This window comes from Felis catus, chromosome D4, assembly GCF_018350175.1.
Source record: "Felis catus isolate Fca126 chromosome D4, F.catus_Fca126_mat1.0, whole genome shotgun sequence".
NCBI classification, from domain to species: domain Eukaryota; kingdom Metazoa; phylum Chordata; class Mammalia; order Carnivora; family Felidae; genus Felis; species Felis catus.
Genome location: NC_058380.1, coordinates 69,350,386 through 69,821,350, shown reverse-complemented (window position 1 = coordinate 69,821,350; position 470,965 = coordinate 69,350,386). Strand labels below are relative to the sequence as shown.

Below are 470,965 nucleotides of genomic sequence, written 5' to 3'. Positions count from 1 at the left end.
TAGTAGCTGAGTGGTCAGTGCTATGGGGGCTCGATTGAGAAGCTCAAGGAATGTCACTTTAAGAAAGAATTAGGCATTACCACGTTCTGCACTATAGGCTGATCTTCACCCCCCAAGAAAACAAATACGGTACAGTATTTCGTTATTTCTTGGTATTCTAAGTGTTCCCTGTGTTATTTATTTTGCAGGATACTCAGATAGTTCATCTGTCAGACCTGCTCCTGGCTGATGTTTGACTTGGGATTTCCTTAGGGCTCAGTGCCAGGGGCAAGGGCCAGGGGATAAGCTGCAAGAACAGACAGCAGAAGTGGAGTGGATGTCAAAGTCACCTGAATCTGGGAGGTCAAGAAGCCTTGACCACTTGTTCATTCGTTCCTTCAACACTTATTGGGGGTTCTTATGTGCCAGTTCCTGTGCTAGACATGAAACAGAGGGGACTGCAGGAAGAACAGCTTTTGATTTCTGCCCCTAAGAGGTGCACAGCTTAGTGGGGAGACAGACAAATACCATGATAATACCTATTGGTGACTGCGGTGGGAAGGATGTACTCAGGTGTGGTGCAAACCTGGAGTAGAGACCCTCACCCAGCCTGGGGCAACCAGGAGAGTAGGCACTGGGCCTAAAGCTGAATCTTAAGGAAGGGGTAGGAGTAAAGCAGGCAAAAGGTATGGGAGAGACCCCCAGGAAAAAGGAGAGCAACTCCAGAAGAAAGACCAGCAGGATGTGTTCGGGAACCATTGCCATTGGACAAGGTTTGTATGAGTTTCCCTTTGCTTCTGTAACAAATTACCATATATTTAGTCTTAAAATGACTGAAATGTGTTCTCTTGCAAGTCCGGAGGCCAGAAGTCTGAACTGAATCTTAGGAAGCTAAAATCAAGATGATGGCAGGGCTGATTTCTTCTGGGAAATCCAGGGGAGAGGATCCTTCCTTGCCTCTTCCAGCTTCTGGTAGCTGTGGGCATTCCTTGGCCTGTGGCCCCAGCACTCCAATTTCTCTGCATCCTAGGTCAGATTGCTTCTCCTCTTAGGTAGCCTCCTCTCTCTCCCTCACTCTGATAAAGATATTTGAGATTACACTTAGACTCTACCCGTATAACCCAGGATAATCTCCCTTCTCAAAATCTTTAATCACATGTGCAAAGTTCCTCTTACCATGGAAGGCAGCACACCTAACAGGTTGTAGGGGTTAGGACGTGGCCATTATGCGTTCCACCACAGTGCTGAGGGATAAAGGACGAGGCAGGGAGTGGGGAGTAAAGGTGAGTGTGGCCCCATCACAGAGGACCTTGGGAGGCATAGTAAAGAGGCTGGACTCTTCCCAGGGTTAAGGAGGCTTTGAAGGGATCAGATTGTATTTGAGAAAGGTCACTCTGGCTTCAATGTAGAGAATTGAGTGGAGCAGGAGGGCAGAGAGAGACCGCCCAGAGGCTTCAGTGACATCACCATGTGTTGCCAAGAACATACAAACAAGTGACACTTGATTCTCAAATGCCAATAGTTTACTTATAAATAAAGAAGGATTAGTTTGGCCAATTTGAAATGCATCCAGCATCTTCTGGTTTTCATTCTTACTCTGATTTACCCAGAAGGGTGGGTGTTTATACCCTGGGTGGCCTCAGCCTTCGTTTGAGTGTATTGTTAGGAGTAGAGCCAAGGAAGCGGCAGGCTAAGCATTCCAAATCCTGATCTGTGATTCTCAAACTCAACCATTCCAGAAAAAAAGCTAAGTCTGACCCGTAAAGACGCAGAGCCCCAACTGAGGACACCTAAGACCAACCACTTTCAGGATAGGCACTCTGGCTTTCAGCACAGAATTGTTAATCACAAAATTCACCCATCTTCCCAACCCACCTTCCTCCCACCCTAGAAGAGTACGCTATCTTGGTTGCAGACTTAAAAATTTTTTTAGAGGGGGTGTGTGTGTTGGGGTGGGGGGGGGGGTGTTTCCCAAAAGAACTGCCCGAGCTTCTTACTCACCTGGTTCTCTCCTGGGTACATGGGCCTCAGTTGAGTTTGCTGAATCAATTTGATAATCTCTTCACTAATCCTTTCATTAACTAGTAAGATTATCTTTGTTGACGTGGCATGGAAGATTGGCTGAAGCTGGAAGGCACAGACCTGAAGGACGGGAGCCTAGAGGCAGGAAAGGCTACACTTTACTCAGGGAACTGGCAAGACCCATGCAGTAAGTGGGGTCATGTGTCCCAGGTTGGGAAGGGGGGGGGGTGTAGTTAGGGATGGTTTGCAATATTTGTTCTTCAGCCACTGAGATTTTTTTTAATCTCTTAGTAATTTCTCACATATGCACTAATTAACTTTCTAAACAATGTTTATTTTATGTTTGAGAGAGAGTGCACAGGCAAACAGGGGAGGGGTAGAGAGAGAGGGGGACAGAGGATCTGAAGCAGACTCCGTGCTGACAGCCAAGAGCCCTGTGCGGGGCTCAAACTCACAAACTGGTGAGATCATGACCTGAGCCGGAGTCGGACACTTAACCGACCGAACCACTCAGGCACCCCCTTCCTAAGCTTCCTAAAACAGTTATCTACCTTTTTAGCCTGCCAATTTTATCTAGTGTCAGACATCCATGGTAGGGAAGGCAAGTACATTTCATCTTTTGTGCCTACTTTGTTTAGTTGATAGTGGTTCCCTACAATGTTCTGCTGGGGAGTTTTCAAATATATTTATTTGTAAAGTTTACTTGTTTTTTGAGAGAGAGCACAAGACAGAGAGAGGGGGACAGAGGATCCAAGGTGGGCTGTGTGCTGACAACAGAGCCCGGTGTGGGGCTCGAACTTGCAAACTGCGAGATCACGACCTGAGCCGAAGTCAGACACTCAACCGACTGAGTCGCCTGGGTGCCCCAAGGATCTTGAGGCTATGTTAGGCTCAGGGAGAAAGAGATCCGTGGCTGATTAGCAATGTCTGCCTTGGACTTAGCAAAGAAAAGTGGTAATTGCTATTTGGAATTTGAATGCATGTCTGTTTGATTACTTTTTCACATGATCTCTCCTCCTCCACCGTGCATACATACCACTTGATACGTGACTTACACACTGCATGGTTTTTTGTTTTGCTTATTTTTTAATTCCAGTAGAGTTAACACAGTGTTAAATTAGTTTCAGGTGTACCATATAGTGATTTAACAATTCTCTATATTACTGGGTGTTCATTAAGGTAAGTGTACTCTTAATCCCCTTCACCTAGTTCCCCTCTCCCTCCCCACCCTTTGGTAACCATCTGTTCTCTACAGTTAAAGAGTCTATTGGTTTGTCTCTTTTGTTTCCTTTGTTTGTTCATACACACTCCATTGTAGGCACTGGATTTTGTGCACAACAAGGGCTCAGCACAATTCAGCAAATGTTTGTAGAGACACTTGGAGAACTCCAAGATACAATGCTCTGGAGAATCCTCTCCCGCCTGTGTTTGCTTTATCTCTGGGGCTTTTATCTCCATACCTTGGGGAAGGGGCGGGTGGGGGGGGGGGTGAGTCTGTGGACATTAACTGTTGTTTAAGAGCTACCTCTTTGGCTTCAAGAGAGCCGCTTTGTCACCCTGAGGACCACTGTTAGATTCTCACCATATCCCAAGCACTATGCTGCTGCTTTAGACACACTCTTATTTCGCAAATCCCCACAGCAGTCAATGATATAGGTATTATTTTCTCTGCCAGAAAGCTTTCTGTTGCAAGAAATGTGAAACCTGACTAAAACTGGTTTAAATGATCAGGGAATTGGTTCTGCAACAGGAAGGCCAAAGGCAGCTTGATCCACTCCGGAGTCCATTTTACCTCCGCTGTATCCTAGATGTCCGGTGGAGGCTGTTCTTGCCTGAGGCAGTTGGAGTGGGGCCAACAAAGAAAACTCAAGTAGCCTTGTGATTTGGAGGAGAGGCCTAAAAGCATACATCCTATGAGCTAGAGGATTGGGTGGACTGTGCGTACCCTTCTCAAATTTAGTTTGTGGGTCCTACACCTCAGTATTTTAATTTGTCTCTGCTCTCAACCACAAGAATGCCTACCAGAAACTTTCTCAGCATTTCAGTAGCATTTCCTGGAGGAAGCACAAACAGGCTTTTTGAAAGGCTACTGCTCATGCACTTGCTCAGCAAACCCTGAGCTTCTGCTTTGTACTATGAATGTCATACGCTGTGTCTGGTGCTGGGGGCACAGAGATGAAGCAAACCCATGTAAACCGCTTAACTTTGACCATAGTGTGGTAAGTACAGCCATAGCATGGTAAGCAAAATTCTGTGGGAACCCAGACTTACATTAGACCATATAAATGTTAGTCTAGTTCGTTTCCAGTGCTGCGGCCATCATTTCTGTCAGAATTCCATTCTTGACTAGAAATTCTATTGGACGCTTGTCAGTTCTATTACTTTGGCTATTAGAACAGTTTTGAAATAGTCAGCATTTTGCCTTTTGCTGTGACTTGGAAGCAGAACACCATGACAGGGGATTTTTGATTTTTGATTTGCTGAGCTGGGGCCCCAAACAGTTTAGGCAACCTTACTTTGGTAAAATGGAACTTTTTTTTTTTTTTTTCCTAACCAGAGGAAGAAAGCTGAGTCTTTGGTTGGAGGAGGACAGAGGATGCTTGGTCTTTGTTACCTCACCTACTTTTATGGGTAGGTTCTGAGCCCCTGTGGCTAGAGGACAGAAGGCCAGACATGGAAGGAACTCTTCATGGAAAGAGATACAATACACTGAATACAAGTTGCCTGGTTTAGGGTTTGGGTCACAAAAGGGCACAGGGTGGGCAAGTGAGGGAGAGGGACTTCCTCCCCATCTCTGAGTGGAACCCAGCTCTTCGGCATTCTGAGGATTAGAAGTTTGGGAGTATCCAGGATCTGGGAATAGTGACATAGGCACTGGCAATTCTATGATAGGAACTGGAGTCAGGCAGCGGGTGTGGGCAGCAGGGTGGATATAGGGTGGTTGGTGGTGGACTCATGGCTCTGGGCATTTGTAAGGTACCCTCTTTGGGATTCCCTACTCATTACCGAGGACTTTTTGGGAGGGAGGCTAAGGCTTTATTGCAATATAAATAAGAGCTTGGGGTCAGTGTAAAACAGGCACTGAAAGCAAATGTGGCCATGATTGCAACCATAGTCTCAGCAGCTCTAGACAAAGTAAAGAAGTAAAGCAAATATAAGACCACTGAAGCAATATATTTACAGAGTCAAAGTCCAAAGGCCACTTGAAAAACAAGAGCTGTGAGGGGCGCCTGGGTGGCGCAGTCGGTTAAGCCTCCGACTTCAGCCAGGTCACGATCTTGCGGTCCATGAGTTCGAGCCCCACATCAGGCTCTGGGCTGATGGCTCAGAGCCTGGAGCCTGTTTCCGATTCTGTGTCTCCCTCTCTCTCTGCCCCTCCCCCGTTCATGCTCTGTCTCTCTCTGTCCCAAAGAAAATAAATAAACGTTGAAAAAAAAATAAAACAAAACAACAACAACAACAAAAAAAACAAGAGCTGTGACCTGAAACCTAAAAAAAAAATGGGATGGAAAGGAATTATTTTTTCTTTTACTTTATGCTCTTAATCCCCTTGCCTCCAACCCTTAGTAAGCAACAATTTCGTCATCTGAAACCTGTGTATAATGACATTTGTCCTGTGTACTTTAGAAGAGAAACAAAAATTCTGTTTAAATTGGGGCACCTGGGTGGCTCAGTCGGTTGGGCGTCTGGCTTCGGCTCAGGTCACGATCTCACGGTTTGTGGGTTCAAGCCCCATGTCGGGCTCTGTGCTGACAGCTCAGAGCCTGGAGCCTGTTTCAGATTCTGTGTCTCCCTCTCTCTCTGCCCCTCCCCCGCTTGTGTTCTGTCTTTCTCTCTCTCCAAAATAAACATTAAAAAAATTTTTTTAAATTATGTTTAAATTAATATGAAAACTTATTGAAAACAGAAAAAGGGTAACCTGCAGGGTTTCAAAGCAATCACAGATTGGGTACTCAGTAAAGCCTGCCTGCTTGCTCTTTTTCTCTTTTTTCTTTTTACTTCCTTCTGCCCTCCCTTCTTTCATCTCCTTTTAACAAAAATGTTGTTTTTAGGTGTTGTTTGAGGTGTTAGTAGGCTTGGATCCCAGGACCTTTCCAACATAATAACAGAAGCACTTTGCACTCCCCTAGAGCTTCCTCTTTTTCTTTTCTGAGACAAGAGCTTCTGTTATTGTCATTTCCATGTGACAGAGGGGAAATTGGGGTTAGGGCTTCAAGCGACCTGACCCTAGGTCTCAAAAAGAAATAGTGGCAGTTTGGGACTCTGGTCTAGGGCTCTTTTATGAGTTTAGATAGCTCGCTCACTGACACCTACCCCAATGGCAACAGTAGCTGTACATTACAGTCCACTGAGGAGCTTTAAAAAACATGCCAAAGATCACTTGTCACACCAGTTAGCATAGTAGGTAAAACAATTGACTTAGGAGCCAGATTCTGAGTTTGAATTACGCCTTTACTACTTAGTAGCTGTGTGACCTTGGCTAGGTACTTAACTTCTCTGTGCCTCAGTTTTCCCTTTTGTAAAGTGGGGATAATAACACCATGTTCTCTGTAGGATTGTTCTAAGGATTCAGTGAATGAGGCACTTAGAACAGGGTCTGACATACAGTAATCGCTATTTTATTTATTAAAGAATTTTTTTAATGTTTTATTTATTTTTGAGACAGAGACAGAGCATGAGCAGGGCAGGGGCAGAGAAAGAGGGAGACACAGAATCCAAAGCAGGCTCAAGGCTCTGAGCTGTCAGCACAGAGCCCCACGCAGGGCTCAAACCCACAAACTGTGAGATCATGACCTGAGCTGAAGTTGGACGCTTAACCAACTGAGCCACCCAGGTGCACCCCGGTAGTCGCTAGGAAAAAAAAAATGTTTATTTATTTTGAAGGAGAGAGAGAGAGAGAGAGAGAGAGAGAGAGAGAGAGAGAGAGAGAGTGTGTGTGTGTGTGTGTGTGTGTGTGTGTGTGTGTGTGTGTATGTGTGTGTGTGCACGAGCAGGGGAGGGACAGAGAGAGAGAATCCCAGGTAGGACCTGAGCCGTCAGCGCAAAACCTGACCCAGAACCTGATGCAGGCTCCATCACCCCATTGAGATCATGACCTGAGCCGAAATGGAGTCAGATGCTTAATGAACTGAGCTAGCCAGGTGCCCCTGCTATTTAAAGTCCTATACCAGAGCAAGCACTTTGCTTCTTAAATAAACCAATAAAATTGAATGTGGGGATCGTCTTGCACAAGTGCTCCTCCACCCTGGGATTCTAATGTACAGCCCTGATTTTCAAACTGTGAACGTAGTGCCTGTTGGAATTCCGCCCCTTGAAAAGTTAACTTTAACCAATGGGTGAGGAACTTTTTTTTTTTCTCTCTCTGTAGATGATGAGCCCAGAAACCTGTTACCTGCATCTGCAGGGACCAATGGGCGGAGGAAATTGGGGGAGAAAGAACACTCTCCACACCCTCTGGGAATTGTAGTTCCCCATGGGGCCTGTAGGCGCTCAGTGGCCAGCTAGGAACTACAACGTCCATAATGCTGCGCGCAGAGCGCCTTTACCTCTTTCCCGCGACTCTCGCTCGGCTTTCCAGTACCGCCTCTTGGCGGCGGCAGCAGAGGCACCATGGCCGACGACGGCCGCCCTGCCGAGGCGCCCAGCCCACGGGGCTCCCCGGGTCGGGCGCCGCGGGTCCCGCGCGCGGTCGGGCCGGGAAGCGGGGCCAGCTGCCGGGAGACCCCTAGGACGCCGGCGCTGGCGCTGCGCTTCGACAAGCCCATCAAGCAGGCCTTCTACAATACGGGGGCCGTGCTGTTCGTGTGCCTGTGCTGCGGCGCCGCCGTGCTCGTCTACTTCATCCTGGAGGCCTTCCTGCGGCCACTGCTGTGGGCCGTGCTGTGCGGCACCTTCCTGCACCCCTTCAAGAGCTCGCTGACGCGCCTGGGCCGCCACTGGCTGCAGCGCCTGCACCGCGCGCACACGCCCATCGTGCTGGCCGCGCTGCTACTGCCACTCTGCTTCGCCGACTACGGCGTTGAGGCCCTGGGCGAGCAGGCGCTGCGCCGCCGCCGCCTGCTGCTGCTGCTGGGCGCCGGCGGCCCGCTCCTCTACGGCCTCTACTGCCTCGGCAGCTACCTGGGCGTGCAGGTGCTGCTGGCGCACGCCGGCGCGCTCATCTGCCGCGGGCTGGACTACTTCAGCAGCCTGTGGGTGAGTGAGCGGCCACTCGGACACGGTCCGTGGGCCCAGGGCACCCCTCAACACACACCCGGCTCCCGAGGGTGCCATCCTGCAGCTCCTCCTCACTGTGCAGGGACCATCAGAAGTCTCCGCCCTCCTTCCCCTGCACCTAAGGAACTTGGCCCACTTCCTTCCAAAGAGAGGGCGGGTGTGGTTTGAAACAGCTGTCCTGTCCCCGCCCCCATCTTAATACTCTAAGGTGGTTGTGTCCCTAGTTTGGGAATCGCAGTTCCGCTTTTCAGGTTGACTTGAGCATGGGCAGGTGGACTTGAATTTACCCCTGGGCAGCGTGCGGGGCGGCGGGGGTGGGGTCCGACCATCTTTAGTTTTCACGGGAGACTTTTCTGGATATCAGCTGGAAGGGACCTTAGAGATCCCAGTCCAGCTTGTCATCCTGCAGATGGGAGAAGTGACTACTTACCAGGCTAGGGCTAGTTAGGGACAAAGAAGGGACGGATTGACTCAAGTTTCTCAAGTCATAAGACGAAGTTTGCTTCAAAGGCCGTTGCTGCTTCTGAGTTCAGGAGCTTTCGAGTATACTTGGTGTGAGGCACCTGGGCCTGCTCCCACGCCACACTCGACTTCTTGGGAACCACTTGTGCAGGGACTGCTGTACCAGAGTACCTTGCCTCCCGCCTGGATTACTTAAGCAGACTGAGTAAAGAAGAGGTCGATTTGTTTCTTGGATCGCCCTGCGCTTATTCATAGAAAATTTGGGAGCTTTAGAATTGGAAAGGATTTCAAAGATAATCTAGTGGCACATTTCCTAACTCAGACTAGATTCTAGACCAGTTAATCCCCCAACTATTTAACTGAGGGCTATTAAAAACAGGTGAATATTTAATGCATGAGAATGCTAATTCGTCAATAAACAGTACCATTTAAAAATAATTTGCTTTTGTCGGTGTTCAGTGCACCTTGACATCAAGTTGCAAAATGATACCCCTTATGTGTGAAACAAAGTTTTGAGTTGCTAAGGTTATTGGTGGAGTGATAATTGATTCCAGAACTCCTGTATTCTCTTGTTCTGTCACTACCACCTCTCAGTTTCCATTAAAAGGGGATTGAACGTGTTGATGGATGCTAGGGTTTGTAGGGGTTTAAAAGGAGTAAGATGCAGGCTTTGTCTTCAAGGTCATGGAATCATACGTGAACATGATCTCACGGAGATGGCAGACAAACACGTCATTACCAACCCATTATGGGCCAGCGAGATATTGGGGAGCACCTCATCCATAATTTTGGGATGCTGTCTGTGTGTGCAACTGCTAAGTGATCAGACCAGCTTTGGCCTCCAAGTGGCCTGGGCTATTTCAGTTGTAGAAAAGAAGGATGTGGAATGACCTTTGAACTCCTGGGGCTTGCTGGATTGTCAGGTGGGAGTGATCCTGGAGGTTTTTTTTACTGCCAGATGCCTGCCACTTCTCAGGAGAGGCTTCTGAGGCACAGAGAATGTGATCGTCCCAAAGTCACATAACTTGTGAAGAAATCCAGAGTATGCTTCATCTCCTTTACCCTGTTATTTATACCTTCCTTGCTATTTCTTGTTTCACAGTTCAGTTGACTGCCTCATATAAGACCAAATTCTATATGCTGTTAAGAAATATAAATACTGTGACTTGATTCCTTCCCTCAAGAAATTCAGTCTTGTCAAAGGCAGACACATGTACAGTTTCTGCTGACATTTTGACTGTTGATACTGCAATTTAGTGTAAATTACTGTTGGCAAGACCAAATAGCATATCCACGAAACTATAGGAAATTGGAAAGTAAAAGATCTAACGTATAAATAACATAATGTCATACTATACTAAGAAGTTGAATATATGGATAAATTGGCAAGATTAGTGGAAAGTGGGGCATTTCTGCCAGTTACTCCCAGTGAAAAATGAGATGAGGAATTGAGTACCAGTGAAGAAGTGCCTGTAGCTGAATGTATGTAGTTCTGAATATCTTTTTTTTACAGAGGAGAAACCTTCATTTTTGTACTTTACTCGAATACCCTTGTATGAGTTGTGAATGAATGGAAGAGGAGTAAGGGCCAATATTATTTTGGCTAGAAGGCGGGAGGAAGGTCTAGCCAATTAATGATTTTTGTTTATTTATTTTGAGAGAGAGGGAGAGAGAGAGCGCTCAGGGGGAGGGGCAGATAGAAAAGGAGAGAGAATCCTAAGAGGCTCCTTGTTGTCAGCACAGAGCCCGGCCCTGGAGCTCTGTCTCATGAGCCATGAGAGCAAGACCTGAGCCGACATCAAGAGTTGATGTTTAACCCACTGAGCCACCCAGGCACCCCCGATTAGTGATTTTTAAAAGGCTTTCAAGAGCTGTTTGGCTACAGTGATGGGGGCACAGGAAAAGAGTGGAGGAAAACAAAACTATTGTAAAAGAGAGTATGACTTAACTGGAAGTGCATAGGAATGGTAGAGGGGCTTAAATTGAACCAGTGGGTCCCCTAGGTTGATCTGAATTTGAGAGAAACAAGGCTTGAAGTTGTGGTTTCTTGCAGCAACCCTTAGGGGTGGGCGGGTAGATGGGGGAGAGGTGTACTTGGGAGGCAGAGACAGGGAGTCCTCAGCTCTCCGCCAAGAGGGCAGATTAAGGCCTGACCTGAAGTGAAGGAACGTCGTGTGACTGGGCAAGGAGCCCACTGTGTAACTTTCCTGTCTCAGAGTTCACAGTCGGTGTGGTTCTGTGAGCCCACACAGACCTGTCTTGGTATAGAGAAAGAGTCCATATTTTCTAGACAACTTGTAAAATTTTTTTTTAATTTTAAAAAAAAAAATTTTTTTTTCAACGTTTATTTATTTTTGGGACAGAGAGAGACAGAGCATGAACGGGGGAGGGGCAGAGAGAGAGGGAGACACAGAATCGGAAACAGGCTCAAGGCTCTGAGCCATCAGCCCAGAGCCCGACGCGGGGCTCGAACTCACAAACCGCAAGATCGTGACCTGGCTGAAGTCGGACGCTCAACCGACTGCGCCACCCAGGCGCCCCTAGACAACTTGTAAATTTGAACCTGCTGCTGAAGAGAGACATAGATGGGAAAGGGAGGGAGAAAAGTTACATTTAAGCAAATCTACGTTTTGGGGAGCCGACATTTCATACCTTTAAGATCCAACTTTTGAGCATCTATCACATGCCAGGCACTGTATCAGGTGCTTTCATGGGTGTTGTTTTCTACTTACAATTATCCTGTGAAGAATGAGAGAGGGATTTCATTGATGTAAAGACTGGTTTAGAGATTGATCTGTTCATTCCGACAGTAAATGGTTCAGCAGCCCAATCAGCAAAATTCTTTTGTCAGCAAAACTCTTAGTAACCTTTGATAAGAATTTTTAGAAGTTTTCCCCTACTTTGTTGTGTTTATTTTTATTTTATTTAAAAAAATTTTATAATGTTTTATTTATTTTTGACAGAGAGAGCATGAGCGGGGGAGGGGCAGAGAGAGAGGGAGACACAGAATCTGAAGCAGGCTCCAGGCTCTCAGCTGTCAGCACAGAGCCCGACATGGGGCTCAAACTCACCTCGAGATCATGACCTGAGCTGAAGTCGGACACAACCGACTGAGCCACCCTGGCGCCCCTACTTTGTTGTGTTTAAATGTTTCAGTGTAACTTTTTAGAATAGAAACTGATTTTAGTTATTTGGGGAAAAATGCAGAAGAATATCAGGACTGTACTAGCCACACATGTTCCCCCAAAGACCCTTGGATTCTAGTCTTCTAGAAACCTTGGTCATCACTTTCTTTCTTTTATCTTTGTATCTGTTCAGCTATTTCCAAGTCCTGTACAGTTTTCCTCTCTAGTGGCTTCCATACCTGTGTTCTCCTTTGTTGCCAATTTATCCTTCTAGTTCTGTTCCTCTTCACCTCATTTTTGGGTTTCTTCAGTCTCTTAACACCCTATTCTGCTTGCAAGTGAAAGACGAAGCATTTATGGTGTGAATAATTCTTTTAAACAGTTTGAAATATATTAGAATTTTGTAGGGACTTCAGAAGTGATTTCTAAGCACTTAAAAAAAAATCACCTGTTGCACCAAGCTCACCTGTGACACAGTCCTTGGGGCCCTTGGCATCTTCCCATGATGTAGAGTTATCAAGATAAAACTGAAAAGCAAATTCCCTCTCCTCCCCTGCCCCTTCTTCTTTGCTGGGAGTGTTTTGATCTTCCTGTCCCTCTTACTTAGTCCATACATGTTAGAAGATTTGGAGACCCTCTATAGTTTTTGTGTAATAGTAATAGATTTGATTTCTTCCACGGTTTCTGATCCTATTGTTTCCATTTTACTTTATAAAGAAGTATGAGGTAGAAAGAATAGTGGCAGAAGGTGAGAAGACCGTAAATTCTACTTATTTATTTATTTATTTATTTATTTTTTGTAACTAATCTCCCCAGTGTGGGGCTCAGACTCATGACCCTGAGATCAAGAGTCCCATGCCCTTTTGACTGAGCCAGCCAGGTGCCCCGAGACTGTAAATTCTCAACTGAGCTCTGTCAATAGCTTGTTCTGTGACCTTTGACCGGCCAGGGCTCTTCTATGGGCTACTCCACTCCAGCTGTGTGAAGCCTAGGGTTGGCTTCCATGATTTCTTAGCTTCCTTGCACGGTTCCCAAGTGTTTGGCGGTACTACTGCCCAAGAGGCTCTTAGTCAGCCAGCTGGGCCCACTCCCTTCCACTTCTGAACCCTTGTCTAGGTGTGCTTTTGCTTGCCTGGCATCAGTAAGGAGGAAAGTTGCCAGTGCTTAGGTTCTTTCTCAAAGACGCTGATTATAAAAGATACTTGACTCTAAGTTGCCACACCACAGAAGAGAATAGTTTTCAAATTGGGATACAGCTGTTTTAAAGGAGAATGAAATAGCCGAAGCAATCACTGATTGAGATTTGTACATTTGTGCAGTTGGGATTATGCATCAGGGGCTGCTGCTGGGAGGTTGTTCTCGCTGTGAAAGACTTGGGAAACTGTTTTTGCAAAAACGTGCAACAGAAGCAAGCCCAGTTTTTCCGGTTAGTGCCCACATGGCAATAAATAAAACCGTCTAAAAGGCAAAGTCTACTTATGTTTTATGCACTTAGTATTTTATCAGAAAAGCCTATGTGGTTAATAAGCCAGATGAAAGGAAAATGTGATTATTAGTTTGTAGTGCTAAATAAATGTTGCCAGTTTTTATGGGACATTTTATGTGGTATTGAGCACACATTGGTGCTTTAAAGTGAGTATTAAATGTGTATTTTGAAAAGGATACATTGTTTTAAAGAACACACATTTGAGAAAGTATGCCCTCTTATATATAAACTGTGGTTCCTTGATTTCCTCCATAGCTGGAAGCAAATTCATACTTGAACAGGATTGTTCAGATGCTAAACGTAGAGACAAATATAAAACTCTTAAAGACAGACTTTTAGAAATCCATACTAGAAATTATATTTGTAATTTGAAAGTACAAAATCCTTATTTTTGGTGAATTTATTTTAAAGAATATTTAGCAATTTCAAAAATTGGTTCAAGTAAAACATGTTATATACAAAACAACTTAAGCAACATAGAAGTCTGTATGGTAAAGTGAATAGTTTCTTTGCCACCATTCCCACAGGGTAACATGTTACTATTGTTAACTGATGAATAACCAACATTTCTTTGTGTGCTTATATGAACATATAAAGTATGGGGCATTTGTTTTTCAAAACAAAAATGGGGTAACATATATATACAATTTTGCACCTTGCTCTTTCATTTATCTTTGTATTATACACATCTTTCCTTGTTAGCACTTCTAGATACAGCTCTTTCTTTTTAATAGTACTATAGTATAAAAAAAATTTTTTTTCCAGATGTCTTTTAGAAAATATTCTTATTGGGGCGCCTGGGTGGCGCAGTCGGTTAAGCGTCCTACTTCAGCCAGGTCACGATCTCGCGGTCCGTGAGTTCGAGCCCCGCGTCAGGCTCTGGGCTGATGGCTCGGAGCCTGGAGCCTGTTTCCGATTCTGTGTCTCCCTCTCTCTCTGCCCCTCCCCCGTTCAAGCTCTGTCTCTCTCTGTCCCAAAAATAAATAAACGTTGAAAAAAAAAATTAAAAAAAAAAGAAAATATTCTTATTGTAGCTCTGAATATGTGTTAGGATAATCTGATAAACATTTTTCAAACATTGGTAATTTATGTAATCATAACGGTTTAATAAGAAATCTATAAAGTGTTTATAAGTGGTCATACTTTTTGAGCTAATAATATCCTGTGAATCTTTTCTGAGGAGACGCTTCAGAATATTGGGGGAAAAATATCCATAGGTCAAAAGAGGTTGTTTTTTTAAATTTTTTTTTAATGTTTATTCATTTTTTGAGAGACAGAGTGTGAGTGGGGGAGGGGCAGAGAGAGAGGGAAACAGAATCCAAAGCAGGCTCCAGGCTCTGGATGGACAGCACAGAGCCTGATGTGGGGCTCGAACCCACAAACCGCGAGATCATGACCTGAGCCAAAGTCGGACGCTTAACCCTTGGAGCCACCCAGGCGCCCCAAAAGAGGTTTTTTAAGTTCAAAACGTTTGCAGAGTGCCTGGGTGTCTCAGTCAGTTAAGCATCTGACTCTTGATTTCAGCTCAGGTCATGATCTCAACGAATGGTTTGTGGGATTGAGCTCTGCATTGGGCCCTGTGCTGTCAGTGTAGAGCCTGTTTGGGATTCTCTCTCTCTCCTCCTCTCTGGCTCTCCCCTGCTTATACTCTCTCTCTCTCAAAATAAATAAATAAACTTAAAAAAAATCTTTAAAAAAAACCTCAAAAAACATATGCTGTTTATAAAGATGAAAATACTTTTAGAAAATTCAACACTTGAAGGAAAGCAGAAAGAAGCAAATTGCCCCCTGAAATCCAACTATCCAGAGATACTATTTTTAAATATTTGGGCTGAGTGTATTTTCACCAATACAGATTTACACACGTGTGCATTTATACTGTCATTGAATGTAGATATTCATCATACCTCTGAAAGTCTGAAAAATTGTTCCAGTTTCTGGAGGTACCATTATTTAAAGAGTCCTTTACAAAATGACATTTAAGTTATTTTTTAAAATATTTTTTGCAGCCGCAGTGAACATTTTCAGATCTGTATGCACAGTATATGGAACTTCTGTAAACCAAACTAGGAACTTCTGTAAACCAAGTTCCTAGAAGTAGAATTGGGGAGTGTATTTAATAAGTGGGTGTTTTATTTATTTATTTTTTAAATTTTTTTTTCAACGTTTATTTATTTTTGGGACAGAGAGAGACAGAGCATGAACGGGGGAGGGGCAGAGAGAGAGGGAGACACAGAATCGGAAACAGGCTCCAGGCTCTGAGCCATCAGCCCAGAGCCCGGCGCGGGGCTCGAACTCACGGACCGCGAGATCGTGACCTGGCTGAAGTCGGACGCTCAACCGACTGAGCCACCCAGGCGCCCCGATAAGTGGGTGTTTTAAACTGAAATAAGGCTATCAGTGGGTTTCAGGTTTACTAGGTGAAAACATGTGCTTCTCTTTAGACCATGAGTCTCCCTCTGAAGTATGGAGTCTCTTTTCTCTCCGCGTAAGTGATACTGATTCCTTATGAGTACAGGTAAGAAACAGAAACTTACTAGAAGTCCGTTTAAAAACCATCATAGGCTTAATCTCTGAAAGCAGGTTCTTGTGCTTTGTTGTCCCTGACTTACGGTCAGCTTTTGCTCACACAAAATATTCCATTTTTAGACAGCTATAGTTTGTTAGAAAAATTTATCCTCATGTTGAGCTGCAGTGTGGTGTTTCCTGATTCCCACCTATTGTTTCTGCTCTCAGGACCACAGGGGTTAAGGTGAATGCCTCTCCCAGATGACTTTTTCCCAGCTGTTTGAAGATAGCTATCAAATCCTCATATTTTCTTCTTTTTTTTTTCCTAAATGGAGCAGTTTTTTACCACCCCCCCCCCCCAACTATAGTTTGTATCTCCTATGTGGTGATTTCTATTTCCTTTCCCAGTCTGAACGTTATGGCTGTGGTTTTGATAGTGCGGAAGTCATTGAAACAATCATTTTTCCTGATATGAGCATTATTAATAGGCACTCACACTATTTATACTCCTGACTCACACTGAACTGAAAAGTAGCCTAGCCATCCTCTTCCTATTCAGTACTTTGCAGGTGAGTTTGAACCTAAGAACAGATTTTTGTATCTTTCTATTAAATTTAATCTTTTTTGAATTAGCCATTGTTCTAGCTTCAGGATATCTTTTTGAATCATTATAGTCATCTCCGTTTTTATTGACTGTTGCCAATTTTGTGTAATCTGTGAATTCAATTAATATGCTTTCTAGTCTCTTACCTGAATTACTGACTCAATGTTTCATGGCGTGGGGCTCATTACCCCCTGTGCGCACCGAAGACTGACCATTTGCTGAGGATCATTTTTAAACAGATTTGGTATGCAAGTGTGCTATTATTATACGCTGATTTCATTCTGAGCTCTACAGCCCTGCTTCAAATTCTCTGAATTCCCAGGTTAAATTTGTGTGGTTCTGCAAGCTTGAACTGTTTTGATGCGGCTGTAGTTCCACTTCCCATGTGCTCATATAGCTGGGGCTTAAGATCTCTTGAATATTTCATCTAATAGAGTTGCTTGAAGAAATATCCTTTCCATTATAAAAGAATTTGTGCTCATTAAAGGCACTTTGGAAGATAAAGAAAAAGGAAAAGCAAAGCCAGAATCTTATCACCCAAATACAATTACTAACTTCTTAGTACATTTACTTTTCCTCCCACCGTGCAGTAGCTATAATCATGTCACATGTGTTTTTTATATTTTGCTTTTTCTTTAAGTGTATCTTAAGAGTGTTTTTAACTCTATAGTTGTTTAAAAAAAGCCAACACTGTAATGGTTGAATAACATTTTATTGAGTGAATCCTCTGTAGTTACTTCCCAGTTGAACTTTTAGGTGAGCTTCTTTATATTATAGAGACTTTTTCAGAATTTATTATTATTTAGTAAGGTTCCAAAGCTGAAGTCTAAGGTCAGAAGCTAAAAACATTTTTAAGACCAGAAGACTATTATTTTTTTGTTATATTTATTTATACAGTAGAGGGGAGGGGCAGAGAGAGAGAGAGAATCCCAAGCAGGTTCCACACTGGTCAGCACAGAGCCTGACATGGGGCTCGCTCCCAGGAACAATGAGATCATGACCTGAGCTGAAATCAAGTGGGACGCTTAACCAACTGAGCCACCCAGGCTCCCCCAGAAGACTGTTTTTATTGATTGATACAACCCAAATAAAGTAGGAGATGGTTTTTTTTTTTTTTTCCCCTGTCTTTTGTAGTAATCACATCAGTTCCTTTTTCTTCATTCTCTGAATTGGAACTTAAAGTTCTTTTTTTTTTTTTTTTTTTGCTTTAATTTGCTTTCCCCCCTGCCCCAGGGTTCAAGTTATTTTAATAGGTTTAAGATGCTCACATTGTTTTCCATCTTTTGTAAATATTATTAGAGTTTCTATGTGGGCTGTGCAGGTGTTTCCAGGTGCTAGAGTCATTTAGTTTTGGTGTAGGGAAAACTGAGAGGGGGACCCTGGTGGTTCCTCTGTTCTCAACTCTCTCTGTCTCTTCCTCTGGTAATATTTTTTTTTCAGCTACACTTCTTCAGCTGTCCACATAACTCTGGACTTGGTTTAACCATCTCTTACCTAGATTACTTCAGGGGTCACACTTCAGCTGGCTGCCTTCTTGCTAGCTTTAAAAAAAACTCTTCTCACAGTTAACAACGTATTTCATAGGCTGTGATGGAATCTTTTAACCCGATTGTTTTGGGAAAGCTTTCTTTTTTGTTGCTGTACTTTTCTAAATATTCATCTATAGAGCAAACTCGAAGAATTCCATGACTTAAGCTCTTGATTTAAGTCCATGGCTTAAAAATTGAATATTTTATCTTAAGTATCTTTATGCGTCAAATAGTTTTGAACTTTAAAGTATCTTAAAACTTTGTGGGTTTTTTTTGGTTAAGATTTTTTGCCTTTTAAGATTTTATTTTTATTTTTTATTTTTTTCAATGTTTATTTTTGAGAAAGCGAGAGCGCTTGCAGGGGAGGGGCAAGGGGGGGTGGGGGGTGGGGGTGGGGCAGAGGATCCGAAGCAGGCTCCGTTCTGACAGCAGAGAGCCAGATGTGGAGCTTGAACTCACCATGAGATCATGACCTGAGCTGAAGTTGGATGCTTAACTGACAGAGCCACCCAGTGCCCTTAAGATTTTATTTTTAAGTAATCTCTACACCCAATATGGGGCTGGGACTTGCAACCTGGGACCAAGAGTCACATGCTGCACCAACTGAGCCAGCCACGTGCCCCAAGACTATTGAAATAATATAACCATATATGCTGGATTTCAAATGCTTGTTTATTTCAAAACTTGATTCGTTTAAACAGAAGAAGATCTATACACATGTCATTTAGCACCACCACCTTCATCTTATCTGTGTTATATCCACAGCTCTCATGCTGTATAGATGTTTGCAGATTTTGTACGAATGTATGTTTATTTTCATGTGTATATATTAACAACTGTGTCTGTATTTCATTTATTTAAGATCTGGACACTGGTAGTTGGCTATGTGTTGGCTGTCTCATTCAAGTGGAATGCAAGCACTGAACGCTACTTGAGAGCAGTTTCAATTCCTGTCTGGATTATATTGCTTTTTCATTTAGGTGGGTCCTTTTCTCTAAGAAAGTCTAGCTTAAGATCAGCAGAGCCTGATTGTTTGAATTGAAGTGAATTTTTTTGTAGTGTTGTATGTTGCATTTAACATTCTTTAAAATAATCTTTAGAAAATGTTCTGCTTTAATCTTTCTTTAGTCTTTGATAAAGATGTTGTAACATGTCTATCTTTTGATTATATTGAATGTTCATTTTCAAAAGTTCCTTTAAAAATAAATATATCTTAAAAAGTAAAGCACACTTACAGTGTCATGGCCATTTATGAGTGTCATACTTCAGGAGGATATAGATAAGCAGTTAAGTATGTGAGAGACAGTTACAGGAACCAGACGTATTTACGCCGGGTAAGAGAAGGGGACTGGGCTACACGAGTGGGGAGGAAGAGGAGGGAAGGAGAAAATAAAATATGGAAGCCTATTTGAAGGACTGTCCTGTGAAAGAATGGTTTAAACAGATCTCTCTACCTATGGGGGAGAGACGTCAGAGCAAGGAGTAGCTTCAGGGAGACAAATCTGTTCAACGTAAAGACGATTAGTGTCAGCTGCTCAAAAGAATGAGTTTCCTGGTATTTGGGACTCTTTACTGTTAGCTGAATGGCTGCTAGGATGTTATAGAGTGATTTTTTTCAGGGACTCTTATCTCCAAGTTAAGACTTAGGGAACATTAGGTTCTAATTTAAAAACAAAATTCATGGGGCGCCTGGGTGGCGCAGTCGGTTAAGCGCCCGACTTCAGCCAGGTCACGATCTCGCGGTCCGTGAGTTTGAGCCCCGCATCGGGCTCTGGGCTGATGGCTCAGAGCCTGGAGCCTGTTTCCGATTCTGTGTCTCCCTCTCTCTCTGCCCCTCCCCCGTTCATGCTCTGTCTCTCTCTGTCCCAAAAATAAATAAAAACGTTGGAAAAAAAAAATTAAAAAAAAAAATTCAGTAACCTAGAGCAGTAGTTAGCTTACTTAAAGTAGTTTTTAGAGCTACTTACAGTTAAAAATAAAACACCAGAGCTGATTGAAAGTCTTTCTTTGCTTAGAGACTGATGTGGAACAAAGCATTGCTTTCTAGCTTTGCTGATTTGGAATCCTAGAGGAGTATATTAGCAAGATCCCCTAATGTCCGCTGTGACTCATTTTGAATTTGGGGAAGGCAGAGGAGGAGGCAGCAGTTCAGGAGGCTCTAGATTTACTCAGGGAAACGCAAATGCCTGTGGGTAGGTACCTGGTGCTTGGCGCTTGTTAGCGTTTTTGCCTTTTAAACTGAGGATACATTGAAGCTTTTTGCCATGCTGTTCTGGGCCATTTCACCCTCTCTTGAGAGATGGAGTTCACACCCAGTGGTATTTTCAGAAAATGAAATCAGGCTCCATGACTTTAGGTTCTATAACTGATGCAGGTAATTTTGAGGTTAAATGGAAGGTTTGAGTTCAGGATGGTCTTAAATCCTAGGTGTGCATTAGAATGGACTTGATTCCTCAGTTCATACGAGCCCGTTAAGGGGAGGCTGGCACATACCCAATTTTATGTTTTTTTTTTAAAAATATTTTTAGTGTTTATTTTTGAGAGAGAGCACAAACAGGGGAGAGGCAGAGAGAGAGGGAGACAGAATCCGAAGCAGGGTCCAGGCTGTGAGCTCTCAGCACAGAGCCCAATGCGGGGCTCAGACTCCCGAACCATGAGATCGTGACCTGAGCCGAAGTTGGATGGTCAACCAACTGAGCCACCCAAGCTCCCCTGGCACATACCCAATTTTAGACGAGGGGCCTCAGCAGAGCTGGTTTTAACTGAGACAAACCCTGAATTGAGGCTTCATCTCTCTTAGGGCCTTTAAAAAAAAAAAATTTCCCTGTGAAACAATTTTGTTAACGTCCTCTATGGCAAATTGTTATGTCAGTTTACTAATTCTTTTAAAGATGTGTGCTAGGTTTTCAACTAAAAATGTTAACTCTTGATAATTTTCAGCATCCCTGGCGGGCTCATGGAGAATTCCAGTATTCCTGGTTATTGTTTTCCTGATGTCTGTGGGCACCCTCTATGAAAAACAAAATGGAAAAGAGTCTTCTGGTAAGAAATGGAACATTCTATTAATATTACTCTTAAGAAGTGTTTGAGAAAGTAGCTTTATTTTAAAAACATGCAAAGATGAAACTGCTTAACATCTGTTTAAAAATCTGTATTTTCTGAATAGAAAATAAACTTGTTTATAATATTTTAGGTTTTTGTTTTTTGTTTTTAAAGTAGGCTTCACATGTAGCATGGAGCCCAACATGTGGCTTGAATTCTAAGATCAAGACCTGAGCTGAGATCGGGTCAGACACTTAACCGACTGAGCCACCCAGGAGCCCCTAAAATATTTTAGGTTTTAAGACAGTGCCCCACTTCCCTTCCCCTGCCTTTAAAAATTTTTTTTTTTTTGCATTTTTAAAGGTATAATTCATATAACATAAAATTAACCATTAACTTTTTTAAGGTGGCATTTAGTACATTCACAATGTTATGTAACCGTTACTTCCGTCTAGTTTCAAGATCTTTTCATCACCCCAAGAGGAAACCCTGTACTCACAGCTAACTATAAAGTTAGGTCATTTATTTGAAATCTTTTTTGTTTAAAAAGGTCTTAAGTTTATGTATTTTGAAAGAGAGATCACAAGTGGGGGAGGGTCGGAGAGAAGAAGAGACAGAATCCCAGGCAGACTCTGCACCATCAGCACAGAGCCCAGCGTGGGGCTTGAACTCATGAATGCCGAGATCATGACCTGAGTGGAGATAAAGAGTCGGACGCTTAACCGACGGTGCCACCCAGATGCCCTGAGATCTTTTTTCTTAATGTCGGCATTTATCACTCTAAACTGTCCTCTTAGAACTGTTTTTCCGTCCCATAAATATCATTTGTTGTGTTTCTGTTTTCTTTGGGTCAAGATACTCTTTGATTTCCTTTTTGATTTCTTCTTTGACACAGTGGTTAATGAGAATTCTACCATTTAATTTCCACATATTTGTGAGTTTTCCAGTTTTTCTATTGCTTGTGCTTTGGTGGGTGTTCTGTCTAAAAGAAACCATTGCCAAATCCAAGATCATGAGTGTTTGATCTTGTGTCCTGTTGATCTTGTGTCTTGTAACTTTGTTGAATTTATTCATAAGCTTTAATTTTTGTGGTTACTTTAGGATCGTGCATATGTAAGAGAATCATCTGTGACTAAAGATACTTTTATTTCTTTCTAATTTAGGTGCTGTTTTGTTTTGTTTTTTTTTCCTTTTTTGCTTCGTTGCTCTGGCTGGAACTTCCAGTACAATGTTGAATACACCATTTTCTTTTAAAGATTATTTTTGAGATACTATGGTTGCAAGTGATTTATATCCAAAAACAGTTTGTTAAAGATACAGGTTTCTTTCTTTTTTTTTTTTTAATGTTTTTACTTTATTTTATTTATTTTATAATTTTTTAAAATTTTATTTTTAATTTTTTTAAATTTACATCCAAATTAGTTAGCATATAGTGCAACAATGATTTCAGGAGTAGATTCCTTAGTGCCCCTTACCCATTTAGCCCATCCCCTCTCCCACACCCCCTCCAGTAACCCTCTATTTGTTCTCCATATTTATGAGTCTCTTCTGTTTTGTCCCCCTCCCTGTTTTTATATTATTTTTGTTTCCCTTCCCTTATGTTCATCTGTTTTGTCTCTTAGAGTCCTCATGTGAGGGAAGTCATATGATTTTTGTCTTTCTCTGACTGACTAATTTCACTTAGCATAATACTCTCCAGTTCCATCCACGTAGCTGCAAATGGCAAGATTTCATTCTTTTTGACTGCCGAGTAATACTCCATTGTATATATATACATCTTCTTTATCCATTCATCCATCGATGGATATTTGGGCTCTTTCCATACTTTGGCTATTGTTGGTAGTGCTGCTATAAACATGGGGGTGCAGGTGTCCCTTAGAAACAGCATACCTGTATCCCTTGGATAAATGCCTAGTAGTGCAATTGCTAGGTCATAGGGTAGTTCTAGTTTTAGTTTTTTGAGGACCCTCCATACTGTTTTCCAGAGTGGCTGCACCAGCTTGCATTCCCATGTTTTTATTTTATTTTTGAGAGAGAGAATGTGAGCGGGGGAGGGACAGAGAGAGAGGGAGACAGAATCTGAAGCAGGCTCCAGGCTCTGTAGCTCAGAGCCTGATGTGGGGCTCAAACTCACAGACTGTGAGATCATGACGTGAGCCGAAGTCAGACGCCCAACCGACTGAGCCACCCAGGTGCCTCTAAAGATAGAGGTTTCTAATGAGCTGTAAGATGGAGCATAGGGTGGCCGGATATTAATGGTCTGCACATCATCGATCAGACTGGACTTCTCCTTATCCATCCACGTGGAAACAGCTATGGCTGGAGAGGTAAATCTGAGCAGCACATGGCTTCTACAGCAACCGATGTTACTTCTTTCTGATGGTTATACATCAAGAAAAAGCAAATTACTAATTAATAGCAGCAGATTGTTAAAAGAAAAAAATTAATTTCTTAGATATCATTTTGTATAGTTAAATTAGAGAATACTACAGAGAAACAAAAAGAAGAAAATAAAAATTACTCAAAATCCCATTATGCATCTAAATGTTTACTAATGCCTTAAGACTTTTATGCCTTCAGAATTTAAAACACAAGAAAATTGGATTATAGTGAACATTCTATTTTGTAATCTACACTTTAAATCTTATGTCATGAGCACCTTTCTATGTCAAATACACTTCTAAAACATTTTTAGCATCTTCATTTTATGCTAATCACAAGGCTATTTGTGGCATCCTTGTGTATTTGTATAGCTACCTTACAGTTTGTGTGTGTGTTTCCTTTTTTTAAGATTTTTTTAATTTTAATTTTTAGATAGTGCAAGCAGGGGAGAGGGAGGGAGGGAGGGGAGAGAGAGAGAGAGAGAGAGAGAGAGAGAGAGAGAGAGAGAGAAAGAGAGAGAAAGAGAGGGAGGGAGAGAGAGAGAGGATCCCAAGCAGACCCCATGCTCTGTGTGCAGAGCCTGACGTGGGGCTTGATTCCACAGCCCTGGGATCATGATGTAGGCCAAAATCAATAGTCGACTGCTCAACCAACTGAGCCACCCAGGCCCCGTGTGTGTGTGTGTGTGTGTGTGTGTGTGTGTGTGTGTGTGTGTGTGTTTGATTAAATTGCTCTTTGTTTTTTTGTTTTTTGTTTTTTGTTTTTTTGTCTGGAAACCATCTCTCTCTGAGAGTGGAAAATAGGAGAGATTTTTTTTGTTTTTTTTCCAGTTTTCTTTATTCGCCCAATCTTCCTGGTCACAATCTATTAGTCTCTGTGGTTATATATCAGACCAGTAGAAGTAAACTTCTGTTTTGACAACTACTGTATGAAGCTTGGTGTTCACCACTTGTTCCTCTGGGTAACTTTATCTCCCTTCCTCCCTCCCCTTTCTGCTAATAGCAATGGTTTATAGAGCTTGGCTTAACCCTCACCCCTCACCACTTACCCCAGGATAGTTTCCTTTTTTTGTTTTTCTGGAAATCAGTTCTTCTCTTTTCTTGTCTTTCTATCCTTATTTACCTTTTTACTTGAGGTGTATTTGACATATAACATTGTATCAATTTCAGGTGTACAACGTAATGATTCAATGTTTGAATAGTACATTGTGAAGTGATTATAATAATCTAGTTAACATCCATCACCTTGTGTAGTTACAAAAAAGTTTTTTTTTCTTGTGATGAGAACTTTTAAGATCTATTCTTAGCAACTCTCAAATATGCAATACAGCATTATTAGCTCTAGACACCATGCTGTGTATTACATCTCTGTGACTTATAACAAAGCATATACCTTTTGACTCCCTTCACCCATTTTTCCTATTTCCTCCTCCCAACTCTGGCCACCAAACGTGTGTGTGTGTGTGTGTGTGTGTGTGTGTGTGTGTGTGTAACATTTCCACATATAAGTGAGATCATATGGTATTTGTCTTTCTTTGTCTGACTTATTTAGCTTAGCATAATGCCCTTGAAGTCCATCTAAGATTTCTTTTCTTTTCTTTTCTTTTCTTTTCTTTTCTTTTCTTTTCTTTTCTTTTCTTTTCTTTTCTTTTCTTTCTTTCTTTCTTTCTTTCTTTGGCTGAGTAATATTCCATTCTGTACTTATACCACATTTTCTTTATCCATTCATCCACTGATGGACACTTAGGTTGTTTCCATATCTTGAGGATTTTAAATAATGCTGTAATGAACATGGGGTCATATAGATCTTTTCCAGTTAGTGTTTCTGTTTTCTTTGGATAAATACACTCAAGTGGAATTGCTGGATCTTATGGTAGTTCTGTTTTTCACTTCTTAAGGACAGTTTTCTCCTTTTGACTGCTTTTGTACAGGGCCAAGTAAGTACTTCGTTGTAAGTTATGAATAATCTAGGTTAAAGCAGTGGTTTCAAATAGGTTTTCTCTTAGGTGTAAATTCTCATCAGCTGGTGAAGGCAGCTCAGGGAGCCATGCAGACAGGGTTCTAAGACCAAGTTTTGAGCTTTGTGAAAAAGAAGGCCATGTTTGATTATTATTATCAACCATAAACCCAGCATGGGGATGTGCTGGCATGCCCAGCAGATTTCTGGTATTTGTATTCTAGACTGTTAACAAGGAAGGAAATCACAGGGACACAGAACATATGTTGAAAGCAGATTTATAAATGTTGGGTTTTCTTGTTTTGTTTACTTTTATTCTAGCCAATTTCAGAATATTCATTTCTTTTTTAATTTTGTAAAGTTTATTTATTTTGAGAGAGTTGCATGCAAGCAGGGGAGGGGCAGAGAGAAAGAGAATCCCAAGCAGGCTCCATGCTATCAGTACAGAGCCCGACATGGGGCTCGAACTCTGGAAACTGTGAGATCATGACCTGAGCCGAAACCTAAAGTCGGATACTTAACCACTGAGCCACCCAGACACCCCCAGAATAGATTATTCTTTTTTTTTTCTTTTTTAAAAAAAATTTTTTTTTAACATTTATTTATTTTTGAGACAGAGAGAGACAGAGCATGAACAGGGGAGGGTCAGAGAGAGGGAGACACAGAATGCGAAACAGGCTCCAGGCTCTGAGCTGTCAGCACAGAGCCCGACGCGGGGCTCGAACTCACAGCCCTCACGGACTGCGAGATCATGACCTGAGCTGAAGTCGGCCGCTTAACCGACTGAGCCACCCAGGCGCCCCAGATTATTCTTGATCTAGAATCCTTTTTATAGACTGCTAGTCTAGGTAATCTTCATCATAAAATAAATCTTTTAAACATTTTTTTTCTCTTAATTTGAGTATTTGTTTTTCCTCTTGCCCCTAGAACCTTGTTTCTTTTAGGCATCAGAACTCAAAACATCTAATCCAAATTAAGACAACCTTTCCCTTTTATTACAGCCAGTTCCCTCCTGTAGATGTCACTGTACTATAGTTAGGTACAGGAATGCTTTAGTGCTCCACCAGGGCGGTACGTGCATTTATTCCTCACTGATCACTTCCATCGTCCTGTTGTACGACTTGTACTTGTTCCTAGGCACCTATGTAGGCATCTTTCTCTGTGTCTTTTGAGCTTTGAATCTCACTGTTGTAGAAGCTTTTATGACCTATGATTCACTGGATTCACACAATTAATACTTTGGATTTGCTCAGATTTCAAAGCATGAAGTTTGTTTAGTTCCTAGATCTGGTAGAGTCTTCTTGTGGATCATTGTGGAGTTTCAGCTGTACTTTCTGAGCGCAGGGGCCTTCCTCAGTGATTTTCTCATAGACCTTGGGAGCTCTTACTTGGTATTTTCTGGAACATCAAGATAATGTATGGAAAAAATATTAAGTGTCAACTGTGTTTTAAAATGTACTTTTTTAATCCACAAACACTCCTCCTCTCCCTGCCACCCCTCCAAAAAAAGACCCTTGTAAAGTAGATATGTCCATTTTACTGATGAAGACCTTTAATTCTAGAGGTTAAGTAATCACTTAACCACAGTCACACAGGTGACCGGTGGAGCTAAGAATGAAAGCTTAGGGTCAAGGACTCCGGTGCTCTTTCCCTTCACCAGGCTCTTTGAACAGCATCAGTCATCCAGAAAAGGTGTAGTGACTGCTGATCCCTCTTGTACTCAGTTGTAGTTTTATGGTTCTTAGTCTTTTTTTTTTTTTGTAACGTTTTATTTTTGAGAGCCAGTCTGAGTGGGGAGGGGAGAGAGAGAGGGGGACAGAGGATCTTAAGTGGGCTCTGCGCTGACAGCAGTGAGACTGATGTGGCACTCGAACTCACAAACTGAGATCATGACCTGAGCCAAAGTCCGATGCTCAACTGACTGAGCTCCTCTGTCTTACGCATGGGCCTTGTTTGCCTCCCACAAGTGCAGGGACTAGCTACTCTGCTTCCTGGATCCTAGATGTCTCACTTGGTAGAAACCTGGAATCCAGCTTCAGTGTGAGTGCCTTGGCCTTGCTTTATTGTTAATAATAGCAACATGGGCGAGGCCCTGCCGAGCTCTTTAAACATGCTCTTATTTAATTTTCTTTTTCTAAGTTTTCTTTTTACTTATTTTGAGAGAGAGCACACGTGTGTGCGCAAACAGGGGAGGGGTAGAGAGAGAGGAAGAGAGAAAATCCCAAGCAGGCTCTGCGCTGTCAGCATGGAGCCTGATATGGGGCTTGAACCCACGAACCGCGAGATCGTGACCTGAGCAGAAATCAAGAGTTGGACGCTTAACCGACTGAGCCACCCAGGCATCCCTCTTACTTAATTTTCTTAGTAATCAGTGGGATTCGTACTTCTACTTATTTTACAGATGAAGAAACATAGACTCAGCCATTTACTCTGAGTAAATTTACACTAAGAAGTGCTTTTTCCAAAGCTAGGCAAACAAGCATCAGGTGTATCTTTAATACGCTGGACCCACAGTCTGAGAAGCATGAGCAAGTACAGCTGGATCTGTTCCTCCCAACACTGGTGATTGTTTATAAAAAAAATCAGAAATGCCTTGGCAGGGAAGTCTTGGTGGTTGCCTTCATCATTTTGCAATAACATGCAACGTGAGTGAACAAGTTTGGTTCGGTTGAGGCTAAATTGGAAAAAGAAAAGGAACAAAGTAAACTTCTTACTGCTCATCTGCTACTGCCCTATCTGACACAGTCAAACAGGCCTAGGGAAACTTTGGTCCATATCCAAGCCCTTGCTACTGACCAGTAGCATAATGAAGTGATGCTAGAAGCCACTGAGAGGGAGGTGTATTTTCCACATTAGCAACGGAAACAGAAGCCTTCTTCAAAGGGAGCTTTACGTGCTAGGGAGATTTTACTTGGTATGCACAGCCTCTTTCCAGTAGGCATCACTGGATGTATTTCTGGCAACTGCCACTGTCACTGTGAAAGAGAACTAAGTAGATTGAGTATCTCCTTATTTAGAGCGTTTTCAAAACAAATTATGCTCTGTTTATTGAAAACGTTATTCTGCCTATTGTTGAGTTAGCCGTATTAACAGATCTGTTAATCTGTCAGAACATGTGATCTGTTTCTACTGTGCCAGACCGTGAGTTTCTGTCCCCTAGTGCTAGGCTGTTGGTGGCCTGCTTGTTTGGACTTGTGTAGATCCCTGTTATTTGGGCCTCCCCTTGATGCTGGCCCTGTCCCTGGGTAGATGGACACTTGAAACCTTGGATGTTCTTTCCTTTTTTAGGTTACAGTTCTTCGGTCCCAAGATTATGTTCCCTTGTCTGTATGCCTATTTTTAGCTGGGGTTTTTTCCAATACCATGACTCTGCCTAGATTCTCAGTCCTGGCATTCTTGCATTTGGTTTATCATTTCTGCCAGAACCCTTGGGGTTTTTGAAGCTCAGGAGGATATCACTAAGACAGAAGTCATTGAAGTGCCTGTTTGATAAGTAAGAGCAGTTGCCAAATCTTACATCAATAATTTTCAAATACGCTTTTTGGATTTTTCCTGCTTGCTACTCCCTTCATTCCTTTGTCAAGTTTCAGGCCCTCTAAAAATTTGCCAAATTAGTTTGTGTATTAACTAGGATAATGCTGCATAGTTTTCCTTGGTTTAGCTATGGTTCACTGAATATTTACTGCATTGTTTTAGTGATATCAGCAAGTTGGAGACAGGGTCTTTAAGGTGTGAGGGTTTAATTTATTAGCCTTAACTTTTCCTCAAGTCTTTCAGTGCCTACTGTAGGAAAGATACTTTGCATAAATATCTGAAGATGTGTGCTAGGAGCATAAGACATTTAGGGAAATGGCTATAATATGAAGTAGAAAGGGGATGAGAGGCACAGACGAATACTGCACAAGTGTTGGTGGCTTATGCTTATAGTTTATTGTGCCAAAGCCAAAGGATTTGAAATAGGTGGTGGTGATAGCTAACATTTACTGAGTCTTGCATACCAGATATTGTTCTGAATATTTCATATGTACTGTTTCACTTAATTCTCATATGAAATCAGAATTTAGAGAAGCCCGATTTCATACATGAGGAGACTGAGGCGCCTGGATTTTAAGTAACTCGCCAATGGTCATCTAGCTAGTAAGGAGTAGATCTGGGATTTGAATGTGAGCAGTCTTGTCTCCTCACCTGTGCTCCCAAACACTGAGTTGTACTGATCGTGCTGCCTCTGTGCAGAGTAAACATGAGACCCTCCGTTCTCCCTCTGCATCCTGGTATCTCTCCGCTCTTCTCATTGTACCTTATGTCCTGGCCTTATCAGACTTCTTAAGAGTTCTTTGAACAGCACATGGTGTTTTTTTCTTGCCTTTGTGCTTTTACACTTGCTTTTTTGTCTTTCTGAAAAATTTTTCTCCTGCTGCCCTCTAAGACATAAGCCTCTTTTTCCCCTCCAACATAGACTGGTTCTGTTTTGTTTTAATATGGCTAACATACTTTTTTTAAATGTTTGTTTATATTTGAGAGAGAGAGAGAGAGAGAGAGAGCGCGCACACGAGAGAGCATGAGTGGGGCAGAGAGAGAGGGAGAGAGAGAGAATCTCAAGCAGGCTCCTCACTGTCAGTGCAGAGCCTGATGTGGGGCTTGAACCCATGAACTGTAAGATTATGACCTGAGCTGAAATTAAGAGTCAGACACTTAACCATCTGAACCACCCAGTGGCTAACATATTTAAATGGATTTAAAGGGTGGCATCTTTTACCATTCCTGTTAAGTAGCATCTTTGGAGATCCTTCCCTGACCTCCCAAGCATGGATTAGGTTGCCATCTTCTGTGCTCCCCAAATATGCTACACTTGTCTTTACATTAGCTTTTATACTGAATCATAACTGGCAGACTAAATATTAGACTGAGGTTGGGGCTTGGGTCTCAGTCTCTTAGCATGTAGCCTAGTCACCTGTTTAGTGAATGAGGACTTAGCGGGGGTTTAGAAATGTAAGTCAAACTACAGCCAAACTGAGAATCCATATTTGAGGATCTATAAAATTGTTACTTTGGAGGATGTCTAAAATTGTTACTTTGGAGCTACTTAAAACAAAGGACTTATTTTTCAGGCTCTCTCAAAGATGACTCACTACTTCATTAAATAATTTGTGAAGAGGTAGGTTTAGTAATTTAGGACCCTTGACTAGTCTTTAATTTTTTTTTTTCAACAGTAAACCCCTTACCCATTTAGCCCAGCCCCCCCTCCCACAATCCCTCCAGTAACCCTCTGTTCTCTATGTTTAGTCTCTTATGTTTTGTCGCCCTCCTTGTTTTTATATTACTTTTGCTTCCCTTCCCTTATGTTCATCTGTGTCTTAAAGTCCTCATATGAGTGAAGTCGTATGATATTTGTCTTTCTTTGACTAATTTCACTTAGCATAATACTCTCTAGTTCCATCCACGTAGTTGCAAATGGCAAGATTTCATTCTTTTTGATTGCCGAGTAATACTCCATTGTATATATGTACCACATCTTTATCCATTCATCCGTCGATGGACATTTGGGCTCTTTCCATACTTTGGCTATTGTTGATAGTGCTGCTATAAACACTGGGGTGCATGTGCCTCTTTGAAACAGCATACCTGTATCCCTTGGATAAATACCTCATAGTGCAATTGCTGGGTCATAGGGTTGTTCTGTTTTTTAATTGTTTGAGGAACCTCCATACTGTTTTCCAGAGTAGTCTTTAATCTTATATAAGAAAGAAAACCTCGCTTTTTAAAATTTTACTGGAAGCATTTTTCTTTTCTTTCTGTACTCTGCTGTCCCAGGCTATTAATCATGTATTCCCTTCTTTGCTCTTGAGTGGAGCCTGAGAAATCTCTCCTAGCTGCACAAGAAGCTAAATCCTGACTTGTCTCTGGTGTAATCAGTTTATTTTTGAAACTTCTATCTAGAATTCTAAAAAATATACCTAAAATGTCCAAAATTTTCCTCCATTTCACCTCCCTGGTTGTTGACATGGTATTTCCCTATGGTTATCTATCTAACCATAATCTGGAAACTTGGGGTTATTATCTTTGACACGTCATCTCCTTCATTACCTTTATGGGTTCATCATCAAGTCTGGTCCACTTTGACCACTCCATGTCTTAAATGCAGCCACTTTTCCAACATCTCCCCTTTAAACTGCTGCAGAGCATGCTGTCATCATGTCTTGCCTGCAGTGTTGCAGTAAGTTCTCTCCCTGTACCCGCTCTTGGTCCCTCCCAATCTGCTCTTGACCAAAGAGCAAAAATGATTCTTTTCATATTTCAAAGCTGATCATTTATTTATGTACTGGGAAGGTGGGTGTGGTTATGAAAGGGCAACATGAGAGATCCTTGCATTGATGACACTGTTCTTGTATCCATGCCGATATCTTTACTGTGATATTGTACTACAGTTTTGCAAGATGTTACCATTGGGGGAAACTGGATAAAGGGTACAGAGGGTCTCTCTCTATTATTTCTTATAACTGCATGTAAAGCTGTAAGTATCTCAATTAAATTTCAGTAAAAACATGATCATTTCCTGTTTAAAACTCCTCAGCACTTTCCTACACCTTTTAGAATAAAGACTAAAGTACTTACTATGGTCTTCTATGACTTGGATCATCTGGCTCAACACGTCCAGCCTCGTTTACTCAATACCACTTTCCCACTAGCTGTCTGTGTTCCAGACACACTGACCTTCTTACACTGTCTTTAACATGCCAGTGTCTTCACTCAGTGGCCTTCCTGCTCACTTCTTCTGCCCCAAATATTATTTACATTCCTTTGATCAATTCCTTCTCATCCTTTGTATATCATTATTTTTATTTCTTAAAGAGAAGATGTTCCTGATTCTCCAGACTAAGATTTCTTCCACTAGGAGTTCATAAAATAGCTAGTGTGTTTCCTTTACAGCAGTCATTATAGTTTGTGTACATTCACATTTGTGTGCTTTTTTTTTTTTAAGGTGAATTAACAAATTATCCCCAACTGTGGTAAGAATTTTTTTTTTTCCATGTGGATCTTCATTCCCTATGTGTCTCTTCCACCAGGCTCCACAGGAGCAGGGTCTGTGTCTTTATCCTCAGCATCCAATTCAGTGAATAGTGAGAATGTGTAAGACATGAAAGATGCTGTCTTTTCCTCTTTGTTCCCTTCTTGGTATCTAAGAAACAATTTAGATCCTTAGGCCAGGGGAATAAGTCCCAATCCAGATATCTTGTTCTCTTCCTAGATCAGGAGTTTGACTTGCTCTTGGATCGTCTGAAGATAAACCTCTTGTCAGATCACAGAGGCATTTATTAGAGGAAGGATAGGGTATGGTTGAGTAAGATGAATGCTCTTGATCCTCATGGTTCAGTCCACCAAAGAGCCATCTTAGGGCCTGGCCTACTTGTCTCTGGGAGATGGCCAGCCTGGGATTTGCTAAGTAGGTGGAGCTCATTTGGAGTTTTCTGAATGGCCATGGCTGTTTTCACTGGCTTGGCAGAATTCTGTGCTGTCACACTGTGTATTGACCTACCCAAAGTAAGGTCCCATCTCCGTGAGTGTGGGTGTATGATTTGGTGAGTGTTAGTATTCTTAGTTGTAGGCAACAGAATCTGCCCTAGCTAGTCTAAATGGAAAGAGGTGTTGATTAGCACATAGAATTTTTACATATAGAATTTCGGGGAAGACCAGACAGTTAAACAAACTTAGATGTGTCACAGGCAGAAGCATTGCAAACAGGAGAAGTGCTCAGTGACACCAAAGGACTATTTGAGTAGAAGTCCCATGGCTGCTGCTACCTGCCGCAAAGTTAAGATCAGGTAGCATTGCTTTTAGAACTTCTGCTAAGTTTTGACAGAAAAACCATATGCCTTCATGACTGTTTGACTTGAGAGCGTCCAAATTCCAGTGAGTCTCACTTTGGTCTTCTGGGTCTTGATAGGTGTGCCTCATTGGTGGAAACTGCATTTCACGTGGGACCTTAGCTGCAAGGGAGTCTAAGAAATACAATCTTTAAGCTTTCTAGTCTCTAGGAGGAGGAGAACATGCTAGAACCTGGTATTGTATGAGCTCATCTGTTGTTTGCCATAGTAGATTAAAGACTGACAGTTGACAGACCTCATTGGCCAGTAAATGTTTTGACTTTAGTGCAAATGATTAAGCTTGGTGTACTATGTATTAGGAATTTAACATGGGAACATATAAAATGAAACAGAGTAATAAGATTATTTTAGATTTTCAGTGGTGGATTTTGCCTGTATTGAATTATGTACTTTATAGAGCTATATGATTTTGCATAGTACCCAGGCGTTTGCCTATGCATTCATGGAATGCAATTATCAAGAGCACTGAGTGTTGGCTGTTTCATACCATATTAGGAGCTAGTGATACAAAAGAGAATAAGACAGTCACAGTCTGCATTCGGGAAGCTCACAGACTTGGTGTGGCAGTGTTTTTCAATGTGCATTCAGATTGTGAAGTTAAAAAGTAAGAGAGCGGGACTCCACGTTTATATATCCACTCTCAGCTGCATGCACCAGTGACTGATAAGCAGAGTCCAGGAACCAAATGTTTAGCAGACTTTCCTGTTGATTCTAAAGCATTCCCCCTTGGTGAAGAACCCCTGGTCCAGTGGGTCAATAGTAACCATTTTGTTGTATTGCTTTTGAAAATTTAGTACTATGTTTCAGTTTGTAGCAGTTATTTCCCACTTGGTTTTAGAAAGTTTTGCAAACACGTGCTTGTTTTACAGGAGCGGAGTTACCAGGGCAGGTTATCTCCATGGCAGCTTCTACTCTGGCAACCTTGGCCATCTCCATCACAGGGTATGAATCAAGTGCCGATGACCAGCCCTCCGACCAGCCTGCAGGTGACTGAAGGGATGTTTTCAAGTATAATTCTGGAAATTGACATATACACATAAAGTATAAACTTAAGGACATGAGCATCACAGAATGCTATTTACTAGTCCTTCATTTTCCTCTGATTTCTGTTTTTATACTTTTTCCTCCTCATCTTTGTTCTCACATATCACTTTTTTCATGCTTTTAATTATTTACCTTTTTTGTTTCTTTTCTTGAATCTTCAACTTTTCCCTTTTTTTAAGAAAAATGCTTTTCTTTTAATTTTTCTTTTGTTATTCCTTCTCACTTTCCCTTCATATTATTTCCTTTTTCTCTGTGTCTCTTCTACGTTTTCCATTATTTTCTGCACTTAATCCTGTCCTTATTTTCCATTTCTTCTGTAGCCATCCGTTCTCCATTGTTCTGGTTTTGTTCTAACTCTTTACATTGCTTTTGTTGTTGATCCAACTTTTTCTTTTGGTTTTTATTTTCTGTCTTACAGTTCTCCCATTTCTCTGGCATTTCTTCTCAAAGTTTGCTTTGCGTGTCTTGTGCTGTTAATACATTGACTGTTTCCCCTGAAACCAACCTGTCTGCTTATTCTGGATACCATGCTCCTGCAAGATCAGCTGGTAGATTTATATCAGCTTTAAAGTCATTCTGTACTCCCACAGAGTTCAGAAATGTAAAAGGCCGTCTCTGTGCCAAGAAGTTTATTAGTGCCAGGGGCTTTGGAGTTAAGGAATATTTTTGGTGAGCTCTTCCTGAAGAACGGACTTTAGAAAAGTCTTAAAAGGAGAGATCAGCTAAGAAAAAAGCATTTAGGGTAGCAGGAAAACATATTTTTGTTGCACATTGAGTTATGTTTTCAAAATGAAGAGGGGATAATGTTTTGGTTAGGGACTTATTGTTCTTCTGAGTATCTACCACACTTACCAGCATGAAGTTTCCAAATCAGAAAGATTCTCAAAGAGCAAAGTCAAACAGAAGTGTATTATAACTAGCTTGGGCTTTAGCCCCAAACCTCAGGATAGAATGTTACCTCTGATAAGATGGACTGACTTACCAGGATGCTAGTATATCAGTAGTAACAGTTTACTCACAGATAAACATTGAACATTATAAACACTAAGGAGATTATGATATAACCATCAGAGTGCTACTATGTAGTTTCTTATGAACTTTATGAAATCACAGGGAAGGCTGTCTTTGAGTATTATTTAGTGAGTGTCCACTATTTAGTGAGCATCAGGTACTATCCTATGTGCTGTTCAGCAGAGGGAGAACAAGACAGACAAGGTCTTAGCTCTCCTAGAAGTGACATTCAACTGAAGGAAGAAAGTGTGAAAGGGTAAGTGGAATGTGGTATAACTACATACAACTATGTAAAGACTGGGACAAATAGGGGGTTGGGGTTATGAGTGTTCTTGTTTCTTTCCTCTGTTTTCTAGACTTTATGAAATATCTACTTTTTTAATGTTTATTATTTTAAGAGAGTGCACATGAGCATGCGGGGGAGGGACACCGAGAGAGAGGGGGAGAGAGGATCCTAAGTAGGCTCTGTGCCATCAGCGTAGAGCCCAATGTGGGGCTCAAACTCATGATCTCGTGATCATGACCAAATCAGGAGTCCAACGCTTAACCAACTGAGCCATCTAGGTGCTCCAAACAGTCTCCTTTTGTCATTAACTTTTTTTTATGGCAGGCAAAATGCAAGTTGTAGGGTCTTTATGGTTTCCATCATCATGGCATATACTGAGTAATATTGCTTTAAGAGTTCTAGGATTTCTGAGGCATGTGGTATATTTTGGTGAAACTAGGAAATAGAAAAATATAACCCTATAGTAAAATGTAACTTAGTAGTTGCTTTGTTAGAAAACAGTGCCTTATGTGAAATAATTCAGTGTGATCACCATTACTTGAATCCTCACCCCCAGCAATCTGTCACTGTTTTATTTCTCATTCTGAAAGAAAGACATGTTTCAAAGCCCTGGGTTCTTCTTGTAAGAGCAGTTGGCTCCATTTTAGTCAAATGACACTGAAAAGCCATGTTGCATCAGAAATATTAAAGATGTAATAAAATTATGTTAAAAGAGAAGTTTTTAAGTGTAGGACTTTGGTATGTTAATATTTGTTGCTTTATACAGTTGAAGTAGTTTCCATGAGCTAATTATAATTCTTAGCTATTTTGTCATGTTTTTCCTTAGTTTTGCATTTAAATGATTCATAGATGAATACATGAAATAGATGACATTAAACCTTGAACAGCGTGAAGTGTATAAAGAGTAAAAAATTCCCCATCCCCAGCCCCACCCCCTAACAAACTTAATTTCCCTAGATTTAAATACGGTCAGTAGTGTAACTGCACACACTTTTCAGTGCACATGCAGGCACGTCCAGATTCTTTTTCTTCTTTAACCCAATGCGATCATACTATCAGAGTCCATTTGCAGGCTTGAAACAGAGTAGCAAGTTGCTCCGTGGGACTGTCAACTAATGTGGACTAATATGGTGGTAACTTTCTTCCTCCTCCTCAGAAACCATGGACACAGGAGAACCGCCCGCACCACTGTCCTCATCTCCTTCACCTTCTTCCCCCTCCCCTACTCTGGGTAGACAGAGGGCTGAAATGGGAACATTTCTCAGGAAGAAGAAAACCAGTGACATCTACTTCGTGTCGCTTGTGTGGGCCATCGTTGGTGTCCAGCTCTGGTTGAACCTGTGGATTGTACAGTTGCTGCCGGTGCCTGTGGCAGGTAGTTGCTCACTTAGGGTCTTGTCTCCGAAGACGTGTTTTCTTTAACTTTGGGATTTTATTTCATTTATTTATCTTATTTTTATTTTTGTAAACGTTTATTTTTGAGAGAGTGAGTGAGTGGGGGAGGGGCAGAGAGAAGGGGACGGAGGCTCCCAAGCAGGCTCTGTGCTGACAGCAGCGAGCCCAATGTGGGGCTGGAACTCACCAACCGTGAGATCATGACCTGAGGTGAAGTCGGACGCTCAACCGACTGAGCCATCCAGGCGCCCCTAACTTTTGGATTTTAGTGTTTGAGATAATGCTACCCTCTTTTAAAACTAAAACAATTGTATATTTAAAGGCGTCTTCTAAGACTGGAAAAGTAAGTGACTCAGGTGCATTACTGAAGAGTTTGTTTATTTTGTACCTTCTTGATTGTTTGGGCTTACCTCTTACCACAGTCAGAAGCTTGGCCAAGTTTATTAAGTCCTAAATTGATGCTTAGGAACCTGACATCCAGATACCTCCTACATTTGATTAGTTCTTTATCCTTTATCAAAGTTTTTCACTATTGATTTAAACAAAATTTGATTTTTGGAAGCCTGTTTTCCACCGCAGTTTAAAAAATTTTTTTTTTCAACGTTTATTTATTTTTGGGACAGAGAGAGACAGAGCATGAACGGGGGAGGGGCAGAGAGAGAGGGAGACACAGAATCGGAAACAGGCTCCAGGCTCTGAGCCATCAGCCCAGAGCCTGACGCGGGGCTCGAACTCACGGACCTCGAGATCGTGACCTGGCTGAAGTCGGACGCCCAACCGACTGCGCCACCCAGGCGCCCCTCCACCGCAGTTTAAAAATCCAAACTCATTGGACCATTTGCCTTCTAGATCATTACTTTTAAAACTTATTATTCTCATTAACTTGGACAGTTTTTAAAATTTTATTTTTTATTTTATTTTTATTTTTTTTAAGTTTATTTATTTTGAGAGAGAGTTGCAAGCAGGGGAGGGGCAGAGAGAAAGGGAGAGAGAGAATCCCAAGCAGACTGCGTGCTATCAATGGGGAGCCTGATGCGGGGCTTGAACCCATGAAGTGTGAGATCATGACCTGAGCCGAAACCAAGAGTCACATGCTTAACTGAGCCACCCAGGCACTGCCCCCCCCCCTTTTATTAAAGATTTGTTATGACCAGAACACTATTTAGTGCCTTTCTTTAGGGAACATAGAATATAAGAGGTTGAAGTTTGTTTCTGCTTCTTGCATCCTCAAACAGAACTTCTGTTTGGCAGTTGGAGTAAGACACAGTTGTCATTAAGCAAGCCACAGGGTATGTACTATAGCCATGGTTTCTATTAAGGAATTCATAGAAAAGCTTAGTGAAATCGTTTAAATTGCTCTTCTGGATTGCTCCATACTTTTTTGGTTTTGCCAGATGATTTATTTTATGCTGCCAAATGGTATCAGGTGCTGTTGGAACCCCTTTTCTTTAAAATTTGTTAGTAGGAGTTCCATTTGTCCTAGTCATTTCTTAACCTTCAGGCCATTATAGGAATTTGACATGTCCTTGAGAGAGCAGGCTGTAAGCAGGTGGCCCCCAGAACATTTTCCACAGCCTATAATTACTCTGGGCTTATTCTAGAGCCCTAGGAGCTTTCCTAGGACTTCTTTAGAGATTTAAAAATGTTAATGATGAAGTTGTTGAACTGGTATGTAACACTGAGCTCATGGTTCAAAAGAGTAAACTGTGAATCATTAGATTGCAAGGCCAGGGCTAAGGACACAGAAATCTCTGGAGTTAGGGAAATTGTAGTAGTTGAGATCAATTATCCAGAGTCCAGACTTCAAGGCCCCTGCCCCCCACAGATGAGTAGCTCTTCCTTCTGGCCCCACCACTTTCTTAGTTGGCTTTTAACAGGAAGCTTAACGTCTGCTTGCAGGGCCCCCTTGCTGCCCAGAGTGGAGGGGTACCTTCATACTGTGCTCTGTGAGTGGTCTGTGCAGAAGTTGTGCAGTGCACAGCCTGGGGGCCACTTGTAACAGCCCTGCTTAAGCCCACTCTGCTTCTCCGCTGAACTCTGCTAAGAGATGCAGATGTACAGAGCAGCATCAGGTAGAGAAATTGGAGTACAGCGCACTGGTGTAAAATCATGATGCGAATGGAATACCTTCTACCCTTTGGGTCACTAAACATTAAACATCCAAGGAAAAGAATCACATTTGGCAAGAGCAGTGATAATAGCTAAGGAAATTCGGACGTGTCAGGGGTTAGTATTCTTTACCCAAGAAGGGTGAGGGGCGAGGGGCCAAGATTGTAGTCCCCTAAATCTTCATGATCAGTGTTTTATGTTTATACGGGCTATGAAAGAATCCATGGCTCCTTCAAGGATTCAGATTTCACTACGAAGGTAATGTATGGGCAGATGGGGCTTGTGTGAAAAGTTATCGTCCCTAATTCTGTCTGTTTGGAATACCATGAACTTTTATCTCTTCCCCCTTGCCTTTTTTCCCCCTTAATTGGTCTTTATTTAATATTAGCTTCACTGTTTTTTGAAAGGTCACGTGAAATTAAAGGACCTTCTCATGTTCTGACTTTGTATGTTCTTTGTATGAGAAAGGACCTTTCTCATGTTCTGATTTTGGCTTTGTATGCTTTTCTTCGTTATAGTCTGGATCCTCAAAAAGCTTGTCATTCACTTTGGAGTCGTGGACTTCCTGGCGAAACGCTGCCGCGTGTGGTGGCAGGTGGCTGAGCACTTCCTCAAGGAGCGGCAGGAGGCTCTCGCACCATGGCCGGTTATTGGGCTTGGAAAATTCTTGTTAAAAGTTGATAGCAAGGTATTGTATTTTAAGATCTTGGTCTGTTTTGATGGAGTTTATAATACACATATTCCATTTCCTGGTATTTGGTGTTCATACTGGGATTGTTGATAACACATTTAACATCCAAATCTGTGATGAGATTTAAAGTTTAGAATTACGCCTTATGTGAGTATAGGATAGATTTAGTTTAAGTATTATGTAAGTAGTTTTCCCTCTTAAAAGTGGGAGAAAAGGATGTTCTAGAACACCTTGTTCAACTCCCTCATTTTATAAGGACCAAATTGAAATTTAGAGGGACTAAGTGACTTGCTTAAAATTATATTTGCCAGGTAATGCCTCCTCAGTGCAGTGAGTATTTCTGGGGTAATTCCCACAGGTGAAATAACGTGCTAATAAGTCCTCGGGAAAATCTAGTGAATCACAGAAAACTGGATGCAGCAGCCCTGTTTAGTGGAGAGACAGCAATCCATTAAAATTCAGAGGCAGTGGTTGAGAGCATGGACCCTGATTCCACACTGGTTTCAGATCCCGGTTATTCTACTCACTAGCTATGTGACCTTGAATGAGTTTCTTAACCTTTCTGTGCCTTGGTTTCCTTATCGATACAATAAATACAATAGAATGCACCTCATGGAATGGCTGTGAGGGTTAAGTGAGTTCCTAGATCAGTGCCCGGTATACAGTAAGCTTTGTGTAAGTGATAGCTGTGGTTGTAATTTGTGTGTGTGTGTGTGTGTGTGTGTGTGTGTGTGTGTGTGTGTGTGTGAGGGGGGAACGCATGTACAGGATACAGTGGTCATACTGATCAAGAAAGGACTCACTGTTGGTGAGGTAGTGGGAGAAGGGAGGTTTTGCAGAAGAGGTGATGCCATAGCAGATTTTGAAGCGCAAGTAGGGGTTTATTAGGTTGACGGGGCAAGAAGAACAGGTGGATGGAGCAGTGCACAGGTCGAGATGGCCACAGCATGACTTCTTAGGGAACAGCAAGGAAACAGTCATGGCTGGAATATGTGAAGAGGTGAGGCTGGAGAGTCGGGTGAGACAGAATTGAGGCCTTCGTGGGTGCTGTGCCATGTGAGTTGGACTTCCTCACAGAGGCTCGGAAATCTTTGAGCGGGTCCATCCATAACTTCGGGTTGAGAAATACTGTTAGGTGAAACCAGCATAGATAGGGATGAGAATAGTAACTGGAGTTCATGTGAGGTGGAAGGAAATAAATCTTTTAAACCCGTAGTAAAGTCTCCTGGGTCAACAGAGATGCAGGGGGATACGTTTCCTTACGTATTGTATTGCCTGTCTTCCAGAAAGTTTGCCAGTTCTAATTCCCACCAGCGTAACCTATGAGAATGCCCATTTCCTGAGCTCTTGCCAATACTAGATATTATAATGTAACAAAAAGTCCTTTTTATTTCAGAAAAAGAAGGATTTCAGTGTTTTAATTTGAAATTTTAAAAAATAAAAATGAGGTTGCTTATTGGCTATTAATATCTTACTTTTGTGATTTGCCTATTTGTTTCTTTTTTCAACTTTTTAAATAAGAAAGACTCAAAGACTTCTCACAGATTTTAACATATTGATCACATCTTCCTGGTATCGGGGTGAAGCTTTGTCTTACTCGCACAGATACAGTCCTTCAAACTGTTTAAAGAGGATGACTCCCATTTCAGTTAATTTTTGAAAGCCTTAGCGCTGTCAGAAGGGATAGACACTAAATCTTGTTTTCAGAACCCCAGGTACTTGTATTTGGAACCCTTTACTCAAGAAAACTCTACAATAGTGTCAACTGAAGTTCCAGGGGCATCAAAAGTACTTTCTATGGAGCAGCCTTGTGAAAACTTGTCATTTTTTATTCAAATTTGTATGTCAGTTTGTTCATCTTACAAAGGAAGGGAGACAGTAAAATGAATCAAACTAGGATTTGTGGTTTTGTATAATAAAACCTACCAAATGGCTATCAAAACTGAATATTTGTTTAATTATAACTGATACCATAATTATGTTTTATTTAGTATAATAATATACATGGGCTGCTGCTTTGGGGAATAAATCTCTTTCATATTTCTGTTAAATTTTAATTGATCTTACAGTGTTTTTAAAAATATTCCTCTATAGGAGATTGTTTGAAGTATATTTTTAAACATGCATCAAGTGTACTTGTAGTCAAAACTCTGCAAACAGCATTTACATTTACTCTGATGAAATTATGCTTTTTAGCCTTTGTACTTTCTGGATCACTAATAATGCCGTAAATCCTGTGTTTAGTGATTTTTAGATCCTGTGTTCACCAACTAGCATTAGTTATTATAGTGCTAAATATTGTGAGGTTTAGATGAGGTGATTGTTAGGTGAAAGAAAGGATGTTACAGGAAGTAGAAAGATACGTGCTTAAGTAATTGAGATGGAAGGAAATAGACCCAATATTAACAGAATCTTAGATGGCCAGGTGTTCACTGTTCCAGATGAGCCCTGGAATGTTTTACTGTTTAAAAAAGATGAAATAATTAATACCATAAAGCTAAAAGTTCAGTGAACACATAGTATATGAACGTGAATTAATTTATACAGAAACTAAAAATCCTTTTGGGGCATGATATGTGAAAGAATCTTAATCATTCCTGTGATCTTTGGAATTTGGTGTGACTGTTTAAGCTGACAAGCATTCAGGTTATTTTATGTATTTTTAATGTTGAATTGCCAACAAAGCTTGTGTTTATTTCTGTCATTGTATATTTTAAAGGAATATTTTATTCACTTGATTTTAAAGCTTTGTTAATGCATTACAGTTATTTTTCTAGTTTTTTGTTTTCTTTTTTTTTTGTTTGTTTTTGGTCTGGGATTATTTCCTCCTCATATTCTCGGTGACTTTCTTTTCTTTTCATACTATTATTGCATTCTCTAATGATATTCCACTGTTCTTATCTTTTCTTTCTTACCTTACCCCCTGTCCTCAAGCTCTGGCACTGGCTAAATAAGAAGGTAAATGAACACATGGATGTTGGTTTTTACTACTGAATTGCCCCTTTATCTCTATTCTCATTCTGTTTCTGTCCATATGTCAAACTTAGTTTATGCTTCTAAAAGTTCAAATTATTAAGCTATGGAAGGTCGTGAAGCATTAGTACTGTCACAGTACAGTTTGCTAAACACCCAAAGCTATTTATTTTAGGATACATGGATGCTGTCTCCTTGCCTTGGTGTGTGTAAGAAGTTCTGTCTTGTAGTCCTTTTGTCCAGTGTAAGTGATTGCCATTCCTTTTCAGCTCTGTAATGTGGCCCAGCCTGATAACTCTATTCTTCTTTGATGTGTGAGAATATTTGATTCACTTGGCTGGTAATTTTATATAGTGTCTTTTTTTTTTTTTTTTTTTTAATATAACTAGTACTCCAGAATTTCATTTTTAACTTAAAAAAGATTGTGGTCATGGCCTGTGACATCTAATTTCATGTATTTCCCAAGGTATGAGATTGTATGTATGGTAAATGCTTCACATGATTTGCATGGAATAGGTTACATTTTTAATAACTTTGATAAAGGCTAATCTAGATAAATTAATGCTGTACCTCTTACATGTCCACATGTAGTAGTTCTAGACTTAAATTCATCAAATCTCTGGGACAGATAGCAAGAGATGACATTTATGCGTATTGTGTTTAAACACGATAAGACCCTAAAATTTTATCTGGAAATATTAAAACAGGTCTTAAGAAAGATGTACTTGTTGGAAATAGATCAAGGTGACATTTTTGAGTGTAGAGATTAGGATTTCCTTCTTTTTTAATTTTTTTTTTTAATGTTTATTAGAGTGAGCAGGGGAGGGGGGAGGGAAGGAGGGGGAGAGAGAGAGAGAGAGAGAGAGAGAAAGGAAAGAAAGGAAAGGAAAGAAAAGAAAAGAAAAGAAAAGAAAAGAAAAGAAAAGAAAAGAAAAGAAAAGAAAAGAAAAGAAAAGAAAAGAAAAGAATTCCAAGCAGAGGATCCCAAGCAGACTCTGCTTTCAGCACAGAGCCCGATGCGGGGCTTGAACTCACAAATCCTGAGATCATTACCTGATCCGAGATCAAGAGTTGGATGCTTAAGCGACTGAGCTGCTCAGGTGCCCCAGGATTTCATTCTTTCAGTTGTAGAAGAAAGGGGAGACTTGACAATGCCTAAACGTGTGTAATAAACTGTGTAAAATAAATAAATACACTTATAAACCACCCCCCAACATATATGCTGCTGTCTATACCTCCATTCCCTGCAAAACTAATATGATTAAATGAGTTAAATCCTTGGCAAATGATAGTGCTGCAAACGGAAGTCACATTTTCTCATTTTGAGCAAAGTAGGTGGTTTTAAACACTTCTCCAACTTGTGTATATTGAAATTAAATTGTCCTCAAGGGATGAGAGGGAGTAGAGTTAAAATCATTAGATTCAATTTGATTTAACCTTTGGTGACTACATGAATTAGATTACCTAATTTAGAAGTCTAACTCATAGCTAACTAGTGGTGACTTCAGTTATAAAAGGTTCCTAAGAGATCACGTGACGTTTTCCTTTTCTTTGATGATGTGGTGTAGCATAGATAAAACATTGGTGTTGAGCAAGAGTAAGTGCTTTAAGTTCTGAGGCTATATGTTTGAGGAAAGCACATAAGTAAGTTGATGTCTGTTTTATTACAGTACATCCACGGCCAGAAAATTTGAAGCACTGGGTATTTGGTATTTCAAGTTCAAGTTGGGTGAATTAGGAAACGAATTCAAGAGAAGTGAGGGTGAGAGAGAACACATCTATGGTTAGTTGAAACACAACCTATTTCCCAGGGCTTGTTTTATTTTGTAGTATTGATTATTTGCACTAAACCTCAACCAGAATTTGGTTAAAAAAACAAAGGGAAATAAAAGCCTACAGGCCCAGAATAATGAAATAGGAAAACTCAGCAGTGGAACGATACTTTCTTAATAGGCTTGCTACATGAATAAAGCTAGTTTGGAATTTTCAGAGTCTTGGAGTATAACCGTACATTTACTGACATCTCTAAATTAAAAAAAAAAAAAAAAAAAAAGAGCATTCCCTTTATTCACACTTGAAACACTCAGAATGTCATTTTAAGATGACTCCTCTTCCCCTTTAAGAAAATAAATTTAAAAACTAAAATAATTTCTCAGAATGTGGAAGACTGGGGAAATAATCAGGGACTGAGTGATTTCATTGGGTAGGCAGTAATGACAGCTGGTGGCAGTGATAACAGATGCTTGTGGATTCCACTGCCCAAAGCTGAGCCCAGGACCAGTTCTGCCTCCTGGGACAGTGCCTCTGGCATTTCTTTAGGGATTCTCTCCTCCGTCCTCTTCTCCATACCATCTTTTGCCCACGTTTCTCTTTCTGTGTCTGAGTTGCTGTTTCCTTGAGAGTTTTGGTCCATTCACTCCAGGGGTTCTTTTCCTCCATCTGAGTTTTCTGTCCACTTTATTGTTTCCTTTTTATTGGTCCTTCATTCTATGCACCAACACCCCCTAGCCTCACATTTTTTTCCTCCCATTTTGACTTTTTTTTAAAATCTCCCTTTACTTTTTTTTCAACGTTTATTTATTTTTGGGACAGAGAGAGACAGAGCATGAACGGGGGAGGGGCAGAGAGAGAGGGAGACACAGAATCGGAAACAGGCTCCAGGCTCTGAGCCATCAGCCCAGAGCCTGACGCGGGGCTCGAACTCACGGGCCGCGAGATCGTGACCTGGCTGAAGTAGGACGCTTAACCGACTGCGCCACCCAGGCGCCCCTCCCTTTACTTTTTAATACTTTCTCTGTCTCTTTCCCACTCCTCTCTCCCTGTCTCTCTTTTTACCTCTCTCCCTTTTTATCCTGGTTTTTTTTTAACCTTATTTTAACTGGTCATAATATGAATAGACACTTTCCCCCCACCCTGTCTTTTTTAGCTTAACGTATTGAGCATCTTATATGGTGTTTTTTATTTTAAATTTTGAATGAAACATCTAACCCTCACTGTTACCTTTGCAATATAAATTTTCATTTAGATGACTCTTAGTGTGGATTTTTTCCAACCCTTAGGTAAATGGCTTGTGATAGGAAAATTCTACCCTGGTTTAAAAACATAAAGTTTGATTTTGTAATGCTGATATACGTAATTTGTTTGTGAATATCTCATGTTTTATGTTAGAAATACCCAGATACAAATTTAGATATACTTTCTAAATCATCATTTACATTAAAACATATTTCAGAATAGACATTTTTTAAAAAATTGGGACTCTGAAGTTATTTTCAGAAATTGTTATTTGTGAATACAAATCTGGTCTTAATTCTGAAATTATTTATGCTTGGCTCTTTAAATCTATATTTGAGCTTTTACCATGTGCCATGCACTGCCAGGCTTGGGAGCGACAGGGAGGAATCCTAGCACTAGCTCTTTCATCAGAAGCTGTCTCAAGAACTATGTGTAGAATTGGTTTCTGATTGTGAAACTTTTCAGTTTCATTGATTTTAGAATGTACATTCAAATATGACATCTGACCTTCCATATCTTAGAAATGTGTTACTACTTTTTTAATCTCTACATTGTCTTTGATGCTTTGGTAGCATGCACTGAAAATTAACTCTGCTGTTTGAAGCTGTAATGGTCAAGATAAAAGTTGAACTTTTTATCTTTGAGTTCACTGCAGCATTGATTTCTTAGTGACAGTATCCGTCATGGAAGATAAAGGGATGCAAGCTTATTGCATGGAATGGAAAACAGATGTTTTAGAAGTCATGTTTTGTTTTTAACTACCATTCTTTGCTCTTGAGTGTTTACCTCACTGGAGAGCATAATTCAGATTTAAATTAGAACTCACTTCCTCCTCAATGCTGTAGCTCTTGCAAGGGTTGAGGGCCCAGTGTGGTTTCAGCAGCCGTCAATGTAAATGATTGGCCTTTTGAAATGTTAAATGCCAGCTTTGCATGGCAGGAATTCTAGATATCTATCAGAACTATTGTATATTCTGAAAACAAAAATTTTGTTTTTGATGTAGGATTATTTGTGATTGTGAAAGATGAGAGAAGTTATATTCAAAATGGAATGTCAAGTAGCAGTTAGGGAGAGCATAATTTAATTATTGATTAAGGAATAACCATTACATTAATGATTAGTTTTTATTTATAGTCCATTTGTCCTAAAGCTTATGTTTTAAAAAGAATGGAAATGTCAAGCGGAATATCAGATTTAAAAAGTATTTGGTTATGAAGTCTCTCAAATACAAAAAGATGTAGAGAACATTGAGTCTGTCCTCCAGCCTGATAAAACATTACCTGTATAATTAAAGCCCATTTTGTGACCTCCCTGATTGTACATCCACCTCCTAACTCTCCCCTCCCAGCCACCCTCGTAATATTCTGAAGTTGATATTTATCATGACCTTAACATTAGATTTTTATTATTACTGTTTTTGTAACCCCAGTGGCATCAAAAGGAAAAATATTTTTTTTATTAATTTTTTTAATGGTTTTATTTATTTTTGAGACAGAGAGAGACAGAGCATGAACAGGGAGGGGCAGAGAGAGAGGGAGACACAGAATCTGAAGCAGGCTCTAGGCTCTGAGCCATCAGCCCAGAGCCTGAGGCAGGGCTCGAAGTGAGATCTTGACCTTGAGTGAAGTCGGATGCTTAACCGACTGAGCCACCCAGGCGCCCCAAAAGGGAAAATATTTTGAATATAATTTCCACTTTAATTTGCTTCTCTTTCATCTTGTGTCATTTAGGACATACCTGTTTTATAAGAGGCATACTTTTTCTAAAGCTATCTTTATTTGCTAATTGATAGTAAAATTTCATGAGATTTGAGGTCAGCTAATATATTACCATTATTTCCTTTAGAATATTAAAAGAATTTTTTTTAAATGTTTATTTTTGAAAGAGAACACGAGCAGGAGAGGGACAGAGAGAACGGGAGACACAGAATCTGAAGCAGGCTCCAGGCTCTGAGCTGTCAGCACAGAGCCCGACGTGGGGCTTGAACCCACAAACCGTGAGATCATGACCTGAGCCCAAGTCAGATGCTTAACTGAGCCACCCACGTGCCCCTAGAATGTATATTTTTCAAAGTTTATTTTGAGAGAGACAGAAAGCGTGTGAGTGAGGGAGGGGCAGAGAGAGGGAGAATCTCAAGCAGGCTCTGTGGGGGCTTGAACTGAAATTGTGAGATCTTGACCTGGGCCAAAATCAAAAGTTGGACGCTTAATGGATTGAGCCACCTAGGTACCCCGAGATCTTTTTTTAAAATTTCATTTAGAATATTTACCAGATTCTAAATTACAATTTGAAATGTAAATATACCACTGTGTGAGAATTCAAACATAAATACAGGTTATGTTCAAATTGACTGCCATTTCTTAGATATGATGATAATAAATTCTTTATATAACAATGGTAATTAATGCTGTTAATTTTCTGAAGTTGCTTATGGCTTTCACTGCTTTGATCGTTATGCCATAGTTTGATTTGCAATGCTGAATATCCTATTTTGTCTTAACAATGTTTGAATACATATGCATTTTTATTAAGTTGTGCTTGAAAGATAAGTAATTTTCTTTTTCATTTCTGTACAGATGATCATCTGGTTGGAGAAGATGTTAGACAAAATAATTAGCATTTTCATCATATTTTTATTAGTGATAGGAACCCTTCTTTTAGCCCTACTCCTGACTGCAAAGGTAGAGTATAACAATTACTATTGCCATTAATAAACTCTTAATTGTTATAATTGTAGTATGCAGAAGAAGTTGGCAGAAGCCAGCATGGAAAATTTACTTTGCTTATAAATATATTTAGCAATTAAATTATTTAAGATTTTTGCATTAGTAATTTTGTCATGAATTTGCCTAACTTTTATTTTTTTTATGTGCATTTAAATTTTGTTATCAAAATCCTCAGATGTAAGTGCAGATGAAAAAATTGATAACTGAAGAATAAGTGGCTTCTTCTTTCAAAAGGAAAACTATGATCTGGTCTCATGACTCCTAAATTCATTAGTTCTTTGTTTCCTAGATCAGAATTTCTTGATTAGTTCCTTCCCTTCTTGTCTCCTCAGTCTTTCTACTAATTTACCATGGAATCTTTTTTGTTTTCTTTTAATTTTTTTTTTTAACATTTATTTATCTTTGAGAGAGAGAGACAGAGACAGAGTGTGAGAGGGTTGGGGGCAGAGAGAGAGGGAGACACAGAATCTGAAGCAGGCTCCAGGCTCTGAGCTGTTAGCACAGAGCCCGACATGGAGCTTGAACTCACAAGCTGTGAGATCATGACCTGAGCTGAAGTTGGACGCTCAACTGACTGAGCCACCCAGGTGCCCCTACCATCACAGACTGGGTGGCTTAAACAACAGACATTTATGTCTCACAGTTCTGGAGGCTGGGAGTCCCAGATCAGGGTGCCAGTATGGTCAAGTTCTTGGCAAAGGGCCTCTTTCTGGTTCTCTTGTGTCTCTTCTAATGGCACTAATCCCATCATGAGGGCTCCACCTTCACAACCTCATTACTTCCCAAAGGTCCTGTCTCTCTCTCTCTTTTTTTTTTTTAAACGTTTATTATTGAGAGAGAGTGTGAGCAGGGGAGGGGTAGAGAGAAGGGGAGACCCAGAATCTGAAGTAGGCTCCAGGCTCTGAGCTGTCAGCACAGAGCCTGACGCGGGGCTTGAACTCACAAACTGTGAGATCATGACCTGAGCCGAAGTCGGTTGCTTAACCAACTGAGCCACCCAGGAGCCCCCCAAAGGCCCTATCTCTTAACCATCATATTGGAGGTTAAGATTTGGACATAAGAATTTTGGGAGTCTACAGACATCCAGGGTTTAACACCCTTCTTTCATCTAAGAAAACCATTCTCCAAAGTGTGACTAAAATTTTCTCTATATTTGATACATCTTCCTGACTTTTTTTAAAAAAAAATTTTTTTTTTCAACATTTATTTATTTTTGGGACAGAGAGAGACAGAGCATGAACGGGGGAGGGGCAGAGAGAGAGAGGGAGACACAGAATCAGAAACAGGCTCCAGGCTCTGAGCCATCAGCCCAGAGCGAGATCGTGACCTGGCTGAAGTCGAACGCTTAACTGACTGTGCCACCCAGGCGCCCCTCTTCCTGACTTTTAAAACAAATATTTATTCTGTATCTTAATCTTTATCTGAAATCCACTGAACTTCTCATCCTAGGTTTTGATATGTTGTTTTTCTAGGAGTTGTGAAGTTTATGTGAAATCATGGACATGAAAAATTTTCATATAGGTGCGCCTGGGTGGCTCAGTGGGTTGAGGGTCTGACTTTGGCTCAGGTCATGACGTTATGCTTTGTGGGTTTGAGCACCCTGTCAGGCTCTGTGCTGACAGCTCATATAGTGCTGTAGAGGTATGGTAGTAAACGTTATCAACGGATAATGTGATACGCAGACTTTACTAAAGCATTGCATTGTCTCCTGCTGTGTCAGTTACCACTTGGAAGTCCTGTTCTCAGTCGTTCTCAGCCTCAGTATGTCCTCAGTCTTACCATTTGCTCCTAACAGCCTGCGCTCTCCATATTTCTGTTTCAGTTTCTGTGTAGTTCTTATCTGTTCTTTGGACATGAATCATGTATAGTCACTTATAGAGACTGTATAGACTTTTTAAAGACCTTTTTTGTTTTTATTTTGCCTGAACCTGCCATTATATATTCTTATCTCCTATTCTAGCTCCTAGCGAAATTTTACACCAGTATGATCTTCCGTTTTCCTTTTTCCTCTCTCCTGCTCGTCTTTCCCTTTTGTATTTCTTTGCATGGGGTCTTCTTGCCTGCTTATCTCAGTTATGTTCATTTTTTTTAAAGTCCTTTTTCTTTGTTCAACCCATGCTTCAGTGAGCTTTTACTTTCCTGAACTTTGATAACATTTATTACCGAACCACTTCTTTGTGGTCTAGGACTCATGCAAACTGAGTTTTTGAAGGAAACTTACTGGTTATCTAGTCTTTTCTCCCAGCCAATAAAGGGATTGTTCTCTAAAACACCACGAGGATATCCACTTTAATGTCTAGTAGCCATTTCAAATGTAGTATGTCAAAAACCGAATTTCAGATCTTCCCTTGCTTATCTGTTCTCTTCCTCATAGTCTATTTCAGTGTAAATGACTACTCCATCCCACTTGCTTAGGTGAAAAGCCCCAGAGTCATCCTTGACTACTTCCCTTTTGTATCCACATCCAATTAGTCAGAAAATCCTTTTTGGCTTCGTCTTGGGGTAGTAGCAGGGCAGCAATGTCAGGTAGTTCCTTTCCATCGAAAGCAAGAATAAAACAGTATAAAATTATTAAAAACACCATACCAGGGCATTGGAAAACCATTATGCAACAGTTTGAGGAGTATTTGCTCATGAAAAACTGTTACTGCATCTATTAAAACAGATAGTTTGTGGTTTTCTTGCTTGGAGATATTCTTATCCCACCTAGCTTGGACAGCAGAAGCCTGTAGCTTTTCCCATGGAGGTGGTAGACTTGACTTGGGGCTGACAACAGAGTAGCTGTAAATTAAAGGGGGGAGATTCCAGAAGCAAGAGAGCCATGAAGAACTTAATAATAAGAGCATTAATAAACCATGCATCCTAGACTGGTATATGGGAGACCCCACGGAGTCCTGTGAACATTGAAAGCCTGCAGAGATTTGCAGATTGATTATGCCTTTGGTTGCATTTCTCAATTCTCATACATCTCAGGCTGCAGGGGATGATAATTCCTATTGTGAAATATCTGGGCATGATTTCTGCCAAAATCGTTTGCTAACTGCTAAGCTGTGCAGGTTCAGGGGAAGGCTTTAGGCTTTAAAAAAATAATAAGATGAAAACACTGAGCAGAGACATCAATGACAGGGAAGGCAGATTTTGCAGTTTGACTGTAGATCAGTTAATTCCTTACTGAAAGAAACAACAGCTCTCAGAAAAACAAAACAAAATCCAGAGTTTCTACAATGCATTTTTTTAAATGTCTAATTTCTAACCCAAAATTAATAGACACACAAAGAAACAGAAAAGTATGACCTGGGGAGGAAAAAAAAAAAAAAAAACAGTCAAAGAAGTGGATATTTAAGTGGCTCAGATGTTGGATTTAGTAAACATTTTAAAGCAGATATTATAAATAGATTTGCATACATATATGTACGTATCTATATATAAATATATCAAAAGAAGTAAAGTATGTTAATAATATGTAAACAAATGCAGATGCTCAACAGAGAAATGGAGACTATAAAACAACCAAATAGAAATCCAAGAGCTGAAGAGAGCAATAACTAGTGAAAAATTTACTAGATAGGCTTAACAGCAGATTTGGGATCCAGAAAAAAAACAATGAGTGAATTTGGAAAAAGATGAATAGAAGGTATCCAATCTGACACAATATTTGTCAAATAGTGGATGAGGAGAGACTCAAAGATTTGTAGGACGGTATCACAGATTCTAACAGATACGTAATTGACGTCCCAGAAAGTGAAAGGAGAAAGAGTGCAAAAAATATTTGAAGAAATTATGGCCTATGTTAAAAAAATTAAAAAAGAAATTATGGTCAAAAACTTTTCAAGTTTGATGAAAAACATTAAAACAGCCAAGAAGCTGAACAAACCCTGAGTGGAATAAATGCATATAAAACAAATACATACAAAACAAACCATACCTAGACAGATCATAGTCACCGAAAGCCAAAGAGAAAAAAATCTTCAACGAAGCAAGAGAAAAATTGTGTATCACACACAGGAGAACAACAAAACAATGACTTCCTATAATAAACCATGCATACCACAAGACATTGGAATGATATATTCAGTTTTGGGGAAAAAAAACAACTGGTCAGTCAAGAATTTTATAATCAATGAAACTATTCTTTAAAAGTACAGGCAAAATAAAAATATTTCTAGATAATCAAAACTGAGAATTTGTTAATAGCACACCTGCACTTTAAAGAACGCTGAAGGAATTCCTTCAGACTGAAGAGAAATGACTCTAGAAATAACTTATGTCCAAAGGGGGGAATGAAGAGCATTTGGTAGATATGTGCATATATATAAAAATTATATCCCCCACCCTTTTTCAGTTTGTTCAAATAACAGGACTATTTAAAAGTTTTAACACTGTATTGTAGAGTTTATAATACACATAGATGGACTATGTATGTATAACCATAGCACAAAGAAGAAGACTGGGATACAACCATAGTGGTATGGAGTTCTTATAAATATTTTATTGGAAGTCAGTCAGCATTAACTTGAGGTGATCTATGATGAATTGAAGATGTGGTAAGCTTAAGCTTAAGATAAATAAGCTTAAGGTAAATAGCAACCACTAACAAATTTTAGAGGAACTGAAATGGTATACTAAAAAATGTTGCTTAACACAAAAGAAGGCAGTAAAAGAATACCAGTAGGGATGAAACAGAAGACAAATCGCAAAATGGCAGACTGAATCCAATCATATCAATGCGTATATTAAATATGAAGCAATTAAATGGCAGAGATTTTCAGACTGGATATAAAATAGCAAGCTCCAGCTAAGTGGTATCTGTAAATGATACCCTTTAAGTTCAGAGCCCTAAAACGTTTGATAGTCAAAAGATGAAAAAAGATACACCCACCACTCACACTGTAAACGTAAGGTTTGTAGGGTGATTATATTAATGTAAGAGCAGATAGTTTAAACAAACATTACTGAAGGTAAGTAAGAAATAAGGACTTGTCATAACGATAAAAGAGGTAACACTGCAGTAGGATTTACCAGTTTTAAAACGTGTGTATTCCTAACGGTAGAGCTAAATAGAAGGTGAAGCAAAATAGTCAGAATTAAAGGAGAAATCGACAAACCAGTGATTATGGTTAGGATTCAGTAATACTCTTCTTGTGGTAACTGAGAGAATAAGTAGATAGAAAATTAGTTAAGAATAGAAAAGGCTTGAAAACACTGTTAGTCAATGTGAAGTGACAACAGCAGAATGATGTTCTTGTCGAGTGAGCACGGAATACTCACCAGGGCAAACTGCCTGGTATGCCCTATTTGAAAATAGTAAAATATAGAGCATATTCTCTAAGGCTGGCTTGTTCCGTTTTGTCTGTCTCATTTTTTGGTTATTGAGCAAGGTAAATTCTGAGATACAGTTTCAGCTGGCTTCCCTCCCCGCCCCCCTCAGAAACCTTGCTAAGTTCTTTATTTGCTTGTTTGTATGTCTCACTGTTTCATAATTCTATAAGCACTGTTCATGCAGTGTTGATATTGCTTATATGTACTATACACACACACGTGTGTGAAATTAATATATTTATGTATTTGTCTTGTGTATATGTATAAATATTTGTATGTACCTATTCACATGTTGTTTTTCCTTAAGTTGTTGAGCTTCTTGAAGGTAGGGAGCTTTTATGTACTTTTTGTTTCCCATAGTGAGTGTCATAGGACATTATGTATAACAGCTGTTCAGTACAGGTTTCTAAATTAATTGAAACTAAGATGTGTAATTATTTAACTCTGAAAGCATTGTTCCAATAATAGTGTGGAAAAATAAATGTTAAATTGGGCTTATTTTTTATTGAGATTGTTTTTCTCTCCTATCCGTAATACAGGTGCATCAAGAGAGTGTTCACATGATTGAAGTCACAAGCAATTTGATTAATGAGACTCTAGCAAATCACCCTGAGTGGGCAAAGTAAGAGTATTATTTTGGCAAAATAGAAATGAATGGCCTACGTTCAGTATCTGCACAAAACGATCTTATCTTCATTGATGTATCTATGTTGGAAGAGAAAAGATGGAGTTTGCCAAAGCTTTGCTGAATGTTGTTGTTTTTGCATCAGAACAGCATGTATTGGGGGATGGTGGGAGAGGGAAGTGTGTACAATTTTGGGAACAGTTTATGGTAAATGACTTTGTATTGAGATTTATAGTTTACAACATGTATATGATTTGCAAAGGCCTTTCACCTACAGTTGTATGTAGGTGTTCATCACAGTGACTGAGGAGGTTGAAGAGACTATCCCCATTTCACAGATGAGGAAGCAGAATCAAAGGTTACAGAATTGGAGGTAATCCCCCAGTGGCAGGGTCAGTAGTGTTTTCACATTGTGTCATTTTGGAGGCAGGGTAGGCAGTCTGTGGCTCAGGGCCAGATCCAGCCACCTGTTTTGTTGGAACACACCCATACCCATTCATTTACATGTTGTCTATGGTTATCTGTGGGGGGTGCAAGAACAGGTAGAATTGAGTAGTTGTGACACAGATTTTATGTCCCGAAAAGCCTGAAATACTTTTACAGATAACATTTGCCAACCCCTATCTTAGATAGGATCTCTTTTTTACTTGTTTAATTTGGCTTCTGTGACAAGGGTTTATGTCACCCTGTTGAATTTGATTGACAAACTGTATGGCCTTTTTTTTTTTTTTTTTTTTTTTAATACCTTCAAAGTAGTCACTAAGTAGGAAGTACTCTGCCAGTTTTAGGATTGCAAATTGAGATTTCACTTGAAATTTTCTACTTTGAATTGACTTTATTCCTTTATGTAAAACCTGCAAAGGACGTTTCTTGAACTTGGTTTAGAATCATATTTGAATATCCTTAAAAAGGACATCTTGCAAAATGTGTTTCACACTCAAAGTGCTTGTCCTTAATATTCCTGGTTAGTTACCAATTGCAGTATATCCGTAGAAAGGAATAGCATTTCACTTAGCATTCAGTGACAATAAACTGTACATGCAGCAGCATGGATAGATCTCAGAATAAGTATGCTGAGTGAAAGAAGTCAGGCAGAAAATAAAAAAAACAAAAAAAAACCAAAAAACCAACAACTGATACAGTATGATTCCATTTATGCTAAGTTCTAGGAAATGCAAACTAATCCATAGTGACAGAAAGATCAGTGGTGTCTGTCTATAGGGGTGGGCCCCAGGAAGGGAGTACATAGATGCACAAGGAAACTTTTGAAGGTGATAGATAATGTTTATTATCTTGATTAAGGACAGAAGAAGTGGCATAATCAGATTTCATTCTAGAACAGTCTTTCCCTCTATACTATGGAGAAAAGATGCACAGCATATAAGATTTGAGCCTTTTAGAACTAGCTGAGAGGTGATGAAGTCCTTAATTGTGGACATTTGTAGTGGAAAAGAATAGGGTTAGTAAGATCTTAAGGAGGTTGGTTGGTGGTCGACTGGATATAGTTGGAAGAAATCTAGCGTGACTTGTTTCTAGCTTTGAAAGTTGGTTGATGATGGTAGATTCACCTAGATAGGAAGTAGAGGAGCAGATACGGTGGGAAAAAGAATTTGCTTCCTTTTTTTATCTTTTGTGTTTGAGGTGCCTATGGTAGGCAGAGGCATCTTGAAGACCATTGGCTGTGTTGGTGTTTAGTTCAGGAGAGTGATCTGGAGTGAAGTTAAAAATCAGGCAGCGTTAAAAAAAAAAAAAAAAATCAGGCAGCGTTAATATCTCAAGGGCTCCTCTTTCGGCGGTCATTCTCCTGTAATGGAAATAAGCCCAGAGCCCCTCTATACTGGTTTTCAATGGCAATAGGACTGTCGCTGCTACTGTATTGAAGGCACACACAATCTGGGGAGCCCCAGATCAGAGCAGTTTAGAAAGTTGGTTGTTTTTATTTTTAAATTTTGTAATAGTTCTAGATTCATCAGGCATGGCAAAGAAAGCCATAGGGAGGTCCATGGACTCTTCAGCCCACCTCCTCTAATGTTGACATCTTGCATGACTATGATACAATAACGAAACTAGGAAATGGACATTTTGCTAGTTTTACATGCATTTGTGTATATGTGTGTTTACAATTTTATTATATGTGTAGCTTCCTATAAGCTATCAAGACCATCAAGAACAGAACTGTTCCATAACCACAGGCTTCCTCATGCCACCCCTTTATAGCCACACCTACCCTCTACCTTCTTGTTTAGCATATCCCTAACACTTGGCAACCAATCTGTTCTCTGTATCTATAATATTGTTGTTTCATGATTGATACATAGATCAAATCATAGTGTATGTAACCTTGTGAGATTGAAAGATTGGTAGTGAACAAAGTTCACTACTCATAATTCTGTTGAACTTCATTGAAGACATTGTAGGTATCATTAGCGTGTTCCCTTTTATTGCTGTGTAATATTCCAAGCAGGAAGATGGAAGGAATTAAAAGCTGTTTAGGCTTTGATCATCTGTGGGAAGTCTGATTTTTTTGCGACAGATTAATGGAGGTAGACATGAATGAATACTAATGGTTCTTGCAATCTCAGTACTCAGTGGATTCCTGTCCTGAAGATGGCAGTTCACTTTGTGGAAAATTCACGTAGATATATCTAGTGGGGGAGATACAGTTAAGAACTGGTTAGATATGCTGTCTTCCAATGTGATGCACGTTTTATATACCCTACGTAGGTACCTCGACTTCCCATGAGTATGTTTTGTGAGCTGGTGGATAAATGACATAGGCAGGGTAGGGTCATCTTCACAGAGCTTCATAGAAAATGAAGTTGGAGCACATCTTTATTCTTGTCTTGTCTTGTTGGAGCCCATTTCTTGTTTTTTATTAACTAGTCTCAAGCCTGTTGATTCTCATGACCCTCCTCAGGAGATGGCATTAAAATGGTACTGAATGTGATTTAGCCTTCCCTTACTTGTGAGGAATCCCCCAGGCTAAGCTAAGTTGTTTTTAATGGGGCTGTTCTTTTGGTAAGTCACATTGTGATAGAGATTAACCTCTCCCCAGGAAGATGAGGGTAGGCCAGTCCAATTTCTAGGAACTTGGTTTCTCCTGACTGATCCCTCTTGACTTAGTGTAGTAGAATTAGTGATTGGTTCTGGTTGATAATAAGACCAAAGCACATCCCAGTTTGTCTCAGCCAGAGTTGCTCAGGTGTTTCTGGCCCTGTGTCTCCTACAGGGCGCTCATTTTGAGGAGGTCTGGATGGAGCCAAGACCTTTGACTTAGCCTCACATCAGCTCTCCTCTCATCTGGAGCTCTTAGGACACCTGTGTGATGACGTTGGCAAAGTGTTTTCACAGTAGCCAGCAAGAGTTTATCAGGCCTTATAGATGCTTGTTAGTCATTAAGGATCTATTCAGATACTTCTGTCAATCTTCCTACTTTAACACTACAGGTTATGGGGCACCTGGGTGGCTCAGTCGGTTAAGCATCCAGCTTGGGCTCGGGTCATGATCTCGCAGTTTGTGAGTTCGAGCCCTGCATTGGACTCTGTGCTTACAGCTCAGAGCCTGGAGCCTGCTTGGGATTCTGTGTCTCCCTCTCTCTCTGACCCTCCCCCACTCATACTCTGTCTCTGTCTGCCTCTCTCTCAAGAATAAACAAACATTAAAAAAACAAAACACTACAGGTTATAATTTTCCCCATGAAATGTACTACCAGTTAATTGAAAACATTCAGCTCCCTTCAGAGCACTGATGAACTTGTAAATACTAGGATAATTTAAAAGGTACTTAATTTCTCCCAAATCCCATCTGTGTTTAAAGATCCCAGTTTCCTGTTCACATACTTAGATTATTATATTTGTTTTTTTTTTTTTTAATTTTTTTTTTCTTTTTTCAACGTTTATTTTTATTTTTGGGACAGAGAGAGACAGAGCATGAACGGGGGAGGGGCAGAGAGAGAGGGAGACACAGAATCGGAAACAGGCTCCAGGCTCTGAGCCATCAGCCCAGAGCCCGACGCGGGGCTCGAACCCACGGACCGCGAGATCGTGACCTGGCTGAAGTCGGACGCCTAACCGACTGCGCCACCCAGGCGCCCCTAGATTATTATATTTGTAATCATCTCTTTTTGTCCTACCTGCTGAGAAATACAGTTATAGCAAGTTTTGTCCTACTTGCTGAGAAATAGTTGAGAATTTGCCGAAAGTTTCACAAATATTTTATTTGGAGTGTAGGAAGAACTGGTTAATATTAAAGGCTGAAACCATTACTAATTTGATGTTCCACTTTTTTTTTAAATTTTCTTTTAACATTTATATATTTTTGAGAGACTGAGCACAAGTGGGGAAGGGGCAGAAAGAGAAGGAGACACAGAATCCGAAGCTTGCTCCAGGCTTTGAGGTGTCAGCACAGAGCCCAATGTGGGGCCTGAACCCACAAACTGTGGGATCACGACCTGAACTGAGTCAGATGCTTAACTGACCGAGCCACCCAGGCGCCCTGACATTCCACTTTCTAATGTATCCAGAATGCCTTTTGCTCTGATTAAAGATCATTGCTGTCCTAGGCATCATTACTTTGTGGCTGTAGTGGCAGTTAGTTTTCTGTTTATGACCATCTTTCTCTCTCTCTCTGTCACACACACACACACACACACACGCACACACACACACGCAAGTTACCACTTCTGATTTACTATATAAATTACTACAAGTATATAAAACTGCTGGGAGTTGTGAACATTGCAGATTTGACTTGACTCACTATTTGACTCTTTCCCATAAGCCAGCTTTGTGATGTGTGTCATATTTAGGCCTCAGGAAAGTACTTAGTTACTGCTTGCCTTGGCCTTTGGGCATCACTCATGTATAGTTGAGATCAGGACTATTATATTTGTGAATGTCAACATCTCTAGTAAACAATCTCTTGAGGTACAATTTAAAGAATATATGAAGATATTTCTTGTTGAGGAAACATTGAGTATATGTAACATATTCTTGATTAAGGCAGATGATGCAGCCTGCATAGTTAACAGGAAAGTGAGGAGTCTGTCTCTCAAAGCACAAGGAGTAAAGCTTGTAGATGGAGCTCCTTGTATAGCTGAAATGCTGCTCAGGAGGTCCTCATATCTTAAAAAGATCTCCAGTGAGTACGAAATTGAAAACAATGATTCGCCCTCTTAATTTTCTTGTTTTCTTTCTGAGTTTTTCACATTCTTAGACCAGTGGTTCTCAAACTTCAGCATGTATCAGAACCATTTTTAGGGCTTGTTAAGGTACAGATTGCTGGGCCCCTGCCCAGTTTCTTTTTCAGTAGATCTGGAATTGAGCCCAAGAATTTGCATATCTAGCAGGTTTCCAAGCAGTTCTGATGCTGCTGGTCCATGGACCACACACTGAGAACCTCTGCCCAGGTACTGACTATCCCAGTGTCCCAGAACCACTTCTGCTGGTGCTGAATAAGGCAGATAACATGTATGGACAGAGCAGAATGAAAGGGAGTTTGTGGGGGAGAGTGGGTCTAATAGCTAAGGAAAGCTTGAAGGGAATCCTAAATGGTAGAAATAAGCATTAGGGTCGGAAGTCAAGGCTTCCTACATATGATTCATTTGTAGCCATGTGTGATAACTGATCAATAATTTGTCAGTTAATGATTGTAAACAATCATTACAATACATTGAATTCCAATACATTGAATTCCAAGAGTTATTGGTGCAGTACACTAAAAATGTGCTAGTTTTTAATTTTTTCTTTTTTCTTTTAAATTAGTTGGCTTCCTGAAGCTCAGGTAGTCCAAAGAGCCCTCAATTCTGCGGCTAACAACGTGTATCAGTATGGAAGAGAGTGGATAACCCACAAGGTAAGGGAAGAGCCACTCTTTGTGGCTTTCTCTTTGTAGGTTCTTCATTGGTAGGACTTACTGCTTTAATAAAGTATAAATGGAGATTCTGTTTAGAACAGTTTGTTTTTGAAATAGGCTTAAATCTACCAGACAACAAGAAATGTACAACGAAATTAAACTTTCTGGATGATTGTATTTAATAGTGCTAGTGGGGCGCCTGGGTGGCTCAGTCAGTTAAGTGTCCGACTTCAGCTCAGGTCATGATCTCACAGTCCGTGAGTTCGAGCCCTGTGTCAGGCTCTGTGCTGACAGCTTGGAGCCTGGAGCCTGCTTCAGATTCTGTGTCTCCCTCTCTCTCTGCCCCTTCCCTGCTCATGCTCTGTCTCTCTCTGTCTCAAAAAAAAAAACCAAAAACATTAAAAAAAAAAAAAAGTGCTAGTAGCCTGAACAGAGAGATTTGTCCTTTGCTTCTTGTTCAAGGTAGATATTCATTTTGTCCTAATGCACAAATAATGATCATTAAGATTGGTCAAATAAGGATTTGTGGAGAAGAAAACGTTGTTAGCAAATATTAAATATTATCTGCTGGTGACTGTGGTTGGCATTTCTAGTTTGTTTCTTTTCATCTTTCCAAGAAATTTGCAGTAGTCTGAATTATTTCACCCAGTTTACAGAGGAGGAAATAGGCTTAGCAAGGCTAAGTAAATTCCCAGTGGTCACGTTGTGAATTGCAGACTTGGTTTCAAACTGAAGACTAATTCTAAATCCCTTGTTGTTTCTACTATAGCATGCTAGAAGTTCATGCCCAAAACTGGGTTAGGTGCTTTAACATGGCACTTGAGCGAAACGCTGAAGGAATGATATATCTTAGATGAATAAAGAGAAGGAAGAGTGTATATTAAGGAGTGTTTTTGTGAGCCAAGATGTGGAGACAGGAGTCTGCTTGAGGAGATTAGTCTATCTGAAGTTTTGCAGAAGGAAATGAAGGATAGAGGAAAAGGCACAGTTATTGCAGGTAAGGGTTAGACTCCATGGGACAAATTTGGGATATCCTTTTATTCTCTACCCCCCAATAGTGCCTATGAGAAGGACGGTAATTTGGAGTTTTAATAGATTGAAGTAATTAGGATCATCTAGGGATTAACAAGGTTTGTTGCAGTTAGATGTATGCCGAGAAAAAAAAGTATTGGTATGTGATTCCTTGTTCAAAATTCAAGAACGAAGTCTCAAAAAAAAATTATCTTGGAAATTACGCTGTCCACCTGTGTATAGTAATCTAACCTAAGGATGGAATTATTGTTGAGTAAAAAGTTAAGAGAAAGATCTGTGTTAGTGATTTTCTTGAGCCCATAGCAGGTAACCAAATCAAATGCCACATGGAAGTCTTTAAAAAATATTTGGTGAATAAGTGGAAGATAAGTCTATTGGTATAGATCTCATAACTATCATAGAAGAAGATCCAGCCATTGCAGAAGCCTCTTAGACCTCTAGAAATATATTGGCTGACTTACTCTGCTGAAAGCATAGTATTTAATTTTTTGGCTTATATATTTGTTTTGGTATATAATTTGTATTCTGAAAATCTACCTACTTGGGGAAAGCTGGAGAATGTTCCTTAGAAATTACTTAGAGAAAAGATAAGTTTGAAACCTTTTGTTCGAGACTCTAAAAGGAAAGACAGCTGAAGAGAGAAGAGTATTTGTAACAAAGATGGTAACATACTCATGGTCCTGATTTAGAAGACATGAGGATAATATCTAAAACCAGCCATTGAATGTGTATTGACTGACGAATGGATAAATAAAATGTGGTGTATCTATATACGATTACCTGCCATAAAAAGGAAGGAAGCACTGATACATTCTACAATGTAGATGAACCTTGAAAACATTATGCCAGTTGAAAGCAGTCATAAAAGAACACATACGTATGATTCCATTTGTATGAAACATCCAGAAGAGGCATATCTATAGAGACAGTAGAGTAGTGGTTTCCAGGGGTAGGGAAGATTGGGGGCATGGTGGAGTGACTGCTAAGAAGTATGGCATTTCCTTTTGGGGTAAGAAAAATGTTTCAAAATTGCTTGTGGTGATGGTTGTGTAAGTTTGAATATACTACAAGAAATATTGAATTACTACACTTAGGTGGGTGAATTGTAAGGTGTGTGAATTATCTCAATAAGGTTGTTTAAAAAAAAAAGAACCATTGAAATTATAGGGGTAGCTTTTCTTTTTTTTTAATTTATTTTTTATTTTATTTTATGAATTTTTTTTTCAATATATGAAATTTATTGTCAAATTGGTTTCCATACAACACCCAGTGCTCATCCCAAAAGGTGCCCTCCTCAATACCCATCACCCACCCTCCCCTCCCTCCCACCCCCCATCAACCCTCAGTTTGTTCCCAGTTTTTAAGAGTCTCTTATGCTTTGGCTCTCTCCCACTCTAACCTCTTTTTTTTTTTTTTTCCCCTTCCCCTCTAGGGGTAGCTTTTCTAATAAGCTCAGATCTTATCCAGCTAAGAATCATGTAAGAATTGGGTCTCAGGAGCAAAAGTGTGGAAAGGTCTGAAGCTAGGGAAAAAGATCATGCTCAGAAAGGGAAGAAAGTTTTTTGGGGTGTGTTTAGGTATGAGCAGAGAAGGTTCCTGTCTTCCTTCCCCCCGTCTATATTGTCAGCCTTATCTCCTGTATCCTCTATGCATTATTTGGGTTCTTTCAAGGCCTGCTAGTTTGCTGTTTTCTCAAATCCAGCTTACTTTCTTCATTCAGCATCCTTGTTTGAGCTAACCTTCCTGCCTCATAAGTTTTTTCCAAAATTTGTACCTGGAGGCAGCAGGAGAATAAGTCCTGAATGGGTTTTCTCTGTCCCTTCTCCTATGACTAGAATGAAGAAAGTGACAGCCAGTTCACAAATGTGCCAGGCACTGTCCTAAGTGCTGGGGGAAAGCAGGAGACCAGAAAGAGTTACCACCCTCCTGGAGCTTACTCTGGTGAGCGGGGGTAGACATGAGACATGTCAACAGGTAACCATTTCAGATAGAAAAGTGCTGTGATCAGGTAACATGGTAGAGAATGACCTGGGGTGATACTTTAGCTGGAATGCCACAGAATGAGAAGGTGATCTTTTCACTAACACTGGAGATCTGGGAAAAGAAAGTTTCAAGTTGCGGGCATAGAAAATTCACAGGCTCTGATGTTGGAACAAGATTGGTTTAAGGAAAGAAAGAAGGCCAACGTGGCTGGAACAGGGAATGTGGTAACAAGACTAGCCATAGGTCATAACAAGAAGTTGGGATTTTATTTTTGTTATAAAGGTAAATATAGATTTAAAACAGAAAGGGATGTGACCTGATTTAGGATATTCAAAGCTCATTTTGGCTCCTTTATGGAGAGATAGGCAGGAATGGAGAAGGCAGGGCCCTGGCTAAAAGAATATTATTCCAACAGTCTAGAGGAGATTTTGAGAACTTTGACTAGGATGGTTGAAGTGGGAATTGAGAGAAATGGTCACATTTAACTTGTATTTCTGAGGTGGTTATGACAGGAATTACTCCTGGATTGGGTATGGAATGAAAGGGAAAGAAGTTTTTGGTTCGCCTGACTGGAAGGGTAGCTGTGCCATTTGCTGAGATGAACAGATCTTGGAGGTTGTGGGGGGTCAGGCGGGTTACAGGTAGATGGAGCTATAATTCTGTTTGGGGCGTGCAAAGTTTGAGATCCCTGCCAGATTTCTAAGTCAAGATATCAGAAAAGGCATTTGGACATATGTAGCTGGGGCTCAGAGGAGAGATCTGGGCCGTAGGTGGAAGTTTGAATGTTGTCAGACTCACTCTACCTGTTACTCTGCCCATCGATGGAGGTGAACTATATTAGTATGATAAGGCTGCCATGACAGAGTATCACAGACTGGGTGCTCAGACAACAGAAATTTATTTTCTTACAGTTCTGCAGGCTGGGAGTTCAAGATCAAGGTGTTGGTGGGATTGGTTTCTTATGGGGCCTCCCTCCTTGGCTTGTAGATGCCTGTGTCTTCTTCATATGGTCTTTTGTCTGTGTGTGTCTGTCTCCTAATCTCCTCTTTTTGTAAGGACACTGATCAGCGGTGCCTGGGTGGCTCAGTCGGTTAGGCGACTGACTTCAGCTCAGGTCATGATCTCACGGTTTGTGAGTTCAAGTCCTGTGTCGGGCTCTGTGCTGACAGCTCAGAGCCTGGAGCCTGTTTCAGATTCTGTGTCTCCCTCTCTCTCTGCCCCTCCCCTACTCTGTCTGTCTCTCTCTGTCTCAAAAATAAATAAACATTAAAAAAATATATATTTTTTTAATTTATAAGGACACTGATCTTGTTGGATTAGGGCCCACCCTAATGACATCATTTTAATTTGATTACCTCTTTAAAGACCTTATTTCCAGATACAGTCACATTCTAAGGTATAGGGTGAGGGGGGGGTTAGGATTTAGGAGGGACACAATGTATCCCATGACATGGCCTAAGGAGAAAGTACATATAGAAGAGGACCAAATATAGGTTCTTAGAGCAGCTTTTGAAGGTCACAGAAGCAAGTCAGCAGAGAAGGTGGAGGAGGAGTAGTCTGTGAGGTGTTGGGGAACAGCCTGTGTTTATCTTAGAGGCTGAGAGAAGAGGTTTCCAGAAAGACTTGGTCAGCCTGTGGCAAATGGCTGTTAAGATTCCAAGCAAAGTGAGAACAGAGAACTGCCCACTGACTTACCATCCCCATTTTATAGATGAGGTTATTCACCTTAAGTTACCCAGCATTCAAATGGCATTCTGACGGCTCTTAGTGCTTCACTGTCTTTCGTCTGCAAAGAGCATCTCAGACACCACCAATAATAGCTGTGCTTTGGTGATTGTAGACTTGTTTACTGTTGAGCTGTGCTGAAGTGGATGCCAGTTTGCGATAGCGCTTTATTGTGGTGAATGCCACTATGCGGACAGCCTAGACTGGGGGCTTTTCTGGTTAAAGGGTGGGGGGGGGGTGGTGTCTCAGAAACGGAGAGTAGAGGGACAGAAAGAACTGGTACTAGGCAGTCTGTGAGTATCTGGCAGTCATGATACCCAAAAGACAAATTTAAAGTAATTGAAAGAAGACCAGGGCTAATTGTGGCTTTTAGTTATTTTGGACAATTTGCTGTGTTAGGTGTTTTTTGTTCATAGGTTATATATGCTGTAGTTGAAAGAGTACTAGAGAGTTTTTAATCCTGCCTCTACCAGTTAGCTGCCTGACTTGGGCCTGTCGTAGGTTCTTTCTAAATCTGTTTTCTCATCTTGAAAGAACAAAGGTGATAAAGACCTTTTTCTGACCTAACCCTTGGGGTTGTTGTAATGATCACGTAATGTAGGTGAAAACCATTTGTAAGTTGTAAAATGCTATACGAAGATAATGGCTTCCATTGTATTTACTAATTTGTGTTTGGTTTATGAATAAAGTATAGAGGAAAACATTGGGCAGATATGTTTGTACCAAATAAGTCTAAAAACTGGTTCAGATATCTGTAAGGACAGCATCAAGTAAGCAAAAGGTGTGGGTAGGCCACACAAAAGAAAATACTCGTTGAAAACCAACACAGAAAAGTGGTCACTATTGTACCTGAAGAAGAAAAGTATTTGGTTACAATTTCACAGCTATTAAATTATCTAAAAATGTATCAATCCATAAGCCTTTGGGAAAACTGGTTTATTCATACAGTGTTGGAAAATGTTAATTGGTATACTCCCTATGGAAGACAGTGCATAGCAAGAGCTATTAAAGTGCCTATTTCCTTTGATTCCTATACATTTATCATGCTATTAGTAGTAAGAAAAAAAAAGTTGTGTATAAGGACGTTCATTGCAGTGTTATTTGTGACATTAAAAATTGGGAACCATCTCCATATCCTATGATTGGGTAATGATAAACTAATATCAGAACTTAAGGTAGAGTGTGCAACTCTTGATCTTGGGGTTGTGAGTTTGTGCCCCACCTTGGGCATAGAGATTACTGAAAAATAAAATCTTAAAAAAAAACCCAAAACTAATATGGAACCATTAAAAGTAAGGATGAAAGTGATGAAGTGATGAAAAATTCTAAATTATGTTTATAAACATAAAAAGTTGCAGAGGATATAGAATAACGGAAGCATTTGTGGTAAGGAAGTGGGACTACAAATCAGTGTTTATCTTTTAAAAAATGTTTTTACTATTATGCTATTGTTTGTTTTTAGAGTGTGCAAGCAGGGGTGGGGGGCACAGGTGGGGGGAGAGAGAATCTTAAGCAGGCTCCACACTCAGCATGGAGCCCAATACATGGCTCCATCTCATGACCCTGAGATCATGACCTGAATCAAAATCAAGAGTTGGACACTCAACCAACTGAGCCACCCACACACCCCTATGTTATGGTTTTAATAACAAAAATGTGGCGTATTATAATGAATAACTTTCCTCAAAGTTATCTTGTCTCACTGTATTTGATTCCCACAAACCCTGAAGCCAGTCTCATCATTAGTCATAACTCTGAGACCTGATGCCTCTTAGCAAACTATGGGAAATATTTGTGTTTATAGCTAAGGTCCTAAAATTTTACTTGAAGTTCTGTGGTAATTCTTACACCAGTGATAAATGTAACATGAGATTTCTGTGTAATGGATAAACACTTGGGCCACATGCAACATATTTGTCTCTGGCCAGATAAGATTTGCTAAGTCAGTGATCATGGCTTCACATGTACCTTTCTCTTACAACCTGAGGTGGCTCTCTTAGAGACCCAGAAATAGAGGAAAGCAAAAAGCCAAAAAAAAGCAAGGAAATTTGCTGGGAATATTGAAGAGTACAGAGTTTAAGGAAAGATTATAAGATGGCTAGAGGCAATTAAATAGTCTGGAACATTTTAGTTTGATTTGGAACAAATATAAAGACCCAGCATGAATTAATTTTACTGGATTGTTGCCTGAGATATTAAACCAGATTATATCTATTTCTTCCAGCTTCATAAAATTCTGGGAGATAAGGTGAACAATACTGCTGTAATTGAAAAGCAAGTACTAGAACTTTGGGACAGATTGTATCATTCTTGGTTTGTAAAGGTAAGTTATTAGATGATTTCGATTTTAAACTTATAAAGTCCTTTTATTTTACAGATTCATTGACTAGATACATATTGACTAGATAGATATTAACATTGGATGTCATTTATTGAAATTTGGAAGCTACAGGGTCTTAAACCTCAGGTCACTAAAAGTCAGCTTGAGTTGATGGTTAATCTCCGTGGCAGAACCCGCCTGTCACTGTGCTGTATTGTATTCCATCCTCTGTTCATTGTTTTACTTTTTAAAAAATACTTTATTTATTTTTGAGAGAGCAAGCAAGTGGGAGAGGGGCAGAGATGGGAGACAGAGGATCCGAAGCAGGCTCTGCCCAGACAGCAACGAGCCCAATGGAGGGCTTGAACTCCCAAACTGTGAGATCATGACCTTAGCCCGAAGTCAGATGCTCACTGCGTGAGCCACCCAGGCACCCCTCCTCTGTTCATTATTTTCAACAGCATCTCATCTCTGTACAGTTGAAATGTAACATAAACCACAGATATAATGTTAATTTTTTAATGGCCACAATAAAAAGCTAAAACAGGTGAAATTAATTCTAAAAATATTTCACTTACATCACTATACCCAATATATTATTGTTTCAGTATATAAGCAGTGGAAGAAAAATCTTAATGCAATATTTTATAGCCTTTTTTTTTTTCCTATAAGTCTTGGAAATCATATGTATTTCATACTAATACCACATCTCAGTTTTTGGACTAGCCACATTTGAAGTGCTGATAGCCACATGTACATAGTGGCTACTGTTTTAGATAGTAGAGCTCTAGACATTAAGAACTTGTCTCTTTGAGGAAGGAAAATTGGAGATGTATATTTTTAATCACCCTTACCTGCTACTTGTGCTGATACATTCTTCAGAATTTCTGGCGGAAAATAACACCATTTACCACTAAATTTAAAAACGATGGTTTTGAAAAGCAGCTGGTTGTATGGGGCCATACTGTATACTGCGTTGGCAGGGCCTGTGGACCCTCAGGGGCTGTGCTATGGAAGATGACTATCCAGTGGGGAAGGAGGTAGAGAATGAGATAAGGTGGTAAATTTTGACAGGGTTGATGGTAAGGAGAAGAGCATGTATATATCATCCTTTTAACTTGGGGTAGAAGGGAGGAAAGCTCAATTTCAAGTTTGAGTTGGTTGCATAGTGACCTGTTTTCACTCCTGGGATGAATTGAGGGAAGCCGGCTGGTTTTTGTGAGTTTCAAAGACTGGAGGTTAGAACTAATTGGGGAATCCCTAGGCAGTAATCTGCTGAAGAACTGGTCAATTGGAAAGGTTCTATCTATTTTTTCTGCTGACTCTGGGACTTGTGCTTACAAACAGCTTTTTTTCTATGCCTCACCCCTTTTGAGCTTCATTGTATGGCCCAGGGAAGTCAGTGTTTTAGAAGCATAGGTTTGTAAGTAGGTAAGTATGTTGCTTTCTTTCCTAACGCCTAATGTCTTCATTGCATATTGAAGGTTGATATATCACTACGATGTTAGCAAAAGTGTCAGAACAGAAACAAAATGTTAAGAACCTACTTATGTTTCTAATTTTAACCTCACTAGTCATTTTGTTTATTCATATCTCCTTCAAATTTAATTATTCCTGCATTCTTGTCAATGTATTTCTCTTCCATATGGATGAGTTAGATTTTTCTCCCCATTTTTCTTTTTCATTTATCCCCCATTTTGTTGAGATATAAATGACATGTAACATTGTTTTAGTTGTTAATGTACTTTATATTCCTCTCTCCCCCTTGCTTTCTTTATCTTGTATGGAAGGCTAATAATTAGGGGAGTGGGATGAGGAAAGAAAGAAAAAAGCAAACATGGGGACCCCCCCCAAAAGGCAGAGGGGCTCAAAAGAGGAAAAAAAGAAAGTAAATGTTGTGTTGGTGTACAGTCAATATGTATTGAGAAATGAAGGTTGTTCATAAATGTATTAAAAAGGAAGTGCTTGAGCTCAGCTGACAGGTGGTATCTAGAAGGTATCTAAAGAAGAAGAAAAAATGTATTTCATATTTTAGGTCTTTAGGTAGAGTTCTTAGCTGATTTCTTAAATAATGCAAAGTTTTTCACCTTTGAGAAACTACTCAAGTGCTCAAGTGGACATAAAACAAAATAGAGTATTTATACTTATGCTTTTGGAGATTTCATGTCTGAACCGTTTTATTCCATAGAATGTAACGCATTCTGGAAGGCACAAAGGACACAAGATGCATATAAATCGTCAGAATAGCTGGCTGGGAGACATCCTGGACTGGCAGGATATCGCTTCCTTTGTTCACGAGAACATTGAGACATTTCTTTCGGTAAGAAATAGAATTTTTAGTTAAACTGGACTTAGAAATAAAAATAGAAATTCTAATTTCCAGTTTTCTGTGCACACTTAGAGGCCTTTAGTTACCTTGTTTTTAATGCCACAACATTTGCCATGTTGAGAGTTCTAAATGCACTAGAAAGATGTCTAAAGACCATAGGCCTCAGGAGTAGCTCCCCTGGTGCCTTCTCTGTGGTTGAAGAGTAACCGAGAAATGCTGAATCAGGAAACATATGTGAAGTGTTGTGGGCTCTCAGATTCTGAGATAGGTATCTGTCCCTTAGGCTGACTAGAATGTCTCTGGACCACTAGAGAGAGATCGGCCTTTCTGGTGCGCAAAGTCTTTGGCAGATAGAAATCTGGTTCCACTTACATTAGAGAGATTGGATGTCCTTCAAAGGCTCAGCTTGTTGTTTACCACCCATTTTCCCACCATGTTCCACCCACCTCTGCCTTGTTTGCCTAACGGTCGGTCGAAGGCAGCAAGGAACAGCTTGCAGCATTGCTGAAGTTTTAACAACCACTCTTGGTTCAACAGTGTGTTTTATAAAGTGTCCTGGCATGTGGCTTTTCACAGAGATGAGAGGATTTTCTTGTGAATGGACTGGTGACTTTCATCAGTTTAACAAGAGTTGAGGTTTGCAATGCTAGATTTTTTTTTTTTTTTTAAAGATTTTAAGTAATCTCTACAACCAGTGTGGGGCTCAGACTCAACCCTGAGATCAAGAGTTGCACCCTGTACTGGTTGAGCCATCCAGGTGCCCCGCAATGCTAGATTTTTTTTTTAAATTTTGATCAAACTATTAATAGATGACCATAGCAGAGAGTCAATAATAGTTTAAGATTTTCAGTAAAAAAATGACAGTGCCCTGCTTTGTGCTTCTCCACTTCAGTCTCATTTTCTGGAAACAGCTGTCAATTCTTTTAGCTTTCTCTGGTATTTATCTCTAAATTTCCAAAATAATATTTATACTGGTCTTTCTTGGTTTTGTAATTTTAGGTATTATCTTTTGGCTTCCTAATTTGGAAGATGAAGATAAAGATGTGACTTTGAAGTCCCTCAGTGCTCTCTTCTATCACCTGTGGGGTTTTCTTACAGCTCTTTCGGTTCCTCCCCCAATCCCTGTACTCACACTTACCCTTCTTCCCACTCACCTAATACAGCTATCACAGTGTGGAGTTAAATCTAGAAATTCATGTCCTTCAGTTCTAAGAGTTTATGTGTTTGATAATCTGTTTTCTCTAGTCCAGTGGTTGTCAAACTTCTTGGTCTGAGGATTCCAGAGTTTTTGTTTGTTCACGTGGGTTCTATGGATTATTGTTGTGTTAGCAGTTAAACCTGAGAACTTTAAAATATTTATCAGTTCACAAAAAATAACATTATATATTAACACATTTTTTGCATCTGCAAAATAACTATTTTCCAAAACAAAAAATGACTCAGAAGAGTGACTTTCTTTTACTTTTTTGCAAATCTCTTTAATGTCTGGATTCTCATACCTGCTTCTGCATTCAGCCTATTGGAATACATTGTTTTGATCGAAGTATCTGAGGAAAATCCAGCCTCATACACATACGTAGTTGGAAAAGAGGGGAGTTTTTTAATAGCCTTTTCAGATAATTGTGGCTATTCTTTGATACTACACCAAAACTCAACAAATGGTACTTTTTAAATGTTAATTGCAGTGTGGAATTTGAAACCATATCAATATAAACTTTTTTTGTACTGCCTTACATGGAAGTCCATTGATCTGTCTTGAATAGAAATGGGTCTTTTACTCTTATATGCTTTTGTAATATGCACTGGTCATTTAGACTGTTGGTTCACTGCTTTTCTGTACATCCTCTAAATATCAACACATTTTCTTATAAAGTATAAAAAAAAATCACATTCTTTAATGTCACTACCTGTCTCATCAGAAAAAAAATCTTAATGCGTTGAAGTCAACCCTTGATCGGATTTTTTATTTCTGCCTATATTCTTGTAATATCCGATAGCTCTCATGGTCTGAACCTTTCTTCCTAATCCCCTTGGGTACACAGAAATGTTACTTGATTGTTGTTGGAGACTACCAGTCTACAATTAATGTCTTCAGTTAATTTCTTAAGAATTGTCACAGAGTATTTCCTATCAGGGTGACCCAGAAACTATTTAAAAACTTTTTTAATAAAAATTCCAAAATGCCAGAAGCCCCCAAAAGAATGCATGTAAAAATCACAAATAAGGGTATTGTTGGTTTGTTTCTTGGAATCAGTGGTATTATTCATCCATTCTTTGTCCCACAAGGTCAAATGGTCAGTCATGCATATTTTTGTAGGCATTGCAAGGCATTTTGAAGATATTATGTAAGGAGTTATTGTAAATGAAACCAGTCTGCAAAGGCTCTCCTGTGAAGACTGAGCTGAGGTTTGCAAGAAATGCCGGGGACAACAAAATATGCCTTTATAAATGATACATTTGAGATAGGAAAGGAATGGATAGGCCTTTCATAGAACAGATGGTGTAACTTGCACATATGACAAAAAACAGAGCTGCTGTTTTGGAAAGGGCACACCAAAATAAAACCAGACGTTAGAGTTCTGGTCCCAGCTCTAGTTCCAATTATTAGCTCCAAGGCCCTTGGGCAAGTTTTAAAACATCTCTGAGCTTCAGTTTGTCTATCTTTAAAATGAAGTTGGTATCCTCTGCACTGCTTCTCTCACGGGACAGATATTGTCAAGAGGGAATTAAGTTCCTGAGAAGATAGGAAATGAAAACATCTAGGTGTGCCACAGATATTGTACATCTTCTTCTAGTAGTGTTTAACGTGTATTATAGTAGCATTTAGCATATATTAGTGATCGTTTTAATAACTGATTCTAGTGAATTTACAGGTGATGGATCAAAGGAATTCAGTAGGGTCATCGTCTATCTGAAGAAAGATAGTCAGCTGTAGAGCTCTGCCCTGACCCTATCCTATTTATTGTGATTTTAGTGAAATCATCGAAGTGATACTTTTGTATTTGTAGGTGAATCTAAGTTGGAGATGGCAAGAGGGGAGGCAGCTAATAAGACAAATACTAGAATGTTCATGTCTGCACTAATGATCCTATACAGGTTGCATTCTGGCATATTCTTCTGTAGGTTTTTTTTTCTATACATATCATTTTTACATAGTTAAAATCATGCTATATATAAAATTTTTGTTTCCTACGTTTTACTTTTTTTAATTATGATTTTTTAATGTTTATTTTGGGGAGAGAGACAGAGCATGAATGGGGGAAGGGCAGAGAGAGAGAAGGAAACACAGAATCTGAAAGCAGGCTCCAGGCTCCAAGCTATCAGCACAGAGCCCAATGTGGGGCTCAAACCCACGAACTGTGAGATCATGACCTGAGCCAAAGTGGGAAGCTTAACCAGCTGAGCCACCCAGATGCCCCGTTTTCAATTTATAATTATGTCATAAAATGTTTTTCTGTGTTATGATACACATATCTTTAATGGCTACCTGATATGATTTGGAGCTAGATTCACTGTGATTTTCTTAACCATTTTCCTTACTATTCAACGTTCAAGTGTTTTCAGATGATAACGTATTCCCCCCCCCATAAAATACTACTCCGTCCTTGTCTTTTCACGTTCTGGTACTAACGCTCTTGTATTGAAAGCAGAGTAGATAGCTGTCGGAACTTCTTTCCTCAGGATTAGTTCTAATGGTTCAGCTTTCCCTCTTCATCAGATCTTAGAGTCTCTGTGGATTGTCATGAGCCGGAACGTGAGCCTGCTTTTCACCACGGTCACCACCCTCCTGACCATCCTCTTCTACAGCGGGACGGCCCTTCTCAATTTTGTGCTATCTCTGGTATGTACATGTAGATAAGAGCATGTTACCTCTCCTTCTTCAGTGAAGCGTTTTCTTGGTTCCATTTGTGTTTCCTTCCTGTAGTTTCCAAATGTGATTTTTTAGGAGATACTGTCCTTTGTTTTGCAGATAATTTTCCTGACCACACTATTTTATCTATTAAGTTCCAGTGATGAGTACTACAAGCCAGTGAAGTGGGTGATAAGCCTGACACCACTATCTCAGCCAGGTCCTTCTTCTAATATTATTGGCCAGTCTGTGGAAGAAGCTATCAGGTAGGGATAAGATTTATGCTATTCTTATTTCCTTTAGACACTGCTTTCTGTGAGAAGCCTGTTTTCAGTCTTGAGCCTTTCTAATAATCAGTGCAAAACTAGTGACGGACCCTGGTATTTTCAAAATTTTTAATTTCCTTTTGAGAGAACAATGTGAGCAGTGCAAGTTTCGATAAGAAGAAAAATTCAGTTTCGGTATCCTGCTGTCAGCCCTGTGAGCTACAGCCCCCTCACCCCATGCAGGCTCTTGCTCCCGCTGCAGCTCATGTCGCTTGCTGGGGAGAAACCCCTCTTGTACCACGCATACACCTCCCCCTTCTCTTAGAGCTCAGGAACTGCGGCTTTGTCCCGGGAGAAGAATAAATGGTCTTTCTATTTCTTCCTCTCTCCCTCTGCAGCTGGGCTCTGTGCCCTTTGCGTGAAGTTAGCCTGGAAACTGGAAATGCAAAGATTTTGGTTATTTTTAAGTCATGGGCTGGATGTGCATCACAGGTTCTGGCCAGAAACTTCCCATGTCTTCTGGGGTCCATGTATTGCAGGCTGGGCTTTTGAATGAGATGATTCCTCAACTTTTTTTTCTTCATACACTCTTTCCAAGTCACTGGCTTCTGCCCTCCTTTTTCCTCTTTGTCATTTCAGGTAGGGAAAGGCCTTTTGCAGCTCAAACCTAGCTCTGTTCCTTCCCTACCCTTTCCTCTTACTGCTTGGGACTTGTTAGAGTTCTACTACATTTTTACTGCTTATGAATAGCTATACCCAAATTAAATCCTCATATCATCCGTTAGAGTTTCTTTTTGTAATAAGTTGTTAGCCAGGTGTTCTTAAACTTATTTTGAATAGTGAATCATTGGTTGGCATTTATGTTTCCACTTATTTTTAAGAAATAGCATTGCTTGGGGGCACCTGGGAGGCTCAGTCGGTCGGTTAAGCATCCAGCTCTTGATCTCCGCTGAGCTCATGATCTCACAGTTTGAGTTTGAGCCCTTCATCAGGCTCTGCACTGACAGTGCGGAGTCTGGTTGGGATTCCCTGTCTCCCTCACTCTCTGCCCCTCCTCTGCTCTCTTGTGTGCGCTCACTCTCTCTCTCTCAAGAATAAATAAAATAAAACATGAAAAAATTATTATAAAAAATAGCATTGCTTTGAACTAGTCTTCCACAGAAATCTTGATTTGACTGGATAATTCTCTCTGACTGATCTTGGCTTATTTCTTCATTGTGTTTATTTAATAACTGGTTGAGGATACCATTTTGGTCTCTGAAAAACCTTAGTTACATTCAAATAACACACATGTTCTTGAAATATATTCTTCCTAGAAAGTTTGCTGGGTTTTCTTTCTTTTTCCTACTAGCAAGGCCTGGGTAAAGTCTTCAATATCTTGCTTCCTTTATTAGCCATCAGGTAGAATTTTAAAAATGCCCTTATCCTCTCTGGTGCTCTTGGGTATCCACATGGGGCCATCTATGTAAAGATTCCAAGTTTGGGAGTGCATCATCTACTGTAACAGTTTTCAGGGTGAAGCTATCTTCGGGGAAGTCACTTGCTGGCTTTAGCATTCCTTTTAGGCTACACGACCATTGGTTATCATCTTTATTGAGTAAATAAAATGCTGAAAACTCTTAGCAATAAATTCACGTTAGTTTAAGTGACATCTGTCTGGCTTAAAGAAGTTTGTGTAAATAACTCGACCAGAAAGAAAAATAACCTTCAATCTTCCCAGTAGGATGAAACTAGTGAATCAACCCTATCAAAGGCTGACAGAATCCTTTCAGTCAGTGTAACTTAAGCCAAGCCTTACAGAAAAATATCTACCTTGTCCCATTAAGAACTTCAAGAAAGCTGATACTTCATTTTCCTGAAGTAATCTTTATTAGCACTGACTGTTATTCTCACAAAAGCTTTTCTGTTTTTAAATCACAGTTCTTGAGTTTTCTCTTGTTCGGCTTTCTTAGAGTGAACCGCTGGTCAACTGTCCTCTGTCTGTCTGGCATTGAGTCACTTTTGTTTTCATACAAATATGCCAACTCCTTTGTTTTAAACTTAATACTTTAATGTCATCGTTGCTTGGAGTTGGTAAGCGGAGCTGTGACTTGCATGTCGGTCCAGCTGATTGAAAGCACATATCCTTCCGGTATACCACAATGCCTTCTTCCAGGAGGAGCTGGTTGAGGCAGAAGATGATGACTTAACTTTGTGGTACTGTTCAGACTGTTTAAATAGTCACATGAGGCTGGCGGCTAAAAATTCAGGTCTTTGGCCCACAAGGGCATTTGAGGTTAGAAAGAGTGTGGTCATCTACAGAGATAAGAAATAAATGCCTTTTTACAAATTAGATTTGCCTTATTTTCTTGGGATTGTACAGACTAAGTATGCACTGTAACAGTAGCCCATGTCTTGGTTCCAAAGCATACTAGTACAAAACCCATTTATTTTATCATGTCTTTTTTTTATTTTTTTATTTTTAACGTTTTATTTATTTTTGAGACAGGGAGAGAAGAGCATGAACAGGGGAGGGTCAGAGAGAGAGGGAGACACAGAATCTGAAACAGGCTCCAGGCTCTGAGCTGTCAGCACAGAGCCCGACACGGGGCTCGAACTCACGGACCGCGAGATCATGACCTGAGCCGAAGTCGGCCGCTTAACCGACTGAGCCACCCAGGCGCCCCATATTTTATCATGTTTTTAATATAGGAAAAAGTTTAAACCCTCAGTACCAGAACTGTAATCTTAATGGCTCTCAAAATTGAAAACTACAGTACAGACTAATTTGTCTGGCCCATTTGTGTAACCACGGCTATATCAAGTTATGTGAATTAAAGATTATAACTCCAGACGATTTTTAGCAGTCTCCGTGCTTATTATCTCTTTCTTTCCTGGGTCAAATGCAAGACCTGGAATGTACAGGTTTTATAGAGATGCCTCTGTAGAACCTTCTCACATATGTAAGATAATAGTAAGTTCTAGTTTTAAGAGCTCTTGTCACATTTTTCATTCTGAAGGATTGTGTTCAAGATGGAATATGTTTCTTCACGGACAAAGATTTTAAGAGGAAAAATATTAAACAAGTGTTTATGAAAATGTTATTATACGGTCCTCAGAGGGCACTTCAGTCTACAAATTATCAGTGATCTCAGATTTTATAAACATCAATCATTAGTCATCATCAGTGTTGCAGTCAAGTGGAAATCGTTCAACTCATTTTATATGATCCATCAATAAGTTAAAAGTGGAATTGAAATTGGGAGTTAACTGCATGACCAGGCAGTGGCAGTGTCTTGGCTTTTGAAGCTTTGCCTTATGAAATATGTGGCTACTTGATGATCACCGTCTCGTTGAATTGTTGAACCTCAGTTAGGATTCTCAGATCTGAATAAGTGTTCTTCTAAATTGAATACGTTTGTGTGTTCATTTGGGTTTTCGTTTCATGAATTTGTCAGTTAGTGGCATGCATCCCCTACCCCCAAACCATTTTTGTCCCTTTAGAGCATGTCGTGTCCTGAATGTTTGCATCACATCCTTCTTCCCCGATGCTCCCATTCTGCTTGCTCTGGTGGAGATATTGCACATTACTAAGTTGCATGTTGTCACGGCCTCAGTGCAATTTAGTGTGTGTGATATTTTCACATGAGTGCATGCACACGGGTATGGCTCTTGCTTGTGGGATTACAGGTTTTCAGTGCCAGTGGGTGGGAGTCTTACTTATGAATTAGATGGGAGAATGTATGTACTGAGTTTTTTTTTTAATTTGGAAAATGAATGTACTTTTCACCTCTATCCCTCCAACTATGGAGAATTAAAGGTATTGGGTTAAAAAAAAAAAAATCAGTGCTGATCATTCAATAATTCCGTATTTCCATTTTTGACTTTAAACAAATATTCGTTGCAAAGAAATTCTCATGAATCTAAGGTTATAAACATTTGTTTAAATTAAAATGTGTAAGGAAGAGTTTAAAGCTGTAAGAGTGTATTTTCATTTATTCGAAGAGATAGCTCTCCTAACACTGGAATAGAGTGACACAATCTCTTATGCATATTTGGGAAAATCATATTAGCTGGAGTTCTTCAATAATAACCAACTCAGTAAAAAGAATGCCTTTTTAACCTACTTGATTAAAGATTGGTCTAATAATTCTAAACCTTTACATCAAGTTTCCAAAGGAATGACCTTAAGAAACTTTGTCTTGTATTTAGTTTCTCATTGTGATGCTTTAAAGAATTGCTAAATTAATTTTAATAGCCTTGTAATAGAACTAGTGTTGAGATACAAATGTTTGCTATTTGCTTATATACTGTTCACTTTTTAATTAGAGTAAGCATCCATTATCAGCAGGCACTGTCAAAGACACAAAACCATGTAGTAATGATATAAAAACATTGAATTAATATTTCTACTGCCAAGGATTCCAGATGATTTAATGTGATGCCACTGTTGTACCCTTCTGTGTGTGACTGTGACTCACTGTTTTTCCCAGTGGGGATGGAAGGTTTCCGCAGAAGCGGCTTCTCCCTGTGCTTCTCAGCAGCATGCTAGCTCTGTGCGTACAGCGTGACCTTCCCTTCTCGAACAGGGAAATCCAGTCTCAACCAGGTTTCTGTGCTTTTTACTGTGTGGAGCTGGGTCTCTGGGACAGATGACGCCGGAAAGGGAGGGAGATGTAACTTCAAGAGAGGTTAGGTAGTAATGAAAAGAGCTGGGGGATACTATGTACGATTGGTAATTTTATATGCTGTGTTTCTGGAAGCCGGCCTGCCCTCTCTACTACCTGGCCTTCTCTTGAGGGGCAGTACAGAACATGGGTAAGGTGACGCTTGTTGTTGTTGCCTGAGGGAACAATAATCTGATAGCCTTCCTAGTTGACCTTTAGAAAGAAAAGAGGGCAGAACCAGTGTAATGAAATGTTGGGAGCAGGCAGAATTTGATTTTGGATTCTTTCCTTTCTTTCCTTCTTACTTAGACACGTGGACGCTACCTGTCTATTGGTTTAGAGTCCTGTATCCTCTGAGGGCATAGAGCTCCTTGACTGTGGCTTATCATTCTCCCCAACCCCCTCCTTGCTTCAAATCGAATTCCAGCAAAAGCAGATCATCTGATCAAATCCTGGGTTGTCTGGCCAGTTTTCTCCTTTTAGAAAAGTAACAACAAACCCATTTTTCTTTTCTTTTTTTTAAGCTTCCTCGCCATCTCTCTTCCCAAGAACACCCCTTTGGTCAGAATTGAGAGTGGGCTAAGAGTTGAAGGAAAGTATTAGCAAGCTTGTAAGAGTTAACAGTTTCATCTTAGAGTTTGTAAAGAGTGAGGAGAGAGCTGGTTAAGAACTAAATCTTAACCAGGCGCTTGAAACCAGTTCAAGCCCCTGGTGCAGAGAAGTTAGATATACAGTTGACTCCTGAATAATGTGGGGGTTAGGAGACACCAGTGCCCTACACTGCCAAAAATCCACATAGGACTTTTGACTCTCCAGAAAGTTAACTGCTAATAGCTTACTGTTGACTAGAAACCTTACTTATAAGCAGTCAGTTAAAGCATACTTTGTATGTTGTTCTTATTGTATACTGTATTCTTAGTTTAGTAAGCCAAAGAAAAGAATATGTTATTAAGAGAATCATAAGAGAAAATACATTTTTTTAAGTTTACTTATTTTGAGAGAGAGAGAGAGACAGACAGTGTGAGTGGGGGAGGGGCAGAGAGAGGGAGAGAGAGGGAATCCCAAGCAGGCTCCATGCTGCCAGCACAGAGCCTGATGTGGGGCTTGAACCCACAAAGCTGTCGGATCATGACCTGAACCCAAACCAAGAGTTGCATGCTTAACTGACTGAGCCACCCAGGTGCCCTGAAAATACATTTTCAATACCGTATCAAAAAAAAAAAAATCCATATGTAAGTGGACTAGTGTAGTTCAAATGTGTTGTTTAAGGATCAGTCATACAGTTGTATAAACGAGGCATGGACACACATCTTTAGTACCGTACAGTATAAATGCACAATAGTGTTTATTAGGGGAAAACTTAGACAAAGACTGATTGTGAATGAATTTGGAATTTTTATTCACAGAGAGGTATGTTTAGGGACCCCCGTTGGATTGGATGCCCTGTAGCCTGCCTTCCAGTTGAAGGGAACCCTGCCCTTTATGGCTCTGTGTATAATAGATAGGACTGTCTAACGGTGGAAGCTTTCTGAATGAGGATGCGACCTTGTTAGAAAGCAGGGAGCTTCCACCTCTGTGGCTGGTGTCAGTCCCATCCCTTGAGCTACATCAGACCTGCTAAGCCAGCTCAACTGAGCTACCAAAACATGGGAAGAAAAGAGCATCCAGTGTCTTCTGAATTTGATTCTGTTAAATTGCTGAGTGCTGGGAAAGCCTGGAGATGCAGTTGGAGAATAATGTCAATGAGTTTTGAAGAATCACTGGAAAAAAAGAGGTCCCAGAAGACTGAGCACAGGCACACACTCTGTTCAAGAGAGAGGATTGAAGTAGACAGTAGAGGAAGACTGATGTTACATACCTATTATAGCCTGATGAATTTGATGCAGATTTTCCTGTAAATTTCCATAGTAGATGCTTGATCATATGGTTGTGAATAGTTACAAAGGGAAGGGTAATTTCCAGTGGCACCATGCATTCACCTGGCACGGGTCATATGTAACCACCCTTAGAAAAATGCCACAAGCCAGAGCTTTTGTGATTTTTACAAGAGATTTGGTGAAGTATATCATAGTGTCTTTCCTGGATGGCAAGATAGAAGAATGCTTACTGAATTTGAATATCTAAAAAGTGTTGATTAATGGATTGACATCATTGAGTGAATGAAATGAGAGAATGATCTTTTATTGATATGATTATAAGGAATAAATACGCCTGCATTGATTAAACTAGTGATTTCTGGTAACCCGTTCAAACTGTATTGTGTATGCCATTAATTTTGTGTCATATGAAGTTGTGTTAGATTATGAAAATGAACAATTCCCAGTCTCTGAATTTCAGGTTCCAAAGAACCTGAGAGATGAGTGATTATACACTCAGTATTTTGGATTTTTGCTCCGGTAGCTTCATCGGTACCTTATAATTTAAAAAACTTAAGTCTAAAACTTTGTGGTATGCTACTTTCACTCTCAGCTTTGCCGTACCCTGCACCCCTTTAGCACATAGCAAAGATTGGTTTTCTTCCAAAAACCGCCAGGAGAAAAGAGAAAGTTACCACGTGCGTTATTTTTAGCCTTACTACAATGCTACCTGGTAATAGTGACACAATTCTCTGAAAGCACCAACTTAATTGCGTGCTTACTGTGCAACAGTCACTAAGCTTACCACTTGAGTTGCAGTGTTAATGTCCATCATACCGTTATGAAGTGAATGCTTGCCGTAATGCCAACATTATGAAGTTAAATGTTGTCTCTATTTGACAGTTAGGAAGAGTGAAGCTCAGAGAAGTTGTACAGTTTTGAAGATCATGCCACACTAATCAGTGACAGAATGGGATTCCAGAGCAGTGGGTGACAGAGCCAGAGCTCTTGTGGCCCCGTTGCCCTGTTCTTCCTGCCGAATCCATGTCCTGTTTGCCTTCACTAACGTTTCTCATTTATGAGTGCGTTCTTGACTGTTTGCTTCCTCAACACTCTTACGTTTCATTCATATGTTCCTTCTGGGAGCGGTCTCCTAACCTCCAGGCCAATGGCCTTCACTTCTGTCCCTTCTTTTGTCCATCCTCTACACTGACATATGCTGAGTACCCACTGTGCCAAACCCTGACTTACACATTTTGCATGTATTATTTCATTGATCCCCTGTCTGGTCCCCTCATTCACCCAGGAAAGAGTCCGCTGGTCAGAAATCAAGAAAATATTTTAAACTGGGAGTGTAGTTCATGTTTTTTTTTTTTAATGAAGGCTGGAAAAAGAATAAAAAATGAGGGCCTGAGTTATTCCCAAGTGAAAAGGCAATAACGACCCTCTTGAAATTGTTGGATCTGTGCACTAGATCACTCGGATGTACTAGCTCCCATGATAGGCATCCACCTGACTAAAAGCCAGTGCGTTGGGTGCGGAGTGGGTCATAGAGTTCTACGTAGCGTTGCACCAGCAAGGCACAGACACACACATTGTGGCTGCCACATGTGGCCTGTTGCATCTTTCATTGCTGCTCTGTTCCTCTCCCCTTTCCCCATGTTCTACTTCTATTTTCCAGAACGTTTCACTCTAATACGGTGATTAGGACCCCAGTTTGCCTTGGGATGGGTATACTGAGCCTTAGTCCCCTTTTGGAAGTGGTCAGCTAGGATAGCCACTATCGAATAATGGCCCTGGCCAGAGCCAGATGCAGGTGTCATGCAGCTGCCCAGGCTTCTCTTGGTGGTCTCTTGGCCTTGAGGACAATTAAGTACATGTTTGGCCTGCAGGTGAATATCTTCGTAATATAGAATAGGAATCTGGATACCAAAAATACATCTTCAACATCTTGATCTTTAGTGAGTTGGGTGACTGGATTTGGAGTTAGTGTACCAGAGTGATCTAGTACACCGATCCAACAATTCCCAGAAGAGTTTTCTCGCCTTTTAACTGTGACTGGCTCAGTACCATTCCTCCCACCCTCACCCTCATTTTGAACTTTCTTCTTCTTTTTCTTTTTTAGAGAAAAGATTTTAACAGATTTACCTGATTTTTGACCAAGAGTCAGTCAGTCTCTCTCTCTCTCTCTCTCTCTCTCTCTCTCTCTCTCTCTCTTTTTAAAGTTTATTTGAGAGAGAGAGAGAGAGTGTGTGCACAAATGGGGAAGGGAGCAGAGGGAGAAAGAAAGAATGAATCCCAAGCAGGCTCCTTGTAGAGCCTGACATGGTGCTCAAACCCACAAACTGTGAGATCATGACCTGAGCCAAAACCAAAAGTCGAATGTTTAATTGACTGAGCCACCCAAGTGCCCCAAGCGTCTCTTTTCCGGATGAATCAGAGGCACCAGCAAGGAGTCAATGGAACGACATAGACAAAGCATGTAACGCAGTGCTTGGCTCATACTGGATTGTGTTAGTTTCTGATTGTAGCTCTAACATTACCATAAGCTTAGTGGCTTAAACCACATAGATTTTTTTTTATCTGACAGTTCTAGAGGTCAGAAGGCCTAAAATTAGACTGTCAGCAGGCCTGCGTTCTTTCTGGAAGCTTTATGGGAGAATCGGTTTCCTTGTCCTTTCCAGCCTCTGGAGGCTGCCTGCACTCCTTGGCTTGTGGTCCTTCATGTTCAAAGCTGGCAATGTAGTGTCTTCAAATGTCTCCTTCTCTCTGACCTCTGCTTTTGTCCTCATGTCTCCTTCTGTAACTCTGACTCTCCTACATCCCTCTTTTTATAATTTTTTTTTTTTTACTGGGATAAAATGCATACATATGAAATTCACCATTTTAACCATTTTAAAGTGTACAATTCAGTGGTTTTAATATATTCACAATTTGTGCATCCATCACCTCTGTCTTATATCAGCCACCTCCCTCTTATCAGGACTTCTGTAATTACATTGTGCCAATCCAGTAATCCAGGATAATCACCTTGATCTCACAATGCTTACTTAGCTCAGTCACATCTGCAAAGTCCCATTTGCCAAATAAGGTAACATATTCATAGGGCCTGGGCATGGATGTAGACATTTTTGTGGGGCTGTTACTCAGTTTACCACATGGGGTACTTAGCAAACATTAGTGTCTCTTGACCTTACCTTCTTATTTCAGGAACACTCAGCTCTTGCACTACAACTTTCTAGAGTCTTCATCATCAGAATACTCTGAGCATCAATGAAACATACTGATCTCAAGAAACAGTAAATACCATAGCACCAAAAATAGTTACTGTTTATTGGGCACCTAGTGTACCACTGGGTCACTTAGTAGGGGCTTCAGACGCATTGTCATTTAGCTTTTCACGAGCTGAATTGCTCTTTCTGCCAGTATCCACCCCCATAATACTATAAATATTAAATTTAGCCTCACATCTTGGGGAGATGTAGTGTAATATAGCAGGCAGTGACTTCTGGCTGATTGTCCATGGACTCTACACTCTCTTTGAATTGAGAGATGAAAGGAATTGCTGGTGTTTCTTATAAAATTAAAACATACCGTATGACCCAGCATCTCCATTCCTAGGTATTTACTGAAACGCAATGAAGGTGTATGTCCATGCAAAGACTTCTGCTCAAGTGTTCATAGCAACATTATTCACAGTAGCTCCAAACTGGAAAAACCCAAATGTCCATCAGCTGGTGATTACATAATCTAATTGTGCTATATCCAAATAATGGACTACTCAGCAGTTAAAGAGGAACAAAGTGCTGATAACCATGTGGGTGAATCTCAAAATATTGAATGAGATTAAAGAAACCCAACACAAAAGCTACATAATGAAAGTGTGAATGTCCTTGACACTCCTGAGCTATACACTTAAAAACTATACACTTAAAAATGGTTAAGTGGCAAATTGCTTGGTATGTGTATTTTACCACAATTTTTTAAAAAGCTGCATAATGTGGGGTGCCTGGGTGGCTCAATCCATTAAGCGTCCAACTTCGACTCAGGTTATGATCTCCCCGGCTCGTGGGTTCGAGCCCCCGCGTCCGGCTCTGTGCTGACAGCTCAGAGCCTGGAGCCTGCTTCGAATTCTGTGTCTCCCTCTCTGTGCCCCTCCCCTGCTCATGCTCTGTCTCTTTCTGTCTGTCAAAAATAAATAAATGTTTAAAAAAATAAAAAAAAACTGCATAATGTATGATTATGTTCATATGAAATTCTAGAAAAGGCAAAACCATTGTGGCAGAAAGCATATCTAGTTGATGTCAGGGATCAGGATTCAGGGAGGGATAGACTGTCAAAGGGCATGAGGGAACGTTTTGGGGTGACAGAAGTGTTTTGTATCTTGATTGTGATGATGGTTACACAACTGTACACATTTGCCAAAATTTGTTGAATTTTATTGTTTGTAAATTATAGTTCAGTAAAGCTGATTAAAAAAGAAAAAAATGCTAGGAATTTGATGGAACTAAAAAAAAAATTCTGTCTACTAGTAAATTGTTAGGGGATTTTTCTTTGCTGTTTTATAAAAACCTTGTGTACCAGATCATAAGTAATAAGATAGAGGGGAATGCCTTGCCTTTTCATCCTTCATTGGGTTACATGAAAATGTTTAGTAACTGTAAACAGCATGGGATGCATTTAGGATCCACAAAATTACTTGCGAGTTGCCTTAGTGAGAATGTTACAGCAATCAGTATTCCCAGAGGTAAAGAAGAAGGGAGATTGTGTGCTGTTTCCTAGAAGTGGTCCCTTTTGGATTGAGTTTTGCCTACGTGCCACCCAGAGGGGGAGATTCAGTTGCAATATTTTGTTGCACCTTTGATGTCAACTTCATTTTGGCTTAAGAGTTTTTGAATAACATGAGGTTGGTGAAAAAATTTTTGAATAACATTAAGGTTGGTGAAAACATCTATCTTCTGTCATTGACCTCCCCAGTTCTGTTCCAATTCTGTACTTTTTTTCCTTAGACGTTATTCTTATTAATCTCCCTGGGGTATTTGACCTTAATATCATTCCGTCTTTCTCAAAAGCTTCTTTCTCCTTTGGTCTCTTGGAATACTACACTCTAGTGATTTTTCTCCCTACTGCAGAAGTGATTTCATGATCTCTTTGGCTGGTGTATTTTTGTCCTTAGGTCCCCTGTGGGAACGCAGCCCATTGCCCCATTTTTCTCCAGGTTTGCCCCTGGGGATATCTTCTCCTTTCCTATGATTCATCTCTTCTGGCACATCTCATAGTTTTTGTCCCAAATTCTCCATTGACTTTGTCTTTTATTTCCAGCTACCTCAAGGGTATTTTCATCATCCTTATTTCTTACCATTGCCCAAACCAAATGTATTCCCTTATCTCCCGTGTCTTCGCTCATTCTGGGCTTTTCCATGTCTTTGAGACACTGCCATTCTCTCCCCCTCAGGTTTAAAACCTGAAGCTCTGCTAGTTTCTCTTTTTCCTCCGTCTCCTATTCAGTTCAGATCTTTTCTGTTTCCTCTGGGCTCTCTCCCTTCCTCTCGGTCTTTTTGATACGACTTTAATCTGCATCTTTTTGTCAGAAGGCACATGGCAACCCCATATTCTTGAGTGAAAGCTGCTGGTCAGGATGACGAAGAAGGTTTCACAATTTGGGGAGCCACCGTGTCACCAAATCCATGTGTCAGAACCCTGTTACAATGACTGAATCACTAGGTTGGCTTTGCTCTTACAGCACATCTCTTGGAATGCTTTGGAAAAGCTTATCGTTTCCTTCTGTGTGTACAGTGTCCCCTTTGCTGCCACGTTCCCTGATTTTTTTTAATTATAGGCAGCTTTTCCTTCTCTCGTGAGTATATGACCCTGCTTCCCCGGTACCCCCCAGAGTCCTGGTTTTGTAATTTTATGATACCTTTGGCATCATAAACTTATGGTTTGCTGCCTTTGTGTTCTCTCTGAGCAGTTCCTTATTACTCTGCACACAACACTACCTTAATCTTCCAGCTGGAAACCAAAGCTGAAGCACCTGCTATTGCAGATTTTCATGTACTTTGTTCCTACTAATCACCAACTATGTGGATCTGTTTTTACCCCTTTTGTGTTTTCCTCTCTCATTTTACTTGGGAGGTAATAAGATTTTCTTTTTCTTCCATAAATTCTCTCCCAGTAACCTGCATTCTTTGATAGCATTTGTAGAAGTTACTCTGTAGGCTTGGTTGCAGAGTTGAAGGAATGTGGGAAAACTTTGTTAATAAGAGGAGACCCATGAAATGCAGGTTAAATTCTCTTGCACTTGTCTTCAAAGGGGAGGGTTGGCCACAGATTTCTTAGAGTTTATGTCCTCAGAAATAAGAGAGTCATACTTACTTTTTGTTTTCCATTTATTTTGGTGGTGGAAGATGTGCTTCAGAGGTGAAAAGTTGATTAATTATTTCAGTGAGCAGGGTATTTTAAGGTGTTTCATTTCAGTTATTTTTTTCATCAGAGAAATTTACTAAACTTGTTCTGGGGTTTTAAAATAAAGGCTTTATGTTTCTTTGAAATAAAAATGCAAAGGGCATTCTCAGGCCATTGGAAAAATTGAAGTTGTTATCAGATTTGGAATGAAGTAGCCAGAGGCCTGGAACAACTTCCGTTTTTGCATCGCAATGTGATACTGTGTTTATTTACTTTCCCTTTTATCTTTGGGTATTCTAGAGGGGTGTTTGATGCTTCCCTCAAAATGGCTGGCTTCTACGGATTGTACACTTGGCTGACTCATACTATATTTGGCATCAATATTGTCTTCATACCATCAGGTAACGATAGTATCCTAACTTCCCCTGTCCTCTATTTAAGGAAAATGAAGCCATTTTACGTACGTTGGGAAATGTCATCTTCCTCAAATTTAAAATACTAAATTTTGAGATGTAATCTAGTCTAGATTAGGAGCAGAAGTATGATTTGTAATGTTTACTTATGCTGTATCTCCAGTAGCTAGAGTGATACCCAGCACTTAGAAAGCACTGCATAAGGGGCACCTGGGTGGCTCAGTTGATTAAGCCTCCGACTTCAGCTCAGGTCATGATCTCACAGTCCGTCTTGAGTTCAAGTCCTGCATCAGGCTCTGTGCTGATAGCTGGGAGCCTGGAGCCTGCTTCAGATTCTGTGTCTCCCTCTCTGTCTGCCCCTCCCCTGCTTATGCTCTTTGTTCCAAAAATAAATAAAACATTAAAAAACAGAAAGAAAGCACTGCAGAAGTACTTGATAAATGAGTGAATGTCCTAGCACTTAGCACAGCACACAGTACTCAGTAAATACTTGGTACTCAGTAATAATTGGCACTCAGTAAATGTTTGAATTGAACTGATAGGGAGCAATGAGTTGGTCGAATAGCTCTGTTCCATGAAGGATACTGTCCCAGGGGCAAGACAAATGCCTCTGAGGGCACATAAGCTGTCTCCATACCTCTTAGGATCTATTCTGATAAGGCCCTCATTCCATAAGCACCTTGATGGTTCAATAACCATCTTTTACTTTTTCCTCTGCATTATTTCTGCTCCTCTCCTTCCACTTTTCCTTTATTTCTGTGGCTGCTTGTCTACCCTCTACCATTTCCCCCTTTTCTCCACACACTCTTCTTTACATCCCCAAGTTCATTAATGTTCTTTCCTACTTCAGTCTTGGCTAAGCCACTCTTTGACATGCAAGCAGCCCGACAACACATGGAGGTCATTGTTTTATAATGATCTGGTGAGGCAGGCAGGGTAGGTAGTGTTCCTGTTGTATAGGTGAGAAACCAAAAGTTTTCCAAGGTCACATACCTGGTTAGTGGTAGGACCAGAACTAGAATCCATATCTGCCTGACTTTTCCTCTGGAGGGGAACCAGATGAGAGAGAGTGGGCATACAGCTCTGGAAGGGGGTGAACTTGAAGTAACCTCCTTAAACTAGCAGGGCTTTTGTTCTTGTTTTTGTTTAGATTACATTTCATTTTTATTAGAAGCAAGGTGAAGATTATACATTCCTCTCTGAGGTTTAGAAACTAATTTTTAATTTGCCTTTGGACCCCGTACAAATTTGGACCAATGCTTTACAGTTACATTATAGGACTGTATATGAACTAACCATTGATTCAGAATAACAACTGCAGGGGGCACCTGGGTGGCTCAGTCGGTTCAACATCTGACTCTTGATTTCAGCTCAGCTTAAGATCTCATGGTCATGAACTTGAGCCCCAACTTCGTGAAATCAAGCCTCACGTGGGGCTCCGTGCTAGGCATGGAGCCTGTGTAAGATTCTGTGTCTCCTGCCCTCTCTGTCCCTTTGCCCCTACCCTGCTCATGCATGTGCTCTTTCTCGTTCTCTCTCTCTCTCTCGGAGGAAAAAAAGAGACAACAACAACTGCAGGATACTAGAATTTTGTTGCTTAAGAAGAAACCCAGGATGTAGACACACACACTTTAGAAAGATTTTCAGCATCGGGTTTTAAGATATAAGGTATCAGACCTCTGTTTAACTAGCAGATTCAGTTACACAGGGCATTATCATTTGAGTTTGTATTTATTTCCCTTGTTTTGGTGTAAACTTTTAAGTAGGAGGAACCAGTTGTGAGGTTCTGTTGTTCTGTCACTCTTTTAATGTCATGTTCAGTTGCTTTTCTTTCAATTTCTTATTAGCGTTAGCAGCAATCCTCGGAGCGGTGCCATTTCTGGGGACATACTGGGCGGCAATACCTGCCGTTCTAGACCTGTGGCTCACACAAGGCTTAGGGTGCAAAGCCATCTTACTGCTGGTTTTTCATCTCTTGCCAACATACTTTGTAGACACTGCCATCTACTCTGATATATCAGGGTAAGTACCCATAGAACTTCTCAAGTGGTTGGTGAATCCTATCCAGGGATTTATGTGACCTTTTTTGTAAGGAGAGTTGTTTGTTTTGTTTTGTTTTGGTTTTCTTTTGGGGATGGGAAAAGGGACACGTGGTAGGATTTTTCTGTGAAGTAGTCTGTCGTGATCCCACTGATAGAATCAAAATTTAATGTAATATAATTAATACCATTTTCAAGGTATGCTATTTTCTTATTACATAAGTATTTAAAATGTATGAGACCCTGGGTTAACACAAAATTATGTATAATCTTCTGTTTTAGTGACATTAATCTAGGAAAGAAATATTACTAGATGTACATAACCAGCTATAAGTACAATAATGAATTAGTGGTTATTTTCAGAACTACTTTGCTCTTGGAGAAAAACATTATTAAATTGTATATCTGAGGATCCATGTGCAACCAAATCTCATCAAGTTAATGTCTGATAAGCAGAGTTCTCTTTACTTAAGATATTATAGTATGGTTCTATGATGAATACAGGTTAAATTTAAGACAGAATCCAAACACTGACCGTATAATAAATAAATACCTGTTTTTATAGATTTTGGTACCTCTTTTCAAAATTGCACTAAGTAAATCAAGCCAATTCTCATTTAGTCTTGTATCCATATTCTCATTGCTTGTTAGAAGCTAGGATGTGACCACATGCTGAACTCTAATCAGCTACCCCAGTTCAGAATACGCGTACTGAAACTATCATAATAGGTAATATAGTAAATTTTCTGCAAGTAAAACTTACTGTCGCAGTAAGTGTTCATGGAAAGAGTGACCTTCAGTTAACTTGAAATTATATAGGGACAAATTGCTACCTTGTTTTCTCTCTAGTAAGTTAAAGCAGAAACAAATGGTATATAACTGAAGGCCTAGACTTCCCAAGCAAAAGGAAATCAGCAACTGCATATGCCAGCCTTAGTGGCACTTTTATGTCCAAAACTTGAAAGAGAAAATGAAAGACCAAAGGAGGACATCAGAGTATGGTTAACTAGTACTTAACAGTTGAAATTTAAACAGTAAGAGTAGTTATGTGATTTATGGTTAAATGATTTCATTTCTCTAAACTTTGCTATACATTTTTTATTGAGGTTTCTAGCTAGAATTTAAAATTTATGTGATTTTATCTTAATAATACCTTATTTAACCAGCATCATCAGGAAATAAGGATTTTGTGTAAATTGCTTTAGTTTTTAAATAAAGGAAGCCTTAATTTAAAAGCTTCCACACTTTTTTCTTTTTTAACTGTTAAGCATTTTTGAGAGAAAAAGTTTTTGATGTATTATTTAGGGGAAAAGCTTACTTATGTAGCATATGTGGAATATTGCCCTAAAATTTTCCCCCCAATTTTTTTTGAATGAGGAGGATAGTTTATGAATATACTGTATTGGTTTTCTGAAGACTAGCTCACCTTAAATGTTATTTATTGAATTGTAACATAATTCAGAACAGAACATTATTCCAGAGTGTCAGCTATTTGCCCCTCAGTAAATTGTTCAAGTATCTGTGTTTGAAAACTAGAAATAGAACATACCTTATTTCCAAGTCCTTATGTCCGTGGTCATTTGTTACTGTTATCGGTATGCCGTGCTGCTGTGATCTGCCTTACTGTATACCGCTTATGTAAGTGATACTGTGATAAGCTGGAAGGCAATTAGGACTCTCCTGTGAAATAGAATCTTGGGCTTTGTGACAGATAGTTTCCTCATGAGGCCTTTTAGCATTACCTGTGTTTAATAACTATTTTAGAAGGTTGCCCCAAGTCTAACTTATGCATATCATGGGTGCTGTTATATTATCTTATAAAAAGCATAATTATTTGAATTACACACTGCATTGTGCCCACTTAACTATCCTTGATGGAAGTTAACTTAACAAGTGACTTAGCAACGATTCCTCAGTCAACACTCACCTACGCCAGGCAGCTGTGTGAGGGGTGTAGGATACCTGTTAACAGTCTGACTTAACTCCTTCCATTGTGGGACCTTAGAAAAAGGAAAACGTTGTACTTGTTACCTAGGTAAGAAAATGTTTGCCTCTCATTATTATTACAACCGATGTTTAGTTACCTGCACTGATGTACTCTAAATAAAACTGGTCATGCAATCAATGGCCTTATATGTTAGGAATGAACATTGTGTTAGAGATGTGTTTCAGATTGACTCCAAAGTTTATGTGTGTAAAAAACCATGAGCTAACCTGTATGCTCTTTATTCCAGAGGTGGGCATCCTTACTTGACAGGCTTGGCAGTGGCTGGTGGGGCGTACTACTTAGGCCTGGAAGGAGCAATCATTGGGCCCATACTTCTCTGCATACTCGTGGTCGCTTCCAATATCTACAGTGCCATGCTAGTGAGTCCCACGAATTCAGTGCCCACGCCAAACCAGACCCCATGGCCTGCTCAGACTCAGCGGTGAGTTAAAGCAGAATGATCATGAATCGTGTGTGAAACTGAACTGTCCTGTCTCTATAGTTTTTCACCCCAATAGTCTGTCAGCATATAGGCATTTCAGTGTGCATGCTGTGCTTAAGATTGTAGAAGACACTAAGGAAAGAGAAACCATTTGTTTGCAGACATTTGGGTTTCAGATACCAGGAAAACTTAAAAACAAAATTGGGGCAGAATGGTTCATGTCATGAAAGACCAAAAGTAGGTTAAAAAATTAACAAACCCACTTGGACATGGTGTACCCGATTAAAAGAGAGTCAGGAAATAGGACAGCCAAATGCAGTGCTGTAATCAATGGTAGGGCTTTGGATTAGTGATGGAGAGAATCTATAAAGAACATTTCTGGAACAATTGGAGAAATCTGAATATGAGCTATATATTAAACAGTATTATTATATCAGTGTTTAATTTCATAGGGATGATTAATGACACTCTGGTTGTATAGCAGAATATCCTTAAGGGGTGAGATGTCAAGATGTCTGCAACTTATTTTCAAATAGTTCAGCCAACACTAATAGTAACTAGAACAACATGTTAACAATTGGTGAATCTAGATGAAGGATATATGGTTGCTAATTGCACCAGTCTTTTGATTTTTCTTTAGGTTTACACTTTTTCAAATTAAAAAGTTGGAGGGGCCCCCGGATGGCTCAGTCAGTTAAGCATCTGACTCTTGGTTTCAGCTTAGGATCTCATGGTTCGGAAGATTGAACCCCACATTGGGCTGTGTGCTGAAGATGCAAAGCCTACTTGGGATTCTCTCTCTCTGCCCTTCCCCTGCTCTATCTCAAAATAAATAAATACACATTCACATTAAAAAGTTGGGGGAGAAGTTTTTGAGTGCACCAGTATGGAGTTATAACTTGTTTTGCATGTACAGATAGACATTGAACTCATAATTGCTGTCTTCTGTCACCAACATACCTTAAGATAAATTATAATGTAATGTAAATTGTAATTTAAAATCTTCCCCTGATTGTGTCAAAATTTAAAAAAATTATTTTTAAAGTTATTTTTATTTGAGAGCACAAACGGGGGAGGGGCAGAGAGAGGGGGAGAGAGAGAATCTCAAGCAGGCTCCGCGCTGTCAGCATAGAGCCCTACACTGGGTCCTCATCTGACAAACTGAGATCACGACCTGAGCCAAGATCAAGAGTTGACAATTAGCCAACTGAGCCACCCAGGCGCAATTAAAAAACAAAACAAAACAAAACAAAAACCTTTTTATTCCGGCATGTCTTACATGAGCTGAGATACACATCTTAAATATACAACTTGATGGGATGATTTTTTTCATATATGTATACCCATGTAAGCATGGGTATTAAGATATAGAGTATTAAGATATAGAGTATTAAGATACAGAGTATTTACTCCAAAAGCCTTCCCCATACACCCTCTCAGTCAGACCCCTTCTCTGCTTATAATCTGACCACTGTCACCTTAGATTGGCTTTGCCTGTTTTTGAACTTCACGTAAAAGGAGTCATGTCCTAAGTACTTGAGAGTCAGGCATCTTTTGCTCACCATTGTGTCTATGGCATCCACCCACATTGTTGCACGTCAAGGTCATTCTTTATTATTGCCACCTGGTATTCCAGTATACGAATAGACCACAATTTATTCATTGCAGTATTGATGGACATTTGTGTAGCTTCCAGTTTCTATTCTGAACCTGTCTTGTAGTACGTGTGTCCTGATAGACATGTGTACTTCATCTGTGTATATACCAAGAAGAGGAAGGGTGAAGTGCACAGCTGGTTTAACTTTAGTGAATACTTGTTAAGCAGTTTTTCTTTGTGTATGTACCAGAAATCACATGTTAACAACCGAAAGGTAAGGTAAACTTTTAACAGTGCAAAAAAGTAAAAAGTCTCAAGAATATAGGATTTTAACTTTTCAGAGACTACACTACATTGTCCTTCTTATTCTCAACTGGAAAATATTTTTTTCCTGCCATTAGGTGTTCTAGTGTAATTGAGGAGTCATTAACAAGTTGAATTTGAAAAAATATTTACTGAAACTATTTATCTTTTTATTTAAAATTCTTTAGAGACATGGTTCTGCTCATTTTGTGTTGTGTTGTATGTTGTGAAGAAGACGTGGTCCTTTAACTCAGAACAGGTAGAATATAGTTTCTGAATTAGACCCAGTTGGTTAGAGGGCCATTTTAGCTAATGCAAGGCACCTACTTGATGGCAGGGAAAAAATCCATTTCCTTAAAAAGATAAAAGGAGAGGCACTTACGCCGTTGTAACAAAAGCCATTTTGAAGGTGGTGACACTATGATACCCATTTCTGCCTTTGCCTCTTACAGGCAAGTATGTGGATACCTGAGAAACCAGTGGACAGTTGCTTGAAAGCAATAAAGAGCACATGATAACTGGAACCCTACTCCTTGGGTGTCCATACAGAAAACAGAGAGAACATTGGTTGATCAATATTTTGCTGTTATTTTATTTATTTATGTTTTTAAACTTGAGTAATTAAGTATATACAGTGTATACAGTGTAGTCTGGCCTTGGGAGTAGATTCCTGTGATTCATCACTTATATACAACACCTAGCGCTCATCCCAGTGAGTGCCCTCCTCAGTGCCCATCACCCATTTTCCCCACCCCCCCACCCTTAGTTCTCTGTATGTAAGAGTCTTACAGTTTGCCTCCTCTCTGTTTGTAACTTACTCTTCTTTCCCTTCCCCTATGGTCTTCTGTTAAATTTGTCAAATTCCACATATGAGTGAAAACATAGGATGTATGTCTTTCTCTGACTGACTTATTTCACTTAGCATAATACCCTCCAGTGAAGGGTGAATTCCAGTGGATTTTCCAGTGAAAATTCTTTTTCATTGCTGCGTAGTATTCCATTGTGTGTGTGCGTCTGTGTGCATGTGCACGCACACACATACATACACACCGCATCTTAAAAAAAAATTTTTTTACTGTTTATTTTTGAGAGACAAAGTGTCACATCTTTTTAAAACAATTTTTTTAATGTTTTTTTTTTTTTATTTTTGAGAGACAAAGCGTGAGTGGGAGAGGGGCAGAGAGAGGGAGACACAGAATCCAAAGTAGGCTCCAGGCTCTGAGCTGTCAGCACAGAACCCGATGTGGTACTCAAACCCATGAACCATGAGATCATGACCTGAGCCAAAGTCGGACGCTCAACTGACTGAGCCACCCAGGTGCCCCCACATCTTCTTTATTCATTCACCCGTTGATGGACATTTGGGTTTTGCTGTTATTTTAGAAAAACTTACAGTGATTCAAAGTTAGTAAAGCAGGAGTTGGTTTTTAAGGTGAAACAAAAGAAACTAATATAAATCCTTCCAGAGGCAAATGACCTCTTTCCCCTTCTCCCTTTTGAAGTCAGATATTGTCACTTAGGTGAAGTGGGGGTTGAAAAATATAGTGTGAGGGCTTTTATAGTCTTCATCTTTTTTTTTTTTCCTTAGAAATTACGTATACGTGTAGCTGAAAAGGTCAAAAATTTCTACAAAGCTTGTTGCGAAAAATATCCTTTGCCTTTTCCCTTTCCCTTCTTCTCTGAGAAGAACCACTTTTTGACTTTTTTGATTTGATTTTTTCTCCATATCTTGAAATAGAATCTTTATTTCTTGATTTTTTTCATGAATAGGCATTTTCTTTTTACTTCCCAGTTGGAAGGTGAAAAATTAGCTCTTGTACCACCACCCTCCCACTATTGAACCGTGATATTGGTTCGATCAGTATTTGGCCCTTAAATTATTATACCGTAAATTATATTCCTGTTTGAACCTTCTTGTATATTCTGTATTTCCTTACTTTATACAACTTTTTGCTTTTCTTTGCGTTACAAAGGTCCTGTTTTTTGTTGACTTTGTTTTCGGAGTACTCCTAACTAGCCTCAAGCTATGTGCCCGCATCTCCTCGCTCAGGATATTAGTTGCAGTGAGTATGCTCCAAGCTTTATCTTCCTGGTAAAGTCTCTGCTGGAGCCTTCTCATCTGCTCCAGTGGATGCCGGCTGCCCTTTCGCCTACTCTTCAGCTATCAGCTGTCATTCCCTCAGTTCTCCCCTGTGTTGGAATGCTTACTTCCTGTATAATTTCCCATATCATTTTCTTTCCTGATTTATTTCCTTTTTATTGGAGCACAGCCTCCTATAGATTTTTGGGAAAGAATGCATAAGAAATGAGTTTGGGTGATGATATATGACTGGAAAGTTTTCTCTTAAGGCCGTACTTAATAGCTTGACTAGGTTTAGAATTTTATGTTTGAAAATTTTTACCTTTAGACTTTCTGTTTATTTCTTCATTGTGTTCTGGCTTCCATGGTTGTTAAAAGTCTGAAGCCATTCTGATTCCTGGTTCTTTGTAATTTATTTGAAAACCGATAGGATGCTCTTATTTTATTTTACTTTTTTTTGTTGGTTGTTCTGATTGGTGCTGGATGAGTCCTTTAAAATTGGAAATTTATGTTCTGTAGTCCTAAAGTTTTTCTTGAATTATTTCATCTGTGATTTCCTTCTCGCCCTTTCAGAAACTTATTTTGATGTTGAGTCTTATTCACTGGTCATCTCATTTTCTTATCTCTGCTGTTTTTCCATTTCTGATTCTTTGCTTCCATTTTCTGGGTGATGTCTTCAACTTTATCTTCCAATCCCTCCATAGAGATTTCCATTCTTATCACATTTTTTTTTTCAGACTGGTTTATTGAGGTGTTATTTACATAGGTAATATCTACCTTTTTAGGATTCAGGTATTTATTAGTGTGTGTGTGTGTGTGTGTGATGCATAATAAATTACCACTAAGTTAGTGGCTTAAAACAACATACATTTGTTATGTTAAAGTTTTCATGGGTCGGGAGTCTGGGCACAAGGTGGCCGAATTGTCTGCTTAGGCTCTGACAGGGCTGCAGTCAAGGTGTCAGTGGAGCTGGGGTTTCATTTGTGGGCTGGGTTTCAAGCTTGCTTCTTGTTGGCAGAGTTCATTTTCGTGCAGGTGTAGAACTGAGACTTGCAGCTATCCATAGGCAGTTTCCTAACATGGCTGTTTGCGTCTTCGAGGCCAGCAGAAGAGCATTTTCCTGGCTTCTCTTTCTGACCACTAAGACTCTTTTTTATTTTTTTTTATTTTATTTTTTTTCAATGTTTGTTTATTTTTGAGACACAGAGAGACAGAGCATGAACAGGGGAGGGCCAGAGAGAGAGGGAGACGCAGAATCGGAAGCAGGCTTCAGGCTCTGAGCTGTCAGCACAGAGCCCGACGCGGGGCTGGAACTTACAGACTGTGAGATCATGACCTGAGCCGAAGTCGGACGCTTAACCGACTGAGCCATCCAGGTGCCCCTAAGACTCCTTTTTAAAGAGCTTGCCTGAATAGGTGTGGCCCACCCAGTATGCTCTGCTTTTAATTTTTTTTTTTTTTTAATTTTTTATCCAACGTTTTTATTTTTATTTTGGGGACAGAGAGAGACAGAGCATGAACGGGGGAGGGGCAGAGAGAGAGGGAGACACAGAATCGGAAACAGGCTCCAGGCTCTGAGCCATCAGCTCAGAGCCTGACGTGGGGCTCGAATTCCCGGACAGCGAGATCGTGACCTGGCTGAAGTCGGACGCTTAACCGACTGCGCCACCCAGGCACCCCTTGATTAATTTTTTTAATCCTTTTTTTTTTTTTTTTTTAAGTTTATTTACTTATTTTTGAGAGACAGACAGAGAGCACAAGCAGGGGAGGGACAGAGAGAAGGAGAGACAGAATCCCAAGCATTTTCTGCCAGTGATAGGGGCAGTTGGTTGGCCAGGTGGAGGTAGGTGAGGATATTGGAGCAGTGGAGTCGTGCTGCTTTTTAAACAGACTTTAAGGGGCGCCTGGGTGGCACAGTCGGTTAAGCGTCCGACTTCAGCCAGGTCACGATCTCGCGGTCTGTGAGTTCGAGCCCCGCGTCGGGCTCTGGGCGGATGACTCAGAGCCTGGAGCCTGTTTCCGATTCTGTGACTCCCTCTCTCTCTGCCCCTCCCCCGTTCATGCTCTGTCTCTCTCTGTCCCAAAAATAAATAAACATTGAAAAAAAAATTAAAAAAAAAAAATAAACAGACTTTAAGACAGTTCTGCTGTATTTAGCCCCACCTAACACCACTTCCGGAAGTTTACTTGGTATCACCAGTTCCTGAGCCTCATGAGAGATTTTATGGAATAAATCAGACAGTTTCCTGGCTTTTTCCACTACTGGTCTAGGATCAGCTTTTTAGGGTATGCTGGGTCAGAGCAGTTGTCCCATCTGCTTTCCATCTTCTAAAAGTTTATTGCTCTTGGGGCACCTGGATGGCTCAGTCAAAGCTTCCCGACTCTTGCTTTTCCGCTCAGGTCATGATCTTTGGTTTATGGAATTGAATCCCTCATCGGGCTCTGTGCTGACAGCATGGAACCTGCTTGGGATTCTCTTTCTCTCTCTCTCTCCCTCTCAAAATAAATAAACAAACATTAAAAATAAATAAATATGCTTTAAAGGTTTATTGCTCTTACCTCTTATATTTTCTTAAAAAATTTTTTTCCAGATAAATTTATGCCTTAAAAAAATTACCTTTACTGGCATTTTAATAGGGTTTTGAGAGGGCCTGAAGGAAACATGAGTTCCAAACCTCACCCTTCAGTGGGAAGTCTAAAGGAAACCTTAAACAGTAACAAACATCACCTCTGCTGACACTTGCTGGGATGAAGTTCTGTGGTAAAACTTTACGTGTGTGATTTTATTTAATCTGTCCAGTGTTCACATATGAGGTTAGGAGCTGTAGGTTTCCATGTTTTGTAGATGAGGGAATCAAGGCTTAGAGAGGTTAGCTTGCCCCTAGTCACATAGCTAACAAGCAGGTGAGCTGGTGCCTTTGAACCAATGATCTTTCTCTTCCTTCTTGAGCCATCCTCCACCCTTCCACCAGAACAAATGTTCCCCTGTTTCCTACCTCGGGGAGTGCTATACTCCACTTCCATATGTCAGTTTGTGGTCATTCTTTCTGCTCCCCGTCTCCTCAGTCACCACCCTTACCAAGTCCTGTCTGCTTTCCCTCAGATCTCTTCTTCCTCTGTGTCTGAGGCCCTGAGAGAACGCCCGTATGGCAGCAGCTCAGACAGCTCGAGGAAACATGTCAGGATCAGATCATGTAGGGTCTTGCAGGCCACGTCAAGGACTTTGATCTTCCTCCTAAAGCCAACGGGAGGCCATTTTCGTGGCCATGCCCCTGGTCTGAGCTGGGCGCAGCTGCTGCGTTTCTCACCCGGACTGTGTGGTCCTCGTGGTCTCTAACCAGTCTCCCAGCCTCCTCTCTCACGGTTCTCTAGTTCCTTCACACTGCAGCTCACTTGTTCTCTTCCAAACGCAAGCATATCTGATCACAATACTCACCAGAAATGGCCCCCCGTTGGTTTTAGGAGGAAGATCAAAGTCCTTGACGTGGCTTGCAAGATCCTGCATGACCTGATCCTGACATGTTTGTTCTTGCTGTCTGAGCTGCTGCCACACTGGCGTTCTCTCAGGGCCTCAGACACAGCAGGCTTGCTGCGGTGCGATAGCAGAGGCTGGATGGTGACATTTCATTAGGCAGACATACCTTCTGTTTGCAGAGGCAGGCACTGGCAGCTGACGGTACCCATCTGCGAGACTGCTCCTGTGTACTCCCATCTGTCTTCAGACGGATCGACAACTATCCACCTAAGGAAGAACGAAGGGGGTAGGGCCCCCTTTCTTTGATATTCAGTGTTGATAGTGGTGTTTGCAGTATGATGGGGGTGGATGTCACGGACACCACACAGTGTAAGGCTCCCAACTATTTTGGCCTTGATTCAGTAATTCGAGCACATCACCTCCTCTGTTCTCTGTCGACACTGGGGCTGTCTGGGAGGTGTGGGGGAGGGCAAAAACTCTCCTGCAGTCATGTGTCTTACAGTACATCCTTGACTTTTAGACAGGATATTCAGATTTGCTTTGATATACTTGTTTTACTTCTACCAAAAACTGAGCAGCAAAACCTGCAAGAAGGAAGTAGGAACATATCCCAGGGACTCCTCCAGGAATGCTGTTCTCTGTATTAAGGTTTTCCTTCCCTCTGTCACATCATGACAGTACGGAGTGCGACGCTGGAATGTGGTCCTTTAGGAACTCAACTTAATCTTTCACTAGCAGGAGTTATTAGTAGCCCATTGCTGTTTTTAGGAGCATTCTTTTAATCAGAGTGTGAATATCTTTCATAGTTTAATTTCTGAAGTTAAATCAAAAATGAGTGTCATGTTGTAAAAGAAATCATTTAGTAATTAAACTAAGGTTTAATGCGTCCAACTTTATACAGCAAGAAGTTTTTTTTTTCCTTGTCTTTGCAAAATGAGCTACAAAGGTGTTCTCCAAAAAGTATCACCACTGCCACAGACCTTTACGTTAACGTTCAGAATATCAGCTGGAGTGCCCCTCACTCCCTGTCATGCTAGTTTGGGCTAACGAGGAAAGAAAGAGAATTGAAGGAGGGAAGGGACGTACTTGGCTCACGTTCTGTTCACTGGTGGCTCTCCTTTGCTTCTGTCACTTGAAAACATCCTGAATCCTCTCATTCCTCTGTATTTCCAGTGGTGTAACCCAGTGCTGGGGTTACTCAGTAGCCTCTCCACTGGTCCCTGCACTCTGCTCTGTAGTGCAGCCTCTCTGGTTTTCCTTTCTTCTTCTTCTTTTTAATATATATATATATTTTTATTTTTGAGAGAGAGAGAGAGAGAGAGCGCGCGCGCGCAAGCAGGGGAGGGGCAGAGAGACAGGGAGACACAGAATCCGAAGCAGGCTCCAGGCTCCAAGCTGTCAGCCCAGAGCTCGACGGAAGGCTCGAACTCATGAGCTGCGAGATCGTGACCTGAGGTGAAGTCGGACGCTTAGCCTCCTGAGCCACCCAGGTGCCCCGCCTCTCTGGTTTTTCTGAGGCATACATGTTATGTATGTCTACTGATAAAATTCCCACAGTAGCTTCCATGGCCTTCAAGATAGAGTGGGGACTTTAGGTTGGCCCATCAGACTTCCTTCCTGCCTTCTGTCTATATCTGTAGACTCTTCTCCCTCTCCGCTGCCATAATGAACTTGTTTTAGTTCTCTGAAGTCATTGTCATCTTTGCACATGTTTTCCCTCTTTGTAAAGAATACCACACCCTTTCCAGCCAAGCCCGGTACCGTGGCCTGTCCTCAGAGTACTCTTCTTCGGAGAAGCATTGCCAGAACTCTCTGGGCTAGGTAAGATGTCCCTGCTTCATGGTCTCCCTGCCCCACAGCATCTTGTACTTATCCTGTTGGAACTTAACACACATTATATTTGTGTAGGTTTAATTAATTGTCTTTCCTAGTCGCCAGGAAGCTTTCTCAAAGTAGGCACTATGTCTCATCTGTTTGCCACTCTTTTACCATTCTTAGCATGACGTCCGGCACATAGAAAATGCCCAGTGAACATTTGATGAATTCATAGGTTAGTGAAACCAAGAACAGATCAGAGAAAAAGATTTTTGCAATATCACCTTGAGGCTGACAAAAGAGGATGGAACACAGTGAACCCCAGCCTTAGAGCTGTGTTCCAAATTAGTTGGAAAGGAAGGGATGTGCATAATAGTGATGACATGTGCTCTGTCACACGATTGTGTACCTGTGTGCTAAGTGAGGGTTTAGGAAATAGACACTCAACTATGCCAGGCCAGCTAAGTCAGTTAAAGCTTTTTATTTTTAAATGTCCAAAATTTATTCTGTATTTCTAGGAAGAAAGGGGTCAACAGCTCTTGAGATGTTAAATCAGAACAAGTTTAAACATTTACATAAAGGAATTTTTAAAAATCTCACTGAAACTTTGAGGGAGGAAGATTCAGAAACATTTTCAAGGAGCAAGGGATTGTAAATGAGAAATCACACCACACAGTCTCCATTGCCATTAAAGGAGCTGTAAAATGTTAATAGCAGTCTCTGTCCTTCCAGGCACATGTCCTATTCTGCATTTCTTGCTCTTATATGAGAAATCTTACCACTGTAGTTCTTTTTTTTTTTTTTAAGTTTATTTATTTTGAGAGAAAGATTGCACAAGCAGGGGAGGGGCAGAGAGGGAGGGAGAGAGAGTATCCCAAGCAGGCTCTGTACTGTCAGCGCAGAGCCTGACTCAGGGCTCTGTCTCACGAACCTCGAGATCATGATCTGAGTAAAAAATCCAGAGTCAGACACTTAACTGACTGAGCCACCCAGGCGCCCCCACCACTGTAGTTCTTAGCATAATGATCCCTATGGTTTGGAAAAGAATATTGTATTTAGATGATTGAGTAGGACATTTACCACTTCTAGAAATACTGTCAATGCAGTATTCTCCCTTTGTTTCTTCCTACTCTAGGAAGTTCAAGTTTAATGAGCCCTGCTGATTAGTTAGCTCAGCGCCTCTCAATGAGGACCGAAATAAATCATTTCTGTGTTGCTAGAGAGTTTGTTTTCCGAGATATACAGGTTTGTTGAACATCAGTGTTAGTTCTGTAGGCTTCTACCCCCTACCCTCACGCACACACTCCCCTACCATCACCACTCTAAACATCTAGAGAAGATAGAATGTTGAGTTAGAAAACTGTAAATAACTTTTCTCAGCTTGCTTCACTTTGTTTTCTTTTTTCTGGGTCCTTTTGGAGGCCTTCTTGGCCTGAGGGCTGAACTGAATAGTAGGTATAAATTTCAAGGTTACAGCTAAGCTTACTTGTCAACAGAAAGCAGTCACCAGGCCAACCACACTCTTAATCTTATTTCATGCATCTTTGCCCTGAGGCAGAAATTTCCATTCACAATTTAGAGGAGTTGAACAGAGATTCAAATTTGCAGGTATCTTAGAAATGTGAAAAGATGTCACAGGATGAATTTAGAAACCTGTTTGTTGCATATTGGGAAATACCTTTTAATATTGGCCAGTTTTGGGTTATTGGTTTTAAAGATTTTCCAGGGGTCCCTAAATTGAGTACTGTTTATGAAATTCATGTCATCTGAGACAGCTTGTAGACAACTGTACGCAAATGTAAGAACACAAATTTAGGTGAGATTGTGAAAAATAGATACATAGTCAGCTAGGGGCAGTGGTTGGGGAGGGGCGGGGGGGGGGGGGCATGAGTTTTGCTCCCATCAGGAGATACTTGACAATGTATAGAGACATTTTGATTGCCACAAGTTCAGATAGAGGCAGCAATGCTGCTAAACATCCGAATAGTGCACAGAAATGTTGATGGTGCTGCTGTTGAGAAACCCCAATTTGATGTGCGGAGAGATAGTAACACATATAAAATCTGTGTGTATATAAATCTTTGTTTTGGGGGATTTCATTCAGAGTGTAAAAAATACTTAAGGAAACAAAATTCATTCCAATTCTTTGACCTGCCAGCATATATTTAACATTGTGAGTTTGGCCACGACACATGCAAACCCTTTCAAAGCCATAGCCTGGAAGCTTGTCCACTCCTCAGAGCTGTTCCTTTGGAAGCGGAGCTGTGCTAGTTAGGGGTGCGTGTTGGAGGGGTGAGGGGTTAGGGCGCCCACCGGTGAGGCAGCCTGGAGATAACAGAGCATCCTTGAATGTAATCTCTCTTCTCTGAGAATCTACCTGTGCCCTCTTGATTCTGAAGTACTTCGTAGCTCGTGCTAGAGTGTTAGCCTTTACCTCTGCTCCACCCCGCTGGCCCTCCTCATTGTGTGAAAAGAACATTGAGAAAACAAAGGAATAAGGTAAAAGGGGTAAGAGAGGTGGCATGAATGTGGAACTGAAGCCGAAGTTCAGATTATTTGCTCTATGTGTCTGCACCCAATGACAACTTCTTGTCATCTTTTGTTTCTACAACTGACTTGGTCTCTGAATTTTTTGGAATACTTTCCTTACAGTCTACTTTGGGTCTATTTGTAATGAGAACATTGAGTAATCTGTTTACAGTAACCAACACTTGGTTATAGGTATGAAAATAAAATGGGCTTTATTCGATGGATGAATAAACTAAGACGGTTCAACATATTACAGTGATGTGGCTGCAAATTGATATAACTTGGAGACTTGAGAATTGCTCTGAAAAATGTAAACATTTTAACTTAACTATTTTTCTGAGTTCCTAGTTGGTGATTATGTTGTAAAGGAACAACATCACTTCTGCCTGTAAGGGTGATGCATGTGTGCTTTGTCTCTTTATCATTTAAGATAGATTTGACTGTATATAAGCAGAAAAACAAAAAGTGAGAAACCCTACCATCAACAGAACTCAAAATAACAGTGGCTTAGAACTGTGAGCTAGAGGTTTATTTCTTAGGCAAAAGAAGCCAGAGGTAGGCAGTCTGGGGCTCGTATGACTGTCCCACAAACATTTAGTCTTGAATCCTGTTCTGCCAGCCTTGGCATGAGGTCTTTTCATATAAGATGGGTTCTTGAGCACAACATTGATAAACTCTGACCTGGCTACTGCAGATACAAACCTGACTGGGTGACATCCTCCTAGCCTGGGCATGTAAATGATGTAGCAGAGGTGAGCTAGCTACAGCAGTCCTGAGGTCGGCACCTTGGATATGTAGCAGACCACATCCAGCCAGACCAGATATTAGGAGTCTGGGGAAATCATCTTGGAAGGGAGATCATGGACCCAGCAACAAACTAGAGTTCTTGTTACCAAAAACAGAGATAACTAGCAGACTTTGAAGTAATACTCAGTGAAAGTCCTAGCAAAAAATAGTGACTATCTGACCTCATCAGGGCTCTCCGGTTATAAAAATAAGATATTGTTCTATGGTAACTAAGTACTGGTTGGATACTGTTTTGGTTTTGTTTTGTTTTGTTTTTTCATGTATCTCTTTGGTTTTATCCACCCCCCCTCCCCATCCCTTTTCCAAAAGCAGAACTAATCGTTCTCCTCTTTTCTCCTTCAGGACTTTTCATGATATTTCTGAGGATCTGAAATCTTCAGTAGACTGACATGGTTTCCCCCGCAGTGATTTCTGTAGGAGGCTCCGTCTTGATAGTGAGTTCAGCTCAGCTGTGGCCTTCTGTCCTTTCATCCGTGCCTAGCAAGCAGAGCCCGGAAAAGAAGCAGAACCCTCCTGGCCTTCCCTACAGAATGCCTGGACAAGAGAGAGCTCGCTGTGGGGTGCTTTCCATTTTAAAGCACGGCTTTAGAGCTCAGAATTGTGGTTTGCTCACTTAATTGTTGCTAGGATGGCTTGAAGAGTTTCGATTTATACACTGGTACCATGGCTTGAAGTTTCCCACTTTGGTTATCTATATTATTATAATATGTATTTATAAAGTTATTTCAAGAGCCCTAAACTACCTGCTGTTAAAAGTAGTTGCAGCGTAATTTTCTCCTGCTTTAAGGAATCTGTTCTTAAACTTTTCTATGGTCGTCACTTTTTAATGAAGAGGGTTTTCACTTTTGAATTTGCAGTTTCTTGAGCAGGAAAAAGGAGTCGTCTTCCCTTCTTCCACCGTGCATGGTCCCCTTTGTAAGAAAGAACAAATCTTAAGTGTAAGACGGGGTGGCTTATTTGAATGTCAGTTAGTTGTGTGTTACAGCCATAGGAGACACAGAAAGACTGTCTCCCCCCCCCCCCCCCCCGCCTTTCTCTTCCTTCCATCCGCCATTACACTATGACCAACTTTCTAAAACTTGGTTGACCACTTTGAAGTAAAATACTGATTAAGCTGCTATTAATGGTAACAGTATGACAGAATTCATGTTGTGGTTCAGTTTTTCTTTCCAGATACTTTAAGTGAAAAATCTCAGGAGTAGCAGTTCTCTGAGTTGTTGAATGTATCCCTGTTTGCCTATTTGAAATTCTGCCAATTAGTTACTTATTAGCAGTAGAATGTTACATTTATGTAGTATTTTTCCATCACTTAGCACAGTGCCTTGCACATAAGACTCTAGATGAAGGCTTGTTGAATTATGACTTTTTTAAGTATCTCAGATATCACAATAACCAGCATAGCGCTTTACATCTTACAAGTCGTTTGCGCATATTTTTTCACAGCCACTCCCCATCAGCTTTCATGTAGCTTTATATTATTTTAGAACTGTTTCATACAGATGGGGAAACTAAGGTTCAGAAAAATTTAGTAAGATTTTTACCTCAAATCTTTCTGACTTAATAGTCTGCGGACCGTGCTGTACTGTAACATTTCTTCCAGTATCTTCCACAGTTTTCCTAGTGTTTGTCCTACAGTTAATGACAAGGCTGGGACTGGAACCTAGCTCTTAGCTCTGTGCCCTTTCCACTGCATAATGCAATCATTAGGCTCTTTATCTGTCCCCAAGGGAATATGGAGGAGAAAGGGTTCCTAAGTATCAAAGACCTCCCTTTGGAAAACGAAGGTAGAAGTCTTTTTTTTTTTTTTTTTTTCTAAAACATTGTCTCCCTAAAGCATAGTTAATAATAATTAGCTTAAATTTATTCTGATATTACTTAAGAAATTAGGTCCATCTAGGAAAGAGGCTACTGTGAGGGCTTGACTTTTATACAGTAGACTACATGCAGGTCTCTTATTTTTGCTGTCACAATCTGATGTTACACCGAGTGTTCCTTTGGCCACTAACTGACTTCTGCTTTTCTTCAGTCATTTGTTCAGGAAAACTTGTCAAGAGTTTGCCAGCTCTGGTTCCCATGCCAAGTACTGTACAGGGTGCCACAGGCAATCATAAGAAGCCCTTCTCTCACCTTGAATCTTGGCCACATCATGTGCATTACTAAAGTTAAAATTTTTGCATTAAAAGGCTTAAAGAAATCGTATTTGTTTTTGTTAATTGGATGCTGGTTAAGTTTATAGCTATAGTTGGCACATAGTCAAAAGAGAGAAGTATTATATACACAGTGAGTTTCGTCTGCATATACAAATTATGTTCCTCTAAAGTGTTTTTAGCTGTATGAAGTGTTACTGAAAAAACTAACCTCGAGCTAATGTATGGCTGTTGCTGGTCATAATTACTGGTATAAATACCAGGATCATAGAAGGGAACTTAGAGCCCTAAGACAAGATTTTAGAGCTGCCAAAATTGACAATGACATCATATCACCTGAAATATCAGGAGCAGAGGTACCCCCAGAGTGCTACACAGTCCTCATCAGGAGACTGGAACTGCCCCAGTGCTCCAGTGACCGTGTAATGACTCAGAAAGTCAGCCAGCTCTGGGATGTCTTCCTGGAACCCCCAAACAGAGAAACACATCTCTTTGGATATAGTGAAGAGGGTTTACAGAAGTTTCACAGGACACAGATCACGTGGTGTGAAAAGGGGCGAGTCTCGAGCTCTGGTCTCAGAAATGACGTGTCCCCGATTCTCAGTTAGGGTTTGTCCCAGAAAAAGTCTCCCTAGGAGCAGACAGTGCATTGATGAAGTGGCTTCTGTAAAAACGGATCCAGAAATCTTACCACAATGTCTTACATTTATTTTATAGCTTCATTAAAGATTAGTTTTAAGTTCATATTCGCTAGTTCAGTTGTAAACCAAATGGGGGGGATGGGAGAAAATGAAAGTCTCCACACAGATGTGCTCCTCTCTTTTCTGAGAAAGAATAAGGTATAGGGTTTTTAGCATAAACTCCATGCCCTATAAATTCTTCTTCGGTTCCAAAATTCCTGTCACATTCTCTGTTCCTGGAAGTGATCTCTTGTCAGAATGCCTGAGATACAAGTCTTATTTATGTTTAAATTTGTGAGGATTCCTAACACTCTCTTCCATTAGAGGTAGTTAGCCGGCAGAATTTTCCTGTGACTTGTGACACTGGTGTAGACGGACTCTTGACAAGGTCAAGAAGTGTAATGGAGGCTTGATGTATTTAAACTCAGAACCTTTGGAAATAGCAGCTGCATATTCCAGTTAAAGGGTGGCTAAAGGGCTTGCAGCTGAGGTCCTCTGGCTAATGTTGGTCTTAAATACCCCTTGTGACCCTAATCCTACCCCTAGGTCCCACATTGGTTGCATTTAGTGCTTCAGGATGTGTCACTACTGGGCAAGAGATACTCAGAGATTCAGGCCATGAAGGGTTTGATTAGAGCAAAGGAATTTTAGTGAGCTATCCAGGGCTCTCAACCTCAGGGTTTATAGGAAAAACCCCTTCATAACTTCCCATCCTCTGGTCCTGACTGGCAGTTTCCTCTCTGGGTCTTTCGAGACCCTTACAAGAGTATTATAGTAGGTATTTCACATTGGAAATAGCCTATGGCAGTATATTCCAAGTGTTAGTTCCAGCTAAGAGCAAGTACTTTTTTTTTTTTTTTTTTAACATTTATTTATTTTTGAGACAGAGAGAGAGAGAGCATGAACAGGGGAGGGTCAGAGAAAGAGGGAGACACAGAATCTGAAACAGGCTCCAGGCTGTGAGCTGTCAGCACAGAGCTCGACGCGGGGCTCGAACCCATGGACTGCGAGATCATGACCTGAGCCAAAGTCACACGCTTAACCGACTGAGCCACCCAGGCGCCCCCAAATACTTGATTTTTTATTAATTTTTTGTCCTTACACAATTGCCATCAAAATATATTCATTAATTGAGGACCTGCAAAAATATGCACATGCTAACTGAAACCAGTGAGCAGTTATTTTTTGACAGTTTAAAAATAATCAAAAGAATTGTAAATCAAGATGTTCTCTCTACTAGAGTCATAAAAATTCTGTGCCAGAATGGGCCTTCTATAATTAGGTGATCCTGTCATTTTTCTAGGGGAGAAAAATCCATAGGCTTTTCTAGCACAGAGCTAGTAACAATTCTGAGTAGAATGCGGTTCTTTTGTCTCTCTTTTTTTTAATGTTTATTTACTTTTGAGAGAGTGAGTGGGGAGGGGCAGAGAGAGAGGGAGACAGAATTCCACGCAGGCTCTGCACAGACAGCAGAGAGCCCGATGCAGGGCTCGAACCCACAAACCGTGAGATCATGACCTAAGGTGAAGTCAGACCCTTAACCTACTGAGTCACCCAGGTGCCCCCAGTGTTTTGTTTTGTTTTGTTTTTCTCTTAGCCCATTGTTCTACTTCTCTTCCCTTTCCCTTTTGGTTGAGCAGCTTTTGGAAAAATGTGTTCCTTATGGCAGTAGTTCCAAGGGATGTTATTAGATGTTATAAGAAGTGTATATGAAGGGAAGGGACTCTATGGTCAATTAAAATTGAGGAATTCTGAGTTTGTTTCCTTTTGGTGGAACTTCCTAGAGTTTTTAAACCTGTTAAATATTGTGAATTTATGAGGGGACAAAGAGTGTTTACTAGACTTACTTGACCTTAAACTGCTCCCCTGCCCTCCCCCTCTTAGCAGAGCTTCTCCAAGGACTTCTTGTCCTTTGGGAAACATGGCTTCTGAGGAAGTTTACAGCTCTTTTAGGAGACATCCTTGATGGAAACCCTGAATGGTAAATCTATTACCATGGTTCCATGTAAACTGTAATAAATCTCAGAGTTTAATGAGATACCAGAAAGAAAACATATTTGCTGTTCAGAGCTATACATAAAGTATAGAGATTCTTTTCCACCTATTATGGTGTGTAAAATCAGTATTTGTGTTTAGTTTTGCAAGTTTTTCAAGAATCTATTAATGTGCAAATATAGTGGTGGTATATTGATATTACATTTTAATAATGCTTTTGTATGTCACTTTATATTTTTCAGACTGCTCTCATAACAACCCTGTGAGATAGGCAGGTGTTAAGTATTATTGAATGAGGCATTGGAGGCTCAAAGTTTTTTTTTGTGATTTTTCCCTTAAGTTTATACCACAAAATTATGGAGCCAGAATTCACTTGCAGAACTTCTGACTCCAAGTCCAGAGTTCTTTCCTCCACACCTGGTTTCTTACTTTAATTCTTGCTTTATATCTTAAAATGAAAGGTGTGGAAGTCAATCTTCAAATAACATCACGTTGGCTTATTATCAAATCCTATTTCTTTTCTTTTTTTTCTTTCTTTCTTTTTTTTTTTTTTTTTTTGCAGTGGCCCAGAAAGTGTAACTCTTATTATAGCTATCCCAAAGAAAATCCTTTTTCTGTCCTTTGTAGTGCTCCTTGTTTGGGTGACTGGAGGATATTTCAGATACCATTTGATTTTAAAACCAAGACTGGGTGTATAGTTGTAATTGCCTATATAACTTTTGGAAAGGTATCATCTCTGCATTCCCAGGCAAAGTAGAGATGGTTTGAAGGCAAAAAGAGTTTGTTCAAATACAATACATATTCTTTATTCTCACACAGAGCCTACTTCTTAGCTTTAACTTGCTTTGACAACCTACTGATGTAACTTCTTTGTACATGTGAAATATTTATATTTTGAAATAAAATTACAAGTGTTAAATGAATCAGGTGGTAAACTTAGTCTCATTTCTGTTGAGAAATTTGATCTTCAGTGAAGTGAAACTTTCACGAATACATCTGTCTCTTACTTAGGCCTTAAATATTTTCCTTTGGCACCAATGCCTACACTGAATTTTTATGTAACATGGGCAACTTACATAAGGGAAGATGTGTCTGGAGAGTGGATGCTGGGCACCTTAAAGAGGTGAAAAGGTCCAACGCTGAGGCTGGATCCCTCAGTGCACTCGTGAAGGTGGCCTTGGTAGACAAGGAAGTGGTAAGGTAAGTGGCTGGGAAGTAAGAATCCGAGGAAAAGCTGGTCAAAGGAACTGGACATTTTGCATGAAGAAAACAAGCCCATGTTAATGGCTATCTTCAATAGCAAAGATAAACGTGCAGCACTGGCAGATGGAGCTGAACCCCCACATGGGAAGCACATTTCAACAAGTGCTTGGGAAAGAGCCTCTGACACTTGGAGCTGGTGGTATTCTGCTCATCTATCTGACATCGATGGAGAAATGATCCTGGCAAAAGTGAAAGGGTGGACTCACCAGCCTTGGATTATTTTCTGCTCTGCTAGTTGCTTATTGGCAGATAGGCTAGTTCACGAATATTTCTCCATGCTTCTCAGTCTATTGCTTGAGCCTAGGACCCCTTCACTGGGTGTGTTTCTGACAGCTGCCTTTTTGGCTTTGCTTCTGGAACTCCTGAGGAAAGGGGTGTTCAGCCCTCCCTCCCATCTGATCATGCAGGGGCTCCCTGATAGCTTTACCTTTAAGTGAGTTTAACCAGAAATATACACTAATGGTCTTTTTTTTTTTTTTTTTTTTTTTTTTTTTAAGAGAGAGCACCCACAAGTAGGGGAGAAGGGCAGGGGGAAGGGAGAGGGAGGAAGAGAGGGAGAGAGAGTATCTTAAGCAGGGTCCAGGCTCAGCCCAGAGCTCCACATGGGGCTTGATCTCATGATCCTGGGATCACAACCCGAACCAAAATCAAGAGTCAGAGCCTCAACCAATTGAGCTGACCGATCTTTTCAGTCAATAAACAGCTATTAGGAAACTGCTCTGGTGTAGCCCTAGGAAAAGTAATTCTGAAAAGTAGTTTTAAAATGTAAAAGTGTTGAAGAGTAGATGAAGCTTCCCATATGCTCTAGTTAATTTCCTTTTGAAAAGTAGCCTGAAAGATACCCAAATCACTGTCTCCTTCCCAAGTACCCAGGTACTCCTTAAGACTGCATCATCATATGTTTCATGCTCAATCGAGCCCAAATTATGAGAAAGGGTCAGAAGAGGAGCAGGGGGAAATGGGACCTTCCGGAGAAGCTCCAGAAAGACGCTTTACCGGTAGAATTCCTGTCTCAGGGTAGAAGACCCTTCCTACGCACCTGACTGTGGTTCTGCTCTACCAGTTAGTTCAGCTTCCAGAAGTCATCGTGGGAATCGGAGTTAGAACGAGTCACCTATCAGGAGGACGAAACGCTTTGCTAGGGACGATTGTCCTTGCTTCGGTAAGAGGCCACGTGGCCGTGGGAGGCTGGCAGGTGTCTGGTTTAATCAGTCCTGGCGCGAGAGAGAGACGGGGCGAGGAAGGGGGACAGACAGAGACTGACCCTCTCGCAGGGCGACAGGGCGAACCCTAGACCCGAGCGCGCGGGGGCGTGGCCTCCGGGGGGCGGGGCCCCCGCGGGGGCGGGGCCTCAGGGCGGCGCGGGTGCATTGCCGCCGCCGCGGGCGTGCTGGCTGGCGGGCGGCGGGCCCGCAGTGGCGCGGCGTCCCGGCTGCGCGACGGGCCGAGCGCTATGGCCGCCTCTTTGGGCCCGGCCGGCGTCGGCGGCGCCGGCCCGTCGGGCTTCGCCTTCGACTCGGGACTCGAGATCAAAACTCGCTCGGTGGAGCAGACGCTGCTCCCGCTGGTCTCTCAGGTAAAGTGGCATCCGGAGCCGCCCCTCGTCTCCCTCCGGCCGCGGCCGCGATGGCGGCGGCCGCTCGCACGGCCCCGGGGCCGGGTCGGGCCCGGCGGGAGGCAGCCGCTGCCCCACATTCCGCACCGGGACTGCGGCGTCGGGTCGGGCGGCCCGTCTGAGGCTTGGGGGCCCGCCTCGGCCGCGGCGGCGGCGTTGGTCCGGACCATCCGAAATCCGGCGGGGAGGCCGCCTGGGCTGAGGGGCGGGGAGCCCCCCCCCCCGCCGACCCGAGAGCCCGGCAGGCAGGTGCGCCGCCCGGCCTGCCCCACGGGACCCGCTCGGCTAGCCCTGCCCCTCCCCCCGGGCCCGCGAAGCCCTCCCCCATCCCCGGCTCCCCGGAGGCCCCCCACGTTTGCATCCCCAGTGCACCCCGCGACTGCCGGCCGCTCCGGCTGGGGCATTCCTGCCGGCCTCCAAGTCCGGCGTGCGCTCCCCGAGGCCTTTGTCCCCTTCCCTGCGCGTGTCTGCTCGCTGGGCTCCCGGGCACCCCGGGCCACCCTGCCTGCCCCTGCCCCTTAACCTGCCGGCTCGCTTCAGGCGCCCTTTGTCTGGCCTCGTTGGAGTGAGGTGAAGCACTGTCTGATAGTTGATCCGGATGCACATCTTTTTGCCCCAAATCCCGTCTGGGATGTATGCTTTATTGTATTCGTTGGTCATAACACAAGTCCGGAATCAGCTAATTGACGCGCCGAGTTTTAGAGAACTTTTTGTTCCTGGGAGCCGAGTTCTACGCAGCCTGAGGGCTAGAATTCCTCACCTAGATCTTGTTGAAATGTGCCAGGCTCCGTGGAGAGGGAAGAATTCTGTGTCTTCAGGAGCGCGTTGGCGATGTGTGACTCACAACTAGATTGTAACGTCTTGATGACTCACGCTGGTGTTGCCAAGACTTTAGAAGTACTGGGAATCCTAAAGGTTATCTGACTCTAAATTAAAAAAAAAAAAAAAATTCTTTCTTACAGCATCCTTTGCACCTGGTCACCAGGCTCCTGCTTCAACATGTTCAGTGATGGGGCGCCTGTAGCTGTTCCCTAGAATTTTAAATGCTGTCTCTTCTCCATCCCAGCCCTCCACGTATTTAAAAATAGCAGTCACACGTGTCTCTAGATTCCTGTTATGCTGATTAAATAAACAGCTCCGTTTTCTTTACCTGTGCTCACTTTTAGCCTGGCTAACCCAACAGTGAATGAATACAGCTGACACTGCTCCTTCCTCTTCCCTTCCTTGTCTGGTAGAGGCCCAGACCACCGGGAAGGAAGGCTATGATGTCTGCACTGCCCTCCTCCCCCAAAGAATGCCACCAGTACAACCACAACCCAAAATGAGAACTACGGGAGTAGTTTTAGGAGAGAGATAAGAGAGCGGTTGGAGTTCAGCTTCATAATATTTGATCCATGTACTTAACAAAACGTGTGTGATGTGTTAGGCCATGTTTTAAGCACTTTGTAAATATTAATTCCTTTCATTCTCATAGCAATCTTATGAGGTACATATGTGTTTATTCTCACTATATGGGAGAGGAAACTGAGGAACAGTGAGGCTAAGTAACTTCCCCTGGGACTTTGAACTGTAAATGTCAAACTGGCATTTGAACCCAGGCATCCTGGTTCCAGATTCAGCGCTCTTAGCTACACCATATGCTGTGTTCTCTCTAGAGATCAAAAGCAGTGATGAGGTCAGCTAGTGGTAGGTACAGAGAAGAGAGTCCACAGTGGAAAAGCAAGGTGGAAAGTAGTTGTGATTTGGAGAAAAGGTAACTTTTCACAGTAACCCTGTTAAAAATGTATCAGTTCTGCGTTGTGTAATTCTGGAATGAAAGAGGGTGGAGTGGAGGAGGAAATGTGTGAATGTGTGAATCTTGTGAATTGCTGCTGAGAGTTAACTAGAGGTCAATGCCACAGGGGGGAAAAATGCAAGCTTTTAAAATTTTTTTTCTTCCTTGTTAAAGATTGATTCAGGGTCATAGCTGAGGTTCTGCATCCCACATGTGATGTATCCACAGCCATATCTTTAGCACAGTACCCTAAGTGACATTCCTGATGATTGACTGTACTCAATAAGTAAAAGTTGAATTTGCTCAAAGCCAAATGAATAAAGCATGGCCAGAATACTGTTAAAAAAGCAGGGGAGTATGGAGTAAAATTTAGAGTGATTTTTTAAGTTTCAGTGAGTATTAGCTGATTAACACTGCAGCTCTCTAGAAATTCAGGTCCAGAGTCTCATTTTCTAAGGATGCTGCATTATTATCCAATTCATGTTTCACCATTTTATCCCCAAGAATATTTAAGCATTTATTGTATACTTACTAGCTGCTCCTGGAGGGACTTGTAGTCATGTTGGGAGACGGGATCTGTATATATTAGCACATGCTAAGTGTCATATTAGCAACATCAATAGTAAATGTTCCTCAGAGGAGGCATGGATGATTCGTGAACAGTGCCAGAGAGGAGACAAGGTCTTGAGGTGAACAAGACTAGCATCACAAAATGTAGTGAGTTTTAAGCATATAGTTTCTATTCTGATATCATCCAACCTCTTCCGACTCTCCAACTACAAAGTTCTGGCTTACTGGCCTTATTCTAGGAATGCAAGTTTGAGTCAGTATTAGATAAATGTATATAATTTTCTGCATTCACATATTACAAAAGATATATGTTCTTATTAGTAGATACAGAAAGAGCATTCAATTAAATGCAACTTATAATCATGATAGAAAGCACTTAGCAAACTAGTAATAAAAGAAAACTTCCTTATAGAGAGTATCCACAGAAAACCTACAGTTAAAATTATAGCAACAAGTCAAATTTAAAGCAGACATTTCCTGGGGCGCCTGGGTGGCAGAGTGGGTTAGGCGTCCGACTTCAGCCAGGTCACGATCTCGCGGTCCGGGAGTTCGGGCCCCGTGTCGGGCTCTGGGCTGATGGCTCAGAGCCTGGAGCCTGTTTCCGATTCTGTGTCTCCCTCTCTCTCTGCCCCTCCCCCGTTCATGCTCTGTCTCTCTCTGTCCCACAAATAAATAAACGTTGAAAAAAAAAAAATAAAGCAGACATTTCCTTTAAAACTAGAAACAAGAGGAGAGATGTGTGCTATTGCAGCTTTTAGTCAGCACTGTGCTGGAAATCCTAACCAGTGCAATGAGATAAGAAGTGAAAGGTGTAAAGATACAGAAGGAAAAAACAAAGCTCTTGTTTTGATAAAATTATCTACATAGAAAACGCAAGAGTCTACAGATAAATCATAAAATCTAGGAGGCTTCGTAAGTTCACTGAATGTAGTATACTAAAGTCAACTGCATTTCTCTAATAAAATAGTAATTCTAAAAGAAGCCTGTTAGAATAAAAATGAGGTTCCTAGGAGAATGGAATGGAGATATATATATATATATATATATATATATACACACACACACACACACACACACACACACACACATACATACATATGTGGCCAAGCCTTAGGAAAAGATTTAAAAAAATTTTTTTGAAAGCCAAAGTAGATCTAGGTAAATGGAATGAAGTACCGTGTTCATGACTAGATTGACTCAATATTTTCCCCTTTAATCTATAAATTTAACACAATTCCAGTGAAAATTTCAACAGAATTTTTGAACAGAATTTGATAAAAAGTAATTATAACATTAATATAAAAGAACAAAGAGCCAAGAATAGCCAGAAGAGAAACAAAGTGGGAAGATTTCAAGACATTATAAAGCTCTCATAATTAAGACAATAGACCAGTGAAAGGGAATAGAGAACCTAGAAACAGATCCACATATATGTGGAAAATTGAGAAGTCACAGAATTGGCACTGCTGGTCTGTAGGGAAAGGAAAAACTTTTAAAAAATTGGGCTAAGACAATTGGTTATCCAGTAACACATGACTTTGGATCCCTGTCTCACACCATATACAAACATCAATTCCAGATGGATTAAGGACATCAATATGAAAGTGAAAACATGTAACAGTTTTAGGGGAAAAACAACTGGGCAGTATCTTTACCACCTCATGCTGGGAAGTGATTGAGTAAAAATTCTAAGCAAAGGTTGATAAATTTGACTCCTTTAGAACGAAGAACCTCTGTTTATCAAAACTGAAAGGATAAGCCATAAAGTGGAAGAATGTGGCTGCAACACAAATTACCAGTGAATGATTGGTGGTACCCAGAATAAATCAAGGATTGCAATGAATCACAAACAGAAAGATTACCTAATAAAGATTGGTAAAAAATCTTTACCACAGAAGAGGAAACTGATGGCTGAAAGATATGTTAAAAGATGTTCAGTTTCATCAGAAACCAGTGAAGTACAAATTAAGACCACAATGAGAACAAGTGTTGGTGAGGCATGTGGAGCCAATGGGAATGTCAGTAGTAAACCACTTTGGAAGACAGTTCAATGTCATCTGAAGTTGAAGGTGGATAGTACCTATGGCCCAGCAATTCTCCAAAATCCATACCCTTAGAGAAACTCCTGAGTGTGTGCTAGCCATGGATTGCAGTGTTGACAGTTTCTTGTTTGTTTGTTTACTTTTAATGGCCCCAAACTGGAAACTGCCTAAATTCTTTTAACAATAGGATGTTTAAATAAGTTGTGCTATGTTCATACAGTAAGGTACTATGCAGCAGTGAAATGAATGAACCACAGCTATAATTATCAGTAAAAAATACTGAAGGCTCAAAAACAGGCAAAATGAAACCATATATCATTAGGGATATAACATCTGTGCAGTAGTTATAGCAAGGAAAAGATGAGCACAAAATCAGGACAGTGGTTTCTTCTGGGGAGAGGGAGGTGGGGGGTGTGGAAAGGGAGGGGCCCTCAAGGCATGTGGATTGTCAGAGGTACTGGTAATGTTGTCTTAAGCTTAATGCTGGTTGCATATATGTCTTCCCATGTCTTTGTACCATACATATATATGTTATATATACTCATTTGTTAGATATTTTCTAAATCAGATAGTTCTTTAAAAAGCCCTGGGCTAGGTCCCAAACACATTTTTTCAGAGCAACTCCCCACCTTCTTTAATAATCACTTTATTCTTCCTGTCAAAACCCCCACTCCCAGTCTTAAAATGTTTTTATCCAAGGAAGGGAACAGGGATATCTGCCACATACTCCACCCTAGTGTGGAATGTTATTCTACCACCCACTAGTCTTTTCCTGTCTGTGATAGATTTACTGCATTCACCATTGGACAGACCCTTCGAATTTCTAAGATAGCTCACCCTGTCTTTCCATTTCTCTCTGTATTGTCCTGGAGGCTTTTCAGGATCCTTCTCTCAATAATTGAAGATGAATAGAGTACATATGAGGCCCTCTTTCCTGACTTATGTATATGAATATGTGTGTGTATTTTTGGTTTTTTTGTTTTGCAAAGGTAAAACATATAAAGTAAGTTCTACTTCTTTTAAAGTACCTCCCATGATTTGGTGTGTTTTCTTCCATATTGGTTTCTATAGCTGATTAGCGAATTTGTTTTTTAATTTAATTTATTTTATTTCAAAGTAGGCTCTGTGCCAATGTGGGGCTTGAACTCATGACCCTGAGATCAAGAGTCACATACTTTACCGAATGAGCCAACCAGGCACCCCTAATTTTTATATCTAATAATTTTAAGAACTCACTACTGAGTTAAGCCAAGAGATGAACTTCTCTGTACTGGGTTGGTTCCCTTGTATTTCAGGCCCATAGAATTAAGCCATTGTTCTTTTATCTGGGCTGCTACCAATTTTTTTTCTTCCTGGTCTTCACTTGCTTTCTGGCTTCCCCATAAAATAAGTAAACTAAGTGCCTGGGTGGCTCAGTTGGTTAAGCATCTGCCTCTTGGTTTCGGCTCAGGTCATGATCTCACAGTTTGTGAGTTTGAGCCTTGCATTGGGCTCTGTGCTAGCAGCGCAAAACCTGCTTGGAAGTCTCTCTCCCTTTCTCACTGCCCCTTACCCACGCTCTCGCTTGCTCTCAGTCTCTCTCAAAATAAATATAAATAAACTTAAAAAAAAAGAAAAAAAAGTAAACTAAGGAAATCCAGTTCAATGAAGAGATTACTGTCAGCTATTACAGAAAATAAGAATGACATCATAAACATGAGGAAATAGAGATTCTAGAAATGTCAGCTGTGTAATACCTAACAATTATGTAGTGCTTACTATATACCAGACACTATTCTAAATACTTTATTTAATTTAGTAATGTATTTCCCACAATGACCTTGTGAAATGTACTATTATTATTCCTGTTTTTACAGACGAGAACATGGACTTGTAGAAAGCTAGGTGACTTGCCACGTGGTCACATGATACAGCCAGGTTTCAAACCCAGGCAAAGTAAGCCAGAGTTCGTGCTCTTAACTGCTAGGATATACTTCGTTGGCGATTGGTACTTGTTGACACTCTTTGTTAGAAGGTATCGGGGCGCCTGGGTGGTGCAGTCGGTTAAGCGTCCGACTTCAGCCAGGTCACGATCTCGCGGTCTGGGAGTTCGAGCCCCGCATCGGGCTCTGGGCTGATGGCTCAGAGCCTGGAACCTGCTTCCAATTCTGTGTCTCCCTCTCTCTCTGCCCCTCCCCCGTTCATGCTCTGTCTCTCTCTGTCCCAAAAATAAATAAAAACGTTGAAAAAAAAAAAAAAAAAAGAAGGTATCAAGTAAGCACTAGTTCTTTCTTTTATTCCACGCAGAATTCTTCAATATATCAGATCTCTTTCTTCCCCATGGGCTGCCTTTCTGCCCTCTTTTTTCCGGTTCATTCAGGCGTTCTCTCGACTCTGGTATGAGGGCAACTTCAGGTTGTGACTCCCGATTTAAAAATATGCCTCCTGGTTTTGCAGAATAATAGCTGAAATTTTATTTGGCACTGTATTTTACAAGGCACTCTCACCAGCTATCTTTCCTCTGGTCTTTATCATACTCCTGGGTCTTTATGGTTACTAAAAGTGTAGGCAACTTTCTCCTTCTGTGACCTTGGGTGAATTCTTTACTTCTTCTAAGTTCAGATTCTTTATCTATAAAATGAGGATAATAATAGTATTCACCTCATAGAGATGTAAACATTGAATGAATTAATACATATAAAACACATAGGATAGTGCCTTAGTGTTAAATGTTAGCTACTCTTATTTTTCATATGACAAGGAAATTGAACTTTTATCTCAGTTTTGTAAAACTGTGTGTTTAGGTGTGTAGATATATAAAACAAGACTGAGAAAAATTATGGCAAAATGCTCACAGGGTAGTGTGATTATGGGTAATTTTTTTGTTTCTTCAGTCTTTCCTATATTTCTCGTTTTTAAAAAACAGTCAACATGTATAACTTTTTTGGGCCTCCTTTTTAAAAAGTTTGAGAATAAGGACATAAATCGGCCTTTTAATAAGGAATTTTATAAATTGACTTGGCTTCTGTAAATGTCAGTTTTATTTTATTTATTTATTTTTTTTAAATTTTTTTTTCAATGTTTATTTATTTTTGGGACAGAGAGAGACAGAGCATGAATGGGGGAGGGGCAGAGAGAGAGGGAGACACAGAATTGGAAGCAGGCTCCAGGCTCTGAGCCATCAGCCCAGAGCCCAACGTGGGGCTCGAACTCACGGACCGCGAGATCGTGACCTGGCTGAAGTTGGACGCTTAACCGACTGCGCCACCCAGGCGCCCCTGTAAATGTCAGTTTTAAATGCACACCTCTATTTGGATTAAACATTTTCTAGACTGCTTCAAGTAAAAGGAAGGTAGCCACACCTAATTTTGCACTGGGTAGGATGCTGGAAATGAAAGCAACATGTGTGTTTCAGAACTGAACAAGAGTTGGCATTTTAGCCTAATTGCAGGTCTTTTCTTTATAATTGAAAATTTAAAACTTTTGGTAATAAACACAACTTAAACTCCTGTCCACTCCAGAGGCTTGTCCAAGTTAGTTGTTTGGAAGAGCCAATGGTGGTTAAGTCCTCTGTTCTTTAGGTGGTGTTAAGAATTCCTTAGTGTTTATCAGGTGTGGAATAGGACCAAAGACTCCTAAAGACCACACACACACACACACACACACACACACACACACACCCATAAAACTAATAAATGAATTCAGTAAAGTTGCAGGATAAAAAATCAACTGCAGAAATCAGTTGTATTTCTATACACTGATAACAAAATATTTGAAAATGAAATAAAACAATTCCATTTACAGTAGCATCAAATTTAACCAAGGAGGTGAAAGATCTATAGACCGAAAACTCTAGGACTTTGATGAAAGAAATTGAAGGAGACACATAAATGGAAAGATATCCCATGTTCATGGATCTGAAGAATTAATATTATTAAAATGTTCATAACACCTAAAACCATCTATAGGTTCAGTGAAATCCCTGTCATAATTCCAATGACATTTTTCCCCACAGAAATAGAAAATTCTAAAATTTGTATGGAAGCACAAAAGACCCCAACTAGCTAAAGCAATCTTGGGAAAGAAGGACAAAGCCACTTCCTGATTTCAAATTATACTACGAAGCTATAGTAATTAAACTATATGATGCTGACATGAAAACAGATTCATTGTCTAATGGAACAGAATCAAGAGACCAGAAATAAATCCATGCATATATGGTAAATTAGTATTTGACAAGGGAGCCAAGAATACAATGGGGAAAGGATAGTTTCTTCAATAAATGTTGTTGGGTTGGGGTACCTGAATGGCTCAGTAGGTTAAGCTCCTGACTTTAGCTCAGGTCATTATCTCATGGTTTGCAAGTTCGAGCCCTGTGTTGGGCTCTGTGCTGACAGCCTAGAGCCTGGAGCCTGCTTTGGATTCTGTGTCTTATCCTCTCTCTGCCCCTCTCCTGCTCAGGCTGTGTCTCTCTCTCTCTCTCTCAAAAAATAAACATTAAAAGAATATATTTTTAAAAATGTGTTGGGAGACTGGATAATTACATCCAAAAGAATGAAATTAGACCCCCTTTTTAACACCACTCACAAAATTAGCTGGATATGGATCAAAGACTTAAATGTAAGACTTGAAACTGTAAAACCCCTAGGAGGAAAGAGAGAAAAATCTCCTTGACTTTGGTCTTGGCAATGATTTTTGGATATGACACTACGAATACAAGTAACAAGAGCAAAAACTAGCAAGTGAGACTATATCAAACTAAAAATCTTCTGCACAGCAAAAGAAACAATCTACCAAATAGGATAAAATATTTGTAAGCCATCTATCTGATAAGGGGTTAGTATCTTTTTTTTTTTATACTACGTATAATTTATTGTCAAATTGGTTTCCATACAACACCCAGTGCTCATCCCAACAGGTGCCCTCCTCAATGCCCATGGGGTTAGTATCTTTAATATTAAATAGGGAGGTCATACCACTTCATAGCAAAAAAAAAAAAAAAAAAAAAATCTGATTTAAAAATGAGCAGAGGAACTGAACAGTTTTTTAAAGAAGACACACAAATGGCCAACAGATGTATGAAAATACGCTCAACGTCACTAATCATCAAGGAAATGCAGATCAAAACCGCAATGAGATATCACCTGACTTAGATTGGCTATTATCAAAAATACAAGAAAACAAAGTGTTGGTGAAGATGTGGAGAAAAGAGAAGCCTTGTGCATTGTTGATGAGAATGTAAGTTGATACAGCCACTTTGGAAAACAGCATGAAGGTTCCACAAAAAAATTTAAATAGAACTCTCATATGACTCAGCAATCCCACTTTTGGGTATATATCCTAAGGAAATGAAATCAGGATCTTGAAGAGAGATCTGCCCTCCCACATTCATTGCCGTATTATTCACAATAGCAGAGATATGGAAACAATCTCAATGTCCTATTGATAAATAGATGGAGAAGATGTGGTATAAATTTACAATGGGATATTATTCAGCCATAAGAAAGAAGGAAATCTGGGCATTTGCTACAACATGGGTGGACCTTGAAGGCATTATGCTAAGTGAAATGAAATACATCAGAGAAGGCAAATACCAAATGATCTCACTTACACGAGGAATCTACAGAAGTCAAACCCACAGAAACAGAGAGTAGAATGATGGTTGTGAGGGCCTGTGTGGTGGGGGAAATGAGGAGATGTTGTCCAAAGGGTGCAAATTTCCAGTTACAAGATGAATAAATTCTGGGGATCTAATGTACAGTATGATGACTCTAGTTAACAACTTTGTATTAAATACTTAAAAGTTATTGAAAGAGTAGACCTTAAATGTTCTTATCACCATCACCATACACAAAAAATATATGTAAGGTAGTAGATGTTTTAACTAACTCTATTGTGGAAACATTTGCAGTTTATTGTGGAATCATTTGCAATATATATATGGATCTACTCATCACTTACATGTAAGTTAATCTCAGTAAAACTGGAAGAATAAAATATGCCTTTGAATCAAATTGACTGTGAATCGTGGCTTTACCTCTTAATAGCTGTGAGACCTTAAACAACCATCTTTTAGTGTCAGTTGCCTTATCCGTAAAAAGGGGATAAAGTAGTGCTTACATGCTAAGATTGTGAGGATTAATTTAGATTATTTGTGCCTGCCACGTAGAGATGTTAGTGTTAATGCCAATGCGCCCTGTTTCTTCTACTACAAATTAGGGGTCATCTTTGACAACACCAGTCTAATCCATCAAGCAATCCAGTTTACCTGTTTTCTTTCATCTTGACTATTGTCACCTTGTTTCAAGCCAGCATCATCTTTTACCTGGACTATTGCAACAGTTTCCTAACTGGTCTTCCCCCTTCTGATTTTGCCACTTTATCAATCCTCTTTTCCCCGAAGAGAGTGTTCTTTTAAAATAACATACATTCGAAATTGTGTTAGTTACTTACCATTGCAAAATAGACTACCTCAAACTTCATGGTTTAAAACAAACATTTATTATCTTAGATTCTGTGTTTCAGGAATTTGTGAGTGGCTTACCTGCCTGCTTTTATTTATTTTTTTATTATTATTTTTAATATGAAATTTATTGTCATTCGTTTCCATACAACACCCAGTGCTCATCCCAATAGGTGCCCTCCTCAATGCCCATCACCCACTGGTCTCCCTCTCACCCCCCACCAACCCTTAGTTTATTCTCAGTTTTTAAGAGTCTGCTGGGGTGCCTGGGTGGCTCAGTTGGTTAAGTGTCCGACTTCAGCTCAGGTCATGATCTCATAGTCCGTGAGTTCGAGCCCCGTGTCAGGCTCTGTGCTGACAGCTCAGAGCCTGAAGCCTGTGTCTCCCTCTCTCTGCCCCTCCCCTGCTCATGCTCTGTCTCTCTCTGTCTCAAAAATAAATAAAAACATAAAAAAAAATTTAAGGGTCTCTTATGGTTTGGCTCCCTCCCTCTCTTTTTTTTTTCTTCCTCTCCCCCATGGTCTTCTGTTAAGTTTCTCAGGATCTACATAAGAGTGAAAACATATGGTATCTGTCTTTCTCTGTATGACTTATTTTACTTAGCATAACACTCTCCAGTTCCATCCACGTTGCTACAAAACGCCATATTTTATTCTTTCTCGTTGCCAAGTAGTATTCCATTGTATATATAAACCACATCTTCTTTATCCATTCATCAGTTGATGGACATGTAGGCTCTTTCCATAATTTGACTATTGTTGAAAGTGCTGCTATAAACATTGGGGTACAAGTGCCCCTATGCATCAGCACTCTTGTATCCCTTGGGTAAATTCCTAGCAGTACTATTCCTAGGTCATAGGGTAGATCTATTTTTAATTTTTTGAGGCATCTCCACACTGTTTTCCAGGGCGGCTGCACCAGTTTGCATTCCCACCAACAGTGCAAGAGGGTTCCCGTTTCTCCACATCCTCACCAGCATCTGTAGTCTCCTGATTTGTTCATTTTAGCCATTCTGACTGGCGTGAGGTGGTATATTAGTGTGGTTTTGATTTGTATTTCCCTGATGAAGAGTGACGTTGAGCATCTTTTCATGTGCCTGTTGGCCATCTGGATGTCTTCTTTCGAGAAGTGTCTATTTATGTTTTCTGCCCATTTCTTCACTGGATTATTTGTTTTTCAGGTGTGGAGTTTGGTGAGTTCTTTATAGATTTTGGATACTAGCCCTTTGTCTGATATGCCAATTCTTCAATATTACTTTTCCCATTCCATCGGTTGCCTTTTAGTTTTGTTGATTGTTTCCTTTGCAGTGCAGAAGTTTTTTATCTTCCTGAGGTCCCAATAGTTCTTTTTTGCTTTTAATTCCCTTGCCTTTGGAGATGTGTCAAGTAAGAAATTGCTGCGGCTGAGGTCAGAGAGGTTTTTTCCTGCTTTCTCCTCTAGGGTTTTGATGATTTCCTGTCTCACATTTAGGTCTTCCACCTTTATTTATTTTGAGTTTGTTTTTGTGTATGGTGAAAGAAAGTGGTCTACTTTCATTCTTCTGTCCAGTTGCTGTCCAGTTCTCCCAGCACCATTTGCTAAAGAGACTGTCTTTTTTCCATTGGATATTCTTTCCTGCTTTGTCAAAGATTAGTTAGCCATACTTTTGTGGGTCCAATTCTGGAGTCTCTGTTCTATTCCATTGGTCTGTGTGTCTGTTTTTGTGCCAATACCATGCTGTCTTGATGATCACAGCTTTGTAGTAGAGGCTAAAGTCTGGGATTGTGATGTCTCCTGCTTTGGTGTTCTTCTTCAATATCACTTTGGCTATTCGGGGTCTTTTGTGGTTCCATACAAATTTTAGGATTGCTTGTTCTAGCTTCAAGAAGAATGCTGTTGCAATTTTGATTGGGATTACATTGAATGTGTAGATAGCTTTGGGTAGTATGGACATTTTAACAATATTTATTCTTCCAATCCATGAGCACGGAATGTTTTTCCATTTCTTTCTATCTTCTTCAATTTCCTTCATAAGCTTTCTATAGTTTTCAGCATACAGATCTTTTACATCTTTGGCTAGGTTTATTCCTAGGTATTTTATGCTTCTTGGTGCAGTTGTGAATGGGATCAGTTTCTTTATTTGTCTTTCTGTTGCTTCATTATTAGTGTATAAGAATGCAACTGATTTCTGTACATTGATTTTGTATCCTGCGACTTTGCTGAATTTACCTGTCAGTTCTAGCAGACTTTTGGTGGAGTCTGTTGGGTTTTCCATGTGTAGTATCATGTCATCTGCAAAAAGTGAAAGCTTGACTTCATCTTTGCCAATTTTGATGCCTTTCATTTCCTTTTGTTGTCTGATTGCTGATGCTAGAACTTCCAACACTATGTTAAACAACAGTGGTGAGAGTGGACATCCCTGTTGTGTTCCTGATCTCAGGGGGAAAGCTCTCCGTTTTTCCCCATTGAGGATGATATTAGCTGTGGGCTTTTCATGAATGGCTTTTATGATGTTTAAGTATGTTCCTTCTATCCTGACTTTCTCAAGGGTTTTTATTAAGAAAGAATGCTGAATTTTGTCAAATGCTTTTTCTGCATCTATTGACAGGATAATATGGTTCTTTTCCTTTCTTTTATTAATGTGATGTATCACATTGATTGATTTGTGAATGTTGAACCAGCCCTGCAGCCCAGGAATGAATCCCACTTGATCATGGTGAATAATTCTTTTTATATACTGTTGATTTTGATTTGCTAGTATCTTATTGAGAATTTTTTTGCTGGGTCTCTGTCTGGTTTAGGAATCAAAGTAATGCTGGCTTCATAGAATGAGTCTGAAAGTTTTCCTTCCCTTTCTATTTTTTGAAACAGCTTGAAAAGGATAGGTATTATCTCTGCTTTAAATGTCTGGTAGAATTCCCCAGGGAAGCCGTCTGGTCCTGGACTCTTATTTGTTGGGAGATTTTTGATAACTGACCCAATTTCTTCCCTGGTTATGGGTCTGTTCAAGTTTTCTACTTCTTCCTGTTTGAGTTTTGGATGTATGTGGGTGCTTAGGAATTTGTCCATTTCTTCCAGGTTGTCCAGTTTGTTGGCATATAATTTTTCATAACATTCCCTGATAATTGCTTGTATTTCTGAGGGATTGTTGTAATAATTGCATTTTCATTCATGATTTTATCTATTTGGGTCATCTCCCTTTTCTTTTTGAGAAGCCTGGCTAGAGGTTTATCAATTTTGTTTACTTTTTCAAAAAAACCACCTCTAGGTTTCATTGATCTCCTCTACAGTTTTTTTAAATTCTATATTGTTTATTTCTGCTCTGATCTTTATTATTTCTCTTCTTCTGCTGGGTTTGGGGTGTCTTTGCTGTTCTGCTTCTATTTCCTTTAGGTGTGCTGTTGATCCTAAGGGGGATTCTGTGAGTGAAATGTTGCAAGGACCTCAAAGTACCAGAGACATCACTACAAGCATGAAACCTACAGATATCACAATGACTCTAAGCCCATATCTTTCAATAATAACACTGAATGTCAATGGACTAAATGCTCCAACCAAAAGACATAGGGTATCAGAATGGATAAAAAAACAAGACCCATCTATTTTCTGTCTACAAGAGACTCATTTTAGACCCAAGGACACCTTCAGATTGAGAGTGAGGGGATGGAGAACAACTATCTGTCATGCTACTGGAAGTCAAAAGAAAGCTGGAGTAGCCATACTTATATCAGACAAACTAGTTTTTAAATTAAAGGCTGTAACAAGAGATGAAGAAGGGCATTATATAATAATTACAGGGTCTATCCATCAGGAAGATTAGAAATTAGAATTATAACAATTATAAATGTCTATGTGCCAAATATGGGAGCCCCCAAATATATAAAACAATCACAAACATAAGCAACCTTACTGATAAGAATGTGGTAATTGCAGGGTACTTTAATACCCCACTTACAGCAATGGATAGATCATCTAGACATAGGATCAATAAAGAAATAAGGGCCCTGAATGATACATTGGATCAGATGGATTTGACTATTATATTTAAAACTCTGCATCCCAAAGCAACAGAATATACTTTCTTCTCGAGTGCCCATAGAACATTCTCCAAGATAGGTCACATACTGGGTCACAAAACAGCCCTTCATAAGTATACAAGAATTGAGATCATACCATGCACACTTTCAGACCACAATGCTATGAAACTTGAAATCAACCACAGGAAAAAGTCTGGAAAACCTCCAAAAGCATGGAGGTTAAAGAACACCCTACTAAAGAATGAATGGGTCAACCAGGCAGTTAGAGAAGAAATTAAAAAACAAATGGAAACAAATGAAAATGAGAAGACAACAATCCATATGCTTTGGAATACAGCGAAGGCAATCCTGAGAGGAATTCCTAAGAGGAAGGCAATCCAGGCCTATCTCAAGAAACAAGAAAAATCCTGCCTGCTTTTAGATTACTCACATGTCTGTAGGCAGGAGACTTCAGACTCTTGCTAGCTGTTGGTTGGACGCCTCACTCAGTTGTTTGTCACGTTAGACTTTGCATCAGGCTGGTCAGATGTCTTCATGACATGGCAACTGGCCTCCTCTAGAGGGAATAACCTCAGAGAGAGAGAGAGAGAGAGAGAGAGAGAGAGAGATTGAAACCAGAGTGCCTTTATGACCTCTCTCAAAAGTACCACAGTGTCACTTCTGCTTGATTTATTAGTCAGAAGTAATTCACCAAGTTCAGCCCACACTCAAGGAGAGGGGATTGAGGCTCTACCTCTTAAAGGCAGGAATAGGAAAGAATTTTTGGACATATTTTAAAATCACTACATTCTACCCTCTGGCCACAGATTGTTTACTTTTCTTCCCATTTCTTCCCCTGCACCCCCAGGCCTCCCCAAAGTCTCATCCCTCTATGGCATAGCTGGAAATTAAAGATTTTGGCATCTAAATCTGATTCAGATGAGACTTCTTATATGCAGAGTTCCTTAGGTGTAGCTCCTTGAGTATAGTTCCATTTGATCTAAAGACCTATGAACTAAAGTGACAAGTTATCTGCTCCCAAGCACACAACTTTTAGTGGTGGGACAGGCAGAGGATAACCTGTTAAACAACAACTAAAATTGTTTAACAATTTTTGTTAAAACAACAACTAAAAACAAAATAAAACAGGAAGTAAGCATAGGATAACAGCCATATTTTTCTGTTTGAAAATGGGGAAACTAGGAGCCACTGGTTCACAGTATTCTGAAACCCACCCAAACACAGGTTAATGGTACCTTGATGAAGACATGAAGCCTGGGAATGTTTCTTCATGGCCATTAGCACTGCTCTGAGTCATCCTCACTCATGAAAGGGAGCCCATATTTATATCTGCATGGTTTCTCAGCCTGCTCCCTGCCGATGGAAGCTTGGGGATGCAAAAAACTCTTCATTTTGTAGTGATCTAGCTCCTTCAGTCCATGTCTCTTGACCTAATTGTACTGATCTGTCTCCTTCAGTCCATGTCTCTTGACCTAATTATCCTCAAAATTTTGTGAGTCTCCTGTGAATCTTATTGGGCTAACTTAATTAGACAAACCATACCCACAAGTCTCTTTATGATAAGCCCTGCTCTAACTTGGGCTTCTGCTGGGACTCCTGAGGGACAATACTCTTAAAGCTTCTCAGAGACCTGTTGTTTAAGTGAATGGATCTCTGGAACATCACCTTGAATCTTCCTGAGATCTTAACATAAAATTTTATAGTCACACTCTCAGCTTCATCTTTAGACCTTGCTTCCTGACAGTGCCCTAGATTTTGTTTTTGCCTGGAAGCCATTCTTAATTTTAGCATCATTTGCCTTTTGGAGAAGCAAGGAATTTTCACATACAGCAAGTCCTGGCTTCTTTTTATTTAACAGTGTTTCCTTTCGCTTCTGTATCTCTTCTTACATTTTTACATTTTAAGCAAGAAGCTAAGTGGCACCTTCAAAATTTGTCTTGGAATCTCCTTAGCTAGATCACCCAGTTCATTAGGTTTATTCTCTAATTTACACATTCCTGGGGGTGATTTTCTGACACCACATAACAAAGATCTTCTTTTCTCCACTTTTCAATAAGATTTTTTTATGACTTTAAGCTTTTACCCATAGCTTCCTTGAGGAACTTCTGCAAAGTGTATTCAATACTCTCTAGCTTTTACTAACTCCTCAAGTCCATTCAACTTCCACAGTCTGATGGCAAAGCCACTTCCACATTTTAGGTTTGTTATAGCATTGCCACATTCGAGATACCAAAATATGTATTCAGTATCTATTGATACATAACAAATTACCCCAAATTTACTGCCTTAAAACAATAAATAAATATTTATCATCTCAGTTTCTGTGAGTCAAGAATTCTGGGATGGTTTGCCTCATGGTTCTGGATGGTCTTTTGTGAAATTGAAATCCAGATGTTGGCTGGGCCCACTGTAATCTGAAGGCATGACTGAGGCCGGAGAATCTGTTTCCATGTTCATTCTTCTCACTGTTGGCAGGAGGCCTCAGTTTTTCACTATCTTTTGGCCGGAAGCCTCAGTTTCTTCCCATGTGGGTATCTCCATCGAGTTGCGAGAGTGTCCTTCACAATATGGTAGCTGTTTTTGTCCGGCAGTGATTGATCTGAGATTGAGAGGGAGAGAGAGAGGGAGGTGGAAGGTAAAATGTGTTTTATGATCTACTCTCAGAAGTATGCCATTGCTTCCACTTTATTCATTAGAAGTAAGTCACTAAGTTCAGTTCATACTTCAGGGGAGAGAAATGAGTCTCTGCCTCTTGAAAGGAGAAATATCAAAGAATTTGTGGACACATTTAAAAATCACTGCAGAGATCATACCACTTTCCTGTTTAGAAACCCTTCAGTGGCTGCCAGTCATATTTAGAATAAAATACATAGCCTTTCATGGCTGGTCCCTGCCCACCTGCTGGATATTGGTTTTCTACTTGCCTTCTTGTCACTGTTCTTTAACTACTTCTGGCCTTACCTCATTCTTTGAACAAGATGGGCTTCCCTTCTCCTTCCCTCTTGCTCTCTCTCTCTTCCCCCTTCTTCGCCTCCCTCTCCCTCTCCCTTTCTCTCTTTCTCTCCCTTTCTCTCTCTCTCCCTTTCTCTCTCCCCCCTCCAACAATTATTTCTTCTCCCTAGAATGCTTTGTCCCCTGATGTTTGCCAACTTGACTACTTTATATCATTTAGATCTTAGTTTAAATATCACTTCCTCATAGAAGGAGGATCAACTAATCTGAGATAGCTACAAAAATACTTCTATCGTGTTATGCTATTTTAATATTTTGTATAGTATTTGCATTATTTTTGTTTGTTTGTTTACCTTTTTGATTATCATCTGTCCTCCCTCCCACTTGAATGTAAGCTCCATGAGAGTTTGGGTCTTTTCTTTGATTTGCATTGCTTTTTCATCATTGCCTAAAATTTTATTTGGTATATGGTAGATGTGCAACAAATATATTTTATATGATTTTATAAATTATTTATAAATTTATTTTATACATTTTGTTATTCTGATAGACTGTAAACTGAACAAGGGCAGGATTGTGTTAGTCTTGTTCACTGATGCATCCTTAGGACCTGGCATCTAGGAAACATTCAAAATTTGAAAAATAATATAGGTGAGGAAATTTGGAGAGATTAAGTAAATTTCCCGAGGTCATTTAGCTAGTAGTGGCAGAGCCAAGGCTCAAACCCAGGCCTTCCTGATTCTAAACTATTAGTACCATAACCTGTAAAGTTTCTCAAAGAGCCATTCCTCTTCTCTTAGTTCTGTATTCTGGTATTTGCTAATGCACTTATATAAATCATTTCACAGTTATATTTAGTGGACATGTACTATTTAAGATCCATAGTTTTCATGTAACATTCTTTAAATATTTTGATATGTCGGTATAGTTCACGTACTAGTTTTCTAGGGCATTTTGAGGATTTATATTTGTTTCAACAAGCTTAACTTGTCACCTATATTTTACTTCAGGGCCTGGAATCAGGTATTAAAACTCTTGGTATGTAATGTACTTTGGGTCTACAACAACACTTAGAGAAGTATAAAACATAGATTACAGTGGTCATTCTAAAATGTCTGGCTAATTCAGTAAGCACGTATGGCATGCATACCATTTTGTACAACCTATACACTGCTAGGCAGTGGAATGGAATGTCTCTACTCTCGCAGCAGCTCGAGCCATAGTCGAGGAAATTAGATCTCTACTGTGCCGTAAGCACTAAGAAGTGATTTGGTTTTTTGTGAGGTGTTTGTTTTGTTTTGTTTTGTTTTTGAGTGTAATGAGCCTCCCTTTCCTACTTTTCTTCTGTCTTTAAGATTTGTTGGAATACCTGGAGGGCTTCTGGAACTATATGTCCCAGATAACCATCATCAAGTAAACTTGGGATTGTTATTAATAGAAACATTGTCTTGAGGAGGGATGCAGGATGCTTTACTGGTTGTCTCTGGGTTGAAGCATTAAAGCCGTCAATTTAGTCTACTAGGCCAAAGACTGTTGCCGTATGCCAGGCTTAATCCAGTATTCTGGACTTAATTTTCTTGGCCTTTGTGATATAGATTTAAAAGATATTGAGATAAATTTTAAGCAAATGCTTTTATCTTCTTCTATTTTTAGATCACCACGCTTATCAATCATAAAGATAATACCAAAAAGTCTGATAAAACTCTGCAAGCAATTCAGCGTGTAGGACAAGCCGTCAACTTGGCAGTTGGAAGATTTGTTAAAGTAGGGGAAGCTATAGCCAATGAAAACTGGGACTTGAAAGAAGAAATAACTATTGCCTGTATTGAAGCTAAACAAGCAGGTATGTGATATTGATATTAAAGCTTTTTTATACCAATTTTACTGCTTTGGATACCATGACAGATTATTGTCTTATTTTGAGCAAAAATATGTTCTGTGCTTTAGCCCTGTGATTATAGATTCCTATAGATTCTGGATTAGCTTCCAGAAATATGGAACTTCTCTTGGCTCAGGTCCTAAATCTGACACGCTGAATTCTTTCACTGGGTAGGGAGATGGTCTTCCATTCTTGCCATTAGCCATTGAAATGCCAGAGATACAGAGGAATGTGGGGCATAGTCTCTGTCCTCAAGGAGCAAATTAGCATGCTCAGGGTTGTAAGTTTGAGCCCCATGTTGGGTGTAGAGATCACTGAAAAATAAAATCTTCAAAAAAAAAAATTAGTGTATTCCTATACTCTATAGCAGACAAATCATAGTGACTACAAATTTTATGAAGTCCCACAGTTCTCTATAGCTGGTGGCACAGAAGCCTGAGAGAACCTGGGGTATTTTGATGGATACAAGTAGTTCAGCCTTGTTGAAGTATAATTTTTCCATTTTTTTCTTTCAATAAATATTTAGTGAGTGCTGGCTATATGCCAGGCTTTCTTTTAGGCCATTGTGAAATAGCTGTGTGTACATCAGTCAAATGTCTACCCTCATGGAGCTTGCATTCTAGTGAGGGAGACCAGAAACAAATGAATAGATATATAATTATTATTCATGAAAAAATAAAGCAGAGTAAGGGTTAGGAGACCAGAGGAGGTATGTTTTACGGAGGACAGCTTTTCTCAACTTTGATACTGTTGACATTTGGGGCCAGATAATTATTTGTTGATAATTCTTTGTTGGTGGTGGGGGCTGTCCTGTGCATTATAAAGTATTTACCAGAATCCCTAGCTTCTACCTATTAGAAGCCAGTAGATTCCCTCTTCTCCCACTGTGACACCAAATCTTGTAACATTCCAGACCTTGTCAAATGTCCTTTTTGGGGTCTAAATGGCCCCCAGTTGAGAACTACTAAGGTAGAGAGTCAGGAAATCCTCTAAGGAAGTAACATTGTTGCAGAGACTGAAAAATGAGGGCCACAGCTACACGAATGAATGAATATCTGAAAGAATGGTATTTCTGGAAAGGAGAAGAGTGAGAATAGTTATGTCCTTCTAGGCAGAGATAGGAACTTTGGACTGTGTTCTAAGTATAATAGGAAGCCTAATGGAAGGTTTCATACAGGGTGGTGGCATAATCTCATATTTTAAAAAGGTCACTGGTGGGGTGCCTGGGTGGCTCAGTCGGTTGAGCATCCGATTTCAGCCCAGGTCGTGATCTCACAGCTTGTGAGTTCAAGCCCTGCGTCAGGCTCTGTGCTGACACCTCAGAGCCTGGAGCCTGTTCCAAATTCTGTGTCTCCCCCTCTCTCTGTCCCTCCGTCTGTCTGTCTGTCTCTCTCTCTCTTCTCTCTCTTTCTCTCTCTCAAAAATACATACACATTTATTTTATTTTTTTAGTGTTTATTTTTGAGAGATAACGCCAAGGTTTGGATAACTCTAAGGTTTGGAGTATGAACAGCTAGGGAAATGGTGGTGCTATTTACTGTGGGAGGAGCAGGTATAGTTAGAGGGTCATCTGGGTGAGATAAGGCCAAGTAAATATGGAGGGGCCAACCAGGTCATATATGGTCCTGTGTGTTCTATGAATGGCTTCAGGTATTACTCTGTAGATGACAGACTGAGGAAATTTCAGCCAGATGAGAGACATAGTTTGTCTTTCTGGTAGCATGCAGGAAATGAACAAAGAGGGTTGATTTAGAGAGTTCAGACACAAGGAGGGAAATTACTATGGAAGCTTCTACAGTAAACCATGCTGAGCCAAGGCAATGTCTTAGAGATAATAAAGAGCAGAGAGGGCGTGCAAAATATTAAGGTGGTTAAATAGCTAGAACTTTGGTATTAGCTCAAAGAAAGGGAGGATTCTGAGTTCACTCTTGAATTTCTAGCCATTCACTGTGATAGTGAATAAACTTTAAGTGGGGAAGGAGGGATGGCCTCATTGTATTTATAACTTGTATTTTACCTACATTTTAAAGAGGATTTGAAATAGCTTACAATAAAAGATACATGTTTAATAAACCCGTTATAATAGGAGATGAAAATAAATATTCTGGAAAGTTTGGCCAACGCTGTTACTTTAAGTAAGCATGAAATTTATCTTTGAAAATCCTGAAAGGCAAGACAAAAATGTGGAAAAGAAAGGGTTATATAATTCTCATTGTTTGTTGAAAGGAAACAGACCAGCTCGTCAAGAGGAGAGCAGCTTTTTTCCTGGCACTAAATTATGTGTGGGCACTTATGCAACAGACATTGCATAAGGCAGTGGACAGTTCAACAGAAAATGTAGAGATGGTCTACATATTACTGTTTTTTTATAGCAACCCTTAATTAGGTTTTTGAATAGGTTTTGAATAGAGTTTTTTTAATGAGAGGGCAAGCTGAGTCCTACTCACCTTATGGGCTTTGTAGGATGTCACTGTGCTCAGTGTATGGTGAGAAAAGAGGACATGGTCCACCGACCCGCACTCCTGTAGACTGTGGCTCTCTGTGAGTAACTCTAAGGCCAGGCGGCTCCATACAGGAATCTTTCAGAAGCCATCTGTTGTCATGGGCTCTGCCTGTTGTCTCTTTTCATTTGGAAGTTGCCTTTCCCCTCTTGAGAACTACCTCTTATGTCACTCTGGTAAGAGAATGAGAATGGCACCTCCTGGAGTTGTATATATGGAAGCCCTAATTTCTCTTAACATGCACAAATTTAAGACTTAACTTGAATCACTCCTGAAATGTTTCTGGTCCACTCAGCCCATAGTAATCAATTTCTCTTCTGAACAATTTAATATTTATTTGAGGGGAATAATGTAAAGTAGTGATAAAGAACTAGGACTTCGGAGTCAGACTGCCTGGATTTTAGTCCCAGCTTTTCACTTGATACCAGTGTGATATTGAGCAAGCTATTAAACTTTTTTAAACCTCAGTTTTCTCATCAATAAAATAGGGGTGATGTTAGTGTTTACAGAAGTGTTTTGATATAATGCATGTATGCATTTGGCTCATAGAAAGTACTCGATAAGTATTAGTTGTTATACTTATTACTGTTTTTCTTTTTTCTTTCTTCTGTTGAGTTCTTTTTTTTTTTTTTAAGATTTTTTTTTTTTTAAAGTAATCTCTACACCCAACATGGGGCTTGAATTTATGACCTGCAGGATTAAGAGTCGCATGCTCCACTGACTGAGCCAGCCAGGGGCCCCTCCTCTGTTGAGTTCTTACACTGTGTTTTTACCTTTTTTTAAAATTGAGGTATAATTGACGTATAAAGTTAAGTTCGTTTTGATGTACAGCATAGTGACTCAATATTTGTACATACAGTTGGCTTTATTTTTTTTTAATTTTTTTTTTCAACTTTTATTTATTTTTGGGACAGAGAGAGAGGGAGCATGAACGGGGGAGGGGCAGAGAGAGAGGGAGACACAGAATCGGAAGCAGGCTCCAGGCTCTGAGCCATCAGCCCAGAGCCTGACGCGGGGCTTGAACTCACAGACCGCGAGATCGTGACCTGGCTGAAGTCGGACGCTTAACCGACTGCGCCACCCAGGCGCCCCAGCATACAGTTGGCTTTAGACAACGCAGGGATTAGGGGTACTGACCCCCTGTGCAGTTGGAAATTGATGTATAACTTTGACTCCCCAAAAATTTAACTGATAGCTTACTGTTGACCATAAGCCTTACCGATAACATAAACAGTTGGTTAACACATATTTTGCATGTTATTACTGTATTCTTACAATAAAGGAAGCTAGAGAAAAAAAATATTAAGAAAGTCATAAGGAAGAGAATATACATTTGTAATACTATACTGTTTTTACTGAAAAAAAATCTGCATGTAAATGGACCCACAGCATTCAAACCCATGTTGTTTAAGGGCCAACTACATTGTGAAATACTCACACAGTAAGTCTAGTTAATATCTGTCATCAGATATAGTTAAAAAAATTTGTGATGAGAACTTTTAAGATTTAGTGTCTTAAAAATAAGCAATATTTTCAAAAATACGCAATACAGTATTAACTATAGCTGCCACGCTGTGTATCACATCCCATAACTTATTTATTTGGTAACTAGAAGTTTATAATTTTAGACTCCACCCACCCAATTTGTGCCCCTCCTCCAATATTTTTACTTGTCTACTTAGGTTTTATATTTTATATGGGAGCTCAATAAATATTTGTATTTAACCGACTTTGGATTTTCACATTAAGACACAACAGTAATTACATATACAAGTTAAAAATGGCAACCACGAAGCTAAAAGGACAGCTCTGTGACTTTTTCAGAAAGCTAATTTCTGAACAGTCTACACTTTGAACAGCTTTATAATGTTAAGGAAGAATTTGACCATGTTGGTGGAGCTAACCAAATGTTACCATCCCACGTAGTTAGGAGTTTAATGCCTGGGTTTAGTCAGAAAAAGGAAAAGTTATATAATACCATATGTGCAGGCTCATATGTAGTATCTTTGAGGATTGAGAGCTGTAGGAAAAAGTAACATTTTCCAGAGGTAGAGAGGAAACATTTTTATCCTCTAAATTATTGCAAACCGATACTAATCCTCTTGCCCCTTTTTGTGTACATAAAAGTTTAATTCTAACCTTTCTATTCCTCTGTATATTTTGCTATGTAAACTGTATTAGTAACCTATTATGTAACAAATTAACCCAAACCTAGCAACTTAAAACCACATTTATTACCTCACATAGTTTCTGAAGGTCAGAAGTCAGAGAGTGGCTTAGCCAGCTGGGTCTGGGTCACTGTCTCTCATGAGGTTGTACTCAAGGTGTCTGTTGGGCCTGTAGCTATCTGAAAGCTTGACTGGACCGCAGGATCTATTGCTTTCCTCTTTTGATTTTTGGCAGGCTTTACTTCTTTGTTGGCTTTGGCCAGAGGCCTCAGTTTCACCTTATCTATGCCTCTTTGTAGGAATGGCTACTTACAACATGGTAGTTGGCTTCCCTCAGACAGAGAGAGTGAGCGAGAGCAACCAAGATGGCTACCTTAGTGTCTTTAAAAACCTAATCTTGGAGGTGACAAACCATCACTTCTACCCTACCAACCCTGGTGTGATGTGGGAGGAAACCACACAAAGATGTAGATTCCAGGAGGTGGGGAACTTTGGGAGCCATCTTGGAGGCTGGCTACCACAGACTTCCTCTTATTAGTAGAGTTTCAGCTGTTGTCATGATATGTAACCAATACATATCTAGTGGCTTATCCTTTGGGTTTTCCTGTGTTGTTTCAGATTCCTGTTGTCTGAAAGTAAATTTATCATACCCCTTTCTGTGACCTTCTTTCTGATTAAAAAAAAAATGATTTAGGTTCACAAACTCGAAGCCTTTTTTTGTTTGTTTGTTTTTCATTTCTCCTTCTTTTCTTATCACTGTTCAGGTACGAATTTTATATTTTCTTTCCTTGGTATCTCTCAAATCATCTTTTTTATATTCCCATGGCTGCCATCCTTGCAAGATCCTTACTACTTCATACCCACCGATGACATAGCTGCCTCATTAGTACCCTGACTTTGAGTCTCTCCTTTCTAGTCCAGGTGCTTTCACCAGACTTATCCTAAATCTTGATTTCATTCTGTCACACCCTATGACCTGTCCGTGAAAGTTCAGGTACTTTTATTCAGTATCATTAACCTATGGGCAGATACTTTATTGGATGTATATAATGATATTGACAAGGGGACTTTTGTGAGAAAATCAATCTATTATGTACTGAGGTTTACTTAGGATGTAAAAATTATCTTGAACATTGCAAGATGATGGAAAGTTTATTTTTTTTAAATTCTTAGGTTAAACCGTAAAGTTTGGAAGAAATTATAGCCTGGTTTTATTTTTAAGGAGAACATATATTTGTATTGTTTTATTGATGCAGAATTGCTATTACAGAAATCAAAGCATTTTGATGGCAACATTTTGATAGTGAAGAAGAGACTTTTTCTAGAAGGAAGTTGGAAGTTTATTTGGTACAATGGGCATGGTATGCTAGGCATCGTAAGAAGTATAAATTCAAACAGCAGGTCTCAGGGTCAGCCTGTGGTTTGAGTTCTCAGGATAGATGCTTTCATTGTTTTCCCATGCAGAGCCCAGGTGCCCAACAGATAAACTAGATTGTTATTTCCCTTTGCCAGTGGATCATTTCTCTACGCCCCCTTTTCACTGAAGATGCCTCCCAAGGGGCACAAAGCTTTGTCTTTTTTCCGTGGGTGTTCATAAAAACCCTAGCCCCTTCAGGGTATGGAGATGTGCAGTGACCCCTACCCCTTACCCCAGTACACCTCTGTCTCCTCACCCCTGGCCAAAGCCATGGCAGCTGCTTACTGCTCTGCTTTGGGTTCTCCTTCTTTTTTTTAACTTTTTTAAAACTTTTTTTTAATGTTTACTTATTTTTGAGAGAGAGAGAGACAGAGACAGAGTGTGAGCCGGGAAGGGACAGAGAAGGAGACACAGAATCTGAAGCAGGCTCCGGGCTCAGCTGTCAGCACAAAACCCAATGTGGGCTCGAACTCACAAACTGTGAGATCGAGCTGAGCTGAAGTCAGACGCTCAACTGACTGAGCCACCCAGGCACCCCTTAACTTTTTTTTTTAATGTTTATTCATTTTTGAGAAAGCAAGAGAGAGAGAGAGAGAGAGAGAGAGGGAGAGAGAGAGAGAGAGAATATGAATGGGGTAGGGGCAGAGAGAGAGGGAGACACAGAATCCGAAGCAGGCTCCAGGTTCCGAGCTGTCAGTGCAGAGCGCCCCCCTTCTTCTTATTTTGTTTTTTTAATGTTTATTTATTTTTGAGAGAGAAAACACGTGAGCAGGGGAGGGGCAGAGAGAGAGGAGACAAAGAATCCAAAGCAGGCTTTAGGCTCCAAGCTGTCAGCACAGAGCCTGATGCAGGGCTCGAACCCACGAACCAGGAGATCACGACCTGAGCTATGGTCAGACGCTTAACCGACTGAGCTACCCAGGCGCCCCAGAGCAGGAGGCTTTTTAGATCATGTAGTTGGCTATACCACTGGAAACAAACGTTAATATATTTTTCAAACTTGGTGAAGGCAACAAATTTTTCAAAGTTCTCAAAGTTCATTATTTTGTCATTCAGGAGCCTCATATGATAATTCTTGTGTTCATCAAAGGGTAGCTATTTCTTCTTCTTGAAATTAAACTCCAAAGCCAGTGTCTAACTGTTGAGCATGATCTCTCTTCAAGAGTAAAGTCTAGATTTTAATTTAAGTGCATCTTATTCCCAATTTAACTTTTCACCCTTGCCTTTCTTGTTAGGAGAAACAATTGCAGCACTTACAGATATAAGCAGCTTGAATCACCCAGAATCTGATGGCCAGATCACAATTTTTACGGATAAAACAGGCGTTATAAAGGCTGCAAGATTACTTCTTTCTTCAGTGACAAAAGTGTTGTTGCTGGCAGACCGAGTAGTCATTAAGCAGATAATAACATCAAGAAATAAGGTACTTGTCTTTCTTGTGTTTCTATACTTGTGACTTTCAGGGTTGTTCAAAAAGTATCTTTTAGGTTAATTACAGGTAATTTGGCAATGCTTGTCAGTTTTAATGTTTATAACTCCACTTGTCTATAGCTTAAAAGTGGTATTTCTTCTGTACCTATAAGTCCTAAACAATGTGTGTTCTGGGTCTGAACTTTTAGATGCAAATAATATTTCTTCTCAGAAAACCATTATCTACTTGTTTAAGCTTATTCGTTAAAGCTTTTCATGTGTACAAATTCAGGAAGAAAAGCCAAGCACCATGACAACATATGTAGTGGAAACGTAGTTGATAAAAATACCAAATTCCTCAGTATCTTTTTTTTCAGAGTCAGAGGATAATAATTTATGAGCTTAAGAAAAAAAATTCAGTCATCTGAAACCACAATTATCCAAATTTCTACAAAATTTCTACATGCAGTATCCCTAGAAACAATGGATAATCATGAGGCTTACAGAATAAATTTAAACTCTCCCAGCCTAGAACTTTTCCAGTCTCTTCAGCTAACGGTTGTGCTCCTCCATCATCTGGGAGGCTAGGGCATGTACAGTCACTTCTTTCCCTGGATGATTCCCTAGGCAAGGAGGAGGGGAGTCTGCCAGGGAAGAGGTTGTCTTAGTCAAGTTTGAGGACAAAACTACCAGAGGAGTGTTGAGTGAATCAGAGTGTGAGTTTCAAAAGAAAAAGAATTTGGAGAGGTAGACCGGGCAGTGCCAGAGGGACAAGAGAAAACCTTCCTGTCTGTGAAAGATAAGAGTGTCCACGCAGTGGCGGCCATCGGCCTTATCTGTCCTAGGCGCCTGCACTTCCTGAGCTGCCAGGGCAGATTAACACACCAAACATCCATCACATCCTCAGTTTAAAAAAGTAAACACAGGATATCTGTGTTTTCTTTACCTATCTTGGTCTGACGAAAGCTAATCCAGTGGTGTTATTTTAGAGAAAGGGATTTGAAAATATGTTTCACATTTACTTACTTTACTTCTAATATCAAGAAAACACCTAACATTGTCTGTTGGCTCTGCTAGAGATTTCTCGCTTCTTTCACCCCAGCTTCCCAAAGCCTCTTGGCAACTGATTTATTCGACACAGGCAATTCCTGATTCATCCAAACCGTTTTCCTGCGCTCCAAGTGCCACAATTCCCTTTCCACTCCTCACAGTGCAGGTGACCTTCCTTCCACTTCTTCCGCTTCTTGGGAAGAATGGGGTTCCTGGGTTCTGGTTCACTGAACCTCGAGGCTTCTGTGGGTCGTCTTTTTCCTCCCTCGCTCCCTAGTTCTCTGAAGATTTGATTACCTCCGTCCTGCACACTTCCACCTTCTCCAGACTTTGCTACATGAATGATCTCCTCTGTCTATTGAGGCATTTCTTGTACTCTTTTTCCTTTTAACTTTCAGAGTGACACCAAGTCTTCCCATCCGAAAGACAAATCATTCACTAGATGATGTTAACTTTTGGGTCTGCTTCACTACTGCTCTGGCTCTTCCTTTCCTGCCTTCTCCTCCTTAGCTTTCCCCTAGAATTCAGTTTCTCCTTTTCCCTGGGTACTCAGCCTCGACATCTCAGTCTCTTTCACATCTACACATGACAATAAAATATTCTGTTTTGCAGGTTCTTGCAACTATGGAAAGACTGGAGAAAGTGAATAGCTTTCAAGAGTTTGTCCAAATATTCAGTCAATTTGGAAATGAAATGGTGGAGTTTGCACATCTAACTGGTGATAGACAAAATGTATGTATTTACCACATTCAAAAATCTTCAAATACATGCATACTTTTTAATTTGGATGGAGGTGTGATCTTTGTGATCATTTGGGTTGGTTTCTTTGCTTATTAAACTTGTAACCTTGCTGTTGAAAGCCTTTCATAAAAGAGCCAGGATAAAGTAAATAAATCTGCATGGTGTTTTGTTTTTGTGGGGTTTTTTTGTTTTGTTTTGTTTTTTTGCATACATACAACTGTTAAATATGTTCTCACTACACACACTAAGAAAGGTCATACTTGCCTTTACGGCTCAAATCTAATATTCCCTCTTCTATGAAACTACATTTTACCTTCTACCCAGACTCAGACAATAAATTGAGTCATCGTATATATTCTGATAGTATTTTGTTGTATATCTTGTTAATTCTTTTTGTAACTTGTTATATATTATTCTGTTCTGATCTGTTTCTGTAAGTTTTCTACATTAGATCACCAGTAATAACTCAAGCATTGTTTATCTGCATTAGCTATGTATTAGGTACTTAATGTACATGATCTCATTTAATTTTGAAAACATTCCTGCAAGGTAGGTATTGTTATTACTGTTTTACACCTGAGGAAACAGAACCTGAGATGATAATAAACTTTCCCAAGTCACTCTTCTAGCAGATTCAACTCTGTTATGTCTGATTTTGGAGCCTGTAATTTTCAGCCTACACCATGATATTAGTTCTTGTAGGTCTGTTCCCCAATTTAGACTGTAAGCTCATAAGTTTAGGGAGGTGGAAAAGCATGTTGTATCTAGGGTTGACTTTTCTTTGTTGGGGTATTCTTGCATGAGTTCATCTTGTTAGCAGGTTAAATATATAATGACCTCTTCTTGAGATGTTTTGGTATAGTCACATAGGGTATCACGTTGGGCATGTACAATCCTGGTTGTAGCTGAAGTTAGAAGAAGCATATTGGCCTGGAAAGTGGCAGGCTGGATTGTATGCTTAACTTAGTGTTTCTTGGACCATCTGGATTTTCTGGAGACTTCTCTTGTGTCCTGTGGACCAGCCTTCTAACAGATTGAGATGCCATTTTCTTTTATCATTTGTTATCACCATACAATATGTGGTTCATGTATGACTTACAAGTCACAAATGAAAACACTAATATGACAGGTGAAATTTTTGTGTAATTCAGATTTCAGTGACCATAAGTAAAATGTTATTGGGACATAGCCATGTTAGTTGAATATTGTCTAGAGGTGGCTTTCATACTATGATGGCAGAACTAAGTAGTTGTTTCAGAGACCATTTGACCCAGAAAACCTAAAAAGTTTATTGTCTGGCCTTTTATTAAAAATGACTGCTGACCTCTGATTTAGATGGTCGTGACCAAAGTATTATGAGAGTATTTGGTTCTAGATTTGATCACAATATTTAGGTACTTTCTGTGATAGCACACATTCTATCAAGGGCTCTATGAAGAGAAACTAAAAGAAAAAAATTCAAAGCACAGTGCCTGCTTCAGACTTTATAATCTACTTGGAAGAAACTCTATGCCCAAGAAACGTCTTAAGAATATTTCAGAGCAGCATATTGGTTAAGTTTAGGACAAATAAAACTCCGTTTGAAATGAATAAATACTTGGAGGGGATTAATCAGACATGGTCTCTGAAAGAGGTGACTTCTAAGTATCTATTTGGAAGGAAATATTAGCCCATAAATACTTGATTAATAAGCAACTGTTAATTGAGTAAAGGATAGGATGGTTGTTTCCGGTCAGGAGAGAGGTGTGTCCACATAGGCATGAGAATGTCTGGCATGCAGGCCACCAGAGCGTGAGCCGCGAGGCAATAACCCCCTCGGTCTCAGTCCCTGGCTCTGCTGCCCTCAGTAGGGGCAGCTGTTTCTTCCCACACATCGTGTTGATGTATTTAGATCAAAGTGGTGACATTTTATAAAACTTTATCCTGGTTTTTTTTTCACTTTGTCACCTTTTAAACAATGTTAGTTGGCTGAGTCTTGTTATCGTTGAATAAATGATTTTCCAAGAAATCGGATTGTTTATAGGATCCTAGACTGTTCAATGATTTTATTTCATTTTTAGGATCTGAAAGATGAGAAGAAAAAGGCAAAAATGGCAGCAGCAAGGGCAGTTCTTGAAAAGTGTACAATGATGCTTCTCACAGCATCAAAGGTAGGAACACTTTTGTTTTACCTGATTAAATGCATCTAACTTACGTATTTTACATTTTTAGAAAGATCAGAGTGATAAATCAGAACATAGGCCACAGCAGTCAAATCTGTTATTCTTTAGCAAGAATGCTAACTTCCTTCCCCAGTTCCAAACAGCAGTTAATCCGTGAGTCAGCTTTGAGCGAGCAGCCGAGCGGAAGATGGTGTACTGGGTGCTGTGACTCGGGCCTGTCACACACTGTCACTGCCTCTGCAGGGTTTGCCAGTCTCATTGGGGAGCCAGCACACGTGCTCTTGAAAAAGCTAGGCGAGTTAGAATCTGTTGAGTAACAGTGGAGTACTAATTCAGCCTTTAATTTGTTTATTCTGTCAATTCATACCTTTAATGCCTTATTCTCCTTTTAACAAAATTGTGAATTGAGCGCTTGTAATTCCAAACAGCAGCTGGCCAGCAAATTGGTACAATTCAAGAACGAACTAGTAAACAGCTCGTTAGCAGTTTATTTAGAACTGCCTTTTCTGCTCAGAATATTCACTCTAGCCTAGGATTAGTGAAGCCACAAAGTCCACTGGAGCCCACTTGGAAGGCCCTGTTCACATCTAGGCCCATGAGGAGTTTTCATTCTCATTTTTTAAACGCCAAAGGTGCCTCCACAGTCATGCAACATTTGTTCGTTTTTCCTCATTCTTTTTTAGTTTTTGCACATGTAAGACAACATTTTAAAATAGTTTTAATCATGATAAAGATAGTTTTTCCCCCCAAATTTTAGGTAAACTTACTGAAGTATAAAGATACAGTTTTGCACTGTGCCTTTTTCACTTAACCTTGCTATCGCTTTTTACTCATCCTGCTTCCACTTGTAGTGAGGAGAAGCAGCTGGGTGAGCCAGGGACCCAGGAGATTTTGGTAAAGAACCATTTTTATTAGCATGACGTGTTCTCTGTAAGATTTTATGTATTATGGTACGGGCCATGTCTTAAAAACTTGCAATTGTTTTGAAGACCTGTCTCAGGCATCCCAACTGCGAATCAGCGCATAAAAACAAAGAAGGAGTATTTGACCGAATGAAAGTGGCATTAGATAAGGTGATTGAAATCGTGACTGACTGCAAACCAAGTGGAGAGACTGACATGTCATCTGTCAGTATTTTTACTGGAATTAAAGAATTCAAGGTAAGAATCGAGAGAGTGTATTTTCTTTTTTTTTTTTTTCCTTCCGTGTCAAAGGAACATCGTTAGATATAGTATCCGTATTTTGGCATGCTGTTTTAGAATAGACGCTTCACAAAAGTAGATATTTTTCCTTTCAGACAGTGCCACTCTGTATAAACTTAATGTTCAGTAACATCTGGTGTGGCGTAGTTTGTACAAAGAACACTGGTTATGGTCACTACTCTGGCCCCGTGTGGCTGTCTGGTTCAGTGGGAGACTCCTATCCTCTGTTTAGAAGGGCGTTCGCAGTTTTTTGAGTTAGTGCTGTTCTATCCGTGGATGATGACCGACAGCAAATCATTTCTGCTGGAATCTCTACTCTTCCCTGGGCTCTAGGGTTGATACTTTGAGACTGTACTAATAGTATTGTTAATTAAAAAAAAATTGTTTAAGTTTATTTTGAGACAGAGCATGTGTGCATGTGTGCAGGTGGGGGAGGGGCAGAGAGAAGGAGAGAGACAGAATCTCAAGCAGGCTCTGATTTGTCAGTGCAGAGCCCGACGCAGGGCTCCAACTCATAAACTGTGAAATCGTGACCTCAGCCAAAATCAAGGGTCTAATGCTTACCGACAGGGCCACCGCCCCATTAATTAAAATTTCTAAATGAACACTAAAACATGCTAACATGTATTACTGAGCACTTACTCTGTGCCAGTCCTGTTGGAATGCTTTAAATGTATGTGCCTGTAAAATCCTCATAAGAACTGCAGTTATTATTATCCCCCTTATACTGTTGAGGAGACTGGGAAACAGAGATTAAGTAATTTGCCAGCTAGAAGTGCCAGAGTTCGGGTTTGAAACCGGGCAGTGTGACCCAGAGTCCCTGCTATTTTGGGGCAGAACTTCTCAGGGGAAGTCAGAGAGGTGGTGAAGTCGCTCTCTGTGGAAGAGCAGGGGCTGCATCAGGGGGGCCTAGGACATCATCGAGCACAACCCCCTCTCTGACAGGGCCCTCGGAAGTCGTCTGATAGGCTAAGGGCTGCAACGAGGATGGAATTCTTTCATCTTTTTAATTGCGTGAAGGTCTAAGTAGGACCATGGGGTGAAAGAAAGGCATGGAAAGAACAGTTATTTTTAGGGGCCATTCTCTTCGTTAAATTATCTAATTTAATCTCTAACTTCCCTCTTAGGTGGGTTTTATTATCGTCATGTTTTTGAGGAGGAAAGCTAGTAAGTGGCCGAGCCCCTCTTTAAACCAGGACTTGCGAATCCCACAGTCCATGACCTTTCAGGTTATACCTGTGAGTTTGCTGCCTGTCCTGCCCTCTCTTTCCGAGGGGAAAGAAGCTACAAAGATCAGTCATTCTCTTAGAGTTTTTATTGCTCTTTTTATAAAGGCTGAAGGGGCGGGGGGGTGGGGGGGGAGGAGACATCTTGTTAAGGGTTGCACGATAATTAGGGAAACAAACAGGGCCAGAGCTAGGTCTTTTGCCTCTTGGTGCCATACTTCGGCTCCAGGTTAACTTGGCAGTGCTGTGCCTGTGGCTGCTGCCAGCTGCTCTGGCTGCCGCTTCACCGCCAGGCATTCTGGAGCGACTCCGTCTCACGGCCAGTGGGTATCTTTTTGGCGTCTTACCTTCTTTTCTGATGGAGAGTATCATGTGTAGCAGGAAGCTGCATTACTATGCTCAGTACTGTGAGTGTGGACAAATCTTATGAAACCATGTAAATGAATAGCTTTTGAAAAAACTAAGTTGCTATTTTTCTTAAATTTTTTTAAAGTTTATCTATTTCTGAGAGAGAGAGCATGAACAGGAGTGGGGCAGAGAGAGAGGGAGACACAGAATCTGAAGCAGGCTCCAGGCTCCAAGCTGTTAGCACAGAGCCCAACACAGGGGTTGAACCCACCAACCACGAAATCATGACCTGAGCCAAAGTCGGATGCTTAACCAACTGAGCCACCCAGGCGGCCCTAAGTTGCTATTAAAAGCATATATGTGTTTTCTCGGGGCGCCTGGGTGGCGCAGTCGGTTAAGCGTCCGACTTCAGCCAGGTCACGATCTCGCGGTCCGTGAGTTCGAGCCCCGCGTCGGGCTCTGGGCTGATGGCTCAGAGCCTGGAGCCTGTTTCCGATTCTGTGTCTCCCTCTCTCTCTGCCCCTCCCCCGTTCATGCTCTGTCTCTCTCTGTCCCAAAAATAAATAAACGTTGAAAAAAAAAGATTAAAAAAAAAAAAAAAGAAATTCCAACACTTTAAAAAAAAAAAAATAAAAGCATATATATGTTTTCTCAAAAGGGAGAATCAAAAATCTTAAACATAAATGGTGTGTGGTCGACATGACTGATTTTTATGTTGTAATCCTGTTTAAATTCTAAATCTCAGAGGCTTATTGTTAATTCCATATGTCACTTTTATCCATGTTCTTTCCTAGCTTAAAAGAAAAAAATGCTGTTTACCTAGGATGGAGTAGTTCCTGGAGACAACCTGGGCCAAGAGGAGAAGGAAAAGCAAGCCAGCCCCCTCTTCCCCACCCATGGCATTTCCAAATCTGGGTATTTCCATGGGTCATGTGAAAATGGGTCAGATGTAAGGATTATCTGGAAACTATATTTATGAAAGGACTTTAAAGTGCTAAACAAGTGTAAGCTATCCTTATCAGCACATTCATTATGACCACAGTCATGGTCATCACCATGGATCACCTCTTGGCCCAAGTTGTTTCTGCGACACATCTCATGGGCTAGAGGTTAAATGCCGCTGGAGTGGCAGAGTGGCAGTAGAAAGCTGAGAGAGAAAGACTGTGCCAGTGAGCATGTGTCAGTCGCATATTTAGGAAACTCTGAGCACAGGATGGCTGAAGTGACAGGTTGTTTGGGAAGTTGGGGGTGGTGAGACAGACTGTCAGAAACATCTATAAAGTCAAGACCCTAGAGGATTTTGTGTTATGCAGTAGAAATTTGGGCTTAATTTTAGAGGTGGTGAGATGTCAATTAGAGGGAGTTGGCAATATCAGAAACTTTCCATTTTATAAAGATTATACAGGTAGAGAATGATGGGGAATGTTTTGGTCAGGGAGGTGCTGTTGGGGACATAAGACAAAATGTAGAGACAGATTGGGCGCCTAGGAGAGTTTGGCTGAATTGAGAAAGGAAAAACTGATGCCTTTCGCAGCCCTTGCCATTCCCACACCCTCCACACCCTTTCCCCCTGGGCTCAGCACAAGTTAGTATTTGGATGTAGCATCTTCCAGGACTTGGCCTCAGCATTTTCTCAGATGCACATTCTCTACCTGCAAGCTGATTTGTTTTTCCTACCAGTTGCTACACGATAATGCTTTTTCTGCCTTAGCGTTTACTGGTCTCCTAGGAATGTTGTATTAACAGCCATCGCAGTGAGTCTCTGCATGGCCGCTGGTGGCTCCTGAGCAATGTGTACTGGAGAACAGAGTCATCACTAGAGGTTGTATTTCCCCTGAGCCCTCAGACCAGCGAAGAAATGGCTAGTGTCTCTCTGGGCACTGCTAAAAATTACAGCCCATTTGGTTCGGTGGGAATATTGTCTCATAGATGTGTATCCTTTTTGTTCTCAGATGAACATTGAAGCTCTTCGGGAGAATCTTTATTTTCAGTCAAAAGAGAATCTTTCTGCGACTTTGGAAGTCATCTTGGAGCGCACAGAGGACTTTACTGATTCTGCCTACACCAGCCATGAGCACAGGGAGCGCATCTTGGAACTGTCCACTCAGGCGAGGCTGGAACTGCGGCAGTTGATTTCTGTGTGGATTCAAAGTGTAAGAACTTCTTTTCGACCAAGTGAATCTTATACGTTAGCTTTTCCCTAAAGCTCTGAGCACTGTGGAAGCTAACGTAATCACCAGGATTATGACTGTGGCCTGGAACAGGACAAGGGTATCTCATGTCTTTTCTCCCCACCCCTTGGCCAAAGCGCCCCTCCCATCCAGTGCTCACAGTATTTGACATTTCTGGGCCTGTTGTTTCTCAGTTTCCATGCTGGCCAGCCTGGATTCTGCACCACCATCACTATCACGAGTTCATCCCATAGTCCCCCCGTGTCCACCAAATGCACCTCTGGAAAACTCCTCCCCAAAATGCTTCAGAGTGAAGAGCAGAGGGATAGACCCCCACCTACAAGTTCTTGGGACCCGAGTCTTACTGCCAGAGCCATTCACACGTGCACAGTTCTTAACTCTGAGGACAGTTGATTTATAGAGACGACAATTTAGAAAACTTATTGAGGTCTAGAAGCAGTGAAGACAAGGGTAGATCCACTAGCAAGTGAAAGATTTTTCACCCTTGCCCCAATTCCTGGTCAAAGATTGGTGAGCAACCATTCGAAGATTAGACTGCTGGTGTGCATAAAGCCTGGGATGCTATGTGGACTAGAGTGGTAAAGATGGACAGAGTTGGGGGCACGTGGCTGGCTCAGTCGGTAGAGCTTGTGACATTTGGTCTCGTGCTATGAATTCGAGCCCCATACATAGTGTAGAGTTTACCTAGGGTTTAAAAAAAAAAAAAAAAAAAAGATGGACAGAGTGGGACAACACAGAAAGTGTGTATCCAGACTCTTGTAGAGAGTGGTTACAGAATTGAAAGGTGGAAGCCTGAGACTCAGCTCTGGCACCACTTGTTCATTTCTTAGACCTAGGGTATGTCAAAAAAAAGTGTTTACCATGGTTTATAACATACAGCATAGATGGAACAAATCTGAAAGCCATGAACAAAAGTTTTGGCAGTAAAGATGAAGAAGGATGAGCACAGAGAGTGAAGCAGCAGTTGACTTTCTTGTAAAGATTGGTTTATCAATGCAGAGTAGACATAAATCAAGGTTTTCTCTTACATTCCTTGGCATCATGACAGTGCAAATGCTCATATTAACAGGGAAATTAACCTAGAGTGGTGTCAGGGCTAAAAGCATTATTTTATGGTTAGTTTGAAATACCTCTGTGATATCTAATCTAAAGTATAGATTGCTTCAGTGTTAAATTTTAAACCCAAAAGTCAATATAAAGAGTTTCTTTGAGAAAGTGCTCTCTCTGTTGGAAATCCAAGTCTATCAATACTTACATTTGCAATTAACACCTTTCCCATATTTCACAAGCACTCCGATCACTGGTTCTGCATGCCAGAACCATTGTTCATCCATTCATTTTTTTCAGCACTTGTTACTGAGTGCCTTTTATATGCCAGGCACTGGAAATCTAAAGATGAATAAGATAAAATCTTTGCCTGCAAGAATTTTGCAATGTAGAAAAATGTGGGAAGGGGTAAGATAAGTACAGAAAGTTTTCTAAGTGCCCAACAGAGGTACAGACCATGTTTTGCATGGAATTGAAGGAGGGCGAATTTATATTTAGGGAGAAGAATTAAGAAGACCTCTTGGGCTGCCTGGGTGGCTTAGTTGGCTGAGTGTCCAACTTTTGATTTTGGCTCAGGTCATGATCCCTGGGTTGTGGGATGGAGCCCTGCATCGGGCGCTGTGCTGAGCATGGAGCTTGCTTCAAATTCTCTCTTTCTCCCTCTGTCTCTCTCTCTCCCCCCTCCCTCTCTGCCCCTCTCCCTCTGCCCCTCTCACGCTCTCGGTCTCTCTCTAAAATAAAATAAATAAATAAGACTTCTTGAAGATAGGTGACATTTAACAATTTATTTATTCAAAGACATGAGTACCTACTACCTTCCATTTGTTGTGCTAGGTATTGTGTATTCATTGGTGACTAAAATAAATGTAATCCCAGCCTTTCTGGAATTTACCAAGGCCTAGTGGGGGAATATAGGCTTTAAAGAAAGAAACAAACAAAACAGTTAACTATGTAATTGCAAGCGAGGATGATTACTTAGAAGATTAGAATGGATAAGAAGACGGCCTAATTTAGATTGTGTGAACTGAAAAAGCCTTTCTGAGAAAGAGACATTTATGTAGAGACTTGAAGGTAAATAGGATTTTAAGTTTTAACTCTGTTAAGAGTGAAAAGATGAGCATTCAAGGCAGAAGATAAAATTGATTCATTTTAGACATGATAAATTTATTAAAGAATTAGATTTTAAAAATTAATCTTTTTATAGTCAGAATAGGAAAAATGTAACTAAATAATAGGTAAAATTTTATTTTCCATTCCAGCCATAAACAGGTGAATTTTTTAAATCTACTTTTTTTATAATTCACAGAATGATATTAAACAGTTATTGTAATTTATAGTTCAAGTAAAATTGGAATGATTAGATAAAAAGATGAAGTAACACTATATATATATTTTTCTATTATTAGCAAAGCAAGAAAACAAAAAGTATTGCTGAAGAGCTAGAACTCTCTGTATTGAAAATCAGCCACAGTCTCAATGAACTTAAGAAAGAAGTAAGTATAGTTCGAAACCTAGTCTCTTTTAAATCTTCGCTAATTTTCATGTTGTATGGTATGTATGTGATGCATTAGTATTAGTATGTCTATGTGCCCAGAAAATGGGTTTCCATTTGGAAGCCACCATTTAATTAGTGCCATCATTGTCAAAGCTTGTACATGGATGTTCACAGCAGCTTTATTTATAATAGCCCCAAACTGGAAACAGTCTAAATTTCTATCAACAGAGGAATCGATAAATGAATTTTGGTATAACTATAACAAATACTATTCAACAAAAAGGAACAGAATCAATACAGGTAATAATATGGGTGAATCACTAAAACATAACATGAAGAGGTCAGACACAAAGAGCGTGCGCGCGTGTGTGTGTGTGTGTGTGTGTGTGTGTGTGTGTGTGTGTGTGTAATTCCATTTAGAAGAAATTCTAGAAAAGGCAATACTAATTTATAGTGACAGAAACCAGATCAGTGGCTGCCTGGGGCCAGAAGTTGGGGAAGAACTTTTTGGGGTAATGGAAATGCAGTAAATATTGATTGCAGTGGTAACCACCACCACAATATAGATATGTTTGTTAAAATTTATCAAACAGCATCCTTGGTGTATTTTGCTGCATATAAACTATAACCTTAATAAAATTGATTTTTAAAAACATTCTTCTGGTTGAGATTTCCCTGCTTCCTGAATGAAAACTTGACCATCCTGTGACTTACTTGATCACTCTCAGGTAATTGCAAGTCTCTTTAAGTCAGATGTTTGCCAACTATGACCAGGTTGTCTTTTGTAAATAAAATTTTGGGAGACATAGTCCTGCCTGTGTGCTTACATGTTGTCTACTGTTTTTTCACTACAACAACAGAGTTAGGTGGTTGCAGTTGAAATTGTGCCTAAAATATTTGCTACCTGACCCTTTACAGAGTGACTTTGCCAGTTCGTGGCTTAGGTCCTGAGACACAATCTCAGTTCAAAAATGAGAATGTTTTCTCCAATATATTAATCGCTACTTTGATATTCATTTGATTGTAGGACTTAGCCCCTTTTCCCCAGCCCCACCTAGGGCTTTTGGGAAAGGTGTGGTCTCTGGTCTCTTTTCATTCTCTTCATCCCCCCTTTATCTAGCTTCTGTTCCTGATCTTTGCCAAGTGTGGCTCAGGGCCAGTAGAGAGAAAGTGGGGAGGTGGAAAGTTCTTTGGAACTGGCGCCTTTACAGGATGCTTTGGGCTCTGTTTCAAGCTGACTTTGTCTCTCAGGGATGCTTGAGTGTGTTCTGCAGAGCCCCTCCTGTGAGACCCTCAGCCCTTCACTGAAACTCCATGTCACGTGGCTCCATCTACTTTGGGGGCTGCCTGGAGGTGGCACTCAGTAGGCACCTGTCCACTTTCCAAACAGAGCTTCCTTATCTCTAATCCCTTTATTCGTTTACACTTCTGCAGAGTCAAGGGTTCAAGGGAATGAAACTGGGTTTTATAAATTACATGTATGATGATTTGTTTCACATTTTACTTGGTACTGACCTCTATTGGAACCTTCATTTTTACATCCTGTTAAACATAGAAGGATGTTGTGGGTTATTTTGGTTTAAAAAAAGCCTATCCATTTTTTTTCCAGCCTATTCAATTTTAGCTAAATTACTGTTAAAACTTGACTATCAGTAAGAGAATAAAATCCTTTGCTGATAGACTGAGTGGCTTTCTACCAGCTTCATTTTCCTTACCTCTGAAATGGGTGTAACAACATCAACCTGGAAGAATTTTCAGAAGGAGGAAGGCAGATGATGTCTGTAGAGCTATTGTCGGTTCATTGCACAGAGCGGAACTTCCAGTTTGTTTGTCCTTTCTCCCTTATGGTTGGTAATAAGTTATCTCTAGACCCACTTATCAGATTTACGTGATTGTGGGCAAGTCACTTGGTCCCTAAGGACCTGTTTCATAGGCTGTAAAATAAAGGGCTGGCATTAGGTATTCTCTAAGGCCCTGATGGTTAAATAAAATATTTTCAAATTCTTATGTGGCATTTAGTTTCCAAAGGAAAGTACATTTTAATGTCTTTGTTTCTGACTGTAATTATTCTCACTTGGTAGCATGAATGCAGACTACTCTATTGTTAATTTTGTAAATGTCCTATAGTCTGAAATGGCGTTGGATTACTTCCAGGAAAAAAAAATCAATGGGCTTAGTTCAAAGTCAGATTTTCCTTAGGACAGTGTTAATAAAAATGATCTCTTCCTGGAGAACCCCAGAATAACCCATCACATCATTTTTTTTTTAAAGACAAAAGGCAGAATGAGAAGATTTTGGAGTTATAGGACCCAAAGATACCTGCTGAGAGTAAGCTATGCTTAAAGTCCATTCCAAGTCAAATACAGCCTTGGGGTTTTGGTTACCCTTTGTCTGTCATTTCTTCTGTGACCCAAGAGTTGGGGAGTAAAGTTCTGGATAGAACTACAGAGAAGCTGTAAACCCCTGAGGGAAGGAGTTGTATCCTACTTGTCATGTATGTCCAGCCTCTAATACAGTGTCTCCCATGGTCTGAGCATTTAATAAAGTTGTGTTGAATACCTAACTGACTGAATCTCCTATCAATACCTTTTTAAAAGTCTATGACTAACAAACGCTAATCATCATGAAACGCCATTTGATTTTCCTCTTAGTACTCTGAATACCATCCTCTTAATAAGGAACTGTTCTATTCCTAACTAACTTTTAGAGGAGCAGAAGCATTTTTTTAAGTAAGAGAAAAGCTGTGTGAGAAGGAGCTGGTTAATGGCAGGGTGAAATAGGGACCGGCCACTCTGCACGGGCTGAGCAGTCCATCTTCTACACACAGCATCACTGCCAACATTGGGGACTCAAAGATGTCGGTGTCACTCCCACCCTGGTAGAACTTACAAGCTGCCAGTGCTATACAGCTTCTACTATTACCACAAGAAACTTTGCACTTTCCTCTCAGTGGATCAAGTGAGATTGCTTTTTCATTTTTAAATGCTTGTGAGGTGCATGATTACAGAACCTTCTTGTTTGTTGTCTTTCTTTCATTACCCTTCACCCCCCACATCTGCAGCTTCACAGTACAGCAACTCAGCTGGCAGCAGATCTGTTAAAATACCATGCTGATCATGTGGTTCTAAAAGCATTAAAACTTACTGGAGTAGAAGGAAATTTAGAAGGTTTGGCTGAATATGCCTGTAAACTCTCTGAACAGAAAGAGCAGCTTGTTGAGGTGAGTAATAGGTTCATTTGTTAGAGTCATTATGGCTTCATGATAGTTGTACTATCATCAGGGAATATTAACAGCTTTTGGTTAACTTTATATGGGCATTTCCTCCATCTTCTTTGCAGTTTTAAAGGTATAATGTTGATCTGTTCTAACAACAGTCTGGCCTCTAAAACCAAACAAAGAATGCTGGAACCCACAGATGCACTTATTATTAATCTTGTCTTTATTCTCTCAGAGAGATTAGGCTATGGAGTAGAGTAAGGGAGATACGTTGTATGATTTGTTTGCATTTGAATCTGTGGGGTCTCAGCAGAAAGAGATGGCATACTTGAATTAGGATCATGTAAAAGGCTTTAATAAAGGAGCTATTCACAACTGCATAGACAGGGTGTGGGGGGACCATGGCAGTGCAGTAATTGGGGTTAGTGACAGTAGAGCTGGTATTGCTCCCTGGCCCAAATTAACAGGGGGAATGAGTGGTTCCTGGAGGCTGGACGGAAACAGAGTCTTCCAGAAAGCTACCTTGAGAGGTTTGATTTCAGGACTAGACACAGAAACAGGCCGAGGCAACCTTGCAAGGAAAGAGCGGGAGAATAAAGGCTCTTACTCCTTTCATTCCTGCTGGTCTATTGCTGGGGCTTCCCGTTGGCCAAACATAGCTGTAGACCACATATGTCAGTGTCATAAGTTTAAAGTGTACAACATAATGATTTCATATATGTATACATTATGAAATGATCACCATAGTAAATTGACTTAACATCTATCACCTCAGATAGTTACAGAAAATTCTTCCTCGTGACGGGAACTTCTAAGATCTTAGCAACTTTCAAATATACAAAACAGTACTTTTAACTATAGACTTATATATTATATCCCCAGAACTTATTTATCTTATAGCTGGAGATTTGTACCTTTTGATCACCTTCACTTAATTTTCCCCACCCCAGTGCTGTTATGTTTATAAACCAAATATTATGACTGTAAACAAAGTTGGCATTTATAGGAATCCTGCAGCAATTTTTTTAGTGGAAAAAATGCTTTGTGTCCTAAGTCTCAAGATTTGCAATAATTTTCTCTGATAAAGGTTCTCACTACATCAGCCTTGCCTAATCCAGGGTTATCTCCAGTGAAAGGTGTGTTAATTAATTGACCCTGAGGAGAAGTGTTGTTTCTTGGTAGATAGAACGTATAGCTTGACATAGTGTAGCTGAGGGATCTGGGGCAAGTCACTACTCTAAGTTTCTTCATACATACAATGTGTGGGTACTTACTACGAGATCCTTTCAAAGATTCGTCCTGGTTCTAGTATTCTGTTCCCACTTGCCATTATGAGATAAGAAACAGAGACAAAGAGACAATATGCTCTACCCTTATTGGTTCCTGCTTTATTCCTAGAAAATTTATTGGTAACCAATATAGTGTTATAATAATCTTCTCAGTAATGTACAACTTGATTTTTAATAAGATTTAATTTAATAAGGTTTTAATAAGTTTATGTGTAAGGCTTTGTTTTCTTTCCTAATTATAAAATGAAAACCTGTATTGTGAAGAATGAGAATGTGGAAGTTGAACTATCAAAATGTTTTCTCGTAGGCCTGTCGATTGTTGCGTCATATATCTGGGACAGAACCTCTTGAAATAACCTGTGTACATGCAGAGGAGACATTTCAGGTGACTGGCCAACAGGTATGATCAATAGCAGATCATTGCTTTATATTATATCTTGTCTGAGTGTCATAACAAATGTTGTGGAAGGAAGATGTGCATGGTTCTGCATAACTAGAAGCCAAATCTATTGAGAGTAATGAAGGTAATGGAGTTTTCATAGATAGCATGCCTGAACAGAGATTACATTGCCTTGGGTTAGCTACTTATCTGCAAAACTGGAGATCGGCCCATTTAATTGATGTCCTAGTTTATATTTATTTTCAAGAAGCTGTTTACAATGAAGGTTGTTATGACACATTTGAAAAGTAAGTTACCGGGGTGACTGTGGCTCACTCATTTGGTGGAGAGTGTGGCTCTTGGTCTCAGGGTTGTGGGTTTAAGCCCTGCATCGGGTGTAGAGATTACTTAAAAAAATAAAATCTTTTAGGGGTGACTGGATGGCTCAGTTGGTTAAGCATCCAACTTTGACTCAGGTCATGATATCACAGTCCGTGAGTTCGAGCCCCGCGTCGGGTTCTGTGCTGACAGCTCAGAGCCTGGAGCCTGCTTAGATTCTGTGTTTCCCTTTCTCTCTGCCTCTTCCCCACTCATACTCTGTCTCTGTCTCTCAAAAATAAATAAACATTAAAAAATAAAATCTTTTAAAGAAGTAATTACTATTATGGACCAAGCCATAAAATTACTTATGTGTTTTGACCTAGGATTCCTAGGACATAAGCAAATTAGAAAAACAAAAACTAAAGCAATGTTACAGCATTACTTACAATAAGATCCAGTTGGAAGCAAAATAAGTATCTGAAGTCAGGCAAATAATACATTATGACCTTAAAATAATAATTATGACAACTAGAAATAGCAACATTTAAAAGTGTTTTATTAAAATGTTAGATGATAAAAGCAGGATACAGATTTGTATACTTACTATAATCCTGCTATGAAAACGTACATAGGAATATGTGGAAATGAAAGTTCTTGTGCTTGTTTGGAAGAGTTGGGAATTATTTTTTTCTGACTTTTCTGAAATATTACTTTGTGTTTATAATTTCCAAGAGGCTTTTAAAAATTGATACCCCATTTAATACTGTCCCTGTCAAGTTAAAGAGAAAAGTGAGGGCCAGAACTTCATTTCTTTTTTAGGTCTAAGTTCTAAAATACAATTTACCAGGAGTTCTTATTTCATTTATCATGGTCAACCAAGGACTTACTCCTAACTCCTGTGTTTGATGGTAGTTGTAGAGCCCTTGGATTTATAGTTGAGAACAGTGCAAGTGACTTAGAGACAGTGGTGACGTGTGTCCTCTAGCAGAACCGTGATGAATGGACGTTAGAAGGACAATAAGCTTCCCTGTAGAGAATAGTGTCAAAGGCTTATTATGGAAGCAGGAACTACATGAGTGACCCTTAGCAATGATCATCAGCTGAACATTTTATTATAACCAGAGGATCTCTGTTTATTAGGAAAAACCAAGGCTTTAATATTTGCTTGTCCACTTGAGATTCATCCTGTTCACCTTGGCTATAAATGTATTTCAGTGGAATTGAAAGTTTTGACTCTCCTGCCATGTGCCGTCAGCTCTTGTTACCCTCAAGCCCTGCTTGCTACTTGGCTGTAATTCTCTGCTTACTGTTTTTACTGTAGCAGGAATATCAGGGACCACCGTACTTTCTTCCGCAGGGCAGTGATCGAGCCTGTTGTCAACTTCTATGACTTGAGAAGTCTTTTTCTTCCCACAGCCTCAGCTTTTACTCCTAGTCTTTGCTATCTGTTTCACAAAGGGATCAAGTAAAGAATTAGAGCATGTGTCTGGGATAATTTATATTTATTTCTGGACATCTCTACTTTAGCTATGTCATTTTTATAGTTCTTTTAAAATGTTAGATCCTAGGGGTGTCTGGATGGCTCAGTCAGTTGAGCGTCTGACTCTTTAAAATTTTTTTTTAATATTTATTTATTTTTGAGAGAGAAAGAGAGACAGAGCATGGGTTGCGGGGGGAATGCACAGAGAGAGAGGGAGACACAGAATCTGAAGCAGGCTCTAAGCTGTCAGCGTAGAGCCTGATGAGGGGCTCGAACCCACGAACCTCGAGATCATGACCTGAGCTGATGTCAAATGCTTAACCGACTGAGCCACCCTGGTGCCCTGAGCATCTGACTCTTGATTCCAGCTCAGGTCATGCTCCCAGGGTCCCACTCAGTGTGGAGCCTGCTTAAGATTCTCTCCACCCCCTATTCTCTTTCTCCCTCTGCCTCTCTCCCTCCCTCTCTCTCTCTCTCTCTCTCTGTCTCTCTCTCTAATTAAAAAAAAATACACACACACAGACACACACACGCCCGCGCGCGCGCGTGCGCACACACACACACACACACACACACACACACACACACACACATAGTGCCCTGGTCAAGAGGGCACTCCTGCTGAAATCTAGCCCGTGGTTCTCTGGCAAGCCCATGTACCCACCTTCCCTGAAGATGGGGAACCTTGTTATGCTCCTGAAGCTGCCACCTACTTGTCAAGCCCTGTGCCCGTGGGACTGTGCCAAACCAGGAGGAGCTTGTAGCTCTAATTCCCTTAGAGGGAGCATGGCATGGATCATATCAGTCTTCTGAAAGCTCTTCAGTGACTTCCTATCTCACAGTAAAGTCCGGTCCTTACTGTGTATGTTCCTCATTACATGGCCACTGGTGACCTTCCTGTTTTTCATGTCAGTCTAGTCACACTGGCCTGCTGGCTGTTCCCTGAACATACTAGAAGTGTTCCCAGCTCATCCCAAATGACTCACCCTAGATTCCCTCACGGCCTCCTTGACTTCTTCAGTTCTTTGTTTTTACATGCCTCCTTTTCGGTGACCTTCTAACACCCTCTATCTCTCTTACCCTTTATTGTCATACATACAATTTATCATCGCTGAAATATCTTAACATTTACATGTGTGTTTTTTATTGTCTGTCTCCCTCATAATGTGAGCCCCATGAAGACAGACAAATTTATCTGTTTCATTCACAGCTGTTTCCCCAGCTCCTGGAACATGGGTACAGTACCTGGCACATAGTAGGTGAATGAATAGCCATATATTAGTTACTTGGTATCTCTGAGCCTCGGTTTCTCTAGCTGTATAACGGGAATAATGTGTATTTGGGAAGGATAGCCAATATTTTGTCTGCGTGTTTCTGAAGATTAATACTAATGTATATCAAGCACCTAAAAGAGCATCTCAAGAACGTACCTGCCACGTACTCATAGATGTGTGTGTACGTTACTACGACTGCCACTACCAGTAATACTACCCACCTGCTGCTGCCGCTGCTGCTGCTGCCGTTATTACTACTACTATCATCATTACTATTACTACCCCTACTGCTACTGATACCAGTGCTGCTACTGCCACCATTACCACTACCCCTGTGACTGTTGTTGCTGCCATGACTACTCCCCCATCTCTTGTACCTACAGTGCACAGTCCACTCTTTGTAGTCTGTGTAGATAACTCTTTGAATTCTGCAATGGAAGCAACTTCGTTGACCCAGTTTTCCTGAAATAAAGGTCACTGCTCCCTGAATAAATGCTTGTGTAGAATCGTGCATCCTATTTATTTGTGGATCAGCTTATAAGAAACAGTGAGGTTTGTTCTATGGGTCTCCACATTGGCCAACCTGGAGCTTACGTGTGGAAATCATTTCATAGTTGTTTGTTGAGTTGAACAGCACAGACTTAAGTTTGGTCTCCAGCATGATTCTAAGAACTAAGAGTTTGAAATGCACACCTGTGTCTGTTGTGTTTCATTAGATAATTTCTGCTGCTGAAACATTGACATTGCATCCGTCTAGTAAAATTGCTAAAGAAAACCTAGATGTCTTTTGTGAAGCTTGGGAATCCCAGATTAGTGACATATCAACACTGCTACGAGAAATCAATGATGTTTTCGAAGGAAGACGAGGTGAGAAACTATCCACATATTTAAACACATTATTATTGTAATTAATTCTGTTAGTTTTTTAATGTCAAACCTCAGTTACAAGATGAATTATCTTGTTATCACCCAATGGGTTATTTTTATAGTAACATATCTCCCACAGAAAAATTGGGACGGTGTTGTCTGTCCTTTATTATAGCATCTAAGCAGTATAATTTATTGTACAACAGTGTTGTAGATTTCATTGAAATGTTAATATTCTAGTTTTCTGATTGAAATCCAGTCATTTTATATTTTATCTAAATTGTTTTTTAGTTTTAGTATAAAAGCTCTTCTGTAATACAATTATTCTCTGATTTAATTCTACTAACTTCATAATGAAATGAATGTAGTTATTTGATTTTTGAATTGCTTTCCTTCCACTTGGATGGAATCTCTTTCTCTGATGACTGCATAATCTTGGAATATTTCCTGTGGTGGGTAAGTTCATTGGTATTTCTACAACAAGTAGAATAGCACTGCACAATGTATAGGAAGGCATCCTCTTTATTTTAATATCAACTGGGAGTTTTGTTTCTTTCCCATTGTATGGTGTATCCTCTTATGTTTTTGTCTTGTCATGTACTTTTTTCCCTTTGAATGGCTTCTGTTAGTGTCAAGCATGCTTGTTTTTTTTTTTTTTTAAATAAAATGTCATTTAAGTCACAGTAACATCAAATTACATACTTATTTTTATTGAATTGCACACTTAAACATTTCATATTTAAAAAAATCTGTATTTAGGATAATTGCTGATTTGTTTTTAAAAATCAGGAAATGATAGACTTTGTAAATATAGTGTAATTTGTAAAATATAATAAATGTTTGCCATGCTTCTACATTTAAAGATTTCTGTGATAGTCTAAATGGCTTATCATTTTGATGCTTTTATAAAGCATTAATAGGCACATGGATTTTTATGTGAGGCAAGTTTCATATATTAACAGGTAACGTGATATAATTGATCCACATTTAAAGAGGAATGATAATTAAGGCATAGGACTTGTTTAGGAAACGAAGAAAAGTGGCTTCCCTGCCCTTCTCAGCACTAGCATCCACTACAGATAGACCAGAGTTGGAACAGGAAAATCCTACACTTTTTTTTTTTTTTAATAATTTTCTTTTTCAACATTTATTTATTTTTGGGACAGAGAGAGACAGAGCATGAACGGGGGAGGGGCAGAGAGAGAGGGAGACACAGAATCGGAAACAGGCTCCAGGCTCTGAGCCATCAGCCCAGAGCCTGACGCGGGGCTCGAACTCACGGACCGCGAGGTCGTGACCTGGCTGAAGTCGGACGCTTAACCGACTGCGTCACCCAGGCGCCCCACTTATTTTTGGACTACATAGTCAATTATGGTTTCTTTTCCTTTTAAGCTGGCTGTTATGTAAACAGTTTCTTCTTTAGATGTGGGTAACCTGTCCTTGGAAAACCTTAACTTCCTTAGGGCTGAACAGAAATTCTTCTTTAGGTGGGAAATTCTGTTGCCTTTAATCAATACTCCATCCATTGTTTACTGGTAAAGTATCTTGTTCAGAAGGATCCTTATGTGGAATTAATTGAGATAGAGTTGGTTGATTTCTTGTACTGCCTTTCTTTGTCCTGACTTTTATCACTAAGCTCATAAGAATAGCTTTTCTGACAAAGAAGTCCAGTTCTGGGTTAGCCATTATTGGCTGGACTGAGTCCAGTGTCACAGTGTTGTTTTTCCTGTGCTGTACGGTTATTATGACAAGCCTGCCTGTTACCTTGCACCTGTCCACTGCTTCCCTAAAAGGACAGAGTGTATTCTTCAGATCCTCATTTCTCTCTGCTACTGTTGTAACTCACGTTACAGCTATTATTGAAAAGCCTTTGCCGTATTCTAGCTACCTTTGTTCTGCTCTGAATATCTTGACTCTCATTACTAGAAAAATTATCAGATATGTTGCAAGTATCGTTTCACCAACCAATTAAGTAGCACACAACATGGTAAGCAATGAGAAGAGACTTTAGTGTTCTCATACTTGAAGTCAGTCTCAGAGCTAGGTCATTGTCCCCCTTACCGTGAGACACTCAAATTGCACAATAGGGCCTCCTGGGATTGTTTTAAGAACTCAAAAATCAATACTTGCCTTACTGCCTTTCTATCTTCATCCATTTCTGCCTTCTTACCCAAACCTCCTGGGAAGCCATGGTCTTCTTTTTGGAAGGGACCCAATCAGGAAGATCCTACTTTACCTTAGTGCTGAATATGTAATTATAGCATTTAGAATTTGAGCTTATTCTACGTACCTAAATGTGAAAAGGAGACTTCTTTCATAGTCTGTAGACTCTACCTCTCCTTTAAGGAAGCTGAATTTCTCTTGTTCTGTTTGAACCATCTTAGAATTAATATGACTGGGCTTCAGGTTATAGGGATGCACCTAGCAGCCCTGTTCCATAGCTCTGCACTTACCATGTCACTTGGCAGATTGGATACATAAGGTGCTGTTCACTGAAATAGGGAGCATAGAAGGGGGAACAATATGAGCTTGTTTGGGGGACATGGAGTTCGAATCAAGGCAGTGGTCCATCAGACAAGAGATAATGAGATGATAATAATAGAAATGGAGATAGATAAGAGGACTGATTTAAGAAAAACTTTATAAGTAATATTGGTAGGATTTGGTGATTAATTGAATGCAGAGACGAGGGAAAGTTTGAGGATGACAACTGGGTTTGGATTAGAATATCCCAGTCCTACTCCTGTGGTTACCTAATAATCGCCTTTCCTTCAGTACTTAGCCATTCGTTTTAAGTGGGTCTGGGGACGTGGTCATTCTGGTCATGCCATGTAGAACTCCTTCCAGAATCAAAAGAGCTAATTGTAGGAACTTCTAATAGGGAATAACATAGCCCATCTCTAGTGAAATAATGAGGCTTTTCTGTCCTTGGGATATTAGCTTTAGTTTGTAGAGATGCAGAAAAGTTCTGGGTATTGAAAATGAGAGCAGCATTTCTCAATTAGGTTTTCAAAAGAAATCATTTTGGTACTCCCATAAGATGAGAGGGGCTTTTGAGCTGAATTGTGAACTTCGTTTATCTGGAGGTTAAAGTGAGAAGTAAAGATGGTACAGCTGTCGTGTTGATTTAGGGAGTATTAAACTTACGATACCCCTGTGAAAACAGTTCTTTGAAAACCATTTTATAAATCAAATATCAAGTATGTTTTCCCCATAAACATTCCTGTTTTTCCAGCGACTTCTAATGTTTGCATTCAGAAGATAAAAATTGTTTTGTCTAATGTTTTCATCAGAGATACAAATTGCTTATGCCACTTCTTTAATTTGATGTAATAGCTAAACATAACTGAGTCAATACATTTGCTCTGCTTAGAATCAATGGCAATAATTAGACTTGTATGGAAAAAACAACTATAAAGTTAATATAAAATGATTCAGATTAATGATTTTTGGTATCTTTATTAACTTTTTTCTTGTTTTGTTTTGTTTTGTTTTTTGTATTATTATCAACTTACCTTGGCTTATATTGGAACTGGGGGAATGAGGGACAACCTTACCTGAATAGCATTATGGGGAAAAACTATTTGAAGAATGGTCAGTTTTGCAATTTTCCTCAAATATGCAAACCATTCTTAGTCCAACTGAATGATGGAAATAGGGAGCAAAACAAAGTACCTATAAGACACCCTCAGGGACTGGAAGTGCCAGTTAATTAATTGGTGAATAGCAAACCAGATTATATAAAGGCTCTTTGTTTCTTTGCATTTATTTCTCCGTGCCTTCTGGTTTCTTTAACTCTGTTGATTCTTGGAGAGATAAGAGATTAATATAGTTCGCTTTTTTTTTCCTCTTGGAGAGTAAAGGTGAACATTTCAGGGATATGGGCACTATGGAGGAGCATAAGAGTAGATAATAATACAAGACTGCTCACACCTAAGCTAATTATGTTAAGTAATGATTATGCTTATTTCTGTAGTTTATTAAGACCACTTTTTTAGGGATATTATGGACAGGATTTGGACTTTGAATTAAGATAAATGGTGAATTTTGAGGTTCTAAATGACTTAAAGTCTTCTATTCACACCTAATTCAGGCACTTTTTATATCAGGGCTGGGAGAAAAGGCATGGAATAATGTCTTCTTTAAGTTTTATTTCTCTCTCTCAATTCTGAGAACAGAACACCATTAATAAAATTCCCTTACAATTCTGATATTACAAACAAATTATTTGAATCATAAAACATATCCTAAGTACCAATGGCTGACCCATAATGACAGTTCATTTTCTAGATCAGCACTGTTCAATAGAAATATAACGTGAGCCACATATGTAATTTAAAATTTTATAGGAGGCACATGAAAATTTTCAAAAGAATCAGGTGAAATTCATTTTAATATTTTTTATTTAATCCAATGTATCCAAAATACTGTTTCAGTTTATAATCAGTACTTAAAAAGTATTAATGAGGTCTTTTACATTTTCTCCCATTATATTAAGTCTTCAAAATCCAATGTGTATTTTATTCAGTTTTTAAAATATATTTTTTTTTTAATTTATTTTTGGGACAGAGAGAGACAGAGCATGAACGGGGGAGGGGCAGAGAGAGAGGGAGACACAGAATCGGAAACAGGCTCCAGGCTCCGAGCCATCAGCCCAGAGCCCGACGTGGGGCTCGAACTCACGGACCGCGAGATCGTGACCTGGCTGAAGTCGGACGCTTAACTGACTGCGCCACCCAGGCGCACCTTTAAAATATTTTTGAGAGAGTGAGAGTGTGCATGAGAGTGGGGGAGGGGTGGAGAGAGAGGGAGACAGAGGATCCAGTGCAGAGCCTGATGCAGGGCTTGAACTCACACACCGTGCGATCATGTCCTGAGCCGAAGTCAGACACTTAACTGACTGAGCCACCCAGATGCCCCTTCAATATGTATTTTATACTTTAAAGCACATCTCCATTGAGACTGGTCATATTTCAGTTGCTCACTAGTCACATGGCTAGTGGATTCCATATTCAACAGCACAGTTCCAGATGAAGATGTAAATATGTTATGAGCAGGCTTACCTTGTTCATGTAATAGTTGTTCTATAAGAAAGTGTGTGACTTAGTACTCTGACATTGTATTTACTTTTATTAGGTGAAACTATATGAAATTGCTATTTTTGTATTTCAGAGTGGTTGACTATCAGCAATTTCACATAGTTCTACCTAATATATTACAGCTGAACAAAACTTCATTCCTTGAAATCAGGAAGTAATTACTGTTCAAATCTTGTAAATTCTTTCCTCAGATATAACAAACTAAACTTAAAAAAAAAATCTACCATCTATTGCAATCTGACTTTATACATGATCCAGAAGTTTGAAAGAGGAAAGCACAGGGATGAAGCGGGCCTTATACAGTACCTTACTTTCTATAGTTACTGTGCTTCCTGCCATGTGTTAATTCACAGCGAAGAGACTGTTATTTGGTTTATTTCATCTTCCTATCTTATGCACTAGAGTTGCTCTCTAACTAGAAGAATACTTTATGAAGTGAGCTGTAAATGATTTGCTTTGATGCTCGCAGAAAAGCAAGTAAGCACTGATAACTCATACTGAGAAAAGAAGAATCTGGTTTCATTAGAGGCAAGCTACTGTAAAAGATTTCACTGTGAATGAAGCTTGTTGTCAATTTAAGTAATTATCACTGAGATATTTTGCCTTTCTGCCATTACACTGGGGGAGGTAGAGATTGTCCAACCAGGTACCTTAGGGATACAACTGTTGACAATCTTCATGTTCACCAATCAAATTACAATTTTGTTTCTGAGACACATTTAATCAATAGACTAAATTATCAAAACTAATGTACTACCATTCCTATTTAATATTTTAAAAATTAAATGTGAATAATAGAAAATATGCTAATAGAAAAGTTGTTTTAAGTTGTATGTGTTATTTGTAGGAGAGAAGTATGGCTACCTTTCACTTCCAAGGCCAATGGTAAGTAGAAGAGTTTTGTACATTTTGGAATGTTTTATTCAAAATTCAAATTATATATTGAAACTGATGCGTCTGACTGCGTTCCAAAATAGTGTCCACTAGGTGGCCCGCTTGGTTACATGCATTAAGATGGTTTCTGTACCTTTTCAGGCGTTCCCTTTCAGTCTTCATTAAACACTCTAATAAAAATAACTTGTAAAAGTAAAAATAAAAATGATGAAAACACAACTAAATTTAAAAGAATGAGACAGGGTGTAAAATTCTAAATAAAATCTAAAAACTTGCAGGGCATTCTTTTTTAAATGCTCTATCAGTTGCGTTTTAGTCTATCAGACTAAGGAGGAAGATGCACATGATGTGACTGTACAAGGAAGGGCTAGAGATCACAGATCATCTGTATTTTCCAGTGAACATAAGAGGCAGCTTGTATTTGTACATGTGTGCAACTTTATGGTTTCTCTGTTTTCATTTTCTGTCCCATTTCTTCTATAGTAAGCAGCATTAGAAAATCTCAAAAGGGCTATGTTAAATGAGCAAGTATAAACCATGAGACAGAAAACAAAAGGGAAAAGTTAAGGCTCTTGAGTGTTCTGCAGTGGAACTCCTGACAGAATAGCTGGTCAGAAGGATCAAGTCATGGTGATAATAAGAGAAACAAAAAATGAGGAGGTACACATATGCCTCAAAAGTATTGGTGATGATCTTTTTCTTTAGCTAAGGGGGTTAGGGTATTTTGTTTTATTCTGTTATAATTTATGCTTTGTGTACATCTACTCAGTGTGTGTGTGTGTGTGTGTGTGTGTGTGTGTGTGTGTGTGTGTTTATAGTTTAAGTATATGTTAAAAGGAAAAAAAAAAAAAAGGGCTCCCAGCCTCTCCTGCACCTTTCTGTTCACTAGCCCCAGCCATTGTGGCCCAACTAGGGGAGCTCCTACCAGACCTCAGAGTGGGGGAATGGCCAACCTAGGCTGCTGTCTCCTAAGAGCTTCTGCATATATGTTACAAAGAAACATTGCTATTGGTGGTGGTTTCTACTTACGTAAATAGGCATCTGTGGGCTAGCCTGATAACCTAACTACAATATTTTCACCTTAGGGGAACTATATTCTGAGTTCCATATAGCTTACACAGAAAAAAATTACCATTTCAAAAATAGTGGCCCAGCAAACATGTTGATTCAAATATGAAGTGCTAAATTCTAAGTATAATCTCCTATAGGACCTGGGGTAAAGGATTAAGAACTGGGATGTCAATGGCACTTGGGGGCCAAAATTAGCCCTCATAGGACAAATTGGTTAAAGGAACTGAACTCCAGAATCATAACAATAGGAGTATATGGAAAACTACATATAGTAGCTAATTTTATGACATCATTTCATAAGAATAACTCAACAGAGGGGCCAGGAATGTTTGGAGATATAATACCTGGACTCTGACAAGGTGTACAGGTCCTTAAGTCCTTCTGGGGCATGATCTGCTTTCCCTGGCCTCGGCTTTCTAACTAACTACCTATTCAAAGCTGAACCCACATGCTAGGAGAGTGTTTGCAATTAGTTTGTTTCAACGTGTTTTAATGTAGCTTAAGTATGTTCTGAAAATGTTCAAATTAAAATTTTATTACAGGTACTTTGTTATGCTTTCTATTACTACTGTATTTCCTCACCATAACTGTACTGTTTTTTAAGATGTCTTAATCTTTTCATTGTCACAGAAGAATAATGCAAACCTGAAATCATTAAAGGCAGACAAGCCTGACTCTGAGGTAAGATCTTTTCCTTTTAACAGTCTTACTTCTAAACTTCCATTTACATTAATAATGACAATATTGTGGTGATGAAAACGTGTATTTTATAGGAGCAAGCCAAGATAGCAAAGCTTGGACTTAAGCTGGGTTTGCTTACCTCTGATGCCAACTGTGAGATCAAGAAATGGGAGGATCAGGAAAATGAGATTGTTCGAAATGGGCGGAACATGTCCAGTATGGCCTATTCTCTATATTTATTTACTAGGTAAATATAGTGATGTTTTGATCCTTTTAAATCAATTTGATAGTATCCGGTGTAAAGAAAAACTCATGTTAAATCATTGACAGGTTAAAGTCAACTTCCAATATATGGTTAAAAAAAAGACCATAAGTTCTTATAATTAAGTGAATGCAACAAGAAGGCATTTATTTAATTAGGATTTAGATTTAGAAGATATCCTCTTTCAGGTTTGTGTCCTTTTCATAATTTTGAAATAATTTTGCATTCTGCTTTTTGTCATTCTATGTATCTGTTTCTCCTAGCCAGCATCAATAAGTTTAGAAAACCTGCCTTTTAACTCTTTATGTAAGTGATTGGTACTTGATTAGATTATAGAGATCAAAGAATGCAACCATGAGGCCTACCACCTCAATGGGGTGCCAAATCTCCAGGAATCAGTGTTCATAGCAGAGTATTTCCCTAACTTCACTGTTGCAAGGCCTACCTTCTCTGTCTTGTCCACATTACAAGAGTCTTGATCACATGCCTCATTGAAGTCCATGTTGATCACATTCCACAATCTTCCACAACAAGCTATACATATGGTATAGTAATTTATGTTGCTAAACATTCATCAGTTATCTGGTCAATTATCTGTTCTAGAATTTTCTCAAAAATGACTTCAAACTTTTCACTAACTTTCTGAAATCTGTCTTTTTTATTTTTAGAAACCTGGAAAATATTTGAGTCTTCTACTCATTTTGATTTTGAAAATATTATCAGCAGTGGGCCACATCTATAAGTTGTTACAGTATTCTGGAATGTAATCCATTTGGTCTGGAGTCTTAAGCTCAATTAAAATAGGATCTCCACTACTCTATGGACATTGGGGTTCAATAAACAGCACCCTTTTTCCCACCCAAGTTCTGAACAAAATGAAAACATAAGCAAAAGAATGGCAGATAGGGGCCAGTAACATTTATATTGATAAAGCTATTATTGGATAATGTCGTTTATGTCCACAAGCAAGTAGCTTTTAAAATGATCTCTAGAATTAAGAAATTGTACTTCATAGGGACAGAATGTGTCTCTGAACACCTGGAAGAGCAGGTGTCTCCCAAAGGCATCTTTACTTCCAAGAGAAAAAGGAGAAAGGAGAGGGCTACATGTCCAACTTATTTTTGCAAAGTCACCAAAAAACGAAAAGTCCACACACTTCTACAGGATGGAATAAGTGGGAGAGCTGAGAGAAGTGAGGGATGTTGTGCTAGTGAAGATTCCTTTGCATGGAAGGAAGATCAGAGTGAGGAAGAAACATTCATTTCCCTGTTGATGAAATCTTCTAGCTTTTCAAGATAGAGTATTCTGGAGGGTGAGGGAGAAATGATAGGAGTTGAGTAATTTTGCCTCTGTTTAGCAGTCATCTGTTAATACTTTACTGTACTTTCCAGCTTTGGTGACCTTTCCTCTTTGGTGGTTTCCTTCTTTTGTTCTTGTTTTTAGCAAGCTTCTCCTGGGATTGAGTCTTCCTAACACAATTATGGCCTTTTTTTCTTAGTTCCTGTCTTTCAAAAATCAGATGAGTCAAGTGTGCAGAAGAAAGTACAATGGAACTCCTTCGTTTGCCCACACCAAATGTGCACAGATTAGCAGAGATAACAAAGATCTTGACATTTGGCTGCAATCATGCTAGTTTCCTCATGGTGATAAAAATCAGCAGATCTTTAAACAAAATCTTTTTTTTTTTTTGATCGGTGAAAACTAGAGAAATATCTTTACTAAGTGAATGTAGTTTGACACATAAAATCATCCTAAACAGAGAATTCATCAGAATTTTTTTAAAGGTTTTATGTATGTATGTATGTTTTGAGAGAGAGAGAAAACATGCTTGTAAGCTAGGGAGGGACAGAGGGAGAGAGAGGGAGAAAATTTTAGGCAGGCTTCACACTCAGCACAGGGCCAGATGTGGAGCTCAGTCTCGCGACCATGAGATTACGACCTGAGCCAAAATTAAGAGTCGGATGCTCAACCGACTGAGCCACTCAGGTGGCTCCTTTGTTAAGTTTTTAACTGTCTCTTTTAGTTCTTGTTTCTTGTTTCAGGATATTTCAGGATGATATGGTCAGCATTTTTTGTTTCAGAGTCAGGATAGTATATGACATGCATCCCATAGAGAGAGGGAAGCATGAGTGGCTGCATTATGAGGGGTGGGGATCACTAAAGCTCTGTGGAATGGGACTTGTTACTAGATGTAGTGATTGCACAGGAATGCTGAGTTCAGGGAAAAAATGGGTTTTCCATAATGGGTGACACCTGGTGCCATTTGACACGTCTTGGTGATTTCTCTGTGGTCAAATCTCATACTGGCTTTACTTTCTGCCCACACACTCAGTGTATCTGTTTTTCCCCAACAAATTTTGGTTTTGTTTTGTTTTCCCTTAATACCTGTGGTTTACCGACCTCATGTAGTTGCTTGTTTCTGAGACTCACCTGGTAGCCTTCACAGGATCCAGTTTTCCTGGGTAGTTTTATAGCTTTTCCTCAGGCTATTGTTATCTTAACAATTTACAGAATTTCTTAGTAATTTATAGATGATTATTCATATTTCTTGATGATTTTAAAGGTTTTATTTTTAAGTAATCTCTACACTCAATATGGGGCTCGAATTTACAATCCCAAGATCGAGAGTTGCATACTCTACCAACTCAACCAGCCAGGCACCCCTCTTTCTTGATAATTTATATATTTAAGATTTTTTGGTACCTTATAGTTTAAAAAAATTTCAAACTTACAAGTGCCTTATAGGTTTTTAAGTGGTTTCTGCTTCATAATTTCATTTGATCAGCACAACAATTTATCAGAGAACAGGAATAATTTGTTCACCATCTTACAGATGTTAAGGGTAGAATTGGTTAATAGATTTCTTATGATTCATGCCAGTCTACTGCTCTTCTTAATGCATTCTGTTGTTCACTTTGCTGTGATTTGCTTTTCATTTGTAGAGGTCTTGTTTCTTGGTAGTTTTCAATCTGATGTTCCCTATTCTGATGAGAGTGGTAGCACAAATATTATTATGACTATTTTATATACTCAGCATTGAAACTTAAATGACATGCCTTATCAAAGTTTTAGAATTAAAAATGAGAATTTTTTGAGTTTTGGTCTGATCCTCTTTCCATTATGTAACAAAGGCCTTTTGGTTAAGACATGTTGTCATATCTCACGTATTTAATTTATGAAGCAAAATGAAAAAGGTTAAAAAGGAAAAATAAAATTTAAATATTACTTGTCAGTGTTAAGTTCCTTTACATTATAAAATTAACATATATAAAGTTCACTGAAAAATTTTAAAGTGCCCTAAGAAGTAATAGTTAAATATTAAAGTTGTTTAAGAATAAAGTCACAGTATTATTAGTCTGTTCAATATTCTTCTTCAAAATTTAGGATCTATTAATACTCAAAATGCTCTAAAAGGTTTATATTATACAACCAAATTTCAGGCAGTAACTTTTTCTTAGACCTCCTTGATAATTCATTTTATTTCAGAGGAGAGGGGCCACTGAAAACTTCCCAGGATTTAATTCATCAACTAGAGGTATGTTTTATTTCCATTTTATGCTACTAATTTAATTCTGGGCCAAAAGTGGGTAATAACTGGGTTTTCTAAACGATTTACCATGTCACGTTTGTATGCTTACCTGTGCACACACATGTGTAGAGAAAAGTGAAAAAGTAGAGGGCTCGCAATAGCATTTTGTCGAGCGTTTTTGGTTATCTTGTTGAGTAAAACTCAAATATTATCGGGATATAGCAGAATGGGCTTTGCTGACAGTATGTGCAATAACAGTAATTCTAGGTTTTCCTAAGGAGGTGAAAGTATCTTGTTAGCAGATGCATATCCTGCATGCTTTCCTGAATGGCTTTTTGGCCTCTTCATTAATGGATTGGATGAATGATATTGATTGCATGAGAACAACACATGAGAAAGCATTTGTCATATGCTTGAGACAGAGAGTGCTTGGTACAGTTTTCCTTCTTCCCTTTCACATCCCTGCTGAGTTAAGGCATTCAGGAAGAGACAGACATTCTCGCACCCACCCTTGTGCCTCTGTGTATCTGTGGAAGTCCACATAGGCCCATCTCAAATTCCCCTCCTTCACGTAGAGGCTTTAGATTGGCAAGTGGGTTGCTAGATTACTTTCCCTAACTCTCACATTAGTTTGTTTGCTTTTCTGGAACGAAGGGCGTTCTTGCATTTGAAATGTGCAGTTTCTATCACCTTTGATGGTTTCCTTTGGTATTCCCGTGTGCTGCCACCTGAGCCCCGTCAGGAAAGGGATTTCACCTTGGGAGGGTGATCATCATCAGAGTCGGAAGACTCATAGAGAACATTTCTTGTAACATTTCTTGTATGTATTTTTTGTAAAGTCAACTATAAATGAGCTATTCCCCTTAAAACAGTTTTAATAAATTCTGGATTCATTCTGTTCAGTTTGGCTCATATCCATTCGAAGTCCTACCATACCACAAGGGATATTTCACTGCAAAAGATCTACTTGTCACCTTCTTCCTGTGTGAGCTTATTCATTAAACCAATGTCTACTGAATTGACTACTAACTGGTGGACGTGAAGTGTTCATCAAATATTTATTGAACTTGTACTGTGTGTCAGATCCTGGGGGTAAGTGCTGTTTGGAGAAAAGAGAACAAAACAAAGCCACTGCTGCCCTCGGCCCTGCAGCATACATTCTAGTGGGAGGCGGTAGACAGTAGAGAGTTAAGTACACAATGTCCATATATAAGCATTTAGAGATAAAATTATAAAAGATAAAAAGAGGTGATAGGAGGGTGACAAGAAAAGACCTCTAAGGGGGTAACATTTGAGTAATTAATGAAGTGAGAGAGTGAGTAGGGTGGTTATCTGGGGATAGAATATTTCAGGCAAACAGAGCAAGTGCAAAGGCCCTGAGATGTTGGGGTAGGCTGGAGGGATCTGAAGAACAATAAGGAGGCAAGTGTGGATGCAATGGAATGAGCCAGAAGGAAAGTGGTAAAGTTATGGCATCTCTGTAGCCACTGGAAGAACTTTAACTTTTATTTTCCAAGTATGATGGAAAACCCACTGAGGGTTTTGATCCTGAGTGGCAGGATCTGACTTTGGTTTTAAAGGTTTTGGGTTTAACTAACAGGGTAAATGGTATTGCCATTTACTTAGCTAGGGAACACTGAGGGAGAAAACTAGATTTAGAGGTTGGAAATCAAGCATTCTGTTTTGTTCAAGTAGTATATAAAAGACTGGTGTCAGGATCGTTCAAGAATGGAGAGAGAGATTTGAAAGTCATTGGCTTTAAGTTGGTTGTAAAACCACGATACTCCAGGAGACAGACATGGATCTTGCTCCCGAGAGGTTTGTGGGCCAGAAGGGAAGAGATGTAACCAGAAAGTGGTAATGTGGGATAATGAGGAATGTATGGGTAAGTGAGTCATTCTGTTTGGTTAGGATCTAGGTATAAAACTCACTGGTTTCCCTTTTAAAAGATAAGGGAGTGAAGGATTTTTGACCTTGAGATCAGTTCATCCAATGATAGCAAGGTGCTAAGGCTGTTGGATAAAGGGTTAAGGTTAACCCTGAAAGTATTGCCTTCTCTTTATGTTCTTTATCTAATTCATTACCAAGGCTTGTTACTTTTCTTCACAAACCACCCTCACATTTGCCCTGTTCTCATCTGCTGTCACCTAAAGCTAAGTCTCCCACCCTTTTCTCCCCTGGTGTCTCTTACTCTGAAACATTCTGTTACCATTTAAAAATAATCATCCTAAATATTCCTAATCCTATCTGTCCAACCTTATTTTTCACTGTTCTTTGCCATCATCCTGTTCAATTCATTAAACTATAAAATGCATGGTGAATACTCAAGAACTGATCTGAACAGGTCCTCTCAAATGGCTGGTTAAGGAATGTGTACAGGTGACAAATTTTATCTTGCTTAGCTGGAAGTAGGAAAGTCCTAACCCTTTTGATCTCATGTTCTACAATTCATCACCTTTTTATAGTTGGGGTATTATAAGATGAGCTCCAGATCCTTCTGGGAGCCTGGACATAATTTGTATGGTTAAGTGTCATGTGTCTGTATGGCCCTCCAGAGCAACTGGAGGTTTCCAGGTGTAGAGGAGAGTCTCCAGGGATTGATTCTGCATCAGGTCTGGGAAATCTTCTGAATACAGTTGAACACTTGTGTTTCCTGGGTAGAAGAAAAACTTCAGGAGTTCCATGACAGATATGACAATTAGCCATGAGTATATTTCTTATGAACTATCCATAAGATATACATCTAAGTAGTGATACTTTTTCTTTCCACTAGGTTTTTGCTGAAGAGGGCTTAAAGCTTGCTTCAAACGTGCAAGTTTTCTCAAAACAGGTAATGCAACAGATCTGCCTGCTTGGTGATAGTGGTGATGTGAATACCCACTGTGGGGGTATATTATTAAGGTATAAGGGTATTTAGGGTTTAAAAGATGATGATTTTTATTGAAGTTATTATAACTTCCTGAATTATTTTTCAGCTGAAAGATGATGACAAGCTTATGCTTCTCCTGGAAATAAACAAACTAAGTCCTTTATGCCACCAGCTCCAGACAATAACTAAGACACCTTTGCAAAATCAAGTGTTTCTAAAGGTAAAAGGCAGAGTGGGTTATTCAGGGAGACACTTGAGAAACTTTAACACTTAACCAGGTTTGCTTCTAGCCCATTTTTCAAAGAGTGTTATTACCCACAGAAGGGCAGTTTACTTCCATTTCTCAGGCTTTGATTCTAAGAATCATTTATCATCTGTAGTTATAACAGACTCCGGGGAGCACTAGGTTCACTAAATTAGCTTTTTGGACATAATTAATTCCACAACACTGAGCAGCTACCCTTAAATCCTGATGTCATCACATGTCTAACCAGGGCCAAAATTCCTCAGAGTAGGGGCTCCTGTTGTTTGTCTTGGGGAATTTAAGCCTCTGCCAACAAAGCAGAGTGCCAGAAGTTACAAAGTAGGGGGTTCGCTGCCACTATTTGGAGTGTTTTAAAAAGCACCTAAACAACTCGAAATAGAACTGGTTGGTTTTCCATCCACTCTTCCTTGGGGCTCCATGAAATAGGCATGAGTCCTGATGGCAGTCCTGCACTTGTATTCTGGGGCGTCAGGTCAGCTCCTGTGCCCTAATCCTTATGACTTTTAAGATCCTTTAGATTTCCATAATAATGAAATGTTACCAGTTTAAAACTAAATCAGTGACACAGTCTTCTGAAGTACTCCTTCTAGAAGCTGATTTGCTTGGCTGTTGTCATTATAGGTTGATAAGTGTATTACGAAGACAAGATCCATGATGGCTATTTTGGTCCAACTTCTCTCGCTTTGCTATAAACTGCTGAAGAAGGTAAGATAATTTTTCTGTCTGAAAATCACATCTTAAAACTAGTTTCAAGGAAAATGCAAAAGAAATAGTTACTATTTAATTTTGTAATTTTTATTGTAAAAGCAAAGGAGAAACTAATTGCCTTCACTCTTTCCAGCTTCAGATGGAAAACAACAGATGGGTCTCAGTTACCAATAAAGACTCCATGGATGGTAAAACTTGAGAAGCTTTTGGGGGCAGATCTCTGGAACTGCATGTGGCAAAGCTGATATTTTAAAAAAGCAAATGATCCTTTATATTTTCAGAAATTCAACAATTTTATAAAGAAAGCAGTAATGAAATCTTGCTTTATTTTCTGATCTTGAAAGTGATTGTGAAACTTTTTGACAACTAATAAATGCCATGGTAGTTTCTAGATTCCTAATTGTGGTGTGAATTTAAAATGGCACATTGCCACTAACAACATTCTTGAAAGTCAAACCAAATATCCCAACTGTCTTAATGACAGTTTAATCCAAAGAAGCTACTTTGAATATGTGCTCACCTTTGGCCTAAAATACCTTAATCTCCTCTTTTCTCTTTTTATTTAAGCTTACCATCTAGAACACTAATTTTCAGCAGAAATATAGTCGACTGGGTGAACGCAGGGGTTTCCTTAAGTCTGTGGATTCTTCAATTGCTCTGTGCACCAATTGTGACTGGCCTCTTTGCTGTCCTGTCACAGATCATCCATGCTACGAGCACACATTTGTTCTCTTAACACGCATTTCATAGCACAGGTGTCTCTTGGGCTGCATGTGTCCCTCCCTCATTCCCAAACGCAGGGTCATGGAGCTCACTCCACGGAATCCTATAGGAGCTCACTAGGAGATGGCTCTCACTCCATCACTCCACCATAGCTGGCCAGTCTGCTTCAATATGAGCTGGGATCCTAAGGCTATCTTACTGGTATAAAAAAATAGTCTTTGAACTATCCTTTTCTGTGCTGATGGAATGGAAAACATGAGAGTAAAGGAACCGAGAGGTTTTAAAATAAATTCTGAATAATCGTTCATTTTGTATATGTGCCTTTGGAATGTTCATTATAAAACAACAAACATCTTACATCTTTTTAATTTTAGGGTTTAAAGCTTTTCTTGTTTTTGTTTGGTGTGGGGTTTTGATTGAAGGATCTGGTTTATATGTTCTGTCCTTACGGTAAACTTCGTTTTGAACTCTTTTGATAGTGCTTATATCCCAGTGCTTTGAAATTCATTTTGAAATCTGATAGGACATGTCAGTTGCCAAATGGTGGTAGTTATATAAGCTTGTCTGATGATCGTTATCTGGGTCATCCATCACAATCAATATTGACAAGATCCTGAAGAACCGCAGTGCTACCAATTAGCTAGCCACTATTTTATCGAAGGAAACTAAACTTACTGTAAGCCTTCAGGAGAAAATGGGATACATTCAGCTTGGTCAGTGCCCCGTATAAAATTATCAAGCATGGTTTTTATGCCCTGAAACCAAAATATTCTTGAAAACTACAAGGGAAGTAATGGGAGAACAGTGTGAGGTAATGTTACATGTAAAATACATATGTGTATATTACATACATACACACAGTGTGTATACACACACACACACACACACACAATTACTATTTACTGTCTTTAGTATCTTTGTTTTATGGTGTCTTCAGCTACTCAAAATGGGGATCTGCTCGTTTGTGCTTAGATTTTCACGGCACCACTGATGTAGGTGTTTGTAGAGTTACCACCTATATTGTGTCTGGTGCGTATATTTAGGGGATAGTCATGCTGGCACTCAAGTCAAGAAGTTTTTCTTGTGAGTTAAAAATAACTTGTAGATTTACAGAATACTTTTACGTTCCTGAAGTGAGAATATTCTGCTAAGTTCAGGTGGGGTGAGGAAGGGATGACTCATGACTTCAACAGCATGAGGATCCCAAACCAAAGGAATTCACAAGTAAAAGGCGAAAGATTTCTGCGATCTGAAGAGAAACCTGAGCATGCAAAGGAGTTCACAAGTAAGGCGATTTCTTCTGTATTAAATTAAATCTTCTGTTTTATTTACAGAGATCTTTAAATGTATACATATTGCAGCGCTGAAGAAAAAATTACAATTTAAGAAGCCCTTTTATTTGAAATTTAGTGTAAATAAAGACACAATCTTAAGCCATTATTCAGTTTTGTTTTTAGTTTAGATGATGTGAAAGTTTTTGTTCCATGCAAAGGCATGTGTGTCTTGGGATTACAGCAACCTCTTGGCCGGCTACCCCGTAGCTAGAGCGTGAGACTGAGCGACTACAACACTATCAGCGCACTTCCCCGCTAGGAGAGCCTCTTCCTGATTCCGTCGTTTAGGAAAGCCACAGTGTTCCATTCGATTTGGTTGCAGAGAGGAAGGCCACCCCAGAGGTGTAAGGGGCAGAGGGGGTATAGTCTACACCCTGCCTCTCCCCTACAACCTAGAGGGAGAAGAGCTGGGGCTGAAGGGGCGGCACTAGCATTTTCGGTAGCGTCCGTCAGACAAAGATTCAGTAAAAAGGCCCAATTGTTTTTTTTAACTTCAAACTGAGGGAAAATTGAGGCAAAAACAATGATCATGCCATAACATTTCAAACAGAAGTGTGTCAAAATGTAGTATTCACCAACGGGTGACAGGATGATGGGGAAATTATTTTTACTTTGCTACTTAAAACATAGGTGTCTTGTCCAAATTTTCCTCAAAGTGCTTTTGTTTGTTTTTAATCCAATAAAAAGAAAACCAAAAAAACACCCCTTGCTTGATGATTGTTACGTAAAAGCAAAAGGAGAATTGAGTGAGTACATGGGCAGGACAGAGGACCAAACAGGAACCGAGGCTTGTTATGCAAGACAAAGACAGGAAAGTAGGTTAAGTTTTAAGATGAGACGTGTCTGCGGATGGCTGGGTGTGAAGCATGCTTCACACGTGCTGGGTCTTGAGAGCTCTGATCGCTCAGGCCAGGGAAGTGTGCGCATGCCGCGCTGTGTGCTACTCCTTTGCGGTCCTCATGATGTGGCTGTCGTGGCAGTGATGCGCCTCACCACGACTTCTTCATACTGTTTTTGTGTCAGTAACCCATCTGTTATGCTCTTACTTTCTTCAAATTTGGGCAGCACAACTGCAATGTAGCCTTCAGTGGATGGCTAGAAAGGAAATAGAAGATTTAGTACTGTCAGATGTGTAAAATCAGGTAAAAAGTATGTGGATGGGATCATACTTTTTTCTCCCCACTTTACCTTCTCTTGTAGAATAGATGGCTTATGGAGAATGTTTTCATTCACTTCCATCAACCGTCCTCTGACACAGCTATTTTAAAAAAAAAAACTGTTTTGAAGAACAACATTACCTCCCTTGTTTCTTCTAAATTGTGGTTAAAAAGTAACTCACCTAGATATGGTGTATTCTTCTCCATCTGAGCAGTAAATCTTACACAGAGGTGCAAGCTCTGTTAGAAACTGTGCCCCCTGATAATAAAAGGGAAGAAGTTATTAAGTAGTGTACGTGTTCACTTTCCTTTGAGAGGCAGCCCTCAGTGTTAGAATGAGGACTCCTGGAGCTAGTGTTTTAAATAAAAATGACTTTAGTACAGAAAAAATATTCATTTATTCAAACATTTATGTAAGTGCCTACTATAGGGCAGCTATAATCGTAGGCTCTAGGGCAAAGAGCAGACTAAGACACCTGAGGTAAAGCGTACTTTAAAGATGAAGAATATATTTTATCAACTTTAACAGTATGGAGGTTCCTCACAAAACTAAAAATAGAACTACCCTACGACCCAGCAATTGCACTGCTAGGCATTTATCCAGGGGATACAGGTGTGCTGTTTCGAAGAGACACATGCGGTATCAACACATGTTGTTTCGAAGGGACACATGACTATCAACATTAGCCAAAGTATGGAAAGAGCCCAAATGTCCATCGCTGGATGAATGGATAAAGAAGATGTATATATATATATATATATATATATATATATATATATATATACATACACACAATGGAGTATTACTCGGCAATCAAAAAGAATGGAATCTCGCCATTTGCAACTACTTGGATGGAACTAGAGGATATTATGCTAAGCGAAATTAGAGAAAGACAAATATCGTATGACTGGAATGAGGAATTTAAGATACAAAACAAATGAACATAAGGGAAGGGAAACAAAAATAATATAAAAACACAGAAGGGACAAAACATAAGAGACTCTGAAATATGGAGAACAAACAGAGAGTTACTGGAGGGTTTGTGGAAGGGAGGGATGGGCTAAACGGGTAAGGGGCGTTAAGGAATCTACCCCTGAAATCATTGTTGCACTATATGCTAACTAACTTGGATGTAAATTAACAAAAGAAAAAAAGAAAAAAAAAACTTAAAAAAATGTATTTTATCAACTGTAAATGAGAAAGTTACACATGGCCACGTAAAGATTTCAAAAGTGTAAGAAAATCCATCAATAAGCAATAATGTAAAATTCAACATGACAGAGTATGACAGTAATATTATACAAAGTTACTTTCATTAAGACCTAACTTATTTTTTATATTAGAACTTACTAGATAAAGGAACTTCTTTATTAGGGTTAATTACTAACACTACTTGAAGCAGTTATATTTTTCTAATTAAAAAGAATTCACTTTGAGGAAAGTTTAGAAAAATAAAAACGTTTTAAGTAGCAAATAAGAATAGTTTGCCCATTATCCTATAACCCAGAATACTGCGTTTTGACATTCATCTGTTGGAAGGGTAAGGCATGGCTGTTGTTTCATGTACTCCACTATATGGGTGTGTCTGGGGGAGGTTCTGACAAATATCTACAAGGAAGCTCATGGGGAACCCCTGCATGCATGTCTCACATGTTGCTCATTTTCCCAGAAATTTTTCCTACAGTGAACATGGGTATTTGAGGTCAAGATGCTATTCTCCATGACCTCTCTACTACTCAAAACATTAGCACACAGACGCTACCACAACTGGCTTTAGTCCTTCACACGTGGGTATTTCATTTCAAAATACTAGTCAGTGTGGCTCCTCACTTCTCCCGAGGAGGGCTGAGGATTTGTCCCTGAGGGTGTGTCCATCACTGGGTCTGTATTAAAAGAGCAGAAATGTTTTGACCCCTTTTGTATCACCTCCCTTGGGAGAATCAATGATTGGCAGTGCTGAGATTCAATCACATCTTATCTGTAGTGGGTTCCACATTTAGGTACTTCTCTATTCTTCAACAGTAACAATAGTGTTACTATTTTGGACAAAGATTTATCATAGGAACCTCACAAGCACTAGCTGTTATACTTGTAATTTGCAGACTTTATTTTTTAAGAAAGGTTCGTGCTTTTCTAAGTCCATGTGCTTCGTGAGCAAGGAAAAATTAATACTTCTAAGGTATGTTATTAGGGAATTTCAGGCCTACAAAGGGGAGTATAGACAGGGTCTCCTAGAACGATGAGGGTAATTAGCAGAAACTCTTAGTATCAAGTCAGAAAACAAAGGAGCTAAATCATCCGCTGAAACTTTCCTATCCTGTGGCTATGTCAGGATACTTCAGTATGTTACTGAATTGTCCTTGGTGTGATGCTCTCTTTTAATAAAATGTGTCCACCCTGCCTAGAGTTGTAGAGGGTAGAGAGAACATTACAACTGAGCACTGTGTGGTGCTACAAGGTGCTAAGGTGACTGGATCTGTATCAAATTGGCAAAGATGAAAGAATGGAAAATGGTGAGGAGCAAATACTGTTATTTTTTTTTCAGACTTTTTTCCCCACTATCTCAGGATATTTTTAAATTTATATTTGAAAATACATGTTAAAGAAGAGTTGGTCACCTAAGTTTTAAACAACTCAAGATGCTGGCTTCATAAAACTAAAGGGGCAAAAATATCTTGTTATATTGGTATTAAAGTTGTCCTTTCAAAGGTCCGCCTTCTCCATCCTCCACCCTGGGAGTGACAGGAATGGTGGCACAAAACCGAACATATGACAAATCCTTTTCCTCCTGAAATACCTAATTTTTTGGTCTAAGAATTTCTTTAAGGTTAAGGTATTCTTAAAATTAGCACATCAAACTGTCAGGGAAGTATGCTGAGCACATATCCCTGGATTCTAAGACTGACTGGATCTGTCACTACTATGACTACTATGAGATTTAAGTGGACAATTACAGGAACGTACCCGCTTAAATTTCCCAGAGACCTTGTTCTGAAGTCTACTACAGTTGGTGCTGATTTGATAGGAAATGCTTTTGATTGTTTTTCCACTTTGAAGAACTGGATGAGATTCTGCCAATGTGATGACACATATTCTGTAAGGAGCAAAAATGTGGTGCTGTGTTATTTGGAAGAATTCTTCCTCATACGACACAGTACTCCTACTCACGCTATTGTTTTCCCCCATTTTCCTCTGGCTACTGCTGGAACTTAACTAAGACGGGAAGGCAATAATAAAAGAGGAGAAGTGAGGGGGCGCCTGGCTGGCTCAGTCAGTTAAACGTCCGACTTCGGCTCAGGTCATGATCTCATGGTTCGTGGGTTCGAGCCCCGCATTGGGCTCTGTGCTGACAGCTCAGAGCTTGGAGCCTGCTTTAGATTCTGTGTCTCCCTCTCTCTCTCTGCCCCTCCCCCACTCACGTTCTGTCTCCCTCTGTCTCAAAAATAAATAAATATTAAAAAAAATTTTTTTAAAAAGGCGGGGGGGGGGGGGGGCGGATAAGTGAGACTGAATTTCCTTCCCAGAAAAAAGAAGAGCATTAGAAGTCATTAGGTAGCACTGAGGTTGATGAGAAGGAAGGCATGCCCTCTCCATGAGGGTCCTCCATTTGGATGTTTGGTTAATCAAGTTTGTTTGGAGTAGACACTGAAAGGCTCATTCTTGTCAGCCCAACTCTTATAATAAATGCCATTTCAATATAGTGTTAGATAATCATTTAATGACCATTTGTTCAATCCAAGACCATACCAGGCTACAATACCAGAAACATTTTTTTATAATTTAAAATTCCCAATTTGCTTACCGGTTGGAGTGCTGTAGTATACAGTGGTCCTCACAGGGTTTGCCTTTGACATCTAGAAGAATGAATGACTCTGTTGATTGGTGGGTCGGCATTTACTCCCACTGTGTGGTACTTTCTTTGGTTTGTACAGGTAATTCTGAAGATTGAACACATACTGATCCTTGGTATCCCTTTATTACCCAAAAAGATATACATAAAGGCTTCCTGTAAAGTACTTAAAGGGCCCTGGCCCAGAAAGAATCATTCATTCAATATTAAAGTGATTGTGATGGAAACCAATTTGACAATAAATTTCATATATTGAAAAAAAATATTAAAGTGTTTGCTAACTCTTTGCTCCATTTTGCTCCATCCTCACTTGAAAATGAGTACACTCAGGGATGCCTGAGTGACTTAGTTGGTTAAGCATCAGACTTTGGCTCAACTCATGATATCACGGTCTGTGGGTTTGAGCCCTACATGTCCTCTGTGCTGACAGCTCAGAGTCTGGAGCCTGCTTCGGATTGTGTCTCCCTCCCTCTCTGGCCCTCCCCCACTCATTCTCTCTCACTCACTCACTCAAAAATAAACATTTATATATAGATAGATGGATATTTAAAATGAGTACACTCATTATTTCTATTAGAAAAAGTGCCATTAGCAATGCATTCTCTATATAATACAGTAGTATATGTTTTGTTAGTCAATTTTAGAGTGACCAACTCTTTCTGATTTACCCAAGACGGTCTTGATGTTAGCTCTGAAAGTCTCAGATTCTGGGAAACACCTCAGTTTGGCTACAAAATTATATACCACAATCTTTAAAAAATGAGTACACCTATTATCCCTGAATGAAAGGGAGCAAGTAGGGCCTAGAGAAGAGTCCTCAGCGATGCTCCCACCACTGATATGTACTGTGTACACAAAGCAGTACAACACGATACCGACTTCCAACTGACACGTGTATGGTACTGGCAACTTTTAGTAAAACTGTTAGATTCTGCTTTCCAAATGCCTCTATTCGAACCCACCTCTTCTCTCCATCCCTGCCTCTATTATAGTTTTCGACCTCATTTAAATCATTGTGTGTATGGTCACTGCTATAGGATTGAGTCCCTCGAAGCTTTTCAGGCCCTCACGGCGAATGCAATCCAGCCCCTCCCTTCCTTGGTGGGGATCTCACCTTAGACTAGTATCTTATCGCAAGCGACCCACCCTTGAACTCGCACTACATCGCCAGCCCCAGAGTGCGCCCGGCTGTATTTAAGGCCCGTGACTCTGCAATTGCCATTCCTTCCGTCTAGAAGGGAACAGAGAGTTCCAGTTCCTCCAGACGTGGCGAGGAAGCACCGGGGCGCGCGCCCGTGGCTTATGATCTGTCACCACCGTCCCTACAACATCAGGCCAATGCGGCCGAACAGAGACCTACATCGTTCCCCTCTTACCGGCTTTGTACCAACGAGTGAAGTAACGATCCACGAGCGAAGGCACTGCGGGTCCCTCTGCCTCGGGCTCGGTAGCCATGGCGACCACGGTCGCCACTACCCCCGCCTTCCGGGACCCGAGCACTTCCTCTTTGTAGGCCCGAAGCGAGGACGTACTTCCGGCGCGCGGGCCACGGCGTGCGCACGCGTGCTGCTCTCCTGGCCCGGCAGATTCCGCCACCGAAGCTTCTCAGTACGGTGCTTCGAAGTCAGACGTCAAATCGGGGACCGAAAATAGTAGTGTGGGCGCGAGGCAGAGGGACAGAGGCGGAGGGGAGGCACAGCTCCCCACCTCTACCTTGCCGGGGCTACGGAGAGGGCCGGCCACGCCTCCGCCCCCTCGTGACGTCACTCCCGCGCCGCTGTTGGTGTGTCCCGTCTGCTTCGCACGCTCTTTGTGGTCTTACGGGTTGTCCTTTCGACCCCTCTCCGGCCACTCCTCCCGAGGGTCCAGCGGCCCGGGGGCCCAATTCGCGTCCCGAAAGCTGGAGAGCCGCGGACCGAGAGGGGCTTGTGTGCAGCCCCGGGCGGGCTCCGGAAGGGCAGGCTACGCCTGGCTGAGGAGGCGAGGGCAGAGCACCGCTATTTGCGGATCCTCGCAGCGCGGCGCAGGTGAGCGTTCGAACGACTCACTCCGGGGCATGGGCGGGCACGGAACCTGGCGTGTCCTCAAGGGATGTCCTGATGAAGAGGACCCCCGAGCGTGCAAACTCTCCCTGCTGCAGGAAACCCGGGAGTGGAGTATGGCGTGATAACCTTTGCCTTTAAATTCTCTTTTTGGAGACTTGCCATCAGCGCCATCCGGGGTCTGCGGCAAGCGGCATGCTGGGGAAGACGTGTTGCTCCCCGGTCGGCACATTGACCAGCCTCCGGATTCCTTGCAGGAGGGGACAATATCGCTGAACAATTAATGCACCAAATACAGCGAATCAATTAATGTGCGACTGTTAGTGAATTGGATTTGTGTTGCGCTCTGCTTCTGGCATCTTTTTTCGTGGAGGTGCCCCCTGTGCTTCTCGACCTAATGTGGTATATTATGTGGTCCTCTCTCTCTTTAAACTGTGACCTCTTTGTAGGCAGTGACAGAGTCCTCTCTTGTCTTCAGATCCTAGCACTTACCAAGAGCTTAGTAGGTGTTTGTGTAGGCCACACACCGGGTCATGGGATTAATTAGATATTGTGCAAAGAATTGAAACTGTATTGACAGCAACAGAGCTAACCAGTGAATAGTTTAATATGAAATATGAGCAAAAACGAGGGAAAGACCGTTTTCATCTTGGGGGACAGAGAGAACAGAAATGCCATGTCCTCAAGCAGGAGGAACTCACTTGAATAGGATAATAGCAGTACTTCCATTTACAGGTTGTATTTGATGTGCTTGTGAGACATCTTGGTGATAATATCAGAAGGTTGAAAATGTGGGTTCGTTGTTCACTTTGGGGACGGTCAGGGCTAGACATTTAGATCTAGTCAGCACATTAGTGAGCTGCTTGGTACTTGTAGTCATGGGCACGATAATTAGCCAAGAGGCGAAAGACTGGAGGAGTTGCCAGAAATTTCATAGAGGATACAGGATTGATCTGTGGTATGAAGAGATCTTTAGCACACTTAAGGACTGGGAAAGGTTTCATCATTGAGGAGCTGGATATTGCAGATGTAAAAGAAAGGGTACTAATAAGTTGAGGTCCCAGGGAAGTGTGGAGGCTGCTACTTCCCTAGCCTTGAAAAGGAGTAGGGGATGCTTCTGAGAAGATAAGGGAATAGGATGATAGGTGTGAAAAGTTAAAGAAGTTTTTTGAGCTTAGAAGGGTTGGGTTGGTGCGAGGTAAATTAATAGCTCACCTTTGTCGGTGATTTTGGAAGCTCTGTGACTTGAGAACTCCAGTTGTTTGCTATGTTTGTCACGCAGGGTCCAATCAGGAAAGTAGAAACCACACAATATCTCAACTGAATTTAGCATGAAGTATTGGTTAAGTGGCTATTTGAGGAATAAGAAGCAAAAGAAAGCAGTGAGGTAACATAAAATGTGAACTGATGAAAGAAGCTGTAACACTTAGCTTAGGGCTTAGGTTCAAAACAAGGGAAGATGGAGTTATCATGACCTAATCTTGGAGGAGAGGCATCGTAAAACTGGACTCTGACTTCAGGTGTTGATGACTCTGAAATTCAGAAGAGTCCTGTGTTCTGGATTTCAGTGTCTGGAGAGAGACTGCCGGGTTAGTGCTAGTGTCGTTTGGAGTGGGGCTGATGAGGTTGGTGCTGGGAGTGCCAGGGACTGGGACCAAGGGCCCCTCAAGGATGGAGGCCCATTGCTGGGACGACGGTGACTGGTGTAGCAAGATAACAGGAAAAAGTCTTCAGCTCTTTCCGTCTTGGTCCTCCATATTCTTTTTTTTTTCTTTTTTTAATTTTTTTTTTCAACGTTTATTTATTTTTGGGACAGAGAGAGACAGAGCATGAACGGGGGAGGGGCAGAGAGAGAGGGAGACACGGAATCGGAAACAGGCTCCAGGCTCTGAACCATCAGCCCAGAGCCCGACGCGGGGCTCGAACTCACGGAGCGCGAGATCGTGACCTGGCTGAAGTCGGACGCTTAACCGACTGCGCCACCCAGGCGCCCCACGGTCCTCCATATTCTTATCCTGGGGTCTCTCGACCCCAGGGATATACAGGTTTTTGGTTAATAGAGGCCAAGTTCACAGGAGGCATAGGAAGACATTTGATGATCTGATAATAGCGACAGTAACAGCATGATTATTAGATAAACTGGCATCAAAGACACACTGGAGACTCTACATTGGACCCCTTTGCCCATCTGTTCTCTTTTCTTCCTTCTCTATCACTCGCTTACTCCTCTGTAGCCAGGCATTCTCTCATCTCACATCTAGCCATCCTTTCATATCTGTGTCAGTGGTCATCTGTATGATGTTTAAAGATAAAGATATGTAATTTTTAAATTTCTTGAAAAACCAAGCTTTCTATTAGAATTAGATCTAAATTAAAAACCTACATGATATAATATCAGTTCAAATAATTTCCAGAAGCTCTTGAATATAAATGTCACCAAAGCTTACAAAACCATTGTTGGCTTTGATTTTCTTCCTCACTCCCACCATGTGATGTATGGTCTTGCCTTCCTCTTAAGCCACATTACATGTTGTACTTTCATATTACGCTTACCATTATGTGCTGTAGTAGTATGAAGATGAACTTGTCTTTATTCTTGCATTGTCGTATGTATGAAATGCAACATGAGAGAATTCATCTTGGATTAAGGTGATAATAAAATTAAGGTGATAATAAAGCCGTTGTGGTCTGTATGTTGCCACCCCTAACATAAATTAGAGACTTCCAGTTACAAACTGTATAAACTTTAAAGGTATCTGAATATAAATATCCAGTATGTTAAAATTCATTTGTTTTTTTCTCTTAGCTAATGTTATATATTTAAGCAGGTCTGATTTTGCCAGACCAAAGTAGGTTTCCTATTTATCATTCTTTTTTCACCTTTTCTATTGCACTGATAAAAACCAGGCCAGGAAAGCCAAATTATGTGAAGTAGTTATATCAAGTCACCAAGCTCCTCAGTATTTATTGGTCATTGTGAGTGCCGTAATACCGTAGTGTCTTTCTTTTCCTCTCTGAGAACAGTATATACTTTTATTAAAAAATATCAGTATTTATGTTTTAAACAAACATGGAAAACTAGTTTACAAAGAAATTTACCTGGTAATATTAAAGCCATTTTATTCTAGGTTTTCTTCAACTGATAGGATATGTATATGGATTTTTATATGATTTTATTTTATTATTTTTTAAATGTTTATTTATTTTGAGACAGAGAGAGAGTGTGCAACGGGGGGAGAGGCAGGGAGAGAGGGAGAGAATCCCAAGCAAGTTCCACGCTGTCATCGCAGAACCTGACGTAGGGCTTAATCTATGAGCTTTGAGATCATGATTGGATGCTCAACAAACTGAGCCACCCAGACACCCCTGATTTTATAAATCAGTCAGGTTATAAAGATACTCAAATATGCAAAAATAAGATGTTTTCTTATTTATTTTGATCTTTTCAACTTTCCTGAGGAATAACTGATGTTAAATCTTTTTGAAGAAAAATCTTAAAGTTGAGGATCTTGCCTCTCCCAAAGGTTAAAAACATAAAGTAGATTTCAGAACCTCCGTTTGTAGACCATTGGTAAACAAAATGAGTTGGTGAGGTTGCGACCACAACCCTCTGTGGGTTCGGATTAGGTCTTTTTCTTTTTTTCTTGGTTATTCTAACTACCATGTCCCTGCCCCTATATCATTTTGCTTAATTTGAGTGTCATTTGTCACTATTAAGCAGTTCCTTTCTCTCAGAGTAATAATTCTTCATCAAGAGATATTTGTACTTTCAGGAATTGCTTCATCATGAGAAATCTAAAATTACTTCGGACCCTGGAGTTCAGGGATATTCAGGCTCCAGGGAAACCTCAGTGCTTTTCTCTCCGAACTGAACAGAGGACAGTGCTCATTGGTTCAGACCATGGACTGATAGAAATAGACCCCGTCACAAGAGAAGTAAGTTACTTTTTCCAAACTTACTTCCCCCATAATCCTTATTTTAAATCTTACTGAATTTGTATCCTCCTAAATGAATATTCCCATTTCCTTATATTGATGTCATATTAGATATTACTTGAATAGTAACCTGCCTTTAACTCTACTTGTGTTTCAAATGTAAGTTGGCAAAACTCTGACGTTATATTTTGTGTGGGTGCTCTACTTTTTACCCCTTCTATCATGTAAATACTGTTTATAACAGTGGATCACAACTGGGAATGCAAATGAAAATTGCAAATTTAAAAGCTCTTTGAGTTGATTCTGATATCTTCCTTTAACTATATTTTGCTACTTATGTATTTTAGGTAATTACATTCTTAGTTCTTTTTCCCTATACTATAGAGATTTTAGAAAATCATAGTTACTAGCTTTCTATTTTATTGGGCATTTTTTGAGACCAGGCTTCTTGCTTTTGTTTAGTAAGCAAAAAGTCCCATAAACTACCTTTTTTTTTTTTTTTCGTTTTATTTTTAAGCAGTCTCTATCCCCAGCATGGGGCTTGAATCTACAATCCCGAGATTTAAGAGTCACGTGTTCCACTGACTGAGCCAGCCAGGCATCCCCGCTAACTATTTTTTTGGTTGTTAAAGATTGTAGGGTTGTAATATTTCTCAAATGAAGGTTTAGATTTTAATCCAGAAAAAAATTTTTTGAAAACTTTTATATTAGAAAAGAAGCATCAAAAAGTCATTTATTTTTGGAAATGTTATGAATTGGTCTTGAAAGTCTATTGGCCTAACTTGCTAATGTGTTTGTTTTGGTGAAAGGTGAAAAATGAAATTTCTTTAGTGGCGGAAGGCTTTCTTCCAGAGGACGGAAGTGGCTGCATTGTTGGCATTCAGGACTTGCTGGATCAGGAGTCTGTGTGTGTGGCCACAGCCTCCGGAGATGTCATACTCTGCAATCTCAGCACATGCCAGGTAAGTGGAAGGGTCCAGTGAGGAGGAAATCTCCAGCAGCCTCAAGCCACGTGTTTTGTGTAGAAGTTGAAAAAATCAGGAGCCATAATACTTAAGCATTTTGCAAATGAGAGTCTTTGCATTATGTATTTCTTGACAAAAAGTTGTTGGCCTGGCTGTAGCTGTACTGTAGCTATATGTTAGCTGTATTTCTAAAGCTCACTTTTGTCTACTGATGGCAGCTGGAATGTGTGGGGAGTGTGGCCAGTGGCATCTCCATCATGAGTTGGAGTCCTGACCAAGAACTGGTGCTTCTTGCTACAGGTAAGCTTGTCCCTGGTCTCTCGCTCTGACTTTTATAAAACGGGACGCATAATACCTTAAAGGCTTAAGTTTTGGGGTACTTATTCAGAAAATTTCTTTGAACAGTGATAGCATCGTTATAATCTAGAGGGAATTTGTTCTTTTTGACTTAAATTTCACCTCTTAGTATATTGTTTTAAAAAATTATTTCTTATAACTGTTTCAATTTTTGGAAATGAGAAACAGTCCTAAAACTTGGGAAAACTCTGAGGTCCACAGTAAAATTGTCAGCAATATTTAATCTATTCCAAGAGCAAGAATTGTTATTAAACAGATTCTAAAGACTGCTCTTCTAGCTCTTTCAGGACCTCTTCATAAGCTCTTGAAAACTACTTTTTTTCCCCTTTGAGTCTGTTCATTCCAGATGAGCTTCTGTAAATTGGCACCCCTGATGAGGTATGTCTTTGAAGAGATAACCTTGGTGAAGTGTGAAGTTAGTGGAGGAGGGCTGGTGGACTTTCATGTTAGCTTTCATAAACAGTTGAGAATAAGCACCAGGTAACTTACCTAGGCAGGCAGAGCTGTTTTGTTGTTTTTTTCCTTCAAATGAGAGTCAAAATATTTTGAGTGAATTGTGTCTTTCCTGTTCTCACTCTAAACTCCTCCAGTCCAGCCCTGTAGCTTCCAGTGCTGTAGATACTTATGAAATAGCACATTTGTTATGTGAAAACAAAATCATTCTTGTTTGTGCCCACCCAAGGTCAACAGACCCTAATTATGATGACAAAAGACTTTGAGCCCATCATGGAACAGAAGATCCACCAGGATGATTTTGGTGAAAGTGAGTATAGCTTTCTTTTGAAACATTTTGTGACCTGAAGTTCCTCTCAGGTTTGATCATTTTCAGAAACCCAAAGAACTATAAAAGGTGAAGCTTCATGCATCAGTGTCTGGTAGCCCAGGTCCTTTAGCCCTTTCCAGACCATACAAGGCATTCCTCCGGTGTTTGCGGCTCTGAGAGTTCAGGTTGCCAGTAACCTGGGGAATAGAAATCTGCTTAATGTCACCTGCATAGTTGTTACCCAAACCTCAGGGCAGGCTTAGGCTGGGGCTTCAATGAAAGGAACTGTGCTAGCAAAAATATAGCGAGCATTTCTGGGGTACAGTTTTGGGGCAAAAACAAGAGAGGTGGGATAGAAGGCCGATTTCTTTGTTCCTACTGATTGGACCCGAATCTCCATTTTCATGGGAACCATCAGATTGTTTTCTTCCTAAGATGTAGCTGATGTATGGGAGTATTGAAAGGGGAGAAGATAGGAGATGTTTATTGAGTATAGGAAGCTCTGGCCATCACAAAGGCACCAGGTAGATGGCCCGGTTGAGGAAAGGGATGGGGGAGAAGGGATTTTAACTTTTACTGATTACTGACCTCATGCCTTCTTGTTCTCCCAACTCTGAGAAGTCATTTAGAAAGTTGCTACTCATTTATTTATTCAAAAATAATTTATTCAGAGATGATTTTTGGGTAGGTACTGTGAACACAGCAGTGTGTTTGGTGGTGTGGATAATTCAGATTTTCCTTTAAGGAGTCCCATAATAACATGTGTAGGTATTAGGGTAGCGTGAGGGGAAGGGAGCAATGGAGAGGGAGGACTTGAGAAAGCTGGCTGGAGCTGAGTCTTGGCTAAATTGGTGTGGGATGGGTGACAGTTGAGGGTAGGGGTGTGGTTTAAGCAAGGAAATTCATCCATTGCCAGGCATGGATGCTTCATAGACACGACATGGCTTACTCAGGCAGCCGTGAGTACTGTTGTATTGCTGCTGGCAGGACATGAGTGTGAATTGAAATAAACAGGATAGATTTTGATTAAATTTGGACAGGTTTTGATGATGCCGGATTTATTGGTTGATTGGTAGAGAGGGAAGAGACTGGAGACAGGGTGATCAGATAGGGGTAGTAAAAGAAACAGGTAAGAGATAAGGAAGGTGAATGTGGGGCCGAAAGGTGGAATGAATTCAGGAAAAATTTGATTTTCAGGGAGGACGGGGATACGTTTTTAGAATTATCTGAGAAATGTTTTTGGAATACGTATACATGATTCTCCTCCTGTCTTCGCCAATTAGAAATAGTAGTTAGAATGTGAAATAAACGGGTTTGGGTATGTAAGGTGAGGAAGAAAGAGTTTCATGGGGCTCCAGTCAGAAGCTCAGGTGATGGGAATAAAGATGCCAGTAACTGAGAGGGAAGGTAGGGAAATGCTGACTTGTAAGCGGTAGATGGTGAGTTCTGTTCTGGATTTATTTAAGGGCCATGTGGGATCACCATGTGGAGTAGGCAAATATAAGGGGTTGAAGCTCAGGAGAGGTCAGAGATGTGGATTGGGAGTCAGTGGCACGTAGGGAATCTTTACAGTCTTGGGAGGAGATAAACTTACTCAGGAGCAGGTGTGGTGCTAGAAGAGTCTAGGATCTAGGGTGGGACTCCTGGGCATCCTTTTTGAGGACAGCCACAGAGGGAGTAACCAGCACACCTTTGGATGACAAAGTGCACTGGGCCTGGCTAATCCCACTGACTTTTTCAGAAGAAAATAATAGAGTGTAAGTCAAGGGAGAGGGGGTCCAAGTCAGGGTCGTAGGTCTTAGACATATATTTGTCTCATCACTCTGTGATTGTGGTGAATAGATTATTTTCCCTGTAACCCAGGGGTTGACACACTTGTTCTGTGAAGGGCGGGATAGCAGTTATTTTCAGCTTTGCAGACCACATGGCCTCTGTTGTAGTTACTCACCTCTGCTGTTTTAGCGTGAAAGCAGTTACAGACAATACATAAAAGAACGGGCATGGCTGTGCTTCAATAAAAATTTATTTGTAAATGTAGATACACGCTGTAGTTTACTGATCCCTGCTCTCACCCCATCACTTATTGTCTGATCCCATTGGAAAAGTTCTCTTGCTTCATTCGTTGGTCCTTTACATCTCTGGAAACTTTCAGATAGAAGCACAGGGGTGTGCACCAGGGTAAGCATTGCTGTTCATAGACAGATGCAAGGTGTGCTATTGTAGTACTCCCATGTACCCATGCAGAGCACACAGGAAATGGTCATGCTGACCTGTAATATATAGAAATTACGAGGGGGAGGGGAAGGAAAAAAAAAAAAGAGGTTAGAGAGGGAGGGAGCCAAACCATAAGAGACTCTTAAAAATTGAGAACAAACAGGGTTGATGGGTGGTGGGAGGGACGGGAGGGTGGGTGATGGGTATTGAGGAGGGCACCTGTTGGGATGAGCACTGGGTGTTGTGTGGAAACCAATTTGACAATAAATTTCATATTAAAAAAAAAAATTACGAACAGCTCTGCTTCGTCAGAATCAATGGCAGGAGGGAAGTATTGGGTCCTGGATCTGCCTGGATACTGCCTGATACACGTCAGTACTACCTGTTGCAGGCGAATGCCTGATCCTGCCTACTGGAACAGAGGGTTGCATTATTTCAGCACCTGACTGCATACTTTATGCAAAAGAAACATTGTGATTTAGAGAGAACCTTAGGCTGGAAGGTGGACAGTCTGTGTTCTAATTTTGGCTTCTGCCAAATTTAGAGGGTCTCATTTTCTATGTGAGGAGTGAATTCCTTAATCTACAGTCCCCACCACCACTGACACGAAGGTTGGATACATTTAGTTGACCAAATAATTATAATCAGAATTTTATTCCTAGCTCTTGTGTTGAGTTTAATGTTCTTATCCATGGATGTATCTCATAAATTCTTCATGTTTCATTCTTACTTGTGAAGTGGGAATTGTTGACTGTCCTTGAGGGAATTTAGAATATATAAGATGACAGTGAAGTGCTTTCCAAAATAAGACCATTTCAGATTCTTCAAAAATCACTGCTGTGTATGATATGGAACATTGGTTTTCAAATATTGAGTGCTAGTCAGTTTATTGAGAGGTCTCAGAGGACCCAAGTAATTGCCAGTGACCTACTTAATGAAGAATAGCAGTGGAACTGTTTTTATTTCATTTCATGTAGCTTATTGGTTGTCTTGCATGTTCTCTATCAATTGCTCTCTAGGCAAGTTTATCACTGTGGGATGGGGCAGGAAGGAGACGCAGTTCCATGGATCAGAAGGTCGGCAAGCAGCCTTTCAGGTGCAAATGGTAAGATTGGTCTGATGGAAACAGAACCTTGACTGGAACAAATACAAGTTTTGCCAACTACCGGGAGCTCTTAGGTGTCCTGTTAGAGGCTGATAATGGATAGAGCTCTTCTGCTTTAGTAAAACTGAAACTTTAGAGCCCTCGGAATGAGTCATTCTAGAAAGACCCCTTTTCCTTTCTTATTGCCAAGGTGCTTTGTATTTTTTTTTCAGTGTAAGAATAATTATAACTAATACTCAGTTTAAAAAATATATCATCACAGATAGAAATGAAGTATTTTGTGTATCCCTCCCAGATACTCTCCCTTTCCTCCCCAGAAAGAGCTGCTATCCTGCATTCACTGTAGATCATTCTTATGCATGTTTTCATATTTTTCCTACATACATAAATTAGGTACTTTTTCTGATTTTTCCCTTTGGATGAAACTCTGTTTTCCTTTTCTCTGAATACATTTTTTTTCCTTTTTTCTGAATACATTTTGAAGGTAGAACTATCAGAGTTACTGATAATGGATTAAATGTGGAATGAGAAGAAAGAATGATCCCAAGATTTGGGCTGAGCAAATAGAAAAGCATATTACTTGTATCCATGCAGACATTTCCATGAGCTCCGTGGGACAGGCGGATCAATAACACACCACTTGTCATTTACATTTTCCATCTTTACTGATTGCTGGCTACAATCTGTGTGACTCCTATTTCATCTCAGCCTTTCACTAGGGGAAGGGTTTGTGTTCTTTGCCAATTGAGAATATGTCTTGTTAGGCTGCCTTGTGTATTCCCCGCTGTGCGGAGTGTGGTGCTCGTGCCGTTCCGCTGCCCCCTGTCACGGGAGTGTGATAATGAATGCTCAGGTGATCTTTTGTTCCCCAGCCTGCAGATTTGGCCTCTGTCTTCAAGACTTCAAGACCTTCAGGACTGGGATATAAGTGGTGCTAGAGCCCTTTCTTGCTCCTGTACTGCGGAACACAGAACCCTTCCGTGTTTGCATCATTGCTGCTGGCTTTATTGCCTCTGATTTTTCTCTTCCTGCCTTCCTCTCATCTTTTTAACTTGTCTCTGCACTGTTGTAAAGCTTATACAGTAATCAGATAACCAGAACTCTACCCCTTTACATTTAGATAAACAGAACATCTATTTCCTTACCGTAGTTACCCAGTAGATTCCTCAGCTCCTTATGTTTAGTATCAGATCTGCAGCTCTTTTCCTCTGTTGCTGTGCTTGGAGGCCACTTTTTTTAATGCGTGAAGATGGATTTTGTTTTGGTTTCTTGGTTTCTTGATGATTTCTGGGTCTGAGAAGCCTTCTAGAAGAGTACCTGAGGATTCTATGAAGATGGTTTTCTAGATAGCTTAAATGTCATGTAAAAGATTTAATTTTAATAGTCTGGGGCTGGGGCGCCTGGGTGGCTCAGTCGGTTAAGCGTCCGACTTCAGCTCAGGTCACGATCTCGCGGTCCGCGAGTTTGAGCCCCGCGTCAAGCTCTGGGCTGATGGCTTAGAGCCTGGAGCCTGCTTCCGATTCTGTGTCTCCCTCTCTCTCTGCCCCTCCCCCGTTCATGCTGTGTCTCTCTCTGTCTCAAAAATAAATAAACGTTAAAAAAAAAATTTTTTTTTTAAAAAATAGTCTGGGGCTTGTTTGATTTGGGACCATTTAAGTCCCCCAGTAACATTTGTGTTTCTTCCTCTCTTTAGTACGAGTTGGCTTTGCCCTGGGATGACCATAGACCACAAGTGACCTGGCGTGGTGACGGCCAGTTTTTTGCTGTGAGTGTTGTTTGCCCAGAGACAGGTATGGAAATAAATTGCAGTTAAAGAAAATATTTTTTATTTTATTATTAAGTTCAAGAAGGTTTTCTTCTTAGGCTTTTTAAAATTATACATACGAGGTGCTGCTTTAGATTTTAAGTGAATTTAGAGCTAAGAACGAAAAGAATTCTTTGAGGTCATCTGCTCCAGCCTCCTACTTGTGGGTACAAATTCTTAACAAGATTAATCTAATTAGCTTCGTAAAACCATGGCAGTTTTTATTAATAAGATGTTGGAACAGTTCTGACTTGACAACATTTTAAGTGTGTCTGTTTCTTTATTTTAACTCTACCTGCCACCCAGGAGCCCGGAAAGTGAGGGTATGGAACCGAGAGTTTGCTTTACAGTCCACCAGTGAGCCTGTGGCAGGACTGGGACCAGCTCTGGCTTGGAAGTGAGTGCGAGAAGAAACCTTGTAACTTCTTCCTCATTGAATATTTTGGAACTGGAGTAGGGGTGGTGATACCTGTTGGGTACAGGTGTTTATATAACACAAAAGGATATTAACTTTTACTCATTTGGCTGTAGGCCCATATCTCTCTCTTTGTAGTTTTTCTGAAGTTTGAATTCAATTTGAATAATAGATTCACAGCTTCTTCACAGATGTCATTCCAAGATATACACATTTTACAGCTTATAGGGAGCTTCTGTATGAAATCCTTGTGTATAACAGAAAGTGGTGCTTAGAAGGGAAGTCACAGTCTGCAAAGCTCTCAGGGGCAGTGGAGCTTTGGTGAAAATTAGGGAAAGGGCTTTTTTCTCAGCACAAGCCGCAAGCTCTTAGGCTAGAGGGTTCTGTTTGCTGAGGAACATGCAGGCTGGATCTGGGCCCAGTAAACTTCGTGCTTAGTGTCTGCAACTGCCCTGGTCAAAGACAGAAGTGTCTCCTCTGTCTCAGTAGCATCTGTTATATGCCAAACCCCTAGGTCTATGAGTTTCAGACATCTTTTTCCCACCTGTATTTGAGTGACAATTGGATGACAGAGCAAAGAGAGAAAGGTATTGAAGTTAAAGCTATAGAGACAAATACGAACAGGATGAGGTGACTGGGATGTTTTAAGTAGGCTGAGAAGTCTTTTTTTATTTTTTTTAACATTTATTTATTTTTGAGACAGAGAGAGACAGAGCATGAACGGGGGAGGGGCAGAGAGAGAAGGAGACACAGAATCGGAAGCAGGCTCCAGGCTCTGAGCCATCAGCCCAGAGCCTGACGTGGGGCTCGAACTCACAGACCGCGAGATCGTGACCTGGCTGAAGTCGGACGCTCAACCGACTGCGCCACCCAGGCGCCCCAGGCTGAGAAGTCTTAAATACCTGTCTGAGCATGGCATAGTTGCTGAAGTCATAGATAGAAGGAGAAATACATTATGTTTTTATGGGATGTAATATTTAGAATAGAATAGTTTAAATAATGTATTGGTTTTTTAAAAAGTCACACTGGTGCAGTCTAAATCCGTAGTCTTGGGGGACAGATGGAGCCTTTGAGCAAATCACGAAGAGGCACTCTATCCCCTGGGCAGGTGGAGTACGTCACTAATGTGAACTGCTTGCCAAGAGTCACGTGGGCTTTAAACCTTCCTTGGGTAGAGGTTTTTTGTTGGAAAAATCGTTTCTCTGACTTTCGTCTTGTTCTTAGCAGTTGGCTGCACTTTTGGACATTCTAACACGCAATGTTTGCGTTAAGGCCCTCAGGTAGTTTGATTGCATCCACACAAGAGAAACCCAGTCAGCAGGATATTGTGTTTTTTGAGAAAAACGGCCTTCTTCATGGACATTTTACACTTCCTTTCCTCAAAGATGAGGTTAAGGTAAGTGCCTGAGTTGTTTCACCATCAAATTTAGGGGACTTTCCTCAGCTGTAGAGGTTTCTGTCTGATGTGGGCGTATAAAACAGAAGCTCCAGAGTAGATAGTAATAAAAATAGTGGCTTCTTGTAACTGAATTTTTTGTTTTGAAGGATGTTTTGCAAAGAAATGGCAGTCTTTCTTACTCTAGTTAAAACATAGATAGAAATAGAAATCCTAATTAGTATTGTTTATTTGGACAAAAACATAATGCTTCCAATGATAGGTACTTTTCATTGATAACATTTAAACCTTAAGCCACTTGTGTACCATTAGGATTTTTACTGAAGCAGAAACACTGAATGGTGATCTTTAATTATGTAAACATAAAAATGATTTAAAATTATGTTACATTTATGGGGCACCTGGGTGGCTCAGTTAAGCATCTGACTTCAGCTCAGGTCATGATCTTGTGATTCGTGAGTTTGAGCACCCCCCTCCCCCCCAATCAGGCTCTGTACTGACAGCTCAGAACCTGGAGTCTGCTTCATATTCTGTCTCCCTCTCTCTCTGCCCCTGGCCTGCTCATGCTGTCTCTTTGTCAAAAATAAATAAATGTTAAAAAAATAAATACAATTATGTTACATTTAAATTAAGAACATAAGCTAAAGGTTGAGAGAGGAGTTTAATGAACTCCCATGTCCTTACTTTCAACAGATACTAGCATTTTGCAGAGCTGTTTTCATCCAATCACCCCTTTCTACACACACACACACACACACACCCACACACACACGCATGCACGCACTCACTCACACACACATTTTTGTTTCCTGGGGTTTTAATTTTAGAAATTTTATTTTTAATATCCATTTTTAACAGGTAAGAAAATACTTTTCTTTGTATAGCCAGAAATCCATGATCACACCTTACAAAATTAGTAATAATTCCTTAGTAGTACCTAATACCTAGTCCATATTCAAATTTCCCTGATTGTCTAAGACTGTTGACTTGCATTTGGTTGTTAAGTCTCTCTCTCTGTCTCTCTCTCTCTCTCTCTCTTTTTGGTTGTTAAGTCTCTTAAATTTTTAATCACAGTGCATTTTTTTTAAAGTCCCCTGCATATAATGATCTATTACATAGGTTTGTAGGTTCTGTAGGTTCATACTGATTTTGTATGTTCATACTGATTCTGTAGGTTTATAATTTATTGCTAGGGATCAGCTCAAGTGTTTGGTTTGTGAGAGCAGGGAATTTAGCTCTCGTAAAGATTATGAAATATGTACGTAGTTAAAGGCCAGTGACATGTCTTTTTTCCCTACTAGGTAAATGGCCTGTTCTGGAATGCAGATTCCACTGTGCTTGCAGTTTGGCTGGAGGACCTTCAGAGGGAAGAAAATTGCACTCTAAAAACCTATGGTAAGACAGCACTAGTATCTCAGCTTTATGCCACATGAAATGTAATTGAAAGTAGGCTGTGGAATTGCCTTTACCCCTTCTACTTAGTCCTGTAGTGGAATCAGAGATAACTGAGGGGGTAGGTGGAGATGAGGGAGTGGTTTGGTTTTGATTATTTATGAATTTTAGTCAGGTATCAGTCAGGGTTCTCTGTAGACATTAGACTCGGGGGACAGGCTGGCAGGTTGGAAATACAAGAGTTGATGTTGCAGTCTTGAGTCCCAAATCTGTAAGGACAGGCATGTAGTCTGGAAACTCGGGCAGGTTCTGTGTTACAGTCTGGAGGAAGAATTCCTTCTCTGGGAAACCTCAGTGTTTGCTCTTAACGCCATAAACTCTTAAGGCCATAACTCTTTGCATGAGAGCTACCCACAAAATAATCTTTTGTTTTTAAAGTCAGTTGATTCTAAAGCATGATCACATCTACAAAATACTTTCCAGCAACATCTAGACTAGTGTTTGATCAAATGGCTAGACAGCATAGCCTAGCCAAGTTGACATGTAAAATTAACCATCACAAGTCATTGCTTTCTCTGCATGGATGGTGTTATGCAGGAAGTTAAAGTGCTAGCCAAAGGAAAACTGTAGCAGCGAAAGACAAATGGCATTAGATACAAGTAAGAGTCGTCTGTATGCCTTTTTAACTGTAGATCACATTGTAAATATGTATTTTTCGGTGTGTGTGTGATATGTGAAAACATTAGAAAGTAAAGATGAGAAGAAACAAAAGTTATTCCATAATTCTTTTGCTCAGTAATGAGCATTGTTAAAATTTTCTTGTGTTCCATATTTTATGTGCGTGTATCGGTGATCTCATTTTTGATAAGTATATAGGCACGATACGTGTAGTTTTATAACTTGTTTTTACTAAGTCACAAACACATTTCCATTTCACATACCCATCAGCATAATTTTAAATTGCTGTATGGTATTTGTGCCACACCTTATTAAATCTCATGCTATTAGGCGTTGAAAGTTTTGTAATTTTTTCATATCAACAGCAATGCACCGAATTGTTTTGTTCATAAAGCATTTCACTTATTTTTTAAGTGGCTTCCAAACTTTTTAATCAACAGAACTTTTTCTTTAACTGGAATATTATTTAAAAACTCATTTATTCATTCATTCATGACACAAACCTCAATGCTGGCTGCTCCGTTAGAAAAAAATTACTATCCAGGCCTCATCTCAGAGTTGGAGTCAGTGTGTTAGAATGGGGACCAGGGGCGCCTGGGTGGCTCAGTCGGTTAAGCGTCCGACTTCAGCTCAGGTCATGATCTCACGGTCCATGAGTTTGAGCCCTGCGTCGGGCTCTGTGCTGACAACTCAGAGCCCGGAGCCTGTTTCAGATTCTGTGTCTCCCTCTCTCTCTGACCCTCCCCCGTTCATGCTCTGTCTGTCTCTGTCTCAAAAATAAATAAACGTTAAAAAAAAAAAATTTTAGAATGGGGACCATACATCAATACTTAATTAAAAAATAGGGGCACCTGGGTGGCTCAGTCAGTTAAGTGTCTGATCTCGACTCAGGTCATGATCTCATGGTTCATGAGTTTGAGCCCTGCATCAGGCTCTGTGCTGACAGCTCAGAGCCTGGAGCCTGCTTCAGATTCTGTGTCTCCCTCCCTCTCTGCCCCTCCCTGCTTGTGCTCTGTCTCAAAAATAAATAAACATTAAAAAATTTTTAAAAAGCTCCCAGGCAATTGTTAATGTGCAGCCAGAGTTGAGAACCAGTTTTGAGCCAGGGTGTCAAGGGCTGGTGCTGTGATACGCTCAGGACAGAAGTGTTGCACAAGAAGTCACATCATCTGTCCTCATAGAGCATGATACGTGGTCTAACTTAGCAACCCACAGATAGATAGAAGTGTTCTAATAGCTTAATTAGAGAACTAGGTTACATTCGCTGTGGTTGCTAGGTTAATTAAGAATTAGCAGGGAGAGGGGCGCCTGGGTGGCTCAGTCAGTTAAGTGTCAAACTAGGTTTCGGCTCATGTGATAATCTCATGGTTCGTGAGTTCAGGCCCTGCATCGAGCTCTGTGCTGATATCACAGAGCCTGCTTGGGATTCTCTCTTTCCCCCTCTCTCTGCCTTCTCTGTTCTCTGTCTCTCAAATAAACAAAACAAACAAACAAACAAATTTAAAAAAAAGTGCAGGGAGATGTTTAAAGAAAAGAAATTCCTTAATACAGTCAAGGTATTTGTTTATATGTGTTTTCTCTTTAATAAAGGTTGGTTTCACATGATCAGGTCTTTTCCCCTGAGCTTTATTGAGATTTAATTGCTATTACAACATTGTGTAAGTTCAAGATGTATACTGTGATGATTTGATACACATATATATTGTGAAATGTTTACCATAGTAAAGTTGGTTAACATGCTTCATTCACTTCACGTAATTCCCATTTTGGTTGTTGTTAAGGTGAGAACATTTAAGACCGACTCTCATAGCAACTTTCAGGTACGCAATACAGATCGTTAACTATGGTGACCATGCTGTCTGTTAGGTCCCCTGAAGTTATAACTGAAGGTTTGTGCTCTTTAACCAACATCCCCCCATTTCCTTCCCACCCCAGGATTAGGTCTTATTCTTTTAACAGATGTTGGAAGGGATAATTGCTGATAAAGGATGAGTACTGATCTTCTTTGGATAGCTGAATCATGCTTAATACCAGATAGCCGTGGACATAACTGCACGTAAAGCGCCTGGAAGAAAATCATAAGTGTCTTGAGCCTAAAACAGCATAGTGATAGTAATCTAGTGCACTTGGATGGAGTGGTTTATTTTTTATTTTTATTTTTTTATTAAATATAATTCATTGTCAAATTGGTTTCCATACAACACCCAGTGCTCATCCCAACAGATGCCCTCCTCAGTGCCCATCACGCACTTTCCCCTGTCCCCCACGCCCCATCAACCCTCAGTTTGTTCTCAGTATTTAAGAGTCTCTTATGGTTTGCCTCCCTCCCTCTCTGTAACTTTTTTTTCCCCTTCCCCTCCCCCATGGTCTTCTGTTAGTCTGGAGTCTTAGAACCTTGACTACCCTACGTTCTCCTACAAGTGGACCTTGAGAGCTTGTTTGGAGGTTCTAGCAGGGGAGTGCAGCTACTCGTATACCCTTGACTGAAGAACGGTCCTCCTCTATCAGGGAAGGTCGTCCTCTTGAAGTGCACAGTTTTGGGAGGGACACACATGGAGTGGTGAGGAAGGGAGGGGACACCGGAGCCAGCCAGATGAGCTGAATCAACCCTGGCAATCAATGGGGTGACAGATGTCACAGCCAGATCGCCCTCACATCCAGGATTGAATGTTTTAATACTTTTAATCTAATTGCCAAATTTTCTTCTTTCTAAATCTTTATGAAAAAATAACTCACTAAAGCACCATTGTCCTTGTACCTTTCTGTCCTCATGATCCTAAAGTTTGAAAGTAGAGGGAAACTGAACATGTGTGCTTCTGACCTTAGCTTATCCCCATGGAAAACTACTTTTTGACAGTTATTATTGTTAATACTATGATTTTAATGAAGAGGCTGAGCAGGAAAGGTCTTTTGAAAAAGAAAAAAATTCTTGCCCATCTAGCAAGTGGCATGAAGTCTGGTCCTCCAGCCTGATGGCCTTTGTCTCATCTCCCCCTTGCAGTGCAGCTCTGGACTGTTGGGAACTACCACTGGTATCTCAAGCAAAGTCTGCCCTTCAGCACCTGTGGGAAAAGCAAGCTGGTGTCTCTGATGTGGGACCTTGTGACCCCGTACCGGCTGCATGTTCTCTGTCAGGGCTGGCATTACCTCTGCTATGACTGGCACTGGACGACTGACCGGAGCTCAGGAGATAATTCGAGCGACATGGCAAATGTGGCTGTCATTGATGGAAGTAAGGAGCTGGAAAGCGTGTCCATGAGCCTGTAGGGGTTCTGAGTCTGTTCGTGCAGATGTCATGCTTTGACTAAAACTGGAGAATTTTGATTTGTTTGGTGCTTTGGTTGTTTGGTTTATTTTTACTTATTTGTTGTTTTGTTTTGATTGGATGGGAATGCCCCTAGTGGGGGCTTGTGTTCTCTTGAGAACCATAATCCTTCCTCCTCATCCTTACCCCTGCCCAGCCCAACTCCATCCATGGTCTTCACGAATTTACTTGTCTGGCCTCTGAAGACGTTGAACATTTTGGCTTCAGAGGACGACAACAGTAATCTTGCGGCATTGGGTGTGTCAGTCTTACCTTTTTGCTCTGACACAGATTTACACTGATCCTTGCACCACTCCACTTGGGTTGCTTTGTTATTTGGTACAATATTTGTTAATTATATAATCTCTAATATGTTCAATTCAAGTCACAGACATCTGTCTAGTATGAGGATTGGTTGGTGTATTTTGTTTGATGAGGGGGAGGAAATTGGAGCAAGAAGGGGTTACTTCAATAGACAGTGTACTTACCGCTGGTAACGTAAAGGAAAACTTGTTGCTAAGATTGTGATGTGCAGTGGTGTGCTAATTTTGTTCTAATTAGTTCTAATTTGTTCTAATCAGTAGTCCTAATGCTGATTTTACAATCATATGCTCTGTACAGAGGACTTAATCAGGTAGGTCTTATTATTGAAAACATGTAGGGAAATATTTCAAGGATTTGGAAGGGAATCATTCCCTCGGTTCATTGGCTTGGTTGCAGGCCCGGGTTTCAAGCTAGAACTCTTGGCCACCTGGCCCTCGTTTGCAAGAGTTGGACTGCTCCATGCCTGAAGGTTACACACTCAGTTTTCCTTGTATACCGTGTTTAAGTTTATTTATGATAAAAGCACCAAACATTTTTAGAAACTGCTGTGTATTTTCTACCACCATTATTAGATAGTGGTGCTGTGTTGTCAGATGCTTACTTTACAAAGGACACATCCACTGACCTAATCTCGTCTTGTCTCTCACACGCAGGCAGGGTACTGGTGACGGTCTTCCGGCAGAGTGTAGTTCCACCTCCCATGTGCACCTACCGGCTGCTGCTCCCACACCCTGTGAATCAAGTCATGTTCTCTGCACACCCCCAGAAGAGTAATGACCTCGCGGTCCTAGATGCCAGTAACCAGATTTCTGTGTATAAATGTGGTATGTTCAAAAACTGTTACCAAGATGTTCTGAACCAAGTTCCTTCTGCACAAAAGCAGATTATACTATGGTGTTGCCTTGGTGGTGCCTTGCCAGTGTTTTTAAAAATTGTGAAGTTTGTGATTAATGTCATTATTATGATGATATCTAATTGGCTTGTGGGGTTTGGAATGGGAGGGGGTTAATTCTACTCCGGCTTATAAAAGCAATTCGTTTTGCTTGTTGAACTTGAAAAGTTAGTTATTTAACAGTAACATTCAACCCTGGAAGTAGCGTAGTATCTTAATGCATCTTTATCACATTTTACAGTTTTCATAGCTTTTTCCACATACTTGCAGTTGATCTCACAGCCTTCCTATGAGTGTTGTCAGAGCTGGGGTTTTTCTGTTCTGTAGGGGAGGGAAGAGAATGCCATCATGTTTGCAGTTTGCTTGAGCAAGAGTGGACAAGGACCTTAGCTTAGGTGTTCTAGCTTCTAATCCACTTGCCCTTCCACAGTCCCATTGCTGCCAGCTTCTATTTGCTCTCTTGATTTTTTTATTTGTGAGTTCAGTGGCATGCTGTAAATTACACTGGCACGTGATACTATAGCCTTGTTTTCAAAGCATCCTGAATCCCCAGCCTGAAAGGTATGCAGAGATTTAAGAAAGAGGTTGAGATGTGGTTATTTCTAGAATGCTTTATTGCTAAAGTGGATTACCTTCTAGAACCTATTAAATGAGGATTCAGTACCCTTAGTACCAGGGAAAATGTGTGTTGTTTACTACGATAGTGTCTGCATTTTTGTTTTCTAGGTGATAGTCCAAGTGTGGACCCTACGGTGAAACTGGGAGCTGTGGGTGGAAATGGATTTAAAGTTTCTCTTGGAACACCTCATCTGGAAAAGAGATACAAGTAGGTTGTTCTTAATTACCTTGGACCACGAGAACAGCATTTAGTTCTAAATTCAGCCTACTCTTACTAACCTGTGCCTGTAGCTGAGTGGAACAAGTAGATTGAACCCCTGGGCCCTGGTTTTTCAGCCTGGTTCGGGAAGTCAGTTACCTGGATATCTGAATGCCATATGCTAATGGGTGACTGTGGAGCCAAGCTGTTAGCTGGCTTACAACCCACTTCCTCTGACAACCCTTGGCTCGCCAGGGAAAACCACGCAGTAAAGGTGGAGATGAGCATGATAGGGCCAAGCTGCATATGCCTACATGCGTGAGGGGGCCCATGTTGTTACCACACGGCAGACTGAATGCGGTCTCTGTCTTTGTCGCATCCCACACTCCAGAACTTTGGGTTGCTGTGTTTTGAGTCTCCCGGGTTGGAAATCAGAATGCATCTTCCCACTGAAACAGTAGTATAAATGATTGGGTATAACTCAGTATCTCAGGTACACTGTAGACATTGTAAGATGACCCTGAAGCCAATTATTAATTATAATACCACTTCTGTGAGAATCCAGGATTTGATTATTCTATTTGATAAGCCCATGTTCTGAATTACTAAATACTGCCTCCTGAGACCATTTATTTGTAAGTTAATAGGGATAATAAACAGGCTAAAATAAGTAGCTGAGTTTAATAAGTAATATTTCTCTTAAATATATACAATATGTTTAATAAATGTGTATAATGTGGGGGCTGTCTGTATAACGCTTAGTCATTTTCGAAGAACATTTATGTGGGTTATTTCATTTCACAGAATTGAAACCACTTGAGGGCAGATTTAAGGCAAACTTGGAAGTGTGAGACAATTTATTTTTTTATTTTTATTAAAAAAATTTTTTAATGTTTATTTATTTTTGAGAGAGAGACAGAGACAGAGGCTGAGTGGGTAGAGGCAGAGAGAGAGGAAGACACAGAATCTGAAGCAGGCTCCAGGCTCCCAGCTGTCAGCACAGAGCTGGATGCGGGGCTCGAACTCATAAACCATGAGATCATGACCTGAGCTGAAGTTGGACACTTAACCGACTGAGCCACCCAGGTGCCCCAGTGTGACAATTTAGAATATAGTATCATTTTTAAAAATTGAGTGAAGGATAGCTCCACATCATTTAGAAGATTTTATGAAGGACTTGAATACTTGGTCCTTAAAGAGCAGATCTGGCTAGGACTGGCAGAGATGGTCCAGGAACATTGGCTATGGTGGGCAGAAACGTGTTGGTGGGAACCAGAGGTGGGAAGGCCCCTGTGTGGGGAAGAACACAGTGGAGGGGCTGAGTCCAGGGAGAGCTGGTTGGGTGCGAAGAGCAGTGTAGTGATCTAGCTTCTTCAATGCGTGCTGAGGACTTGCCACTTTAGCTAAAAGGCAGGATAAGTAGCCATTACGAGTTCTTGCCTGATGTGGCAAAAACGTGATCTCCTCTGATGTATTATGCTAACAGGAGGAAGGTGTTAGAAGCCAAGATACCATCTTTCAGGCTAATTAGTCGTTTTGATGTGAAATACTTAAAAATAACGCACTCTACTGAGACCCAGATATCTGCTGGAGCCTGTTTGAATGCTAATAAGTGGTGACAGTGGACAACCTCTGGGGTTTGTTACTCTAGGGCCTAGGGCAGGTAATTTTCTTGTGTAGTCAGTTTCCTGAAGTATTCTTTTCAATATAAAGATCTCAATATAAGAAATCTAAGTAAATAGAAAAACATTCTTTTTAAAAAAAAATTTTTTTTTTAAACGTTTATTTTTGAGACAGAGAGAGACAGAGCATGACCGGGGGAGGGTCAGAGAGAGGGGCACACACAGAATCTGAAACAGGCTCCAGGCTCTGAGCTGTCAGCACAGAGCCCGGTGCAGGGCTTGAACTCACGGACCGTGAGATCATGACCTGAGCCGAAGTCGGATGCTAAGACTGAGCCACCCAGGCGCCCCGAGAAACATTCTTAAGCCAGGGAGACATAATTATGTTTGGATTTTGTACTGTTTGGATTTTGTAATATTTGGCATTACTTCAGGTTTTGTCATTCCAAATTAGTTGACTGTGAGCAGGTGGTTCATTCTTCCTTCATTTAGGAAAATCTCAATGATATTAAAGTTTTATTTATGTGTTGGATATTCTTCAATATTAAAACAGAATTCAGTTTGAGAATGGTGAAGATCAAGAAGTAAACCCATTGAAGCTCAGCCTTCTCACCTGGATTCAGGAAGATGTTTTCCTGGCTGTAAGCCACAGTCACTCCAGCCCACAGTCTGTCATTCACCATCTGACTGTGATGCCTTCTGTGACGGATGATGAGCCCGGACAGCTCAGTATTAGGTATTGTAGCACTTCCCTGTTATCACACAGAGTTATGTTTGTGTCTTTTCTGAGTATAGGACTTTCTCTGACTTCTGGGGGGGTGAGGTTAAGGGCAGTAACTTTGTTAAATATACTTAGCAAGGGGGTTAAGTGTAGTTTTGAGTCATGTCAAAATACAAACCTTAATATGTATCAAGAAGTGGTGAAACATAGGGCAAATACCAGTAGATGGGGCAGAACCTTTGGTAAGATGCGATAAATTTTTTTTAACGTTTTTATATATTTTTGAGACAGAGTGCATGTGCACATGCAAGCCGGGGAAGGGCAGAGAGCAAAGGGGACAGGATCCGAAGCAGGCTCTGTGCTAACAGCAGAGCCTGATGTGGGGCTGGAACTCACCAGTTGTGAGATCATGACCTGAGCCGAAGTTGGATGCTTACCCTACCAAGCCACCCAGTCTCAGTCTATATCTGTGTGCTTCATTTGATATAGTGACTTTAAGATGCTTCTTCTGGCTTCCTCATCTATATGTTCTTTTTGGTGCTTGACTGCATTTACTATTAGAGAGTGTCTGTTTTTCTTTGCTAAATTTCACTGCTTCCTGGCCCCTGAGTTTTGCTTCGATTCCAGACTGCATCTGTGTCTCAAAACACGTTTCATTTAATGGGTGCTGTTTTCTGTAACGCAAGCCCTGTTGTGAGGTCGATGGTGTTGCCTTGACAGCTCCAAGAATCCTCAGGCTTCCAGCATCAAAACTTGGCACAATAAGCCTAAATCGATATTATTCCTCAGACTCATTTGTAATTCAGGGTCTCCTGGTTAGATTTTAATTCTAGAAACCCTTGTTGCAAAATTAGGAACCTCTCCTTACAGTATACACAAAACATAAGGTAGTCATTAACTCCTAACCTTTGACTCAAAGTGCTTCATATTTTTAAAAAGCTTTTTATGAATATGTCCGGATAAAGGATATGTTCTAGCTATATGCAACACTCATAGGTAGCCAGGAGCTTACGTTTAAAAAGCAGAGCAGATGGGAGGGATGGGTGAAATAGGTGAAAGGGATTAAGGAGAGTATTTGTTGTGATGAGAGCTGGGTGATGGATGGAATTGTTGAGTCACTACATTGTACACCAGAAACAAATACAACACTATGTTACCTACACTAGAATTGAAATAAAAACTTAATAAAAATAAGGTAATAAAAAACAAGGCACTTTACATCAGAAATATCTAAATAGTACAAATTTCTGCTTCTCCAAATTTGAAATTTTTAAAAAAATTTTTATATATTTTGAGAGAGTGCACATGCTTGTTGGGGAAAAACAGAGAGAGTTCCAAGACTCTGTGCTGTCAGTGCAGGGGCTCGATCTCATGACTGTGAGATCATGAGCTGAGCCAAAATGAGGAGTCGAACACTCAACCAACTGAGCCACCCAGGCGCCCCTGAAATTCATCATTAGCTCATAGAAGGAAAAGCTAGGTCATCTCATTTGTTGTACGGAAATGAGAAGTCCTTTAAAATATATTTGTGCTGCTTTGACTTCTGTTTCTCAAAAAAAGGCTATTCTCTTCATACAAAATATTACTGTCATTAGGGAATATAAAGTTCCTCAATCAGCTTACAGGTCTTAATAGCTTACATTTATTGTAGCTTGTATTTTGCAAAAGATACTCTTTTAAGTGCTTTACCTACAGTAACTCACTTATGACATTACTTCTTCGAAGTGTGTATCATTAGCACCCGTGTTTTACAGCTGAGACCACTGAGGCACTGAGCAGTTAAGTAACTTGCTTGGGATCATGCAGGTAGAGCCTGTATCCAATCCCATTCATTCTCACTCCAGAATCTCTTCTCTTAACCCAGTCACAGATCATTTATCCTCACAAAATTTGGGGCATTTTGAGTTTTTTGTAGATTGGCTAAAAAAAATTCTTTGAATAAATGTTAGCATCAGCAACATTTGGTCTTATTGTTCTCTTCTGCTTCTGTCCAGACATGTCTATTTTCTGTTCATCAACGCAGGAAAATACATAACGATAGTAACAGGTTCTCCTCTTCCCTTTAATGAAGACCCACAGACTGTCATGAATGAATATGATAGCAATAAGAGATATTGAGTATACTCATTTTTCTACAGATTCACTGCTTTATTTAAGGCAATGTATATTTTAAGGAGACAGAAATGATACCATGCATGTCCAGTGAAGGCGATTAAGTTGTTATAAGTTGTATTAAGTTGCTGCCAGATGGGAGTGATGACCTCACAGTGTAGATACCTAGCTTATTGGCATTGTGGAAAATAGTGTCGTGTGACAGGTAATTTATGTGGGCCCCTGCTTGCAGTATTTATCATTGTGTGTATGTATTATGTATATATTGTATTGAAATAGGCAGTGCAGCCCAAAGGGAAATTACTTCTTTTTTCATTCTGCAAAATGAGTGAAATGCTACTACTTTTGAGAATCAGGTAGTCTGTTCACACCCCCATTCCCCTTTTTTTTACTTTTGTCAGTTCATCTGTGGCAGTAGATGGAGTCATAATCAGTCTGTGTTGCAGTTCCAAGACCAAGTCAGTAGCACTGCAGCTGGCTGGTGGCCAAATACTTAAGTACCTTTGGGGTGAGTATCAGAATGTTAGGAAAGCGTGTTTATGATAAATGTTTAATTCTTGAGAATGTGTACTTGTGAGTTTCTTGTCAGTGCTGCATTGACTGTTAGGTCTTTTAACTATCCTGGAAAACCCAAAGCTGTAGAGTGGAATTGGCAGGTATATTCTCCCTCTGTGTTCTCCTGTAATGGACTGGAGTATTGTATGAGTTTCCAAAATACACTTGGAAAGTGATCCAAATTGCGTGTTAAGTGTTCCAGCAAGTATTGATGTGACAGTGTTATACAGTGAGCATACCAACTCTTTGTAAACCTCAGCTGCCCATCCTGCAGAGTCACCCTCTCTGGCTGTTGAACCATGGAAGAACCCTAGTGGATTTCCTGTTCGGTTTCCTTATCCTTGCACACAGACTGAATTGGCCATGATTGGAGGAGAGGTAAGTGAACACAGGGCAGAAAGACTTACCACTTAGAACAGTGGCCCAGGAACTGATGGCATTAGGTAAAAGTCTCCACTTACTCTCAGGGCAACAGTGAAAAAAGTACCTGAGCCTCAGCTTCTTCATCTATGAAATGGAATTAAGAGATTGTCTGACATGTAGGAGTTAGCTGATTCCTTTCCTTGGGGGTATGAATTAAAAGATAGGAAAATGCAGTTGGCAGACTTTTATGCCCTGTTGTGTAGATAATTCAGAGTTAGTTTTATTAAATGCTGTTTGGGGACAACAGAAATGTAATCTTGAAAATAGTGTTCAGTGGGTTGTGATTCATCAAATATTGGAATGTCTATAATTATGGCAGATAATAGGATACAGTGGTTACAGAACAAAACAGCCAACTAATCCCTGCTCTTCTGGAATTTGTAATCTATCAATGTAGGTATGACTATCCCCTCTGATAAGAGAATGAAGGAAATGACCAGGGTGTGGTTTGGGGGGCTAATTAGAAGATGGTACAGGAAAGCGTCTCTGACATGGGTTACGTGCTGAGGTATGAAGGGAAAGAAATCTCTCCCTGGGAAAGGGAGAGTGTTCCAGGGAGAAGGAACTGCATGCACCTTGAACTTGGAAAGAGCCCAGCTTATTCAGGGAACTGAGTGGAAGCAGTGTGGCTGGACCTTTGTGATAGGCTATGGGAAGGAGTGTGGGTTTGTTTATTTCACAAAGATTAGAAAATTGTTGCTGTTTTTAATCAGGGAATGGTACGATCTGCTTCATGCTCTGAAAGGTTATTCTGGTTGCCCAGTGGAGAGTAGGTAGGAATGGGCCGAGAGTGGACGGACTGTTGGAGAGGAGGTGGTGACAAGCAGAAAGGAATCTAGTTGAGACACATGTAGCAGATGGGAATATGGGGCTTGCTGATGGATTGGATGGCATGCTGCTCCACTTTGCCCTGAGCCAGGTGTCTGTATTCAGTCTGTAGTCACCATCTCAGGTGTCTGTATTCAGTCTTGATAACGCGGACTTAGAGGTGAAGCCACAGGGCACTAGAACTATGTGATATGTGTTTAACTAGTTGGGTTAGAATTGTTTGTAATTTCAGTTTTGTTTCTTTGCAGGAATGTGTCCTTGGTCTGACTGACAGATGCCGATTTTTCATCAGTGACACTGAGGTATCAAGGCTGGGTTTGGTGCAGGATCCTTTTTACTGTCGGCTCCAAGAAATACAGCTAACTTTCCCCTTTACCTTATTGTAGGTTGCTTCAAATATCACATCGTTTGCTGTATATGGTGAATTCTTGTTGTTGACAACCCATTCCCATACCTGCCTGTGTTTTTGCTTGAGAGATGCTTCATTTAACAGTAAGTGTTTAGTGTATAAATTAGGAAATAGTCCCTTTTCTAATATCTTCTGCCCTTTGAAGCCTTGATGACTTTAAAGTTCACCACTTACTTTATCATAGAGTCCTAGACTGTGAGCAAACCTTTAGAGTTCATATACTTGGCCCCTAATCACAACACAGTATCTCAGTTCAGTATTCTATGCCAGTTAGCAAAGACTTCCAATGAAGGAGGTCTTTCCTCAACCAGAACATTGTAAAATTAAACAAAACTGTTCTCAGGAGTATATAACTAATCCAGTGTTGTACTTTGAGTTACCATGTAGATACAACCGGCTGTCACTTCTTTGTAATTTTCCTTTGCTCACTGTGGCCACCTCCATCGTATATCTGAAAGACTCTAGTGGTTTGTAGGAAACTGTCCCATTTTTTTCTTGAATTCCACGTATCCCTTCCCCCTACTGTTTGTGTGTTTTCCTTATTCTAGAAAACTTCCCCTTGTTTTCTTTGCTTCCAACTTGAAAACTGGGAATCTTTCACAGATGTGATTATAGTGTACTGATAATGTGCATAGAGAAGCTTCCCAGTCCTCCCTGTGTTTTCTAAATCATTTGAGAAGCTGTGTATGTGAATATGCACGAGGACTCTGTGAAAGAGAGGGCAAGTTCCAGGGATAAGGTTGTTTGTTAGGAAGGCTACCGGTTTTGTGGTTGAGTGGGAGAGCAAAGGGGGTGTGGTTGTTAATTGCTTTCTTCTAGTTTGGAGAGTATGTTCAGTTTCAACTGCAGTAAATGGAAAGTGACTTGTCATGACGGTGATTCTCATGGCTTAGCCAGTGGTGTCTTTAGCATTACATGCAGGTCTGAGCAACAACCACGTGTCTAAAGGGGAATCTCTGCGGAAGGTGGAGAGGGGTTCACGTATTGTCACCGTTGTGCCCCAGGACACCAAGCTTATATTACAGGTAAGCTCATTTTTCTGGCTGTGTTTCTGGTTGTGTTTTAGATACTCTTACACTTGTAATAATTTACTATAGGCCATTCCTTGCTGAATTCTCTGTTAGCTTTATACAAAGGTTGTTGATACAGGTTGTGCCCAGCATGGGTAAAAGGGAAGCTTCTCTTGGAAGTCAAAATAAATACTGAGCACAACTAGATTCTGCTGGAAGTGTGTGCATTTTATAGTATCATGGTAGTTCTCTGTGAAGAGTTGAGTTAGGTGAAATAGTATATCCTGGGTATTTAAATTTTTTCTGTTAAATTAAAAACATTACTGTTCTGATTTATTTATTTTAAGATGCCAAGGGGAAACTTAGAAGTTGTTCATCATCGAGCTCTGGTTTTAGCTCAGATTCGGAAGTGGCTGGACAAGTAAGAACCATGTATATGACTAGTTTGTTTGTTTTTATGACTTATATGTGAACATAATATATATTCTATTAAAGGTTTTAAAACATGAAAGTATGAAATTACACATGTCTTCAGATTCGCAGAGGCTTTTTTCCCCCACACTTTGATTTTAATATTATGTGGTGCAATAAATATTCCTAGTAGGAAGAATCGTGAGACTCATCATACAAGACAGTGTTTCCTAGCCTGAGGAGGTCCACATGGGTTTTAGATGGCCCGCGAACCCAGGGAAATCGTGCACCAAACTGTCTGTGTGTATTTATTCAGGCAGAAGGCCTAAGGCTTTGGGCAGATGTACAAAGGGGCCTTTGACCCACAAATGCCTGAGACACTATTGTGAAGGAAATGATCCATTGTCTGAGTTTATTTTGGGAAAACTTTATATTAGAAAGACCTTTACTAACATTTTGCTAAAAGAGAAAGTAGACCTAAGTTCTATGATGATTGTCTATCATGTGTATGTGGGGAAGTAGTCCTCAGACTGCCATGGGGACTAAGTTAAGTGAAGAAGGTAAGTGAAGCTGGTACCTGATTTTTCATTCTGTGAATTGAGAGCGGAAGTCCAGTGGTAGTTGTTTGGCATTTGGACTGTAATCTAATTATAACTGGTTTGTATCAGAATGAAAACATGTTGGATCCAGGAAGGTTATTAGTCTTTGTAAAATGACATGTCTATTCATTATGTCTCTTCACAGACTTATGTTTAAAGAAGCATTTGAATGCATGAGAAAATTGAGAATTAATCTCAATCTGATCCATGACCATAACCCGAAGGTAAATTTCTGATTCTGATATTAACTCTAGCTTACCTGAGACTTGAACTGACGTGATTGGAACTAAAATTTTTTGTCCTTTGTTTTGTCTTTGGTAGGTGTTTCTTGAAAATGTGGAAACCTTCATAAAACAGATAGATTCTGTAAATCATATCAATTTGTTTTTCACAGAATTGAAGTAAGTATTTTGAATAATTTATGAGTATCATATCCATTATTTATCTCATTTTGGAAATAAAACATAAATAGCTACAGGAAAAAAATTAACCTTCTGTTTGGTATTTTTTAATCATTATAAGTCTAACATGCCACTGACAGTAGATATTTGCTCTTTTTCCTTCTTTTTAAAAATAGCCTATTTAAAACTAAGAGTCAAAAATGTGTCCTTTAGAATTATAATTGACTATTTTTAGGTGTATATGAAATTGAAGTCAAATGGTGTGTTTTTCTGCAATGACTTTTTTCCAATTAAAAAAATTCTAAACGTACAAGAAAAGTTGAGACGTCCAGAGAGCATCCTATACCCCCACCTAGATTCTGCAGTTGATATTTTCCTATATTTGCTTTATCATGATCTACCATCTGTCTATCCATCATTCACCTTTTTTAAGGCAAATTAAAAAAAATTTCTTTTAATGTTTACTTATTTCGGAGAGAGAGAGAGCAGGCATGAGCAGGGGAGGGGCAGAGAGAGAGAGGGAGACACAGAATCCAAAGCAGGTTCCAGGCTCTGAGCTGTCAGCACAGAGCCCAGTGTGGGGCTCAGACTCGTGAACCGCAAGATCATGACGTCAGCCGAAGTCGAATACTTAACCAACTGAGCCACCTAGGCACCCTGAGGCAAATTTTAAGTTAATTGTAGATATCAGTCCACTTTATGTCTCAGTATTCCACTTTGTGTAACACTGATTAGAGTTCATTGTCCGTGTACAGGGTCCCCCCCCAGCAGGTCAGATTCATGTGTGATGAAATGTACAGACCGTAAGTGTACTGTCTAGGCAGTTTTGACCAGTGTGTACTTCCGTGTAGCCCAAACCTGTCAAGATAGAGAACATTTCCTTCATCTCAGAAAGTTCTTCCAAACCTCTTGTTAGTCCCATTCCCTACCTCCTAGGCAACCATTGTTTGGAGATTGTCACCGTAGATCAATTTTGCCTGTCGGAGAACTTAAATGTAAGTGGAATCAGATAGTATTTGCTCTTCTTTGTAAGTTAAGCTGCTTTCACTTGGCATGTTACCTTGAAAGTAACCCGTGTTTTTGCTGGTATCACGGGTTCGTTCATGTAGTGTGCTATAGTGCAAATATACTACAGTTTATTTGTTCCTCTGTAGTTGGGCACCTGGTCTGTTCCCAGTTAGGGGCTAATGTGAATATAATATCACTGTACACGGTTTTTGGGACACGTTTTCATTGCTCAGTTTGTTTCTTCATTTTTCACCTAATGTCAATATAATGAAACTGTTCTCCAAAAGCCGTTTTTATTACTTAATCAGCATGTCCCAGTACGTGGTAGTCATTTGATAGCTAGGACACATGTTCAGTTAGTGACCTTTTAACGACCTGTTCTTAGGGAAGAAGATGTTACAAAGACCATGTATCCTCCACCGGTTACCAGCACTGCCCAGCTGTCCAAGGATCCTGATGGGAAAAAAGTAGACCTTATCTGCGATGCTCTGAGAGCAGCCATGGAGAGCATAAACCCTCACAAGTATGTGTGCTGTCATTAGTTGGCGTCTTTTGAGGCCCAGAAGTGTGCTGTTGTCCTTATGCAGGGACTGAGAATGTCCTTCCTCACTCTGCTTATTCTGGCGTTCTTCACTCACTACCTCAGGTACTGCTTGTCAATACTCACCTCTCACGTGAAGAAAACAACCCCAGAACTGGAAATTGTGCTGCAGAAGGTACACGAGCTTCAAGGTAGAGACCCTTTCACGGAGAGTGTTTAACAGGGCCCCGAGTGTCACCAGACTTCCAGTCTCCTGGAGATCTCACTGACCAGGTTCAGTGCCACATCACAGATTTAATATGTGGCTTATTGGACATTTGAAGACCTGTGTCAGTTTCTTTGAGCACTGCCCTACAAAGCATGTACAAAAGAAGTCATATGGTGTTCAGTTCGGCCAAGAAATTTTGTCACTTTGTCTTTTTGGTTATGTTGCTAGATGCACGGGTTTATTCCCAGATGTCTTTGATCGGTCTTGTTTTCTTACACACTGACATGACAGGCAGTGCTTCGCCTGTTCCCGATGCTGTGAGTGCTGAAGAAGCCCTGAAGTATTTGCTGCTTCTGGTAGACGTTAATGAATTATATGATCATTCTCTTGGGACGTATGACTTTGATTTGGTCCTCATGGTAGCTGAGAAGTCACAGAAGGTATGTGGAGTTTCTACTTTAACATCCTTTTGGTTCTTATTTTTGTTATCATGGTGGTATGAAACCCTGTCTGTCCCTGATACTGCAGTATCTTGTCTGATGTTAACACTGCATGTACAGGCCTAGAGGCAGATCTGTGAGTTTGCAGGGCTCACGCTTCTAAGCCTCATTCTCTGTCAGTTCTGGGCTTATCAAAGTGTTTTGTTTTTTTGTTATTTTTTTTTATTTTTAAAAGTTTTTTTTTTTAATGTTTATTTATTTTTGAGACAGAGAGAGACAGAGCATGAATGGGGGAGGGGCAGATAGAGAGGGAGACATAGAATCGAAAGCAGGCTCCAGGCTCTGAGCCATCAGCCAACAGCCCGATGCGAGGCTCAAACTCATGGACCGCGAGATTGTGACCTGAGCTGAAGTCGGACGCTTAACGGACTGAGCCACCCAGGCACCCTTTATCAAAGTGTTTTGAATGCTAGGTTGAACAAGTGAATTAAGTTACTTCGTTATCTTTAAGATTATGGTCATGTATGTGAACAAAGTCTCCTCTTATTAAGGGAATATAACAAATGACTCCTATTCCAATCCAGTTCCTTGTTATGTAGCTGTTTTTCCCAGTGGAAAGCGGGAACATGCAGAATGGAAAGGTTTGAGGCCTCTTGTCCCACCTTAGCATGCTATAGTAGAAAAGTTGGGGCACCCCTGGTTTATACATTTAAAAAACAATTTTTTTTTTTAATGTTTATTTTTGAGACTGAGAGAGACAGCATTGAATAGTGGAGGGGCAGAAAAAAGAGAGGGAAACACAGAATCCCAAGCAGGCTCCAAGCTCTGAGCTGTCAGTGCAGAGCCTGATGCAGGGCTCAAACTCGGAAACAGCAAGATTGTGACCTGTGCCGAAGTCAGACACTTAACCGACTGAGCCACCTAGGAGCCCCTATACATTTTTTTAACCTGTTTTTTGCAGTCTTAGTTTCATCCTGTCACTCCTCTCTTTGCTCTTGCCAGAGTGATCTTCGCTGAAAGGAAATTTTGCTCTTTCATTGTTTTGCTTGTAATGCTTCATGGGCTCTGCCCATTGCTGTAGGATAGAGCTTACAAGCCGTCATACTGCTTAACACCCCCTTGTCCCCCACCCGGGTCTGGTGTCTATGCTCATGCTCATCTCTTGATGTTGTTCTTTTTTCTCAGCCTGCAGGGGGGAGGCAGTGCTTTTGTCCCCACAGCCACCACTTAGCTTTGCAGGTAGCATTACTTCTGCTTCCCGTGGGCCTGTGGGCGTTCACCACTCTCACCCTTCCATTCACCGGGCTAATTCTCACTCACCTAAGGCAAAGGATGCCAGGGTAGCATCTTCCCAGTAATCCATTCTTGCCTCCCTGCCCACCACCCAGGGACTAGATGAGATGGGCCTCATGTGCTTCCACTGCACCCAGTGCCTGCCCCTCCCTGCGTATCATTCTAGCTCCTCTCCTAGCTTATAGGTTTCCTGAGGTTAGGGGTTTGTTGTATTTTTTGTACATAGTGAATTCTTCCTAAGTGTTTGTTGATTAAATACTTCAGCCTGTAGTTGTGCTTTTTATCACATGCATGAGTATTTATTTTTTTTTTCTGGTCTTTTTTTGTATACTTAATGTGTATTTATCCTATCTGCCCAGTGAAATTACATTAAGAACAGGGAGCATCTGTTCTTTAGAAAAGAAAAAGAAACAACCAATTTTCAGGGCATAGTACAAAGCTGCAGACAGTCAGTGCTAATAAAATCTTGGTTGGCAGGGCCTTAGAGTTTTGTGTTTAACCCAGTACAGTTTTACCTTTGTTTTAAAACTTGAAGATGGAGGGCATGAAATGTCATGCAAAGAGCTCCAAGTACCTTCCACTTCCAGAGAAGTTGGATGCATTTGTTGAATATCTTCTGGATTGGAACCTTGTTTTCCTTATTAGCTTAGGAAATAAATGGTTGTTGTGAGACTATATGAGAATTCATCTTCATTATTCTGAATGAAAGCAAATAATGCCTGTATTTTAAAGCATTTTTGCCAAAACTTGTTTTATGTAGTTTCATTATACAGTATGTAATTAATACATCAGCATAGTACATATTTTAAAAGTTTTGTAGCTTTGGGTTTATTGATTGTTACAATTATTATATATCATTTGTATTGTTATAAGTAAATGTAATTATAAGCAGTAAAGGACTGACCTGTTAGGTTTTTGGTTTTTGTTTTTTTAGGATCCCAAAGAATATCTGCCATTTCTTAATACACTTAAGAAAATGGAAACCAATTATCAGCGGTTCACCATAGATAAATATTTGAAGCGATATGAAAAAGCCATTGGGCACCTCAGCAAATGTGGTAAGCTTGAGGATTAGTATGTTTATTTCTGCTTCAGATCTTCTTTGGAGCTAGGCAGGGTATAAATTAAAGTGTCAGTTTAGACATAGATGTCGATGGATGTCAGTTTCCACTCCTGAAACCGAAACACGGTTACCTGTGTGCACCTTATTTTATCATATGTTCTAAAAAGCTGAAAGCAAAGCAAATGAATTTTAATGAACTGGAGGAGCTCCCTAACTAAAAATATAGAGCAGATCCGTTTTGGGTTAAGGATGATCACGTCCTAAATTCATTTCAGTATCTCGGAACGAAAATTGGTTGATAGTGCACTCTTCTCCCACGGTGTTTACAGACACCTGTGGGAAGCGTGGCTTGTCTGGAGTGAGTGGCCATACCCACTGGCAGCTCCCAGAAGGACATACTCGTAGTTAGGACACACTCCCTGTCCCATGCTGGAGCTGCTGGCTTCAGCAGTTGTGGCTCTTTCCCGAGAGCTAAGATGGGGATAAGGAAGTTGTTTGGGTGTTATTAAGCTTCCTTCAACAATCTGATTGAGCTGGGCTGGGATAGGACTCAGGCGTCTGTATGGCTGATAAACTCCCCAGAGGATTCCAATGAAGGCAGTTGAGAAAACACAAGGTTAGATGGTCATTTATCAGGGGTCATGTATGAAGAATTCCTTTTGAGTAGAACTTTCATCCGAACCAGTGCTTGTCATACCTCACATCTGCCATGGTGCTTTGCTAAAATTAAAATTCTTGGATTCTGTTCTCCTGATACTCTGATTCTGCAGGTCTATAAAGGTCCCTGTAGACTTTGTTTAGGGACCACTGGTGTAAATGAAACTCATTATGCTTCCAAAGTTCTAAATTTGTGTGTGCATGAATCTCACTCCTCAGGACCCGAATACTTCCCAGAATGCTTAAACTTAATAAAAGATAAAAACTTGTATAAGGAAGCTCTGAAGTTATTTCCATCAGACTCGCAGCAATACAAGGTGAGTGGTGTGTGAAATGAGACTCTTTTGGTGATGTGAGTTAGCTGGAAAGGGCGTAAGGATCCTGAGTCTGTAACACCATCCTTGGTTTCAAGGTTTATCGTGAAATAAGTTAGCCTTATCATGAACTCTTATCTCGGAGAATGGCCCTGACCTGCTCCTTTTCTGAAGAAGTTGCCCAGGCTGGAAGCCTAGGAGTTGTCTCCCATTTCTCATCATGAATTCTGCTTGATGAGCGGCAGCTTCTCAATAGGGTTTCCTGCTTACGTCCCACTCCTTGCTCCAGCCCAGCCTTGCGACCACATGACTGATCATCCCGAAGCGTGTAGATCTTTCTCAGGTGGTTTAGGATAAAGGGATAAAGTTTGGTTGTTTGTCTAAACAAACATCCATTTAGTTTTCTTTTTTTTTGTTTTTAATTTTTTTTAATGTTTATTTATTTTTGAGATAGAGACAGAGCATGAACGGGGGAGGGGCAGATAGAGAGGGAGACACAGAATCGGAAGCAGGCTCCAGGCTCTGAGCCATCAGCCCAGAGCCCGACGCGGGGCTCGAACTCACGGACCACGAGATCGCGACCTGAGCTGAAGTCGGAGGCTTAACCGACTGAGCCACCCAGGCGCCCCCCATTTAGTTTTCTTATATGCCAGATACTTTGTTAAATGAATTCTATGAGTGTCACAACAACCTGATAGGATAAACAGATGTGGAAACAACTTGCCTCAGGAGCTGGAGTATGAGGCTGCTGAGCTGGGATGCGGAGCCCAGGCTGTCTGAGCCCGGAGCCTGTGCCAGTGACCACTCCTCGTCCTTGCCACCCTCAGGCCGTGTGCACTTGGTCTGCAAATTGCCTATGTCTCTATGATCTGGCTCCTGCCTGTTTCGTTAGCATCGGCTGCCTCTTCCAGGCCTCTCCCTGCTCCTTTCTTTAGCCCCACTTGTCTTTCAACTCTTGGGTCTCCTCTGTGACAAAGCTGTTCCGGGGCGAGGTGCCCCACACCGAACTCCAGAGCACCTTCTCACGTCGGTGGTGGTACGTAACAAACCTCTGACACACCGATTTGTCTCCCCAGCTGACCATGGGTTGCTTAAAGGTGGTGGCTTTGTGTTGTATTCCTCTTTGTGTCCCTACCTGCGTGGAGCCCAGGATAGAGAATTTGGCCAGTGGCCGCCTCTTTGCTTTTATTTTCATTGTCTCTTCCTCCCTCTGGTGCTGTCTCTTGTCCAGCCACACCAGCCTTCTTGCTATTCCTTCCTGGGTATTCCATACACATTCCTGCCTCTTGGCCATGGTGCCTTCTGTAGCCGTCAGTCTGGAATACTCTTCCTGTAACCCTTTATGTAGCATATTCTCCTCACAGCCCTCCAAAATAACAACTGTCTTCACTCTCTGTCCCTTTAGCACTATGTCACAGGCTATATTGTGTTTATAAGTCCATTCCCTGTCACCACAAGAGCGGGAACTTGGTGGTGGTTTTGTTAGTATTTGGTGTTTCGCTTTTTATTTTTTGCATCGCCATGTGATTCCCACTGCCATGAATAGTACGCCGTAATTACTTGTTGAGTGAACATATGACACATCCTCAGTAAGGTTTTCAGTGGAAGAATGATAGAATTCATTGATAAACTACAGGATTTTCATAAGTAATTCAAGAGATTTTCAAATGTAGTAACTGAAGCAGCCTCCATTGGAGGTTAAAAAATGACTGTCACCTTTCCTTACCAACCCAATGTCTCCTCTTACCACAGGAGATCAGCATTGCTTATGGGGAACACCTGACACAGGAGCACCTCTACGAGCCAGCAGGGCTCGTGTTTGCCCGCTGTGGTGCCCATGAGAAAGCTCTCAGTGCCTTTGTGGCCAGTGGCAGCTGGCAGCAAGCTCTCTGCATGGCAGCCCAACTTAACTGGACCAAAGACCAGCTGGCTGGCCTCAGCAGAACTCTGGCAGGTAAACACGGCGGTTTAGGCTCTCCAAAATGAGAACTTCTCCAGAGGTTTTTTGTTTCTCCCTTTCTTTGGCAATTTTGCAAGTAAATTTAGAGCAGCATACCTTGAGACAGTCTCACTGCTACAGTGAGTCCCCCAAATGCAGTGGCGTAATAGAGAAAGCTTCTGTCTTCTCTCACGTGAGCACTGAGAAGTTCTTCCATTGTGTGGCTCTGTCATCTCAGACGGATGGTTGTAGCTGGATTTTCTCCACCTCTGTATCGCAGTCCTCAGGAAGGGGAGAAAGAGCCGTAGGAGAACGCTTTAAGTTGGAAATGATCTCGAAGTTACACTGTTACTTCTGTTCCATCTCATTTGCCAAAGCTTACATCACACGGCACACCTAGCACAGAGTAACTGACAGCCATGGGCCCTAGGAGAAGGCGAACGTGAGTTTTGGGGTGGGGCCCTTCAGTTATAAACAGTAGATCGTGGGGAACAAGAATAGCATTTTTCAGAAATGAAAGAAGAGGCTAAATGTATAAGCGTTCTGAATGCAAAGGCAGTTTAGCTGCATCAGGGTCTAGGGGTTGTCTGATCCAGCGGGGAGGCTCTATCAGAGTGTAACTTGTTTGAGTCAGGGAGAGCTTCAGGACTGCTTGGGAGAAGAGGTGAACAGGGGCTCTGTCCTCTCAGCTGTGCTTGAAGTAAGGGACCAGTATATTTCCCCCCTGTCCTTTTTAGAGTTTTAAAAATACTGTTGTTGTTTCAAAAAATACGTAGTCCTGAAAAAATTCCAGATTAAATCCTGTTAAATATATGTGCATATTTTCCTTAGTTATTTGTATTTTTTTTTCTGGTAATTAGATCTGCAGGCTCTTCTAAGCCCTCGTAATTTCCATGGTGAACTCTTTTTAGTTTTTGAGAATTCTCTATATTAGGCCTGTTAGGTATTCTTTGTGACTCCACTGTTACTTCTGCTTTAGAAACAGGTTTTGGTAGTTTGTTTATACCTTCCAGTTCTGTTTTTAGGACCTGCTATCTTCTCTTACATTCTTTACAACTTGAGCTTGCTATTTGTCTTGTTTTATGGTATACACCAAGTTCTCCCAGATGTTTAGCAAAAAAAAAAAAAAAAAGGTAAGGGGAGGTGATGGTCAAAGATTTTTGAGAAATTTTATAAGGTAGAGTCACTTTATGTACACTTGAATTTAGGCAGTTTATGCAATCAACCAAAGATTAGCAGTCTCTTCCTATTTGAGGAAGAAATGGATGAGGGAGAGGTGTTAGGTCAGTCTCCCATATGTGTGCCTTTGTAAGCTTTTCTCATGGCTAATTTTGACTATACATCATTTTCACATTTTCTGCTAAATTTAGATCGTAACTGCCATTTAAGATAGGACGCCATGGTATTTCTGCCTACTTCCTGACAAGTTCACAATGTACGCCGTTTGATACATAATACAGATATATTAGTGAACCACTCAAGCAAAGGAATCTGTGTAGCTTTGTTTGACCTAGTGCTTCACAAACTTACTTGACCTGTGAATGTTGTTGTTTTCTGGTATTGCCTTTTATTATTCTACGGAACACTCTTAGGGAGCACTTTGGAAAATGCTGTTTTAAAGCAGTTCTGTTTGGATGTCTGCTGTAGAGCTCAGTCTCCAATTTGTAAGGGGGCCATTTTTGTTCAAAAAGTACCTGCAAAAACCATTTCAACGTGAGCTTTGGTAATCCTGTTCTTAGCAAGCCAACTATGGTCAGATGTTTATTATCTTTGCAGGAAAGCTGGTTGAGCAGAGGAAGCATGGTGATGCAGCCACAGTCTTGGAACAGTACGCCCAGGTAACCTCTCAGTTCCTCCCTTCTTTTTTGTTTTTTTAATGAGCACAAGCTCATGCACATGCAAGCAGGGGAGGGACAGAAGGAGAGCGAGAGAAAGAGGGAGAGAGCATCTTAAGCAGACTCCACACTCTTGCATGGAGCCAGGTGCAGGGCTCGATCCCACTACCTTGGGATCTTGACCTGAGCCAATATCAAAGAGTTGGACGCTCAACTAACTGAGCCACCCAGGTGCCTCTCAGTTCCCCCCTCCTTAAGCCACCCAACCAACAAGCAAGGTCTTCCCAGTTGTACTTCACTGATCAGGAAAATTAAAGGAACTCAGGGTAATTAGGAAGTCCAGAGACAGTGTTTGCTCTGCAGGTCTTCCATCTTGCTGACCTGACTTAGAAATCTAAATTTAATAGGCCTCTAAATAATTAGTTCTCTAAATAGTAAGTTCTGTGAGGTAGTGAGGCACTACCTCTGTGAGGCACTAGTGATTTGACCCTGACAGAAAGTACTAAATTAAATCTGCAGGGAGTTGTGCTTTTTATGTGAACTTGCCAAGTACAAACAGTGAGAAAGGACCATTCTAAAACAAAAAGATTAAACTTCAGATACTTTTTTTTGGCCTTTACAACCGTTCTGTCTGTTGGAAGTGTCTTTTTATCTCAGCCTGATGGGATCCAATTTTCTAGCCGATTATAAAGATGAATACCTATACCAGCTTTTGATAGAGTTATAGAATTTATTATGAAAATAATAAAACTATGCATTGATACTGGCCCTGGACTAACAGGATGTAGGTACGCAGTTGACGCCAGGGATTACTGCCTTCTAGAGTTTTGGCCTTTGACAAGAGAGTGTTATTTTTTACAGTCGTTACTAGTGGGCACATTTGTATAACATAATTGTGCTTTTAAAATACCTGAATGTCTTTCATGTAATAAGGGTGAGTGAGAGAACATCAGTAAAATTTGATATCATTAGATCCTTGCAAGAAATTATGTTGGATGATTGAGCTGAAAACATCAACGAATAAACTATGCGTAATAACGAGGCTAGAGTAGAAAGATATACTACCTAAGGTGGTTAATTGAATGGATAAGATGCCACCATCTTTTTTCCCCTTCTGTAAATGAAGATTTTAATTCATATTTGTACTTAATTTATACATTTATAACTTGTATATTTTTAATTGGATATACTTTACATATAATAAAATTTACCAATTTTAAATTAACAATTGGATGAGTTGTGACAAATGCTTACAGCCACGTAGTGCTACTACAGCCACCATAACAGAACATTGCCAGCACCCCGAAAAGTTCTGCTTCCCCTTTGCAGTCAGTCTTCTCCCTCTGCTCTCGGTACTCTCTTACCAACCACTGCTATGCTTTCTATCATTACAGTTTTGCTTTTTCTAGAATTTTATGTAAATGGAACCATCTGGTGTGTAGTTTTTTAGTCTGGCTTCTTTCACTCACATAATGCTTTTGTTTTCTAACATTTCTTTTTGATTCTTTCTTAGAGTTTCCATCGTTCTGCTACATTACCCATCTGTTCCTGCCTGTTGTCTACTCTCCCATTAGAGCCTTTAACATACTAATCATACTTCTTTTCTTTTATTTGCTTTTTCTAATTGAAATATAACTAACATGTGGTGTCATAATAGTTTCAGGTGTCATCCTACTCACTTTAAATTCCTGGCCTCATAATTTCAGTATCCCTGCCCTGAGTCTTGTTCTGATGCTTCCTCTGGCACTTCAGACTGTTTTTTGTCCTTTTTGTAATCTTCTGTAGAAAGCCTGCCATGATGTCCTCGGTAAAAGGAAATCCAGTAAGTAGGCTTTTAGTGATGTTCTGATAAGGTGTGAGGGTAGAAGTGTTCTGCAGCCCTCTGATTAAGTCTCAGTCTTTTATTGAGCCTGTGTCCCTGGACTTCACCGGTGCTTCTTAGATTTTTCACTCCTTAGGTAGGACAGGAAGGCCAGGGGGAGCTGGAGTTTTATTTCTCTTCCCTCCCTGATAAATTCCACTTTAGTTAGGTTCTGGCAAAATAGTTTCTCTTGGTCTTGTTAAGAGCAGCGTGCTCTGGTTATATTCAAAATGACATCATTTTTGTTTTTGCCAGAAGCAGGAGAATCTATCTGATACTCACTATGAGACTCTGGTAGGGCTCGTGGAGGTAAAAACTCACAGAAGTGAAGGAGCTTCCCTGAGCCTGGATGTCCATAGAGTTTTCACCTCCAGCCTCATCCGCAGTGATCCTTCAGCCATTGGTCACTTACACTTTAGATGTTCCCACCCCAGTACTGGTTCTGGTAGAGATTTCTACTTGTGAGTCTCTGTTCTGTTCTGCCAAGTTGTAATTCTCCGTGTCTGCCTGTCTGTTTCTCCAGTTTTAGGGGCAGCAGTTTGCCCTATGACCTCGGTTCTCCAGTCTAAGGAGAATTGTTGATTTTCAGTTTGTTCAGGTTTTTACTCGTTAGGATGGATGATTTCTTCCAGGTTCCTTGTGTGTTGGACTGGGAACTGGAAATCATAATGCTTTTGATATTCGTCCATGTTATGTCATGTGTATCTGTGCATTCCTTTTTATTTTGCCTAATGGTATTTTGTTGTAAGAACTGGTCGTAATTTGTGGATTCATCCACAAGTTGATGTACATTTGGATTGTTTTCACTTTAAAGTTAGAATAAAGCGGCTGTGAGCAATCTGGTACCAGTCTTCGTGACGACAGATGTTTTCGTTTCACTTGGGTGAATACCTGAGTGGGAATGCTGGTCACGTGGGGAGTGGATGCGTGACTTTATAAGGAGCTGCAGAGCTTCCATTACTTGTGTTCCCACAAGTGATGTGTGAGTGCCTTAGTGAGTGCTCACCCACACTAGATGTATCACATATCAGGGGATGCATAACAAATTACCCCAAAACTTAGCTTAAAATGACAAACACTCATTATTTGTTTCTATGGGTCAAGAATCTGGGTGGGGCTTAGTTAGGGCCTCTGGCTCAGGGTCTTTCACAAGGCTGCAGTCAAGGTGTTGGCCAGAGCTGGGGTCATCTTAAGACTTGACTAGTATTTTTCCTCCACTTCCCAATTTCTTGTTGCTAGTAAACAAATATAGTTTATTGTTTTGTTTTGGCTTTTTGGCTTTATATATCCTGCAACCTTGCTGAACTTATTTTTTAGTTCTAGGAACACTGGGGTAAATTTTATAAGATTTCCTATGTTAATGAGCATGGCTTCTGTGAATAAAGACAGTTTCTTTCTTTTCAATTTGTATGCCTTTATATTTTTTCTAGCCTTACTGCATTAATCGAACTTCCAGTACAACGTTGAATAGAAGTGATAAGATACCTTGCCTTTCTCCTGATATTAGGGGGGGATTTGGTCTTTCAGCATTAAGTTTGATGTGTGCTGCTGTTTGTTTTTTTTAAATTTTTTTTTTAATGTTTTATTTATTTTTGAGACAGAGACAGAGCATGAGCAGGGGAGGGTCAGAGAGAGAGGGAGACACAGAATCCGAAGCAGGCTCCAGGCTCTGAGCTGTCAGCACAGAGCCCGACGTGGGGCTTGAACTCACAAACTGTGAGATCATGACCTGAGCTGAAGTCGGACGCTTAACCCACTGAGCCCCAGGTGCCCCTGTGCTGCTGTTTTTTAATAGATGTGAGAACCCGGTAAGGCTTTTGGAGTTGACAGACTATAGCCTGTGGGCCAAATCTAGCTGGCCACCTGTTTTTACGACTAAAGTTTTATTGGAATGTAGCCACACCTATTTGTTTACATATTTTCTGTGGCTGCTTTTGTAACTACAACCAGAGTTGAGGGATTGTGACAGAGATGGTCTAGCGCACGAAGCCTGAAATATTTGTTGTCTAGCCTTTTACAGAAAAATTTGCCAGTTCTTGCTCTCTTGGGTTGAGGAAATTCCCTTCTAGTCTTGGTTCTGAGAGTTTTTATTGTGAACGGATATTGAATTTTTCAAGTACGATGTCAGTTAAGGTATTTTTGTTTTAGACCAGTGCCAGGGTGAATTACATTGATTTTTGAATGTTAAATTAATCTTGCATCTCTGGGTTAAACCCATCTTGCTCGTAATGTATTACCCTTTTTCATTACTGGTGATTTCAATTTCCTAAAATTTTCGTGAGGATTTTTGTATTTTTCTATGAGGGATTTTGGTTTATAGTTTTCTTGTTGTGTCCAGAATGCGTAAAGAACTCTTATAACTTAACAACAAAAAGACAACCCATTTTAAAAATGGACAAAAGACTTGAATAGATACTTCTCTGAAGAAAATTTACAAATGGCCAACGAGCAAGCACTTAAAAAGATGTTTAGCATCATTGTTCATTAAGGAAATGCAAATCAAAACCATGAAACTCACTAGAATAGCTTTAATCAAAAACAGTGCAAAGTTGGAAGTATGTAGAGAAATAGAACTCTTCTGTACATTGCTGGTGAGACTGTAAAATGGCACAGCCACTGTAGAAAACAGTTTGTTGGTTCCTTAAAAAGTTAAACATAGATTACCATATAACCCAACAGTTCCACTGCTAAGTATATACTCTGGAGAAATGGAAACGTATGTCCACAAAGAAATTTGTATGTAAATGTTCGTAACAGCTTTATTTATAATAACCAAAAGGAAGAAACAACCCAAATGTCCATCAATGACAGATAAATGGATAAATCGTGAGATACATGCTCACAACATTTATACACACACAGTAGGATATTATTCAGTCATAAAAAGGAATGAAAAACCGATGGATGGTTCAATTTGGGTAAACCTTGACAACATTATGCTAAGTGAAATAAACCAGATATAAAAGGACAAATATGGTAGGGTTCTACTTCTACGAGGTACCTAGTGTAGTCAGAGTCATAGACACAGAAAGTTGAATGATGGTTGCCAGAAGCTGGGGGAGAGGAGCAGGGAAGTTACTGTTTCATGGGTATAGAGGTTCAGTTTTGCAAGATGAAAAACGTTCTGGAGATGGATGGTGGTGATGGTTTCACAACAGTATGAATTTGTTTAATGCTACTGGACTTTACAGCAAAAAGTGGTGAAAATGGTAAAATGTATGTCGTATATATTTTATTATAATCAAAAATTAATTTAAAAAGAACAAAGAACTGATACATGCTACAACTTGGATAAATCTTGAAAACATTCTGCTAACTGAAAGAAGCCAGACGCAAAAGATCACCTATTGTATGGTTTCTATTATATATCCCAAGGGGGCAAATCCAGAGAAAGAGCACATTAGAGGTTACCAGGGGAGGTAAAGAGTAGGAAATGGGAATGTCTTTATGGGGTGATTTAAAAAAGTGTTGGTAGTTACATAACATTGTGAGTACAGCAAATGCCATCTAGTTGTACACTTTAAAGTGACTGTCATGTGGTTGTCACCTTGGTAAACAGCTTTCTCTTTTTCTCTCTCTCTCTTCCTGAGTCAGGCAACACATCCTCCTGCTGTGTCCTGCTATACCTGTGGCATAGGCCTATTCATGCGGCATATGCGTTGGATCTGGGAAGAAAATACTTATTTTTAATAATTTTAATTAAAAATATAGTAGTATGCATATATTTAGATTGTTTAAAATGCTGAAAGTAGATACAAGGAAATAAAAAACGTCATTCCTACCACCCAGAAGATTGCTGTTCTTCCCTCCTATTTCTGATTCTTCTTAGAGTGCGCTCTCTCTCTACACAAACACACACATACCTTTTAACCAAAATGAAATTACACTGTTTGTGGTGTTTTTAAATTTGCTTTGTTTGGTTATGATCTTCATCTTTCCATGTTAGCACATTTTATTTACCTAACGATTAAAATTCAGGTTCCCTCAGTGGTTCTGAAATTGTTTACAGTAGATTGATCCAAAACAGGTTCCAGTCTAGGGTCATGTATTGCGTTATGCATCTTATGTCCCTTAAATCTCTTTCAATCTAATGTATACCCATCCCCCCTCTTCTTATGACAGTGATTACTAGAGGAAACCCAGCCAGTTGTCTTAAATATTTCATCTGTTTAAAATGTGTTTTATTTCACTCATTTCCAGTTTCACAAACTTCTAGTTATAAGTCACGGAAAAGAAAAAAGTATAGCATGAGGAATATAATCAATAATATAATGTGTGGTGATAGATATGACTGTCCTTAACCGTGGTGAGCATTGAGTAATGTATAGAACTATCAAATCACTCTGTTGTACACCTGAAACTCATATAACATTGTAGGTCAACTAAACTTCAACAGTAAAAAGATAAACATGAATTGTACGTATAAAAATATTTTGTTTTATATACTTTATAAGTACCTTAAGTACATACTGCAGTATGTGCTCACAATTTTTTACTGGTAAGGCTACAAGCATCAAAAATGTTTGAAGACTTAGGATATGTGGGTGTTTATTGCACTCATTATTACACACATTTTTCAGTTCCCTGTAGGTTTGAAGTTTTTAAAAATAAAAGTTGGGGAAAAAAACATCAAAGAGTAAAAAGATTAGAAGTTTACTATTCTGGTTTGCCATTTATTTGAAGTGTGAACTTGTTCATTCTGGAGCCCCCCAGACCTGCTGACTCAAACTGGGTGGTGTAGCTGGGGTGATGGGCACTCTGGTGGTTTTGATACTCAGGGAGATAGGGAGATGATACCATGTGTTTTGTGGTTATTTCCAGAATCCACACCGCCCCTCACTCCTTTGTCTTTTGCATCAGTATTTATTTATTGAGCAGGTACTCTGGGCCAGACATGCTACTAGGGACTGGGCTGGAAGGGGCTGGAAGGGCAGAGAGGCCACTCTGTCGGCAGTTTGTCATGGTGGCATCTGACGGGCCTGCTCCATTTACCTGTAATCTTCCTTGGTTTTGCCTTGTCAGGATTATGAAGAAGCTGTGCTCTTGTTATTAGAAGGAGCTGCCTGGGAAGAAGCTCTGAGACTGGTAAGAAAAACTTTAAAAATCATCACTATGTTAGGTGCTTAGAGCAAGGGTGCGGGGGAGAAGGGTCAGCTAGAATCCCTGGTCTTCTGAGGCTAGTGAAATTAAGTAAAGATAGTTTAGGTTCTTGGTCTAAGGATAAATAGTATTTTTAAAGCCATTTTAAAAATGTATTCTTGGTGTTTTGAATTAATCAACTTTTAAAATGTGAAATATTACTGGTCTTTACTGAAGTGAATTAAATATTCATTAGAGGCCTACTGCTCTTGAAAATATCCTGGTGACCTCTGAAAGTGATCCATTTCCTTCCAAGTATCTTAACTCTCCAGTGATTTGCAGTTTTCTTGCCTGAGATTACTGTATTTTTCCTTTCAGGTATACAAATACAACAGACCAGATATTATAGAAACCAATGTAAAGCCTTCCATTCTAGAAGGTAAGGGTTACATCTTAGAATTCCACATTTGGAAGTGTGGAGGTGTGGAAGAGCAAGATAACAGTACTTACTTTGTTAGGACATCCTTTAATCAGGTGTCACATAGAGGTGATCAAAACTGTCCACTGGGTGTAATACTTTCTTCTGACCAGGATTTTTAAGCATGCTGAACTGTTAAATGGTAGTATAGAAAATATTTGAATGTTAAAAACACATGATAAGATATGATTAAGAATCTTCATATTTGGAAATAGTTGGTAAACTTGAATATGAACTAGACATTAGATAATAATAGTATTTTGTCAGGGGCCAGTTTCTTGCATTTAATAATTGTATTGTGGTCATATTAGTGTCCTTTATTCTTTTTTTTTTAAAGTTTATTCATTTTGATAGAGAAAGAGAACATGCACAAGCAGGGCTGGGGCAGAGAGAGGGAGAGAGAGAATCCCAAGCAGACTCCATGCTGTGCACAGAGCCCGATGCCGGTCTCAGACTCACGAACTGTGAGATCATGACCTGAGCTGAAACCAAGAGTTGGACGCTTAACTGACTGAGCCCTACCTGGATGCCCCGATAATGTCCTTATTCTTAAGAGAGCTATGCTGAGGTATTTAGGAGGGAAGGATCGTATCTGCAACCTACTCTCAAAACGTTCCATAAAAATAGTAGTTTGTGTACGAATGGAGAGAAACAGGAAGCCAAAAAAATAGGGCAAAATGTTAACAATTGGTAAATCTAAGTGAAGGGTATATTTGTACATTGAACAGATGAGTTTTACCAGTTCTAGAATACTCAGATGGTCACTGTGACTCCTTAAAAGCAAAATGGGAAAGAAAGGCATCAGTTTGGCTAACAGAAATTTCTGGGAGTGGGGTTTGGTTCTAAGCCCTCCAATTTTAGCACAGTCTGCCCTGTGAGTAAGATCTGGCCTTTCTGACTTGTATATATATTCACATGTTTACCCTGCCTGCATCCTCCTCCCCCTCCCCATTAACACCATGGGAGGATTCTTTTCTTATCGTTCACGTAGGTATCTCTACCTGGTTACTGAAAGCTTCCGTCCTGGCCCTCCAGCAGTCCATCTAGCCAGCTCTTAAACTTGGATTTTGTCCCCTATTGAGCACTTAGAAAAATACTGACAGTTCGTCTGCATGGGCTTCATACCTATGTTCAGGAAGCAGTTCAGTGACTGTTTGTGTTTGTTAACAACTTCCTTGTATACTCCTTTTCTTTGCTAGTCCTCTCTTGGGTTAGTTACCTAGTCTTTCTTCAGGTGATTTTATCAATTTAGTGGTAGCGAATGTTCCAGGATGATGTTGATGAACACTAAGAGCTGAAGTCTCAATGTCTGGCTCATTCTCTGAAAATGATGTAGGTTAATTCTCATTAAGGAAAAAATCTTGCTTGGAAAACCTAGTAACTTGTTTTCTTTTTGTTAAATTCTGACTTCCTCACTGCCTTCCTCTAGTTCTTTTTTTTCTGCTTAAATATCCTCAAATTATTTTCCATCTGCACTCCTAGCCCAGAAGAATTATGTGGCACTTCTGGAGTCTCAGACAGCCACATTCTGTCGCCATAAACAACGTTTATTGGTGGTTCGAGAGCTCAAGGAGCAAGCACAGCAGGTGAACCTGGGTGAGTGTCTGCATGACGGCATTGGCGCTTGGGTGCAGTGGGGACACGTCACACCTTGTCTTAGCTGCTTGTTGTGCCTTCTGCAATATGATTACTGTGCCGGGGGACATGTGAGGCCTCTGTGAAACCCCTCAGGGGCTGTGTGTGCCTGTGTGTGCCTGTGTTTGTGCGTGTAGGGGAGGGTTGAGGGGCAGGACCAAGCATGAATGGAAAGAGCTCTGCTGCATGTGCCCTCCACCCCCACCAAGCAGAGTAGCCGACTTCTCTGTTTCACAAAATGAGCCACCTTGTCTCCAGAGGTTCCTTTGCTTTGAAAAAAAAAAGAAAGAAAGAAAAAATAACTAGTTTGGTACTGTATATGTTAATAATAACTAATATTCTCTCATTTCACTTTGAGATCTACTTTATGATAATTGTCATCCATCCTCAGATATGCCCTGGTTAACCACAGTCCACTTACCCCACTAAAAGTAAACTCACATTAGCAGGGAGTTTTCATTCTGCATATGATTCTACTTTTCTAGATGATGAGGTGCCCCAGGGTCAAGAGTCAGACCTCTTCTCTGAAACTAGCAGTGTCCTGAGTGGCAGTGACATGAGCGGCAGATATTCCCATAGCAACTCGAGGATATCAGCGTATGTATCATGTTTATCCAGCGTTTTGACCATGCCCTGGGTGTATGGAGAAAGAGCAAGTAAGTAGGTCAGTTTTTCATCAGGAGGACAGTGCAGGGCCATGATATAGTTATGCAAGCACTCTCCCTGCATATCTAAGAAATTAGACTTGGTGTTGAAATGTTTTCTGCTGATTCTTCATGGACTGTGCGTTTGCTCATGCCCACAAGGCTCTTACACTGGGAACTCAGTTTTTATGACATTTGATTTCATTTGTTTAACAAATACTAGGTGACCATAATGTGTAAGCACTAAAAAAAATTAAAAGATGATAAAGAAAAAATATTCAGGCATCTTCAGTTCAAAGTCAGGATTGGAAGAGGTTATAAACATAAAGTAAGTCATCATACTTCAAGTGTAGCAGCTGGTCAGAACACCCAGATGCTAGTTGTAGTGGATGTTAGCAAAAACTTTTAAGGAGCTATGGGTTTATAAGTGCTTTATAGTCACCCTTGGGAAGCATAAAACAATGCATATTGTGTATTCGAAGTGAATCATACTTTATGAATTCAGAATGGAGATTTTTGAGGTTATGTGGGGTGATCAGAAATTCCTAGAGAAGTAACTAGAAACTGGACTTTTAAGAGTCAGGGCGAGAGACAGGTGGCATAATTAAACACCTCTGAGCAGGAAAGATACAGGACTCATTTTATTGCATTCAAATTCAGCGTGCTATGTCTATGTCCCCTGATTGATTGATTGATTGATATTTTGAGAGAAACAGACAGCATGAGTAGGGGAGGGGTAGAAAGAGAGGGAGACAGATAAGCAGGCTCTGGACTGTCAGCGCAGAGCCTGACGCGGGTCTCAAACCCACGAAACCATGAGATCATGACCTGAGCCGAAACCGAGAGTTGGATGCTTAACCGACTGAGCCACTCAGGCTCTCATATGTCCCCTGATTTAAATTTTACTTTGTTGCCTTTGAATTTATATTTTGTTAGAAAATTCAAGTTTGTTGTTCTTCTCTTTGTTGTTCTCGCTCTTATGATCAGATACAACCTCATTTTACTCTGCATTTTAATCATGATTTTAAGGCCAGATACTACCTTTTAGGGTTTTCCTTATTACTTCCTGCCTATAAGATTTGCTTCTCCCAATTTAATTTTAGGCGTCATTTAAACACCTCATCACCATTTTCCCCCAAATATACATACCATCTGTAGACTCTCTGGGTTCCTCGAAAGTTGGTGGCCAACAGGTACATTCATTTTAATCTGTGCAGCACAAGATTTATAACCTCTTTCTGATTTCTAACAGGCGATCGTCTAAGAATCGCCGCAAAGCGGAGAGGAAGAAGCATAGCCTCAAAGAAGGGAGTCCACTAGAGGATCTGGCCCTTTTGGAGGCACTGAATGAAATCGTACAGAGCACTGAAAAATTGAAAGGTATATTCTCAATACTAATGATTCTTGCCACACAAAAAAGTAAATGGATAGCACAGACTTTAATAAACATTAAGATGCAATTTTCCCAACTTGAAGAAAGACAAAAACTGCTAGCAGGAAGGACGCATCTTGTCAGGGCACTTCCTGAACCACTCTCAGCTGGTGACATAGGAGCCTTCCTCTATTGGCCTCCATGCACCCGGCCTGGGAGACATTAGCGCTGAAACTGGAGTAAAGGATTGAGAAGACACTGCTTCCTGCTTGGGCCCCAGTGTGTCCTTTTTTCTTTTTATAGTAGATATGTTGAATTATTCCAGCATTTGGGAAGAAGGAAGAAAATGTGGGAGATGGCAGCTGTAGTGTGATATTAAATATTTCTTAATTGGGAAAGAAACTAGGTTGACTCTAGCAATGGAGTTGGGGACCCAAGTTACCACTTTCTCAAATTTCTTCTCTCTAGATGACGTATACCAGATTTTAAAGGTGCTCTTTCTGTTTGAGTTTGATGAGCAAGGAAGGGAACTACAGAAGGCCTTTGAAGATACTCTCCAGCTAATGGAAAGGTCACTTCCAGAAATTTGGACTCTCACCCACCAGCAGAATTCAGCTACGACGGTAAGTTTTCTCCAGAGACAGAATGTGCATTTTTAAAAAATCATTTTCAAGGTTATTACATTCACACAATCTCTTAAAAGTCGAAGCAAAAGATTTTCTTTCATATTATATTAGAAACACAACATACCATAGTTAAATTATCTTAGGCTTATGTTTAAGCTGTCAGTAAGAAGATCTTCTATTCAGGTACACCTTGGCCTAGGTTAAGTTTGCTTTTATTTCTCCTTTCTGCATGAAGCAGTTGTTGTGGAGAAGATGGGCAATTCAGACTGTTGCTCCCTGCCTTCAGTGAGATCAGGGTGGGGAAGGGGGAAGCCAGGGCCAGAGTTAGCCTCTTCACCTCCCTGTTCAGACTTTGGGTGGGATCAGAGTTTCTTAAAGTAACCCAAACAATTACTTTCTCTTTTGTTTCATGGAAAATTTGACTTGTCACTTCTACCGTGTTCTCATGAGGAGCTTTGCTACTTACGTTTAAGGCAGTTGTGTCCTATCAAGAACTCTCATGTATTACCAGCTGTTGGTTATACCTCTGCTCAGTCTCTCACACCTCAGGCCTGTTGTTAAGTTTCTGTTTTGATTCAGAAAGGCTGGTGTGTCAGGCATGATCCATTAAGGAAAACCACCACAGCTGTTATTTTAACAGAGAGAATTTAATACATGGAACTGGTTGAACAGGTATTGGAGAACTGAAGAGCCAAAATGGGAGCTCAGAGAAGGAACTCGAGATGGTAACTTCGAGGGAACAAAGAAGAGTTTGGGATTACAGCAGTTTAGAAGTTTGGAGATGGGACCCCACGAAGCTGGCTCTCCTCCCTCTGAGAAGAGGGTGCCAGGCAGCTGGTGCTGATACTTCTGAGGGAGCACAATGGCTCTAAGTGTAGAGAAATAAACCGGGATGAACAGCCGCTGCCAGGGTAAAGAGCTGCCATTGCATGAAAGCAAGTGAATGAAGGAGCACATTCCTTCTTTTTTTTTTTTTTTGAGAGAGAGAGAGCGAGCAAGCAGGGGAGGGGCAGGGAGAGAGGGAGACACAGAATATGAAGCAGGCTCCCGGTTCTAAGCTGTCAGCACAGAGCCTGATGCAGGGCTCAAACCCACGAACCATGAGATCATGACCTGAGCCAAAGTTGGATGCCTAACTGACTGAGCCACCCAGACACCCCAACACATTCCTTCTTCCTCCAGTCTTGCACTGTCCCTCTGGTGTCTGCTATAGTCAGAGCATCGTGAGCCAGGTGCAAAGGCGAATGTTTTCTCAGGCTCTCAGCATCACAAGCACTGTAGGGAAGGGTGGTTTTGAAGCCTGAAGAGAAATTGGTATTCAGCTCACTGATTAGAAACATGTAGCTTTACTGGGCCTTGATTTCCTCAGTTGTAAATGGAGATATACTTCCCTATACACCTCACTGGAATATTCTGAAGGTTAGGTAAGAGGGCAGATATAGGTGCATGTAGTGTACCATAAAAATAAAAGCAGTTGAGAATCAGCACCCCACAAATACTTGAATTTACTAAAAGAGGTATTGCCTAGAAAAATGTGATCATCTTCAAATCTGTACTGGTTTTGAAGTTTAACAATGTATAATACGTCCTCGTGTCCTCCCCTACCCTTTTTTATTCAGATCCTATTAATTTCTGAGACACGGGCTTTAAGAGTCTTCTAGGGAAAATGAGCAGAAAATTGTTTTGCTTTGCTTGGTAAAGTATGGTAATGGCATATGTGCAGGATACCATGAGTCACATGGAGGTGCTTTGAGCATGACATTGAGATTGCTGCTGAGACAGTGCCCCCGAGGGTGTGCACACTGAACCAAGTGAAGCCAAAGCAGAGGGACTGGCATGTGCCCACTGAGGCTCATAGAGGTGTGGAATTCCTATGATGTCTCTTGTTTTACCTTGAACACGTGTGCAGAGTTTGCACACGTGCATCCATGATATGCACGTTTGTTTTAATATAAAAATTCCCACAAATCTTTGAATGCGATTTGATGGTCTGTTCTTTTTTATATTAAAAAAAATTTTTTTTAACATTTATTACCAAGAGACAGAGCATGAGCATGGGAGGGACAGAGAGAGGGAGACACACAGAATCTGAAGCAGGCGCCAGGTTCTGAGCTGCCAGCACAGAGCTGGACACAGGGCTCAAAGGGCTCAAACTCAAAACCCGTGAGATCATGACCTGAGCCTAAGTCGGACGCGTAACCGACTGAGCCACTCAGGCGTCCCTCATGGTCTGTGTATTCTGTAGCCTCTTGTACTCTACTCCTCCCCGCAGTGTATGGTTTGCTTATTTGGAAAGGACCAGGAGTATATTGTTGAGATTTTCTTTTTTGTTTTCCCCTCCTCATCACCGTGTCTTCTGGAAGAAAGGAGATGTGGAGGTCTGAGTTGAGAGTGGGAAAACTGGCAAAGTAAAATCAGAAGGAAAAGAGAATCACTGCGCTTGATACATGAAAATGACAAGCTCCTTACTGCTAGCAGAGATGCGGCCTTTGGTATTTGCGGTCATGGGAAGTATAAAATGATCTTTGCTGTTCTACTTTCTCCTTAGGTTCTAGGTCCCAGTGCTACTGCCAATAGTATCATGGCCGCTTACCAACAACAGAAGACTGCAGTTCCTGTTCTTGGTTAGTATTTTTTTCTCCAGATTATCACAGAACTAAGCAGAGGAGTATTTTTCTGTAAGTGTTAAGATGATCAGCAGTATGAGGAGAGATAGGGTATTGACTACAATTTTCTTTCAATTTTAGGACTATATCTTTAGTAAAATCGGTTTAGTGTTTCTAGTAAGAGCAACCTGAGGGGTAGGGAATCCAACATGACATTAAACATACAGTTTTTTAAAACAATTATCTTGATACCATCTTGTCTATACCCTGGCATACACTTGTCCATACAGGCACATCACAGTTGGAGTCTGAGTCTACATAGTCCATATATTTTAAAGATTCTTCTGAATTATCATTTTTGGCTGTTAGTAGTTATGCATTGCATCTTGGGGACGTTTTCATAGTCCTTACTTAAGAACTGAACCTTTTTAATCATCTTCAGGATTGACACTAAACTTTGAAAGCAAATCCAAAGAATGCTAGCATTTTATTTGCATTTCCTAATTCCTAAAATGTTTTTTTGTTTTGTTTTGTTTTGTTTTGTTTTGTTTTGTTGGTGGGGGAGATGATTCCTGATTAGATTGCATAGCCCTTAAAGTTAAAAGCCCTAAAGCCTTTCTTTTTTAATTTGGTTAGAGACTTTTGACACATCAGTTTGGTAGCTGAGTATTTACCCTTCAGGTGGATCAGTCAAGCATACCAACAACCTCTTAGCTTTCAAACATTAGTGACCTATTCTGAAATAATTGGTAGTTTTTGCTACCGTGATTTGTATTTTCCAGCATGTGACAGGCAACAACATTCTGAATTTTTTCCGTTTAAATGCTATTCTATACTAGCATTCTGATGACATTTGAAGTAGCCTTTGGGGTTTCGCATTAAGTTTAATTTTAACAGCTTATGTTGCTGCCAGGAATAAATTAACTACTTTCCATCCCAGCTCAACTCCTATATCTGGACAGTAACTACTGTATTCCTAGCTCCCCTTCTTCTTAAAGGCTGACAGGCTGCTTTTGTTACCAGTCCCAAAGCATACACTTATGTCTGAGATGCTAAAAATTCATCTTAGACTTGAGGCAGCTTAGTAATTGTTCAGTTTGTACTTTGTCCAATCCAGTTGTGATTTGTGCCCCACTATCCTCATTCCTGGCCAGATGCTGACCTTCCAGTCAAGTCTAGTCAACTGCTTTCTCTAGAGTAGTTTGGTGGCTTTATCAAAGAGCACTCTCATTTTCCAGCTCAGCCTTAAAGACAGTAATATTCTGAGGCTCGTTATCTGAATACATAAGTATTATCAACGTCCTTGTGGGTATTACAAGATAGTGTAGGGAAAGAGAGGGTCTCATAATCTAAAAATAGGCAGAGGAACTACTGACAAAATTAGTCCCATGCAAATATTCCTCAACTGCCCCTCCCCCAGCTAAGGGGAGTTTAAGCACACTCACACTTCCTGCTGCTGGGATCCAGGACTTGATGGGCATTGTCTCTTTCATGCTTACAATGTGTTATCATACAGATCAGTTACAAGTCTTACAAAAATGTAGAATTTCATAAAATGGATTAAAATGTTATCAGAGAAGTGCTTGAATCTTCATAGCTGAATTGGGCTTATTAGTTACAATTGATAATAACAAAGTAAGTGTTCCAAATGAGAATGATTTGACAATCAAAAAATTAAGAAAAGTCTTGGAAAAATTGATAAAACTCTCAAAGTATTTTTGTAAAAATAACTCTTGTAGCTGTGAAATTCAAATGTGGAAAGGTAAAAGATGTCATGTCTTGTCCTTATACAGTTTGCCGAACAATTATGTTTTCCTGCCAAAAAGTCAATACTTGGTATTCTTAGTTAAGTATAGAAATCAAACGTAGTTGTGTCTAATTTTTTAATAAAATAGAGTATTTTGTAATGTTTTTATAAAAAATATGGTCTCATTTAAAGTTTAATCAACTGTCTCACATGGAATGATGGGCCTTGCTGATAATGAATTTCCAGTATCAGTATCCTGAAATAAGGAAAACCTCCTATGGTATTCTTATTTGTATAGCTCTTTGGGGGAGTAGAAAACACTAATTGTACATGAAATTATCAAACTGATGTGAATAGTAGTGAAAATCTGGATTGTACAGAAAATTACGTCAAAGAATATTAAAATTTGATAATTTCTAGTACATGTATTTATGTGTAATATGGCAATCATGTTTTTAAACACATTTTATTTTGAGCATTTCTCTCATGTTAAATGTTATTTTTTTTAAGTTGATTTATTTGGCGGGGGGTGGGGGGTGGGGGGAGTGGGAAGGAGGGGCAGCGAGAGAATCCCAGGCAGACTCTGCACTCATGCAGGGCTTGAGCTCATGAACGGTGAGCTAAAACCAAGAGTCAGATACTTAACTGACTGAGCCACCCAGGTCCCCCTCGCGTTAAATATTCGTGAAAATAATTTTTAATGTCTGTGTGGCTCATATATACAGGTGTACTTTTGTTGGCACTTTATTACGAATAGTGCTGAGAAAGAACACCTTTATATGTACATATTTTCTCACATCTCTGCTACCTATAGATATCTCTTGCTACCACAAATCTAATTGGAAGAGGGCCTGGGTGGAGTGTGTGACTCTTGATCTCGGGGTTGTGGGTTCGACCCTCACGTTGAATGGAGAGATTGCTTAAAAAATAAAGTATTAAAAAAAGAAAGAGGGCCTGGGAGTTTTAGAGTTTGAGCTAACAGTCATAATTTTACCCCAACCATCTTTCCCTCTTCCATTTGCTTTTTTCTAAAAGTAAGGACATTTTTTTTTTTTTTAAGTAAGGACATTTTATTGATCAGTATGTTTGTAGAATTTTTTGGTCATAAAATATTTTCTCTTGGTTAACTTTATTTACCGAATAACATGCCACCACTTTTTTTTTTACTCTTATAATTGAGGTAAATTTTGTAGATAGTGGAATGTACAGATCTTAGGTATACAGTGTGATGAGATTTAATGATCATATACAGCCTTGTAACCACTACCACCACCCTCTCCCATTCAAAATCTAGAACATACTTCTACTTTGAATCACTCAGTGGACATTTTTCTTATATCCTTCCACATGCCTGAAATGGAAATTCCTCTTCTTGGGGCAGGGCCTCTAGGCTGTGTTTCTTCTGACTGAAGGTTGCAAGGGTAACAGACATTAGCTCTGGTCTGATGTTTATCTTGTAGCTGCAAAGCCCAGTCGTCTACTTTCAGGCTAGAGTTCCTGCCTCAGCTCCCAGCAACAAGAGAGTGTGTCTGTCACAGTTTCCCTTTCCTTTCTTTTAGATGCTGAGCTTTTGATACCCCCAAAGATCAACAAAAGAACCCCGTGGAAACTGAGCCTTCTAGAGTGACTGACCCCAGTTAGGAGGACCCCAGCAGAGACTGTTTTCCTTCCGCTCCTCACTCCTTGAGGCCTGGCTGTTGGGAACTGGGAAGAGTAAGACAATAATCTACCTTAGCATTGTAGAGAGCTGCTCTATACAGCAGACCTAAGCAGACACCAAGCAGTTCCATTTTATGTTATTTTGTGCCTAACTTTAATCATTAGCAAAACTTTAAGCTTTAACCAATGTAGCACCAGTTTGTACAAATTACTGTTCTTTTGTTTAGTGCTGTGTGAGAGCATTTTTTTGGTATTTATGGTAATCAAAAGATTGGCTTTCATACCTAGCTACAAGTCTGATTCATTTTGGGACCTTAGATAAGTCACATAATTGATTTGTGCCTCAGTTAATTGGGAATAATGTTTCATGGCTTCTCCCTCAAAAGTGTGAGGAAAAGAAAATAATGTTTTTAAACTGTGTTATGTACCTGGAGGAGAGCATTATATATATACACAACGTGGCTGTTCTGTCAACATGTAGTGACACTTAATCACTTAAATGACTTCTTCACCTTGAGCTAAAGCAGAATATAAAGCTAAATATATCCTTTGAAATTCTCAGCGTTCCTGTGCTGACAGCTGTTATCTTGTAATGTCTTACCAGGTTATGTGCTTCTAGTTAGTTACAACTGCATTGAACTCCTGTCACTACAGTGTTTACAGAGACTCTTTACTGCCTGTGAATTTTCTGCTAGAGAGTTAGTAGTGTCAGAGCTGGAACAGATGAGAATTTCTGTAACAGTATCAGGCACATTTGGTATGGTGAGCAGTGTACACAGTTGTAAGTTACTCCTTTTTCTCCAAATAATTGCTGCTTTTAACTAAAAGGTTTATTCTGTCAGTGTCTAGGCCATTTCATTTATTTTTCTTTATGGTGTTTCACTGATCTCTGTCTTTTAGTTATTTTCTTTGGAAAAAGTGAGGATGTTTTCTTTTGGGTAAATCTAGAAAAAGCTCAGTTCATTTAGACAGCAGTTTTGTGGCTGATGTTTGGGTAAGGTTAAAATTTTCTTCCATGCTTTTAGTACCAGAACAAGACCTTCATGACTGCACATGAACTGAGAATGCTGCCTTCAGTCCTCGGAATGTGGATATGCCCAGAATTGTAATGAAAGATGGTCCCTGAGTAGCATGGTGTTGACTGTAGAATCTAGGTGTGTTTGCTGGTGTAATTAAGCTTCCCTATGTGTCTGAAAAATTTCACAAAGTAACATTAAAAAAAGATATCTCCTGCATTGTAGAAATGTACTTTTTGACTTCTGCCCATAATGGATTTGCTATAATTGAGTGCTCCACACTGAAAGGCTGAAAGTGCTTTGTGACTACTCTTTGTCCTGGGTAAATGAACATAGTAACTTAGATGACATCCTAATACAATGTAGTGCTCTTGCTATGGATAATAGTGAAGGCATCCATGCCTGATGCATTGGAAATAGAAGTGGTTGGAAATAGAAGTGGATTGGTAATGGTGTGACTTTTTATGGATGTTCAGTTCCCTGAAGATAATGTATTGAAGCAGCAAGAAAGAATTTGTGTGAATATAAGTTACTGTCAATTGCTATCTCTTTCCTGTGAGCAAGATGGAATTTTGTTCATTTGGAGAAGCAGCAGGCTGGAGCAGATCTTCTGAATTGAAGGCAGAGTCCAGGAAGAATTTATGGGGAAAGTGCAGTGTATGGGAGGAGGAGAAACTCCTAGAAGTGATGAACACATGATTTGAGGGAAGGGTTCTGTCAGGGTTCTAGAAAAGAATATATAACTCTTCCCCCAAATTTGGACTCTGTCCCAAAACAAGTTCATGCTTCAATAAGCTAAAAAAACCTCAGTTACTTTGTTGGTTCCATTGATTAAGCTTTGCTTGGATGCTCTAGACATCAAGAGGCAACTTGCAGAGGACTGTCTCCTACAAACAAAGTCCATTTTAAATTTATACTTTAAAAAAATTGAGGCAGGAGGTAATATTTTCATTATGTGTTTATGAGTGTAGCTTGGTGTAGTTTTTTAGTACTGCCACATATTTTTAAGTAAATTCATTTTCTGTACATGTCTACACATACATATATTCACACATATTTGTGTATGTACACACACATGCTCAACCTTTTATTCATAGCCATAATTGAAGGTTTTTGTTTTGTTTTTTTTAAATGAGTAAAACTAATGAGTCTTAGTAATTTAAGGTGATTATCAGTTTGGGGAACAAAATCAGCTGTTTTTTCTGCTTCCTGTACCAGTCCATAAGCTTCTGTGCTTCACTAGAAGCACCACCTGGACAAGCCCTCAGGAGTTTCTGGCTGTCCTTCCTTGTCTGTTGTATTTGTTAGTAACTGAGGTGAGGAACCTGAACATCTTAAGCTAGGTAACCATTAATCTCCGAGATGCTGTAGACCAGTCAAAGCTAATACGGTGACATCTGGGGACACTGAAGACCTGCTCTTGATTTCTGTGTTTTCTATGCTCCCTGAGCCCTTGCCTGTGCCTCATGCCTACTCCACCATTAATCTTATTGGCTCTAAAGTCCCCCACATTTTAAGGCCAACAGATGTTCTTCTGGTATGCAGGAAAGAACAAGGCCTTGGGTCCACCCATCTTAGTGCCCTTGGACAAAGACTTTTTTTAAAATATAATTTATTGTCAGATTGGCTAACATACAGTGTGTGTACAGTGTGCTTTTGGTTTTTGGAGTAGATTCCCATAGTTCATCGCTTAAGTACAACTCCCAGTGCTCACCCCAACAAGTGCCCTCCTCAATGTCCATCACCCATTTTCCCCTCTCCCCACCCCAAAGATACTTAATCTCACTGAATCTTGCTTTCCTCCAACCTTGTGTACCCACTGGCACTATTGTGTACCTTAGCACTATTGACATTTTGGGTCATACCATTCTTCGTTGGAGGGAGCTGTCCTGTGCATTATAGGATGTTTCGCAATAACCCTGGCCTCTACCCACTAGATGCTGGCACTGTATACACCCCCACTCCTGTTCTGGTAACCAAACATATTTTTAGACATTGCCAAATGTCCCCTGGGGGTCAAAATTGCCTCCAGTTGAGAACCATTAGGCTAAGATGACTTTCACGTAGTTACCAAAACTATTCATAGCACTCTCTCTCTCATTTTTAATTAATTAATTAATTAATTAATTTTTATTATTATTTTATTTTATTTTTTGGTGAGAATGGCTTTCTTTCCTACAAGGGGAGTTGTGTAAGGATCAAGTGAGAATTCATACTGTTTTGAAAAGATAAGTAGTTGTTCAGCTTTATATTGGTGTTTTTCCTTTTTTTGGTATTTTTTCATTTTTTTTTTTTCAGGTTTATTTATTTTGAGAGAGAGCTTGCAGCATGAGAGGGGGAGGAGAACAGAGAGAACCCCAAACAGGTGCCATGCTATCACTGTGGAGCCCAATGCAGGGCTCGATCTCACAAACCACGAGATCGTAACCTGAGCTGAAATCAAGAGTTGGGCGCTTAACTGACTGAGCCACCCAGGTGTCTCTGGAATGTTTCCATTTTAAAGTGCAGCAGAACATTTAGGCCTACCATGGCCTGAAGATTCCCTCCAGAGCCACCTCCCATGCTTCCCCTTCATTAAGACTCACCTTTTTGGGGATCCTTGACTTGGGGATCATAGATACTTAAGGGATTTAAAGACATATGATTGGTTTTCTCTGTAATCCCATTTTATTTTCTAGATTTTAAAATATTATTCTGGGGTGCCTGGGTGGCTCAGTCGGTTGGACATCTGACTCTTGATTTTGGCTTTGGTCCTTCATGATCTCACATGGAGTCTGCTGAAGATTCTCTTTCTCAGTCTCTCTCCCCCCTCCCCCTCTCTCCGTCTGCCCCTCCCCCACTTGCACGCAGACACTCTCTCTTTCAAAAAACAAACAAAAAATATTATTCCTAGGTGGAGCCCATAGGTTTTACCACCCCTGCTGGAGGAATTAAACAAATTTCAATCTGCCCAGTAGTGTTCATGGAATGTTAAGAGTGGTTTGGGCAGAAACTGAGGTTGATAAGACCTTAAACTTCTCTCTCAAGTCAATGTACCCAACTTCTAGGTGATCCTTTGATACTTCAGGATAAGGTTTAGTCATCCTTGGTCAACTGTAGGAACTCCGCATGCCCTTCTGTGTTGTCTTTCCTTCTCTACTCCAGCTTGCTGGTGCCAGTCAGCTGTGCCTGGATCAGGTCTTTCAAGGCAGATACTATGAAGATGGCTCTGTAGGGCTTTTCCCTGGGGATTGTAGAGATGCCGTACCTCTCCTGTGAGTGCTTGAATGTGTACTTTCGGGTGTACATATGACTAAGAAGCATGGTTAAGACTTTGGGGCTCCTGTATAAGAGGTAGAAGTCTGCAAGGTAATTCTAGCTAGCTCTTGTGGTCATCTCCCAGAGGCCAAATTCTAGTATTTGAGTGTTTATCTCTGTTTTGTACATCAGTTGTGTGAAGTAGGCATTTGAATTCAATATTATAGGTAAGTAGACTCAGATCAGAGTTAGGTGGTAGTGAAATCAGTTTTAAATCACAGAGTTCAAAGCCCATTTCCTTCTATTTGATGCTGCTCCCTGCCAGTGTTCAGATGCTGAGGTTTAGACAGGGCAGAGAGTGTATTGGGGACTATTCTAAAAAATCTGTGTTCCATTTACAAACTGACCCCACAGGACCACCACAGAACGTGCCTGGGCCCTGGAAGGGCTTCTCTGGTTCTGAGGGCTGTGCGTTCCTTCTGGCTCCTCAGTTGTGTTAGAATGACCAGCATAGGGAAGGTTCCTGTAAACCCATACCCTTAGCCCCAGAACTGGCAGCCTCTGTCCTCGCCCACCCCAGATTCTAACTGTATATCCTACAGGTTGATGAGGAATCCCATCTAGTAGGAGATGAACAGCTGAATAGCTATCCCCTTCAGACACACACGCATATCTTGCTCATAATATGCCAGGTTTCAGCAAGCAGCCACCATGGTGGCTTGATAAGAACCGGTATTGAGGCATGACTCACGTTCAGAACTAGAAGTACAGTTAGCGCAGGGATCAGACACCCTCATCAGCTCTTTACAAGCCTCCACGAAGCATGATATGTATTCTGCTGCTCTATGGGAAGTTGAGCCATTATAGCATACTTCCTATTGGTGTTTACCAAAAGAACTGTTCTTACATGCCCTAACATACTGTCTCCTCTCTCTTCATCACATGCCCCTCCTGAGCAGATTTAACAATGAGATAGTTCCTAAAAGGGAATACACAAAAGGGACAGAATAATGTTAGAGCTAGTTGTTTGTCAGGAATGTTTAAGCAGGCAGCACGTAATACATGTCTTTGTTGTGTCACCACCCCTCCCACTCTTGTGTGACAAAAGTATATTTTAAGGTACATTGTGAAGTTGTTCTTACTAAGTCAGGAAATAGAGAAACACTGTGGAGGGAACACGAGGATTGTTTAATACTACAGGAGCAAACATGCGGGCTCAGCTCTGTGTGTATGGCGGGCGCTCACTCAGCAAAGCGGATGCATGGCAACCATGCTTTATCAGAGTTCAGAAGCACCTTCTGTACAGGAAGAAAGGCCCATGTTCCTGGTACTCAAAGCGGTGGACCCACAGTGGTTGGAAGCCCTGAAGCGATGCCAGGATGGAGCCGCCCGTCCATACTGCAGTGTCTCTTTCGGGCAACACATTTACCTGGGGGCTGTCATTGGGACACATGCTGCTCAGCTCCTTCTGCAGCCGGTTAGGGAATCCACTGAGCATAGTGCTTCCCCCGCAGAGCAGGATGTTCCCCATGAGATCCCGTTTGAGGGCAATGTCACACTTGTTAAGGCAAGACACTGTCTGGGTGTGAAGCCCCAGCTGCATGGACTTGATCAGAGAAGGCTTAAAGAACATCTCTGCGCAGAGGAACCTTTCCTGGCACAGCTGTATCTCCTTCCCATCAGGCAGTATGTACTGGATTGTATGCTCAGTGGCAGGGATTTTCTTCTCTTCGATGGGGTCCAGGGCCACAAAGCAGCATTTCTTCTTAATGTCCTCCACAATGCCTATCTGGTCCTCGGTGAAGCGTTTCCCCGAGTTATTCATCAGGCCCATCAAGTAGGCCGTCAGGTCAGAGCCTGCATAGTCCAGCCGTCCGGTGATGCTGGGCAAGGGATAACCCTCATAGATGGGGACCACGTAGGACACGCCGTGGCCAACTTCCACCACTAGGCCTGAGGTCCTTCCATAGGAGTACATGGACAGGCGGGATTGATAGGCGATGTGCATTGCAGGAGTGTTGAAGGTTTCAAACAGCATTTCAGCGTACTTCTCCCTGTTGGTGTGTGGGCTCAGGGGTGGGTCTGAAACCAAGACCGCATGCTCCTCTGGGGAGATCTTCATCTCTTGATGGAAGAGATATTCCCAGATATCTTGCACGGAATCCCAGTCCACGATGATGCCATGTCTCAGAGGATTAAGTAGCTTGAGACGAACCTCTGGATTGATGAGCTCCCGCCCCACGAATGTCTCCTTGCGATTGTCCCCAGTTTTAGCCGTCTCCATGTAGGGCTTCCCCACTGTTGTGGAGATGTTATGGGTGGGCTTTGGCAGCCCGGCATAGCCACATTTGCAGTAGCCAGTGCCGAGGTCCACAACCACTGCTTTGGTCACCTCTGCCTTGGGTTTGTCCTTAACCGTTCTTGAGTTAGTAGGTTCTTCTGGCTCTGAACAGTTACAGCGGACCCACACTGCCCGCTTTGCCGGGCCATCCTTTAAGGAGGCAGTCTGGAGGATGTGTGTCTGTGGGGAGACCTGTTCACCTACTCTCTTGGCAGGCCCGTCCCCGATGACTGCTGCCTGTGGAGCCCACATGCTATCAAGAGCCATTTGCTCTCAGAAAGTTCCTCAATCCCACAGGCTTCAAGGCCTGAAAGGCTTATATCAGATGGCAACTTGAGAAATTCCCAGCGATGACATCACTGATTATGACATAATCTGGTGACCTGGGTTTTCTAGATGCCGGGAACCTGTGTCCCATGTTGGGGTGGACTTGTTTCAGAGGTGACTTACCTTTTTCTAGATTTTGTAATAAACCTGATTTAGCCAACCAGTTATTTATTGATCACTTGCAACGGGCAAGGCAGCTGGGAATAAAAGGCAGCCGTGGAGAAAAAAAACAATCTCTGCCCTTGTAGAGTTTACGTTCTAGTCACTGGGGGTTGGGAAGAGATAGAAAATAGCCAAAACAAAGAGATGGCAGAAAATGTTAAGGGCAAAAAGAGAAAAAGCAGAGAAAGAGATTGGGGAAGGTGGCTGTGTTAATGTGCCTGGGCAGAGGTCCCTGAGAGGGTGACACTTGAATGAAGACCTGAGGAGGTGAGGGACGCTGGGTGCCACGTGTACATCCTGCATATCGGGAGCAGCAGGTGCAGATGATGGCGGTGCAGCTGTGACTGATGAGTGAGAGAAGGGATCAGCAAACTAGGGCCTGCCTGTTTCGGTAAATAAACTTTTATTTAAACACATGCTCATTTACATCTTGTCTATGGCTGCTTTTGTGCTACCACCACAGAATTGGACTCATTGCCACAAAGACTGCATGGCCCACAAAAGTGCAAATTTTTACTATCAGGCCCATATAGAAAAAGTTTGCTGGCCCCTGAGTTAAAGGATCCCCAGACCCACGTGGCCGAGTGGGGAGAGCAAGGAAAACTATGAGCGGGGAGGAGGGGCGGGAAGGGTGAGCAGCCCACGTCCATCCTCTTGGGCCATGACTAGGACTTTGGTTCTGACTCTGCGTGAGATCAGAAAGCACTAGGGAGTTTTGAGCACTGTGGACACTACCCAGTTTATTTAGCAGGACTAATTGCTTCTCTGGTGACTGAGCACTCTGTCTCCCTTGTTTCTCAGGAAAGCCTGCAGAAGAATAATTTTTAGGCCCATATCTGTGCACATACTCCATGCAGGTTGGCAGCGAGATTGGACCGTGCAGAATTGCACTGATGAGAACACTGAGGCTCTAGGGTGTGGAGCTCACCCATGGATGTCCATCCAGCGGTGGCCAAGCTCTCCCAACTCTGACTACTTCCCAGGGGTGTGGTGTGGACACACCTTGATGAGACCCACAGTGTGTCTCTGAAGCTGCATGGCCACCATCTCACATGCCATCTCTGAAGCTGGGCACATTGGTGCTGACACCGGTCACTGTGAAAGCATCCCGAACCCAGCTTTTTGTTATGTAGTCCCATACTTTCATAAAAGAGCAGTCATTACAATGGTGGGCCTACTTTTTAAGGAGGTTGCTGGGGGTGCTGTTGGCTCCCTGAGGGGTGTGAGAGAAGAAAAGGACCAAGTCCAGTCTTGTGACTGCTGATGGGAGCAGTCAAGGTGTCCTCTCAAAGACAAAGTCACAACTTTTTGGTTCGGTGGGTAGAGGATGAGATGGTGTTGAATTTTGGGATAGGAAAGTGCTTTTCTGTACACCTGGCTGCCTGAAAAGTTGTTTACTTGCCTCTGCTGTTCAGTAGGGATTTGCATGGCCAACTTGGATTGTTTGACATCATATCAAAAGAATGTTTGTGTGATAACCAAAGGCATATTTAATTTAGAATGACCTGTTTTTCCTTTGCAACCCTCCTCTTGAATTCTGACAGATCTGCAGCTGCATAGCATTTAAAAAAAATTCTTTTTCTTAAGGTTTATTCATTGTTCAGAGACAGAACGTAAGTGGGGAAGGCTCAGAGAGGGAGACACAGAATCCGAAGCAGGCTCCAGGCTCTAGGCTGTCAGCACAGAGCCCAGTGCGGGGCTCGAACTCACGAGCCATGAGTTCATGACCTGAGCTGAAGTCAGATGCTCAACCAACTGAGCCACCCCGGCGCCCCTGCTTAGCACATTTTTTTTGCCCTGGATTTCTCTAAGAGCATGTGCTTACAGTTTTCTATGGCCGCTGTAACAAATTACCACAAATTTAGTGGCTTAAAACACAAATTTATTATCTACAGTTCTGGAGGTGAGAAGTCCACAGTCAGTCTCAGCTAAAATCGCGCCATCAGTATGGCCGCATTCCTTCCCAAGGTCCTAGGCAGTAATCGTTTCCCTGCTTTTTCCAGCTCCTAGAGGCCACCTACATTCCTTGGCCTGTGACCCCTTCAACTTCAAGGCCTCTCTGACTTCTTCTGTTGTCACATCTTCGGGGACCTGACCCTCCTTTCTGCCTCTTAGGAAAATCCTTGTGATTGCTTTCTGCCCAGTCAGATGATGCAGGGTAACCTATCTCAAACTCCTTAACTCACATCTGCAAAGTCCCTTTTACCATGAAAGCTCACATTCACAGATTCCAGGGATTAAGATGTGGACATCTTTTGGGAGCCATTATTCACCCTGTCACCTGACCTTTCTTCCTACTTCACTGAGAGACTATAGCCTGACAGGCTGTTTCACATGCCCCTCCCCCACTGCCCATGCTCGCCCCTTCTTAGCTCCTTCTTTCACTAGGGGTGGGAGAGGTGCTGTGCTGGCTTAAAGCCAGTTGTCCCATCTTGTCTGTAAAGCCCAAGGGCACAGGGACTCTCAGGGTCCACACCACATCCTTCAGGCTAAAGTTGCTGGACATTTTTTACTCCTTTTATTTCACTTCTCAGGATTTTGCATGCTTGAATGCTCTTTCGTAAGTGAAATCCTTTTCCCTTAGCTTCTATGTACCCCACCCCCCACTCTCTTGTGTTCCTTCTCTTGGGGTCAGGACACAGTTAATGGTATTGATGATGGGAGAATATGGAGACTGTTGGCACACCGCACCCAAAACCTACAGTCCGTGGCATGCACAAGCCCCCATACTTGTCACTAGCCATCTAAGGTACTTGTGGGCTCCCTGGGGTCTCTGGTGAGGTCCCTCAAGGTTAGAGGCACCCTGTATTGCCCAAACTATCTTGGGCCACATTTTCTCACCTACTTTTGCTCCTCTAGTCCAAGGCTAGAAAACCATGAGGTAACCCTTCTTGAAAGCAACCCTGAGGCTCTCCTGTAATGGAAAAAGAAAACTGGGAAGATGAGACCAAGAAACACATTTTTCCCCGAGCTGGTATGCTTGCTCTGGTTTTTGGGACTCCGCACACCCTTAATTTTTAAAAGAAATGTGAACTAGGCCCCTGTAATTTTAACAGCTACAGAAGGGAAGAAAGAATCTAGTAAAGAAAATGCCAAAGCACAGTGTTTCTTATGAATTACCCGGAGGAGTTTGTTTTTGTTTTTGTTTTTTGAGGGAAGACAGTTTGGGGTGGAGGGTCCTATGGAAACCTAATGAATTCATCTGTTGTGGATGACAGACACTGTGGATCTTTTGCTTTGGCACAGGTGAGGGATTCATCCCTCTCCCTCACTCCCCACATCTAGTTTAATCATCTGACATAAATCCAGTGTTTGGGGTTAAAAATGTCATAGGAGTAATGAGAGAAGGCCTCAAATGCTAGAATAAGAGCTTGGGTTGAAGTGAGGATAGTTGGGGAACCAACCAAGTAGATGAGATTCTACCTTCTAAACTTCTGTAGAACCTGTTCCTCCTTCTCTTCCTCATTATCACAGCCTGGCTTAGATCACCTTCAAGTCTTACAAGAATATCTTCAGTGGTGTTTCAGGTCTCAGAGTCTTGCCCCTCTCTACATTACAGCTAAACACAAGTCTTTTTCAAATTTTCCAGAAGTCTGATCTGACCACCCGCTGCTTGAAGTCTTCATTGGTTCCCCATTGGTCCTCCATTTATTTTTTGAATTTATTTATTTAAATTCAAGTTAATCAACTTACAGTGTAGTATTGGTTTCAGGAGTAGAACTCATCCCAACACGTGCCCTCCTTAATGTCAGTCACCCATTTAGCCCATCCCTCCCCCACCTCCCCTCCAGCAACCCTTAGTTTGTTCTCTGTGTTTATGAGTCTGTTATGGTTTGCTTCACTCTGTTTTTATCTTAGTTTTCCTTCCCTTCCCCTACGTTCATCTGTTTTGTTTCTCAAATTCCACATATGAGTAAAATCATGTGTTATTTGTCTTTCTCTGGTTGACTGATTTAGCTTAGCATACTCTCCTCCATTTACCCCAAACTCTTACTCCTAGCATTTGAGGCCCAACCTAGTTGGCTCCATTACCTCTCTAGCCCCATCTATTTTTCCAGACACTTAACTATTAAGTGGAACCTTCCCACCATGTCCTCCGACATCACCCCAAGCCTTTGCTCAGGCTGTGCTCTCTGCTTGGGATCCCCGTCCCTCCTCCTAGCTACTTGACAAATACCCACATACCCATTAGCAGTCGACTTAGCATCACTTCTCTGGAGAGCTTGCTACTCCCTTCCTTCAGTAACCACTCCTTCCTCATATACTTTTGTTCTCCCAGTAGACTTCCACTTGCAAACCTCTCTGTCCATTCTGTCCCACCTAGACTGGACACTGCTGTAGCCAGGGTTCTGTCATCTGTCGCCAGCAGGCTGCACTGGGCTGGACCTGCCACAAGCCCCAATAAATGTTGAATGAAGGGACCAAAGTACTGTTGAGACCCTTATACTCTTTAAGACCTGGCGAACTAGAGTTGAGTGAACTTGAGAGAAAATACACACTTTTGAAGAGCTGTTTGCTCTTGGGCAAATCATTTAAATTCTGAGCCTTCATTTCCTCAGCTCTGCCCTGCCTCAGGATTCTGTGTAGTAACATATGTGAGGTACCTGATACTGTGCCTGGCTTACTGTAGGGGCTCAAATACTTATCACCCTCCAATCCAGGAAGCAGAGGAGGAAGAGGTGTTCAGTCAGTGGGCGGGGCATTAGGGACGTAAGGGGAGGGCACAGAAGCCTAAGACCCCAGTGTGCTTGGATTTCTACAACTGCTGGCTGCCTGCTCTGTCTTGGAGACAAGTGGAGTTAGGTAGATGGTGGTGGGGGTGACAGATCAAGGGCCTGCCAAGGCCAAGCCCTCCCCGGGCTGCCAGAATGGATCAGCCCTCAGTGACATCACAATCCTCAGGGGTTACCAAGGCACTGCTGGAGGCGAAACCTCTTATTTCTCCCCACGGAGCTCTAGGATGTGGATGTGAGAAAGGTGAGCAAAGAAGGCAGATGGCGACGAGGAGCAGCCCCAGCCCCATGCCCGTGGGCACGGCTCAGGGTGATCCTGGAGAGGCAGGAACACAGCCGGGTCCTGATGCTGGCATCCGGGAGACTGGGTCAGCCACTCAGCTGAAGTTGAAGCCCAAGAAAGTGCGCAAGATCAAGGCACTCATCATTGACCTGGGCTCCCAGTACTGTAAGTGTGGCTACGCGGGGGAGCCGAGGCCCACCTACTTCATCTCCTCCACTGTGGGCAAGCGCTACTCCGAGGCCGCCGATGCTGGTGACACCCGCAAGGACACCTATGTGGGCCACGAGCTGCTCAACATGGAGGCGCCCCTGAAGCTGATGAACCCGCTCAAGTATGGCATCGTGGTGGACTGGGACTGCGTACAGAGCATCTGGGAGTACGTCTTCCACACGGCCATGAAGATCCCCCCCGAAGAGCACGCCGTGCTGGTCTCTGACCCCCCGCTCAGCCCCAGCAGCAACCGGGAGAAGTATGCAGAGCTCATGTTCGAGACCTTTGGTATCCCTGCCATGCACGTGACGTCCCAGTCGCTGCTGTCCATCTACTCGTACGGCAAGACCTCGGGCCTGGTCGTGGAGAGCGGGCACGGCGTCTCGCACGTGGTGCCCATCTCGGAAGGAGACGTGCTTCCAGGCCTGACGGGCCGCGCCGACTATGCCGGGAGCGACCTCACCACCTACCTGCTGCAGCTGCTCAACGAGGCCGGCCACAAGTTCACGGACGACCACCTGCACATCATCGAGCACATCAAGAAGAAGTGCTGCTACTCGGCACTCGTGCCTGAGCAAGAGCTCGGCCTGGGCCTGGAGGAGGTGCGCGTGGACTACGAGCTCCCCGACGGCCAGCTCATCACCATCGGCCAGGAACGCTTCCAGTGTGCCGAGATGCTCTTCAAGCCCACCCTGGTGGGCAGCAACCAGCCGGGCCTCCCCGCGCTCACCGCCGCCTGCCTGAACCGCTGCCAGGAGGCGGGCTTCAAGGAGGAGATGGCCGCCAACGTGCTGCTGTGTGGTGGCTGCACCATGTTGGAAGGCTTCCCCGAGCGCTTCCAGAGGGAGCTGAGCCTCCTCTGCCCCGGGGACAGCCCTGCAGTGGCCGCTGCTCCTGAGAGGAAGACCTCCGTGTGGACTGGCGGCTCCATCCTGGCCTCCCTGCAGGCCTTCCAGCAGCTGTGGGTCAGCAAGGAAGAGTTTGAGGAGCGGGGCGGGGCGGCCATCTACAGCAAGTGCTGAGCGGCGGTGCCCTGGTAGGCGAGGCCTGGCGGTCAGGTGGCCTCCGGCCACTCTATACACATTTACAGAATTTCACATAAAACTTTAACGTGCACTGGTTCTTGTGTGGTCTGGATTTCTTGCTCTAGTCTGACAGCAGGTGGTGGGGATTTGGGCTTAGAAATCTCAGCACCTTTGGCTCTGCTGGGTCAAGAGCAGCAGGTGGGCAGTGGGGCAGGGGGCTGTGCCTCACTGACCCATCCCCCTGAACCCCCGGCATGAAGGTGACATCGTCTCAGAGCCCAGTGTGTTCCCTTAGCTCCTTGGAGCTCAAAACACAGCTCAGCGACATACTGCTTGTTTGTCTGTGGGCCAAGAGGCAAACAAAGGCTCATATTAAGGGACTAGCTTGGGACCTGTTGTCCGGTGGGGGTGGGAGGCTTAGCCAGGTGTCCTGTTTTTGGCCCTGATGGTCACATCTTCCTACCGCTGCAAACAGCTTCATCCTTGCTTGATCTCCCAGGCTCGCTCTCTAACCCCTCACTGCCTGCCCTTTTCAGGGGCGTAGACCATGGGCATGCATCTTCTGATTGTGAGGGGCCATTTCCCTACCAACCCCAGCCAAAACTGCAGCTACTTTTGCACTCACAGAGCAAAGCCACTGAATCTAGAAAAACCAGAAAGCCCTTTAGAAATCCTGTGATTCTCTCCCTGCTGTAGACATGGGGAAACAGGACCAGGAGGGAGGTGCCTGTGTCAATGGTTGAGCCCAAGTTTTCTGACCTAGGTTATGATTGTTTCCAGAAGGGCAAACATGGTTGCTTTAGGGTGGGCTGCTATAACAAAATATCATAGACCAGGTGGCTTGCAAACAATAGAAGTTTATTTCTGGCCGCTCTAAGTCCAAGATTGGGGTGCCAGCATGGCTGTGTTCTGGAGAAAGCCCTCTTCAGGGTTGCAGACTGCCCACGCCTTGCTGTGTTCTCACATGGTGGAAGGGATTAGGGAAATCTCTGAGGCCTTTTATAAAGGCACTGATCCCATTCATGATGGCTGCCCTCAGACCTAGTCACTTCCCAAAGGCCCACCTCATACTGTTAATCTTGGACATTAAGTTTCCAACATGAATTGGCCAAGGGGGATGGTGGGGGGTGGGGAGTCTAGAGCAATGGTTCTTCATGGTTAGCAACCATTAAGCACTTACCAAGCACCTACTGTGGATGGAACCCAGAGCTGGAGACAGAATGACCAGAATGTGGCCCTTCCCTTGGGATTGCACACAGCCAGTGGGAGATTGGGTGGTCACCCATGTTGGTAGGGAGATGAGGCCTGAGCTCAGTGTTTCTGGGGTGGGAAGGTGGAGGTGGTGTATTGGAAAGCTATAAACGAAGAAGGGCTAGGTGGGGCGACCACTTGGCTTTAAGACTGAGGGTGAGTGTCATGAGATTTCAGTTGAGGGATGAATGTCCAGCTACAAGAGGGTGGCTCCTTCCTATTTCCCTGCTCCCTTCTGCTGTCTGTGGGCTTGGACACTGTTGAGCTCTGTAATCTGATGGGCTACTTAATTTTCCCTGAGCTGCCTCTTACCTTAGACAGAGTCCTGATTTGGGGTGGTCCATGAGGCTGTGTCTGTCCTGGGCCTATGCTGGAGGCTGTGGACTGGTGAAAGAACCAGATATGGTCTTTCTTGCCCAATGCCTTGCCATTTAGTCCTTCCCCATTGCCCAGAATTGGGTTTCTAGCCTGGGGTTTGAGTCCCCTTGGGACTGGCAGGGCCTTGGTGCTGTGCAGGCACTTGGGCTCTTCCTGTAGAGAGAGATGCAGACTGGGGGCCAGTAGGTTGATGGTGCCAGTAGGCACATTTTGTTTGGCAGGCACAGTGTATGTGTGTTTTCCTGAATGCGAATTCTTTCAGTGGGGCTCACATTCTTCGGGACGCCCAAGTCTCTACCACCCTGATCTCTTCATGCATACCTGCTGCTGCAACATCTTTTGCTTAATTAGCCAGCATTCATTTCTATCGCTTGCACCCAAAATACCTTTGACAAATACTAATCCTAAAATCCTGATGAGATTGGACAAGGAAACAGGAAAGTGACGTGTCCCAAGTCACAGGCAGAAAGCTGGCACTGAACGGCAACCCTCTTGCACATTTGATCTTGAAGATGTCCAGACACCACGCCTGTGTCTAGCCCCTGACCCCCATCAGCTCCTTGCTCCCCACACCCTCAGCAACTTCCGTCTCCAGTTATAGCTTCGCTGCCCTTGCTGCCTGGTTATCTCCTCCAAAGTCATCCCTGTGTGCCAGAGGCTGTAAAAACACTAATTACTTAATACTTGACATGAATTTGTTCAAGCCAGTCACAGACACAACATTTAATTTTGGTGGGAAAATATGGATCAGTGACTTCCTGCCTAAAATGACCAACCAAACGTGTGTTTATTTCCTCTCCCTCGTAAGACTGCGTGATAGTGGAAGAATACAGATGTAGACTCCCACTGCAGATGAGGATGGTAGAGACACTGCAGGAGGCCAGAGATGTCTGCCTGATTCTAGAAGGAAAGCGGATGCAGGGCAGGAAGGTTGCAGTCTGAAGCTTGCAAGAGGCTCCCAGTAGGGGAAGGTGACTTTCTTGTCCTGCAGAACAAGTAGGGTTTGGGGACTTGGAAGTGCCAAGTAGGGGAGATCTAAAAGTGAAGTTTGTGGGACACAATGGGATAGGGGAGGGGATGAGAACTGATGGTCTCTGACAGTACAGTCCCCCTCCCTCTCCCTGCAGGTAGAGGGGTGAGCAGAATGGTCAGCCTCTAAGTATGACGTTCACAGGCAAAACACTGAAGAGCTCTTTCTATGAGGGCAGTGCTGGTACAGAGAGGAGGAGTGTGGGTGAAGAGCAGGTCATGAACTTGGCCTGCATCCCCTTGTTCCTCCCCCAGAGCACAAGCCACACTTCGTGGAATCAACAGTTGATGCCTTCAGTTCCGCCTCAGTCCTATCCCACAACTTCCAGTTTCTGCATGGGCATCACACGTGGCCCCAGGCTGACTCCCTCTCCAGAGCCAAGGGACTAAGCCAGTCACAGAGCCACCATCTGCCTGGCTGCAACGGTGGGCCAGGAGCGAGCACGTGACCTCAGTGTGCTGGAGCTGAGGCACAGGCCTTTCACTGGGAAGGTTGACATGGGATTGGTATGGCCTAGAACTGCTGTGGCAACGTTTCTTACCAAGAAGCCAACTTGAAGCTGACCCATCAGGGAGCATGGAACTCGGGTACCTGGTGCCCTGATGGTAAGTGACATCAGAATGAAACAGAGCCTAGAGCTCCCTCTACTGTCAGACGGTGTTTCCAGGAGCCGATGCATTCAGCCTCCTCGTGACTCATCAGTGAGTGTATCGGCCACTTGCAACTGGGAACATTCCGCCTGTTTCCTTCTGAATAGTGGTGTTCTCCAGGGCAGTTTGTGTGGAGGAGGGGCTGGGATTAGAGAGGGCTCTTATAATTGAAATTTTAAGACCAACACTTCATTTATTTACCAACAAAAAGGCTACTACACGGGAAGAATTTTTATCAAGATTTTAGAGAGTGTTGGGGCACCTGGGTGGCGCAGTCGGTTAAGCGTCCGACTTCAGCCAGGTCACGATCTCGCGGTCCCTGAGTTCGAGGCCCACGTCGGGCTCTGGGCTGATGGCTCAGAGCCTGGAGTCTGTTTCCGATTATGTGTCTCCCTCTCTCTCTGCCCCTCCCCCGTTCATGCTCTGTCTCTCTCCGTCCCAAAAATAAATAAACGTTGAAAAAAAAATTTAAAAAAAAAATAAAATAAAATAAAAAAAAGATTTTAGAGAGTGTCAGGAAACAGGCTGAAGTGCAGAAACCTAAGAGTGTCTACTGGCCATTGTGCTGTATTCTCTGGTTTAGATATTTGTCCCCGAGGTTGAAGTTGGAGCTCCTCAAGGGCAGGAAGTTCTGACTTCCTTATTTTCGTTTTCTGCAAGCCCAGTGCAGGGCACAGCACAGGGTGGGTGCTTAGTACATGCCTACCGAAATGACTTACTCTCAGTCTGGGAGGTAGAAGTTACAACTATTTTCCCCATTTTACAGAGGAGGACACTGTGGCCTGGTGAGGCTAAAAATCGTGTCCCAGTTCAGCTGCCTGATAAATCAGTCTTGTGCTGAATCAAAGTCTTGTGATTCCCAAATGCCTCTTTGCCTTCGTCTCCTACCTTCCTGCAAATTACCGATTTCTTTAACCACGAAAAAAGATTGACATAAAAATCGTTTTCAAGTAACGATCAACACATATGATATAATTTCATACTCAACTTGAGGTATAAAAGTTAAGAATGCCTGAGGTTGCCAGAGACATAAATAAGCAAGTATTAGAGTGACATCATGTAGTGAAATGCTACTATTTAGATGTGGCAAGCAGCCTGTCCTCGTCACTGCCTGTCTGGGCAGCCTGATCTCTTTTCCCCTAGTGTTAATTACCAAGTCTGCTCTAAGACTTATCTGCAGAAGATGGGTTTAAGCGATTAATTTTATTACAATACAAACTATTAATGATGTTCTACTTGACGTTAGGTGGGTTTTTTGTTTGATCCTACATTTTCCTGAAATGTAGGGGTTCTTGACCATGGGGAAGTGGGAGTGTGGGCCATTGGTTATGCTGGAGCTAGCTCTTAAAATGGCTTGTGAGAGCCTGTTTCCAAGCCATTTGTTAAGTTGTGATAGTAGCTTGAATTGGGCAGGGTGGGAGTATTGGCCCCACAGAAATCAGCAGATGTTACAAATCAGGGTCCCCTCCACCACTGAGAGTTTGTTTACAGCAGGGAGCAGGAGAGTGCACGAGGCATGGGGGGCAGCAGAATTGTCTAGGGAGCTAGTTCCCCCAAAAAACCAAACAACAAAACTGGTGTGGACCATCCTCCTGGACTGAATCGGTAGATCTGGGGAAGCCCCTCAGAATCTGCAAGTGAGAGGTTCCCCTGGGGCCTGGTAAAGAAGCTGCTCGGGGCGCCTGGGTGGCGCAGTCGGTTAAGCGTCCGACTTCAGCCAGGTCACGATCTCGCGGTCCATGAGTTCGAGCCCCGCATCGGGCTCTGGGCTGATGGCTCAGAGCCTGGAGCCTGTTTCTGATTCTGTGTCTCCCTCTCTCTCTGCCCCTCCCCTGTTCATGCTCTGTCTCTCTCTGTCCCAAAAATAAACGTTGAAAAAAAAAAATTAAAAAAAAAAAAAGAAGCTGCTCAACAGTGTGTGGGGCCACACTAAGTACAATGTAAATGTTCAGAAGTAAATCAGGAACTATGGCATAGGTGGGACAAGCCAAAGGTGCTGGGTGTCTGAGATGCTGCTCCTTTGGGTCATAATGCTTCTTGTTACCTATCTAAACTCTAGTCTCCCTCAAAGGCACAGCCCAATGTCCGCTTCTCTGGAAGGCATTCCCTGACACGCCCAAGCAGGGCACTTGCTCCCTGCGCCCCTTTGCGCTGCTGTGGCCCTTGCAGGTCTGCGTTGCCCTCCTTTGTCTGCACAACTTGGTGGAAAGGGCAGCCTGTGTCTCTTCCACCTTTGAGTCCTGGTGCAGGCTTGTGTCTCGCATGGAGCAGGGACCTGGGGAAAGGTGTGCTGTAGGTACTGCTCCAAGGCTTCTTAATTTCTACTTGATAGGTCTTGACTTTTTTGTTCTTCCTTTCCAGAACTCTGCAAGATCTCTAAAGAAAATATAGTTAATGTAATTGGCCCTGTGATGATTAGATGCCAAGTAGACAAACACAGAGTCTAAGGAAACACACTTAGAATGGGTTTCAATGGGGCTGAATGAGGAGTTGATCTCCCACCCCACCCTCTGATCCCCACCTGTGATTGCCATGCTCCGATTCCCCCAGTGGGATAGTGTTGGTGCATCCAGTGTTAAGTCGTACCTTCAGCCCCACCCAGCATCAGTGAAGTGGAATAAAGTGATGAGAGGTGGGGCTAGCTGGCACTTACCTCCCTCCTCCTCCTCTTCCTCCTCCTCCTTCTCTGGTGGTTATGCAGCCCCTCGAGGAGCTAATCTTCCACCTCCACTTGGAGGCAAGTGATTTGTGGATATTGCCAAGCTGATTCTAAAGTTTATATGGAAAAACAAAAGTCTCAAAATAGCCACCACAACAACGAGGAAGAAGAAAGACAATTTGAAGACCGACACTATCTGATTCAAGGACTTACTTATAATCAAGACAGTGTGGTATTGGTGAAAGAACAGACAAATAGATCAATGGAAACAATACAGAGAGCTCCAGAATATACAAATATAGTCAATTGTTGACAAAAGAATAAAGGCAATTCAATAGAGAAAAGATAATCTTTTTAATAAATGGAGCTGGAACAATTGGAAATCTTTTTGCAAAAAAAAAAAAAAAAGAGAGAGAATCTAGACACAGACTTTACTTTCCATAAAATTTAACTCAAAATGGATCATAGACCTAAACGTAGGACACAAACTTACAGAACTTCTAGAAGACAACATAGGAGAAAAGCTAGGTGACCTTCAGCTTGGTGATGGAATTTCAGATATAACACCAACACAGTCCACGAGAGAAACTATTGAGTTGGTAACTGTATTAAAATGAAAAACTTCTGCTCTGTGAAAGAAATTGTTAAGAGAATTGAAAGACAGGACTCAGAATGGGAGAAAATATTTGCAAAACATATCTGATAAAGGATTTGTATCTAAAGAACTCTTAAAACACAGCAATCAAAAAACAACCCAACTAAAAACAGGCAAAAGGTCTGAATGAACACTTCACCAAAGAAGATACACAGATGGAAATAAGCATATGAAAAGGTATTCAACACGATATACAAGGTACAAAATGGTGCATTCACTTTGAAAAGCCATTTGGCTGGGGTTTATGTTGTTGTTATTGTTGTTTATTAAGCTAAACATATTCTTATATGATCTAACAATCACACTCCTAGATATTTGCCCAATTGAATTAAAATTTTACATCTACATAAAAACTTACACACAAATATAGCAGCTCTGTTCATAATTGCCCCAAACTGGAAGGAACTGAGATGTCCTTACATAGGTTAATAGATAAATGGTGGTACATCTATACACCAGGACATTATTCAGCAATAAAAACTATGGACTTTAGCTAAATAAAATGTGTCAATATTGGTTCATCAATTATAAGAAATATGCCACTCTAAATGCAAAATGTAATAGGGAAAATGGGTGGATGGGGGGGTGGTATGTGGAAACTTTCTGTGCTCTCTGCTCATTTTTCTACAAATCTAAACCTGTTTAAAAATAATTAAAAAATAATCTGTTAATTAAAAAAAATAAAACAAACAAAAGACAATCTGTAGATCAGAAGAAAGTTTTTGCAAACCATATATCCAGGAAAGGACTAGTATCTAGAATATATAAAGAATTCTCAAAACTGAACAGTTAAAAGCAGTCCAATTAAAAAATAGACATAAGGCATAAACAGATATTTCAAATGATATCATAAAAATGATAAAATGCATAAAAATGATATGCAATTGGTAGATAACCACATGAAAAGATATTCAGCATCACTAGCCATTAGGGAAATATATGCAAATTAAAATCACAAGAAGAACTATCACACATCTGTCAGATTGGCTTTTAAGAAAAAATTGTGTCAATGCCAAAGCTGGTGAAGGTGAGAAACTTGATTGCTCATGCATTGCTGATGGAAATGTAAAATGGTACACTCCAGAAAATCGTTGTGCAGGTTCTTATAAAACTAAACATCCAAGTGCCATACCACCTAGGAACTGTACTTTGACATTTATCTCAAAGATACACAAATTCACCTTCACACAAAAACCTGTACACAAATGTTCAAAACAACTCTATTCATAATAGAAACCGGAGACAACTCAGATGTCTTTCAATGGTTAAGAAGTAAACTGGCACATGCATACCGTGGAGTACTACTCAGCAATTAAAGAAAAAATGAACTATTCAAACATGAAACAACTTGGGATGAATCTGCAGGGAGTTTTGCTGAGTGAAAAAAGCCAATCCTAAATGGTTACATACTGTATGATTCCATATAATTGACATTCTCGAAATGATAAAATGATAGAAATGGAGAACATATTAGTGATTATGACAGGCGTTAAGGATAGGTTGGTTGAGGGAGTTGTGTGTGGCTATAGAAGGAAATTCAAGAGGTCGTTGTGGGGGTGAAACTCTTCTGTATGTTGACTATACAAATGCCAGTATTATGTTTGTGGCTATTATGCTACAGTTCTGCAAGGTGTTACTCTTGGGGGAAGTTGGCTAAAAGGTACATGGGATCCATCTCTATTATTGCTCACACTGCATGTGAATCTACACTGATCTCACAATAAAAAATTGAATTGAAAATGAAGAGATAGGGGCGCCTGGGTGGCTCAGTCAGTTAAGCATCCGACTTCGGCTCAGGTTATGATCTCGCGGTTTGAGTTCAAGCCCCGCGTTGGGCTCTGTGCTGACAGCTCAGAGCCTGGAGCCTGCTTCAGATCCTGCATCTCCTTCTCTCTCTGCTCCTCCTCCACTTGCACTCTGTCTTCTCTCTCTCTCTCTCTCTCAAAAGTAAATAAACATTAAAAAAAATGAAGAGATAGACTGAGAAAAAAGTATATCCTCATGCCCAGGCTTTACTTTAGACCAATTAAATCAAAATCTCTGTGGGTGGGATCAGGTATTAGTGTTAATTTCTAAGTTTTCCAGGTGGTTCCAGTGTGCAACCAAGTTTGAGAACCAATACTTTAGCCAGCTGTGTGGAGCATGGAGTATCAGTGGAGAGGCAGTGGAGAGGTCATGGGTTACACAGACCAACAACTCAGACCAGTTGGGTGGTCTTGGGAAAGCCATTTAACCTCATTTAACCTCTGGCTCTTCATTTGTATAATAGTGGCTGCCTGTCCTTACTTCCCAGTGCTTTTCCAAAGATTGAGGAGAAAATGTAGGTAAGTATTTCATAAATTGTATTGTGCAAAATCAATGTTCTGGTCAATGTGCAATGTGTGTTATACCTAGATACAAATGTATGTGTGTTTAAATATGCACAGAATACTTGCTGCATGCAGCAGTTCTTATATTAATAGTCTCATTTAATCTCAGCAACAACCTGACAATGTAGGAATTGTGATTCTGATTTTGCAGAGAGAAGGGGCATGAGGCTCTTAGGGATAAATAACACTCTTGGTGTCAGGAGTATAAACAGATTCTGTCGCAGCAAAACTCCCCTGGTCATGGGTTTGCCAACAGAAGTGATTATCAAGGTAATTTAGGTGAAAAAGTCAGCTCCTACTTTCACTTCCAAGAGACGCAAATGAATAAAATTCCTGTAAGGACAATTTTGGTTGAATTATCTGGTTAATAGTCTGAATTCTTTACTTCATTTTGCCAATATAGATGAAGCTAAGTGTGAGAGGGACACACAGGAGTTGAGAATAAGAAAGCACCTGGTTCCCAAATGATTTTTGCCTGACAGGTAGCCAGAAGACAGAGGCCACTGGGGAGAAGAACAGGCTAGGACCTGTGACATCCCATTAGTGAATGTTAAATCTCTCTTAATGCCTGTGTTTGATTACAAAGTAAGTTAAAAAATGCATAAAGCACAGAAAAGCCAGCTGACTCTGGCATCAGACTTCCACAAAATGAAAATACCAATGTAAAGGAGAAGGAAGCTACCATCTTTTTGTGTGTTGGTTATAAATATAATTAATTAAGCTACTGGAACATTTGTCAAACTAAGTCTAAGAGAGATCAGTTCCAGTATATTGGAGAACTGAGGCAGATTTATGTTAAAAAGTCCACATATGCAACTGGAAATGTCTTGATCACTGGTGTGCTTTTTGGATTAAGATAGTTACTTGATTGACCAGCTGCGTGTGTATAAATAGAGACTAAGTAATTCAAGGTCTTCCACCTCTTAGATGGATTTGGAACAAGGGATCAGTCTCACTATTGGCCACCTGGCAGTTTTTCTAATGCTCTAACATGAATTTGAAGTTTTGTATGAATCAGCCACCATCTTTCTACCTCTAAGGATGTTTTTCCATCCATGTTAGTCTCTGGTTTTATGTGGTGGTTCCCAAGTAAGTTTTTAAAGTTCTGGCTAAATAGATTGAAAGCAATTTACCAGATGAATCTTCAGAGATTAGGGAAGGGGAAGGTAAAGACTGATCAGGAGAATATTTTTGCAGCCTGTTCCTTTTTTCCTTTTGAAACCAAGAAGGAACCTTTCTACTGACTGACCCAAGTTGGAGAAATGGCCAGATTCAGTCCTAACCAGAGGATGCATTAGCCGTGAAGAAGCTGGACATGGCATCGCACCATTCTTGGGTCTTATTTTCCCAAACCCATGAAATGGTTACAAAGTACATGGAAAACCATCTGATAATCTCAGGTGAGCTTCCTGGCGTTGGGCTGAGTCCTTGTAGATTGGGGTTTCCACAGGGGCATCCACCATCTCGAGGCCGTGTCTGCTCCTGTCTCCAACGGATATTCCCCTCTGCTCTCCTTGTTCCCCTCTGCCTGGCTAACAGGGAATACCTCGCTTTTCTTACCTTCTCAATTCTTTCTCCCTCTGCATCTGAAGTTTTATGTCATCCTGGTTCATAGGTTGCCAAATGCCATGCTATTCCTTAGGAGGCAATTAGTAGCCTTCAGTACTTAAAACTATTGAAAAATCGAATTAGATACAGGCTTTGTATTTCTCTAGCACTAAGTTAGAAATGCTGATGTTGGTACTAGTAGTCATGTTTAACAACTGTGCAGCTTTTTTCAGTTACAAAGCACCTTCCTTGTGACCTTCTATCCTTATAAGTAGCCTAGAAGAAAGAGGGGTGCGTGGGTGTTAACCATTATTCTCATTTTATAGATGAGAAAAGTGAGGCTCAGAGACATGTTGAAATTAGTTATTGTGCACATAGCCCTGCTTCTGGTGCATTGGTGAGGGGGGTGTATAAGAGATATGTGATTTCTCACAGGAACGTTAGTAAAAAATACCGTGGCAGAGTCAACCATTCACTGAGCATCTAACTTTCATTCAGCATGGTGAACTGGCCCAGGCTCTGTGCCAGCCCCTGGGCTGGGGGAGGGAGGAGATCAATGGGACATGAAGATGAATAAACCCTGCTGTGAAGTCGCTTATGGTTTCATGGGGGTAGGGTTGCCAGATTTAGCAAGTTAATGGTAAGGATGCCCAGCTAAGTTGGAATTTCAACAAACAAGGATTTGTCAGTATAAATACGTCTTATGAAACTTCATCTGGCAGTATTTTGCATGGAGGAAGATAGACTAAAAGTCTGAAACTATCAAGATAATAGTGAGGGCTCCGGGAAGATTTTCTGGAAGAAGTAATGACTAACTTGGGTCTGGAAGGTGGAAGAGGCCACAGGAAATCTAGTCAAAGGAGGCACGATAGAGTCTGGTGAGTTTAGGGAATGGCGTTACTTATCATTTTGATCTTATTTTTCTCGTTTATAAGATGGGGACAATAATAGCATGTCCCCTGTAAGGTGGTTGTGGAAGTGAAATGGGTTTATATGTGTAAAACACTTATGACAGTGCCTGGCACAGAGTAAATGTTGTATGTGTATCTGCTCCAGTGAGAGCGATGGTGAAATCAACTAGGACAGTCGAAAGATGAGGAAGAGGAAGGGACTTTCCAGAGGTTCAAGTGACTATAATCAACTGACCGGAGGAGCAGAGCAAGCATTCCTAGTGGGGGTGAGTGGGAAAAGCTGGAGCCTGGGAAGAGGTGAACAGTAGGTTTGGGGGAAGGTGACCAATTCCACGTGCACCTGTGTTTGTGGTGCCCTCTCCAGGTGGAGAGATGTGGCTGGAACCCAAATGCAGGCTCAAGGAACAGAGCAGGGTCAAGGATAGCGCTTAGAAGATTACAGACTGGAGGTGAGGAAAGCCAAGGGCATGAATGAAATCACCCAAGGGCGGCCTCACTGATGTTCTACTTGCAGCACACAGATTTTTTTAAAATATTTTTTCCATTTTTTTAAATTTAATTTTTTATTTTTTAAAAATTTATATCCGAATTAGTTAGCATATAGTGAAACAGTGATTTCAGGAGTAGATTCCTTAGTGCCCCTTACCCATTTAGCCCATCCACCCTCCCACAACCCCTCCCGTAACCCTCAGTTTGTTCTCCATATTTGTGAGGCTCTTCTGTTTTGTCCCCCTCCCCGTTTTTATATTATTTTTGTTTCCCTTCCCTTATGTTCGTCTGTTTTGTCTCTTAAAGTCCTCATATGAGTGAAGTCATATAATTTTTGTTTTTCTCTAATTTCACTTAGCATAATACCCTCCAGTTCCATCCACGTAGTTGCACATGGCAAGATTTCATTCTTTTTGACTGCCATGTAATACTCCATTGTATATATATATACCACATCTTCTTTATCCATTCATCCGTCGATGGACATTTGGGCTCTTTCCATACTTTGGCTGTTGTTGATAGTGCTGCTATAAACATGGGGGTGCATGTGTCTCTTCGAAATAGCACACCTGTACCCTTGGATAAATGCCTAGTAGTGCAATTGCTGGGTCGTAGGGTAGTTCTATTTTTAGGTTTTTGAGGAACCTCCATACTGTTTTCCAGAGTGGCTGCACCAGCTTGCATTGCCACCAACAATGCAAAAGAGATTCACTTTCTCCGCATCCTCGCCAGCACACAGATTTTTTTAATGTCTATTTATTTTTGAGAGAGAGAGCAAGAGTGAGCAGGGAGGGGAAGAGAGGGAGTGAGATAGAGAATCCCAGTAGGCTCCGTACAGCCAGTGCAGAGCCTGACAAGGGGCTTGAATTCACAAACTGTGAGATCATGACCTGAACTGAAATCGAGAGTCAGGTACTCAACTGACTGAGCCACCCAAACACCCCCAGCACAGAGATATTTTAAATGTTTAATGTGATTTACATTCACTAAGGAAATTCCATAAAAACTAAGGCAACTATGAAGAGCCCCCAAAATTGCAACGCCACATTTATGTGTGTATGGGGACATGTGCTGTCTGTGAAAGGAGGGATCCGCTGAGAACAGAGATCCCTGGACACAGTAGGAGGAAAACTCACTTTTTACTTTACAGCTTTTTGTGCCTTGATTTCCCCCAACCAAACATGCCATCTGCTCAACTTATTTTTAAGAAAAGGAGAAAAACTAGAAATTGTGGTAACCTATTGTAAGAGCCTGAAAAAGGTGCTCCCATTTACATTTCATTCTTTCTTTTGTCCTCTTAGAGTGGGTTTTTTGGACAGCCATGGCTTTGGGCATTTTTACCCTTAGAAACAAGGATTTATGCCTCAGGACATCTCTTGTTTTGGGGCGTGTCCACAGACTCTTAGCTTAAGAAGAGAAATACTACTTCAACCATTGCATACATTGTTCATGTCTCTCAATGCCTGCTGTCTACCTCAGTCTCTCTGCAGACTTGGATTATGGGGGCAATAGTCAACACTATGTCAAAACTCCTTTGACATCTGGCTGAGACTGGCCCAAACAACTGCGAGCCCTGGGTCCCAGTCCCCAGGAAGTGTACGGAGTTAGTCTCTTTGGAAAACGTGGATTTTCACACATTGAGTAATTGACATAGGATAAATGAATGAGAAGCAAAGGGGTATCTTTTCTCTTTAGTTACTGCTGAGGTGTTCCAAATAGGAAACAGGCAAGAAAAGGTCATGGACAACTGGGGGATTGGAACAGGAGTCTAAAAATGATCTGGTCAATTTTTTTAAGATGAGAAAATAGAGGCCCAGGTTGAGAAGCAGCTTGCCCAAGGATATGTAGCTGATGAATACAGGAGCTGAGACCATTGTGAGATTCCCCAGCATTTGGTCCAGCACTCTCTCCACACCACTCGATCTTCTAGTTGAGCTACGTGCAGCTCGGCACACCTGAAGCCTTCACGATGTGTACTTTTTAATCCTTTAAGCATCGCTTAAAGGGGAATGGACATGTCTGTGGGTGCCACAGGAGCATACTTTTTGCAGAAACAATGTGATTGTGCTGTCTCTACAAAGAGCGGGAATGAGTCACCTCCAGGAACAGGCAAGCCAGAATCTCTCACCACACTGGAGGAAAAGGCCCCACACCTCAAAAATCATGTCTTCAGAAAACAGCTGGGTGGTGCTTTGGGAAGAGCCCTGTCCCTGGTCTGAGCTCCCATGGCTCCCTCTTTGGGCCCCAGTTTTTCATCAGAGTTAGAGAGCCCAAATGGCCAATTGTATCTCACCAGAGGGTCCAAGGACATTAAGGAAGTTTCCCCTAGCCGAGCTCCAATTTAGTAAATGTTAAAGCTTCACAGCTAGACCAAGAACAAGTCAAGTGTTGTTGAAGAAGAGTAAAGCAGAAGGAAGGCTGTGGCAGAGAATGATAGTGGTTTAGCAAAACATTTCTCTACTTTGATAAGATTTGCAGCTGGGCACATGGCTGTGCAGTTGGAGACTGCATTTAGCAGCCTCTCTTGCAGCTAAGTGTGGCCATGTGACTAAATTCAGGCCAATGAGGTGTGAATGGAGGTGTTACATGCAACTTCTGGGTCATCTTCAGCTTAAAACAGATGTCCTCAGCAGCTTTCCCTCTCCTCATCTCTTGAGCTGGACATGAATGTGCCTGTGACCCAGCCTTGTCCATGCAGACAAGGATAATGCCCTTGATGGGTGATGGCAGAGCAGTAGGATGAAGAGAGCCCAGATTCCTGAATGGCCACATAGAGAAAAGCCCCTTGCCAACCTGGACCTTAGGGCCATTAGTGACAGAAATCTCCATCTTCTTTAAACTAGTATATTTTGGGGGTCTTTTGGACACAGAAGTTTATCCTTTTCTCTGACTTTATTGGGGCGAGCACAATAGGAAATGGGTGATATTTTGAGCAAAACTGGAAGGACTCTAGGCCAGAGCAGGTAGAAGTCCCTCCCTTTTGGAAAATTACTAGACTGGGCATGGAATTTCTCTGTAGGGCTATTGTCCATCACTTTTCCTTTTCTGACAGTTTCCTGAGTAAGCAAATCAGCTGTTTCATATAACCCTTATAATAATCCTGTGAATAGGGTTTTCTCCCATCTTCAGGCCGAGAAACCTGAGACTCAGAACATGGCAGTAACTTGCTCAAGATCATACAGTTAAACATCATGGGAAGATGATTTGAACTTGGGTCTCTGTGACTCCAGGGTCCAGGAGCTTTGCTCTGTGGCATGCTGTGCCCCACCCCCCATAAGCCAGAATATGTTTCTGAAAATAGGTGCTCACTATGCTTTGGTAGTTTTAAAATCTTAAGTTCATAAATAGAAAGGGCTTGGTTGTTTCATACAGGTAGAGGCTGGCAGGAAACTGAAACAAGCTGTACCCAATTTAGAAAAGTGATCTGACAATTCATTTACATTCCTGTTGTTTGGAACTGAGACCATATTTTTCCATAGAATCAATGTGATTCATGGTGACACATACCCAGGCTAGCTCCCAGACACCTTTATAACTCATAGTCTGAGTTGTGGGTCTAGAGAGCAAGGAAAGGGAGTCACGATAGTGATGATGGTTCTCCAATGACCGGATGCCTCATGCCCACTCTGCCCTAGGCTTCTGGCCTGTCTTCCCTACAAATTGCCACCTCCCCTACATTTCAGCCAAATCCCCCAACTCCTTAGTCTAGCTCATTTCACAAAGGAATAAATTAGAATGCAACCTGATTGAACCAATTCATGCTAATATGCTTGTTATCTAAGAAAATCTATGCCATTCAGTAGGGTGGACTTAGAAAAAAATGCTTTCTGTTCAGTGTATTTTCTTATAATGCACTTGTAGTCTATAAGCATGCTTGGATCGGGTCAAAGAATTAGTATCTTATTGACCACACATTTCTTTCTAAAATTTTTTTAATGTTTAGGGGCATCTGGGTGCCTCAGTTGGTTAAGCATCCAACTTTGGCTCAGGTCATGATTTCATGGTCTGTGAGTTCAAGCCCCGCATTGGGGTCTGTGTTGACAGCTTGGAGCCTGGAGCTTGCTTCGAATTCCGTGTCTCCCTCTCTCTCTCTTCCCCTCCCCAGTTTGTGCTCTGTTTCTGTCTCTCTCTCTCTCTCAAAATAAAAAAAATAAATAAGAAATAAAAATAAGAAAATATTGAACAATTTTTAATGTTTATTTATTTATTTTTAGGGGGAGAGAAGAGTCTGAGTGGGGGAGGGGCAGAGAGAGAGGGAGACAGAGAATCTGAAGTAGGCTCTGCATTGTCAGTGAGGAGATAGACACGGTGTTCAAACTCAAGAACCGTGAGATCATGACCTGAGCTGAAGTCAGTCGCTTAACTGACTAAGCCAGCTAGGCACCCCTTTTGCAGACAGATTAAGTTTCATAGGGAAAGGCATAAGTAATATCTTAAAAGAGAGTGAAGTGGGGAAACAATTTCAAAAGGCAGTTAAGTACATAGCTACCTAGTTCAATTGCTAGAAGACTGGATTGCATTTATGGAGTTTGGAAAGCAAAGGAGTGATCTGGAAACACAAGAGCTATGCTGTAAATCTGCTTTGTTCCACATCAGTCAAAATTTGGTGTCCATTCTGAATATTTTAAGCAGGAAGACATTTTAATATGTTAAATCTTATCAAATTTTGCTTACCAAAATAGTGATGAGTGTGGGGGAAACTGGCTCTGGTTCTGGGCCTCTAGGTATATAGAACACTCCGGAAATGACGCACCTGGAAAACTACCGTTTCTTAAGCCTTAAGAACTTGAGTTCAAGAACTTACACTGGAGCTTTGAGCTGGGATAAGGAAGTGGGCATCACAAAGCTGCTGACACTGCTGGCAAGGCCAATGCCAATGCCATGGCTACCTTGACACATAGAAAGCTAAACAGGCGCTAGTGTGCTGCTGCAGAAAATCTTGGTGTCTTCGTGGTTGTGTTTATCTTTTTTTTTTTTTTTAAGTATGCTCTATGACCAATGTGGGGCCTGAACTCACAACCCTGAGATCAAGAGTCGCATGCTCTACAGACTGAATCAGACAGGTGCCCCATGTTTATCTTATTTTCGCCTCATCAGACTCCTACAAGCATATCTAATTGGTAAACAATATTTGCATCCAGAACCTGCAAAGGAGTGTGGGAAGTATAGTTTTAGCTTTCTGATCTCTGCCATACAGGAAGGCACTTTAGATCTACATGGTCCAGTAGAACTTTCTGTGATGAAGGAAGTGTTGTTCTTCATCTGTACTGTCCAGTACAGTTGCTGGATGTGGCAACTGAACACTTGAAATGTGGCTAGGCAATTGAGGAAGTAAATTTAAATTTTTATTTTGTTTTAATTAAAATAATTTAAACTTAATTTTGAAGAGTCACATGTATCTGGTAGCCAAGGTATTGATTACTGTGGATCCAGAAGGAGGTTGGAATGGAGGTGGAAGGAGCAATTCATAGGATCCATAACACTGATTATAATCCTTGAAAATCACTGTGGAGGGTAACCCTCATGGCCTCTATTTTCACACCTGTAAAATGAGGGTAACTTCTTCAAAGTGTAATGTTACAATAAGGTAGCTGGGAAACAGCTCGTGTTTAGTAATACATTCAGGACCATGAATACCAGGGGGCTGTGGTAAGAAAGATTATCCCAGGCGATAAAGATAAATACCCTTGAAACTAGGATCTGGCACAGTACTCTTGACTCTTTTCAAAGTATACATTTCTAAGAGAAAGCTGATGATGTGTTCTTGGATGAACTTGGCTTCTCTGTAGCCTGGACTTCTCTCCTGAACTCCATGTCCATGTACCTGTCTACTGGATGGCCCTACCTGGATTCTCAACAGTTACCTCAAATTCAGCACGTTTATCCATCCACCTTTCCATCCATCCGTCTGTCCGTCCATCCATCCATCCATCCATCCAACCATCTGTCCAAATATACACAAACATGTATTATATGCTACCATATACAAATTCATGAGCTAGACATTTGGAGTATAATGTTAAACAAAAAAGATAATACCTCTTTTTTGGAGCTGATAGCTAATAGGAAAGGCAGAGAATAACAGGCAGTGGGGCAAGTGGAAATACACGGTGCAACGGGAATACCTTGGAGGAGCACCAGATCTAGACCAGGAACTGCCCAGACTGTCAGAGAAGCCTCCCTGGAGAAGCAAAAAAGTGGGATCTAGCCAAAACAGGCAGAGGGGAGCACCAAAAGCAGAGGCCCAGAGGCAAGAAAGAATGCAACATATTCCAGGTGGCAGAGAAGGTCAGTTAACTAGAGTATGTGAGGGACTGGTGTAAGATGGGGTGGGTAGAGACAGATGATACAGGATCTTGAAAGTCAAGCTAATTGGACTTATGCTAAAAGCACAGGGGGGCATAGAAAGATTGTAAGAAAGGTATTTGCTTTTTGGGGAAAAGCTCTGTTACCAACTGAATTGTGTCCCTCCCCCAAATTCATATTTCGAAGCCCTAACCCTTGATTTGGAGATGAGGCCTTTGGGAGATAATTAGGAATTAGGTTTTTGGTGAGGTCTTGATGTCATGGGGCCCTTATGATGGGATAAGTGTGCGTATAAGAAAAGACCCCAGACAGCTTGCTCTTACTCTCTCTTTCTATCATGTGAGGACACAGCAAGATGGTGGCCTTCTATTGGGGCACCTGTGTGGCTCACTCTGTTATGTGGCCGACTTCAGCTCAGCTCATGATCTCGCGGTCCGTGAGTTCGAGCCCTGCGTCGAGCTCTGTGCTGATAGCTCAGAGCCTGGGCCTGTTCTGTTTCTGTGTCTCCCTCTCTCTCTGCCCCTCCCCCATTTGCACTCTGTCTCTCTCTGCCTTTCAAAAATGAATAAATGTTAAAAAAAAAAAAAAAAAAAAAGATGATGGACTTCTACAAGCCAGGGAAAGAGTTCTCACCAGAAACCAACCATGCTGGTATCTCCACTTCTAGCCTCCATAACTCTGAGAACTACATTTCTCTCGGTTAAGCCATCCAGTCTATGAGATTTTGTTATAGTAGCCTGAGCTAACTACTTTGAGCCCTCTGGTTGCAATGTGAATGAATTCTCAGAAAACAAGTCTGGACTCAGGGAGACTGTTGGAAGCAGGAGGTTGTTGATGTAACTCATAGATGAATGAGGGTAGTAACACAAAGGTAGTCACAATAGAGAAGGAGAGACGAGTGCAGGTTATGGAGATAAATATAGATTTCTGACTTGGGCACTGGGTGCATATTGGTGCTAAGGTAGGGAACACAAGAAGAAAAGTTGGTTTTGAGATGGGGAGATGAATTAAATTTTGAATGTGATAGGCAGAATAATGGTCTTCCCAAAGATGTCCACGCCCTAATTCCAAGAATCTGTGACTATCACCTTACATGATAGAAGAGATTTACAGATGTGATTAAAAGATGCAGAGGAGCACCTGTGAGGCTAAGTCAGTTGAACATCCAACTCTTGATTTCAGCTCAGGTCATGATTCCAGGGTCATGGGATCATGCCCCACATTGGACTCCATGCTGAGCATGGAGCCTGCTGAGATTCTTTCTCTCCCTCTCTCTCTCTGCCCCTCTCCTCTTCTCATGCTTTATAAAACAAAAAATAATAAGTAATAAAAAAATAAAAATAAAAGATGGGGAGATTATCCTGGATTAGCTGGGTGGGCCCAATCCAATCACAGAATCACTAATATGGAGAACTTTTACTGGCTGGGTTAGAGAGATAGGATAGATCAGATAGAGAAAAAGGGAGGGAAGAGCTGAGCTTTCCATTACTGGTTTTGAAGATGGAGGAAGGGGGCCCCAAGCCAAGGAATGTGATAGCCCCGGGACGCTGGGAATGATTCTCAGTTGATAGCCGGCAAAGAAATGGGTACCTCAGTACTACAACCACAAGGAACTAGCTGAATTATGTCCAAAACCCAATGAACAGGAAACAGATTTTGAGCTAAAGCCTCCAGAGAGAAATGTAGCCTCATGACACTTCAGTTAGTCTAGTGTGAGATCCGTACTGGACGCCTGACCTGCAGACCTATAAGGTAATACATTTGTGCTGTTTTAAGTTCCTACATTGGTGATAATTTGTTAGGGTAGCATAACAAACAAATATTGGCCCTCACCTGCGTGGTTTGTAGGCACACCAGTTGGCATGTAGTTAGGAGCTTAAGTCACACTGGTAATTTGAACAAATTTATAAAGAATTTGTAAAGAACTGTTAACGAGTAAAAGGTGATTAACAGATAAGAAAGAGAATTCTAAAGAATATAGAAATAGAAAATATAGGGAGCAGCCAGTACCTCTAGGGCTGTGAGAAAGTACCCAGGGAAGAACAAACTTAGCCAGATCTTGCAAGGTGGGAAATTGTTTGGGATTGTTTAGTTTGTGATGTAATAGCTTTGTGTCAGTGGACAAAACAAAGTGAAGATCTTGCAGCAAGACTTGATGAACAATAGTTAGTCCTGAAGAGTAAATAATTTTAGTTGTTTTGTATTGTAATCTTTAGGAGTAAAGCATTTCCTGGAATGAATAGCTACATTAGTTTTGCTTGTTCTCAATATTGTTTAACATAGCAATAGAAAATATGCAGGTCCCAGTATTATTTTAATGCAGGTACGGAAAAATATGTTGGTTTAAATTTCCATTACCTTTGCTATTCTCATGGGAGGAAAAGATACCCTCATTGTTGGATTTTATGTTTCACAAATGAGTTGAAGAGCTTTTCATATATAGTTCTGTGTGAACTCCTGTGAATTAATCCTTTTACTGATTGGTTTGTAAGAATATGGCATAAAAGGGGCGCCTGGGTGGCGCAGTCGTTTAAGCGTCCGACTTCAGCCAGGTCACGATCTCGCGGTCCATGAGTTCGAGCCCCACGTCAGGCTCTGGGCTGATGGCTCAGAGCCTGGAGCCTGTTTCCGATTCTGTGTCTCCCTCTCTCTCTGCCCCTCCCCCGTTCATGCTCTGTCTCTCTCTGTCCCAAAAATAAATAAACGTTGAAAAAAAATTAAAAAAAAAAAAGAATATGGCATAAAATATATTCTTTATCATTTGAGCTCTGATTTTTCCCAGTGTGTCATTTGCTTTTCACTGTGTTTTTACCTTTTGTTTTAATACAGAAATATTAAACCCGTTTATATTGAACCACAAATCAGTCTTTTCTCTTTAAGATTTCTGGGTTTCAGGTTATGCTTTAAAATGCCTTTCCAGATGCACCTGATTGTTACCTGTGCCCGCTTTCACGGAGTGAGTGTGAAGGGATGAGAATGCTTATGCTGTGGAATTTATACATTTATGTGTTCTTTGGATTTATTATAAAAACCATCCTCTACTATTATGCTTTTTAAAATATGTTTTTCGGGGCACCTGGGTCGCTCAGTTGGTTAAGTGTCTGACTTCAGCTCAGGTCATGATCTCACTGTTTGTGAGTTCAAGCCCCTCATTGGGCTCTCTGTTCTCAGTGCAGAGCCCACTTTGGATCCTGTGTCCCCCTCCACGGCTCTCTCTCTCTCTCAAAAATAAATAAAGATAAAAAATATATTTTTTCAAACATAGTAATGCTTTTCCCATTCCAAGATGATAATCTTACAGAGCTTTTTATGTTTAAAAAAATATATGCTTATTTAAGGCGAGAGTTATAGCCAGTTTTTCCACCCAAACAGCTAAGCAATTGCCCCAACTTTGTTGAATATCCCATCTTTTCTCCCTGATTTGCCATACCACCTTTATAAGATGCTAAATTTCCATACACATTTGGGATAATTTATGGACCATTCACATCCACATTCCTGTACATTTGTGTCAATACCATACTTTTTAATTAATTTATTTTTAAAAATGTTTATTTATTTTTGAGAGAGAGCAAACATGGGGGAGGGGCAGAGAGTGAGGAAGAGAGAGAATCCCGAGCAGGCTCCATGCTGTCCGCTCAGAGCCCGACATAGGGCTCAATCCCACAAACCACAGGACCATGACCTGAGCCGAGATCAAGAGTTGGACGCTCAACTGCCTGAGCCACCCAGGCATCCCCATACTGCTTTATTTACTTTAACTTTATTAAAATGTTTTAATATCTTTGGGCCACTTTCACCCTCCCCCTTTATTACTATTATTTTTCAGAATATCTCCGACTGTATTATGACTTTCTTATTTTTATATTAATTTTGGTAATATTTGACCCAAACCGCCACAAATCATGTTGGTGTTTTCATTATAATTGTAATGATATATAGATTTAGGGAAAACAGATATCTTCATAATCTTGTATCTTTCCATCCTAAAATAACGTGTATCTTCCTCTCCAAAAATAAATTTTCTCTCCTTTAAGTCCCTAAGTAGAATTTTAGAAACTCATGACTTTGTGAAAAAAATTTTTTTTACTAAGCTGCTTTTATTCTTTTATTGTTTTATGAGGTCTCTTGGCTTTTCCAATTTTTCTAAGTCTCTATTTTAGGCATGTAGTTTATAGACAGACAGCCTAGAGTGTGGTTTCATTTTTTGATGCAGTCTGAGTTTTTCATTTTCTAAGGATTTTATTTCCCTTTCATGTAGTGCTATCAGAGATGTTTGTTTGGCTTCTGTATTGTTATTTCAAAAAGCCTTAAGTCTGTTTGGGCTATTGTAACACAAAGACCATAGCCTGGGTGGCTTAAACAACATTTATTTCTCCCAGTTCTAGAGGCTGGGAAGTCCAAGATCAAGGTGCTAGCAGATTGGGTGCCTGGTCAGAGCCTGCTTCCTGGTTCATAGAGGGCTCTCTTCCAGCTGTGTCCTCACATGGGGGAAAAGAGACCAGAAGTAAGCTCTGGTTAGGGTTAGGGTTAGGGTTAGGGTTAGGGTTAGGGTTAGGGTTAGGGTTAGGGTTAGGGTTTGGGTTAGGGTTTGGGTTCGGATGAGGGCTGTACCCTGATGACTTTATCTAATCCTATTTACCTCCTGAAGGCCCTACTTCCTAATACTATACACTGTAGGGTGGGTAAGATTTTGGCATAAATTTTGAGGGGGACACAAATATTCAGTCCCTAACATAGTCATAGTCTGAGATTTCTTTTTATGTCTTTTCTTGTTAGTCTATCTCACCACTGCCATCCAGACAAGTCTGGTGTTTTTGTTTTGGAAAAAAAAAAGTTACTTTTATTTGTCTTCAAATATAGGTGTTTGTTTAGTCTTCTGACCTCTGTTCCAGACTGTTGGCATACATTATTATTATTTCTACATTATGTAGAAGGATTTTTAAAAGATGCCAAAATTAGGTGACAAGTTGGTCTAACATTTCAAAGTCCCATTGATCTTTTTATACTGAGTAGTGCTCTCACATTTTGAGTATTTACTGTGGACCAGGCATTTCACATGTTACCTCATCTAATCTGTAGATTATTTCTGGGAGATGGGTATTGCATTTCCCATTTTCATGTGAAGAAATCACGTCTCAAAGGCCTAGGAAATGCCCACCTTCAAACAGTAGGGGATTTGAACCATAGTCTTTCTACTTTCTTCTCTTGCCTTTCTTCATATCCCTTCTAGATCCTGAGGGAAGAAATCCAAGCTATGTTATCATCTGTATGTCTTGGTTGATGAATCAAAGGAAAGGGTTGGAAGTGAGACTTCTCTAAGTATAGTTTACTTTTGACTTTTGAACTATGTAAACGTTTTGTTTTTTTCTGAAGACTAAAATCAGCAGAAAAAAGAATGCTAACCCTAAAATTGAAAATTAATTGAAATTAATAACCTTAACTCTTTATCAAATTGGTTACATAACCATACAGAGGAAAGAATTATTTCTAGTCATTCTGGAACATGTTCTTCTGGTATACATTCCTGGTGAGGTATATTCTAATGAAAAAAGAATTGCAAATAATTTCAAACTTCACGCAATAGTTTTATTATTAGGAGTAATATTTGTATTATAATTTTGAAATATTATAATTTATATATTAGGAAAGGACAAATAAGAATGTTAATGTTAAGATCCAAACTTTTCATTGTGGGATAAAGGAGATACATGTAAGAAATTAAAGTAAAAATCCTGTGTTAAATTTGATATATTAATACGAACTCAAGGTTTAGATTCTTTTACTTTCTCTGTTCACTGAAAGTACCTAAAAGCAACAGTATCCCAGTAGCACTGTTAACTGAGGATCTATCCTTCATTCTTGTTTTTGCTGCCAGTTTTGGCAAAGCCTCATCACATGGGTACGAAAGGACTAGGTGCCTCGGGCTAAGACTGTTTCAGGTAAGGAAGTAAGTCAGTGTTTATAGCAGTTGGGGATTTTAAAATTGTTTGCCAGGGGTGAGGTCTGCCCCAGTCCTCTTCATCATCATTTTGTAAAGGCTACATTGCTCACTAATGCTTTATGTGAAAGTGGACACTTTTGGGTAAACATAAAGGCGGAGTTGTATCCTATGTCTGGATTAATGCTGGCTAGGAATCTGGAATTGAGAACAGGAAATCATGAGAATGTAAATTCCTGGGAGTTAGTAAAAACTCCTGGAACAACTTCACATTTTCAAAGGCTATATAATTGGTAATTGGTAGGATCAAAGCTGAGGTGACCAAGGGGGACAACTCAGATAATATCTGGGTTGTAGGAGGCATAAGTATATCTGTGATATGAAAAAAGGATGGAGTTGGAAAAATACTAAGGCCCAGAGAAGGATGGAAGGATCTAGAAGGCCGGGGAGGAGTGAAGGGTTCTACTAGGCTGGATGCTGTGGAGAGGGATTGTGGGTGGATTCACCTTCCTCTTTAAGGACCCTCTCCCACATCGAAAACACTGTCACTTTTCCATAACTCCATGGTGGGGACCTAGAACTCTAGTCTACAGTACATTTTCTCAGCACTCAGTTGTTTGAGGCTTCTGTGCACTTCAGATAAACTCTGCTTTCAGATACTTTCTCAATGAGCTTTGGGGCACTAGTTCCATTTTATATTTTCTGTGAGTATGGGATTCCTTTTTCTATTCCTCTACTATTTACAGAGGAAGCAAATTTTACCAACATTTAGGAAAAACAGACACATCAATATGGCAAAGGAACCTTAGGGCCAGCCCCCAGCAGAGAGGAATCTTCTCCTCTTCCTACTTTTCTACACCAATTTTGTTGATACAGAGAGCCACCTGAGATGGAAACTCTCAGGAAAGGCTAGAATGTCATCACAGCACGGGACAGACAGGAGTGGGAACTGGGGTTTATATCTGAAGCTCACAGTCCCTCTATCTGGGATGATAGAGGGCTCCTATAGAACCCTGATAACAGTGAGTCACCTGCCATAGACTGGATTATAAAGAGAGTTCAGGGTACCTGTGGAGGACAGAGTCCCTCAACTCTATTCATCAGTCGTGATTCCAACTCCGGTATCTCTGGGCCAGGGCCTCCCTTTGTGTTGGGGCTGATATGGAGAACAGTGCTCCTCGCCTTTGAAAGCCTGAAATCAGATGCTGGAACCCAAGCTCTGTCATCAGGGTCAAGTCCGATGTGAAGGAATACACATGAGCTTTCTGTTCTGGGCAATTTGTGTCCTTTATCTGAAGAGGATAGGGACTGAAAAATAGTTGAGATTGACATACAGAAAACCCTTTTTGAAATTTTTGTCGAAGGAAAAGTGGACAATATTCTATTCACTTTAAAGTGACTAACAGAGCTCTATTAATTTAGAAAGTCAGATTATCTGTGAATAATGAATAATGAATGTCTGCAGCTAATCTAGAGAGAAGAGCATGAAAATTTGGTCCTAGCCACTCACTGTAGTCTCTTAAGATCAGTGCACAGTCAGAAAGAGGAACAAAGGTCTAGCATTAAAAGGCAAGGTTTTGTATCGTCAACCTTAATCTCACCTGTCCATGAGGACCCAGGTCCACAATCTCTGCGGATGGCAGTTCCTAGAGCAATTCCCATTAGAAAACAGAACTCTTAGAGGGGAGGTTCACAACAAGGATTCCCTGTTCTGCCATGGGGAGGGCCACGTGAGATATATTGGAAACACTACTGGTTTTGGAGGCAGAAACCCCAGATCCTGATTTTGGACAAGCTGTCTGACTTCCCAAGGTTCAGGCTCCTCCTCTGAGGTATCATCTGGTCTCCATACCTCACAGGGTTGTTGTGAGGATCCCATGAGATAATGTCTGAGAAAGGCCTTCCTATTATTGTCATGGCCTATTCTATCTTGTGTGTTAATTTTGTTGCTTTCAGAGTCTTAGTCCCCCAAGAGTCTGCCCCAAAGGATCATTCCACTTGGCCTACTATAATATCACTTTGCTCCTCTCTTCACCACAAGTAACCCAAGCTCTTGGATTCTCACATTGGAGAGGATGACTGAAAGAACCTAATGAAGCACAGGACGAGCTTTTCTGGTGAACCGGAGATGAATCTCTCTCCCCTCTTTCCTGTATCCCTCTTCCTAGGATGACTTATGCAGTGACAGGGCCCAGTGCAGCCTGGGATTGATACTGGCTCAGAAACCTATAGGGAATGTAGGGAATATAGTCTCTGGACTCTCCAGAGGAATATTTCCATCTGTTGCCTCTTTGCCTGAGTACCTTTTTGGAGCCTATCTCCCCTCAGTGAACTCTTGCCATCTTTTCCCCCTCCTTGTGTCCTATTTTCTCAAAACTCCTACTTGTCACTTATTTTACCACCACCACTGGCTTTCTTTTTGTGAAAATTTGCGAGGAACAGCTAATTTCACAAAAGGTTTCTGAGCATTGTTTTGTTTAGGAACCCATATTTCCTTTCTATGTATGACATGACAGGGAATTTTAGAATTCTAGTTGTTTGGCCTGATAACAATATTGTCCATCCCTAGATCCCTTCTTGGTTGAGTCTTATCACCTAGGAAATCATTTGATTAATTCCATGATACTTCTAGCAAAGGAAGTCGGATGGCACCGAAGGAAAGTAAGTACAAACCCAACAGACAGTGTAATTAATTGCATGTTGTAGCCGGGCACTGGACTCGTACCGAGGAGTGACTAAGGTAAAAAAACAAACAAACAAACAGAGTATTAAAGATAAAGACCTTGGAGGTATCCTGGTTAACAGACAAAAAGTGTTAACAACTGAAACCTTAACTTTGCAGAGAGGAAAGAACAAAGGAAAAGAGCAAAAGCACGTGCCGGTTAAAGCGCCGCAGCGGGTGGCTCTGGTGGTCTTGTCTGGTGGATCTTGAGGGAAGGTGGCACTTCCTGTGGTTACCAGTGCGGTCCCAATGGTCTTGGGTGGGAGGTGCAACTTCCTGCTGTTATCTGTTCTGGAATGATTCCTCAGATTTCTCTTTGTGAGGTCTCAGGACAGCCTCCCAGGGATTTCGTGTGGCTTATGCCTTTTGACTTGGGAGGCATGGGTTCCCTGTTGTGTTAGTTGTTAACAGTACCTAGTAAGGTCCTTCTCACGGAGGTTTGACTGCATTCTTTCTTTGAGGTCTGACGTAGTAACTTAAAAAAGTAAGGAAATTTGTGTTATTATTCAAAAGAATGTTAGGACAGAGAGTTAATAGAATATTTTGGTGATTGAAAAGAAAACTCTTATCTAGGCACAAAATAACTGAGGTCATTTTATGGAAAGAAAACACGAATTTTATTCTTTTTGTGTATTGTCTATGTTACAATTTGCAGTAAGATTTAGAAGCCTTTTCTGTGAATAAATCAATTAACATTGAATATATCCTTGAAATGATCTTTTTGTCATTTATAGAATTAAAGTTTATTAATGTACCTCGGTATGTATATGTAGACATACATAAATATGTATGTATAATAAAGTTAACTTTAATCTTAAAATATAATTTATCTAAGGGGCACCTGGCTGGCTCAGTCAGTAGAGTGTGTGATTCTCGGTCTCAGGGTTGTGAGTTTGAGCCCCAGGTTGGTTGTAAAGATGATTTAAAAAAAAATAAAATCTTTAAACATTTATACATTCTATTAATCTACAGTCCTTATATAATGTATGTGAATAAGGATAAATTAAAACTATTATATATATTACATATATATTTCAAAGCTTAGGAACTGTTCAGGTATCCAAATATTATATATCAAGTAATTCAACATTTTCTAAAGTCTTAACATTTTATTTATTTTATTTTTTAATTTTTTTTTTCAACGTTTATTTATTTTTGGGACAGAGAGAGACAGAGCATGAATGGGGGAGGGGCAGAGAGAGAGGGAGACACAGAATCGGAAACAGGCTCCAGGCTCTGAGCCATCAGCCCAGAGCCTGACGCAGGGCTCGAACTCCCGGACCGTGAGATCGTGACCTGGCTGAAGTCGGACGCTCAACCGACTGCGCCACCCAGGCGCCCCAAGTCTTAACATTTTAATTAAGTATATGGAAATTATAATTTTAGTTAAAACATTAAATCCTTATGATTCATAGTATTGTAAGAATTTTACGAGATCAGAACCCTTTAAAAGACATCTGTCCTATGATTTTACGTAAACACAATTTTATATCTTGTAATCTTGAAAAGTTTGCTTCAACCGTGATTCTTTTCTTGTCCCATAAAACCAACATACAAAATTTAGAAGGTTTAAATCTTGAAGTTTTAATCTTAGTTTTATATGAACTAGAATACTGTCTTAGCATTAATCTTATATAATAAAACCAGGGCAATAACTTTATATAATAAAACCAAGGCAAGGGCGCCTGGGTGGCTCAGTCAGTTAAGCATGCCACTCTTGATTGTGGCTGAGTTCATGATCTCAGAGTTGTGAGATCAAGCTGCAAGTTGGGATCCATGCTGAGCATGGAGCCTGATTGGGATTCTCACTCTCCCTCTCTCTCTGTCCCTTCCCTGCTCATATGCTATCTCTCTCTCACAATAAATAAACATTAAAAAAAAAAAAAACCCCACAAGGGGTATAGGCATAGATTGTCTCTAATCAATATGATTAACTCATTCTAATTTATCCAAAATTTATTTATGAGACAATTACAGGATACTTTAAAAAATACACTTTATAAACTTTGTATTCATGAAACAAAATTTAAGTAATCTTAAAGTCATAATTAAAAGCTCTTATATTAGGGGCACCTGGGTGGCTCAGTCGGTTGAGCATCTGACTTTGGTCCAGGTCATGATCTCACAGTTTGTGAGTTCGAGCCCCGCGTCAGGCTCTGTGCTGACAGCTCGGATCCTGGAGCCTGTTTCGGATTCTGTGTCTCCCTCTCTCTCTGCCCCTCCCCAGCTCATGCTCGCACTCTGTCTCTGTCAAAAATAAATAAACTTAAAAAGAAATTTAAAAGCTCTTACATTGAAGCTAAGTTCTCTCATAGCTATAGTAATGAAGGCTACTATTTAAATACATTTGTCTACATTTTATAATGCAAAATAGTTTACTGACATTTTTATTTTCTTTATTCTTTGACATTTTTGACTATATAGTATGCAAATAATGACCATGATTTTTTTTTTTTTTCTGAGCAATTGATCTTTAAAAATTCCCAAGTGAGGGAAAAACAGAGGGACAGACCAACAACAAAGTGAGTGGGGTGCCTGGGTGGCTCAGTTGGTTAAATGTTTGACTTCTGCTCGGGTCATGATCTTGTGGTTAGTGAGTTAGAGCCCTGCATTGGGCTCCCTGATGGCAGTGTGGAGCCTGCTTGGGATTTTTTCTGTCTCCTCTCTCTCTGCCCCTCCCCTGCTTCCTCTCTCTGTCTCTCTCTCTCTCTCTCTCTCTCTCTGATAAATAAATAAACTTAAAAAAAAAGTAAGAGGTAGCTTTAGACAAATATGAAATTATCAATGTAAAAGGTTATCTTTTCAGGGTGCCTGGGTGGCTCAGTCTGTTAAGTGACTTCGGCTGAGGTCATGATCTCATGGTTTGTGGGTCTGAGCCCTGTGTCGGGCTCTGTGCTGATTGCGCAGAGCCTGGAGCCTGCTTTGGATTCTGTGTCTCCCTCTCTCTCTGCTACTCCCCCACTCACGCTCTGTCTCTCTCTCAATAAATAAATAAATATTAAAAAAAAAAAAAGGTTATCTTTTCTCTGTAAGGAGAAGGGAGAAAGTTTAGATGCAGGAAAACCTGTTTCATATATACATAGACCCAAAAGAGAAAGTCATTATAGGTTTAAACAGTAACTCAAGCCCTTGACAATTTTATCAAGCCATACAATTAAAAGCCAGTGTTTATTAATCCCTACAGAATGGAAACAGAGGGGAAATCTACATTAATCACAGTGATCTCTCTCTTTTAGACCAGTTATACAATCTCCTGAGAGTTTCTGTTCCCTTTTTGCCTTAGGCATTTCTCAAATGAACATTCCTGTTCATGTCAAAGTTCCCCTAGTGGCCACTATAATTCTAATTTATCCTCGGTGAAGTTATGCCAGGTGCTAGCACAGACTTATTAGCAGACAAGCCCATGAGAGATTTTTTGACTGTTGTTCAGAGGTAAAATATCACTTGTGTTTTAAGTCCTCAGCCCTAAGGTTAGGCTGCTTCTACTTGCTGACCTGGGAAATCAGCAGCCACCTGGCTCTGTGTGCAGAGAGATCTTTCAAAGCCAATTTCTCATACCCAGAGAAGACTGGAGAAAGTTCTCATAGACAAACAGAAGCTGGTGGACAAACATAAGGCAGAAGATGGTGTTAAAAGTCAAACTTCACCAGGGGACACTCAGGTCTGACCAGAAACCAAAAATTCTAGCAGACAAATATTAAACTGGTTGTATCTTTGGTCCTTTGATATCGGAATCTAAATTCAGTGTAAAATCACACAATCAGAGACAAAGAGACCTTCAATGTCTTGAGATTCAAGGAGTCTCAGATATGCACATTAGTACTGAGTTAAGGAGGCCAAAGCTTAGTAGGGAGGGTATTGACCGAGTATCAAGAGAACCTCCAAGTGTCCTAATCAGGACACCAGGGACAAACTTATAGTTGACAAAGTCAGGCTTATTGTCTTGTTGCAACGAGGGAGGTCACATACCAGAGGAACCATGGCATGTGCCACCAAGAAAGGGAAAAATTATGATGCAGTTTTAAGGAGGGATGGCATTTAGGTGAAATTTATTTTTTTTAAACATTTATTTATTTTTGAGAGAGAGAGAGAGAGAGAGAGAGAGAGAGAGAGAGAGAAAACGAGTGGAAAGGGGCAGAGAGAGAAGACACAGAATCCAAAGCAGTTTCCAGGCTCTGAGCTGTCAGAACAGAGCCTGATGCGGGGCCCAAACTCACAAATTGTGAGATCATGACCTGAGCTGAAGTCAGACGCTTAACCGCCACCCAGGCGCCCCTGAAATTGATATGAAACAGTATTTTGATAAGTTAAAGCAAAGGAGGGCTGTATGTAAAAGGGATAACATCAGGTCTGGATGGTGAAATGGGACACAAGGTCTCCTTTTCTTAGAAACTACAAATTAAGATAGATGTAGAATGTTATACCCCTGAACCCCTATCTTGAATCTGTACCTGGGTTGGATATCAAGGCAGTTGCTCTGTGTCAAAGTGAATTAGATCCTGTAGGCAACAGCAGGATGTTTTGTTCTTACTGAAATTATTTCAAAAATGAAGTTTCTGATAAACTATGATTTTAGAAAGCAAGATTTCTTAGTAACAAAGTAATAGTCATGCTACTGAGTGTCATTAGGACACTTTACAGCTGCAGTGTTTCCTTGGGAGAAATAGAATTTTCTGCTAATTTTGCATCTGGCTTTATCTGTGTTCTGTGTCTGTTTTCCCAGCTTGATGAATGACATGGTGGATTTTCATTGTCTCAGGCCAAACTAATTTTCACTTTCTCAACATGTAACTCAGTCTCTTGTTTTACCAGCCTGTAGAACTTGCCAGAAGGAAGCTGTGGTGGCATGGGACTTTTTCTGGAAGTGATTAATCTCTTCCCTTCTTTTCTGTTTCCCCGCTTCTTAAGATGGGCTGTGCAATTTTGGGGCCCCAGTGCTGCCTGCGGTTGTTCCTGAAGGAGGAACCCACAGGGAATAGAATGAGAAAGCAAGTCTTGGGATGAGGTTTATAAAAGGTGTACAGCTTTCTCCACTATCCAAAACTAGTGTGTTCCTATGAAAACTTTCATAAGCCAAAGAAGAAAAAAATAGCATAAAGCAAACATTACCATTTCTAGAAATTATTTTGAATGTTCCCACCTTCCCCCCACCCCCCCCAAAAAAACTTCTTAGGCTTTTCTGATACCTTAGGGCACATCTTGCTAAGGGAGGCACAGAATAAATTGAGATAGAGCACAGATGCTCACAGACATAGTTCAGAGCTCTGGTGGCTGGAGGCTGAGATGCTGAGTGTAGTTCCTGGGGAAGGAACTTGGTGGGGTCGCTCTCACTGCCACTGCTACTGCTTGGGGTGTGGCCTGCCTCTATAACTGCAACACAAACGCTGAATGCTATTTTCACTCTTCACCTTTTGATGGTAAAAGCAAAAATTCTCTTTGGAATTCTTTCGGGTAGTGAAAACAGGTAGTAATGTAGGTCTTTCATAAAAGCAAAGTGAGGGAAGTACATGTTATCATGGGTATAGGATGTTCTAATGGGTAGGGGCAGTATGCCTTAGGGGCCCTTACCCTCTCCAGATCCTCTTGTTCCTATTCTGTGTCAGTAACTGCTGGGTCAAGACCTGAGCAGGGAGGGTTGGGAAGGCATCCGTGTGGAGGGTGACCTTCTGTTTTTAGCAGGCCTGTGAAAGATGCTGCTCTGTCAGTGTCCCCTTTGTTCCTTCGGCTCCTCTGCCTGAGTTGTCTTTAACTCTGGCCTCCACTCTTTTACCAGACCTTCCAGAAAACCCATTACCAGCCCTTCAGGCTGAGCCCATTCACTGTTTTTTTTTAAACTTTTTTTTTAACGTTTTATTTTTGAGAGACAGAGAGACAGCATGTGAACAGGGAAGGGGCAGAGAGAGAGGGAGACACAGAATCCAAAGCAGGCTCCAGGCTCGGAGCTGGTGGCACAGAGCCTGATGTGGGGCTCGAAATCACAGAGCTGTGAGATCATGACCTGATCCAAAGTGAGACGCCTAACCAACTGAGCCACCCAGGCGCCTCTGAGCCCATTCGTTTCTGGCCTATTTATCAGCCTCCCTTCCCAGGACCCTGCAGAATCCTGTCAACCCTTGCACCTCCCTAGCTCGTGTCTGACTCTGCTCCCACAGAGCCTGTTTCCTTCTCTCTGTGCTCTGCCCTTCACAGGGGGCCCCACTCCCTCATCCCTGCTTTCCCCCTATTACTGCCGCCAGAGGCTCTCCCAAATTCTCAATCCTCTCTTTTACCACTCCAATGATGGCTTTATCTCCTCTGCCTGGGAATCCTCCTTGCCTTGGTCTCACCTCATCTTTCACTATCCTTCCTTCATCCCCACAAACCAGTTTCCTCATTTTTTCCCCCAAGATCCCTCTGCTTCCATTTGACCCCAGGCTCCCTTATTCAGTCTCATCACTGGGCACCAGATCCCTTTTTGCCCTGGAGCTACAATTGTAACAGACCGCCTTCTACTCCCTTCATTTACCCTTCCTCCTCTCCTCTGGAACACACAGAACTACTAGACCCTCTTACGCAGCCAGATCCCACCTCTTCGTATGATGCTACCCTCTTTGTAAGGACCTCAGCTTCCCATTTCTCACCAGTACCTCATTCCATTCACTCCATGAATCCCACTGATTCATTTGCCTGTCAGCCCCCTCCACCAACTGTCTCTACCCCACCATTGCTGGACTCTAACAGTGTTGGTTTTTGGCTTGATTTCAGTCTTACTGAGCACTGTCCCAGAGAGCTCATCTTCAGAAAACCCCCTTCTGTCTGGCCTCTTCTGTTGCAACAACCTCAAGCATTGATTGCTCGAAACACTTGCTCATTTCCACCTTCTGGTGGCAGGTGTCTGCTGAGGACATGTTTCTCCCTACCTTCTCATACTGTGATTTCCAGCAGGAGTTTTTTTTCTCTTTGTCCATCAGGTTCTATCTCTGGGTAGATCCTGTAACCAGATATGTAGATGCAGGTAGACATGCTTTCCTCAGCTCTACTGTCCAGAAGCTCCTGGAGGTACAAGTCACAAAGAGTACAGATTTCCAGATTTGGGAGGACAAAGAGGAGGGGATCATTTCTTTAAAAACTTTTTAAAATATTTATTTATTTTTGAGACAGAGAGAGAGACAGAGCATGAGCAGGGGAGGGCCAGAGAGAGAGGGAGACACAGAATCCAAAGCAGGCTCCAGGCTCTAAGCTGTCAGCACAGAGCCCAACGCGGGGCTCGAACCCACGAGCTGTGAGATCATGACCAGAGCCGAAGTCAGATGCTTAACCGGCTGAGCCACCCAGGCACCCCTTTCTTAAGGAGGGGATCATTTCTAAAGCAACAGAGGACACATTACCAACTCCATTGTTCTGTGATTCCCTTAGTGTCACTTGCTGTTCCATAGCCCTCTGACTCTTCTGGATATGTGAAGGTGAACTAGAGAAATTGCATAGTCTGTAGGAACTTACAAATCCCCAAACCTTCAGAGACTCTGCAGCAGAAATGTAGCTAGTTCTCCTGAGGTCCTTACTCTGCACAGCAAGTCCCTGTTGGCTACTCTCTTGTCCTTTGACCGTTGTCCCTCACCACTTTCTCTTATTTAGTCTCTAATGCCCTCCTCCTGCAACCCAAATGCAGATAACCAATCCCCAGACCTTTTCCCCCACCCTTGGAGGAAAGTTCTAGAGAGGAAGAACTTACCAAAGAAGGAGGGTACCTTCTTTAAGTTGAGTTTCCACTTTAGGAATATGATAATGGAGATAAATTTAGGAATGAATTGGAATTCTTTCGAGGATTAAACAGTTGAGGGAGATAGTCAAGGTCAAAGCATCCCCAGCTCTGGAGCAGCCTGGGTCAGCAGAAGCCCTGTGTCCGTAAGCTTCAGGCCCCAAGGAAAAGCCAGAAAAAGAATGTAGCCCCAAAGGATGAGAGGGCCCTTAGGATATCCAAAACATTCATGCATCAAAGAAAGGAGGTAGGACTTGGGGACATACCAATCCAAGCAGTCACCCTCCCATCCCAGGGACTTAGGTGACACCCTAATGAACAAGACCCATAGTTTTTGCCCCACCTGGAATAAAGTAACAAAACATCACTTGGGAACAAAGGACGAGATGCTGTTTCAGCAGCTTTGTCCTGGGACACAGGCTAAGGGCAAGTAGGTTGCTTCCAAAAACTCCATCACCTGTGCGTTGTCCATATCCAAATTGAAACCAGAGGGGTCTGGGTAAAGTATCACAGTCATTGTTACAAGCATTTGGGACACATCAGTGAGAAAAACAAAACTCCCTGCCCTTGTCGAGTTTACAGCATTGGTTCTTGAGTCTCCTTCCCCTCAAACTGCTCAAAACTCTATCAGACCTCCTTCATTTTCCTCAAGCCTCCTCCTCAACACCTCCTCAACACATTTTGCTGTGTGGCCTGCTCCTGAAAGGTACCGCAAGCCTTCCCATGGGAGCCTTTCGTCATCAGATCTTCTGAAGGGTTGCATCCCACCCTCCTTTCCTCCTTCCTTACTGCTGTGTGAAGGAGGGGTCCTTCCGGGAGGCCTTCCTTGACCCTCCCAAAGAAGGATGGGTGTCTTCACTTTCATCATCACAACTCTTGTTGCACTATGTTGCAACTCTGGGCGACCTTCCCTCTTCTCTGAGCTTCCCTGGGGGGCCTTCTCTCTCTCCCTCACTGCTGGCCTGTGTGTCACACCCAGGTAACGGTCAATAACCGTGAGGGAATTGACAACGGAGATTGGAGGAAGCCTCTGGGGGCGGGGCTGCATCCCGGGGCGGGGCCACGCCAGGGCGGGGCCACGTCAGGGGCGGGGCCGAAGTCTGGGGCGGGGCCCGCTTGGGGCTCTCTTCAAGCTTTCAGGTGGTGGTCAGCCTGGCTTCCCTTCAGGATGTTGAATCGGGAAGGAAAAGCAGGGGCTTCCCCCTCACCGACCGGGTTAGGATGGGGCTTTCCCGCTCTGCCTGCGGGGCTTCACCAGCAGTTCCTCACCTCAGCCCGCGGGGCATTACACTGGGGCCGCACGGGCCCTGGTCGGCCTATGAAGGCCTGGAGAGGCCTCAAGAGGCCCTGAGCGCCTGCCGCCCTCTCTGCGGGAGCTCGGCGCAGGTCACCTCCATCAGCCTCACTGACTGCTGCCTGTTGAGGCCGCACTGCCCTGGCTGCCCAGCAGATCCCTGGGCCCAGGTCCCAGTGTCATGGTCCCAGGGGCTGGAGCGCTACGCACACCCGCCTAGTGAGGCCGCCGCAGGGGTGGAAGAAGTGGAAGGGGCCGGAGAGCCTCTGTTCAACGCCGGGTTCCGGCTGGCCCACAGACTGTGCTGCAGCTGCCGCGGGGGCTTGGCGAGGCCAGCGTCTCACGCTCCCCCACGACCAGTATCCACCGAGGGTGCCGGGCCAGCGCTGGAAACTGTTTTCTGGGAAGCTGCCAGGAAGGCCCGGGCGCCTCCAGCAAGGCCGGGCGATGGCTCCTGAGAGCGACCAGGGGAAGGCCCTCAGCACAGCCTGACGGTGGAGGCACGAGGTCACCCCTGAGTGGCAGAGACGGAAGCCCGTGCAGACTCTGGAATCCCAGGTCCTACGGAGCGGCGCAGGCCTCCAGCACAGCGCGTGGAGTTGCCTTCACGACTCAGGTAGGCTTCTACTCCAGCGTTGCTTTGGTGGGGGGGCCCTCAGCGTCGGGGTCTCCGGGTGTGATGGTCGTCGCCAGAGATGGGAGCAAACGCTGCGTTTCTTCTTTGGGACAGGTTTTCTTGCATGAGTGTTATCTAGCAAGTTTACAAGATACGGATTACCCCGTAATAGCCGTGCTCGTAGGCTCGACCCCAAACATTTAATGCTAACACGTGTTGCATTTCTTTCCAGACTTTGCTATGCCTATTTTCAGTGTTTAAATAATATACATATGTATATTATTTGTGAAAGGTGGGAAAACATTTAACGTTTTATCGTAAGCAATTTCGGCATTGTTATATACTGTTCGTAAACATCATTTTAAATATGTTCCATATTAGCTCAGCCTTTCTATTTTTTCTTTGATATTCAGGTTTGTTCTAAGTTTTTGATATTATACATTTTGTGCATAATTGCACTTGGTTCTGAACTGTTATTCCAAAAAATCACAAAGCTTTTCCAGAAGTTAAGATGATTTTTTCTTTCTTTTTTCTTTTCTTTTCTTTCTTTTTTTTTTTTTTTTAATGTTTATGTATTTTTGAGAGGGAGAGAGCACAAGCTGGGGAGGGGCAGAGAGAGAGGGAGACGCAGAATCTGAAGCAGGCTCCAGGCTCTGAGCTGTCAGCACAGAGCCGGATGTGGGGATCAGACTGATGAACGGTGAGATCATGACCTGAGCCCAAGTCGGTTGCTCAACCAACTGAGCCACCCAGGCGCCCTGTGAATTTCAGATGATTTTCTAATCCAGGATTCTACCCTTGAGCCATTTCTCTTCTTTTCTTATGGTCTCCTTAGGTGAGAGATCTACCCATCAAGTAAGTTATTTCAATGCTGACTTTTCCCTTTTGCTTCAAATTTATACATCCCGCTGCTTGCTAAACATTCCCCACCTTGGTTTCCCACAGGTGCCCCACACCTAAAATCCATAAATTTAGCTTATCATCTTCCTCTGCCATCACCGCCCTGGCTATCCTAGTCCCAGTATCAATTGGTAGCACCTGGTCACCACACCAGAAACAGGTGAGCCTTTCTATGCTCCACCTCCTTCATTCTTCCCACGATTAGTCACCAATATTTAGCAACTATCTGCTAAATATTTCTCAGATTTTAATCTCCTTTCAGTTCTTATTCCCCCCCTGGTAGTTCAGACCCTCATCATCTGTCACCAAACTATGCAGTAGCCTCTTAGCTAATCTCTGTTTCTAATTTATCCTCTATTTGCTGATCTCTACTTTTTTAGCTTCTTTTGTTACTCTCTACTCTGCATTTTTTTACTCCGGTAATAAACGCCTGTTTTTTTTCAGTGTTTCCACATCTTTACTCATTATGATTTTTCTACTTGGAGCGCCTTAGGCAGATAAATACTAGAATTCTCACTGTCTACTACAGTAGGTCATAGGGTTTATTTTTTTTAAAGGAATTTGCCTATTTCATATAAGTTGAATTTATTGTCATAGTTCATAATATTTCCTTATTTTTCTTTTAATGTTAGTAGATCTGGTGATGTTCCTTATTTCATTTTTGATATTGGTAATTGTGTCTTTTGTGATCAGGCTGACTAGAGGTTTATTGTCATTTTCTTTGCAGAGAAATAGCTTTTGGTTTCTTTGATTTTCTTATTTTTGTTTTTTATTTGATAGATTTCTGCTCATATTTTTATTATGTTCTTCCTTCTTTTTGCTTCCTTCTCTTTCCTTTTCCTATTTTTTCAGGTAATACTTATTAGATCACTAATTTGAGACCATTTTTCCCTTAATATAATTTTTTTTTAAGTGAACATAACCTCAAGATTGTATTGTCTTTATAATAATGATCATTTAGCCTTTTCTCTTGTTATCTCTTCCTAGTTCAAAATGCCTGCAGTTCCTAATAGCCAGCTTTCTTTTAGACCCATAGCTGGGCTCAATGCATTCTAGCCTCAGTATAATCTTCTTTGTAGTGTTAACCTTTTTGTGGAAAATTGGCTTACTCTGCTTGCCACAGTCACTTTGCCTCCTGTCCTAGCACTGCTTCCCCTGGACACGTGACAATCCTTGCCTTTCTTGTATTGTGTTATTTTGTTGGCATTTGCCACACTTCTTAGAGAAAGTCTGGTGGGTTTTAGGAATGTTTACCATGTTTGCATGGCTATTTTCATTATACATGTTTAATGTTACAAATCTCCCTATATATTCTGATTTATCTGTAGCCCATAAATTTTGATACGTCGTTTTTATTTTCAATTGAGATTGTTGTTTAAATTTCTTTTTTTCAAAGTTAATTTTTCAGAGTGAGTGAGTGCAAGAATGCAAGTGTGGGAGTGGGGGAGGGGCAGAGAGAAACCAAGAAAGAGAGAATCCCAAACAGGCTCCATGCTGTTAGTACATCAGTAAGGAGTCCCCCATGGAGCTTGAACCCATGAACCGTGAGATCATGACCTGAGCTGAAATCAACAGTTGGACACCGAACCGACTGAGCCACCTAAGTGCCCCTATTTTTTAAATATCTTATTTGGCTTTTTCTTTGAGTAATTTAGAAGTATGTTTTTAATTTTCAAATTTTGGGATTTTTCCAAATACTTTTCTATTTTGATTTCTAATTTAATTCCATTATGGTGAGAACATACTTTGTATAATTTCAATATTTTAAACTTGAGGTTTGTTTTATGAACAGTGTATGTTCTATCTTGGTGACTGTTTCATGTGTACTTGGAAAGAATATGTATTTTGCTGTTTGTTGGATAGAGTTCTCAATAAACAGTAGGTCAAGTTAGTTTATAGTGTTTTTCATGTCTTCTGTGTCCTTCCTAATTTTTTTTCCACTTCCTTTATTACTGAGGGAGCATTGTTGAAGTGTCCAACTCTAGTCGTGGAGTTATTTGTGTCTCCTCTGGGCTCCGTCAATTTTTGCTTAATGTCAGCTGAAGCTCCACTGTTAGATATAATACATTTAGGATTCTTACGTCTTGCTGGTGAATTGTATCCTTTATTATTATCTAATGACTCTCTATATGTGGTAATACTCCTGTTCTGAAGTGCACTTTGTCTGATCTTTACAAAGGCACCCCAGCTTTCTTTGCATTAGTGTTTGCATGGTATATCTTTTTGCTTCTTTTAAACTTTTAACCTAGTTATGTCTTCACTTGAAGGTAAATTTCTTGTACACCACGTATCATGGTGTCTTGCTTTTTTATCCAATCTTACAATCCCTGTCTTTTAATTGAGGTGCATAGACCATTTAACATTGCTATTATTGATATGGTTTTATTTATGTATTTATTTTATTTTTTAAAAAATTTTAAGCTTATTTATTTTGTGAGAGGGGGAGGGGTAGAGAGAGGGGTAGAGAGAGAGAAAGAGAGAGAGAGAGAGAGAGAGAGAGAGAGAATATCCCAAGCAGGCTCCACACTTGGAGCCCCACGTGGTGCTCTAACTCAAGAACCATGAGATCATGACCTGAGCTGAATCAAGAGTTGACGCTTAACTGATGGAGCCACCCAGGCTCCCGATATGGTTGTATTTCAATCTACCATCCTGTCAGCTGTTTACTCTTTGTTCTGTTTGTTCTTTGTTCCTTTCTCCTCCTTTGCCAACTTGCTTTTGGATTATTTATGACTCTGTTTTCTCTTAACTCTTATCTTGTTAAACCTCTTTTAATTTTTTTTTACACTGCATATCATAAGATTTAAAATATTCATCTTTAATTTACACATTTTAAAATATTCATCTTCAAAAAAATACTCATCTTCAAATAATATTATACCACTTCATGTATAGTGTAAGAACCTTACAACAAGATATTTTTTCCTTTACCTCATCCTTTGTGCTATTATCATATACTTATAGGCCGTATTATTTCAAATTATTTTAAATTTCTTAAGTAATATAAGATTTTTTGAGTAAAAATATTAAAACATTTCACAGTCTGAAGTCCCCTTGACCATCCCTTCCTTGGAGGTGAACAGTGTTATCAGTTTCTTATACATTGTTCTAAATCTTTTCTATGTCTGTACTGTGTGTGTGTGTGTGTTTATATACATATATATACCCTTAGAATATGTACAGTTTTTTTGTTTTTTTTTTTTTGTTTTTTGTTTTTTTACATATAAGATATCATACTGTCCATACCAGTCTATGGCTTCTTCTTCTTTTATTCAACAGCATATCTTGTCTGTCTACTCATATTAGTACTCATAGATCTGCCTCATTCTTGAATTGCTACATAGTACTCTGTTAAATGAATTGCTTACCATGTTATTTAAGTTGATGGACCTTTGTTCTCTATTCATTATATTGAACAAGCTTCCAGTGAGCATCCTTCTGTATTCCTTATTGTGGACATATGCAAGTTCTTCCCTAGAATACCTGCCTAGAAGGGGAAATACATTTTTCATAGAACCCTCTAGCCAGAAATAAAGGGGAGAGGGGAGCAGAAATTAGCAGCCCACTGGGGCTGGTGGGTGTGGTAGTAGGGGTGGTGGGTGTGTTTGGGTTATGAGAGAGGATTCAAAGCCTTGGAAAGTCTTTGGAAAATCTTAGGCAGTAATGGCATAATCTTCGGAACGCAGGGACATCTGAGGGGTCATGGATTGGGTGTTTTTTTCATGGCTTGGGTATAAAGAATCCACTTTTTGGGTGCTTGGGTGGCTCAGTCAGTTAAGCGTCCAACTTCGGCCCAGGTCATGATCTTGCCGTCTGTGAGTTCAAGCCCCATGTCGGGCTCTGTGCTGACAGCTCAGAGCCTGGATCTCACCTCGGATTCTGTGTCTCCCTCTCTCTCTGTTCCTCCCCCACTTGCACTCTGTCTCACTCTCTCTCAAAAATAAGCAATAAAAAAGTTTTAAGAATCCACTTTTTTTTCTAAATTGTGAATAGATAAGGGAATGGTGTGACTCACTTTGATGGTCTGTCAGAGGGGTTAAATAACTTGCCCCAAGTCATATGGCTAGTAAAGGGCTTATTTTGTGGTTACCTCACAGCAGAATGAGGGACAGCCCAAAGGGCTTGGGAAAGTAATTGAATACAGAGGTCATCTGGTTAGACACCTTCACTATTCACATGGGAAGAGAGGCCTTGAGAGAAGAAAGGTGACTTGTTCAAGGCCCATTATCAAGTCAGTGTTAAAGCCGGAGCTCCAGCCCTAAATGCTAACCTGTTTCCCGGCCTGGCTGTGGGAGGCAGAAGAGCAGGAACAGGAAGGAGGTAGCGTAGTCCGGCTAGGAAGTGGTGGTGGGGGACCAAGGAGACAGAGAAGCAGACAACATTGCCGCCTACTCCGCCCCCTGTAGCCCACTCTCTTCCTTTCTCCAGATTCCTGCGGACTTCTTTCTTCAGCAGCTTCAAAGGAGTCCAAAAAGGAAAACTAAACAATCCAAATTATAGGATAGAGAAAAAGACCCATTTCCATGTAAATGTTACCATTCTGCAGCAAAACAAACATAGTGGAAGTAATGAGGCTTTGGTTTGAATCTGCGATGTGGAAGATGGGAATAAATAGTCTCTAAGCCAACAAGTGGAGCCGCAGTAATTCTCTCCTGGATGGTAGAGGGATGGGGGCTGGGCACATTACCCAAACACTGCTGTTTAAAGAGTGGTCTAGATCCCCTTGCAATAATCATTAATTTCAGGCAGCAAAACAAAATAAACAAAATAAAACAGCAACAACAAAAGGAGGCATGGGTCATCAAAACGAAAAAACTGGGCACTCAAAAGACTTCTCCCAGCTGGAAAGTTGTGGAAGAAGGATTTGAGACTGTCATCAGGCTTTTGCCTACTTATTACAGCAGAAGTCCTCAAACTGGCCTGTCTGCAAGCAGATTAAGGATGCTCTTTGAGAAGTACAGTATCTTGGGGTGCTGTCTTCTGAGTACTTGGGAACAGAATATTCTTCCAGTTCAGAAATGCTCCATGGGAGTTTTCTTTAGAGCAATCTCTGTGCCTTGGGATGCCCGGGATGCCTTTTAAGAAGGCAAATTCCTGAACTACCCTAGCCCAACTCCAATACTGACTATGGGGGTAGGCCTGGGAATGCTCATATTAAACATTGTCCAGGTGATTCTTGTGCCTGTCTGCCGATGTTTGGCCCAGGATGGGCTTGTCAACCCTTTTGCAGTGATAAAAGAACGGTCTTTTTGAAAACCTGCATCAATTATGTTGAGCCCTATCAATTTGCTATGTATTTTCTTGTAAGTCAAAAAATAGTCAAATATTGGTAATTTCATATGGTCCAACCTAGTATCTTTGTTTTCTTTAAATTTCTACTGAGCACTAGAAAATGAGTTATCTAGATTTTTGATTGGAGACACTCAGGGTGAAGGGAATTTTCCAGGGTGTGAGTATTAACTGGCAAATGACCTAGGGCAGAGGTTTCCATGCTTGGTAAGTTTGGAAACCATTTGAGGGGGCACCTTAGAATTCCCATTTCTCTTTGGAGGCATGAAGTTCAAGCATCTATTTTATGAGGTAGCAGGTCCTCAGGTTTTGAAGGTTACAATGTTATTTCTGTTTCTGACCTAATCCCCTTTCCAGGATCTCTACAAACACAATGGGAGTTTCTCCCCGTATTGAAAAAAAAAAAAAAAAAAAAGGATTTAAGATGTTAAACTGCCTCTGGAATAATGCAAGGACAAACCCATCAATCAATCAGAACAAAACTCCCAGTGGTGAATTGATAGGACCGGGATCTCAGACATAGCAGGCAACTGGGAGAATTAGGCTTTGGACTTAAGTTTTGGGGAGACAACCTGGTTGTGTAAAAAGAGTATGAATTAAATTAAATTTTGATCCTGAATGAGGATCACCATTTATGAGTCAATGCGGTCCTTGTCAAATCAAGTCACCTTCTGGAGCTGTCTGCATTTCTAGAACAAGGAGGGTGATTTACAGAGCTGGTGGGGCTGGCAGTGCTGCTCTTTGAGGGGGGGGTGTAAAACACTCAGAGCAGTGCACGCCCATAGGAGTTTCTTGGTAGTGGTTATGATTAGTGACTTCCAGGCTGAAGTGTTTTCATAAATGCGCAGCAACGTTTCAGGTAAGAAAAGAAGTCTCCCGGTGCCTTTTAGCCTCACTGCAATTCTTCCCCTACTCCCCCTACCATCCTGTTCACACATTCAGCTGCCCTGGGGCATTTGCCCTCCATGGGATAAATCCCTGTTGAAACTGGCACATCTACTATGGGCACCAGTAGGTGCCAGCACAGGCTAAGCTTTCAGAAGAGCTGCTTCGTTTGATTTTGTCATTCTTCCATCCTTCAGTGTGACTGACTCATGAAAGCCCAGACTTCCTTTCTTTTCATCCGGAGTGATTTCTGTCTCTTAGGGCCTTTCTTGCTTGCCACTCTGAGCTGGGAGAAGATGCTCAGATGCTCAGAATACTGCCAAATATTAATGAAGAAGAAAGACCTCCCGTTTGGGATGCTTGTAACAGAACTAATAAACACCAGTGGCTACATTTGGGCAGTACTTTACAGTTTGCAGAATCCTTTCATATCTGTTAGCTCATTTAATATTTGTAGAATCCTGGCAAATATTAGTGTGATGGCTAAAGACTGGGCTCTGGAGCCTGCACATTGCCTTGAAATTCCCATCCTTACCTCTTCCCAGCTAAATTATTTTGGGCAAGTAACTTATTGTCTCTGAACCCCATAGATTCAAGCAGGAAGGAGTTTAAAATGGTTCATAAGAGCTCAATAATTGTTAGCTAGTGTTTCTATTATGCCCATTTTACTAAGTGACTTCAAGTTTTTCCATTTGTCCTTAACCTAACAGGTCAAGCCTTACTTTCTTTATTTTTACCCATCCACCCCCGCCTTTTCCTCCCAGCCTCCACACCCACCTCAGTCTCACTCGCCCTTTACACATAGCCTACCCTGAACTTTCCTTTTCCTACACTGTGTGGGCTGTCTCAGGCTTTACAGGTGCTATCCTGTCTGTCCTGAGCCTGCTTCCTGAATCAAGTACATACCTACCCATTCCTAAATAGGCTGACTCCCTGTTATCTCTATGTTTCCTGCTTTCTGCACACCTTGGTTCCAATAGTCATACAGACCCAGATGGTCTCTTTCCCTCCCTGCCTTCTCATCAGCCGGAGTGCTCCCTGGGGACAGGGAGCACATCTTCTCACTTGTGTAACCCTTGTGCCTGATATCTATGAGTAAGCAAATAAATGCTGGTTTGAATGAACAAATGCTGTACAAGTCATCCATCCAGCTAAAATTATCTTAGGTAAACCTTCAAGTCACTGAGCTCAGAGGCCGTGGGGGGTGGGGGGGAGCAGTCCTGGAACTCAGGTGCTCACTGTTAGTCCTAATGGTGTCTGGGCACCCCGAGGCTGCCTCTCAGTGTGGCTTCCTGACGTTGCTGGGCAATTTTTTGGGCTAAGCTGGGCACAGAAAGACAAAAATGAATGATATGAAAGCACTAGGCTTCATGTTTATAGGCCCAGTAGAGGTTTCCAAAGGACACCAAGCAGCCAGTGTGCAAAGGCCTGCTTTTAATGTATCAGAAAAGACAAAATTACAGAATGCCCGCTTTTGATGTGCCATCTGTTTCGTCTTTCTGAATAAAAGGGAAACTCTGGCTCCAGGCTGATTTTCAATTGCAAAAATAGACTAAATTCCAACCCTTAAATTATCAAAAGTGCCACATACTTGACAAGCAGCTAAGCAGAGAGCAGAAACTACCAAGTTAGTAATTAAACAGAGCTTAAGTCAAATTAACAGAGACAGACATTCTTGTCTGGCGGTCAGAACAGAGGCCTGGAGAGCTCTGAATCTGGTCCTGGTGCCTGCATGTGTCAGAGTCAAGTCCTGATGTGCAGCCACAGTTCTCAAGGAGAGACGCCCCCACCCCCATCTTTCTTTCTGGAAAGGCTCCTATGGTGAGAAGAGGTTGTGTTCCTGTTGAGAGATAAGAAGAAGGGGAGGTAGGCCTGAAAGCAGTCAGGAGGTGGCTGCATTGGGCCAGCTATTCTCCGTTTCAGAATTTGTTTACAGATGTTACAAGGGGCCATGGAAGATCTTTAAAAATATATATAAAAAGATTGTAGGTTGGGAGCTCAGATAGGTACTTTATTATTATTATTATTTAATATTTATTTATTTTAGAGAGACAGAGTGTAAGCAGAGGAGGAGCAGAGAGAGAGGGAGACACAGAATCTGAAGCAGGCTCCAGGCTGAGCTGTCAGCACAGAGTCTGACACGGAGCGTGAACCCACAAACTGCGAGATCATGACCTGAGCTGAAGTCGGATGCTTAGTCCACTGAACCAGCCAGGCACCCCATAAATACTTTAATGTAAATTATTTATTCACTCAGAAAATACTGAGTGCCTACAGTGGTAGACAAAGTACAGTTATAGCCTTGGATTGCTGACATGCTGGTAGAGGAGGGCAAACAATAAAGAAGCAAATAAATGTGTGGCTCTAAGTGAATGGATATAAATAGTGAAAAGAGGAAGAGAGGGAGTTCAGGAATAGGAGAGGAGGGTGAGGGGAAGAAGGAAGATGGAGTTGTTATTTATATTAGGCAATTAGGGGAAGCTCTTCTGATAAAGGGTGTTTGAGCAGAAACCTAAAAGCGGACGAGAATTCCAGGCCGAACGAACAGCAAGTAGAAAAGTCTTGAGTTGGAAGAGTGTTTAGTGTGTTTGACAAAAAGCAAGGAGCCCAGTGTAGCCTGATTAAGGCAAGCAAGTGGGAGTGGTAGGAGATGAGGTTTGAAAAAGATTAGGGGCTAGATCGTGTAGGCATTCTAAGAACATTGACTTTATTCTAAGTTAAAAGTGAAGGCAGGATATCCTGCTTTCTCATGGCTGAATAACATTTCCTTGTGTATGGATACCACACAGTTTATCGCCAGTTTCAGGTTTTGAGCTCTTTTTTGCACAGCTGCCTCTGAGACCCCCCTCATGAAAATCATGTTTTTTAAGGTTTTGCTGAAGTAGTCTATTTAATAAATGAATGGCGAAGGTATTGTCTCACCAGCTTCCATGCATTAATCAAGGTTACTTGGAGAGCTGTGTTGAGAAGGATTCTGAGGCATAATGAGGTTCAGCAGAAAAGAGTACCTAGAGTTATGACTGCCATTGGTATGGTAGGAGTTCTAGTGACATATTTGCTATACGTTTGGCATCACTGTTTTGTTCTCCCTGTGTGTGTGTGTGTGTGTGTGTGTGTGTGTGTGTTGTTCCCTGGAGCAGTTGCAGTTTCTCAGAGCCTAGTACAAGAATGGGAACAGGAAGAAAGAGCAGCCTAAACCCATATTGGGTTACTGGAGATGACAACATTGTATACATGCAATCTGAGAGCACAGATTTTTTTTTTAAGATGTGGTATGAGCAAAGGAAACAGCCTGAACTCAGAGCAGGCTTACAAACTAGCCTTTGTTCGCCAGCAGTTTTCTCCCTGAATTTTTATTTTGAGAAATTTTGAACCAACAGAAAAGTAAAAGAGTAAGTAGCACAATGAATGTCGAATGTCATTTTCTTAGATTCATCAGTTGTTAAAATTCTCTCTCTGTATGTTTTTATTCTGAATTATTTGAAAGTAATTGAAAAATTCATGACACTTGGGAATTCATCTCTTAAGAACAAGGAATTCTCCTACATGATCAAATCTCCTAATGATCAAAATACCATTATCATATCTTTAAAAATAATATATAGGCCATATTTAAATTTACCCAGTTGTCCCCAAAAGTGAGATCAGATTGAATGCACTACTTTTTGACAAGATTTTGTCTTGATAAATGATATATTGTAAGATTTTTCACTTCATTGGTAAAATGTCCCTCAAAAATGAGCATGTTATGTTTATTACTCTGGATATAGTATACTTTATTTTACCAACCTTTTACTTTTGGGCTTTTAGTTTGCTTTCTACTAATTGATTGCTCTTGTAAATGCTGCTGCAATGAACATTGTGGGCACATGGTATATTGGCCTTAATATATATTCCAACCTCTTTTTCCAGGACCTTCCTCTAGTGAGAGGCTACTGTTTCCCCTTGCAGTTTGAGTTCTAGATGTAATTTAGTTTCCACCAATCACTTGCACTTACCTAAGATTTGGAAGACAAGAGCGAGGTAGATGTCATGCTTTTGCTGCTCCTGTGTTTCTCTTGGAAAGCATGGCCATTTCCTCCCTTCCTTTCTCGGTGTCAGAGGCTATGGAAGGCCATTGGAGAGTTGAGGGCAGAGGCATGGAATGGTATGATTTGGTTTTTAAAATCATGCTGGCTGCTGTTTGGAGACGAGATTGTGAGGGAGTGTAATTGGAATCAGGATCCCACTTAGGAGGCTCTTGGTATCTGGGTGGAGATGATGGTGGTTTCGACTAGGATGATATCTGTTGGTAGACGAGGTGAGAGATAGTTGGATTCAGAATATGTTTTGAAGGTGGAATCATCAGAATTTTCTGCTTTATATGTGGGATGTGAGAAAAAAAATGATCGTTGGTTTGTTTGTCATTAGAGATCTGGATGTAATTCAGTTTCCACCTATCAGATGCACTCATGTGAGATTGGGAAGGCAAAATTAAGGTAGAGGTCTTGCCTTTGCTATTTCTGACTTCATCCACTGCAACTGGAAGGAAGGCAGAGTGTATGGGTTTAGCTGTAGGAAAGATGGTAGATTTTGTGGTGAGAGCATTGGGTGCTTGTCTCCTGGTGTTTCACTTTTTTCATGAACTAAGGTGCAAGGACATCAACTGAGATTGGGGGTTGTGGGAAGAGGGACTGGGTTTTATTATTTATCATGTGTTGCTTCCTCTCCTGCTAGGACTCTACATGATGCCTGGCCTCTGGAAGATAGCCACTTTGTTGTTAACTGAACAATTGTCTGCTTTCACAGAGAGATTTATCCATAACACATCACCTTTGACTTCAAGGTAAATCGATGCAGTAAACTAAAGCAGGGAGATTCTCACATTGTTAAAAGAAGCAATCCTTTTACTATTTAAACCTTAGGTTTCAAACAATAGTTGTCTTTGAAAGTGTTAGTAGGTTTAGAAATGTTTTTTGATTCTGATTCCCCAAAGGTTCTGTACCTTTTCAAAAAAATGAGTCAGTCTCCTTAGGAGCTGATAGTTTCTTTAAGGGACAAAGAGCCATCTATATTTCAAAACACTTGAGAAATCTTTGGTTTTTTTTCTGACAGTTTTGGGAAATAATTTAGTAAACCAGTCTTTCAAACTTTGTGTGATGAAACTGGTCATTCCTTTCATGGTCAGTATTTCTTTTTAGAGCATGTTGGACTTTTTTCACCTTTGAAAATCATCTTTTGCTATATTGAATCCTAATTTCTTGATTCACATTTCTCTACTTAACCTCTAAGTATCCTCAGCTTGGAGTTGAGTGTCTAGATTTTATAGGAGGCCTCTGTGGTACCAATGGTGGAAAAAGTATTTGCTTTAGAGCTAGAAGATAACAGTTTTGGGTCCTTGCTCAGCAGTGTACTGGCTTACGTGGCTTTGGGTTATTTAATTAAATTCCCAAGATTGAGTTTCCTTGTTATAAAATGAGGATGATACCTACTTCATATAGTTACAATAATAATAAGTAACACCTATATAACTTGTAATCATTTTTCCACATATCATCTTATTTGATCTTCAGATCAACTTGATGAGCTTGATGGGGCATATAATATCAATCCCCTTCTACATACATGGAAACTGAGGCTGTACAAGGATGATGTGAAGAGTTAAATAGGAGGTGTCAGAGCTGGAATTTGAACTCAAATATTTTTTTCTGTCAAAGCCCATACACCACCCGTCATATTGCCATTGGGTTTATATAACAATTTATAAATCTCAAAGCATTCTTCAAAAGCAAAGCATTTTGTTACTGTCTATTCTGGAGTAGACATTCAGTGGTGGTTTTGTTGTGAAAATAAACAGACATGCAGTTTGATTGTCTAGAATTATACTTTTCATTTTTGGAGCTGCTAGCCACATATGTCTACTGACTACTGTAAGTGTGGCTGATATTACTGAGGAGCTGAATTTTTAAATTTTGGGCAGTTTTAATGAATTTAATTTTAGAAACTAAAGCTCAGCTTTAGTTACTGGAAAACTTGTAAGTATATCTGAAACAATTTGGGTGTGTGAATCTCTTTTTTTTTTTCAGCTGTGAATTTTATGATCTAAATACAGATAAGTATTTTCAATGAAAATTTAGCAGTCATATTGAGATTTGCTGGAAGTGTAAAAAATACATCAGACTTTGAAGACTTAGTACAACAGATGTAATGTAAAACATCTTTTTAATAGTTTTTATATTGATTAAATTTTGAAATGATAATACTTTGGATATATTGGGTTAAAAATATATTATTTAAAATTAATTTCATTTGTTTCTTTTTACTTTTAAATGTGGCTACCAGAAAATTGAAAACTATGTGTGTGGCTTGCATAGTATTTCTTGGACAGCATTGCTCTAGAATTAGCTATGAAAGAACATTTGTGTTTTCTTGACCAGGTATCTCCAGACCAGACTAGTGCAAATTATAGTTCACATTTCACATTTTCTCTCAAATGAGGAATCTCTGGAGCAACCTATTCTGTATATTAGGCACTGGCTAATTACTGTTCCTTCCAAACAAGCAGACACTCTTGTGGGTGCTCACTGAGGTTTGTTCAGACTTTCTGAACAATCTTGTGCTTAGTCCCAGCAGCCAGTCTGGCAGGAGTAGCCTCCTAACTCTCCTTCCTGTCCTCAAGGCTTCCCGAGCTGGTGGACTTGGACTCCACTTTGACCTGGCCTCCAGCTGGTTCTATCTAATTCTACCCATGCTTGGTTTTGGTGCTTCCTGGCGAGCCTCCATCTGGGTCTGTGCTGGCTTGGCTATTTGCTTGGAGTGCTCCACTGTGCAGGACATGATTGCACATAGCTATGGAAAAAGCTAGATTGTAGGTAATCCTTTTATACATATCTACATTCCTGAAAGCTTATGTGAAAGTTCAACACACCCAAAACAGAGCTATATAAGGTGAGGACTGTAAACCCAGTAGCTGAAATGTAAGTCGAAAGTAATTTCTTGTCTTTGATTTTATTTTGATTCAGTGTTTGTATATGTTGTGAAATGATCACCACAATAAGTGTAGTTAACATCCATTACCATACATAGTTGTAAATTTTTTTCTTGTGATGAGAACTTTTAAGTTTATTTATTTTCAGAGAGAGAGCCTGAGCAGGGGAGGGGCAGAGAGAGAGGGAGAGAGAGAATCTCAAACAGGCTCTGCACTGTCAGCACCAAGCCTGATGTGGGGCTTGAACCCAAGATCAAGGAGATCATGACCCAAGCTGAAATGAAGAGTCAATGCTTAACTGACTGAGCCACCCAGGTGCCCGTAAGATTTACTGTTTTAACAACTTCAAATATGTAATGTAGTATTATTATTATTAAAAAAAAATTTTTTAATGTTTATTTTTGAGAGACAGCGCATGAGTAGGGGAGGGTCAGAGAGAGACACACACACAGAATATGAAGCAGGTGCCAGGCTTTGAGCTGTCAGCACAGTGCCCAACGTGGGGCTCGAACCCAGAAATGGTGAGATCATAACCTGAGCTGAAGTCGGACACTTCACTGACTGAGCCAGCCAGGCGCCCCTGTAGTATAGATTATTAACTATAGTCACCATGCTGTACATCACGTCCCCATGATTTATTTATAACTGGGAGTTTGTATCTTTTGACCTTCACCTATTTTGCCCATTCCGCACCCCCTGCCTCTGGCAACCACCAATCTGTTCTCTGTATCTATGTTTTTTTTTTTTTTTAATAATCTATTTCATATGTAAATTAGATTATAAAGTATTTGTCTTTCTCTCTCCGACTTATTTCAGATAACATAATGCCCTCAAGGTCCATTCATATTGTCGCAAATGACAAGATTTCATTCTTTTTTATGGCTGAATAATATTCTATTGTATCTGTATCTATATCTGCACACACGTCACGTTTTCTTTATTTATTCACCCATTGATAGATACTTAGGTTGTTTCCATATCTTGCTTGGCTACTGTAAATAATGCTGCAGTGAACATGGGGATGCAGATCTCTTTTTGAATTAGTGTTTTTGTTTCCTTCAGATACATAACCAGAAGTGGGGTTGCTAGATCATATGGTAGTTCTGTTTTTAATTTTTTGAGGAACCTCCATGTTGTTTTCCACAGTGGCTGCACCAGTTTACATTTCCACCAACTGTGCGAGAGCGTTCCCTCCTTTTTCCCCATCCTCGCCAACACTTATTTCTTACATTTTGACAGTAGCCATTCTAACAGGTGTGAGGTGATAGCTCATTGTGTTTTGATTTGCATTTCCTTGATGATGAGTGATGTTGAGTACCTCATCATGTACCTGTTGGCCAAGTATATGTCTTCTCTGTAAAAATGTCTATTTAGATCTTATGCCCATTTTTTAAATTGAAATTTTTTTGCCATTGAGTTGTATGAGTTCTTTATGTATTTTGGATATTAAGCTATTATCGCATATATAATTTGCAAATATTTTCTCCCGTTCATTAGTTGCCTTTTCATTTTGTTGGTGTTTCTTTGCTGTGCAGAAACTTTTTAGTTTGATGTAGTCCCATTTGCTTAGTTTTGCTTTTGTTGCTTTTGCTGTCAGATTAAAAAAATTGTTGCCAAGACTAACGTTATGCCCATGTTTTCTTATAGGAATTTTGTGATGTTAGGTCTTATATTCAAGTCTTTAATCCATTTTGAGTTAATTTTTGAGTGCAGTGTAAGGTAGAAGTCCAGTTTCATTCTTTTACATGTGGCTGCCCAGTTTTTCCAATGTCATTTATTAAAGAGTTTGTCCTTTTCCCATTATATACCTTGTCTTTTTTTTTTTTAATAACAAAAAATATTTTACAGAAGTTTCCAGACAAGCCATACAAAATGGTCACAAGTTTTTTTTTGAAGGGAGGATTCTACACTTGACAGCAAAGCCACAGCGTTATTAGTGAGGGCTGTGGTGTTTGTTTAATGTTACCATTTTGGTTCAAGCAGTCAAGCTTGTCCATCTCCCACATCTAAATAAAGTTAGACTTGGCTAGAGAGCATATTCTAAAGAACTGCTTAGCTGCTTTTAACTAAATGCAATTAGATCACCATATAAAAGGGGGGAAAGGAGCCCATAAGATTAAAATAAAACTACCTATCTCCCTCAAAAAAATATTAAAGAAAAACACCCACACCCTTGCAGTTAGCTCTGACAACTACCTTCATTCACAGTACTTTATACTTAACCCATAGTGGAGGAAATGAATAAAAGCAGAGAGGGGCCACAGCAATCCTGATGGTACCTCTAGCCTTTGCTTATGCTTTACAACAGTGAATCAGGACAAGACATAGATTTGCTATTGTGCATTAATCACCAAAGGACTGAAATGTCTGAGCTTTTATTCTGTATAAGACTGTATCCATTAAATGCAAACAGAAAAGGAGTAAGTCTTGTCAGATTAGGAGAAGCGATGCACACTTCATCATCAGATCGATTTTAAATATTATTTATAGCATATAGCCTAGTCCATGCTCTAACTGTTTCTATGGCTTGGGCTTTGTTGGTCTTCCACTGCTCCGCTGCATCATTTGCTAATGGATCATCTGGATTGGGAGCACTTAACAAAGCCTGGATCCATAGCAGAACTGTGTGGATCTGCAGTGCTGAGGACCATTTATCCTTCAAGATATCTTAAACATATTCTTCCCAACTAGTCTACATTAGATGATAAATCTTGGTCCTGAAATGTACTTTAGGGGCTGCTGTCAGGTATTCTTTTGGAAGGAATAGTTTAAATTTAAAAGTCCTTCCCTCAAAGGAGGAATCCTGGGGGCCAGCAGTGACCGAATGAAAATAATGGGCGTTACTCTCTTCTGGTTCTGTTTTAATGTCAGGAACTGGTTCTGCCAGCAAGCGCTGGGCTTTTTTTGATAAATTCTGCAGGGCAGCCCGGCCGTCTAGTCAAATCCTGAGTTCTGCTTCTGGTCTTGACTCTGGTTTCCTATACCTTGTCTTTTAGCCACAATCTTTGATGCTATCTTTCTGACATTTCATATATGCTTTTTAATTTTCATGGTTGAAAACACAATTAACTAGCCAAATGTACCACTATGGCTAAAGACTTGACAGATTTAGCACCCCTAATAAGTGCCCTCATTATTCTCAAAATATTATTTGTAAATCCCACGGTTTTTAACAACAGTGTTAATATTTTCATTTTTCCCCATTGTCCATTTTTCAAAACCTTAAGGGTAAAGAAAACAATCCTTCTTAAAAATTTTAACTTTGGATTTTTAACATTTTTTCAAATGAAACCTTATGTACATGCCCAATAAGTAAAGCAGAGCAGTGTAGCAATGCTGTAGTTGGAAAAGTGGATGTATGTATGTTGGGGGGATCCCGAAGGCAGTGCGGGGGCCCTGATGGGAGCAGAGAGATTGCTGCCAACTCAACATGTAAAGAAATCACTAAGTCACTGGAATAAACTATTCATGCAAGGCACAGACCCTTCTTTAGGACAGAGAAGGTGATGCTGCTGAAATCGTTGTTGGCTTACAGGTGGTGCCACCATGATGTTGTTGAGCTGATATACAGTAGCCTGAAATTGGTTTTTGAAAGCTGGTTTATGATTGTCAGAGTGAAATATACAAATGTGGGAGTTGGCTTGATTGGTCCTTGCTGGATTCTTGAATCCCACACTGGACAGTCCTGGAGGGAGGCTTTTTGTGTTTTTCCCTATGAAAACATGCCTGTAATTTGAGGGTGCAGGAGGAAAACTACAGATAGAGACACTTTACTCCAGGCTCAATAACCTGGTTTTATTCCCTCACTGTCTAATTCCCCGAAGATCACAGATGATTTTTCTGGCTAAGTTTTTCTCATAAACCAAGACAGTGATGTATGAGACACTTGCTACATACATAAAAACAGACTGCAAAGCTCTTGAACACCCTGCTTCCCTGCTCCCTACTCCCTGGTCCTACTTGGCATGTTTGGCATCATGATGGGGCAAGAACAGCTCCAGCATCTCAGATGGGCATGAGTGACACTATGTCAATGACTATTTTATTACTGGAGAAGAAGTTCCCACTTTTCCAAACAAGATCTGGTTTCAGTGAGAGGGCAGAAGCTAAGATTCCTGTGCAAGTGAATGGTTAATCAAATTGTCCTATGAATGAAAGCAGATAAACAGATGATCAGACCTCATCCTTCTCCCCATTGAACTTCTTTGGCCCTGCAAAATGGCATTTAGTTCTCAAAGTATGTGAAAAAAAAATGGGATGGGGCATGTCAGGTTTAGATTATTTACCATTTGATTTTTGCCATACTGAATACTTTAAACGACTAACCTCACTGAATCCCCATAGTATTTCTGGGAGGTGGGATATATTTTTCCATTCAAATATGAGATGTCCTAGGCTCAGAGAGGTAGACCATTTGCTGAAAGTCACACAGCTGGTGACAAGGCATTGCTCTAAAATCCATTTGTTTACGTAACACTAGGAAAATACCCTCAGCATTTGAATGAGTAGTTTCTACTTGGGATCCCTATATCCTCTTGTACACAATAGAATATAATACACATTATGACTTGTGTTATGCACCTGTCTGTCTTCCTCAGTTTATGTAGGTTCCTTGAGGCTGGGGACTGAGGCAAATACTTTTGGTTCTCTCATCAGCCACTCCTTTCCTCCTCTTTGCCAGTAGAACTTATCTCTTTGCCCAGAATATAGTCACATGACCACATTTAGCTGCAAGGAAGGCTGGGAAATGTAGTCTTTAAGTGGGTCATTTCTGCCCTTAATAAAAATTGAGTTCTATTGGTAAGAAAGGAGGGGAATTTGGATATGGGATAGGAAGATTTTCTGTATAGAGTTCTTTTTATAAACGAATATTTTAAAATACCTTTAGGAAGGGCACATTTTCTAGCCTACTTTCTACTCCTGTTTCTCTTTAACTTGACCTAATACACACATATGTTACTTGTAGGCATTGAATTTAGAACCTGCAGAAACCTCTGTGGAAGCAGCACTCTCCCTTATTCTCCTGACAATTCCTCTCTGAGGTCAGGAGTGGGGTTTACTCACTCTGTACCTGGAAGGGGATCCCAACCACTGGTCAAGATCTGGAAATGCAGCTCTAATCCCTGGAAAGTGGTCCCCTGAAATCGCTGTTTGCCTCCTCCTTGCTTTTTAAAGCATTTCTCCTGTCTTACCAAGTTCTTCTCATATGTTCAAAACACAATTCAATGTGATTTTTACCTCATTTGCAGGAAAAGGGCCATTGAGAAGGGTGAAAGAAGAGGTGCTTGCTACAGCTATTGCATTTTCCTGGAAACTATAACTAATCTAATGTTGTAGTTCTTCAAGTGCATCAAACACCTATGGACATGGTCCTGCTGTCTTACTTGGCTGCTAGTGCTAGAGCAAATACAGTTGGGGGCTTACTGTTTTCTCCATTCCCTTCAGAAGGAACTGACTTGGGTTTTTGTTTTGTTTTGTTTTTGTTTGTTTGTTTTTTAGGTGTTGTGGTTATTGGTACCTGTGATATCATGAGCCCATTTGGAGAAAAGATCCACAGACTCTGAGCCAGTGGTTAGAAAAACAAAGCACGCATTGATTTATTTAAAAATTTCCAGAAGTTTCTTTGATTCTTGGGAAGGCTTTGAAGGAATTGGTGAAATTTCAGGCAATTTCCAAAGACTTCTCTAGTTGTTTTCCACAGGAAATGTAAAAGCACACATTTAATTTTAGTTCATTTGGAAGTATTTCGGGAAAACACATAGAATGTAGAAATAGGGAGAAATGTATAAATAAATAACTTTTTTTTAATATCAGGAAATGAGTCATTTCATATTGTTTTACTAAAACCCGGTTAATACTAATCATGCTTACCATTAGTTATTTGAAGTTCAACTGACTTTTGGCATGCAGGATTGCCTGGTAAGCTGGCTCTGTAGGGCAGAGCTATGACATTGGACTTATTGTAGTTATTTATTTATTTTTTTTAATTTTTTTTTTTCAACGTTTTTATTTATTTTTGGGACAGAGAGAGACAGAGCATGAACGGGGGAGGGGCAGAGAGAGAGGGAGACACAGAGTCGGAAACAGGCTCCAGGCTCTGAGCCATCAGCCCAGAGCCTGACGCGGGGCTCGAACTCACGGACCGCGAGATCGTGACCTGGCTGAAGTCAGACGCTTAACCGCCTGCGCCACCCAGGCGCCCCTGTAGTTATTTTAATAACCAGCACAGAGATAAGCACAACCAAGGGCACATATGTGTAGAATTGAACTGATACCAGTAGTAGGAAGTTTTATTAATGTACCTAATTGATTCATGTCTTAAAGCTTTGATGAGAACCTTGTAAACTTTCGGCCATTCTGAGGGATAAATCAATTTCCAAGTTAATTAACTAGCCTCGCGTTTCATTTATTCAGTTCTAATTGTTTATGAACTTTGTGCATATGGTTTTGCTCTGAATGAGAGAATCAGTGCCCATAAATAAGTGAAAATATTTGACTTCTCTGTACTCTGTTTATGTGTCTGTATCATGTATATTATAGCAGGAACCAGGGTTAACAAATTGTTTTAACACAAGAGAATTGTAATCAGGAACTTTCTACCTAAATAAGGATGTAAGCAGTTCTCCACAGTGACAGAAAAATAGAAATTTGAATTGATTGGCAAAATAGGTAATATCCATTAGGTCAGTCTTATAGCCAATGGGGAATCTTTTGACTGTCCAATTAAAAATATCAGCAATTAGGGTCATCTTGTAGAAGCTTGTCTTATGTATTTTTTATTAGTAGCTGTGAAATAATAGAAAAAATATGTTAAATCAAACCTGTTTAATTTCCCGAATGATAAGTGCACTAGGAGTATCTTTGTTTCTAATATTTGGTCTTTGACCCTGATTCCTGACACAGAGCCCCTAAATCCCTTATAGTTTCCTGGGTAATAGCAGTATTTTTTGTTTTAAAGAGATGACTCTCAGTGGGCTCCTGGATGGGTTCTGGTTGCCAGAAAGACCAAGCCATGGTTAGATGCTTGGAATTTTCAGCTCCGCTCCCTATTTTCCAGAGAGGGGAAAGTGACTGAACATGAAGTTAATGATTAGTTATACTTAAGTGATGAAGTCTCCATAAAAATCGCAGAAGTATGGGGTTTGGAGAACTTCCAGATTAGTGAACATATCTACATATCGAGGGTCCCACACCCAACTCCATGGGGACAGAAGTCCCCAAATCTGCCCCTAAGTATCTCTTCATCTGGCTGTTCATCTGTATTCTTTATTATATCTTTTATTATGTAGTAAGCTGGTGTTTCCCTGAGTCCTGTGTGCTGTTGTAGCAAATAATTGAACCTGAGGAATGGGTAGTAGGGACCTTCCATTTAGAGCCCATTGGTCAGAAGCACAGGTAACAAATGGCTTCCTATTGACATCTGAAGTGGTGGTGGTGGTGGTTGGGGGACAGTCTTGTGGGGCTGAGCCCTTAATCTGTGGGATCTGACACTATCTCTCCAGGTAGATTGTGTCAGAATTGAGTTAAATTGTAGGACGCCCAACTGGTGTCAAAGAGCTGATTGGTGTGGGGCAAAAGCCATACACACCTGGCGGCAGACATATTCTGAGTGTGGCTGTAGTGTGAGAGTACAGGAGACACACGCGAGGAGTGTAGGTGTTCTTTATCGTAGCCAGTGGAGATATAGCCAGATTTGCCACATACTAGAAAAGCTTCTTTGTTAAAGTATAACTACATATAGAAAAACATAAAAATCATGAGTGTATAGCTCAAAATTTTATAAATGGAATCTACTCATGTAATGAGTACTCCGATTAAGAAACAGAATGTGACCAGTGTCCTAGAAAATTCTTTCATGCTTTCTTGCAGGCTGCCACTGTTTTTTTTGTTTGTTTGTTTGTTTGTTTTTAATTTTATTTCTTTTCTTTTTTTATTTTTAAGTTTATTTATTTTGAGAGGGGGAGGGTGCAGATAGGGAAAGAAAGAGAACCCCAAGCAGGCTTCACACTGTCAGCACGGAGCCCAACATGGGGCTTGAACTCATGAACTGTGAGATCATGCATGACCTGAGTCAAAATCAGTAGTCGGATGCTTAACTGACTGAGCCACCTAGGTGCCCTTGTTTTTTATTTTTTGGTAGACACACAAGCACACGTTTTTCTAAGGCACAGAAAGAAGGAAATTCCTTTTTGTTTCCATCTATTCTTACTACCATCTAAAAATAAATGAGATCTGACATTTCTGATGAGCCCCCAGAGGTACAGATGTAGCTGGTTAGTGGGCCACACTTGGAGTGGCAAGGATCTAGAGCTGCAAGGTCCAATAAGATGGCCATGAGCTGTGTGTGGCTATTGAGCACATGAAATGTGGCTAGTTCAAGTTGCAATTGTTGTAACAGAGAAAGAAGAAGGAGAAACTGGAGGGGAGACTTTCCTGCTCCCTTTCCCTGTGTGAAGTACCCTGAAGCAAAAGAACTCAAAGTACCTACACCACACTGCATCACTCTGTGCTAACTTCACGAGGACATGTACCGCCTCTGTTTCAGTGCATGAGTGTGATTCCAGCACCTGGCCTGGAATCACAGGCCCTTGGTAACAGGGACCCCAAGATAGAGGAGAAATTCACAACAAACTCTGTATACAACTGCTTGACCTTCTCCATGTAGTTTGGTAGTTGAGCTCCATGGAATGAGACCCAGTCATCTTTGAACCCCTCATAATGCCTTGCCTATCTTAGGGGGAGCTCAAACTATAAAGAAAAATAAGTGAATTCTACGGAAGGCAGAGCCATTCCTTGAATTATTCTCAAGATAATAATATTGATAATAGTCTGTTTAAAAATAGTTTTGTATTTCTCTTAAAATTATTTTAAAAGGTTTTTTTTTTAAATTTTCTAACTTAATTTTCACAACTTCCACTGAGGTAAGGATATTTTCACCACTGTATACACGAGGTGTGAGTATACATAGCTTAGGGAGATCACACGTCCTGCAGGGGGTCCCAGGACTCAGGAGTTTCAGGGCAGGGTCTTTGCTGCTCCACTAGGAATAGAAGAAATGGATGATCCTTCACTGACCAGAGTGTAATGTGTTCTCAAAGACCTTGAGAATCCTTGGTTTCTGTGACTCACAAAAGGAGACATCTTCATTCTTTATTCAGAAACATTCCAAGTATGCAGATAATTCACAACAGGGCTGGGGGAGAATTGCTATCCATTTAATCATGTATTCATTCTTTCTTGATTACTCTTTGCCAGGAACTGTTATAAACAATAGGGATACAGCTTGGAACAAGACAGATATTGTCCTTGATCTCTCTTGGTGCTTATATTCTAGAGAAGGAGACAGAAAATCAATAAGTAAACATAAACATAGACAAGTTAATTTGAGATAATTATAGTATCATGAAGACAATAAATAAGGCTAACATGAGAGTCAGAGGGTGGGGAGCATGGGATGATCAGGGAAGGCTTCTCAGAGGAGGTGACTTATTTTGTAAAATAAACTTTCATTGAAGCATAACATACATGCAAAAATGTGTACACGTCAACGTGGACACCTTGATGAAATTCTGCACAGTGAACACAACCTGTTAACTAACACTCAGGCCAAGAAATAGAACATTGCCAATATCCTAGGAGTACCTTCATTCCTTCATGCGGTGACTTTTGAGTTGAGACCTGTGTGCTAAAGAGGCGGCCGTGCAAAGATCTAGGTTCAGAGTGTTCTCATAAAAGAGGAGAACAGTTGAGAAGGCAACTATCAGTAAGTTGGGCTCTTAGGATCCCAAAGTAACTTGGAGCAGAGAGTCTTAGCAGGAAAATCTTTGGATATTTTACTGATTACATAGTGTTCACCACATCCAAGGAGGGCACTTATCCTAGTCCAAGCCCAACTCAGATATAGGGACTTTCACAAATATTTTATAACCTCACACACTACAATAATTCTCCTAGGTTTTTTTTTCAATTCCATCAACCTCCCTCCTTTCACCATGGCAACCCATTAAACAAGAGCTCCTCCTGTTATCTTGTCCAGGGCCCTGGTCTTGACATTTTATATTCCAGGATTTCATCATGACGATGTGCTTGAAAAATCCCAAGTTACCTAAACATTTGAATATAGGATGGGTTGATTTCTGAGAAGGGATGTAGGGAAATAACAGAGATAGTAGGGGGTACTTACATAACCGGAAACAGTAGGAACACTGGGGAAGTTGTTACACAAACATCTGCCCTTCAGAGCTGTTATGTACAGAGGCGATACGTCAGATTGTTTTCTTCCCACCCTCATGAAGTTTTCTGCTTTAAAATTAGACTGTCCCACAAGTATTAATATTTTCTTGTATGAACAACACTCATTCAGAACTTGACAAATGAGCACTTACTTTGGTGAGGTCATCATGCCTTCACACTGGTTTGCAAATTAACCTAATTTGGCCCCCCCACTGCCTGTGCAGAGGCTCCATCTGGGCCTTGCCACCCTTTAGGGTATGTTTCTGATGAGTTCACAGTATATGCACTGCTTTCAGTGTTCATGCTGTGCTACCACGGCGGACTCTGCCGGGTGTGAGCATTCCTGTGGTGGACACCTCTGCTATAAGGGAGGCACTGCCAGGGACACCGTTCTGTGCCAGTGTGTAGATGGCTGTGGCTTTTCCTGCAGTTCTTCCCTGGCTGCTGCCCCCAGCCCTCAGTTGCCAGCAGTGTATGGAGGAGGACTGGCTTCTTTACTTCTGTTCCGCTCTGTTAGAGGGTCCCCAAGCAGAGGTGCCTGAGCTCCAAGGTGCTTGTTTATTTACAGCCTTTTGCTTGACAGAAGAGTCTGACACGATCCCACTGGGCTGAGTCAAGAGACAAATTAGAAGGACAGATACCTGGCTGAGGTCAGAATTTTCCCATCCTTAGGAGTTTCCTACAACTTAACAGGATTTTTCTTCCCTTAGGATATGTTCATGGGGTACCTGGGGTGCCAGTCAGTTGAGTGTCTGACGTTTGATCTCAGCTCAGATCTTGATCTCAGGGTTGTGAGTTCAAGCCCTGTGTTGGGCTCCATGATGGGCGTGAAGCCTACTTAAAATATGTTCCTTCTGAGGAAGCTCCTTAGCCTATCTCCATGCAGATAGCTGTCAGCCACTTCCCATTTGCCAGCTGTGTCCAGACATCCTGATTCTCCAGACTGGATACAGCAGTAGGTCTTTCTCAGGTTGGCTCTGTAGCTTACTGATGGTTCACCATACATGCCCAGGAAGGCCTGAATCTTTCAGCCTTGAGCTGGGAGACCCTAATCCTTGTAGAGAATGTTCAATGCTTTTTTTTTTCTTTTTTTTTTCAATCAACAAAACCCTGATCCTTGTTTTGACAAGTTGTGTCCCAACAAGAAAAGATCGTTCTTGCAGTCAAACCACCTTAACATGTAAATTTCATGGGAAGTTGGATCATTTCTTTAGCTCAATCTTTGTGAGGAGAATGAGGAAAGGCAGTGGGCTCCTAACTTATCTCTCAGACCAGAATCTCACCCCTGTAATTTATCTGCTTCCATGGGGCCATTTGAGTAATCTTTCTAAAGTACTGAGTCATACCTCTGTTTTTTTTTTTTTAACGTTTATTTTTTGAGACAGAGACAGAGCATGAGTGGGGGAGGGGCAGAGAGAGAGGGAGACACAGAATCAGAAGCAGGCTCCAGGCTCCGAGCCATCAGCCCAGAGCCCGACGCGGGGCTCAAACTCACAGACCACCAGATCGTGACCTGAGTTGAAGTTGGACGCTTAACCAACTGAGCCACCCAGGCGCCCCCGTACCTCTGTTTTTAAAACTTGTGCTGCTTGCCCATCACTTAAAGGCCAATTCCCTTTCTGATCTTTCTTGATCCGGTGGCTACCTCACTTTTCTTGCCTCTACTTTCCCTACTTCCCTCTGTGTGCCATACTTCCTGTCACATCAGTCTACTCCAAGCCTTTCCTCATGCTGTTCCCTTTGTCTGGTATACTGCCCTCTACTCTGCGTTTACTACCTGGGAAACTACTCAGCCTTTAGACCCAGTTCACATGTCCTCCTCTAAGCAGCCCTTCCCTCCTGATATCTTAAGTTGTCTCCTTACTTCAGGGAAGGCCTCCCCAGCAGGATGAGCCAGAAGGACTGACTCACAGTGTTGAAGCAGAGTTCAAGTTCTACTTAGTGGTTGGTTGTTCCTGGTGTGCCTCTCTATGGGGCATAGATTTTCTCCCTGATTGTGTTTATGAAATGCACTTTCTCTCCTTATTTGGCTTCTGGGGACAGTGTGCCATCCATTAGCGTGTAAGGGAGTTGCCTCTTCGTGCGAGATCATCAGCTCCTTTAATCCTGCTTTGTAACTAACTGGATTATGTCTGACTTTACCATGTGCCTGAAGGCTTCCTATGGGTCTCATTTCAAAATAACAGAGAAATGTCATACTAACCAACCCTCCCAGCCCCCCTCAGCAACATATTTGTTTTTTAAAACAGTTTAAGAGAATAATATTCCGGGAAGAAACAGGAGCAAGAGGGGGAAATAACCCAAAACAGCCTCGCAAATTCATAAGATAGCTAATGCACTAAGTATATCCAAGGACTCTCAGCTCCTCTAGGAGGTCTACAGGAGAACAAAAAAGGGGTTAGTGCCTGAACTGACTGGGCAGATGAAACTATTGGGTTGCCAGTGGGGAGGATCTGTTGTCAACAGGACCTTTTAATCAAAACCCAAATCACTGCTAATTAACTAGGTATTAAAGCAACAAGAGGCAGATACTGAGGGGGGGTGGGCAGTAGGGCTGGGATCGGGGTGGTATAGGTGAAGGGTGGGAGGATTAAGTCTTGGAAACTCAGAGCTGAGGCCATTAGAATGAGCCAGATTCTCTGGTCTGTGCTATTCATATCACTCCTCTGTTCAAAAACCTGCAATGCTACCTTTTTATAGCCACTTCCCTCCCAACCCCTGTCTCTACCCCATGGCAACCAACCACTATCCATCTCTATCATTTTGTCATTTCAAGAATGTTGTGTAAATGGAACTGTATCATCTGTAACCATTTTGAGGTAGGCTTTTTCACTGAGCATAATTTTCTGTGTATCAATAGTTTATCCCTTTTTACTGCTGAGTAGTGTCCAATGGTATACATGCACCGCTGTTCGTTTAACCATTCCACAAAAGGACAGTACAGGGGATTCTTGTGGTGGGAGTTAGTTTGTATCTTGACTGTGGTGGTAGCCACATGAATATACACGTGTGATAAAATTGCACAGAGCTAAACATGTACACATGAGTGCGTGCACTTGCTGGAATTTGGATAGGTGGGTGGATCATGTCAATGCTAATTTCTTAATTGTGACTGTATGCTATAGGTTGAGAGTTGTCAACATTGGGGGAAACTGGATGAAGGATATATTGGATTTATATATATTGTTTCTTACAACTACATATGAATCTACAGTTATGTCAAAAAAAAAAAACAACACAAAACAATTGGTGGCACTGTTTGTGGAACAAAGGATAAACCCTTTGGTGTGTCATTCAAGGCCCTTCCATGCTCTGGCTCCATGCCTTCAGTCTTCTCTCACCACTTCAGCAAGGCTGACCTGTTCAACATTTCCCATACCAGTCACTTTTCTTTAAAGTAAAATTTTGTTTCTTTTTAAAAATGTTTATTTATTTATTTGAGAGAGAGAGAATGTATGTGAGTGGGGGAGGGGCAGAGAGAGCAGGAGAAAGAATCCCAGGCAGGATCCAGCTTGGAGCCCGATGTGGGACTGGATCTCAGGAAATGTGAGATCATGACCTGAATGTAAATCAAGAGTCAGACACTTAACCGACTGAGCCACCCAGGAACCCAAAACTTTTCTTTTTAATTGAAGTGTAACATTCAAATGGAAAAGGGGTCAAATCACAAAGGTACAGCTTAATGAATTTTTAATTAAAAAAAAAAATTTTTTTTAACGTTTATTTATTTTTGAGACAGGCAGAGCATGAACGGGGGAGGGTCAGAGAGAGAGAAGGAGACACAGAATCTGAAACAGGCTACAGGCTCTGAGCTGTCAGCACAGAGCCCGACGTGGGGCTCGAACTCACGGACCACGAGATCATGACCTGAGCCAAAGTTGGACACTCAACTGACTGAGCCACCCAGGCACCCCTACAGCTTAATGAAGTTTTATAACATGAAGCCACTCATATAACCAGAACTAGATCAAGCAGTAAAACATCAGCAGGATTCCAGAAGCCTCCCTCCTCCTTCTCCTGTTCATTTAGTACCCTCCAAAGGATAATTGCTATCTGATTTCTATCCCACTGTTTTTTCCTGTTTTTAAACTTCAAATAAATGAATTCATAGGTTCATTTTAACTAGCTTCTTTTGTTCAACATTTTGATTAGATTTATTCATGTTGGAGGTAGCCGTGTATTGCTGTACTAATGTGTGAAAAAACTGTAATTATGCCATTTATACATGGTACTATTGATGATTATTGGGTTATTTATGGTTTCGTTTATTTCAAATAGGTCTGCCATGAATGCTCTTTTAGATGCCTTTTGGCTCACATCTGTACTCATTTCACTTAGATTACTACCTAGAAGTGGAGTTGCTGAGTCATAGGCTATACACTTGTGTAGCTTTCGTTGGTACAGCCAAATCTGTTTCCAAAGTGGTTGCACCACTTTACATCCTTCCCAGCAGCATAGGCGAGTTCCTGTTGTTCTGCCTCCTTGCCAGTTTTTGGCATCAGTTTAATTAATTGTAGTCATTCTGGTGGGGTGTGTAGTGGCAGCTCATCATTGAGGACTGGTTGCAAGAGAGTTTTCTGCTCTTTCCCCCAGCAGGAGAGTGCTGTTGCTTGTTACTTACTGCAAGGGTTACCACTGGGATAGAGAGGTTTCCCACTTCTTCCCCAGAGGCAGATGGCTGTGTTCCTATCCCTTCTGCAGACAGAGGATCTTAGCCCGTCTACTCCTTCCCTAGTGGTTTTGACTTCAAACAAAGCCTAGAAGGTTTTGACTTCTTATGAGAGAAAGTTCTGGAAAATGGGCAGTGTTTCATGCCTGCAGGCCAGTGAGGACTCTCTCTCAGCTGTCCTGACTGCCTCAGTCTTTTTTCTGAGTACCTGGTAGAGATTGCGGAAAAAAGCTTGGGAACATGAATTTCTCTTGTGTCTGAGGTTCCCGTGGATTCTTAACTTCGTGCCAACGCACACTTTGCTCTTAAGAATTTTTTGCAGTGCTAGCTCTTTTCTTCTTACCCTCTTGCTCCAAAGAGGCTCTGGCAAAGGTGGAACTGTTCTTGCGTACTGTGTCTGTGTGGCAGGGCTTGTCATTCTTAGGAATTCAGATCTCCTGATTGTCTTGTCATGGGCTCAAGGGGAGTTATGATTTTATAGATTGGTTTTCTCTCATTGTTGGGATAGGAGGTATGTTCTCTCGTGGCTTTCTACCTCACTGTGGGTTTTAATTTGAACTTCTTTCATGACTAATGAGTTTGAGCTTTTTTTTTTTTTTTTTTTTTTTTTGCAGAGCCAGCTGAATCTTTCTTTAAGAAAAGACACTTGAATTGACTTTTAGTTAGGGCCATGGGCAAGAGAAGATACCCAGGCAGTAGACTACTCCTAAGGGTAGAATGAGGACTGGGGCTGAGCCTCAGGTGGGTCTCCTGTTCCCAGTCACTCCCCTGCACATTCCCCCAAAGGCTCTCCTGTGGCAGCCACAGGGGAAGGGTGGCTGGGGGAGGGGGAACGTCAGTGACTGCTCACTTGGATAAGACCTCAGGTGACTTAGACACCAGCTTCCCATTCCAGGTCTCGATCTTCTTCCCAACCATGGCTTTGGAGTAGCTGAGCAGCGGAAGGAGCTGGAGTCCCTGCCAGAGCTGAAGCTGGACTGGAAGGAGCTCAGGCTATAGTTGAGGCCAGGGCTCTTGAGTCTATGGGGATAGACTGAGCTCAGCCTACCTGAGTATCTGCTCGTCATCTTTGTATGGATCCTCATGTTCTGCATCTCAGATTCCATCCAGCTCTCCTCACCCTCAAGCAGATCTTGATGTTCAGGGACAGCTTGATGTTCATGAGCTTCTGGTACTCATGCAGTACCTGGATCCTGTCCATACCATGTCCTTCTTGGCTTGCTTCAGGGCAGCCTCCAGCTCAGCCAGCTTGGCATTGGTGTCCTTAATGACAAGCTACCCGCACTGTTCAGCCTCAGTGATGGAGGCCTTCACGAAAGCCCTTTTTGGCCTTTGAGGGTCTAGATCTAAACATGGAATTGTCTGATGTTCCGATTCATCTCAGAAATCTCCATCTTTGTACGATAGGGGTTATCCCCGTGCTTCCCAGCCAGTGTCTGCAGTTCCTTGTACTTGACCTGGTACGTGGTCTCAGCCTTCGCCTGGCTATGGTTAGTAATCTCCTTGTACTGGGCCTTGACCTCCGTGTTGACGCCTTCTGGTCCAGGGAGTGGCTGTTGCCCATGAAGAGGACCATGGAGGTGTCAGAGATCTGCGACTGAGGCTCTTGGTTTTCTTCTTCATACAGCAGTCTTAGGGAGTCAATCTTGTTGGGGAGCCACTCCAGGTGGGACTCCAAATTTGCCTTATTCATGTAAGCTTCATCCCCAGCCTTTTTGACAAGGACAAATTCATTCTCCATCTCTGCAAGCTCTTTGATCTTTGATCTCTTCCTTATTCTTATTCGTGACGTCCTCCACCAGCCCCTGAATGTTGCCAGGTTCTGTCTCCAGCTTCAGCTTCTTCTGGGCTACTGTGTTCAGCTGCTGCCCAAGGCTGTTGATGCAGCTCTTGAACATGTTGTTCATGTTGCTCTGAGCCATTTTCTGGTCCTGTGAGAGACTCCACTTGGTCTCTGTAACTGGTTCTGCTGCTCTAGGTTCTACACTTTGTTGATAAAGGAATTGTTTTGTGGAGTTGTTATTTTGGCTCTTGATCTGCTCCTTATCCTGAGTGGGCATGGCCTGGGTGTTGGAGTCTACTCCCAGCTTAAATGGGCTCAGCAGGCTCTGTTTTACTGAGACAGCTGTGATGTTGTATATACCCGTGGCCCTGCTGTAGCCCCTGACCACACTCATACTGATGCCCACCTGTGAGAGGACTGAGGAACCAATGTGGGTGTCAGGCACACTTGTGTATGAACAGCAGCTGAAGGCCCAGGGGCCAGAGGTGGACACCTTGTAGGACTTATGGGTCACCCTGATGGACACAATGGAGGCTGCAGTGGAGGTGAGTAGGCTGAACCAGACAGAGACTTTGAGGAAACACTGAGAAGCTCTTTCTAGGTGTGGGACCTTGAATACCTTTTAATATAACAACCATGTTTTGCATTTACCTGCTCCATTGCCTTTGTCTGAAATGCTTTTTCCTTTTATGCTCTGCCCGTTTCTTCAAGGGTCACTTCTAGGGTCCCTTTGTCCATGCAACTATCTCTAACCATGACTGTCTTCATTCACCTCCCCTATCAAACCTTGCTTTCTCCACCCCTCCATTTACCCAGTATTTTGTGCTGTTTGAATTAGGGAACTGGGATTTGGGGAAAGATACCACTTTTTTCTGGTTTCTATTAGTTTTCCTTATGACCAGCTAGGAGAAGCAGAGCAGGAGGGTGAGAGGTAGTATACATGCTCAGGGTGGATTTTCCTGGGACTTGGAGAGAGGAATAGGTCACAGAAACAATTTCTTCTAAAACTGTTAAGGCTACACTTCATTTCCCCAAAGAAAGAGTTTACAGTCAGGCTATTTGTAGGAGGGTCATCTCATAAATGCCCTGAAGGCATCCTCCTGGTTTGGGTTGTGTTTTGTTCCTTGCCAGGCACTTTTCCTGGTTAATTGAGCCCAAATTGCTGAAAACAAACTTTCTCGGGGTTATCCTCATCCTGCTGGGTATCAGCTTTCCCTAAAACCAAAATTGCTGCTTAGTCTAGACCTGCACGTTTATTGTTCTATTTTAAGAGAAGCCCCAAATCCACACCAGAATAGCAGAGGTGGCTGCTCTACACAAAACTGCCTTTCTTTATGGCATTTGCTTGTCTCCCTCACAGCCATGAACCCTTTGTATGCTGTCTGTCCCTGGCAACTTCTGGGCAGACCTCAGCTGCTTTGTTACTGTCTGGGGCAGCAGCAAAGCCAGAAATAGTGTTTTCAAAGTGAGAGAAGAGAAAAATAGGATACGTCTCAGTCACAGAAAAGCAAGCCTGAATTCTGAGGGTGGTCATAAAAGACCACCTGTTAATTAAGCCATGACCAGACATACCTGGCTGGGTGTTCCTGTCTTTCTTTTCCTCTGACTCCGTGGACTGCATTTTTCCTTTACATTTTGCTTCTCTGTCAGCATTTCTGGGTGAATTGGTAAAGCACATCAGTTTTCTATGATTCTTTTTTTTTTTTTTTAACATTTATTCATTTTTGAAAGTGAGAGAGACAGAGCATGAGTGGGGGAGGGGCAGAGAGAGAGGGAGACAGAGAATCCGAAGCAGGCTCCAGGCTCTGAGCTGTCAGCACAGAGCCCGAAGCGGGGCTCAAACTCACGGACCGCGAGATCATGACCTGAGTCAAAGTCAGGTGCTTAACCGACTGAGCCACCCAGGCGCCCCAGTTTTCTATGATTCTTTCCCGTAGTGACCTCAAGGCAGTGGTGTGCTGGTAAACGTTTACTGACCGGCTCTCTGGGAAGAGGAGCCCTGATTTGCAGTGTTTACCCATTTCTGTAGTATAGATACTTTCACCACAGCTGATTAAAAAGATTTTTTAAAATGTTTATTTTTGAGAGAGAGAGAGAGAGAAAGAACACAAGTGGGGGAGGGACAGAGAGAGAGGGAGATGCAGAATCCAAAGCAGGCTCCAAGCTCTGAGCTGTCAGCACAGAGCCCGATGTGGGGCTCAAACTCACAAACCGTGAGATCATGACCTGACCCGAAGTCGGACGCCCAGCTGACTGAGACACCCAGCTGTCCCATCATCATAGCTCATTTTAAGCTACTAATGTGAGATCACTGAAAATGGAGTTGGACAGAGACATGCAATAGCACACAATTATATAGAGTCTCCACCATATGAGCGAAATAGGTGTAAGTAACCTCAAGATCATAGATCAGTGATTGGCAAGTGATGGCCTGTAGGCCACATCTGACACATGGCCTGTTATTGTGCAGCCTGTGAGCTAAGATTGGTTTTTAATTTTTTAAAGCATTGTTAAAAAAAACAATATATGACAGAGACTATCTGTGACTCTCACAACCTAAAGTATTTAGTATTTGTCCCTTTGCAGAAAAAGTTTACTGGCTCCAGCATAGATAACAGTAAAATTTGAATTTTTTTACTGTTGGGTTTTAATATTATTTATTTAACTGTTAATGTATATTATTTAATTTTTTATAACAGCCGTGTTTAACAAGCCACAAAGTTCCTCCAAATTGAATAGTTGGTTCTCATGATCTGGTAGGAGCTGACATTAGCACACCACTGCCCGAAGGGTCATTGCTTTAGGGACCTTAAGAGTTCTTTAGTCCAATATCTTCACATTATAGATGGGGAAACTGAGACCCAAAGAGGAGAATGATTTACTCAAGATCGCTTGGCAAATTAGTGGCTGAGCCAGGTTTTCTACCCGCTAGTTTTGTTGTGTTTGGTCATTTGATGCTGTCTAACAAATACTCGTGGTCTCTTTTTTATTGCTTTTACCTCTTAACTCCCTGATTTCCCCTGAAGTCTGAGCTGGCACTTGGCACCCTATGGTATGCCCCAGCACCGCACAGCCTGGGCTAACAAGTGGAAGCACTGTCACATTGACTTAACTGTGACCCTGTTCACATTTACTGACTTACTCCTTTTTCTGTTGACTTTGAGGATATTCTTTTTCTGCCCTCTAGATTGTTGCCCTGGGTTTTTTCCTCAACTCCTGACTTTTTACCCAGTCTTGGTTTCTTCTGACAGGATAGTGTTCTTGCATCAGCCTCCTTGACCATCACCTCCCCTTTGGGGTTTGCACTGAGCACTCTTCTGCTAAATCCTTGTTCTCATCAGACTGGTACCCTGTTTTTTGTGAGAGAACCTGATTTTTTTCCGAGGTCCTATGGGTGGGGAGGGGAGAACAGAGGAAGCTGGGTTGAAAAAGAGGAAAATGCTGGTATCGGGGTGTGTGACTAGGGTTGCATCTCCTATGAATTGTTGAATGAGGAGAAGGATCCAGGCTGGAGACAGAGAGGGAGAGGTACAGAGAGGAAAAGAGAGAAGAGAGGGAGAGGGAGGAGAGAAGAGAAGCAAGGAGCAGAGATAAGCTCTGGGTTCCATGGCTTCCATAGTCCCACGAGGCTGGGGTGCTTTGGAAGTGTCACTAGTAATCTTATAATCAACTCCCACATAATTTGAGCTAGTCTAAGTGGATTCTTGCTCCTTGTGACCAAAATTCTTGCTCCTTTTTAAAAATTTTTAAAATTTTTAAATTAAAAAAATTAAAAAAAAAATGAAATTTGTCAAATTAGTTTCCATACAACACCCAATGCTCATCCCAACAGGTGCCCTCCTCAATACCCATCACCCACCCTCCCCTCCCTCCCACCCCCCATCAACTCCTTGTGACCAAAATAGTCTCCATTTAAAACACTGGAAGTCTCAGAATGTTTACGGACTGGGAATAGCCGAGGCCCTGAGAGCAAATGACCCTGTGAATGAGCAGGCACCTTTCCATAGGGGTCCCCTGTCTGTCCAGAAGCTATGGCAGGGTTCCAGTTGCTTTCCACTGTTTTCACCCCTCTTTTCCCAGAGTGGTTGAATGCCAAAGGATTGTTTATAGCACCATTAATGTGGTCGAAGGCAGTGGCAACTACAGCCTGATTTTGATATATGCTAAGGTTCCAAAAGAAAGCGATAAATTATGAAAGATCTTCTATGAGTGTGAAAGTAAAAAAAAAAAAAATCTTAGCTTGAAAAAAACTTTTCATTTTATGTTTGTTTCTATGAAGCAAAATTACTTGTTTATTGTTAATCAATAACACCTGTAAAGAAAAAAAAACACCTGTGAAGAAAAAAAATATATAGTCAGAATTGTATTTCCCTGTAAATAATACTTTCACTTTGACTTTCTGCCTGTCCATCTTTACATAGGTAAACTTTTGCACAGTTGTGTGCAAAATGATACACACACACATTTTTCAGTTATGGAAAGTTTCTATGTTTCTGTAATCTGTGGCATTTTTCATTTCTCATGGTTGAGTGATAGTGTTTCTAGTGGATTTGCCACAGTTTGCTTAATTTATTCTATAATTGGATGTTTAGATTGTTTCCATTTTTTGCTCTCATTTTCAATAATTCAGTGAACATTTTTTTATATTTGATTTTATAATCAAAATGCAAAATTCCTCAGCAAAAATCCCCAGAGTGGGATTACTGGGTGATGTGGGAAGGCTAGTTTCGGAAGAAACACTGGGTTAGAGTCAGAGACCTAGGATTGATCTTTGATCTACTACCAGTGTGATCTTGTGCGAATTACTGCATGTCAATGATCTACAGTTTTCTCACCTGTAAACTTGACTTATACTAATTCATACCTCATAGGATTTTGAGGAGCATTGATGATAATCATAAGTATTAGCACATAGCATACTTAGATGAGTTAGTTGAAAGAGGATAGACATTTTTATTCTTTTTGTTCCATATCACCAAGTTCTTTTTCAGAAGATAGAATCATCAGTGACAATGAGTATATGCAGATTTGAGGGCAAACTTACCAGAATTGAATTTTATGATTTTAAAGGTCAATATAATAGACCTAATATATTAAAAGATACTGAGGGATATTCTGAAGTGTGCAAAAGAAATGCTTAGATACTAAAAAGTAAAATAAATAAATTACCACAGTACGCAAAGCACAGCACGGTATGAAATGATAGAACTAAGAGAAAGGATCAAAGAGACTGAGGTGGGAGGGAGCTGTGGCAGAGGAAGTCAGTACTTTTCTGATGCATCTCTGACCTTTGCCAGGTCTGCTTATGGGTGGGCCCTGCTCAATAGTTCCCTTTCCTCTAAATGAGCAGTGCACAGTTCTCTCCCCGGACCCTGGCAGATGCTCCCCAACTCCATTCTTCTCTGCCCTCCACCCTTAGGGGAGCAGATGTAGCGCGGGGAGGGAACAATGCCTACATTGTAAGCCCAGCTCTCACACACAACTCCGTGCCTCCCTCCTCACCACAGAGGCTGCTGCCCATGCTGCCAGAGCCTTCAGCCCACTCCTGTGCCCACTCAGACTCCTTCCTGCCAGACCCCAGGGGGCAGACAATGCCTACTTGTACTCAGGCCCTGGTTTCCTTCTTGCAAGGAAGCTGACCTCCCTTTGCAGAATAGCCTTTGGCTCATCTGTGACTTAGGATGGCAGGGTTCTCTCTCTACAGCTGAGTCCTTGGCACTGGAAGAAGGGACAGTCCCCTAAATTCCAAGAGATCTGGAGGAAATGACTTGAGTCTATTTCTTCTTCTTGTGAGACTTAAGTGGTCTGGACTGTTAAATGAAGCGGAAGCATCAGAACAACTATGGTGAGCCCCATGATTCACAACTGTTCTTCTGGAAAAGTCCATAGTCTCTATAGCATGGTCCTTTTTGAGCACCCATGCTGTGGGATGAAAAAAACAACTCTGCATCAGGCAGATTTAAAATCCAGTACAAAAACTTTCTGATGTGGGTAGTAGATTTCTTCTCCTTTAATGGTGCTTGATATTCTATAAAGCTCTTTCTCATCTATTTTCTTTGAGGGAGGTGGGAGTATAAACAGGGAAACCGAGGCCCAGGGATGGAGAGTAGTTAATAAGTTTGGAACTGGGACTTTGGAATCTAGGTCATTAGTCTCCTGGGCAAAATTGTGTTCTTTCTGCCACACCATACTGAGCCTCGTGAAGAGCATGGAGAGGGCAGGAAATGAGCAACCTCAGGGATGCAGAAGAGGATCCCAGGGGATAAGCCTGGAGGGACTTTGCGAACAGCAGAGCTGCCCTGGGAGGAGCTTACTGAGTAGAAGCAATACAGGACTCTGAGATTTCTTCTCAGTTGGGTTTTCACCAGAGCTCCTTTATGGTTTCCTGCAGTCACCTCTCTCCCCAGGGATCTTTGGCTTCTAGTAGGACTGAGAAGACTGCTCTGAGCTAAGCCTTTGTGAGATGCCATGGACTGAGGGCAGCTGCTCAAAACTGGATTGTAATGGCTGGAGGATCTCCGATCGCTTAGATTAGAGATCGATAGTCTATATTTTTCCCTTCTAATTGACCCTCAGTGTTTCTCCCTTCTCATCAAGTGTGATCATTTTAAAAGGAAAGTCCCCCTGCTCAATAATTTTCCATGGCTTCCCATTCCCTCAGGAAAAGTACAATCCCTGCAAGATGACATACAAGGTCTTTGTGGGCTTGTGCTGGACCCTAGCCCCTGATCCTCCTCCCCACTACTTTTTCTCTGACTCCCACCCTGGCCCTATGCTCCCTTTTTACAAAACTTTGGTGAGTTTCCTAAAGGGAATATGCTGTTTTATGCTTCCATGCTTTTTTCCATGCTGTGCTCTCTGCCTGGAATGCCTTTCTTATTTTGAAAAAAAAAATTGTTTATTAAAAATTTTTTTTTTATTTGAGAGAGATGGGAGGGGGGGGAGAGCAAGCACTGGGGAGAGGGGCAGAGGGAGGGAATCCCAAGCAGGCCCCATGCTCAATACGGAGCTGCTATAAACATTGGGGTGCATGTGTCCCTTCAAATAAGCATACCTGTGTCCCTTGGATAAATACCTAGTAATGCAATTGTGGGGTCGTAGGGTAGTTACATTTTTCATTTTTTGAGGAACCTCCATACTGTTTTCCAGAGTGGCTGCACCAGTTTGCATTCCCACCAGCGGTGCAAAAGAGATTCTCTCTCTCTACATCGTCGCCAACATCTGTTGTTGCCTGAGTTGCTAATGTTAGCCATTCTGACAGGTGTGAGGTGGTATCTCATTGTGGTTTTGATGTGTATTTCCCTGATGATGAGTGATGTGGAGCATGTTTTCATGTGTCAGTTGGCCATCTGGATGTCTTCTTTGGAGAAGTGTCTATGCATGTCTTTTGCCCATTTCTTCACTGGATTATTTGTTTTTTGGGTGTTGAGTTTGATAAGTTCTTTATAGATTTTGGATACTAACCCTTTATCTGATATGTCATTTGCAAATAATCTTCTCCCATTCTGTTGGTTGCCTTTTAGTTTTGCTGATTGTTTCCTTCGCTGTGCAGAAGCTTTTTATTTTGATGAGGTCCCAGTAGTTCATTTTTGCTTTTGTTTCCCTTGCCTCTGGAGACGTGTTGAGTAAGAAGTTGCGGCGGCCAAGATCAAAGAGGTTTTTGCCTGCTTTCTACTCGAGGATTTTGATGGCTCCCTGCCTTACATTGGGGTCTTTCATCCATTTTGAGTTTATGTTTGTGTATGGTGTAAGAAAGTGGTCCAGGTTCATTCTTCTAAATGTCGCTGTCCAGTTTTCCCAGTACCACTTGCTGAAGAGACTGTCTTTATTCCACTGGATATTCTTTCCTACTTTGTCAAAGATTCGTTGGCCATACATTTGTGGGTCCATTTCTGGGCTCTCTATTCTGTTCCATTGATCTGAGTGTCTGTTTTTGTGCCATCTCCTTTTGCATTCTGAGTTGGATCTTTATGATGGTGGCCCCTGGCTCCCACTGGTCTCACTGTCCATGTCACTAGAGTCACACTGGGTGCTCTCAGTTCCTGAAAGATTTATTCCTGCTTTAAGAACTTCACAATATTATTTCTTTTGTGTAGAGTGCTACTCCCTCAGTTTTGACATGCACGAGCCAGCCTGACTCTTTGTCAGCCCACCTAGCCTATGAGATGGGAAACCTTGGATTCTGGTGTATGAACTCTTTGAGCCATGTGATTGCTTATTGCTAATAAGGCTTACACGTGTGTGCCCGTGGGGTGGTCAACATGCTTTAAAAGAGTGAAGAAAAGAGAAACAAAGCATTCTGGTGTCTTGAGGAGGTATAGCAGAGGAAAGAAAAGGAAGGAAGGAAGGTAGGAATTAATCAGTCAGACTCTTATCAGATCTAAGTCCAAATTCTGGCCTCTCACTCATTAGGTGTGGGATTTCGGACAAGTTACTTAGTCTCTCTAACCTTGGTTTTCTCATTTGTAAACTGGGGTTAATAACGGTTTTTGTCTCTTATGGTTTTAGTGTGTATAATGAAGTTTAGCACAGTGTATGCTGCATAAGTCCTCACCTTCATTTATAATTCATTTATTAGAAAACACAGTGTGTGTGAATATATAAGCATTTATTCAAAATCACTTCAAAATCTCTTTTCTCCCTGCTTCTTCCTTTATCTCTTCTCTCCCTTCCTCTGCCCCTCTGTTTTGTCTTTTTCCTTTCCTTCCTCCTCCCTCCTTCCCTCCCTTCCTACCTTCTTTTTCCTTCCTTTCATAAACTTTGTTGGATGCCTACTGTGTGCCAGGCTATATCCCAGAGTCTGGGAAAAGACTTTGGTGAGAAGAATGTGTGTTTTGTTTTCTTACCCACGTCCCTGAGTGAACTTTGAATTTGTCTATATGACTTAGTCTCAAATGACAGGCCCAGCAAATCTAAAGAGGTTAGGGGTGGTGGGGTGTGGATAAAAAGGTTCTGGGGATGAAAAGGTTTCATCTGGGTCTCTCATCTGGTCATCCCCAGATCTCTACTCTCCGCCCACTGCCCAGCAGGGAAGTCTCCACTTGTGATATGAAAATGCCCTTTCAACAGCACCAGTGTGGAAGCTCAGATGTTTGTAACAGTTGCTTAATTTCAGGAACAGAGATCTATTTTGCCAACTTATGCTCCCACCGGGCCTCTCTCTGCACAGTGTGAACTTGGAATGAAATCCAAACCACGAAGTCTTAAACTCTTGAAACTTAGCAGGGGGAAACAAAAGGGAGGGGATGGTGATTTCTAGGTTCAAAGAAAAAAGCTTCACCAGGCTCATGGATGAAGGAGTTGACCTAAAATATAATCATCCAGAAATAATATTCTGAAGATTTCCTTTACTAGAATCAGAGACCTATTGGTAAAACTTTCTTTGTAACTGAGAGATATAGAAAGGTAATGTGGGGGAATAGTTCTCCTTTCCAGAGCATTCAATCAAGAGTTGTTTTGTGATGTCACCTGCTCAGAGAAAATGTTTTCTTTTTTTGGCTAGGAAAGATCATCTGTGATCTTTAAAACGTAAGCAATATAACTGGGGATTCAAACTTACAAATCCATTTGTAATCCCCAGTTATATTGCTTACGTTTTAAAGGTGTATTTCACAATGACCCTGTCCCAAGATGAAGAGGCTTTAAAATGAGTGAGACCAAAGACTATTAGCATAGTTCAAAGCAGATTGGCCATTTATAGGCAAACTGGGATTATGAAAGGTAATTACTCTGATGTGGTATTTCCTATTCCTCCTTCAGAGTGCACCTCAGATTTCAGCTTCTCTGTAAAGTGTTCCTATTCCTTTTCCCCTCAGCCTGTGTCACCTACTTCCCCTGGCCTATTCTCCTAACTCCTGTCAGCTGCCTCCTGCCCCAGATTGGTGGCCTTCTCACTAGACCTGCTGGTCACACACCCTGCCCTAATCTGCTGTCTTCAGAACCACCACTTGGGCCCCTCATAAAGCCTGAAATCTTGGGGAAAAGGGTGTGGGGTGGGGAGTTGTAACTTACCCAATGTGATGGGCGTTTCCTCATTCAATACCACTCTGAGTCAGAGGGCTTTCTTAGTCTACCTGTCTGTGTGCTTGTAGGGAGGGGAATGAGAAGAGATATGGTTCCTGCACCAGTCCCTGGGAGGGGTTGCTGGCTATGATAGTAGTCTGAAAGCTCTAGAAGGAAGAACTGCATGTGCAGAGCCTGTCCCAGGGATCAGACTTGGCTTAGCCAGCCTTACCAGTCCTTTGGTGGAGAAGAAGGAGAGGTTGCAGAAGACAGTTTTGCTTGCCTGAGTTGACTTATATCATGGGTGTGGTGAGGCCTGGGACCATATGAAGGCTACGTGGGTGAAGAGGGGTCTCAGCAAACTAGGGGGCATGAGATTATGGTGGTTTTTTTTTCGTCTTTTTCGTTTTAGTTTATTGTGTTTTCTGACTTAAAACTTTTTTTTATATGAGTTTGGTTGACACATAATGTGGTATTAGTTTTGGGTGTATAACAGTGATTCAGCATCTGTATAGTTATGCTGTGTTCACCACTAGTGTAGCTACTGTCTATCACCATACGATGCTATTATCATATTGACTGTTCCCTAGGCTGTGCCTTTTATTCCTGTGATTTATTCATTCCATAACTGGAAGCCTATATCTCCCATTCCCTTTTACCCATTTTGCCCATGCCTCCACCCCCTTCCATCAGTTTGTTCTTTGTATTTATAGGACTTCAAAAACTGCTTCTGTTTTTTGTTTGTATATTTTATTTTTTTAGAGTCCCCATATGAGTGAAATCACATGGTATTTGTCTTTCTCAGTCTGACTTATTTCCCTAAGCATAATGCCCTTGTGAGCTTATGGTTTAAGTTATGTTATCGGTGCCCCAGAAGTTGGGCCCATGAATCTAACTTGATAGGACTGGAAGAAGCTTCTGGAAGAGTGGGAACTAAAATCCTAGAGCTTTGCTGGGTGACAGGTCTTTAGTATGGGGCAAGAGAAGGAGAAGCTTATACGTCGAGGCAAGATCCTTCCTGCTTTCTAGCTTTGGATTCAAGAGCCATGGTTAACTCTAACACAACCCTATCTGCAAAGTCCTCAGATCTTTCCTCCAGGAAGCCTAAAGTCTGGCCTGGGCTGAGAAGGAGAGGAATGTACACTCCCTGGGCTAGGTGGTTTGGCTTCCAGAAAGGACTCTAATATGAAGCTTTTGTGGTAGTATTGAAAATGGTGGTTTTAAAACAAGTTTACAGTTTATTTGACACCACCCTTCCAAAGGTGGAGCCTAAACTGCTTTTGAATATGGGCTTCCCTTTAGACGCACTTCTAACTAATGGGACATGCCAGAGGGGTTGCTACCTGACTTCTCAGGCTAGGTTTGGAAAGGCTATACAACTTCTTGGAACCCAAGCTGCCATGTTGTAGGGAGGCGCAGGCCACAGGGAGAAGCCATGTGTGGGTACTTGAGCTGACAGGACCAGTTCAAGTCTCACCTAACAGGCAGCTTCCATTGCCAGACATTAAATGAGAGAGCCTTTAGATGAAATGAGATGAGCCCTCAGCTGTTGACCCTACCCTGTTGATGCAACCTGCCATCACCAAGTCCTACCCAAGTTGCAGATTCATGAAAGAAATAAATGTTGCATTGTTTTAAGTCACTAAGTTTTGGGGTAGTTTGTTACATATCAAAGACGTAACAAGAACACAAAATGCCAGAGTTATCTGGCTTCTGTCATTTGTTAGACATGTGGGTATGTTGTCTTCCGCCCCCCAGCAGGAGAATTATTCAGTAAATCATGGCACACTCAAAATGCACAATATCCTACAGCCATTAAAAATGCTATTTTTGAAGAACTTCTTTATAATTTTTTTTAATGTTTATTCATTTTTTGAGAGGGAGAGGGGGAGATCATGAGCAGGGGAGGGGCAGAGAGAGAGAGAGAGAGAGAGAGACAGACAGAGAGAGAGAGAGACAGAGAGAGAGGATCCGAAGTGAGCTCTGCACTGACAGCAGAGAGCCCAATGTGGGGCTTGAACTCATGAACTGTGAGATCATGACCTGGGCTGAAGTCAGATGCTTAACTGACTGAAGCCCCCAGGCATTCCTGAAGAATTTCTAATGACTTGAGAAAATGCTCTTTTTATAGTATTGAATTAAAAAATGCAAGTGCAACTCTGCATATATGCTAGAATCCCAATTTTGTTTTAAAAACATGTGCATATGAAAATAAAGGGGAACACGTATACGATCAAGTGGTAGGATTATAAGATATCTTTAATTTTTGTCCATTTTCAATTTTCTGTAATGTATATATGCTGTTATTATAATGAGAAAAAATTGTCACATTAAAAGAGATGAACTGTGGCTTTCTTTTTTGTCACAGAAAACAGTGTCATTTTCTCATTCTTAATTTCCAGTTTCCAATTTTGCATAAGGGGAGACTTCATAGTCATTCTAGGAAATGGTTCCCAGTAGATAATAGTAATTGAAAAACTGACTTTATCAAAATGAATGTAATTAAGTGAGTTTTCATCAGAGTTTCAAAAAAAAATAGCTCTTTTGTTCTTCCCTTCTCTTCTTTTTATCTTATATAAGCTTGACCAAACCCTGTTTCATCATACTGAATGTCAGAGTCTTCTAAAAACTTCCTTCTTCCTGGAACAAGGCTCTCTTGGAGCTGCCTCCGTGTCCTGCTCCGATTCCCATACCCAAACTTAGGATTTCCTTCTCCTTTAGGAGCAAGAAATATCTTTCTGGAACTGTATCTGTAAAAGGCACATTTGTGGTACAAAATTAGTCTCCAGATGAAAGCTTTCTCTCTATACAGTCCTAATTCAACGTTGTAATCCAGGAGATAGTAAATGAGTCAAATAATGTTAGATTTGGAAGAAACCCCATAGATGATCTGATTTACCTCTTTCTTCCAAAGAGAGGGAAATCCAATGGTATTCCCAAGGTAATGGCATGAATGAAGAAACACCAGCATCAGGGCCAAGTTTTTCTGACTGGAGACAGCAGAGCCAGGTAGAAAAAATGAGGGTGTTGGTACCAGACATCCTTGGGTTCATGCGTTTGCTCTGCTAGTTATTGACTGTAAAATTGGACGAAGTTACTTAATCTCAGTTGCCCCATCTGTAAATTGAGGAGAATAGCAGGTACCTTGAAGAACTGCTGTGATATTAGAAATACTATATTTCATCCTTCCTTCAGATGATAAAAAAAAAAAAAAGTTGCTCTTGCTAGGCTTTATTTGAGCACATAGTTTCTTCAGAGGAATCAGTTCAAGGATCACTGATACAGACAAGTATAGACCCAAGAAACAAATATAGGCATTTTCAAAGTCCACAGTTTTAAACACCTGAGTGAACAAATATCTTTCCCATGCCAACACCGTCCTCCTCCCAAGCTGACCAGTTTGACTCTTAACACTTGGTGGGTTGTCATTGCGCCTTCACCTCCTTTGCCCCCCTAGCCAAATACCTCATTCTCCTCCTAGTGTCCATGGTTTACTTTACTTCTGTACCCATTTTTAATTAAAATTTTTTTAAATGTTTATTTACTTTTGAGAGAGAGCGAGAGAGTGAGCGAGTGTGAGAGAGAGGATGAGAGGCAGAGAGAGGGAGACACAGAATCTGAAGCAGGCCCCAGGCTCTGAGCTGTCAGCACAGAGCCTGATGTGGGGCTTGAATTCATGAACCATGAGATCATGACCTGAGCTGAAGTCAGATGTTTAACCAACTGAGCCATCCAGGCACCCCTGTACCCATTTTTAAAAATAATCCTTTTCCTTCTTCTGTATCTTCTAACACATGTCAGTTACCCCAGAAAAAAAATCTCTCTTTTTATTTTATCCATAAATATAAAAAACTCCCTAAGTCCTAGAGGCATGTATAATATACTTATGGTCATGATTCATTTGTGTGTGGGAAAATGAAATCCATATGCTTTTGCTTTAGTGTTATTAGATTGTAATAAAACATGATTAAAAGTGAAATAACATTTCTCATCCATCAGATTGGCAAGAATAACAAATACTTATAATATCTATTATTAATAAAGGTGAAGGGAAATTTATATTATTATATACTATTATGTTAATGGTAATTAATATGTATAATATTATGTACTAATGTTTTGCATCAATAAGTGATTATTGATGCAGCCCTTTTGGAGAACATTTTGGCCAAATCTGTTAGAATAAAAAATGTATTTATCCTTTATTTGGATGTATGAACAAAGAGGCATGTTTGAGAATATTTACTAAAGCATTATTTATAATAAAAAACCACAAGCGTTTCTTGGTAGGGAAATGATTAAATGAATTAATGGTTCATTCATTTTATGGAATACTCTGAAGAAGTTAAAAATAAATGTGATAGATCTATGTTTGCCAACATGGAAAGGTATCTAAGACAGTGTTATTTGAAAAGCACAAGATGGTGAACAATGTGTATGGTACGATACTATTATATAATATGTAATTACATTAAAAAATGTGGAAGGATATGCTCCAAATTGGTAAGAGTGGTTATTTTTGGAGAGGAAAGTGGGTTTTTTAGGAAAAAAAATTAAATAATTAGGATGTTTTTACTTAGAAAATTTAAAAAAACAAATAACATTTTAAAATTCAGTTATGACTAAAACCCACAAAAACTCCCCATGTGATTCTGATGTTTATACAGGTTTGGAGGCCAAAGTGTGTAATCTATTGCTCTGTAACAAATTACCTTAAATTTAAAATTTAGCAGCTTAAAGTAACATACTTTTTAAGGATGGATTACCTAGCCCCCTGCTTTAGGATCTCTCAAAAGACTGCTCTCAAGGTGTTATCTGGGGCTGTGATCTCATTTCATCAGTCTATTGAGGAAGGCTTTGCTTTTAAGATCACTCACATTGTTTTTGGTAGAATTCAATCTCTCATAGGCTGTTGGATTGAGAGCTTCAGTTTTTTATGGCTAGTAGGCAAAGACCACCCTCATTGCCTTGTCATGTGAGCCTTTCTAATATGGTGGCTTGCTTCATCAAAGTGTGCGAGTTGAGAAGGCAATAGAGAGAGACCAGCAAGATGGAAATCAGTCTTTTGCAACCTAATCATGGAAGTAACGTGCCCTCGCTTTGCCATATTCTATTCGTTAGAAGCAAGTTACTAGGCCCAGCCAATGCTACAGAGGGAATGGATTCCACAATGACATGAATACCAGGATGTGGGGGATCACTGACAGCCACATAGGATCCTGCTTACCACAGAAACCACTGGCTTAAGTAATTACGAAAACATCTGAAAATGAACTTATTTTTGTCAAACACCATCATTCATATTTTAGATTTGCTTGTTCAATTGCACTTTCTACTTTAATTATAAGAATTACTTAAATATTTTTATACCTTAATGTATTTCTTAAACAATATCTCATATTGGTGATATACCTTTTTGGACCAGCCTAAGAACTCCATCATCATCTAGGTCAGAGTTTCCATGGGATAATGCATTTGAGTTCTGTACAGCACTTCCACACATTATGGGGACATCATTCACTTGTAAACTGGGGGAATAGGACCGCTCAATCTAGAGATTAAGATGACCAGTATATTTTCAAATCTCTTTCAGAATTTGCTTGTAATGGGTGTTTGCTTCAGTTCACATTGCTGTAGAAATACCACCCCAAAACTTAATGGCTTAAAACAACAGCAACCATTTTATTATTGTTAATGAATTGGTGGTTGACTGTAGTCAGCTGTTCTGACTGGAGCTGAATGGTGTAGGATGACGTCACTCATGTGTCCGGTGGCTGGCAAACCGGTTGTTCAGCTGGGACAGCTCTTCTTCATATGGACTCTCATTCCCCAGTAAGTTAGCCTGGGCTTCTGCATATGGTGATCTGAGGACAAATCTCATTGGTCAAAGCAAGTTACATGGCTGAGCCTGGAGTCAGAATGGGAGGGGAACTGCCTAAGGGAGGCTGGATTCACTAGGGGTGATTACTGAACATTACTACCACAGTGTCAGGAGTTTTCAAAATCTTTTGTCACTTTCATGTTCACATTTTGTTACACATAGCCACCAAAAGGTACAAATCTTGTCAACCACTAAAGGAGTCACTACACTTTTGGGTCTCACTTCACGGAGTGTATCTCAGTGAAAACTGATCCAGTCCTTCTATAGCACTAGGCCAGGGCTGTTGCAGTTTGAGGAAGTAAATATGAATGACATTTCTTCCATTCATCTCTGTGCTCTAAGCTCTATCATCGTAGCAATAAAGGCCAATCAGCATCAACATGCATACCTGGATTGCATTAACTCAGCCACCTGCAAGGAAAAAGCATCAGCAAGTAATAGTTTAATGTCATGCCCTTGACTTTCATTCATGGTCAATATGAAAAGTGATCATTGGAAGAGATCTGTATATCTTTAGTAGAATCAATGTGGAGAATGCTATTAGGAATGATTTTCAGTGTCGCTCATATGAAGTGTCAAATGATAAATTCCTTCCAGAAATTAGTATCAGGAAGATGCTTATTTTGCCTGAAAAGGGTAATCAATCAGTCTTCTTTATAAGGCAGTAAGAATCAATAACCTCTCTTTTTTTTGGCTTTGGATGGTATAAATAGCTGACGTTAAATGTAATGGTTATTTATTTATGAGAGAGAGAGAGAGAGAGAGAGAGAGAGAGAGAAAGTGTGTGTGTGTGTGTGTGTGTGTGTGTGCGCAAGCAGAGGAGGGACAGAGAGATGGAGGGAGAGAGAGAATCCCAAGCAGGCTCTGTGCCTAGTGTGGAACCCAACATGGGGCTCATTCCCGTGACTGTGAGTTTATGACCTGAGCTGAAATCAAGAGTTGGAAGCTCAACCTACTGAGCCACCCAGGCATCCCTAAATGTAATGTTTTATTACAGTAACTCTTAGCCCTGTTAGCTATGGCTTTTGATACACTTATTTCCCTCTCTCTCTTTACCAAATGTTATCTTTCTGTTTTAATCCTAATTTTTTGGGAATGTTTTGGGGGTTAAAATTACAAATACATGAACAAACAGATAAACATATTAAGCAATCTCAGTTTTGCTGCTAACAAGTTATGTAATCATTTAAAAAAACAATAATCACATAAGCATTTAAAAAATAATTTCCCTTATGCATAAAATGTTGAGATAAGATTGGACCAAGTGATCTTTCAAGTCCCTTTGGCACTTAATAACTCCCAAACTGTTTCTCCTGTGACTTTTTCACTTGAACATTTTATATTTTATGATTTAGTCCAGCTGTTAAGTGTCTTGAATGGCTTAGTAGAAAACGGTGAATTCCGATCTCTTTTAGTGTGGTTTAAGATTTTTTCAAATATTGTCAGTTTGGCAAAAAGTGATGGATATTGGCAAGCCATTGTCCCTTGTTGTTAAGATCCAGATGTACAGTGTTTCTAGGGAAGTGTAAAGCATATGGCACTGATTCATAGTACAGCTCATCCGCAGTGTTCATCAAAACCCACTTGACATCTGTGAAACCTCTATGGCTTGACATATAAAAAGCTTTAAGTTTGATTTGCTTTTAAAAATAACTTAGAACCTAAAAGTTAGCAAAAGGCAACCATTGACTCTCAAGTGCTCATAAATTCAACCAAACACTTTCCTAATGATAATTAGGGGATAATTTAGCTTTTATTTTTATTTTTTAAAACTTTGTTAAAGTTTATTTTTGAGAGAAAGAGAGTGCAAGTAGGGGAGGGGCAGAGAGAGAGGGAGACACAGAATCCAAAGCAGGCTCCAGGCTCTGAGCTGTCAGCACGGAGCCTTATGTGGGGCTCAAACCTATGAACCGTGAGATCATGACCTGAGCTGAGTTGGATGCTTAACTGACTGAGCTACCCAGGCACCCCAGTAAATTAGCTTTTAGACACTACTCTGGTTTTCTGTTGTTTGGACTGGTTGATTTGTTGTAGAGAAAACTTTTTAAAAAGAGACTTTGGATTGGAATTTCTTATGAAAGCCTATTAGAAAATAATATATAATATATAACATAATATAATATAATATAATATTCCTGTACAATTTATTAATTGCTTCTGTAGAAACATTAAGGAAGCATGAGTATTTGAATGTGTGTAGTCTCATAGTTAAGGGTTTAGCTGTGGATATCAAACCCCACCTCTGCCTTTCTGAGTGACAGAAAGTTACTTTTCTAAGCTTATTTCCCTAAATTTTGAAAGAGTGGCTATAACTATACCTATAATGTAGAAGTGTAAGTAAGGAGTTCAGGGAAGCTGGTTAGCACAGTACCTGGCATTACACCCTTAATAACCATTAGCTATTATTAATGCTGTATTATTAATAATGTTAAATTACATAGGATTAGGTCTATTTTTACCCTTTGTCTCCCTCTTTATGTGAAAAGTTTTATTGAGTATGAAATAAGCTGAGTGAATATAGAATTGCTGATAGTTTAGTTATATATGTGTAAAAGGAGCCAGAAGATCTGGGCTTATGTCTTGATTCTTTCACTTACCAGCTGTGTCACCTTCAACAAGTTTCTTCACTACTCTAAACTCCATTTTTCAAAGCATCACGTCAGTTTTCCTGCAAACGTGGCTGGTACGTGAAGCACTGGGCTCCCCATTGAGTCACCAACATGGTATGCCTTTTCATGAATAAGTCAGCAAAACTGTGATACCAAGATTTGCCTAAGATAATGGTTCCTGACTAGGACCACATGGGGTTCTCAGCTGGGAGGTATTTGGAAAATGTTTGGGGTTACACTGATTGTCACAGTGACAATTGTGGGTGTTGTGGGCATTTAACAGGCAGGGCATAGGGATTCTAATTGTCCCACAGTACGCAGAACATGAGGTAGTCCTGCACAATGGAGAATTGTTCTGCCCCAAACACCAATGGCATCCACACTGAGCAATGTTGGTTTCGAGGGCTAAGAGAGAGGGGTCTTTGGTTCAGAGTCATTAAGATTTAATCCAGGTGTGGATGGTGGTGCTTCCTAAGAAACTAAGACTGTTGAGGCCAAAGCATGTCTTTGTGGGTGCTGCCTTTTCCAAGATTTCACTGATGGTGTGGGTACTGAGTCATATCCTCAAAGCACTATATAAAAATCTCTGGCTTTGCTATTTACATTGTTTCCTTGCTTTTCCATGCTGGCCGTGTGCACCACTCAGGGCCTTTGCACTGGCCGCAACTTCTGTTTAGAACACTGCCCTGGGTAGCTCTACCTCACTTGCTTTGCATCTTCTCTCACAGACACATCAATGAAGCTTACTGTAACCACCCAAGTTAGAATTGTGCTCTACCCAAAACAACTGATTCCTCTTACTCTGCCTTTTCTCCCCCTTATAGTACTTAATGTCCTAAAATATATTACCCACATTGATCATATTTGTTTTTATTTTCTGTCTCCCTGACACTAGAATGTAAGCTTCACAAGGCAGGTGTGTGTGTGTGTGTGTGTGTGTGTGTGTGTGTGTGTGTGTGTGTGTGTATGAGAGAGGGAGGGAGAGAGAGAGAGAGTGTGAGTGTTTAATTCACAAATGTATCCTAAGCCCTTCATCCAGTGCCTGGCTCTTAGTAAGAGTTTCATGGATATTTTTGAGTGCATGTATGAATGGATGAACACCAGCAAAAAGAGCTAGAAAATATAATGGCATGAAGGTCTAGGTCCTAAACACAATAGCAATAGAAAAAGGTTTTAAAAAAGGAATAAATCTGAGAAATATGCAGGGCTTGTGTGAAAAAACTATAACATGTTATAGAGAGGCATGAAAGAATGGAGTAAATGAGATAGTCTCTGATTACTTGATTTGAGGATTTTCTGTTAAAAAGAGGGCCATAACTTTAATTGTGATTACAGAATAAAAGCTGCCTTTTGAACTTGGCAAAAATGGTTCTCAAATACGTTGGGAGAATAAAGTGAGAAAAGCTCAGAAACATATGAAAAAGAAGAATACCAAGGAGAGGCATACCCCAGCTTTATTGAAACCAATTATAAAGTAACTAAAACAGTATAATACAGGTGCAAAAGTAATCAGAGAAATGGAACAGAATAGAAACCTCAGAAAAAAACACAAGTAGGTATACAGAGCTGGAGTGGGATAAAGGTAGTATTTTGAATTAATTAGGGAAAAGTACAAATAACTAACATTTATTGAGCATTATCCATTATTTATTTATGTCTTGCTGCAGAAGGCATGCACTATCATTACTCATTACAGACAAGGGAATGAGTCAGACACTTTAAAGTGCAGTCACTGCCCAGCCTGAAGTCCACAGTTTGTACATTGCAGAGTTGAGATTTGAACCCAGTTCTGACACCTCTATCTTACATGGCTAAATATTTGGAAAAAAGAATCACACATAGACTTAAATGTAGAGAATGAAAATGTAGCAAAGACTTAATAGCTTTAGGGATTTTTACAAAACATTTTTGTAATAAAAATTTGAGGCCACATGAATTTATTTTTCTACATAGAAATAATTATATACTTTAAGATTAATTATATCTACAAATTGGAACTCTCGGCAATTACCAGAAAATGAGGGAGAGGGATATTTAAGTAATATGAGAAATTATTTGCAACATAGGTTAAAAAAAAAAATCGCAAAATAGTGTCCAAAGTATGATGTTATTTCTATAAAATGTATTTATAAGCATCAACAAAAGAAGAACTTCCTCATTCCCAGTGTAAGTAATGTATGTGTGAGGGAAGGCTAGCTAGCACCTGAAGAAATCTGTGACTGCTTTTCTCTCTTGTGGGATGGTTTGCTACTACTGCCAGGCAGAAAATGGCACTCTGGTACCTTGCGAAAATAGATGCCCAGGTCTTCTTTGGCCATGGTCATTTCTTAACCTGTCACTCTTATCAACAAGCCGAAATAATAGCCTGACTTTCTCTGCACCAAGTTCCCACAGGGTTCCTATCTTCCTTGACTTGACATGTCAAACCCTGTAAAAGACAAATTGGAAGCCTTGTTAACTCTCTTTTGACTCTGCCTTGACTTGGAGTGTTTGAAGGTTGAGGCTGGTTAATGATGTCTGTTTTTACAGTTACTGAGCCCAGGGCCTCGTTTCTTACCCAGATGTCAGACTGAAGGGAGGCTGTTCTTCAAGCCATGAACATTAATAAGCAGAGAAGTTCATGCACCAGCTCTCTGCTCCACCTGGTTTCTCATCTGGGACGCCCTGGAGTAGGGGAGGGCTGGGATCCCTGAGCACATTGACTGCCCTCACTCAGTTCCTGCCTCTGTGCGAACTGCACTTAGGACTTAGTGTCTGATTATTTAATACGAGCCGGCCTGCCTAGTTAAAATATGGGAACACAGTAAGATCAAACAGCCCAGCAGGGGCTGGATCTTATTCATCTCTGTGTCCTCAACACTTTGTACTCAGTGTGATGTTGAGGAAGGAGTCCTGTACTGGGAATTCCCCAGATCTTAGTTGGAATCCTTACTAGCTTGGTAACTTTGGAAAAGTGATTTAAACTTTTTGAGCTTCTTCATTGTCTATAAAATGAATCTAGTGATAGTCATCTGGTGTGAGCATCAGTGAGACTAGATATATGAAGGCACATATCCCAGAGCCCGGTATGTGGAAGGCTCTCAGCTGATATCCAGTGACCATGTCACAGTGAATCCTGGCCGATGGCTCCAAGTGGATGAAGAGGAAGCCTTCCCTGGCAGTAATCCCTAGAAATGCCACTAGGAGGCGTGTGAGCTCCATGATTAATTTTTTTTTGGCTCTCTTCCTATTCAAAGCCAGTAGTATTTCAACTTCTGTAACTTTACGTTTATTATTTAAGAGTTGATGAATGGCCTGCTCCTGTGTTCCTTTCCTATTCAAATTATTGTCATTACATTAAGATAGTGGTGCTAGCTAGTAAAATGTTGGATCTTTTTTGTTTTTTGCTCATTTCCATGTGAGGGACCAGCCTTGTTAGCTGGCTATCCAAAGTGTAGCCTTCATTTTGTTCTGCGTAGACTTAATACCCTTGACCAATACCTTGTGTCTTGGTCTGATAGTTTGCACTGTTTATGGGAAGGGAAGTGAAATTGGCCTTTCTCCATTACCTTTTATGCCATCAAAGATGTCCACCTGTGGCCCCAACTATGCTGTGGCTCCTCTTTCCTGCCTTTAGAAGAAGCGTCTCAGCTCCATTTTTGTTTATTGTCTCTGGCTGTGTTCCTTGAACTTTAGCAGTGCACTTCCAGTCAAAAGAACGGGGTTTGAGCCTCAATGGAGCCTGTTGACCACAGAGATAGTGGGTTAGGAAGAGCCTTCATGGAGGAGTGAGTCTAAGCTGCCCTCAGAAAAGGAGATTGAGGGTCAGAGTATAGTTAGGACTCTAGGCTTTAGTTTCTTCCCAGGTAAAACATGAGGATTAGGCTATTTTCTAATAAACTTCCAATGCTGACATTTTTCCACTTTCAAGTGTAGATGACATGCTCACAAGCACAGCTCTCCAACTCACCTGGGGTGTGTGAATTCCGGTTATGAAGAGCAGGCAGAGATGTTGTAAATCTGAATGTCACTGTGATTTATGGGTGTTGTAGCAACCTAACCCTTGGAGCCATGTTGGGGCTTTCTCAAAGTAGACGTTATGCCTTGGAACAAGCTGTTCTGATGAGCAACACAAGAATACATCAAACACTCTAGCTCCCCTGCTTGGCTTTGAGGCCCGTGATTCTCCTTTTTATAGTCCTGTGACGTTGGGACAACATCAACATTTACTTCCATTTGCTAAGCAGGGCAACATGTCATGTGAAGGCAATGGTTATGAGTATTCTCATGGAAGTAAGGGGCCAACCCAAGAAAAGAGCTCAGTTTTCTGACACATGTGAGGCATTTGGGGTTGACTGCAGTGGGAGTATAGAGGAAAGAACCCACAACTCGGAACAGAGCCTGTGTGGGTTTAAATCCTGCCTGCTGTTTACTGGCTGAGTGAGTTCAGGCAGGTAGCTTAACCTCTTTGAGGCTCACTTCCCTTCCTGTGAAATGAGATTGTAAAACCACCCACTGCCCAGGGTTGGTTTGAGGATTGAGAAGGGGGGATTACTATAAGGTTTCCATGGAATATGAGACTATTTTTATTTATTTCATTTTGAAGCCCAAAGGCAGTGAAACATACTTTTCTATCCTGAATTGGGGGATTAGGTAGAGTTAAAAAACTGAGGCAGGATAATGTGAGAACTTGAAGAACTTAAGTGAGCAGCAACAGAGTCTGAATTAGGGATAACTGGACATAAAAAGAAAAGAGTGATTGGGTTTATGTGGGGGAAAATAAACAAGACCTACTAATTGCTGATGTCCCTGAGCTTCTGAAAGAAGGGAAGTGAGAATCATGAGTTCACTGGGAATTCCTGAAGGGCCAGATTGCCAAGGATAGTGTCAAACTGGTAGCCATGGCTTCTTCTGTTTTCATTCTGCCAGAATATTTATCCTCTTTCTGACCCTTTTGCTTATTGGGCCATGCAGACATCTGTTGAGCATCCATCATGAGCCAGGTATATATCATTTCTGGGGACACTTGGAGGCCAAGGACAGGTCCTAGCCTCCGTGGTCTGATGGAGAAGACCCAGCTGAGAAGGTAAGTTGACTATACCTTGAGCAAAGAGCTTCAGTTGAAGCCTTCCCCAGCAAGGAGGGAGGTGTGGGGAGCATCCAGCCCTGTCTTCCAGACAGGGGTCAGGGAAGACCTGGCCAAAGGGGAAGTGTCTGGGCTGGGTAGAGGCTACTGAGGGCATGGAGAAGGTCATGGAGGAGCCAGTGATGGGGGAGGAGAGAGCCAGCTCCTGAGGAGAAGTATGCTGTGTCTCAGAGTGGAGGAGATGGTCAGGATTGTTAGAGGAGGCTATCCGTGCTTTCGCCTTCCTTCTCACGTTCAACACAAGGGTTAGCCCACAGAGAACACTTAAAGTCAGTGAAAAAGCCTTCTTCTGCCTTTAACTCTAGGAAGAGTGTTCGTACCTATCAATGTCCCATTTTAACTTAGGCCTTCATCATCTGACAGGGTCATCTTAGGTACTAAAGGAAGCATCTGAAGGTAAGAATATAATCACCAGGGAGCATGAATATTTAAATTCATAGCTTCTATTCAGGGATGATTGTGAACTAACTCAATTGGTAAATTTTTGAAAAACAAAAAGTTAATGCTGATGAGTTTCTGTTGAAAACAACACATTTTTTGTCTACCAGTAGCAGTGAAAATCAGCACAGTGCCTTAGAAGAACAGTTTGGTAATATATAGCAACTAGCAGTGAAGATATGTATATTCCTAAGCCTGCTCCTGGCCCTTAGTTCCATTCACCTACCCCCTAAAGGGATAAAGGAATCTGCCTCAAGGAAGCAGCTCCGCACTGTGACCCATACAGGCTGTGCACTGCACTTTGGGGATGTCACTCAAATACACAGGGGTATAAGTGGCATCCTCTGGAGTTGTGTGCTGCTGCGGTCTTGAGAGCAGGGACCTTATCTTGTTCACTGGTAGATTCCTCGGGACCTGGAATTACAGCTGGCACACAGTAGGAATGCAATAAATACTTCCTGACTCATTGTGGCATGCTGAGGTGGCCTGCCAACTCATGAGTCCATTGTCCAGAAATTTAACATGATCCTCATGAAGGTAATACATAAACTCACATATGCTGAAACTTTAACCAGGAGAAAAACAAGACTTAAATATCACTTCTACTGTGTAATTACCACCATGCAAAATTGTATATGAATATGAAAACAAGGCCTGAAATGGAATGGGCAAAAATGAAAATAATTATGCTAGCGTGCTGCGATTATGGGCCACTGCTTTCCAACATTAAGATGTTTCCAAAATAAAGTGAAGTCAGATAATTTTTGACCACACATATAAGGTGGATTTAAGAAAAATGAGGCAAGACATTATTAGCAGTAAAAATGGATTGAAATAACTACTTTATTTCACAACTTTTTTCCTCCCTTGGAGTTAATAAATATTCTTCAAGCATCTGTAATCCATACTTTGTAGCATCAGTCCCAAGGCAATCAACAAACTCAAAAGCCAAAGGACTGCCAAGATGGAAACTGAGAAGAGTACTTTTGTTTCCAGTATCTACTGTGAGAAAGCACGCAAACGAACAATAAAGAACCACAGAGAGAAAAGCAAGCCCTGGTTTGTTGGGAGGTTTAGATTCTCTAATTGACCAGACATAGAATTCCCCTGGTGAGCTCAGGGTGCAGTGAGGGCAAGCAAAATAGGGCCCAAAGTTTCCTAGGGCGGGACTGGCTTCGCCATACAACATTCTAATTTGCCTGTTTGTTTCAGCCTCATTTCTTTCTCACTGCAGAGGATGGATGGGTTCCTAAGTGTGGGAACAGAACCTTGAGTGAGGCTTTCTGGGTTCAGTTCCCCATTCCACTAGGGACTTGCATCCTTGGAGGGAGATGTGTCCCTTTTCCATGTCTAATCTTTTCAATCTGTGGCTGGCTAACAGTGCTAGTTGCCACTGGTGGTACAGAGATGCCATATACGGCAAAAGTTGTCAGTTTTTGATGGGTGCTCGAATCACTCGGGAGCGCTTGCCAACACAAAGTCCTGGGCCCTGTCCCCACATATTCTGATTCAGTAGGCCTAGGTGGGGCCTGAGAATGTGATTTCTACCCAGCCCCCAGGTGATGCTGCTTGTGGTTGGGGGTGGGGCACACTTTGAGTGGCACTAGTGCACAGCTTTCCCAGGTGGATCACCAGATGCTGTTCCGGAGGGGCATCTGGGTAAGGACCAGGTTACAGCCACTCCCTGTGAAGTAATCCACTTTCATTTCTTGAGAGGCAGCCTGACAGCTTTAGAGTTAGGTCCAGGGTCTAATCCCAGTTCTGGCCTTTTCTCTGTGTCTGTGGGAACCTAATTTTCTGGGCCTCAGTTTCCTTGTCTACAATAGGACTGATGTTGCCCACCTAGTAGAGTTTTCGCAAAGATTAAATGAGACGATGTTAGGAAAATACCTTGCATAGTGCCTAGCTTATAGTGGTATTCAATAAATAGTGGTTCTAATAGAATTTCTTTTGAGAGTCTACAAATGACTGAAATGGTATTCAGTTAAGTCTTTAAGCATCTCTAGGGAGGTCCACAAGAGCACCTTTATGGATAGGTGGATGGAACGAAAGGTTAGAAAGTAAAGTGGAAAAGGGGGAAAAATAGTATAATTTATTAAACTACAGCTTCTCAATTTGCCTAATTTTTGTGTTATCTGAGGGAAAATACTCTGTTCTGTTCTTCTCTACCTGACCCTGACCCTGACCCTGACCCTGACCCTGACCCTGACCCTGACCCCTACCCTTATCCTATCCTATCCTATCCTATCCTATCCTATCCTATCCTAGCCATTAAAATTTGAAGTCTCTAAAATGCCTACACCAAATGTTTTCTGTTCTTAAGGAGAAGCAGCCTAATGAGAGGCCAAAATTGTGGATTTTCAATCAGGCTAATTAGTGTTTGAATTAGGACTCCACACCACCTCCCATGTGTGTCATCTCCAAGCTGGCCATTTCAGCTGTCTGAGCCTTAGAGTCCTTGTCTGTAGAATGGGAAGATAACAAAGGGAACACTGGGCTGGGAAGTGCTTAGCTAACCTGACTGGCTGGGGGCTCCTGGTAGAGACTATGATGGACAGATGGCGACCCTGTCGGGTAGATAGAGCCTGGAGCTTTTGGGACTGAGAGTCTTCCTTGACTAGCTTAGATGGCTGCTGTATTCACTTTGAGCAGAGCTATGATCTCCACAGACACCCTCAGCTCCTGAGGGACCAATGCAGGGTGGGAGGCCTTCTCTGTAGGGCAGAACTGGATTTGTGATATTCCACTGGAATGACACTGAGAGGGTAGGCATGGCTTTGCAATCACCCAGCCTGAGTTCTAATCATGATCCCACTATTTAGCACCATTGTGACCTCACCATGTTTTTCTTTTTAGCATCCGTCACTGTTTGTAATGACTTAGTTAATGGTTTCTTTTTCTGTTTGTTGTCTCTTACCCCTACTGGACTGTGAACTCCATGAGGGCTAAGAGAATGTTGTTTATTTTAACAGCCTATCTCCTGCTTTATCAATTGCCTGGTAAATATTTGTTGTCTAAATGAATGAATGAATGGTGGCTATGGCATAGACCATTGTTTCTGGACTCTGCTGTCACTTACTAAGTGACCATAGTGCAGTGATTCAGTTTCTTTTGAGCAATGAGTCCCATCTCACAGAGATACTGTGAACATGAAATCAAATAACATATAGGGAAGCGCTTTGTTATAAACCATATAATACTATTCAAGTGTTGGGTGAAGAGAAATAGTTTCGTTTTCACTGTGGGACTTCGATGAATGTCAAAATCTGTTCCCTCAACACCCTTCTTGAAGTTTTCTCTTCCAATCTGGTCAATTTTCGGGGACTGGGGAAAAGTTAATGCCACCTTAATTGTGGAACCTAATGACTTCTTGCTAAAGTAATTTTAAACTAATTATGCCTGAAATGGTAAATTCTTGCATTCTTCATAAAGGCACATGATACTTTGACTTTGAGCTATAGGTTTCTTGGTTGGGTAGATAGTCTGCTATGGAGGAATAATCCTTCAACTGAAAATCGGAGACCTTGGTTTTAATCCTGGCTCTGTCAAATGAAAGACCTTGGGCAACTTCCTTCCCTTTAAGAGAAAGGCAGTATCAGGGCTAGAAGTTAGAGGTCCTCTAGTCTAGGAAAGGCAAACTATAGGCCAGTGAGGCAAATCCGGTCCAGCACCTGTTTTTGTAAATAAAGTTATATTGGGACACAGCCACACTCATTTGTTTACATATTGCCTGTGGCTGCCTTCTTGCTACAAAGGCTGAGTGAGTAGTTGCAACAGAGACCATATGGTGTAGAAAGCTGAAAATATTTACTATCTGGCCATTTACAAGAAAAGTTTGCTGACTTCTGCTCTAGTCCAATATCCCCCTCCCTTTTTCCTTAAATATTGGAAATTAATTCCAGAAAAGGAAAGGAACTTGCCCAAGATCACATAACGAATTAGCAAAAGCAAAAAGGCAAATGCTTTTAGGAAAGAAAACAACTGAGGTTAGTGAATAATCTAAGTCCAGAGGCTAAACAAATCAATTATTCTAAGACTATTCAGAGACATTTGAGGCACTTTGCCCTCTCTTATTTTGTATGTCTCCAAATAAGACTAGTATTGTCACATTAAAAAAATTTCAAGGAGGTAAGTGACTCGGAGAGTCCTATAATGAAACTTTTGCACCGTGAATCTATTTAATGAATTCATCCTAATGAAAATACAGCCAAAACATCCATTGGTGTTTTGTTTTTGTAACAATCTCCCTGATGTCGGGATTCATCTGAACTTTACCAATTTGGAAGTTGTGTTAATTTGATGACATAGGCTCTGGTTAAATTTATCTTTGCATACTGCCTGACAAAATGCTTCATTAAGCACATTGATAATATAAACAAGATTTTGGGGGGAGTAGTGTTTAAATTACTTAAGGGGCTGAATTACTTTTTAGGTATTGCCAAATCATTTAAGTGTTTATTTGAAAATAATGATGACCAGGCAAATTATGAATGGTTTCTATCTGCTAATTGATATACAATCAAGGTCCTTCTAATTGGAAAGTGTTCTGACAGTGTTTGTTTGGATGTTGAAAGTAATTTCTCTCAGAATAGTGTGTAACTCAAATTTTCCACTAATTATGATCATCCTTGCTCTACAGTAGGGCTTTAATGAAATATCAGTGTGGGAGAAGACCTTAGAAATTATCAATTGTTTCCTAAACCACAGGAATATTGAGATCATTTAGGTGATAAAGACAGGACATTAATATCAAGTCCTGAAGTGAGAAGTTATTCTCATTTACATTTCTTTCGATCTTTTTTGATTAGTCAAGGGAAAGTCTCAAGTGGGTGCTGGGATGTCCTTAACACCTCTTTACAATTTATGAATCTCCCTGCTTCAGAGATGGGAGATCTCAGGCAGCCAGACCTCAACAGACAACACTTCCCAGAGATAATTAAAAGCATTGTTCTCTTTTCATTGTATTTATTTTTATGGCTGCCTTCTGTTCTGGCAAGTGATAGTGGTTTCCGTTCACAGTAATTCTATCAAGTTTTCTTTTAAAATCAATTTCAAGGAAGACAAAAGTAAGGAAGTGAGGCAATTTTAGCCAAATACATAAATAATGCAGATGATGTAGATATCACAAAAGTTACTACGTGGCATATGTTGATATGGAAAACAGTGATGACGGGCTCACATGAAGAACGTTTGGGAAAAAATAATGTAGTCCAATTGCCTTATTTTATGGTGGAAGAAACTAAGTCCAAAAAGGGCTAGAATAGGCAAAGTTTATCCAGTGCTGATGTAAGAGCTGAGACTAGGAAAAGGCCCCTGAGTCTCAGCTCATACTCTTTCTGCCATGTGACACCACCTTGTACCCATTTTGGTGCCCTTGCCTAGGTACAAGCAAACATTTGGGAATGTGAGCTTGCTCTCTAAATGTGAGTTTGTCCCCCCACCAATCCACCCTGCATCAAAATGTTTGCCTCAAACTAGCCTGCCCTGGGGTACTGAAGAAAATTTGGCTGGAATTACAGTAGTCAGTGAAATACAGGATTTAGCCTTCACCTTACTGTGATTCTAGAATTCCTTTTGTGACTTACCACACACACTTTAGGGAGCTAGAAAACATCAGCTCTTTGAGAAGAAAGATTCTTTTTTTAAAAGTTTTTATTTATTTATTTTGAGACAGAGAATGCACACATGAGCAGGGGAGGGACAGAGAGAGAGAGAGAGAGAGAGAGAGAGAGAGAGAGAGAGAGAGAGAGAGAGAGAGAGAGGATATGAATGAATGAATGAATCCCAAGTAGACTCTGCACTGGTAGTGTGGAGCCTGACACGGGGCTTGAATTCACACATGTGAGATTGTGACCTGAGCCGAAATCAAGAGTCAGCCGCTTAACTGACTGAGCCACCCAGGTGCGCTGAGAAGAAAGAGATTCTTTCTCAGAATGTGATCCTTTTCTCAATGATATTTCAGGAAGTACTGAGTACCCCCTCAATGGGTAATTCACTACTTCATAATGTGGCCTTCCCTCCCTTTTCTTTTCCCTGACACACAATGTTACATTAGTTTCAGGTGTACAACATAGTGATTTGACAATTCTATACCTTATTCTACGCTCACCACAAATGTAGCTGTCACCATACAGCACTATTATCCAAACCATTGACGACATCCCCTATGCTGTACCTTTCATCCCTGTGACTTCTTCATTCCATAACTGGAAACCTATACCCGCCACTCCCCTTACCAGTTTTACCCATCCAGCCCTCCCCCTTGCAACCATCAGGTTGTTCTCTGTATTTGTAGGCCTGTTTCTGCTCTTTTAGTTTGTTTATTAATTTGTCTTGTTTTTTAGATCACATATATAGTGAAATCGTATGGTGTTTGTCTTTGTCTGACTTATTTCACTTAGCATAATAGCCTCTGGGTCCATCCGTGTTGTCACAAATGGCAAGATCTCATTCTTTTTTATGCCAAGTAATATTCTATCTATACACATACACTGCATTTTCTTTACGCATTCATTTATAGATAGACACTTAGGTTGTCTCCATATCTTGGATATTGTACATAATGCAATGAACATGGTGGTACTTGTATTTTTTTGAGTTAGTGTTTTCATTTTCTTTGGATAAATACCCAGAGGTGGAATTGCTAGATCATATGGAAGTTCTGTTTTTAATTTTTTAAAGAACCTCCATATTCCTTTCCATGGTAGCTGCACCAATTTACATTTCCACCAAAAGTATACCACATTTCCCTTTTTCAACATCCTCACCAACACTTGTCATTGCTTGTCTTTTTGAGAATAGTCATTCTAACAGGTGTGAGGTGATATCTCATTTTGGTTTTGATTTGTATTTCCCTGGTAATTAATGGTGTTGCATGTCTTTTTATGTACTGTTGGCCATCTGTATGTCTTCTTTGGAAAAATGTCTGTTCAGATCTTCTGCACATTTTTAAATTGGGTTGTTTGTTATTTTGCTATTGAGTTGTATGGGTTCTTTATATATTTTATATATTAGCCCCTTTTCATGTATATATGATTTGCAGACATTTTCTTCCATTAAGTAAGTTGCCTTTTCATTTTGTTGATGGTTTCTTTTGCTGTGGAGAAGCTTTTTAGTTTGATGTAGTCCCACCTGTTGATTTTTGCTTTTGGTTTCAGGTTCAAAAAATTATCACCAAGGCGGATGTCAAGGAGCTTACCACCCATGTTTTCTTCTAGGAGTTTTATGGTTTCCCATCTTTAATCCATTTTGAGTTAATTAAAAAAAATTTTTTTTTAACGTTTATTCATTTTTGAGAGAGAGAGAGAGAGACGGAGTGTGATCAGGGGAGGGGCAGAGAGAGACACACACACACAGAATCCAAAGCAGGCTCCAGGCTCCAAGTTGTTAGCACAGAACCCAACGCGGGACTTGAACCTGTGAACTGCGAGATCGTGACCTGAGCTGAAGTTGGATGCTCAACAGACTGAGCCACTCAGGTACCCCCATTTTGAGTTAATTTTTATGTATGGTGTAAGCTAGTGATCGAGTTTCATTTTTTTAAATGTGGCTCTTCAGTTTTCCCAACACCATTTATTGAAGAGACTATCCTTTTCCCATTGTATGTCCTTGGCTCCTCTGTCATAAATTAATTGAGCATATATGCATGGATTTATTTCTGGACTCTCTATCCTGTTCCATTAATCTATGTGTCTATGTGTCTATGTTTCTATTACTGTTCTAATTACTATAGCTTTATAATATAGCTTGAAATCAGGGAGCATGATGCCTCCAGCTTTGTTCTTTTTCAAGACTGCTTTGGCTATTCAGGGTCTTTTGTGGTTCCATACAAGTTTTAGGATTATTTTTTCTCTTTCTGAAAAATGCCATTGGAGTTTTGATAGGGATTGCATATATTCTTAGTAATATCCCAGAAAGTATTTGCATTCTTTCTTCAATGGGAAGCCCATCACTTCATGGTGTGACCTGTTCTATTAATGGCGGTGAATCCAATCCTTAGGACCTTCTGGAATTTAGGAGAATGGCCCATGGCCCTGAGCTTTCATATGCCCACTTTCTTGAGCTAAACTAGCAGATATATTGAGACTTCATATCTTAGAATCCTGATTGGAGTAGGGGGATGCAGTAATGGCCTCCTCAGTTTCTGTCTTTCCTTGCAGCAGGCTTGGAGGAGGTCTTTCAGGGTGATTGGGTAGGTAATTGCCCCATTCTCCCAAGTTCTTGGCCTCTGGGTACAGCTGAGACACTGGGCCCTTGCATCGTGGGGCACCACCCATTGGCTGCGGCTTTCTGGCATCCCAGGCATGTGGAGGATGGACAGATGTCACCTCTTGCTTTGAGAGTAAAGTGACGGAGAGAACAAAGGTTTGCTTCTCAGAGTGTTGCGCCAGGATACATATTTCTTATGCATTTTTCAGATGCCACTTGAGCCTCCTGAGCCAATAATTGTCCTGAAACCACATACCAGCTCTCATGGCACATGATGGCATCTGTTTTCGACAGTAGCTCTTCAAGTGACATAATGATTGGCAAATCAGGAGATGAAAGATCAGATGAGGAAGCTGGCTAGAGATCAACATCTCCCCTTGGTCCACATGTGGAAATGACTAAAGCAGGACTGAAAAAATGGTAATAAAATTACTAACACTTGTTGAGCATCTACTTTGAGCCGGGCACTGTCCTAAGCACATTATTTCTCTTGTCCTATTGAATTCTCTCAAATACTTCTAAAGATACATTTTTATAGTCCTCAACTTTCAGATGAGAAAATGAAGCCCAAAGAGGTTAAAGTATTTGCCTACAGCAAGAAGCCAGCAAGAGGCAGCCCTAGGATTTGATTCCAGGTCTTTCGGATGTTTGAACCCCTTTTCAAACTGCAGCAGCCTTTATAAAAACACTGGATTGTCAGGACTCTCTGGTCTTGCCCAAATCACATTATTTATCAATGACCCATTGAATTAGAGTCCATTACATGAGAAGTATTACAAATGGGGCCTGGGGAGGACTGACATTAAAAGGAAAAGGTTATTGCTGGCTTGGTGGCAGCTGTCCTGTGGTCTCATGTCCACCACACTGTGGGTACTTCGAGGACAGGGAGCAGCACCCAGCCCTGCACCCAGGGGCTTCCAGATGAGCTGGATTTGCAATCGTTTACATCCCTGAGCCCTAGAATAAACACTCATTGGAGAGAGGGAAAGTCATCAGGAACAGATTACATTCAAGTTTGAAAAATATTATTAATAAGTGTTTCACGTTTTTAATTACTTGTTTTTGCCTGAATGTTACCCTCTTTTCTCTTCCAGTCTGTGTCCTCACTCTAATTAAGTCATTTGGATGATAACACCATCTCATATCCAGTCTTCCTGCCTCCCTCTAATCCCTCCCTCTTCCAATCTGACTCATCTCCCACGGACCTGCTAGGACAAGGGGTGTCTTTCTCAAGTGCAATCCTGAGTACCTCTTTCCCTCACAAAATTCCTCTATTCTGACAGAAGTCTGTGAACCCTTCTTCCCCCTTGAAGCTGGGAGCGTTTTCGATTGTGTATTATCCTTCTCTCAGCCATACTGCTGTGCCTGACACAAATCAGGGGCTTTATAATTTTTTATTGAAGACACTCCATCTTCCTGACACGTCCTTTCCTTTTTTCTCAATTAAAACACATTGCCACTCATTCCTAAGACTGTCTCGGGTCAGTTTCCTTGAAGCAGAGCCTGAGATGGGGATAGTTTTGCATGTGGTTTGTCGAGGGAGTGCTCTCGGAAGAAAATCCTGTAAGGAGGTGAGGCTAACAGGATAAGGCAGAGATGGAGCCAATCAAAGAGGGTCTTTCACCTGAACTCTTGCCTCAGTCTGATCCCACAGGCAGCTCTGGGCATGAAGAGCACCCCTGAAGCAAGGGGCCAGCCTTTTCTACTTTGAATCAGGCATTGACTGGGGGTTGGTGCTGGTTTTTGTGGGGGTGGGGGAGGGGCTCCGTCTCAGGCTCTGTCAGGCCACTCGACTTCTGTCTGCTGCAGGTAGTTCTCTGGGAAGTGTGAGCCTGTGAGTCCTTACCAGCTAACACAGCAGCTGGAGGGTGGGCATGTGGATCAGGCCAAGGGTTGCTGGGCTGGAGGCTCCAACAGCGTCACCTCTAAAGACTAAGCTCAAATATTGTCTCCTTTGTGACTCACTGGGCAGGGCTTTAAAAATTACTGCTTTTTACTGTCACAAATACAGAACTTGCTGCCTTGTTCAACATGTGAGTTACTTACCGGTCATGGAATAAACTGAGGCTTTGGAGTCAGACACATCCGGGATTCAAATCTAGCTCTGTCCCTTGCTTCTTGGGCATTTTGAACATTGCTTTACCTGTCTGAACTGTTTCAACCTCAGAGAAGTGTTGCAGCTCCACATGAGCTATGAACACAAAGCACCAGACCCACAGGAGGCTCAAAAGCGTGGACCCAATCATTATGTGAATGAGCAGACTTGGAATGAATTTTATGCCTTTCAAAGAGCCGTCAGTCCCCACCACTGTTATTATCCCCACTACATGGATGAAGAAACAGAGTTGAGAGATCTGGTCAATTGCAGAAGGTAGCAGTCAATAAATGGCTGGGCTGGGTCTTATATTAGAGCTCCATTAAGCAGCACAAGTGAGTTTTGCTGTATTTTTCCATATAGCTGTTACTTTTAGCTCTGAGGAAACCCTTGTATAATTAGACTGATGGGGAAGGTAGATTGAAAATAGAACTAATATTTATAAGATACTTACTATCTGCCAAGCACTGTGGAATGAATTTTTCTCCCTAAAGTCTTTTCATTCTTATAACCAGGTGGGAAATTTTACCCCCCATTTAATAGACGAGGAAAGTGCGCTAGTTGTTCAAGTACAAGTATTTATTATGTGGAGCATCACACTCTCTTTAGACCTGGGCTGCCTTCTTCCAGGAAGAAGTGCTGACTCCTGCATTTGTCCTCTGCTGTGGTTTGGTCTGACAGTGGTGTCTTATTCAACCCTCATCACGTGCCACCTCCTCCCTTGGTGTATCTCCAGCCCTGCCCACTGTGGCTGGGGATGGTATTTTTATTGCTGTGGGCACAGAGCTAGAATTTTCCCGGGCCAGTGCCATTTGTCTGCCCAGTGGACACTGGAGGCTCTTTCTAGCACATGCTGTCCAGGGGCACATTCCACGCAGTGCTGAAAGGCACCATTGTGTGGGTCCACGTGTGTGTACTTGCCCAGGCATCTCAGTCCCCAGGTGAGGCCTCTGGGATCAGACAGTCTCTCAGTATGCCTCTCAGGAAAGACGTTGGCAGGATTGCCCCTGTTGTCTGTCCACAAATGTCCCTGGTGCTTGGAACCTGGGTGCTCCCTCAGTGTGCATGGAGATGGGGAGGCTTCAGTATTATAGCCATTGCCATTCGTTCATTGGTCTGTCTACTCATGTATTCCACCCTGACTTACTGAGCATCTACTGTGTGCCACTCAATTAGTGGGAAACACAGAAGGTAAAAGACCATTATAATTTGTACAGAGATGAAAAGTTGTCCAAAATTTACTGTAGAGGCTGCTGCCTTCTCAGGAGAGCAGAGTAATCCTTATCAGGGAAACCCCTTATGTTCCAGCCTTTCCTTTTTCGTGGATTCTTCCCTGATGGGTTCAAGCAAGATTAGCCACTCACTCTTCTGTGCACAGCCCCTTGTAGTCACACCCCTGCTCGCCCCAGTGTCACTTCTTCTGTCTACTTGTTGCTGTGAACTCCTTGAGAGGTTAAATATTGTCTGGTCCTTTTTGGCTTTTGGAAGTATGGCTTTGGAATCAGAGAAACCTGGATTTGAATCTCAAAGCTGCTGGTTACTAATTTAGGGTCAGGACAAGAGTGAGGAGAGTGAGGCACTCACCTTAGGTTTAAATTTAAAGGGGCATCAACAAACTCAGTAATCAGGATAAATAATATTTTAATGCAATATTTAAAAAAATCAACATTAATGCAAAAAATCCATGATGTACAAAATTTGAAATAAAGACAGGATCTGACTCAGAACTTGCATGACTTACTTCAACTGCCTCTCTCTGATACTGGCCCTGTCATACTAAGTTTTCATTAATTTGGCTTAATTTCAGCATTAATTTTGACTTAAAAAATATTGCCCTTAAGGAGCTCACATTCTTGTTGGAGAGGCAGATCTGTACACAAATAACCATAACACAGTACATAAGGGCCCAGTCCATCTCCCAGGGTTGCTGCTGCTGGTTAGTGGGATGGGTGTTGGGAAATTGTATGAGAAGTGGTGACCTTTGACTGGGGTCTTGAAGGGTAAGAGAGTTCAACAGATGGTCGGCAGGTAGATGGTGGAAGGGAAGCAGAGGGGGATTTGCCTGAGAAGCAGAAAAGCATGAGAGTGCTGACATGTCTGGGGCATGCATACAGGTTGGTGTTAGGTTTAGTGAGAACTGTTTAGCTGATGAGAGCAATGGTTATTTCCATTGTTGGTGTGTTTCTGAGAATATTCAAGTGAAGTTTCCCTGCAGGAGGTTAGAGATGCTGGAAGTGGGGCTCTGAAGAGGGATTTTGAAGTCAGAGGTAGTTAGAGGTAGGATGTAAAGGCATAAAAGAATGTTTCTCAAGGGAATGATGTGGGCTGTCTCTGTACAGAAAAAGTTAGCTGACCCCTGGTCTATTACAGAGCAGGTGTGCATCCAGTTGCTTATATAATTATGTCATTCAATTCTCACAACAATCCTGTGTGACAGATTTTATTAGCTTATCTCTCTCTCTCTCTCTCTCTCTCTCTCTCTCTCTTTTTAAAGTAAGCTCTGCCCAATGTGGGGCTTGGACTCATGACCCTGAGATCAAGAGTTGCATGCTCTACCAACCGAGCAAGCCAGGCACACCTATTATCTCTCATTTTAAAGATGAAGGCCTTAGTGAGGTTAAGTAACTTGTCCTAGATTACATAGTATGAGAGTCACTAGAATGTAGCAAAGAGTTTAAGTCATGGGAAATTGTCAAGGGAGACAGTATAGAGGCTGGAGTGTTTATCCTAAACCGCTTTCAAAAAGGTCCCAAGCGTCTTTGGAAATATGATGAAAGCTAAGGACACCCTCCCATCCTGCTCCAAATACGTATATTATACAATATTCTGCACACAATTTCAGGAAGTTAATGGAACCCCTGAAGTCCCCCGTGATACTGTGATTTACAATAAAAAATATGTATTTGGTCTTTGTCCATGTCTGTGGCATCACCATGCCCATGGTCATCTAGATTTTTTCCCATGTTACCTTCTAGGAGTTTTATAGTTTTTCATTTTACCTTTAAGTCTATGGTCCATTTTCAGTTGTTTTTTGTGAAGGGTGTACAGGTCTCCTTGTGATTTTAATTTGTACTTATCTGATAACTAATGGTATTAAGTTTATTTTTTTATGCTTATTTGCCATTTGTGTATTTGTTTTTGTGAAATATTTAAGTTTTTTGCTCATTTTAATTGTTTTTTTTTTTTAAGTTTATTTTTAGAGAGATCGAGAGTGTGAATGCAAGCTGGGAGGGACAGAGAGAAAAGGAGAGAAAGAGAATCCCAAGCGGGCTCAGCGGGTGTGTAGCCTGTGGGGCTCGAACCCATGAACCATGAGATTATGACCTGAGCCGAAACCAAGAGTCAGATGCTTAACAGACTGAGCTACCCAGGGCCCCCTTGGGTTGTTTTCTTATTGTTACATTGTAAGGGCTCTTTATATACTCTTTTTTTCCTGCATGGATATCCAGTGTGTCAGCACCATTTATTGAAAAAAAACTTTTCTCATTGAATTGATCTGGTACTTTGGTAAAAAAATCAGTTGAGACTCTGTGTGGGTCTATTTCTGAATTCTTTATTTTGTTCCATTGATCTACTTGTTTAATGCCAGTACTACACTATTTTGATTGCGATAACTTTCTAGTGAGCCCTGAAATCAGATAGTGGGAACCTTCCCACTTTTGCCTTCCATATACATTTTATAAAGTTTATTTATTTATTTTGAGAGAGAGAGAGAGAGAGAGCGAGCGAGCGCATGAGCAGAGGAAGGGCAGAGAGAGAAGACAGAGAGAATCCCAAGCAGGCTGTGGGCTGTTAGCACAGAGCACGATGTGGGGCTTGACCTCCCAAACCGTGAGATCATGACCTGAGCCGAAATCAAGAGTGAGATGCTTAACCGACTGAGCCATCCAAGCGCCCCTCCGGATACATTTTAGAGTCACCTTGACAGCTGGGATTTTGGTTGGGATTTCTTTTTATTTATACATCAGTTTGGAGGTATGGATACCCAACACAATTGCCTCTTTCAATCCGTGAATCTGATATTCACATATTTAAGGCTTCAGTTATTCTAAGCAGTGCTTTGTAGTTTTCAGTGTGGAGATCTTGTGCATTTTTCACTAGATTCATTCCTAGATATTTTGACTGCCTCCATTTTTTTTGGAAGGCCACTGCTGAGCACTTGGTGAAGTTCTAGAGTGGCTGTGAGGAATGTTCCTCAGTTCTTCTGGTCCCACCCTCAGCTGTCAGTAGGTCCCTGCCTTGTACTAGACAAGTCTCTCTGCTGCTCGAAGGGATCTTTCTCAGAAATTCTGCTATACTTCAAGCCTTTAGAAGCCATCCCCATGCACGTGGGGAAGACTTGGGGCAAGGAACTGGTTGATGGGCTCGGACTTCTCCCGTGACTGACACCCCTGGAATTCTGATCCACTCTTGTACTGTATACTTAGACATTAACAGTTCATTAATGTTCAGCAGCTGTCTCTTCTTACCTATAGTAGATTTCTCTCTTCTCCCCCAGGGAAGGTTTGCCACTTTCTGGAATTTAGTTCATTTGGGTTTCTTTATATCATTGGCCCTCTGATGTGTTTCTAAGAAACCATGATTTTGTAGTATACCTGGTTTGGTCTTGTTGTTACGGGGGGGTCTGATAGCCTCTTTAGTCTCTCTGCATTCTAACTGGAACTGCTTCAAACTTTTAAACAAATACCCAGAACCTGAGTATTATTATTTTGGTTTGAGATCTGGCTGCAAAGCCTTGCTAAACTTTCAACACCCGTGAGTTCTCACTTATCATCCTCCGCGTCCCCCTCCCCACCCCATCAGTCATGTGGTTGCTGAGTCTTAAATGCTCATAGAACGTGCCAGACTCAGCTTTTGTGTTGGATTCAAAGAGTTCTCTCCTCAGGAAAAATAGCTTGGTTATTAAAGAAAAGAGTTCAGGGAAGCGGATGCTGACGTGATGGTCAGGGCTGGGTGCCCTCTAATTTGTGGGCTTCGTGTTTTGAGAAAGCATGAAAACTTCTAGCCTGTGACACACCCTGCCCAGGACTTGTTACAGCAGCTAATGTTTATCGGCCATAATATTTTTCATGTTCTGTTTTAGGCTGCCTGCAATCTTGTCCCCAATAAGAGGATGGGTCACAGCAGAAGTGGGTAGAATAGGAATAAAACCTATCCTACATGGCTGGTAATGACGGAATGAGGTAATGTCTATGACATGGATGGCGTGTAGCAGGTACTTAAGAAATATAGCCTCTTAATACCTTTAGTTAGAAGAAAAGGGCTCTCAGAATTGAGGATGAGTTTCCTGTTTTCATGTACAGACTGTATGGGGCTGTTCAGAATTTGTGTAGCAAGTAACCCACTAGATCCAAAGCTGGATAGAGAGTTGGGGGGTGTGTGCCACAGTCATCTATTTTCATTATCTACCATGGAGCCTCCTGTATAAAGTTCATCCAAGGGGAGAAGAAGTCAGGTTCATAGCTTGGTCCAGGCCTTGAGGGCAGGGGCGACTCTTATCCTGTTCTCAGTTAGATTTCTCTTCAACATCAGCCCTTGTGGATTCCTGTAGTGGTCCTGAGAAGAGAGTGCTATGTGTAAAAGTAGTTCTTTTCTCTTTGGTATAAAGATCATTTTGTGTTGGAATCAGGGTCTCAAAGAGATATCCACACTCTCATGTTCACTGCAGCATTATTTATAATAGCCAAGGTATGGAAACAACCCAAATGTCCATTGATGGATGGATAAAGAAGATACGGTGTACCTTTTTAGGTTGAATCCGATAATTCATTTATGTTAACTGCTGCTTCAGGAGGAATAATGCCACCATTTTCAGGAGAATTGAATAAACCCATCGCAAGAGGGTTCTCTTACAAGTGAAAATAATTCCTGCTTACCCCAGGCAAAATTGTCTTGGTCCCCACAGGACCACTGATGTTCACATAAAAGGTGGAGGCTCCAGGTTCTGTCCCACGACTCCATGGGATCTGTAGAATCCTGACTTTCATGCAGAGTAGTCAGTCATGGTATATGCACTGGTGTGTATTAAAACTGATGGTAATTGAACGTTAGGTGAATGAGAAGAATTTACCTTAAGATTTGTAAGCTAGTAACCAGTGCTAAGATTGGGAAACTGGTGGCCATCAGATAACCTCTTAAGTGTGAGGATAAAAAATTAAAATTTTCTTTGATCATAATTGAAGAAAAAAGATGTGGTGAATATATACAATATTATTCAGCCTTAAAAAAGAAGGGAATCTTACCATTTGTGACAAATGGATAAACCTGGAGGGCATTATGCTAGGTGAAATGAGCCAGTTCCAGAAGGACAAATACTGTGTGATTCCACTTATATGAGTTATCTACATTAGTCAAAGTCATAGAAGCAGAGAGAAGCAGAGGTGAGTCGTTGCTCAATAGGTATAAAGTTTCAGCTCTGCAAGATGAGTAAGTTCTAGAAATCTGCTGTACAGCTTAGTGCCTGTACTTTACTGTACCACTTGAACATTTGTTAAGAGGGTAGATCTCATGGTAAGCATTCTTACCACACCCACAGAAAGGAACACAAAGAAACTTTTGGAGGTGATGAATATGTTTATTACCTTGATTATGATGATAGCATCACAGGTGTATGCACATGCCCAAACTTATCAAATTATATACGTTAAGCATGCAGGTTTTTTAGCATATCAATTATATTTCAGTAGTCAGTTAAAATAAAATAATTCTATGATGCTAAGTCCAAGGCCATGTAACTTGAGGATCAATGCAATAGTATGTGGCATGAGAGTAGGAGAGAGATATTCTTTCACTTGGCAGTGGGCAGCACAGGTTGCTGGTTATCTTAGTAAGGGTCTTGGCTGAGTGACTGACATCAGTGGGTAGAGGTAGAGTCTTAAGCTGGAGCACTGTGGTGTCTTTTTAGGGTCTTCCCAACGCAGGGATACCCCCTTTCTCTGGGCCTGACTCTTGTGTTTTGCTGAATGTGGATGGGATGGAAATTTTGGGCCACTGAAGATAGGTTGGTAAAGAGTCTCACTCAGGTTTAATTCACTATCAAATTCAATGCTCAAGCAATACCCTGCTTGACAGTGGAGGGTCTTCAATTGCCTGAGTGGTCCCAGGCCCCAGAGCTGAGCAAGAGAAAGGGGCTGTTCTCATTGCCAAGTCTCTCTTGGCCAAGGCTGCCCTCCAGCAGCAAAGAGAGGGGCCTCCTCTGATCCCCCTCCCTCTTTTTAAGTTTATTTATTTATTTTGAGAGCGAGAGAGAGCATGAGCAGGGGTGGGGCAGAGAGAGAGAGAGAATCCCAAGCAGGCTCCGCTTTTCCAGCACGGAGCCCAATGAGGGGCTTGAACTCACAGACTGAGATCATGACCTGAGCCGAAACCAGTCAGATGCTTAACCAGCTGAGCCACCCAGGCGCTCCTCTGATGCTTTTTATTATTTGCTTTGGTGTGGAAATTGCAGACTCAAGGTGAAATTCAATTAGACTGTTTTTTCTCATTTGGGACATGGGGACCTGTTTCTCTTTAATCTATTTTGGGAGACTAACATTTCAGAAGAGCAAGCAGCATTCTTCTGACACCAGAAGATGTCTTTGTGTGGATTTAGTGGATGGCATCCCCTTTCCTTTTATGTAGACATGCAGATATCTTAAAAGAAGGGGGCTTACCTTGGACTTATTAGTTTCCCCTGTGCCCCTAGGGAGGAAGAATCCCGTTGAGGCTGATGCCAGGTGTTCAGGCACCATTGGGTGATTTTCCCGAGGCTCTCCCATGGTAGGTGGCACCAGCAGCTTTGTTAGGTGTCAGCATCAGGGGCTTTAATGGGGGATCACAGTTGCAGAAGTATTTGCAACAGCATTAAGCAGGGCTGGTGGCTTTGGGAGCATCAGGGGACAAAGCCTTTGCCATGATTCACCAGGCCCTTGCTGGTGGATGCTGGCAGTGAGGTGGTAGGAGGCACAGTTATGTGACTTGCCACTCAACAGAGGCCCAAGCACTGATAGAGGGTGACACAACAGGAGAAGAGGAAACTGGTGGACGCTCTATGGTGGTCAGAGTGAAGAACTTGCTTGTGTGCCCTTGTGTGGTCACCCTGCCCTACTGGAACAGAGCGGAAACTTTGAACAGAGTTCCTAGGACTGATGTAACAAATTACCAAACAACTGGATGGCTTAAAGCAATAGAAATGTACTCCCTTACCATTCTGTAAGCCAGAAGTCTGAAATTCAAGTGTTGGCAGGGTTACGCTTCCTCCAAAGGCTCTAGGGGACAATTTCTTCTTTGCTGCTTCCAGCTTCTGGTGGCTGTTGTCATACCTTGTAGCTAGCTGCCTTACTACAGTCTCTGCCTCTGCCTTCGTGTTGCCTTCTCTTCTTTATGTTTCAAATCTCCCTTTGCCTTTTTTAAAAAAAAATCTATTTATTTTTGAGAGAGAGAGAGAGAGAGAGAGAGAGAGAGAGAGAGAGAGAGAACAAACATCAGGGGGGAGGGCCAGAGAGAGAGGGGAACAGAGGATCTGAAGCAGGCTCCATGCTGACAGCAGAGAGCCCGATGTGGTGTTCGAACTCATGAACCTTGAGATCATGACCTGAGCTGAAGTTGGATGCGTAACCAACTGAGCCACCCAGGTGCCCCCTGGCCTTTGCCTTTTTCTTATAAGGATCCTTGTCATTGGATTTCAGGCCCAGCCAGATAATTCAGGATTCTTAGTGTACTTATATCTGCAAAGACCCTTTTCTCAAATAAGACAACATTCACAAGCTTTAGGGAGTTAATGTAGACGTATCTTTTTGGAGACCCAACCCAACACACTGAAGAGGTTCAGGGTCAGAGGCCTAATAATGATCTGGCTGATGGAGTGTAGCTAGAGAGAGTAGAGTCATTGAGACTCCTTCTTTCACCTCATGCTGCTGCATATGGCCTCATGAATTATCCCCATGTTTAGCCATACATGCACTTTGATCCTGAATGCCAGAGCCCCTTCTTGGTCCTGCCCCTCGCACTCCTGCAATCATACACCATCTTCTAAAGCCTTCACATTTTGGTTAAAGAACAATTTGCTGATTTTCACAAAGCCTGAGGCCCCTTCTTTACCAGATGATTAACATATAATATGTGTGTGTGTGTGTGTGTGTGTGTGTGTGTGTGTGTGTGTGTGTTCAAAGATTATCCTTTTGCAGCAAATGATTTAGGGGACCAGCACTTTACTCATGTCTATGGGCTCATTGGCATTCCTTTTTTTTTTTTAAATATTTATTGAGAGAGAGAGGGGGTGGAGGGAGAGAGAGAGAGAAAGAGAGAGGAGAGAGGAGAGAGAGAGAGAGAGAGAGAGAGAGAGAGAGAGAGAGAGAGAGAAAGAGAAAGAGAGAATCCCAAGCAGGCTCCATGCCCAGCATAGAGCCTGATGTGAGGCTCGATCTCACGACCTGAGCTGAAATCAAGAGTCATACATTTAACTAAGTTACCCACGTGACCCTGGGCTCATTGGCGTTCTTTGCCCAGGCATCATCTGGCAACATTTGCATTTTTGGGTCTAGACTAGTGATCTGGTGATAGAAGGAAAAGAGGACAGCTTTGGAGTCAGACCTGAGTTGAATGCTGGCCTGGCTACTTGGCTCTGCTCTGGGACTCTTGGGCATGTCACTGAGTCTCCATCACTTGTCTGGAGAAAGGGGTTTATAACTCCTATTTTTAGGATTGTGGTGGGGATTAAAGGAAAAACTACACTTGTGGCGCCTGGCACAAGGGAGGTGCTTAATAAGTTAGTACCTTTTATCCTTTATTTCCTCTCATTTGGGTGTCTTGAGAAATCACCTTCTTGTCCCCTCAAAGACATAACTCACTTCTACTACTTCAGCTCTAAAGACAAACACACAACTTGTTCAGCAGCGACCAATTTTGTGCCATGGCAACCTGCTGTTTTTAATTATCCATCTATACTCTGTAACAGCTGTGGGGCACTTGGCCTGGCCAAATGTAATTGAGTCTTGTGACGTGCTCCAGATGTGGAGGTGTTCTGCCAGGTGTTTATTTTGAGTATATAATGTGGCATTTTAGCACACACAGTCTTTCTTTCCCCCACCCCCTTGCTCCACCCCAAGTGTTCTTTCAGGAAAGGTCCAGGCTCTGGCCCCCAGCTCCAGGCCTGGGCCTTTGAACCAGTGTTGTGAGTTTGGATCTTTTTAACTGGTCTTCCTACCTCTTCTGGAAGTGGGGGCAGGGGAGTTTCTCAGCTCCCCGGAGACTTGCTCTGTTAATTAGGAAAGTCACTGCTACTGCTTTGAGAAGGAGTCACACAGGGCCTTGGGCCTTGCCACCTTCCTTGGTGGTCTGGGTCAAGTCTCCCGGGCTTTCACTTGGCTGAGACAGGCCTTGCTTAGCAGCTTCCTTTTTTGAGTAGAGGCTTATCTTCCTACATGGGAGGCAGCACTCCCCTTTTGGAATGTGGCTTAAACAATTAAAAATATATGTTATTTAGAATCAAGGAGGCCAGTCTTGAACTTAGTATACTGAGTGGCTCCAGCAGTGCTGGACTGAGAGTGTGTGCTTTCTCACGCTGCAGCTGCCCTGGAGCCCTGCCTGGACCTGGGGTCTGGCTGTCACAGAACAGAAATGGGGCAGCTGTTGTTAAAGTGCTGCTTTTGGAAGTGGAAATGTGTTTTTGGATTTTTTTCCCCCTTTTTCATAATCTTTGTAACTTTGGGGGCAGTCCTTTGTGTTGCTGAAGGTTTTCCCCCTCTTTTGCATTTGACCAAAACCTTTGGGGTAATTTGTTGGCAGTATTCAACAAATCTGGGTGATGGTGGCTGGTACGAAACTGGGTTTAGGTTGTCATTTAATTCAGTTTCACTGTTAATCCAATCTAATCCACTTCATTGATACATTCAACAATTATTTTTTAAGCACCTACCATATGTCAGGCACTCTTCTAAACACTGAGGAAACAATTGTAAGCAAAACAAAGCCCCTGCCCTCAGGGAGCTTATAATCTAGTACAGAACAAAAATAATAAATAAAAGATACATGTTATTATGTTAGGTATGTTAAGTGTTCAATAAAAATAAAGCAGGAGGAGAGGATAGAGAAGGAGGATTTGTCCTTTTAGAAAACCCCTAAAACAATAGATTGAACAAGGTAGAAGTATACAATTTTTTTTTCTCGTGCAAAATCAAAGAGTCCAGCTCTTTATCCCCTTGTTCCACCATCCTCAATAGGTAGCTTGCACATCGTGGCTTTACATGGCCGCTTCGGCTCCAGCCGTCACATCTGGAGGAAAGGGAAAGAGAAGGACATGGCCCTCTCTTGAAGGTATTTCCTGGAAGTTGTGCACATTATCTCTATTTTCATTATTTTGGTCAGATATTAGTCACATGGCCACACCTAGCTGCAAGAAAGGCCGAGCAGATGTTTTCTTTATTCCAGGCTTCATTCCATGCCTGGATAATACTCAGGGGTCTTTTTCATAGAAAAAATAGAGAGTGGATGATGGGGGATAACCATAGGTTGTGAGCGAAGACCTCTCTGAGGGGCCATCACCTGAATAGAGACCAGGACGACATGCTTTTCATCTAATCCATTTAATTAATCAACTTACCTGAGTGCCTCCTCTGTGCTTGGTATTAGAGATGTAAAGATGAATAATAATGCAAGGTCTTGTCATCAAAAGCTTGCAGTCCAGAGCAGAGGTGGCAAACTGGCAACACAAGGGCAGTATCTAGCCAGCATGTGTGTAATTTGTTTGGCTGACACATGTTTTAACAACTAGGAAATTTCAGATTAGTAATTACACTAACAATTAGAAAAAGTCAGATTTCTAGGTTCTCATAGAACTTGAGAAGATCTGGTAATATAAAATCTGCCTTCCCACACGGCTGAAGTTGAGTAGCAGCTGACCTTTATAAGTTGGTCATGAGCTCTGTAGTTTGCTCCAGTCTCCACCATTCCCAACTGTAACACACTGGTTTGTTTTACTCTTTTCCCTTTACCAGCCTGGTCCTTTAGGCAGTTGAATTTGCAGTTCAAGAGGTAAACGGAAATGATTACAATAAAACCAGCTTCATGATTTTGCTTCTTTCGCCATTGAGGATCCACATCTACTTGTGTCTTCCTTGAGTGTCCAAGAGAATTACAGAAGTTCTAGTAAAATTTACTCTCAATTTCTGTTTTTCTTGATCATGTGATATAGTGGGAAAAACACCACACTTTGAGTCAGAAGACCTGAGTTCAAATTCTGTCCTTTATAGCTGGCTGGATTAGTAATCTTAGAAAACTTCACTCCCCTCTTTGGGCCTTAGCTTCCCTAACTGCAAAAGAAGAGTGAGGGTAATCATTCCTGGTTTCCTGGTCTTCCAGGATTTGAGGAAGGGCAAACAAGATAATATAGGTGGAAAAGATTTGTAAGGTGAAGGTGCATCATTGTGGCAAGGAGCAAAAAGCCATTCAGACTCTGAGCCCTGAATGAGTCCTGAAGCATGACACAGGAATGGAGCATAGCCTTGCCTGTGAAAATTGGAGCTGGGAACTGGGAAGCTATTAAAAATTGAGGTGGCTTGTGCTCTGTTGGTAGGAGTGGAAATTGGTGAAGTCCCTGTGGTATGGAGGCTCCCCCCCAAATGAAAACTAGAACTACCATATGATCCAGCAATTCTACTTCTGGGTATTTATCTGAAGAAAACAAAAACATTAATTGAAAAGGTATATGTGCTCCTATGTTCATTGCAGTATTATTTATGATAGCCAAGATATGGAAGCAATCTAAGTGTCCATCAATAGAATAGATTTTAAAAAACATTTACACACACACATACATACACACACACATACACACAATGGAATATTTCTCAGCCATAAAGAAGAATGAAATCTTGTCATTTGTGACAATGTGGATGGACCTAGAGTTATTATGCTGAGTGAAATAAGGCAAAGAAAGACAGATACTATGTGATTTCACTTATATGGTAATCTAAAAAACAGAACAAATGAGTAAACAAAATGAAACAAGAAACAGGTGCATAAATACAGAGAACAAACTGGTGATTGCCAGTAGTGGTGGAGGTGGGGGATGGAGTGACAAGTAGAATAGATGACAGGGGTTAAGAGGTACAAGCTTCCACTTATAAAATAAGTCACAGGGATATTATGTAGGGTGATATTATGTAGGGATAGGGTGTATAGTCAATAATATTGTAATAACTTTGAATAGGGACAGGTGGTAACTGGACTTCTCAAGGTGATCATTTCAAAATATAGAAAAACATAAAATCGCTATGTTGTACACCTAAAACTAATATAATGTATGTCAATTATAAGTCAATGAAAGAAGAAGGAATTGAAGTGGCTACTTTCTTCCCTTTCTGGGGCCACATGAGTTATTTTCCTTTTTTTTTTCTACCTAAGCCTATCTCCCTCTTCTTTGTAGACTGTTTCTTTTTTCTTCTTCTTATGTACTAGGCAAGAAGGGTAGTTACAGCTCTAAAGCTACATAACCTTTTAATTTAACTGCTCCTGATCAATTAATGCCAGTTTCTGCATCTTTAATTTCAAGTTCTCAAGAGAAAGATTCTTTTTTTAAATTTTTAAATGTTTGTTTATTTTTGAGAGAGAGACAGAGTGCAAGTGGGGGAGGGGCGGAGAGCGAGGGAGACACAGAATCTGAAGCAGGCTCTAGGCTCTGAGCTCTCAGCACAGACCCCAGTGCGGGGATTGAACTTATGAACTGTGAGATCATGACCTGAGCTGAAGTCAGATGCTTAACTGACTGTGTCACCCAGGTGCCCCTCAAGAGAAGGATTCTTAACTAATACATTGGCTTCCCCTGGGTCAAGGGACAAGCTTGAGACCATGGACGCAGGAAGCAGGAATCACACAGTTCAAATATGGCAGCTTAGGCCCAGTCCTTCAGCAGGTACTGAGCATAGCCAGTCCTGGAGCAAGGGATGTTTCTGGACAAGGACGTTAAGCATGTCTTCTGCAACATAAAATGCTTAACATTACACCTACAATGATTCTGTCTTGAATGGCTCTGTTGACAGTTCCTCTGGCAAGTGGGGTGGAAGGCTCTTTCTAAAGAGACAAGCCATCTGAGACAACTCTGTAATGAAAACATGATCATTTCCAGGTTATGGACATGTGTACCAAAGTTCTTTGAAAAATTATGCCACCTTGGTCCTCTGTGAAACATATTTAATCTATAGCTGCTGCTAACTTCTGGGCTCTAAAAGAGGGAATGGTGCTCAAAGAGGCAGAGGAAATGAAATGACGGTTTCCATGGCTACCGGCTTGAGTGTGCATAAGACAAAAGTGTTTGAACTGCAGATCATCAATTCGTCCAAAATATTTTCCCTCTTCTATTTAACTTGTTTACTTGGTAAGCAGAGAAACAGAGCAGAGAATGTTCTGGTACAAATACATAGCCTGAGGGAAATCAGAACTTTTCCAGCTGCCAGGAACATCCCAAACAGAGCTTTGAGTGTTCAACAAATTTTGGGGACACTCAGAACTAGCTTGGGTAAGTGTAGAGACCAGGAGTTTGGGTCTCATTCCTATCAGTCTCTAGCTGGGTGATGTTGGGTGAAAACTTTACCTTTCTGAGTTTAGATGTTCCTCTTTAAAAGACATATATTCTGGTTGAATGTGAACCCTTAATTGAGGTTAGTGCTAACAACCTAGCTCAGATAAGATTACACTCACCTGCCTGTGAAAAAAAAACACACAAACCCTCAAGTCAAGAATGGCTTCAACACTTAAGGTTTTATCTTTTGAGTAAGAGGCAATGATGATGTGATGAAGTCATCAGGGACTCAGGCTTCTCCTTCCTGTTTTCTGATCCACCATCTCTAGGGTGTGGCCCTCATCCTCACCAGCCAAGGTGACTGGAGAATCTAGCTATTATATCTATGTTCCAGGCAAGAGGATGGAGGGTGGTGCATTTCTGTAATTCCCTTCCCTTTAGTATGGGCTGGATCTACTGAATAGAATACTGCAAAAGTGATATGAGGTCATTCCTCAGATTAGGTTATAAACAGACTTGGGGTGCCTGAATGGCTCAGTCTGTTGAGCATCTGACTCTTGATTTCAGCTCAGAACGTGATCCCAGAGTCATAGGATCGAGCTCCACATTGGGCTCTGAGCTGACTGAGGAGCCTGCTTAAGAGTCTCTCTCTTTCCCTCTGCCCCTCTCACCTGCTCGTCTCTCACCTCACTCTCTCTCTCTAAAACTAAAACAAAAAACAAAAAAACAAAACCAAAAAAAACCCAACCCAAACCCAAAAAGACCATATCCATTCTTCTCTCCCTCCCACCCCCCTCCCTTTTCTCCTTTTCCCGTCTCCTCTCCCGCACCCCACTGCCAGCTTCCCTGGTGCTGGGGGAAGTGAGCTGCCATGTTATGAGGCAGCGCAATGGAGAGGCCCATTTGGCAAAGAACCGAAGCATGCCAACAGCCATGTGGGTAAACTTAAAAGCAGATTCTCTAGTCCCAGTTACACTCTGAGACAACTGCAGCCCTGGCTGACAGCTTAGCAGCAACTTCCTGAGCAACCTTGAACTCCCAAGTGTCCTGCTAAAGCTGTGCTCAAGATTCCTGACCCACAGAAACTTTGAGATATGAAATGCTTGTCATTTTTAGCTGCTAAATTTTTGGGTAACTTATTGTGCTGTAATAGAAAATGAGTTCACCCTGCAACTGCTTTAGTTCAGTGAACTTTGGATAAATATAGAGACCACCAGAGACAGCCTAAAGGGAAACTGGACTCAGAGCCTTCTGGTTCTCCCAGGTGGTACATGAACAAGCATTTGGGCTGAAGCTTTGCTCAATTTCCTATCATTTGGATATTTTCCTAAAATTTGTTTAGAGGAAAAGAATGAAACCACTGTGAGCACTCCATGCATAGAGCAGAACTGACTTAGCACCCATTCTCAGAGCCTGTTCTTCGCATGCTGTGGTTTGACCCTGTGCTCTGGGGCATGGGGCATAGATCTGGCACAGACGGGACAGATGGATGGCGCCAACTGTGCTTGCCCTTGCTGGCTCCAGTGTTGTCAGAAGCAGGCTCTCTGGATCCAGGGTCTGCATGGCTAGAGTCAACCGTACTCAGACACCAGCGCACGCAGTGCCTTCATGGAAATCACACAAGGGCCCCCTTCCCTGGATGTTGTAGCTGTGCCAGGGGGCTCGCCTGGAGCAGGTGATTGAAGCTCTCATGTGTTCCCCTGGCCTCTGGATTGGAGCAGGCTGGCTTGCAGCTCTCATGTGTTCCCCTGGCCTCTGGGCAGGACCAAGGGCCCTATCGGTGATGATGCTGCCTCTGAGGACCAGTTGCATAAGCCATCAAGAGGATGATAAGTAAACCACCTGGTTCTTCTCACAGGGCTGATCTAAGCTCAGAAGAATGGCCTCCTGAAAATAAAATTCTCTTGATTTTTCACCAGGTATAACTTGAGTGAAAAGAATAGATCACAAGACAGCATGAAGAGTATGATCCCATTCATTAATAATTATGTGCACACACATATAAACACAAACAGATTTCTTGTATTAGCATTAAGATGCTAATAATCTCTGGATAATGGAATGGATAATGTTTATTTTCCTCATGTTTTTCTTTCTGTAGTAGTTTATTATTTTTTAACATAAGAATGTCTTTTAAGTAGAAAATAACAATAAATCCTCTTTTCACTTTGTAAAAACACCCTTTTCTCTTTCATTTGCATAGTGCTTTGCAGTTAAGAAAATTATCTTCAATTCACAGATTTAGTAACTGAAACTCAGAGAGGAGAAGTTGATTGGCTTACTCATGGAGACCATCCTCCACTCATCTTTTCTCTCTGTCTCCCTGCCCACCCCCCAGGGGTCACCCATCTAGAATTTCATCTGATATCATCAAGCTTATATAACTTGGATTAGTCCTTTCCCCTTTCAGTTTTCTCATGAGGCTAGTAATAAATAGCACCTACCTCAGAGGGACATTGTGAGATTAAATGTGTTAATGTGTGCGAAGCACTTAGCATAGCCCCTAGCATCAATATCTGTTAGTGTTGGTTATTCTTGTGTGACTTTAGAAAAGTCATTTCCCCTGTCTGGGTCTATTTCTTCAAATTCAAAATGCATGGATTGGACTTGATAACTATTGAAAATTCTGCATTTCAATTCTCTGGTTCCAAAATTTCGTTGCTAACATATGAAACAAAGTTGATTTCAAGAAGATGGATTGCAGGAAGAAGTTGTTATTCATTACTCTGTTGAATTAGCTCAAAAATGATTTGAATTTATGAACACCTAAAAAGAATCTGGGGGAAGGGTGTTCCTGGCAGAGGAATAGCATGTGTATACACCCTGGCAAGGGCTAGGCAACCTGGAGGGAATGATAGGAGAAGCCTGGTGCCAGGGGTGTGGGCTGACAGCTCTTTCCAGAACCAGGTTCATAGCTACAGTCAAGGGAATGGTGTCCTGCTTCCCAGTGAGCCCTCCACAGCAGGTTGCCAGACAGCTGAGGTGTTTTTAAAGGTGCAGCATATTCTCTTAGCGCCAGCTTTACATATCTGCTTTTGCTCATTTGTGTTGGACTCAAGAACATGAGAAAAGTGTTCAGTTCATGCCACATCGTAAATCAGAGGCCTGGATATGGCTTTTCTGTCTTCAACAAGCCCACTAGGACATCTGTGGGGATTCCCTGCCCTGATGGAGCAGATGGTGGGAGCAGATATGGTGAGCTAGGAAGCTGCTGGGACAGAGACATTCTGGAAGTCCCTCTTCAAAGCTGATTCGGGATGTGCAGCTGCATAGCTGGGAGCTTGGGAGCATGTGGGTCATGGGGAAGTTGAACAAGGTGGCCAACCATTGACATGATCTGGCTGGGGAACAGTGTCCTGGCCTTCGTTAATTAGTTAAAGATGACATGCCCCTTACCATGGTGTCATTGTGCTCAACTCGTGTAAGGGGATTGGTCAGTAACATTGTTGGCAAGTGAAAAGAGTCATTTTTACTCAGCTTTTTGAGGATGGGAATGGACTTAGAAGACAAATAAAAAAACCCCAAACAGGATGGAGGATGCTGGCCTCTGTCCCATCCATTTTTCTTTCCTATTTTTCACCTCTCTGATAAAACACTGATGAACTACTTTCTGTTTGGACGGTGTTGGAACACTGCCAACCAACTTTCAGTGCATACTCCGCTCATCCAAGTCTTCAGGGCACTCTGCGAACATAGTGACCTGGTCGTATTGTTCCCCTTTCATGGCTCCCCACTGGGTGGAGCAAAAGTGCCCTAGCATGGTGTGCAAGGCTCTTCGTGATCTCATGTCAACCCTCCATTCCAGCCTCTTCGTGAAGCAATCCCGTTCCCTCCATCTGAAACCATAGACTGTTAGAACTAGAATGGGTTTGGAAATCACGTAGTTCTTTTTTTTTTTTTTCTTGCTTAAGAAACATAAAGGATTTTTCTTAACAGAATCTTATCTGGATCATCAAAAGGGCAGAGATTGTCTAGCTGAAGGCATTATAATGGTAGTGGTGGGAACCCGAGGCTCAGTCTTACTTGCACTCCTTATCTTTCCTCCCAAGCCTGCAACGGCTTCTGAATTTATAGAGGGACTGTAAGGCCAGGTGGCGAAGCTTGAAAATCATTGATCTGATTCAGTTCTCCCCAGTTACATAGAGGTTGGGTTACTTGCCCAGGGTTTCTGAGCTGGTATATTGCAGAGTCTGTTCTCCAAGATCCAGGGCAGTGGCCTGGCCTATGTGTCTTCCCATTCTCACCTGCACTGTTCCTGCTCTGATGTAGACTGTAAGCTCCTTTGAGATGTTATACAATTGCATTTGCAGGCAAAGTTCTTTCCACAAGGTGCAACTAAAAGTAAGGTGCTAAGTATCTTTGGCCATATATTCCTTTCCCAATTATTGGGTCTTTAGGATCTTGAGGGTGTGACCACACCATATTGCTTTGCAAAGTCATCCAGACTCACAGAGTCCCAACAAGGAGCCTCTTTTTTTGAAGGTTTACTGATGAGCCCTTTGAAACATCCTTTGGCTCTTAGGGAATATTTTCCTCCCAAATAAACTTGGCACTGCATCAGATTACCTTAAAAATTTCATCTTTGCTGATTATTTAGTTTCACATCATTCTGAGGAATCCTGTTCTAGCATCCAGGAATTCATAAAGCTGGAGAATGTGCTTCTTTTCCCTCATCTCACATGATGTCCTTCTACTCTTTGGCCTATCCAGTTTCTGGTAAAATTTGGTCAGAACTGACTTTATCTGTTCCATTTTCCATGCTGGATGGGAAGACTCGTATCCTGGGTAGTAATTGCAAGCATTTGAATTCATTACCAGCTGATTATTTTTGGTGTAATAAATAGGATGGGGAGGCTGAAGTTGACTGGGAGTAAATTTAATTTTCAACTTGAAACTCTGAAAATGGCCTTCCTGACTCAATGATGGTAATGATGTAGTGATGATGGGGATAATAGCAACTGATGTTAATTTTGCATTGACTTTGTGCCACGCTCCATGCTGAGTAGTTTACATATGTGATCTTTTTTCTTTTAAATCCCCATGAAAATCTCATGGGGCAGATTCATTTTAAAGGTGAAAAAAAAAAAAGGAAGCTCAGAGGGGCTAGGTCATTGCTTGTGGTTATATACCAGAAAATGGTGCAGCCACCAAGGAAAGGCACTTATTACAACTCTGTGTATGATACCACTTCCATGTTAAAGTCAAGAGAATAGCACGCACAATGAAAGAGCATGACAGCTGGAGGTTAAGTTGCGTCAGAGTCTGTTAAAGAATGTGGTTTTCTGAGAACCCTACTTCACCTCCATTCTTTGAAAATGGCCTCTGGGGACAGACTGGACAGCCATATTAGTACAAGATAACCCTTACCCCTGGCCAGAGCCGATTGGTCCAGGGATAGACATCTGACTATCAGGCAGTCAATTCATCGCCTAATCAGCAACTTATCAGACTCTCCATGCAAATATAAATGAGACATGGGAACTAGAGTAAGTTGGTATTGGGCCTTTGGCCCAAATGATGAGTCAGAGTGGAAAAGAAAACTGAAGTTGGCTTCCCTATGTGCTTATTTTCACTTATCCAGAGTGTTCTCTTGTTATGAGAGCTGTATGGTAGATGCAAAGTGGAACAAGCTTTGAAACAGAGAAGAGAGATTGGTGAACTTGTACCCCATCCAAGGGTCGCAGTGGTTTTGCGGGGCGGCCTCAGAGAGACTAAGAAACCCAAAGTCAGGGAAGCTGTGTATTGGCTTCCCAACCAGTGGGTGGCAGCAGTGGGCCTTAAGAGGTTCCCAGGCAGGGGAGAGGGAAGCTAAGAAAGGAGAGGGAAGGTTGTGTTTCACATTTGCATCAGGCATTTAGAAAGGAACAATCTGCTTCAAAGAGATAAGCCTGGATTATGTATTGCCCTGATCACATAAAAAAAACGTATTAAATCCACTCTAAATGCAAGTATTTCATAGTAATCATTACATTTCTGTCCTTTTTACCCATAGGGGAGGGATATGCATGTTTGGGTTTATAAGCAAATGTATCATGTTTCTTAGGAGTTCAGGAAGGTATCTCTCTCTGAAAACTGGGGTGGAAAAGAAAAAAAGGACACAAGGATAAAACAATGATTTCAAGCTGAGCTGAGATTCCCTCCATGGGTTGGTGGTTTTGCTTTGTTTTGTTTTTGGCATGAGATGCACATAAACCCTGAGAAATGTACTTTGTCCTGTTAGAAGTTATTTTTCTCCGTCATTGATGATGTTGGATACTAGCAACTCTGTTTATAATGCACTGTGGGATTAGTTACTCTCTCTCTGTAACACAATCATCATTAAACAAGGGCTTCAGGAAAGCTGGAATCCTTGTTTTGATTGTGGTTACCGTGGCGACCAGTGGCCCATTGGTCCTGAGTCTCTCCTGTGACGCTCACAGTGTTTCCTTGTTCTTTTGTTACATCGTTACATGCAAGTAGCAAGTTACGTTTCCAGTAACTCACGTCAGACTTTTAACATGCCCAGGCATAAGCAGGGAAAGGCTATGAGGGAGAGGAGAGCCTCCTCAAGGAGAGGGAAAGGGGTGAGGTTGGATGGCTGCTGTCATCAGGCCTAGAAAGTTCTGTGAGGCCAAATAGACCCTGTCCCTGCCTTGCCTCTGCTTTGTTACCTTCTCCCACGCTAGACTCATTGACTTTCCTTCTTTCAACTGGCCTCTGCCCAGGCCTTAGATCCCTTTGGACCCGAGTAAACACCCTCAGCCCCTTGGAGATTCTTTTTGTGTTGCATATCCTGGATCAAATGATCTGTCTGGTCATATAAGCCTGTTGCAAGGTCTAGAGCCTTGATCTGGCCTGGGACCCAGTTGCCTCCTGGGGACAGGGATGTGATGACCTCTCATTGCCACTTCTGCCATATAGTATCAACCACTAAAGCCTGGGCTTTCAAGTGTCCCCTGACCCTTGTCACACTCTGCCTCTTCCTAACCATACCATATGTATGTTCCTCTAGGACTCCCACTGTTTACTGAGCCTTCCTCCTTTGGACCCTATGCTTATGCCTTACCTACCTGCTAGAATGCCCATTGTCATATAAGCTTTACCCTCCAGAATTTTCCCTTGTCTTTATAGACTTGGCTGGAACCCAGCTCTGGCTTTTCTCTGCCACTGGTCTTTCATCCAGCTTCACATACAACTTGTTCATCTTTTCTGAAATATGACAAAAGGCGAGTGGAACAACTTTTATGTCACTTTCTGGCTTGGGGGGTAGCTGTGAAAATTTGTTTCATTGGGACTTTTTGCTGGATTTTAAAAGATGTACAAATAATGCAGGCCCAGCCACAGGTGAGAGCCACAGAGAGGCACATCCCTGTTCCTCTTCTGTCTTAGGGTCCTGTGATCCTTTCTCTGATTTTGGAGAATCAAGCGTTTGCTCAGAAAGCATTACTGCTTCCTTTTGGTTTGCAAAATGAAGTTCAACACCTACACAGATGTATCCTCAGCTTGCCTCTGCAGCCTGTGGAACTGGTTTATAGGATGACTGACTGCAGTAGGGTACTATCGGGTTTTATTTATCTCTCTCACCAGTGCCTCTGAAGGTGCTCCATCACACCCCTTCTCCCACCCCGTGTACCAACTCGGAACAGATCCTGTCACTTGCTTGTCACTTCTATCAGTGAAAGAGATCTAATTTTCAACTAACAAGCCCATTCCAAACCTAAATCTTAATCCACATTCAGTTCAAAACTCTGTTCGCACCGTCACCAGCTCAGGTTTGGCCTGTGGCTTGGGGACCCACTTGGTGGCATTCTGGCCACATGACCATAGATTCAGGAACTCACCAGCCAAGTTTCCTTTCAGAGCCTGTTCTTAGCTGTCTCTGCCCGGACTGATCCTCAGAGCTCGTCGTGTGGGTGGCTGTGTCTCAGGCTTTGGCTCTCAGCTTCAGTGTCCCACCTTAAAAGGACTGATCCTGTCTGAGCTGTGCCCTTGCTCCACTTCCTAGCACATAATTCCTCTCAGCTTTTTCACTATTCTAATTGGTTCATTAATTTTTTTTTTTTTTTGGTTAGCTGAACTATATCTGCTTTTTCCCATAGTAATATTAACTCCAAGATGGCAGAAACTGTGTTTGTCTCGCTTAGAGTTATATCCCCACAGCTTAATTCCATGTCTGTCACACTGAACGCACTCAAAAATTTTTGTTTAATCAATATGAATTCCTATTTGAAATTCACCAAATGGCCAAATAATAGATTGAAAGATAGGAAATTGCTGACACTTGATTTTTGGGGGGGTGGAATGGGGGCTGGAAAACGGCAATTTCATGTGCTTTATCCTAATATTTGAAGCATTCCTTTTAACATTAACAGCAAGGTATTAAGATGGTTGCTGTCACTAATATATTACATTTTCCTGAAAATTCAATTCTGTTCAACATAATAAAATGGAAAAACCAGACATAATATTGGCAATACTAGTTGCAAAGGAAAAGATTAGCTACCTGCAGAGTCAATAACAATCACCTGAAAAATTAAGAGTCTTAGAAAAATCAAGAGTCCTAATGAGTTTAGTTAAGTTGGACATACAAAATACAGCCAACTAGAAAATAATTATGAATAAGATGATAGAAAATATCTTATAATAGCAACAATAAGACTATAATAATACTATAAGACTACCCTTACCCCCAAGCCCTGGAAATTAAGAAATACAAGTATATGTATATGTATATGTATATCATATGAAGAAAACTATAAAACTTCACAGGGAGTTCCTGTGACAACTAGATAAATGGGATGATGAAGATGTTTCAGGGTGGAAAGACTCAATATTATAAAAATTCCATTTCTCTCCATAATTAATGTCAACATTTATTTCTATTACAATCAAACCATAGTTTGGGGGGAGGGCAGCCTGACAAAAACAAATGCAAAGATCATCTGAGAGAAAAAATTCCAATCGACCAAGAGTCTTCTCAGAGGCATTGTGAACCTCGGGCTGTGTGGCCGTGAGTGTGCGCTTTGCCCAGGCCCGCCTCCAAGCCGCCAACCTGAGCTACGACCATGTCATCACCGTCTTCTCGTCCCACTGTCACCTCTTCCAAGTGGAGTATGCACAGGAGGCCATGAAGAGGGGCTCGACTGCGGTTGGCCTGTGAGGAAAGGATGTTTTGTTCTGGGCATGGAGAAGAAGTCAGTGGCCAAACTGTAGGATGAGAGAACCATGTGCAAGATCTGTGCGTTGGATGACAGCATCTGCGTGGTACTTGCAGGGTTCACTGCCGATCTGAGGATGGTCATCAACAGGGCCGGGGTGGAATGCCACCAGCTGACTGACCATGGAGGACCCAGTCACCGTGGAGTACAATGACCTGCTACATGGCCAGCCTGAAGCAACACTGCACACAGAGCAATGGGCACAGGCCTTTTGGCATCTCTGCTCTTATTGTGGGTTTCGACTTTGGTGGCATCTTCAGGCTGTATCAGACTGACCCGCAGGGACATACCATGCTTGGAAAGCCAATGCCACAGGTTGGGGTTCCAAGTCCATATGTGAGTTTCTTTTTCTTTTTTTAAATGTTTATTTATTTTGAGAGAGAGAGAGAGAGAGAGAGAGAGACAGAAAGAGAGAAAGAGAGTGAACCCCAAGTAGGATCTGTACTGACAGCACAGAGCCTGAAGTGGGGGGGGGGGGCTTGAACCTAGGAACTGTGAGATAAGGACCTGACCGGAAATCAAGAGTCCAATAGTTAACCAACTGAGCCACCCAGGTGCCCCCCGCGTGAGTTTCTAGAGACCAATTACACTGATGAAGCCATAGAGAGGGATGACCTGATCATTATACTGGTTATCAGGGCTTTCCTGGAAGTGGTTCAGTCTGGTGACAAAAACATTGAACTGGTTGTCATGAGATGAGATCAACCCTCAAGATTTTAAATCCTGAAGAAATTGAGAAGTATGAAATTGAAAAAGAGAAAAAAAAAAGAAAAGAAGAAATAAAAAGAAAGCATGATGGGGTGCCTGGGTGGCTCAGTTGGTTGAGTGTCCAACTTTGGCTCAGGTCATGATCTTGCTGTTTGTGGGTTCCAGTCCCGTGTCAGGCTCTATGCTGACAGCTCAGAACCTGGAGCCTTCTTGGGATTCTGTGTATCTCTCTCTCTCTCTCTCTCTCTCTCTCTCTCTCTCTCTCTCTTTCTCTCTCTTTCTCTCTCTCTGTGGCTCCCCCACTTGTGCTCTCTCTCTTTCTCTCAAAAATAAATGTTAAAAAAAATTAAAAAAAAAAGAGAGAGAAAGCATCATGATGTTGACAATCTTGTAGTGATTTTTAAATTCAGATCATGGATGATTCTCAAAATGATATGTAGGTATTTCTATTCCATTCATCTAATGTCTCAGTGTCCTGCAGTAAGCTTCTATATTTGTTAACCTTTTTTTTTTTTTTTTTAAAGAGTCTTCTCAAAAAGAAGAGATATGTGTAGGGAATTTCCATGCCTTGTAGCAAACAAACTATCATGCTACAACAATGAAAATAGTGACAGTGGCCCATGAATAGGCTGACATATGAAAGAAATGGAATGGGGGCTCAAGAGGCTAAATCCACTGGGGCGCCTGGGTGGCTCAGTCGGTTAAGTGTCTGACTTTGGCTCAGGTTGTGATCTTGTGGTCTGTGAGTTTGGGCCCTGAGTCAGGCTCTGTGCTGACAGATTGGAGCCTGGATGGAGCCTGCTTTGGATTCTGTGTCTCCCTCTCTCTCTGCCCCTCCCCTGCTCAGGCTCTGTCTCTCTCTTTTTCTCTCTCAAAAATAAATAAAAAGATTTAAAAGACTAAAAAAAAAAAAAAAGGCTAAACACTTTACATAGTAATTTAGTGTATATCATTGGTGACCATGAATTCCAGAGGAGAGAGGGAATGTACCCTAAAAGGTGTTTTGGGATAACTAGCTACCATTTAGGAAAATAAATAAATAAATAAATTCTTGTCTTACACTTAGCACCAAAATAGATTTCAGATGGACTTAAATATTTCTATGTTATTAAACCATGAATATTTTAGAAGAAAATATAAGAGTTATTCAGTCTTAGGAAAGGGCTTTCTAAGCAAATTAAATATACAACTCTGAAGAAAACAGATTGATAACTTTATAATATATGAACAAAAGTATGAACTTCTGTATATCAAAAATATCACAAAGTTGAAAAGGAGCTATCAAAGTGGGAAAATGTTTTCAACATGTGTGATAGCAAAAATAGTTGAAATTCTTAATATATAAAGGACTTTTACAAATCAAAAGAAAAAGTCAAATATCACAATTGAATGGATACAGGACATAAATAGGCAAGTGATGAACTGAGAAAGATAGATGATGAGCCTGTATATAAATGTCAAATTAACCAGTAAAGGAGTTGCTTCAACTCAGTTATTCTTGCTGTGTGAAATAATGCACATTTAAGTTATTTTGAGTGGCGCTCTTCTTTTGTTTTTGTTTTTATTGTTGTTGTTATTTGCAACCCTTTCTGATCCATAATTTGGTACCAGGAGTGGACTGTAAGTGACCTAAAATGTAGAAATGGCCAGATCATGGAGGAAGAGTCTTGGGCTAAGATGACCCAATTTTTTCTGGTTGAGAAGTTGGTGACTCTTGTTATATCATCGCAAAGCTTTTTCTTAAGCTCTTAACCTCTCACTTTAGAATCTTGACTGTATGCCTTCAGAGATATAGTACGGGATGGGGGCGGTGTGATAGGAGTAACTCAGGGTGTTAACATGGGTGGCATAATTCTGTCTTCAGTAGGATTCTACAAGAAAGGGACAAGTTGAGCTGAAGGTGGCCCATCTGAATGCAGAAAGGGAGGAAAATATAGCTTTGTTAAGAGAAGTTCTTTTTGCCTGTGGCCTTTGATATAGCCCCATTATTTGGAGTCTTTGCAATTAAAAAAGTTGAATGTTGTGTTCCAAGGGTAATATAATCCATACAGGGAGGTGGGAGAATTAACAGGAGACAATTGACAAGATTTGTTCCTTTCTCCACTGAAGTGTTCTTTTTTCCCCAACCTATTTCCTTTATTTAAAAAAAATATTTTGATTTGGATTGTTTATTTCCCTTGGAGTTGAAAATATCCTAAATGATTTAAAGAACAGCAAAATAGTGGAAACAAGATGTCTAAAAATGGAGGATTGGTTAAACTATGGAAACTTCAGGGTGCCTGGATGGCTCAGTCAGTTGAGTGTCTGACTTTGGCTCAGGAGCTATGGAACCTACACACAATGGGATACCATGCAATGCTCTTGATACTTAAAATGAAAAAATTTGGTGACAAAATTGTTACTAGAATGGGGTGGGGATTGGAGAATGATCTTTTGGCATAATCAATGTCATGGTCGCTGCCCTTTAATGAATAGTAGCTAAATATTAGTTATGGTGCTAGGGGATTTACTGGCATTATTTTTATTCCATCTGCCCAACTGCATTCTGAGGCACTGCTCTTACTCCTTTTACAGATGAGGGAACTGAAACTGAAATTTATAACTTGCTCAGTAAATGTTGGAACAAACAATTCAAACTCAGGTCTGCTTCATTCCCAAGTGTGCACTTAAAACTCTGAGTTATTTTTTGTTTTCTCTGTCTCCCTTGCCATGGTATCTAAGTCAGTTTTCAAAGTCTGTCAGTTCTTCTCTTTAAAGTTTATTTATGGGGTATCAGGGTGGCTCAGTCAGCTGAGTGTCTGACTCTTGGTTTCAGCTAGGGTCATGATTTCACGGTTCCTGAGACTGAGCACTGCGTTGGGCTCTGTGCTGGCAGCGTAGAGCCTGCTTGGGATTCTCTCTCTCTCTCTCTCTCTCTCTCTCTCTCTCTCTGGCTCTCAAAATACATAAATAAACTTAAAAAAATTAAGTTTATTTTATTTCCATCCTTTCCTCTTATGTCCAATTACACCAGCCCCATTCAGGCCCTTTTTATTCTTAGCTTGGACTTTTGCAGTAGTCACTTAACTTCTTTCCTTCTAACATTTTTCCCGTTCTCACACCTTGAATTAATTTTATCTGTCATTACCAGATTAATCTTCCAAGCATTTCACTCTGTGATTAAAATGTTCCTCTCTCCATCAAATACCTACTCAAAAAAATCTCTGGGAACTTCTGAATGTTCACCAAAGAAAGTCTAAATTCATTGACATTTTGGATTATTACAATCCCAACCTGCCCTTTCAACTATACCTTCCATGATTCCTCTAAATAGAGATCAACAAACTAAGTGCTGGGCCTGTTTTTGTAAATAAAGTTTTACTGGAACCGAGTCAATCTCATTCATTTACGTGTTATCTATGGTGACTTTTGTGCAGCAGAACTGAATAGTTGTGACAGAGACTGTATGGTCCACAAAATTCAAAATATTTACTGTTTGAACTTTTATGAAACATTTGCTAACCTCTGCTTTAGATGAACCCCTTCTTCTAACCAAATGGATCTACTCTTTGTCCCGGTCTTAAATAATTTTTGGAACAAGATAGAATAAGTTTAAAAATGTTCATTGTTTCCTGAATACTACTCGAACTCTCTTACCATCCATGTTTTTTTAAAAATTTTCAAATTTTTAATTGAAATATAATAAGATACACTGTATTAGTTTCAGGTGTACAATATAATGATTCAACAATTCTATACATCACTCAGTGCTCATCACATTGAGTGTACTCTTAATGCTCTGTATCTATTTCACCCATCCCCCTACCCATCTCCCCACTGTCAACCTCCAATTTGTTTTCAGTATTTAAGAGTCTGTTTTTCTTGTTTTTTTTTTGCCTGTCTCTTTTTTCCTTTGTTTTGTTTTGTTTGGTTTTTTAAATTCCACATGTGAGTGAAACTTGACATCAACATACAAAAGAATGAAACTAGACCACTTTCTTACACTATACACAAAAATTAACTCAAAATGGATTAAAGACCTGAATATGAGACCTAAAGCCATGTTTAAAAAAAATGGTGTCTCATGCAATGAGCAAATGGTTAAACAAATTCCATGGCACATCTATCTATACTGTGAATAATACTTAACAATAAAAAGAAACAAATGAACACATCAGTGGTTAAAATTGTATGGCTATGTGCTCATGTATGAAAACCTTTCTGATTAATGTGGAGAAATTCATCTTTGAACTCTTCCTCTGAATTTCTAGGATATAGACATTTGTAGGTCATTTTTCCATTACATTCCCCTAGCAAACCAGTGAGCGTAGGCAGTGATGGGCTTATAATTGCCATTTTTTGATGGAAGAAGCTAAGTTGCTCTGAGGTTCTTTGATTGGCCAGTTGTCACAAGGCTGGTCTTCGGAATCTAAATCTAGTGTTGGTCCTCTTTGCCATCTCCCTGAGAAGAGCAGTCAGGCAGCGTGCACATTTATATTGCTAGTATAGTTGTGGCATTGGGAAGTAGTCAGTGAACCATGGATCAGTAGTTGTCCAAGTGTGTTGCCTGGACCAGCAGCACCATCATCCCCTGGGAACTGCTAGAAATGCAGATTCTTAGGCCCACCCAAGACCTACCCAATCAGTCACTTTAGGGTGGGGCCTAGCAACACATGTTTTTGACAAGCCCTCCAGGTAATTTTGATGCCCATTCAAGCCTGAGAAGCTGTGGTCTTCATCGTCATGAGAATATGTCCTGCTGCTCTTCACTCAGTCTGACTTTGGTATTGAATGGTGGGGAGGCAGGGATACACCCGACTCTCTTCTTGATGATGGTCTCTCATGCACTTAACTGGCGACAAGGATAGCAAGGGAGGTCAGTTCACTAAAATGCTGCAATTGCATGTGCTGTACCTGAAATTAAGTTAATGAAGCCTGTGTCTTTCAACATAGGATCAAAGACTAGAAATGCCTTCTTATGTTACCTTGTTTTTACCCCCCAATTAAATAACCTTTACCTTCCCACAGAAGAATGAGGGAATTAGGACCTCAGTAGTGGTGAAATGCATATTATGCTTTTCCACAGATGAAATGAGTGAATGAATGAATGAATTTATCCACTTAAACATCAGCTGCATAGTGTCTAGTACTGAGAAGCCACTGGAACAGTCTTTATTAATAGAGAACATAAGCAGGTAGAGTCTTACAATATAATATAATATGGACAGTAGCAGAATCAAGCACAAGATATGAAGTTACATGGAGAAGGGAATAGTGCCCTTATTTGTGTGTGTTTTTGTACATGTGTGCATGTACATGCATGCATATGTGTGTATGCCTGTTGCATGCAGGTGTACATGTTTGCATATGTGCATGTGTCTTGTGGAAGGCAGGGTGGGTTCAGGGAGAGATGTTGTTCAGGACTTTACAAACGAGGACAGTGTTGAGCTGGATTTTAAGATCTATTAGTTCAGCAGGTAGACAAGAAAGATGAGAACTTTCCAGTCCTGTTGAACAGAGCATGTAAATGTAAGGAGGCATGAAACAGCATGGTATCCATAGGAAACAATAAGTGTTTTGGTGTTGGTAGAGTCTAGAGTATTTAGGTACAGCTGACAGTGAGGACAGAGAAGGAGTCAGGAGGCAGATCATGGCTGTGAATGTGCTGCTAAGGTCTGCTTTTGACTCATTGCCTGGTGCTTCCCAAGGTGTATCTATCACAGAACATTGGGTCCAGGGGGTTGTGTTTGGTGTTCTTTGGAAAAGAGACTTCTCTGATCAAGCAAATGTAAATGTGAAAAGTTTCATAAAATTAAGTGGATTTTTTTTTTTTTTTGTGAGAACTCTGAGAGCTTTTACCATGTATATTGAAAATATCCAGGATGGAGATTCAGAGGACACGGGAAGCTTTCTGATGACCCTCCTCAACATCTTCAGTTCCTCAAGAACAGACTTGGGACAGTGCCACAGTACACAATGGGGAAGGGTTATTTTGTCCTATCCCTAGTAGGATAAAATCCAAGCCCTTATCATGGCCTCGAAGGCCCTGCAAAATCCAGTCCTGCTTACGTTTCTGTCCTTGCCTCCTGCCAACTTTTTTGGGAACATGGTCCACATTTGTTCATTTGCATATTGTCTATGATTGCTCTTGGCCTATATCTACAGAGTAGTTTCTATAGAGCCTAGAATATTTACATTTTGCTCTTAACAGAAAAAAAAAAAAACTTACTGATCCTAGAATTGTAATATTTCTGCAATATTTCCTGTCTGCTCCTCTAGATTTAGAGCTCTTAGATGCTAGGGTTTTGTTATTATTTTTTTTTTTTAATTTTTTTTTTTCAACATTTATTTTTGGGACAGAGAGAGACAGAGCATGAACGGGCGAGGGGCAGAGAGAGAGGGAGACACAGAATCGGAAACAGGCTCCAGGCTCTGAGCCATCAGCCCAGAGCCTGACGCGGGGCTCGAACTCACGGAGCGCGAGATCGTGACCTGGCTGAAGTCGGACGCTTAACCAACTGTGCCACCCAGGCGCCCCAGGTTTTGTTATTTTTAACGTATTCGTCACTGTGTCACTGGCACCAAGCATAGGGCTTAGCATATAGAAGGCACCCAGTGAATAATTAATGAAAGAGCAAGTGAAACTGTCATAATAATCATAATGACTGGTATTTATTTTGCCTGTGGTTTCAGTTATACCATCTAATTTAATCTTCATTCCAACCCTCGGAGACGAACAAACAATATCCCTGTTTTACATAAGAGGAAGCAGAGGCTCCGAGAAGCTAAGTGATTTTTCCAAAGTACCACAGCCAAGTTTGAATTGCGGGATGGTCTGCTGCTGCCATATCCCACGTTTGTCCCCTGCCCTTGGATGTCTCACACTGTTGCCCTTACTACCAGATCTTTAGTAGCAGTCTCACTGTGACTCATTTGTCCATTTCATGGTATCCTTCTGTCAGAGGATCTTCCTGTGATGATGTCCCTTCTCCCTGTCCCAGCTGCCTTCCTCTCCTTCTCTCTATTCTCTTATCTCCCTCTCCTTGCTTGCTTCTGCTCTCTCTGCAATTTCTGATTCAGTCACTGAGGGTTTGTATTTCCTAGGAAGTCCATGCACAATGCAGCTTGTGGTGATCCATATTTTGTCTAGTTTTTCGCACAATTAGAAGCCAAAGGTCCAGGAGAAGAGATTGATCTTCAGACCATGCCTCACTAGGATGGACAGTATTTTATTTTGTTTAGACTGCTATTGCAGAACACAATAGACTGGGTGGCTTATAAACAACAGAAATTTTATTTCTCATGGTTCTGGAGGCTGTAAGTCAAGATCAAGGCACCAATAGATTCAGTGTCTGGTGAGAGCCTCCTTCCTGGTTCATAGATGGCTGTCGTCTTGCTGTGTTTTAACATGGCAGAAGGGCCAAGGATGTTCTCTGTAGTCTCTTTTATAACGGCACTAATCCAGTTCATGAGGGCTCCACCCTCATAAACTGATCACCTCCAAAAGGCCTCATCTCCAAGTACTAACACATTGGGTGTTAGGATTTAACATACGGATTTTGGGGGGACACAAACATTCAGTCTGTGGCAGACTGACTTCTCTGCCAACAGATAGGGCGTTGCACTTCAGGGCATTAGGCATTTGCTGCTCTGCTCACAGCGCAGTGCTTGAGGTCTGCAGAGAGATGCATTCTGGCCTCTCCTGTAAGACTCTTGTGAGCTCGCCTAAGGGTACTGTTTGCAGTAAAAATATTATGCTGAGCACCCCCGAGAGAAAATGAAGTCATTGCTTGCCTGAGAGTGATTTATTCGTTCATTAATAACATATTTGCTATCTTTTCCAATGATAAATTAGGTCCTTATGGCAAATGCTTTTGTTCCTAACCTGGCTCAAAGGAGAGGCCTGTGCATCACTAACAGGCTGTCAGTTTTCCTGGTGTTCATGTTTGGTCAACTGACAAATCCCTCAAACTCATCACTAGCTGAATTATGTTTGAACTTTATTCTTGAGCTGTCTAATTGTCACATGATATGAGGCAACCCTCTAGAAGGGGTTACTTTATAACTAGCTATTTGGCCTTTGAAGGAGGTACAATATGCAAAAGAAATTACGTGAGAAAAAAAATCTAACACCTTCTCTATCGAAGTTACTATACAAGGTCCAGATATAAGTCTTGTAAAATGAAATCTGAGGTCATAAACATGCTTTGCACATCTGGAATCTTGCCTGTGGCAGATATTCTAAAATTGGAGATGCTATATTAAAGCAAGGAAAAGAGCTTTTATTGAATACCTACTACGTGTTAAGCTTTTTCACACTTCACCTTTTTACAGCAGCCTTGTGAGCTGAGGCCATTATTATCATTAGTTTACATGGTAAATAACTTAAAGTTAAAATTTGAATTTAATAATTTGCTGAATGCATCTTCCTGCAACTCCAAGCCAAGTATATTGAACAGTTTACCAGAAGCACCAAATAGTTTCACCTGGGGGAGAGGAAGGATTCTGGTTCCTCAACATCCATGAGTAAAACTATTTGCCCTGTGTGGGTGGAGTGGTGTAGCACTGTGTGCTGAATATGGGGGCTGGTTTTAGAATAATGCTCTGTATTCAGTGGATGCTTTTAAAATGAACATTGACTGCCTATTTACAACTCCGTTACTGATTTGTTTTCGACCCTCAGTTCTCTTCTGATCTCCTTCCTCACTTCCGTACTAGAAGATGAAGAACCAGGATTTTATTATTTTAAGTCCTGCCATTTAGCAAAGAGAAGCAACCTTCTTTCAAAAAAATTTTTTATTTTTTATTTTTTAACGTTTATTCATTTTTTTGGTAAAGACAGAGCGTGAGTGGGGGAGGGTCAGAGAGAGAGGGAGGCACAGAATCCAAAGCAGGTTCCAGGCTCTGAACTGACAGCGCAGAGGCTGATGCGAGGCTCACACTCATGGACTGTGAGATCATGACCTGAGCTGAAGTTGGACGCCCAACCGACTGAGCCACCCAGGCACCCCTCAAAAAAAATTTTTTTAACGTTTATTTATTTTTGAGACAGAGAGAGACAGAGCATGAGCAGGGGAGGGGCAGAGAGAGGGAGACACAGAATCCGAAACAGGCTCCAGGCCCTGAGCTGCCAGCACAGAGCCCGACACAGGGCTTGAACTCACGGACTGTAAGATCATGACCTGAGCCGAAGTCAGATGCTTAACCGACTGAGCCACCCAGGTGCCCCAAGAGGCAATCTTCTTTCAAATGATTTCACTAATTTGTATTGTTATTAGAAATCAATAAAATGGTCTCTTCTTTTCTTAGATAGACTTTCCTATTTCTGCCTGCCTTTACCTGTCAAGGTCCTCATTGGGATACCCTTGAGCTCAATAAATTGTGGCACTTTTCCTGTTGTTGAGCACAGGTGTTTTGTAGCCCTGCTGTTCATGAGTGCTGCTCACCATGTCTTTGTGGTTCTCCAGATTCCTGGCCCTGTGGCTGGGTGGGGCACGTGGCCACTTCTGGCCAATGGGTTGCAGCCAGGAGTGATGCATGTCACTTCTATCCCAAAGCACTTAATTGTTGGTGTTTTTTCTTCCTTCTGGAGCAATGACTGAAGATGCTGGCTTCTTGCTGAGCTTCCTGGGCTCAGGTTTCCTGAGTGATTTTGTTGAGCAGAGAGCTTTTCTGACGTCCTCTGATCAACTTGTACTATAAATCAGAAAGAAACATTTATTGTTTTAAGACACTGAGATCCTGAGTTTTTTATCATATTATAATCTAGACTACCCTGACAGTTTTGAGGATTGTTTATAGAATGAATAAATCCATTCCTACTTTCTATTCTCACCACTGTAAGTCCTGGTAAATCCTACTACATTGTAAAGCCTAAGTCTTTTTAGTTCTTACTCATTTGTATAATTACACTCTCTTTGGTGCCTGCTAACTTTTAGAGCCCTATTTTGTCCACCTTTCACTTTTTTTTTTTTTTTTGCAAATTCATATGCGTATGTAATTTCAACTACTCCCTATATTTATAGCAAAACAGCATGATGTATGTGAAAGAATAATGGATTTGAAGACAGGCTGGTCCTGATTCTACCAGTTCACAGAGGCTTGGGTAAACTGATTAAGACAGTCTCCACTCACTCGTCTGTACAATTGGAGTGATGACTGTCATGTCTGTCTCACCAGGTCACCTGTGGGAATCAGATGAGAGAGCGGCTTTCGTAAACGGTAAAGAATTATTCACGTGGGAAGAATTGTTTTAGAGAAACTCTGAGCCTCTATCTCAGCAAAGCTTCTGCCCTGAACTTCCTCATGTTCAGGATCTACCTTGTATGGTTGTGTCCTCATTAAGATGACCCGCCTCTACATCCATGCACATCTACTTTACTGTGGCTGTATTTGCATCACCAGCCTTTTGTCCTTAGGGCCCACCCCACCCTCTCTCCCCACAGGTGACCACATCTTTATTTCTGTGTCACTTTTTCCTGGTGATTCACTTCCAATCGGCTTCCTCAAATTTCACCTGTTCCAACCTGGTAACCATCTGCAGGCTGTGCCCTCAAGATCTTACCCTGCAGTTGTGACAGCCAAGTTCAGATGAGCATCGCCCTCTTTTCAAGTTCTCAATCCTCTGAGCTAACTCACTCTCAGCAGTGAAAACAAATTTCCCTAAGCCTCACTTAGCCTGCGTCACTCCACTTCTTAGAATTAAACACTGGCTCCCAGTTGCCTCTGTAATATACATACAAAATACTTCACACACGATTTTTGTGGTTATTACAAAAGCAACTCATGCTTGATGTGCCCGAATAGCAAAATACAGAAAAGCAGATGGAGAAAAAAGCAGATCACCTATTATCCAATCACTTTAAGATAATCACTGTAAGCATATCCATTTTTTTTCTGTGCTTCTGTATTTTATAAAAATGTTGTCAAACAATGTATACTATTTCGTACCTAGCTTTTTCCTTTAGTAATATATTCTGAACATTTTGTCAGGTAATTAGGTAGACTGATTTAATGAATCAGTAGCTTCATTATAGCCCATTGAATACATTTACCATAATTGACTTAATTCCCTATTGTAAAGCACTGATTATTTTCTATTATAAATAATGTTATAAAATATATTCCTGTGCATATGTCCTCTGAGCATGTATTTTATACTTTTTTAGGGGAAAGGAGGAATGAATCTGTACAGATAGAATTGCTTGGTTGAAGAGTACACCCATTTGAAGATTTCTGATATATATTGCTATTTGCCTCTAAAGCGTGTATCAATTTGTGTTCTGAGCAGTGTAGAAGAGTGTGAATATCCAAACACCCTCAGTGAGTTATAGTCTTTGATAACTTTATGTGAAATGTACCCCATCTTGAACTTGTAATGTGTTTTTGAATAATAGTAAAGTTGAACATTTGTTCATATATTTATCAATTGTACTTCTGTTGGAAACTGACTCATATTGTTTCCCCATTTTTATAATGAGGGTTAGTCTTTATATCATTGTGTTATAAAATCTCTTTAATGTATTAAAGATATTCCTTACCTAACGTATATATTTTAAGTTTTGTATTGTATCATTTGATTTTTTCCCCACTCTTTAGTATGAAAGTTCTTTATTTTCAGATGGTTCAATATATCCATATTTCCCTTTAAATTTTCTGACTTTGTTGTTATATTTAAGAGGAATATATGTATATATACATACATATATTTTTCTCTTTATTTTATGATTTAAACACATTAACTCTGGAGTCCAACTCTAGTTTATTTTGGACTAGGATGTAAGTAAAATTGTGACTTAATTTACCTTTACAGAGTTAATGCATTAGTTCAACCAAATATCCCATGGAACATAAATGCTATCTTTGTCATTTAATAAATTCTTGTATAGTTATACTTGGAACCATTCCTGAACTTTCTATTCTGCTTCTTTGATCTATCTTTCTTTTTTGGCACCTGTACAGCAATATTTTATTTGTTGTAGGTTTATAGTATATTTTAAAATCTGGTAGAGCAAGTTAAGCCACATTATTCTTCTTTTTCAATATTTTCTTGATGGTTCTCATGCATTTATTTTTCTAGCTGAATTAGAAATTACTTTTTCAAGTTCCAAGAATACCATTGTAATTTTTTTTTTCAACGTTTATTTATTTTTGGGACAGAGAGAGAGACAGAGCATGAACAGGCGAGGGGCAGAGAGAGAGGGAGACACAGAATCGGAAACAGGCTCCAGGCTCTGAGCCATCAGCCCAGAGCCCGACGCGGGGCTCGAACTCACGGAGCGCGAGATCGTGACCTGGCTGAAGTCGGACGCTTAACCGACTGCGCCACCCAGGCGCCCCTACCATTGTAATTTTGATTGAAAAAGTAGTAAGTTTGTAAATTAATGTGAAGGCTTACCACCTTTATAAAGTCTGACTTCCCATCTAGGCGTAGGAGATTTCTCTCCATTTACCTGAATCTTTGTCTATGTGTGCCTGATTATAAAATTCTTAAGTTTAAGGAATACTACGTAAGTGTGTTAGTGATATTTTCATTTTTTTTGGTTCCTTATATTGATTGATATCTTTTTAAAAATCCTCCTTTCTACCTGGTTATTGCTGATCCCTCTGAACTTCTTTTAGTGGTTCTAAAATAAATTTTCTTGATTTTTTCTGGAAGGAAAATCTTAGCATCTGAAAATAATTATAACCTGATTTTCTCCGTCCAACTATTTCTACCTCTTATTTATTTTTCCTGTCTTATTGCATTGATTAAAACTTCTAAAACAAGGTTAAAAATAGGAGTGAGGGTTGGCAGTTATATCTCATTCTGAGTGTTTCCCAGTTAAGTAGATTACTGGCTGGTAGTTTCAGCCAGTTAAAAAAGTAAGTTTTCTCATGTTAAAAAAGTAAGTTTCATTCCCAGTTGTTGTTGTTGTTGTTGTTTTAAAAATCTTGAATGACTGTTGAATTTTATTAAATGTCTTTTTGGCATCTTTTACAATGATCATATGGTTTTTCTCCTTTGACCTAGAGATGTGATGAATTATGTTAATACATTTCTTCATATTAAACTATCCTACATTCCTGGAATAAACTCTACTTACTCATTCTGTATTCTTCTTCAAATGCACGGCTGGATTTGATTTGATAATATTTTATTTAGGAGTTTTGCTTCTATGTTTTTGAGATCGGTTTATAAAGTTTTTGAGAGGAGTATCTGCCAGGTTTTGATTTGAGGGTTTTTTCTAGCTTTCAAAAATATAATGGGATGGTCTTCATCTTGAATCAATTAAGTGACATTCCTAACGTGGACATGTAGGCTCTCAGGATGGTGTGATGGAAAGAACACAAGACTGAGAATTAAAAGATCATGGTTTAATTCCTGCCTCTGTCCCATTCACTCTGTAAGTTTAGGCAAATTAATTTCAACTCCCTAAACTTCGGTTTCCTTGTCCTTGAAATGAGGATTACACCCAGTTTCTGCCCCAACTACTTTGCAAGATTGTTGGGACAATCCTGTGACCTAATGAGAATAGAAACACTTTGCAGAGGAGAGAAACATTTGTTGAGTACCTATTCCATGTAAGGTGCCTTGTGGCATTAAAAAAATTTTTTTTTAATGTTTACTTATTTTTGAGATAGAGAAAGAGAGAGAGAGACAGAAGATGAGTGGGGGAGAGGCAGAGAGAGACAGAGACGCAGAATCCAAAGCAGACTTCAGGCTCAGAGCTGTCAGCACAGAGCCTGACACAGGGCTTGAACTCACAGACCACGAGATCGTGACCTGAGCCGAAGTCTGGTGCTTAACCGACTAAGCCACCCAGGTGCCCTGTGGCATTTTACATAAATGATGTAATTACTAAGAATCCTCACTATAATCCTTATATGCTCCAGGCACAATGAGGACTCCTGGGAGCCTTGCAGCAGTGGTCCAGGGAACAACATCACCAGCATTACTTGGGGGCATGGTAGAACTACCAAATCCCCAGTCTCACCCTGTGAACCAGAATGCATTTTCATAAGATCTTCAGGGTGATTTACATTCGCCTTAAAGTTTGAGAAGCACTGATGGCTCCCATATCACAGTGGTGCAGGTTCCACAGCATCGGAACAGGAATATAAATGTGGCATTTAGAAATAATTCCAATGATAACTCTCTTTTGTTCATGCTTCTGATATTCTGGATGAGATGGTGGCACTGTTGAGACTATAAATGTCCTTTACAGCAAATATCATGAATGTGCACACTAATTTCCAATCCAAAGTTAACTGTCTTTGGAATCTTAGTTGAAATGACCCATCAATTGTGAGTTATTCTCTAACAAGTCCAAAATTAAAAAGTAGTTTTAGTGCCTGCAGATGTACTCTCCTCTAGGGAGACCCAGTCATAGTGTATTCCCTTCAGTCAGTCTGAAGGAATTTTTCAGCTGATCCTGTGAGCAACCACAGACCTTTTACTGGGGTAAGGATTACTATGTCATTTTCATCACAAAGATTACACTAGTCACTCTTCAAGCGTGTTTTGGCTTCCACCAAGAGCAAAGGGCAGTATGCATTAAGCTTCATTACACACATTAATATATATATATGCATGCACACACATGCTTAGAGAACACCTAATATCATGGTGAGAACTGAAACCATGGTGACCAAGACATCAACAAAGATTACCTCTGTGGGAGTTCTGCAGGGATGTGTAATGCAATCGAGGTAACTGTTTGTAGGCTGTAGCTGGCAGTTGCCATGGAGACTGGCAGTTTGGTGAGGGAAACCTCCTCAGTGACGTGGTCAACAGCTGTTTTATTCCTCTGGGTCTTGAGCACAAGCAATTCTTTCACACCCTATGTGGGAGGGAGGCACAGGTGTGTCTTTTGCTAAGCTAGGGAAGTATATAGGAGAAAGTCCAATATAAAAATATTCCTAATCATGGCATTCTTCCATGATGGAGAAGCTACTTCTCTTAGAGTTTAAATGGCCATTAAAAAAAAGAGAACATCCATCATGTCAAAGATGCTATCCTTTTAACCCAAAGTGTAGAATTTTCTGTGAATGTGAAACAATTTCACTGTGTTAGAACGTACTTCAGAGTTCAGATGTTGTATTTATAAGGCTTTCTCTAGCTTTCTAGGGCAGAAATAATTGCTTCTATAACTGAACACACTCAGAAATCTGTTTATAAGTCTATTATAACATTTTGCAAATTATATTGTACTTTAGGTATAACCATTATGTTTGTTTAGTTCACTTCCCACTGTCCCCACCTAGGACTGGGTCTAATCAAGCTGTTAGGACAACTGTGCCTAGAACAGTGCCTAACTTAAAAGTGTGTTTATGACTGTATTAATTAGGTCCTGCTGTGTCACAAATTACCACAAACTTAGTGGTTTAAAAAACATACATTTATTATCTCACAGTGTATGTGGCTTACCTGTCTGACCCTGGCTTATCCAGTTCAGAGTTTTATAGAACTGCAGTCAGAGTTTTTTATTGGACTGCATTCTCATTTGGAAGCCCAACTGGGGAAGAATTTGCTAACGAGATCAAGTTGTTGACACAGTTCATTTCCTTGTGGCCTGTAGGAGCTGAGGGCCTTGGTTCTATAGGCTGCCTACAGTTCCCTACCACATGGCCTATTTGGGAGTTTACAACATAGCAGCTTATTTGTTCAGGTCCAGTAGGACAAGAGAGACTCTGGAGAGTCAGTTTTATGTAATGCAGTGTAATTGTGGGAGTGACATCTTATCTTTGCTATATTCTATTGGTGAGAAGCAAGTCACAGATCCCGCTCATACTCATGAAGGGGATTATGTATGAGTGTGAACACTAGGAATTGGAGATCACTTTAGGGTCTGTCGGCCATTATGAACCTTTGTAATTTGTCTATCGGCCTGGCCTTTCAAGGGCCTCACAAAACGCGTGTTTCAAAAGATCTCTAAATGTTTTTACTTGATTGTGTACAAAATTACCATGGCAGTTATGAGAATGTACCTCTCTGACTATAGGGAGTATGACTGATCAGTCCCCCAGCTGCTCTGAAGTTTATCACTGTATTCAGGCCAAAGCCTCTCTTCTCACAGTTACTCTTGGCAAGTGAGGAGCCTGGTAGAGATACTGACAGAGGCCTGTTCCTGTGCAATAGGGTACTCTCTGATAGGCACTTGGCCTGAGGAGTTCCCCCAGTGGCATGATCAAACTTTCCTTAGGGCCGAGTGGCAGTCTGAGATACTTCTATCCCGCTTTCCTTCTTTCCTTCTTTCCCTATCTTCTCCACTCAGGGTCAGGCCGATATCATGGTTAGACAGCTCTCCCTGCCTCCTTGGACTCCCTTGCCATCTTTTTTCACAGCTGTTTCTCATAATACATTTCTGGGGCATTTAATCCCATCTTGGAACCTACTTCTCAGATGACCCAGACCAATACAATCATTATCATTTACATAAGTCTGTAGCATGAGACAGTGTTATACCTTTGAATAAGGTCCTTTTCTCTCAGCTGACTCCAGGAAAGCCACAGGGATATTGGAAAGGATATTAGACCTGCAAGACCCAGAGTAGAATTTTTGTATTACTTGGATGACCTCAGGCGAGTCACAGTCTCTCTAAGGTGCATTTATCTCATCTGTAAAAGGAGAATAACACTACTACTGCTAATACATTTATGACACGGTTAAAATGAAATTGTGCCTAAAAACATAATGCCTGGAATAGAGCTGGTGCTTAGAAAGTACTGTGTGGAAGTTTTGCAAGACATAGTAAAACAGTGATAACTTTTTACAAACTGCGAGGATGCATTACCAAGAGATGTATCTTTTCATGAATCCCATTAGAGGTAATCTCTCAGAGGTACAAGGGATACAGGGAGCACAGGATGCTTTCCAGGGCATCTCTGTGGATGAAAACATTATAAAAGACCAACTAAATCAACCTCTTCTTGTAACACATGCCCTTGGAAGGCTGGGCCGGGAGGAGGGCAGACAGTGAGTTTTACATTCAACGTAGTGGGAAGGAGGGCAGATCCTGAGCAAATCTAGCAGGGTGGGGCTTGCTGGCCATTGTCCCCCACTTCTGCTCAGCAGCAGGAGTTGCAGTAGGAGTGATGAGTGTACTTCTCAGAGGGGCTGGAGACAAGCCGCTCCTCGGGTCTTTTCTTTATCCCTTCTTCAGTTTAATCTCTACTGTTCCTTCTACATGGTATTTATGCCTTGATCTAGTGAGATTTCTGTGGTTTCCTTGACCTCTCTCATCCTTCCTCCTCCCCAGTTCTTAATTTACCTAAACTGCCTTTACCAGGAAACAGAGTCCTTCCTTCTGCCCTTAGATAACCAGCTAAAAATGGAGAGGCCTTTGGGGGAAGCACCTAACCCAGGTCACAGAACCAGTGTGCGTCCGTGCGCTGCAGCTGAAAGCTTAGGTTTTGGACTCCAGTTTGGCTTCTACTTCTGCGTTCCTCTCCCTGTGAGACTCTGGGCAAGCGTCTCTGAGTGATTCTCCTCATCTGTAAAATGGGGTAATGGTCTCTTTCTCTAATGTTGTGAGGATGGATGGCCTCTTACAGGGATGGCTTCTTACAGGGGATGGGGCTCAGTAAATTGGCTCCTTCCTTTCCTTATGAACAACATTGTTTAAAACGGCCTTTCCAGTGATCCTAGTAGCAATTTTGGTTCCTGATAACAATATAAAAAAATTGATGAGGGTTTATGAGTTTTTTGCCCAGGTTGTGGCCATTGAGTTTTGGAAAGTGAGAAGTACAGGCAAATCATGTGTCTGACAGCGAAGAGTAAAATGGCCTTGGGCCTAGCTTCAGAAGTTGGTCTAAAGAGAAACACACCACTCTTAAAAAAAACAAGTAGGAAGCAAAAAGCTTTCATATGTATAAATGTTAGGGCCATTCTGCCAGTGTAGGCCAAAAAGCTGTTTTAAGTGGTCACAAGAAAAAAAAATTAAGGGGGAAGAGCAGGCAGAAACCTTCTAGCTAGAACCATCCCCTTCCTTCCATCTCTTACTTTTCCTGGGAAGGGAAGCAAAGTGCTAGGTGTATGGGATCCCCCACCTCAAGTGAGGGTGGCTTTTGGAAGCAGAGCTAGGGCGGGTGTCTGCAATATGGCCCTCTGGGTGGTGTCAGAGGAAGAGTGGGAAAGTGGAAAGTTACCAGACACAGAATCTAAAAACCTAGGCTTCCATCTGCAATCTGTTACTTACTACCTGTGTGACTTGGAGCACGTCACTTTATCTCTCTGAATTTGTTTCATTACTTGTAAAATGGGTGTAACAAAATAAAACATAACATGACGCTGTTATGAGGTTCAAGTGGGATAATGAATGCATGTGGAAGTTCTGGTAAATTACTACGTTGATGTTAGCTATTTATTGGAATGCTATATCCTATTATAACCCACCTGAGTTACAACCTCCCTGTGGCTATTATTGAAAGGTGTCTTTACATCACAAAGTCATGAGAGTCCAGAATAATTGTGTGCATCATACAGTGGATGGTGATGATGAAGAGGAGGAGGATGATTATGACAATATTTGCATAACTCAAAGTGGCAGCTGCTATATATAAGGAATTGAGGAAAGCAATTGGGCTGGAAGTAGATGGTAAGAGACTTGTCTGAAAGCTGTCCTTGCATCACAGAACACTGTTTTTACATGTATCATGCACTAGTTTGTGTGGAGCAGCTGGGGAAATGTTGGTGAAGGTAGTGGAGAGGGAGGCGGGGCCAAAGGAGGGTTGAGTCTAAATGCTTATATAACTTTTTAATGAGAAATTTTGATCCCCTGTTTAATTTGAGACTTACACCTACTCTTCTGTTTCTTTCCCTATTTTACAAGGAAACTGAAATTCAGAGAGGTTAGTTAACTTGTCTGAGGCCACATAGCTCACAAGTTTGAGCAGGGATTCCATGCCAGGCCTGACTTGATGCCCCTGAGACCATGCATATAGCAGGACTTTGTAAGCAGTACAGGCCCACAGAGATGGACATCATCACTTCTGTTGCATTTAAACAAAGGAGGCAACTGAAGGCCAGAGAAGTGCAATGGGTGGCTTGAGCTCACTCAGCTTAGGAGTGATAGAGGGGCCTAGAAGCTAGGTTTCCTCATTCCCAGAGCATGGCCTGTTTCACTCTGGCTGCTGCCTTAAGTGCTCTTTAGTCTTTCCCCCTGCCCCCTTTTCTTTTTAAAAAATTAATAAAAGGCAGTCAAGCAATGGCTAATGGGCTCATGAGAGGTTAGGAAGCATACTTGTGAGGCAATCACAAGATCGCTTTCAGCGAAACACATGATCTTGGTAACAAAAGGAATACAGAAATAAATTTCTTTGAATGCTCTTCAACCTAATCAGCCCTGATGCTGCTAAACTGTTCCTGACATTCTCTGGTCCCCCCCTCCTTTAAAGCCCCAAATAAAGCATAATGAAATAAGCTATAAGCATTTGGGGGTTATTCAACTCTCTGAAGTGCTTGAGGATGCAATTTGTAGGCAAGATGTTAAGGAATTAAAAAAAAAAAACAAAACTGGCTGGTGCCAAGCCGCATTGTACCAATTTCTCCATGGCCCTGTTGCATGTTAGGTATGCATATGGTCCACACATTTCTCAAAAACATACCCCCAGGTGTCAGGGCCTGTTCTTTAGAGCATATCAACTAAATGTGGAGAGACGGGTGTGCTGAGGAAATAAAAAATAAAACCACAGCTGCTCCTTAGAACATTGCTGTAATTTGGAGGCTTGGTATAGGCTGTAGTGTTCTTGTCTAGAGTACTACAAATTCAGCACCCTAAAAGGTGAGTGCCTGGAGGGCAGGATGGACGGCACTGCCTCTTTGTCCTTTGGCCCAGCATGGGGCCCAGCACAAAATAGGGACTTAGAGAGTTTGAGGCAAATAAATGAATAAGTGAGGGAAGCTAGCAATGAAATTGGTACAAGGACAGGAAAGTCCCTTCCAATCAAGCTAATTAAAATAAGACACGATCCCCAGCCCCATTTCCCTCTTAGCCAATTCCTGCCTAAAAACCCACTCCCATTTTAAAGAACAGGCTGCATGTGTGGTGAAAAAGAGACAAGGAATGGTACTGGAAGACATGGGTGTATGACCAACAGGATTGCATTTGAACCCCTTAAATTTTTTTTTTTTTTTAACATTTATTTACTTTTGAGACAGAGACAGAGCATGAGCTGGGGAGGGGCAGAGAGAGGGGTCAGGGGGAAGGAGGGAGACACAGAATCCGAAGCAGGTCTCAGGCTCCGAGCTGTCAGCACAGAGACAGATGTGGGGCTCAAACTCATGGACTGTGAAATCACGACCTGAGCTGAAGGTGGACACTTAACCGACTGACCCACCCAGGTGCCCCTGAACCTCTTTCTTTTTAACGAGATAGTTGTACAGCATCTAGGGCAATGTTTGGCACACAAGAGGCATGCATTTCATTCATTCAAAATTTATGCAGTATCCTACAATGTGCCAGAACTAATGTCACAAGCTAGTGGTGGAAAAGTCACTAGGAGCTCAACTGAGTGGATGTGAGGGACTTTATTATCATTATTGAATTCTTCACATAACCCCTTTGAATTATTTTTTTCATTGAGTGATAAGGAAGTCAAACTTCAGAGAAGCTCCATGGCCAGCCCCCCTGCAGCCCGAAGAGCCTGGCACCTTAAGTGGAACTCAGCACCAGCAATCACCAGTGGGCAGCTCACAGATCGGTTCTGCCTCAACACATGTTTTGTTTGGGCTGCCTATTTTTTGTCAAGAAAGAAGATAGGGAGTGGGAATGCCTGTAGAAGGGACATGTGCTTCCCAGTTCACTAGAGTCTCTTTACTCTCAAGGTTTAACCCATGGCCGCTGAGTACGTGATCCTGGTTCAGATTCACTGTTTCCATACCCAGTGCTGTTTCCAGCGGGCTTATGGATATATTGCCTGCCTCTGACAGAGCTGAGACTCACATTACTGATCCCTCTGGGTCTTTTCTGACCCAGTGCTGATGGTCACCACTATCCCTGTTACAGTTAATTCAATCCCAGCGGCTGACTGTCAGTTTGGGATTAAATAGACAGCAAGTACAGATTCTGGTACAGTTTCTGGACTTTTTTGGGGCAGGGATGATCATGGTGGTGGTGATGGTAGTGGGGACATTATATAGCACGGACTTGGCACGTACTAGACGCTTGGTCAGTGTATCCCAAATAAAAGGAAGATATTCTGAAGCTAGCCTCTTATAAGAACTCCAATTAAAAAGGTGGGTTTTTCCTTCTTTTTAAAGTAAAGAGCATTCCTAGGGCTATATTCTGTTCACTTCTCTCAGTTCTCTAACGGAAAGGGTGGGTAGCTGGCATTATAGCCTCTAAAATGTTTCCATGCTGAGGTCATCTCTTCCATTTAGTGTAGTGTGGGAGCTTTGGGGTCTCCATCAATCACTGGGAAGTGAGCTGGAGAAAACGTAAATCTCCCTCCAGAAAAATCACATTGGCCTTGGACGTCCATGCTAGGCCACCTGACTTGTACTGCTTTGGGCATGGGCAGAAGGGGAATCTGGTCCGGAAGTGTCCTGGGAGGGGGCAGGGTTTCCCTGGGATCATTAAGAAGTAAAAGCCCACTGACTGCTGTAATTGATAGCACAACCGGTTTGTCCTGTTCCCACTTGGGTAACTTAATAAGGAGCTGAGTGAGTTCCAACACTTGTCCAGAACTCACCGAATACAGAAGATGCCCAATGGGCTAAAATCAATCAAGTTGAGGTGGAGTTGTTTGCTATGTAAGAATGAGAGTTTGAAGTCAGACTGCCTGAGTTAGAATCCAGTTTCACTGCTTCTGAGCTCTGTGACTTTGGGCATCTAAATGTCTCTGTGCCTCCATTTCCTTACCTGTAAAATGGAGATAATAATAGTACCTACTGCATAGGGTGTTTTGAGGATTTAGTTAGCTATTACACATAGTGGCCTCAAACAGTGCACATCATAAGCACACGATATGTGTAGCGATTGTTGATCTTTTAAGATCCCCTCAAGCCTACCTCTCAGTTAGGTCTGATCCACAGAGAGCAACCAACTTTCACTGACTTGTCTTTGATGTGATGCCTTTAGTTGTTAGCAGTTGATGCAAGAATAGCATTTCTATTCTTTTACACATGGCAGTTGGAGATGGCTTCATTACCCATATAGTGCATTCCCAGAAAAAACACCTACCTCTGTCCGTGGATATGTTTGCTTTCTGTTGCCAAAAAAATGAGTGATGTCTCTGTGTTTTCTTTCTGCCTAAACTGTCAAGAAATCTAAAACATTGCCCAGTGCCTATCTTGAGTGCTCCAAAGCATCTATTTCTTCCATTTTCTTCAAATGGAATATTTATGCTAAGCTAGCGCTTCTTAATTTTTTTTCCCACAGAACCCCTAAAAATGGCTAAGTATAGTGACTGAGGGGAATTTGGAGATTGTAGTCTTACGAATCCAGAAGCCTGAATTCCCTTTCAAATTTGTATTTTAACTTGAAAATTTATACATGTTTTGAACTTCAGCCCATTACATATCTATGTCTGTTTTAATGTTCAGTCAGTGTTTTGAATGATCAGTCTTTCAGTAGAACTGATGGTCTGGGAAGGTGCGGTGTGCCTCTGAATTTATGACTCTTTATGATAGCTATCAGTGCTGTTCATCAACTATTTCTGGTTCTTCTCCCTTCAAGGCATATAGTAGGACTGCACGTCCCTGTCGGAAGTGTGACCAACCATGTGACTAGCTTGACCAAGGAAAGTCTATCAGTTGTGGCCAGGTGTGCAGTTTGCCACATTGCTTTGCTGTGGAGAGGTAGAAGCGTGGGCAAGAAGGAAGGCCTCCATCAGCTACCTGGGTCACCATATGACTGGTGAGCCAAGTTCTTCTACTGGACTGGGCTGGACAAGCTGGGTAAACAAGAAATAAATCCTGTTGTTAATAGCCAGTGAGAGTCATGGCTGTTTGTCATTGTAGCTGTATGACTCAGCCCATCCCAGTTGACATTCTCCTCCTCCCTTTCCGTGCCCATCATGTTTCTGGAGGGGAGCCCACCCTCCATTTTGAAAGTGTGGCCTTGAGCATCTTGTTTAGAATCACACATTTTGAAAGATGAGGAACACGAGAAATGGAACATTTCAAATACTGGTTCCCTGCCCCCCACTTTCTCAAAAAGATTATTCTTCTTAATCTTTAAAATGCAACAGATAGTATGAGATTTGTGAGTCATTCTCAGATTTAGAATCTCCACAGAGAGATACAAGTCAACTTGTCATTTATTAATTTTTGGAATATCTCACCCTTTTCACAGCTCTTTGTTTACTAAATGCCCAGGACCTCATACTGTTCTGAAAGTGTGAATTGCAAGTTTACCTTGGGTCATCACCCTCTGACTGCTGGATTTTGGTGGCAGTGTTGTGCCTAGAATATAGTGGGTGCTTGGCAAATGGTGGGGTGCATGAGTGTCCCTTCATTAAAATAGTAGTGTAAACCCATAGTCCCTTCACCTGCTGGCACCTCGCTTGAACATTGATTTTGTTTTGTCATTAAAAAAATTTTTTTTAATGTTTTTTTACTTTTTGAGAGAGAGAAACAGAGCGTGAGCGGGGAGGGGCAGAGAGAGAGAGAGAGAGACAGACAGACAGACAGGCAGACAGAAAGAGAGAATCTGAAGCAGGCTCCAGGCTCTGAACTATCAGCACAGAGCCCAACATGGGGCTCGAACTCATGAACCACGAGATCATGACCTGAGCCGAAGTTGGACACTTAACCGACTGAGCCACCCAGGTACCCCTGTCATTTTGTTTTAGAACTTGCTGTTGATATGTTAGTCCCTTTGACTGAAATATTAACCCCTTTATGTGGGAACTAGATCATTATCTCTGAATCTTCCAATGGGAGTAAGCTTAATTTCTGCACACAGCAGGTATTTAACAAATGCTTGCTGAGTTGAATTGAATTGGGTGGTAGATTAGTGTGGTTTGGAAGCCAAGGACACCAGCGTGTGTCCTCACATTATACACAGATTCCCCTTATACTGACTCTAATTCTCAGCCAGAGCTCGCTCTTGTTTCTCTGGCAGAATCTTCGCACCTTGGTCAGTGCTGTCCCTGAGGCCTGTCATGTGAGCAGCCTGACTTTTCCTGTCTCCTTTTTCCCAGGGAGAATGTTCCCAGTAAAAGGAAAATGGCCCCAGCTCCTCATTTACAAAGTGCTACAAGATTCCCACTGCCCCAAATGGTAGGATCTAAGCAACTAGCAGGGTATCTCTAAAACATCTGAGGAAACAGCTGACTGACTTTTGTGAGAAGACTTGCCATCCCAGGCTTCGGAATAGGAGGAAGAGGAGTGAGAGATGTGGGAAAGGCAGGAGCCACAGAAACATCAGACTTCAGGTGCTTTGGTGACTTTTGCTGTGCAACAAACCACCCCCTGCCCCCCAAACAACAATATGTTACTGTGTTTCAGTGTGTGGGCTGCCTTTCATTTGGGGTGTCTCATGTGGCTGTCCCCTGAAGGTGGCTGGGGCTGGACTCAACTGAGAGTGGGACTGGGGCTTGAGTGGGTTGGCCCTTCAGATTACTTCTGGTACCTGTGCTACATGGCTGGAGTAGTTAGAGGCTGTCGGGATCGCACTCTGTGTCTACACTAGTTGGGACTTCTGGCGTGGCGGTCTGAGGGGATAGAACTTCTTACACGGCATCTGGCTTCCCTTAGACCAGGGTTTCTCTGACTTGGCACTACTAATTTTGGGCCATTTTGTTGTGGGGTGTTTTCTTCACACTGTAGGATGGTTAGCAACATTCCCAGCCCCTATCCATTAGATGCTAGTAGCAACCCTTCTTCCCCCTGCCAATTTGTGACAATGAAGAATGTCTCTAGACATTGCCAGTTGTCATCTGGGAAGCAAAACTGCCGTGGGCTGAGAACCACTGGCCTAGAGTGAGTATTGTAAGAAACGCACGTGGAAGTTGCCAGGCTTCTTATGACCTAGCCTCGGAAGTTAGACAGAGGTACTGTCTCTGTATTCTGCTAGTCCAAAGTGAGACCCAGGGCCAGCCCAGATTCAAGGGGAAAGGACTATATAAGGGCACGAATACAGGGAGATATGGTTTACTGGGGGAGAAAGGGGAGTCACCTTTGGAAGCTAGAGGTTAGTTAATAGGGCACTCAAGGAAGCGATGTTCCAAGACTCCTTTTATGCTTATTGCCAGCTCCTCTTAATGACTCTCTGCAGTATGGTCACTCTGTCCCCATTTCTGTGAGTTGCGCTGATAAAATGAAACGTAAGTCATGGCTTCTGTTTTGGAGGGTCTTGAAGGTTATTTGGGGAGACAGACTCAAAACAAGAGATTTTTCAGTGTGTTGGGGTGTGTGATGGGATAGAGAACATAAGTTGTGAAAGGAGCATGGGGAAGGGAGTCTTGTTCTGATCTAGGAGCTCACATGATGCTTCTTAAGGAGACGACACCTGAGTTGAGATTTGAGTGATGAGGATCCAGTCCGGCAGGGGCAATGTGGGAAGGGCGTTCCCAGGTGAAAGCACCATGCAAGGAACAGCAGGGCGCATATGTACATGCAGTGTCTACAAGCCCTAGGAGTGTAAGTGTGGGCTGGGTGAGGTGGGAGCTGACGCTCCCAAAGGGAGCATTACAAAGGGGGTTACAAAGGGGAGGGAAAGAATACGGCGGCCCTGTGCACCCAGCTAAAGAGCACAGACTTGACGTGTATCATTTTCCTGGTTATCGATACACTAGTCCCTAGTCACTAGGAAATGACACATCACTATCTGGTAAAGCAAATAGTAGTGAGATTTTCCTTTCTTTTTTCTTTTTAAATATATATATTTTTAACGTTTATTCACTTTCTGAGAGACAGAGACAGAGTGTGAGCAGGGCAGGAGCAGAGAGAGAGGGAGACACAGAATTCGAAGCAGGCTCCAGGTTCTGAGCTGTGTCAGCACAGAGCCCGATGCGGGGCTTGAACTCATGAACCATGAGATCATGACCTGAACCAAAGTCCAGCGCTTAACCGACTGAGCCACCCAGGTGCCCTGAGGTTTTCCTTTTAGGGTTCCTGCAGCCTGAGGTTATGAGAGAAGCAACACTGAGCCCTGTAAACCTGGCATAATGTACTTCTTTACTGGGAGGAGTAGGGAGTCCGAGAGAGGCGTGAAATGTGTTGGTATGTCCTAAGCATCAGACCCCTTGACAGAGGCTTTAGAGACTTCTTGTCTGTCCGTCCCCTAGTAACTATGAGAGTGCATTATTATCATTCATAGATGATGTCACTGAGAGTCATAGACTTTAAGTGACTTGATTGATGTCTCATAGTGAGCTGGAGAGCTAGGATTGTACCCAGGTTTTCTGGTGGCTCTCTCTCTCTCTCTCTCCCCCTACATATATACACACATGCACACACACAGATGAGTTTTGTCTAAAAAGTAAAAAGAGAAAAGGGAAACTGAGCATCCTTGCATTTTGTTTTGTTTTGTTTTATGGCTGAAGTGTTAGAGAACACTGATTTGTAATTAATGCCTCAGTGTACTTACTGGGGCTCTTACTGGGACGCCTGGGAGCATTCACATGTCTCTCTGGCTCTTGCTCTCCACCTCTGCTGCTCGCTCTGATTCAGAGGAGCAGCAGCCAGTCAGCAGGGACACTTTTGATACATTTGAAGGATAAGGTGGAGGATTTGGGCCCTCAGTGTAAATGGGGCCTCTGGGTAAGAGAGATCAGGATGATGGACAGACACTGGGCAGACTTGGATTGAAATCCTGAAGCATTCGCTCCCTGGGCTAGGCCACAAGTTACCAAATGAACGCTTTCATTGTTAAAGAAAAGCCCCTGCAATTTATTGGAGTCCAAGACACAGTGTTTTTAATTGAGAAAGTATGTCCACGTGGATCTACCATGGTGAGCCCACACCAATAAATGTACCCCTTGTTCCTTCGGTGAAGTTCTAGCTGCTTTGCATGGCATACTGAGCATTTCCCAATTTGAGCCCAGCTTCCTTCTCCAGCCTCATCTTTTGCTGTTAGCAATGCCACACCCCTACTGAAATGCTTGTCCTTCCCCCAAAGGCCCATGCATTGAGCCTTTTCATCATGGTTCCCTCCTCCTGTAATGCACCTCCTTTCTCTTTTTTTTGTCTAGTGACTCCCACTCATTCTTTGAGATCTTGATTATTTATTTGGCACACATCTATGAGCACCTCTGATGAGCAAAACCCTGTGCTATGCCTGGGGGCTGGAGGGGCACAGTGATGAGTAGGACACAGTCCTTGACCTCAAAGAGACCGCAGATATTACTTTCTCTGTGAAAATATCTTTAATCCCTTTGGTAATTCCCAACGCATGCTCTTAGGGTCTCTATTACACCACTGATTACAATATGTTGCAGTTATTTGTGCATCTAACTTCCTCGTCATTGTATGAGGACAGAGACCACACCTGATTTGTTCATTGTTGCTCATGTTCACAATATCTAGTTCATGTCTGGATCACAGTCAATACATATTTTTAAAATAAATGAATAAATGAACGAGTGAGTGAGTTAAGTAAATGCAGCTTCTTGGTGCTTAAGCCTGTGGGTCTTCACCAGCATGGGTGGGATCCTCACAACGCTGGGTGGGGAGGATAGAATGATTTTCCTACTATGTGGAAGTTTTCTGAAGATTTCTATATGCACATTTCACCTCTGAGATCTCTGAGTGGAAGAACAGGTTTTTGACACACAGCCAGTAAACCCAACAGTCAAGTTGCTTTCTTTAAGAAGATTAATGAACAAGGACTTAAGAGAAGGGATGGGTGGACTGGTTACTAACAAGTAGGAACCAGCCATAAGCTCAACCCTATTTTGGGAACAAACCAAACCAGGATCTTTAAGGTTGAGCTTGGCTTGATTCAATTAATCCTTCTCCTTCTCTTTGTGCCTTCACTGCTCCCACACCCACCACAGCCTTTCACTCATCTCTGTTGAATCATGAATCACGAGCCAGTGGCACCTCCACACTCTGTTCTCTGTTGGGTCTGGCATTTTCCTCACTTTGCTGTCCTATGAGGACAGAGGACTGGGGGTGGAGGAAGAGACTTACATGAAGAAGCCATTTTGAGTCTTTCGGAGGGAAAGAAGATCTGAGTGGGCCTTGTGATTCATGGTGAAAGAAGATGTGGAGGAGGGAGGAGGCATAGGTTGGATTGGAATCAGAGGGGAAGAAAAGGGGGTGGGGCCATTTTAGGGGATGGGTGGGAAATGTGAGCCACCAGGGTCAGATAAGGAGTGGAAGTTTTGCGGCTGGTGGGCGAAGGATTGCAGGCAGAGCGCGGGTGCAGATGGGTACATTTTTACCTCTTCTCCACAGGTGAATTCCTAGTCAACTTTCAGGATCCAAGCTGAATGCCCCTTCCTTCTGAAGCCTTCTCTGACTTTTCCGGTGTGCTCTGAATTGCTGACATCCCCTCAGTTCCCTTCCCCACAGCGTTATTTCACACACTGGTCCCTTCTTTCTCTATGTTCTTTCTTCTAGACTGTGAGCACCCAGAGGGCTGCGGTCTGGCATACACTGACACTGACCATTTTTTTCTAACCCCAGATTGAGTCATGTGGCCTGGCACAGTGTGCACCACGTGGTCTGAGCAAGGTACAGAGCATCTGAAATAAGGACCATCTTGGAAAGTCTGGGACACATGGTAAAAACATGCTTAAGACACCCTGTGCACCAAGTCAGTGGAATTTAATAGTATCCATTTTTTGCCTTTCCCCCAAGATTCCTGGGTTTCTGCCTTCCCTAATAAGAAGATGCATTTTGCTGAAATGATTCATTTTATAAAGTTCCTGCAGGCCAAACAAGAAAAGGCATGCATTTAGTTCAAGTGGAAATGTGTGATCTGGAAATCGGGTTTCGGTTCTAGTCTAGTTTATAGGTTTAGCTAGTTGTTTCCCACCGCTTTTTCTAACCAGAATCTCAGGTAGAAAAGGAGTGCCAACAGACCCAGCATGCAGTTCTTGTGTCTCTATTGTATACCCGACTTTTCGCTTATATTAGTCCATTTAGAACCATCCTAGGAGACAGGTAGATATCAGTCACATATATTAAGCAGATGTGGAAATTTCTTGGCTCTTTGAGGGGCAGAAGTGAGCTATGGCAGAATCATTCTGAGGCTAACCACCCACATCACAATCCGGATAGTGCCGAAAAACTAAAAAGGGCCATTGTTTGTTGAGAGTGTAAGAATGGCAGTTGCTCTTGTTGCCTTTGTAGATGGTCTAGAATCTCTCTTCTGGGACACTGGAGGGCAGTGTGGTATAGTGATTTGAGTTTGGGATTTGGAGTAAGAGGATTTGGGTGTGGGTTTGAAAGCTGTGTGGCCTTGAGTAAATTAAGCAACCTTTCTGTGCCTCAATTTCCTTTTCCCAAAATGGGGATAATCACCGTAACCCATACCTCGTCAGGCTGTTGTAAGTATTGGATGAAAAATGGATGTGGAAAATGCTTTGTGAACTGAAGAGCTGAATGCATGATTCTAATGTCATTTTAAGTACATAATTGGGAGGAGAGGTGGTCCTAAGGCTGTTTCTGACTAAAAATCTTTGCCCTCAAAGCTGCCTTAATGATCACTCTTCTTGGCTCAGGAGTTTCTTCTCAGGATTCAAATACACCCTGTAGGATACCGTTGCTAAAATAAACCTGTATTCCCTGACATGGAAGTGGGGAGGGGTAGCCCAGGTATAAATGAGGGGCCCAAATATCAGTTTCATCTAGTCTTATAATAGGAAAGCAGGTTGTTCAGGATCCAGGACAGGTTTATTTGGCTGGGTAGGAGGAAGGGAAGGGTGCCAGGACTGGATGTTCTGGGAGGCCAGATGAACACAAGGGATCTGGAGACTCCAGCCTTGGGGCCTGCACTTTGCTGGAAGGAGAAAGGCAGAAATCAAAAGTGATCCCTGTTTGGAGGGTGAGTATGGAATATCAGAGAATCTTGAGGCAGGGAAGAGTTCTCTTGGTCTTTAATCGTCAACATTATTTTCTTGTCTTTAATCATTCAAAAATTTCGCCGTGCCTTTGTGTTCCCCCTACTGTATTTTGCTTGATGAATTTCTTTACATTCACTAACTTAAGTAAATCCAGCCTCATCCAAATCAAAGATATCTGTGAGATCACCTTGTAACTATTAAAATGAAAAATACCGGTTCATGTACCACCTAAAGTTACCCTGTGGACCACACGTCGTCTATGCGCTGACTTTGTTATAAACTTGAGTTTCACGTGACCCATCCTTCTGAAGACAGTCTGTTCTGCAGCATCTTCAACACGCAGTCAGCCCTCATGTGTCTGCATGTCTCTAGTAACAGGGAGCTCCCTCTCTTGGGGCAGCAATGACAGAGCGTTCTTCTGTAGACTGTACCCAAATTTTCTTCCTTGTAATTCCACCCATTGGCTTTAACTCTCGCGTCATATAGACTGTGTCTGTTTTCACTTCGCTGCACGGCTTGTAAGAAATATGAAGCCAGTTCTCAGGTACCCCACACTCCAGCCGGGCTGGACACCCGTAGTTCTACCCGGTGACACGATTTCCATCCAGTTCCATCCAGATAACATGGTTTCAAGTGTTCTTGACATATTCTGTCACTGTTCTTTGACAGGACTCTAATTTTGGAGTTATTATTATTTTTTTTTAAATATAACTTCCAACATGGAACACAGTCCTCCAGGTATAGTCTGGACAAGTAAGGTTGAATGTGACTGTCCCCCTCCCTCATTCTAGATGTGCTACTACTATTAATGCAACTTAAATAATGCCCTCTTAATAATGTACCTATCAAAAGTCAGCAGGTCCTGTGCAGAATAACTTGTTTTTACAACAGTGCAGATGCCTTGCTAGGAGTAGCCATACTCTCATCTGCCCACCCCGAAGCCAGTAGAAGGCGTTTGTGTGCCAACTGACTGTCATCCGGAGCAGCATTCTTTAAACCTTTTTGATTATGTGAGTGCCTCAGTAAAAATATATTGAGCATGCATCTCTGATATGTATGTATTTATTTACTTATAAATTATATAGCATATAATTTAGCACATGCAAAAATCAGAAATTTTAAAGCATGAGATAAATCAACCAGAAATAAAAAAATTCTTATTGGGTCGTCTTGCACACTACCTGGGGATGTTTACCCCCAGAATTGAGAACACTCTGTGTCCTTCTGCTAAACAAAGCAAATCTCTGTATGAAAGAACTGAACTCCCAGTTATGATCACCCCCGCACCATGCTTAAATTCACCGTTTTTGAAACTTCCCAGAGAATGACAGTGACATGCTGGGTGTGCACTCAAAAGCAGACTGGAGAAAAAGGGGATCATCTCTACCCACCAGCCCCATTTGTCACCCTTATTTTGCTTTCTCCACACATTGACCCCAACTTTCCTTTTTTCCCCATGGCTGCCTCTGTCTTCTAATCTGTATCCTTTGTGCATTTTATATTAAAAGACCAGAGATGTCTTTGGAATGCACAGAGGTGTGGTGACATGCTGAAGAGGTAATTGTGATGTTGGGTGCCGGAGAAGTAAGGAGAACTCTTTGAAATAAGATTCCTTCCAATGTAAAAACCTCAAGTGATAAACTGGAAGTGATCTGGCCTTGGCATGAGTTCAGAGGAGCATGAACAGAGTGAGGGTGGATATAAAGTCACTCTATGGGGGGAGGCTAAAGCCACTGCATGGCTTTAACCAGGAGAAGGGGGTAGTGTATGAATGCTATCTTCAGATGCTTGAAGAGAGTCCAGCAGAAGTAGCACTAAATCTTTCTCCTGGGGCACTCAGGGGTAGATTAAGGAAGGTCTCATGGGCTCAAAATAAGGGAGACTTTTTAAGGGTCACAGCTGTCTAAAGATTGAATGGATTGTGAGAGCCAGTCTTTCCCATTATTGGAGGATTTTAAGTATGAGCTGGGCAAGCAGCTGATGGAAGGCTGTAGAGGCCTACTAGGCTAGAAGGCTGCCAAGTCCCCTTGAATCCCAAGATTCTGAGCTCCAAGACAAAGTGGGATATGACTAGGAGGACTCCAGTTCCACCTGATCTGCCGTGACTCCCTCATGGGCCTGGCTCCCCTGCTTGGAGTTCTGACACCGCACTTATTTCTGCAGGCGTGGGGCTGCCTCCTTTTAAGAGGCCCGGGACTGACAGGGTAGATTGATCTGGAGAACCTTTGGATGGCAGAGAGCCCTTGGTGGAGCACCACCTGCCATAGATGAGGCAGATCTAGCTGGGTGTGCACGAGCTTTGAGGGTGAACAGAACTCACGTTATCTTTTGCCTTCTGGGGGCTCCTCAAATCTGAACGTTTTCCTTATGAGTTTCTTCCTCGAATAATTAAGAAAGGGGTGATATCTGACAACCTGTGGGCACCTCTCTCTTTCGTGAAGGTAGGAAGAAGACAATGGGCACCATCCCTCATGGGCCAGTGTCACCTGCTATTGGCAGCCTTATATCCTGTGGAGCCTAGGTCGACACAGTCTGCTAATTTGGCCTGGGGATCCATTCATCCCCTCTGCAGTTTCTCTGTTACCAAGACGGTGATAAGAGCCTCTCATTGTTTGCTCTCCTGGCCTCTAGACTCCTTCCTCAAAGTGAACACCCTGAAAACTGGTCTGATTACGTCACCGCCCTGCTTAAGGCCCCAATGTTCTCTCTGTACAGGGGAACACCCCAAGCTCAGCCATTTGTGATGGACAGCCCCCTCTGCCTCCTCTTCATGTAGGAGCCCCTTCTAGCCACACCCTCCAGATACTCCTGCTGTGGGGACTCCACATCTTTGCTTGTGGGGTTTTGGTTTTTCAGAATGCCCTTACCCATCTTTTCTGCTTGGGAAACTCCTCATCCTCACTTAAGACCTTTTCAAATGTCACATTTCAGTGAAATCTTCCCTGACTTTCCTAGATAGAGTGAAAGTGTTTTTTTTTTTTTTTTTTTTACCTGGCTGCTTGGAATCCTCTGAGCCAGACAGGGCTGTGTTTCAGTCGCCTGGTGTGAGTCCACCTCCGTGGCTCATGTGTGTGCTCACCAACTGCAAGGACAGAGCTGTGCTTATGGTGGCACTTTGTGTGTGCTCAGGAAATATTAGTCACATGAATGAATAATCAAATCCCTAGCCTGTAATCCATTGATCTTCTGTCTCACAAAGAAGCATGATATTAGGCTTGCCCGTTGAAAGTCAGCTGAATGGCCTCCCATTTTCTTCAGAACTATTGATCTGTAGCCGAGAGAGCACTGTATTACTTTGCTAAGGGCTATTGTAACAGTATCACCCACTGAGTGGCTTAAGCAACAGAAATGTATTGTCTCACCGTTCTGGAGACTGGAAGTCTGAGATGAAGGTGTCACAAGGTTGGTTTCCCCTAAGGACCGTGAGAGAGAATCTATTCCATGCTCTTCTCCCGGCTTCTGGTGGTTTGCTGACAACCTTTGGAGTTCTTTGGCCTGTAGAAGCCAATCTCTGACTTTATCTCTACATGGTGTTCTTCCTGTGCTTGGGTCCAAAGTTTCTTTTTTCAGTAGGGCTCTATGCTAGTCATATTCGATTAGGGCCCACCCTAATGATCTCATTTTAACTTGATTAAAATGTGCTCTGTAAAGAACCAAGTGCGGTTGCACTGAGGAAGTGGGGGTTAGGACTTCAATATATGACTTTTTGGGGGTGCAATTCAACTTATAATAAGTGTCATGTCATTGGGAACATGACCGTGCCTCTCTGAGTGTCCCTTTCCATGCCTGCAGAATGGGAGACTGGACTAGCTAGATAAACCCTAAGGCCCCCTTTCTTTCTTTCTTTCTCTCTCCCTTTCTTTCTTTCTTTCTTTCTTTCTTTCTTTCTTTCTTTCTTTCTTTCTCTCTCTCTCTCTCTCTCTCTCTCTCTCTTTCTTTCTCCCTTCCTTCCTTCCTTCCTTCCTTCCTTCCTTCCTTCCTTCCTTCCTTCCTTCCTTTCCTTCCTTCCTTCCTTCCTTCTTGCTTTCTTTTTCTTTCTTTCTTTCCTTCCTTTTCTTTCTTTCTTTCTTTCTTTCTTTCTTTCTTTCTTTCTTTCTTTCTTTCTTTCTTTCTTCTTTCTTTTCTTTTTCTTTCTTTCTTTCTTTCTTTCTTTCTTTCTTTCTTTCTTTCTTTCTTTCTTTCTTTCACATTCATTTATTTTTGAGAGACAGAACACAAGCAGGGGAGGGACAGAGAGAGGGGGAGACACAGAATCTGAAGCAGGCTGCAGGCTCTGGGCTGTCAGCACAGAGCCCGACATGGGGCTCGAATCCACGAACTGTGCTCTCATGACCTGAGCCGAAGTCGGATGCTTAACCGGCTGAGTCACCCAGGTGCCCCCCCAAGTCCCCATTTCTAATACATTCTCTTTCACTTTGGAAAATCCAGTGGTAACTTTATTTTCATTCATTCATTTAACATATACTTATCCAGTGCCTACTGTGTGCCAGGCACAATTTGTGCTCTGTAAGCAGAGTTCTCTCCAATGGTTTGTGCCCTTCCCTGCTGAATGAGACAGAGTGAAGTGCCTGTGCTATATCTATGGTCGGCATCTTCAATGGGACCTGTGTCATTTGATTGGGAATCTGCCTCATCAGCTATGTGAATATTGGTTTCACAATCTGAAGAATAGACCTGTGGTTGCCAAGTTTAAATCTTAGGCATAATCTGGTTATGAAATCTGTTTGGAAACACTATGAGTGAGTTACTTTGCTCAGTCACTCTCCAATCCCATATTTCTGGCTTCAGGAGGCTCAGGAACCCTCTATTCATAAAGAAAGTATGGGCCTACTTTGTACAGAACTGATTCTAAATGTGCATAATACTGCCAGGTAGACACAGAGCTGGGACCTGGGACTGGGTGCCTCCAGGGGTGGTAGGTGAGCTTGTTTCCCTGGATTATTCCCTGCAGCCTCCCTCTTCCCTTACCAGAACTGTGTTCATTGTTTAAAAAGCTTCTGTGGGGCCAGTGCTCACCTTGTGCTTAGGGCTCTGTTCTAAGCTCCTTGAGTACTTTTTTTTCTCTATCTTTCCTACAGCCTTGTGAAGTAGGAACTGTAGCTATGACCATTTTATAATGAGAAAGTGAATTGCTATTTCTTAAACCAACATGCCTGAGGTCTTACGGTTCGTAAGGGACAGAGCAGGGTCTCAAATCCAGGTGTGTTTGATCCTAAAATAGGAGCTTTTACTTTCTGTACTCCTGTCATCTCTTAATACATGGATCTGATCATATTGCTGTCTTGCTAAAAGCAATCTACAGCTCCCTATTGTCTACAGCAAGGGTATCTAACCCAAGATGTGAGAACACTGTGATGCTGAATGTAAAATTTTGTATTTGTATGTGAGTGTCTTTTCAGTTTGGCCAGATTCTCAAAGGGTCTCTGACTTCAAAGGCTAATGTACTTAGAGAGGCAGTTAAGACTCATCATTGTTAGACCTCCACATTTGTCACTGGGGTTATTCCCTGCCACTTCCTCCCTGTGTAGTTTTGTTGTTCTGAACTTTTTACAGTTTTCTGGAAGGTTCCTTGCACTCTCATACCTCCAGGCCTGTGTTTATGTGGTTTCCTCTACTGGTACTGCCTGATGTCCTCTTCCTCACCAGGGAAACTCCAGCTCATCTTTCAAGGTCTGGCACAAATGCCACTTACATGAAGCTTTCCTCAACCCTCTCAGGCAACATAGTTTGTTCTCCGCTCTGTGCTAATGTGGGCTTTACTCCAAGTGTACATATAGGGCTCACTGCATCAACTGTGGAAGCAATTGTTGAGCCCCTGAAGAGCCCAGAGTCCTCTTCATTCTTCTGTCCTGCCTGATAGGGTGCCTGACCCAGGCCTGACGCAGCAACCATCTTTTGAACGGAATTAAAAAAACTTTGAGCCATTTAGCTTGCTCCGAGTGCAATAATCGAAGGAACACATTTTCAGACTCTAGCCTTGGAGGGTAGTACTAACTCCCACCTTGTAGGTTATACGTGTTCTGCCAGTTCCTACTTTTTGGAAATGTTTGATTTGGGGGAGTGAAATTTGTGAAGTAATAGACTCTGGACAGAATAGAAAGAGAGCTCGACAAACCTGGGAGCAGCCCTGTGCAGTGACTGGTAGTTTTCAGAGTCACACTGGTCAGATTAAACAGTGAGATGTTGGGCTTGCTGCACTTCTCTGTTTCCTGGCATCCGTCCATCCATCCACCGCGTGAAGCGTCTTCCATGTTAAGATTTTCTTTCTTTTTCTTTCCCTTTTCTTTCTCCCATTCTTGTCCCTTCCTATCTTCTTTTTCCTTTTCATATTCTGGAACTAAACTGTTTAGGTTTGAATCTTGGTTCATTTATTAGCTCTAAAACTCAATTTCTTCATGTATAAAATAGGGGACAATAATAATACCTGCACTAGAGGATGTTGTAAGGAGTTAATTAAATGAGTTAAGATATGTGACACTCTTGAAACAGCGTTCAGTCAACCTCAGTGACTCTTGTTTTTACTTTTCTTTTGCCGTTTATCTCCTCTCTTTCTTTGGGTCTCATTAACTCTCTTTTTCTCAATCTCAGTCTTTTTTCCTTTTCCTCTCCCTTGGGGTCCCAGTTCTAGGAGTTCACTGTCCCTCCCTGAGTCACCGTATGGGAGGCTGGTGCTGGACAGGCAGAAGCGTCTTAAGTACTTGCTCTGGGCCCATGAGGCCTCTAGGCTCCCTTAGGAGACCCAAGTCCCCCGAGCCTGTAGGAGCTGCCTGGGCCTTGGTGTCATCTCTAGCCTGGCCTGGTGGTTCTTTCTCGCAGAGCGCTCCTGAGCATCCCTGCTGTGAACTCAGACCTGGGATTCCTGTTCCCGGTAGTAGTTAAGGGGGCGGGGGTTGGCTGGGGGGCCCTTCCGCCTTTCCTTTCCTCATCTTCTATTCTTTTCCTTCCATAAAGCGTTCGCTCATGCTTTGTCTTAGAAACTTCTGCACACTGAGGGTAAGAGTAGGCCTTGCTTGGGCCCCTTGTCATCACACCTGAGCCGTGAGCAAGACTTGTATTAACTTCCGGCCTACTCTTTTAAGCCAGAGGAGAATCCTGCTGTGGCACAAGATGGAAAGCAGAAAGCCCCCTCCATTCAACTGCAGCTCACGGGTGGCATCCACTTTGGAGGCTCTGTCAGCTCTTCGCACCCTCTTATTCTTCTCTCAGAACCCTCCTGTAGCTCCTGAGTATCTTTGCTTTCATTAGGTTTGAAAGCTCCCACTTTCATGTATCATGTTCTTCTTCTAAGAAAGTGGATGATCCAAACCTAAACACACATCCACATACTCAGAGGGGATTTTATTCCTGGAGAGCTGAAAAATGATATGAAACTCTGTTTTTTTATCTTGCTTTTGGATAATGCAATTTCAGTGTGAAGAGTATGTTTGAATGTTTTATTCTTCTTCTTCCTAAGTAAATACACAGTTTGGCTTAAGTCCATCAAGTGTCCAAATGAGGCAAAAATCTGCCACTAGGAGCTTGCCTAAGGGTATCCAGTTGAATGAAATCTCTGAGATCTGAGCTCCTTACTGTTAGTGTTAACTGGTTGTTGTTCCTATTTTCCAGGAAGGCTGGGTAGGGAACAGCACTTCTCTGTGTCTTACCCCCCACCCAGGCTTATTTCTAATTTTGCCCTTGGAGCACCTCCCCACGGAGACCCATCTCTCCAGCCCTCCCTTTTCAGTCTCCCTTGCAGCCTTCCAGCATAGAGTCAGGTGCTTCCAGAGAGATTTGACTTCCTTGAAGGAAGCTCTGCTCCACAACCCTCTAGGTGGGGATCTAGCTTTTAAATAGAATTAGGGTCCTGCTTGCAGAATTTTTGTAGACTTGCAAGTCACTGGTGAGCAAGGGGGCCCTTTCCTAGCTTGGAGGGCAGGCTGCAGGCTGTCTTGGGAGTTCCTAGGGCACAGAGGGCACTGGGCAACCTCCCAGGCTAATTGGGGTTTATTCCTTTCCTCATTCATTCAGCAAATATTGAGTGAGTTCCAGGTACTGTGCTGAGTCCTGGGGAAACCAGAGCGAGTGGCACATTGGCTCATTCTCGAGGGGCTCAGACTCATGTAGGAGAAACAGGAATGTAATAGGCAATGGAGTGCAGAGTCTTAGGGCAGGGTAGGCAAGGGGGCTGTAAAAAGGGACAGTAGGGATCACCTAATTCTCATTCATTGTTTTTGTCATTGTTTTTCATCCAGCATAACTCTGATGCCTACTACATATTTGTTCTGGGTTAACCTGCTTACATTTATGATGTGATATGACTACACTTGGATATCTGTCAGGAATAAGAGTTTGTTTTTAATTTCCTTATTGGTTTCTCATCAAAAGTAGCCACCAACTCCCATTGTTCCCCAGGAGAGAATTTAAATTCTGCAAGTGCAAAAACCATTCCAATTTTATTCAGTACTATATACCCAGCATCTAGTTGCAAGGTTATTAAAGGGTAGATACTCAATAAATACTTGTTGAATAAATTAATAAAGGGGCAGGTGAAGGGAAGATGGTCTGTGACATGGGTTCTCAAACTTTGACATAAGAATCATGTAAAGAGCTTGTTGAGATATAGATTCCTACCCCCAAAGACTCTGATTCAGTAGGTCTGGGGTGGAGCCTGAGAATGTACATCTCTAAGAAGCTCCCAGTTGGTTTTGTTGCTGCTGCCGCTGTAAAGACCACACTTTGCATAGCACTGGCCAGTGGGGTCTTTTTCCTATCAGAGATCGATGATAAGAAAGGGCTTTGGATCCTGTTCTCATAGGTCTGCCATGGGACTTGGCTCTCCCCACCTTCTTAGTAGGGGCTCAGGGCTATCACACGGGACAGGTCTAAGTGAATAGGGTTCTATACAGGTGTACAATAACATAGCCCTGATACAGGTGTTTAAGTCAACGAGTGGAAGTATGAATGTGTGCCTTTAGCAGTCAGCTCGTTAAGTGAAATATAGGGCTATTAAAATATCTCTGCTTGTGAAACCCTTTTGTCTATCACAAGGATCATGGTTCCTTCTTATGCAATCAGCTTCTTTAAGGAAAAGGACTTGCTCTCGTGCAATTTGGGTTTTTACTTATTCATCATCACTACCCATTCATGCTGAGTAAGTTTTAATTGTCTTTGAAATTGAGCAAAGAGCCCAGTGCAGGTGACTGGGGTGTGCTAACGTCTCTTACCAAGCTGCTCAAGAATGCACTGACTCCAGGTAAGGGGCAGCTTTCAACGGACTCACTCTGCAATTCTGAATGAAGAGATCTGACTCAGTCTCAGCAAGACTCTGTGCTTCTTTCCTTTTCCACAAATATTTGGAGGCTGGTGTCCCTGCCTAGACTTACTGCAGACTTTACCCTTCAGAAGTATATCTGCAGTCACTCTAGAAAGCTGTCTATCATCTGATGAAATAAGCAGTGTGGAGAAGTGGAAAGAGTTTTAGAGGCTTTCAGGATCCCTTTGAATGTCACCTCCCCCACGACCTGAGCTGAGTCAGGTGCCTCACCTCTGCACAAGGACAACTCCTGCACTTCCCTGCCCTTCTACCGTGGCCTACAATAGGCATTAGTGAAATTGCCTGTCTCTTTTGCTGGATTTGGAGTTTCTTGAACACAGGGATCATCTCTTATTTGTGCTTTATCTACAGAGCCCAGAACAGGACCTGCTGTATGGTAGCGGCCCGCTTGATGGCTACTGAGCTTGTGAAGAATCACATGGTCCTGTGTTGGCATCCCAGCTGGGCTGCTTGCTGGCTGTGTGATCTCTCAGTCACTTCTCTGAGCCTCACTCTCCTTTTCTGAAAAATGAGGATGATAAGTGTGTATCTTAATGTTGGCTTTCTCTGTGCCAGGCCTGATTGTACAAGCTTCATGTGGGACGTCTCATTTAATCTTCTTGACCACTATGTGTGGGTATTAATGCCAACTGTCTTTTTGGTTAAGAACACTGGGGGACATGGGGCACCTGGGTGGCTCAGTCGGTTAAGCATCCGACTTTGGCTCGGGTCATGATCTCACGGTTCGTGGGTTTAAGCCCCGCATCGGGCTCGGTGCTGACAGCTCAGAGCCTGGAGCCTGCTTTGGATTCTGTGTCTCCCTCTCTCTCTGTCCCTTCCCTGCTCATGCTCTGTCTCTCTCTGTCTCAAAAATAAATAAACATTAAAAAAAAATTTAAAAAAAACACTGAGGGACAGAGAAGCTATGGAATTTTCTCAGGTTACCTGATAAACAGGGAAAGAGTGTTAGGATTTGGATTCTGGCTGTCTGATTCCACAGTGAACAGAATTAGCTACTGTAGTAGTGGTTCTTAACCTTGGGGTGACTGTGCCTCTGAGGGGATGTTTGGCAATGCCTGGAGATAATCTGGGTTGTCACAAGTGGCGAGAAGTGCTACTGGCACCTAGTGCACGGATGCTGCTGAGCATCTCAGAGTGCATGAGACAGCCCCCACGACAAAGAATGATCTGGTTCAAAATGCTAATAGTGTCTTGGTTGAAACACCTTGTACTATACTGTCCGGCCTCAGTGAGGTCAGGTGTGCTAAGAGCCAGGCCCAGAGCAGATCCACAACAAATGGCACATCATTTTTTTTTTAAATGTTTATTTATTTTTGAGACAGAGGGAGACAGAGCGCGAGTGGGGGAGGGGCAGAGAGAGAGGGAGACACAGAATCCAAAACAGGCTCCAGGCACAGAGCTCGATGCGGGGCTTGAACCCATGAACCGTGAGATCATGACCTGAGCTGAAGTCGGATGCTTAACCGACTGAGCCACCCAGGTGCCCCAAATGGGACATCATTCTTAAAGTCTGCAGGTTGCAACCCGGAGAAGAGGAATCACGTAGTTTCCAGTTTCCTTCGGCAGCTCAAGTTTTATTCTTAATGGTTCCCGGCTGCTTGGCATCTGTGTCTCAGGAGTTCCTGTCTCTGTGAGATGTGCTGACAGTTATCAAGAGTCAGGGCAAAACTCTCCTTGGTAGAAGTCCAGCTTCCCTGAGAACCGGCAAGTTCAGGCATTCCACACAGAACACACACTTTCCCGAGAACACTCCTGGCCTCTGACCTCCCGGCATGCACAACTCTGGGGATGGCTGAGTTTTGTGCAATAAGTTTCTCCTTTCTTGGGAACTGACATTTCTCACCCTTTGCATGGAAGGACTTGTGTGGGTGTGGGTGTGGGTGTGTGCCTGAGTGCGCATGTGTGTGTGTTTTGCCACTGTCAATGAGGTCTCAACATGAGCACTGGTGTAGTTCTGGGCCTTGAAAGTGAATGAGCCAAGGAGAAACATGACAGATAACCTGTCAGCTGCAGCAGTGAAAACACCCAGCACCCTGGGCACTTTGGATGGTGAGCAGCGAGATCATGACTTTACCACTTACCTTCCAGGTGACCTCGGGCAAGTGCTGGAGCTGACTTCCTTCACTGTCTGTGTGACGGCCTCATTCCTGCCTTATGAAGCTCCTGGGGATGACCTAGGGAAAATGGCACCAGGGATCTTTTTATGTATAAAAGAGAAATAGAAACAGGAAGGGAATGGCAAATTGAAAGGGTGCTGCTATGCATGCCAGAGGCTGCAGTGGTTTAGCATTTGGGGTTTTGTTTCTTTGTAAACTCACAGTATTTCATGCTTCAGCAATATAGAGTGGATTCAATCAGAATAGTGTTTTCAGCAGTAAAGGCTGTTGAATCTTTGTTGAAATCTTGCCCATAGCCTTGCCTGGGTCCTGATACCCAGTACAGTATTTTCTAGCAATGAGCTCAAGGAAGTTTTACTTACAGTGTTGGCCAACAGTAGGCAACATAAATCAAATCTGGAGAACCAATGGCAAACAATGAGCTATTATACCTATCCTGGCATAGGAGCAGACACAATTGGCTTCTCTGCGGTCTAAAGAAAAAATTAATTTCAGTTAGGATGTTACCTGAGATTTATGAGCTGAGGAGAATTTGTTCCTTCTAAAGGCTTACATCATGCATTTATACTTATCTCCAAACTCATCAAGTTGTATATATTAAATATGTATGACTTTTTATATGTCAATCATACCTTAATAAAGTGGTTAAAAAAATAAAGCCTGATAGACATAGGGTTCTAGATGGCAGAGTCTGCTACTTCTGTGGGAGTGGGTGAATGAGGGAGTCCTTGAGAGGACTTTTCACTGCTCATGCTTCACACAATATGAGCATACTTGAAGAACTCTGAGGAATTGGCAGTTTTTCATTTCTCCTCGGCACTGACATGGTTCAGAGATTTAATTTCATGAATGGAATTAACAGCTTGGCCAGGGTGTGCTACTAGTGTTGCAGGGTATAATTGCTGCCTCCATGCTGCAAATCTGGAAACTCCTTCAATAAAATGCAAGAAGGTAGTAGAGCCAATGATAAAGTCCTTCCATGGGTCTCCTTTTGACCCAGGTTCACCGCTTCAGCTGGTCTCAAAAAGCCCTATTGGTGAGATGGAATCAGTCATGCCCCAGAGATGAGAGGAGCAGCTTCTCACTAAAACTGACTGTGGGCAGAGAGTGCCTGCCCACCTGCAGGGGTTCAGTAAATGTAGACCCACTGTCTACTTCTCAGTTGCAAAGCCTACCCCTCACATTCTAGTTACTGAGTTGACATCCAAAGTGCCAAGCTGAAAGGCTGTAGATGTTCAGAAGTAGGATGAAGTGCAGGGCCAGCTAATTGAATTCCTATCATGTTCCATCAGATGAACTTGACTGTTCACAGGATATTGGAGCCTGAGAATGCTAACGTATTTGGAAGGTTCCAAGTTGGATGCCTCAGGGCACTATGGGATTTGCAACAGGCCTTATCAGTGTCCTAAAATAAGATAATAAAAGTAGTAGCAATGATAGCACTCATTGTGTACCAGAATCTTACAAAGTCCTTTATTTATAATAGTCTGAGAATTTGATATCATTTGCGCGCTTTTAGTGTGAGAAAAATGAGATCTAGGGTGATTAACTGACTGTAGATGATTAATTAGTGGTAAAGCTAGAATTAGGACCTAGATTTGTATGTCTTATAAAAACACACATGCTTTCTGTTTATACCTTCAGGTGAAACCTGTGTAGTTAAGGAAAGGCTAAGCTGTATCACAGTAACCCAAATACACAGTGGATTAAATAAATATGTATTATTTATTTATACTGTCAATATGCTATATTAATTTTATAAATATTAATATACTGTATTATACTATTAATGCATTATATTTTATTGTATATAGTATGTATAATGTTAATATATTAAATATACTATTAAAATATGTAATATATATTATTAACATACTGTTAAATAAAATAGAAGCTTATTTCTCTTTCATGTAACAGGTCTATTACAGATGGATGGCCCAGGATGGCTAGACAGCTCCATGAGGTCATTCAGAGACCTGGGTTCCTTTTTAATTGTTATTCCACCATCTCCTAGAATGCTGTCTTTATCTTCATAGTCGATTTTTTGCCAACAGCACGTCCATGTTTTAACCTTTGGGAAGGGTGAAAGAATGACAGGAAGGCAAGAAATTTACTGACCTACACACTATTAGGGAAACACAGTCACATGCGTGTACCTAGCTGCAAGGGAGTCTGGGAAATACATTTCTGGTGGATTGTGTATGTATTCTGCTAAATCTCAGAGTAGAGGTGTGTGTGGCATGTATGTGCATATTCTAATACTAAAGAGAAGAAGAAAAGAATGGATTTGGGGGAACATTTGCCAGTTGCTGATACATACTGCTACATAAAATTAAAGACATAACTTTCTGTGGATAAAGTGAAGTGCTTAAAAATTTAAACTAACTGACAAAGCACCCTTGAACTAGTCACATCTACCCACTGAGTTTGTGCTAGTGCTAATTGTGAGATGAGACTTTGGGGCAATGGCCTGGACTGAGTGAATAAGGCATTAAACATTGCTTCTTGCTGATCTTGCCTGGTAGATGGTCTCAGTAAATCCTGACCTTGGCCAGACTTGTCAGGAGTTGGTCACTGATCACTCTCAGCAAATACTTGGATCATGACCCAAGGATCACTCTTAAGTTGAGCACTCTCTTTTTGGAATTCCTACTGTCCCTGGAAAATCCCTTGCTCTGTGGATTGTAGGGTTGGGATGGTAGGATCACCTTAGGAAAATGGTGCTGAGAGTTGACAGGATGTTTTGCTCATGTCATTCTCTCTGCTTTTTCAGTGAAGACAAAGGCATTAAACAATTTCAGTGTCATTCTCTAATGCCTGAATTTAGGTATGGGCTCTCTTTAATAATGGAGTGACCTGGAATCTCTTCTGGCATTCTATTCTAGGGACAAGCATGCCTGAAGTTGGGGCAGCATATTTGCCATTTACACCCCCTCCTGTTGTACTTTTGTCCTTAACTGTACTGCATAAAAAACGACCTTTGGTTCCAAAATATCTGAGTTTGTTTCATGCCACTTTTTCTTTCCATAGGTTGTTCCATATCCTTGGGGACTGTTAACTCACAGAGCCCCTACCCTAGGTTCTCACACACCTTCCAACTTATCTATTAAATCTGATTACAGCCCCTCTTCTTCTGGGGTGCCTTTCCTCACTTCCCAGTCCAATTCAGGAACTTCTTGTCTGTGATCCTTGAGAACCTTTGTACTTCTTTCTCTCTTTGTTGTATAGAGCAGTTCTCAAAAATCAAGTCTGAGTCAGGGTTCTCCCCCTTATTAGCTGTACAACTTTGCAGGTTTCTTCCTCTTGCTAGGTCTCAGTTTATCAGTAAAGTTTGATCGTAAAGTACCTGTCTTATAGGACAACTGTGAGGATTAAATGAGGTGTTGCGTGTAAGTGGCTTAGCCCAGTATCTGGCACATTGAAGTTCTCAGTAAACATTTGGCTGCCTGGCATCTGAAACCCATCCTTACATTAGGAGGATTTTCTCAGGATGAGTCTCAGGAAGTCTTGCAGATGTATCCATCTGCATCCACCTTTAAAGCTGAAAAGCCAACTGCTCCTTTTCCCTCTCCATTGGGACCCAGGACCTGGGCTTGGTTCATCAGGTTCCCTAGCCTGATGAGTAGAGTTAGTGCACTGCCTGAGAATTTATCCTGTTGAACTTGGCAGCAGCGTTTTCCAGAGTGGCTGTGGAAACAGGACCAGCCACTGTGTCCTCAGTGGATCTTTCCTGTGGTGGGATTTTGGCTGTGGTCCCATTGTGTAGCCTCTCTTAGTTCCTGCTCATTTTCAGCATCTGGTTCTCCAAGTTTCTCAAAAATTCTGTGAGCTAATTCCCCTCCTCCCTCCCAATAAATCATTTTTCTGCTTAAATAAGGCAGAGTTGGTATTTGCTGCTTACAATCAGAAGCCTGATCAACAGAGTTAACTTTATATATATATATATATATATATATATATATATATATATATATATATATAGTCAAAATGGTTTCCATACAACACTCAGTGTTCATCCCAACAGGTGCCCTCTTCAATGCCCATCACCCACTTTCCCCTCTCTCCCACCCCCCATCAACCCTCAGTTTGTTCTCAGTATTTAAGAATCTCTTAGGGTTTACCTTCCTCCCTCTAACCTTTTTTTTCCCCCTTCCACTCCCCCATGGTCTTCTGTTAAGTTTCTCAGGATCCACATTTGAGTGAAAACATATGGTGTCTGTCTTTCTCTGCCTTATTTCACTTAGCATAATACCCTCCAGTTCCACCCACATTGCTACAAATAGCCAGATTTCATTCTTTCTCGTTGTCAAGTAGTATTCCATTGTATTTATAAACCACATCTTTATCCATTCATCAATTGATGGACATTTAGGCTCTTTCTATAATTTGGCTATTGTTGAAAGTGCTGCTATAAACATTGGGGGTACAAGTGCCCCTATGCGTCAGCACTCCTGTATCCCTTGGGTAAATTCCTAGCAGTGCTATTGCTGGGTCACAGGGTAGATCTATTTTTAATTTTTTGAGGAACCTCCACACTGTTTTCCAGAATGGCTGCACCAGTTTGTATTCCCACCGATAGTGCAAGAGGGTTCCCGTTTCTCCACATCCTCGCCAGCATCTGTAGTCTCCTGATTTGTTTTTTTTAGCCACAGAGTTAACTTTTATAGTTGTTGTAATAGTTGCTATTGCCCTCATCACAGTACAGTGGGATCACTGACTGATCTACTTCCTGCACTGTGAACCCAGCCATTGAACAGTTTCCAGCACAGTACTGGGCTCACAGTAGACTTGTTGAATGAATGTATGATGTCTAATGATGGATAGGAAATTAATGAAAGAATTAGGAGGTAAATGAAATATTTGTTCAGTGCTTATGATGATTGTTATAGCACCTAACTTGGCATTGAGGTGCCCAGAGTAGCAGTGCCAAAGCAGAGCTCAGATAAGGCATTGCCATTTCTGCTACACATTTTTAATATTAGAAGGCCTAAATCATCTGTTTTCTCATGATGAAAAAAATTTGTAAATAATTGCTGAGGCTCGCAGTTTGACACATATCTTATCCAGGTTGTAGCAGGGCTCCCCAGGAATACTCATAACCCCATATATGATGTTTTGCCCTTTATAATGTGTGTGGATACACATTCTTTTACTTAATCCTTACAAAAATGTTGATTGATAGGTCTTACTATTCTCATTTTACAGATGAGGAAACAGAGTCTCAGAGAGCATAAGTAGCTTATAGAAGATGACTCACCCAGGAAGTAGCAGAGCTATGTCTTAAACTAGGTACTAATCCTCAAATATTATGCTTTTTCTGTTTTACTTCTCCACCCAGGGAGTAGTAAACTGTCAATGAGGGTTACTTATTGAGAGTGCTTTTTAAAATGAGGAAGTTGAATTATTTTTGTTGAAGGCACTAATCACATTATCTTGGACAATATACCAGAAAGATTTGCATATGTCATACCCCAGGAGCTATGCTTGATGTTTTGGAGTTTATTCTGATCATTAGAAAGTCATAGGATTGTAGTACATATTTTGGTTACAATGTAATTAACCAATCCAGAGTAAATTTTGATGGTAATAAACTAAGCATCTTTAGCCAAGAATCCATATGGGTTTTGTAGGACACTTCCTCAAGATGTTCATGAATGGTGTTTGTCTCCCTCTCATATTGGGAGCTTTTGTCATGGCCCATGGATCATTTGTCTTTGGCAGGAGAATAAGATGGATGGCAGTATACAGACTCTATTTTATGGTTTTTGTTGTTGTTGGGGATAATATAAAATTTTTTAATATGAAATTTATTGTCAAATCAGTTTCCATACAACGCCCAGTGCTAATCCCAACAGGTGCCCTCCTCAGTGCCCATCACCCACTTTCCCTTCCCTCCCACCCCCCATCAAGCCTCAGTTTATTCTCAGTTTTTAAGAGTCTCTTATGGTTTGGCTCCCTCCCTAACTTTTTTTTTCCTTCCCCTCCCCCATGGTCTTCTGTTAAGTTTCTCAGGATCCACATAAGAGTGAAAACATATGGTATCTGTATTAAAATTTTTAATAGAGTAAATGACAGTTTTATTTGTTCACTTAGTCACTGTTCAAATGTCCATTTAAGTGTTTTTCTGAGCACCTGTCAATATGTGATAACAGTATTGGTGTATGTGTTTAGTTATTTATCAGCTGTCTTCTTCATCTAGAATATGATCTGTGGAAAAGGCAGAGTTCTTCTCTTTTCTGTTTAACACAGTAACTGCAGTACCTGGGACAATCCCTGACATCTGGTAGGGATTCTATAAATGTTACCTAAATGAGCTAATGAAATAAAGTAGATTATTGATTGGGGCTAGGCTATTGATACCCAAACTCGACTTTCTGGTGGAAATATGCTGAAAGAAATACTAAAACAGACTAAGAAAATTATGGAAAGATGATTAGATAGCGAAACAAATTCTAAATCTATTATCATCTTCATCAGATCATGTTTTATTTTCTGTAAATTGATAATAATGGTAGTTACCTGGCAGGCTTTTAGAAGGATTAAAGTTACTTCATGTACATGTGGGTGGCATGTAGGTAGATGTGTAATGAATGTTAACATAGAGTTAACAGTACAGGTGTGAGGATTATCAACCCATAGACTGAACATGACATTTTCATGGGAATTCTGCTTCCAAGCTTCAGACTGTATTCTAGTTTATATTTGCTTATTTCTTCATAATTCATGGAGCTCTTTCTCTGTACTTTATCTCACCTAATTCTCAGTCACCACAATCTTGCCTCGTGGTTAAAGTTAGTTCTGTTTTATGGATGGGAGTCAGATAGGGCTGGATTTAAGTTTGGGGAATTCCACACTTTCAGGGGCAGACCCTGGGCTTCCTGAATGTTGTTTTCCCAGTCATGGACACCTCCTCTTGCTTACCTGGCCAGGCTTGCCTCTCGAACCCACTTTTAGTTAATTAATTAGTTACTTAAAATTTTTTAAATGTGAGTATAGTTGACACACAGTGTTACATCAGTGTCAGGTGTACAGCATCGTGATTTCACATCTCTATCCATTATGCTCTACCCACCACAAGTGTAACGATCTGTCTTCATGCCATGCTATTACAATGCCACTGACTATATTTTCTAGGATGTACCTTTTATTCTTGTGACTTATTTATTCCATAACTAGAAGCCTGTATCTCCCACTCCCTTTCACCCATTTTTCCCCACTCCCACCCCCTTACTTCCGGAAGCCATCAGTTTTTTCTCTATATTTATAGGTCTTCTGCTTTATTTATTTATTTTGTTTTTAAGTTTCCACCTATGAATGAAATCATATGGTATTTGTCTTTTTCAGTATGGCTTATTTCACTTAGCATATCTTCTAGGTCCATCCATTCCGTCACAAATGGTAAGATCTCATCCTTTTTTTATGGCTGTGTAATATTCCTCTGTGTGTGTGTGTGTGTGTGTGTGTGTGTGTGTCTGTCTGTCTGTCTGTCTGTCTGTGTCTGTTTACACACACATATACCACATCTTCTTCATTCATTCATTTATTGATGAACACTTAAGTTTGTCTCCATATCTTGGCAGGTATAAATTATGCTCTCTAGTCCAGGTTTGCGCTATTTTTGTATAATTCAGAGCAGGACCCCCTTGAGGGCAAGAACTGTCTCTATTGTACTATTATTTTGCAGGATCCCACATGCAATCTGATTGCTTATGAATTTATTAGCAACAGGGTTATGCAAAGATATTGCATACCTGGTTTATGTTTGGCTTAAGCAAATACACAGGCATTTTCATTTCCTGCTCCCCCTACTCCAGTTCCTGGCCTGCTTCCCTCGCAGTCTGAACACCCTCTGCATCAGCCAGTGGATTCTTCAGGAAAGGAAAGAAGGTAGGGGCTCCTGAGTGGCCCAGTCAGTTGAGCATCCGACTTCAGCTCAGGTCATGATCTCGTGCTTTGGGAGTTCGAGCCCCGCATCAGGCTCTGTGCTGACAGCTTGGAGCCTGCAGTCTGCTTCAGATTCTGTGTCTCCCTCTGTCTCTGCTCCTCCCCCGCTCATGCTCTGTCTCTCTCTCAAAAATAAATAAACATAAAAAAATAAATAAAAAAAAGAAAGCAGGTAGAAATGAGCTTAAAGGTAGGATGGGGATGTGCTCCATGTCCCCATCTTCTGCCCCTCACCTGGCTTTGTATATCTTCTCTGATCTGTTTCAAAACACCAGATTTAACACCTTGCTTGTGACATGTACAGTTATCAAAAAAACCCAGTACTATTAATTGTAGATTGAAAATACATGTAGCAATGACTAGGGAAACTTTAGATTGAAAGGGACCAAAGGGGTCCAAAGAGTTGGAACTTCCACTTTTGTCAGTTTAACCAGAGTTTATTGAACCCTGTAATATGTGAAATACTTGTCCTGCTATTCCCTCTCTCATTTATTGGACTGATGGTCATTCCTGTCATTTCTGGATACTTCTGGTGAGTGGCAGTTTACCCAGGAAGAGAATTTGGGATGGTGGTAAGAGTATGGGTTTTAAATACATGGGCTGTGTGACATAGGATGAATGGTCAACCACAGCTAAAGTTACAAAGATAGGGAGTCTGTTCCTCCAAACCATATAATCTGAGATTACAGATTGCACTGAGAAAAAAAATCTCATGTCATATAGATTATTTCCTCAAGTGATTAAAGAGTAAATGCTATGTAGTATCCATAGGTGTATATACTTAAACATAAATAAAACTTATTTTGATGATAGGAGAGCATTTAGAAACCAAACCAAACCAAAAATAAGTTCCTAGTAGAATTAGGAGGATGGTGTAGGTGTGTTTCAAAAAATGAAGTACTTTTTGTCAAGAGACTTAATAGAGACTGAGGAAAATTGCAAAATTTTCAAATAAGCCAAGGAGGGAATTCACATAATATAAACAATCATTATAAGAGTTATTGATATGAAGGTAACACTGGAGCTGCCACTGCTAATGAGGTAGCTTCAGTTGAAAGTACCTGCTGTCACCATCTTTTATACGCAAAGAAGTGCTAAAACACCTCCCACATAATCCATGAGGGAAATTTCTGTTAACAGAGTTTTAATGCTCAGAAACGGTCATGGTGATCTGAAGCTGTCAGAAACCTACTTCAACCTGGACAGCTTTGAGAGAATATTTAGTTCAGATGAACTAAATATTTTACAGATGAACAAACTGAGGTTCAGAGAATATGTGTTTTAATGCCAGAAAGATTTGGGTTCAAACCTTCAATCTCTAAATTGATGATACTGTCTCTCGCTGTTTCTAGCTAAATGACCTTGGACAGATTGCATAATTTCTGTAAACCTCATTCCTACCATCAGGATAAAGCAAAGCCTTCCTTTTTAGTTCCACTGAGGGCTAAACTGAAGTCTCTTCTTAAATTCCTCAGAGGGATATGTGCATACTGGACGCCCAGTAAAGGATAGATATTCTTACCTCATAGGACTAACCAGTCCATGAAAAAAAAAAAGTTTTCATTGTCAGACTATTTTTTGAGCCATAAAATGCTTACGTCTTTTGGTCTAGTAATCTGTAAATGGAGACAATGATACTTCGTCTAAGGACTGAAAAAGCTATTAGCATTAAGAAGTTTGTGGCAGGGGCGCCTGGGTGGCGCAGTCGGTTAAGCGTCCGACTTCAGCCAGGTCACGATCTCGCGGTCCGTGAGTTCGAGCCCCGTGTCAGGCTCTGGGCTCACGATCTCGCGGTCCGTGAGTTCGAGCCCCGCGTCAGGCTCTGGGCTCATGGCTCCGAGCCTGGAGCCTGTTTCCGGTTCTGTGTCTCCTCTCTCTCTCTGCCCCTCCCCCGTTCATGCTCTGTCTCTCTCTGTCCCAAAAATAAATAAACGTTAAAAAAAAAAAAGTTTGTGGCATTGTTGTTTGTAATAAAAATATTTTGGAAATCACTTAAAATGTATTATAACAGAGAATGAGTTAAGTAAATTACTATCTATACTGGGAGATATTATATACTCATTATAATGATACAAGGTGCATCATTACAATAACATGACCATGAAGTGATATGAATGAAACTTATGTTAGATTTAACATGCTGGATCCAAAATTGAATTTACACTATGCTTATAAAAATGTAAATATATTTATGCATGTGGGCAAGAATTGGTGGGCAAAATAGAAAAGTGAAAAGGAATTTTTGGTGATTGATGAAATTCTGGGTATATTTTTTCATTTTCATTTTCATTTTCATTTTCATTTTCATTTTCATTACCATTACTCTAAGATTATTTATTATATAAATAGTCACATAAAATGTTTTTTTTAAGGAAAGAAAATTCTTCCCTTCTCGTTTGTAAGGCAGTGACCTCTGACTGGAGTTCCACCCTTTACTATCTGAGGAGCCACATTATATTTTATGCTCTGCAGGACATTGTCTAAATCAGTGGATCTTAACCACAAGATCACTTTAGTTGCTAGAAAACAGATTTGAAAGTTGGCATGGTTGGAATGATTTAGAGCAGAAAGTTTATGATGTCATGTGTTTTCTTCACTTCTGAGTAAAGAAACAAAGAGCAAGGATGAATTAGCAAAGTCCAGTTTTACAGGAGATATGCCTGTGGCCACAAAGGCTTCCCTCCTGTATGGACAAGTTAGTACAAGGCAGCTGACTTGGGTTGTGAGAGGGCTTGAGACCACGTCCCACGAGGACTGGTTGAGCTGGATCAATCGACTGTGAAATGCTTGTGGCCTTAATATTTTTGAAGGTAGGTCAAGCAGAAGAGAGAGTAGACCTGTTCAGCCTTAGAACAATGAGTAGTAGATATCAGGTGATAAAGTTCAGCTCAATACGAGGAAGAATTTTTTAATAGTCACAGATGTCTCAAAGTAGGAGGGTTCAACTCAGGAGGTGGTGAGCTCACTGTTCTTGGAGGTATTGATAACTTCAGAGAGGCTGAAGGCTCAAGTGGGGACACAGTATTGGCTGAGGCTGGTGTCACAAAGGTCAGAGATGGTCTTTGAGGTACCTTCCACCCCTGAGATTCCGTAACTCTTCTTGGAGCTTTATTCCTAGTTGGTGACAGCAAGTTTCTGGGATCCACCCTCACCTCCTTTCTTGTCACCCACCCTGAGGCATTCAAGGGAGTTATTCCCTGTCACCATGTCTCAATATCACCATTACCAAAATAAGGAAGTTAATGACCCATTATCAACTATCTCACTTTATTATAGGGATTAACAAAGATTAGTAAAGAAGAATTGTCAAGAGATTAAATTTCCCTGAGGACAAATAATTTGGCTGCAGTTTAGGTGAATCATTTTAGGAGAAATAGCCACAGATGACAAAATATTCTGACTCAGTATAAATGATAACTATTTTACAAACTCATTCATTCTGAAATATTTATTGAAATCATATAAACACTAAGATTTTTTTCTAACGTATGTGGCATATATAAATAACACTGTACAAATACACAAAAAGTAATTAAGCAAATGTTTTTTTTCCATAAAATATTTTGGACTTAATCAGAATTATTCTAAATCTCTTATTCCCCTCCCTCAATTTACAGTCCATTTGGTGTTTTATTTCAGGCTCTCTTTTCAGAGGGATTCTTGGATATGTTCAGAAATTGGAAAGGGACATTAAAGATTATGATCTAGTTTTTACCAAATAAACAGTGACTGTAAGATTTTGCCACTTTTCCAGATTGTGCTAGTTTATGCACATAATTTACAAGTAAGAGGGCATGAACAGACAGCAGGACACTGACAAATACAGGAAAGAAGGCAGTTTGTCACTTTAGTGGATGCAAGGAGGCAGTTTTTTCTAAGTGGTGCAGTGGAAGCAACGCAACAGGGAGCTTTACTGGGTAACAGGTGGGTCTTGAAGAAAGCTGGGACTAGGAGCTCTTCTTTTCTTCTAAAAGCAGGGAGGTCTTCCTGGGGTTCTGTGTTGAAGAAGAACTGGTTTTCCTACCCTGCAGAGATTTGCATGGATTTAAAGGATGAATAGGAAAGAGCATAATTGAGCTCCAGTAATACATAGTGAGTATAAAGGTGACTGGGAGACTGAGAGCAGTTTTGGGGAGTGGCTTACTAAGGTAGGTGGCACTGGGAGGGGTAAGCCTCAGAAGCAGGTGACTTGAGGTGTATTACCTATAGAGAATTTTAAAATAGCAATGGGATACCTGGGTGGGCTCATTTTGTAGAGTGATTCTTGATTTCGGCTCAGGTCATGATCTTATGATTTATGAGACTGAGCCCCACGTTGGGCTCTGGGCTGAACGTGGAGCCTGGTTGAGATTCTTCTCTCTTTCTTTCTCTCTCTTTCTGCCTTTCCCCCCGTCCCCCACCTCTGAAAATAATAACTAAATAAACATTTAAAAAAAATCCAATGATGGAAAGCACTAAAAGTGGGTTTGCTTTTAATCATTACATACTCTCGTGATTCTCAATGATGCCCGTGATAAAATACACTTCGAAAAAATCTTTTGTTCTAAGTTTTAGAATAATTACTAGGGTAACTATTACTAATATACATGTAAGCTTCCCAGAGCTCATTTTTATATTTTATCTTTTAATGAGCATTGTCTTCTACATGGAAGTTAATTCAGAAAACTCCAAGTTATATAAATGGTGCTCACTAAGAACATGTGGACTCAGCTACATGTGTTGATTTTGAGAATCAGTTCATAGTGGTTTGGAATTTTTACTGCTCCTTTCATGGGCACTTTGCATCTCCAATGTAGCACATCTAGTTCTGTATTTAAACTGAAGATTTGAAATTAACAGTGATGGCACAGTGATTATGAAGATGAAGAAACAGGATTTAAGTTACATTATTCTGTAGCTTATATGACCACTTAGGGATTTTATTTGTGCTTAAAATTTAAAACAGACCACATATGAACTGCAAGGTAAAATATTTTTGTTTGGTAAGTGCAAGTTCTTTTTATTAATTTTTTTTTATGTTTTTATTTTAGTTTTGAGAGAGAGAGAGAGACAGACACAGAATGTGAGTGGGGGAGGGGCAGAGAGAGAGGGAGACACAGAATCTGAAGCAGGCTCCAGGCTTTGAGCTGTCAGCACAAAGCTGGACGCGGGGCTCGAACTCACAAACCGTGAGATCATGACGGGAGCTGAAGTGGGACACTTAACTGACTGAGCCACCCAGGCGACCCTGGCAAGTGCAAGTTCTAATGCATATGTGAAATATCCTACAGACCTTGAATAATAAGGTCTAAAATCGAAATGTATTCTTCTTTTGAATGAATTGTTTTAAAACCAAAGACCAAAGAAAATGGTGATTCTTTTGTGGTAATTATTGGAAATAATTTTGTTGTATAGAAGTGGAAATTTTAAAACATTATCTGCTTTAGATGTTACAACTTCTCAGTCCCCTGCTGGTCTTTGGATTGGGCAGTTTTGGGTCAAGTCCTGTTGAATACTGAATCATTTAACAATTTTTTTTAATGTTTATTGATTTCTGACAGAGAGAGAGAGAGAGAGAGAGAGACAGACAGACAGACAGATGGACGGAGTGTGAGCGGGGGGAGGGGCAAAGAGAGAGGGACACAAAGAATCCGAAGCAGGCTCTGGGCTCCGAGCTGCCAGCACAGAGCCAGACGTGCGGCTAGAACCCATGAACCGCGAGATCATGACCTGAGCTAAAGTTGGACCCTTAACCAACTGAGCCACCCAGGCGCCCATGAGTTACTGAATTATTTTAAACCTAAACTTTCTCATGAATGAAAAAGGCATATCCTTTGTAGAGTTATTGTGAGATTAAATGGGATAATGCATGTAAGTAGCTAGAACAATAACAGGAACATAGCAAATGTTCAATATATGACAGTTTGATGATAATAATAGAAATAGTCATTGAATTTTATGAAATTCATTGCAGAAAGTCTTCTCATATTGAAGAGATCCAAGCTGAGATACATACAATTATAGGTAAAGACACTGAGACTTCTCTAGATATAGTATGCTGTTCTTGTTATAAGGAAGTGAATAGTCTCATTTATTCACTTAAAAAAACATCTTTTGAGGGGAGGTTACAGGCACCATTTTAAGTGACGTATATAGCAGTAAATAAGATAGATAAGGTCTTTATTCTCATAGAGCCTATTAGCAAAATTCTGGTGGAATTAAAATTCCCTTTTAGGTGCCACTACATGAACTGGGTAGACTGAAGCCCCATTTCTGGTTAACATTGTGGTGCCTAGAGTAAGTGGGGAATAAATGGAATCTCAGATCAGCAGTGTGGTTTATTTGGAAGAGCTTGTATTGTGCAGTCAGACTGGGTTGAACTTCAGCTTCTCTGTGCATGAATTATGTGACATTGAGCAGATCATTTCACATGTCTCTGATTCAGGTTCTTTATCTCTAAGATGATGATAGTAATCCCTACCTCACGGCATACTTGTGAGAAATAAATATAAACACAAAGAAAAGGATATAGTAGTATCCCTGGCACAAAGAGGTACTCAACAGATGTTAGCCCTTTTCTTTCTTCTCTTATCCAATTGTGCTTGAAGAGAACCTAGCTCTGTTGGACTCATCATTCTTTACACATACATATACATATGTATGTCCATATGGACACATCACATTTGAGGAAATCATAGCTGGAAGGACATTGATGCTTAAGGCATATTATTCAGGGTTGACAATGGCTGTTTGTTCTAGTAATCAGAGTATACTTAGAAGCATGCCAACTGGTAGTTTGTAGTCCCCTCCATCTTTAATAGGGCAACCACCTACTCATTCCAGACTATAGACCTATATGTTTACCAACCTGATGTCTATAATACCTGTTTGCTTCTGACAAAGTGTACATGTGATATCTTTGACCAGTTTATTACCTGAGGAGTGGGTCAGCTTTAAACACTGTTGACAACATTATATTCTTTACTACCTTGTGGAGAAAATTAGAACAAACTAAGAGTTTTATCTTTCATTGAATTTTTCTTACACTTTTACCTCATGGAGAAAGAATTGCTTGTGGGAGAAAAATCTATGTCCCCAGTGGACTAATACTCCTATAGAATCTAAACCTTAATACTACCATGTAAGTCAGCAGAGATAGGAACTGAGGGAGGAGATGATTTATGGGTAAGTGATATATCCTGCTGCCCCATTTTATTTAAAAATTTTTTTATGTCGGGGCGCCTGGGTGGCTCAGTTGGCTGAGCGTCTGACTTCAGCTCAGGTCATGATCTCATGGCTTGTGAGTTTGAGCCCTGCGTTGGGCTCTGTGCTTGGAGCCTGGAGCCTGCTTCAGATTCTGTGTCTCCCTCTCTCTCTGCCCCTCCCCCGCTCATGCTCTGCCTCTCTCTCTCTCTCTCAAAAATAAATAATAAACGTTCAAAAAAAATTTTTTTTTAATTTTTTATGTTTATTCTTAAGACAGAGAGAAACAGAGCATGAGTGGGGGAGGGGCAGGGGCAGAGAGCGAGGGAGACACGTATCTGAAGCAGGCTGCAGGCTCCAAGCTGTCAGCACAGAGCCTGATGAGGGACTCGAACCCACAAACCATGAGATCATGACCTGAGCCCAAGTTGGATGCTTAACCAACTGAGTCACCCAGGAACCCCTGCTGCCCCATTTTTATAAACCTTATGGTGATAATGTGACATCCCACTTGGGTGACAGGACATATGCTTTCTACTTCCCTTGACAGAGAGAATAACAATATCCTGATTGCATCATGGATTTTTATTCTTTCAAAGTAAGAAAACCTCAACAAGGCAAACTGATGTGTCATCTACGGCTTGCTAGGAAAAGATCACTGAATATCAACTATTCCAAAACCAATTTCCTGAATTTTGATAAAAGTTCTCTGGCATTTGACCACCTTAGAGTTAAGAATTCTATACAATTGTCATCTTATTGTTTACCTTCACTTACCTTGTAATTGGTAAATTGCATCTAGTTTACCTTGGAGGTAGTGAGCAAGGAAATGACGTTTCTTAGTACCTGATATTATACAGAGGCCCTGTTGATTCTTTTATGATCGCAGTTGGCATTTAAAAACAACTTTGAATTTTTTCCTGGATAAAATGAGCATAATCATGTATGTGATGTAGAACTTTGGGGTCTCAATCCTTCATTGTCTGTGTACTGGACAGAACATGTGAATGCAGAAAACTTGAATCTGTAATAGGTGTCTATCTGTATTTTCCTCTGACAAGTAGTACACTGGCCTTTAATGCAGGGATAATTTTGTTTAAGCAGATGTGAATTCCCTTTGCAGAATTATATGGTTTCCCTTATCCACTCTTCCATTCTTCCTGGAAGTAATATTATTCTCCTTGAGTTTTAGGCAGATATGAGTCTGCCCAAGGAAATTTCACTCCCAGTCTCCTTTGCACCTAGGTTTGTCCATATCACTAAATTTTGGTCAATGGGACGCAAACAGAATTGATATGTGGAACTTTTAGATCACATTTTTATAGGGAAGCTGCTAGCCTTCTACTCTCTTCATTTCTTTCCTTTGGCTTTAAAATGGTGACAACCAGAGAAGCAGCCCTGGATTAAGAGAAAGCTGCTTGTTGAAGATGGTAGGGGCATACTCCCAGCCTGGGTCTCTACATAACTCTGTGGAGCAAAGCTGCCCACTTACCTTGGATGATCCCTCTGTACCTAGACTACTGTTACCTCACAGAGAAATAAACTTTAGTATTATCTAAGTCACTGTATATTGGAGCCTCTTTGTTACAGCAGCTGAACCTACACTCTAGCTAATAGATACTTCCAAAGGTCATCTGACTGATAAATCCTATGGAACTCTCCATAGTTCCACAATGTTGACTGCGATCTGGATGCTTGTCACTTCCAATTCACTATTACTTATTATTTATTAGAAGTTTTCCCATGAGAAGTAAAATTCACAGAACCCAGCATATGAAGAGTGTGTAGTTAAATGATTCCTCCAGAATCTCCAGATGTCCTTTTTGGATTAAGAACATTGGAGAATTGCACACCTGGCCTGTCTTGATTTGGCTTCTTGGAGAATTGCTGCATGGATCTGAGCTTTGGCCTTGTGCCATCAGCCCACACTGAGAAATGCTAGCAAACAACCTTGTGAGCCCCACTGCTGTATGTCAAAGAGGATGTATTTGAGGATGTGGTTTGCTACCCTTTGTGAGGACTCAAGGGAGAAGTTTCTTTCAGTCCTTATACCAGAAATAGTTGTGCTTTGCCTGAGCAACTGGCTTGTTTTGTTTTTGTGGACACTCTAAATTGTGTAACTGTATGTGTCTTCCAAAGCCATCTCAAATCCTTTGGGAACGAGACAGGGTATAAAATAAAGATAGTTGGAGTTAAGACCAATATCCTTGTTTAACTCATTATATTGCTTTTGGAAAAGTCACTTTACTTGGCTTTATTTCCTTTGCTTATAAGTTAGAGATAATGAGTTCTTCCTGTGAATAAAGTATAAATTAATATTTATAAAACACTTAGGGCTCCCACAACATAAGTAATTATGGAAACTAACAGTAATATTTCATTTTTTATAAATCTCTGCTATTTTTAAAAAATATTTAATTTTTTAATGTAATCTCTACACCCAGTGTGGAGCTTGAACCCACAATCCCGAGATCAAGAGTCACATGCTCCACCGACTGAACCAGTCAGGCACCCCAAAACTCTGCTATTTTGTAAATCCCTGTCCTTTTATGTGCTTTCTGAACTTTTCTTATTCATTCATTTATTCAACAACTTTGAAGATATACTGGTGCACCTAACATCCTGGAAGGATACAATTTAATAAGCCTGAATCCTTGCTCTCAGGTAGCCTGAGGAGTTGAGGATGTGATTTCACTAAATTCAAGATTTAAATAAGAAACAAATCAATGAATAAATAAATACCCTTAATTATAAAATTCTGAAATAGCAATGAAGAAAATGTTTAGGAAACAGTGGGAGAAGATAATGATAATTCTAGAGGTAGAGATGGAAAGTACCTGTAAGAAGGCAGCATTCAAACAAAGATTTGGAGGATAAAAAGGAACAACTCTGCTGGCACTGAGGAAATAAGGGTGAATGCATGAAAGAATTTGGTACAGTAATGGATCTGAACACAGATGGTGGTATGACAGCAAACAAGGGCAAGAGGGGGAGTTAGGAGAGGTCAGGACCATGCCATATGGTGGCTGAGCTGAGTTGTTGAAGAATGAGTAAGAGTTAGCTAGAGAAAGAGTAGGAAGGGTGAACTAGACAGTGAACTGCATGGCCGAATGTACAGAGGTGTGTAACTGCATGCTTTGGAGGCTGTTGTATTTAAGCATCAAGTGAAAGAGAGTATGAGGGGAGATGAAGCTGGAGAAGAGGCTAAGAATTGGATCATGCAGAACTTGAGTGCCTAATGCTTTCTTCCCCATCAAATGGCTGGTAGGTGGGAGGGAGCTGGGTTCAATCTCCTAATGATTTTAGGATAGTTACTTGGGAAAATAGTTGCTAGCAGTTTCTTAAATAAAAACTTACTCCCTGCTCCATACTTTCTTTGAAATAGGGCCCTTGAGTAGAGATGGTCAGAAATGACTGTTTTGAAACCTGAGATAAAGCTGTTGAGAGAAGGTTAATCATCCTCACCTTTGCCTGTACCTTGTCAGCTCCTGTCACCACCCGCTCCTTTCCTAGCTCTTGTCTTGTCTAGACCTCTGCAGGGAGAATTACCACTGGGTGCCCATCACACTTCCTAATGCATATAGATGTACTTAGTAAAATGCTCCACAGATATGAGGTATTATTATTTGTGCTAATAGCACTAGATTTAGACTCAGGGGCTCGTCCTGGGTCCTCTACTTAATAGGTGAGTGACACTGGGCAGAGATTACTTCCTGGAGCTGTTTCCTCACATGTGTAAAGGGAAAAGTACCTACCTCCTTGAGTTGTAAGGATTAAATGAATAATGGAATATGTGTGAAACACTTACATAATATCTGCTTAATAAATTATGGGTGCTTTTGTTTAAGTAGGAAAATAATCAAAAGGGAAAGCATATTCCAAGTCCTTTTCTGAAAGTCCTTTCTTTTCGGCAAATAGAGAATCTACTGAAAAAAATGAGGCAATTGATCTTGGTCAAGTCACTTAACCCATTTCTTCATCCAAACAGTGGGAACTACAATTTCCCTTTTGTGTAATTTATTGGATGTTTATAAGGAATAGATGTGATTTAGATGCAAAAGTTCTCTGAAAACTATTATTTTGTTTTGTTTACAATGCTAGTCTGGAGCATTAGAGTCTGGAATCTCTAAGAAAGAGATTCCAAGGGCTTTATTAGGTAAAAAACTTGTGAGACAAAATGGGATGGGAGCTATAGAAGTGGACAGAGCTGTCAGATGGCGATGGAGGTCTGACCTGAGGGAAGTAGAGAGGTGGGGTCATTTGGTGGAAGCTGTGTCATTCAAGGAAGGTTTGGCAATGGGGGACAACCTTGAACCAAAGTCAGTCAATTAGAGGAATCCTGCATGTCTGTCTGTTGTTGTTTTTTTTTTTTTTTAAGTCAGATACTGTGTTTATAAAAAACAATGAGGTATTGTTATGTTAGTTATGATGTTGGTTCCAGGGCACTGTCACAAATAAAAAGCATTGACTTTAAATAACTAGGTGGTTTGGGGCGCCTGGGTGGCGCAGTCGGTTAAGCGTCCGACTTCAGCCAGGTCACCATCTCGCGGTCCGTGAGTTCGAGCCCCGCGTCAGGCTCTGGGCTGATGGCTCAGAGCCTGGAGCCTGTTTCCGATTCTGTGTCTCCCTCTCTCTCTGCCCCTCCCCCATTCATGCTCTGTCTCTCTCTGTCCCAAAAATAAATAAACGTTGAAAAAAAAATTTAAATAACTAGGTGGGTATAATCGGCTGATTGTTGAAAATAAAATCTTAAAATTGAAGTACTTTTAAGACTATCTGTACTCATATGCCAACATTACACCATTGTTAGTAATCTTTGGAAAAATACCTTATTCTTTTCTGTTCAACTCCAACCAGATTTCATTAAATTAAACAAAGCAATTTTTAGAAAAAAAGTATACTGTCTACACTAACTTTCTGGCCTTTCTATTTCTTTTTTTTTCCTCTATGCTTAATGCTTATTTTATTTTTTATTTATTTTATTTTTAAAATTTACATCCTAATTAGTTAGCATATAGTGCAACAATGATTTCAGGAGTAGATTCCTTAGTGCCCCTTACCCATTTACCATTTAGCCCATCCCCCCTCCTGCACCCCCTCCAGTAACCCTCTGTTTGTTCTCCATATTTATGAGTATCTTATGTTTTGTCCCCCTCCCTGTTTTTATATTATTTTTGTTTCCCTTCCCTTATGTTCATCTGTTTTGTCTCTTAAAGCCCTCATATGAATGAATCTCAAGATATTTGTCTTTCTCTGACTAATTTCACTTAGCCTAATACCCTCCAGTTCCATCCATGTAGTTGCAAATGGCAAGATTTCGTTCTTTTTGATTGCCAAGTAATACTCCATTGTGTATGTGTGTATATATATATATATATATATATATATATATATACACATATATATATATATGTGTGTGTGTGTGTGTATATATATATATATATACATATATATATATGTATATATATATATATGTATATATATACACACACACACACACACACACACACACACACACACATACATACCACATCTTCTTTATCCATTCATCCGTCAGTGGACATTTGGGCTCTTTCCATACTTTGGCTATTGTTGATAGTGCTGCTATAAACATGGGGGTGCAGGTGTCCCTTCGAAACAGCACACCTGTATCCCTTGGATAAATACCTGGTAGTGCAATTGCTGGTCGTAAGGTAGTTCTGTTTTTAGTTTTTTGAGGAACCTCCATCCTGTTTTCCAGAGTGGCTGCACCAGCTTGCATTCCCACCAACAATGCAAAAGAGATCCTCTTTCTCTGCATCCTTGCCAACATCTGTTGTTGCCTGAGTTGTTAATGTTAGCCATTCTGACAGGTGTGAGGTGGTATCTCATTGTGGTTTTGATTTGTATTTCCCTGATGTTGAGTGATGTTGAGCATGTTTTCATGTGTCGGTTGGCCATCTGGATGTCTTCTTTGGAGAAGTGTCTATGCATATCTTTGCCCATTTCTTCACTGGATTATTTGTTTTTTGGGTGTTGAGTTTGATAAGTTCTTTATAGATTTTGGATACTAACCCTTTATCTGATATGCCGTTTGCAAATACCTTCTCCCGGTTCTGTCGGTTGCCTTTTAGTTTTGCTGATTGTTTCCTTCACTGTGCAGAAGCTTTTCATTTTGATGAGGTCCCAGTAGTTCATTTTTGCTTTTGTTTCCCTTGCCTCTGGAGACGTGTTGAGTAAGAAGTTGCTGCGGCCAAAATCAAAGAGATTTCTGCCTACTTTCTCCTCAAGGATTGATGGCTTCCTGCTTTACATTTAGGTCTTTCATCCATTTTGAGTTTATGTTTGTGTATGGTGTAGGAAAGTGGTCCAGGTTCATTTTTCTGCATGTCGCTGTCCAGTTTTCCCAGCACCACTTGCTGAAGAGACTGTCTTTATTCCATTGGATATTCTTTCCTGCTTTGTCAAAGATTAGTGGGTCCATTTCTGGGTTCATTATTCTGTTCCACTGATCTGAGTGTCTGTTCTTGTGCCAGTACCATACTGTCTTTATGACTACAGCTTTGTAGTATAGCTTGAAGTCTGGGATTGTGATGCCTCCTGCTTAGTTTTTATTTTTCAAGATCACTTTGGCCATTCCAGGTCTTTTCTGGTTCCATACAAATTTTAGGATTGTTTGATCTGGCTCTGTGAAGAATGCTGGTGTTATTTTGATAGGGATGCATTGAATATGTAGATTGCTTTCGGTAGTATTGACATTTTAACAATATTTGTTCTTCCTATCCAGGAGCATGGAATCTTTTTCCATTTTTTTGTGTCTTCCTTAGTTTCTTTCATAAGCTTCCTATAGTTTTCAGTGTATAGATTTTTCACCTCTTTGGTTAGATTTGTTCCTAGGTATTTTATGGGTTTTGGTGCAATTGTAAATGGGATCAATTCCTTGATTTCTCTTTCTGTTGCTTCATTGTTGGTGTATAGGAACTGCCTGTCTTTCTGAATGCGGTAGCCAAGCCCTCCCTGTTGAGCTCAGTGATTGCATGGGAGGAGCTTGTGGGACGTGTGGCCTTAGCACAAAGAAGTGATGGATTTCAGTGTGGCAGCTGAGGCCGTTAGTCATTCTTTTCCCTGTAGCTGGTACATTCTCACAGCCAAAACATTTGCCATGATGAAGAATCTGTTTTCTAAATAGGAGAATAGACTGTTTGCAAATAAAACTGTTTATTCTGATACTTCTTAATATGTAAGAGAACTCTTTCTAACAAGTCCAATGCAGCTGGTCTTTCAGTGAAAGTAAAAAATAGCATGTGGCACTCTGATAATGAACTAAAGGAACTTGTGAGCATGGCTACTGGTTTTATCTTAAGTGGATCCTTGAAAGAGCTAATGGGGATGAGGTTAGTGTTCTCTCTTAGAGCCGGTACCTTTTCTTTCTTGATATACAATAGAATTTATTGATAGCAACCTCTGCATCCATTGACTTTAGAGAGAAATGAAAACGTTCTTTTTTTAAGAATTTTAAAAAATATTTTAAAAATGTTTATTTTTGAGAGAGGATAGAGAGAGAAAGAGAGAGAGTGCATGTGGGGGAGGGGTAGAGAGAGGGGGAGACAGAAGATCTGAAGCAGGCTTTGCGCTGTTAGCACAGAGCTGGATGTTGGGCTCGAGCCCAAGAACAATGAGATCATGACCTGAGCTGAAGTTGGACCCTTAACTGATTGAGCCAGCCAGGTGCTCCATGCACTCTCTCTTTGAACAATTGCTTATGCTTGTGAAGCACTTCACATTTTACACGCTTAATATGTTCATCTTCTCATGTGATTGTCACAAAAATCTTGAAGAGTAAGAACTCTCAGTTTAGAGGGATCAAAATAGGGATCAGAAAGGTTAAACAGTGTGTGTAAAGCATAGGGCTTATAAGTGGCTAAGTGGGGACTTGAACCCGTGCCATAGTTATTTCCAGATTTTGTCACTGCAGGGCAGAGTTTGCACACACCTCTAATTTGATGAAGAAGAAACATTCAAAGTCTGTCTTATCATTGCTCCCAGTTTGAATGTCCTCATTTTATAAATAATAGGAAAAATCTGGTGAGGCTCCACAGAATAGCATCAGACATTTTTAAATGGGCCCTTGGAGGAGCACTGAAGGGAGTTGGAGTCACTCATTTTGGAAAAGAGAAAGCTGAGGATTGATTTCATTACTCGCTTTACAGCCACGAGGGGTTATTATGAGGTAGGGATGGACAAATTGCTCTCCGTCTCCAGAAACATCAGAATGTCAGGAAATAGGGCTTAATGTGGAGGCAGAAGAACTTTCTGGGCTGTCAGGGTAATTAAACAAATAAACCTCCAAGACCATGAGGAAAGGTTTGAATAGGTTTACAGATAAGAATAAATACAACTGTCTGGCTCATTTCCTACTTGCTTACATGGAGAAGGGAAGGAACTGGTGACCTTCTCTGTACCTTGTGGAACCTGTAATTCTTTGACCTCAGAAGAGACACTTCTGCATCTACTGGTTAGCATCGTAACGTGATGACTTCAGTCATGTGATAACCCTGACCTAACTCAGCCCTCATGTTGGTGTTACAGAAAGCTTACTGTCATTTTGTTTATTCATTCATACAACAAATATTTATTGAGTGACTACTACTACTTTTCAGGCTCTATTCTAGGTGCTAAGGATCTAGGTAGTGGTGAGTAGACAAGGCCCCTGCCTTTATTGCTTTTATGTCATAGTGAGTGGGAGACCACTTAATTAATAAACAAATAGATAACAAATTCCTTTAGTCATAAGTGCTGTGGAAACAATAGAAGAGTGTCATGCGATGGGGAGACTCTGGCTACTTTAGACTCAGTGGTCTGGGGAAGTTTCTCTAAAGAAACCATTTGATCTGAGCCCTCAGAAATGAGAAGGACTAAGCCCTGCAAACATTTGGAGGAAGAACATTCCTGGCAGAGGTAACATCAGTGTAAAGTCATGTTTGGGCTGAACCTTGAATATAGAGATGTAGTGGAAGGAGTTTAGCAGGGAGACGGAAAACCAAGAGTGAAGATTTATTGGGAAGCACTTTGTGCAAACGGTGTAGTTTGGCTGGAGGTAGAGATGGTGTAGAGCCATCATTCTCAAACTTGAGTATGCCTCAAAATCACCAGTAGAGCATGTTAAGACTCAGCCGCTGGACCCCACACCCAGAGTTTCTGATTTAGTTGGTCTGCTATGAATCCTGAACATTTGCATTTCTGCAAGTTACCAGGTGATACTGATGCTGCTGGTTCGGGGACCATGCTTAGATAACCTCTGGAAAGATTGATTACCATCTAATTAACATATTCATATTAGTAGGAAAAACTAACATTTGCTAAGCCATCACTTTATGTAAGGTACTGCATGGACTTTCTTACGGAATCTATATAACTGCTCCACAAAATAGGAATGATGACTATCCATTTTACAGTAGTGGAAATAAGCATGGAGAGATCAAATAATTTTCTAAAGCTTATAAAGCTTCACGAAGGAAGAAAGAGGCAGAACCAGAGGGTGAATCGTGACCTTGGGATTCCAGAGTTGTTCACCACCATACTATAACTCAACTATAAAACCCAGAGAGGTAGAGAGTCAGCAGCTGACTGGGTAATTTAATCAACATGGAATGAAGGGATCATGTAAGGAAAATGCAGCATGGGTATATTAGATCCAGTTGGTTTCTTCCTCTTGTTTTTTCCTAAGAGAATCCTGATTTTGTTTAGTTTCCACTTTCCCAGCTCAGGGGGTAAAACAATTACTCTGAGTCTAGGTCTATCAGCACGCAGCATTTTCCCGGCAACTGTTATTGGTTCTGGGTAGAATGTGTGTCTTAAATTGGCCACAACAGACTAAATGGAAGCTTTCTATTCCATGACTGGGAGACCAACCCTCTTCTTCTCTTTCTTTGGGTATGCACATGGAGATGTGCCTGGTTGCTGTTGGCAGCCAGTTTTCAACCATGCAGTCAGGCAATCTCTGCACAAATTTGATGTGCTGAGGCTCCAGAGTAGGGAGACGAAGGAAGCTTTTGATGGCACAGACCTGTCATTGAATCATGGAGCTCAGAAGTCTGCATGACTTCTGGACTTTGTTATGTGAGATACCCAATTTCCATATTGCTTGAGCCAGTTTGAGTCAGGGTACAGGCAGCTAAAAGCTTCATAACTTATCAAATGGGTACTGCCATATAAAGGAGAATGTTTGGGATATATAAACTTTTAATATAAAAATGAGAAGTAGATGTTCTAAGTCTTTAGGGTGTTGGGGGACAGAATGTTGTTCGTTTAAATTGGGATGCTGTCTGGAAAGGGGTGGGTGGAGGTGGGGGGGGTGTGAGATTGTGGAAACTTCTCTGTAATGGCCACAGTCCCTCACATCCTCAGTAAATTCAGATGGCTTTAAAGAAAGTCATCTCAACACATCTCTATTCTTTCTCTCTCTAAGCCCTTTGTCCAGTCTCCAGTTTCCTCCTCAAAATGAGTGTGTAACTCATACTTCAGAATTCTGGATGATATAGTTAAAAACATTTTGCCAAATCAGTTTGGTGTAGAAGACTTTGCCAGTATGATGAGGTAGCTGCAATGATGATTTAATAAAAAGTGAAAATTTTACAATCATAATTTTTTCAAAGAAGTCTAATATTGGTGCACAAGGAGGATGATTTTGTACTTCCCATGCTTCTCTGTGACAAAGAAGAGCTGAAATAACCTGTATGTATGATAATAGGTGGTTCATTGGAAAAATGAAGTAATCAGTAATAGAGGATTAGTTGGAAGAACGTAAGTGGCAAAAATAGGTTAGTTGAAATGAATTAAACACACTTTGCACTGTTCAAAAAATAAAATCATAGCCAAACATAGATCTTTTCTGGAGAAAAATACCAACAAGTACATAAATGTTATTTGGAAAACTTCTAACATACAAACATATGTACATATAAGCATATAAACACTTTTCTAAGTAATATACGTGTACATGTTGGTATTTTTCTCCACAAAGGATTTATGCTATGTTTGGCACAAAGCAAAAAATGTTTGGAATTTGGATGATAAGTTTTTAAGTGTTTCATCACATTGGCCATTAAAGTGGCTCCAAAATTTCTCTCTTAAAATCTTGGAAGGAAAGGTGTAATATTTAAAAATGAAATGGAATAAACCTGTGGGATATTTCTTTTTTTTTCAACTTTTTTTTTTTATTTTATTTTTTGGGGACAGAGAGAGACAGAGCATGAACGGGGGAGGGGCAGAGAGAGAGGGAGACACAGAATCGGAAACAGGCTCCAGGCTCCGAGCCATCAGCCCAGAGCCTGACGCGGGGCTCGAACTCACGGACCGCGAGATCGTGACCTGGCTGAAGTCGACGCTTAACCGACTGTGCCACCCAGGCGCCCCAAACCTGTGGGATACTTCAAAAAAAAAAAGATAAATATGCTTAAAGACATTTGAAATGTTTGCCAAACTGTCATATTATGCATTCAAGTAGCAATACTTGGAGAATCAGTGATTGGGGATATTCAGTTTTGAACATGATTGTGATTAATCTTTTGCCTTGATCATCTTTTTAAATCCTCTCATAGCTGGGGATAATTGTTAGGGTGAACCAGAAGTGACATGGCATTCAACCAGAAAGTGCTAGATAGACTAACATCCTCATGTACATGGGACTGTCTAGTGTATGTATGTGTGTATATATATATATATATATATATATATATGTATATATATATATATGTATATATATATGTATATATTTATAAACATTTTAGAGAGTGAGAGAGAGCATGAGCAGGGGAGAGGGGCAAAGGGAGAGAGAGAATCCTAAACAGGCTCTACGCTGAGGCTCAACATGGGGCTTGATCCCATGACCCTGGGATCATGACCTGAGCTGAAATCAACACTCAACAGACTGAGCCACCCAGGCACCCCAAGGGACTGTCTAGTTTTAAAACTAAAAGTCCTGTAGCAGGACGACAGACTAATTTAAATGTTGAACTTTGGGTGACTCAAAGTAGAACAACAAAGGCCCAGCCTTTTGTTACAGCTCTACTCCTGTGTCCTTGCTTCTCTACTCTTTTTGAGCCCATTTACCCTCTTGGGGATTTAGAGGGTTCCTGAGCCATCCTAGAGCCAAGAAGCTCAGAAATCAACCGGAGGTCAATAAGGACAATTAGCTGGAGAAGGAAGCAGTCTAAGACCTCTGAAGGAGTAGGGTGCAGGAAAAGGAGAGCTGAGATCATAGGATTAATAGAATGGCCGATATTTCCACTCCTCTGTGTAAAAGAGATTTCATATTAATACAATTAACACATCATTACTGGGGTGCTAGGGTGGTTCATTTGGTTGAGCGTCCAGATCTTGATTTCAGCTCAGGTGATGATCTCATGGTTTGTGGGATCAAGTCCCGCGTCAGGCTCCATGCTGACATCGAGGCAGCCTGCATGGGATTCCTCTGTCTTTCTGTCTCTCTCTCTCTGCCCCTTCCCTGCTCATGTGTGCATGCTCTTTCTCAAAATAAAATAAAAAAAAAAAAAAAAAAAAAGAACACATCATTACTGTTCAAATAGAGCCAGAACACAAGCAAAGGTAGGACAATTAAAAACATATTTTCCGAGTAAAAACCTGAAAGGAAAAACAGAACAAAACCAAAAACCAAGGAGCACAAAACTCACCCTTACAATCAGTCTTAGAAATGGTTATTCTCTGCCAAGGAGAGGGAACACCCAGGAGAAGCACAAAAAGCATCTCAAAGAAGGAGGAGGAGGCGGAGGAGGAATAGGTTAGATAATCACACAGTGTGTGATTACATTTTGGACTTGGTGAGGATGTTTGTGACTTTCTTTGGTTGGAAAAGATGGTTGAATGTTGGCTGTCAGCTGGAGCACAACAGACTTAAGGATGATTTACTTTGTTAAACAAGTGATGCTTTGTTGTGTTTAAGAAGGAAGTTGTTTTCAAGCAAGAAAGGACCTAGTAGTTATTTGCCCAAATTAATATCAAAATATGTTCTAAAGATATCTTAGCAAGTTTATCTGATCTCAGTTCTATCTGTCTGCTCGTCCATCTGTCAATCAATCAAACGTGTAGTTTATTTGTTTAGTTTTATCTTGTTTGAAGTTTGATTTTTAAAGTAAACACAGGACTTTTGCTTCTCATCAAGGTGGAGGAAAAAGTCTAGCTACATCTTCCCTAAATAACCTTCCCAAACCAGATTTGTCTGAAAAAACAAATGTCTGAAACAACAGTTTCAAGATACTGGACATTAGGCAATGAAGTATCTTTGATCCCTAAGAGATGAGGAACAAATGAGGTGAACCCTGTGAATGTCCCAGTTTACTGCCTGGAGAAATTTCCAGGCTGTGGTTCGGGGAGGGATTGATATAGAGGAGCCCAGAAAATGTTATGACAGAATTACTGAGTTACTAAAAAGAAAGAAGGAAAGAGAGCACATGCACGAGAGAAAGACTAAACTGCATACCACTGCAGACAGGAGACAGAGTTTTCTGTAAGGTCTCTGTCAGCTCTCCTGTAAGGAGGTAGACTCTCTGGAAGTATACCAGCATGGGGAGAAGAGGGAGGTGAGCAGATGAAAAGGTGCAGAACTCAACAGAAGTGGAGGAGCAAAGCCAGGGCTAGATAAGGACTCCATAAATTTTTTAATAAGGAGAGATTGATAATACTAGAGCCACAGTGTGGCTTGCCTGGTAAATTATTTGCATCTTGTTTTCTGGTATTTATGCTTAAGGACATAATGAACAGTCCATTTTATAGGATGAGGTTCCTTTCTCTTGAGTTCCCATTTGTTTTTAAAAGTCCTAAGTAAAATCTTCCTTAACTTATGAGGAAGGAGTCTGAGCTGAGTGTGATACAATCATCATTTGTCGCCCCTTATCCCTGGTGCCCTCCTGCCCTCTCTAGGGAAGGAGCCTAAGGAGGACTCATTCTTATTTAATTTGAGTGTAGCTTGACCTCCACATTTCTACTGATAAGAGTTAAGGAAGCAAAAGTGAGTTTGTGAAAGAGAAAATGTTAAAAAAAAAAAAAGATAAAATGAAATTCATAGAAGGGTGTGTGTGTGTGTGTGTGTGTGTGTGTGTGTGTGTGTGTGTGTGTGTTCTTTCCTCAAATGAGGTGGGATTTTCTGGAAGATTTTATATCAGAGGTTTCCTAGCACTTTAGATTAATTTTATATTTATATGTAATAAAAATATGGTATATGTAATCTTCTAACTAGGCTAACTTTTTAATCTTTATATTATTTCTCAAGTAAAGAACTTATAAACAAATAATGTGAGTTGAACTCCTACTGTGCACATATCATAGAGATGGCAAAAGGTGACTTCCTCCTCTGAGGGCTCTTGTGGTCTGAGAGTGTGGGGTTGGGGCAGAACGGTGGGTGGGGACAGAGCGGAGGGAAGCCAACAGGCAGGTAAACACATACCAGATGGAATGTGGTAACTAGAGTCAGAATTGTTCTTTAGAGATTCTGTGAGTGAGACAGTTTTCTGACTTTTAGAAAGCAAAGAAGACCTTATATGGATTTATACTCAAGTGAAAAAGCATACCCACAAATCACATGGGAGTCTGTAGGTATGTGAGCTGCCCAGCACATGAAATGTCTTCTGCAGCTTCAGTTTAAAAACAAAGTCAAACACGAAGATGTAGGACAGACATTTTGTGAAATGTCACTTACTACACCTCACCATAAATAGCTGGGAACATCATAAAATTATTTTGGTGTCTTATGTGTGATGTTAGTGATTAGGCCTGAGTAAAAAGTCACGTTCCTGGAGTTGGTACGTCAGACCAACACCCCAAATTCCCATCAAGTTTGGTCCTGTGGCAGGAGAAGTTTGCTTTAGAATTTGGATTGAGTCACTCTCATGATGACTTTCCATCCAAGAACTGTGGCATTTTCTGGGGGAGCCCCAGAATCAGAAGCAAGTGTCAACTGGTTATTTGTGAGATTTTCCAACTAGAAACAGTGCTGAGGTGGGTAAATAGAGAAGGGAGGGGATTTGAACTAGAGATAGCATTGAATGTGATGGCAAACACCTTGCTAAGCTGTGTTCTGAAAGTAAAATGGCAGCCCTTGAATAGGGGTCAGAAGAGGGTTAATGGGTAGGTTTTGTTAGAGAAAAATATTTAAAAAACTGTAAAAGTCAAAAGGTAGCCTTGCAGAAAGCGTCAGCTTTGTGATTAAGGTATCAAGGTACTAATTATTCATGGGAAGTTTGTCTGTTTGTCCAGACTTACGTGTTAGAGGCAGCTCTGTGAGTCACAGGATATTTGGTTGTTACAACCCGAAAAGCTAGAATGGGCTTAGGAGCAGGATCCTTTAGGATTAGCAGAGACCCTATGAAATATTTCAAACATCCAAGGTTTGTTTTTTTTTAATGTTTATTTATTTTTGAGAGAGAGAGAGAGCGCGCGCGCGCGCATGAGTGGGAGAGGGGCAGAGAGAGAGGGAGACACAGAATCCAAAGCAGGCTCCAGGCTCTGAGCTGTCAGCACAGAGCCCAACACAGGGCTGGAATTCATGAACCGCGAGATTATAACCTGAGCCCAAGTCAGATGCTTAACTGACTGAGCCCCCCAGGCGCCCCTTAAGTTTTATTTTAATGTTTATTTTTGAGAGGCAGAGAGAGACAGAGCATGAGTGGGGGAGGGGCAGAGAGCGAGAAAGACACAAAATCTGAAACAGGCTCCAGGCTGTCAGCACAGAGTCTGACGCAGGCCTCAAACCCACAAACTGCGAGATAATGGCCTGAGCCAAAGTCGGACGCTTACTGACTGAGCCACCCAGGTGCCCCGTTAAGGGTTTATTTTCTTGCATAAATGAAGTCTGGGAGTATGTTGCCCAGTGATGGTATGGCAGCCGCACAGAGTCCTCAGGAGTTTGGACTATTCCAGCTTACAGCATGTCCATCCCAACCCTTGTATTTACAGTCCAAGATTGTGGCTGGAGCTCTACCCGTTATATTCCAAAAGCGGGAAGGACTTTTCTTCTTCCTTTTAAGGAAACTTGCTGAAGTACCACACAGTTCTCAAGTTTTATTGGTCAGCCTTAGTCACAAGGCCATATCTACCTTTAAGGAAGTCTGGGAAATAAATTCTTTAACGGACTATATGGTTGCTCTGAATAAGTTCAGGAATTCAGGGTTTTGCATTTACTGAGGAGATGGGAGGAGAACAGATTTTAGGAAGTGATTGCCATCTTTGCCAAGGAAGTTGCAATTGATTTTGAAAATGGACAGAAGTAGGGGCACCTGGCTGGCTTCGTTGGTTAAGTGCCCGATTCTTGGTTTCGGCTCAGGGCTTCATCTCACAGTTCACGAGTTTGAGCCCTGCATCCAGGTCTGTGCCGACAGTACGAGTCTGCTTGGGATTCTCAATCTCGCACATATTCCTAGAGATCTTTGTCTCTTTTGAAAGGCAAAAGCATGCCCTTTAATTAGAACAATCTTTTGTGAAGCATTTGGGAAAGAGACCATCTACATGCAGGCTTATACTGTGTCTTTGCATTGATTCTTAGTGCCTCTTATGCTTGAAGAAGAGTTTTAAGTTTTCCTTTTGAAGTAGTCAGATTTTTCTGTTAATGCTAATGAACAAAATTACTCATAAGGTCATAACTTGTAGATGAAGGATGATTTTTCTCAGAAAACTTTCAGGGCAGCTGAATACCAGGAAGTCCTCTGTTACAGTGAGTCACCTTTTATATCACCCTCATCCTTACTCTCAACCCCAACCCCGAACTTTTATCCATCCAATTTTAGTTGTCTTTTGAGAACTACCTAAAACTATTCCTGTTCTATCCTCTCCTCTGCTTGCCATCTTTCTGTTCTTTTCTGAGGATTCATTTTTCCAGACTGAAAAGCCCTTATGCTTCTTCAGCTGTTTCCCAAATAACATGATTTGGGGAAAGAAATAAGGAGGAAAATAACATTTTTATGGGGGCTTATTATGTGCTGGATACAATGCTAGGACTTTTATATGCATTATCTTATTTCAACCTTCACAACAACCCTGTGTGGAGGCTGACATGCTTTATATTCTGCAAGTAAGGAATCAGGTTTATGGAGGTCGCCTATACAGGTCATCTCTCTAAGTTCCTACTTTCAACCAACGTGCAGGCAGAATTTGGTCTTGGTATGTTGGGGGACAAGACTGTACTCTTCCACCATACCTTGCTGGTCAATCTTCTTGGTCACTCCATTCTGAAGATCCTTGGTTTCCTCAGCTACAAAATAGGACTCATTCCCTAACTACCTCAGGAAGAGACTTCAGGTAAGAGTGATGTACCTGAAACTGACCTTCCCCTACCCCAGACTTAGGGCAGGTGGGCTGGTTTTGCCAATTCTCTGCGTGGGTGAGCAGGCAGACGTGGAGCCAGAGTCTGCAGAACAGTAGAGAGGGCCATAGTGGGTCTCAGCCCATGGATAGGAATGCCAGTGGGAATATCTTGAAGGGCGGTTCAGTCAAGTACTATTACCAGCAGCTTTATGGAGACTTGAAGGCTGGGGAAACTCTTCTTCCAGTGGGGATGATGAAACTGAGCTTCCTGCATCATACAGCTGCCTTCACATAGCTGGGTTATTGTATTCTTTATTGACACTAATGGAACTTATGCCCCTTGCCTGTGTCTGTACTATTTCTCTTGTTGTTGTTGATCATCATTGCACTTTTCAAAATGCTCTCTCTACTGACCAAGTAGTTCATAAGAATTAATAGCAATTAATAGGAAATATGTAGGAAACTTCTTCATTAGCATGATGAAGCTAGATGGCAATGTTATTGGTTTGTATGATTTAATCTTCAAAAACCAGTTTACCACAGGGGCGCCTGGGTGGCTCAGTTGGCTAAGCATCTGACTTCGGCTCATGTCATGATCTCATGGCTTGTGAGTTTGAGCCCCACGTTGGGCTCTGTGCTGACAGCTCAGAGCCTGGAGCCCACTTTGGATTCTGTGTTTCCCTCTCTCTCTGCCCCTCCCCAGCTCACGCTATGTCTCTCTCTCTCTCCTTCAAAAATAAATAAAACATAAAAAAAAAAAACCCAAACCAAACCAAAACCAGTAACAAACCAGCATGCCACAGGCAGAAGCAGTTAACATTTCTCTGGAATTTTATAGAAGAAGGAAATTGAGGCATAGAACAGGACCATGTAGCTAGTTTTCAGATCCTTTGGGGGAAATTTGCTTTGGAGCCCCAAATTTGAACATTTCACTCTAGGCACAGTGTGGGTTTTAGAGATAGTTCAGTTATCAGTAAAGCATAGTATGTAAGAGTGCCCACCATCCATACAACCTTGGGTGAGTTATTTTTATATTCTTTATTATTAAAAAACCCTTTTAAAAAATGTTTATTTATTTATGAGAGAGAAAGTATGAGCAGGAGAGGGGCAGAGAGAAAGGGAGACAGAGAATCCAAAGCAGGTTCCATGCTGTCAGTGCAGAGCCTGATGTGAGGCTCGAACTCATGAACTGTGAGATCATGTCCTGAGTTGAAATCAAGAGTCGAATGTTTAACCAACTGAGCCACCCAGGTGTCCCCTTAGCTTCTTCAAGGTTCTGTTTCTTCATCTCAAAATGGAGATGGTAAAAAGACCTACCCTCAAAGGTTTATTATGAAGACCAGAGAGATTATTATTATGAGCCACTAGGATGATGACTGGCGCATGTTGACTGGCATATGAATGTTTGTTTAGAAAATAAAAATTAGCTTTTGCTACAAGAGAAAATGACCCATGAGAGATTGGAATTTCCTTACTCCTTACCCTATTTTTGTCATCAATGACAGCATTTTATAGGGCCTTGATATTTTATAGCTTATTGTATAATTTCATGTGCATTATATAATTTTGCCTGCACAGAATTCTGTGGGCTAGGTTCTGTTAGCTCCTTTTGAAGTTAAACATGCTGAGGGTAGGAGACGCAGAGTAATTTGTTTCATCTCATACACCTAGTACACCTCATACACTACTTTCCTACTAGTACTATTGATTGTTATCATTTGTATGGCACTTCCCTTGTGCCAAGAAGCCTGTTTTGTTTTTTTTTTTTTTTTGTAATGTTAACTCTAACTCTCTTAGCAAGTCTGTAAGGTATTAAGCCCATTTTACAGGTGGCAAAAGTGAGGTGTAGAGGGGTTAAATAACTTGCTTCAACACCCATGACTAAGTAATGGAGTTATCAGAATTCAGAACCAGGTCTGCTTGAGACCAAAACCCTTGTTGCTCCAATGTACTAACTCTTACCTGCCAAAAGAAAAGATGGATTTTTGGTTCTTTGGCTGTAAAGGCTCTGGTAACAAGGATTATGTCTTTTCATCTTTATGTTCTCCAATCACAGTGCCTGATACCAAGCCCAGTGTCTGATTTGATGAATACAAGCTGATCTAAGTGGAATTGGCCCCATGTTGGCCATCTCTCCTCCTTCTAGCTAGGTAAGATGAGTGGCTAGAAACCTGGACCTTGGTTCAGCTGCAGCTTGGTGCCAGGTCTTGACTGAATGTAGTTTCTGAAGTTGTTTAGTTTCTTCTCAATCACTGGATGTCATCAGATATTACTTCCTTTGCTTTTTTTTTGGCTCTTCATTGGGAAACTGCTCAATATTATGATTTCGCTCATCCATAGCAGAACAAGGGCTCAGTAATGCAACGATAATTGAATTGTTAAAGGAAACATGCTTTGATGAAATGGAAACCTCAGTTCTTAGCCAATTGAGAACATTCAGAACTGGGGCTGTGGGGAGCACAATGGGTGGATTCAGCTGTGCTATCAATAATTAAAAAGAATTGTAGGGAGAAGTGAGATGGACAGTGTTTAGAGGGGAATGAGGCTCTAAAGTAAACAGTCCTTGGACACTCAATAGGCAAATTGGGCCTCGAAGGCCATGACTCAGGTGGATTGTACCCAAAGGTTGGGTTGAACTTACTCCCTCTTAATTCTCACTTGCCCAGTGGAGGATTCTGAGACTTGGATATGGCAGTGGCTAATAAAATCATAAATTGGTAGCAAGTCCTAGGCTGGGACCCAGACTCTTTCATTCTCCTTGAGGGGTTCTTTTCATACAAGATTTGTGATTGATGGCTGTGGGGGGTTATGAGAACACTCTAAGGATAACCCCCATGCCTCTGACTGTAATGCTGAAGGAAGGAGAAAAAGAAGTAAGTGAGAGTATTGTATTTGACAAGTTTATTCATGCTGCTAGTGAGGTATTGGTTTTTATTGTCAAACTGTGTTTCAATGGTGATGTTTCAGTGGAGTCTTTAAGGTAGCCATATTGGAATGCTTTGGAGATGAATGATAATTGAGCTAGTAGACAGAACTAATGTAAGTTACAATGTCAATATATTTGGTGAAGGGAATAATCAAGAGGCAAGATGGGTACCAGAAGGGGCAAATGAGAGTTTGTTTGTTTTTAGGGATCTCTAAGATGTATGCTTATTTGTAGGCTGAGGAGAAGAAGCCAGAGTGGAAGTAATTGAGAACAGGTATTAGAGGGGATGGCAGATGGAGCACAGTCCTGGAAGAATTCTGGTCCAGAGGGCAATGGGCTAGCTCTGGAGGTGAGGAGATGGACAAACAAGCAAAGGAAATAAGAAAGCATGAGTACTTTGTTTTCTATTTTTATGTTGGAGAGAGAGAGTGCACACATGCACTTGTATGAGTGGGAGGAGGGGGACAGAGAGAGAGAGAGAGAGAGAGAGAGAGAGAGAGAGAGAGAGAGAATCTTAAACAGCCTCCACACCTCCACACTCAGTGTGTGAGCCCGATGCAGGGCTCAATCCCACAACTCTGAGATCATGACCTGAGCGAAATCAACAGTCCAACACTCAGTCAACTGAGCCACCAGGCATCCCAGTGTGAGTACTCTTATATTTAAATTTAGAGGAGGAGGGGCATATGGCACTAGTGTTGAAAGTCTTTCCTCTTCTCTGTGAAGTAGGAAATATTCATTGATAAATTGGGTTGGACTTTAATAAGGTTTGTACCACTCATGGGAATTAAGATCAGACAAATGTTCACGTAAGAACATAAAGATAAGGAATAATATATGAGTTAGACAAATTCTCATTTGTCTTTTGGAAGTGAAGTGTGAACAGAAGGGATAATACCTGGCTTTTCTAATTGTTTTGTCTCATTTGGGAACAGAAGTGAGCAGTTGGTCTTGAGCCAGGATGCTTATGGATGTGTACACGTAACTGATGTTTTTGCATGCTTGTTAAACCTACCAGAAAACTGCCTCCTGCCAAATTATTACCGTTCCCTGATCAATCTTGGGCTCCTAAGCTGTCTAGACCACTGGGGTGTATTCCCACCCTCTGCTACAGTGCAGCCACCTCTGAGATGTAGTGTGACATCTTATGACAGAGCCAGGAAATTCTTCTTCTGGAAAGGATGAGGCTGATGAAACCGGTGTTTCTGGGCTGGAATCTCTGTCTCCCCTAGGACTGAGAAGAGTGTGGATATCTGGTTGTCCTTTTCTGAGCCCTCTGCCCATTGTGCCTTGATTTCAGCCACATGTCACAAGGTGCCCAGTCAGAATTGATCTGAGAAGCTTATAAAGCCTGAGTGTTGCAGTAGAAAGAGTTTCAGTTTGGAGACAGATATGCCTGGGTGTAAGTCCTGGCTGCATCGTGAAAGACCTGAGACTCTAGTGGAGACTCATTTGACCTGTGTGTCAGCATGCTTCCCAGTGAAAGGTGATGATGGTGTCTCCTTTGGTTAGTACAAAGGTTCATTGAGCAGATTATATAGGTCAGTGAATAGAAAAAATGATATGTAAGATAAAGTGCTTTTATTAAGAAGTGGGGGAGGGAGCAGTTGTTTACCGACTGCCATTTGTGTGCCAGATGTCACACTATGTGCTTCACTTTCATGGTCACATTTCATCTTGTGGGAAAAACTCTGAGTTAGTTTTATTATCCCAACTTCATAGGTGATGAAACGTACCCAATTGTGGGGTGATCCTTTGTCCTTTTTGCTTGGGACAGTCCTGGGTCATACCTATTGTCTCAGAATAATCATTAATAAACCTTTCTTGGGGCGCCTGGGTGGCGCAGTCGGTTAAGCGTCCGACTTCAGCCAGGTCACGATCTCGCAGTCCGTGAGTTCGAGCCCTGCGTCAGGCTCTGGGCTGATGGCTCGGAGCCTGGAGCCTGTTTCCGATTCTGTGTCTCCCTCTCTCTCTGCCCCTCCCCCGTTCATGCTCTGTCTTTCTCTGTCCCAAAAATAAATAAAAAAACGTTGAAAAAAAAAATAAACCTTTCTTTCACTGTCAGAAACTTGGGATACAGATTATATGGTCACCCTGTGTGAGGGTGAGGGCCTGAGGTCAGATAAAATCCTGCCTTTCTTCCTTTGCAGGTGTAGGTGGGAAGGATTTCCTTGGCACAACTTTGTGTTCTCGCTCTGCCCTGCAGTCAGGCTGTACTCCTCTGCCTCAAGGGCAGGAGAGAGAGTTTCTGCTAATCTGCTTAGCCCTGCCATGTATACTCTTAGCAAAGTCAGTTCATCCAAGAGTAAACGTCAAGAAATGAAGCTATAGTAGGAGAGAACCATTAGTTAGACATTTGTTGGATTGATTGATTGATTGGTTGATTGAATTGATTCATTCATTCATTTTCTCATTTACTGACTGCTTACTATTTGTAAGACCCAGTGGCAGATACAACAGAAGATAAGAAGCTGAATACCACACAAATCCTGTCCTCAAGAAACTTGCAGAGTGTGTGTGTGTGTGTGTGTGTGTGTGTGTGTGTGTGTGTGTACATGCATGTGCACCTGTCTGGCTTAGTTGGTGGAGCATGTGACTCTTTTTTTTTTTTTTATTTCTTTATTTTGGGAGAGAGAGTGTGCACACAAGTGGGGGAGGGGCAGAGAGAGGAGAGAGAGCATCCCAAGCAGGCTCTGCAATGTCAGTGTGGAGTTCGATGCGGGGCTCGAACTCACAAGCCGATGAGATCATGACCTGAGCCGAAGTCAGATGCTTAACTGACTGAGCCACCCAGGCACCCCTGAAGCATGTGACTCTTAGTCCCAGGATCATGAGCTGAAGTCCTATATTGGGCGTAGAGCCTACTTTAAAAAAAAATAAAAAAAATAAAAAACAACAAAGATATTTGTATGTTAACTAACTGTAATTTAAATAAAAACTTGAAAAAAAATTAAAAGAAGCTTGCAGTCCAAAGGACAGATGCAGTGAATTGAGATGCCAGGCTGAAAGTGCAGAGTTTAGGGGACTGGTCAGGGATTGCATCATTAGGAGTTGACAAGAAAGACTACTTCCTGCTTACAATAATTTGGATAAGTTTCTTATAGGAGTTAGCCTTAAGACTAACTTTGAAGATTTGGTAGGATGGGAGCCCACACACAACAGGGGAAAGGGCTCTCAGATGGATCACCAAAAGCAAGGCAGGAAGGACATCTTAAAATCAGGTGCTAGGAGCAGTTCAATTTTATTAAAATAAAGATAATTATTATTTTATTAAAATTTATAATTTTATTAAAATTAATATAAGTAGTCTTTATTTACTTCCCCTAGTAAAGTGAGTAAAGTGAGATTAGTAAAGTAAGAATGGGGAAAGTTAACTGAGAATATTTGATTGGGTTTACATCATGGATGCATGAATTCTGGGCTAAAAAAACTTAAACTTTGTTTATAGCAGATACACATATAAAATACATTACTTATCTATTTCTATTGTTTTAAGTTTATTTATTTTGAGAGAGACAGAGAGAGCGAGTGAGTGAGCAGAGAGAAAGGGAGAGAGACAGAATCCCAGGTAGCCTCCGCACTTTCAGTGCCGAGGCCAATGTGGGGTTTGAACTCATGAACTGTGAGATCTGAGCCGAAGTTGAGTGCTTAACTGATTGACCCACCCAGGAACCCCTTATCTACTTCTATTTGTAGCAGGAGAGCGAAATGATCAAATATGGTAGTTTAGTGGGGATGGTCTCAGGTCAAAGGAGACTAAAGGCATGGAGAGTATTGCTGAGTGTGTTGTTTCAATAAGAAAATCTGTCTATGAAAAGACAATAGTAAAATTAATCTCAATTTAAAATTTTGCAGGGTATGGCAATTTTTGTTTATATACACACAGACCACGAGATACAGAGTATGGTGTTCTTAAGGGTAATGGCTGTTGAAGAGATATTTAATGGTGTGACCCAGGAAATATTATGGAGCTGTAAATGAGGATTTTTTAAAAAAAATTTAGACTCTGAGTAGGAAAGGAATTTTTGAAGCAGAAGAGGATTGAGCTCCCACACCATCCACAGTGTAGAGAACACTGGTGAGGACGGAGAGATGGCAGCTGCTAAAAGGACAAGAATATAGAATTCCCAGGTCAGAGAGACACAGAGCTGGCTATAGCTTCCCTCAGCCATTCTGATTAACAAGCTTAGCAGTGGTCCTCAAAAACTTTGCTTGACATCAACAGTAAATCTTCATGAAAACAGTCAAAATGGTAACAGTGCAATCGGTTTCTTAAGAACCTAACAGCGGAAATAAAACCTAATAGCCGTTCTATACATCTGTTAGTTAGAATAAGAGCAGAGGGAACTGAAGACCATATTTGACCTAAGACCCCAATGATAAAGCTTTGGGAACAATGCATTCTTTCTGAAAATTGCTAGAATTCCAGTCATTGGAGATTGTACACAGACAATAAGAGCTTTGTATTTTGTAGAAATAGCCAGACTTCTTTGGTAACCACTGAACTGAAGAGTTCAGTAATGTATTAATTTAGTAACGTATTAATTAGTAATGTATTAATTTAAAGCCCAATTTTACTAATCTTTCATAGCTCAGTAAGTAACTAGGACGTAGTCCTTAGATATGTGTGGATATGAAAACCTATGGAATAGTTTAATATTTGCCAAGTAGAAATAGTTCATTCATTGCTCATTAGGGGCCACTTTGGAGTGAAACATGCTGCCAGCATTTCTTACAGCAATTTAGAGGGAACTGCTGCCATCATAGAAATCAATTGTAAAGACTCAGTAATTTGATCAAGAGTATTAGCAATAAGATTTAGAAATGATGGTCCTAGAGATTAAAAAAAAAAACCACTTCTCCAACCTAGGTCAAATCATGTGAAAGAAACAATCAATGTCAGCCAAAGAGCTGACACCAAAGAGCATCTAGACCTGCAGGGCACAGTGATCTAGACACTGTGATGTCCCTGGAGCCAGTCTGGGTGGGGATTTTCCCCAGCCACATGCAAGGGCCTTGGGGACTGAAATCAGGACCTATTATATGTCCCATAATAGAGCAACCAAATGTAGCTCATTTCAGAGCATAGGCTTGGCCATACTCAACAAAAATCTTGCCTCTTCATGAAACTATAATCTGAAAAAACAAAATGAAACAAAACAGCTCTGCTCTTGTAATACAGTAGAAGCCCTCTTATCAGATATGATTGGGACCAGCAGTTGATTGGTGTTTTTGACAAGTTGGTTAAAGTGGGGATAAAATGATACACGTATACCATAAACACTTTATTTTAATGTAGACAACATACATGTACATGCCTTTGCCAGTCTTTTGATGTTGGGCCAAAACTTTTTTTTGGGGGGGGGTGGTTCACTGACTGTAGTCATTTTTCTTCCATAAACTGTAGCCATGATGCAAAATCTACAATTGGACTTCTGCTTTCTTTAATGTGGAGTAAGAACTTAAAAACATTTGTGAAGCAACTTGGGTGTAATATCTTTCTAGACTTTTATGATTTTTACTCTAATTATTGTTATCTTGCCCACACCTATTTCCAAAGCCATTTACTTAGTGACTCATCCATATTGAGTCTTTTCAAAGTATTCAAATAGTTTTTCATAAAAGTAGCTCTTTTTCAAAGTTTTATTTAAATTCTAGTTAACATACAGTGCAATATTGGTTTTAGTAGAATTTAGTGATTCATCACTTACATATAGCACCCAGTGCTCATCATAACAAGTGCCCTCCTTAATAGCCATCACCCATATAGCCACCCACCTCCCTCCATCAACCCTCAGTTTATTCTCTATCTGTAAGAGTCTTTCTTGGTTTGTTTCCCTCTCTCTTTTTCCCCATCCCATATGTTCATCTGTTTTGTTTCTTAAATTCCAGATATGAGTGAAATAATATGGTATTTGTCTTTCTCTGCTGACTTATTTCACTTAACATAATACACTCTAGCTCCATCCATGTCATTGCAAATAGCAAGACTTTGTTCTTTTTGAGGGCTGAGTAATATTCCAATGTATATGTATACCATATCTTCTTTATCTATTCATCAATCAATGGACATTTGGGCTCCTCTATAGCTTGGCTATTGTTGATAGCGCTGCTATAAACATTGGGTTGCATGTGCCCCTTCAAATCTGTATTTTTGTATCTATTGGGTAAATACCTAGCAGTGCAATTGCTGGATCATGGAGTAGTTCCATTTTTAACTTTTTGAGGAACCTCTATGCTGTTCTCCAGAGTGGCTGCACCAGTTTGCATTCCCACCAATAGTGCAAGAGGGTTCCCCTTTCTCTGCATCCTTGCCAACACCTCTTGTTTCTTGTGTTGTTAATTTTAGCCATTCTGACAGGTGTGAGGTGGTATCTCATTGTGGTTTTGATTTGCATTTCCCTGATGATGACTGATGTTGGGCATTTTTTCATGTGTCAGCCACCTGGATGTCTTCTTTGGAAAAGTGTCTATTCATGTCTTCTGCCCATTTTTCACCAGGATTATTTGTTTTTTTGGTATTGAGTTTGGTAAGTTCTTTATAGATTTTGGAAACTAACTTTTTATCCAATATGTCATTTGTAAATATCTTCTCCCATTCCTCAGGCTGCCTTTTAGTTTTGTTGATAGTTTCCTTCAATAAAAGCAATTCTTTATACATTCAGATTTTATTAGATTCCAAAAATAATTAAATTATGTCATTTTACTGGTAAGTACAATTGGCATAAATGCACTTGGATGCATATCCAGATGACTCTTCGTAAGCCAACATCAGACTGGTGGAGGGCTTGGGGGAGTAGTCTGCTGTCTATTCTGTGTGCTTTAGGTGTCTGTCCATATGTTTTACAGAAAGATTGGATAGTATGATTAACTTAGCAAGGAGGCTAAATGGAGGGCATCAGACAAGTATAGGTCCCTGTACTTATTATGTGTCTCTGCCTAAAACCTTAAAGATCCTAGTGCCAGGAGTGGGAAACCTGGATGAGTCCCCCTTACTGCTTTACTGAAGTTGGGAAAGACTATTATTCCTGTCTGGGTGAGTGGCATGTTATAAACGTTGTGATTTTTAACTGCTAAGTGGAAAGTTTCTTGAGGTCTTCATATTCCTTTAATATCCTTAGGTCTTGGCTGAGGGCTCTGTAAATTATAGGTGCTTGGCATGTGTTGTTTTGATGATTGAGTGACTTCCAAATACCTCTCACTTAAAAGTAAATTTTCAGAACTTTTTTTTTTTAATACCTTTAAGAATTGAAGTGATGATCTCATTATCCCCATGTTATGGGTGAAATAACAGAGGCCAAAATGTCAAGGGATTTAGCCATGATCACCAGGCAGGGTAAGTGAAGGAGGTGGGAATGCCTTCAGTTTGACTTGCCTCACTTGTTATGTAACAGCAGTGCCTCTCAGTAGCAGAAGTCACACATGGCCTACCCTGGGTTTGAGCCTGACATTGTTGGTTACTTGCTGTGTGACTATGGACAAATAACATGCTATCCAGTGTTTCTGAGCTTCACCTTATTTACAGGTGAGCTAGGGATAAGAAGACTTAGCTTGCAGAGTATTAGGAGGACTACATGGAATACTGTAGGCAAAGTGCTCGGCATACTGCCTTGGCACAGAGTTGATGCTTAATAAAAGGTGGCAGGTTTTTTGTTGTTTATTTTTGTAATTAATAAATAACAATGTTTCAGTGCTGATCTAAAAGTGACTATCTAGTCTTCCTGAGACTTCAGTGGATCGTAGACCATTGTCCTGTTCCCTTACTTTCCCAGGTCATTCGGAGTTGTGCTATTTTTGACTGAACCTTGCATAAATTTCTACACATTGCAAAGAGCTGGAACACTTTATTTCTCAGCAGCTGGAGCCTTTTTGGTGGCTCCTGGCAGGTCTGCAAGCATGGTAGTGCCTACTGGAAAAATGAGGTTCATCCGTAGCCTGGAAAGGTTAGGTTGAAGTAGTTGTTTGTGACAAGTAAAGAGACTACAGCTGAATTAAACTTAACTTTGCTATTTATGTTTTTCTGGGGCATTGTGAAAATAGAAACCAAAAATGTTGTGCAATGAGAAAATACAAGCATGAAGCCCAAGCAGGAAGTTAAAGACAATGAAAACACCAGTTCTTGTTCCATCCCTGGGAAAACAAACAAGCAACAAGCAAATCAACCACCACTGGAAAGCTTTAGAGTATACCCAAGAGAAATGTTTGCTTATGGACAAAGCCCAAACTCCTCGGAACTATACATCATGCCCTTTGTGATTTGGCCCCATCCCAGTCATGTCCCATGATTAGCCCTCCCTTCTCACTCTCTCTTCCCCAAGTATGTGGTGCTTTAACCAAAGCAAGCCATTATCCTAAAAACCCATTGTATGCTTTCAAGCTTCTGTGAGGTTGTGACTTCTACCCAAAGGCTCCTCCTTTTTTTTAAGGCTCCTCCTCCTTATTTCTATCTGGTGAACACCCCTTACTCTTCAAATGAAATCTTCACTCTGCATCTTTTTCTAAACACCTTCACTCCTACCCTCAAATATTTCAGTGAAAAGTTAGTCATCCCACGATTGATAATCAGTAGCCTATTATATACGCTTATACTCTGCATACTCTATTCTTTATCATTTTCCTCCTCCTTCTCCTCCTCTTTCTTTCTCCTCTCCTTCTTCTTCTTTTTCTTCTTCTAGTATCTGTTTTTATTCTAGAACTGGTAGCTACCAGACATATGTGACTCTTTAACTTTAAATCTAAATTAATTAAAATTAAATAAAATTTCCATTCCCCAGCCACATTTTAAATGTTCAATAACTACATTTGGTTATAATGTCTACTGTGTTGGATAGTGCAGATATTGAATATTTCCATTATTGCACAAAGTTCCAATGAGTGAAGCTGTGCTAGAGTATAAGCTCCTTGAAGTTTGGGACCATGTCAAAATTACTTCTCCATATGTAGAAACGAACCACACGTCTGGACGTTAATGAAAGCTTGAGAGAATGAATGAAACTTAGCTAAGATTGTGGACTCTGATAGGAGGCTTGAATTCCCAGTGTCTACGCTTTTCGAGAAAAGTGCCAACTATTCCCTTCAAATGTTCCAAAGCGTATCAAATGTACAAATTTCCAGGATAGAAGCAGAAAAAGATGATTTTGGTAGGCTCTTGCATTCCTAGTTTAATAATACTTTTCAAATGCATTTTCCAAAGGTGGTAGTGTCTTGAACAAAATAAGAGCGAATGGAAGGGAAAACAAAGGCAGGTTTTTACCTTAGATGGATGTCATTTATAATCCCACATCTGTTCTAAGAGGCTCATTTGTGGGGAGAAGCTTTTGAAATCCTGAAACCTTGTTTTGACAGTTGGTCACTGAGGTGGCTGAATTTATCTTTGCCAAAATTCTCATAATTTTTGAGGGAAGCAAAATATGCCTCCATTCTATGAAGGAGACAGAACATTAAATGGATTCATTCTAAGCTTTTGAGACAAGGGCTTTTGAATCCTTTGCAGAGGTAGTGAAATTAGGATCAATGTAGCATATGATATCATTAAGAATCAGCTTCCATGCCAGTTCATGTTAGGCCATTTAAAAATATTGCTCCTCTTTCCAAGATGATACTAATGTCATGGGACCTAGAAAGATCACATGGGTCCTAGAGCTAATTAGCCATCAACTCTGACTAGAACCTCAGTTTTCTAACTTCAAGCTCAGAGCTCTTTTCATTATGCAAGAATTTTCTTACTTACCTGCATCACCTGGATGCTCTTATTAAAAATAGCCAGACTTGCTGAATCAAAATCTACAGATTGGGAGTCTGAGAATTTGTATTTTTACCAAGTGTCCAAGGTGGTTTACTATATATTAAAATAAAAGGTATCAATTCCCTTTGGGGTTAAAAATCTCATTTTAATATATGTGGATCTTGCATATAAAATATCTTACCATTCAGTCACCTGGTTGGTTATGTAATTTTATTATTTAATCTTAAAGATCTTACTGTTTAATCACCTGGGATTTAGAGTTGGGTCTGATTATTTCACACAGGTACAAAGTCACAGGCTCCGAGTTAAAAGAGATGTTGAAATCATTTCCTCTCATTCTCACTGGACACAGGACTTATTACTATACCATCCCTGGCAGAGGGTCAAGTAACTATTAATTGATTAGCTTCATTCCTCTATGCAGAAACTTCTTGCATTGCTGGGTTGTTTCTCTTATTAGAAAGCACTTTGTTCTGTTGAGCTAAAATCTACCTCCATCTTGGTCTGGTTAGGACTTCCAGCGCAATAAGGAATGTGATTTAGTGTCCTAAGGAGTTGGCTCTCCTGGCTGGAGGGAACTTAGAGATCACATGGTTGAATCTTCTCATTGTTCAGATAAGGAAACTGACATACATTTTTTTCAACATTCATTTAACAAATAATTTGTTGTGCGCTTATTCTTTGGCAAGCCCCAGACCATGGGGACCCAGGAATAAAAGTGGACTTGAACGTTGCTGCCCTGGAGGTTAAAGCCTGTGAAGAAGACAGACAATTACTGGTTAAATTATCACAGCAGTATGTCATTTAGCAACACCCTGATAAATGATATGGAGGAAATAAAGAGTAGACAGGATATCTAATGGGGGCCTGTCTGATTTGGGGGTCAGGGAAAGCATCCCGAGTGAAGCTATCCCTGAGATGGTCAAAAGAGTGGAGAATGGATGAGGGCAGGGAGGAGCCTTTTAGGTTGAGGAACAGCATCTGCAAAGGCTGTGAATAAGGAGGGCAGGAGTTTGAGACAATGAAAGGCTGGAGCTCAGAGAACAGTGGGGAGATAGGTGGGATGAAACTCGAATAGGGGCCAGAGGTCTTTTGTGTCATGGTAAGGATTTGGTCTTTATCTGAGGGCTAAATGGGGAGCCATGATAAGCTTGCGTTTTTAAGAGTCAATTGGGCTATAGTGCAATTCTTGAATTAGAGGCCAGTCTGAGTGGGTGTGGACACCAGTGATGAATGAAGAACTTACTGCACACATTTAGGTGAGAGACAAGGGTGAGAGGATTAAGGTTTTGGTGGTGGATGGAGAGGAGTGGTCAGATTTGAGACATACTCAGGAGGTAGAAGTAAAACTTGTGATAGATTGCATTTCTGGGGTAAGAGAGGGTTTTTATTTTTATTTTTTATTTTATTTTTTTATTTTAATTTTTTTAAAATATAATTTATTGTCAAATTGGTTTCCATACAATACCCAGTGCTCATCCCAACAAGTGCCCTCCTCAATGCCCATCACCCACTCTCCCCTCTCCCCTACCCCCACCAACCCTCAGTCCGTTCTCAAGGAGAGGGTTTTAAGAAAGGAGGGGTCAAGAGATCCAGATAGAGGGGAAATGACTTATCTAAGACCAGCTAATTACAAAGCAGAAAAAAGGGGTGAAGACTAATGATCTTAACATCAGGATGTGGGTCAGGATGCTACATAGTATGAAGGGATTGGACTTTGGCAGTAAGCACCCAGCTTTGAATGCTGGCCATGCTACTGGTAAACTGATTTTCAGTAATTTCTTCTACCTCTCTGAGATGGGGATGAGGTTGATAAACATATTGCTTTCACAGGGGACTTGTAGAATATTAAATGAGATGTTCCTGAAGTGGCTAGTATGGTGCCCAACACATACCAGACACCCAAATAAATGGTAACCTACCTGAGGTTATTGTTTGTATTACTAATAGCTTTTATATCTTCCTTGAGTTTTCTTTAGGCCCACTTTCTTTGCCTCTTTTTTATATGTCATATTTCCAAAATCCTTTCACTTCCCCAAATACTAACGGAATGTAGTCTTTGTATCAGACATTCCACAGGGCTTCAGTTACACAACATTAAAAACTGTGGCACTTACAACAAACAGAATGCATACAATACTGAATTGTGTAATAGTTGCATATCATGTAGATTTTGCCTCCGATGACCAGGAAAGACTTCCTAAGCTGATGTTTAGGTCAGTCTTGAAGGATGAATATTTTTCAGTTCGAGAAGAAGCAGAAGATGGTAGTGGTGTAGGAGGTGGTGGTGAGGCATTTTATTGAGAAGGAACAGCAAGTAGAAAAACACAGAGGCATGAGAAGGCCTCTTCTTCCCTGAAGCCCTGCAAGATCAGCATGGCTGAAGATTTCTTATTGAAAAGATAGACAGGGATTTGATTGTAGAAGAATTTGTAGGTCAAGTTAATATCTTGAACTGTATTCTGTAGATACTCGAGAGACACTGAAACTTTTTAAGCTGAGTGGCATAATCAGAGTTGTGTTTAAAGGAGGTCATTCAAGAGATTATTCGTGTTTTTGTTTTTGTTTTTTTCCCCTGTAGTGAGTCATTGTGAGTAGTCCCTCTAGGGACTACAATTGATACTACAATTACTAGAGAAATACGACTTAGAAATAGGTAGCCTTCCTCACAAGGCTGTCTAGGAATAAGGAATGTAATATGATTTTGTGTGGTTTTTGAGTGTTTCCATGAAAAGCCTGCCCAGTCCTCTGGGGTTGATCACTGGGAAAGAAAGGGAATGATGGGTATGGATCCCTATGGTGGTAGGTGTGGGACTAGTACTAACCAGTGCAGATGGAGCTCAAACAATTAACTGGGGACATAAACATGTGATCACACTTGTGCCCAGGTTTGTGGATAAGTGCACATAGGGGTACTTGTATTTGTCAAGACCAAGATCATCTGGTGTATTTCCCGGCAATCTAGAAAGAATAGAGGAGAGAATGTGTTCTTCTAACTGCTCATAGCATCTGAAAGAAGGGATGTTTATCTCTTGATTTTCCCTCTTGAAACAGAATTTATTTAACTAATTTACAAATAAGAGTCTTAAGAGATTTATAATGAGTGTTCTTTATCTGCTTTTACTCTTTTCTGAGCACCGGCATCTCAATGATCTTAGCCAGGTGTGTCCTGCTCAAGTATCTGTATATAAAAGATACTCAGAGTGGTGCTTTATGAAGAAGACAAAAAGGCTTGTTGACAGTGCTTTAACTTTCATTCTAAAATAAGGACAGTACATAAGTACAGAGTACAACCAATATACTTCAAAGAACCCAGAGGTTCCAATATGCATTTGATTCTTTGGCCCGAAGTTGCTTAGGAGATCATTCTGGTTTCATCTGAATTTTCCTCCAACATGTCCCAGATTGATTAGTTTCACCAATCTAGTCTGTACCATTTGGGTTCAGAGTCATTTTATCTTTTTTTAAAAAAGTTTTTATTTGAATTCCAGTTAGTTAACATACAGTGTAATATTAATTTCAGGTGTACAAAAGAGTGATTCAGCACTTCTGTACAGCTTACAATGCTCCTCACAACAAGTGCTCTCCTTAATCCCCATCGTCTGTGTAATCCACCCCCTCAACCCCCTCCCTTTTATCTTGTTAACCTTGAATGTCTTCATGAAGTTTGCTTTTGCCTTTCCACCCTCAAGTTTTTTCCCCCTTTGGTGGCTGGATTCTCTCTGTTCTGATCACATTGACGTTTTAAAATTCCTTTGGTTAAACTTTCTTTCTGTGGCGTTGGAACTGAATATACATTTTCCTATTTGCACAACACCCTGACAGTTCCCCCATAATGCTTTAAGCATCCCCTAGACAATGTGAATTTACCATCACTATTTTTAAATTACTTCATTCCCAGTTTAGGGTAGGGTATACTTTTGTTCATGTTTAGTATTGATTCAGGGGTCTGTCTCATTGAACTCAGTAAATTATTGTCATAAATTGGGTATAACCATCCTTGCTATCCAACCTTCAAATGCTGGAGCTAATAATACTTCTCCATCACTGCCTCATCTCTTTAGGAACTTACCAAAAGTTTCTTTCAACAGTAGTTAAACATTTCTTTTTAAGCAACAATGCTGGAATTGGCATTTCCTAAATAAAGTATAGTGGTAAAGGGCATTGCCTAACATTTGTGAGAAAAGGGTTGTTTCTCAGTACATTCAGCAAGCCCGAGTTTTGTTGTTGTTTGTACAAGTTGACCTTTGAGAAGCATCCTGGGAAGGATGGTCAAATACCCATCAGTGTTTGGATCGATATTTTGGAGTCCTTTTTGCTGTCATTTCCATTTGCTTTCTCTATGATCCATTGTCTTTGGCCTTAAACTCTTGCTATTTCTTTATAATCTTAGCCATACACTTTTAGATTTGATGCTTATATATGGTCTATGATTATCAGGTTTGATTCACAAGTTTGGGCATACATTCTTTCTGGGGCCCTCCCTTGTTTGCATCTCTTCTATAGTTTACTTTCCTCAGCCAGTCCCCATGGAGCCTAATTTCTGGGAATTTAATCCCAATTTTGGGAGCAGAAGGGACCAAAATAGGATTTTTAAAAATGTTTATTTATTTTTGACAGAGAGAGAGAGACAGACAGACTGTGAGTGGGGGAGGGGCAGAAAGAGAGGGAGACACAGAATCTGAAGCAGGCTCCAGGCTCTGAGCTGTCGGCACAGAGCCTGACGCAGGGCTTGAACTCATGAACCATGAGATCATGACCCGAGCCAAAGTCAGACACCCCACCGACTGAGCCACCCAGGTGCCCCAAAATAGGATTTAAGAAAGAGAGAAATTTGGGAATTTGGTCAGTGGAGGATGGGTAGCTGAAACAAACAGGAGCAATATTTGAAGTGAGATGAAATGAAACA

At 41.2% G+C, this 470,965-nt stretch overlaps 7 protein-coding genes, 1 long non-coding RNA gene and 2 pseudogenes across 14 annotated transcripts; 5 read left to right on the top strand and 5 right to left on the bottom strand.

Moving 5' to 3' along the window:
- The first annotated feature begins 7,563 nt into the window (after nucleotides 1-7,563).
- Nucleotides 7,564-106,339, top strand: TMEM245 (transmembrane protein 245). Of its 4 annotated transcripts, none has more exons than XM_023242545.2 (18): nucleotides 7,565-8,196; nucleotides 18,794-18,911; nucleotides 20,872-20,973; nucleotides 34,064-34,180; nucleotides 36,692-36,910; nucleotides 39,558-39,727; nucleotides 42,665-42,688; nucleotides 48,295-48,399; nucleotides 54,303-54,385; nucleotides 60,151-60,241; nucleotides 67,206-67,304; nucleotides 69,490-69,621; nucleotides 73,349-73,471; nucleotides 73,601-73,746; nucleotides 86,954-87,054; nucleotides 88,914-89,088; nucleotides 91,340-91,534; nucleotides 99,169-100,168. In XM_023242545.2, exons 1-18 carry the CDS (start codon nucleotides 7,612-7,614, stop codon nucleotides 99,293-99,295), a joined length of 2,712 nt encoding a protein of 903 aa, XP_023098313.2. In that variant the 5' UTR covers nucleotides 7,565-7,611; the 3' UTR covers nucleotides 99,296-100,168. The 4 variants fall into 4 exon arrangements, with proteins under 4 accessions (XP_023098315.2, XP_023098313.2, XP_003995786.1 ...); XM_003995737.6 differs by lacking the exon at nucleotides 99,169-100,168 and adding an exon at nucleotides 104,483-106,339 and having other exon boundaries at nucleotides 7,566-8,196; XM_023242547.2 differs by lacking the exon at nucleotides 34,064-34,180 and having other exon boundaries at nucleotides 7,564-8,196; nucleotides 99,169-100,175.
- Nucleotides 106,340-111,597: 5,258 nt separating this feature from the next.
- Nucleotides 111,598-175,072, top strand: CTNNAL1 (catenin alpha like 1). The gene is made up of 19 exons (XM_023242544.2): nucleotides 111,598-111,801; nucleotides 131,290-131,479; nucleotides 138,837-139,024; nucleotides 140,674-140,793; nucleotides 142,863-142,952; nucleotides 143,954-144,124; nucleotides 147,693-147,893; nucleotides 150,386-150,472; nucleotides 153,536-153,694; nucleotides 155,288-155,380; nucleotides 159,151-159,301; nucleotides 165,248-165,285; nucleotides 166,996-167,046; nucleotides 167,139-167,293; nucleotides 170,795-170,843; nucleotides 173,611-173,667; nucleotides 173,813-173,926; nucleotides 174,593-174,676; nucleotides 174,813-175,072. Exons 1-19 carry the CDS (start codon nucleotides 111,679-111,681, stop codon nucleotides 174,876-174,878), a joined length of 2,187 nt encoding a protein of 728 aa, XP_023098312.1. The 5' UTR covers nucleotides 111,598-111,678; the 3' UTR covers nucleotides 174,879-175,072.
- Nucleotides 175,073-176,777: 1,705 nt separating this feature from the next.
- Nucleotides 176,778-183,279, bottom strand: ABITRAM (actin binding transcription modulator). 3 transcript variants are annotated; one of them, XM_003995736.6, is made up of 6 exons: nucleotides 183,121-183,279; nucleotides 181,697-181,748; nucleotides 180,859-180,988; nucleotides 178,076-178,152; nucleotides 177,925-177,994; nucleotides 176,778-177,831 (listed from the first exon to the last, which is right to left on the bottom strand). In XM_003995736.6, the coding sequence occupies exons 1-6, from the start codon at nucleotides 183,197-183,199 to the stop codon at nucleotides 177,694-177,696; spliced, it is 546 nt and encodes a 181-aa protein (XP_003995785.1). In that variant the 5' UTR covers nucleotides 183,200-183,279; the 3' UTR covers nucleotides 176,778-177,693. The 3 variants fall into 3 exon arrangements, with proteins under 3 accessions (XP_003995785.1, XP_006939410.1, XP_019671846.1); XM_006939348.4 differs by having other exon boundaries at nucleotides 181,697-181,832; nucleotides 183,121-183,260; XM_019816287.3 differs by lacking the exon at nucleotides 183,121-183,279 and adding an exon at nucleotides 182,859-183,034 and having other exon boundaries at nucleotides 181,697-181,832.
- A 133-nt stretch (nucleotides 183,280-183,412) lies between these two features.
- Nucleotides 183,413-241,479, top strand: ELP1 (elongator acetyltransferase complex subunit 1). Of its 2 annotated transcripts, none has more exons than XM_006939347.5 (37): nucleotides 183,413-183,771; nucleotides 187,560-187,722; nucleotides 188,532-188,684; nucleotides 188,906-188,987; nucleotides 189,727-189,807; nucleotides 193,041-193,126; nucleotides 194,820-194,916; nucleotides 195,237-195,327; nucleotides 196,618-196,741; nucleotides 198,043-198,136; nucleotides 201,813-202,043; nucleotides 203,093-203,263; nucleotides 204,058-204,157; nucleotides 206,324-206,506; nucleotides 209,005-209,111; nucleotides 209,433-209,536; nucleotides 210,658-210,711; nucleotides 210,796-210,901; nucleotides 211,728-211,843; nucleotides 212,176-212,249; nucleotides 212,984-213,062; nucleotides 213,160-213,239; nucleotides 214,633-214,770; nucleotides 214,894-214,979; nucleotides 215,288-215,436; nucleotides 217,664-217,787; nucleotides 218,669-218,766; nucleotides 220,516-220,717; nucleotides 222,479-222,540; nucleotides 229,421-229,483; nucleotides 229,856-229,916; nucleotides 231,438-231,551; nucleotides 232,076-232,187; nucleotides 233,487-233,614; nucleotides 234,075-234,229; nucleotides 236,781-236,856; nucleotides 240,145-241,479. In XM_006939347.5, exons 2-37 carry the CDS (start codon nucleotides 187,573-187,575, stop codon nucleotides 240,210-240,212), a joined length of 3,999 nt encoding a protein of 1,332 aa, XP_006939409.3. In that variant the 5' UTR covers nucleotides 183,413-183,771; nucleotides 187,560-187,572; the 3' UTR covers nucleotides 240,213-241,479. The 2 variants fall into 2 exon arrangements, with proteins under 2 accessions (XP_006939409.3, XP_011286818.3); XM_011288516.4 differs by having other exon boundaries at nucleotides 209,418-209,536.
- Nucleotides 240,162-253,669, top strand: ACTL7B (actin like 7B). The gene is made up of 2 exons (XM_019816285.3): nucleotides 240,162-240,298; nucleotides 252,281-253,669. Exon 2 carries the CDS (start codon nucleotides 252,322-252,324, stop codon nucleotides 253,573-253,575), a length of 1,254 nt encoding a protein of 417 aa, XP_019671844.2. The 5' UTR covers nucleotides 240,162-240,298; nucleotides 252,281-252,321; the 3' UTR covers nucleotides 253,576-253,669.
- ACTL7A (actin like 7A) lies at nucleotides 245,665-247,206 on the bottom strand. Its single transcript, XM_003995735.6, has one exon. It carries the CDS (start codon nucleotides 247,103-247,105, stop codon nucleotides 245,783-245,785), a length of 1,323 nt encoding a protein of 440 aa, XP_003995784.4. The 5' UTR covers nucleotides 247,106-247,206; the 3' UTR covers nucleotides 245,665-245,782.
- A 23,730-nt stretch (nucleotides 253,670-277,399) lies between the features above and the next one.
- LOC109493907 lies at nucleotides 277,400-282,620 on the bottom strand. Its single transcript, XR_006588993.1, has 2 exons — nucleotides 282,561-282,620; nucleotides 277,400-280,962 (listed from the first exon to the last, which is right to left on the bottom strand). It is a non-coding gene; the product is annotated as an uncharacterized LOC109493907 (long non-coding RNA).
- Nucleotides 282,621-306,649: 24,029 nt separating this feature from the next.
- On the bottom strand, nucleotides 306,650-318,908 carry LOC101088887 (ubiquitin-conjugating enzyme E2 N-like). Its single transcript, XM_045042721.1, is given in 2 exon segments — nucleotides 306,650-307,090; nucleotides 318,789-318,908. Coding segments are annotated over 2 exon segments (561 nt in total).
- Nucleotides 318,909-319,924: 1,016 nt separating this feature from the next.
- Nucleotides 319,925-341,671, bottom strand: LOC101088626 (annotated as a pseudogene).
- Nucleotides 341,672-378,693: 37,022 nt separating this feature from the next.
- On the top strand, nucleotides 378,694-379,698 carry LOC101088371 (annotated as a pseudogene).
- Nucleotides 379,699-470,965: the final 91,267 nt, after the last annotated feature.

Bases quoted from the DNA above. Each gene is read 5' to 3' on its own strand.
- ABITRAM (XM_003995736.6), bottom strand. From the start codon at position 183,199: ATGGCTACCGAGCCCGAGGCAGAGGGACCCGCAGTGCCTTCGCTCGTG. The intron at 180,989-181,696 runs GTAAGCAAATTG...TGCTCCTTACAG, and splicing joins ATACTACAGCACTCCAACCG to AATATGTGTCATCACATTGG. The intron at 177,995-178,075 runs GTGAGTTACTTT...TTTTTAAAATAG, and splicing joins GAAGAATACACCATATCTAG to CTGTGTCAGAGGACGGTTGA.
- ACTL7B (XM_019816285.3), top strand. From the start codon at position 252,322: ATGGCGACGAGGAGCAGCCCCAGCCCCATGCCCGTGGGCACGGCTCAG.
- TMEM245 (XM_023242545.2), top strand. From the start codon at position 7,612: ATGGCCGACGACGGCCGCCCTGCCGAGGCGCCCAGCCCACGGGGCTCC. The intron at 73,747-86,953 runs GTAGGGATAAGA...TGGGTATTCTAG, and splicing joins TCTGTGGAAGAAGCTATCAG to AGGGGTGTTTGATGCTTCCC. The intron at 91,535-99,168 runs GTGAGTTAAAGC...TTCTGTTTGCAG, and splicing joins TGGCCTGCTCAGACTCAGCG to AGGCAGGCACTGGCAGCTGA.
- ACTL7A (XM_003995735.6), bottom strand. From the start codon at position 247,105: ATGGCTCTTGATAGCATGTGGGCTCCACAGGCAGCAGTCATCGGGGAC.
- ELP1 (XM_011288516.4), top strand. From the start codon at position 187,573: ATGAGAAATCTAAAATTACTTCGGACCCTGGAGTTCAGGGATATTCAG. The intron at 215,437-217,663 runs GTATGTGGAGTT...TTGTTTTTTTAG, and splicing joins TAGCTGAGAAGTCACAGAAG to GATCCCAAAGAATATCTGCC. The intron at 234,230-236,780 runs GTAAGTTTTCTC...CTTTCTCCTTAG, and splicing joins AGCAGAATTCAGCTACGACG to GTTCTAGGTCCCAGTGCTAC.
- CTNNAL1 (XM_023242544.2), top strand. From the start codon at position 111,679: ATGGCCGCCTCTTTGGGCCCGGCCGGCGTCGGCGGCGCCGGCCCGTCG. The intron at 153,695-155,287 runs GTGAGTAATAGG...GTTTTCTCGTAG, and splicing joins AGAAAGAGCAGCTTGTTGAG to GCCTGTCGATTGTTGCGTCA. The intron at 170,844-173,610 runs GTATGTTTTATT...TCTTTCCACTAG, and splicing joins ATTTAATTCATCAACTAGAG to GTTTTTGCTGAAGAGGGCTT.